General features: G+C 43.2%; 2 protein-coding genes across 5 annotated transcripts; one reads left to right on the forward strand and one right to left on the reverse strand.

Annotated features, from left to right (window-relative positions):
• The first annotated feature begins 53,125 nt into the window (after positions 1-53,125).
• Positions 53,126-424,537, forward strand: ZBTB16 (zinc finger and BTB domain containing 16). 4 transcript variants are annotated; one of them, XM_033917282.1, is made up of 7 exons: positions 53,126-53,239; positions 67,595-68,902; positions 210,283-210,380; positions 278,949-279,035; positions 395,614-395,784; positions 411,770-411,937; positions 414,835-424,537. In XM_033917282.1, the coding sequence occupies exons 2-7, from the start codon at positions 67,662-67,664 to the stop codon at positions 415,062-415,064; spliced, it is 1,995 nt and encodes a 664-aa protein (XP_033773173.1). In that variant the 5' UTR covers positions 53,126-53,239; positions 67,595-67,661; the 3' UTR covers positions 415,065-424,537. The 4 variants fall into 4 exon arrangements, with proteins under 4 accessions (XP_033773173.1, XP_033773172.1, XP_033773174.1 ...); XM_033917281.1 differs by lacking the exon at positions 53,126-53,239 and adding an exon at positions 60,388-60,775; XM_033917283.1 differs by lacking the exon at positions 53,126-53,239 and adding an exon at positions 61,646-61,916 and having other exon boundaries at positions 278,952-279,035.
• Positions 424,538-471,882: 47,345 nt separating this feature from the next.
• On the reverse strand, positions 471,883-500,422 carry LOC117347589 (5-hydroxytryptamine receptor 3A-like). The gene is made up of 9 exons (XM_033918705.1): positions 500,317-500,422; positions 491,406-491,572; positions 487,612-487,656; positions 485,271-485,380; positions 479,745-479,914; positions 476,822-476,961; positions 475,219-475,429; positions 474,809-475,042; positions 471,883-472,181 (listed from the first exon to the last, which is right to left on the reverse strand). Exons 1-9 carry the CDS (start codon positions 500,420-500,422, stop codon positions 471,883-471,885), a joined length of 1,482 nt encoding a protein of 493 aa, XP_033774596.1.
• Positions 500,423-564,096: the final 63,674 nt, after the last annotated feature.

The raw sequence follows: 564,096 nt of genomic DNA on the forward strand, positions 1-564,096 counted from the left end.
CACCCCACTTCCAATACCCCTCTCTCCCACACACCCCTGGAAACACATTTCACCCTTCCAATATCCTTCTCTCCCACACACACTGTGAAAAGGCAACCCTCCCCCCTCCAGTTCATACAGGTCTTTACTCTCTCTCTCACCCACCCCTACTCAGAATAGGCCCTATTGGGCCTACCTAAACTCCCTGGTAGTCTAGTGGGAGCGATAGGGACAAGAAAGAATCTTGCTCACTCCTGCCCCTAGTGGATGGCCCTAGAAAAGGCTACCACAACTTCTAGCAGGAGCCTCGCAGTACTTTGCTCGTCTGCATGATCTGTTCCAGCCTTTACTTTGCTTTCCCCAGTATTTCACTGGCTGTAGTAGAGATTGCAGCTCCTGTCTTTCAACTGTACCATAGAATGGATCATCTGGAAACTAAGGCTCCTTTGACTATGCTATGATAGCAGTTTTAGCACGCGCTTAGCACGCACAGAATTGCCCCGCGCGCTAGATTCTAACACCAGCATTGAGCTGGCGATAGTTGTACCGCGTAGCGCGGTTTTAGCGCACGGTAATTTTCTGCGCCCAGTAAAAACGCTAGCGCAGCTTAGAAAAAGAGGGTGTAAGCCTTGTGCTTCAACCATCTCAACTGTAAATACCATTGAATCTATGAAGTGCTTGCTCAGAAAGTCAGAATTTCCAAAAACATGAAACATTTGAAATTTCAGAACAAAAGGTCTGTCCTTACCCAGGCAAGTAAGTAACATTTTTGTCACTTTTCTACACAATGATAACATTTTGCAGGTAGTTGGCTTGCCTGCCTTTGAAAGGATATGTAGCTCATACGTTTTCTATAACTGGTTGTTGTGTAGTCATTTTAGAAATGTTGTGATGTGATAAGGAGAAGTTGTTGTTCCTGTAGGGAGTAACAGAAGCTGTGATGCTGCAGTAGTTGTTCCAGGAAGAATTGGACTAAGTATATTTCAATCTGAGATTCTCAAGAGGTGAATGAAAGACGTGTCTGTATTTGAGTGTCTGAGAGTGAAGCAGAGGGTATAAATGGAAATTTTATGACAATTCTTTTTCCTAAATGCTTCAAATATTTGTTCAAGTTATGACAAATATTTTTCTCTCTCTACCTCTTTTTTTGCTGAATATTTTCTCCTGTGGCTGCTTTTATGACACTTCTAAATCAGTTTTCTCCCTCCCTATTTGCCCTTCAGAAGCCAGAAAAAATGCAAGTTGAAGTGAGGCTGGGTGTTAATTTTGTATTGTGACCACTAGATGTTGCAATTGCCTCAAGGTAGAGAGACTTTTGAGATTTGGGGTAATGTGTGAAAATTTAGGCACTAGAATATAAATGACAGAATACTGGCATATATGTGCTGATATACAGTGTATGTCAATATGCCAACTATGCCCTTCTCTGTGTAGTGTTGCTGCTTGGCAGTTCTTGGAGCTTGGTATAGTCTCTGATGAAGTGATGCTAGCAGTGCAGATAAGTTTTACTTCTGTGTGCGATCTCACTCAGTGTCTTTTTGCTTCTTGGACTGGAACTATATTATAGCACATTTTTGATAGTTTTTGCTATGCTATACTGTCCTTTTAACACCATTTATTTTAGCAGGGGGATTAGATGGATACTGACAACTGTTTTAAACAGCAGACTGATGATTCAACTTGAAGGCTATTTTAGGGCCTCTTTTATCAAGCCGAATAACATGGGCCAATGCGGTAAATGCACCAAAGCCCATAGGGGTTGAATGGGCTTTAGTGCATTTGTCTCGTGACACTCTCGGGCCTTAGCGAATAACACAGAGACGTTACATTACATGGTCGCTGTCATTTTACCCACACATAAGGTCTCCTGTTTTTAAAAAACATTTCACTCAAAAAAAGAAAGTTAAATTCTAACATTTTGAATTCTTAATATTTGCATGCATGGCCAAGTAATCACTTTTAAACTGAGGAGTTCACTTTTTCATTACAATATTTTCTTCCTCTGGGGAGTATAATTATTTAGGGCTTCTTTTACAAAGCCACGCCAGCGACTGCCACGCAGAAAACACTCCAATGTCCCTGTGGACATCGAAGCGATTACCACAGCAGCAGCCACTAATGCGGCTTTGTAAAAAGGGGGGAGGGTAGATTTGTTCTATCTCTGTGGATTAATTGCATTAGATCATTTTCTGTGTAACTAAAACTGTTACCTTGTAACGAGGCCAACACAACACTTAAACATGGCAAGGGGTGCCAATTTCTTGAGAATGCAAAAAGCATTCACAAGGCATACTACCTGGGTGGCACAGGGCTACTCTCTCCCTTCCCTTCCCCAGCTCCCATGTATCAAACATCACATCAGAAGCTGTACCTTTTATAACAACCTTTTTTAACAGAAGGAAATGTTAACAAACAAACTCTATGGGCTCCTTCTATCAAGCCACGCTAGCGGGGTTGGTGCATGACTTTTAATCATGCGCTAACCCCCACGCTGGCCAAAAAAATACTGCCATATAGCTCGTTAACCCTCCCCTCCCTTTACCAAGGCCACGGTATAGGAAGGGGGGTATATCTTTTGTATTGGTATTATTCCTGATGGTAATGATGGATGGGGGAGGGAATTTTTATCTTTTGTATAGATACTGATTGATTATAAGTGCTTCGTTTATTATCATTATTCGTATATAAATTGTATTGCACTTTTTGTTGGCATTAAAAATTAAATAAAGGTTTAAAAAAAAAGCCGCGGTATCGGCTGCCGCAGGGCAAATGCTCCAAAGATCATTAATTCCCTATGGGCATTGGAGCAGTTATAAAACAGCAGCAGCCGTTACCATAACTTTGTAAAAAGGAGCCTTAAGTCCTATCATTTTGCGGTTCACCATAACCCCTTAAATGATAAATATCACACTTAACTAGGGTTACTAGATTTTTTTTCGGGAAAATCCAGACCCTTGGCCACGCCCCCCAGGACCACCCAGTTCTGCCTCTGTCACACTATCTGTTCTACCCCCGGCCCCACCCCCAGATGGCATCCGCGTATGTGCGGACGTGACGTCACCGGGGATGCCCCTTCCTGACACGATTTTGTCGGGAAGCTTTTCAAAACTCGGACAAAGTGCCGGGTTTTGAAAAGCCGTCCGGACCCCCCGGACATGTCCAGGGAAATCCAGACATCTGGTAATCCTATACTTAAATGGTTCTGGGCCCCTTATAGAAAGCCGTGGCAGCGATTCTCCCAAGGCAAATCCACTGAAGCCCATAGGAACTGAATGGGCTTCGGTGCATTTGCCCATGGGGAACTTACTATTGTGGCTTTGTAAAAGGAGCCCTATGTTTTTGCCACCTCCGTAAACCTGGAAATTCGAGGCCGGAGCTCAGACATGGCCTGGCATTCAATTTCCAGGGATAGCACCAACAGCAGTCAGCAAACCACTGAACATCACCAGCTCAATATTGAGCTCCATGTTGTTGTTTTTCTACTTGACAACAACCTGAGATGGCATGTTATTTTTCGCTGACATTTTCCCATGTTGCTTCAAACAAATGCTCTATTCATAGAAACATAGAAATAGACGGCAGATAAGGGCCACGGCCCATCAAGTCTGCCCATCCCAATGAACTCCTTATCTATCTTTGCGGATAGATCCCACATGTCTATCCCATCTGGCCTTAAAATCTGGCACGCTGCTGGCCTCAATAACCTGAAGTGGAAGACTATTCCAGCGATCAAACACCCTTTCAGTGAAGAAGAACTTCCTAGTGTCACCGTGCAGTTTCCCGCCCTTGATTTTCCACGGATGCCCCCTTGTTGCCGTGGGACCCTTGAAAAAGAAGATATCTTCTTCCACCTTGATGCGGCCCGTGAGATACTTGAATGTCTCGATCATATCTCCCCTCTCTCTATGTTCCTCGAGTGAGTAGAGCTGTAACTTCCCTAACCGCTCCTCGTATGGGAGATCCTTGAGTCCTGAGACCATCCTGGTGGCCATTCTCTGGACTGATTCCAGTCTCAGCACATCCTTGCGGTAATGCGGCCTCCAGAATTGCACACAGTACTCTAGGTTTGGTTTCACCATGGATCTATACAGTGGCATAATGACTTCAGGTTTACGGCTGACGGGCACATAAATCTTGAGACCACTGGAAACACGAGTAAAATAAGGCCAGAAAGGGTTCTGAGTCACCTGACCGGTGTCAAAGTGCAGTTGGCAAATGAAACCGAACAGCAAAAGACCTCAGTGAGCCAGAAGACATGAGGAAAACAGACGCTTAACCATAAAAAGAATATCACCGAAAGTCACCTGTGAATAAAGTATCATCAATCAACGGCATCAGCCATTACGGGGAAACTCAGTACAGAACCTGATAGAGCTGATCTTGGTACCAAGGTCAGCCACACATGCAGCCATATGACAATCCCAAGCCCTTGGTAACAAATGGATTCTGTGATTGTGCTTGTGGAGAAATATTTGGTTTGGTAAAATTTTGCTAAGATCCTCTTCTTATCTTGATTTTAGAAAACTATTGACGACCCAACTGTTTGAAAAATTCTAACTGGTTGTTTCGTTTAATAATTCTGTGCTTCCGTCATGCAATGTATCTTCTTTTAAATTGTATTTTTACTGTATGATTGGCTCTTATTTGTTGTAATTCACTTAGAACCATTCTTTTAAATTGCATTTTTCTTTTAAATCATATTTTCTACTGTAGGACCAATTCTTATTTATTGTATTTTGTTTTGAATTGGTTTTCCTTTTAAAATTATTCTCCACTGTATGACTTGTGTTTATTGTTGTAAACCACCTAGAACCATTTTTTGGTTAGGCGGTATATAAAAATAAAAATTATTATTATTATCTTAGCATGCTAACTACTACCAGAAGACATGAAAAGATTAAATGTACCTGAGGTGAATGTTTTACACATATTTTTCAGCACAAATGGCAGATATGTGTTGGCAGCAAATAGTCCAGTTCCAGCTGTTCCAGATATTCTCTGGGATCAAAATTGTTCTGGTAGATGTCTTTATTAATGAAGCCAGATTCCATTCTGTCTTTCCAAAATATTTTCTTTCACATTGGTGACCCATCTATGCTTGTCTTTATTGTGGAAGACACTGGGATTTGTTTTATTTTTGGAGGGGATTTTTTTTTTTTAAAGTTATAATTGAACTATTATTTGTTCTAAGAAATTTTAGGCTGATGCAAATAATACAATATATTCAGCTGAAATGGCGGAGCTCCCTTCATTTCTTGTTTGCGGAAACAAGGTACTCACAGGCTTGGGTCTGCAGATAACCTTTTACTAGGTAAACTTGTACAGGTTTGCTTGGTGGGAATTCTGATAGCTTGGCTTTCATTTTCCTCCCCCTAACCAGAAGAATTATTGTCCCCAGTTCACAGCAACAGGGTAACACCGTGCATCTGATCTTCTCGGACATTGCAAAACCCCAGATAAAAAAAAACTTGATAAGGACACAAACAGCACTAATAAGAGATATTTCAGTCTCAAGTCACTATTCTTCATGTAATAATAGCAATAACAGTTTATATACTGCAGGGCCGTGAAGTTCTCTGCGGTTTACAATGATTAAAAGATGCTACAGATTGAGTAGAAGTAACAAAGTTAAGAGCTGGTGATAAACAGCTCTAGAGACCAGATATTGTTGGGTCTGGTATATGTTACCATCTCTCTGAGCAATTAATGGTTTGTGTAACTTCTGATATATAGACCTTTGATGTTTACATATGTTTTTATATTTTGATATTTTATTTGAATAAACCTTTTTATTTACCAATGCTTCCTGTTACATCCAGAAATTATTGTTCTATTCTATTTTGTTTTGGAACATGTAGACGAACATGGTTTAATGGGACAGTCAGCATGGGTTCAGCCAAGGGAAGTCTTACCTCGCCAATTTGCTGCTTTTCTTTGAACAGGTCAGTTACCTAAATACTTCAGGAACAGATATTTTTTTAGGTTTTTCCTAAGTTCCCCATAAATAGTAGGCATAAGCAGTTGTTCCAGGTCTTTTCCCCATAATGCTGCTTGATATGCGAGAAGATGATGTTTTTAAATTTATATCCTCTAACCGGTGGGGAAATAAAATTCAAGTGTGAGCTTCTCTTATGTCTGTTGGCTGTGAAAGAGAAAAGGTCTGTTATATATTTTGGGGGTAATCCGAATAGTACCTTAAAGCAAAAACATCCAAACTTGAATCTCACCCGTGCCTCCATTGGCAGCTATGTAGAGGGTGGTTCTATAATGAACATTAGGAAGAATAAACCAAATCATAGTTACTAGATTCTAGGATCCTCCGTAGGGGTCAGCACCCGAGAAAAAGATCTAGATATCAACCTTCCTTCCAATGTGCAATGGCGGCCAAGAAAACAAACAGAATGCTAGGAATCCATTTTCTCTGTCATAGCGCCCACACTGTGGAATGCTCTCCCCACTGATCTTCGTTTAGATAACTCTTTAGATAAATTCAAATCCAAACTTAAAACGTTCCTCTTTAAAGACGCCTTTACCTTGTAAACACTATTTCCTTTGAAATTCAATTATCCTTTACAGAATTCTTTTTTTTTTTTTTAATATTTTTTATTCATTTTCAAGATTACATTAAGTGTTAAAATATATTCAATCACATAAACAATAAATACATCACTTAGAAATAATCATTGACACATCTCACAAATTCTTATCCCCATCCCTATCCCAACCCTCCCTCCCATATATTCCATTATCATATAAAACATGTGATAATAAAATACCCCCCTCCCTGCACCTTAAATTAACAAATGAATTCTTAAGCCAACCAAAACTCTTTTTTTAGAAGCGACCTCCCCAGCCTAATTGTACTTCCATCTCTCATTGCCCTCTTTTATTTTTATGTCGATGTATTTATTACCTTTTCTTTCCCATTCTTTCCTAATGTATCATGTATGTTCATGCGTAAATGTTTCCCCCCCTTTTTTTTTTTAGCTTAGCCAAGTTTTTATTCTTTTTTTTTTTTACTTTTGCTATATATTATTGTAAACCGTTTAGATACCTGTATGATAGACGGTATATCAAAAATAAAGAAAACTTGAAACTTAGAAAAGGGATGGTAAATGAGACCAAAAATAGTATAACGCCTCTGTATCGCTCCATGATGCGACCTCACCTCGAGTATTGTGTTTAATTCTGGTTGCCGCATTTCAAAAAAGTTATAGGGCTCCTTTCACAAAGGTGTATTAGGGCCTTAACGCGCGGAATAGCGGGCGCTAAAATGCCCCGCACACTAGCCGCTACCACCTCCTTTTAGGCGGGCGGTAGTTTTTCAGCTAGCACACGCTATAGTGCGCACTAATCTTGTACGCGCGCTAAAAACGCTAGCGCACCTTCGTAAAAGGAGCCCATAGTGGAATTAGAAAAGGTTCCTAGAAGATTGACCATGATGATAAAAGCGTATGGAACTCCTCTCATATGAGGAAAGACTAAAGAGGTTAGGGCTCTTCAGCTTGGAAAAGAGACAGTTGAGGGGGGAGATATGATTGAAGTCTACGAAATCCTGAGTGGTGTCGAATGGGTACAAATGAATTACATAGAAACATAGAAGATGACGGCAGAAAAGGGCTACAGCCCATCAAGTCTGCCCACTCTGCTTACCCACCCCCTGTCTATGCCCTAATGACCCAATTTCCTTATCTTGACCCTCGTAGGGATCCCACATGGGTATCCCATTTATTCTTAAAGTCTGGCACGCTGTCTGCCTCGATCACCTGCACTGGAAGCTTGTTCCAATGATCAACCACTCTCTCTGTGAAGAAATACTTTCTGGTGTCGCCATGAAATTTTCCACCCCTGAGTTTGAGCGGGTGCCCTCTTGTGGCCGAGGGTCCCTTGAGAAAGAAAATATCATCTTCTACTTCGACACGTCCCGTGAGGTACTTAAATGTTTCGATCATGTCTCCCCTCTCCCTACGTTCCTCGAGAGTGTAGAGCTGCAATTTGTTCAGTCTCTCTTCGTACGAGAGACCCTTGAGCCCCGAGATCATCCAGGTGGCCGTCCGCTGAACCGATTCAATCATCTTTACTGTAATGTGGCCTCCAGAATTGCACACAGTACTCCAGATGAGGTCTCACCATGGCCCTGTACAACGGCATTATGACTTCAGGCTTTCGGCTGACGAAACTTCTATTGATACAACCCAATATCTGCCTTGCCTTAGATGAAGCCTTCTCCACTTGATTGACAGTTTTCATGTCCGCACTGATGATTACTCCTAAATCTCGTTCTGCTGAAGTCCTAGTTAAAGTTTCTCCATCACAATTTACAAAGACTAGGGGGACATTCAAGGAAGTTACAGGGAAATACAGAGAAGGAAGAGAAAGAGCCTGGATGGGAGGGCATTTTATGAGTGGAGAAATTGGGGGTCCCCTCCTTAATTTCTACCCTGGGCCCCAGCATGTCTAACACTGGCACTGAATAAAATACTGCTTAGTGCTGAATTTTTTTTCAGCACCTAAGGGCTCCTTTTACAAAGGTGCATTAGGCCCTTAACGCGCGGAATAGCGCACGCTACATTGCCCCGCACGCTAGCCGCTACCACCTCCTTTTAATCAGGCAGTAATTTTTCAGCTAGCGCGCTAACCCAGTGCGTGCGCTAAAAACGCTAGTGCCCCTTTGTAAAAGGAGCCCTAAATTTCAGTCAAATTTTATTTTGACAAATAAATCTTAACTAAAAACCTTTTACCAGACAGGGGACCCAACACGGTCCGTGTTTCGGACAACCTTCATCAGGGGTCCTAATAGGTACCGTGTTGGGTCCCCTGTCTGGTAAAAGGTTTTTAGTTAAGATTTATTTGTCAAAATAAAATTTGCCTGCACCGTGTACAAGTCTGCAGTTTTGGTTTGTTTTCTCTGGTCTGTTTTTTCACTGCAGACGAAGTTGGACCTTTGGTTCTTTTGTTGTTTTGTTGCTTTGCCCTAAATTTCAGTACCATTTATTGAATTCCTTCCATTGTCTCTACAGTGCCTTTGGGTCTTATAGAATTAGCTAGCAGACTAACCCCGCCACATCCTCCTCCTAGGTCTTTTAAGGACTGAACCAAAAGAAACACAAGTTTTATACAATCTCTGACCATTCTGCCAAGTCAAGGGTTCTCTGATCTCTCAAATGTAACCTTCTGCAATTCAACCGTCTGATGCAAACATTTCATATTATTTCGTCAGACAGGCAGCTGATGAAATGAGCCTGCGAGGTGTAGTCATCGCATGTTCTTATTTTCATAGAAAGTAAAAATTCCTGCCTTTAACCTACTTGGCATAAGATATAGTTCCTCCAGATCTGCTACCAATATTTTATCAGCTTTTATAAATATGTTAAATAACATCAGTCCCAATAAGGCCGATATAAAGAGCAGCTCATTTTCCTAATGTAGTAATGTCCTAAAAAAAAAACAACAAAAAAACAACTTTAAACCTGTAATACAGTAAACACAACAGGAAACAATATAAAGAACACGTTAAAAATATAACATTTAAAAAATGAAATAAAATGGGTAATACAAGTATGTTGCTCCATAAGAAATGTAAAAGCTTACAGCTATAGTGAATTGAGAACAAGGCAAAATGAATCAGTCATCCAGCTCTGAGTCAGCAAAACTGCATTTTGTAGTACTCAATGCAATTTGAAACTTGGGAAAGCTGCAGTGAATGCTTCTTTTTGGAATATTTGACCTTTTAGTCCTCTTATGTTGGAACACCTTTAGATCTTGTCATTCGAGGAATACACAGAGATATAAGCTATCTTTCCCTTCCTTTAAGGGAATTAAATCTGCTGGGAAGCTTAGTCAATCTTTCCTCAAGTTGGTAGAGATCTGACTCTATTAGACTGATAGACCAGCAACAACTATTTCGTATAGCCTGAAAACTTTGCTGTTCTAGCAAAATTTAAACGGCTTAACTACATCATCGACAAAATGATAATACTATAGCTTTTATTTCTCTCATGCTCCTCTTTCTATGTACTCTAGTCTTAATTATATGTGAACCGAGTCAAGCTCTGCTGCGAGATGGCCCGGTATATAAACCGAAGATTAGATTAGAGTGTTCAGTTAAGTCCACCAACAGGAGTTACAATTGACATATGTTCTCAGTTGTTTCAGGGCTGTGTTTTCAGTCCTAAGCTCTGGGTCCTGACTGATTCTGTCTCTGGTTTGAAACCTTGCTGATGGCATTGGCACTGTGAGGTTCATTTTTACAGATGCTATCAGGCGTCCATTCTACTCTGTAAACATTTCTATGTCATAGAAAAGAGAACTTAGATGAGATTTACAGAGCATGTTCTTTCCAAAACCTATTGAATATTTTGAATAAAAGGATTGCGCTTTAGAAGAATTTATTTTTTAAAAATTTTATTAAACTTTCTCATAGAGTATTGTTACAGAGACCAAAATTCTGTTTTAGTCTGGAATACATGGAACAAGGTATCTACCATCACTATTAACCCATCATTACATGAACTACCACTAAGGAGAGAATAGAAAAATAACTACTGAACCTGAATATACACCACTTTCGTAGCCTTCAGGCTTGCAACTGTCTTATATATTGAGGGATAGTAGTTATTTTTCTGTCCCTGGGGGGGCTCACAATTTTTAAAAATGGAGGCGTGGTCTAGTGGTTAAAGCTATAGGCTCAGAGCCTGAGGATGTGGATTCAAGCCCTACACTGATTCTTGTGACTCTAAGCAAGTCACTTAATCCTGCATTGCCCCAGATACGTTAGATAGATTGTGAGCCCACCGGGACAGATAGGGACAAATGCTTGAGTACCTGAATGTAAATCGCTTAGACCAGTGATCCCCAACCCTGTCCTGGAGGGCCACCAGCCAGTCAGGTTTTCAGGATAGCCCTAATGAATATGCATGGGGGCAGATTTGCATGCATGCCACCTCGATTATATGCAAATCTCTCTCATGCATATTCATTAGGGCTATCCCGAAAACCCGACTGGATGGTTTCCAAGTTTATTAAAAATTTGTTGTACCGCCTTATCAAAAATTTCAAGGTGGTTGTACAATAAAATCAAGGGGGAACAAATTATAACAAAGAAAAAACATCATCAATTAAAACAACAAATGAATAAGACCAAAGGACTTACTGAATGAGTGGAAAAGGGAGAAGTATAATATAAAGAAAAGAGAGAAACCCAGGAAAATACAAAAGGGTAGGGTCACACGTAGCAGTTCAACCAAAGTGGGCTGAAATTAAGTTTATAAAATCCGTAATAGGACAGTCAAACTTGGAATGCATCCTTAAAAAGAAATGTTTTAAGGAAGGATTTGGATTTCTCCATAGATGTTGTCTCTCGTAAGAAGTTAGGCATTGACTTCCGAAGGGAGGGAGCAACAACTGAAAAAATGGAATTTCTCCAGGACAAGGTTGGGGACCACTGGCTTAGACAACCTCCACTGATAGGTGGTTTATAAATAACTACTAATAATAATAAAAAATAAAGATAGAAGAGCTACTACTCCAGCCATTAGGCTACTCCTCGGATCTGCATGCTGCTCTGTTAAGAATGTTCTTAGTACCTGAGGCGATATTAGAGCCTGGTATCTCTTCCAGGTTCACATTTGAGGAAGAAGAAGGAGCATAAGAATAGCCATACTGGATCAGACCAATGGTCCATCTAGCCCAGTGGCCAATCCAGGTCACAAGTACCTGGCAAAACTTAAATAATAGCAACATTCCATGCTACTGATCCGAGGGCAAGCAGTGGCTTTTCCCATGTCTGTCTCAATAGCAGACTATGGTATTTTCCTCCAGGAACTTTTCCAAATGTTTTTTAAAACCAGCTACATTAACTGCTGTTACCACATCCTCCAGCAACGCGACATGTTCCAGAGCTTAACTATTCTCCGAGTGAAAATATATTTCCTTCTATTGGTCTTAAAAGTATTTCCCTGTAACTTCATTAACGGAGTGAAAAATCGATTTACTTGCATCCGTTCTGTACCACTCAGGATTTTGTAGACTTCAATCATATCTCCCCTCTGCTGTCTCTTTTCCAAGCTAAAGAGCCCTAACCTCTTTAGTCTTTCTTCATACGAGAGGAGTTCCATCCTCTTTATCATCTTGCATGCTCTTCTTTGAATTTTTCTAATTATGTTGCATCTTTTTTGAGAAACGGTGCCCAGAATTGAATGCAATGCTCAAGTTAGGTTGCACCAAGGAATGATACATATGCATTATAACATTCTTATTTACCATCCCTTTTCTAATAATTCCTAGCATCTTGTTTGCTTTTTTGGCCACCACCACACATTGAGCGGAAGGTTTCAGAATATTGTCTACGACGATATGTAGATCTTTTTCTTTGGTGCTGACCTCTAAGTTGGACCCTAGCATCTGGTAACTATGATTTGGGTTATTCTTCTCAATGTGCATTACTTTGCATTTGTCCACATTAAATTTCATCTGCATTTGAATGCCCACTCTTCCAATTTCCTAAGGTCTGCCTCTGATTTTTCACAGTCTGCATGTGTTTTAACAACTTTGAATAGTTTGGTGTCATCTGCAAATTTAATCACCTCACTCATTGTTCCAATTTCCATAGCATTAATAAATATTTTAAATAACACTAGTCCCAGCACAGATCCCTCCAGCATGCCACTACTCACCGTCCTCCAATGAGAAAAACGGCCATTTAACTCTACCCTCTATCCCTTGGTTCTTTAATTTTTTCAGGAGCCTCTCATGAGGAACTTTTTTGAAAGCTTTCTGAAAATCTACGTCAACTGGATCACCTTTATCCATATGTTTATTCACACCTTCAAAGAAATGCAGCAAATTGGTGAGGTAAGACTTCCCTTGGCTGAACCCATGCTGACTGTCCCATTAAACCATGTTTGTCTACATGTTCCAAAACAAAATAGAATGGAACAATAGTCTCTGGATGTACAGGAAGCATTGGTAAATAAAAAAAGTTTATTCAAATAAAATATAAAAATATAAAAAACTTATGCAAACATCAAAGATCAATATATCAGAAGTTACACAAACCACTAATTGCTCATGGAGATGGTAACATATACCATACTCAACATAGTCTGAGTTTTGGCACCTTTGCCTTCATCAGGGGTCCTTTAAAAGGAAAAATGAATCAAATGAAAAATTGGAAAAAAGTATCATGATATATAAAAAGGTGTGATAATAAAAGGTGCATAAATAATTGATAATATAACCAATAGGCCAAAGTGGAACGATACCAAAGGGTATGTGTACCTTAAACATGCAGGATGTGAAAAAGATGGATGATGACAGTGCCTACATGTTCCGTAATTTTATTTTTTATAATGGTTTTGATTATTTTTCCAGCACTGAAGTCAGGCTCACCAGTCTGTAATTTTCCAGATCACCCTGGAACCCTTTTAAAAAATCGGAGTAACATTAGCCACCCTCTAAGCTTCAGGTACTACAAATGATTTTAGTGATAGGTTACAGATCACCTAAAACGAGGACAGCAACCACTGGAGAACTAATCCTTCCCCTGGACAGCTGCTCAATCAGAGCACTTTTCTGTAACTTGGACATGACAAGTACCAGGTCTAAATACAATGACCACTTTTTTTAGACATGGACATCCCTTCCCCTTCTGCGAGTGGGATTGTCCATATTTTGGCATTCAGAGCTCAACCTTGTACACAAGGACTTATGCTATCTGAAACCTGGTGTAAATTTTGGTGCACAAATTGGGCACGGATCCCTGCTATACTGTAACTTTCTTTCTGACTGTATGGAGCGTAGCTTTGAGATTGCTACAGGCAGGTTTCTGAAGTAGTTTGTAAAGGGATATTTTTCCTGCTGCTAGCGTGCTTTCTGTGATTTTGGCTACTGCCTTGGTCCTTTCCTTTTCAGTTCACCTCAGCACTATAAGCATAAAAGAATCAACCACAACAGCATCATTTTTCAAGTCATTTATCAGCTTGGAAAGGAAAATATTATAGGTCTTGCTATTTTCCCTGTAAATATTGAATGAAATTATGTGGTTGCTCCAATAGTCCCACTTGGCCACATAAAATAAATGGGCAATAGATGGATTGCAGGTGAGACCTTTTCATTGGACTTCTTTCATATCTTTATGATCAATGTTTCAGAACTCTGTCTTTCATTCTGTAATTCTGAAATTCTACTGCCCTCTTGTGGTCATTTACCACACTTAAACAATCACAATTAACAGGGTAAATTATGTATATTACGTACTATTCTGTATATAGCAATAACAATAAACCTCCATAAATATACACAGGTTTAAATCCTAAAACCACATCATCGTGATATTTATTGTTCATTAAATATGTGAAATTTTCTCAATTCACCATTAGTGCAATCACAGGAGATGTGTAACTAATGTACCAGGAACCATCATAGCATAGTGGAAAATCCCAGTATAATTATCAATTGTCCATATTACAACATTAGGGTAAAATATATATATATATATCAGCAAGTTTACTATTTTAAAATGCTGAAAAGGCTGCATGGAAAAGTTAGATGACCTGAATTTTTCGCCAACAACTCGTGGCTCTTGCATCACGACAATGCACCAGCTCACATGGCACTGTCTGTGAGGGAGTTCCAATCCAGTAAACAAATAACTGTATTGGAACCCCCTTCCTACTTATCTGATCTGGCCCCCAATGACTTTTTTCTTTACCCAAAGATAAAGGAAATATTGAAATTAAGACATATTGATGACAATCAGGACGTCAAGTGTAATGCGACAACACCTCTGATGGGCATTCCAGAAAAAGAGTTCCAAAATTGATTTGAAGAGTGGATTAGGCGCTCTATGAGCATTGGGAGCAGCGCGGGCCATTCTGCGCAGCTCACTGCACTATAAACTGCTAGCGCAATTTGATAGAAGAGGCTCTAAGTATCTACCTGGCTTTCATACTAACCCCCTCTTTTGCAAACCGCAAGAGCGGTTTTCAGCGCAGGCCAGCACACTGAATGCTCTGTGCTACTTCCAATATTCAGAGTTCCTATGAGCGCTGAGAGAAATACAGAGCATTCAGTATACTAGCCTGCACTAAAAACCACTATCGCAGTTTTGTAAAAAGGGGGGGGAGTAAGCAACCTGTTCTACAATTAGCCTCTATATGGTTCAAAAATGACATATACACAGATATGAGGGTAAATCAAAAAGTAAAGGCAAAATACATTTAACAGTTTTAATAGAAGTAACAGTGAGCAATTGAACATATCACTTTTCCACGTAGACCCTATTCAAGATGACACATTTATTGTATCATTCAACTAGCTTCTGCATTCCTGGAGGAGAGGCTAGAGAAACTGGGCCTTTTCTCCCTTGAAAAGAGGAGACTGAGAGGGGACATGATCGAAACATTCAAGATATTGAGGGGAATTAACTTAGTAGAGAAAGAGAGATTGTTCACCCAAGGTGGAGAGAACAAGAGGGCACTCTCTAAAGTTAAAAGGAGATAGAAATCTGGAACGCTCTTCCGGAAGCTGTTATAGGGGAAAGCACCCTCCAGGGATTCAAGACAAGGTTAGATAAACTCCTGATGAACCACAACGTACGCAGATAAGGCTAGACTCAATTAGGGCACTGGTCTTTGACCTAAGGGCCGCCGTATGAGCGGACTACTGGGCACGATGGACCACTGGCCTGACCCAGCAGTGGCAAATCTTATGATCTTATGAGTACTGTTTTCTTTACTTCATCTTTGTCTTTTGCTCTCCGGGTCACAGTGATGCACCCATGTCTCGTCGCCGGTGACAGTTCTCTCCAGAATACTCGGATCTTCTTCATACCATCTCAGAAACTGGGGCGCAACCTCCACACACTGTTGCTTGTGCAGATCAGTAAGCTGTTTGGGAACCCAGCGTGTGCAGATTTTCCTGTATCCCAAGTCATCACGCATTATGGCAAATGCAGATCCATAGCTGATATCCAAATTTGCAGCCAATTGAGACTTCATTATCCGTTGGTCTTCTCTAATTAAGGCATCTGCCCTGTCATTTTGTTCATGTGTGTGATGGTGATGGGCGACCAGAACAACCTTCGTTGGTTACACCTGTCTTCCCGCTTTAAACTTTTTTACCAGCTCATAAACCTTTCGTTGATTCATGGTGCTATGTCCATACTGAGTCAATATCCAATAGTGAATTTCCACAGGTTTCACTCCCTCTGCCCAAATAAAGTGCACTATTGCACGTTGTTATTCGATGGTGCAATCTTGAAATGGAGCGCCAATGTTTCTGACTTCGTGGCTGCCACATGACTAAGGCCAAGTGCTGTACTGTGCATGGCCAAGCTATCCAACATGCAATGTACAAGTACATGTGTTGCACTTCGCTAACTCTGTTTCGGTTATCGCATAATTTAATAATTGCCTTTAATTTTTGATTTGCTATTGTAGACAGACAAAGCATGAAAAAGGCCTGTGAAAAATGATAAAAGCACCGTTAAGGTCTCGCAGTCCTCGTAGATGAGGAGCCGGAAATCTGATTTATTTTTGCAGGTAAAGTAACTCAGGATGCAACAATGGCTCTCAGCCACAGTGGGGTCTTTTTCTTCCGGCTCTACAGAGCTTGATTTCAGACCATTCCTTGAGAAACCGTCAGACATAAAAGTAATTAATTTCCACCTGCTATGCACGGTGTGTAATGTTCCTGAAAATGATCTCGTCTATTGTGTTTGATCTGGGTTTTATTCTTCTTTCGATTCCCACTAACTGCTGCTGTTGCACTGTGCTAGTCCTCCTGAAAACCATAAATCCCTCATTTTACATACCCCCAGGTAATACTGTTACCTTAGCTTTGCAAAGAAATATACAGCATTTATTTCCCTGTGTATATAGGGACATAGTGACAGTAAAAAACCCTACCAGGGCAATTCTATAAAATACATGTGAACAATGCCAATTATATATGTATGTCATTAGAATGTCACATAAGAACATAAGAAGTTGCCTCCATTGGGTCAGACCAGAGGTCCATCGCGCCCAGCGGTCTGCTCCCGCGGCGACCCATCAGATCTATGACCTGTGAAGTGGTTCCTGACCATTTCTATAACCTACCTCTACTTCTATCTGTATCCCTCAATCCCCTTATCCTTTAGGAACCTATCCAAACCTTCCTTGAACCCCTGTAATGTGCTCTGGCCTATCACAACCTCTGGAAGCGCGTTCAATGTGTCCACCACCCTCTGGGTAAAAAAGAGCTTCCTGGTACAGCGGCATGATAACCTTCTCTGATCTGTTTGTGATCCCCTTCTTGATCATTCCTAGCATTCTGTTTGCCCTTTTCGCTGCCACAGCACATTGTGCAGATGGCTTCATGGACTTGTCGATCAGAACTCCCAAGTCCCTTTCCTTGGAGGTATCTCCAAGTTCTGCCCCAGACATTGCGCATGAAATTTTTGTTCCCGACATGCATCACTTTGCACTTATCCACGTTGAACCTCATTTGCCATGTCGATGCCCATTTCTCGAGCTTGATTATGGAGAGAGGAAAAGGAGGGGATAAATGGCCAACAGCATTAAAAAAGAAAGAAATGAATGATCAAAAGCATCGTTATACAGGAAACATTTCCAATGCGCCTTTGAATTTCTCTAAGTTGGTTAATTCAGATCTTATGTGTAATGGCAACGAGTTCCAAACTGTGGGAGTGGTCACTGAAAATGATGTTGTGCGGCGAGTAGCAATAATTTTCAGTGAGGTACGGAAAATAAATGTTGATTTTGTTGATCTTAATACTCTGGGTGGATCGTGTGGTATAATCAATTTATCGATAAAAGCCGGTTCATTGGTTTTGTGAGTTTTGAAAACTATCATGGCAAGTTTATATGCTTGCTAATAAGCATCCATTCCCTATAGTCATTTCTAAGACGCTTTCCTTTGCTGAACCCATGGTGGTTGCTCTTCATTCGGCCTCATTCATCCACATGTCCAGAAAATCTGTTCTTGTTTCCACCATTTCGCCCTGCACCAGTTTCTGGCTCGGAGGCTCACTGGTCTTGTACATTTTGGCTTTGTCTTGGCCACCCACCACCCTTCAGGTACAGTGACACATTTTAATGATAGGTTAACTTTTTAATCCGTCCACAGGAAAAAAAATACTTGCATTCTCCTTTTTTTTCCCTTTGGCCAACAACTCTGCGAGACCTTTCTTGCCCTTGAGAGCAGTAATATTACATGGTAACATTTTTATGATGCCAAATGGTCTCTGCTAGACTGGGTGCCATTCTTTAGCTGGGAAACCATATGGCACGCCAAGTAATAAATAACTTATTGTGATAGCTAATGAACCTAATTGCTGGCAAAGACTTTAATACAGAAAAGGCGCTGCTGAGAATTTAGCACTGCATTAAGGATGCAGTAAAGCTAAGCTGACTTTAGAGGCTTAATTTAAGTTCTCTATTGCAAACTCGAGAAAATAATTCCAATCCCTCCTGCTGGAACAGCAACCTGCTGGCAACACTAGTGTGATTATACTGAATTACTGAAATCCTGATCAATTTTACACACATTGTTAACCCTTGCTAAGAAACTTGCAGCTCTTGTACTGGTATGAAACTGCATTTATTACAAATTGCAAATAGGCAGACGCATTCTCGCAGTCATTTCTCCTTTAATAGGCATTTTACTGCCTCGTGTGTGCTAGGAAGACTACACACCCACGCTGGGGGACAAGGTGGCCCAGGCATTTTCTGCCTCTTAAAAGTAGCAGCAGAACGAGGAAAGTGCAGCTTAGCTTAATGTAAAGCTGTACATGTTCAGAATCAGAGGGAGCTTTTGAGCTTTATATGCTTGTAAAGGATCCTTGCTGTGATAAGTCACTTTATAAAAACAAGACTCTCTTTGGAGTTTCCCTCACTACCATCCTCGTCAAAGGGGAGTGACTACTTTTCTCAAGTGGACAGTCTTGGTCGCTCTGAAATGCATTCTGCTCAAATAGTTGGAGGTGGATGCTCCTGATTTTTCCCTGATTACACTTCTAATGTGGGAGAGGAGAGACATTATGGATTTTTCTTCCTTACCTGGGCGATCTTTTCAGGGAATATGGGAGCCCTTTTGGAATACCATAACTTCCCTGGCTTGGAGTTGCTTTTTGGGTGTCAGGTCAAAAGCTCGCTGGGACAAAGGTGCGCGCAGACAATTGAGCGCAGCATGGAGGCGTGCGCCGCAGAAAATTACGGTTTTTAGGGCTCCGATGGGGGGCATGGGGGAACCCCCCACACACACACACTTTACTTAATAGAGATTGCGCCGCATTGTGGGGGCGTTGTGGGGGGGTTTGGGGGGTTGTAACCCCCCCACATTTTACTGAAAACTTCACTTTTTCCCTGTTTTTAGGGAAAAAGTTAAGTTTACAGTAAAATGTGGAGGGTTACAACCCCCCAAACCCCCCACAACGCCGGCGCGATCTCTATTAAGTAAACTGGGGGGGCTCCCCAACAAAACCCCCTGTCAGAGCCCCTAAAAACTGTAATTTTCTTCGGCGTGCGCCTCCGTCTTGCGCTCAGTTGTCGGCGCGCACCTTTGTCTTTCGCGGGGTTGTCTATGAACCGCTTTTTGAACTGTTAGCCCACATTTCTTTGGTTTGAATTGAGTTATTGTGTATAATCTAACTTCATTTTCTCAACTACTGTTACTGGCTTGAAGGAGGACTGGGGGGATTGGGTTTAGTGGGGCTGTCTTATTTATTTATTTATTTTTTTAACTTGAGCTTGTCTGTATCAGGTTGTGATTTCTGTATTTTTCCTGTGCTGAGCTCAATAAAAATTATTTGACAATAAAAACAAGACTCTCAGATTGATTGTGTTGGCTGCACAGTAACTTCCAGGTGACATCTCGGCGCAACATCCTTTCTGTGCTTCATTGTAGGTTGAATAGGGTAGCTGAGATTGTTTTTATGTTGAATCATCTGTCTTTATCGGTACCTCACTTGTCTACCTTGTTTGTTTATGTGGGTTTTATCCTTCTGCTTTAAATTACTTACTGGCAAACTACACCTATCACATCCATACTGGAAGGATGTACAATTAAGACTGGATCAGCATTGTATGTAAATAGATCTCATGCATATTCATTGTGGAAATCCTGAAAACCCAACTGGATTGTGGCCCTCTTTCCCCCACCTCTAGATCTAGTTAATAACCTTCACCTGCCCCTTGTTCCCTTCTTTCCCAATATGAGTGCTAGAAATCGGAAAGGGGTAAAACACGGACATCGTGGATCTAAAACCGCACATCCTTAAAAATCTGAGGTCCGTGTCCTTGTCACTTGTAGTTTCTGTCTCTTACAGACCTCTATGACATTTTAGCTCTGACGGATCCGTCTCAGCATAGGGAGGGAAAAGTATTAGGATCCGTCAGTGCTAACATGTCATAGAGGTCTGTCAGAGCCAGAGACTAAAAGTGGCGTGGACCTCAGATTTTAGGAAACCGGTTTACAGGATTCGTTTTAGAGCCGCTCCAGCACTAGTCTCTGGCTCTGAAAGACCAGAGATTATAAACACAGAAAAGAATTAAAAGGACAGAAGGAAAAGTCCAGCACGCTGGTGGGAAAAACAGAGAATCATGAATGAAAAAACCTAAGACAAAGAAAAGGAGAAAGGGGAACCATAAGAGAGAAGAGAAAAGGTGAGAGAGGTGACAGAAAGAAAGGGTAAGATTCGTATGTGATGAGTTGTTTGTACAATCTGAATCACACAGATGCCAGGTCCAAGATTTATCCTTAACTCTTCCCCCCTGGGACCTCCTGGACTATGCCAGAGCGTTTTGTCTGGAAAGCAAACTGCAGTACGGGAATGTTTAACAGCAGTCTCCCCACGAAGATCACAAGTTACCTCTTAACCCCCGAACTCCAGAGAGGCTAGAAGTCCAGGGCCTCAATTACGGCAAATTCTATGTCGGGCTTAAAGGATATATATACGAATAGACTGACTCCAAATTATAGAGTACTGTCTACAGAGAGTGGTCAAATCATATATACTCCGCTCAGAGATATGAAACTCGAAAAAGGAAGGCTAAAAAGCCACCTTGTGTAGAAAGAGTTCACCTTCCAGTCACTGCGATGTTTATAACAGATCACTCTCTGAGACTAGATGGAAATTTTGTATCTAATAGTCCAATGAATTAATCACAACTGTTTCAATAAGTTTGGCTTTAGAAATTCTTCAATTAGCTTCCAACATACCATAGTGTGCATGGATACATTGTCAAAAAAAGATGCATGTAATAAAGGCACTTAACAGAGGAAGGGCAGGACGGCGACAGAGGAAACAGCTCCGAAGGAGTACAAAGATCGCTAGCACCACGATCTTGTTTGCAGGCTGTTCCTGGAAGGTAAACAGTGCGGGGAGGCCAGGGGGGAAGCCGGACCCCAGTGGGAGGCCAGGGGGAACACTCAGGCCTTCCGGGGGGAGGGGGAGGGAAGGAGGGAGCAGTCCTTTGGGGTGGGACAGGCAGGCAGGCCTTCAAAGAGGGGGGAGACAGGCCTTTAGGGAGGACAGGCAGACCTTCAGGGGTGGGATAGGCCTTCAAGGGGAGGATATGCCTTCAAGGGGGGGAGGCAGGCCTTCAAAGGGGGGGACAGGTCTTCAAGGGGGGGACAGGCCTTTAGGAGGGACAGGCGGGCCTTCAGGGGTGGGATAGGCCTTCAAGGGGGGATAGGCCTTCAAGGGGGGAGGCAGGCCTTCAAGGGGGGGAGGCAAGCTTTCAAAGGGGGGACAGGTCTTTAAGGGGGGGGGACAGGCCATTAGGGGGACAGGCTGGCCTTCAGGGGGGACAGGAAGGCCTTCAGGAGTGGGATTCAGACCTTTAAGGGGGGGGACAAGCCTTCAAGGGGGAAACAGGCCTTCAAGGATGGTGGAACAGGCTTTTAGGGGTGGGTTACAGGCCTTCAGGGGGAACAGACCTTCAAGGGGGGACAGACCTTCAGGGGAGGGGGGCCCTGGTATAGAAATACACGGAGGGAGGGAAGGGGGGGGTTCAAAGAGATGTGCAAATGCCTGACTTTGGGGAGGAAGAAATAGGTCTGAAAATAGAGGAGAGGGAGAGAGATGATGGACAATGGGATTTAGGGAGGGAAGGAACAGAAAGGGAGAGAAGTTGGATGCAAGGGATGGTGTGGAAGGGGGATAGAGATACTGGATAGGAGGGTAGTTGGGAAAAGAAAGGGAGAGATGGTGGATCCTGGAGTGGTGGGGAAGGAGGGAGAGATGCTGGATGAAAGGGTAGTTGAGAAAAGGTGGATCTGTGGAGAGAGATGAAAAAAAGGAAAGATACCAGACTTCCTGGGGAGGGAAGGGAAATGGAAAGGGAGGACAGAGATGGCAGATGGATGGTTAGCATGAAGAAAGAAGGAGACCCTGGCAAGCAAGTTATCAGAAGACAACCAGAGTCTGAGACCAACAAAATTTGAATAATGACAAGACAACAAAAGGTAGAAAAACTAATTATATTTTCTGTTTTGTGATTACAATATGTCAGAGCTTATGTTAGATCATAAATGTGAGCTAGGATTTAACAGAGAGAGGAAAAGTCTTTATTGTTTGTTTATTTTGTTTACACCACAGCACCAGTATGGTTAGGAGAAGCCAAAGGGGGTGAAGAGGCTATAAAATAAACCCACCAGGATGTTTTAAAAAAAAAAAAAAACACCCAATTGGGCAGGAAAATCGAAGCAAATCAAATCGAAAAACCAATTCAATAGGCTGAATCAAATTGAAATTTTTTTTTCCTGAATCGCGCAGCACTACCGTTTGGATCTTCTTATCTTTGCGAACTTGGATTTTCATCTCTGACAGAAATTAAATATAAAAGAAAACAACTGCATATGGTGGATGATGAAATGCGTGTTTGCTCGGTGACTATCGAGCTGCGTTTTGAGTTCACTTGCACTCAAAAACAAGCACATCCATCGCATTGATTAGCAATTCTAGGCTATCTACTTTAGAGGTCCTTTTATTAAGGTACACTAACCGATTTAGAGCACGCTAAAGATTAGCGCGCTCTAAATGCTAAGGCATTCGTTATATCCTATGGACATCTTAGCATTTAGCACGTGCTAAATTGGTTTACACACCTTAATAAAAGGACCCCTGAGTTTCACCATTGTTACAATAACTTTCAATAAATAACTCAAATTTAATTTTTTGTTGGTTTTGCAATTTTATCATTTCAAGTATAATGTGCCATGAAAAACATTTGCTCCGTTTAGTGTGCCAGAGCTAAAAAAAAAAGTTTGAGAGATACTGTCCTATATAGTTTGGCGCACGGTCCACAGGGCCTCTAAAAGAATACCGCACAACTTAGAAGTAACATTAGCAAGGAGTGTGGCCAGTAGTTGCTTGGTAGCCCAATGCCCACCAAAGAAATACTGCACTGTGCATAACAACTGACAAGGGCAGGTGGCACCTTATAGACTCCAGTTTACTGAGGCACGAGCTTTCCAGGACCAGAGTCCACCTCATTAGATGCAGGACACGAGTCCATAGACAGGGAAATGCACTGTGATTCAATGTTGAGCAAAACCACTGTATAAATCTAAATTATTAGCAGCCCGCAGTATTAAAAATTAAAAGAAAATGCAATACAGAGAGGCTAAAGATTATTCCTGTCCTGTTTAAAGAGAGTGTTAATAATGAGATTTAAGACAGTCATAAGACAAAGCCTTGGACACATTGATCAAAGACAGCAGGATGATAGAGGGCCAAAGAGGGAGATTTAATACTGTACATAAATACCTTTTATTATTCATTTGTATGCTTTCTGCTAAAAGGAAACCACTGGAATATTTTATACTGATGCAGATCAAGTGAATAGACCACGAATAAATAAAAAAGAAGATAATTATTTGATGGAGATTTCTTGGGATACGCCACAGCAGGGAACACAGTCTAGAATGCACATTACAGAGACACAGTTATTCAGGCATCAAGCGAGCCCATAAATTGTCACAGGAGAAAATTGGAGGCGAGGGATTGAAGCGATCTGAGCACCAGTCATGTTATTAACATTTGACTACACATTATACCTTGCTTTGCTGCAGCTCCACGTCCTAGAGACATCACAGAGACGCGAGAAGGTGGATGGGACATCATAACTGTTTCTGTAAATTACGGCTCCGGGACGAGAATGAAATGAATCGGTAATTCATCTCCAAGCCAGCCGCAGAGGAGCAGACAGCCTTGTATATTTAAAGCATAGCCTGAACCTGAGCAGTTAGGTTTTCTTTAAGAGAAACGAGGGTCTTGCGTGTCTCTTGGCCCTGGTTGTTTGTAAAATGCAATTTATTTTCAGATAATTCAAGGAGGAAGTGTGGGGATACAGTGAACTGGGCACACAGATTCCCTTTAAAGATGACCATAATGCCAAGATGGAATTGATGCTTTCTTGAGAGAAAGCGTTTATTTAATTACAGTGGGGGGGGGGGGGGAGCTTCAGTTTATACTAACACTTGAAATAAAGGAACACACCTTTTACAAAGACAATTGTAAGATGTGATCTAAGCTCAAGTTGACAGTTCACCAAGGACCTGCCCTGCTCATGAATCCAGCAGGGACTTCACAATCGGTTGGGAATTCTAATATTCAAGGGGTCATGTAAGAAAACAGATAAGACTTTGCTACATAACACCTGATGAAAAGGGCGGAGCTTGATTTAAAAAATGGAATATGCACATGCAAAAAAAAAAAATTCAGTTCATTTTCAATTCATTTACTCCTCCTCCCGCCCAAACTTGTTTTCAGATGTTTTTCAGTACATATTTTTAATAACTTTTTGTTGTGCATGTTAGAATTGTTTCACATACACTAATCATGGGGTATTGTTACCTTACAAATTAATACATGTACAATCTATTTTGCAGGCGATAAAATTTTTAAGGCATCCAAATAAACTGAATGTATCCTAACCAGTGCACATTCCTACTTGAAAACTAGTCACAAATTTCTTAAGCTAGTGCAATAGAAAGATGTCACCTGCATCTTTGGGGGTTAGACCACAGCAGAAGGAAAACCTGCAGGGGACTGCAGGCAGCACTTCAGAATTGCTGCTGTGACCAGCAGTCCCCTGCAACAAAAATGGAAGGTGAAGGTGACATTGGACCAGCACAGATTAAAGGCAGAGGACATGCTGGGCCAGAAAGCCCCCTGGACCAACTTTTTTTAAAAAAAAGTACAATGGGGAAAGGGGCTCAAAGAAGTGCCAGAGAGGGTGGGGAGGGTGAAGAACTTATGGGACCACAAACAGGGCAGGGAGAGATGGTGGTGAATGGTCTGGAGGGAGACAAGAGATATGGGGTGGTGTGGAGGAAAGAGAAAAGAGATACTTGAAGGGAGAGATGTTGGATGTGGGAGTGGTGCAAAGGGAGAGAGAAATATAGGATGGGAGGCTAAGATAGTTGGAAAGAAAAAGGGAGAGATGGTGGACCTAGGGAGGAAGGGAGAGATATGGGATGGGAGGGCAGCTGGGAAGAGAAAGAGAGAGAAATTGGGCCTGCAGATGGAAGGAAGGGAGGGAGGGAGAGAGAAATGTTAGGTCTGGGGTTGGAATGGGGTTCAGCATCAAGGGAGGGAGAGACAGCAGAAAAGAGATAGTTATTGGACCATGGTGAGAGAGGATGAAAGATGGACCCATGGGAGGGCAGGAGGGAAGAGAGGTGGAATAAGAAGATGCTAGGGGATGGAAAGAAAGGGACAGGGAGATATGAGAGGGAGGGGGATTCTGGAAGTGGTGAGACATGTGGAAGAGGTCAAAAGGGGGATGACAAGAAGATGAGTGAAAGAACAGTGAGTACAGTGGTAGAAATGTGGTAATGGGGAGTAGATAGAAAGAAATAGGAGGCTGTGAAAGGAGTGAGATGGGAAATGGGAGAGCTAGGGAATAGGGGAGATGGAAAATTGATAGCTGAAAATTTAAAAAGAAGAGTGAGATAAAGGGCGAGATTTGAGTGAACAGTGGTAGAAAAGATAAAAGGGAGGAAAGCCAAAAGGGAAAAAGCAATATGTTGAAGACAGGCTTAGCGAGGGAATGGAGCAAGAGAGAAGAGGAGAAAAATAGATCAGACACTGGAAAGAGAATTAGTAGAAGATAGACAAAAAGCAGAACAAGAAACTGGGACCAAGATGATGGAAAATATCCAGAGAACAAGGTAGAAAAAAGTGTTTTATTTTGAATTTATTAACTGGAATATGTTAGCCTTGATATATTTGCATTGTATTCAGTAGTGTAGCCACACAGCTGATTTGAGGGGAGGGGCTTGAGCCCAAAATGGGTGGATGGGCACCAAATTTTCTCCCCACCTGAAAGCAAAATATAAATACTTGATCTGGCGGGGAACCCCAAGCCCTGCCAACTGAAGACCTCTTCCTCCAGTCCAGCACCACAGAAATCTCCAAGCTTTGCAGCTAGTGGCAGTATCCTCGAGTTGTCACCGCATGCATGAAAGCCAAACGGGGAGGGAGAAGCAACAGCTCTGAAATACCGCTGCCAGCTACAGAATTTCTTATGTTTCTTATAGCAAACAGGATGTTGGGCATGATAAAGAAGGGAATCACGAGTAGATCGGCGGACATCATAACGCCGCTTTACAAAGCAATGGTCAGACCACACTTGGAATACTGTGTCAACACTGGTCTCCCTACCTAAAGAAGGATATAATCCTGCTGGAGAGGGTGCAAAGGCGAGCCACAAAGCTAGTTAAAGGTATCGAGAATTTGAGCTACAAAGAACGCCTTGGAAAACTGGGATTGTTCACCCTCGAGAAGAGAAGACTGCGAGGGGACATGATAGAGACTTTTAAAATACTAAAAGGATTCGACAAAATAGAGCAAGAAACATTGTTATTCACATTGTCCAATGTGACTCGGACAAGAGGTCATGGACTGAAATTGAGGGGCACCAGGCCCAGGACAAATATTAGGAAATTCTGTTTCACACAACGAGTGGTGGGCGCTTGGAACGCTATCCCGGAGGAGGTCGTGATGGAGACCACCATTCCGGGATTCTAGGGCAAGTTGGATGCACACCTTCTTGCAAATCACATTGGGGGATACGAGTGAACAAGGTTTCTCAGCAGGGAACACCTGGCTTGGCCTCCGCGAGTGCAGGTCACCAGACTGGATGGACCTAGGGTCTGATCCAGTGAAGACATTTCTTATGTTTCTGGTCACTGGACCTAAAGAGGGAGAGGAAGTCATCATCAGTTGGTGAGACTTGGGGATCCCAGCTACAATAAGGCAGATGTTCATTTTGAGGGGGCCTAAGCTCAAAGTGGGAGGCCCAACCCTCTCTCATGGTTTGCCACTGATTATGTTTAGTACAAAATAAAGTACTTGCCAAGTTTAACTTTGGGGGGATTTCCAGTTCAGTTTTCATATTCATATTTTTATTTCCAATTTGTGATCCATTCTTTTGTATTTGGTGAAGGTCTGTCTGTGTTTTGTATGTGAAGAAGTCATTTAAAGTTGTTTTATATGTGGTAGTAATGGAAAATTGAGAGAGGGGCAGGTAGAAGAGGGGCCTTGGCTATATTGCATGACTTTTCTGGTTAGGGTTACCAGATTTTACTTTAGTAAAATCCGGACCCCTAGACCTGCTCCTAGGCCTGCTCCTTTTACGAAGCTGTGGTAGCGGCTTTAATAATAATAATAATAACAGTTTATATGCCGTAGGACCGTGAAGTTCTATGCGATTTACAATGATTATAAGGTATTACAGATCGAGTGGAATAAACAAAGTTCAGAGTTGGTAAATAACAGTTCTAAAGATCATTTGTTGAGGACTAAGATTGTATAGGTCAGTTACCTAAGTACTTCAAGAACAGATGTGTTTTTAGGCGTTTCCTGAATTCCCTATAATGTCCTTTAACGCGTGTGACTTATAATCATGCGCTAACACCCGCACTAGTCAAAAAACTACCACCTGCTCAAGAGGAGGCGTTAGTGGCTAGTGTGGCCAGCAGTTTAGCACACGGTATTATGCGCGATAAACCGCTAACGCGCCTTCGTAAAAGGAGCCCTATGATTGCTCTGGCTAGCCATCATATTGCCAGCAATTGGAAAGATAACTCCAATCTCAATTTTCACGAATGGTGGAATCACTTGTGTATGATTAGGAAATATGAAGAAATGATAGCTTTCAAATTTAATAACATTGTTAATTTCAATCTGAAATGGGTCCCGCTAGATGATTTTTGTAGAAACCTATTATAGTTAAACGAGACTCCTTTGTTTCTGATTAAAGATTCTGCAGCTCATGTTTATTTTTCTTTTATTTTAGGTTTACTTTAGTTTATTAGTATATGTTCTATGTTATGTATAAATTTGTATTGTTATTTGATTTCCTTTATTTTTTATTGATATGTGTAATTTATGTATAAGATGTATTATTTGAAAAAGTTAATAAAAATTATATATACAGTATATAAAAAAAGGAGTTAAAACAAGCTCCGAGCCACATAGGGAGGAGCGAAGACAAATCGGCCGAAGCCTTGGGGCCAAACAGCTAGGGGTAGGGGGGGAGGGGGAGGAGGGCAGGATAGATTAGGGGTGAGCGGAGGGGAGGTCGCCCCTCTCGATCCAGCATCACACGAGGCGGACGCGGCTTCCCTCCCGCCCACCCTCTACTACTGTCGCAGCCAGACTGGAGGTGGAGGGTAAGCACAGCATATGAGGCAACGATATACACATTTACATTGCTTATGAAATGGGGCATGTCACCTTGCTTGGATGGCAGGGAGGCCAGGCCATGATCTTCACCGCAACGGACTGCTGATGAGAGGACACATCTTTGAACGGGATAGGTCCAGCGAGCAGGGGAAGCTGGTACGGCAACCCCACGTTGGGAGAGGATGGAGAGGCATATGCTGTGCACCTGATCATGTGGTGGTTATACTTAATAAGTGTTATACATGGCTGTTGTGATAAGAACATAAGAACTGCCTTCTCCGGATCAGACCTTCGGTCCATCAAGTCCGGCGATCCGCACACGCGGAGGCCCTGCCAGGTGTACACCTGGCGTAATTTATAGTCCACCATATCTTTATATGCCTCTCTTAAGGAGATATGCATCTAGTTTGCTCTTGAAGCCTAGGACGGTCGATTCCGTCATAATCTCCTCTGGGAGGGCATTCCAGGTGTCAACCACTCTCTGAGTGAAGCAGAACTTCCTGACATTAGTCCTGAACCTGTCCCCCCTTAGCTTCAGTACATGTCCTCTAGTCCGTGTCAAATTGGACAATGTAAATAATCTTCTCTGCTCTATTTTGTCGATTCCTTTCAGTATTTTGAAGGTCTCGATCATATCCCCACGCAGTCTCCTTTTCTCAAGGGAGAACAATCCTAGTGTTATAAGTCTATCCTCGTATTCCAGTTTCTCCATACCCTTCACCAGTTTTGTTGCTCGTCTCTGCACCCTCTCCAGCAGTGTAATAGTGCTGTTATGGCTGCAGCCAAATAAAATTCCACACTAGTCGAAAATGCTTGTGTATCGTCTTTGTTTTCAGGACAGATCTTGGGGGGTACAGCAACAAGTGCTGAGTGCACGATTTGTCAATTTATATAGTAGACGAAGCTGAGCGTATCCCTTTTGAACCATATTCAAATCGGTTATAGTATCTGTGGCACAAAAATACTGATACACGGTGATTTTTGCATGCTCAAAGAACCCCTAATTTACTGGAAAATATACACCACTAAAAATCCAGGTATGACCTGGTCAGCACCACTTAGGGCTCCTTTTACGAAGGTGCGCTAGCATTTTTAGCGTACGCACCGGATTAGCCGCACTATAGAGGAGGTGGTAGCAGTTAACGCGTGGGGCATTTTAGCGCACACTATTCCGCGTGTTAAGGCCCCAACGCACCTTCGCCAAAGGGGCCCTTAATGGGTATGCCATCCTACCCAGTTAAGTAGCTCTGCATATGGGGCTCACGATTTATAAACACCTAAGAGTAGCAGCTTTAAATATAATCCTCTGTCCCAGTTCTCAATTAACTGCTATAAAGTGTTCATTACAAACTACAGTGCATCGTGCAATTGTTTTTTTGTGAAAAAAAAGAACTCATTAAGTCTTCCATATAAACAAACCTTAAAAGGTAAACTCCGCAAAACTGAAAGTTTAATGAGTTTTTCTCATGAAGAACTGATTGCACAATGCACTGTATTTTGTAAGGCAGAGGACTATATGTAGGGATTCTGATTTTAGGGCAACATCGGCCCTGCAGCCTATTTTATGGATCAGTCAGTGTAGGCTAACTTGAATGTCCGGTTCATAGTCAAAAGCGCGCGGGGTTTGGGGGGTTGTAACCCCCCTCATTATACTGGAAACTTAACTTTTTCCCTGTTTTTTAGGGAAAAAGTGAAGTTTTCAGTATAATGTGGGGGTTACAACCCCCAAACCCCCCCAACGCCGGCGCGATCTGTATTCAGTAAAGTGGGGGGTTCCCCCCCACATCCCCTCCATCAGAGCCCCTTAAAACACTGTTTTTCTTCGGTGCGGGCTCCCGTCTTGCGCTCAGTTGTCTCGGCGCGCCTTTGTCGGCGCGCGCTTTTGACCTGTCACCGAATGTCCAGTGTTATCAAAAGACTTATATCCAAATCATAGTTCTTCCTGGTACATTAACTTCAGTGATTTCAATAGTCAATACTCAATACGCAGTTTTCAGCAGCGGCTTCACGCCGTCACAAACTGGCAAATTCACCGTTTTAGTGATAGGGAGGAATAGACCTCAGCGGCTACATCTGTACCAGATCAAGTCTGTTATGGTGCAGATTTTGGTGTAGCGAGCCTCCTCATCGGTCACGTTCCTATTTATATTTATTTTAATTTGCTAACTTTTAGTCTTTTCATTTAAATTTTACTCTTATAGCATTAAATATTTATATTCAGTAGATTAGTTTGGCAACTTAGCTTTATCGCATAGCGTAGGGGGTAGGGAACTCCGGTCCTCGAGAGCCGTATTCCAGTCAGGTTTTCAGGATTTCCCCAATGAATATGCATGAGGTCTATGTGCATGCACTGCTTTCAATGCATATTCATTGGGGAAATCCTGAAAACCCGACTGGAAAACGGCTCTCGAGGACCGGAGTTCCCTACCCCTGGCATAGCGGAACGGGGCTTCCAACATGGATCCAGTTTCGCTAGGGCTGAACAAAAAGTAGCAATGGAGACACAGAGGGGCATTTTCAAGCCAGAATAGGGACATTTGAGAAGACACCCATCTCACATGTATTTTTGAACAGGATATATATAGCCTGTTCGAAAATACGTGAGATGGACATCCAATGCACTGAAAATGTCCAGAATGAACATCCATTTCACAAATTGAAGCGTCCAAATTTTCAACAGGGGGAAAAAAGGGACATGGATGTCTGTAAGGCAGCATTCTTAGCAAATTGCCACACAAGACATCCATGCAGAGCAAAGGGGCAACCTAGGGCTCCTTTTACAAAGCCGTGCGGAATAGCGCGCACTACATTGCTATGCGCGTTAGCCGCTACCGCCTCCTTTTGAATAGGCAGTAGTTTTTCGGGTAGCGCACGCTAATCCAGTGCGTGCGTTAAAACCGCTAGCGCACCTTTGTAAAAGGAGCCTCTAGTGTTTATGTAGAGGACTGCAAGCCAAGGGACCCAAGTTCAAATTGCACTTCAATTCTTTTTTTTGACTGTGAACCCTCCAGAAACAGAAAAATACCTACCGTACCTAAACATACGAGAGCCCGAAGGCTACTGGAGTGATGTACATTCAGGTACAGTAGATATTTTTTCTGTTTCCGGAGGGCTCCCAAATTACATCTACTGTACCTGAATGTGCACCACTTCTGAGCCTATGAACCACCCATGACCCGCCCTTGGCTAGACCCCCTTTGGAGTTGCACACGAGAGAAGTTAGGTGCTCAGTTTACAGAATAAGGGTGTAAGCCAGTTTTGCGCGCAACTGCTAATTAGTGCAAGTCAAGGGCAATTATTGATCAGTATCTCCAATTAAGTGACAATTTTACAGCCATTAGCAAATTGTTATATGCGTAAGTAACCTTATTCTAAAGCTGTGCATGAATGTGCGTGCCCAAATTTAGACACCATTTATAGAATTGGGGGGCAGTGGCGTACCAGGCAGGGTGGGAACCCAGAGTGGAGCACCCCCTCCCCTGTGTGCAGACATCAGCTCTGCTGGTCCCCTGCCCCAGAACAGGAAGTTGATGTCAGAGGGCATAGGGCTGGCAGAGCTTATGGCCGCGCTCAGGCGGGCCACAGACCCACGACCACTCCAGCACCCCCGAGCTCCAGATCAGACTGCCCCGCCCTTGGTGCGCCACTGTTTGGGGGGACAGAGCTTAAGAAACCGAAAAATATCAAGGAAACACTTTATAAACAAGAGGCAGCAACATAAAAGGACCAACTGTTCCTACAAATACTGAGGCGACCGTGTACAACGCTACTGTGTGGTTACCACCGGGTGTGCAGAGAGGGTTTGAGTGCACAAGTTAGCTCACATGAAAGATGTGGCTGCATGCTCTATTAAAATGCATGGTACTGAATGTTAATGAGCTCATTCAAATATTCCATGCAAGGCAGACAGTATTCTGTTCAATACTGAGCAACCTGAAGAACAAGAGAATTTTTCTATCAGGTCTAGGGCAGCATAGAAGGTTTAAAGGAGCAATTTCTTGTCGATCTTCCACATTTAACTGCTGGTTTGGTCTTCTTTTACAAGCAGAAGGGAGCTTCTACAAGTTTTAAAGGCAGAATGCACTAGGGGCTTAGCCGGAACTCATTTTGGGAGGCTCAGGGAGGGACGGAGGGGGGGGAATGCATCTCAGTTCTCTCTCTTCCCCCTGCCCCACTGCTGCACCTTTGCTGGCGGGGATGCCCAAGCCCTACTAGCCACAGCAGTTCTCTGCTGGAACCCCTGCCCTTGCTGCATGAGCAGCGAGGAAGTCTGCAGGGTACTCCATTCACCAATGCCAGCATTTCTGCACATGCTCAGTTCACTGCATGGACTGAGCATGCACAGACATGCCACATTGGCAGCTGGAGCACCCTGCGGAGTTCCTGCTGCTCAGACACCATGGCGTGGGCTCAGGCAGTGAATTTCTTTGACTGGTAGGCACAATTATGGAGGAGGCTTGAGCCCAAAGTGGGGAGACCCAGGCCCCTCCTGAGGCTAAGCCCCTGATGTGCGTGTCCAAACACCAAAAAAGATAAAAGCACACATCCACACCTGTTCTTCTGTGCCAAGAAATGAGCCTTGCAAAAATTCCATGTATAAGCAATTTTTGTGAGTCTCAAATCTAGATGCAGAAGAACGAGCACCAATGGGTGCTGACACTTCAGTTTTTGTCCGGGCATGCACACAAGAGCCGCACTTAAAACCTGAGTGCACAGAGTAGCCCAAGAGCCCGCCTCGAAGGGCGAAGGGTAACACAGGGCTGGGAGCCCCTAGGTTGCCCATGAGGCAGGTTAGCAAGGGGGGAAGATTAAGAATAGGAAGTCTTGAGGAATAGAGGGGGCGTGGTTCGCGTTAGGAATTTAGCGTGTGATTGGAGGAAAGGAGCGGGAGAGGCTTTGGAGGAAGTTTTTAAAGCCGGGACCTTGGAGGACTCAGTTTTATCTGGGTCCTCCAGAGAGGCTTTTTTTCCCACCCACCCCCCATTTATTGGTGGCCTTGGTGGCTCGGGTTGGCGGGTCTCCCGAGGTACTGGGTGCTGGGGCTCATCCGGCGATGAGCGGTGGGCCGGCGGGGAGCCGTGCCTGGGGTCTACTGACTCGGTTAATGGGGCATGAGGTCATGCCACCCGTCAGACTCTTGCAGTTTATGGCGGGGTCGGGGGAAATTTATTGATGGTTACACTGGGTAGCTTGGGAGGAGCTTGCAGATTTGTTATATGGAAGTTAATGTTTGAGGATGTTAATTTATGCAAATTATTACCTGTTTTGTTAATAAATTGAGCTGCGGCTATAAACCAAATATGTGTGTGGTCTATTAGTTATTTGGATGGGATACAGGGAGGGATGTTTGGGCGGTAGTAGGGGCTATCCAGATCCCGCTGTTAACATGTGCCAGGCAAGTTCTTCCCCCTATTATCTGCAAGTTTACTGCACATAAATTCTTGTACAGCTTTTTGCTCACAGTAGAAGCTACTCACTCACATGTGCACAGCTCTACTGCAATCCTTGAAACTTACAACCACCGAAACTTACAACCACCGATCGTCCTTAAACAAGTCATGAAATACATGCTACAAAGGACATCAAATGTCTATAAACACAAGGCCTTGACTATGTCCTAGAAAGCAAACATTTTACAAACAGTGCAAGCTGAAAACACCTATTGTTACAATAACAAAAAAAATCTGGACTGAAGGTAGCTGATAGGCTGAGTTTACATTGGCGGGAGAGGGGGGGGGAGCACCTCAGGTTTGCCTTTCTAGGCTGAGTCATTGCAGATAAGTCTCCTTTGTGCTGGGGATTTAGGCTTGGAATGTGGGTAGCTGGGTTGTCACGTTCCTGAGTCACTATACCCAGTGATGCCTTGCAGCGTTTGCAGATTATGCTATCAGCTATTACTGTAATTAGCCTTTGCTGTCTTCACGTTTCCCAAATTAGCATGAGGATGCTATAAATATAACTGCCCCTTCTAAAATTTTATTCCATTTTTTTCTGCTGCATTTATGTGTGTGTGTGTGTGTGTTGGATTTAATTTCCTACAACCTTCAGAAGGGAAATGGTTTCACAGGAAAAACAGGCCTGCAAGCAAAAATGAGTATAGAAAATGCTGTAGGATTTTTAGTCAATTCATAAACTATTTTTATATGCCAGTTTCAATTTGAATTTATTCCTGTTCCATTATATTACTAGCTCATTCAGATCCAGCAAGGGGATCTGGCGCTAGGAGCCTTCATTTGCAGCTACCTGGGGATATTTTATCCTATTTTAAAATCATATCCTCCTATTCCAAATCTACCTCATCTGATCTTTACTGTTATGCAGACTAGAAGAAGGTTTTTATGTTATGTTATGCAAGAGCATCAAGTCATAGGCGTGCCTTTTTGTAGCACATCACTGGCACACGTCATAAGAGGGGAGGGGCATGCAAATCTGAAAATGCAAGATATATGTTTTTTGTTACACTGCTTTGGCAGGACATATGCAATCAGCAGCCCCAGACCAGCTAGTATATGCTTTTAACACACGTGCACGAGATGCACTCTTTACACACTTGTACTGTATATGGTCTCCAATCCCGTAAAAAAATATTTTTATGAATTTCCATATGCAATCAGTGACCCAGACCTGCCAGTGTAAGCTTCTATCACATGTTTCAACACCTGCTGACCTGCTGCTAAATTTGGATCGATGAAGGCCGACGCTTCATTTTGTGCATCATCTGGACATTGATGGGAGAACTCATTTTAACATTAATGAGCTCATTGTAATCCATTTACATACGATTATCGGAGGCTGCGACAAACTACGGAAAAGACCGCGATTAGCCATTTTGGGCGTTGATAGCTAAACTATTTCGATGTGAAACTGGTTAAAACTGATTTAGCATTGATGGTTAAACACATGGTGAGTTTCGAGCATATAGGCCTCAGAGCAAAATAACCTAGTTTGCAGGAATAAACCTGGATCCTTCTGTGTGTCAGTCCACAGCACTGCTACTTATCCATCAGGATGGTGGCCTATCTGATTTTTTTTCCATATATCACTTTGAGGTAAAAGCATGGAAGCTCAGAGCTCAAGGCATCTCACCTTATCTGAGGAAGACCTCAGAAGCTAATATGTTTTTAGATGTTCTGTGATGCAGCCTGTAAACAGCGGTGATGCCTTTCAGAGGGTTTAAAATGTCAATGTGGATTATCTTCAGGTTTTCAAAAACGGAATAGCTTTGAAATTATCTTGGGGGAGGGGTCTCTATCTGTCAATCTACCCTCATTGCAACAGTGAAAGTCACTTATAATGGCAATTTCCTAGCCACTTCCTCTATAACAGGGGTCTCAAAGTCCCTCCTTGAAGGCCGCAATCCAGTCGGGTTTTCAGGATTTCCCCCATGCATATGCATGAGATCTATGTGCATGCACTGCTTTCAATGCATATGCATGGGGGAAATCCTGAAAACCCGACTGGATTGCGGCCCTCAAGGAGATCCCGGCTCTATAACCTTGGCTCTCAATGGCATCTCCCTCCCCCCCAGTTCTCACTATGGATTACAAGGCCTGTTACCTCATTGGTCTTCACTCTCTTACACCTCAGATTTTTCTCATTTTGAAATGTTAAAATTTACATAACATAACAATCGGCTTATATACCGCAGGGCTGTGAAGCTCTATGCGGTTTACAAAAGAAAAAATATACAATTGAATGTAGGAAATTAGTTACTGTACCCAAATATTTGGCAAACAGGTATGTTTTTAAATGCCACCCTAAATTCCAATTAGGTGCTGGAAATCATGATCGATCGGTCTAAATCCTTACCCTATAGAGCAGTGGTTCCCAACCCTGTCCTGGAGGAACACCAGGCCAATTGGGTTTTCAGGCTAGCCCTAATGAATATGCAAGAAGCAAATTTGCATGCCTATCACTTCCATCATATGCAAATCTCTCTCATGCATATTCATTAGGGCTAGCCTGAAAACCCGATTGGCCTGGTGTTCCTCCAGGACAGGGTTGGGAATCACTAGAGTCACCTGGTAAGACAGTAGGTGATGGTGATTTTTTTTTTAAGTTTACAGCCTTTTAGGTAAAGTTTGAGTGCGACCGTTTATTGGTAGCAAGAGAAAAAAGGTCGGTTAAATATTTGGGGTTAAGTCCAAATAGGACCTTGTAACAGAAACAACCAAACTTGAACTTTACCTATGCCCCCAACTGGAAACCAATGTTACTCGCGAAAAAAAGGTGTTATATGGTCATACTTCTTCAGCCCAAACATCAATCTAATCGCGGTGTTTTGGATTATATGTAATCGCTTCACATTTCTCCCTCATCAATAGCTGCACAGCCTGAGCTGTTAGAATCCCACAGAGCCCAGTTCCCTTAGGAGCTTCTCACAGAAAACATTATGGTTTGCAATAGGCCGGATCCTGCAGGGGAAACCTCTTTTTAAAAGCCTAGGAGGCAGAGAATTTTAACACTAAAGGTTAATATGCACAGCAAGCAGTGTATCATTGCCCACCTGTCCGGATGAAAGATTTACAACTTAAACCCAAGGCAGGGGAAGAAATTGTCTCAATTACTTGGAGTAATGACACATGGAGAGACACTTGTATACAGTGGGTATTCAGTGTAAGAAAGGCATCCTAGTTCTATTTAATCTGTGGTTTTCCATTAATAAGTACTATGCCTTAGAATGATTAGAGTAAGGAAATATAGGACATGGATATTTGTTGAGTTCTAGTTGGAATAACACAATTAAGTCGGTTCATTTCCTATTGATCATTGCTCAGATTTTTTTCTCTTCTCTGTGTGTGTGTGTGTGTGTCGGGGGGAAAGATGGGATCCATGTTTTCCTTCTGCTGATGTGGGATTTTACAATCATCAAAAAACAAAACTTAGAATGGTATCTAGCACTGTGACCTTTCATTTGTACCTTTATAAGATTTGTTCCTTCAGATTTTATGTCCTTCTCTCAAATGATCCAGACTGTATTTGGCCAGGGCCACAGACCATGGCTCCCTCTGGAAGCTGGCTCATGTGAAGCTTAAATGTGGTCACTAGGTGTCACTGTTGGCTAAACATGAAATTTGCCACTCTGGATCAAATCAAAGGTACACCAAACCCGGCTTCTTGTCTCTGACAGTGGCAAATCCAGGTCACAAGTATCCCGCAAGATCCAAAGATGAGATCCATTCCTCACTGCTCATAAGCAGCGTCATTTCCCAAATGTGCAGTTTTGTATATTTTAATACTCTGGGGTTGTCTAATTTTACAGTCTGAATTAGTCTAGGTGTTTAACCCTATGGGTTGCACAAATTATATTAAACTATTTGCCTTATTTTCTTTTTGGGAGGAGTGGGGCTTATGACATATTGGGATGGCTTGTTATATTATATTTTGAAAATCACTATCAGTTGTTTGTTATTGTACTGTATATTTAAATTTAATTGTAGTTTTTACTGTTGATTCTACAAACAGCGCCTAATTTAACAGGAAAAACACTCTTAATAGCTTCAATAATTGGAAAAAAAATTTTAACTGGGCAATAGGTGCCTCTCACAAGGCACTTAGGGCTGGATTCTGTATAGGACACCTAGTCTAAGCAGCCGCCTAAGCAGCTTTTGAGAATCGCACAAGGGCATCCTATATAGAATCCCATCTGTCCGCCTAACCATCCCGATTCTTTAACCAGCATCCATGTCACAGGCGTCGGTTAGAGAATCACATTGCCGCTGAGCTTAATGCGGCAAGGGAATCTCCCTGCCATGATCAATTTAGCAGCCGCAGCAGGGAACCTGTCTCCCCCAAAGATGACCAGCAGGAGGGATGCCTACTCCCTCCTACCGGAACTGCAGAAGCCCCCCCCCCCCCCCCGAATGTCCATGGTAGTAATAGTGCCAAATTCCTACTGCTGCCACCACCCCGATACATCCCCCAGCAGGAGGGATGCTCAATCTCTCCTGTCGCCACCCCCAAAAACATCCCCAGCAGGAGAGATGCCCACTCCCTCCTGCTGGAAACCCACCCAGCCCCCAAAGATCACAGGCAGGAGGGATGCCCAGTCCCTCCTGATGGAACCCCCATGAAGACATGCCCCCCGACCCCCCAAAGCCTTCCTGGACCCCACCAGTACCCTATTTTTCATAGGCCAGCTGGAAGGATGCTTATTCTGGCCAGCAGGCCCGCCTCCATAGAATGGCACACCTTCCCCTTCCCTGTGCATTGTGGGATGCAATGGGGAGGGGCCTAAGGCTCTGATTGGCCCAGGTGCCAAAGGCCCCTCTCATAGGTCTCTCTCCCAGTGCATTCTGGGATGCACTGGGAGTGGTCTAAGATTCCAATTGGCCAGATCCCTTGGGCCACTCCCATGGGGCAGCTCGGAAGGGGGGGTGTCGGGTTGGGGGCATGTCTTTAGGGTGGATTCCGGCAGGAGGGACTGGGCATCTCTCCTGCCAGTGATATTCGGGGGGTGGGTGGGTTTCCAGCAGGAGGGACTGCGCATCCCTTCTGCCGGTGATCTTTGGGGGGTGGCATGAGGGAGTGAGCATCCCTCCTGGCAGGGGATGTATTGGGGTAGTGGTGGCAGGAAGAATTTGGCACTCCTTCTGCCGTGGACATTTGTGGGGAGGGGGAGCTTCAGGGGTTCTGGCAGGAGGGAGTGGGCATCCCTCCTATGGTTGACTTTGCAGAGGGATGGGTTCCCTGCTGTGGCTGCTAAACTGATTGCGGCAGGGAGATTCCTTTGCTGTGATCGGCTACGCCGCTGCATTTATTTGAAATGTAGACCAGCATTTTGTTAGCCTACATTTCACATGCTTATCACAGCCCTAGGGAGACAACTAGGGCCTCCTAAGCTCACCTAAGGCCAGTTCCAGGCAAAACCACGCTCACGCCTAGCATTGGGCAAGTTTAAGTAGCCCTACATGCCTCCCTAGGCTTGTGAAAACACCTACAATGTAGGTAAACTGCCTTGGGGCATTTTTAAAAAAACATATGTCCCAATTGGCTTGTTAGACAGCAGTAGGATGCCAACCACCGCCTACAATCAGGAAGCCATATATAGAATTTGCCCCTTAGTGGCATCGAATGCCTAATTTGCCATTTCTAAATGTTATTCTCTAAAAACTTAGGTACCTGAAATGTATGCTTTTAAATCCATGGCCTACATTTCAGGCACCTAAGTTTTTACATACGAGTCGTTAGCCATGATTCTATAAACAGCTGATTTAGGCACCATTTATAGAATCAGCCCGTCTTTCAGAAATGTTGTAAAAAAAAAAAAAAAAAGGAAAGTAGGGATAAAAAGATGCTTCCACTTCAACATAGGGAACATGACTCCTGTTGTTTCTTGCAGAAATGCAGCTCAGACATTGAAGTAAATGCATAAATAAATGTTTAATGATGGTTTGTGGCCTTTTCCTCCAGGAAACTAAACTAAACTAAACTAAACTAAACCTTGGGTTTATATACCGCACCATCTCCACGAATGCGGAGCTCGGCACGGTTTACAGGAAGAAAGATGAGAGAGGAACTACAGTGGAGAGATTAAAGAGTTAGGTGTAAAGGGGGAAGGTGAGAGGCCTAAGAGGGGGGAAGTGTTACAGTTTTGAGAATAGCCAGGTTTTTAGGTGTTTGCGGAAGAGTTGGAGGGAGCTTGAGGTTCGGAGAGGGGAGGTGAGGTTATTCCAGATCTCAGTGATTCTAAAGGAGAGGGATGACCCAAGTTTGCCTACATGGGAAATACCTTTTATGGAAGGGAAGGATAGTTTAAAAATTTGGGAGGATCTGGAGGAAGTAGGGGTTGGGGAGTTCCAGGATAGAGGGATAACGGCAGGAAGGATGCCATGTAGGATCTTGTAGGCCAGACACGCACATTTGAAGTGGATCCTGGGGATTACTGGGAGCCAATGGAGCTTAGACAGGAGTGGTGAGACGTGATCAAATTTGCTTTTCGCGAAAACAAGCTTAGCTGTGGTGTTCTGAATCCGCTGAAGTCTGTGGAGGCTTTTCTTGGTTAGGCTGAGGTAGATAGAATTGCAATAATCCAATCTGGAGAGGATGATGGATTGTACTAGGACTGCGAAGTGTTTTTGGTGAAAATAGGGTCTGACTTTCCTTAGCATGTGAAGGCTGAAGAAGCATTTCTTCACCAGGGATTGGAGATGTTCGTTGAAGGATAGAGAAGAGTCTAAGGTGACACCCAGAACTTTGCTTGAGAACTCGAGCTGTAATGGGGGGCCGGTGGACAATGGGATTTAGGAAGGTAGATGGTCTAATTTTTGGCCGAGCCAAAGGAGTTTTGTTTTGGACTCGTTTAGTTTCATATGCATTGTGAATGCCCAGGATTGGAGGTTCTTTATGCATGAGGATATGTTCGTGGAGAGGTTAGTGAGGTTTGAGTCGGTCTCAAGGAGGACGAGGATGTCATCAGCGTAAGTGTAAAGAGTTTCAAGGGGGGATAGTTGGAGTAGTTTCAGGGAGGACATGTAAATGTTAAAGAGGATTGGGGAGAGGGGTGAGCCTTGTGGGACACCACAAGTCGGGGTCCAGGGGGAGGATGAGGTGCCGCTCATGTTAACCATGTAAGAACGGGAGCGCAAGAATTTGGAGAACCAATCAAGAACTATGGAGCTAATGCCTATCTCGGAGAGTTGGAAAATTAGAATGTCGTGGTGGACAACGTCAAAAGCTGCGGAGAGGTCGAATTGTAGAAGGACAGCAAACTTGTTACGAGAATGCAGTTGCTGAACCTTAGAGATTAGAGGAACACCTCTATACCATTTTGAAACCAAGTTATGTTTACTGCCTTGACCGCATCTTCTGGCTACGAGTCCCACAGCTTAATTCTACGCCGAGTGAAAAAAAAATACTTTCTCCGATTTGTTTTAAATGCACTATCCATTAGCTTCATGGAGCGTCTCCTAGTCCCAGTACTATCGGAAAGAGTAAATGACTATTTCCTATTTATCCCACTCATGATTTTATAGACCTCTATTATATCTTCTCTCAGCTCTCTCTTCTCCAGACTGAAGCATCCAAACCTGTTTAACCTTTCTTCACATTCCGTCACCTTTATCACTTTGGTTGCCAGCTTAACCGTTAAGCAAACTATGCAGCTGCCTAAGGTGGCCGTTTCTCAGGGGTGCAAAGACCAGCTCTGCAGTTCGGCATCAAAGCACAATAGGTCCTGATAACCACACAAATATAAAGATCCATCGGTACATATTTTTACCTATAAGTAAATGGTAAATTTAAAAATTACCCAGCTTTCCTATAAGGGGGATGGGATTTGATATTTATTTTTATGTACTTATTGGGATTTATTAACTGCCTTTTTCATGAAGAGATTCACGCAAAGTGGTTTACAATACATTGAACAGTAGCTTATAGTCTATTCATTTGTATCCCGCTTTGTACAAACGGGTCACAACAAATACATACACAGGAGTAAGAACAACATAAATACACAATAGACTAATCAGAAGTAATAAGAAAACATATAAATGACCAGCGCTCAAGTATGCCACAGAGCACTCAGTTCTCATACTTCATTTTACCAAATAAATACCACTTTAATAATCTCTTTAAATTATTCAGGTTTTCCTGCTGGCGTATATACATCAGAATCTCATTCCATTCTCGAAGGCCTATACAGGAAAACATACTTGCCCTAGACATTTTCAGTCTCAATTGCTTGACCATTGGAATATGTAGGACAGCACGATCCACAGAATGCAACTTTTGAAGCAGAACAGATGACAGAATACTGTCCACTAGACACGTGGAGGGGCATAATCGAAAGGGTCGTCCAAGTCTGTTTACATCCATCTCGCAAGTGTCCAAAGTTAAAAAGAGCCCGACACATTTTCGAAAGATACATCCAACTTTTTTTGACTTTTGAAAATTGTCTAATTATACGTCCTGCCGATCTGATCGTCCAAGCCACTAAATCGTCCATCTTTATACCACATTTCTGTCCAACCTTCCGTCCCAGTCCAAAACGCCTAGAACAAGCACTGTTGGACGTGGGAGGGGTCTGCAAAGTGATGGACTGCACACCCAGACATGCCACCTAAATAGCGGGGTACCTTATAGGGCACTACTGTGAACTTCACAAAAAGGGTGCCATGGCTTCTCCTCACTACAGCTCCCTTATAGGTTACGGTGAGCCTCCCAAACCACCTCTAGAATCCCCTAGACCCACTTATCTACCACCCCAATAGCCCTTACGGCTGCAGGAGCCACTTATATACCAATAAAAAGGGTTTTGGGGGTGTATAGGGTAGTGCACATGTTTCAGTATCAAAGCAGTGATTACAAGGGCTTATGGGCATGGGTCCTCCTCTCTATGGGTCCCTAACCCATCCCCAAGATGACTTAAGCTGCCTCTGGGCTGGACGACTAGGCATTCCTATACCAAGCGGCCAGGTGATGATGGTCTGGAGGCTGAAATTTAAAGTTGTGAATAAAATTTTTATGGGGGGGGGGTTGGTGATCACCGGGGTAGTGTGTTGGGGGTCTGTGTTATGTGTTTTCAGTGCTTATCTGATGAGTTTAGGTGGGTTTTTGTGACTTAGACTATGTTTTACATGGTCTAAGTCACAACATCTAACTCCCGCCCTTGACACACCTCCCAAAATGCCCTGTTTAGCTTTGGACGTTGAGCAGCACTATGAAGGCCTAGGTCGTTTAGAAATACGTCCAAAACCTGGTTTTATTATCGGCGCTTGGACGTTTTCGAGAAATGTTCGTCCAAGTGCCGACTTAGGCCGGTGTTTGGACAATTTTCTCTTTCGATTATGAGCCCCTTAAGCGCTAATCCATGCACACAAAGATAGACCATCAACAAATACTCTTAAGTATTCTCCCTATCTGTCCCAACAAGCTCACAATTTAGCTTTGGTACCTGGGACAATGGATGGTTAAGTGACTTGCTCAGGGTCACAGGGAGCAGGCTGGGATTGAAGTCAGAACCTCAGGGTGCTGAGACAGAGGCTCTAACCACTAGGCCACTTCTTCTCTCCAAACTTGTGTACACAATTTAATTAACATGACAGCGCCAATAATTGTGTGCTAACAATCCATTATTGGTGTTAATTGGCAACAATTTGGATTTACCCATGCATCTATAAAAAATGTGTGTGTGTGTTTTAGTGCGTAATTGAAAAGGGGTGTATGGCCCTGGGAAGGACGAGTGGGTCAGGAACAGTCACTAAAGATGCGCGCAGTATTACAGGATATTGGGGATCTACACCTAACTTACACATGCCAGGATTTCCATCAGGTTTCAGTTGGTGTAAAAATCTTATGCCCAGAGTTCGGCATGGATCAGGGCACTACACGCTGCTCTATAAAAGGGTGCCATCCTGGAGCGCCCTTTATAGAATACCATTTGGCACCAAATTTTGAATGCCATTTACTGAGTCTAGTCCAATATGTACAGTTGCTTCTTGTGTACCTGGAGCAATAAAGGGTTAAGTGGCTTGCCGAAAACCAAGAAGAGCTTCAATGGGAATCAAACCCAGTTCCCCTAGGACAAGCAGGATGATTCAGCCACAAATGGGTGATGTCCCCAACAGCTCCCATTGGACAGATAAGCTCTCCAATAGCTCAGAGAGTTGTTGGTTTTCTTTTCTTTTCTCTGAGCTAGTGGGTTGCTGGGACCCCTCTGGGCATGCCCAAGCAGGTCCCCGACCTTCCCTCCTTCCCCCTTCATCCTCAGACTAGTTTCCACCCGTCTCCAACAGTCGGTTTATCCTCAGCTCTCCATTTACCATCCACTTACCTACAGAAGATGCCAGACTCGTCAAAGAAGTGCCCCTACTGCAAGAAGATGAGTACGCTGGATCCTCACAACCTATGTGTCCGCTGCCTAAGCACGGAACACGAGGACCAGCCCTGTTTGCACAATGCTCGCATATCTCCACGTGCACGCAACCTCAAGAAGAGGGCCTTCAAGGGCTTTTTGAAGAGAAGAGAGGCCCAGGAGACCTCCAACACATGGAGAGCTGGCCCAGAGCACGCACCACAGAGAACCAACATTACAATTTTAAGTGACTGCACTTTCTTTTTCACTCTAGGTAGAAGTACGTGCTGAAGGATCTTTGAGTTTGTGCGGCTATCGGGACCAATTCTGCTTTAACTGCAGATGCTGCCACCCTAGGCTACTACCTGATTTGCTTCACAGTTAAACTGGCCCTGTTCACTAATAACATCTCCAGAGCCCAATGAGAATCTTCAAAAGCCCCACCTCACAGAAGCTTGTCACAAATTAATGGGCAGTGTGTCACTTACTGTGTAAGAGTGCATGTTAAGCACCAACTGAGAGGAATGGAGGATGTGAGCGCAAGCAGTTCTGTCACAGTAAGCCTGAGAACCCTAATGCTCTTATATGATAAGAGGCCCCGGTTCTAGCATGTTTTAATTTGTGAAGCCATCTAGTCATTCAAAATTTATAGGGTATTTTATAACAGATTAAGTGGTGGAACTGTTCAACAACTGAAACAAGGCACAGTAAAGAGATATGAGTTAGTGACCAGTTCAGTAATTTGGAAATACCAAACAAATCAGGTATACAGGTACTGTAACACATGATCATCAGTTTTCTTCTAACAGCAGTTGGCTGGATCATCAATGAAAGTGGGAAGGGAAAGGGGAGAGGATGCTCTTTCTTTTAAGGAGACTAGGACAACGGCAAAGTATGGAAATATAAATTCTTGTCCAATAACGTAAAGCGCTTCCAGTTTTCATTAGAGGGACCTCTGTTATTAGGCAGCTTGTGTTAAATGGCTGTTAAGAATCTGATCCCAAAGTACATTAAATTCAGTGATAATTATAAGAGCGCTTCTCTATAACATTCTCCTTAGATGAAACTCACACTGCTTTACCCCTCAGGGTATCTTTCTACTAATACAATTCCTATCTGTTGTATTATGCAACAGTAAAGGTGCTGTACTGTACAATGCGGAACACGGGGAATCACTGTAATAATACATTGGTGGTCCTGGCTTATGTGCATGACCGAAGAGCGGGACTTGGGTGTGATTGGATGTGAAGATCTTAAGATGGCCAAACAGGTTGAAAAGGTGACAGCGAAAGCTAGAAGGATGCTAGGTTGCATAGGGAGAGGTATGGCCAATGGAGGTATTCATACCTCTGTACAAGACTCTGGTGAGACCTCATTTAGAATATTGTGTACAATTCTGGAGGCCGCACCTTCAAAAAGATATAAAAAGGATAGAGTTAGTCCAGAGGAAGGCTACTAAAATGGTGCATGGTCTTCACCATAAGGCGTATGGGGACAGGCTTAAAGATCTCAACATGTATAGAGGGGAGATATTTAAATTCCTAAGTAATATAAATGTGCATGAGTCGAGTCTCTTTAATTTGAAAGGAAACTCTGCAATGAGAGGGCATAGGATGAAGTTAAGAGGTGATAGGCTCAGGAGTAATCTAAGGAAATACTTTTTTACAGAAAGGGTGGTAGATGCGTGGAACAGTCTCCCGGAAGAGGTAGTGGAGAGTGGAGACAGAGACAGTGTCTGAATTCAAGACGACGTGAGATCTCTTAGAGAGAGGAAGAGATAATGGTTACTGTGGATGGACAGACTGGATGGGCCATTTGGTCTTTATTTGCTGTCATGTTTCTAAGTTTCTATGCTCCAGCACCATAGTGCAGTGTTAAAGCTTGAGACATGGGGCCAGCCCCTCCATTTGCACTTTTAAATTCAAGTTAATTCATTTTCTTTTGTCCAGCAGTTTCTCGTTGCTCACCTGAGTTTCCAGTTCAATTGAAATCTTCCCCAAGCAAGTATGTGGCACTATGAACCTTCATTTGCATCTGCTCAGAAGTTTCAACTCATTACTTCTACTGCTACTACTATTAATTAGTTCTGCCAGACGTACGCAGTGCTGTACAGAGTCACAAAGGAGATTGTAAGCTCACTCGAGCAGGGACTATCTAAATAATCAAGGCAGCCTAACAGGATGCCAGGATAGGGGTTAAACTGCTGGCTAGGAAGGTGAGCAGAGGGGAGTCTAATTCAAGTTCTGCAATGATGGTTTTCTGGCTGAACAGTACCGACCTGGTTCTGTTCAGAACTTTGCATAACCATTCTCAAGTAATGTACAGGGTAGGATGCCCTCCTTGACAGAAAATGTGAAATGCCAACCTTGATTTTCAGGAAAGCCATCTATAGCTGCTTTGGATCTTAAAGCTAAAAAATCCAATTCTGCCTGCCTGAGTAAAGGATGGAGAGTGATTCCCAACCAAAGCAGATCAAACTTTTCTACCTATACGATCTTGTACAGCTCCTCACCCAGAATGATAGTGAACTGTTGAGGAAGACAAAGAAAACTGACTTGAGCATGGCGGATATCCGAAGTGCTGAAGTTTCTACTACTTGCAGTTGGTATAGATTATTCTTAGCCAACTGGATGGACCAATTGATCTTTTTCTGCCGTAATCTATCATGTTACCTAGCCTATGATTTCTGCTGGTAATAAGCACATAAGCACATAAGCCTTGCCTCTGCCGAGTCAGACCATAGGTCCATCATGCCCAGCAGTCCGCTCCCGCGGCGGCCCCCCAGGTCAATGACCTGTAGTGATCTATTACTCAAGAGCATTTTGTCTTGTATAGTAACCCTCTAATTGTACCCTTGGATTCCCTTACCCTTTAGGAACTCGTCCAATCCCTTTTTGAAACCCAAAACCGTACTCTGCTCAACTACCCCTTCTGGAAGCGCATTCCAAGTGTCCACCACCCTCTGGGTGAAGAAGAACTTCCTAGCATTTGTTCTGAACCTATCTCCCTTCAATTTTTTTGTGTATCCTCTAGTTTTTGTTGCCCCCGCCAGTCTGAAGAATCTGTCTCTCTCTACCTTCACTATACCCTTCATGATCTTATAAGTTTCTATCATATCCCCTCTAAGTCTCCGCTTTTCCAGGGAAAAGAGCCCCAGCTTCTCCAGCCTCTCAGCATACGAGAGGTTTTCCATGCCCTTTATCATTTTTGTTGCTCTTCTCTGGACCCTCTCAAGTATCGCCATATCTTTCTTTAGGTACGGCGACCAGTACAGCAGTTAGAGATGAAGGAGGTTCTTAAATCAGATGCACTTTTTCTCCAGTCTGAAGAATGGACTCACCAAGAATCACAAACTAGCCATATCAGAGCCAGTGATGCTTGGGATTAAAGAACTGGAGGCAAGTATGGTTCAAAGAAGCCAAAGCAGTGCTCCTGTCTATCCTTTAAATCTGATCAGACACATCAATCTATCATAACATAAAAACTTATTTCTATACTTCAGTACCATTGAGTTCTATGCAGTTTACATAAGAAAATAAGTAACAATAAGATGAGATGCTTCAGTTACCTAGAAATCTAGCAAACAAAAATGTTTTTAAATGTATCCTAAATTGTTGATATGTACTAGAGGTCGCAATTAAAGAGTTCAAATCCTTATCCCAGGATGCTGCCTGGTAGGACAGAAAACGTTGGTGACATTTTAAAAAATTTGCATCCTTTAACAGATGGGAAAGTGAAAAGAACATCTCAGTGTCTAGAACAGTGGTTCCCAACCCTGTCCTGGAGGACCACCAGGCCAATCGGGTTTTCAGGCTAGCCCTAATGAATATGCATGAGAGAGATTTGCATATAACGGAAGTGACAGGCATGCAAATCTGCTCCATGCATATTCATTAGGGCTAGCCTGAAAACCCGATTAGTCTGGTGGTCCTCCAGGACAGGGTTAGGAACCACTGGTCTAGAACTTTTTAAATTAGCAAATATGAATGAATCCACCAGATAGCTAGGCATGAGACCAGACGATACCTTAAAGCATAAACAACCAAACTTAAACTTCACATGGGCCTCAACCGGCAGCCAATGCAGTTTTGTGCAGAAAAGGAGCGATATGATCGGACTTTTTCAAATTAAAAATCAATCGGTCTGCTGCATTCTGAATAATGCACAGTCTGTAGAGATTTTTGGGAGTACCAGCAAAATGAACAATGTTGCAATATAGTCCAATTGACTCAAGACCAGAGATTCTACCAACAACCTAAATAATAAGAGATCAAAATATGCCAGAGGTTCTCATTCCAGTCCTTGGGACACATCTGGCCAGTCAGGTTTTCAGGATACCCGCAATGAATATGCATAAAATACATTTGAATATACTGTTGACAGTGCATGCAAATTTATCTGTAAATTTTTGATTTGAGAATTATATTTTATACCAATGTCTCGCAAATTTTCCAAAGCTACAGCACACTAAACTGAGGGCTGCGGCTTGAGGGCATCCGGAAATGCGCAGTCTTTGACGCGATTACATTGCATGCATGAAATAATCACATCAATGTTTGCACATGTGCGAAGTCCCTCCAGATGGGGAAGAGAAGAGGCGTGGAAAGGAGGCACCAGCGCCGACTACCTACAGGCAGTCAGCCAGTGCCGGTGCCTTTCCTCCTCCCCGGCATCTCGTGGCATACCCGGAATCTCACCGTGGCATACACTTAGCAATACTCTGTTTTATAAATATATTTTGTAAATATTTTTATTGCAATGTCATTGTCTTAGGAGGAAGGGCTGTGGCTCACTCACTGAGCTGCTGCCTCTGCACCCAGAGGTTATGAGATCAAATTATGGTGCTGCTGCTTGTGACCCTGAGCAAGTCACTTAATCCTCTAGTGCCCAAAGCTTTGAATGTTAGCTTTGAAATGCCAAAGTGACAAAAAGACGGTATAGAAGTCCCCATTCCCTTGTAATTTTTATAGTACCGTATTTCCCCACATATAGGTCGCCCCTCTGCACAGGCCGCCCCCATGTATAGGCCGCAGAAAAGGGCGGCCTATGTTTAAAAATCAGAAGATAAGCCGCTCCATGATATTAGCTGCGGCTTATCTTCCAGTACCTACCCCTGCCTTTTTCAATCCTCCTCCCTACCCTGTACCTTTGTCAGAGCCCCCTTGCTGGACGGTGCGCAGCTCGAGTCTCCAGCGGTGCAGGGCAGGCAGCCACGATCACTTTGGCATCCGGCCTGCCCCCGCACCGCTTGCTTAATGGCTATCAGCTCTCGTGGGACTCGCGAGAACTGACATCAGCCACTCAGCAAGCGGTGCAGGTGCAGGCCGGATGCTGAAGAGATCGCGGCTGCCTGCCCTGCACCGCTGGAGATTCGTGCGCCGTCTGCCTTCCAGCGAGGGGGCTCTGAAAAAGGAATGGGGGAAGAGGGGATGATTTATAATTGCTGCATAGGCCACTCCATTTAACTAGGCCACGCCCCATACATGGGTTTGTAAAACCCATGTATAGGCCACAGCCTAAATATGTGGAAATACAGTAATATCATTGCAATTGCTTTTTTTAACTGTAGTATTGTTAACCGTTTAATACATTTGTCATTGCAGTATGTCAAGGACAATAAATCCAATCTAGTCTTCTGTATATTTATTGTAGGTATCCTGAAAACCTGACTGGCTGGGCAGTGGCGTAGTAATGAGGGAGGGCAGGGGGGCGGGCCGCCCCGGGCACCGTCTTGGTGGGGGCATAGGCACCCGTCCTCCTCTCAACCCCCTTTCCCCCCACTGCCACGCCTGTGCGCCATTTTCCTTCCCCTGTAACGTTCCTGGCAAGAGCAGCTAGCTAGCAGCTAGCTAGCGCTGGCTCTTCCTCTGATGTCACTTCCTGGACCCGTGCCTAGGAAGTGACATCTGAGCAAGAACCGACACCGGCATGACAGCAGCTTGGGGGTTGCTGCTCGCATCAGGAATGCTACAAAGGTACAGAGGAAGTGAAGCGGCACGCACATGGCAGGAGAAGGCATGGAAGGAGCGTATGGAGGTGGGAGTGGGGAGGAGAAGAGGTTGGGGAAGGGGCGCCTCTCACTCTTGCTATGCCACAGTGGCTGGGCGTGTCCTGAAGACTGGGATGAGAACCTCTGGTTTGAACAGCAAGAACCTGACCAAAAAAAAGCCACCAAACAAAAATTCACATACCTAAAAGCAAAACCTGTGGATTACAGTAAATCATTGCAAAATTCATGGTCATGGTTATATGCTTTTACTGGTTTAGGATAAAAATTTGAGGCACAATCTGTGTGTCAGAGCCTGGAAGTTCTGACTGTTGCACAAATGCCCTACTTTTAATTTTGGGAGCAAATATTGATGACCAGCTTTCACTTTTCTTCCTTGGGAGGACCAGCTGTGGAGATCCAATCAAAACAATGATGGTGATTAATCAAACACCTTCTACCCCAAGGAGTTTCATGCAATTACTTGTGCAAGGGCCCATCAAGTATGACAAGACCAAAGTGGTATTTCATTATATTTATACTCCATTTATCAGATAATACACATAATGCAGACAAACACTGACACACATAGACCCATTCTTCTCGCCTCATTCCTAACCCTGGAAATACACCCTTTTTTCTGCTATGCATAGAGAATGCACACATTTGTCAGAGGGAGTAGAAGTACACAGAAGGAGACCAGACATTTCAGAAACGTGCAGGAAATACACTGGTTTCACTTCCTATTTCATTTGCTTCCCAAGAGACCAGAGTAGGTGGTATAATGAAAGTGCTGCCCAAGGAAACACATCAATCCTCGTATGGCCCAAAAGGAAAGTATGTTTCTACGAGCAGAGGTGGTGCGTCAGTGTTGCAGTTTTAGTGGTGATTGAAATCAATATGGATTAGAGCAGTGGTCTCAAACTCAAACGCTTTGCAGGGCCACATTTTGGATTTGTAGGTACTTGGAGGGCCGCAGAAAAAAGTTAATGTCTTATTAAAGAAATGACAACTTCGCATGAGGTAAGTACCTACAAATCCAAAATGTGGATCATCTGAAATTATCAGAAGCAATTAAGAAAATATTTATAAACTATAGTTTATAAATCTTTCCTTAATTGCTTCTGATAATTGCAGTGCAACATGCAAAAAGGGAAAAACTATCAAAGTATCAACTGCAAGAGACAAGATTTTGGACCAACTGTTTTGAGGCCGTCAGTAATCTAAAGAATGATTCTTTATGGGAAAACTTGTGCCTAAAGTGTCCGGTGGTTGCGTCTGGCAGGCGTGTTCTGTAACATTGCCTGCCTCACTACTGTAACCTCACGCAAGCGCTTTCCTGCGTCTGTATGCGATTGTGAGGTGTAGTGGAGAGGACAATCGCGTACAGACGCAGGAAAGTGCTTGCGTGAGGTTACAGCAGTGAGGCGGGCAATGTTACTTGTGCCGGACACTTAAGGCACAAGTTTTCCCATAAAGAATCATTCTTTATAATACAGAGGGCCTTAAAATAGTACCTGGCGGTTTGAGACCACTGGATTAAAGAGTTATAGAGGGAGACAAATTTCACCCATCCCCACTAGAATCTAACCCATACCCATCCATACTTGCTGAGATCCATTCCATTCCCACAATTAATCTTCTCCATCTCTAGTTACGCCAGCAGGAGGCAAGGTTATTTCTCACTCACTTGCAGGCCTCTATTTCCTCACAACTCCAACAGCCTCTTGTGTGTGTGTTTTGGGAGGGAAGGGGGGTTGGAAGGTATTCACTATTCAGAGGAACAGAGTAGCGAGTAAAACATACCACAAAAAGGTGTCACAGAGCTTTGCACTCCTGTGTTCTTGAGAAGTTTTAGTAGTTCCAACAGGAGGTAATACAAACTAATCTCACTCAGCTATAAGCTTCACTGGCACAAGGGATCAGACATAACAGTCCAATGACAGTGTCACACACAGATACTGTGTAGTGAGCTTCTATTTGTAGTAATCAAACCTCAAAAGTCTTGGCTGTTTTCCCTCATCAATTGTGCTAAAAACTTTTCTTTTCAAAGATGCGTATGGTTATTATGAGTAGTAAAAATTGACAATCTTATACACATTTTCGGTTTTTTCTTTTTTAAAAAAACAGCCACCACTTACCCACCTTTTGTTTTTCCCTTTTATGTTTCTTCCTCTCTTCTATCAAAATTGTAACTATTTCCCTATTTAGCCTCACATGTCTTGTATGTTTTACCCTCACATTTTTATGAATTTAGGTTTTTGATTAATTTGTAAAGTATGTTTCTTGTCTATATAACAAATTTGTTTTTATGTCATTGTTAACACTGTACTTGTTTCATTTATTAATACATGTTATTTTTATTGTACATCGCCTAGCAAATTATATAGGCGATTCATCAAGACTTAATAAACTTGAAACTTGAAACTTGAGCAAAAGTTTGAGGGCTGCTTCTCTCTTCCTGGGGCCTGACGATTCAACCAATGAATGTTCCAGCTGCCTCTGATCATTTCAAGCCTCATTCTCATCTCTAATTACCTCAATGCATTCCAAGCCTCATTGTGGTATTGACAGAGATTTTTGACTATGCTGCTGTGGGAATCCCGCAACTTCTTCCATTCCCGGGGCAGAGGGTTACCTACCAAATGGCTCTTCCATTTTTGGATCTCTGCAGTGACTTTTGCCTAGCTGGAACTGAAATTATACTCACAGATAAGTGCTTGGTTCTTTTCTTTTTGGCTGCTTTGAAGTTTTTTTTGGAAGCCTTTTTGAGACTTTTGAGGTAATTTATTGAGCATATACGAGTATTATAAAGTCCAAACAAGTATAATTGTAATCAAGAGAATTTAGTAAACTGTATAGAGTTTTTTGACCAAGAATGTATTGCCTATTGCAGCCTTTGAAGCTGACATAGCAACACCTTGAACTCTAAATCCTGGGAATACTGAGGTCTTTTTCATATTCTCTTTGAGTGGGTGATACAGTTCAGAGTTATTTGAATACTTTTTGGTGTATTGAGACATCCGGGTTTTACTTCCATTGTTTTCAATTGAAGTACAACCCAGATGTCTCAACCCATCCTTCTTTATCTGGAGCCATATGGTAACCCTACAGCAGGCATAGGCGCCAGCTCTGTCAGTGCCCGTGCACTCCCAATATTATGGGGACATTATGTGACCACAGGGCCATGTTTTTTTTGGGGGGGGGCAAACAGGGCAATTGCCCTCAGCCCTGCGTCTTTAGGGGGCCACTTGAAGGCCAGCATGTTTCCCCCTCCTCCTCACCCTGTCCGGAGTCCCCCTGGCCTTCCCAGTCTAACTTTGAAAAGTAAATATGGCCTGCAAGGGATCACGGGTGCTACAGTGATCAGGCCGCCCATGGTCTCCACTGCACTTTTTCTCTGCCGTAATCCCACCCCCTCCTCTGATGTAATGTCCTGTTTCAGTCTGAGACATATCGCAGCAGAGGTAAAGAGCAGTTGAGGCCATGGGCAGCCTGTTAGGATCGCTGCAGCTCCTGCGATCCCTTGCAGGCCATAATTACTTTTCAAAGTTAGATGGGGAAGGCCAGGAGGACACCGCATGAGGGGGTTAATAAGAAACATGCCGGCACACCCTGTACACAGACAGAAGAAGGGGGTTCAAAGGGACTGAAGGTGGATAGAGGAGGAGAAGGGGAAGAAATAATGGGCCGGGAAACAGGACAGGGAGAGAGATGGTGGCAATAGGATGGAAGGAGGGGAAAGAAAGGGAGAGAAGTTGGATCCAAGGGGTGGTGTGGAGGGAGGGGGTATAGAGATGCTGGATAGAATAGTTAAGAAGAGAAAGGGAGAGATAGTGGATTCTGGGGTGGTGGGGAAGGAGGGAGGGAGATGACGAATGAAAGCGTAGCTGAGAAAAGGAGAGATGGTGGATCTGGGAATGGTGGGATCCATTGCTGCAGCCACTCTTTTATTCTTTGGGCCGCAGGCAGCATGAGTAAGGTAAACATGCTGTCTTCCATGGCCTGCAAACTTTTCCTCTGCTACTGCTTCCTGTCCCCACCTAGGCATGAAGCAGTAGCAGAGGGAAAACTTCCGGGCTTCTGAAGATAGCGTGTTTACTTCACTCACGCTGCTAGCAGACTGAAGAGTGCAAGAGTAGCTGCTTTATCGGATCCCTGTGGAGGGGAGGAGCACAGTGGGGTCACTAGGGGATCGCGGAGGTGAGAGGGGGTCATTAGAGGAATGCTGGACTGCCGAGATAGAGAGGAAAAATAAGAAAGAGATGCTAGACCTCTGGGGGAGGGAAAGGAAAGAGAAGGGAAGGACAGGGATACCAGACCATGGTAGGGAGGAGGAGGGAAGGAGAGGAGAGGAGATAGATACCAGACCACAAAAAGGGAGAAAGGGAAGGAGAGAAATGTGAGATAACTGGAGGGAGAGGGAAAGAGATGCCAGACCAGGGAAGGGAAGGAGTGGAGAGAGGTAGGTGAGAGAGGGAAGAGAAGGACAGGGAGGTTTGAGACCATAAAGGGGAAGGAGGGGAGAGAGATGTCAGACTATCAGAGGGAGAGGGAGGAGATGCTGCATAGGGATGGGAAGGGCACAGAGATTCAAGAATGCTGTTTAAGAAAAGTTGGGAAAAGGGAGAAGAGAGGGAGGATATGGTGCATATAGATGGCTAGGAGAGGGGAAGGGCAGAGAGAGGGAGGAGATGGTGCACATGGATAAATGGGAAGTGAAGAGATGGAACAGTAAATAGATTTGAGGAGGAAGCAGAAAAATTGAAGAAAGTTACATAGTAACATAGTAAATGACGGCAGAACATCCAGTCTGCCCAACCATACATGCTCCATAAATTAATTTAATTTAAATGGTTCTTTTTCTGGGCCATAAACCCAGAGCCCTGCCAGTTGAATATTAAAAGTTAATACTTCAAAATAATGCTGAATTCTATAATAAATATTGTGTTAGATCAAGTATAAATATTATCTTGTGAATAAAATATTACCAAAACGTAATGTGTTGCATCATGTTGTCTCTCTTGTACAATGTGGTCAGTATCCACCCAGGTCATAAGCAATACGCAAGGACCATAAATTGAACTGAAGGGAACCTTCATCACACATGTGTGTTCCCACCTCAATGGCAATTTAAGCCGTTATTCAAACTCACTGATCTTTATAATGTATAATCACTAGTTGAAACCAAAAAAGGTCCGATTGCTTATCTGGAACACTGACGTCCGGCGATGAGGTGTGCAGTTCAAGTCAAGTCTTGTCCTGTGCAATTGTGTCTCCCACATGTGCAAAATAATGCTTTTGAAAATCCAAGTTTTGTTTGTGCCTGCTAAAAGTTAATTCAAGTCAAGAATGGATAGATAGTTCTGATTGGTCCTGCAAACTGGACAATGGATTGGATTTGCACTGGAGCAAAGACATTCTACTACTATTTATTATTTCTAAAGCGTTGAAAGGCATACGCAGCACCGTACTTTTTAACATACAATAGACGGTCCCTGCTCAGAAGAGCTTACAATCTAATTTAGACAGGACATTCCGGGGTTGGGGAGATAATGGTAGAGGAAATGATACAGTGGTTATAGATATCTGACATTCTCTCAGTAATGGGGTACTTTGTGAACAATATTCAGGACTAGAGAAATTGATTGAAGTCCCCCCCCACCCCACCCCACCTTTGGTTTTCTGGATTATGCCTATCAGAATGAATAACAAACCTGCATCTACTTTTGCACAATTCAGTTAACAAGAAATGGGGGAGGGCAAGATCAATAGTGAGGGCCGTTTAATACTTGTAGCAAAACAAAGAACAGCAAGAAACTGTCAGGAATTAGGACTGAACTCCAAAGGACACTTGACAAGTTAATGCCTCTGGCTTTATTTTCCAATAAGTGTAAGATGGCACCTGGTTTCCCTTAACCCTGTGCCCCATCCAAATTTAGTTGGCAACTCCTTTCTTCTGCTCCCCCCCCCCTCAATCCACCACAAAAAAGAGAAAGACTGCAAGAAAGCTGCTTTGTAATTTTTAAGCTCCCTCTATGTAAGCTAACCAGAAAGGAAATGTTTCTACTTTTCTTTCAGCCAAAAATTATTGCAGTCCAATTTTTCAAGGCACCAGCATTGGGGAAGGGGTAAAACGCGGACCTCACGGACCTCGTAGATCTAAACCCCGTACGGCCTTAAAAATCTGAGGTCCGTGTCGGTCCGGTGTCCGTGCCGCTTGTAGTTTCTGTCGCTGACAGACCTTGATGAGATTTTAGCGCTGACGGATCCGTCTCAGCATAGGGAGGGGAAAGTGTTAGGATCCGTCAGCGCTAAAATCTCTTCGAGGTCTGTCAGAGCCAGAGACTAGTGCTGGAGTTTGAAGACTTCTTTTCCATAACGCACGTCCAAAACCTATGTCCCCGCTCTTTTGGCTTCTGTTCTGCCGCTCCAGCACTAGTCTCTGGCTCTGACAGACCTCGAAGAGATTTTTAGCGCTGACGGATCCTAACACTTTTCCCTCCCTATGCTGAGACGGATCCGTCAGCGCTAAAATCTCATCAAGGTCTGTCAGCGACAGAAACTACAAGCGGCGCGGACACTGGACCGACACGGACCTCAGATTTTTAAGGCCGTACGGGTTTAGATCCGCGAGGTCCGTGTTTTACCCCTTCCCCCAGCATTGCTCCTAAAATGGGGCACCTGAAGGATAATACACCTTATCACAGGCCAAGCAACATCAGCTACAGGCTGGAGGGCAACCAGCATCATTTTCAAGTTGACAAAACACTGGTTGTTAACTAGTTTCTTGGTGGATTCTCCATAATTTGTCCCAATCTCACCTTTTCTCAGATCTGAATTGTACCAGTTTGCTGATGAATTGGGAGCCAGATTTCTTTTAATGAATCCGGGGCTAGTTTTTGCTTACTACCTATTGTGGAAGATTAAGGAATGAGATTACTTGTGTTTTCCAGCTTGCTTGATCTGGCTCAGCAAAGCTGGGGTCTTCAGAAGTGAAGGATAGTAAGTTACAGAAAGGAGACTGGGTGCCAAGCTCATCCCCTGCCTCTCCTTATACCGAGTACTGTCAGTCCACTTAAGAGTGAGTGTGTGCGAGGGGTTCTAAACTTAGGTATAGCTCTACACTTCTCCCTCCATATTCACAGTTTCAGCAATCGCGGTTTCAATTATTCACGTTTTTTAGCTTTCTGGCTCCTCCTCCCCAATGACGTCAGCCTGCATAGAGAAATCGCTGATTCCAAGAGTTTACAGAGAAAATCGCCGATTCCCAGCACTTTCTTCTTTGTGTTTTGCCTCTCCTTCAGGAACAGGCGAGGTCTCCCACCATGTTATTCGCGGTGTCACCATATTCACAATGGTTTTTTAATAGAAAATAGCGAATAACACATGAAAAAGTTATTCGCGGTTTTTCTGTATTCGCACGTCTGTTATTCCCCTATCACAGCGAATACGGAGGGAAATATGTAGTTAATTAAGAGAAATGCACCAAATCCAACCTATCCTAATTTAAGGGTGTGGCGCAGTGGTTAAAGCTACAGCCTCAGCACCCTGGGGTTGTGGGTTCAAACCCACGCTGCTCCTTGTGACCTTGGGCAAGTCACTTAATCCCCCCATTGCCCCAGGTACATTAAATAGATTGTGAGCCCGCCGGGACAGACAGGGAAAAATGCTTGAGTACCTGAATAAATTCATGTAAACCGTTCTGAACTCCCCTGGGAGAACGGTATAGAAAAATTGAATAAATAAATAAATAAATAAATAAACTTGACAGCTTACCACTTTAATTTTTTTTTTTTTTTATTAAAGTTCACCATAAATTGTATGTACACATGCATACTAAAAAAAAAAAAAGGGCAAATTAGTTGAAAATATATGCAAATTATATTTTTGCAGTTTATTACGTCTATTTGTCTAACACGTTTAAAAGGGGAGTCGGCGTTTGCTAATTGCAGAGATAAATGTTTATTTCTACTTTGTAAATGCAAAAAAGTTCATTTGAATGTGAAAGAGCACTGACAGGCATCGAGTGAGAGAGACAATATGTCAAGTGTCAAAATTGGGAGCTCGAGTTGTTTCCACTGAGCAAACCCAGCAGCAGCTCCTTGAATAACAAATTGGAGGATTAAAAATGTGTATTCGAGCTATTTGCATTTTATGGAACCGCTTATAAAAGCAGAGGCGACTTAATGCCAGGTACAGATATAGGGAGAAAAGAGCTGTAATCAACGATCTAATCTTTACACATCCAGGGGGGGAATAAATATTGATAGTGATATTTGGGTAACTTTATTCTTTATTTGTATTGTATATTAGGATATATTATGATATTATTATATGCAGGAAAATGAAAATATTGAATGATATGTATGTTACCTGTATAGATAATAGTGTAATACGTGGAATATCTTTTGTTCTTTCATTTGTATGACACTGTTTTTGATTAAAAATCAATAAAGAATTAAAAAAAAAACGAAAAAAAAAAAACGACCTAATAAGGATCATAAGATAAAACATTTGACTTTGTGGACACTGGAGCCGAGTTTTAAACATCTGCGAACTAGTCATCTGAATTATGAAAGATCTTTAAAAATTCTTTGATCGATACTGAACGAAACGATTCCAAACGAAACAACTTTTTTTGAAGTGAACGGTAAGAAAGGCAGAAATAAGATTCCCTCTAAGCTCAGCTCCTGCCCCTTTTTTGCAGTGCACGTGAAGAAGTTGGACCGGTCCGATAACATCGTTTTTTCTTTGTGTGTTACCGTAAACCAGGTTAAAAAAAAATTAAAGAAGCCACCAAAGTACAACTTGTGCAAGAACAATTCTTAGACATATTTAACCCCTCGTGACCACGGCATCCAGATACAGAATCTTCCCCGACCAAATCCAAAAGACCTTTCAAGCTGCAAAAGTAGACTAGCTAAGAACGACCTCTACTTTAAATCCTTTTTTTTTCTCCCCAATTTACCCCGGGTGAAATGAACAGAAACTTTTGGAGGACTATAATCTAATACCAACACCTAATAGGAAAAAGAAAATACTAAGTCCGTCCTAACATTATGAAAGTTAAAGAAAAGCCAAAAAAATATTTTGCTCCCCTTAATCTGAAAATTGACCCCAGTTTGCCCCACTTACAAACCCTTCTTTCTTCCTCTATCCACCCTTCGGGGATGGCGCAGCCTCCCTGCAGGTGATGATAACTTTTTTAAACCCGGGATCAGACTAATCTAAATATAACACGGAGATATAATCTAAATATAACACGGAGATAACATCTTTCACTAGTCCAGTAATATGCACCACAGCACACACAGAATCTAGTTGTCTTCTGCTTGATTTTTAGCCCTCAGGGAGTTCAAACTCAGCACCTGCTGCCAGCCAGCCCCCCCCCCCCCCCAAGTAGGAACCAGAGCCGAAGCTGCCCGTCCTAAATGGACCGATCAGACTTGTCCCCAGCGCAGAGATAAGTCACAGTGATGAGGGCGAGCAAACGAGCCTTGGGCTCCCAGCGGGGCTTTTGTCTCTTGTGTTGGCTGTAACGATGTTGCAAGCGCTGCAGCTTTAAGCCCACTTCGCTTCATTGACTCTTCGGGAAGGCTGCCTCTTTTCCTCCATCATTGTTGATGGCAGAGAGGATGGTGGGACCCGAGCGCTGTGCAGCGGCCACTCCTCGCGCGCCGGCTGGCCTCCCCCTCCCCCTCCCCGCGATTCGGACTCGTCTCAAGAGCGCCACTCCCCGCCCCGAATCACGCGCAGAAAGAGTCCGGGCTGCAAAGTTGAAGCAACTTTTTCCTTCCCTCCCCGACCACCTGCTTCCTGACAAAAGTGCAGATTGTTTACAAACCTGCAAACACGAGAGGGGCGCCTATGCCGCCCCCCTCCTCTTTTCACTAGATTTCCAGCAAAGGGTCTCGCGCATCTTCCTGTTAGATCTGGTCGATTGTTGCGAGATCTGATTTTTTTTAATCCTTCCAAGAAGCAGCAACAGAGATCAGGAATCTCCGTGCAAAACCCCAGGAAAAAAAAATAATAATAATTAAACGTCCAAACATCCCGGTCTCCATTAGAGCAGCTTAAAACGCAAGCTTTCACAGTTGCTTCCGATAAGTCGTACTTAGGCGAGAGAAAGGAACAGTCTGGATGAGAATGGGTTTTATATCACCCCGAATGAGAGCACCAGAAGAACGCTTCCCCCTCCGTTGATAGCATTTAAGTACTCCATTTTAGTCATGCATGACTAAGGGGCAGAGAAGCAGTAAAAGGTTTCTGCTTTTGGAGTTTTAGCCCTGAAAAATGAAGCGTCAGGTAACTAAGGGTAAGAGGTACACAACTGGCTTATAGGGATCTATATAGCGCCAGTGCTTTTAAAACAGCAGCATTCGAGGCTCCGGATGGGCAGGGATAATAATTTAGCACATTGCTACCAGGTGTATTTTAAACAGGTTTAGCGAGAAAATATACCTGGGCCACCTGAATGAACAACCTTTACATTTGGATGTAAACCCCCCCCCCCAAAAAAAAAAAAAAAAAAAAAATTTTAACACAAACAGATGAGGGACATAAAAAAATGGGGAGTCCCTTGTAGTTTTGTAACCATTTAGACTGTAGTGTACATACACACATAATTATCAAACACAACGTTAAAATACAAGCTAAATGAGTCCAAATAGCCTTATGCCATAAGGTGCAGTCCGTTTTAAAATCTGGAAAACATTTATGGACCCCCTAGTTCCAATTTCTCCATAAGAAAACCTGAGATATAGTGGAATAAAACTGGAGCTAGTTAAAGCCTATGTTTAGGGCAAACAATGCTCTAATCTTATATAGATGGGGGTAGGGAGCATGCACAGAAACATCCGTGCGTGCTAACACATCGAGCACACAGAAAAAAGACAATCACAGGCTTCAAAACAAATTGTTATATCTTGGAAAACCATGTAAAACATTAAGCGTGAAAGAAAACTAACAAAGCAGCTGCAGAAAATACATCTTTTTTTTTTTTTTTAATGCACAACCCGTTATCTGAAAATAAAGCCGAGATTGCAGTGCTACAAGCAAAGAAGCAGCAGCTAGGTGTCAGGCAAAGATGCATTTGTGTGAGAGAGGGCGGATCCTGGGAGGGAGAAAGAAACGTGCTGCCTGCGATCAGGTTGCGAACGAGCAGAGAGCAGCAGCCACACCCACTCCCGCACAGATCCCAGGGAGCAGCCAGTGGCTCTGCCAGCAGTAAAGATGGCCGCCGCCTTGAAGCAATGCGCGAGGCTCCGCACTGGTGGAGCGGCGTGAGGCAAGGGCGCTGAGTTGACGTCACCGCTCTGTTGATTTGCTAACCTTAAAGCAGAGAGGAGTTAGTGAGAATGGGAGCGGGCACTGTGAACTGGTGTATTATGCTGCTGCTTTAATAACATCAACAGTTATCACGCACAAATTTTAATGGTAACAGTAGAACATCACCGGTGAGTGATCTGTGCATGCTGATTTTTTTTTTTTTTTTACAGTACCCATTTTCATTGAATTGGATCATATAATCTTAACAGTACTTGTCATGTAATAAACTTGGTGTGTTATTTACCGTGGAGATTTATTTTGGGAAGGGAAGGGGGAGAGGGAATAGATATGCGTTAATGTGCTTAGAATTTAAAAACAAAGTGAGAGGGGAAAGGGGAGCACTTGTTTCAGGGTGACTTCTAACAAGAATCAGCAACAGTAAGAAAGGGGGGGAAGCAAACCCTTTAAACGCGAAGCTTGAGCTGTGATGGGGAAAATGAATGTTTAAATGATTACATGGGGGACTGAATTGCTTTTTTTTTTTCCTGGGTGATCGCTGGCTGGAAGATGAGAAAAAGAAGGGAGATTGGGTTTGATCTAAACTGGAGTGAGGCTGGCAGGAGGAAAACGTGCTTTTATTTCTCACATTGCAAGAGGAAGGGATGTCCCTGTGCTTGCCTGTTATTTCTGAGACTAACATTTTCCTAAATTACTGTAGATTCAAGGATGCACCCCCCCCCCCCAGCTTTTTATGTATTTATTATTATTTGGGTACAGCTATCTCTCCGTTTCTACTCTGGCACTTTTCTAGCAGAAACACGCTTAGTTAAGCAGGGTTTGTTTATGGTGGGGGTTGTTGGGGGTTTTTTTTTGTCCCAAATTAAAAGTGCTATTCTGAGCCTGCTGGGTTAATTACAGTTTTGCACCTGATGAATATTTTATGATTTGCAATTCATCTTGCGCTTTCTCCTTAATGGCACTGTGAACGTGCTTGCACCCGAGAAGGGAGAATAATGTTTAAAGCTCCCCGGGGTGGCGAAGCGTTAGCTGGCCAATGTCTCCGCCAGTGGGGGTATGTGCGAGATCAGACTTGGGGCTTTGATGCTGGCATTACGGCCCCTTGTTCTGCAACCTGAGTGCCGCTACGTGCCGGTGAAAGGTGCGCAAAGTAACGTTAGCTTGATTAGCAGGAGAGGAGCGGCCCTAATGAGGGACCTCGAGCCCCGTAATGCACGTTTTGTTTAATCGAGGTGTCCTGCCACTTCGTATGTTGTGTCGGTTTTGTTTAAACCAGGCTGACTTGTTTTCAGGAGTTTGCACTGATGCACGTAGTAATTTGCGCTGGGGCTACCTAAGTTTTTTAATTTTTTTACAAACACGGCTCTCGTTCTCTTATGACACATTTCTGAGGGTTGGGAACTTTGTCTGGGTACTGAGATAGTTCATATGCTGGAGTGTGAGGCTTAGTCTCTTGTGTTCCCCAGGAATTAAACCGTGTGCACCCATCTATATTTTGTGGCTCTTAGACCTTATTTTTGGGAGCGGGACTCGGACTCAGCATTATACTTGCAATACACAACTGATAAAGGACTTTTAATAGTTCACTAATTAACCCTTTAAACTCGTGAAAGCATCTTTGTTCTGCTGAAAGATGGCTTTTCCCTGTTGAAAGGAAAACAGGAATTCACAAGTGAAAAGTGGAGGGGCTGGGTGTTTGAGTGAATCTCTTGAGTTTTCTCTCCCTCCCCCCCCCCACACAATTTTTCCTAAAATATTACCTTTTATGTCTTATCACTAATACTATGATGAAAGTTAAACATGTGTTTAAACAATTCTCCTGTCTTTCTCACCAGCAAGGATGGGGGAGCGGAAGGCTCAGTTAATTTTTAATTATTTTTTTTTCAAAGCCCCCCTCTCTCCCCCCCCTTAAAAAGGCGATCATGCAGAGAGGCTTGTTGTGAAAGCAAAATGATTTGTGGAAATGTGCTGGAACTTAGTAAAAGCCGCTTACCGCTACACTACCCTTCCCTTGTGTTTGTGGTAAAGAGTGAGGAAACATTAAGATCCTAAATAGAGTTGGAGGCCTGTTTTCCTTTGATTATCCAACTTTTAGATTTTAATGAGTCTGTGGAAGAAAAATTAATCTGATAGCTAATTGGAATTAATCTGGTTTATAGGGTAGGAAATTGTCACTGTAAGCAATATAGCCACTTAAAATTCAAACTCAAGCATTTTAGGTCTCTAAGAAATCATTCTTTTAAAGAAAAAAATAGTATGATTCTGTGAGGGGAAGACAAACAAATTTCCTTTGGTGGATAGAACTTAAAGATGAAATTGTTTGCTGCGGACCTGTTGTATGTTCTGCTTTCACCTGCATCTTTTGAAAGCTAAGAAAAGTGTTAAGTTCTTGAATGAGTTCCTCATTCAAGTCGATTCTTCACATCAAAGTAGCATCTGGCTGCTTTGCTGAATTTGGAATCGCTGTCTACACTGGACCCTGTCGAAATTTCTTGGTAAAGTGTAGGCGACCTCAGATTTCCTAGTTTTTGATTCTAGGTTCCTCTTTCCTTCCAGCCTGCCACTGGTGTGTTCTCTGTGCAGTTAGTGTTGCTCTCCGGTATTCAAAAGAGGGGCAATCTGACTTTCTATTAACCTTTCTGTGTGATTTTACATGCTCTGTGTGTCCAAGAGAGCTATGGACAGGTATTTTATTTTTGTAAATGTGATGTGCCAGGTTTGTAATAATTAAATTCCATGGGCCAGGTATGCTGCATCGCTGAATGGTGGGACAGAGAAACTTAGCCATATTTATGTCCTTATATTAAGTACAGGGCTGCCTCCTATGCTAACACAGAAGATGTGGATTGTGGCTTCTAAATTTGTGCTGTGAATGGATGCTGTGGCAGAAAATTGGATGCCAGTTTCACTTGGTTTTAAAAAGTGTATGTGTGTGTGTGTATATGTATATACACACACACACACACACTTTTTAAAACCAAGTGAAACTGGCATCCAATTTTCTGCCACAGCATCCATTCACAGCACAAATTTAGAAGCCACAATCCACATCTTCTGTGTTTTATTTATATATATATATATATATACACACACACACGTCTGCATACAGAATGAAATGTCACAAAAAAATGTTTTTTTTTCTGTCTAGGCAGTTGCCTTGGCTAGCAAAGAGTAACTGCAGTGAAAGCAAAGCAATAGATCATGACAGTCGCACAAACCCAAAGGATCATCCCTATATACTGTAGCCCGCATTTATAAAAATATTTACACATTTTAATCTCATTTTTATGTTTAATTTTTGAGGACTGTAAGGCTAAAGTTTTGCCTAGGACACCCAGTACTCTTGCACTGGCTTTGGTGGCGTGTCAGAGTGCAGTTGCAAATTTTTAGATTTTTCTGAGAAGCTGGTTGTATGTTCTTGGTGATTAATTTAAAAAAAAAAGGTGAGAAGACCTTGTTAGAGGAAAGTGCCCATTTAAAATAACCTCAACTGCCTGGTGATAAATTCACTGTAATAGGAGACTGGTTAGTATCTGCAGTTTGCACTGGATGGAAATACACTGAAAGTTGGCAAGGTTTTGAGACATTTCTGCTGTCCTGACAAGTGTGCTGAAAACGCTGGCTTGATTTTCAGAACTATACTTTTAAAACATTCCCAAATCTTCTCCTCAAAAATGTGCTGCAAAATAGGGTTGACTTTTTTTAATTTTTTTATTTCCATTTTCTTCTGCAGCTTTCTGGGGTGGCTGCAACACCTGAGTTCAGATTTTTGAGGAAGAGAAAGCTTTACCAAAATACTCCCCCCTTTTTATGAAGCCGCGTTAGGATTTTTTTTTTTTTTTAAATCGCTGGCTGTGGCGGTAAAAGCTTCAACGTTTATAAAATTCCTATGAGCATCGGAGCTAATACCACCAAGGCCGGTGATTTAAAAAAAAAAAGTCTAATGCGGCTTTATAAAAGGGGGAGACCTAAATGTTTGGGTTTTTTTTTAAACTTATAAAGAAGAATTTTGATTTTATTTCAAGTTGTTTTGAGAACTGTACAGTACACACTTTTTCTTTCCACACCAGGCACAAATAGACATCACCACCATTACCTGAGAGTGTTCTAACAACCTCTGGTCTGAAATGTGGCTCTCTAGATGTTTGTGCTCCTTTGCTCTGTTGGCTGATAGTTGGTTATATTAGGTAACCATCAACCAGGTTAGATGATGGTTGATATTTGACCCTCTGTAGAAGTCTTTTCTGAGAAGCAGGTTGAAAATGAAAGACTTCCTGCTTAACAGATACAAAGTATTTCCACCAGCATTTCTTGAGATCCATTGCAATGTGGTTGTATGATCATTTTCATAACCCACACACCTTATTTGAGCACCTGAAATGGTGTTTTTAAGTGTGTGTGTGTGCTTAAGGAATGACTGGATCCTTCAGGGTTCATCCTGCCTTCATTTGTGTTTCTCCATGTAATATTTATCAAGTGCACGGTAGATTTTTAAGGGGTAGACTGAAGGGGAATTTGCACAGCTTTTTTCAGTCCTGGAAAAGATTAAAGATCATATGCAAATACTTTACGTGTCTTAAGTTCAGAACAAGTTTTTGGGGTTTTTTTCTTTCAAGCTTGTAGAATCCTTCCTGCTTGCCCTGTGGCGTATTAAAGGGGATGCGGGGGTCCACTCTGGGCGTGAGCCCCCTTTACTTCCCCAGTGCGAGGTTGCTGTCTCTGTCGGCATTGGTGCTCGGACATCACTTCCAGGACCCGCGCCTAGGAAGTGACGTGAAAGGGTGAGCCGCCACCGCCGCCGTGGGCTGCTGCTCATGCCAAGAAGTTAAAAAAGTATGGGGAAATGGAAGGGTGTGTGTGTGCGGCAGGGGGATGGGGTGCCTCCGCCCTGGGCGCCACTCACCTTTACTATGCCACTGTGCTTGCCCATTTTGGAAGCATCCCGGTATTAGCCCTGAGGATGAGGAGGAACTAAAGCTACAGATGTGATGAGAATGACACAGTGACAAATTTTTTCCCTTTTCCCACGGGAACTCATTTTCCTGTCCTATCCCAGTGAGTTCTTTTCCGGTTCCTGCCCCATTCCTGCAAGCTCTGTCCTTATCTGCACAAGCTTCAAACACTTTAAAATCATAAGTAGCAACATTCTAGAGCTCAGATTGTGATGTCATAATACCTCATTCCACTAATGCCTAAGTTCTGTCCTCATCTGTACAAGCGTTAAAACACTTTAAAATCATAAGTGTTCAAGGCTTGTGCGGTAAGGCAGAGCTTATAGGAATGGGGCAGAGAACAGGGACAGCAACAAAATTCATGGGGATGGGGAAATTGAGTTCCTGCGGGGATGGGGAAAAATTTGCCCCGTGTCATTCTCTATGATCTATCAAGTTGGTCCTGGAGTACCCCCTTGCCAGTCAAATTTTCCGGATCATGACTTAGCTTTATTGTAAGCTTCATCTAATGCAAGGCAATCCTTTGTACAGTTCTTTTTAATTAAATAGATATATTCAACCAGAATAGCATGCTGGGAAAATTAAATGCAGCCACTTCTGGGGTTTGCATTCTAAGAGCATTTTTATAGTGCTGTATTTGTGAATTGCATTATAAGGCTTGACTAGTCAAGTGGGACAGTCTATGTACTTATGACTATACAGTCATCTAGATTTTAGCAGATGGATATAAAGCAACTTGCTTGGGGTTGGAGGTGGAACTGGAGCCTACTGTCACAAGTCCCTTTTCTAACTACTTGGCTCCTCTGCGTGATAACCACTGAAAAAGATGTGGCATGTTATCCAGTTCTAAATGGATATGTCTTTGTTTTGTTTTCTTGTCTCTCTCTCCCTCCCAGAAAATCATTCACAGAGCTAGTTCAACACAGAGCAAGGATAGCCTCATGACTGAATCTCAGGAGCACCATGGATATGACTAAAATGGGTGTGATTCAGCTGCAGAATTCAAGCCACCCCACAGGGCTCTTGCACAAAGCCAACCAGATGCGACTGGCAGGGACACTTTGTGATGTTGTTATCATGGTGGACAGTCAGGAGTTTCATGCCCACCGGACAGTTTTGGCTTGCACTAGTAAAATGTTTGAAATACTGTTCCACCGCAGCAGTCAGCATTATACCTTGGACTTTCTTTCACCAAAGACCTTCCAGCAGATTTTGGAGTATGCTTACACTGCCACAATCCAGGCAAAAGCTGAAGACCTGGATGACCTTCTCTATGCAGCAGAAATTTTAGAGATTGAGTATTTGGAAGAGCAGTGCTTGAAGATCTTGGAGACCATTCAGGCCTCTGATGACAACGATGCGGAAGTCAACATGGGTGAAGGTACTGAGGAGGAGGAGGACAGAAAAGCCAGGTACATCAAGAACTTGTTGATCTCGAAACATTCCAGTGAAGAGAGTGGTTGTACTACCATAGCAAGCCAAAATCTGACCGGTTCTCTGGTAGACCAGAGTCCATCAGTTTCTACTTCCCTTGGACTTTCAGCCATGAGCCCCACCAAGACTGCTGTGGACAGCCTGATGACCATCGGGCAATCACTTCTTCAAGGAACTTTGCAGCAAAATGCTACAGACTTGCACTCCACAAGCAGCAGGCATTCAAGCTTTTCTGAGGTGAAAACTGAAGTTATGCAAGTGGACGAGCCCTCCAACCGTGAAAGCCCTACAGCTGAGTCCAGTATTTCCAGTGGTGATAAGCCAGACGACAAAAATAAGGAAGGCCCTGGTACACCTACCCGTAGCAGTGTTATCACAAGTGCCCGTGACCTGCATCACGTTCGGGACGACAGTGCCCAAGATATCGCTCCTGAGGTGGGACAGGGGTTCCCTGTTGGACCTGAGCATTCAGTTTCTCAAACGGACAAGCAGCTGAGCCTCTATTCAGCCTTACCAAATCATAAAACAGACTCCATGATCAGCATGCCCCCCTCCATGGCACCTAGTCTCCACATGCAGCCAGCCCTTGCAGTGTCTATGGACTTCAGTGCATACGGAGGACTGCTGCCCCAGGGCTTTATCCAGAGGGAACTGTTCACTAAATTGGGTGAGCTTGCGGCTGGCATGAAGAGTGAGGGCCGTAGCATCTGTGAGCGTTGCAGTGTTTGTGGGGCAGAGCTTCCTGATGGTGAAGCCGTAGAACAGCACAGGTAAGATTCTGTGTCTGCTGCTTACTTGTAGGGCTCAAGCAGATGTTGAAGAGACGGGGGGACAAGGAATCACGTCGTATTCACAATTAAGGTCTTCATGTGATCTTGTCTCTATAGCCCATCAGTTCTCTTCTGCTTCCAGCTCAAATAGACCAGCCTTTATTAGGCTATGATGTTGAGGCACAACTAACTAAATTTTATGGATGCTATGGCCTCCTCCCAGCCCAGTTCATCCCAGTGTAATCCTTGGCTGGTGGCCACAAATTTGATTCTTCCAGAACCCAGCTAACATAGACCTCAAGCCTGGCCACTAGGTGTTGCTGTGGTGCAAAGGCTAAGACATCCTCGAGACTGTGAATGCTTTTTCTGCATTCACAGTCGGTTAACCTGGCTATCAAACCCAGGCCCATTGTTTGTTGGTACTTAGGATTTGCTATTGAGCCGTATACCGTACTTGTATATTTTAAACAATGTTTTTATAGTACTTGAAGTGAAAAATATGCCTTATATGTTTTCAGTATTCCACATAAGGAATTGTATTCACTACGGGTGAATTTAGCAATGTATAAACAACTGCTCGGTATCTTTTTTCCTACTCCCTACAACTCCGGGAAACAGCCAGGTTGGAGCATCATAGATTATAGCGAGATGCTTTGTAATGTCACTTTGATCCAGATTAACTAAGTCATCACATTTACTCTTGTGCAGTGGCGTAGTAAAAGGGGGGGGGGGGCACCATCATGGTGTGGGGGCCGACACCCTTCCTCCTCTCTATCCCCCGCCTCTTTCCACTCCTCCACCCACCATGCGCATGCCCCACCTTCATTTTCCACGTACCTCTAGTTCACCGCCGTTAGCAATAACTTTAACGTGCTCCTCGCCACCACATCAGCTGCCGCTGTTGTCACTTTCTGTTGCACGGCACCCGGAAGTGACATTGGAAGGAGAGCAGACGCGGTCATGAGGAGCATGTTGTTGCTCGCGCGATGAACAACTAGAGGTACGGGGGGGAAGGGAAGAGTTAGAAGGAGCGGGGGAGGGGGTGGCCCACCGCCCCATGTGCCCCTCACCCCCTCTATGCCACTGCTCTTGTGTATGAAGTACTGTATATACTTGAATATAAACCCGTTCACATATAAAATGAGATAAATATAAACCCTTGAGAAAATTTTAAGTATTCTTCTCCCTTAGTGTTTGCTGTCCCCCTCCCCACTTCCACCCCGCCCCAAACCAGAAGCTCCTGTCAGCCATTTTGCAAAGGTAGCATGGGCAGGAGCACATGGGATCGCTTTACCCTAGCTCACCCTAGAGTTGTATGGTAGGCCTGGGGGAAAGCAGCCTGCTGATTCATCCAGGAGGGGAGGATGGATGAACATGAAGGAGCTTCTGGTTTTGGGGGGATTGTGGACAACAACAGTGGCAGAGGAGGGATAGTTCCCAGAGGGAGGGAGCAGGAGGAATGCTGGATGTCACGGGGGAGGGAGGGTAGGACCAAATAGAAACAGATTCAATTTTTAATGTCTCTCTTTTTTTTTTGCCAAAATAATATCAGTTTATATTTGACTATAGGTATGGTAGTTAGTGAAATTTCTCTGAACGTGGCTGTAGGGAAATTTTTATAAGTGAATGTCTTAAAGAATTCGCAAATTAATGTTCTGTTTTGTCAGTGGCTGTGACTAGCGTGTTTTGGGAGTATACTTTTACAAAGTATGTAAAGCAACATATTAATGTACATGTGTAATGTACATGTATGCTGACCCAGAAATTTGGAAACTGGTGTTTCACAGCAATTACTCTACTGAATACTGAAAGCAATAGGAAGAAGATGAGAAATTCAGAGAAAAACTGGCATTTACCTATTTGGAAATATATATAAGGCTTCTGGGTCAGTGGGCCGCATGCACAAGTCTCTGATTGTGGCTTTGCAAGACCAGGAGACCACGTGCTGGTGCTGCCAACACAACAGAAGTGCATGCAGAAAGGAGGGAGCCAGCAAGAAAAGGTAAATGCGGGAGGTACAAATTTGGGACACGGAACGGAGGGGGACGACGAGGGGCACGATGGAACACAGAAAGGAAGAGGTGGGTTGTGTTTGGACAGGAAGGGAGGAAGAATGGATGCTTTGACACTAGAAGGGAGAGGCAATACCCCGGTTCATAAGTACGAGTTTGACATAAGTCGAGCGTACTTAAACCGGGGACTGCCTGTACTTTGGGCAAGTTTGGGAGAAAGGGCAGGGAAACTACCCTGTTTGCTGACCCCTTAATGTTGACCCTGGTGGTCTTAAGCTTCCACTCTTAACACACTTGTACAGGATTATCTACAGATCCAAAAAACATTAATCACATAAATGTGATATAAAATGTGAAAGGTGCTCAGAACCAGTCTGCTTCCACAGTCATAGTGTGCTGGGAAGGACTAGTCAGGAACATTTAAAATGCAATGATGGTTTCTTTGATTCTCTTACAGCACCAATGCAGGAAGTATGGGTTCTGAACACTTTTATATCACATTTATTTGATCAGTGGTTTTTGGATTTGTAGGTAATCCTGCACATGTGTGTTAAAAGTGATTAGTTTTTTAATGAGATTTATATTTCAATACTCCTTGGCCTTTATTGGCCTTAAGCTTTCACCCATATCTACCCAGGGTTCTCCCTGTCTAACATACAGATGGTTTTGCTTTATTAATCCAGTTTATTATTCCTGAATAAACCTTATTTCCTTCTTTTTTTTTAGTGTTAATTCTAAATGTGTTGATGTTTCTTGCAGCGTCTGTCAAAGGCATAATTTCTTATTTTCAATCTGAAAATAGCCATCACGAGAAAAGGCATCAGACCAATGCCTTTTGCCTCCCAGTAGGATTAAGTTGTCACCTGCTGATGATATCATTGGTTGGCTGGCTGCAGGCAAATGGACCATTATGTCATCAGGTAGGTGACAGCTTGATCCATTAGGACGATGTGAAAACTTAAACTCTTGAGTGAACGTTGCCCCATATTACTTCATTCCAGTCTTTTGAATGCTGGTTTCAAAGTTCACCTGTAATCTGTGATCACCATTGATTGTAGCTTTGAACAAAGTCTTACTCTGCAATTAACAGCAACTTTTTGTAGTTGGGTGTTTTTTTTTTTTTTTTGTATAATACTTATTTCATAAATGGATGTTTGAAATACCCTAGAAACTTAAGTCAGCCTATTTCTTATTAAGTGTATTACACAATGTCAGTACATGTTTACCTTTTTCAAAAATGGTTCAATTTTAGGTGCCTGCCAAAGATTAAACCCTATTATTGAGTGTAGATCAGTCTGTCTGTTTATTTGCTTACAAATGCACAAGCAGATATGAACAGATGCATCTAGAAATTTAATTGTAAAGTGTACCCTTACATTGGGACACCATGGTGTCTTTCCTTTATGGACAAAGAGGCCTCCAGACTACCTCCCCACTTTTCCTAGCTGTGCATATCTTTTTGTGGCAGTCTGACCACATGATTACTTATTCTTGTGCTTGACCCCTTACAGTGCTTCTGGCCTCGTCCGCCCCTGCCTCCTGGACCCATGAGGATCCTGGGGAAGGGCTGGGGCTGACCCTCAGATTAATTGGCTTAAGAGTTGGATTTCAGATTTATATACCCTACATTGAGTGGGGGAGCAGCAGGGTGACCCTTCTAGGCCACTACCTACTAGAGGTACTTTAGGGAGGGGCAGGTCTTGAGAGGGATGCACCATTGTGTCACATTACACACTTTTTGAGCAAAGGAGCATTCTATATTTACTGGGATTTATTTAACCGCAGTTTACAGTACATTGAATAGTAATCGGGTATCTGTCCTGGCAGAACCTTGCTGCACAGAAAGTATTTCAGAGGGTTCGTTGTGCACCAGTGTGGTGTTTTATGGCTATTGACTTCGGATGAGCCTACTTAGCTACATTTGAACAAGTGAGCTTCTGTCCTTTTTTGCAGACTGAAGAAGCCGCTTTGGCTTGTTCAGGTAAGTTAAACTGAGGGCCAGGTAGTTCAAAATATTGTGCAGAGGGAGTCATTAAAATATTTCTTGTTTAATACTGTGGTTTTCTGTTCGTGGAAGTCGCATTTGCCTCTTGGCAAAATTCTAAAGAGCCTGGCCACCCTGAGTAAGTTCACTCTTACTATCAGAAACCAAGCATAGAAACATAGAAATTGATGGCAGAAAAGGGCCATAGCCCATCGAGTCTGCCCATACCAATGACCCACTCCCTGATTCTTACTCCCCTATAGATCCCACATGAATATCCCATTTTCTCTTAAAATCTGACACGCTGTTGGCCTCAATCACCTGCAGGGTCAGGCCTGGCCATTACCTGGATGGGAGACCACCTGGGAATACTAAGTGCTATAGGCTGAGGGGCCCTAAGCTGGGCAGCAGCAACATAGTGGAGCCATACATTGCACAAGAGAAGGCAATGGCAAACCGCTCCTGTACTCTGTCATGAAACATCACAGGGTGGATTCCTCACTGTGCATGTTGCCAGGGGTCGATGGCCAAATCGGTGGCATAATCCATCCAAAATTCTAAAGACACGTACAATAGCTGAATTATTGGCCACTGTTTATATTTATTGAACAGCACAAATTGTAAGAGCTGCGGGGGGACATGGCATGCCAACCAGATTTTCTTTTAACCCACTTTTTCATGCCACTTTGCTGGTATAGCTTACATAAGTTGAACTTGCTAGTAACCTTAGGGGTCCTTTTATTAAGGCTTGCTAACCAATTTAGCGTGTGCTTAAGATTCGTGCGCGCTAAATGCTAAGGCATCCATTATATTCTATGGGCGCCTTAGCATTTAGGGTGCGCTAAATCGGTTAGCGTGTCTTAATAAAAGGACCCCTTAGTTTGATCATTTTATTACTCAAATTTTTAAAAATCAATTCTGACCAGTACTGGTGTGCCACACTTCCACTGACTACCGGCAGATCAAAAAAGGGGTTCATGGTCAGTCGCGCGCGAAACACCAGCGCGCAGACAATTCAGCGCAAGACATCAGCGTGCCGCGGGAAAACTTAGGTTTAAAGAGCTCCGATTCGGGGTGTGAATGGGGAACCCCCCCCCCACTTTACTGCATAGTGTTTGCGCTGCTGTTGGGGGGGGGGTTGGGGGTTGGAACCCTCCATTATAGAGAAAACTGAACTTTTTCTGATTTTGGGGGGGAAGTTCCGTTTTCTCTATAATGTGGGGGGATGCACCCCCCACACACCCCCAATGTCAGTGCGAACAGTATGCAGTAAAGTGTGGGGGGGTTCCCCACTCACACCCCGCTTTGGAGCTCTTTAAAACTAAGTTTCCTGCAGCGCGCTTGTGTCTTGCGCCGAATTGTCAGCGTTCGATTGTCGGCGCGCTGGTCTCTGGTGCGCTATTGTCCCGTCACCAAAAACGGAATGCCTCAAATACGTTGCCACTGAATTAGCAATGTCCCTTCATTCCTTTGAGCATTCAGTAATGGAGTCTCAGTGCTTCATCACAGAGAATAGCTGAATGCTCTGTGATGCCACTTGTGACATTGTTCCAAATTAACCATCTGCTCTTGTGAGGTAGCTCATGAAACTATTCTGAATGTGATTTCGGGGAAAGTTTTAAGAGGTGAGCATCTTAAAGCATTTTCAAAGTAACAGTTGACCTTGTTGGAGGGGGTGGATGATGTACTGTTGGGTGAACTTGCAAGAAATTTATACTAACTGCATGCAGCACTGTACAGCAAAACATGAAAGAGAGAGTCCCTGCTCAAAAGAGCTTACAATCTAGTTAAGACAGACAAACTGGACAAATAGATGCATCTATATACAGGGCTCAGGTGGGGGAATTACAGAGGGAATGATAAGACTGATATGGGTACTTACTAGGTGAGTTGGAGTTTGGAATTGAATACTGCCAGGGACAGAGCTTGATGTACCGAGTTAGGCAGCTTGTTCCAGGCATACTATTACATTACATTACATTAATGACTTCTATTCCGCCTATTCCTTGCAGTTCAAAAGAGCTAAATGGACATTTCCAGTAACGTTACAATTGTTTTTTGGTTATAAAAGAGGTAAGATAGCTGGATAATTTCCAGGAGAACTGCAAATTGTATAGTAAAAATTTCTAGGTAATGTTACAAATAGGTTACAAATAAGATTACATTACATTTTAGGGATCTGTATTCTTGGTTGGTATATTGAGGAGGAAGAGATTACCAAAGTGGAGGCTTTGGGAGGGGAATTTACCAGGGAGGAGAGGGAAGAGGGAGAGGGTTAAGGTATCTGGATACATTTTTTGAATAGCAGGGTTTTGATTTCTTTTCGAAATGTTTTGAGATCTCCCATTGCCGTCAGCAGATTGGAGATGGAGTGGTCAGGTTTCGCTGCTTGAGAAGGAGTCTGAAGTTGGCCATAGAGGAGCAGGGTACAGATAAGAGAGACTTATCCAATGAGTGGAGTACCCGGGGCAGAGTATAGGGAGAGAAGCGAGATACTGAGGAGCTGTGGAGTGAATTCACTTGTAGGTCAGTAAGAGGAGTTTGAATTTTGTATGCGGAAATGGATAGGGAGCCAATGAAGTGACTTGAGGAGAGGGATTGTGTGGGCATAATGACATTGGCGGAACATGAGGCATGCAGCAGAATTCTGAACAGATTGAAGGGGAGCGAGATGGTTTAAGGGAAGGTCAGTGAGAGGCAGGTTGCAATAGTCTACTCTGTGGAACAGGTTAATGCTAGCTACAAAAGAGCTCAGGTTCTAAGCAGCAGATGGCTCTTTCATTTTGGTGTTGACCTCAAATGTTGGTTGACTTTGATAAGGTTCAAAAAGGTGCATAGTGCTACATAGTGTACACTGTCAGAAGACATTAATCTTCAAACTAAAGTTTCTTTTATCTGAGAGGCTAGTTCGGTCCTTCGAGTTCTAGAATCTATAGATGATGCTGAAAAAATTATCACCAAAAAGTATCACTTGAAGCTATTTATGAACAGCGCACATTTAGGTGCTGTTTATAGAATAGTGCTTGGGGCTGAGAATTGCAGCTAAATTTAGGTGAGACCATTTATACCAATGTGATATAAATTCTCACACTTAAATTAGGTGTACACCCCCCCCCATCCCTTATTCTATAACCTCACACGTAAATTGCAATAATTCCCCTGATCTGCCCGACATTCCATGGCCACGTCTGACTTCTAAAAATACACATGTAAATTTTAATTGATTCCAGTTTGCACCCATAATTGCTTAAGATCCCAGTTATCGGCACTAGTTAGCTAATTATTCAATCAAGTTGTGCATGCAGATTGGGAACATGCCCACATTTGCTCACACAGTTTTTAGCACTCTTTATAGAATTAGGCTGCAAATGTCATTGTGCAGCAGACCCTAGATTTATTTACCACCTTTTCGAAGAAATTCACTCAAAGCAGTGTACAGCATAAGTCAAACAAGCAATAGACAATTACAGCAGTAAAAATATTCAAATTACAATCAAAGTATGGTATAATATGCTACATTACAATGTCAACACAATATGTAGGGCTGTTCAGGGTGTTACTCTCTTAACACCAACAAAAGTGGTGGTGTAGGGGGAGGGGGTTGAAACACTTTCAAAATACTATCCCTTCCTCATTTTAGGGTCCCAAAATGCAAGCAATTTCCTGCAATAAACAGCCTTTCTTCCTGCCAAGCTCTGATGCGGGTAGACTACTAGGCCAGGCTGCCCCACTTGACTCCTTCCCAGGCCATCTTCTACCAACTAGGCTGAAAATTAAAGTTCTCTCGTGTGTGCCTCCCCCTGGGAAGTGCAGGGATCGCACCCAGATTCTAAGTAGGAAGTTGCTCTCAGAATGTTCTGGGGCCTGAGGCTCTAGGTGGCAGGCGCTGGTCCCGCCTCACACCTTCCTTCCTTACCGGCAGCTGCTCTTGAGACCTCTATCTATGCCTCACCCCTGGAGGACCCCTACTCCAAGCCTCTCACCAGTTGCAGCAACACACCCCACCCCGGCTGACTGCCGGAAACCCTGTTTTTTAAAGTATTTTGAGTGTGTATAAGTACAACATTTTTTTATGCTGAAGACCACTGGGACATTTTGGAAAATGTCTTAAAAGGCTTGTCTTCAGAAGCTATCTGATAACATAGTAATATCAGAGCTGTTTCTAAATCAAATACCTCTTGGAGTAGAAAAGGGGAAGTGGTAATTTTGGCAGTGAATGTCTCCATATGAAAACTGAGCTCTCTCTCGCACTCTCTCTCTCTCTCCCTGAGGCACCACACGTTATGAATGACTCTTATCTGCTAATGACTTTAATTTATTTATGCAAATTAAAACCAATACTGAATGGATTTTCAGTTTTAGGTTTTGTTAAACTTTTCCATTTAATAGTTTTTGCTTTTGAGCTGCTTGCAGCATCGCAGTACAAACACGACAATTTAGGGATGCCAGCTCTGCCAGGGAGCCAGGCTCTTAGCAAGAAGTGTCATACTGGTGACTCTGTCCAGCTCAACAGAGGGACCTGAGAAGGAAGCTGAATGTCTAGTCCTGCTGTATCTGTTATAAAAAAATGGAGGTGTTTGCTTTGTATTACTATTTAATTTGGCTTTTCAATGTGCTATACATTTTTTTTTTCCTGCTATATAAATCAGTGGAATTACTTCTGTCTTGTCCTTTGACATCTATTTGAATGTGCGTTCCTAGGCTGTCTGGCGCATAACGGTGTCTGAAAATCTCTAGGGAAACTTCAGATTCGGCCCTTGTTTTGATGAGTCCAAATGTCTTTAGTCCCATTAACACAGGGTACAGAATTTAGTGCGTTTCCCTTCTTTTCTTTGGTGCCAACAGCATAGATGTGCCCAGAGCTCTGGCAATTAGGATACGGGGAGGGAAGCAAATAGGGGAATTCTAGCAATATATAGTGAAAGAAAGCAGAATTAGGGATATCGAGAAGCGTGTTATGTGTTTCTTGTGCCTGCTTTGTCCCGTGGATTCGGAGTATTGCCTCCAAAAGCAGGACAAATCAAGATCCCAGGGATTTGTGAGCTGCCAAGAGTCATCGTTTTAGGTGTCCATGGCAGCAGTTTTATGAAACCTTTATGATGTAAAATGTTAAGAACATAAGAAATGCCTGCTCCGGATCAGACCATGGGTCCATCTAGTCCGGCGATCTGCACACCCAGAGGCACCATCATAAGAACATAAGAAATGCCTGCACCGGATCAGACCATGGGTCCATCTAGTCCGGCGATCTGCACACCCAGAGGCACCATCATAAGAACATAAGAAATGCCTGCACCGGATCAGACCATGGGTCCATCTAGTCCGGCGATCTGCACACCCAGAGGCACCATCATAAGAACATAAGAAATGCCTGCACCGGATCAGACCATGGGTCCATCTAGTCCGGCGATCTGCACACCCAGAGGCACCATCATAAGAACATAAGAAATGCCTGCACCGGATCAGACCATGGGTCCATCTAGTCCGGCGATCTGCACATGCAGAGGCCAGCCAGGTCTACCCTGGCGAATACCTTAGTTATTCAATATGTCTTTCAAAAAGATATGTTTTAACACATTAAGCTACTATTTCAACTAACAAAGACCCCCCCCCATCTAATAGTATGCACAAGTAGTTGTGGTGGGGTTAAGATGCTTTAGTACATCACCAAAGCTGATTATTTGCAGAATTTGTAAGGATGGGGTGCTTTTGGTTTCATAGTTAAAAAAAAACAAAAGGCTACTATTCTAAGGTCTAGCCTTTAGCTCAAATACCCTCTTAATGGCAGCTTTCATTGTAACCCACTAATAGAAACCAGCTTTGGCCTGCTGGCTGGACGGTGACAAGTAGCCCTTGTCAGTTGAAGGTAGCTATGTGAGGAAGTTCATATTAGCTTTATGGACTGGAGAGCGAGCCCTGTTCAGGAAATGAATGTTGTGGTCGAGGTCCTCTGACTTGACCCTGATCATGTAACCTTTGAGTCTTGGTGGAGACCTTTGTCAGGGCTCTTGGTATTTGTGCCGTCCTCTGCTTCTTGTCATCGGTAGAGGGCGGAGTATAGTGTAGCCTGTTACAGCCTTGAAATTTGGACTGATTGATTCATTTAGTCAGCGGTGGGATTGCAGTGGCGTTGTGGGGAGCATGGTGGTTAAGAGAGCACGGGCCCAGAGAGTGGAAACGGATATTTAAAGGTGATCATGGTCATGTTAGCACAAGCTGTGACCATACATGTTTTATTATGGGTTCTACCACTTCTTTAGGACTATGGGTAGACTTTAGAGTGGAGAGAGAAGCAAAGGAATTGAAGTTGCACCCTATGACCCTGCACCAATGTTATGGAACGCTACGCCCTCATCTTAGACATAAAAATTCCATATACAAATTTAAAACAAACCTAAAATCCTTTCTATTTAAGGATGCATATCATACATGAAGGAAAAAAGATCATGATAGGCCTTCTTAAAATCTTTCCCGCCTTCCTTTTGTGTCTCTCCTCTATCATCACGTTCTCTTTTTAATATATTGTATTTCCCCCTCTCCTCCCTTCTGTATATTGTTCATAGATTATGTCACTTCCCAGTAATTATCTTTCCATGTATATATTTGATTTTATTGTAAACCGCTCGAGACACTTTTTTTTGACGAGTGGTATGTCAAGAATTAAATAAACTTGATAAACAACAAATTAATGCTGTCTGTTGAATCTTGTAATGCAGATCCACAGACCTGGTTTAAGGGCGCGCAGAGACTCGCACATGAAAACAGAGGAAATTTAGGTGCCAGTGGAATCAAACTTCCTACTTTATTTTGTCTTTATACTGGTTTTCTTTCTTTAATGCGTTGGAGGCACCTATTTTTCCAGTCCTGGAGAAATCTGGATTCTGTACTGGATCTGACTCACATGTTTGATGCTGCTTTGACGAACCATGCGTGGCTCAAATTTGTGCATGACATTTTGAGCGTTGCGTATAAAATTTGGGGACAAATGCCTGCAAAGATATGCAACCCCACCATCTTCGTCAAAGCAGCACACGTCAAACATGCGAGTCAGATCCAGTGTTCAATTTGCACGTGCAATTTAATTGAGTGACGAGGCAATTAGCACTATAAGATGCACACAGTTTTATAGAATGTGAGAGATCTGTGCCTAATTTAGATGTAAGAATTTGCATCGGGTTTCCGTTAGCATAAATCCTCATGCCCAAAATTGGACATGGATCCCGGCACTAAGCATTGTTCTATACATGATACCCAACTCGGAGCACCGTCTTTACTAGTAGTGTCCAGTGCCCATTTTTTTTAGAACATAAGCAATGCCTCCACTGGGTCAGACCTGAGGTCCATCGTGCCCAGTAGTCCACTCACGCGGCGGCCCAACAGGTCCAGGACCTGTGCAGTAATCCTCTTATCTATACCCCTCTATCCCCTTTTCCAGCAGGAAATTGTCCAATCCTTTCTTGAACCCCAGTACCGTACTCTGTCCTATTATGCCCTCTGGAAGCGCATTCCAGGTGTCCACCACTCGCTGGGTAAAGAAAAACTTCCTAGCATTCGTTTTGAATCTGTCCCCTTTCAACTTTTCCGAATGCCCTCTTGTTTTTTTATGTTTTGAAAGTTTGAAGAATTTGTCCCTCTCTACTCTCTCTATGCCCTTCATGACCTTATAGGTTTCTATCATGTCTCCTCTAAGTCTCCGCTTAGGATGGAGTTAGTCCAGAGGGGGCTACTAAAATGGTCAGTGATCTTCATTATAAAGCCTTTGGGGACAGACTTAAATGTCTTTTATACAACAAGCTGTATTCATTTTTTACTATTTTGTATTTCACCGATTGTCCAGATTTTGTGGAAACCGCCTAGAATTCTTTTTATTAAGGCGATATAGAAAAATAAAGTTATGTTATGTTAAAGATCTCAATAGGTATGTGTACTTTTTAGAAGAAAGGCAGGAGAGGGGGGAAATATGATTGAGGCTTACTATGCTTTGTTTGTTTGGGTTTTTTTAAACGTATCTTTATTGAGAATGGCGAATAGCCCAAACAAGCAAATACAGTGTTTTGTCATCTCTGTTGGACAATGTTTGCCATGCTATCTCCTACCATACTATGTCTGAGAGTGTGGCGCAGGGGTTGGCGCTGTGGTTCCCCATTGCCCCAGGTATATTAGATAGACTGTGAGCCCGCCAGGACAGAGAGGGAAAAATGCTTAAGTACCTGATTAAATCCATGTAAACCATTCTGAGCTCCCCTGGGAGAACAGTATAGAAAATTGAATGAATGAATACATTTGAATACCTACATGGCATAAATGAGGAAGCATGGGATTAAGAATAGTAATATCTATGAGGTGAAAATAACCAGGTGGATCGCTGGAATGGTGTTTCAGGGTGAGGATCTGCTAAGTCTAACCCCCTCTTTTATGAAACTGCGATAGCAGTTTCTAGCACAGGGGGCTGCGCCGAATGGCACGCGCTGCTCCCGATGCTCATAGGAACTCAATGAGCGTCAGGAGCAGCGTGGGTCATTCACCACGGCTCCCCGCGCTAGAAACTGCTATCGCAGTTTCGTAAAAGGAGGCCTAAGTATCTTAATAAAAAATTTGGCCCGCGACGTAACCTGGTGTAATACTTCTTAGAAAGGGTAGTAAATGCATGAAATGATCTCCTGGTGGAGGCAGTAGAGACGAAGACTGTATCTGAATTCAAGAAAGCATGGGATAAATAGAGGACCTCTAAAGGAGAGGAAGGGATAGTAGAGATTTAGTAGATGGTATGGAAGGAATGGACAGAAGAGAGAGATCACTGGAGAAGGGCATCATGTTTGGGAAGATCGAAGGAAGAGGGCGACCTGCAATCAGATGGCTGGAAATGTTGAAAACAATCATGGGGATGACGCTGGAGGACCTTTTTGGACTAGCACAAAACCGATTTTTTTTTTTTTTTTTTTTCGATCTACAATTCGTCAAGTGCGATTCTGTATTGGGAGGATGAATTTTAAGAAAATGCTGAAAACACAATTATTTGCTAATGCCTTTCTATGCTAATGCTTATTCCATCTGATTCATTCATTCATAAGGAAATACTTCGATACCCGATCCTCAGAGGGTCAAATTACCCAATAGTTCAAGTGAACAAAGTTCACCGAACCCGATCTTCACAGGATCCAAATGTATCTTTTTTTATCTTTATATATATATATATCCTTTTTTTATCACATTTGTCTTGTCCATAAATTATAAATGTAGAATTTTTACTTAGCTTTTATACTTTTTAAAGGGGAGCGCTTTAAAGGTGGAGGCGCTCCCCTTTAAAAATTATAAAAGCTAAGTAAAAATTCTACATTTATAATTTATGGACAAGACAAATGTGATAAAAAAAAGGATATATATATAAAAAGATACATTTGGATCCTGTGAAGATCGGGTTCGGTGAGCTTTGTTCACTTGAACTATTGGGTAATTTGACCCTCTGAGGATCGGGTATCGAAGTATTTCCTTATGAATGAATTTGGAGATCATCATTAAACTGGAAAATTCCTTTTGACATGATACTATAGATTGATTCCAGTTATTAGTATAGCCATTATATTATTCTTCTATATTCCATCTGATAGCATCCTCTTTAGATTTCACTGACAGTAATGTATGATTTAAAGCCTGTCTGTATTTCTGAATTGACTGAATTAGACTTCTTTTGCATGCAAATGTGAATTGGTTTGGCTATCTACTTTGGAACTGATCATTTGATCTGATGTTGTTTGTTTGGTTGGTTTTTTTATTTGGTGAATTTTGTTTTGACTTGATATACTGATATTTTATTTTGGGGGGGGGGATATTTATGATGTTGTCCAGACATGTCTACGTTATATGTGGAAATCGTAGGGAAACAAGATTTTATGTATGTGATAGGGAAACCGCATAGTATATAAATTTTTAAATAAATAAGCCACTAGGACTCGAACATAAGTCGATGGCACCTAACAACAACGATACTGGATGGGCAGACTGGATAGGCCATCAATTTTTATGTTTCTTTTCTAGTGTTGAGATTCTCAACCCCATCCTTAGGAAACACCAAGCCAGTCTAGTTTTCTTGATATCCAAAATGAACATGGATGAGAGACATTTACATGCAGTCCTTCCCTTGTTTGGAAATTTATTATATATGCCACTGCCTACCAGGCAGGTTTCACAGATACCTCCCCCAATGAATATTCATTGGGGGAGGTATCTGTGAAACCTGCCTGGTAGGTAGTGGCATAGTCAGGGTGAAGGAGGAAGTGATGTCAGAGAGAGCTCCGAAGCCGATGCGGGCAGCAAGTTTGTCGCTGTTTGCGCCGAAGTTAAAAAGGTATGGGGAAGGGGCGCGGGCACGCGGAAATGGGGGAGAGGAGGAGGGGTCCCAGCAGACCGCCCCCTGCAGCCCACCCTTACTACGCCACTGCTGGTAGGGTGTGTCCTTAATTTGTCTTGTCGATATGTCCTTCTAAGTCTTCCTCTTGTTTTTAATATTGTAAAACGCGTGGAATTCATGTTAGGCGTCTCAACAAATTTTAATCACATTTGAAACTTGACCGCTTTCATAACCCTCGCTGTAATATGTCTGACTCTGAACCCATTGGATCTGTAATGAGGAAAGCAAACATTTTGTTTCCCAGTTGCTTAAAGAGATCTTTGTGCCACTCTTCTGTTATCAAGAAGGGTTCTGTGATATACATTGTGCAGATTTGTACGAATGTTGTTTTAAACTGAGAGAAGTATATGCCTTATTTTATTTTAAACTTTTTCAAACTTTATTCTTCCTTCAGACTTCTTAGATACTCCTGCCCTGGAGGTGATGTGTGTCGTGTTTTTTTTGGATTTTTTTAAGCTTGACCTTATGAAATTATTTTTAGACTCCTTGAAAATCCACTTGAAAGGATGCACAAAAAGTCCAGCCAATTGAGATTTTACAGTTAAGCAGGAAGATGGCCTTGATTGCCGCTTCTCCCAGTGGGAAGGGCCTTTGGCACTGGAAGGAGCAGTCCATTAAGTTCATAATTTGATTTTAAATTGTTGGCGGTGGGGGTGGGTAGAAGTAGTCCCCCTGACACTAAATGACAATTTAAAAAATCTACCTCTTAACTAATTAATCCCTTTGGTTGTTTTACAGCTTGTTTTAATTAAAAATTCTACAATGGTGGTTGCATATAACTACTACTGCTTAACATTTTTATAGCGCTGCAGGACATACACAGTACTGTACTTTTAAAGCATTCAAGAGAGAGTCCCTGCTCAGTAGAACTTACAGTCTAATCAAACAGGCAAACAGGATAAGTAGGAGATTATAAGTTATAAGTAGGTATATAAACAAATGAAATGAAATAGGTGCATTTGGGTTCATGCATGTAGATTCAGAGGGTGCTCGAGCACCCCCAATATTGAGCAGACTCCTTCATTGCAGCCAGGGAGGGGTAATTTGGTGCATTTCATAGTATATATCAAACCTGTGTAAATAAAAATAATGATAACCTGAACAAGAAATTAACACGATTTCTACTTCTGAAAAGTTAACTCCTAAGGACTTCATATCTACAGCCCATGAAATCTTGAGTTCTCTTGACTAAAATTGGAAACATAACATCTTTTGCTCTAGTACATGCAACTTGAATAAGGGTGGTTAAGAGACTGCTGTCTTTCTGTTATAGGATCTTTGATAGAAGATGCAGGTTAGATGGAGGGGTGATGGGACAAGAGAGGGTAAAGGGGCTTGGACTTTTATACTGCCTTCTCTGTGTGATTTACACAATCAAAGCAGTTGACATCTTTTTTAGACAGGTACTTATCTTGTATCTAGGGCAATGGAAGTGTTGAGTGACTTGCCCAGAGTCACAACCACTAGGCCACTCCTCCATGAAAGTCCACTTGAAAGGATGCACAAAAAAGTCCAGACAATTGAGTTTTCGACAGTTAAGAAGAGGCAAACTTATCATCCCAAAAACCCAAGTAAATATGATGCCAAATGCCACTGGAAAGGGCAAGCCCAGAAAAAAAAATGCTATGCTCTGGCATAATGAAGGCTCCCAGTCTGATCCTCACGCAGGTCTTCCTTTGCCAAGTTCATGGGGACTACAGGACAACTTCGAAGCAGCATTCATAGTTCCTGAGAGGAAGGGAGTCATGGTGGTTGCTGCTTAAGAGTGAGTGATCGGATTGGGGGGCCTATAGTTTCATATTTCTAGAAATGGCCTTACTGCATGGCCCCTAGCTAAGGCAAGGATCTGAACAGATATGTGTGAGAGTAGAGAAAGGGTATATGAAATAGAGGAAATAATTCTTGGACAGTTATAAATTAAGTCTCATGGCAACAGATACCAGCAGTAGAATGAGCAGAAGAAATTGTCACATTCCCCCTTGTCTGCCCCCCCCCCCAAAAAAAAAAAAAAGAGCAAGGAGTAGATTTATTTTCAGGTTTATTAAACATATAATATGACAGCAGATGAAACCTGCAATGTCCGTTTTTGTCTGTTTCAATATATTTCATTTTACAATGCTGTAGACTCCAGTAGACCTCTGGCCTTCACATTTTCACAGGCAAAATTTTGATTTGTCCATAGTCCTTGACTTCAGGGATTGTCTCCACTTATCTCTCCCAGGAAACAGTTATGCACCAATTGTAGATTTCATCTTTTGAAGTGGAGTGTATCTTGTGTGATCTAGAAGGAATCTAAACTAGTTATAGAATTGGTATTGACCATTCTTCTAACAGACATAGAACATCTTCTGAAGGTACTATCGGTAAACAAAAAACAATTGTTTTGTGGAAACTTTATGTGAAGAAAAGACTGACTGACTGATCAGGGTATCTGACTAAGCAATACAGATGGAGTCTGAATCTTATTTCTTATAGAATATCCTCCCTATGAAACTCCTATGAAATATATTTTAAAATAAAATGCTTTGTCACAGACTGGTTACAGATTCTCATTTTTCACTTTATTTTTAAATTTCAAAATGTATAAATAAACCCAAGAAGCTGCTTTCCAAAATTTCAAGTTAAAACAAATCACTCTTAGTAATTTTAGTATCTTGTGGTTGTGCCTTGACAGCTTTCTAGGAGAGAGAGTTGATATGTGTAATTACTAAATACTTCTCAGTAGTCCCACATAGGGCTTTGCCCCGTGTTGAAATCAGAAGGGGAAAGAAACACGTCTGTTTGGAGTTAATTTCGGTGGCAGGCAGATCATGTTAGCTGGATGTAATTGTTTCCAGATATGGCAGAGGGGTTTGTGTGTTAGGATGAAGGGGCTGGTAAGTGCTTGTTTCCTGTGTGAATTAGCCTTCTCCATTCATTCTAGGTAGTCTCTGGCTTGTGTCATTCTTTCAAGCAGGGTTTATTTCTCTTCTCTCCTGGGCCTACATTGGGCCATTTAAATTCTCCACTGAGCAGTCTGTTCCCAAATTTTCTCACAGTAAGGACCTGCTGGATCCTTTTTTTCTCCTTTTTTTCTAATAAGGACGAGTCAGTCACATTATTTGAACTAAATGTTGTGTAATTTAAATTCTGTAAAAAGTGCTTTTAAAAATCCTAGCAGAAATTACATGTACCGACTGATTCTGTATAGGACACCCGATATCGGCGGTACCCTAAGAAACGGCCACCGATCGTGTGTCAATCGCACATCGGCGTCCTATTCAGAATCATGTCTATACTCCTGGACAGACGCCTTAAATGGAGGCCATCATTTTGCAGGCCTGCATTTATGGCGTCTGTCTCACATCTACAGAGATGCGTACCGACGCTTAAGCCCATCCAAGGCTGCTTCCGGGCGAAACCACGCCCTTGCCCCGCCTTGGGCGTGCTTAAGCGTGGGTACGCGTCTCTGTGGACGTGCTACAGAGGCCTACAAAAAAACGTGCGTTGTGATTAGCTGCCAGATGGCAGTACTGCCACCTGCAATCGGAGTGCACGTTTCACGAATTGGGCTTAAATCTGTTCAGAATATCCTTTAAAGCAGTAGTTCTCAGGATACACCTAGTCAGTCAGGTTCCCAAAATCTGCTGTTCGTGTCCACTCTTAAGACATTTGGCACCCGCAGTATGATTTGCTTCGCGGTTACTGCTCCCCTCAACTGGAACTCCTTGCCCCCTTATATTAGAGAGGAAGTAAGCTTAGACAAATTTAAAGGAGCACTCAAAGGTTTCTTGTGCAGAGATGCCTTTGAACACTGATTCTACATTCTTCTTTCTTAGATTCTTCTTTTTTGTTTTTTGAATTGATAAGGCAGCCAGAACGAGACCCTCTCCCTCCTATTATTCTATCCTTTTTTTTGTATTCTCTTCTTTACTTTATTGTAGCTCACCCCCATCCCTATTGTACCATGTCGGTCGTTTCTTGTCTTTGTCATCATGTAATTTGGTTGACTTGTATTCTCTGATTTTATAACTTTTTGTATAATCGCTTAGTATTACGATAGGCGATATATCAAATTCACATTAAACTTGAATATCACAATGAATATGCATGAGATATGCATGCATTGCCTCCTTGGTATGCAGATTTATCTGTACATATTCATTATGGATATCCTAGAAATCTGACAGTGTGCCCTGAGTACTTGGTTAACAATCACTGCCTTAAATAAAAAGCACAGATTGGTATGTACACTGCTTCAACTGTGTGCAAGATAATCTCTTACATATTCATTAGAGAGATACTGAAAATTGAGCAGATTTAAGTTCTGTTAGTTAATGTTTTACTTGGTTCAGAATGAAGGCATCCTCTTGGGGACAGAGTTGTTCCTCTTCTGCTCCTCTTTATTCAATATCATGCTCTGCATTGATTACAGCATCCCTGACAATTCCCTTCACTACAGACCAGCTGTATCATTCTACTTGCCACTTTTCCAACAAACGAGAGACTCCCACTGAATTGATTTTCAGAAGCCATTTTCAGTGATCTCCTAAGCATGTGGTGTGACTACATTGTTTTTCCTGTAGCTGTACAGGACCGGAGGCAACATGGATTCACTAGAGGTAGGTCTTGTCAGACAAATCTGATCAATTTCTTTGACTGGGTGACCAGAGAATTGGATAGAGGATGTGTGCTAGATGAGGTGTATTTAGATTTTAGCAAAGCCTTTGACAGTGTTCCACACAGACGTCTAATAAATAAACTGAGTGCCCTTGGGATGATTCCCAAAGTGACAGGCTGGGCCAAGAACTGGTTGAGTGGAAGGCGGCAGAGGGTAGTGGCCAATGGAGATCACTCTGAGAAAAGGGATGTTACCAGCGGTGTGCCTCAAGGTTCTGTTCTTGGGCCTGCTCTTTTTAACATTTTTATAAACAATATTGCTGAAGGGTTGTCGGGTAAGATTTGCTTCTTTGCGGATGATACCAAAATCTGCAATAAGGTAGACACGCCGGATGGTGTGAATAACATGAAGAAAGACCTGGCGAAGCTTGAAGAATGGTCTGTAATTTGGCAGCTAAAATTTAATGCTAAGAAATGCAAGGTCATGCATTTGGGCTGCAAAACCCAATGGAATGGTAAAGTTTAGGGGGGTGAAGAAATTATGTGCACAACAAAAGAGCGGGATTTGGGTGTGATTGGATGTGATGATCTTAAGATGGCCAAACAGGTTGAAAAGGTGACTGTAAAAGCTAGAAGGATGCTAAGTTGCATAGGAAGAGGTTTGGCAAGTAGGAAAAAGGAAGTATTGATGCCTCTGTATAAGACTTTGGTGAGACCTCATTTGGAATATTGTGTACAATTCTGGAGGCCACACCTTCAAAAAGATATAAAAAGGATGCAGTCAGTCCAGAGGAAGACTACTAAAATGGTGTGTGGTCTAAATTATAAGGCATATCGGGCCAGACTTAAAGATCTCAATTTGTATACTTTGGAGGAAAGGCGGGAGAGGGGAGATATGATAGAGACGTTTAAATACCTACATGATGTAAATGTGCATGAATCAAGTCTCTTTCATTTGAATGAAAACTGCAATGAGAGGGCATAGGATGAAGTTAAGAGGTGATAGGCTCAGAGTAATCTAAGGAAATACTTTTTTACAGAAAGGGTAGTAGATGCGTGGAACAGTCTCCCAGAAGATGTGGGACAGAGACAGCACCAACTAGGACAGAAGCGACTAGAGATTGCTTCTGCCTGATGACAACTGGACTACCAATGACAATAATGGCAGGCCCTTTGGAAGGGTAGGGACTATTGATTAGGGGGATGCAATCGTTGAACAGGTGGTGTAGGGTCCAGAACTGGCACTACAACCTCTCTAAGCTCCAGTGCAATGCTCTCAACCCAGTAAAATAACCCCAGCTTTTGGCTGGGGTTATTTTTACCATAATTTTCTTCCCATAATGTGATTTATGGTATGTACCCAGTCCACACCACAAATCGCGTTCTGATAATGACTTTATATGCATTTGTATGTTTTGCATCTCATTACTATGTAACCCATGACAAGCTAAATATCGCCATGGTAAGATAAGTCACACTGGGTTAGGGCCATATAAGCAGTATTAAGAGCAAATAATATGGTTGAAATCCCTCCCCCTAAATATTAATAGCACTGCTACTGGGATATGGTTCTGGAGCTGTGGGCCAGTCCAGTCTGACATAAAAACCAACTAGAATGAGTTAATATTAAATAAAATGTAAGGCTGGCTAGCACTTTTTATTTTCTTTAAACAATAAAACAAGCTTTTCTTGATCAAACATAACCCGCAGAGAGTATAGCTCTGCTGGTATATCAACACAGCCCTTTCTACCAGTATTTAAATAGGGAGTTTGGTTGTGTGTCTTTCTCTATTAGTTCCACTGATAACCCTGTGGTTTGTTGAACAATCTAGAAGAGGAGATTACCTGATAAATGACAGTTTCCCCATCATGCAAAGATAACTGCTGAAGGAGGAACAAAAAACCCTTTCTAAGTGTGATTTATGGGGATAAGACACACCTGAGGTGCCACCCAGGTGCTTATAATTGTAAGGACACAGTTGCTCTGGTCTCCCTCCCCCCCAACTTTGCCCCAAGTTGTGCAAGGTCTGACTCTGAACTTCATAAGAGTAATTGTGTTCCTGTTTAACCGCCTATTTGGAACAGCTGCGATAAGCAGGCGGAAAGTAATTTTTCCGCTGCTTGTGGTTGGCCATGAGTTGATGCCTCCATTTGCAAGTGGAAATACGTTAATAGAATGATTTATATTTTTACACAAATTACGTTTCTTTAACCTGGTGTGAAAGAAGAGCATTTTAGGTCACTTCCTCCCTGGCATATGAAGGAGTTCCTTTTCCCCCAGCTGGCTAGTTCTGGGACCTCTCTTCTGCCTACAATTTAAAAAAAACAAAACACTATGCTGCTTGTAAATATCTCTCTCGGTTGGTTTGGTGGGGGGCTACTGAAATACACTTCTTCCTCCATATTCATGGAGGTTAGGGGCAGAGCTGTCCCACTAATATGGAAAAATCGTGAATAACTTTAGGGCCAACTCTGACCCATCCCTGCCTCCCAGACCTGTACTTACTTTATAAAACCTGGTGGTGAAGCGGGGCAGGAGCGATCTTCCTATGCTGCTGCCCCATGCAGAGCCGGGAGCAAAAATGGCTGCCGTGAGCTCCTGCCCCACTTCACTGCTAGACCACCAGTTTTTAAAAAGCGAGTAAGTGGAGAGGTCTGGGAGGTGGGGGTGAGTCACCTAGATGAGAACCGCAAGTTCTGAACCCCTGAATATGGAGGGGGATGTGTGTGTCACTTGGTACTATACTCCTATGTGTATGGTGGCTAATCCCCAGACCAAGCCTGTAGGTTTTTAGATTAAAAGGAAGACTGTTCTGTTGAGATGACTAGTTGTGGTACCTACTAGTGTCCATCTACTGACCTTTTCTCTACTAAACAAAAAGTATGGCGTAGTGATATGTAAGCAGTAGGAGAGTTCAAGTAGAGATTCTATAAAGTACGTGCCAGTTGCAGTGCGCAGATTTGAAAAAGGGAGCATGGCCAGGCACGGATCGTGGGCATTCCTAAAAGTTATGGGGCTCATAATCAAAAGAGAAAAACGTCCAAAAACCAGCCTAAGTCGGCACTTGGATTTTGGACGTATTTCTAGACGACCTAGGCCTTCATAGTGCTGCTGAACGACCAAAGCTAAATGGGGCATTTCGGGAGGCGTGTCGAGAGCGGGAGTTGGGCGGGACGTGGGCCGGCTTAGACTTAGTCATACAGCATATAAAACTGAAAGTTTTACAACAGAGTCTAAACGAAACTTGGATAAAAACCCACCTAAAGTCACCAGATAAGCACTACAAACACATAAAACAGACCCCCACACACTACCCCAGTGATCACCAACCCCCTCCATCCCCATTAAAATTTTAATCATAACTTTAATATTCAGCCTCCAGGCCATCATCACCTGGCCGCCTGGCATAGGAAAGCCTAGTCGTTCAGCCCAGAGGCAGCTTAAGTCATCTTGGGGGTGTGTTAGGGACCCATAGAGAAGAGGACTCATGCCCATAAGCCCCTGTAATCACTGCATTGATTCTTAAACATGTGCACTCCCCTATACACCCCCAAGTCCTTTTTGTACTGGCATATAAGTGGCTCTTGCAGCCATAAGGGCTATTGGGGTGGTAGATAAGTGGGTCTAGGGGATGCTGGTTTGGGGGGCTCACCATGACCTATAAGGGAGCTGTAGGAAGGAGAAGCCATGACACCCTTTTTGTGAAGTTCACAGCAGTGCCCTGTAAGGTACCCCACTATTTAGGTGGCATGTTTGGGTGTGCAGTCCATCATTTTGTAGACCCCTCCCAAGTCCAACAGGGCTTGTTCTAGGTGTTTTGGACTTGGATGGAAAGTTAGACGGAAATGTGGTATAAAGATAGACGATTTAGTGGCTTGGACGATCAGATCGGCAGGACGTATAATTAGACGATTTTTAAAACGGAAAAAAAGTTGGACGTATCTTTCGAAAACTTAAGCTTAAGCTGTTTTTTTACTTTGGACAACTTGCGAGATGGACGTAAATGGACTTAGACGTCCCTTTCGATTATGCCCCTCCACGCGCATTGTTATAGAATACACCTGATCCACATACAACTTAGGTGAAGGCATTTAGGCCTGTTTTTAGCTGACCTAAATGGATGCATCTAAAGGTTATACAATAAAGGTACATGTACCTTGTAGAATCACACTAAGTACCGTTCTAGCTAGCTAGGAATGAAGGATCCTGGTGCCAGAGCCCCAGTAAGAGCTGGTTCTGGTTGAACTAACATCCCAAAAGAGCAGGAATAACATTTTGTTCCTCCCCCCCCCCAACACACACACACAAAAAAGAGAGAAACCTACTTCTTGTTTTGTAAGACGGAAGTTTTGTCGCTTGAGATCTTATTAATGATCGGCGAACAGCTTGGATGGAGGTTAACTGTCACTCAGCCCTGTACGATGTGACGCTGCCATCTCTGTTTCCCTTAGATCTTGCACCGGTGACAAGAGAGCTAAAATTGGGTAGCTGCTGTGGTCGTAGCCAGCTCCGCAAGGCGATGCAGAGAAGAGTTTTGCGTTGGAGAGATAAGCGTGAGGCATTGTGTAATATCGGCTCACTGTCTGTCTGTCTGTCTGTGCCATTGCTTTTTCAGTGCTACCACTTGCAACTGTTAACCTCAAATAGCACAATCAGGCCTTGGGCTGTGTGACTCTCGCAAGAGTTTGAAATGCATTGTTACGGGCTGCCTTTGTTCCACTCTATCTTTTTTTTGTGGTTGGATAAGGAAGCTGCCGAGTATATATATACACAACCCTCATCCACCTCGCCCTCTTTCTAACCCCCCCCCCCACCCACAGAGCTGTTGCCTGAGGATTGAAGACAGAACTGGACCTTGAATTAACCAGGCACTGACGGCTTTCTGACACCACTAAATGCCTTGCTCCTCATAGTGGAAAAAAGCACCGTTACAATTAGCATGTTAGACATATCAACTGCCCTTTTATCTTGGGTCTGTTATTTAGTTTTGGTTGGAGAAGAAACTTTTAAAGCTGTGTATGTATTACCTTTTTCTTACAGTTGCATCTTCTGTTTTTCCACAAGTGCAACCAAGATGATAAAGTGGACGGAACTCCTCTCATAGGAGGAAAGACTAAAGAGGTTAGGGCTCTTCAGCTTGGAAAAGAGACAGCTAAGGGAAGATATGATTAAAGTCTACAAAATCCTGAGTGGTGTAGAACAGGTACAAGTGGATCTATTTTTTTTTTTTTTTTTTCCAAATCCATCAAAAATTACAAAGACTAGAGGACACTCTAAGAAGTTACAAGGAAATACTTTTAAAATCAATAGTAGGAAATATTTTTTCACTCAAGAGACTAGTTTCCAGAGGATGGAGTAAGAGTAGATAGCGTAGCTGGTTTTAAGAAAGGTTTGGATAGGTTCCTGGAGGAAAAGTCCATAGCCTGTTATTGAGACAAACATTAAAGAAGACACTACGTGCCCTGGATCGGTAGCATGGAATCTTGCTACTCCTTGGGTTTTGGCCAGGTATAGGGACCTGGATTGGTCATTTTGAAGACATGCTACTGGGTTAGATGGACCATTGGTCTGACCCAGTAGGGCTATTCTTATATTCTTAACCTTCCTGTCAGCAGTTGGCTTTCTGCATGGGCCCTATCCATATAAGGCATGTCTGTTTATTTTAATAGGGCTAAGGAGCGTCATTACTTGGACCAGTATGATTAGAGAGAACTTTGACAATGTAATTTTATTTTTATTTTGTCTGTGCAAGGAAGTCGCTCCTTTTAACACAACTTATCCAGTTATGCCAGTGAACATTAAAATGATTCGCAGTACCACTCTGGTGGGTTAAACCAGGACAGGCACTTATGCCATGCTCCTTTTTTGTGTCCATCCTGTAAATTTTCATTCAATCTAGCACCCAGTATCACTGGAGGTTAGTAATCTACATGGCCTGTTTAATTCTCGATCGTTCTTTTGTCACTATATAGGAAGGACAGTCAAGAGGGCCTCTCTTTAAATTATGGTTGCTTAGACATCTAAACTACATAGATTCCCTTCAAGACTTTTTTTTTCTTCAGTTCTTTAGTCCATAGTGACTTTGATTGTTGTAATTCAGTATTGCTGGGAAGGAATGTCCTGTATCTGTATTGAAACCAAATGTACAGAAAATATCTACCCAACTAGCGATGGGTTATAGTACTGGTGTCAACCCAGCATGCCTCAGTCAATGGCCACGCGCTGGTTTCCTGTGGAATATTGTTTTGAAATGTTAAAACTGTCTATAAAGAAGGTCCAGCATAATTTTAAAAGTGGTGGCATAGCCAGATGGCAAAGTTTTGGGTTGGCATAATGGGTTTGCTCTGTGTTCCAACATTCCCCCCTCCCCCCCTTTTAACTGGCAGGGATCCCCAAGCACTGCCAACCAAAAACATCTGTAGCCTGCCACACCTCACCTTAGACAACCATGGTAGTCAGTGGCAGTGCTTTCAGCCCTTACACATGAGTTGCGCATGAACAAGAACTGTTTCTGGTGTCTGATGGTGACCTGTGGATGTCTTCAGTTGATGGGGCTTGGGGGATATCCACCAACTACACAAACAATGTGCTGCTGTTGGGTGGACCTGAGCCAAAAGTAGATGAACCCACCTATTGCTACACCTCTGTTGAAAAGCTTTAATAACACGACCATTCCGGGTTGGGTCTTCCGTTCAGTTGAGTCCCAACAGTTTTCTGCTGTGTTGGTGAGGGAGGCTCACCTCTCTTATTCATAATGGTTCCTTACCCATATTGGGAGATAGGTTGTGGAGGTCATTGCCTGTTTAATGACAGAAACAAAATATTTAATGTTCAAGAAAGGTCTAGAAGCTGTTTTGTTCACTTAAGCCTATGAATCTATTGGTTAACTCTGTTTCTCAGTATTTTATGTTAACAATTTAGGGCATCAGAAAAACCTACTCTGACAAAATAACTTAGACACTCGGGAGAGTAGGCTTTGCCTAAGTGAAACAAACCTTTTATCCAAAATGAGCCTCAGAGCTATAGGTACGGCCAGGAACGCCAGAGCCTCTGTGTTCAGCTGTACAGCTGACCTCCTATAATCATCGGCTCCTCTTAAGCCAGCATTTACCCAGGAAAAAACTCCACCCACGGGAGAAAAAAAACCTAAGGTAGAGACAAAATCAAACCAAAAGCTCTAAACTCCCCAGTATCTGAGTGTGGTAATACAAAGAAGACATAAGTTAACTTGTGTATTGTGCAAAACAATTTAGGGCAAACATGCTATTTTTTTAAAATCTATAGTAAATTATATGCCATATCTGTGAAATAATTAATTTATTTTTAAATAATAGTAACACACATAGGGCTCCTTTTACGAAGCCGCGGTAGCGGTTTAACGCGTGCTAAATTGCTGGATGCGCTAGCCGCTACCGCCTCCTCTTGAACAGGCGGTAGTTTTTCAGCTAGCGCGGGGGTAGCGCGTGATTAAAGTCTTCGCGCGCTAAAGCGGCTTCATAAGAGGAGCCCATAGTAATATAGTAAATGACAGCAGATAAAGATCTGAATGGTCTATCCAGTCTTTCCAATAGTTACATGCTTTATAAAATTCATAATTACATTGTCTTGTTTTTTCTTTGTTATTTCTGTCCAGCACTGTCCTCATGTTCCAAATTCCTGGACTTCCCGTCGAAGCCCTCCCCAGCCCATCCTAAACCGACTTGCCATATACGGGGACATAGACTGTGCAAGTCTGCCCAGTACTGGCCTTATACCATTCATTTTCTGATTAGAGATCCTCCGTGTTCATCCTGTGCTTTTTTAAAATTTTGTCACCGTTTTCCTGTTCACCACCTCCTTTGGGAGGGCATTCCAGGCCTCAACCATCCTTTCTGTGAAGAAGAATTTTCTAACGTTACTCCTAAGCCTACCGCCCTTGCAACCTCAATTTATGTCCTCTAGTTTTACCATTTTCCCTTCTCTGGAAAATATAAAGGAATAGAGTAACTGTGTGCAAATAAACTTTTAGATATAGCATAGTCCCCCACAAATTTCCACAAGAAACCTTTTGTAAATTCTTCAAACTTCTGTTTATGGCAAGAAAATTGAACAATATATCCACCTTCTTAAAATGTGCAAAAATCTGACTATGACGGTAAGAGTGAATATAAAGCCGTAAAATACGTAATATATATATGACAGTGTAGGTGACTGGCTTTTAGATGAAAGGTGAGCCTCTGAGGGGCCTTGAATGACTGTGAGGGGCATAATTCAAACTTTAAAACATCCAAAAACCTCCTAAGTCGGCACTTGGATGTCCTAATAGCAGGGACGTCCAAGTGCCGATAATCAAAAACAACTTTCTGGATGTGCAGCACAGCTGCTGTGGGTCCAGAGCTCAAAGGGGCATGTTGGGAAGTGTACTATGGGCGGGAATAGGATGGGCTTACTGGATGTACTGCAGCGATAATCAAAGCTTTCCTAGAGAGAATTTAGACGCTACCATTTTGAGTCAATCAGGGCCTTAGGCCCCTCCCACTGCATCCCAAGATGCATTGGGAGGGGGAAGGCCCATTATTCTCAGCATGTGGCCTTGTAGGCATGAGGGAATGAGCTTCCCTCCTGCCGATTTTACAGCAGAAGGTTCCGGGGTGTCAGATGATGTGGGGGAGAGGGGGTTTCCATGGTGTCAGGTGATGGGGGGAGGGCCAAAAATGGGGGTATGGGGGAGGGGTGTAGTACTCCGCAGCTCAGCTGATCCTGGCAGGGGGAATTCCCATCAGCTGAGCCAGCAGGAATATTTGAAACCGGCTCAGCTGATGGGGATTCCTCTGCCATGATCAGACAAGGTAGTTGAGTACATCTAGAAAACTTGCTTTTGTTCAATTTTCATGGGGATGTATTTATTTTTGTAAATGGCCAAGAAAGATAGATTTCTAAGGACCAAAACTTATACCTAGGTCATTTTAAAAAATAAAAGATGTCTGGCAGCTTTGAAAATGGACATTTTTTCTCCTGGCTTTAGAACACAAGAATAGCCTTACTGGGTCAGACCAGTGGTTCATCTAGCCCAGTATCCTGTCTTCGCAGAGGGCAATCCAAGTCACAAGTCCTTGGCAAAAACCCAAATAGTAACAGCATTCCATGCTACCATCTCATGTCTGTCTCAAAGGCAGACTATGGACTTTTCCTCCAGGAATTTGTCCAAACCTTTTTTAAAACCAGCTATAAAATGTCCAACCTCAGACTTATATGTCCTGTCAAAAATTCCTCTATTTGTTACCTAGGGCCCCATAAACCTAAGGCTAGCCCTTCTTGAACAGGTGATGCTGCTCATTCCTTGGTCTTCTGAGCTGCTCTGCTTGGCTGCACTGAAAGCTGATCTTTCTGACAGCTGTATTATGTACTCTTCTGAGGGTTTCACTTGCTTTATTTTCCCCCCACTGTTATTCTTTCAGCTATTGAGTACAAGGCACTAGGAGGGCCATGTACCTACAATCCCAACAGAGTTTCTTAAGCGAATCTTCAACAGTAATATGCCTGAAGTGAGACGGCTAAAAATCAGGTCTGATCTTTAATAAACCACCCTTCTTATAATGTAAGAGTGGGGTACATCTCCAAATAATCAATAAAAATGCACATTATCATAAAAACATCCGATTCCACACTTACAAAATGATAAAAAAGTTAATAAGTAGAAAAAGGTAATAGTTTAAAGTAAATAGATAAAGACAAGTGAGGAGTGCCCTTGTGGTAGAACTTCTGCCTCTGGACCCAGAGGCTCTGGGATCAAATTCCAGGGCTGCTCCCTGTGACCCTGGGCAAATCTCTTAATCCTCCAGTGCCCCAGGTACAAAATACGTATATGTAAACCGCTTTGAGTGTGCTGTGTAACTACAAAAAAGGCAGTTTACACATCCCAGTCCCCTTGATGGTTTTGAATGTTAGCCTTAAATGCTTAGATGTTGATAATCAAAGCATTTAATCGGAGCGGAGCCTAGCCAAACCACACCGAGTTGACCACTCCCGGATATTCAGTGGCTAGTACTGCAGAATATTCCATCTGATCACCAGTGCACTAACTGGTTTGTGCAGGGGTGGTCTGGGGCAGAGCTGGCATTTAACCAGTTAGTGGCAATATTCAGTTCGCTAACTGGTTAAGTAAGCAGATAACTCGGCCTTTTTCCTGTCCTAACTGGGCAGTGGTCTAAATGTCGGCCAGCGCCCAGTTAACTTCTGGGTAACCACAGACACCCAGATATTCAATGCCAGAAGCCAGATATGGCCCGGCATTGAATATTCGGGTTCATTTCTGCCCATGGCAGTCAGTGGCTTAAAAACCACCGAACATCATCAGCTCAGTATTGACTCTAGCGTTTAGGCCTGTTTTAGAAAGCCTCTTCGTAAAAGACTTGACTTACGGCTGGATGTATTGCTGAAAGTTAAGACATTGCTAGCCTACAAATTAAGGCCCCCTTCTATCAAGCTGCGTAAGCTCCTCTCCTTCCTTCTTGATCTCTCTTTCTCTACCTTACCTTCTATCCTCTCCCCCATCACTGCTTGCATTTTTGATAAAATGTTGTAAATCTGCGTGTCAGCGCGGATCTTAATTAATTGATGTAAACCGCCTAGAACTCGCTGGGTATGGCGGTATACAAGAATAAATTATTATTATTATTATTTATTTTTTTTTATCGCAGACCGCTGTGGTAAAAGCTCTGACGCTTCTAGGAATTCTATGAGCATTGGAGTTTTTACCACAGCGGTCTTCAATAAAAAACCCCCTTCTTATGCGGGTTGATAAAAGGGGACGTTGGTACACTATGCCCTTGTCTTTTGTGGTAAACTGAAGTTATTTTAAATATTAATTTCTATGGGAATGTGGAGATGTTTTTAAATTTGTAACTTTTTTTCATTTTTTTTTTTTTTTCTCTTTGTCTCCCGTTTGTGTTTAACAGAAACCATTTAACTAAGGGGTCCTTTTATCAAGCTGCGCTAGCGGGGTTAGCGCGTCGGACATTTCATCACGCGCTAACCCCGCGGCCGGCTAAAAAACTAATGCCTGCTCAATGCTTGATAAAAGGACCCCTAAATCAGAAAAAAATATTTGTGAAAAGTCTAGGGGCCTGTTTTACAAAGCCGCACTAGCAGCTGCAGCGCGGTAACGGCCCCGAAGCCCATAGAGATTTAAAGAGCTTCGGGGCCGTTGCCGCATGGCAGCCGCTAGCGGGACTATGTAAAACAGGCCCTAGGTTTCTCTTCGCCTCCCCTCCCCCCCCCCCAAATGATAGTGCATTTTTACAAAGATACATAGCGGAAAGAGGAGATGCTTCATGACTTAAAGATTATATGTGGTGGTACAGATGGACAGAGCTCCTGTTGGCCCATTTCCACTTTGGTTCAGATTTGTCTTGAATTGACATGGCTGGCGAGTCACCTTTGATCAAAACTAGCTCAATGTCAAGACCCAGGATAGTGCTTGATTCACTGTATGCCCAGTTCCATTGTGAGTTGGGTTTGAATCCTACTGGAGTGGAGACATAGCCTAATGCAGGGGTGTCAAAGTTCCTCCTCGAGGACCGCAATCCAGTCGGGTTTTCAGGATTTCCCCAATGAATATGCATGAGATCTATTTGCTTGCACTGCTTTCATTGTATGCTAATAGATCTCATGCATATTCATTGGTGTAATCCTGAAAACCCGATTGGATTGCGGCCCTCGAGAAGGGACTTTGACATCCCCGGCCTAATGGTTGGAGCACTGGGGGTGAGAATAGAGTTCAATTCCCACTGCAGCTTCTAGTGATCCTGGACAAGACACTTAACCTTCAGGTACAAGCAGTGGCATAGCGAGGGTGAGAGGTGCCCGAGGTGGTTGCGCCTCTTCCCTACCTTCTTTTCTCCCCCACCTCCACATGCTCCTTCCCCACCCCCCTCCTGCTGTGCATGCACCGCTTCCCTTCCCCCGTACCCCTAACATTCCTGACATGAGCAACCTGTTGTCATGCCAGCATCGGCTCTTCCTCTGATGTCACTGTCTAGGCGCGGGTCCAGGAAGTGATGTTGGAGAAAGAGCCGATGCTGGCGCGACAGCAGGTTGGGGGTTCTTCCTCGCACCAGGAACATTACAGAGGTACGGGGGAAGGGAAGTGGGGCGCATGTGTGGCAGTGGGGGAGGAGGGGCAGAAAATGAGAAGGGGGGCGGAGAGGAAGACCTGCTTGCTCACTAAAATGGCACCCAGAGCAGATCGCCCCCCCCCCCTCCCCTCCTTACTATGCCACTTTTCAGGACAGGGAGATAACTAGTATATCTGAATGTAACAGCTTGAGCTACAAGGAGAACAAACAAACAAAAAATAAGGTGTGAGCTAAATCCAAATGAATAAATTGAATCTTTTCATTCACCCCAGAAATATTTTGCTATGGAATAACATATTTGATGTGGGGGATTGGTCTAGCCTCTGTATTCTGTATGCATTGACCGCGCTCTCCGCAGGCACTCCAAGGGGCAACGCAACACTGACTTTTCCGCAGAACATTAGAGAAACAACCTACATATGTCTAATTACTTTAGAGGGCCATTATAAAAGGTATTTATAGGGCTAAAATGGCCTGACTGAGACTTGTTCCTCCTCCGACGAGGCAAAGAATTCACCTAGGTTCCATAAAGTGTGGGGAGGGAAGAAAGATATTCTGTGTGTTAAATAAGACGAAGGAAACGTTGAACGTGCATGCCATTTTTCAGAGGTAAGTGCATTCCCGTATCCTTGCTTCTGCTGCCACTCGCCCCCTAATTCTGTAATCTTGGTGCCTAAATATAAGTACCATTTCTGCGCTAAGATTATAGAATACTAGCACTTAAGCACGTGATTGTAATATATGTATTCTTGGGGTGAAACATTTATATGGTAACACCCTGCTTTTTTATGGGGTGAGAAATAGAGCTTAGATTTTGGCTCTCTCAACGCCAACTTCGTTTATTCTATACTGGAATCTGGGTGGCAAGATGCCCTTAAAGAATTAGTACTCAGCGGCTTGCATTTTAGCATCCAAATTTGGGCAACTTTTATATGTGGAAACTTTTTGTGCATTCGATTTCAGAGAGAGCAGCAGGGACAGTGTCACTCTTAAAAACCTTCCCTAAAGTACTTTGCATTGAAAGTGCCCCGTGTAGTTTTTTAAAAGATCATTGGATCTTTGAAAAATTGCCCCCATTTTTTATGGATGTAAGCTAACGTCAAGGCTGTGGAATCAGTCGAGGGTTGGAAGCAATTTTTGGTGGTTTCTTGAGTCGGGGGAGGGGGGGAGGTTTGGACTGACTCCGACTCCAGCTTCAAAATAAAAACTTAAAACCTAGTATTGCATATTTTCATTTCACAGCACTTCTTTTTTTTTTATTGTTCAGGTTCTTTGTTCAAATTTCAAATAAATATATTTTGTGGTCTATTAGTCCTAATTTTGGCCCCCTTTTATGAAGCCGCGTTAGGCTTTTTTTTATCGCTGGCCGCGGCCGTATAAGCTTCGACGTTTATAGGAATTCTAAGATCGTCAAAGCTTTTACACTTCTCCCTCTGTATTTGCTGTGAAAGGGGATTAACGGAACCGCAAATACAGAAAAACCGCAAATAACTTTTTTATATGTTATTCGCTGTTTTCTATTAAAAACCATCGTTTAATATAGTGAAACCGCGAATAACATGGTGGGAGACCTGGTCTGTTCCTGAAGGAGAGGCAAAACACGGTGAAGAAAGTGCTGGGAATCAGCGATTTCTCTATGCAAGCTGATGTAATTTGGGGGGAGGAGCCAGCAAGGTAAAAACTGTGAATAATCGAAACCGTGAATGCTGAAACCGCGAATACAGAGGGAGAAGTGTATTTCCAAAGATGCTGCTTCGCGATTAACAGTTACCTACATCGCCTGCTGGTTTGTGCTCTGTTCCATCCACGGCAGTGTCCATTCATCCCCTGATGAAGGCATCTACGGATGCTGAAACTGGGATCCTAGTTGGGACATTCTAGGTATTCCTAGACTTATCCTCCTTTTACACTACGGGTATTGGATCTCTTTATGTGACTTTATATCCAAGGTGGACATTAGAATATAGACCTTGTTCATAGTTTTAAATTATTTTATTATTTGTACACTAAAGTAACTGCTTGGTTGAATATCCAACATCTCATTTGCCTCTTTCTATTGTACTTCTGTGCTATTTCTGTGGCAAAAATCTTCTTACCCCCTCTCGATGGTCGGTGATAAAACATAACATAAGAACATTTTGGTCGCTCTTCTTTGAACCTTTACGAGTGCCGCTATATCTTTTCTGAGGTAAGGAGACCAAAACTGAATGCAATACTCAAGGTGAGGCACAGCATTGAGCGGTACAGAGGCATTATAACATTCTTAGTCTTGTTTACCATCCCTTTTCTAATAATTCCCAGCATCTTGTTTGCTTTCTTGGCCGCTTCCGCACATTGGGCCGAAGGTTTCAGTGTATTGTCCACGATGACACCCAGATTTATTTCTTGAGTGCTGACCCCCCCCCCCCCCAAGGTGAACCCTAGCATCCGGTAACAATGATTTGGATTATTCTTCCCAACGTGCATCACTTTGCATTTGTCCACGTTAAATTTCATCTGCCATGTCGACGCCCAGACTTCCAATTTCCTAAGGTCTTCCTGCAGTTTTTCACAGTCCACCTAATGTGGTTTCTTAAAAAAAAAAAAAAAAAAAAAAAAGGAGGGTATGTGTGTGTGTGTACATAAAAAAAATTAATGTTTCTGTAAGTAATCGAATTTCTCTTAGATTTGCTGTACATAGTAAGAGTCGGTATTGAAATCGGTCTGAGTGGAAGGTTTGGTGTACGTCTCCACATCCCTGATGTACATAATGGTTTGTTGAGTGTAGAGATGAAAATGCTGATTTTTTTAAAAAAAATTTAAATGTGGTTCTCTAGTGCGCACAAACCAGACTTCTTTAGACCTTTCAGAATCTGGGAAACGATGTTGAGAAATAGGGTTTTTTTTGTTAAAGATCAGGTGCTAGTTTAAACTTTTATAGATGGTATTGAAATTTATAAGTTGCTTTCTCATGGCCTGGTTTCATTCTCTTTCTCTCCGATGCCAAGGAATGTGTTTGTGTGTATCGGGAATAGACGTACTGAGGCAGCACATACGTTATTTTGTTCCTGTGTGGTGATCATGGTTTGGAGGGACATGGCACGTCTGTTCAGCCAGTCTTTTCATCTTCTGGTTTCTCATGCCTATATCGGTGTCTGTACCTGAAGTAATTAAAAACACCAAGAGAAATGCCTCTATTCACCTCTATAAAAGATGAATGGATGCTTAGTGGCAGCGGTGTAGCGAGGGTGAAAGGCGCCCGGGGTGGTGGCGCTCCTTCCCCGATCCCCCCCCCTGCCGTGCGCCCCCCCCGCCTTCCCTTATACCTTTAGTTGTTCACTGCCGCGAGCACCAAGAACTTTGATGTGCTCCTCGCGACCCTGTCGGCTCTCCATCTGACATCACTTCCTATGTGCGGCACCTGGAAGTGACGGCGGGAGAGACGACGCGGTCGCGAGGAGCACACTGTTGCTCATGGCAGTGAACAACTGGAGGTACGGGGGCAGGGGGCGCGTGCATGGCGAAGGGAGGAGTGAGAAGAGGCGGGGCGAAGAGGAGGAGGGGTGCTGGTGCCTGGAGCGGAACCCCCCCCCACACACACACACTTTCTATACCACTACTTGGTGGACTCCTTCTTTGGAGCAGGTTCCGAAGACCTGTCTGTGACATCTCAAGCAGCCTGGTGATTTTTAGTTCAGAAGGGAGCCAGCCTCAGTTGAGCAGGTGTGGTCATAGCTGAAACAGCCTTTTACTTAGGACCACAGACAGACTTGATCCTCAAATCAGATCATTGAGTGATAACTGTGTGTGTCTCTCTCCCCCCTCCTCCCCCCAGGGCTGTGTGAATGCCACCTCTGCAGCATCCTAGCCCCAGCTAACCTGGGGAATAGAATCATGGACCCGAAATTGACCCAGATTTTCAGTATGGCAGTGCCCGGCACTATTGCAGAACCATTGTTAGGCCAACTGCCTCCTCTCTTGGGATGAGAGGAATCTATTTCTATATATAAGTTAAACTGGAAATCAGTGACTGCAGAAAGATTGAAGGCCTTCAAAAAACAAACAAATCCCTAAACCATTAGTGTTTCTTTGTCCTTTGTGTGTTTTGTCATTAAAAAAAAATCTAAATTTTATAAAAAGCCTTCTGGCTATCTATGGATAACATGGCACAGCTTCCTGCTTTAAAACCGTTCCTTTTTTTTGTGGTGGTCTGCAGAGTAGAGAGAGGTCATAAAACACAGCCTGTGTTTCACATAGAATTCCTGTTTCTGATGATATTTGCGTAATGGGGAGGTGAACCTGGGAGGGAAGGGATAAACAAACTGAACTTCCTTTGTCTTTCCCATGTGGAAGAATTGAGATGATGCCAGAGTGAGCGTTCTGCTGTCTTGATTCCTGTTGCTCTTGAAATTTTGAGTACGACAAATATTTTGGGCAGTTAGGAAGGTAATTTTTTTTTTTTTTTTGCCTCTTTAAAGTCAAATAGCTTCAGGTGAAAAATTGAAAATGAAGAGGAATAATTTTGCAATCCACCTTTTATATTAGCTTTTTTTTTAATCAAAATTTGAAATTACAATTCACAAGTACCACTTGCTAAAGAAACATGGAAGGAAAAAATACTTTTAAATCCAGCATATTTCCATTAGAAATAATATACTTCTCCTATATTAGACCACTACCAAATGAACAAGGAAAGGAATCGTTAAAAGATAAGGTAATCCAAAATTAGTAATGTCATTAAAGTACGGCTATAACAATTACTAGCAGTAATTTTTATATACCAATACCCTGTAATACCCTCGAACCTTAAGCTGTTTTCTTAAGATCTATGAAGGATTTCAGCTGTTCAGGAACAAAATATATATATTTTAAACCTCCCAAAGATACCAAACGTTTACCAGGATAAAGGAGCCTAAATGTGGCCTCTAAATCCAAGGTCTCTTGTCTATAAGCAGGAAAAGATTTTCGTTGTTCCCGTGTTACTTTTGTAACATCTGGAAAAATCCAGATTTTTTTGACCAAGGAAAAGAGAGATATTAGCTTCTTAATTGTGGTCCTATGAAAACCGCTCTGGTTTGGGAAAGGTGAGTGGTATATCAAATGTTTTAAATAAGCAAAGACATACATAGACCGACCTGGAAAATATGCCTATATCGCACCCGAATACCTTTTCCTGAAATATGAGCCCTACCCCCGAAAATAAGCTCTAGTCGCCGGCAGCAGCAGCGCACCCCTCACAACCCTTCCATCTCTCCCACCCATTCGAACCCTGACCGCGAGACTGAAATACAGTACCTTATAAAAAACCGCATCGTCGGCAGCACAGGCCCATCTCAGCTTTCTCACACCCAGGCATTCCTCTGGGGCCTGTGCTGCCGATGATGCGGTTTATTATAAGGTACTGTATTTCGGTCTCGCAGTAAGGGTTCGGATGGGTGTCAGAGACAAAAGGGTCAGCAGGGAGAGGGGGGGGGTGTTTGCAGCGGTGGGGGGGATTGGAGGGATTAAAAAATGCTCCATGGGGGATGGGAGGAAGGGAGGGATATAAGCTGCAAGGGTTCTGCTGCACAAGGGGAAGGAGAGATATAGGCTGCAAGGGTTCTGCTGCACAGGGGGATGGGAGGGGGAGGGATAGAAAGATACTGCACAAGGGAAGGGAGGGATATAGGCTGCAAGGGCTCTGCTGCACAGTAGGATGGGAGGGAGGGGGAGGGATAGAAATAGTGCACAAGGGGATGGGTGAGAGGGAAGGAAAGATGCTGCACATATGTTAGTGGTAACCCTTCCCCCCCCCCTGCTTCAAGTGTGTGCTTAGTTTTAGTAAAAGGGTCCCTGTGTTGCTTGAAGGCGCATACATGATTTGGAGGGCTTGCTTTGCTGGGCTTCATTCCCTCATTGGATGGAATATGGAATTCCAATAAGTAGCTCTGTTAAATCAGTGATTGAGTTCCTTGTATGAGTGGCAGTGCGTAATGATAGTGAACTATGCAGGAAGTCGGGGAAACCCTCTCCACAACGAGCTGTTGGGTATTACTGCATCAGAGTTTTACTTGTCCAGTTGTGGTTGTTGGGCAGGGGGGAGAGTGAGATGGGCTGGAGGTCTCCAATCTACTGAACCACGATTCTGCTTTTTATTTCACTTGACTCTTACTACAGTTTACAGACAGAATGGCTGGGAGCAGGCAAGCTTGACTCATCACAGGGGTGGCGGCATGGCCTGTTGCACTCAGTGTCACCCTCCTCACTGCAGGCTTGGAGCTGTCCCTTTGAATTTTGTTTTACTTAACAAAGAGGAAAATGTGTGAGAGGAGGATAAGCGAGGGAAACCTTGCTAGAAATACATGGAGATCTTTGTACTAAACTGTGTAAAAGCGCAGAAACCCCCTTCCCAAATTCTATATATAGTGCTCAAAATTGTGTGCACCCCCACATTTTGAATCCGTTTAATTGCTTAATGAGCTAATTAACACAGATAATTGGGTGCTACTTACAGTTATTGCTAAAAATTGGAATTTACCCGCACATCTTTATATTTGCTATTCTATAAAGATGTGTGTGCAAATTGTTCCATGGTTTGATTTTAATGCCTTTATCACAGTGGTCTCAAACTCACGGCCCAGGGGCGACATGTGGCCCGCCAGGCATTATTTTGAGGCCCTCGGTATGTTTATCACAATCACAAAAGTAAAATAAAACAGTTTCTTGATGATATGTTTCTTTAGCCTATAAATTACAATATTATTACGACTTAGCCAAAAGGAAAGATTTATAAACTATAACATAGTAACATAGTAGATGACGGCAGATAAAGACTCGAATGGTCCATCCAGTCTGCCCAACCTGATTCAATTTTAATTTTTTTTTTTTCTTCTTAGCTATTTCTGGGCAAGAATCCAAAGCTTTACCCGGTACTGTGCTTGGGTTCCAACTGCAGAAATCTCTGTTAAGACTTACTCCAGCCCATCTACACCCTTCCAGCCATTGAAGCCCTCCCCTGCCCATCCTCCACCAAACGGCCATACACAGACACAGACCGTGCAAGTCTGCCCAGTAACTGGCCTAGTTCAATATTTAATATTATTTTCTGATTCTAAATCTTCTGTGTTCATCCCACGCTTCTTTGAACTCAGTCACAGTTTTACTCTCCACCACCTCTCTCGGGAGCGCATTCCAGGCATCCACCACCCTCTCCGTATAAAGAGTTTTACCTCATGCAAAACTGTCATTTCTTTAATAAGACATTGAACTATTTTTTTCTGAGGCCCTCCAAGTATCTACAAATCCAAAATGTGGCCCTGCAAAGGGTTTGAGTTTTGAGACCACTGCTTTATCACCAGTGCCTCACTTGGTCCAGCAGGAGGAGAGGCTTGAGAGAGAGGAGGAGATACCAGATTGCAAGTGGTGGTGGGGGAGTGCAAGGAGAGAGATATCAGACTGCAGAAGGTGGTGGGGATGGTGAGATTCCAGTGCAAAGTGGGCTCTGGTTGCCACAGTCCCTTGAGCCAGCCCTGTAAATGCTAGAGGTGTGCATAGGGATGGAAGGATTAAGAAATTTGTTGGTGATAAAAAAAAAACAGTCAATAAAACCACAGAGATAGGAGAAGAGTGTGGCACAGTGGTTAAAGCTACAGCCTCAGCACCCTGAGGTTGTGGGTTCAAACCCACGCTGCTCCTTGTGACCCTGGGCAAGTCACTTAATCCCCCCCCCCCATTGCCCCAGGTGCATTAGATAGATTGTGAGCACACCAGGACAGACAGGGAAAAAAGCTTGAGTTCCTGAATAAGCTCCGGTAGTGGCTGCTGCTGCGATAACAGCTCCAATGCCCGTAGGGATTAAATGGGCGTCGGAGCATTTGCCGCGGCTTTGTAACAGGAGCCCTAAGTGAGAAGTTTGTCAATTAGCTTTCAGAGGTTTGGTACGTACATTGGATAGATTGTGAGCCCGCCGGAACAGACAGGGGAAAATGCTTGAGTACCTGACAAAACTCATGTAAACCGTTCTGAGCTCTCCTGAGAGAACGGTATAGAAAATTGAATGAATCAATAAAATAAATAAATATATGTCCCTGCACTAACAAAACACAAATAAATTAAAAAATAATTGAAAAGAACTGTTATTTTTAGGTTAAATTTTAACACGTTATAGTTTGCATTTTATGTTATGAATTTACAAGGGTCTTTAACCCTTTCAGGACCATAAGGATCGTAGGCCAATTTTTGTGGTTTTGATGACATTTTTATGGTAAAAAGGGCTTGCAGATGCCAAAAAATTGATTTTTTTTTTGTGAAATATCATTATTTTTATTTAAAAAATCACACTTCTGGCTTATGGACAGTGTGGCAAGTGAATCTTCTCGTCAATCTGGCAACGACGCTAATGAATGAATGTCGGAACCAGTTTGTTTACATAAAGGCAGTATCCTATGGAATCCGTACATATCAAATTTAGAACTGTAGACTATCCCAATCAAAATTTATAGGATTTTAAAGTTATGGGACAAATAGGTCCCTTGGTCCTGAAAGGGTTAAATCCAGGTCAGTTATGCAGATGGGAAAGAATTGATGGGGGAAAAACGTAGAAAAGAATTGACTCTGGAGGGGAGGGGATGGGGGGGTCTAGATGATGCATAGCTCTGCTAAATACACTACCAGACCTGTGGGTCCTTGTTTATTTTAAGCTGGACTCACCTAAGGAGAGGGGATTCTGTTTCATTTTGTTTAAGGAGGTGTAAAAATGCATAAAGTTACAGTTAATAAAGTTCTCTGATCTCTTTTTTTTTTTCACCCCTTTCCCCTAATCCTTTTGCATTCATCTGATACATCTCTTTGAGAGATTTATCAAGAGAGGGCTACCCCCCCTCCTATCCAAAGGGTCGGTGATGGTCGGATGTTTTGCTTCAGAGTCTTGGCTCAGTTCCCTGATTCCGTGTCTGGGCACTGGAATGGTTTCTAACTCTAAAGGTCGCAGTTGGGAGTCTCTATTACTGTTAAAGTACCTTCAGCACAATTAAAGCTTGTAATATACAGCTGGTCACGAGCCTTTTAAATAGCGAATAGTGTTTTAACCCTTTCAAGTACTGCATATCTGGAAACAGTTACTTAATTTAGGCAAGAATATCCATTCAATGAAACATTGGATGGATGTGTTCCTAAAATCCTATTTTAAAGGAACTGATACAACCATTAGTCAGCTGAGTTGGTATCAGACCGGGACAAGTGATATTATAGGCAAACTCCAAAATACATAAAGATGTATGAGAACCTCTCTAAAAAATGGAACCTTTGACCATGCAACATTGAGCATAGTTGGGTATCGAAGTGGGCTCTCATTAAGACATGGAGGGGCATAATCAAAAGAAACGTGTTAGTCCGTTTGGCCTAAGTTGCAAGTTGCCCAAAGTCCGACACGGGAAAAGGTCCATTTTCGAAAAATACATCCAGCATATTTTTTTTTCTGAAAATCGTCTAACTGTACGTCCAGCCGTCTGATTGTCCAGACTGCTAAGTCGTCCATCTTTATACCCCATTTTCGACCAAAAAAATCATCCGACTCAAAAATGCCTAGAAAAAGACCTTTTGGGCGTGGAAGGGGCCAGAAAAGTGATGGACTGGACACCAAGACATGGCACCAGAGCAGTGGGGGTACCTTACAGGGCACTGCTGTAAACTTCACAAAAAAGATCCCACATACACATCTCACAACAGCTCCCTTATAAGTCATGGTGAGCCCCCCAAAACACCCCCAGAACCTACTAGACCCACCTATCTACCACCCCAATAGCCCTTATGGCTGCAGGAGCCACTTATATGGCAGTACAAAAGGGTTAGGGGGGTTTGTGGGGTGCACATTTTCCCCCATGAATGCAGTGATTAGAGTGGCTTATGGACCTGGGTCCTCCTCTCTATAGTTCATTATCCCACCCCCCAAGACCACTTAAGCTACCTCTGTGCAGCTCTACTAGGCTTTCCTAAGCCAGGCTGCCAGGTGCTGATGTTCTGGAGGCAGATTTGTAAAGATGTTATTATGATTTTTATGGGGGTGGGGGGAGTTAGTGATCACTGGGGCAGTTTGTGGGGGTCTGTACTTTGTGTCTGCAGTGCTTATCTGGTCACTTTGGATACCTTCTTGTGACTTAGACCTGGTTTTAGATGGCCTAAGTCACAACATCCAGGTTCCGTCTAGGCCAGGTGTGGGCAATCTTTTTGACCCGTGGGCCACAATGGGTTCTTAAATTTGACAGGGGGGCCGGTCAACGGGAAAGCAGTGGGGGGGGAGGTCTAATGCGGCAGGAGGAAACAGCACTCCCACGGCTGCCAGCTGCTGAATCCTCACAAATTTTCTTTTTGCGCATTATGCCTCCCTCCTATATCCTTGGTGCCCCATTGCCTCCTTCATATGTCCTTAGTGCCCCAGTGCCTCCTTCCTATGTCCTTAGTGCCCCAGTGCCTCCTTCCTATGCCCCTGGTGCCTCCTTCCTATGCCCCCAGTGCCTCCTTCCAATGTCCTTAGTGCCCCAGTACCTCCTTCCTATGTCCTTCGTGCCCCTTCCTATGTGCTTAGTGCCCCCAGTGCCTCCTTCCTATGCCCCCAGTGCCTCCTTCTATATCCTTAGTGCCCCACTGCCTCCTTCCTATGTCCTTAGTACCCCACCAAGCTGACCTGCACCAGCTGCATTTAATTACTTCCTGCCATCCTCCGAAGTCACGCTGAAGCCTGCCTGCCCCCAAGCCGAACAGCCACCGATTCCTCCTCCCCCCTTCCGGTCCGGCACCCGCCCGTCTGTCCGTCCGCTCACTCCCCGCCCATCCGTTCGATCACCACCGCCGCTTACCCACTATATTTACTTACAGCCCCGCTGGTGCCGCAATGAAGGGAAGGGCCCACAAGCCTTCTCACGACGTCAATTCTGACGTAGGAGAGAAGGTCCAGACCAGCCAAACTCATACCTTCTCTCCAACGTCAGAATTGATGTTGGGAGAAGGCTGGTGGGTATGCGCCTGGCCCTTCCCTTTGTTGCGGCACCAGCAGGGCTGTAAATAAATATAGCGGACGAGCGGCGGCGGCGAGTGGACAGACGAGCGGCCCGTGTACCGCGCATTTAGAAACCCTGCCTTACACTGCAGACAAGGGCAAGTTACAGCCCCCTCTGATGCCGCGGGCTGGGTCAAAAAGCTAAACGAGCCGGATTTGGCCCACGGGCTGTAGTTTGCCCATGTCTGGTCTAGGCAGTGTTGTTAAACTTTCAATTATACATGCAATATGACTAAGTCTAGGACGGTCCACGTCCCGCCCAAATCCCACCCTCAACACTCCACCTGACACACCCCTTTTAGCTCTGGTCGTTCAGCAGCATTGTGAAGGCCTAGGTCATTTTTAAATACAGTCAAACCTTGGTTTGCAAGTGTTTTGCAAGACGAGCAAAACATTCTCGCAAATCGTGAGTCGCAAACCAAGCGTTGACTTGATTTGCGAGCATCACTGCCCCCCCCCCCGAGAACCAGCATTGCTCCCCCTCCCCCCCCGCTCGTGAACTGGCATCCTCCGTCCGCCCAAACAGAAGCCTTACCCCATCTGGCACCGGCACGCAGCCCACAGGATGTGCCGGTGAACAAAGATCCTTCTTGTTGCCTGGACCTTGAGCATCTGCGCATGCTCAAGGCCTTCTAGTTCTCGCTCTCTCTGAGATTCTCGGAGAGAGTGAGAGTCAGAAGGCCTTGAGCTTGCGCAGATGCTCAAGGCCCAGGCAACAGGAAGGATCTTCGTTCACCGGCACCGGCATGTCCTGGGCTGCGTATCGGTGCCAGATGGGGAAAGGCTTCTGTTTGGGCTGGTGGGGGATGCTGGTTCGTGAGGGGGGGCATTCGTGAGCGGGAGGGGGGAGCGATGCCAGTTCTCGGGGGGGAGGGGGTGTTGGAACAGCGCCGGTGGCCTTGGGGGGGTGGCTGGGAACGAATCAAGCGAGTTTCCCTTGCTTCCTATGGGGAAACTCGCTTTGATATACGAGCAATTTGGTTTACGAGCATGCTTCTGGAACAAATTATGCTCATAAACCAAGGTTCCACTGTATGTCTAAAAACCGGTTTGATTTTCGGCACTTGGACGACTTGTCTTTTAGATCGTCCAAGTGCCAATTTAGGCTGGTTTTTAGATGTTTTTTGTTTTGATTATGAGCCCCATGGTGTTTGACCATTAACGGGCAATTTTGTTAATAACTGGGGCTAACGGTAAACTAACACCTCTTAACAGTAGCCCACATTGATAACTTCCCCTTCCGCATCTTTGCATAAGAATTATAATGATCGGGTGATATTTATGATGTTAATTCTCCTGACAGCTTAGATTTTACAAGATTTTTAGAAAATACTCTGAGCTTATAGCCAAAAGATCTACTTTGTTAATTACATTATTATCCACAGAGAAAAAAAAGAGTTATTATGAAAGCTTACTTTCCGCAAAAATCTGTGTTATTTTATGGGCAGTCAATTTCAATTTTCCCTGATGTGTCCTGGCAGACACAAATTCGATGTAAGGCTTTTCTATTGCTGAGACCTAAAGTCCAGGCAATAGGAGGCACTTTCTTTTTGAAGTTTCCTTCTAAATGCCTGGTCACGTGGGAAAATAATTCCTATGTATTTTTGGAACCAAGTTGGCTAGAATCTTTTCTTTTGAATTAACCTGAGAAAAGAAATCAGTTTAATCTACTCCATAAGGTAAAATGAGATTATGTATATGATTTCCAGCCAAAGTTGTGATTTATTTTCTTTTTGTTTTCTGCTCCTTCCGCTCCCCGTGAAGTGGATTTGATGGGATGATAGAATTATAAAAGATACACACCACATCCACCAGATAAAGCAAATTAGAAATCTTATATTATCACTTCTCTTGTGCTCAGAGATATGCTGGATCGTATTTTGTTTTATGCCATTTGCTTGATTTCTAATATTGTAACGTATTAAGAAAGTTCGATAAATGAATTAAAGAAATTATAATAATGATTACCTAAGTGTTAAGGGAATCTCTTGCAGCCTGCAGAGTGTTCTCAGGGTTACATGAGATCCTGCTCTTTAATGTATCATAGGGCCCAAAAGCTCTCTTAACTACCTATCTCCCCTCCCCCTCCCTCCCCCCCCCCCAAATGGGACCTGCAATAGTATTCTGCACTGGCACTGTATTCCCACTATGATAGATGGGGGTTAGGATCCTGATTTTCCTAGATAAAAGGTCCCAGGAGTCAGTGTACAAACTACTTGTTATTAATTTTAACACCCAAAACCTCAAGATGGGAATTTGCTCTCCATGGGAGAGGAAGGATGCTAGATTTCACCTTGGCTCTTTACAGAGTGTATCTTGCCTGGATCCAACGGGAATGTGGCTATCGGACACCGGAGATCGTATTTTTCTTAAGTTAATTTCTTTCCATCCCTGCCTGAAGTTTAAAACCTGAAACTCCCAGCATGAATGTTTTCCCCCCACCTCCTTCTGCGTGACCCAGATGGGCATAAGTAGCCCGCCGAGGCAATGGGGAGACATCAGTGATCCCTTTGTGAAGAGACGGCTCTGTTACAGTAAAATGGATGCAGAGGTCTCGGGAGGCACAATGGCCAGGTCACGGAGGGCCTCCTTTATTTACAGTGGTGCCTTTCATTGGCCGAGTGAAACAGGAGCCCCGAGAGGCCATATGGAGAGGGCACTGTGTTTGTTCAGTCAGGCCTTCATGGGGCTGGAGAGCACAGCGCACAAAGGTGTTGGGGGGGGGGGTATTACAGTGGACTAAAGGGGCTTATTGTAAATTTCAGTCAAGCTTGACACAGGAAAAGGGGCTTTCTAGCCAGGGGGCCCTGCAAGGTTTTTCTGTTTATTTGGACACCGCTCCCTGCCCCCCCAACCTTCTGTAAAGTATTTTACAGTTCAGAGGTCACTGCCTCTCTACATTTGCTATTAAACACAATAGTATCCCCCCACCCTTTTGGCTTGAAATTTACAAATTTTTTCCTACAGGGCCAGGCTAGTGCTGTGATGGGGTTTATTTGTGTGTTTCTTTAAATTCTGCTGCTTTTTTTTTTCCCCCCTGCCAACCCCTTTTCCTCCTAAAATCATAAAAGAAGCTTTTTTTTTTTTTTTTTGTAGTTTTAGTAGTTTTAATAGCCCAGGTAATACTTAGCAAGTTGCTGAAGTCCTTACTTGTTTAATCCTTGTTGTTTTTTTTAACCTCAGTTAATTTACTGGTTTATTACCGTACTCTGGTACCGCTAAATTTGCTTGGGTGTTTTGATTTATTAATGTCTTTGTTCCACAGTATTTAAACAATCGATTCTGTTTTCAGTGTACTGATAAAGAATTAGGGGCTAGATTCACTAAGCAAACCGATCGGTTTGCGATCCCTTTGCGACCTGATTCACTAACCTCTGTCCTGGTCATCCTCCGATCCGCGCATGCAAATGAGGAGGAACAGCATTCAAATGTAGGCAGACAGCGATTCACAAAAAAAAAACCCTGCAACACCGACTGGGCTGGCCAATCAACAAACAAGCGACAACTGGGGACCACTCGCTCACGCCGTTTCCGACTGCCATCTCCTGCTCTCTGCCATCTCTAGCTCTCTCTGCTCTGACTCTCCTGCTCTCTGCCCTGAGCGCTGCCCTGGCCTTCCCCCGCAGTGCGAGCCCGTGGGTTTAAAGCGGATTAAAATCATGGGCTCACTAAAAAGTTAAAAATAAAGTGTAAAAAAAAAAAAAAAAGACCCCTTACCTCTCCTCCCCCTCCAAAGTACCGTATATTCTCAAATATAAGTCAATCTGAGTATAACATGAGGTACCCTTTAGGTTGACTCGAATATAAGAAGGAGGGGGGGGGGGTTGTTTCAAGTTTCAAGTTTTATTACTTTTGATATACCAACCATCAAGTTAATATCTGGCTGGTTAACAATATGTTTAAAAAAAAGAGAAGTTATACAAAACTAAAAAAAAAAAAGAGGCATTGTGTATCTACATATAACATCACAAGACGAACTAGATAGTGAGGGTAAAAGGAAAAGGGAGGGTAAAGTTACATATTTGAGAAGAAATTGGAGATAGTAGGGTGAGGATAAAACATGATGGAGAGGGGCGCTTTAAAGAAAGCGGTTATTATTAGATTTTTTGTTTTTGTTTTTGTTAATATTCATGTGCCTTGCCAGGACCTGTGCCCTGCCCCCCTCCCTCCTTCCCCTGCCAGGCTCTCCACCCTGTCCCACGCGTATGTTTTTGAATCCCTGGTGATGCAGTGGAGTACCAGGCAGGAGTGAGTTTTCTGCTCTCCTGTCCTGTGCTGAGCCCCTCCCTGAATGACCACCTCAAGTCTAGCATCTCCCTTCTTCTTTGCTTCCCTCTACCTGCAGTTTGGTATCCACAGGATAGGAGGAAGGGAAGATAAAAGAAGAGATGCTGAACTGGGATTTTGAGGACCTTCTATAACCAGTAGGAAAGGGGGAGACTTGTGAAGAGGAGATATTGAGTCACTGGTGGGGAGGGGGAAGGAGAGATACCGGTTTGCAGGCTATAGGGGGAAGTAATACAAAAGTTGACTCAGGGTGCCAGTCCCTTGAGCTGGTCCTGGGTCAAGGATTAGCAGAATACAGAAGTTCTCCTAGGACAAGCAGGATGAATCAGCCACATATGGGTGTTGACCCAACAGCTCCCAATTTGCGGATAAGCTCTCCAATAGCTCAGAGAGATTTTTTTTTTTTTTCTCTGAGCACATGCAGTGCCCGGGCCCCACTGGGCATGCCCGAGCATTACCCATTTCCCCCTGCTTCCCACTAATCCCCAGTCTCTAGTTTCCACCCGTTCCCATCGGTCAGATTTTCTACAGCTCTCCATAACAACTTTTCTACCATCAAGACTTTTTCTACTTACCATCTTGAAGATGCCAGAAACATTAAAGAAATGTCCGGGATGCAAAAAAAGGATGAGTACACTGGATCCTCATGAATTGTGCCCGCCTGTCTCCATGTGCACAAGCTAAGGAAGAGGGCACTGAGAGACTTCATGAAGAGAAGTGAGACCCGAGAAACTTCCTCCAGCAGCCATCCTCATCGGAATGCAGCAGCGGGGGATCCACAAACTACAGCGGTAAGGAGCCTCCAGGATGCCCTGGCTCAGCTAATCCCCCCGCCTGCACTCGGCCCGACAGAGAAATCTCTCCCGGAATCCCTGCATGCTGCCGCGTACAGCCAAGCCCCTACAGGCAGCCAATAGGGGTCTCGCCCTCCAGACCAAGAAATTCTCGGTGTCTCTGAGAATCTCATTAGAATCTTGGAGAGAGCGGGATCCAGAAGGCCTTGAGCATGCGCAGATGCTCAAGGCCCAGCAGAATCAGCGGCAGGCTCTTTGGGCACTGGCACATCCTGTGGGTTGGTGCTGTGTGCTGGTACCCGATTGCAGTAAAGGTTTGGGCGGGCAGGTGGCGATAACGATTCACGGGGGGGGGGGATGCCGGTTCTTGGGGGTGGGGTGGGCGAAGTCGGTTCTCAGGGGTGGGGTGGAAGCGCGCCAGTGGCCATAGGGGGGGTTGTCTTTTTGGGATGTGGGGTGGGGTGGGGTGGAAGCGTGCCAGTGGCCTCGGGGGGGGGGGGAGGTTTCTTTTGGGGATGTGAAACAAATCATGCGAGTTTCCCTTACTTTGTCTGGGGAAACTCCCTTTGATATTTCAGCACTTTGGTTTACGAGCATGCTTCTGGAACGAATTATGCTCGCAAACCAAGGTTCCACTGTGTTTGCTTTTGTGAGAATGTCCACTCTCGGAAGTTTTAAACTGCCGTGGACGGTGAATTTTGTGTGACGTGCTTATTCAGTACTTTGACAGTTCTTCAATTCTGACAACTTGTACCAAGGTACAAACATTTTTAATTTTGTTTTTTTGTGGCTAAAGATAGAAAGCCTTCTGTGCTAGTACTTATTTGTCACTGCGAAATATGGCAGATGCTTGTGTTTATTTTTTAAAATTTTTTTTTAAACTTGGGAATTTAATTACTTTTAGTTTTCAGCCTATTACAATGACCCTTAGGTCACCCCAAATCAAAATATTGCTGCAGTAAAATTGGAATGTGTCTTTGTTCTTTTTAGGCCTTTGTGGGAGTAATTTAGTAACAGGATGTTTAAGTGAGAAGTCCAAAAAGGTGCCTATTTTAAGCCTATGTGCCTCTTTCTAAAATAGGCATCAGGAACTAGAACCAGCCTCAGCAGCACACAGAATTACACCTGTTCTGAAGATGGTGTGAATTTAGTATCAATTCTGTGTGGTTTATAAAATATGTAATGTAAATCTCTTAACTGAGAGCAACTGTTTTTACATGCAGGGGATTCAACTGACCAAAACCTTCCCAACACTTATGTACCATATATACTTGAATATAAACTGACCTGAATATAGACCAAGGTAACCTTTTTCCCCCCAAAAAGGAAGGAAAAAGCTTGCCTCAAATATAAACCGTGTTTGTGTGTGTGCCTCTCCGTCGCTGCTCTGCCAGGCTCTGCATCCAGCTCCCTCACTCATTCTCTCTCCTGCCATGACTGTTTCTGCACCCAGCCTTACTTCTTTCCTGAAAGGTTCTGTACCCTGCCCCCCCTCTCAATGACTTGCAGGCTTCCACTGTGCCTGCCATGAGACCTGGTGGTCCCCCGGAGGCCAGGACAAGAGGGAACCCTCCTGCCTCCTGGCCCAACCGATTCTAAGAATTTTTACCTCCCTCTCACCTCCCCTGCATACCTTTAGTATCCCTGGTGGTCCAGCAGTGAATCACGGCAGGAGCGACCTTCCTTCGCTCCTGCCCACGCAGAGCCATTAGCTGATTGGCTGCCTCAGTAAGGGCCCCTTTTAAAAAGCCACAGTAGCGAATCCCAATGCGGCACAGCCCATAGGTATTGAATAGGCTGAAACATATTTATACGTGAAAATTGCTATTGTGGTTTTGTAAAAGGGGTCCTAAGTTAATTTAAAAAAAAAAAGATGTTTAAAAAAAAAAAAATTTAAATGTTGATGTTGATAAATGATAATGTAGTTAGAAATATTAGACATGCATTAAAAAATTATAAGTACCAGTGATGAGGTGTGGAGTTAACTGAATTTGGGCTCATCTATAATTGGGCCAGCCCCAACTTAACATGGCCGAGGGAGGGCTGGCCGCGTACTGCTTTGGGGCGCCCCTCCCATTATCTCATTCCCTCCCATAATCTCATTCCCTCCCATTATCTCATACCCGACCCGCTGTGTGTCCCCTGGGGAATTCCCGCATGAGGTGTTGCATCTGGCGTACATCGGGACGCCAGGGCAGTCCCCAGGGGGGGAGAATGGGGAGGGGAGTACAGAATTTAAAGGGAGCCTGAGAATCCTTCACCATAGGTTGCGCCTTTGGCATGAGGACCCGAGCTCAGGTTGGCGCTCTCTCTTCCCTCCACCACATGGGTTAGCTTTATGATTTCAGGAGCTCCATTTGAACTTTTCTCTCTCCCCCCCCCCCCCCCCCATCTGCGGCGCATGTGAGTTTAAAGAGCCAGGGTGGCTGGAGAGGTTTGGAGTTAACTCACTAAGGGCCCCTTTTATAAACCTGTGGTAGCAATTCTCCCGCAGCAAATGCACCAAAGCCCATAGGAATTGAATGGGCTTTGGCGCATTTGCTGTGGGGGTATCACTACCACAGCTTTGTAAAAGGACCCCTAAGGGGCCCTTTTACTAAGTGTGCTAAGCCCTAATGCGGGCTTAATGCCTCAAAAAAAGGTTTCCTGCAGGATATGCTTAAAGATCCTGTGGTAACTTCACTGTTGGCATGTGGTAACTACACATAAACTTTTTTTTTTTTTTTTGAGGGAGCAGAGAGTGGGTATAGAAGCGCTGACCAGGTAGCATGTTCACATTACCACACTCTAATGGGTTTACACAGAGGCAGCGAGTACTCCTATGTTAATATTTTCAACAGCACCACTCGCTTCTACTGGAAAAATTCATGCGGGACCTGCAAAAATTGTAAAGAAAAAAGGCCTTTGTGCATAGGAAAGTCCCACATTAGGATGCACAAAGCCCATTTTATACCGCAGTTTATTGAAAGGACCCCTAAACCTTTTGATAGTCTTCCTTACAACAGGAGTTTTTATGTAATATTAGTGTTGAAATGCATAGTTTTGTTTGTTTTTTTGTTGGATTATAAAACGTGTGCACATTACAGTTCCGCCTCTGGAAGCACCTTTGTACGGATTTTGTAAAAGTGTGTGCAATCTGTCCATGCGCTTATGCCCGACACCCACATTTGCTACATAATTGCGTGAAGACGGAGCTTTGAAAAAGTCCTCATAGCCTGGCTGGAACTGTTAACTGAGATCTACAGAAACACTGGCTACGTTCTGTGTTGCTTTGTAAGACGTAAGTAATTTTCTCCTGAGGACCAGCATGTCTTTTTCACACCACTTTATACATACACGATAGAGAATTTGTCCTTATCCTCTGGCCTATCTGAGTGTTCTAAGTGTATTTTTTTTCCTGATAGGCTGGTGTTCCCTCCCCTGGAGGCTGTAATTAGTGTCCTTCACACAGAATTGGCTTGGAATTGGATTTAGACAAGATAAGAAGCAAATTACCAGTATTTATCTTGTAAATTCCAAAAGATATATTCAAGAGGCTGTATGCAAAAGTTTCTCTGCCTTTTTTTTTAGCACTTTCATAACTAGAGGGAAGATTTTCTCTTACATCTGAATGCATTCAGCAAATGAGTTTAATCTTAGTAATGAGTCTCCTTCAGGTAATATGAATTTACTTCTGCTTTGGATTATATGACTGACTTTTTTGTGGCCAGAATCCAATAACTGAGTTTTGCTAGCATAATCCAAAAGTTAGATACTCAATTGTTGACAACAGAAATTTGAAATATGACGATGGGAAGGGTAGTTTAAGATCAGTGTTTCTCAACTCGGTCTTGGAGTAACCCCTTGCCAGTCAAGTTTTCAGGATATCCATAATTAATATCCATAAACTTAGGGGTCCTTTTACTAAGGCGTGCTAGCCGTTTTAGGGCGCACTAAATGCTAACGCATCCATAGAATATAATGTACGCATTAGCGTTTAGTGCGCGCTAAAACGGTTAGTATACCTTAGTAAAAGGACCCCTTAATTTGGATATACTGCCTCCATTATATGCAAATTTCTTTCATGCATATTCATTGTGGATATCCTGAAAACCTGACTGGCAAGGGGGAACTCCAGGACCGAGTTGAAAAACACAGGTTTAGATGGTGAGAACTGGAATCCAGGTTCCAATCAAACCTCAACCATGTGTTACACACAAAATGCCATCATGTATGCAAGATTAAATGCTGTGAAGCTGAGCCAAATGGATTTTCAAGTGTGGTGGAGTGGAAAGTATTTTACAGAGTGGGAAAAGCTAGGGTGGTCCTCCAATGTTAGCCATGGACGAATGTAGACACCAGCCTCTCCCCCCCCCCCCAAGATTCTATATAGGTCACTCAAAAATGGGTGAAAATCTCAGACCCTCATGCAAACTAATTAATGAGTCATTAAAAAATGGTGTTAATTGGCACTCATTTTTATGTGCGGATCTACCCTGTGCCGCACTCTAAAATGGTGTCCCGCAAACTTTCTCAAGCCGCGGCACACTAAATGTAGTTGCCGCGGCTGGAGGCATCCGGAAGTGCGTGGACATTGCCGTGACATTGTCGCGTTGACATCCGCGCACGAGCGAAGGCCCTCCAGAAGGGTTCTGGAGACGCCAGTGGGGGGATGCCAGCAGGGAAGAGGGCCAGAGAGAAGAAGAGGCGCCGGCTGATTGCCTACTCGCCATGAGAGGCACGTCCTGTAGGCAGTCAGTCAGTGCTGGCACCTCTCCTCCTCCCCAGTGTGCTACGGCACACCTGAAATCTCAAGAGGCACACAGAAATCTCAGGAGGCACACAGTTTGCGATACACTGCTCTATAAAATACGCACCTAAAGTTTATCGCATACAACTCAAAAAGGGGGTGTGGCATTGGGAGGAGCTTGGACAGGTGAGGGCCATTCTGGAATTTAGGTGCAATGTTACGGAAGGGGGAAAGGAAATGGGACTTATATACCGCCTTTTTGTGGGTACACATTCAAAGTGGGTTACATACATACAGGTACTTATTTTGTAGCCGGAGTGATAGAGGAGGAAGTGACTTGCCCAGGGTCACAAGGAGCAGTGCTGGGATTTGATCCCATACTCTCGGGTTGCTGGGCCAGGCTACTCCTCAATACGTAGTGTCGCTTATGCATCCAGCTGCCATTACTTGCACTCCAGCATTTGCACCAGGTTTCAGCAGGCATATTCTACGTGCTCATGTGCATAGTTAGGGATGAGGGAGGAAGTGGCCTAGTGGCTAGAGCTGTTGCCTGAGCACCCCGAGGTTGTGAATTTGATTCCAGCATGCTCCTTGTGGCTCTGTTCAAGTCACCTAATCCCTCCATTGACCCTGGTATCGCAGTTGGACTGTGAACCTGCCAGGACAGACAGGGAAAATACTCAAGAGAACCTGATTACTATCCAATGTATTCTAAACCACTTTGGGTGAATCTCTTCGTGAAAAGCCATTAATCCAAATAAAAAAGTAGACTCTGTGTTAACCAGAACTCAAGCAACCAGAACTCTCAAGCAACCAGCAAAAAAAAAAAAAAAATCAAAGAAATGCTGTAATACTTTAAATAAAAATGAAAATAAAATCAATTTCTGGTGGAAATTTAAGTGTAAAGTGCACTCACCTGAGTACGCCCACGCTTTGACTACCATATGTCCAGTAGTTTGTCTGGAACAGTTTATGGTATGGCATAGTATGGGTATAGTATTAAATAGGCCTATTTTTAATAGCAACTCTCAAGCAACCAGAAACTACATTTATCCGGCACCTATCAAACCCCAGGGATGCCGGTTAACTGAGAGTCTACTGTAATAATAATCTGTGCTAACCTAATAATCTCCAAAGGGTGCTCTGTGTAGAGTACTAGTTTACCACAAATCTTTCTAGTGCCTAACTTTGGGTGCCATTTACCCCCCCCCCCACCCCACTTAGTTTCCTAAGTTAGAAGCAAAGGGCACACGTTTGACTTTGGAGTCCCAATTCCTTATCTCTACTGTACTATGAGAGGAAGTGAATTATCATTTCCTCTGTTTGCCTGACATGGGAAGTCTGCATAGGCCAAAAATGGCAAAAAAAAAAAAAAATAATAGAGAGAGAAGCTGTCTGACTGCTGTGGAAATCTTTCCTCTTGTAGGAGGTGAATGTGTTATATGTGACAGAAGAGTTTAATGGAATCAACTAGCAATAACATTTTGCTGAGTAAAGCTCTTCAAGAGACGACGACAGAAATTTTCAGAAGGCAAAACATTACTGAAGTCTGAATTGCGGTATTACCAGGTTCCCCAGTGGGAATTGTAAGTGTCAATTTCCATTAGAAGGAAAAACCCTCCCACAGATGTTGTACTTGTGAGTACGAGCAAAAATATTTAATAAGACTCTAATTCATTTGCATAGCTTCTGTTTGAGTGGAAGGCATTATACAGTACTCCAAAAGAGATCTGATACTTAAGAGAAAGTAGAGGTTAATTTTATAACTAGAAGCACACACTGTGGAGTAGAAATGTGAATAAGTTATAACTGCTTTATAAAGGGAACATATTCACATACTGTATCTGCCTGAATAAAATAATCCCTCAAGAAAATAAGCATGCACTCAAAGATCTTTTCTCAAGCTCATGGTTCTCTGTGTGTCTTTTTTACAGTATATTATTCATATATAAATCCTTATTCTGCTTCCAAGAATGCATTTACTTATTCCAAGTAAAAGTGTGCAGGTAACTTTTTATTTTTTTGTGGGGAGGAGCTATGTTTTGCATGGGCAATTTGAAACACATGTTTCTCTACACTAAATATTATTTTATTGCAGAAGTGGCTTATACAACTACCACTGCTATGCTATTTGGATTATACTCTACTGACTGAAATGGTTTGTATGGAGGTACTTCTCCAGTGATTCAGGGGAGTCAGGAAACTCATGCAGGGGAGAGTGTGGTGCAGTGGTTAAAGATGCAGCCTCTTGGGTTCAAACCCACGCTGCTCCTTGTGACCCTGGGCAGTCACTTAATCCCCCCATTGCCCCAGGTACATTAGATAGATTGTGAGCCTGCTGGGACAGACGGGGGAAACTGCTTGAGTACCTGAATAAATGCATGTAAACCGTACTGAGCTCCTCTGGGAGAACGGTATAGAAAATTGAAAAAAATAAACCTCCTCCAGACCAGAGCCAAATTGATCTTACATTGCTTCTCTTCTGCAACCAGAGAGAGTGGCTCAGGTGCCCAACCCAGCTCAAGGACTTCTCAGAGCTGAAGCAAAGATTTTGCTCCCTATGAACTTTGGACTAGAGAATGACACGGGGACAAATTGGTCCCCATCCCTGCAGGAACTCAGTTTCCCTGTCCCGTCCCTGTGAGTTTTGTTGCTGTCCCTATCCCATTCCTGTAAGAGCTGCTATAATCGCACAAGCCTCAAACACTTATGATTTTAAAGTGTTTGAGGCTTGTGCAGATGAGGACGGAGCTTAGGCATTGGTGGAATGAGGCAGTATGACATCACAATCTTTGCTCTAGAATGTTGCTACTTATGATTTTAAAGTGTTTGAGGCTTGTGCAGATGAGGACGGAGCTTAGGCATTGGTGGAATTAGCATTATGACATCACAATTGGAACTCTAGAATGTTTCTACTTATGATTTTAAAGTGTTTGAGGCTTGTGCAGATGAGGATGGAGCTTAGGCATTGGTGGAATTAGCATTATGACATCACAATTGGAACTCTAGAATGTTTCTACTTATGATTTTAAAGTGTTTGAGGCTTGTGCAGATGAGGATGGAGCTTGCAGGAATGGGGCAGGGACAGGAAAGGAACTTGTGGGAATGGGATGGGAAAATGAGTTCCCGCAGCGACGGGGAAAAATTTGTCCTCGTGTCATTCCCTATTTTGGACCCTTAGGTTTTGAGGGCAGAGGGAAGTTAAGGATGTACAGATATGGAGAGAGAGAGAGAGAGAGCCTCTGCCTCCAACAGTTGCTTCAGTATTTACAGTCCCTCTCTTCTGTGTGGGTCCCGTGCTATCTCTTGGGTTTAATTTTTATAATCGAGCAATTGTTGAGTAATCTGTCCAATTATTCAAAGACCAACACACAACCCTTCTTTCTATTTTTAATTGCCCAGAGGACATATACTATCTGTACAATTATGGACTGGATTAGTTATGGTATTTGAACTAAACTAATACTGGCGCAGTCACTCATTCAGCATCGCCACCTATATAACCCCCCCCCACCCCCGAATATGTACGTTAAGCACCAGAGTTTAAATCAATAGAGTAACAGTGCCTGCTGAAAATCAACATTAATATTCGTCTATAAAATAAAATATAAGCTTATGTTTTTCTAACACAATTGTTTTTTATATTTCAACTTAAGGCTGTATACCATATTTGCTTAATCTAATTTTATTCCTTTCTTATCCCAAATTCTGTTTGACTCAAAGTTCAGTTTACTAAAGTGTGTAAAAGCTTTTAACACACAAATTTGTGCGCACTAACAGCTACCAAACAAGCGTCAACTGTTGCCGCCATGTCAATCCAGTTAGTATAGGTATATTTGTGTGTTCTCTGTGTGATGTGATATACCGCTTATATCCGAAGTGGTTTATATTGAATAGTAATCAGGTACTCTAAGGGCTCCTTTTACTAAGCTGCAAAAGTGTTTTTAGCACACGCAGGATTTTAGCGCGCACTAAACCCGTGCTACATGGCTAGAACTAATGCCAGCTCAATGCTGGCGTTAAGGTCTAGCACGCGGGACAATTCAGCGTGCGCTAAGTGCGCCATCGCAGCTTAGTAAAAGGAGATCTAAGTATTTTCTCTTATCTGTCCTGGTGGGCTTATAATCTAAGTATGATACCTGGGGGTTAAGTGATGTGTTCAGTGTCACAGGGCATGGGTAGGGTTACCAGATGTCTGGGAGAACCCAGACATATCCTGGACTGTCTGGGTCCTGGACGGACTTTCCAAAACCTGGCAGTTTGTCCGGGTTTTGGAAAGCCCTGAGCGCTGGCTGCGTCTAGAGGGCCTTCAATAAGCATGCGTGGATGATGTCAAATGCATCCGCGCATGCTGTAGGCCCTTCAGACACGGCCTGGAGGTAGGGGGAAAAATAAAAGATGAGACTTTTGGGGGGGGGCGGTGCTAGAGGCAGAATGGGGTGGGGACTGGAAGTGGAACAGGGTGGGTTGGAGGCAGAATGGGGTGGGACTGGAGATGGAACAGGGTGGGTTGGAGGCAGAATGGGGTGGGACTGGAGGTGGACAGGGTGGGTTGGAGGCAGAACAAGGCAGAGCTGGGGATGGAACGGGACGGGGCCATGCATACGGGTTTGTCTGTCGTTAAAATATGGTAACCCTAAGCATGGGGATTGAACCCACAACCTCAGGGTGCTGAGGTAGCAGCTTTAACCACTAGGCTTCGTGTTACCATTAGTATGCGATAAATATTACGCACCAACTGTAACTTCTGTTAGCACGAGGCCATTTACTACGTCCTAAACAGCAGGCCTTAATTGCCTCGGTGCTAATTGACAAAAAGTGTGCACATGCTACTGTACTTTTTCATCACATATCGTACTAACATTTGCTGTTAAGGCATGCTAAGTGCCTAAACAGAGCGCTTTAATGAAAGACCCCCTTAGAGTTCGTAGCTGGGATTTGGAGTAGAGGTCTGAACGGGGATCGCGGGAATCCCGCGGGTCCCACAGGGGTCCCGCAGGAATCCCCCCCTAACCCACGGGACCCCCACGGGGACCCTCCTCTGGCCCATGGGACTCCCACAGGTCCCCCCTCTAGCCCACGGGACTCCCACGGGGATGGAAGGCTTTGGAAGCAGGGTTCGTCCATATAATATAATGGACACGTCAGCCTTAGTAAAAGAGGGGATTTATAAGTTAATTACCTGAAAAGAAAACAAAAAAAGGGTTCCACCAAAGAGATTCCACAAGGAAAACAGCAGCGCAAACACAAAAGAAACTGGAATTGATGATCCTGTCAGAAGTAATTGCTGATTTTTATGGGGACGGGCAGGGATGGAGGGAATTCCTGGCGGGGATGGGTGGGGACGGGGAGGATCCTGACGGGGACGGAGAGGATCCTGGCGGGGACGGGTGGGAACGGAGAGGATCCTGATGGGGACGGGTGGGAACGGAGAGGATCCTGGCGGGGACGGGTGGGGATGGAGAGGATCCTGGCGGGGACGGGCAGGGATGGGTGGGATTTCTGTCCCCGTGCAATTTGGAGTGGGATATGTAGGGTTACCAGACGTTCGGCTTTACCCAGACATGTCCTCTTTACAGAGGACTCTCCGGGCGTCCGGAAAACTTTTCAAAACCCGGCAAGCTTGGAGCCGAGTCCGGCGTGCATCTGCACGTGCGCGGATTCGATGTGGTGACATCACATCGCATCTGTGCATGCGCAGATGCACTCCAGCCCCAGGAGATGAGGTTTGCATGGGGCTGGGGTTGGGGTTGGGACGGGCCCGAGGGCAGAACTTGGTGGGGCCAAGTGTCCTCTTTTTTACCAGATGCAAAATCTAATAACCCTAGGGATATGCATATTTTTCTTCTGTTAAATCAGGGGTGGGCAATCTGTGGCCTACCTCTGAATGTTATGGGGGGACCCCAAGACTATGAAAGTATACATGGAAAATGTTGTTAGCTAGAGTTTGGGTGACTTTAAGTACATCTATTTGCAAGTATTTTCAGAGTATCCACTCTGGCAGCTTGTTTCCATCCTATTTGGTTAAATTTTTATCACAGAAGGTCTTTGGAACTCTGTGCACTTCCATTTCCGATTACATGTTGTGGCCTAGTAGGTATAGTACTGACATTCATGCGGCCCTATGTGTATTAAGGTCGCCCTCCACTGTCTTAAACATAATCATTGGTGACTCCTAAAAGGTCTGGCTCGAGGAAACATATGTCTGTGCTTCCCAGGACAGTGTCCTAAAAACTTCAGTCCCTTACTAAACTGGTTCCAATTTCTCATTCTTTCAGGAGCAGCAGACAGGCACACATCCCAGCAAGACTGGGAATGTGCAGCAGTATTGATTAATTGGCAAGGATAGGCCTGTCGCCAGTCTCTGGTGTATTCTAATGATGGGTAATATACGGATGTTATTGCCAGAATATGTCTTGAGACCTCTTAAATTACTAGCAGTGTTCTTTAGAGAATTTAATTGGCAGTTAAAACAGAACAGAGTTAAGAGAGCTTTTCTTCCTTCTGATTTTAATTTAATTCCTGAAAAGATACTCTTAAAGTAAGAGGAGCTTTCAAAATCTTTCTCAGCCATACCAGTCTGAATTTAAACTCAGGGGTGTTGCTGTCCTGATTGTCATCGAAATTGCATCTCCTTCACATGTGCGCCTCATTGTTACATTTGAAGAATGGATATAGCTCAAGCAAATGGAGCATGAACAAAAAAAGCCTAAAATTGTGTCCTCTTTATGTCATCTTGATAGTTCTATTGTGAGGTAATATTTACATTCACGGGGGGGGGGGGCAGTTGGTGTTCCCCCTCCCCATTTTATCCTTTTCTGTTCTGTAAGATTTTGTACAGGCAGTCCCCTGTTTAAGAACACTGGACTTGTGTCGAATTCTTACTTATGAACCAGGGTACTGCCTCTCCCTTCCTGTGCCAATGTGCCCCTTCTTCCTCCCTTCCTGTCCAAACGTGACCCTCTCCTTCATGGTTCCAGTGCACCTCTCGTCGTCTTCCCTCTCTGTTCCGCGTCTCAAATATGTGCCTCCTGCGGATGTTTACCTCCTCTGGCCGGCTCCCTCCTCCTAGCTGCACATCTGTTGACAAAGCCGTGAGCGGCGGCTTCTGCTGCTCTTCGCAAAGCCGCGATCGGTGGCTTGTGCATGCGGCCTGCTGACCCGGAAGCCTTCCCTCTGATGCAGACATCGAAGGGAAGGCTTCTGGGTCAGTGGACCATATGAAGGAGTCGCCGATGACGAGGGGCGCATTGGGACATGGAAAGGAAGAGGAAGGTTGCATTGGGACAGGAAGGGAGGAACTGTGTTGGCATAAGAAAGGAGAAGCAGGGTTGCATTGGGAAACAGAAGGAAGGGAGGAGGCACAAACTTCGGACAAAGGATGGAAGAAAGGGAGGGAGGGAGCATGAACATGAGATACAGAATGGAGGGAGAGAGGGAAGCATGAACTTGGAACATAGGATGGAAGAATGGAGGATATGAGGGAAAGAGATGCTGAGGTGAGGTGGGGAGAATTGTTGGGCATACGTGTCTGAGTGAGAGGGAAAGAGAGATGGTGCATATGGGGAAATGAAGAAAGCAGGTGAATTGTTGGGAATAGGGGAGGGAGAAATAAATATTGGCCTTGGTGGTGAGCGAGGCATAAGGTACAGATGCATGGAGAAGAGAGAGATGAGAGGGAGAAATGTTGGATGTATTGATGGAGAGGGAACAGTGGGACTGATGAAGAACAAAAATAAGTGTAAACCTCCTTTCTTTCTATTTAAAATACATTACTTTGTTTTGATGACTGTTTCTTTAATGTTTAATGTTTTTATAGACTCTACTGTACAGGATCTGAGTTACATACAAATTCAACTTAAGAACGGTTTAAAAAAATGGAACTCGTTCTTAACATGGGGACTGCCTGTATTTAGGTTTTGGGTTTTTTTGTAAACTGTGTGCGTAATATGTTTATTTGTTCAATTATTATCACTCCCTTTTACAAAACTGCGGAAGCGGTTTTTAGCTCAGGCCGGCATGCTGAATGCTCTGCACTGCTCCTGATGCTTATAGGAACTCTATGAGTGTCGGGAGCAGCACAAAGCATTCAGCTTGAAAGCCGGCATTAGAAGCCGCTTTTGCAGTTTTGTAAAAAGGGGTGGGGGGTGGTATTTTTAAACAATGTACACCACTACGATGGTATTTGAATAGTGGTATACCAAGCTTTTCATAAATAACCATACATAACTTTTGCATGTTAAAAAAAACACCACTACCCCAAAATGTGTGTAAATCTTAAGTCACAGCAGAAAGATGAAAGAGGACACCATAATATATGGCTAAGGTGAATTGATATTCCAGCGACTGAATTAAAAATCTGGTTCTAAAGCAGTGATTCTTAACCTTTCTTGAGTCAAGGACACCTTTAAGAATCTGATGAAAGCTATGGACCCCCTTCCCCAGAAATATTCACATAAACACAACTTTGTAGGCAATGAATATAATGTCCTTTATCGAGATTCGATTGTCTAATACATACAGCATATGACATACATAAAGGCCCTCTTTTACCAGGGTGCGCTAATCGCTAACATGTACATGTTAGTCTATGGACACGTTGGCGTTTAGCACACGCTACTTCGATAAATGCACCTTAGAAAAAGAGGGGGAAAGTATCATTAAACTTTAAAGTAAACAATTTAAAAAAACATTCCTTTTTATGCAAAAAAATAATGACCACTCATAATTATGAAATATAATCCTCTTGTGCAAATAAAAACAGATCTACGACTACTGCTTTTTCTACTACCATTACTACATCTCTCGTTATCTGCAAGAAAAATCAACCGTACCGGGTTGTATAGCGAATATATATATATTACTTTTTATTTGACCCTTACGGACCCCCCCTGAAACCCAAATTAAGAACCCCTGCTCTAAAGAGAGGTCTGGCATCTTGCTGTCACACATGCACCATCACTGCTTTTCTCCCTTTAAACACACACATGTTCATTTCACACGTATCTGTGCTGTAGAAGAATAGTGCATCATTCTGTCTTGGTGTATTACTGTGATGCCTCGGCTCGCTCACTACTGAAAAGGCGTGCATATGTAGAGTGAGAAACTGGTGATGTGGGTGAGTGTGAGGCAGGAGGCTGTCGCTCACACCTGTGACACATACATGGACTTACACTTCTCCCTCTGGATTCACGGGGGATAGGGGCAGAGCCGGACGGCGAATGGTGAAATACCGCAAATATCTTCTGGTCCAGCCTCCCTCCTGCCTTCCCCCTGTCATCCCGGCCTTACCTGGTGGCATAGCAGGCTTTCGGGGCAGGAGTGATCTTCCTACGCTCCTGCCCCGTGCAGGTCGCCAATAGGAAATAGCTGCCGTGAGTTCCCGTAGTCTCTCGAGACTACGACGGGAACTCCCCACAGCCATTTCCTATTGGCGATCTACACGGGGCAGGAGCGTAGGAAGATCGCTCCTGCCCTGAAAGCCCGCTAGACCACCAGGTAAGGCCGGGACGCCGGGGGGGAAGGCTAAACTGTGGATTTTTTTTTCTTTTTTCCCCCTCCCCCAAAAATCACGAATATGTGAAATCGCGATTGCCGAAACCGCGAATGGGGAGGGGGGGGGAAGTGTATTTGTTTGCATTGCAGTGGGACAAGCATAGCTCATACTTTCAAAGTCCGTGGGTGATTGTACCACAGAAAAGCGGTGTATCAAATCCATGACATTTTAACTGGTTTATTGCTGCTAGCCACAAGAATGGCGTGCAAGGACATGGGAAAAGGCATACGGTCTGATTTGTCTTTTGATAAGGTGACGGATACGAAGTGGAGAAAACTGGGGTTTTCCTTAACAGTTTGGGCCCACTTCTTTGCGTGCTCATGCTGGGGGAGGGGGGCGGGGTTGGAAAAAAGTTTGAGGATTATGGGGCTAGAAGGGTGAGCTGTGTACACCTCCCTTGTTTCATTTTGCTTTCACTTGGCTTATTGTGTGTTTTGTTTTTGCTGTGTCTGATCCAATTTTGCTGTGGTTTCTACTTCTCGGGAAGACATATATTCATAACGCAATATGGGTGTTGTATAATTAGGTGGGGGTAGTGGGCAGGGTATAGCCCACTTGACTGATGGTGTTATTCCCTTGCATAAAAACAAAAATAAAGTTGCATAGAATATTTAAGATGTCTATATTCTAGTTGCCACCTTTTGCAGTAAATTACATATTAAAAGAGCCTGGTAACCGAGCGCTGGTTGTTGTGTGATAAGGGCTGGGAAATCAATACACTTAGCATGTTGTTTTATGATACCTGCTTCTGGCAGGGTTGAGCAGAGCTCTGTTGGTGGGTGCTTTCCTCAGTCTGCAACCTACAGGCATTTTAAAAGGTTCATTTTTTTTTTAAACTACCCGGCCTCAGACAATAGAAGGAAAAAAATTGTTGTCAAGCTCTGTTGGCATAAGAAGGCATCCCTATACAAGCATGGAGTTTCTTTGAAGATAGACATTAAGGGCTCCTTTTACGAAGCCGCATTGGCAGTTTAACGCGTGTAATAGCGCACGCTAATTTTCCGGCTTGCGCTAGCCACTACCGCCGCCTCTTGAGCAGGCAGTAGTTTTTTGGCTGGCGCGGGGGTTAGCGCATGCGATAAAGCCGCTAATGCGGCTTCGTAAAAAGAGCCCTAAAAGGTGAAAAGAAGTTAACTGAGGTAGATGCACTTGCTCAGCAGAACCACAAAAGGCAGTGCTGGGGGAGGGGTACTTTTTTATAATGGGTTGTGTCAGGTCCAGCCTCAATAGTGTGTAAAGGACTCCATGTACTTTTCTGTGGTTACAATCAAAGCAGTTTACGTATTATATACAGGTACACTTCTCCCTCCGGATTCGCGGGGGATAGGGGCAGAACCGGGCCACGAATGGTGAAATACTGCAAATATCTTCTGGTCCGGCTCTGACCTGCCCCCGCCTCCCTCCTGCCTTCCCCCCGGCATTCCGGCCTTACCTGGTGGTCTAGCGGGCTTTCGGGGCAGAAGCGATCTTCCTACGCTCCTGCCCTGTGCAGATCGCCAATAGGAAATGGCTGCCGTGAGTTCCCGTAGACTCTCGAGACTACGACGGGAACTCCCCACAGCCATTTCCTATTGGCGATCTACACAGGGCAGGAGCGTAGGAAGATCGCTCCTGCCCCGAAAGCCCGCTAGACCACCAGGTAAGGCCGGGATGCCGGGGGGAAGGCTAAACTGTGGGGTTTTTTTTTTCTTTTTTTCCCCCTCCCCCCAAAATCATGAATATGTGAAATCGCGATTGCCGAAACCGCGAATGGGGAGGGGGAAGTGTACTAATCTTGTAACTGGGGCAGTGGAGGATTAAGTAGGGTCACCAGATGTCCGGGAAAACCCAGACATATCCTCTTTATAGCGGACTGTCCGGGCTCTCGCATCTGGAGGGCCTCTGAGCATACGCAGATGATGTCACTACACATCCGCGCATGCTCCAGGCCCTCCAGACGCAGCCGGAGCTCATCCGGAAGAAGAGCGGAGGCTTTGAGAAGCGGGGGCTGGAAGCAGAACTGGGTGGGGGCTGAAGGCGGAATGGGGTGGAGTCATGTGTCTGTGGTTTCCCAGAGAAAAATATGGTAACCCTGGGGTTAAGTGACTTGCTCAGAGTTGCAAGGAACTACAGCGGGAACCAAACCAAGTTCTCCTATGTTCTCAGGCCACTTCACTAGCCACTAGGTTGCTGCTCCTGCCTTTTTCTTAAAGGGTGTAAATCTCTGCATGTAGATAGGTTTCCCAAATTTGGGCACAGATCCCAGATCTGCATGCAAACATATTAGTTAATGAGTTGTTAATAATTGGTATTAAATTGCACTCACAGATCTGCCCTGCGCGCTATTATATAAAATTAAAACCTAAATTGTATAGCATGTAACTCCAAAAGGGGCTTGGGATATGCACATTTTTCATCTCTCAAACCAGGGGTGGGAAACCTGTGGCCCAACACTGAATTTTATGGGGCTCCCAAGACCATGGAAAGTAGACAGAGAAAATGTCATTAACCAGAGTTTTGGTGACTTTAAATACTGTATTTTGCAAATATTTTCAGAGTATCCACTCTAGCAGTTTTGTTTCCATCATATTTAGTTAAACTTTTACTTATTTATCACAGAAGGTCTATGGAGCTTTGTGCACTTCCAGTATCGATATAGGTTAGGCCTGATGTTATAGAATACCATCAATTGTGCACCCAGCTGCCATAAATTGAGTGCCAGCATTTACACCAGGTTTTGGTAGGCATAAATGCTGGTGCCCAGAGTTAGGTGCAAAATCCACACTAAGCTAGTGTTCTACAAAGGGCAAGCATCCTTTTGAGGAATAAGAGCATAAGAATTGCCGCTGCTGGTTCAGACCAGTGGTCCATCGTGCCCAACAGTCTGCTCTCACGGCGGCCCTTAGGTCAAAGACCAGTGCCCTAACTGAGTCCAGCCTTACCTGCGTACGTTCTGGTTCAGCAGGAAGTTGTCTTGACTCCCTGGAGGGTGTTTTCCCCTATATTAGCATTCTAGTTTTCCACCACTCTGGGTGAAGAAGAACTTCCTTACATTTGTAAGGAATCTATCCCCTTTTAACTTTAGAGAGTGCCCTCTCGTTCTCACTACCTTGGAGAGGGTGAACAATCTGTCTTTATCTACCTAGTCTATTCCCTTCATTATTTGAACATTTCGATCATGTCCCCTCTCAGTCTCCTTTTTTCAAGGGAGAAGAGGCCCAGTTTCTCTAATCTCTCACTGTATGACAACTCCTCCAGGCCCCTAACCATTTTAGTCGCTCTTCCGTGGACCCTTTCGAGTAGTACTGTGTTCTTGTATCTTAGCGCAGATCTTCCTGGCGCCATTTATAGAATTCCCCCTATATGCACATATTCCATGGAATTTTATAAAATGTATATTTATATTGAAACTTGCTTCTACTTTGCCCAGTCTGTACCCCCAGAAAGGGCCATGAATAGTTCGTATATAAGCACACACGTGTGTCCTTACTTTTTAAGCACATATGTGGCCACATAATCGTAGAAAAGCCTTTTTGCATGTAAAACAGGGTTGCTTCACAGATTAAAATATATAAAATGACCCCTTGCTTATGACTGCCAGAGATCCCCAAACCCCACTAGCTAAGTAGGTCCCCCTTCAGTCATCAGAATACTCCCCTACAGTTGGTAGTCAATGGTACTGCCCATGGGTTGTTTGCAGCTGAGCAAAGGGAAATGTTTTGGTTGCCACAGGCCTTGGAGATCCTTACCAGCTCAGGATATTTAATTTGAGGTGAAGCAGAGAGTGGGAGTTGAAATACAAATTTTGTACTCGATGACTTTGGGCTCAGGCCCACACAAGATTGCACATCTGACTGTACTGTACCACTGTGGTTCTTTTCAGCTAGAGGTACACTGGGTATTATGAGGTTAGATCCACTAATTATACTCTCTAGATCAGAAAGTTGCAAAACTAGAATCCACAAGATCTAGAGTTCATGCTTCACCTTCCCAAATCTAAACTTAAGATGAATTAGAAATAGGTGCACAACTTTTTTTCCCTGTCGAAGTGGGTTCACAGTATGTTGTACCTGAAACAAATGAGGGGACGTAACTTGCCCAGGGTCACAAGGGGCGTTGTTGCAAGGAGAAGCAGGATTTGAAACACTAAGCTAGTTCCGTGGCAGTTTCATTGGAAATACCTTCGTATTGTGGATGTCAAGATTGAAATACTGGGGAGAAGTCTTGTGAAGTTTCACGGGATTCATGTTGCCTTTGATTGAGGTTTGTGACTCAAATGGGTACGGTGAGATTACCGGAAGACAAAGTGGCTCATATGACTGAGAGGTCAGGAAGTGGTGACGACAGAAAGGTGTTTATCGCCCTTTAGATTTGTTGGTGGTAGCAATAGAGATAATGGGGAGGTCATGGGCCTAGATAACTGATAACATTGATGTATGGCCTGTTAATACAGCAGTGGAAGCCCTAAAGCAGCTTTTCATGCTACTAACGTGTGGAACCAAGAGAGTCTGAGGAAGCAGCCACTAGAAACCTAGAGAATAATAGCAGAGAGAGAGAGAAGAGTATAAGGCCTAGTTTCCTCACATTAAGCCACCGCAGACTTGCTTCATGCGTACGCAGGTATACCTTCACTACTCTTGCACCCCGATGGTGCCAGTTGACCAGTGGTGTAGCCAATTTTGGGTGGGGGCCTGAGCCCAAAGTGGGTGGGCCTCTATTTCCCTCCCTTCTCACTCCCCACCTCCATGCAGAATTAGTTTCTCTTTGAGATCACCAGCAACGATTTCTACACACTGCTGGTGGCTGACCTGGAAGCCTTCCCTCTGACACAAAATACAAATGCTTCAGAGAGAGGGTGTCAAGTCACTGGCAGCGTTTAGGAACTGCTGGTGGTGGCCTGTGGCTGCTGGGTGTGCATGCCAGGCCCACCCCTATGGCTATGCCCCTGTAACTAATGCCCAAGCATAGGACATTGCAGCTGATGTAGCATTTCACTCATCAACACGGAAGCTATGCCAGAGGATATGGTAAGAGCGGTTAATGTAGCTGGTTTAAAAAAAGGTTTGGACAAGTCCATGAAGGAAAAGTCCATAAACTGCTGTTGAGACAGACATGGGAGAAGACACTGCTTGCCCTGGATCGGTGGCATGGAATGCTGCTACTATTTGGGTTTTTGCCAGGTACTTGTGACTTGGATTGGTCTCCATGAAGACAGTTTACTGGGCTAGATGGACCATTGGTCTGAACCAGTAAGGCTATTCTTATGTTCGTATGGGGAATGGGGAGATATGGGGGAAATCCTCTGAAGGCAGCTCAGATTTGGGCACTAAAAATGCAGAGCAGTGAGTGTGAATTCTATAATGGCATCTGAGCACTGAGATTCCATTATAGAATACATTGTAAGTTGGCACACCAACCTTTAGGTGCTAAGGCAGGCATAAATATTGCACTTTAATGTATAACTGCGTGTTGCATTCCTAAGTGTGGGATCCGCCCATGCTTCACTCATGTATACATCTCCCTTGCAGTTGTGTACTACAATGTAGAATACCACTTAGCATCCAACCAACCTGCAGCCCTCCATTGAATTTTATGGGGACCTCGTAGAATTCACACACATAAGTCCTAGTAATCTATAATCTTAGCGTAAAAATGGCACTTACCACATATCATTCAAAGTTAGGCACTATTTATAGAATCATATCTAGTGACGTCTCTAACTTAGGTGCTGGTATATTATGCCAAGGATTTCTTGGCCTAAACTACAGAGCCTAACTCTTTTCATGCCCAAACTCCACCCTTAACTACACCAAGATATAAAAAGGATGGAGTCGGTCCAGAGGAAGACTACTAAAATGGTGTGCGGTCTTCGTAATAAGGCGTATGAGGACAGACTTAAAGATCTCAATCTGTATACTTTGGAGGAAAGGCGGGAGAGGGGAGATATGATAAGTCGTTTAAATACCTGCATAATATAAATGTACATGAGTCGAGTCTCTGACTGAAACAACTCGGATATGTGAAAATCAATAATGTTGAAATATACACTTTCACAAAAACAATATGATGGATGTCACAAAAAAGTGAACAGTGCTGCTACAGTTTCAATAAAGGGAGTTTCAAATGAATGGAGGAAAAAGCCTCAGATTGGAACCCTTCCACCACCACAATGGTGGTCCAAGTGGTTGGGCGAACACCTCACTGGCAAAAAACCTCCAATCGAGTCTCTTTCATTTGAAAGGAAACTCTGCTCCGGAGTTATCTGAGGAAATACTTTTTTACGGAAAGGGTGGTAGATGCATGAAACAGTCTCCCGAAAGACGTGGTGGAAACAGAGACTGTCTGAATTCAAGAGGGCCTGGAATAGGTATGTGGGATCTCTCAGACAGAGAAAGAGATAATGGTTACTGTGGATGGGAAGACTAGATGGGCCTTTTGGCCTTTATCTGCCGTCATGTTTCTAAGGTATCTACCCAAAAAATAATTTTTTAATTGATTTTTAATGGCGCTGTTCGATTGAACAAATTATAAAATTAAAGTTAGGCGCCTAGATTGGCTAAGAATAATATCAACCCAAGTGGTCAAAATATTCAATATAACTCCTTAAATAATAAATCCACTTAATCAAATCAGTGCATATCACTATATAATCTTTTCTTAATTCAGGAAAAGGCCTCAGAAAAGGAGTCTACGCACAGTCTTATCATAGACTAAAATGATCCGCGTAGTTTACATTGCTCCAAGCTCCAGTCATCGGCCACAAAAACCTGGATATTTTATTCAAATTTTTTAATCTTTTTTTTTGTGAATTAATTTTCTATCTCAATTGATTTTTTGTCTCAAATTTTAAGATTCTTTTATATAAAAAAAATATTGTCTTTAATTCATTAAATACTTTCATTATTTCTTCTTAACTCCTTTCCAAAAACCCGTTAGAAATGCACTTCTCCTTTAGTTGAAATGCAGGGATTAATTGCATGACAGGATAAAAAAAAAAAAGCTTTACTAATGTGTTGATTTGTCAGAAGTTAGCGGAGTGCATCTACACAATCTAGTGAAGCATAGGAGGGATGAACTTTAAAACTTCTGGCCTTCAGAACAGGACTGAGAGAGATAAGGCTTGCTTATTTCACACCAGTGTGAGCTCCTGTGTGTGACTGACTGAACTCAATATATTGATTGGCAAACCTAGTGTATTGACTGCACTTGTGAAACAAACTGAGGGGATGTCAACTGACTTCTTGTTGGACGGGTACCTATATTAAAAAAAAAAAAAAAAATGTAAATAAATAGCCTGCTGGCACTTAAAAGACAGAGAATCATTCTTCCCCCCTGCTCCTGCAAAAGTAGTATTTAAAACTGCTGCCCATACTGTGGGTAGAGAAACTAACTTAATGCTTGTTAGTTTTACCTCTATTCCTCCATGTCCGAGAAGACTAACACAGCAGCCGCATGGCTTTACTCTCGATAACACAGCAGCTGCATGGCTTTACTCTCGATGTGCTTCTGCAAAGCCTGGCATCGTTAGAAAAGATGTATTTTAGTTTCTAAACTGCTTCGATGTGCATGTATTCGAGCAGTGGTCTCAAACTCGCGGCCCGGGGGCAACATGCGGCCCACCAGGTACTGTTTTGAGGCCCTCGGTATATTTATCATAATCACAAAAGTAAAATAAAACAGTTTTCTTGATCATATGTCTTTTTAGCTATAAATGACAATATTATCATTAAGACTTAGCCCAAAGGAAAGATTTATAAACTATAAAGAGTTTTACCTCATGCAAAATTGTCATTTCTTTAATAAGACATTAACTATTTTTTTCTGCGGCCCTTCAGGTACCTTCAAATCCAAAATGTGGCCCTGCAAAGGGTTTGAGTTTGAGACCTCTGTGTTAGAGTGGCACCGTAAGTTGTATTAATTATTCAAGTAATTTGATGCTTCCCTTGCTCGGTCTCTTGTAACTGGGCAGTTGTGGGTGAGGGCTGCTAAGTGTCAGAGTAAGGACTCTTTCCAATACCTGTTGAAGGGAGCCTAAGGCTGGGTGAGCAGCAGCACAGGATGTTTTCAGCGCTTATCAGACCATTTAAGGGAGTTGATGAGTGGTAAATGTGACCTTTAACCCCTCTTAAATTCCTTTGTGTTGCAAGAAGATTTCACATCAGAGCTGAAGCATGTGGACAGAGTAACCATGAGGGCATAGGTTGGAAATGCAGTGGATTCTTTGCAAAGTGAGCCTTTAGAAATCCTTAAAATGGGAGGGTCTTAGATAGATAGGTCTGAGGGAGGTCTCGCTTTGCAGATTGTTGTAACTATTACATCGCTGGATATAGTTTGAGCGGAGGAAGAATGCTAGAAAAGAACTAGACCAAGAGAGAGAGTGCTTATTTCACATGTATTTGGCTGCAGCTAGTATCTTGCTAGCTCTATGGTGGGGAGAAATGGGGAGCTGCTATTCTGTTGCCTTCATGTGTGCTGGGAACCACAAGCACATCCTCGCTCCTGTGCTAAATAATGGAAGACAGGAAGGAGAGCCAAAAGGCCACAAATTAGCTTCGAGCTGATGCAGGCAAGAGGGCGAAATGTGCCAGTCATTTTTCTGGCACAATTTGGGCCAAAGAGACGCTGTTTTCTAATCATCTTGTTGCCTTCTGCAGTTGGAAGAGAAAGCCCCCAGAAAGAAACATACATGTGCACCAAGCATTGTGGTGCTTTAATACAGATTTAAAGTCATGTTTTCCACGGGGGCTGTACATAGGGAATAGGGTGCCCAGAATGGAATTCTCACATTTTTTTCCAGTATTTACAGAAGACTCTTGCCCTGAAGTTGTTGGATATATATATATTTTTTTTTTTATTTTTTTATTTTTTTTTTGGGGGGGGGGAGGGAAACTGCGCGAAAACCCTGCTAAGGCATATGCAAGCGTTCATACCTTTCTCCTCAACTTCCATATTCCACAGCATAAATCTTGCCTGCAAATGTATTTTTCTATACTTTGTGCTTTTGTGGGAGGGATGGGGAGGACTTTGCTATCTAGCAACAGCTAAATTCTTTGGGACTACTGTATACCATGTTGTATTTGTGTAGTATCTCTCTTCATGATCCATACACACACCTCTCTAAAATATATGTGATAAAAGTGCTCAGAAAATGGCTACCAAGTAGCTCTTGTGCTAATTTTTCAACAAAATTGTGAAACAGCACCCATTTTCTGTTCTAAGACAAGTCTGCTTTGATATCTTAGTTCCAATGTCTAAGAAGAGAAATTATAATGCACTTACCTGTTTCAATGTTAGATTCTAATCTCTCATTTCTCTTCAAGAGACTTGTGATGGGTCGCAGTATCTTACACCGGTGCTACAAAAATCTTCCAAGTGCTAATATCCACCTTTGTGCCACCACATACCCAACTGGGATCCCGGTTTCACCTTACTCGGCTTCATCAAGAGTAAATTGTCAAGTAAACTTTAATGGCTCACTCGAGGGATTCACTTCCTCCCTCTCTGAGGATGTGCGCTAAGGACTGGGTTGAGAACCACTGATCTAGAATATGGCCAGAGAGGAGAGGTCACTTTGGTCTAGCTGCATTTTCCTCTTCTGTACTAAAAGCAACACACAGTTTAGAACCTTTGCTGGGAGTTGAATATTTTGAGTTGTCTGAAAAGACACCAGATTTTGTGTGGCTAAATTTGTTTGGCCTTAATGTTAAGGTTAGGGAAGATGGAGGAGGGAGTCCTAGAGACTTGAAGTCATTTCTGACTCTGTTCTACTGTATAAGGCAGGGGTTTCAAAGTCCCTCCTTGAGGGCCACATTCCAGTCGGGTTTTCAGGATTTCCCCAATGAATATGCATGAGATCTATGTGCATGCACTGCTTCAATGCATATTCATTGGGGAAATCCTGAAAACCCGACTGGATTGCGGCCCTCAAGGAGGGACTTTGAGATCCCTGGTATATGGAGTTTGAGGTCCTCGTGATCCCACCTAGAGGCAGAGTAGTTTAAATACTCTTAATTCAGTATTCCCATATGGCCACTGCTAGTGGACTTTGTTTTCCAGTCTGTGTGTGGTGGTGTGCTGCCAGGGACCAACAGAAGACCATTTTTAAGCTAGACCGGCAAGGGGGAAATTGAGGGGACAAATGCTGAACCCTGGGTGGGGGGGAGGGGGGAGAGGGAGTGAGCTGTAGATCCATGAGCAGAACTGGAAGGGCCACCGGTGGAAGCTATGGATGAACAGGAAAGAAAGGGATAATGGACCTGGGGAAAGAAGAGAGTAAAGGAAGGGAGAGATGTTGGATCAGGGATTCAGAGGGCGAAAAATTATCAGCCCTTTAGAGAAGGGGTATGGGATCTGATTATACTGTCTTCCTGTGGTTACAATCAAAGTGATTTACATATTATATAGAAGTACTTATTTTGTACTTGGGGCAATGGAGGGTGCAGTGACTAGCCCAGAGTCCCAAGTAGCCGCAGTGGGAAATAAATAAATTATCTTTTAGTTGAGCGAATAATCATGTTTAAAAATTTTATTTGAAAAGAAGCCATAGTTTTAAGTATTTTCTCTTGGGATTGTTGGAAGGAATGGGCTTAGGTTTTTTTTTTGTTTGTTTTTTTGCAATTGTTTATTTATGACAAAAAACATCACAGCAATAGAACTGGAGTACAACTGAATTTCTTCTTTGTCCCTCCATTAAGTCATGAAACCCTTTTGTCACTGAATCTTTACTGAAAAGTTGTCCAAGCTTTTTAAAGAGCTAGAAACAGGAGAGGAGCTGTTCTTTTTTAAGTAGCTCAGCTCTTCCCAGTAAGAATAGGCTTTTGGGGTGTATTTCCTCTCTTGGTCTTACTTCTGGGTCTCTTTCACTTTTATGAGCAGCATTGGCCATCTCTTAACAAAAATCCTTGCTACTGGCTTGTAGATGTGGGTCCCTCCTTAGGGCAACCGGGTCAGATGGATCCAGGTCTGGTAGCTGTTGACATAACCTTTTATTTGCAAGCACCCAGGGAGTTTTCCTTTCTGTGAATTAGTCTAATACAGGGGTAGGCAATTCCGGTCCTCGAGAGCCAGAGCCAGGTCAGGTTTTCAGGATCTCCACAATGAATATGTATGAGATGGATTTGCAATGCACTGCCTCCTTGAGATGCAAATCTATCTCATGCATATTTATTGTGGATATATTGAAAACCTGACCTGGCTCCGGCTCTCGAGGACTGGAATTGCCTACCCCTTGTCTAATAGAAGGTATTGCTTTATTTTCCATTTTAAGTTTTTCTTTATTAACCTTTAAGGTGAACTGACACAATTACCACCCTGCCTTATTCCAGAACCCTGCAATCACGGCCCCTAAATTTGCCTACTAAATGTCTCTGTGGTGTGATGACGGAGGCTCTTGCCTTGCATCCCCAACTAACCTGAGATATGGGAGACCTGAGCCAGGAATCGAACCAGAGGCCTCAGCCTAGTAGTGCACAGAAAGCCTTGTGGTTTTTTTTGTTTTGCGTGCGTCTGTTCTCTAACTTTGTGGTCTCGCAGATTATTTTCGAAGGTGTACGGGTTATGCCCCCAACTATCACCTGAGGATGTGCCGTCCAGCACCATGAAGTTTGCTCCTCTGGAGATGAGTTAACACAGGAGGGTGTGCGGGGGTTTTCGGAACCATAGAAAGGCCGTTTTCCTTCATTTAGCTTTTAATTGCTTTCTTTCGCTTTTTATGCATAAAAGATTGTCCATTTAATTAACTCCAGGCTGCAATTTCAAAACAGAAGGGTTTTACGCACGATAGCGTTTAAAATAAAAGCATTGTGATATTGCATCATTTTTGTGTGTGTATTTGTGTACCGTACTTGGCCGCCTTAGCCTTATTTTAAAAGGAGCAATGTGGTTTGAAATGTGGGCTTCCCTGGGATTTCCCCCCTGCTGTCTGTGGAAAAATGACAGTACCCTTGGTTAGAATGGTCAGTGGTGTAGACAAGTAATTCTTAAAACTGTCCTGGGGGACCACCCAGCCAGTCGGGTTTTCAAGATATCCTTAACGAATATGCATGAGTGAAATTTGCATGCCTGCTACCTACTTTATAGTAAATCTTGCTCATGCATATTCATTAGGGTTTTCTTGAAAACCCGACTGGCTAGGGGTCTCCACAGGACAGGTTTAAGAACTACTGGTTTAGACCACTGGTTGGGGTCTAGAGTTGTATTTAAATTTCACTTCTAGATGCTTCCTATACCTGTCTTACTTTGCGTCAATCCTAGATCTGCATGCAGCATTGGCTGAGTCACGTTATTTCATTGTCTCTCTGGGACTTGCTTATAAACTAGGCATTTGTCTTAATCTAGCTTTCTCACTTAACATATTTATTTTGCCTCCCCAGTTCACTAGAAGATCTGTTTGTCTGAATGCCAAATGTCAGTTTTGGTAAAAGGGGATGGTTCATAATTGTAGTGTTATCTACGGAACTAAGTAAATTTAAGCTATTGGATTAGCCCAGGGGTAGGGAACTCCGGTCCTCGAGAGCCGTATTCCAGTCGGGTTTTCAGGATTTCCCCAATGAATATGCATTGAAAGCAGTGCATGCACATAGATCTCATGCATATTCATTGGGGAAATCCTGAAAACCCTACTGGAATACGGGTTCCAGTCGGAATACGAGTTCCCTACCCCTGGATTAGCCGATCTTGCTGTTGTTTTTGACCACTGTATAACACAGCTTATCTAGGGTTTCATTTATCTCAAAGCTGATTTGGGGGATGAGTGGGGGAGATATAAAGGTGCAAGGCATAAGTAAAACAAAATATACAAATTTTGAGATACATGTAGAACATTGTGTCCTCATTTCTAATGGTTATAATTTCTAATGGCACCAGAATATACAAATTTGGGGATACATGTAGGACATTGTGTCCTCATTTCTAATGGTTATAATTATTGATGGCACCGGAATAACATAACATTGATCCTTCCACTGTAAAGGCTGCTGTTGCTTTAGGTTTCTCATTAACACTCTCCCCTGATCTCATACCAGATTAAACTTTAGGACTTAATGTTGTGTTACTTGAATATGGAAATTGGATATTAATCTTCCTCGGAAAAGCTCATCAAGCTTGCTTAACGCCTGCTCTGGAGTCTAAATTGTCTTAATTTTAGGTATTTGTCATACACCATATTCTCAACTATTTCAGCTCGATTTCCACAGACCTTCGTTCCGACACTTTCATGTGTCATTAAAGCTGCTGGTCCATTGGCTGGCGCATCATGCTGTGTTACAGAAAGGGAGAAGGCTGCGTTACCACCTGATGATGTTTGTTGGCCGTTGGTTGAATGGATTCAGCAAGAGCAGAAGCCAAACCATGCAAGGTGACAACAGGGCTTTTGGTAGCCACAAAAAAGAAAAGCAACATGGGTGCTCTTTGGAGAAACTAAGATGCACTGAAGATCAATAAGTAAGCTATAGGTGACACATTAATTGGACTAACTAAATACTGTGGAGACTCGTATACCCTTTTCTATCAGGTCAAAGCTACAGTATATACTTGGAGAATTTTACATTGACCTGTTGGAGGATACATAGCTCTTGTAACAGGTAACATACAATAGTTACATAGTAAATAATGGCAGATAAATAATAATAATAACAGTTTATATACCGCAGGACCGTGAAGTTCTATGCGGTTTACAATGATTAGAAATGTTACAGATTGAGTGAATAAATAAAGTACAGATTTAGCGACAGGTGGTTCTTGCGCTCGGTTGTTAAGGACTAAGATTGAATAGGTTGGTCTGCCCAACAGTCACACTTAATATTAATTAATGATTTAAGTACTTGTCTGTCTGTGCCGTTTCTAGTTGGTGCATTTAAAAGGTGTCATCTTGGGATAGGGGTGGGGTGGGGTTTGTCTTTGGAACTGGTTGTTGCTTTGCATACTGTATTGTAAAACTTGATGACCTGTTGTGTTGTATTGCTTTGTGCGTTTGTCATCAATAAAAATTGTTGACACATAAAAGGTGTCATCTACAGCAGGGATTCCCAACCCTGTCCTGGAGAACCACCAGCCAGTCAGGTTTTCAGGATAGCCTTAATGAATATGCATGGAGCAGATTTGCATGCCTGTCACCTCCATTATATGCAAATCTCTCTCGTGCTTATTCATTAGGGTTATCCCAAAAACCCGACTGGCTGGTGGGATCCACAACAGTGTTCTTCAACCGCCGGTCCGTGGACTGGTGTCAGTCCACAGACATTTTCTGCCTGTCCACAGGGCCGGCACGTCCATCGGGCAGAAGACAGTGTTCTTCAACCGCTAGGCCACGGTGCAATCAACGCGGCATGTTCGGGCTGGCTCCCTGAGTGCTGAAGTGCACAAAGCTATGGGAAAAGGATCCTACATGTGTCCTGCGCCTGAACCGGAAGTCTTCTCTCTGACGTTGCAACGTCAGAGGGAAGGCTTTCAGATGAGGCGCAGGACGCTTGAGGAGCCGCTGCCCACAGCTTTGTGCAATGCAGCACTCAGGGAGCCAACCTGAAGACTCTGCGTTGATCGCACCGTGGACCGGCCTGAAGATAACACCTGGGGGCAGGCCAGAAGGCAAGGCACAGTATGGAGGGAGAGAGACAACAACGGTAGGGGAAATGCTTTTATTTATTTTTTTTTAGTGATTGATTTGTCTGTTTAGGAAGAAATGCATTTGTTTCTTTTCCTCTGGGGTTGTACTGCTTGCAGAGTCTTGCATCTTAGGGTTTGTTTGTAAATATTAGTACTTTAGTTTTTGGTCCTGCATTTGCATGGGGTTATCTGTTTTCTGGTAGGAATGAATGTTGAAAAGCATACAGTGTGCTTTGTGTATTTTAATTGTTTGGTTAACCATTATGTGTTGTTAATACAATTATATTGTGTGTGTTTATATGAAAAATGAATGGAAAAAATGGTGTTATAATTGGTACTATTATGGGGGCGGGGTCTGGGGCGGATGGATCTTTTCAGATATTTTAAAAATATTTATCTCACACTATCCAACCATTCTAGGTGGGTTACAGTTTGAGCATACATAAACTCATTTAAATAAAAACACATTCCATATAAACATGTACCAGCATAAAATGGACTACAAAGACCAGCAAAAAGACAACATCAATGACATCTTCAACCAGCATATTAACTACACAGCAGTAGCAGTCCTAGCTAGATTAAGAAAGGACTTAGACCAACTGGTATAGTAAGGGTGTGGTGGCGGGGAGGGGGGCAGTCCACCTCATGCACCATCTTGGTGGGGGCGCCGGCACCCCTCCTCCTCTCCACCCCCCGCCTTCATGTCCCTTCACCGTACCTCAAGCTCTTTGCCAGTGCAAGCAGGAACTCCAACCCACTGCTCATGGCGGCTCTCCCTCTGACATCACTTCTGGGTCCTGTGTCTAGGAAGTGATGTCAGAGAGCCAACGCAGGCAGCAACTCCAACCCATTGCTCGTGGCGGCTCTCCCTCTGACATCACTTCTGGGTCCTGTGTCTAGGAAATGATGTCAGAGAGCCAACGCAGGAAGCAAGTTGGTGATGCTACTCGTGCCGGAGAAGTTAGAGGTACAGGGGAAGGGAAGGAGCATGCGTGCACGTGGCAGGGGGGGGAGGAGGATTACGGGGAGTATTGAAGAGGGTGGGGAGGGGCACCACTGCTCCAGGAGCCTCTCACCCTCACTATACTTCTGCTTGGACTCCATAAGGTATCAAAAGCCTCTGCAAAAAAAAAAAAAAAAGACTTCAAACATTTCCTAAACTGAATAACAGAAGTGATTTTGTCTAATCTCAACTAGAAGTGAATGCCATAAAATTGCACCACCTATATAAACAAGTGAAGAACAGTGGGTAGACAGCCTGCCAATTCGAAAAGAAGGGACCTCTAACAGTAATTTATCAGATGATCGTAGCATGTGAAGTACAATAAATCCTTAAACAGGATCCTGAATCAGTAGGTGCTTCACTGTTAAGAGCCTTATGAATTAAAGTAAGTTGAGAGCCAGTGGAGCTCTTTCGACATAGGGAAAATGTGTTCAGTTTGGCAGTCCATGGAGCATGCAAGCTGCAGCATTATGAGCTATTTGGAGGGCCAGGTATAAGATACTGCAGTAATCAAATAAAGGTAGAATAAGGGCCTGAACAACAGGTGTGTCAAATAATCTTTCAATCAAAGTTCTAAAATATCTGCTGAATCGCAGTCTTAATTTGATAGAACAAAAATAATTCAATATCTAGTCAAACTTTGGTGACCAACCAAGAGCAGTCAAAAATTTAGCCAGAAAGTTTTAAGGCTTCATAGCATGGAACTGATGGTCATGCTGTCTGAAAATGTGAAATTATTACTATAATCGCAAGAGTCATAAACATGCATTATGTGTAGGCATTAATAAGACTATGGGGAAGGGTATTAGGTGGTCAAGAATGACAAAGACTAGGGAACACTTGATGAAGTTACAGGGAAATACTTTTAAAACCAATAGGAGGAAATATTTTTTCACTCAGAGAATAGTTAAGCTCTGGGACGTGTTGTCTGAGGTTGTGATAAGAGCGGATAGTTTAGCTGATTTTAAGAATGGTTTGGACAGGTTGCGAAACTGCATAAATGAACCCAAACTGACTTGCAATGCATTCCGAAAAGCAATAAAAACCGCCCTATTCGACAAATTCATTGACTAAAACAGACTACCCTTAAACTAAAACAAACCCCCCGTAAACGCTATTCAATCTCTCAGGAAGCTCCAATTTTTCATGTATTCTTTACCCATGGAACTTAAATTACCGTATTTTCACGCATATAACGCGCGCGTTATACGCATTTCTACCTACCGCGCATACCCCTCGCGCGTTATAAGCGTGAGTGCGGTATACAAAATTTTTTTTACATAGTTCCCACCCCGCCCGACGCCCGATTCACCCCCCCAGCAGGACCGCTCGCACCCCCACCCCGAACGACCGCTCGCACGCGCTCCCACCCGCACCCGCATCCACGATCGGAGCAAGAGGGAGCCCAAGCCCTCTTGCCCGGCCGACTCCCCAACTCCCCGACAATATCGGGCCAGGAGGGAGCCCAAACCCTCCTGGCCACGGCGACCCCCTACCCCCACCCCGCACTACATTACGGGCAGGAGGGATCCCAGGCCCTCCTGCCCTCGACGCAAACCCCCCTCCCTCCAACGACCGCCACCCCCCCCAAGATCCTCCGACCGCCCCCCCAGCCGACCCGCGACCCCCCTGGCCGACCCCCACGACACCCCCACCCCCCTTCCCCATACCTTTGGTAGTTGGCCGGACAGACGGGAGCCAAACCCGCCTGTCCGGCAGGCAGCCAACGACGGAATGAGGCCGGATTGGCCCATCCGTCCCAAAGCTCCGCCTACTGGTGGACCTAAGGCGCATGGGCAAATCAGAATAGGCCCTGGAGCCTTAGGTCCCACCTGGGGGCGCGGCCTGAGGCACATGGGCCCAACCCGACCATGTGCCTCAGGCCGCGCCCCCAGGTGGGACCTAAGGCTCCAGGGCCTATTCTGATTGGCCCACGCGCCTTAGGCCCCACCAGTAGGCGGAGCTTTGGGACGGATGGGCCAATCCAGCCTCATTCCGTCGTTGGCTGCCTGCCGGACAGGCGGGTTTGGCTCCCGTCTGTCCGGCCAACTACCAAAGGTACGGGGAAGGGGGGTGGGGGTGTCGTGGGGGTCGGCCAGGGGGGGTCGCGGGTCGGCTGGGGGGGCGGTCGGAGGTTCTTGGGGGGGGCGGTCGTTGGAGGGAGGGGGGTTTGCGTCGAGGGCAGGAGGGCCTGGGATCCCTCCTGCCCGTAATGTAGTGCGGGGTGGGGGTAGGGGGTCGCCGTGGCCAGGAGGGTTTGGGCTCCCTTCTGGCCCGATATTGTCGGGCAGTGCACGGAAAGTCAGGGCGGATGAACGGAGAGTCGGGACAGCGCACGGAGAGGCGGGGCAGTGCACGGAAAGTCAAGGAGGGTGAACGGAGAGTCGGGACAGCGCACGGAGAGGCGGGGCAGTGCACGGAAAGTCAGGGAGGGTGAACGGATAGTCGGGACAGCACACGGAGAGTCGGGGAGGGCGAAAGGAGAGTCGGGGTGGCCAGAGGAGAGTCGGGGCGGGCGAAAGGACAGTCGGGCTGCATGCGCGGTATACCCGTGAGCGCGGTATACAAAAGTTTTTGTACATAAAATCGTGGTTTCTGCACGCTATACCCGTGTGCGCGTTTTACACGGGTGCGCGTTATCTGCGTGAAAATACGGTAGTATGTAACTTGTCTATGTAACTTTTCTATTTTAGGCTCCTTATCATTTGCTGACTGTCCAGCCTTCTTCCAATGTGAACCGCCTAGAAGTCGCCTGACTATGGTGGTATAGAAAAATAAAGTTATTATTATTATTATTATAGTCTGTTGTTCAGAAAGACACAGGGGAAGCTACTGCTTGCCCTGGATCGGTAGCATGGAATGGTGCTACTCCTTGGGTTTTGGCCAGGTACTAGTGACCTGGATTGGCCACTGTGAGAACGGGCTACTGGGCTTGATGGACCATTGGTCTGACCCAGTAAGGCTATTCTTATGTTCTTATGACTATGGGCAGTGGCATAGTAAGGGGGGGTCGAGGGGGGCAATCTGCCCTGGGTGTCATGTTGGTGGGGGTTCCGGCACACCTCCTCCGCCTCTTCCCACTTCTCCCTTTGCCACGCGTGTGCCCCCTTCCCCCGGAACCTCTAGATGTTCACCAGCGTGAGCAGCAATGTCAACGTGTTCCTCATGACCGCGTCAGCTCTCCCGCTAACGTCACTTCTGGGTGCCGTGCATCGGAAGTGACATCAGAGGGAGTGCCGCTGGGGTTGCGAGGAGCATGTTCAAAGTTGTTACTTGCCGCGGTAAACAACTAGAGGTACGGGAGAAGGGAAGGGGTGCACGCGCGGCAGTGGGGGGATCGTGGAAGGAGCGGGGGAGGGGCATCTCTCACCCTCGCTATGCCACTGCCTATGGACGAGAAGGGAACTCCGAGGTTTGAATTCTTTCCCATTAACTTTGGGTGATTCGAACCTGGTCAAAGCACGTTAATTTTCTCTTTTCTAGTTTATTTCACCGTAATGACAATGCAGCTTTTGAACTCAGAAGATAATTGTGCAGTATGGATGGCCATCTACCTTGGCTGGCTTCATGTTCTGAATGCAGTTACATCCTATTTGAATGAAAACTATCCTGTGAATTCTAATGTCTGATGAAATGAAATGATCTTATCTCTAATGCATTTGGAAACCTGATTGAAGAATGGGGACTCTCAGTCCTCCAAATTCCTCCAGGACGGCTTTGTATATCAGCAAGATGTTCCTTGGAATGGGTTCGCTGGAAGATAATACTGAGGACTCGCCCAAGGCACTGTGTCCAAACTGACTTTCTGATAATTTTTTATTCCTGCCTTGGATGATTCCTGGAATGTATGATGTGAACCTTGATACATCTCATATGGCTCTGTAAATTTTAACATTGTCTGCCTTGGGTATTTGTGGCCTTACAGACTGATCTGGTTACTGCATGTAACAAAGATTTTTTTTTTTTTTTAAATTTTGAAATTTCAAATAATGTTTACAAAGAAACATAACAGGATATGGAAACATAACAAATCATTTTACATAATTATTATCATTTACAAAATCAGAAATTCCATCTAGCCCTCATTTAAAGAAGAGGTGCACTATTTAATAACAGAAATCTATTTCAAAGGAAAATTTAAGGAAGAAAACATCTTCCTTCTATACAAGCATCTTTTTCAAATCAGGCTCCTCAATTTGAAAATAGCTATCTCAGCCAACCAAATATTTAATCCCCCATTATTTTTGATCAAGAAATTGTATCAACTGAGCCGGATCCCAAAAAATATAATCTGTATTTTGAAAAGTCACCAAACAGAACTTCAGAAAAAATGTGGCACCCAGTTCCACAACTCGAGGTTTCAAGGCTAAAAAGCCCTTCCTTCTGAGTTGGGTCGATCTTGCCACATCAGGGAACATCTGAACCTTAGCTCCACAAAATAAAGCATTTTTGTTTTTAAAATAAAGTTTCATCGTAACAAAGATTATGACAGATAAGGACCCATTGGCTCAACTAGGGCTCCTTTTACTAAGCCGCCTTAGGGCTTTAATGCGTGCTAAATTGCCCCGCGCGCTAGTCCTTAACGCCAGCATTGAGCTGGCGTTAGTTCTAGCCGCGTAGCGCGGGTTTAGCACGCGCTAAAATGCTGCATGCGCTAAAAACGCTAACACTGCTTCGTAAAAGGAACCCTAGTTTGCCTGGTTGTTTTTTTGTCTGGCCTTCTCCCATTTAGATTCGATGAGCACTCGAAAAATGTTTTTCAAAAATAGACAAATTGTTTTTGAGTTTTAGGATTCAAATTTTCCCAGATGTATCGTGGGATATACAAAAGTGTAGGGACGCCATTCTGAAACAGGGCGAGATCAGCACACTGATCCATCCCTGAACCATCCCTACACAAAAGCAAAGAGGTCCGTTTTTGCTTTTAAAACATGGAGATACCCAGATTTGGTGGTTCTGTTTTTGTTTTGTTTTTTAAATATCCCTGCATATGTATAGTGAGGTTTCAATCCTTGAAGTATGTTTGCTGTGAACCGTCTCACCTCACAGCTTTTCTGGCGACAAAACGTATAGAAGACGGTAGTAGCAGACGATGAAAGGGCCTAAATGACTACTGGAGCAGATGGGACTCAAGAGTAGACACTGCTGAGCTCAGAGTCCGGCTTTGCCACGGCTGGTTCTCTGTGCAGCATGTTAATCGATCATTCAGAATGTTATGGATAGACTTAAATGTGAACAATATTGATAATTGTCCTTTTGGACACATTAAGAGGCTACTGGACAGGTTTGTCCTCCAGCCACTCAGTGTGTGCATGAATGAGCTCGGAAGTGCTGTGGCTGCAAAGTGATTTCAGCAGAGGTTTGGGGTAACGTTTCAATATATATATATATATTTTTTTAAAGGGCAACTTTTAAAAGAAAATAAAGTTGTTAGCTTCCTTCCCGCCTCCCTTTTCTGGGTTCTGTGATGTCAGTTTTACACACGCTGTGCTTAAATATTAACACCAATTGAGTAAATTGCCTTTTAACTGCTTTTACTTGCTTCCATTAAGACTATAATTTAAAAGATTCAGAATTTGCATGGAACCTGTTGTGAATCTTGCAGAAGCAGTAGAAGAGGTGGATGAGGAGAAGAGAAAAATCATAAATGAACCATGAAAAAACTCTAACAAGGAAAGCAGCAGAACTCTTTCATGGGGGAGGGGGGGAGGCAAGGCAGTGACAGTTTCCTCTGGCTTCTTTTTTTTTTTGCTTTTTGGAAGGTTGGGGAGACTTCTTGCTCAGATGTTAACAGTTTCGAGGGCGATGGCATCTAGGCTTGCCCCATGCTTTGCTACTTACGCAGTTGTCATTCCAGCAATTGTCTTCGACCAGTGACCAGGTCGGTATTTTCTCCAACACTTGGACCTTAAATCCAGCCTCTAGATTAGAGAGTTGCATAGGAACAGAAATCCCACCCATCCCCACCAGTCCCTGCCTGGATCCTCTCCGTCCCCACCCGTCCCCGCCAGGATCCTCTCCGTCCCCACCCGTCCCCGCAAGGAATTATCTCCATCCCCGCCCGTCCCCATAAAAAGCAGCAATTACTTCTGACAGGATCATCAATTCCACAGTTTCTTTTTGGGTTTGCGCTGCTGTTTTCCTTGTGGAATCTCTTTAGTGGAACCCTTTTTTTTTTGTTTTCTATTCAGGTAATTAACTTATAAACCCCCTCTTTTACTAAGGCTGACATGTCCATTATATTATATGGACGAACCCTACTTCCAAAGCCTTCTATCCCCGTGGGAGTCCCGTGAGCCAGAGGGGGGTCCCCGTGGGACCCCCGCGGGTTAGGGAGAGATTCCCGTGGGACCCACGCGGGATTCCCACGATCCCCGTTCCCATGCAGACCTCTACTCTAGATGTCCCTATTGTGCAAACACTTGGGACTCCCTTCTCCCCCACCCCTAGAGATTGTGAGTACTGCCTGGGCAACATCTCAGCTAACACAGGGATTGAAAGACCCGAGCTAGCAATCAACCCAAATCCTTCACCAGTACAACTACCACTACTTATTTCTAAAGCGCTGCTAGACCTAAGCTGCACTGTACATTAAAACATTCAAGAGAGAGTCCCTGCTCAGTAGAGCTTACAATCTAATCAAACAGGCAAACGGGACAAGTAGGGGGTTAGGGACTTTCTCGGGCATGTGTATTTTATAAGTGAGTGGGGGGTAGGAGTTAAAAGCAACCTTGAAAAAGTGGGTTTCTAGTCTGGATTTGGATGCTGCCAGGGACAGAGCTTCATGTACTGACTCAGGCAGTTTGTTCCGGGCTTATGGCGCAACCAGAGAGAAGGAACGTAATCTGGAGTTTATTTATTTATTTTAATTCATTTTCTATCCCTTTGTCCTCAAAGAGCTCAGAACGGGTAACAGGTTAAACTTGCATAGTATACAGTTAACAGGTTACGATTTACACTGGATTTGCCATAATTTCAGTACAAGTTTTTAAGAACATGAGAACATAAGTGTTGCCTCTGCCGGGTCAGACCAGGGGTCCATCGTGCCCAGCAACCCACTCCCGCAGTGGCCCTCCAGGTCCTTGACCTGTAAGTTCCCACCACCTGAATTGTTTATGCCCTAATCCTGAAGTACCCTGTATAGTACCCCTCTATACCCTGTAATCCCTTTCTCCTTCAAGAAGTCATCCAGGCCCTTTTTGAAACCCATTATTGTACTCTGTCCTATCACCTCTCCTGGAAGCGCATTCCAGGTGTCCACCACCCTCTGAGTGAAGAAGTACTTCCTAGCATTCGTCTTGAATCTGTCTCCTAACTAGACACATACTAGGGGTCTAATACTAATATACGTGGAGGGGCATAATCAAAAGTCACCCAAAAGTCTGCAACCTCAAAAGGTCCATTCTTGAAAAGTATGTCCAAAAGATTTCCCCCCCCCCCCCGAAAATCGTCTCTCTGTACATCCAGGCATTTGATCGTCCAGACCGCCAGCATCCAAAAATTTGTCCAAGTCTGAAACCGTCCCGACCAAGACCTTTTGGACGTGGCAGGTGCCAGCATTGTGATGGCAACAGAGCATTGGGGCACAGTTGTGAACTTCACAAAAAGGGTGCCACATAAACATCTCATCAGAACTCCCTTATAGGTTACAGTGAGCCCCCTCCCCCCCAAACCCACTATACCCACCTGTCTACAACCCCAATAGCCCTTATGGCTGCAGGTGGCAAGTAGGTAGTAGAGGAGCAGTGTATGGTGCCACCGTGGAGGCAGCCTAGTAAAACTAAGGGCTCCTTTTACGGAGTGTTTTAGCGCACGCACCGGATTAGCGCACGCTAGCTGAAAATCTACCGCCTGCTCAAAAGGAGGCAGTAGCGGCTAGCGCGCGCTATTCCACGCGTTAAGGCCCTAACACGCCTTCATAAAAGAAGCCCTACGTGGAGTATAATGAAACTGCCTGTCAGCTCTACAAGTTAATTTTCAAAGGGGAAACATCCTGTAGAGTTTACCTTTTGGCATATTTGGGCAGCCAGGGATACGTCTTGCCCATGTACTCTTGGACCTGCTTTGTAGCAGGTGAAAAAATATGTACACTTCCCCCTCCCCATTCGCAGTTTCGGTAATCGCGATTTCACATATTCGCGATTTTTTGGGGAGGGGGAAAAACAAAAACCATCGTTAAATCTCCCCCCCCCCCCCAGCATCCCGGCCTTACCTGGTGGTCTAGCGGACTTTCGGGGCAGGAGCGATCTTCCTACGCTCCTGCCCCGTGCAGATCGCCATTAGGAAATAGCTGTAGGGAGTTCCCTTCGTAGTCTCGAGAGACTACGGGAACTCACAGCAGCCATTTCCTAATGGCGATCTGCACGGGGCAGGAGCGTAGGAAGATCGCTCCTGCCCCGAAAGCCCGCTAGACCACCAGGTAAGGCCGGGAAGGCGGGGGTGGGTCAGAGCCGGATATTTGCGGTGTTCCGCCATTCGCGGTCCGGCTCTGCCCCTATCCCCTGCGAATCCGGAGGGAGAAGTGTATGAAATATCTTTGTGTACTGTGGATGTGCACAGGCAAGAAAAGAAAATCTGATTATTCACAATTTTTTCCTGTGTTGGGAGGTGTGTTCCGTTAGTTATACACATTCATTTAATTGAGAATATTTAGTGTACCCTAAGGGGTACTTTTATAAAGCTGCAGCATAAAATGGGCTTAGTTCATCCTAATGCAGGAATTTCCTGTGCGCTAAGCCCATTTTTATCACAGCTATAAAACAGGACTGTTCTTTTTTTTTTTTTTTGCTGGTCTTCTGCTAATTTTTTTCATCAGCGTGTGGGACTGGCAAAAATATTAATGCAGTAAATACTCCCACATTAACCTTGCATTAGCCAGTTAGTGCACACTAATGTGAACACACTACCTGGTTAGCAATTCCATGCCTATTTCGCACCCATGCCACATCCCCTCCCCCCAAAAATAATTTTTAAAAACATGTATAGCATACGATTAATGTGTGCAACTAGGGAAATTACTGGACACACGGCCCTAGTAAAAAGGCCTCTTAAATACATGCTAACCAATAAATGCATGCATTGAATTTACCTTATTTTAGAAGCTCTAATCAAAATTTACACATGTGGTTTGAGAATAGCAATAAAATGTTGAAATTCCAGTTTTACACAATACATGCATATGACAAAGGGGTGGGGCTTGGGCAAGACCAAGAAATAGAGTACCCTGTTTTCCCGAAAATAAGACCTACCCCAAAATAAGCTCTAGTTAAGATCGACCCCCCAAAGCCACCTCCCCCCCCCCCCCCGAATGTCCCCAATTCCATCCCTGACACTAGTGCTGCCTGATTCACCAAAAAAATCAGACTTGTCGAGTCAGCGACACCCCCCCCACCCCGATGAAACCTGACATAGCTCCGTTCTAAGGCCTCTGAAATCGGCAGCAGCGCTCTGAACGGTCTGCTTCATGGCCTTCCCCATCCGGGCCTTCCCTCTGCTGCATCACTGATGATGTCACCAGTGACGTGGCAGAGGGAAGACCCCGGCGAGGAAGGCCACGAAGCAGCCTGTTCAGAGCGCTGCTGCTGTTTTTGGAGGCCTCGAAGCAGAGGTATGTCAGTCTCATGGTGGGAGGGTCAGTGGGGTTCTGCTGCACAGTGGGATGAGAGGGATAGAAATGCTGTGCAAGGGGATGGGTGAGAGGGGAGGAAAGATGCTCCATATGGGGGGGGGAAGGGTAGAAAGGAAAGAGGAAGAATTGGGATGGAGGAGAGGAACGGAGAGATGATTGTTGTACATGAAAAAAAAAAAAAAACATCCCTGAAAATAAGCCCTAATGCTTTTTTAGACCCAAAATTAATATATGACACTGTCTTATTTTGGGGGAAACAAGGTACATATATTTTTTATTTTGGAGGTGAAATGTAGTCTATGCTCAGTGTGATTGATGTTGATTTACAGTTGGTCCCAGGTATGTACAGGTATTGTAAAAGTGTTCTTTACAGATTTGGGGGACTATATTTTCTCGTCGATACAGTACATTTAGACGATCTGAGTAGACGGGGTTATAGTTCCTTTTTACTGCTGGTTCTTCTAATGTCCTGCAGAAACCAGTTTGAGTCTGCTTAGGTGGAAGGGATTAACTGGCATTTCCTGGGGGGTCATAAGAGTCCAGGCCCCTGGATAAGTTCTGCCTTTGCGGCCTTTGTTAAGCTTTTTTCCCTCTTCCCCAGGTAAAAGTTTAGGGACTGAACTTTGGGTAGACACAGGGTGAGGGTGGAGAAGGGAGGGTGATATTGTGGTATAATGTTTGATGAATTTGAATTGATTAACTTGGACGATTCTTGTTTAGTCTGGTACTATGCTTTGATTGTTGAATTTGTATTATGCGACATGTGCCTGTCATCAGTAAAAAATTATTTGAAACAAAAAAATAGTGTTCTTTACTACTGTACAGGAGGAATTAAGGGAAGTCACTCCCCCACTCCTCACAAAATGATTTTGACTCTGATTAAAGTGGAAGCATATAGACATTTTTGGTTCCATGTGCTGTTCCCTTTAAGCTGAGAGGGTGTCCTCCAACTGCATTGCTTCAATATTGTGTTTTTGGGTTTGTTTGTTTTTTAAACTTTATTTAGTTTTTAATGCCAACAAAAAGTGCAATACAATTTATATACAAACTAGTGTTTAAGCCCGTTAGATTAACGGGTGCTAGATGTCTCCTGCTTTTGAACTTGGGCAGGGGCAGAGGCAGAGCCGGGGCGGGAGGGAGTGACGGTGGGAGAGCAATTTCAAAGCCTCAGCAGCGGCGGCTCCTTGACCAATCCGCGCTTACAACGTCCCCACACTTGCGGTCTGGCTGGCTCCCCCACCAAAGCCCTTCGCAGCGGCAGCCCCTCCCGCATCCGTCCCCACGTCCCAAGCCTCTCCGAAGACCGGCTCCCACGAAAATGGTACCCCTCTGTCCAAAGCCGTGGCAGCAGCCTCCCTCAAGACACATTTCAAATCTGACATATTGTAATCACAAAACAGAAAATAAAATTATTTTTCTTACCTTTTGTTGTCTGGTCATTATTCATATCATGTAGGGGTCCCAGGCTATGGTTGGCTTTTGATAACTCGCTTGCCAGGGCCCCTTCTTTCTTCTTCCCTCCCTCCCTCCATCCCGGCAGCTGAAGACAGGCACCTCCCCCCAGTGGTCTGAGACAGGAGGGAGCAGTTAGGAGAGGGTCTGAGGGCAAAGAGGGGCTCAACAGCGCACAAATACCTTTCCTTCCCTCCCTCCATCAAGTGCAGTGCAGCTCCACCAATGTTAAAAGGAGCCGCGTCGAAATCGGAGGCCTGCCACTGCCGTAGCACATTCCCCTCTGCCTTGGTCCCGCTCCTTCTCTGACATATGGGACCGCGGCAAAGGGAACGTGTTACGGTAGCGGCAGGGCTCCAATTTCAAAGCAGCTCCTTTTAACATAGGCGGAGTTGAACTGAAGGGAAGGAACGGTGGGGCCGGGTGAGGAAGGCCGCCTGCTAGGTAGGGGGACAACAATGGCGCTTATGCTCAAGCCCCCGCCGCAGCTCCTCTCTCGATCCTGGTGCGGTTCGAGAGAGGAGTCGTGGCGGCGGCTTGAACATAAGCGCGATTGTTGTCCCCCTACCTAGCCGCGAGGCTGCGGCGGGGTTTCCATGGCAACCCGATCGCGGATCTCAGTGTAGGGCCGGGTCTGGCGGCGCCGTGTAGGGCGGAGGCGGGACCTCAGCACTGCACCGCCGGGCGGCTCACGCCGCCGGCCCCCAGGAGCTCGAGGCCAGTTGCGGACATGCCTGGCGTGGCATAGTGCAGGAGGAGTGATCGGTGGCGCGAGGTAGAGAGCAGGTGATGACAGTGATTGGTGGCGCAAGGTGGAGAGTAGGTGATGACGTGGGGCCGCGTGGGGCCGTAGAAAGAGCGGGGCATGCTGCAGTCTTGGCGGCCACGGACATACGGATCACGGAAGCACGCCGATAAGACTGCGCATGCGCCGCCTACGGTTTTATTATATAGATAATGATAATCAACGAAGCACTTATAATCAATCGGTATCTATACAAAAGATAAAAATTCCCTCCCCCATCCATCATTACCATCAGGAATAATACCAAAACAAAAGATATACCCCACCCCTCACGCTCCCTCTACCCCCTCCCCCCCTCCACCCCCCCCCCCTGGATGTGTGGATGTAAAACAATGGAAAATAAAGATAAAGATAAAGGACAAGTATGGCAAATCTACAAAAGGCGTCAATGGACCCCAAACTAATTTGAATATCTTATTATGACCCAGCATGTCAGCGTTCATTTTCTCATATTTATAAGTTAAACATAAGTTCACACACCAAAAAGGAAAACTAAGGTGATCCCAATTCTTCCAATTGCGAGTAATCATTTGCATGGCTATCCCGGTCATAATAAGGAAAAGCCGGCATTTATAGCGGTCCATGGGGGGCTTAATATGCAATAACTTTCCGCATATAACTACCTCATACGTCAATGGAATTGATGCCTCCAGTATGGTATTAATCTATCCCCATATTGATTTCCAAAAGTTAAGTATCAAAGGACAATAGAACAGCAGATGATCCAGTATCCCGACATCAAGATTTAGAACTATCTAATTTTTGTAAACAAACAGGGGTCCAGAAACTTCTATGTAACAAAAAAAACCCATGTTTGTCTCATAGATGCTGATGCTGTACATCTCATCCTCCAAGTCCAAATTTGTGGCCATTGAGATGCAGAAATATGCTGCTTTATCTCAATGCTCCAAATATCCCTAAGACTAGTTTTTGGCTTTTAATTCAAGAATTCAGATATTATTGTATACCAACGCCGGTCTGATATCCTTGCAAATCTGTCTGGAAGCACAGAACCTGTATGCTTTAATGATTTTTTTTAAATTTTGCCAATCAGGGAACCCTTTCTGAATGGCTTGTTTCAACAGCAACCACTTACAAATCTGAGACTTTGAAATACCAATAGATTGTTGCAGTCATGAAAAATCAAGCATTTTCCCATTTGATATAACATCTTCTAGTGTATGTATGCTTGCCTGCATCCAATGCTTCCAGGCAATCTTAGACTCGCCAATTTGAATCTTGGAGTTTAACCATAAGGATTGACACATGGATTTCTCTACTGGAATTTCTGTTAAATTGTTAATGAATTTCAAGGTTTTCCAAGTGTCAAATATAATACTATTGTCCTTAACATAACTAGGTAACCTGATACTCAACACATGAGACAGCTGTAATGGGGACATAATTTGCCACTCTAAGTACAGCCAATCAGGAAGATGTTCCATGATCTCAGGAAGGACCCAATACATACCCTGACGCAGTATCTAGGCCTGATGATACCTATAAAAGTTTGGGAAGTTTACCACACCCGCCGTAATTGGTTTTTCTAAAGATACTAAAGCAATTCTAGCAGTTTTACTTAGCCAAACAAATTTAGTAAGAATGCTATTCAACTTCTTGTAAAAAGACCTCTGAAAATAAACTGGCAACATATCCATTTGGTAGCCAACTTTTTTTTTTTTTTTTTTAAATATTTGTGGAAAGGCTTTCAATATTGTTTTCTCCATGAAAAATAAATCCAGCTGGACTGAACGTTTTCATATATCCTTTCCTATCAGCATGTCCCAAATTTCTTTTACCTGTAACTTAAATGCTGTACTTTAATAACTGTTCCAAATTTAAGCTGAGAGCACATAATGTGTTTCTAGAGACCTGAAAGGAAACCAAGAGTACTTTAAGGGCAAGCTTTTAACTGAACGCCAAATCGCATCAATAAAATGTAGCAAGTCTTCCTGAAATTTTTGTTTTTCTCTGCTGTCGTGAAGTGAGAGGAACTGCCCTGAACCACCAGACCACAGCGTTCTTCCAGCAAGCATACAGTCACACTTGTTTTTCTTTCACAAAATTAGTCTAAATAGATTAGATGTTTCCAGCATGATCTTGCTTGAGCCCATGGCTTCCCTGTGCTGCATACTCCTTTTGCGGTTTTGAAAGCAATTCCAAATCAAACACAGTGAACGAGATAGGTCACCCACAGGAGCTGTGCAGATTAAAAGGCTCCTGGTGGTTTTGAAGTTGGATGGGCTGCTCATATACCTTTTTTTTTTTTTTTTTTAAATATGACGTTTTTTTGTGGACTCTCTTCCTGTTCCCTCTCCCCCCCCTTATCCCACCTGACATGGTAATCCAAACTCTAGTTAGACTGCTGTGGGCCTGGTATCTTCTGACTTCACAGAATATGCCATGGAGGTTTCAAATTTCTTATACCACCTAATCAGGCTTCTAGGCGATGTACAATACTAATACACTTCCCCCTCTGTATTCGCGGGGGTTAGGGGCAGAGCCGGCCCACGAATATTGAATATTTGCGAATAACTTTTGGACCGGCTCTGACCTACCCCGCCCCCCTCCTGGCATCCCAGACCTTACTTGGTGATTTAGCGGGCTTTCGGGGCAAGAGCAATCTTCCTATGCTCCTGCCCTGTGCAGATCACTTGTAGCAAATGGCTGCCGTGAGCTCCCGTAGTCTCTCGAGACTACGACGGGAACTCCCTGCAGCCATTTGCTATGGGTGATCTGCACGGGGCAGGAGCGTAGGAAGATCGCTCCTGCCCTGAAAGCCCGCTAGACTACCAGGTAAGGTCTGGGATGCCGGGAGGGAGGCGGGGAGGGTCCGGAATGCAGCTTTATTAAAAAAATAAAAAATCGCGAATAACTGAAACCGCGGATTCGGAGGGCTCAGAATAGAATAGATACAATAAAACCAAATTATAAAATTAACAGAGCTGGACAATACTAGTGAATATTAGTACAACAAATTACTTGACTTACGGACATACATCAGACATAAGGAGATGGACAAGAACTACAATATTTGCAAAGAAAAGAACATAAAAAGGGAAGAACGATAGGGAGGGTAAAAACCAGAAGAGAATTGTTTTGTCCTTAGAAGGGCAGTTATCCAAAAGCATCCTGGAACAAAAATGTTTTTAGATTAGATTTGAATTGATCTAATACAGACATTGCCCGTAGGTGATTAGGCATGGGATTCAAAAAGGTGAGTGCTGTCAGGGCAAAATTGTTAGGTCTCATGGTGTTAATTAGCTTCAGGGATGGTATAGTAAGGACATAGAGCAAAGCGTTTTGGATGGGCTATAAGGAATAAGGAGTCTGTCGATAAATTCAGGCTGGTTGCTTTGATAGATTTTAACGGTAAGAAGTAGGATTTTGTAACTGATTCTCTGTTCTACGGGTGCTCTGAACAGAAGAGGGGAAACATGATCGTATTTTTTTTTTTTTTGCTGCCTCAGCTCCTGATATTAAATATGGCCTGCAGATATGGCCCAGCACTGAATATCCAGGTCTAATTTAGTTGGTGGCAGACAGCGTTTAAAGAAATAATGACTGCCAGCTGAGTACTACCCCTTGTTATCTTTTAGTGACACGTAGCTTTGCTAGAAACTTGCTTTGCTACTTAAACTGAAATTGAGTTTTACTTAGTTGATTCTGGTCTGCTTTGGTCCAAAGATAATCGTTCCACTGTCCCTTCAAAGTATAGAACATAAGAATAGCTTTTCTGGGACAGCCCAATGGTCCATCAAGCCCAGTAGCCCGTTCTCAGGGTGGCCAATCCAAGTCACTAGTACCTGGCCAAAACCCAAGGAGTAGCCCTATTCATGCTACCGATCTAGGGCAAGCAGTGGCTTCCCCCATGTCTTTCTCAATAACAGACTATGGACTTTTCCTCCAGGAACTATCCACTCTCACCACAGCCTCTGGCAACAAGTTCCAGAGCTTAACTCTTCTCTTGAGTGTCCTCCTATTGGTTTTAAAAGTATTTCCCTGTAACTTCATTGAGTGTTCCCCTACTCTTTGTAATTTTTGACGGAGTGAAAAATCGATCCACTTGTTCTACTCCACTCGTTCTACTCCACCCGTTCTACTCCACTCAGGATTTTGTAGGCTTCGATCCTATCTCCCCCTCAGCCGTCTCTTTTCCAAGCTGAAGAGCCCTAACCGTTTTAGTCTTTCCTCATACGAGAGGAGTTCCATCCCCTTTACCATCTTGGCCGCTCTTCTTTGAACCTTTTCTAGCATCACTATGTCTTTCTTGAGATAGGGAGACCAGAATTGAACACAGTAATCCAGATGAGGTGGGCACCATGGAGGTAGTTGCACACACATCTTTTGAAGTACTCTGCAAAACCTTAAATAAATTTTGAAATGTGAGAAGCCACTGCTGAGTAATTTGAAACCTTACAGATAAGGCCACAAATGATATCTACCACACTCTGTACCCCTCCCCCTCCCTTCACCAATGTTTCTGTACAATTGACCCTCCCCCATGGAAAGAATTGCCATACCGGGGCAGACCGAATGTCCATCAAGCCCAGTATTCTGTTTCCAACAGAGGTCATCCAAGGCCCCAAGTACCTAGCTAGATCCCAAGTAGCAAAACAGATTCTATGCTGCTTATCCTAGGAATAAGCAGTGGATTTCCCCTAGCCATCTCAATAATGGCCTATGGACTTCTCTTTTAGGAAATTATCCAAACCTCTTTTTAAACCCCACTAAGCTAACTGATTTCACCACATTCTCTGGATGCTGGATAACTGTTTTCCCAGATGATTGAGAGTGCTGTGTTAGAACACGGATCTCAATCCCCCTCCCCCAAAGCACCAGTTGCGGCAGCGTTCCTGAGCCACAAAGCTCTACTCTCTCCCTCAAGCCCCAAAATAGCAGAAGCAGGTGGCGGTCCTGAGCTGTGAACCCCCTCACTTCCTCTCTCCCTTCCTTACCCAACATGTAGCCGGTCAGCAGGAGGCAGCCTGAAAACAGGCTGCTTGCAGCCAGCGCCGGCAGGCCTTTTCCTTTGATGCGGCTCAGGACGCTGCCATGCTGGTGCTTTGGGTTGGGAGGGAGGTGGGGGGTTGCGGCTCAGGCCTGCCGCTGCTTCTAGTTCTTCGGGGCTTGAGGGAGGGAGGGAGGTTTGCGACTCAGCTGGTGCTTTGGGGGATGCTTTTTTTTTTTCACTGTTGATATTTATTTTTGGCCAGTTGGTTGAGAATGCTGGTTAACCGAATACCGATTAACTGAGATTCTACTCTACTACTGCTTATCATTTCTATAGCATTGCTAGCTCTTTAATAGATTGCCCTAGGCTTCGTACGATGAGTATATAGGATGTGGCAAAGCAAAGTTTAAAAGAAAGTGGACAAGTTTTATAAGCTTTAAACTGAAGGATAAATGTAACCCTCCCAATAAAAATGCACTGCACTTTTTGCATGTCAAATTGGGTAAGTCTTTGGAGCTAAAGCGCCTGGATTTGACACATTTGATATCAAATAGTGACTTGGAAAGGGGCTGCTCTCCAAGGTACATCAGGTCCTATTGCAGCCCACTAAGGCTAAGTGTTATGGGTGGCAATCTACAAGAGGAGAAAAGGCAGAAAATGGATCTTGCTATCCTCCAGTTAATGCTGCTTTTACTGGAGAACAGCTATAAAATGCTATACAGAACAACTCATAAGAACATAAGAATAGCCTTACTGGGTCAGACCAATGGTCCATCAAGCCCAGTAGCCCGTTCTCACGGTGGCCAATCCAGGTCACTAGTACCTGGCCAAAACCCAAGGAGTAGCAACATTCCAGCATCTCAAAGAATAGCAAGATTCCGGAACCCCAATGAGAGCAACATTCCAGAGCTGAGACTGATGTGATAATGCCTCATTCCACAGTGCCTCAGAGCCAACCTCATCAGTGATGTTACAATGGCTTGATTGTCCTATACTTGGCACACATAAGAGCATAAGAACAGCCTTACTGGGTCAGCCTGTTCTCATGGTGGCCAATCCAGGTCACTAGTACCTGGCCAAAACCCAAAGAGTAGCAACATTCCCTGCTACAGATCCAGGGCAAACAGTGGCTTCCCCCATGTCTTCCTCAATAACAGACTATGGACTTTTCCTCCAGGAAATTGTCCAAACCTCTCTTAAAACTCTTTACTTCTTCCAGAACCTAAAGGTGGTATTGGGGTGGAGATGGCCTGTTTAGGTGGGGTTGTGGGTAAAATAGAGTCTTGGGGAATATATGATGGAGCTGCCTAGTTATAAATGCCAGGGGGATGCTTTCTGTATTCAGATTTGCACATTCACCATGATATTAAATGCTGTTTCCATAATGCAACCCTTATCTGGGTATGTTTGTTAGTTACAATATGGTGCCTGCAAAAGGACTGGCTATGACTTATTGGAAATTACAAATTATCTCCACAAGTTTTATAAATAAATAATTAGAAAATATAAAAATATAAATGTAAAGTGCAATGTGTGCTTGTAAAGTGCTTAGTCACCAACCAAAAAGTGCAAAATACCAATAAATGTAAATGCGCTGGTTGTATTGAGGGACCATCATTGCACTAAAATGTCCCTCATTCTGCCTTCCAAATCATTAAATACCATAAATATAGAGCAAAATATATCAAAATTCACTTATCTGAGTATGTGTAAAGTGAAGCGAAGGCAGATCCAGCCCATAACACAGCGCTATAGTTTCTTCATTACAATCTTAAACGCTCGTATTAGACCTCGTGTTCTTATGAAAATAGCCTCCCTTTGACTCGAGTTTCGCAACAGCGTTGTCAGGAAGGGGGCACTCTAAACGGAATAAATAAAAAAGTGTGAAGAAAATATAAAAACATAAACAGTATTTTTAAAATTCTTCCTTTTTGGTTAAAAACACATTAATGTTGGGGGGTGGGAGGGAGTTTTTCTGGAAATTTCACTATATTGTGTTTATATTATATTTATGATATAATTGATTATAATATTTGAAAGAAGGTGGGTGGGACGGGATATAATTTTTATGTTTGTAGAATTATATGAGAATTACAAGTGTTATTGTTGTTACTAATGATATATTCCTGTACGCTTGCTGTAAGTTTTCAAAATGAATAAAGAATTAAAAAAAATAAAATAAAACACATTAATGTAATTAATATTTAAACTTTATTGAACTATAATAACCCTAAAGAGTATCAAATAAATGTAACTACTCAATCGAAACTAAAAAGCTTCTATCGAGTCTTATCAATAAACTTACTAGTACGGCCAGAGGAACTCAGGAAACCTCAAAAAGGAGAAATAAATGCAGAGCAAGAGAACGCCACTGACAACTTCAATTTGTAAGTGCCGAGGATCGAAAAACGTCACTGAATGATGTTGGGCCAATTAAAAACCTAAAAGAACGGGAACTTCTCAACACCCTCCCACTCTCTTTCAAACTGACCTATCACAATTGAAACCATTCTATTTCCTCATTTAAGCCAGCAGGTCTTAATGTCTGCCAGTCATGAATAAACCTGAATTCTTCCATCAAAAGTCTCTGTGAGCTATCGCCCCCTCCAGGCATGTATATTTGTTTTAGAACTGTATATTTAAAGCAGTGGTTCCCAAACCTGTCCTGGGGGACCCCCAGCCAGTCAGGTTTTCAAGATATCCCTAATGAATATGCATGAGAGAGATTTGCATATAATGGAAGTGACAGGTATGCAAATCTCTCTCATGCATATTCATTAGGGATATCTTGAAAACCTGACTGGCTGGGGGGTCCCCCAGGACAGGTTTGGGAACCACTGATTTAAAGTCACTAATAAGATGACCTGCATCAATCCAATGTGCTACAACTGGAGCCTGAAGCTGCTTATTGGATAGGTGTTCCCCTATCCGTATTTTTACCTTTCTTTTGGTATGACCTATGTAAAATTTATTACAAGGACATATTATGCTGTAAATTACTTAAGTCTAATTATTTATTTATAAAACTTGTGGAGATAATTTGTAATTCTCAAAGATTTAACACAAGTAATTTTGTACAATTACTTCTTACACTACCTGATATGACTTATTGGAAACAGATTTCCTGCAATGCAGAGCACGAATGAATGACTATGGGCACTGGTTTCTCATGTGTACAATCTCAGCCTACAAGCATAGCAGAGTTCGCCAAATAATGCAGGTAGTGAGGGTGGGAGGCACCCGGGGCGGTGGCACACCTCCCCCACCCTCGTCTCTGTCCCCCCCCCCGCTTCTTCCCCAATCCCCCCTGCCATACCCACACACCCCTTCCCTTCCCCTGTACTGCTGTGAGCAACAAGAACTTCAATGTGTTCCTCGCTACCCTGTCATCTCTCCCGCTGACGTCGCTTCCTACGTGCGGCACCCGGAAGTGACATCACGGGAGAGATGGCGCGGTCGCGAGGAACACGTTAAAGTTGTTGCTCGCTGTGGTGAACAACTAGAGGCATGGGGGAAGGGAAGGGTTTGCGTACATGGGGAGGAGTGGAAGAGGGAACCGCCCTCCTCTTGGCCCCCCTCTTTGAAGAATGGTATAATGGGAAACCAACACTTTTATAATCAACAGCCTGTTTCGGGGAGGGGGGTTGAAAGGGATTTAAAGAGAAAAGGCTAGGATTTGCTTTGCAATATTTCTGCATGGGGACTTTCAGAATGATATGACTTTGTTGTACTGACAAATGTGTTAAGCTCAAAAAATTTCAAATTAAAATGAAAAAAAGTGGTGGCAATTTTGTTCAGCTTCATTTCAGCTGACAGACGTCCTGTAGGAGGAGCACGCCTTTCTTTTTAGCGCAAGAAAATGATCATACTGGGTGTCATCATCGATGATAAATTTTCTTATCACGAACACATAAGCAATACCGTCAAATTTTGTTTTTATAGACTACGAATGATTCGCTCGAATTCTAAGTTTCTGGAGCCAAAATCGCTAAATACATTAATTCACTCTTTAATTATAGCTAAACTTGATTACTGTAATTCTTTATTAATAAATATCACACAAAAAGAAAGATAATCCAGAATATTGCCGTTAAACTCATTCATAAGGGTAAAAAATATGATCATGTCACTCCTTTTCTGATTAAATCCCACTGGCTCCCAATTAACCACCGTATTACTTTTAAAATTCTACTCTTAGTATTTAAAACTCTTTCTACTAAATGAACTTCAATTTATTAATAAATTTCTTATCCCTTATAGTACATTGTGTTCTCTCCGGTCCTTTAATCAAAAGCTCATAGGAGTCCCCTCTTTGAAAGTTATCGGAACTCGACAACATGATATGTTTTCAGTGATGGCTCCACAACTTTGGAACACTTTGCCTCAGCATGTAAGAGAGAAAAATGACCTTAGTCATTTTAAAAGTAACTTAAAGAGTTTCCTTTTTAAAGATGCTTTTAATCTTTAGATTATGTTCAAATTTTACAGGTTATGGTTCTCCTCTGTACTTTAAAGCATTGAATTGTAGTTCTATCCCTTTTTACCCTGTGTATTGATTAGTCTGTAAGTCTGTTGGTCTAACCCATCATTTTAAATGGTATGTCTAAATATATGTTTATTTTTTTTATTAATGTTGTATCTCGCTTAGTAAATCTAAATAAGCGATTCATCAAATTAAAATAAAATTTGAAACATTGCCCTCTTACTCAAATTACTATAGTGTAGGACATTTTCCTGGGAGATAAAACATGTCCCTAATCTCCCTATAAAATGTGCATGATCATCGTTTTAATAGTGTGGACACTGCTGTGTTTATGTAGGAACTCATATGCTTAGAATATGTTCTACTGGTACCCACTCTCCTGGAGGGACTGCTTTGATATTTATGAAACAGTTTGGATCTAGGTCTAAATATTTGCTTGCTGGTATGATTGCCAGCATGCTTTGTTTGTTGGTTTAAAGCAGTGGTCTCAAACCCGCGGCCCACCAGGTACTATTTTGAGGCCCTCGGTATGTTTATCATCATCACAAAAGTAAAATAAAACAGTTTCTTGATCTTATGTCTCTTTAGCTATAAATTATGATATTATTATTAAGACTTAGCCAAAAGGAAAGATTTATAAACTATAAAGAGTTGTACCTCATGCAAAATTGTCATCCTCTATAATAAAACCCTAAGCGCGCATGCGCACTTAGGAGGCCGTGATCCCTGCCGCCGTGCTGTGTGCTTCCGTGGCCCTGTTCGATTTGCATTGTGTGCGGCGTGCGTTGGCGTGTGGCGCGCGTAGTGGTTTGAGCGGCACCGAGAGCAACGGCAGGAGGGTGTCCTTCGGCCTGAATGAAGCGGACAGGGTGCGGGTGCTGCGAGGCGTCTGTCTGCTACTGCTGCACAGGGAAGTGGAGGGGGAGAGGGAAAGGGGGCTGCTTTGGGGGGAGGGGTGTGCTGGGGGGCAGGCAGCAATCCTGGTTTGCTCGGGGGGGGGGAGACAGAAGGGGGCCACGGAGAGATAGGCAGGCATGGCGCAACAGAGAGAGATAGGCAAGCAGGGGGCCAGGGAGAGAGATAGACAGAAAGAAAGACAGACAGACAGTGGCCAAAGAGAGAGAGAGAAATAAAGACAGACAGACAGAAAGAATGCCAGAGAGACAGGCAGAAAGACAGACAGCGGCCAAAGAGAGAGAGACAAAGAAAAGACAGACAGCGGCCAAGGAGAGAGAGAGACAGAAAGAAAGACAGACAGACAGAAAACGGCAAAGGAGAGAGAGAGAAAGAAAGAAAGGCAGAAAGAAAGCAACCAAGGAGACAGAGAGATAAAGAAAGACAGACACATCTATTCTAGCACCCGTTAATGTAACGGGCTTAAAAACTAGTCTAAAATAATCTAATAATGATTTAAAGAATTTAATTTAAAATGAAACTTAGCTTCAAAACATTATTGCACCAATCCCCTCCGATGCGTTTCAGTCTTTCTCAGGGTCGGGGGGATATTAGATGTGCAAAATATTCAAGCATTTAGCCGAACCTGAGGAAGAATGAAACGCATTGGAGGGGATGGGTGCAATAATGTTTTGAAGCTAAGTTTCACTTTAAATTAAATTCTTTAAATCATTATTAGATTATTTTAGGTGTAAGCCATGTTACTTTAAAAGAAAAAAAAAAGCTATGAAAGATATATAAAAAGTTAAAAATAACACACGCCGATGTAAAAGGGTTCCAGTGAGAAGTGCCATCACACTACATTTATCTAAATGTTTTGGTGTGAGAAGAATGCTATAAAATTCTTATATGAAATAAGGATTTGTTACTAAAGAAGTATCATTCTGTATTTGGTTATTTCTAATGTTGGGACATCTTTTGGCGAGATTTTTTTTTCCCTGCGGGAAGAGATTTTGTTGCCTTGGGCCTAGCTGTAGAAAGTTTGTTAAGCTGTGTAGTGCAGTGGAAGACTTTCAGGGCTGAGGTTTGGCTCTTTTGTGCAGGAGTGTGTTACTTTTCCAGGATAGTATGTGCTGACACGGCACGCTCTTATTTTCTGTCCCTTCCCAAACCTGGACAATGCAAGGTGTCTCTGACTTCTTGGGCCCCTCATGTGTTCCTGCAGCCTTTTCTTAGTTCACTGAAAAGTAGCCGTGCCTTACTAACAAAATCTTTAGCTGAGACTTGACCCAGAACAAACTCTCTATACTGCTGATGCACTACTTAAAATAGGGGCTATGAGGTCATTGGCCTGGGGTTGCTTGGGTGTGTTCATTAGAACACTGTAGCTCAGCTGTGGTAGTTTTGTAATTGGTTTAAACTACCAGTGTATTAATCTCAATTTGTAGGACAGCAACCAAGACATGCTGTGTGTCTTTCAGCAGCCAAGGATAGAATATTGTTTGTTAATTTAATGGTGTTGATTTAGGCAGCATTGTAAGTACAAAAGTATTTCAGTATCTTTCTGAAGCATTCAGATGAAACGGATGAAGGGCGGTTTCGTAGTATTCACAGAGATGTGATCTTCATCATTTCCTGTTGTCCCTTGTGTTCAGTAGATGGGATTGGTGGGAGGGTTAGGGAGATATATTGGAGGGTTAGGGAGATATATGTGGGGGGGGGGGGATTCAGGGCCTGGATGTGAGAAAGAACTTGTTAACCTGAGTGTACATGCTGATTTATTTTTATCTGTTTGAGCTCAATAGTTGACATATTTTCATCCACAGCAGGGTTGTATGTTCACACCTACACACGGCAGGAAAGCTAACCCAGAAAATGTACTCAACTTTGTCTTTTTTTTTTTTTTTCTTTTCTTTCCATTTGCGTAGATCACATCTCCCCAATTCTGACCTAGAGGAATAAAGTTCTGTAGCATATGCTCTAGAATAATGTCTAAATCAGGGAGCCCTCTTCAGGTCAGGTTTTCAGGATTTCCCAAATGAATATGCATGAGATCTATTTGCATACAGTGGAAGCAGTGCATACAAATAGATCTTATGGTAAATTCATTTGGGAAATCCTGAAAACCCGACTGGATTGCTGCCCTCGAGGACCGACATAGGATCCCATCTATGATGTCTTCTGGCACCAATACTGAACATTTCAGATCTAAAATATTTGATTTTTTTTTAAAAAGACTAAAAAGAATAAATAAAAAATCTAAGAATTGTTTATGGCAGTGTTTCTCAACTCGGTCTTGGAGTACCCCCTTGCCAGTCAGGTTTTCAGGATATCCACATTGAATTTACATAAACTTGATTTGCATACACTGCCTCCATTATAAGCAAATGTCTTTCATGCATATTCATTGTGGATATCTTGAAAACCTGACTGGCAAGAGGGTACTCCAGGACCAAGTTGAGATATACTGGTTTATGGCACCTGTCCAGGTTCTACACTCAAACTGCCTTCTAGTCCAGTGCGGAGCAAGTGGAGATCATGCAAAAGAGAGGAACAGGGGGCTGTTTGGCACATAACATATGTTCTCCCTTTTTTTTTGTTCTAATCTGATCTATTTGGTCTGTAGAGAATTTTCCTACAAACTTTCCCGCAAACATTTTGTAGTCATGGCACAGTAAACTCGGGGCTGGGGCTAGAGGTGCATCTGGAAATACACAGACGTCAATGTGATGACATCACGTGCATGTGTGACATCATCACATCAACATCTGTGCCTGCGCGGAGGCCCTCCAGACTGGGCTCTGCGCCTACTATCACTACGCCGGTGAAGGTGCTGAAAGAGAACAGACGCTGGCGAGGAGGAGATGTGACTACAGGACGTGCCGCTCGCTGTGAAAGGCACATCCTGTAAGCAGTCAGCAGCACCTCCACCTCTCCTCTTCGCTGGCTTTTCGTGGCGTGCCCGGAATCTCACCGCAGCACACAGTTTGCGATACACTGCCCTACGTTAAAGATTTTAGGCCTTCAGGTCACATTTATAGCGAGTGAGTTGGAAGCATCTGAACCTGCTTTGATCTTGGACTCTAGTTTCTCTATTAACAGCTCAAAAGAAGAACAGTCATTAATGTAACTACAGTAAAACCTTGGATTGCAAGTAACTTGGTTTGCAAGTGTTTTGCAAGACAAACAAAGCATTTGATTAAATTTTAATTTGATATACAAGCAATGTCTTGCAATACATATACATACAGTATACACACATCACAACTGAACCGATGGGTCTTCTCTCTCTGACACTGCAAGAGTGTAGTGACTGTTCTAAACAAACAAAGTCTTGCGAAACGAGTACATACAGTATACACGTGTCACATTATCACAACTGAGCCGATGGTTCTTCTCTCTCTGATGCTGCAGGAGTGTAGCGACTGTTCTAAATGAGCGGATTTGCAATACAAGTATATTCAGGTAAACTGGGAAAATCTCTTCTCTTCAAAATCACAGGTCTCTGGAACGACCTTACTATCCTGTTGCAGAACCTGGGCTCTCTCCAACTATTCCGCAAGCAAATGAAAACTTGGCTCTTCTCTAACATGTAATTCTATTTTCCCCCTTACTCTTCCATTCTGTATATAAGCTCATGTAAACCTTTTCCTTTCTCTTCTTTATTTTAAGTTCTTGTACACCGTGCCGAGCTCCACTTCCGTGGAGAGGATGCGGTATATAAACTTAAAATTTAATTTAGTATAGTATTTTGTGTTAATTTTTTTTGGGTTGTAGAACGAATCGTTTGAGTTTCCATTATTTCCTATGGGGAAATTCGCTTTGATATACGAGTGCTTTGGATTACAAGCATGCTTCTGGAACGAATTATGCTCGCAAACCAAGGTTTTACTCTATATTCTCCCCCCCCCCTCTCAAATTTGAGCCCTTTCAGGTATAATGAATATTCCCTGCCTTCATACTTGGAAAGCTTAAGTACATAAGTTGTCCTACTGCATCAGTGAGGTAACTAGCGTGTTGCCCTAGGGCTCTTTCAGCATTGCTCTTATCAACATAGCATCATCTATTATAGAGCTTGGTGGCAGCCCAGGGATTGGTTTGTTTGGCCCTTGAGGCCATAAAAGCGTTCTACTACCCTTGTTGGCCAGCTGCCAAAGGATGGGCTCTTGCTGATCAGTTAGGTTAGCTGCGAGAAGCAGAGCGGGGGCAACTGCATGGAAAATGGGGGGGCCCATAGAGGGACATGTTTGCTGGAAAAGGTGTAATAAGAGTAAGAAGGCAGATTCTGGGAAGAGAGAAAAGGAGTTACTGATGGTAAAGGGTGAGAATGGGAAAGGTATAGGGATGGAAGGATGAGATGGAGGAATGGAAGTAGGAAGCAGAGGTGCTGGGAGACAGAAAAGATTAGAAGGATGGGAGAAACGGGATGGAAGGTTAGGTGATAGAGTTGGAAATTAGAAAAACTATGAAGGCAGAAAAAATAAAGCCGATAAAGAAAAACAGAAGAGCTCAAGTGCTTGATATCTGCAGTGTTAGAAGTGAAGAGAGCAAATGACTGTCTTACTATCCCGGCCAAAACATACTTATTTATTAAGACTAGAGTTTCTGTAGTAGTCTTGTGAGACTATTCTGGTTTTAAGAAACTGGAGCAAGACATACTGAGTATTTTGATATTTAGGAACAAATAGATTTAAAGAGCTGCCCCCAAATTCCTATTTTCTTCTGACCCTGCTCCCATCTTTAAATATCTAATGCAGATAACAATAACAAATACCCTTCTGTCAATACTTTTTCATCTTGTTCCAGTTACAGCTAGGCAGCCAGAAAAGTTTTGTTTTGTTTTGTTTCCAGTGACATTGTTTTTTTTCGTTTTTTGATGTTATGTTTCTCATTATATTATTTTTTCAATTTTGTTATTTTGTATTTCAAACTAAAAAAACTTTCTTCTTCTTATATAGCAAGATATGAAGACAAAAATGGTTAATTCACTTATCTTAGCAGTGTTATGTCTCCTTGAATATTACTGTTGACATGATGAAGATTACTGGTGATATTCTTTCCTTAGAAGAAGCCGAATATATGGTTCTGGAGATTCACCTCTGAAGGTCCACAAACTGAGTTGGTATTTAAGTTTTTGTATGCAGGTATATATAAATGGTGCTATATATTTACCTCTGGTGGATTTTTGTTTATACCAGGAGTCTTTGGTTTGTCTAAGAGACATAGGATATGTCATTGACACTTCCCATGTCATTGGAAACAGCTGATCCCTAGTTACAACACCACAAACACTTGGAATTAAGTGACCCAACGGATGATGTAGCAATTAAATTCTATGTTTCAGTTACAGGGCAGGGGAGAAGGATTCTGTTCACACAGCTTGTTGTAGAATACTACTAATTTTTATAGCACTACTAGATCGAAGCAGCATTGTACACATTATATGCAGATGCTTTCTTGGTTTCTAATGGGTTCACAATCTAAGGTGTTTGGGTTTTTTGTACCTAGGGCAATAGTTAAGTGACTTACCCAGAATCTCAGCCCACTACACTAGCCATTAGGCCACTCCTTCAGTATCAAGGACAAAACTTGGTAGATGGTTGATTGGCAGTTGCCAAAGAGGAACTTGCTGTTGCTCACCTAGTTGATAGCCATCAAACTTTGTATGGCTCCAGGCCTCGGTTTGACTTTGTTGTCTTGCCGAGCAATTTGCAGACAGCTCACTTGAGAGAGGCTGGTGTGGTGAGATTGGGTCTAATTGCAGGTGGACGGCTGCATATGTCAGTATGTGCAACTCAGAGCAGCTGACCTGGGAAGCTATCAAGAGGATGTTTAGTGCTAAAATATATTTTTAGAATAATTTAATCTCAACAGAGGAAGTACCTTATCAATTAAAATTTTGTTTTCTTTGGAATTTGGAGCTTGCCTAAGGAGCACTTCTTCCTTCCTTGGTGGACCTCTTCTCCCTCGAGCAGAGGGGACATGATCGAAACATTCAAGGTACCGAAGGGAATAGATTTAGTAGATAAAGACAGGTTGTTCACCCTCTCCAAGGTGGGGAGAATGAGAGGGCACTCTCTAAAATTGAAAGGGGATAGATTCCGTACAAACATAAAGAAGTTCTTCTTCACCCAGAGAGTGGTAGAAAACTGGAATGCTCTTCCGGAGTCTGTCATAGCGGAAAACACTCTCCAGAGATTCAAGAAAAGTTAGACAAGTTCCTGCTGAACAGGAACGTACGCAGTTAGGGCTAGTCTCAGTTAGGGCGCTGGTCTTTGACCAGAGGGCCGCCGCGTGAGCTGACTGCTGGGCACGATGGACCACTGGTCTGACCCAACAGCGGCAATTCTTATGTTCTTATGACCTCTTAATATCTCTGAAGCAAGAAAAATCCTGCAGGGATTTATTTGGAAGGCATCTGGGACTATGGAAAAAAATAATCTTTGAGATCTTTTTCTTTTTGTTGTCCGTCCCTTGTCTTATATCATTTTGGTGCAACTTTTGAGACTCTTGCTTTTGAACCTCATCTTTAGAGTTAGCCTACATTTTAATGACAGATTTAAGTGTGAACCTAAGAGTTTAAAACATTCCGGTGTAGCCACATCCTACTACCCCAGACTGAAGCTTGCACTGAAATTATTCAAGGGTTTGTTCAGCATAGATGCTGCCTTTCTCATCCATCAGAAATAGTCTTCTTGTTAGTGTAGAAGTGCTCTCTTTTGCCCCCTGTCTCTTTGAGCTTTTAAGAGCTATGCAGTAATTCTCATGCCTAGCAGACCTTGTACAATTTAAACTGAGTGTAACTGCACTGTTTCTTCACTGACCTGGTGAAAGGAGCATAGCTTTTGAAATCTGGTCACAGATGTATTGATTTAGTCCAATAAAAAGCTATCGTCTACAACGTGTTGTCTGACCCTGATTTTTCCAGTGCTAACCTTGTCTTTAACCAGAGGGTTTGTGCACAAATAGACATGTTGTATATTGAAAGAGATTCCCGTAAGCAAAGTTGATTCAAAATCACATTTTTATAAAGGAATGATGGGGGCTGGGGGGGGGGGAGGGGAAGCATGGTCATAAAAAGTAGCTCTTGAGGTGGCAGGGGGTGGAGACTATTAACACTTTTAAATGTACAAATTTATGTCTCGAGCTCGTAAAATTCACATGGCAGAATAAGTGTAACAGGTGTGTTCTGCTCCTCTGGGTCCCAAAGATGCAAAGGAGATGAATTTCCCTGTTGCAAGCTGGTTTAGTTATATTTTGGGGGGAATATCGAGCCCCTTGTGTTCTCCAGCACATAACAGTGCAGTTTTAGATAAATTTAGAGGAGACCTATGGGGGGGGGGGGGACGATATTCAGACCGCAGGAGGCAGCTTGCCTAAGTCCCGCAGTTAGTGCTGAGCCCAGATATTCAATGCCGAGCCATTTCCGGCAACTAGCATTTCCTATCCGGTTTCACTTGTGGCCATGGCAACTTAGCCGGTTAAGCCGATATTCAGCACAAACCGGCTAAGGGCTTACTGGTCAAAGATAAGCCTGCTATTTAGGTGACCTATTTTGACCGCAAAATAGCCTGTTAGTATTGAATATTATATGACATAGCCAGTTAGCAGTTAGTAACATAATAGATGATGGCAAATAAAGACCCGAATGGTCCATCCAGTCTGCCCTACCTGATTCAGTCAAAAAATTTTTTTCTTAGCTATTTCTGGGCAAGAATCCAAAACTCTACCCGGTACTGTGCTTGGGTTCCAACTGCCGAAATCTCCATCAAAACCTACTCCAGCCCATCTAAACCCTCCCAGCCATTGAAGCCCAAATGGCCATATACAGACAGACCATGCAAGTCTGCCCAGTACTGGCCTTAGTTCTTCAATATTTACTATTATTCTGATTCTAGATCCTCTGTGTTCATCCCACTCTATTTTGAACTCCGTCACCGTTTTCCTCTCTCAGGAGCGCAATCCAGGCATCCGCCACCCTCTCTGTAAAGTAGAATTTCCTAACATTGTTCTTGAATCTGCCACGCCTCAACCTCAAATTATGTCCTCTGGTTTTACCATTTTCCTTTCTCTGGAAAAGATTTTGTTCTACGTTAATACCCTTCAAGTATTTGAACGTCTGAATCATATCTCCCCTGTTCCTCCTTTCCTCTAGGTACTAAGGTACTAAGTGATAAAATTTAGTGATGATAACAGCCATTACTGGCTGGTTAAATATCCCTGAAATTTTTTTTTGGGGGGTTACTTACTTTTCCAGTAAAATTTTACTCTCACAAGGGGGGGGGGGGGGAAAGAAATGATTATTAGTGAAAAGTGCTGGATTCTTAAGAGTTTTAACTATCAATATTATGTGTTTGGGGAAAATAAACAACGTATAGAAAAGGAGCATCCTCTCCCAGCAGCATTTTCTTCATTTTTGAGTATTTAATCTAAGTTGGCGTCCAGAGTGAAGCATTTCTAGGCTGCCTCGCATTCATCCTCTTTTTCTCCATCTCATTCACTCGTCTTCATACGCGTTTTTAGTAGGTGGCTTTCCATGCGATGACTCTCATTCCCTGACTACCACATTGTAAATAAAATGTGGCATTGCTGTGTGCATCATGCTAAAATACATTAGTAGATGAATAGATTTTCATCTTGCTTTCCCAAGGCTTGGAAAGGTAGGGGGGGAGGGTGTATGAAGCAGCCACGCTTCGCTTAATGATATTGTAGTAAGATAGGGTTTTTTTTTTAACTGCAACAGGGACCTAGGTAGGGCATCTCTGTTGTTGAAGTCTGTCACCAGAAACTTGTTAGGTCTGAGACTTCTCAAAACTTGGTACCTGGGCTAACCCCAAAAACCTGGAGGAATTCCCCAGGAAGCAGTCTCCCACTGCCACATCTGGAGGTATTTTAGCAGCTTCCCTGCAGTCTTACCTCTTATACCCAGAGCCACTGAAAATGGGATTGCAGTTACTGGGCCTCTTCTTCCTTGAAAAGAGGAGACTGAGAGGGGACATGATCGAAACGTTCAAGATACTGAAGGGAATAGACTTAGTAGATAAAAACAGATTGTTCGTCCTCTCCAAGGTAGGAAGAACGAGAGAGCACTCTCTAAAGCTCCCTGTCCCCTCTTATGTTGATCCACCAGAGTGCGGAGCGTCTCCCGGAGCTGCAGTTCCTCCTGCTGCCGGGACTTTTTCTTATATGCTGCTATAGAGATCAATTCCCCCCTTAACACCCCTTTTAAACTTTCCCAGATCGTCATGGGGGAGAACTGATCCACCTTATTAAACTCTAGGAAATCATAAATCCCCGTTTCCAGCTTTTGTACTATTTTCGGATCTCCCAGCAGGGTATCGTTCAATCTCCAATACGTATCTCCCCCCCTAGGTCCTCCCCATTTCAGATCCACCCAGAGCGGGGCATGGTCTGACCATCCAATGGTATCAATCTTGGTATCTATCACTTTACCCCCCCACCCTTTATCCACACATACCATATCAATGCGAGTGTATACCTCATGTACAGGGGAATAGAAAGTGTAGTCCCGACCCATCCAATGTTGAACCCGCCACCCATCCTCCACATTAAGGACTTCCAGAAATCTCTCCAGACATTTTCTATCCTTCTTAAGTCTATCACCCCCCTTGCCCGTGGAATCCCATTCTGGATTAAGAACCAAATTAAAATCCCCCCCCACCACCACCGGCCCCACCTTAACCGACAAGATCTTAGACAGGAGGAGGTCAAAAAAGGGACCCTGTTGAGAGTTAGGTGCATACAAATTAACCAACGTTACCCGAGTCCCATCAACAGTACCAGTCCAGATAAGCCACCTCCCTCCTTCATCCCTCCATTCCCTATCTGGGACCACCCGCAACTTGTGGGAGAACAAAATCCCCACCCCCGCCTTTTTCCGCTCCACCCTATTAGAAGCCCAAACCCTCACGGGATATTCCTGAAACTGTACAAGCTTTTCCCCAGCTTTTACAAAATGAGTTTCTTGAACAAAACAGATATCAAAACGTAGGCGCTTAACTTCTTTCAACAACAGTTGCCGCTTACGTGGCATGTTAAGCCCCTTAACATTCAAACTGCCCAATCTGAGTACATTATCCCCCCCCATCCCCGGCTATCAACATCACTCCCATCACCTCTGCACCTCCCCCCACCTCCTCCCTTCGTAGCCTAGTCCCCCCCCCTCCCCGTCCCTCCCTCCCTCCCTCCTCCCCTCTCCTCCCCATCCCTCCCCACCACCCTCCCCACCTAACCCACACTCCCATTCTCCCCACTCCCTCCAAGACTTCAAGTGACTTCACCACCCCCCCATGTCTCCTTTGTGATACCTCCCGTCCCCACATCCACACCTCATATGCACCATGACCCCCCACCAATCATTCCCCAGACCCTCACCCATACATGCCCAGTCACACTCCCAAAGTCAACACTAGATCAGCATCAAGGTCCAGGACCCAGCAGCGGGTAGTCTCGACCGCCCGCAGCCAGCCACTCAAGTGTCTGGGGCCGCAGCTGCACTCAGCTCGGCTGCCTCTCCGTCCTGTCGAGCGCTCTGCCGTCCTCTCCGTCTCTGGGGCACCGCTTTCCACTGATACCGCTCCAACTTCTGCGCCGTCACTTTGCTCAGAACAGAATCTCCCATTTTCACCAGACCCTCCTTCAGAAGTACCGCCTGCAGCTCCGCCACGGTCGTCACCCGCTTATGTACTCCATTAAAAGTAACCAGTAGACCAAACGGGAACAGCCAGCGATATCTCAAGTTGTTCTGCTTCAACACCTCCAGCAATGGGCGAAACTCCCTCCTCTTCTGCAAAGTGATGCTCGAGAGATCCTGAAATATCTCCACTTTCAAATTCTTCCAATTGATAACGCCCAAGTCTCTAGCCTTCTTCACCAGACGATCCTTATCAGGGAAATGGTGAATGCAAGCAATAATATCTCTCGGGTAATCCCCATTCTTCGGACCCAGGGTTCGGTGCGCTCTGTCCACTCTCAGGCCCCCAGAAGTGTTATCAGGGGCTCCACCATCAGCCAGCAGGAACCGGCTGAGCTCCTGCACCACTGCCACAGCGTCCCCATACTCAGCTGTTTCCGGAACTCCCCGGATCCGAACATTGTTCCGTCGGGACCTATTTTCCAGGTCCTCCACCTGGGCACAGCAGTCCAGAAGATCTTTCTGGACTGCCTTCACCTGAGTTGTGAGTCCCTGAACCGACTCTTCTTGCTCTCCCAAGCGCTTTTCAGTGTCCTCCACTCTGCCCAGCAAGTCTGCAAAGTCCTGCCTTATCTCTTTTACGGCCTCTTTTATTTTGCCTTTCACAGCCGCCACCTCCTCTTTAATTTCCGTAGCCCACAGTTTCAGGTCGGCTTTCGTAACTGCCGCCGCCGACCCTGCTCGCCGTAGCCTCGGGGAAGCACCGCGCTCCGATTCTTCTTCCGACGCGCTGTCTCCCGACTCGCGCGCGGACAAGCCCGAGGTCCCGCGCACGTGGCGGAGGCCTCCCTGCTCACCTCCACGCTCCGACAATCTGCCGGGCTCCACTCGTTTTTTCGATGGCATCCCGCAAGCGCCCCGAGCTTCCCCCACACTCTTCCGACCTCAGGCACTCTGAATTCGGCGTCCCGCAACGGGAAAGTAATGCGCTCTGGAGGGGAGAGTCAGAGCAAAGTCTCTAACCCTCCATCTTGGATCGTGACGTCACCGGAAATCGTTCTCCCACCTTTCCACCAAAGTATACATATTGAAATCTTTAAGTCTGTCCCCATACTCCTTATGATGAAGACCACGGACCATTTTAGTAGCCTTCCTCTGGACCAGCTCCATCCTGTTTATCTTTTTGAAGGAACAGTCTCTAGAATTACACACAATATTCTAAATGAGGACACGGAGTCTTATAGAGGGACATCAATATCTCCTATATCCTACTGCCCATACCTCTCCCTGTGCACACTAGCATCCTTCTCGCTTTTGCTGTTGCCTTTTCAAGTTGTTTGGTTATCTTAAGATCATCACATACTAACTATCGCATTCAAGTTCCTCTCCTCTTTCATGCATAAAAGTTTTTCACCTCCTAAACCGTACCATTCCCTCATGTTTTTGCAGGCTTAATGCAGGACTTTGCATTTCTTAGCATTAAATCTTAGCTGCTAAATGTCAGGCCATTCTTCAAACTTCAAGGGGGTTCTTCCTCATGTTATTGAGACCATCAGGGGTGTCTGCTCTATTGCAGGTGTTGGTATCCTCCGTAAAGAGGCAAATCTTATCTGACAGCCTTTCAGCAATATCACTTACAAAAATGTAAAAAACAAAAACAAACAGCCCCAAGAACCTAACCTTGAGGCACACCACTGGTACCACCCCTTTCCTCAGAGCATTCTCCATTGACCACTACCCTCTGCAGCCTTCCACTCAACCAATTCCTGACCCACTTTTGGGCCCATACCGAGGGCACTCGGTTTATTTATTAGACACCTAAGAACATAAGAAGTTGCCTCCACTGGGTCAGACCGAGGTCCATCTCGCCCAGCGGTCCGCTCCCGCGGCGGCCCATCAGATCTGCGACCTGTGAAGTGGTTTCTGACCACTTTTATAACCTACCTCAAGTTCTATCTGTACCCCTCTATCCCTTTATCCTCCAGGAACCTATCCAAACCCTTCTTGAACCCCTGTACAGAGTTCTGGCCTATCACTTCCTCCGGAAGCGCGTTCCATGTGTCCACCACCCTCTGCGTAAAAAAGAACTTTCTAGCATTTGTTCTAAACCTGTCCCCTTTCAATTTCTCTGAGTGACCCCTAGTGCTTGTGGCTCCCCTCAGTTTGAAGAATCTGTCCTTATTTACTCTCTCTATGCCCTTAAGGATTTTGAAGGTTTCTAGTAAAATAAAAGATCAGGAAGACAGATCTGACATTGAAGCAGTTCTTATGGACTGGAACTGTGTTCTTAGGCTACATCAGTGTCTTGCAAACTTTTCGGCCGGTAGCACACTGAAACTCAGTGCTCTGACTGGAAGGCACCCGTAACTGCACGGGCATCAACGCAATAATGCCACATGCATGTGTGATGTTATCGTGTTGACATCTGCGCATGCATGGAGGCCTATCTGGCCGTGTCCGTAAACCTGTCACTTTGGTGGGTGATCCTGGAGGAGCGAAGGTGAGAGGAGAGGAGGAGATACGCCGGCGAGGGAAGAGAGTCATCGGCGCTGGCTGACTTCGAGGGGCGCGTCCTATAAGCAGTGAGCCGGCGCCTCTCCTCCTTACTGGCATTTTGTCGGGTCACACCTGGAATTTGCTGTGGCACACTAGTGTGCCATACACTGGGCTACGTCAGTAAAATCAATATATTTCTGGGGAAAAAAAGCTGTGGATGTGTGTATTTGTTTTGATTTGGCTTGTGTGTGTTGTGGTGGTGGGTGTCTGAGAATGTGTTTACTGTCCATTCTTTTTTAAAATTCTTAGAAGGTTAAAACCTTTTACACAAGAACACACAGGCTCCTGGCAGTTCTCTTACTGTGCTGTACAGGCTGTGTCCTGGATCGCCCACGAAGATCGTATTTATAGCCCCATATAAATAAATGAGAAGGTTCCTATAAACCTCTGTCATTAGTGATGCAGAAAGTCCGAAATTTCAGAGGTTTCCGCAGCTTGGACTTCTTGCATTCTCCAGTGAAAGGAGATACTTTGAATCTTTTTATAGTGCTGGTAATGTTCCCGTTCTAGGCAGAGAGAGGAAAAAAAAAAAGAATCCAAAGTGCCCACTTTTTTTCCCATTCATAGCGGAAGCAAAGCCCATTAGGTGTTTTTTACCTGAAAAGCCAGCCTCAGTGTTGTCCTGTTTTTGTTGCAAATAATGGAACTCTTGTGGCAATTCTAGCTTTATTGTGATACAGAGCACTGGACAGTCACAGAATAATAGTTATTCATAAAGCATTCTTAAAACCAAAAATTCTTGAACAGATTTGTGTCCTGCAAACCACCTATGGCCAGAGCTGGATTATCTTTTGGTAGGCTGTAAGCGGACATGTTGGGCCTCACAATCATATAAATACATTTATAACCACCCCACTCTCTGTTTCCCACCCCACGCCATCTCTTTTCCTCCTGCCAATATGACTTCTTTTTTTTTTATTTTTTTTTTTAACTTTATCGTGCAAAAAGTGAACAAATGGTATTTAGTTCCATTGAGATAATAAAGGGCTAGCAGATCTGAAGTAACAGAATAGTAAAACAATTCCACTTCTATATAGAAAGTTCTAACACAGATAATATGGAAGAAAACAAACAGCTTAAAGCCTTTCTGGTTGTGCTCTTATATAGCGGGCCAAAATTGGAGCAGCCTTGCTGATATTTTCCATTTTCCTCATTCTTACCCCCACCCTCTCCCACTCCCCAACCAGTCCACCCTCCCTGCCAAAGTAGCAGGCCCAATCTCATAAGAACATAAAAAATGCCATACTGGGATGCACCCATGTTAAGGTGCTGTATGTTTTACAAATAAATATATATATAATAAAATAGACAGCTTGCAAGTCACATTGCATAACACATATTATAAATCCTATTAAAATGCAGGAGTAAATATTCAGCTGGTAGCAGTCGGTGTTTTTTTGGACATAGCTCAGCATTGATTATCCAGGCTGGCCAAATCACTGATATTGAATATCCAGGTTTATGCATCTGGCTATTTGTTATCCAGTTTAAGTGCAATATTCAGCACCTGAGTGAAACCAGATACACTTTTCCCTCTGTATTTGCGGTTTCAATTATTTGCGGTTTTTAGCTTGCTGGCTCCTTCCCCCCAATTACGTCAGCTTGCATAGAGAAATCGCTGATTCCCAGCACTTTCTTCACCATGTTTTGCCTCTCCTTCAGGAACAGGCCAGGTCTCCCACCATGTTATTCGCGGTTTCACCATATTCATGATGGATTTTAATAGAAAACAGCAAATAACTTATGAAAAAGTTATTCGCAGTTTTTCTGTATTTGCGGTTCTGTTAATCCCCTATCACAGCGAATACGGAGGGAGAAGTGTATATGTTTTTATGTGGTCTCATGTGTTCAGTTAACTTAGGCTGACACTGGCCTTTCCCCTTCGCGGCAGCTGGCCTATGAAGCCGCACCTTGCCGGGATAGGACAGCAGCGTCAGAAGAGGGAGGAGGGAAGCCACAGGATAGCTTAACTTACGGGCTGGTGACATCACGGCTCTGGGCGTTTGGTGCCCTTTAGCGTCAGTGCCCTGAGTCAGGGCTTCACCTGGTCCATAGGTTAAGCTGGCCCACCCTAATTTCTCTTGTGCAGCCTTGGGTTTGACGGATTGTTTGGTCTGACTCAGACCGGCATTTCTTATGTTCTTATATGATTTTATTTTATTCTTTGTCATTCCCCGGGATTGAGGGTTCTGCCAAAACACTTGGCGTAGGCCCCAAATCTCCCCAAAACAAAAGGCAGCACAGCCTGCTGGCAGGATGTGGGATCTCATTGACAAATTTTTTTTCCCTGGGCCCCAGCATGTCTAACATTCTTGAGTGGTGGTATCTGTGCTAGCTGTTCCCTTAACATATTGTTTACCAGGTCATGTATCTTCAGATGTCCCCTAAAATTCCTCACAAAGTGTATGCCTGAGTGACTACCAGCTATTCTAAGTGATTATTTTGCATTTCAGTCTTGTCAGTGGAAGAGAGTTTTTCTTAATACTGTGTGGATGTAAAACTTCTTGGTCCCCTTGGCTGTCTGAGCTGGGTGATGGTTGACCATCATGATGGACAGATATTAGATGCTGATGTTGACAAAACCCAAATTGTTATCTCAAAGGCTTAAAGGAACTGAGATTTCCTTACTTCTCACTGTTAAATGAGCGTTGTTTGAAGTGCTTAGTGCTGGGTGAATTCTGGTATGGAGGAATGAGCAGAGGGTTAAGAAACTTGGTAGAAAGCTGTCTTTAAATAATGAGAAGAAAAGAATCATCACCAAGCCTTATTCTGAAATAGGGTTTTTCTGTTCAGGCTGTATTAAAATTTGGGTAGTTAATTAGACTAGTTTTAAAAGACAGGTTCTACCTGGTGCATTGTGAGACTTTCAAACCCTCATAAACGTCCATGTCTGTGTATCACCACAAACTCTGGGTCATCTGCTGCTCCTAATATAACTGACTAGTTGGTAATGTGAGAGACCGGACAGAGACTAGGGGTATGTATGGGGGGAGGGGGAGGGGTTGCTTAATACCCTTTTTTTTGTAGTGTGGTCTGCTTTGGAGTAAGTTTTCAACTCTGAGAATTGAGCTCCTAAATTGGCTTCTCTAAAAATGTACTAGGGCCAAGTTCCTAAATTTATGCTAAAAATTTCACATTTTAGGAGCCTAAAACATAGGTGGCAATGAGTAGATTAGGGTGAGGTGAAAAATTCAGAGCTCTGCATTGATTTTCATCGTTAAGCTTCTAAATTAGGCCCATAAATCTAGGCAAATGAATGGCAGAATTAAATTTAAGTGAAAAACTATATTAGTGTTAAAAAAAAAAATACCAAAGGTGATTATGTGAATATAGAACACTAAAGTGTAGCATACAATGCAGGTAAGAAATGAGTCCTGCTCGCATATGTGATCAGTGGATGACATAAGAAATTAAAGAATAGCCATACTGGGTCAGACCAGTGGTCTGTCTATCCCAAAATCCTATTTCCACAGCGGCCAATCCAGGTCACAAGTACCTGGCAGAAACCAAGAAACAGCAACATTCCATGTGGGAAGTTTTGGAGGCAGGTGGAATTAAGGCTCTTTTTGGACTCTATAATCCTCCATACCAGTGCCCTCTGGGTGAGATTTGTGTGGATTGTTCTAGGCCAGGCTAACACAAAGGATTAAAACTTGCCTAACTGATAGGATAAGGGCGGGGGGGGGGGGGGGGTTGAGTTTCTCTGCCCAGGAGACCTTAAAGGCTAGAGCTCTAATTTTTACACACTTTCTGTGATGTGATAACAAAGAGCCCTTATCTTTGATTTATTCTTTCCTGGCAACCTGTTTTTCTTTCTAAAGCAGGGAAGGAGTAGCCTAATGGTTAGAGCAACAGGCTGCGAACCAGAGAAGCTTGAGTTCAAATCCCGTCGCTGCGCCATTGCCTCGGGTACAAACCTAGGACGCCTTTTACTAAATTATGATACAATTTGTATTTACGGCAGCTTACCTCGGAAATATATGAGCAGTAGCTGCACATTTTATGCAGCAATGAGTGGGGGCGGAAACAGCATTTGCTAATGTTGGTCCCTTGTTAAATTGCCAATTATCTGTGGCTAGGTAACATAGAAACATAGAAAATGACAGCAGAAAAGGGCCACGGCCCATCTAGTCTGCCCACTAATGATCCACCCGCTAACTACCTCCATGAAGAGATCCCACATGCCAATCCCATCTTTTCTTAAAATCTGGCACGCTGTTGGTCTCAATTACCTGTTGTGGAAGATTATTCCAGTGGTCAACCACCCTTTCAGTGAAGAAATATTTTCTGGTGTCGCCATGAAATTTCCCACCCCTGATTTTCAACAGATGCCCTCTTGTTGCCGTGGGTCCTTTAAGGAAAAAGAGATCCTCTTCCACCTCGATACGGCCTGTGACATATTTGAACGTCTCGATCATGTCTCCCCTCTCTCTGCGTTCCTCGAGTGAGTACAGCTGCAACTTACCCAGTCGTTCCTCATACGGGAGATCCTTGAGTCCTGTGACCATCCTGGTGGCCATTTGCTGAACCGACTCAACTCTCCGCACACCTTTTTGATAATGCGGCCTCCAGAATTGTACACAGTATTCCAGATGGGGGTCTCACCATGGATCTGTACAACGGCATTATGACCTCGGGCTTATGGCTGACAAAACTTCTACGGATACAGCCCATGATTTGTCTAGCCCTGGATGAAGCACTTATGGCTTCCTGGATGAAGCACTTATGGCTTCCTGTTTAGGAAGTGCTAAGTGTTCTTGCATTCACCATGCATGAGCAAGTTAGCGCATGGTACGCTTCCACAACCACTCTCCCTCCATGCCACACTCCCTGACAAAATAAACATAGACACATTCAGTAGCCTGCAATCTAATTCATGGAAACAGGCAAACTGCTACAAAACCCCTTAATGCATTCACCCGGTAGCCTGTTTCTGCATGTTAACCATTCATTAAGGGCCTAATTCTTTGAATGGCACCTAAAAAATCAGCGCTGACTAGAATGGCACTTAGCGTAATTCTTTAAGATTTGCATACCTTTTTATAGAATGGCACTAAGGCCCAAATTCTGTAACCAGCGCCTAAAGTTAGGCACCTATTTCGGAGGCGCCCAACTAGTTAGGCGCCTATCTAAATTGACCAACAAGCTCAATTAAGCTTTTTAATCAACACTGATTGAAACATAGGCGTCTATCAAGAAAGTGCAATTCTGTAACAAGGCGCCTCTGAAAATTTAGGCGTCCTTCAAAAAAAAATAGGCGCTATGCATGTTAGGCGTGGGCGTGGCTACATGTTAGGCGCCTTGTAGCAGAATCACTGCTTTTAAGCGTACTTAAGTGCTCAACTAGATGCTTAATTTTCAGTTGTGCCTAGAGCTGGCCTATTTCTTGGGCGCCTCCAAAATAGGTTCCACTCAGCGTGATTCATTAAACAGCACCCAGTTTTACTTGCATCACGCTGAACAGTGCCTAATTAGGCGCCTAACTTTTGGGCGCTTCTTATAGAATTTTTCCCTTCAGTGCCAATGCATCACACAACTTTCAGACGCACTCGTTTAGGCCAGCTATAACCAGGCCTAAACGCCTGCACCTACGTTGTACATGGATTGGGCGTATTCTACAACAACGTGTATAACTTTCAGGAACGCCGATGACCCGCCCCACCCCCTGTTCAAATTCGCACACTGCAACGGCACATGCTTTTTATAGACTTCGCTTTCCAAGTTGTGCAAGTAACTTCTAATTAGTACCAATTAGCCTCAATTATGAGGTGTTAATTGCCGATTAGCAGCATCGATTATGCCAATTAAACAATGGTGCACACAAATCAGCTGTGCATCCTGATTTGCGCATACAACGTATTGGCACCATGCGCAGAATTTTCGGGTGTTGATGCAGTTTAGCAAAAGGGCTCCGTAGATTGTAAGTCCGACAGGAAACATCCTAGTGCACCTGAATGCTCGTATAACTGACTTTGAGCAAGAAGGTGTGAGCTAAATCTTAAAAGCCCCTCTCTTCCCGAAATGTTTTGGTTCAAGTGAACAACATAGTTCCTGACACTATTAGATTCTTTTTGTTGCCAGATAACTTTTTATTTTTTTTTTTGTGCATTTTATTTTTTTCTCATTAGCTCTGTGCCCTACCAGGTCTGAGCACAAGCCTCGAAATGACAAAGCACCCTTTAGTTAATTGCAGAACGGATTGCCTAGAGTTAAAAGTTCTGATTTATTTGAGACTGGCTCTAACTATTCAATAGCACAAGCCTGTAATCTACTTTGATTTCAAACAGAAGTGTGATTTATGGGGCAGCATGCCGCTTTAGTTCAGAAATGAGGTGTTCAACATATGCTCTGTTGACATAAATTTAGAATTTATCACAGTTGTCAAAACTGCCTGTTGGACAAAGGTGCTTATTTAGGGAATAAATGGCTCTGAATAGTTTGCCGTCAAATTTCTTAACCATTGTGTTCAGTCTGTTTGAGGAAAAAATATACTTTAAAAGTAATCAGACGCCCGAGATCCATAAATCAGAGTTTCGAGAAGGGGGGGTGGGAACGGGAACTACTTAGCAAGAAAAAGTTCTGGCGTATGGATGCTACGCCTTTTCCTTTCTGACACCGAGGACCCAGAAGTGTATTCAGTGCAAAATAACATAGGCATGAAAATGATTCTGCTCTGCCCAGAGAACCAGTGAGACACTGCTGGGACCTGGGACCCAGCAGAGGTTTTGCTTTGGAGGAGAGACGGTGTGTAAGTACTCTAGGTGTGTGTGTGTTAATCAGATAGAGCTTCTCAGCATTCCTTTTTGGCCTTGTAGGTTCGTTCTTACCTATCTTTGTTTACAATCTTATATGGCCTTTTTGCCCCCTCTCTCATTCATTCAATGAGGGCCCATTCCTTGATTTTGGGTCTACATCACTCCTTTACTTCCTCTTCCCTCCCCCTTAATTTGGCACCTCTCCCACTTCTCATCTCACAGAGAGTTCCGTTAGGAAGGATTCTCTCTCCTGACCATCCACCCAATTTGATATTGGCTCCTTAATTCGTCCTGTGCCTGTTTTTTGTGTTGTGTGTTTTTTCATTTAACTGTTAACTGTGTGTAGTGCTGTGTACTCCATACTGTGTAACAGCAAAATGCTTTTTGATGTATCCATTTGACTGGTTTATTTTTCCATTGCCAAATGAGAGCAATAAATGCACAAAACTTACAAATGGATTATATAAATGCAACATAATTACTGTAACACACAAAATACCTCATTCTTTCATCATTTTGAATCCCCTATCCCAGAAGATGAGGTTGGGGGGGAGAGTTGTAGAATTATCAATGCCAACTGTCTCAGCATAATACCCATAAAAATATATAATCAGACATACAGTAAAACCTTGGATTGCAAGTAACTTGGTTTGCAAGACAAGCAAAACATTTGATTAAATTTTAACTTGATATACAAGCAATGTCTTGCAATACAAGTACATACAATATACATACATCACAACTGAGCGGATGGTTCTTCTCTCTCGGATGCTGCAGAAGTGTCGTGACTGTTCTAAACGAACAAAGTCTTGCAATACGAGTACATACAATATACCAGTGTTTTTCAACCTTTTTTGGGCAAAGGCACACTTGTTTCATGAAAAAAATCACGAGGCACACCACCATTAGAAAATGTTAAAAAATTTAACTCTGTGCCTATATTGACTATATATAAAGTAATTCTCTTGAATAGGAATCAAATAAACACAAAGAAAGTATTTTATAATTACTTTATTATGAAATATTAAGTAAACAGAATAGTGAAAAATTATAAAATACTTTATTCAGTGCGAAACCTGGGCCTGTTTGGCTGAACACAAAGCTGATATTCTGGCTGGAATCGAAGAAAGACACACACGTAGCTCTTCGTCAACAGCTCTCAAGTCTCTCTCTGTATTTGGTTTTTATAGCAATCATGCTTGAAAAGCTAATCTCACACAGATATGTAGTGGAAAATGGGAGCAATGTCAAAATAGCTTTGTTTGCCAGAAGGGGGAACTCCTTGGCGGTATCCAACCAAAAACTGTCCAAAGGTAGATCAGCAAATCTTAGCTTGAAACCACGATTTTGTCTCAGTTCAGTTTCCTCCTGCTCCTGTAAAGTCATGTCCTTTCCACCAACTGATGCTGAGCTATAAGGGTCTCTAACCCAGTTAAGGCATTCAGTGGAGACTGAAGAGAAATAAAATGACAACTTCTCCTCAAGAGTTTTTAAATGTTTAACTATTATCTCACACAGTGCAGCAGTGTGAACACCTTGCCATTGCTTGGTGAGTGTGAACATTTCAAGATTGCCACTTTCCACGTGTTGATGCCAGAGTTGCACCTTTGAACGGAATCCATTTATTTTATCTGTACTTGTAAGCAGGTTTTCACTTCGGCCTTGCATTCGTGTGTTCAGTTCATTCAGATGATAAAATATATCTGCCAGGTATGCCAGCCTTGCACACCACTCATCACTTGCAAGCTGCTTTGCGTAATCTGACCTCTCATTTGTCAGAAACACTTTAAGTTCCTCCCGCAGCTCATACACACGAACCAAGACCTTGCCACGCAACAACCACTGGACCTCCGTATGAAACAGCAAGGTTTTATGCTTCGCTCCCATCTCCTCACACAAAGCTGCAAATATGCGACTTTTCACTGGTTGTGACTTTACAAAGTTTACCATGCACACAACATCATCCAACACATGAACTAGGACTGCTGGTAAAGTCTTGGCTACGAGGGCCTCGCGGTGTAAAAAACAATGCGTAACAATCACATCTGGATTTCTTTCCTTCACTCTGCTTACAAAGCCTTTGGTGCGCCCGACCATGGCTGCAGCTCCATCGGTGCAGACACTTGTGCAGTTTTCCCACTTAAGTCCTCCTTTTTCAAGGTATTCTGATGTGACCCGAAAAATTTCTTCTCCTGTTGTTTTTTCTGGCAATGCCTTGCAAAAAAAGAAGTTTTCTCTAATTGCATCACCATCAACAAAACACACATTGGCCAAGAGTTGAGCATGTCCACTGATATCAGTAGACTCGTCAAGTTGCAATGCAAATTTCTCACTGATACGGATCTTTTCCAAAACCACACTTTCGATGTCTGCAGACATGTCATTAATACGTCTGGAAATTGTGTTGTCTGAGAGAGGGACTTTGGCTATTTCCTTAGCTGCTTCAGGTCCGAGCATCTCCTCTACAATAGCTTTGCAGGCAGGAAGTATTAATGTCTCTGCCACAGTGTGCGACTTTTTTGACTTGGCTATAAGTTCAGCAACTTGATAGCTAGCTTTAAGAACTGTTTCATTTACCTTTGTGGTTTTTCTCATGAAAGTTGCCTGTTTCTCCGTGTTGTCACGCAGGCGAACAAAATAGTCCGCATTCTTGTTTTGAAGCGAAGGGTGTTTCGTTTGGAGATGGCGTTTAAGTTTGCTTGGGACCATAGCACTGTTAGCTAGCTTTTCACCACACACCACGGACAGTGGAGTTGGTTTGTTTGCATCTCCAGTGAAAGTAAATCCAACTGAAATATAGCTTTCGCTATATTGCCTTGCGCCAGAGAATTTGCTTGCGCTAACCATCTTTGCTTTCTTTTGACCTCCACTCATACTTGGGCTCTCATCTGGCTCCAAATTTTGTTCAGAGTCTAGTTCTTTCCTTTTCAAAAACTTGTCCATCACTGCAGTATCTCACTGTCACTCAGGACTTACTGCGCTTGTCTCCTCCAGATAGCCGCTGTCCGTCACACTCAGCACTCTTCTGATCGATCCCCGATGAGCCGGCGGATGACAGCTCCAGATGACAGCTCTGTAAAACTAAACAAGCCAGACCAGCACAGATCAATCCTACACCGTCAATCCTAACAGAAAACCATGTCTTTCAAACACACAGAACACAGAAAACACCTTCGCCTAGTATGGAATATGTCATCACAAACTAACCCTCACCCTTTTACAAAACTGTAGTGTGGATTTTAGCCACAGTGGTAACAGCCCTGACACTCATAGAATTCTGAGCATCAGAGCTGCTACCACCACGGCTGGCGCTAAAAAACGCTCCACAGTTTTGTAAAAGGGGGGATAAAATAGAAATACACAGTTTCAACGCTGTAGCTCAGAGGTGCCCAAACTTTTTGAGCTTGTGAGCTACTTTAAAATGACCAAGTCAAAATTATCTACCAATAATAAAATTAAAAAACACAAAGCACACTATACGCTGAGAAAATGTTAATTATCATTCCTATTACTGGGTTTTTTTCAAAGAGGTCAAGGCAGATGACTCTATGCATTGTCACCTCAGTAACAACCATACAAAAATAGACAAATATACCCTCCATCCTTTTTATTAAACCACAATAGCAGTTTTTAGCGCAGGGAGCTGCGCTGAATGCCCAGCGCTGCTCTTGACTGCTCATAGGCTCCCTGCGCTAAAAACCACTATTGCGGTTTAGTAAAAGGTGACCATATTGTAAAATATAGACAGCAGATATAAATTCAGAACTGTGCATAGTAAGTGAAGGGAAGTTTTCATCTCTGGGAATTTACCCAGTTAACTATTAAGTTATTTGGGCAAATTCCTTTGAAAACTGTGGTAATACTGCCTCCACTTTGCTAAATTTAAAATAAAATCATTTTTCCTACCTTGTCTGGTGATTTCTGGTTGCACTTTCTTCTTCTGACTGTGCATCCAATCTTTCTTCCCTTCTATCAGCCTGTATGCTTTCTCTCCTCCACACCTCATTCCCTCCCCCAACTTTTTCTTCCTCTCTCCCTGATCTTTCTTTCTTTTTTTCTGTTTCTCTTCTTTCCTTCTGTTTCCCTGCCTGCCCCTCTTTCTTTCTTTCTCCCTGCCGTTCCCCAAGCCACTGCCACTGCCGCTGCCATCGGGGAACAGGACCCACCAATGGATAACAGGCCCCAAAGCCGACGCCGACAGCATGCTCTCCCTGACGTCAGTTCTGCAATCGGAGAGGAAGTTCCGCCCAGGCAGCGATTGGCTGGCCCTGAACTTCCTCTCCGACTGCAGAATTGACGTCGGGGAGAAGAAGACTTATCGGCTCGATAGATTAGATCGCCAAGACAAAGTGAGTCCTGGGTGATCGACTCACTTTGGCCTTGGCTGAGCTACTGGCTGCCCCTGCCTTAGAACACTGCCTAGGACCCTGGGGGAGCCCGGGCCCCCTGTCAGCTCCGGGCCCCTGAATGCAGGACTGGTAGTACTGCCCTGATGGCGGCCCTGCGGCACACCAGACAACATCTTGCGGCACACTAGTGTGCCGCGGAACAGCGGTTGAAAAACACTGCAATATACACACATCACAACTGAGCCGATGGTTCTTCTCTCTCGGACGCTGCAGGAGTATAGTGACTGTTCTAAATGAGCAAGGTCTTGCAATACAAGTACATATTATTTTGTATTAAAGTTTTTGGGTTGTGGAACAAATTGTCTGAGTTTCCATTATTTCCTATGGGGAAATTTGCTTTGATTTACGAGTGCTTTGGATAACAAGCATGCTTCTGAAATGAATTATGCTCGCAAACCAAGGTTTTACTGTATTTAAAATATAAAATTTTGATGTATTCCTAGGCATAAATACCCACACACTATCTGAGATGGGGGAGGAGGGTTGTGGGCAGAGATATTCATGCTGCCCACTAAATGGTTAATTCTTTCCTGTATGTTACATTGAGGTTACTGTTTTTGATATTGAATAGCTTTTACATTTAGGGTGCTGAAAAAAAAGCACTGTTCTGTAAGTCGCACTTGAAATTAGGCAAGGTTTATAGAATAGCACTTACACCCGGGAACCGCGACTAAATCTAGGTGTGGCCACTTGTGTCAAAGAAAACCTGGTACAAATGCCTGCCTCTAAATTTAGGTGTGGATGCCTGTATTTTATAACTATGGGCTCCTTTTGCGAAGGCGCATTAGGGCCTTAACGCGCGGAATAGCGTGCGTGAGCCGCTACCGCCTCCTCTTGAGCAGGCGGTAGTTTTTTGGCTAGCGTGCGCTAATCCGGTGCGCACCTTTGTAAAAGGAGCCCTATGTGTGTAACTGAAAGTAATGCCCCCGATCTCCATGCTCTATTTTTTTTGATTCGTGTGTAAAATTTAGGTGTGTCATTTGTAATTGATTTTAACTAGCACCGATAATTTGCTTATTAAAAAGGTAAATTATTGGCACTTATTATTAGCTGCTTGTTCAATTAAATTGCAGACACAATTTGGGCTTGTGACCAAAATTGAACGCACAAATTGTAGTGCTTTTTTTTTTTACAGAATTTGAGAGTTGAAAACAAACAAGCAAAAAAGCTGGCAATTAAAGACAAATAAATACCCACTCATGAGAGCAATAAAAAAAAATAAATCCCAATAAATACAAATTCCAAAAGGTATTTATCCAGATAAAAAAGCTATTTGAAAATTACACTGATGATTTTTTAAGTTTGTGTGGCTGACAGAACCTGTTTTGTTTTGCCTAGCTGCCCTGTTGCCTCCCTCAAACCCTTACTCCCAAGAAGCTGCTACCCTAGGCAACCATCTAGCCTACCTAATGGAAAAACCAGCCCTAGGTCTGAAAAACATGTTTTACAAAGATGTGGTGAACTTCAGGAAGTCAAGCTCTGTGAGATAGACATCTACTTTTCAGGAGTGGGGGAGGGGGGGGACCCTCAGCCTCACAGTTGTCCAGAAGCTTCCACGGAACCTTTTAAATGTAGGAGGATAGGCCCTTGTACTGCTGCTGTTCAGTGTGTGGGTCAAGGCCTGTTGCTACCACCCCTGTCCTTTTCACATAGGTAGGGTTACCAGATTTTGTTCTTGTAAAATCTGGAACCATAGCCCTGCCCCCAGGCCCACCCAGCCCCAGCTCCACCCCCCTCAACCTGTTCTCGTGCTTGGAGCCGTGTTGGGAAGGCAACCGTGCAGGTGTGATGCGATGACATCACACGCCTGCGTGTGATATCACCGCATTGCAGTCGCGCAGATGGCCTTCCGACGCGGTCCCGAGGTGGAAGCTTTTCAAAACCTAGACAAAGTGCCAGGTTTTGAAATGCCGTCCGGACGTCTGGTAACCCTACTCACAGGGGGGCACCCTGTTGGGAAAACGCATGATATTTACATCTCGTGCACTTGATTAGGCCTTCTAGGAATTGCTGGCCCTTTTTGAAGTCCTGTTTTGTAGAATAGTTTACAAGCCTTTTATAATTGACTTCAGCTTGCTAGAGGCCCTGCTTCAAGTCTTGTTTTATTTGGTCTCTGCCAGTGTGCTTTCTGGAGAGAATCTAACTGGGGGTTTTTTTGGTGGTCCTTTTGAAGTGGGGGGCTGGGGAGAGCAGGAAGGCTTGGGGTAAAGGAGCCTTTGGCCTCATAAGCAATCCATTTACACAGTGCTTGTTTAGGGAGAAGACACTTCTTTCAGTAACTTCCTTTAAAGAAAAAAAAAAAAAAAAATTCTCCTCCTCAAGGTACATTTCCTGGCCGGAGGACTTTTCAAACAAAGACTCCAGGGTCAGGGTTGAATCACAGCTACATGTGACGGCGGTACACGCTTCCACCTATTTGTATCAACTTTCTTACAAGCCAGTGCGTTGGCTGCTTCCACCAAAAAGAGAACAAAACTTTCAGAGAAAGGCAGGTGACTTGCAAGGGAAGTAAACGTGTTCTCATGGTCTCTGCACTGGAAAAGAGCACAAGCAGAGTTGTTTGGTTTATTTTAGGGAATCCTTAATTTGCAAAACCAACCCCTCCTCCCCCCACTACATTAGTCTGTGGTCCAGTTTCACGTTACAACTTCGATTTCCATGGTGGTAGCAGTGGGAAGTTTTCCCTCCATGCCTGCCTGTTTGCTTTCTGTTTTGGTGACACAGTTGCCCAGTTGGCATGAGTGAACCTCCTTTGACAGTGACATACTGGTGTTCTTAGGAAGCAGATGGAGACTGGGATGCAATGGGTGGTGATCTGGGGAGGGCAAAGGCAGCGAGGATTTCTTTCTTTCTTTTTTTTTTTTTGTCTTATTTACTACTGTAATAAATCCTCACGAGTCCTATGGTCTAATTAAAGATGTAATTCAGCATGGCAGAATGAACTGAAAGTTCTGTGAACGGCATCCATGTCAAGTTGTCCCTTGTGGAGTGGGGCGCACGCTCTCAGCACTGATTAATGTGGGGGGCGGGGGCTGTTAGGGGTGATATTGGTCCTGAGCAAACGTAGGGTTTTTCATGGGCACTCGTGCTTGTGAGACTGTATGAGGTCCCTTTAATTTATTTATATACCAAATCATCATTCAAGGAAAGCTCGACTCTGTTTACAATAGTTAAGTTATCGAATAAAAAAACAGAAAAGAATACGACTAAGTTTGGTAAAAGTTAATTTTCAAAGTGTTTAGCAAATAAAGTAGTTTTTAAGGATTTGCGAAAAGGTTGAAGTGAGCTGGAACTCCTTAAAAGAAGTGGAAGGTCATTCCGCAGTTGAGATAGCTTAAAAATCAAAGAGTGACTGAAAAACTTAACTCCCTTAATCCCTTTTTTGGAAGGAAGAGATAATTTGAATTGTTGATCACCTCTTGCAAAAGAAAATCTATAAACATTTCAGGATAGAGGAAGGAGAGGAGTAAAAATACCATGTAAAATTTTAAAACAACACAGGCACACTTAAATTGAACTCTAAAACAAACTTGGAGCCAATGAAGACTCTGAAGCAACGGCGTTTCCCCCAAAATCAATTTCGCAGCAGTATTTTGAATTAATTGCAATCTGTAGAGGCAAGTTTTTGTAACACCAAGGTAAATAACATTGCAGTAGTTGAGCCGAGATAAAATAATTGACTGAACTAAGGTGGAAAAGTGGCAATGATGAAAGAGATATCTAACCTTCCTCAGCATACGTAGATTAAAAAACATTTCTTGACCACAGAGTTTATTTAATAATAATAATAACAGTTTATATACCGCAGTACCGTTAAGTTCTATGCGGTTTACAATAGATTAAGCGAGGTACAAATTGATTGAATTTAAGAGGGGGGAAGAGGAGAGTTAATAGGACCGGAAATGCGTTGTTGAGGAGAAAGAGATTAATAGGACAGAGGAATCACTGTGGAGAAGAAAGAAGATGAGTGGGTCAGTTGTCTAGATACTTTAGGAACAGTTGAGTTTTAGACGTTTTCTGAATTCTTCATAAGTAGTGGGTGAAAGCAGTTGATCTAGGTCTTTATCCCACAATGCTGCTTGATGTGAAAGAAGGTGTTCATGGTGTTTTTTCAGTTATTTGATCTTTAAAAGAGAGAGAAAAATCAAGAAAAACTCCTAATACCTTGGCAGAGAACTCAATCTGTATATATAAAAAGACGAACTGAACAGCGGTTTTGGAAATGGCGAGGAGTCAAACTGACTCTCATTCTCTCAAGAGCATGACGCACGTTCCTGGGCTCTCTGATCAGTGGGTCAATTGCCTGTACTTTCCTTAAGTATAATTTTAGCAAAAGATGGTGAAATACAGATTGATTCTTGCAATTCTCCCACCTCCATCCCAGCTGCCTCATTTTTAAAAGCCTTGGCTATAATACCTTAGGTCTGTAGTGTTTGCTGCAGCTCACTAATCCAGGGAGCACTGCAATTGTATTTGGCTGCCAGGTAGCTGTAGATAAGAGTTCCAAGATCGTGTGCAATATCGCTGTTCTGTTGGAAACAAGCTGTACATTTTAATTATTTCAGAAGTGGACAGGAATGTTCATCCATTACCAGCCGAGATTTCTTCACAACAGGGTACACAGTAAGGGGACAGTTTTTTTTTTTCAGTTGCTCACCTAGAGGCAAAGTCTGTAGGAACTTTTATTTACCCCTCGCTCCAAGTAGATAAATTTCACAGAGGGGAAGATTCTCAAAGCTTTGCAGTAAAAAATGTCGGGCTGCTGTCAAAGCCGTTATTGTAACGATTTTAAAAAGGCGAGTCATTTTCTAAAAACAGCACATCCAAATGAGGTTCGTGGAGCGTAGGCTCACTAAATTTACTTGAGATGACTCGCTGGTGGTAGCGATCAGCACATGTGCAGAATACACCCACATTAAAAAAAAAAATCACCCATATCAAAGATTAGCAGAAGATATGCTCACTCTCTTGCTGCATCACACAACCACCCGACACCCATCCCTGGCAGCGTGAGAGATGCCCCTGACTTTACATCCCCCCCCCCCCCCAACAGCGGAAGAGATGCTCACTCTCTCCCGCTGTCGCCCAACACCTTCAGCAATTCCCCTATGTCTCCGACTCTACACCCACCACACCCCGCAGCGGGAGAGATGTCCACTTTCTTTCATTGTCACTCCCCGCCCCACCTTCCCTCCCTTATTCAGGAAATCTGGCCAGAGGGATGCCTACCTGTTCCGGCTGGCAGGCCCACCTCTTACAAAATGGTGGACCTTTCCGTTGCATCCTGGGATGCACCAGGGAGGGGCCTAAGGCTTTGATTGGCCTAGGTTGCTTAAGGCTCCTCCTATGGGTGGCCAACATGACGCCAATTTTTAAAAAGGGTTCCAGAGGTGATTGGGAAATTATAGACCAGTGAGTCTGATATCGGTGCTGGGCAAAATGACAGAATATTAAGTATGGATTAATGAGAGAAAGCCAACATGGATTTAGTTAAGGGAAATCTACTGCATTTCTTTGAAGGGGTGAATGAACATGTGGATATAGGTGAGTTGGTTGATACTGTGTATATGGATTTCCAAAAGGCATTTGACATAGTACTTCATAAAAGACTTGTGAGGAAATTAGAAAGTCATGGGATAGGAGTTAATGTCCTATTGTAGATTAAGAACTGGAGGAAAGACAGAAAACAGATCAAAGGTTTAAATCAGGGGTGTCCAACCTGCGGCCCGAGGGCCCCATGCAGCCCCATGAATTATTTTGTGCGGCCCCGGTCGAGGGCGATGCAGTGTTTTCCTCTGCTGCCATCTTGCTGGCTCCCTCCTTTGATGTGCTGCAGCATTTGTGCGGCCCCAGAAATATTTTTTTCAGCCAATGGCGGCCCAGGGAATCCAAAAGGTTGGACACCCCTGGTTTAAATGGTCAGTATTCTCTTTGCAAAGCCACGATTCGCGGCTGACATGGCAGCCTGACCCTTTGTGTCTCCCATGGGTGTTTATTTCTTCTGGCTGGCTCTCTCATCTCTGTGGCACTTCTGTTCACGAAGGCTCGTGGCTGACCCGGAAGCCTTCTGAGGGAAAGGTTTCCTCGGGAGGAGACAGACAGCCAGAAGAGGTAAACACCCGTGGAAGGCACAAATTTAGGATGCAGGACAGAGGGAAAGACGACAAGGGGCATGTTGGGACACGGAAGAGAGGAGGAGGGTCGCGTTTGGATAGGAAGGGAGGAAGGAAGAAGGGGTGCATTGGCACAGGAAGGGAGAAGCAGAGTTGCGTTGGGATACAGAAGGGAGCACAAATTTCGGACAAAGGATGGAAGGAAGGATGAAAGGAGGGAAGGAGTATGAACTTGGGAGATAGGATGGAACAATGGAGGGAATGAGGGAAAGAGATGCTGAGGTGGGAGAGGGAATAGAAAGGGAGAATTGTTGGGCATGGGTGTCTGAGTGAGAGGAAAAGAGAGACAGTGCACATGGGGAAATGAAGAAAGAGGTGAATTGTTGGGCATAGGAGAAAGAAAGAAATATTGGACATGGTGGTACAGATGCACGGGGAAGAGAGAGAGATGAGAGGGAGAAACGTTGGATGTGATAGTGGAGAGGGAACAATGGAATGGATGAAAAACAAAAATAAGTGTAAACCTCCTATCTTTTCTTCCTATTTAAACTACAGTACTTTGTTTTGAGGACTGTTTCTTTAATGTTTTTATAGACTGTGTACTGTATAGGATCTGAGTTACATAAAAATTAATCTTAAGAACAGTTTTTAAAAAATGGAACTCATTCTTAACCCAGGGACTGCCTGTACCAGGTTTGATGGGCCTTCGGTCTATCCCAGTATGACAATTCTTATGTTCTTATAAACATACACTTTTGAAGCATGTGCTTTAAGCCTGTATCTAAGGTTACCAGATTTTCCCGAAGGAAAATCCGGACCCATGGCTACGTCCCTAAGCCCGTCCCTAAGTCCGCCTGTGTCACGCCCCGTTCTGCCTCCGAGCCCCACCCCCAGATGCCATGCGTGGACGCAAAACAATGACATCACCGCATTGCGCATGCGCAGATACCCATTCCCGACGCGATTTTGACGGGAAGCTTTTCAAAACCCAGTCCTGGGTTTTGAAAAGCCGTCCAGATCCCCAGACATGACCTCGAAAAGGAGGCCATGTCCGGGGAATTCCGGACATCTGATTGACACTACCGGTATCCAATGACAAAAGTAGTCGGCCTTTTTTCACCTCCCTCTTCTGAAGGCAGATAAAAGTAGATGGTGGTGGAAGTGTTGGTGCACTTGTGCTACGTTCTCGATCTGAACAGACTCCCTGTAACTACCCTTGCAAATGTGAATAAAACCACACCCACTGTGTGGTTTAAGTACTTTTATGTTGTAATTTTCATTCATTGAATTTTGGATCTCTAAAATAGAGGACTTGAGAATGATAGGAATTGTTGTTATTTCTTTGTTTATTTAGGATTCTTTTTTAATTCATACTATTTGTATGTATGTTTTTATTTCTGCCATTCTTTCTGTTCAAGATGTGTATGCTTGGAAATGTAATTGAAAATTAAATAAAGAATTAAATTAAAAAAAAATCACCACACCCACTGTGAACCTGTGCATACGGGTGGTTCTGGATGAAGGCAAATTTAGGCAGACTTATTTACCTGCTACAGCACTACTTTCCTGTGCAAAAGATTTGGAAAATCATCTTCGTTATTTTTTTTAAAGACACAGTAGCTGTGTGTCTTCTGGTATTTGGTGGTTGCTGCTTTGCAGATTACATAATGTACACATTTATTGGATGGGGGAAGGGATGGGGGCGTTCTGACCAGGGAGCAGAGAATTGACAAAGGGCATCATTTTACTTCAACAGGTGTAAAAGGTATACACTTCTTAGCCAATACTCAAAACAAGTGAACCGGCTAGGGACTACCGCCGATAGTGAACTCTCTTGTGTGCAGTTCGTGCTGGTGAAAATGACTGGTTAGCATTGAGGTGGAAGCCAGCTACATCAGGGGCATTCTGGGGCAGAGCTCCCAATATGCAGAGCTAAATGACCATGTTCAGTGCATAAATAGAACAGTTATTTTTGCAGTCCTGTCTTTATACGCTAGCCCATGGGCAATTAAGTCTGACTATTGACTTAACAGGGCATTTGCTAGTCAGCTTAAAAAAAAAAAAGATGCAGAAATTTAATGCTGAAGCCCGCACAGGGCCCAGCAATGAATTTCCAGTTTGTGCCAGCAGCAGACAAAAAAAACCACTGTCCACCACCAGCTGAATTTCAGCCAAATAGGGTTCTTAGAGCAGGGAGGATGCAATTCAGCATAACAAGCCTACGTAAAGGGGGGGGGAGGGGTATTGTTTTGAGGAGAATGTTCTTGTTTTTATTCATTAATAACTTGTTGCTGGGGATGCTTTGAATGCAGGACTTGGCAGAGCTGTGAGTTTGAAAAACCATGTTTCAGTTATGTAATATCCAAATGGCCTCTGTATTTCTCTGGATTATATTAGTTTGTGAAGGAGCTTCTGGAAGATACTGTGTTCTTTCCTTATTTCTCAGAATTGTTGCCTTTTTTAAGTCCTTTTTAGGAAGCTTATCTGAAACCACATCCCTTGGCCCAAGATTAATTTCACAGAGCTACGATGGTTGCTGTATTGAAATGTGCTGAGAAGTGCATGTTTTGTGGTCAAAAGCAATTTCATCTGAATAAGGGACTGGTGCGATCTTGGGCTGTGGCGTGGCGAGGAAGGGAGGTGGCACCCTCCTCCCCGCGCATTCTCCTTCCCCCGTACCTGCCTGGCAAGAGCAGCATCTCTAACTTGCTGCCCGCATGGGCATCGGCCCTTTCTGACCTCACTTCCTAGTTGCGGGACCCGGAAGTGGCGCCAGAGGGGTGGGGAAGCACCCAGACTGGCGTGAAGAGCAGGTTGGAGCTGCTGCTCGTGCTAGAGGTACGGTGGGGGGGTGAATTGAAGGTGCACACGGCGGGGGAGGAGAGGTGCTGGCACCCCCACCAAGACGGTGCCCGGGGCAGTCTGCCTCCCCCCTTACCACACTGTTGGTCTCGGTATAGATCCTCTACGTCGGCGCTTCTCAACCCAGCCTTCAGGGCACACCCAGCCTATCATGTTTTCATGATATCCACAGCGAATGAGAGAGATTTGCAAGCACTGCCTCCTTGTTGTGCAAATTTCTCATGCATTTTTAATAATAATAATAATAATAATAATAATATTAACTTGATGGTTGGTATATCAAAACTAATAAAACTTGAAACTTGAAACCTTATTTATATCCCATCATACCTTTGCAGTTCAAGACGGTATACAATAATAGCAATGTACGGTGGGTACAGATACCGATACAATTACAGGTGTATACTGAGGACAGGTGTTCAGGGAGATTACAACATTGGTTTAGAGTGAGAATATGTAAGAAGTTGAGTAGGCGAGATGCAAAGTTAGTAGTACCTTGTTTCCCCAAAGATAAGACAGTGTATTATATTTATTTGGGGCCCAAAAAAGGCACTAGGTCTTATTTTTGGGTAGGGCTTATTTTTTTTATGTACATGATCATCTCTCCCTTCCTCTCCTTCACCCCAATTATTCCTCTTTCCTTTCTCTCCCCCACATGTGCAACATCTTTCCTCCCCTCTCACCCATCCCCTTGTGCCTTCCCTCTGCAGCATCTTTCTATCCCTCCATCCCCCTCTGCAGCAGAACCTTTGCCCAGCTTCTATCCTTCCATCCTTTCCTCCCTCCCATCCCTCGTGCAGCAGAACCCGTGAGCACCGCCCCTGCCGCTCAGCCGAACCACTGAACCCCCGCTGACCCTCCATCCTTCCCTCCCAACCGAACTCTGCCAACAGTGACCATAAATACCTTCCGGCAGAGCAGCGTCGGGCCAGCAGCACTCTAAACAGGCTGCTTTGCGGCCTTCTCGCTGGGGCCTTCTGTGTCCCAGTAATGTATCTATTTTCAATTGGTTAATTGGCACTGATAATTAAAAGCACCATTAAAAACTGATTAAAAACAATTAAAAATAAAATTTACATTGAGGCGCCTTCCCAAAAAAGTAAGCATGGTTAGGAGTAGAGTTTGGGTGGGGATTGTGAGTCAGGTGGCAGTACTTTAGGCCAAGTAAACCAACATCTAATTTGTAGACCCATCCTGGCGCTACTAAGCATGATTCTACAAATGACGCCTAACTTTGAACGACATGTGGTAGATGCCATTTTTTCCTAGGCGCCTACCAAGTTGGGTGTGGTTACCGTTCTGCCTTCCTAAATCACTGTGAATATTGGTCGTTTAGACCAGGCCTTCTCAACCCAGTTCTTGGGGCACGTCAAGTTCCATCAGAAGGGCCCTGAGGACTGGGTTGAGAAGGCCTCCCTTAGACGTTATTATTTCACTATTTATATACCACTTATAACCTAAGTGGTTTACATTCAGGTACTCAAGCATGTATCCCTATCTATCCTATCTAATGTACCTGGGACAATGGAGAATTCAATGACTTGCCCAGGTAACAAGGAGCAGTGTGGGATTTGAACCCACAACCTCAGGGTGCTGAGGCTTTAGCTCTAACCACTTTAAGCTGTCCAAGGACAAGGAAATACATTCAAGTACAGTAGGTAACTTACCTTGAGCTATAACTGCAGAAAACCTGAGCTAAATCCCAAACCCCCTTCTCTTCCAAGTTTATTCGTTACTTATACTGTCAATGGCGATTGTCTAAGCAGTTTTTACATTCAGGCACTGAAGCATTTTTCCCTTTGTGTCCCAGTGGGTTCGCAATCTATCTAATTTACCTGGGGTAATGGACGGTTAAGTGACTTGCCCAGGGTCACAGGAAGCAGTGCTGGACTTGAACCTGCAACCTCGGGGTGCTGAGGCTGCAGCTGTGACTACTAGGCCACTCCTCCTCCTGCTTAAATGCTTGGAAACTATATAATGAGCTTGCCTGGGGAGCTGAGAAATATAGTTACACAGGTGGACAGAGAATGGTTTCTCCTAAAGTTCCACGATCCTGATCTAAGGTGCATAATGGGAGTTTACCAAAGTATATTTTTGTAATTCCCAATACCAAAGACAACAGTTGTGCAAACATGGGAGACTTTTTCAAGTCTGACTATTAGTTTGAAAGGTACATGTGGAGTGAATATGAAAACTAATAGACATAGCTTAATTTACTATCTCTTCTGAATAAGCTGGTACTTTGCCCTCCATGTTAATACCCGTATGTGCACGGGCTGCTTCTAATCTTGGCACTCCCTTCTTAGACCAGGGTGAAATTGGCTCTTCTGAATGTTTTTCTTGGCCAAGTAACAAATGCAGAAAGTTGTAAAGAGATAAACCAAGGTCAGTGGGTCAAACTCTGCCAACAGTACAGGTGCAACGTAGGCAGAATTTGTTCTGCAAAACACCTCTACAAATTCTTACCACCCCATGCCCTAATGTCCAGTTGAATGTGGAGGCCTTTCTGATTGGGTCCTGTCTGATACTACAAAAATGAAATATCCTGCAGTGTACATTAATGACAATTCTATTGGATCCTTGATTTATTTCCTAGTCCTCTTGAAGGCATAAACCCTGTCCCGCAAACTTGGTAATGAATGAGTGACAGTTCAGGTCCTTTGCCTGGATGCATTAAAACTGGTGTTATCTCGGTATAGTATCGCACCTTTTCAGTGAAACTGGGAAAACTCAGCAAAGGGGAGGGAGTGTGGAGTCAGTACATTTGTACTGTTTATCTGGAAAACACCATGACACAATTTAATTATATATTTCAAATACAATTAGGACTCAGTCGGTGCTCTGCAATTTGAAGGGATGTCTAAGTAAACGATGTTTAATTAAAATATTTTATGTACTGTCTCACTTTTTTTTTTTTTTCCCCCACCACGTTTAGTTTGCAGCGATGGTGACAGCTCATATGCCTGCACTCTTGTTGACATGGCAGAGTGCCCAGGGTGTAGTCCTTCTTGGGGAGACAGGTGTCAGAGGGAGGGCTGGGATGGGAACATACCGTTCCCAATACTGTACTGTAGAATTCAAAAGTGGGCGGGTAGGACATAATGATATTTTCTCTGGATGGTGTGTGTGTTTGTGCAACGGTTCGTTGTGGCCTGGGGCTTCAAGGTAACATACAGTAGAATTTCAAGCCAGAAATGCAGGTAGTTTTTAAATGTTACCACAGTACAAGACATATGCAAGTCAGGATGCAGGAAAGAGTACATTAAGTCTCTCAAATGTTCAGGATGGGGTGAAGGAGAAGCCTAATGATTAGAGCAAGAAGGCCTGGATCTGGAGGGCTCAGGTTCCAATCCCACAGCAGCTCTTTTTGGCCTTTGTCAAGCCACTTAACCCTGCAATGGCTTGGGATTGCTAGGAGTGGCGTTGACAACTTCACCATGCATAGGGTCTGCCATGAAAAAACTGGCAGTCCGCATAATCGACTTGGTGCATGTGCACAGGAGAGAGAGAGAAATATACAGGGTAGGGTCCAGTATACCTTTTGCACTATGAAGCCCTGTCAAGCCCAATTTGGAATCAGGCCTGCCCACCCAACAGGGGAGGACTTCGACTTCACAGGCCGCTGACAGTGGTTTCTACATGTTGCTGGCGGCTGACCCGGAACCCTACCCTCTGATACCTTTGTGTTTTGCGTCAGAGGGAAGGCTTCCAGGTCAACCGCCGGCAGCGTGTAGGAATTGCTGCCGGCGACTTGAAGAGAAACACTGTAAGAAGCGATGCTGCATGGGCTGGGGTTGGTGCGGGAAAGAGAGAGGCTGCTGCACAGGCTGGGTGGGGGTAGGGAGGAAGAGAAAGAGAGAGGCAAGGGTAGAGTGGAGCAGAGAAAACTTTGTGCTTGCCCCACTCAGGCTCACCTAAAATTGACTTGTCTAGCTACTCCACTGCTATGAAGCTCAGCACATTTCCTCACACCACCAGCCATCGAGCACCTTGGAAAAGGAAAACATTGTTATACACAGAGTTTGCTTCGTGGTACTAGTGTCAACTTTGTTTGTAGTGGTTTAGGGGTAGAAAATCACAGAGAAGCAAAAAGCCAATTTACTAAGCATTTTGTCCATTGGTACTGAATGAAGGAAAGGCCTTTGTAACACATGCCTAAGTTTATCAATGATCTGTCAGCAGCTACCAGAGCTGCCTTCAAACTTGGAGAAAGCTGCAGGGAGTGCTCCTCCATTCTAAGGGATTATCCTTTGGCTGAAGGGTTGTAAGTGAGTTAGGCATAAAATATTACTCCTCTCTTTTGTGGAAGTTGCTATGATTGCTGGTAGATTTGAGGTTCTAGGCATTGAATAGAGATGCAGCCTTTAAACTTCTAATACTGCTTGTAAAATAGAGCTGTCACCACTAAATATTTGCCTTAGCTTTAGAGATAGACATATGCTAAGTCTGAATTATGTGTCATGTTGGACCAAAGCATTCATAAGAACTTAAGAATAACCTTACTGGGTCATACCAATGGTCCATCTAGCCCAGTATCTCATCTTCATGGAGGCCAATCCAAGTCACAAGTACCTGGCAAAACCCCAAATATTAGCAGCATTCCATGCCACCGATCCAGGGCAAGCAGTGGCTTCTCCCACGTCTGTCTCAACAGCAGACTATGGACTTTTCCTCCAGGAATTGTCCAAACCTTTTCTAAAATCAGCTACATTAACCACTCTTACCACATCTTTTGGCAACACATTCCAGAGCTTAACTATTCTCTGAGTGGAAAAAAAAAAAATTTCCTCCTATTGGTTTTAAAAGTATTACTCTGTAACTTGATTGAGTGTCCCCTACTCTTTGTAAATCTTGATGCATTAAAAAATCGATCCACTTGTACACCCATTCTACACCACTCAGGATTTTCTAGGTGATCAAATTTGCAGATGACACTAAACTGTTCAAAGTTGTTAAAACTCATGCGGACTGCTTATTTGGAGAGGAGAAATTGTAATTGCTAGAAAGACAGGGTAATATCCTTATCCTACCTTGTATCATATGACTTGAACATTTAGGGGCCCTTTCACTTAAGGGTGTTAAGTCGTGTGGGCCTGAATCTGTATAGTACTGAATCTGTATAGTACCGAATCTGTATAGTACCAAAGTTGCAGACGCAAATCGGTGCGCATTGTCGATTTGCGTGTGCAACTTAATTGTTTAACAAACTAATCAACACCGGTAGTTGGCAATTAACAAGTAATAATTGGCACTAATTAGAAGTTACGCACACAGCATCCTAAGCATATTCTACAAAGTGGTACGCATAAATTCTAGTATGTAGATCTCAAAATGGGACATGGCTGGGGAGGAGCATCGTAGGTGTTCCTAACAGTTAGGCGCACTGTTATAGAATATGCCCAATCTGCATACAACATAGGCACAACCCTTTTTAAAACCCTGCTAAGCTAACTGATTTCACCACATTCTCTGGCAACAAATTCCAGATTTTAATTTTTCTCCAGTTTGTTTTCAATCTACTACTTAATAGCTTCATCGCATGCCCCCTAGTCCTAGTATTTTGGAAAGAGTAAAGAAGTGATTCACATCTACCCTTTCCACTCCACTCAGTATTTTATAGACCTCTATCATAGTACCCCGAGCCGTCTCTTCTCCAAGCTGAAGAGTCCTAGATGCTTTAGCCTCTCCTCATAGGGAAGTCATCCCATCCCATTTGTCATTTTCGTTGCCCTTCTCTGTACCTTTTCTAATTTTAATGGCATTATTTCATGACTTGCAAAATAAAAATGAACTAAAAATGTTAACTGCAAATCAAATGCAGCACTTTTTAATGTACAGGAAAATCCTGTGTTAACCACAAATCTTAACTCATTTTAGTAAAACAGCCCCTTTTAGATTGAACTGCACTGCTTTGGAGGGTGATATTGCATTTTGCCCTGGGCACACTGTCTTGGCTAGACTTGAATAGAGCCATGCTAACTGTTAACTATTTAATATGATCTAATAAGGATTTCATATTCACCCTTCTTCAGAATAGGTTCAAGGCAATTTACAAGTTAAGAAGACCTTGGGCCAGATTCACTAAAAATAGCGATTTAATCACTGTTGGCCGATTCCTGGACAATTTTGAAACAGCGATTGATTCAGAATCTATATTTCTTGCATGCAAATGATTGCAAGGAGGTGCAAATCATTTGCATGGAAACTCCCTGACTCAGTCGCTCAGTGAACGATTGAGTCGGGGCAGTAGTGACAGAGCCAATCAGGGCCTAAGGCCCAGTGTTATTGGGGAGGAGCCGGAGCAGGAGGTGTTTTCAAAAACTTCCTGCTCCCAACGTCAGAGGTATGGGGGCGGGGCAGTGGGAGTGGCCGGGGGGGGCCTTCAGTGGCAGGAGGGAGTGTGCATCCCTCCTGCCTTTTTCTTCGGGGTGGTGGGGGGAGGGCCTTCATGGCAGGAGGGAGTGGACTTCCCTCCTGCCATCTTTATGGGGTTTGGGTGGGTCGCCGCAATTGTCAGAGGAGGGGAGGGGGCGCGTTGTCAGCGGGATGTTGGGGAGGGCTGGCGGTGGGGGATTTTTTTCATGTTTTTTTAATATGAGACAGATATTTTGTATGTGCAATTCACACAAAATATCAGTGCCATTAAAAAAAATGAAAAATAACCCCCGGCAGACCTGTCGGTAACACAGTTACCGACAGGTCTACAGCAGTCGGGTTTTAGGGTTGTAAAACCTGATGCAAAATAGCCAAGCAAAGTAAGTGAATCAATTGCTTGGCTATTTTGCATGGGGGTTTTCCTAATTTGCATGGCCGGATCAGAAAATGGGCGATCGAGGGCCGTTTTGTGAATCGGGTCGGTTAGTGACGATCACTGACTTTAGTGAATCGAGGCCTAAATTATTTGATCTGTGAGTCACCTTCAGCAAAACATTTATTGACTAATTTTCTAGCTATGACTCTAACCATGTCAGATGTGGCATTCCAGTCTGGAGTAGTGATTTTTATTGGAAGAGCCAAATTCATGACCTTCTATCCCCTTCTCTCTGTCTTCCTGGACTCTACATCAGTGAGTCCAAACCTGCTTTGCTAGATCCAGAACTGTGCATGAACCAGGCCATTGCTGTGGTTTCTGATTCTGTGCCCAGTTAGCTCTGGCCTGGGGGCTGAAGCTCTTCTCTCAGGAAAGCACTGTTTGGAATCACAGAAAATGACAATCATTAAGGCTTTTGGTTTTCCAGCTGAGCTTCATTGTCATGTGAAAAGCTTGTGTCTGAGCAGCGTTTTCAAGGTCAGGGTCTGTGAAATTGAAGATTGTTTAGTGTTTTTTAATGGAATTAACACTTTTTTAATGAGGAGTAAGGTGGCACAGTGGTTAAATGTAATGCAAGCTAAAGTAATAACCCCATATAGGTTCCCAGAGGTGTTGGCCTAATGCAAACAAATTTGGCGGCTTTGATTGCCGTGATTTCTCTGGTGGACATTTCGTCTCTCTAACAGACACATTGCACCCTTTGGATCAGTTGGTGGTTTGCAATGACCACGGAGCTGGAGGAGTCACGAGTGCCACGGGTTTGCACCGAGGCGTATTTTCAGCGCTGTGAGTGGAATATCACTATTGGCAGTGACATAGCGAGGGTGAGTGGAGCCCGAGGAGATGGTGCCCCTCGTCTCCCGTCCCCTCGCTCCTTCCCGACAACCCCACCCCGCCACATGTGCGCCACCCTTCACTTCCCCTGTACCTCTTTAATTTTCTAGGCACGAGCAGCATGGCGAACTTGGCTGCCCGCGTCACGTCGGCTCTCCCTATGAGATCACTTCTTAGGCACGGGACCCGGATGTGACATCAGAGAGAGCCGACATCGGCGCGGGCAGCATGTTCATGATGATTCCTCGCCCCAGGAAAATTAAAGAGGTATGGAGGAAAGGGAAGGTGCGAGTGGTGGGGGGGGGGCAGAGAGGAGAATGGGGGCCAGCGCCCCCGCCAAGATGGCACCTGGGGCAGACCACCTACCCCCTCTTACTATGCTACTGACTATTGACGTAGAGTATCACTATATTGAGTGCAAGATGCATGAGATGGGATATTCAGAGAGCCTTCTTGGTACCCTTTTCATTTAATCTGTGTCACCATAGGGGCCAGCTCTGTAGGAGTTTTGCGTGCTTACGCACACTCAGTATTGACCAAACTCCTTGAGTGCATCCAGGGAGATGTAATTTTTATTGGATTTAGCACCCCCTTCCCAAATTATTTTGAAAAGTTGGCGCCTATGTTTGGCACTGCTTGGTGCAATTGGACGTCTTCCTTTCTTGAGTGTCCAAAGACTCGTGCATAATTCAAGTTAATATTGGAAGCTGCTGTTACTTTAGATTCTTTTACTAAATCTACTGTATTTTCAGAATACTCCTATAACTAGAAGGCAAAAGACTACCTCTTTGAGACCGCTTTCAACCCCCAACTCTCCTCCTTGGGTTCTGCATCACCATCCCTCTATGTCATGTGTGTCTGTCCAAGTTAGAGTGTAAGCTCTTCCAAGCAGGGACTGTCTATTTAATACCAACATGTACAGTGCTGCGTACGCCCTTCAGTGCTGTAGAAATGTTAAATAGTAGTAGGACATAGGAGCACAAATTCTGATGCCCTGTAACAATAACTAAGAATCAAACCTAGATTGACCCATACTGCTTATTTCAGCCATGCTGCTAATAATCTGTTGTTTCTTTCTATCTGGCAGGAAACTACACAGTGGTGTGAAGACCTATGGCTGCGAGCTTTGTGGGAAGCGGTTCTTGGACAGTTTACGGCTCAGAATGCACTTGCTGGCACACTCCGGTAGGTTCCCTCAGGATGGTCTTTCAGGCAATGCGCACGGCAATCCTGCATAATTATTGGATTGGCACCTGAAGACCTGATGCTTTAATTGAGGTGGGGGGAGGGAGATCCAAGGTTTTTCAACAATGGGCTACATGATTAGAAATCCAAGTTTGTGTGGGCTACCTTAAATAGTTTTTAAAAGTGGGCTGCACATATGATCTTTGAAAGGAAGGGATAGTAGACAGTATGGCTAGGCAGACTTGATAAGCCATATGGACATTATCGGCCATCATTTTCTATGTTTCTATGTTTCCATCAGAAATCCATATGTATGAAGGCTGAATGATTATTTTAGCTTGTTACAGCATGATTTATATTCGTCAAAATATGTGAATCTCTTCTGAAATGCTACCAAATAGCTCTGCAGTGCTTCCAAATCCTGTCTGTTAGATAATTAGATGGTAAAAAATTTAGCTAAAAATATCAAACGGGTTGCATCCCAGGATCATGGAGGCTGCATATTGCTCACCCCTGGTTTGTTTGTTTTTTTTAATAATTTCTTTATTGAAAATTTTTCAAAACCAACCAATACACACTTATACAGCATAAAACATTTGTAACTTAGTTCTTTGAAACAAGGCAGTCCAGCTCAAGAATACAAAGTACAAGAGTCTCAGCCCCACTCCCCCCTCACACCTGTTTTAAGTGGAGAACAACAGAACTGGACTAGACAGAAGACAAGAAAAGTTGATATCTTTGTATTGGCTGAAGATAAGAGATGGAAGAGGTAATGTTCAAGGACCCTGCTGAATATTCCAGAGATCTTAGACTTGTGGACATGGGTCATAACAGGGCGTTATGATCCATGGAATTATGAAATTCCTGTAGAAGGGGAATTTCATAACATAATGCTTATTTTATAAGGGTTAGTAAAAGAAAATCCTAAAGAGACTTTTAGTGCAATATGTCTACTAGTCCTGAATGCTAGAGTTTTGCATTAGATTTAAATCATTCATCTTTCAACTCCACCTCCTTCCCAGCAGGCTTGCTCTTGCCTCCTCAGTTTTTCTTCTGCAAGCAAATTGCTCAGATGTGTTTCTGATCTGATCTGCAGTTTTATTATTTTGGGATTTTCAACAACTGTTCGTTCAGCCAAAGGTGGATTCACTGGTAGTACAGGTCACCAAGTGGACTTCTCTGCCCAGTGAAGGAGATGTGATGTTAAAGTATAGTCAGGACTGCAAGGTAGATGTGATTCTCAAGAGGCAATCTGAAGCTTTAGCCTTAGGAATTAAAGAAACAGCCGCAGTTTCATTTGTGACACATGCTTGCCACACTGAACTAACTCGAGTTCCGGTCTTGGAGCTAGATGAGGACCCTCAAATTATCCTTTCTGAGGTGAATTATATAGCAGAGCAAGGTGTTGGCCTATTCTGTTTCCCTCCGACAGATGCTTTGAATGAGACAATGGACAGGAGACTCTCTTCTAAGGCCACCCTCAGCAGGCTTCCCTTCAAGGGGCAGATGCTTTTTGGAAAGGGTCTGGATGACCTGATGGCCAGTGTTATGGACCATCACCCTAAGGCACTGCAGGACAGGAGACTCTGGGTGGCTCAGAGCTCGGGGCAAGGCAGTTTTTGAGGCTCTCGAATATTCCGTTCTTATGCAGGAGGCCACGTGATGTAGAGGTCTTTTCAGGGTTTGAGGCAGAGGTTCAGCAGGGGCAGAAGGCAGCAAACCTCTGGCTTTCACCCCTCTCCAGCCTTCAAGAAAGTGCAATAACACCAGGTCAGCAGCCACTCCAACCCCCATATAGGCTGTTGGTTTACTGGACGGTCTGTGTACAGATAGGTGCTAAGGTTGTTCATGAAAGTTACAAGATTGAGTTCTGTGCCCCCCTTCTGATCCAGTGCAATTGCCATATTTGTACCCTCTCCCCCAAATGCTGACCTTCTGTACAGGTCCTGATAAGGGCTCATATATTAGCCATCCTCATTTAGAATATTGGGTACAATTCTGGAGGCCGCACCTTCAAAAAGATATAAAAAGAATGAAGTCGGAACAGAGGAAGGCTACTAAAATGGTGTTTGATCTTCATCATAAGGCATTTGGGGACAGACTTAAAGATCTCAATCTGTATACTTTGGAGGAAAGGTAGGAGAGGGGAGATATGATAGACATGTTTAAATAAAAAAATTCAAACAATGTCACTCACCAGCAGTGGGTTACCACTCTAAGATCTAACATTAAGATCTGTTTGAAGCTGATTTGAGAATCCCTGCAGAAACCAAATGAATTTTGGTGAAACGAATACTTGTTGGAGTCCTTTAGCTCTGCCGTGGATTTCGTGAGCTTACTTACTGTGTGAGGCTAATGAATGCCGCTGAAAAGAAGAAGTTATTCAATACCGGCAGTTGTCTCCCAGTAGCGTTCTCTGGCGCCAGAGCTAAGTGTTTTTTGCTTCTGCTTTTTTCAAGCTTTTTTGAAGTTTTAAGCTTTATAACTTATAAACTATTTATAAAAACAATTAAAAGATATAAAAACGATTTAAAATTTAAAAAAAATTATTACTGTGCACAGCAGTGGTTTTTCCCTCTTTAGATCTCTTAACATTGTTTTACGGGTGTGAGTTTTTTGCCAATGACAATAAGAACACCACCTGAAAATCATCAAAGATTACTACATGATATAAGTTTTTGAGGCTTTTTCTCTACCTGTCTTAGATCTTAATGTTAGATCTTAGAGTGGTAACCCACTACTGGTGAGTGACTTTGTTTAAATATTTTGGTTTAATTGTCACTACGATAGTGTTCTTGTGAGACATGTTTAAATACTTACGTGGCGCAAATGCGCATGAGTCGAGTCTCTTTCATTTGAAAAGAAGCTCTGGAATGAGAGGGCATAGGATGAAGTTAAGAGGTGATAGGCTCAGGAGTAATATAAGGAAATGTTTTTTTACAGGAAGGGTGGTAGATGCGTGGAACAGTCTCCCGGAAGAGGTAGTGGAGGCAGAGACTGTGTCTGATTTCAAGAGGGCCTGGGATAGGCACGTGGGATCTCTTGGAGAGAGGAAGAGATAATGGTTACTGCGGATGGGCAGCTCTATGACCTCACAATGCAGGTGTAAAGAGCCTTAGCCTCTAAGAAGAGGAGATGCAAATGTTAAGAGCCTTAGCCAATAGGGAGAGGGGAGATATGATAAGAGACGTTCAAATACCTACGTAATGTAAATGCGCATGAGTCGAGTCTCTTTCATTTGAAAGGAAGCTCTGGAATGAAAGGACATAGGATGAAGTTAAGAGGTGATAAGGTCCGGAGAAATCTAAGGAAATAGTTTTTTACAGAAAGGGTGGTAGATGCATGGAACAGTCTCCCGGAAGAGGTAGTGGAGGCAGAGACTGTGTCTGAATTCAAGAGTGCGTAGGATCTCTTAGAAAGAGGAAGAGATAATGGTTAATATGGATGGGCAGACTGGATGGGCCATTTGGCCTTTATCTGCCATCATGTTCCTATGTTACTATCCAGAAGAAGCTGAATAGAAGGATAGTCATGGGAGAATAGCTAGGAAGGGGGGATTAGCTCCCTCCCCCCCCCCCCAGGCTAGTCAAACATATTTTCAGTTAGTTCAATAAATAGAAATCACTTTTTATTTATTTTTTTGTTTATTAACCTTCATATATACTTTATTTAAAAGATTTCTATTCTGCTCTATCTACCATTCTAGGTGGATCACAGAAAACATGCATAAAAATCAGTAATGAAACAAGATAACAAACCAATTAAAACCTATCCTTTAAATTATTCCAGTACCATTTGTTCCAATTCAGGCAACATATCAGGCAGTGGCGATACTCTGCCCCAAAAGCTTTTTCAACTGAAAGGCAGGTAGGCATGCACACGTTATTTTTTTTTTTCTAGCTTTTCTTTCTTTCTTTTTTTTAAAATAACTTTTATTAGATATTCAATGCAATGCGGAATAAAATATAGCCAGAAACATTAGCATAAAGGTACAACCATAGTTTAAATAGCAATATTTGATACATAACTTTATAACCCAAACTCCTTATCTTTGCCCCACCCTAACTTTGTTAGTTTTTTCCCTTCACCCTTTTATTAAGATCACTGTTCTTATAAGCAGTTTCCTTCTGTCAGGGGAACTTTCTCATAGAATACATACTATGATATGCGAAAGCACCTAGGCCTTTGGGAGTGTGCATATATATATTTTTCTGTCCTTTTTTTGTATGGCTGAGTGGGTTGTGTTTATGGTAGCCCTGGCTCACGGCCAGCTGTGGCCAGCTGCCAGACTTGTGGGTACAGTATGTACAGTGTACACTGAACTAAGCAGGTTTCTTTTTTTCTTTCTCTCTTCCTGTGTCCTAGTCTGGGAACAGGCCCTGGGGGGAGGAAGGGTGTGCTGGGAAGGTGAATGAGAAAGCATTGCAAACCCTGGAAATGCATCTCTTAGGCTGAGACCTTCCTCTGGCTCTCTTCTCCTCACAATAGGGAGGGTGATTTTATGTATAGGTATCAGACATGCAATCTACTTGTAAAGGTCTTTAATTTGCATAAGTTGAAAAAGGAAACCCGTGAACAGTAAAGTCAGTAGCCAGTGCCTCAGTCCTCTTTAGACCTTTTGGTTTTCCCATAGCATAGTAGCTTACCAGCCATCTCTTGTTTCTACCATTTCTTTCGTGTTATTTTACGAGTTGCTGTTCTTCTCTAATCTAGATATTATGTAAACCACTGTAATTGGACTGTTTTGAAAGCAAATACTAATAAACATAAAACCTAAAATGGCTTAGAATTAAGTCTCTCTCTTTAGTTAAGAATATGCCTTGTAGGAAGAGCATCTCAACAATCCTGCCAGTTTTATTTAACGTATGTACTGTAGTTTACAGCTGTTGCCAATACGTGCATTCTTGCTATTTGCTGGGGTTAGATTCCTAGAAAACCCCATGAATACCAAAAAACACAAATACGGAGCCATTGATCCTGTGGGGAAAAAGGGAGTTGGGTTCCTGTGTGACCCAGTTTAAACTAAATTAAACTAAACTAAATCTTGGGTTTATATACCGCATCATCTCCATAGTGTGGAGCTCGGCACGGTTTACAGGGGTTGGGATAGAACGGAACTCCAATGGAATTATTGAAATAAGTATAAAGAGAGGTTAGGGCTTAGAGTACCAGAGAGGGGGAGAGGTTACATTTTGGAGAAGAGCCAAGTTTTCAGATCCTCGTCGACTTACGACCGCAATTGGTTCCGACTGACAGGTCGCAAGTCGATATGAACGTAAGTCTGCCTATACTAACTACAGTTTTTTTACCCTTCCCCACGTATCTTTTCCCTGGTGGTCCAGCGGTGAGGGGTAAAAAATAGTTAGTATGGGCTGAGATGGGAGAAACGCGTCGTAAAGTCGAACCGTCGTAAGTTGCATAGGTTGTAAGTCGACGAGGACCTGCACACGTTTGCTATCTAACACCATAAAATCATCATTTTGTGTACCCTTCTTGTACAGAGCAGCTTGCCTTATCATATTCAGCATTTTATAAATGCATTTTATGCACTCCTTTTGTTTTTTCTTTTTTGGGGGGGTAAAAAGTATTTTGGGGTAACAATACTTAGACAGCACTATGGATATCTTCTTCCTCTTAGGAACACACTGTGCAAGGCTGTGAATAAGCGAAAATGCCCGTACATCGTGAAAATGGATTACACTTTATTTTGCGTAAATAAGTGAATCCGTGAATATGGAACACGTGGATAACAAGAATGCACTGTAGTTTCATGAAAAGGGATTTTCTCCCTCATTGGACTGTTTTAAGTAGTCATATGTTTTTGAGAATGCACTTGGTGATTTACAATATGAAGAAGTCATCAAAAACAATTTCTTCTGGAACACCTGTCATTTGCAAGGAGGGTATCCATGCCATTAATAAATGAAGAGCAGAAAAAAAAAGTACATTTTGCGTGCATTCTTGCCTCCTGAAATTTAGACCTAATGAACTAAAGCAAAAGAAACAATGCTGCAAAATGACATGGGAAATGGAACAAAAATCTTTGATTTGCCCATCCCTAATGGTCAGGTGGTCTCCTTTTAAGAAGATACTCCTCCCCTCCCCCCCACCCACCTGAGACAAGAGTAGAAGTTAGATAAAAGGAAGGAAAAGTATAGTGGGAATACTTGATGAAATTACAGGGAAATACTTTTAAAACCAATAGGAGGAAATATTTTTTCACTCAGAGAATAGTTAAGCTCTGGAACGCATTGCCAGAGGTTGTTGTAAGAGCGAATAGCGTAGCTGGTTTTAAGAAAGGTTTGGACAAGTTCCTGGAGGAAAAGTCCATAGTTTGTTATTGCGAAAGACACGGGGGAAGCCACTGCTTGCCTTGGATCGGTAGCGTGGAATGTTGCTACTCCTTGGGTTTTGGCCAGGTACTAGTGACCTGGAATGGCCACCATGAGAACGGGCTACTGGGCTTGATGGACCATTGGTCTGACCCAGTATGGCTATTCTTATGTTCTTAAGTGAGCCAAGTATAGGACAATTAAGCCATTGTAATATCACTGATGAGGTTGGCTCTGAGTCACTGTGGAATGAGGCATTATGACATCACAATCTCAGCTCTGGAATGTTGCTCTCATTGGGGTTCCAGAATCTTGCTATTCTTTGAGATGCTGGAATGTTGCTACTCCTTGGGTTTTGGCCAGATACTCTACAGCTCTATGTGGATAACAAATTCTAAGAGACTTAACAAAGAGACCAGGATTATTGTATAATTAATTAGTTTGGCCTAATTCAGCGCTAATTATGTCCTATCAGTGGTATAGCGGGGGGGGGGGCACGGAGGGGAGCCCCAGGTGCCATTTTGGGGGAGGGCATCGACACCTCTACACGTCCACATTCCATGTTTGTGCCCTTCCTCCTCCCCCCTACCTCTTTAAATCTTGACTAGTGCTAGCAACTTCTCCAGCCTGTTGCTCGTGATGGCCTGACTCCCCTCTGAAATCACTTCCTGTTTGTGGAGCCAGGAAGTGATGTCAGGGAAATCCAACGCTAGCACAAGCAGTAGGCTGGAGAAGCTGTTTGCGCTAGCAAAGATTTAAAGAGGTATGGAGGGGGGGAAAGGGAGAGCATCTCCTACTCTTGCTACGCCATTGTGTCCTACCAACAAAATATTCCTCAAACAGAGCCAATTTAATCTAATCTTTCCTAAAAATAAGGTAATTGGAGATCGGCCTCACCTCTAATGGAAGATTATTCCATGCTACAACTGCTTGATATAGGAAAGAAAATCTAAACGTTTTTTTGTATTTCACTCCTTTAAACGATTAATTCCTACAATTACTAATCCTTTAAAAGAAGTGAAACCAAGAGTCTAGGCTTTGAGATTCCATGTCCCCCCTTTAGGGTTTCATGGGTCCAACACTTCTAGAAAATTCATATTAACTTAGGTATTAAGAAATATTGGGCTAGGCTCTTTGAGCCTTTAGTATCAGTGTTGTTGCCTCTTAACTGGGTTACAAGTACATACATGGGCAGGGTTTGTACTAAGATTTGCATACAGGTATTTGGCACTGGCACAAGCCCAGAACCTGCCTGTTTCTCGAGTTTATCTCACTACAGATCTGTGTTGGCTCGTGCTGTCTGAAGCTGTTCTGGGTTGGGTTACTTTGCTAGTTTCGGTAATTCTTGATCCAAACATAATGTCATAATTGTCCTTTCTGAATTCCAGCTTATGTGTTGGGCTGCATTGAGTACATTGTATTCCCTTGTGATGCTTTGCATCTCAGTGTGGGATGATAAGATGAGCTGGCAGCATTTTAATGAGTTTACACTGGAAGGACTTATTCATTAGGGAAGTGTCCATGGATAGCTAGATGGTTTATAGATCACACCTGTTTTGTGAGATTTTTTTTTTTCCTGTCATGGATTGACTGAATGGAGGTGACCCTTCCCTTAACCTCTTCCCTTCCCTCTCCCAACCTCGCTAAAACTCACTACTAGTATCCATGCTTTCTGAAGTTTTATCCATTTGTCCTCTCCCACTCCTTTCGCCCCTTCTCCCTCATCCTCCATTTTTTTTCCTATCCCAACCCCTCCAATGTCTTTGGTACTGGAGGGCAGCTGGGCAGCGGTAACCATGTTAGATGTGGCTAAAATTGTGAGCCCCTCCATGACTTATAATGCAGCTCCATGTCCAAACTTGAGAAAGTTGCGGTAAAGAATTGACAAGAAAGGTCGTTACTGATTTTGTCATTTGTGGCTGAGCTCCTCGGAAGGCTGTGGCATGAGCCGCAGGACTGTGGGTTTCATTGTTGAATTTGTTTGGGCTCTGGTCATTTTTAGCCCATGGGTTTAAAGAGAATACTGAAGGCCCATTTCTGAACTGTCCACTTCTAGTTTCGACCTGTCTTGTCTAGATCATAGTTCTCAAACTCTGCATTCTATTAGCTGGCAAGATCTCTGGAGGTAGGAGCGCTCACAGCCTTTGGACCTCTTTGTAGCCCAAGCACTTGGCATTCAAGCTCTGTCCTTGGCTCATTTGTAGATGCAATATGTTATGTTCTGTGTTCCCTGGCTGAATGTTTACTCTCTCCACCCATGATAAATGCTTATGTACATCTCTACACTTTGTACAAAAATAACGAGGAATCATCTGTGGAGCCGAAATCTAAATGACTTCAGCCACCCTGTGCATGGCTAGCATTCAGGAGCATGCCCCACTTAGAGCTGCTCCCATATCTCTTGAGATGGATTCCCTGCTTGGAGCCGGGGAGGGGGATGCTATGATTTTGCTTGTATTCACTCATTTTGGGTGTTGGTATTGGGAGCAAGTATGAGATCTGTTGTTTGAGACTGTTGACCTCTGATTTAAAAGGGCCCCTGGTTTTGTGAATGTAAAATTTTGCTGATTATCTGCAAGTGAAGATGTCACGGGCCCCTTACTCCTTGTCTTCCCCCCCCCCCCCACACACACACACACACTGATTCAGTTTTCTTTAATTGCAAGCAGAGGTAATAGTAATCATTTCATGCAGTCTGAATGCCAGAGGCTTGCTCCCAGACTCTGACCCTACAGGTAACTGCTGAACACATTGGTGAACATTAAGTTATAAGGCACACTAGGGCCAGACTTGAGATGTTAGAACCCATAAATAGGGCTGGGGAGTAGTGGAGGAGAGGTTGCTCCCACATAGACCATGGATTGAGGTCCTAAAACAAACAAAATCAGGCTACTCTTTAGTCCAGCTATTTGGTGCCTTTGGGAGGCAGTGATGCTTCCAATGCGTGGGTCGGCTCTTGAGACACACATTTTGACTTTTGTTACTTATTTAGATTTTTATTATTATTATTATTGACTGCCTTTTCTTGAAGAGCTTCACCCAAAACGGTTTACAATATATTGAATAGTAATCAGGTACTCAGGCTGACAATTGAACCTTGGTACCTGGGGTAATGGCAGGCAGGCAAAGTGACTTGCCCAGAGTCACCAGGAGCACACTGGGATCAAACTCGCAAGCTCAGGATGCTGAGACAGCAGCTCTAACCACTCCATAGAGGTAGATTAAAGAAAGAGCCCTGAGATGATGCATGTTAAGTGCAAATTCTATCACAGCCGTTCCATGCAGAGCTTCCATTATTGAATACTAGCGTAAGTCTTCAGTATTATACCTGACTTGGGTGGGAGAATTTATACCATATCAAAGGCTAGTGTGAATGCAGACATCTAACTCTTGGGAGTTAAGTACATACAGTCAAATCTCGGTTTGCGAGTGTTTTGTAAGACGAACAACTCCAGTAAATTTTATCTCGCAAAACGAGCGTCGTCTTGATAAATGAGCGCGTATGCGCGCGTGACGTATAAGCACGTAGAACGTCGATCGGTATGAAGGGAAGAGGAAAGGAAAGCTAGGAGAGGGACAGGCGAGAAAATGCAAGTCATCATTTCATGGTGCGCATATTGGAGCCAGTCAGATGGGCTGTAATTTGTTTGCCATTCCCATGATATGGCTTGTAGCCTGTACTAGAGTTTATTTATTTATTTATTCAATTTTCTATACCGTTCTCCCAAGGGAGCTCAGAACGGTTTACATGAATTTGCTCAGGTACTCAAGCATTTTTCCCTATCTGTCCTGGCAGGCTCACAATCTATCTAATGTACTTGGGGCAATGGGGGGATTAAGTGACTTGCCCAGGGTCACAAGGAGCAGCGTGGGTTTGAACCCACAACCTCAGGGTGCTGAGGCTGTATCTGTAACCACTGCGCCACACACTTGTTAGCTTTCTCTGCCCCACTTTACAAAATAAAATCATCTTCCTATTTAGATATTCTCACAGTGTATTAACTACCGTATTTCCCCGAAAATAAGTCCTAGTCGCCAGCAGCAGCGCTCCCCCCCCCCCCCCCCCCCCGCCGACCCATCTCTCCCTCCCATCTGAACCGCGAGACAGAAATAAATGTACCTTATAACAAATTGGCAGCGTCGGCGGCAATCTAGACAGGGTGCTTTGCGTCCTGGGCCGTTCCTCTGCCGCGTTGCTGATGACGTCATCGGTGATGCGGTAGAGGAACGGCCCAGGCCGCAAAGCAGCCTGTCTAGATTGCTGCTGACACTGTCAGTTTGTTGTAAGGTACATTTATTTCTGTCTCGCGGTTCGGGTGGGAGGGAGAGATGGGTTGGCGGAGGGGAGGGGGGTGCGCGGCGGGGGGATAGAAAGATGCTACACGGAGGGGTGGGAGGAAGGGAGGGATAGAAGCTGCAAGAGTTCTGTTGCACAAGGGATGGGAGGGAGGGATAGAAAGATACCGCACAAGGGGATGGGTGAGAGGGGAGGAAGGATGCTACAAAGGTGGGAGAGAGAAAGGGAATAGGAAGACTTGGGGTGGAGGAGGAAAGGGAGAGATGATCATTGTACATGAAAAAAAAATAAGACATCCACGAAAATAAGACACTGTCTAATATTAATTTTGGGCCCAAAAAAGGCGCTAGGTCTTATTTTGGGGGAAACATGGTAGTTGATTCCTGTATGTCAAAAACCAGTTACTGAGCCTAAACTGGAACGATATTGGTCACAACTAAACCCTAACTGGAACTACACCAAACTTTGCAATACAGTAGTTTTACTTCCGGATCAATAGTAATGGATTCCTGGTGTCTGTTTAATGCCAAACTTCCCCTTTGTGTGTTCTGTCGTCATCTCCTGCCTGTGTCATACTGTAAAATAGATTTTAATAGGATCACTTAATCTTTCCTCTGAAACTCAAAAGAGTTTTATATTTCAAAACATTGCCTCCCTGTTAAGTTGGGTTTGTGGTTTTGTTTTTTTTTAATTCCCTTCCCACTTTTAGCCCAGTAATTTGAAGGTCGCATTAATTCAAAGTTAAAGAGTAAAGGGAAACAAATGAAATGAATGCTTTCCCTTCTCGCTGGCTCGCGCTCTCCTCCTCCTCCTCCTCCTGCTGTATTTTTGGCTGGCCTCCCAAACTTTTTCCCGGAGTGATGTCATGAGCTTGCCGGCAGGTCTGGATGTTCTGCCAGCATTCCAGAGCGCTTATGATCATCCGCAGATGTGTCTCCAAGTACACGCTGTACCCAAAGCAGAAATTAATGCAGGCTTGACAGCCATCCAGCCCTTCTACCCAGGAGGAGAGAGAGGCAATGCAAACTATTTTAATGCCATGTATAAATGATACACTGACTAAAAAAATACATTTTTGTTTTCTTGTTTGGGGTTTCCCCCCTTCCTCCCCCCCTCCCCCCATTTTTCTCTTTTCTGCCTCCAGAGCCCGAACTGAGATGGAAAGAACAGAGCTTGATTTTTCAGCTCCTGTTTTGGCAACAGTCCGAGACCTCACTCCAGACTTCCACCTGCCCCCCCCTGCCACACTGTATGCGTGTGCACACAGGCTACCACCACTGCTGGCCACGCTCACAAACAACTCTCCTGTTTACCTGCTAAAACCACCTCATTTGAATTCCTCCTTTGAATGTTATCTGAGACGTTTTGTATGGTGCTGGGGATGTCTTTGAAAGTGCGCTGCCATTACTTTTGAGCCAGGCGCTGTGTGTGGAATAAATCACACGCACATCTGTCTGCATTAATGTTAAGTGTATGTATTCACTGTACTGTAACATGCATCACTCCAGTTTGTCAGCATACATGCCAAATGCTATGTCAAGTGAGTTCATTTAAGGGCGTCTGCTGCCATGTAAATATTAGAAAGTATTGCCGCATCCCCCCCCCCCTTTCCCTTAAAAGTGTGTATGTGTGTATGGGGGGGGGGGAATACACATAGGAATAACAGCGGTCACAATTGCATCTCCAATTACAATGGAACTTCTGTAAGGATTTGGTCTCCCCCTCCTCTTCTCCTGAATTCTTCCCATAATGTATTCTCCATTTACGTGGTGTGTGTGTGTCTGTGTGTTTTTAATACTGCTAATGTTTATCATTTGCCCAACAGGCCTGCCAGACTCTGCTTCCTGTAGAGCAGTGCTGCTTTAAAACCTCTCGTTGCTAAGTACCGGCCTCCCTCCCCTGTACTGTAATGGCTTGATTTGGTATTCAGTTCGGCACTGTATCTTATTTTTGTATGCAAGACAAAGTGTTTTGATGGAGGGCGATTGCAGTAGTGTCTGGAGGCTGTTTGGAGTTTTATGGGCTGTACAGTACACTCTGTGCTCTCTGAACAGAACGCAGGCTGTTGAATTTTGGATTGGATTTGACATTTTTTTCCCCTCCTCTGAGGAGGCTGTCAGAACATTACTTCAAGGGTGGAGAAAAAGAAGTGGAAATTGCATAATTTTTTTCTGGTTTCAGCTGAATTTATTATTATTTTTTTTAATGCCAAAACTGTTTCCCCCCCCCCCCCTTCATCTCTGAGGTTTCTGTCAGGGTGGGAGGAGTGTGAGGGTTTTGGAGCAGCCAAACTGACTAATGGAACAGATGTATGCATTTCATTTTGGTATGCTGTTTACGCCAGTCAGAGACCCATTTTTATTCTTATGGGCTGGGTGTTTTTTTTTGTGTGTGTGGTATTTTTTTCTTGGTTTAAATCTACTTCTACTGTGTTCATTTATAGAAGTGATATCCTATAATTTGTTATTTATTTTATGCATTTCTATACTATGGCAGGCTCACAATCTAACTATGATACCTGGGGAATGGAGGGTTAGGTGACTTGCCAAGGGTCACCAGGAGCAGTGCTGGGATTGAACCTGCAACCTTTGGGTACTGAGGCAGCAGCTTTAACAACTAAGCCACGCCTCCACTTACTTATTGGGCCAGTGAAATCTTGTCTGTTTAGTGAGAATGCCTTACCTATCCATTTAGTCGCATTTAAAGGAAAGCTTTGTGCGGTTCTGGAAGGCTCATGAACTTATATCTAATGCTGGGTGTTTAAGATCTCAGTTCACCTGCCCAATCTGTTCCGTTGGGTGCTTTTCTTTCTACCTTTATGTCTTTCTACGTTTAGGACTGGGTTAAGAACCAGGGAAACAGGATCAGATCTTGCGCTTTGATCTCGGGCAAGTCGCTTGCCCCTCATTCGGTAACTTGGCACCCAGCGTGTCTCGCAACCTTTTTTTAAGCCGCAGCGCATTAAACCCAGGGCCGCGGCTGGAGGGCATCCGGAAATGCGCGGACATGGATGCGACGGGGCCCTGAGCCTGTAGCTACCACACCAGTGAGAGGTACTGGAGGAGGAGAGATGCGGTGAGGCGCTGGCGCCAGCTGACTGCCTACAGGATGTGCCTCTCGCGGCATACCCAGAATCTCGCCGCGACACACAGTTTGCGATATGCTGATATAGAATAATAAAGGCATCAGTAATTGGCAGTTACGTGTATTCAAAGTGCTGTTCTGTAACGCAGGTACCAAAATCACTTACCTCTTACCCCTGAATTCTGTATTATTGGTGTTAACAAGCACTTTGGTAGAACATAGGAGTTACATGTGGCTCTGCCCTATGCTATAACATGCGTTCTAAATATCTTGGCATGCAACTCCAAAGGGGGCAGGGCAACGGGAGAGGCATGAGTGGTGGTCTGAAAATAAGCTCAGTTATAGAATTGCCTGCATTTGCACACTTAATTGCCATGTTGGGTGCGAACATATACGTCAACATTTGGCAGGCGTAACAGCACCCAAAGTTAGACATAAAGGGGGAAATTCTTTATATGGCACCCAAAAAGCATTATAGGAAAAAAAAACCCCGCTTATCTCTCTTCTAAAGTTAGGCGCAGTTTATAGAATAACATTTAACACTGGGATTCACAACTAAAATTAGGCGTTCCCGCTAAGCTGCGCTGGGGTGCGCTCACGCACAAAATATTACCTCGCAGCGCACAAGTTTCTCGTCACAGCGCACACAGTGTAGAGCACAGTTCTTCAACCGCCGGTCCGCAAACAAAATCTTGCCGGTCCGCGAAGGATTCGGTCCCCGCCGCAACGAAAGGCCGGCGTCAGCTGACTTGCAACTTCCTGTTGCAGTCGCTGTGCCGGGACTCCTGCCTTCGCCGGGACTCCTGCCTTCCACCGCGTTTGCCTCCTGCCTTGTCTCCGCACCTCCAGACCAGCAGCGGCAGCTGTGTATGCTTTTAACTTCGGCACAGAGCTGCCCCTAATCAATAGTTTAGCGCGGTTTCATAAGGCAGCCTCGGGGCCTTTGCTAGGCCGGCCCACATCGCATCATCGAAGCGGGCCGGCTATCAAAGGCCCCGAGGCTGCCTCATGAAACCGCGCTAAACTATTGATTAGGGGCAGCTCTGTGCCGAAGTTAAAAGCATACAGAGCTGCCGCTGCTGGTCTGAACTCTTGGGCCGCTGAAGGAGGGCAAAAAGCAGCTGTCCTGGAGGTTTCCCTTCCTCTCGCCTTTACAGGTTCCTTTTTTCCACCTTTTTTTTTTTTCCTTCAAACGGCAACGGGCCCCAGCATCGACATCAATCAAGTAAGTTCCACTGTCAATCAAGCGGTTCTGCTCGGCCAAAGTTTCCCCTGTGACATGAGCCACCCTCAGGGGAAAGAAAGTGACCCACAAAGGTGAGGGGAAGGGGGGCAGATGATGGAAGTTGGGGGGGGGGAGAGAGAGAGAGAGAGAGAGAAGGGGCAGATGATGGAATGGAGGAGATGAGAGAGAGAGAGAAGGGGACAGATGATGGAAGTGAGAAGAAGGGAGAGAGAGCAGAAGGCAGATGGATGTCAGTTGAGAAGGGAGAGCAGATGCTGAATGGAAGTGGGGAAAGAACACATACTGGATGGAAGGAGGAGATAAATAAAGGGGGAAGAAAATAGTAAGATAATGGAGGGGTGAGGGAAAGGGGTGACAAGCTGTGTGTAGACACAGTGAAAAGAGGGAAACGGGACTAAATAGTAAGAAAGAATTTAATTTAGATGGAGGCAGAAAATAGAGAAGGAAAGACCAGAGAAGAAAAGGGAAGAGAGAGCAGAGAATGATCAGATCTGAGTGGAGGAAATGAGAAGAGAGATATGCTAAAAACCACAGGGGGGAGGGAAGGATAGAGATGCCAGACCATGAGGGGAACAGAAGGAAGATGATGGATGCTAGACCAAATTGGGGGGTGGGGGGGGGGCAGGAAGAGAGATGGCAGGGAAAGACAGACAGTGAATGGAAGGGGCAGATGCTGGACTGAAGAGACAGAGAAGGTTATCATGCTGCTGTACCGGGCCATGGTACGCCCTCACCTGGAGTACTGCGTCCAGCACTGGTACTTTAAGAAGGACACGGTACTACTCGAAAGGATCCAGAGAAGAGCAACTAAAATGGTTAAGGGGCTGGAGGAGTTGCCGTACAGCAAAAGATTAGAGAAACTGGGCCTCTTCTCCCTTGAGCAGAGGAGATTGAGAGGGGACATGATAGAAACATTCAAGGTACTGAAGGGAATAGACTTAGTAGCTAAGGCAGGGAGAACGAGAGGGCACTCTCTAAAGTTGAAAGGGGATAGATTCCATACAAACGTAAGGAAGTTCTGTGGTAGAAAGCAACATATTTATTTGGCTCATAACTTGCTGGCGCCCGATATTTTTAGCTCACAGTGAAAAAAGTTTGCTCACAACACCCGCCCGCTTAGAGGGAACACTGGGCGTGACCATTTACACTAACGTGTAAATTCCCATGCCTTACTTAGGTGCAGATTGGGTGTATTCAGTTTATTTATTTAAAAATTTATCACCCGCAGTATCCAAGAATTCTGCACAGGGTATAATAAAAATTAAAGCTTACAGACTCAACAAAATCCTATCAAAAATTCAGAAGCATTAAGAAAACAAAACCCTCTCAAATAACATCGTTTTTACAAATTTCCTAAACTGCAGTGCATTGGGTGCGCTCTTCATCTCAGTGGGTAATGCATTCCATAGTAACGCACCCTGAACTGACATCATAGAATGTGCATGAAAATTTTTGAAACGCCCACAATTCGCCCTTGCCCCTCCGTGGCCATGATCCCTTTTCATTCCACACACTAGAATTTATATGCGTGTGTTTATAAAATATGCTTAAAAAGATGCATGTGTCAATAATTGCTTTGTTAGTGGCCTATAGGTTTGTTACCGTGTATACTCTAATATAAGTTGATCTGAATATAAGTCCAGACCCCCCTTTTCCCCCTAAAAAGGAGGAAAAATGGTTGACTCAAATATAAATCGAGTGGCTTAATAATCAAGTGTCCTGCCTTGCCAGGTTCTGCACTCAGCCCCCCTCCCTGCCAAATTCTGCACCCAGCCTCCTTCCCTCCATGCCCTGTACTCAGTACCATTCCCTACCAGGCTGTGAACCAAGTCCCCCTCCCTGCCAGGCTCTGAACACTGTCCCACCTTCCTTCCCTGTACCCTCTTCCCCCTAAAAAGAGCCAGCCTCATCAGTGATGTCACAATGACTTGATTGTCCTGTACTCCCCTCTGCCCTCTAACTCAGCCAGCAGATTAACCATTCCCCTTAACTTAAACCACCTAGTGGTAGGCCAGGACAGGAGGGATCCCTCCCATTTCCTGCTCCAGCCGACACTAATAATTACCACCCTCCCTCCTTCCCTCCCTCGCATACCTGTTCCCTGGTGGTCCAGCATGTATCCCACGCTGAAATCCTTTAGTTGTAAAGGTAGTAGCCAGCGGCGCACCTGGGCTGGCATGCAGGAGCGAGCTTTTTGTGTTCCCGGCCAGCCCTGCACCGCTCCTTGATAGGCTGCTGAGTGAACTGTGAATCCCACGAGAACTTGTGGCAGCCTATCAAGGAGCGATGCAGGGCTGGCTGGGAGCACGAAAAGCTCGCTCCTGTGTGCCGGCCCGGGTGCACCGCTGGCTACTACCTTTACAAAGGATTTCAGCGTGGGATACATGCTGGATCATCAGGGAACAGGGAGGGAGGGAAGGAGGGAGGGTGATAATTATTAGTGTTGGCCGGGGCAGGAGACGGGAGGGATCCCTCCTATCCCAGCCTTAGGCAGGCCTGCAGGAAGTCTGGGAGGGTTTCGGGTGGTCACTGGGGGATGACCCGAATATAAACCGGGACCCCCATTTTTTGGCCCCAAATTTGTGTGCAGTGCTAAAACGTATTTTGTGAAGGTTGTTCCACATCAGTGCTCGTTACAGAATACTAAGCGCGGATCATCCCAGTACCTACTTTTGTGCACAATCTGTTGAATTCCCTCATTTTGTGTGTAACCATTAGGGGCTGTACACATGGATGGAACATGGGCAGACCATGGATGTGTCACCAAGCAGTGTGCACAAGTTCCAGAATACCACAGGTTTCACATGTTGTCAACTTATGCCAGCCGTTGACCTGTCATGAGTGAACATGCCTAAATTTCAGCACACATGGTTTTGTGCTAGCATTTTCTAACAGCTTTGGCATGCCCTGAGCCATTATAGAATTAGCACTAAGTGTACCCGATTATGACATCTATGTCTTGGTGCCAAGTTGTAGAATTGCCCTCTCTCTCACATTGTTTCAGGCTCTCATATAGATTGTAAGCTTTTTTAGGCATAGACTTCACTGTAACTAAAAAAAAAAAAGTCCAAAAATTACAATTATGATGGTTCCTTGAAGGCCTGCTCCAACCATGTCTTTCTGGCACCTGTGGAAATGTCCAGATTCTACGGTAGGTGTTTGTGTATGGAAAGCAGACAGAGCATGTCACAGCTATAACAGCCAAAGGATAATCCATTAGAGGTGGGCCATTATTTCAAACACCTGGTGGATCTGAATCAGCGTTCTTAATTCTCATTTCACAGTTTATTTATTGCATTGTTTATAGGTGACAGAATTAGGGAGATCACTTATTCTCAGAAGTTGACCATAAAATGTCATATAGGCCTTTGTTTCAGTGGGACAAGGTTGGTGCAAAGCAGTGTTCCCACCAAATAGCTTCAGAAGGCTGGCTGACCCGGAGAAATCTGTCAGCAATAAAAGCCTGCTATCCTTTTACATGGCTTGAGAGGTCACAGTGGAAAATGCATCTTACAAATCTAGTCTTAATAAAGATTCTCTCGCATTCAGCTTGTGCATTAAGATGCATTGTTCTGGAGCTCAAAGGTCAATTCTTTTTTGTTATGACTAACAACTACACTGGAACATGTCATTCATGTCCTTTTTAAAGACCTTTTCTGTAGATCGTTTTGCACAAGCCAATAACTCATTTTCCCCTTACATATTCCTATCTTTGTTCCTAGGCATGCCTTGAGATGCTGGAGCCAAGTTCTTAGGAATTTTTCCGCAACTGTCTTTTAGGTGAAGTGATGCATCTTGGAGAGTCTAGGGACCAATGAAATTGGGACATTTCCTCTGTTACATAACATAACTTTATTCTTCTATACCGCCATAACTGACTGATTTCTAGGCGGTTTACACCAAAGAAGACTGGACAATCAGTAAAATACAAGATGAAAGGAAGATACAAAATATTTCTTATAGGTACAAATATTCTTTAAAAAATAATGTATAAGCTTTTAGTTAGAATAAAAGTTCTTAATAACGCAATTGCTTCAAATGGGAAAGAAAATGCTTAGAAAATTCTAGGAAATCCATCAGAAAGGTTGTGTTGCATCATTTTGTGACTTGCGCAATCCAAATTAGTAGCTTTGATGCTGGTTTTAGGTAGAGGCCTTATCTTCCAGCAATTTATCTATTGGCAGTAGTAATTTCTTTTAAATCAAAGAAAGGGAATCTCCTTCCTAAAGAGGAAGCTCTACCAGTTCTACTTAAGTCTGGCTCACTGTGGTCACAATTGTATACCTCTAAAGCCACAGTCCCTTTAATCTAATCTAATTCAGTAGTTCTATTTCTAATTAGATTCAAAGCTACATTATAGCAGTTCGAAGAGAACCGAGTTATGAATGGTGTAATGGGGAAGAGAGGATTGAGGTTCTGTGACTGTACTAATATAACACTTAAGTTTGGTATTTAGTGATACTAAGTATGCCGTATTTAGTAGTCTATAGTGTGTATGATCTCAAAGAAGAGAGTTTTTAATTTTTTTTCAGAATCGGTTGTAGAATGTTTCCATCCTAATGTTAGACGGGAGGTTATTCCAAATCTTGATGCCAAGATAAGTGAAAAGCAAGTCGAATAGACATTTGTATTTAACTCCTTTGGGAATTGGGATGAGTAGTTGAAGCGATTTCAGTTTTCTGGTTGACATTGGCCAGGAATTGATGAATAAGTTTATGAGCAGCTCTGCTGTTTTTGCATATAGAATTTGAAACATTATACAGGATAGTTTTGATGGGTAGCCAGTGTAAGTTCTTGTAGTAAGGTGAGACGGAGAAGAGATTTTATTGAAGTCTACAAAATCCTGAGTGGAGTAGAACGGGTACAAGTGAATCGATTTTTCACTCTGTCAAAAATTACAAAGAGTAGGGGACACTCGAAGTTACAGGGAAATACTTTTAAAACTAATAGGAGGAAATATTTTTTCACTCAGAGAATAGTTAAGCTCTGGAACACGTTGCCAGAGGATGTGGTAAGAGCGGATAGTGTAGCTGATTTTAAGAAAAGTTTGGACAAGTTCCTGGAGGAAAAGTCCATAGTCTGCTATTGAGAAAGACGCGGGGGAAGCCACTGCTTGCCCTGGATCGGTAGCATGGAATGTTGCTACTCTTTGGGTTTTGGCCAGGTACTAGGGACCTGGATTGGCCACTGTGAGAATGGGCTAATGGGCTTTATGGCCCATTGGTCTGACCCAGGAAGGCTATTTTTATGTTCTTATGGAATCAGATTTATTGAGTTTGAATGTTAGTCTGATAATTGTGTTTTGTATCATCTATAGTTTGTTTAGGAGTGTGGAGTTTAGACCCACAAAGTGGGAGTTGCAGTAATCCAGCTGTGTCAGTATAAGCATTTGTGTTAGTATAGCAAAGTGGCGCCCTAGACAAAAGGGATGGATTAGTCTTCTCAAATTGTAGGTTTCTTCCTTAAGTTGGATACTGTAATTCATATGATAGCTGGAGTCGAGTATAATTCCAAGGACCTTAGAGACACTGTAGATTGAAATTGAGCTCTGTTTTGATATTCATTATTCCTTACTTTATATTCGTGGAGACACTAACCCCCTCTTCTACGAAACTGCGCTAGCTGTTTCTAGTGCAGAGAGCCGCGCTGAATGATCCGGGCTGCTCCCGACGCGCGGGCCATTCAGCGCAGCTCTCTGTGCTAGAAACTGCTAGTGCAGTTTCATAGAAGAGGGGGTAAGAGAGAATCTTTGAGGGTCCCAGTCTCGGGAGATATTCATGTTTCACAACCAAGCCTGTATCAAATTTTCTGTTTGCTTTACCTCTGTATGTCTTGCCTTTTTGTAGGGACTTGGATGAGTTGGCAGTGGTGTGAAACTAGATGTCTGTAAAACCACATCAAATGATGGCATGAGTGCAATAAAAATAATTCTTAAATATTTGTGAATATGTTGAAAGAGCTGGGTGTAATTAGACAAGAAAAGATGGAAATGTCGCTTATTATTTTGTTCACTTAAATTTAGCTTGTGCCTTTTCATTGGTCGCTCAAGGTGAGCTAAATTCAGGTATGATGGGATTTCCCTAACTGTTCCAGGGGTGCACAGGCCAGTTGGGTTTTCACACTATTCCTATTGAATATGCATGAGAGAGATTTGCTTCTATAGTGCCAACAGCAGATGAATTCATAGACTTGTGGGTTGAGTCCATATACCAGCAGGTGGAGATAGAGAATACTGACTTGCATTCTATCCTATTGGATGGTAATTCTCGTGGCAAATCACTACTACTACTACTACTGATAATAATAATCATCATCATAATTTCTATAGTGCTACTGGACATACGCAGAGCTGTGCATCAAAACACAGAAGAGACAGTCCCTGCTCAAAAGAGCTTAAATCTAGTTAAGACAGACAAACTGGACAAAAAGGTGCATCAATACACAGTGTTCAGGTGGGGGAATTACAGAAGGAATGATAATGCAGATATTGGCCTTTGAGCTCCTGTACTAGTCGGCTAGTTCAGTAGAGTGTTGGGGTGTACTGGCTGAATGGTCATCCCAGGTCCATTTTCCACCCAATCTCCCCTGTCTCTGTGCTATTCCTCTCCCTCTCCATACAGTTAAAAAAAAAAAAGAAAAGAGAAACAGAGAGGCTCGGTTGGTTGCACCCGATAAGAGGTCTATTCAGGTTGCTGACAGGGGAAAACTTCTTGTGAAGGTCTTTGCCAACTTCACTGCAGGCGGTGAGTGAACCCTTCAAATTTTCTTCATGGGTAAGATGATTTTACTTTACTGGCGGTTAATGGCGGCTGAGTCTGTGAAACACTTCTCGCGCTGTGGGAAACCGTGAGCAGCACTGGGACAGTGCTTAGGGGAGAGGTAGAGTTTTTGACCTCTTTGGTTGCAGAGGACTCTTCTTCGTTGGAAGCTCTGGGGGTTTCCGCATAGGGAAAGACTGGTCGCGTTCTCCTTGTTCCTCTGTGACCATTTTGAATCAGCTGCTTCCAAGGCAGTTTCGACGGCTCCAGACAGCTCTGGGAGGATTGGGGTGGGGGGCTCTGGACTGTCACAAATCAATGTGCAGGCAGTGGTAGTCACCACATCTCCTTCCTCCAGTGGCCTTGCTGAGCTATTTTCCCTTGAGTTCGTTTTGTTCCTCCACAAGGCTTTCCTATTAAAGGGGGCTAGGGTCACTGAAGATAGGCTGTAGCTGCTTTAGGGAGACCTGCAACTTTTTCTGGCCCTCTGAATCTCTCCTCTTCCTGTTTGGTGGACGCAGAGGCAAAATGCAGGTGGTTATCCCCATTTTGGAGACCGTGAGCAGCACTGGGACAGTGCTTAGGGGAGAGGTAGAGTTTTTGACCTCTTTGGTTGCAGAGGACTCTTCTTCGTTGGAAGCTCTGGGGGTTTCCGCATAGGGAAAGACTGGTCGCGTTCTCCTTGTTCCTCTGTGACCATTTTGAATCAGCTGCTTCCAAGGCAGTTTCGACGGCTCCAGACAGCTCTGGGAGGATTGGGGTGGGGGGCTCTGGACTGTCACAAATCAATGTGCAGGCAGTGGTAGTCACCACATCTCCTTCCTCCAGTGGCCTTGCTGAGCTATTTTCCCTTGAGTTCGTTTTGTTCCTCCACAAGGCTTTCCTATTAAAGGGGGCTAGGGTCACTGAAGATAGGCTGTAGCTGCTTTAGGGAGACCTGCAACTTTTTCTGGCCCTCTGAATCTCTCCTCTTCCTGTTTGGTGGACGCAGAGGCAAAATGCAGGTGGTTATCCCCATTTTGGAGATTAGTTCTTTATCCCCTCAATCTCACCCCCTGCTCCAAGCAGCTTCGGCTGAGGAGGCTTTTCCAGATGACCCGGAAGGTCTGGAGGAGGATGTCAGGGGTTCTGAGGTGGATGATCCTATGGCAGTGCAGATTTTTCACAAGGAGGAGTTGTCCTCTTTCATTACTAAAGCATTGTTGTAACTGAATCTTTCTTATCCGGAGTCTCAGAACCCATCATCCACGAATCCCAAGATGATGAGTACCAAAAAGCCTCAGGCATTTCCATTCCATGAGGCTATTCAAGAGCTAATTGCTACTCAATGGGCCTTCCTGGATGCTGGTCTGAGGGTGGCAAAAACAACGTCATACTTTTACCCGATAGCTCAGAAAGAGCAGGCGAAATGGAAACTCCCTGGAGTAGATTCATTGGTGGAAGCAGTGACTAGGAAGACTACTCTGCCTTTGGAAGGCAGAGTGGTATCGAGGGATGTTCAAGATAGGAAGCTGGAGGCTGCTTTGAAAATGTCCTTTGAAGTGTCTACCCTTTCCTTGTAAGCTACGGTGCAAACTTGCCTTTTCTGGGTGCAGCATGTGGCAGATAATATGGTGGACTCGTGCTGGCAACTGGTATCAGACATGGAGTCCGACCTAGCATACACATTGTACAATCTTGTTAGGGTATCAGTGAAACGAATGTCCTTAGCGATGACAGCTCAGTGTTTTCTGTGGCTTTGCCTCAAAACACTTCTGATGCTGCCTCAAAACAACACTTGATAGGGTTAAGCTTCCCTTTAAGGGTAAACTCCTGTTTGGAGAGAGCCTGGACAAATTGGTCAAGGAGTTTGGGATATCAAATCCCAGCGTTTGCTGGATGACAAGCCTAAAGCGCCTCTTAAGTCTTCACCAGCAGAGGCATTTCTTTTAATCACTCAGAAGTGTGTGGCGCAGTGGTTGTCAGCAGAGGCATTTCTTTTGGTCACTCAGAAGGAATGTGTGACGCAGTGGTTGGAGCTACAGCCTCAGCACCCTGGGGTTGTGGGCTCAAACCCCACGCTGCTCCTTGTGACCCTGGGCAAGTCACTCAGTCCTCCATAGCCTCAGGTACATTAGATAGATTGTGAGCTCACCGGGACAGATAGGGAAAATACTTGAGTACCTGATTGTAAAACCACTTAGAAAAGCTTGATAGGCAGTATATAAAAACCTAATAATAAACATAATGCCAGTCATGGATCTCATGGCCATAAAGAGCAATTCCAAGGCCAACTGTCCTTACAGTTTCTGTTTGTGTCTTTGAGGTGGCCCGGTGTATTTGGAGTGTGGAGAGGGAGAGTTGTGTTTGGGGAGTCTATTCCCTTATGCTTTGGTTAAGAGACATACTAGTTTGCCAGAAGTACCATCCAATAGGAAAGAGTGCAAGTCAGTTCTCTCTATCTCCACCTGCTGGTAGATGGACACAACCCACTAGTCTCTGGATTCATCTAAAGGCACCTAAAGAAAGATAATTATTGGGTAAGACATAATTTTTCCATATAATGAAGATGACCATGCAAATCTTTCTCATTCATATTCATTAGGGTTATCCTAAAAACTCAACTGGCCTGTAGACCCCCTTTGAAGTACCCCTGCTCTAGACGGCTTACAACCTAAATGTATACCAGAAATGATAGAGAGTAATGTAGCTTGGCAAATGTTACAAGGAACATCATTTGGAGAAGGAGTTTTGAACCCTTGGTTTCCTGATTTGCAGCCTGCTGCTGTAACCCGTCCATTGCCAGGAGAATTAAATATTTAAATGGAAAAGAAAGATGCATAATTCTGTCTCTGCTTGGGACAGACCAAGAAGCAGTAGGCTTAAACTGCAGTATGGGAGAATGAGGTTTGACATTAGGAAGGCCATTTTAATTTCAAGAGTAATCCAACACTAGAATGACTTGGGAAACAGTAGAATCTCATTCACTGAAGGTATTTTAAGAGATGCTAAGCCAATAGCCACCTGCAATGGTGGAATACATTAGATGCTGCTTGAATGTTGGGTGAAAGGAAACCTGGACAGCCCCTTTGGGTCTCTTCCAAGCTTACTGTTCTGTGATTCTGTGACATGGTCACTAGCAGAGACGCAGTGGTTATAAGAGTTTGGTAAATGGACAAGTAGCAAGGTTGAAGTTGTGCTGTGATATTATCTTTCTGGAACATCAAGCCTTTGCCAAGTCTTCCTCTCTTCTAATATCTGTTTGGTATATTTTGGGGGAGTTTTGCTTTTTCATTTGAAGAACAGATGATTGTGGCTGGAGGGTTGCTCTCATTTTAGCAAGAAAACTGTGGTTTATGTGCTGTGACAATTCTAATCTGAGAGCGAGCTCTAGGGATCTGGGCATGCTGAGATATTTAAAAGTTTCAATGAAAATGCGAAAGTATCTGTTCTGAATTTACTCAAGCTTATTTCTTAGGAACCAGGAAATGAAATACCAGTTTTGAAAATCTTGACTTGTAAATTTGGGCAAGTGGTTTTGCATTGGGCTTAAGAGCAAATCAACCAGTTTGAATACTTCAGTTGAGCTGCCGAGAGCAGTATTTTTTAAGCCGTTCCTGAGTTCCCTCCTAACATATCTGGTTTATAGAATAACCACAGGGAGTATGCAGAGGAAGGGATTTACATGCACTGGCTTCATTGCGTGCAAATCTCTCTCGTTCATATTCATTATGGATATCTTGCAGGTATTCAGGAATGGGACGAGGAAAAACTGGCCTAAAACACAAGCTAGATCTGGCCGTAGGTTCTAGCCGGTGTTTGGTAATTGTGGGGTCCTTTTACTAAGGCACGCTAATTGATTTAGCGCTTGCTAACAATTAGCACCCATTAAATGCTAAGGCGCCCGTTATATTCTATGGGCACCTCAGTAAAAGGACCCCTGTAGGAGCAACTCTGACCAGTCCTTGGTCTTCCACATCCCACCATTACATGGGTTTCATGTGTTGGTGTCAAACGTTTTAAGTAAAACAGCATTGTTTTCCTTTTGTTCTCCCTCCCATACAGGTGGGAATGAATTTCTTGTGAAAAACCTACAGATGCTGTATGCAAACAGAACGAATGTATTGAAGTGGGGGTATATTTTCTGGGAAACTGAAGCTCTATGGCAGGCTTGCTTACATGTCCTTTGTACATACAATAAGATTGATTGTGATTACAAAAGGAATTTTGAATAGTTTACTAGATCATTGAAATTCAAGCGGCAGTCAAACTCAGACAGCCATGGAGATAAGCACTAATGCCAGTAAGTGTAAGTAGGGTGACATGCTGCATTTTCCTTCCAAGCGCTAGAGTATCATTGGGAGGGGGGACGGGAAGCTGTAGGGGAGGAATAAAACTATTCTTCCCTTCTTACCATGGATGGAGGGTTGGGGGGGAAGGTGGGAATAGTAGAAGAGGGGGGGGGGGTGAGTCTGTCTGCTTTCCTACTGTATGTCTTGCGGGCTACTGGCCAAGGCATGAAAGTAGTCAAGGGGGGGGGAGAAACCCTGGAAAATTATTCTTTTGTTTTTTCATTAACACATTCAATTACCCCTTCGATGTGAATGAAAAGATTGTGATGGGTGTCCCCTTTTGAAAGGACACTAACATTTTCTCTTCTGAAGTCTTTTATCTTTTGAAAAATGAAAATAACTATTTTTCCTTATTCATTTACTCTTTCCATTTGCAAATGTTTCTATTTGGTTTGTCTTCTGTCTCCTGTTTATTTTTTTCCCCTCCCCCCGCCATTTCATGGTCCCCTGATGTTCAAGTTGGGTTTCTGTTGTGAATGACTAAGCGTTATGTTAAATGCTTAGATAATATACTTTATATATATATATATATATATATATAATATAAGTTGTGTTTCCACTTTGGACGAAATAAGAAAGATAATTTTTTTTAAAAAGACACACACAACCCCAAAATAATCCACTACCTTAGAAGTCAGGGAAGGGTAGAAAAGAAGAGAATGGGGGTAGAGAACAGCCTGAATTTGAATTTCTAATTGGACAACTTCCATAAGCTTGCGGGTGTTTTAATGAGTCATAATAACTTCATTTAAAACCAGCTGAGCAGAAAATAGATTGGAGAGGAGCCTTGGGCCATTATGGATTTTTTTTTTTTTGCCTTTTTTTCCTGACAAGCTCTGCTTTCAGCAGCCAGGAAGGCACTCAAAGAGAGTGCGCCTTGTTTTTTCACCCAGGGTTTGGTGCTTTGCCTGAGAGAGATTATACAGAATCTAGGTATTGGGGCTTCTTTTTTTCTTTTCTTTTTTCCTTCTCAATTAAAAATAGGTGCCTTGAGGTACCACTTCAGCATCAGCTTGTTTTGCACTTTTGATGTGGTAAATGGAACATAAATAAAAATGTTTTTGAAATTGCTGAATTAATTAGGTAGAGAAGTAGTTGTGCATACATTACTTTGCCAGGCATTTATTTTATTTCAAATCCATATTTGGAGAATTTCCATGTTCACGGACCCTGTTATCAGTGGGAATATTGTAATAGCTCAGTTGAAGGTTCAGGGTTCCCCCCCCTCCTCCTTTTTACAACTTGGTTTTTTATGCCATCACAATATTTATTAAGTGCTAGAGAGGTGTTTTTTTTCTGTTCAGAATAATGCAGGGATGTATAATTCTGTTTTTGCAATGTAAATGCTGCAATTATGTTGGCTTTTACTTTTCTGGTTAGTGCATCAGGTTAGGGACCAAAGTGTGTTTTGACTTCAATTGCATTTAAGTTTGAGCCATTCCAGTTCTTGCTATGATCTAATCAGTCATACCTGAATAGGTAGGAAGCCTTCAGCTATATATTTTACAAGTAAGACAAACAAAAAAAACCCTTACAAAACAAAGCAAGGTTTAAATTGCTATATAATTGAGTTATTAAAATAAAGGGGCATAATAAAATAAAACGTCTAAGTCCCCTTTTGGCCTAAGGCACTAAACGCTGAAAGTATCAGCAAGGAAAATGTCCACTCTCAAAAAAAACATCCAAAATGAGGGGTTTTTTTTTGGGAATGGCCTAACTCTACGTTCAGCAGTTTAAATGCCCAGACCACCACTTCGTCTAAACTTACAACACATTATCAACCAAACGCCCAAAACAAGACCTTTTAGGCGAAGGAGGGGCCAGTCCTTCGCCTAAAAGCTGGATTCTGTAACTGGCGTCTGTCAAAAACAAAACCGGTTATAGGATCCACCCCCCCCCCAACAATGATCGCGGCAGGAGAGATGGCTCATCTCCCCTATCGCGATCGCCCCCTCACCCCGAACTGCTGTGACCTGCGGCAGGAGAGATGCCCAATCTCCCCTGCCGTGATCGGGATCCACCCCACACCCCCAAACCAATACCGGCAGGAGGGAGCCAACCCCACCCACCCCCTTAAAATACGGGCCATTCGGAGGATGGCTGGCCTGCCAGGATGGCTTGTGACCTGTCTGGCCAACTAATGTAAATGATTTGAGGGTGGGGGGGTCAGGGGGTTCAGGGGGCCGATCGGGGGTTCGAGGAGCGGTTGTGGGCAGGAGGTGCGTCGTGGGCAGAAGGTCCTGGGATCCCTCCTGCCCGTATTTTAAGGGGGGTGGAGGGTCGCCATGGGCAGGAGGGGCTGGGATCCCTCCTGCCCGTATTTTAAGAGGGTGGAGGGGTCACGGGGCTGTGCCTCAGCAGGAGGGGTTGGGCTCCATCCTGCCGATATTGATTTGGGGGTGGGGGGTGGATCGCGGCACGAGAGATTGGGCATATTTCCTTCCGTGATTGCGATCACCCCTCCCCCTGAACTGCCACAAACTGCAGCAGGAGAGATTTGGGCATCTCTCCTGCCGCGGGTCGCGGCAGTTCAGTGGTGGGGCGATCGCGGCAGGGAAGATGAGTCATCTCTCCTGCTGAGATCGTTGCGATGGGGTTGGACAGGTTGCCAGTGCCACTGAGCTGATCGCTGCAGCCGCGATCAGCTCAGCGGCCCCTTTTCAGAACTTATACCTGTTTTGACTTGGTTTAAGTCAAAACATATAAGTTCCGACTAGGCAACTTGCTCAAGTTTTTGCTTATACTTGCTGTACGACTAAGTCTAGGTCAGCCCACCTCCCGCCCACCTCCTGCCCTTTCCCCTCCTCTAAAAACACCTCTTTTTGCTCTAGGCGTTTAGAGGCAGGGGTAAGGCCTAAGCTGGTTTTAGATACGTCTCATTCCTCAGTACTCCTCTCGAACTCTTAGATCTACAAATCAAAATTTCCTACTAATTCCTTCTATAAAAGAATTTTACTACACACGAAAAATAAATTTTGCGGTATCTGCCCCGACACTGTGGAACTCTCTCCCACAACCACTTCGAGAAGAACAAAATCTCGATAAATTCAAGAAAAGCTTAAAAACATTCCTATTTCATGACGCATTTTCTTCAGTCTAAACTTCTCTTTAATTTCATACTTCATATACTATTCTACATCACATTCATTTTTCCCCACCCTATATGTTATAACCCCAACCCCTCTATCTCCTTTTTCTCTCTACAATGTAACTTTACCCACCCTTTCCCCTTTTGCCCCCACTATCTAGTCTGTTATGTTAAAGTCTTGAATGTTCACTACACACTCTAATTTATTTAATATTTTATATTACTTGTACCTCTTTAAATTTCTTTTTTTTTTTTCTCTCTTTTTTAAAATTTTATGTAAACCGGCTAGATATTAGCTTGATAGTCGGTATATTAAAACTCCAATAAACTTGAAACTTAAACTTGAAACTTGATTATCGGTACTTGGATGATCTGACTTTTTGATCGTCCAAGTACCGATTTAGGCCACTTTTTGGATGTTTGGGTTTTTTTTTATTATTATGAGCCCCATTTTGATTTTAATTTGAACCCACTTCAGAGTATAAAGGGTTTTAATTTAGTTAGACTTGATGGATTCTGACCCAGTGCTATTGCTATTGATTTAGAATCTTAAAGGCCCAGTTTGACAAAATGAAACTCTTGCTCCATATTCCCATGTCTGTCACAGTTTATTTTGGTGTACATAGTTGGCTGGTTTGGATATGTACTTTTCTCTAAAAACCATGCAAAAAAGATTTTTTTTCCAGCAGATTTGCACAGCAAAATGATCTAGGATATGAAAGATCACCTCATATTCCCCTATCCTCTCCTAATTTTCAAACTTGAAACGTGCTCATTCCGAGGAAGTGTTTGATGGTATTTTAGTAGGTAGTGGAAGAATTTTGATGTTTATTTGTATTATTGACATCTATGACAGTAAATACCGTGAGAAGGTATGGAGGGTGTTGCACCTTAGACAGAGAGGTGAGTTGACAAGCTTACCTCTGCTTACTTTGAGCACAGTTTCTTATGAGATGCTAGGTCTCTACTTTGGAGGGTTGTCTTTAAAATTGCTGTTTAAAAACTTTGGGGTTTAGTTGGTAGACTGGAAAAGTGGAGCAGAGACCATTTCTCTCTTGTTGATCTCCCAGCCAAATGAAGGTTCATCACAGTTGGTGCTATCCATTGTGTAAACAAGACAATGTTTTGCTCAAGACTCTCTTCTCATGCTCTTCAAATGCAACTTCTCCCACTAAGTGCAGTGTAAAGTTGCAGTACTTGGTTTGCTTGCTTTGGTAGACTTTTGCCATTGCATTCTAATAGAAATATGAGATCTGTTCAAAAAGTTCCAGGACAGTTTGAATTGCAGACCAATGGGAAGTTCTTTTGAGACGCGCTAAGTGGCATTGAGTAGCTTGAAACCTCACGAGTAACCTCCTTTTTTCCATTTGTCGATATCTGTTTTCATCTCCAAGCTACAACAGTTTTTGTGAAAGTGTGTTTTCGTGATAGGCTATTTTTCATCATATGCGACCTCAATGAGCAACGCTACAGCGTGAAGTTCTGTTTTAAATTGCGTAAGACCACTACAGGAACTTATTAAATGTTGAAAGTGGCTTATGGGGAACATGTCATGAGTCATGGCAAGTGTTTTAAATGCATCAAAATTCATAAATTTTGCACAAAAAAACACAATGACAGTTCTTCCTCAGCCACTTTACTCTCCTGACTTGGCCCCTGCTGACTTATTCTTGTTTCCTAAACTTAAATCCATGCTGAAAGGAAAGCGATTCGACACCATTGAAGACATAAAGCAAAATTTGATGCAGCAACTTTTAGCGATTGCTGAAGTGGAAACGACGTTGGGAAAAGTGTATATGTAGGGAAGGGGAGTACTTTGAAGGGGACCCAATGAAATGTTGTAAGATTGTTTAATAAATTTTTATAAAATCAGTCCTGGAACTTTTTTGAGCAGACCTCATAAGCTGACAGCTGAAATGATCTCCTTTCCTGGATGCATGAGAACCGGGAAAATATTCTAGAAGCAGAAAGTTCTCGATAATACCTTCCACAGAAAAGATGCTACAGAGGCTTTGAAGCAATGTTTTTGCAACTGGAGTGCCCTGACAGGAATCACTTCCATAGGAAAAAGCTCTATGGAACTTTGAAATGACATTTTGATGGTTGAGTTTTGGCGCTCACTCTAATAGCAGTATTGTGGAAGCCAGAATCCTGTTGTGCATGTGCTGCAGCTGCCTGATTGATGGAGCCTGAGATGGACAAGGCTTGGAATAGCTTTGCCATTATGAATCACTGAAGCCACATTTACAGATAAATAACCGTCTGCATTGTGATATTATGCTGTACAGTAATTGATAATCAGGAGAGCAAGAGGTTATTTTTAGCTGATAATAGCAAATGCACTAAGAACTAATTCAGGACAAACTGCTTAAGAAATAAGAACATAAGAATTGCCATACTGGGACAGACCAAAGATCCATCAAACCTAGTATCCTGTTTCCAACAGTGGCCAACCCAGGTCCCAAGTACCAGGCAGAAACCCAAGGAGTAGCAACCTTCCAGAGCTGAGATTGTGATGTCATAATGCCTCATTCCACCAATGCCTAAGAGCCAAATTCATCAGTGATGTCACAATGTCTTGATTGTCCTATACTTGGTTCACATAAGAACATAAAGAGGTGCCATACTGGGACAGACCAAAAGTCCAGGAAGCCTGGTATCCTGTTTCCAACAGTGGCCAACCCAGGTCCCAAGTACCAGGCAGAAACCCAAGGAGTAGCAACATTCCAGAACTGAGATTGTGATGTCATAATGCCTCATTCCACCAATGCCTAAGAGCCAAACTCATCAGTGATGTCACAATGGCTTAATTGTCCTATACTTGGCTCCTGTAAGAACATAAGAGGTGCCATACTGGGACAGACCGAAGGTCCATCAAGTCCAGTATCCTGTTTCCAACAGTTGCCAACCCAGGTCCCAAGTACCCAGCCAGATCCCAAGTAGTAAAACGGATTTTATGCTGCTTATCCTAGGAATAAGCAGTGGATTTCCCTTTCACAAGAGGAGCTAATCTGAGTCTTGGGAGGATAACAACTTTAGGTCCTCTTCCCATTGTAGAACATTTTCCCTGGAGTGTTGAATTGACCTTGGGGGTAAAGGGGCAGTGTAATCTCAGCTAAGGAATGACCTCTGAATTCTACCAACTTGGGCGTTTTATCATCCAGTTTTTATTCTTCCTTCCAAAGTGAAATGTACACAACATTTCTGATATTAACATGGATGTTCTATCTATTTCCACCAATATCTCATGTACAATAACCTAAAACCTTGTTTGAGAATTTTTCTGAATTTAAGTGAAGGCCTGGGGGCATTTTGCTTTTCCTGACCACCAAAATATTTGTTTTGTTTCTGTAAATTTTGTTTGGGGCAATCCTCACTTGGCTCCATTGAGCAATTCTTCAATGGAAATCAAGCACAAAAGTTAACATCCATAGAAGTGAGCCTTGATGATGTGCGCAGACAGATAGAAAAACTAAAAACTGACAAATCCCCGGGTCCGGATGGAATCCATCCAAGGGTGCTGAAGGAACTAAAGGAGGAAATAGCGGAACTACTACAGCAAATTTGCAACCTATCTCTGAAAACAGGTGTGATTCCGGAGGATTGGAAGATAGCCAACGTTACGCCCGTCTTTAAAAAGGGATCAAGAGGAGACCCGGGAAACTACAGACCGGTGAGTCTGACCTCTGTTCCGGGGAAAATGGCGGAAGCACTAATAAAAGAAAAAATTGATGAACATTTTGAAAAACACGAACTTCTGATAACCAGCCAACATGGTTTCTGCAGGGGGAGATCGTGTCTGACCAACTTATTGCACTTCTTCGAGGGAATCAACAAACAGATGGACAAAGGAGACCCCATAGACATCATATACCTAGATTTCCAGAAAGCCTTTGACAAGGTGCCTCATGAACGTCTACTCCGGAAACTGAAGAACCATGGGGTGGACGGAGACGTGCATAGATGGATCAGAAACTGGTTAGCGGGTAGGAAACAGAGGGTAGGGGTGAAGGGACACTACTCAGACTGGAGGAAGGTCACGAGTGGTGTTCCGCAGGGCTCAGTGCTCGGGCCGCTGCTATTTAATATATTCATAAATGATCTAGAAACAGGAACAAAGAGTGAGATAATAAAATTTGCGGACGACACCAAACTATTTAGTGGAGGTCGGACAAAGGAGGACTGTGAAAAATTGCAAAGGGACTTGAACAAATTGGGAGAATGGGCAGAGAGATGGCAGATGAAGTTCAATGTTGAGAAATGTAAAGTACTGCATGTGGGAATCAGAAACCCGAGGCACGGCTATACGATGGGAGGGATGTTATTGAATGAGAGTACCCAAGAAAGGGACTTGGGGGTAATGGTGGACATGACAATGAAGCCGACGGCACAGTGCGCAGTGGCCGCCAAGAGAGCGAATAAAATGCTGGGGATAATCAAGAAGGGTATTACAACAAGAATGAAAGAAGTTATCCTGCCGCTGTACCGGGCAATGGTGCGTCCGCATCTTGAGTACTGCGTCCAGTATTGGTCACCATACCTTAAGAAGGATATGGTGTTACTCGAGAGAGTTCAGAGGAGAGCGACACGACTAATAAAGGGGATGGAAAGCCTTTCATACGCTGAGAGATTGGAGAAACTGGGTCTCTTTTCCCTGGAGAAGAGAAGACTTAGAGGGGATATGATAGAGACTTACAAGATCATGAAGGGCATAGAGAGAGTAGAGAGGGACAGATTCTTCAAACTTTCAGAACATAAAAAAAAAAACAAGAGGGCATTCGGAAAAGTTGAAAGGGGACAGATTCAAAACGAATGCTAGGAAGTAGAGAATGACACGGTGAAAAAATTGATCCCCGTCACCGCCCCGTCCCCGTCTCACCATCCCCGTCACCGCCCCGTCCCCGTCTCACCATCCCCGTCACCGCCCCGTCCCCGTCTCACCATCCTCTTCACCGCCCCGTCACCGCCACTGCCACCCCATTCACCGCCCCGTCACCGCCACTGCAATCCCATTCACTTTTCTTTATTTACGTATAAAGGAAACATTCTTTAAAACTTTAAAACTTTAAAACTTAGTTAAATATTAGTTAATAACTATACAAAAACAAAACACGCAGAGAAAAAATTAATTAATATAAATTCTCAAAACTGACACATTTTGATCACTAAATTTAAAATAGTTATTTTTCATACAGTTTTTCAATCACTAATCTTCCACCACCCCTGGGGCTAGCAATGCAAAAACAAACACGACATGTACTTTAAATGCTGCCGTGATTAGCATAGTGACCGCGGCTACGGCTGCAAGTCTCCCCTCCCCCCAGCGATCACGGCAGGAGGGCACCCAACCCCTCCTGTAGACCCCCCCAACGGCCCTCCCGACAATCGCAGCAGAAGGGTACCCAACCCCTCCTGCCGGTCCTCCCAATGGCCTCCCCTAAGATCGCCGGCAGGAGGGTACCCAACCCCTCCTGCTGGACCCCCCCCCAACGAACCCTCCCACCCCGGAACCCCCTTAGTCTTACTTTTCAAGTTGGACCGGACAGCTCCTCGCTCGTCTGGCCAGCAGGCCTGCCTCCGTCCAAATGAGGCGGGCCCGCCCCTCCCCTCCCCTCCCCTAAGATCGCCGGCAGGAGGGTACCCAACCCCTCCTGCTGGACCCCCCCCCCAACGAACCCTCCCACCCCGGAACCCCCTTAGTCTTACTTTCCAAGTTGGACTGGACGGCTCCTCACACGTATGGCCAGCAGGCTTGCCTCCGTCCAAATGAGGCGGGCCCGCCCCTACCCTGCCCAACCCACAGGATCCTAAGGCCTGATTGGTCTAGGCACCTAAAGCCACTCCCGCTATAGGAGGGGCCTTAGGTGCTTGGGCCAATCAGGCCCTAGGATCCTGTGGGTTAGGCAGGGGAGGGGAGGGGCGGGCCCGCCTCATTTGGACGGAGGCTGGCCAGACGAGCGAGGAGCTGTCCGGTCCAACTTGGAAAGTAAGACTAAGGGGGTTCCGGGGTGGGAGGGTTCGTTGGGGGGGGGGTCCAGCAGGAGGGGTTGGGTACCCTCCTGCCGGCGATCTTAGGGGAGGCCATTGGGAGGCAGGGGAGGGGAGGGGCGGGCCCGCCTCATTTGGACGGAGGCAGGCCTACTGGCCAGACGAGCGAGGAGCTGTCCGGTCCAACTTGGAAAGTAAGACTAAGGGGGTTCCGGGGTGGGAGGGTTCGTTGGGGGGGGGGTCCAGCAGGAGGGGTTGGGTACCCTCCTGCCGGCGATCTTAGGGGAGGCCATTGGGAGGACCGGCAGGAGGGGTTGGGTACCCTTCTGCTGCGATTGGCAGGAAGGGTTGATCTGACAAATGAGGAGCACGGTGAAACACAGGTAAATAGCGGTTCCTAGAAGGGGGTACATTGGCCCGCGGGGACAAACCTGTTCACCGTTTCCGCGGTCGGTGAATGGCCTTGTCCCCGTCACCGCAGCGACTGCTAGTTTTCTTCCCCGTTTTCGGCGGTGACCCGCGGCTTAAATGCGGTGGCCGCGGGTAAACCGTCACCGTGTCATTCTCTACTAGGAAGTTCTTCTTTACCCAACGTGTGGTGGACACCTGGAATGCGCTTCCAGAGGACGTTATAGGGCAGCGAACAGTACTGGGGTTTAAGAAAGGATTGGACAATTTCCTGCTGGAAAAGGGGATAGAGGGGTATAGATAAAAGATTACTGCACAGGTCCTGGACCTGATGGGCCGCCGCGTGAGCGGACTGCTGGGCGCGATGGACCTCAGGTCTGACCCAGCGGAGGCATTTCTTATGTTCTTATGTTCTTATGGCTGTAGATGAGCCATTATTTGGTATTTTAAGCCACTGGTTGGTTTTTGTGTGCTGTTAAACAGCTGGTGGTATAATCTTCCATAGAGAAAACAAATTTCAACCTACCTATAACATACTACTACTATGACACAATTTAAGCATACTTGGGACAAATATGGAGGACAGTAATAAAAACAATATAAGAGTTGGATAAAAGGCATAAGAGAGGCTGGATATTAGATTAAGTTGGGGAACATGCATGCTCATCTACCCAGAATGATAGAGGAACAAAGAGGCAGGATGGCAAAATTAACTTGGTTAAGGGGTGATGATCCTACATGCAATCAGACTTTAGCTTGAGCAATATAGAGAGGCATAACTGGGCAAACTGGATGAGTAAATTGATCTTTTTCTGCCAACACGTTGTAAGATACTATAGCCCAAATTTTGTATAAGCGTCACAAGTTGCGAGTGCAAATTGGTGCACACACCTGATATGCACATACAGCATATTTGTTTAACAAGACCAATTGGCGCTGATAATTAACATCTCATACTGTAATTGACGCTGATTGGCACTAATTAGAAATTACATGCACAACTTGGTAGGCACATTCTATAATGTGCACGTCAGTTCTAATGCATGAATCTCAAAAGGGGGTGTGACTAGGGGGAGGAGCATTGGTGGATTGTGGGCATTCCTAAAAGTTACATGCACACCCGTTCCACGCACAGCTTAGGTGCAGGTATTTAGGTCTGCTGTATACAGCTGCTAAGCATGGTTCTTTATATGGTGTATATCTTTTATACAATCGTGCTAAGCCCTGAAGGCCTGATTCTGTAAAAAGCACCTAACTGTGCCTAACTTATAGGCATCGATCCACGGGGTTTTCAATCAACATCTAGGCATCCTTTCTAGAATCATGCCTAGTGGTGCCTAGGCGGACTTAGGTGTCCTAGAGCAGTGGTTCCCAACTGTGTCCTGGAGGACCACCAGGCCAATCGGGTTTTCAGGCTAGCCCTAATGAATATGCATGAGAGAGATTTGCATATAATGGACATGACAGGCATGCAAATCTGCTTCATGCATATTCATTAGGGCTAGCCTGAAAACCCGATTGGCCTGGTGGTCCTCCAGAACAGGGTTGGGAGCCACTTGCCTAGAGGTAGGCGCTGGTAGATTGCCTAATTCACGTCTAAGTTTACCATGTCTATTTCTCCCAAGTATCTAGCTAGATCCCAAATAGTAAAACAGATTTTATGCTGCTTATCCTAGGAATAAGCAATGGATTTCCCCAAGCCATCTCAATAATGGCCTATGGACTTCTCTTTTAGGATGTTTTATTATTTAAAAAAATTAAACAGAATTAATGAATTAAAATCCCTGATGCAAATTCAAGAATATGGGTTCCACGATTTTGAACCAGCTGTAGAAAAAAAGTCGTACACAACTTTTACAGGCATCCGTATCATCAACTTCTGATTGCTTGGTCTGAGTGGACACCCAGGCATATGAGAAAACAGTGGCAATGTCGTATTATTTCCACATTCTGTAAATTAAGATACATAAGCACTGAAACGGAAGTCTTAATAGTACTGTACTATAATCTAGTGGAGTATTTTAAGCCACTTTTTAATCATGTTTTCTGTCCCTCTTTTGCTGTCTTTCTCCTCCAATGAAAATTTATCACAGTTAAGGAAGGTGAATGAAGGTATGGGAGAACCCCACTGTGTTTTAGTAAGAAAATGAGTTCTAGGAATTAATGAGCCATTGCTTGCTTCCACAGACTCAGTTTACAGAGGCATTTTTGCTCTAGCGTCTGAGCTCAGAAAGAAGGGAAACACTTAGACTAGAAGGATTTGCAAAACAGACTCTAACCAGAGACTTATGAACCCATTGATAAGATTTATGACTGTGAATGAATAGAAGATGAAGGTGTGGTGATCACTTCCAGAAAAAGCCTGATTCCTTCTGTGAAATCAAGAGACCCACAGACAAACAGTATAGGCAATCTCTTGGGCCCTTTTAGCATCTGTATTTTAGGATTTGTACCTATAGATTGTACAGTACTTATATGGCTTATTAAGGGTTGCTTTTACTATACTAACAGAATTAGCGCATGCTAAATGCTAAGAAGCTCTTAGGTATCAAATGGACTTCTTGGCATTTAGCATGTGCTAATTCCGTTAATGTGTGCTAAGCTTTAGTAAAAAGGCCTCCAAGGAACAAATGTGGCAGAAATATTTAATTCCAAGTGTAATTAATTTAACCAGCTGTTTAATGCTTTTGTGAATATGTACTAAAGTTTTAATTATTTGGTAATAAAGGAAAGAATTATGGTTGTAAATGTTCACTTTTGACATGGGTTTTTACAGACTTGATACCTTCCTGGTTATTTATTTATTTCTGTCATGATATACTGCCTTTCATAGCAACATCAAAGCAGTTTACAATATACATGGTCGAGTCACATTATTATGACCACAGCCGATGAGCGAATGCACATGTTGCACACAGACTTCATGGGTATAAAAGTGGGATGTCAGCAAGTTGCCAATATAGCAACCATAGCAGTCATGGGGAAAAAGTGTGATTTATCAGGCGTTGAAAAAGGCATGATCATCAGCTACTGGGCCAAGGGTGGCAGCATTTCGAAAATGGAGTTTGTGAACTGTTCACGAGTTGCTGTGGTTAAAGTCTACCATGAGTGGATGAAAGGAACCTTTTTGATGACCCGATGTGATAACTGTGAGGCTGCACAAACCATCAATTCGAGAGGTGAACATCAGCTGCACAGGTCGCTGCGGGCTGATCAGCATGCTACTGTGGAGCAACTCACCATACAAACGAACCAGGGTGCTTATGGATGTGCATCCAAAATGACTGTGCAGTGAACCCTGTTGTGAATGGGGCTCTGGAGCAGATGGTTAGTTACTGCATCCATGCTCTCGAGGGTTCATCGCAAAAAGCGGCCGCAATTTGATCAAGAATACTGACATTGCACTTGTACCAACTGGCAGGCGGTTACCTTCTCTGATGAACCATGTTTTGAGCTCTGTTAAATGGATGGATGGTGAATCTAGTGTGAAACCACTGAGAACAAACACCCATCAACCATTGTTGGATATACACATGCTGGTGACAGCAGTGTTATGGTCTGGAGAATGTTTTCTTGATATGGTCTGGGTCCCTTGATATTTCTGAAAGGCACTCTCAACTGATAAGGGAATCTCTCCATCCTTGCTGATCAAGTAAACCCGTACTTGTTGATGGTCTTCCCTATGGCCGATGAGATCTTTCAACAGGACAATGTGACATATCATATCACCAGAATTGTTCACGAGTAGTTCACAGAGCACAACCAAGACTTCTAGCTACTTCCCTGGCCTCCAAATTTCCCAGACCTTAACCCAATCGAGCACATTTGGGACCAGCTCGATTGATATGTTTGACGACTGGATCCACCACCATTCACCCATCCGCAACTGTTGGATGCATCTCTCCAGATATCTCTAGCAACCACCCAGCATCTTACTGCGTCATTCCCATGGCATTTAGCTGACGTCTGTGTTGCCAGAGGCAGTTATTCTGGATAATAGCAGGTGGTCATCATAATGTATTATAGCTGTACATCAAACAGAGTGAAAACACAAGAAAACAATTATTTAAATAAAATAGACTAAACAGTCACAAAAGGTAGGGACTAAAGTAGCACAACAGTAATCTACCCTAAACTATAACTGAGACTTAAGAGGAAAGGTATTCAAAAGTAACCCAACATTCTGTTCTAAGACTGAAAGGCCAAGTTTTAATTCCTGTCTTAAAATTCTTATAAGAAGATTCCTTTTGAAGTAGGAGCAATACCGCTAAAAGCAGACTGTTGTGATAAATCTAACCAAAGCTTACTATGATGGAGAACTGTGAATAAATTCTTCTGAGATGATCTTTTTTGTAGAAGGTTGGTAAGGTATAATAAGAGCATGAAGGTAGACAAAAGGGGTAGAGGAATAGCCTAGAGATTAGTCAGCCCAGCCTGAGAACTAGGGGAACTGGGCTTTATTCCAAGCAAGTCACTTAACTCTTCATTGCCCCAGGTACAATATAAGTACCTGTATATAATATGTAAAACATTTTGATTGCAAGCACAGAAAGGCGGTATATCAAATCCTTTCCCCTAAACCCTGTATAAAAAGCACGAGATAACATAAAATTTTAAGTGAAAAGGAATAGTCAACCAATGATGTTCCTTTAAAAGTGATGTGACATGATCATAGGTGTTTGCTTCTGGAAGAAGATGCTATGTCTTTAGGGTCAGTTACCTGGTTAAAAATCCTTATGTACACCTTAGGTTATTGTCGGTAAGTAAATGAGAAACTGCTTCGTCAAAGACATCATCCAGTATCTCAGTATCTATATGTGGAGAGTACCCATAGACGTTGAAGGATGTTTTTGATATGATGTCTAAATCTGAGTTTAGACATTTTGTGGAACATGCACAAAAATCCAGTACCAAGCATGACCATTTTCAAAACAAGAAAACATCCATTTTTGTTTTGAAAATGACCATTTCTCAGGTGTGTTTTGTCCTCAGTGCGTCTATCTTTTTGAAACATTTATGCAAAAAAGAACACGTCCAAAAGAAAGGTGCACAAAATTAGCCATTGGGATGTAGGAGGGGCCATCATTTTTAGTAAACTGACCACATACATCCCGAAGCTACTTTCAATACCGAGAGAGCACGGGCAGGAGCGAGCGAGAATCGCTCCTGCCCCAACATCCCGCTAGACCACCATAGAAGTACAGTAGGACTGGGAGTCCTGATGCTAGGTCAAGGAGGGGGGTGGGTCGTCACTCTTCAAGGTGGGGAGAAGAGGGAGAGAGTGAAGGAGTATATATACAGTACAGGTACGTGATCCATTCTGAAAACTGAAAAGCTCTAAAAAATGAAATATGCCTGGTCCCAAGGATTTTGGATAAAGGATCTTGTACCTGTAGTGGGGTATAAGTCTGAGTCCCCATAGTTTATTACTCCAGAAATCTGCTTGCTGCTCTAATAGGACTGACCATAACATCTGAAAATTTCATAGAGGCAGGTATGTACTGTTTCATTCACATATTTGGGGGGTTGGATGGGGTAATTGATCACTGAGGGCATAAAGTGAGGTCATGCGTTCATCCCTCCAGGGGGTCATTTGGTCAGTCTGGATACCTTTTTGGTACTTTTCATTATGAAAATAGGTCTAGCTTCAAATGTCCAAATTGTTTCTTGGACATACTCTACAATATTCCATTATTGCAAAAAAAAAAAAAAAAAAAAAGGCCAAATCATAAGCTCAGCCTAGTCCCACCCAAAATATACCTCCAACACGCCCCCTTTAGATTTAGATGCACTGCAGACAAACAGCATAGAAATACGTCTACAAAATGGGTTTAGAAAATAGTGATTTGGAGAGAAAAACGTCCATCTGCCCCTTCATGCCATTTCTTGGGGTGTTTTTCTGTTTTGAAAATGAGCCTTGTAGTTAGTGACTGGGTGGGCCAATGGCCTAAATGCATGAAAGTGCTGTTCATCCCATTTCACTTAATGTGCAGTCTCTCTATCCAAAGCACTATAGAAAGAGAAGCATTTTCCAGCCAGTGAGTGAAACGATGGCAAGATAAAAATGGTATGTTTTATTGAACTGATAATACCTCTCTCTATGAGGACATAACAGTGGTTTTATATCATTAAAACAAATTAATGTTGGACTCACATAGAACTCTATAGTCGCCAATTAGATGAGTCAAAAACTGAACCAGGAGTGAATCGTATACAGTACCATGACCCCTGAAAAGAGAATGAGCTCCATACCAAGAGCTGTACAAGCAGTTTACTTCTACAAGGTATAAATATATATAGAGGGGGACAAAAATTGCTCTTAGCATAATGTCTCCTCTTATTGACAGTGGGGTGAGGAAGGGACACCAGTAGACGAGTCACACAGTGGGGGCATAGCTAGTCCTTTGTTTTTAAGGGAACCCAGGGATGAACTGATGGGCAACACTTTTCCATCTCATTGGTACATTAAAAATATTACCTTTGCTGTTGGATATACCAAAGCCCCACCGGCCAAAGAAATTAGCTGTTCGAGTCATTCGCTTTCTCTTTGTACTGCTGCAGTAAAGAGAAAGTTGGTGGCTGGAGGCATGCCACTGACTTTTCTCTTTACCGCAGCACAAGGAAGAGGGGAACATTCTCTTATCATATCTAAGCTCAACTACTGCAACTCATTATACAAAGGTATATGCCCAAAAGACATCCAACATCTTCAACTAATCCAAAACACTGCTATAAAAATGATCACAAACATGAAGAAATTTGACCATGTTACTCCTCTACTAAAAAATGCTCACTGGCTGCCAATGCCGCACAGAATCAGTTATAAAATCGCCATTCTCTCCTTCAAAGCCCTAAATACTAAAGAACCTGCTTTTATCCATAAGCATCTCATCCCACTGACCCGCTTAGAACACTAAGATCCACCACCCAATGTCTTCTTCATGTGCCCTCCTTAAAGATCATCAGTACTCATCGGGCCATGTCATTCGCTGTTACTGCTTCCACAACCTGGAACTCCTTACCAACCCATATAAGAGCAGAAAACAATGTAGATAAATTCAAAGGAAGTTTAAAATGCTTCCTCTTCAAAGATGCTTACGAAAGCTGATCCCGTCCTCTGATCGCCCTGACCTATTTGAACTCTGATTTCTCTCCTTCCCCCTTCTGTTTTTACCTTTATTGTTTTCTTTTAAATATTGTAGTTCTCTCCACTTTCCTCCTGTTTTATTGTACGTTATGTCTGTATTGTTTTAATTAGGCTCTTGATTATTTCCCCCCATTTTTTTTTCTTTTTTTACTGTAAAATGCTTAGAATTTATGATTGGTGTTTTATCAAAATTTTAATAAACTTGGAAACAGCTCAGGCAGCTAATTTCTTTGGCCGGTGGGGCTTTGGCATCTCCATCAGCTATTCAATAGGAGGGGGCTAGAGACCAAAGTAGGCCCCAACTACCTCCTCTTCCCATGACGAAGCCACCGCACACAGTGAATGCTACTCTTTAACAATGAAAAGCTGTTTGCTCTGTAGTTCTGTGCTTGAAACATGCCTGGAGAAACATTTGTTCCACCAATATTCTCACGAGGTCTTGGAGATCAATATTCTTTGGTTGCAGTACTCACAACAGGTTTGGTGCTAGGGGAAGAATTAGAGGCAAGAACCAGAAACCTGGAAGGCAACCCTGAAAGTGGAGAATAAGCGCGGGTAGTCATTGAAACCACAAGGACATTTTTTATGTTTCATTACCTCTAAGCTCAAATGATGAGGTGAAAAACATTTCGCTCAATTAGTGCATGCTATTGATTTTATTCGTCAAAATTATAAACAAACAAAATCACCAAACCCATAGAAACAAACATATATAATGGCCTTTTCACTAAAGAGCACTGAAATCTGAACTTAATGCATACTAATGTGAAACATTGGTGTGCTGTGAGTTCAGACTTTGTGGTATATTTGGCCAATTTTCTTTTTAAAAATTTTTTGGTCACACACTTGTGTATTACGGGGGAAAATGAATACGGAAGCGCTTGTTGCCACCTATTCAGAAGATGGCAAGGACTTGGGTTGCCAGATTTCTTCTACAAAAAAAGAGGACACCTGGTCCTGGTTCTGCCCCCCCAGCCCCGCCCTCCCTTAACCTCCTTGAACTCAGGTTTGCGTCTGCGTGGACGTCGATGCAATGATGTCACGTACATGCACGCATGCGTTTACGTACGCACATGCACACATTCCCTGAGGTCGGAGACTTCCAAAACCCGGACAAACTGCTGGGTTTTGGAAAACCCTCCTGGCATCCGGACAGTGCTCTAAAAAGAGGACATAATCGAGTTTCTCCGGATGTCTGGTAACCCTACAAGGACTCCTGAACTCCGCGTTAACCAGTACATGCTATTGTGAATATGCTAGCTGGTTAATGCTTCCACACCCATTCTCCAACCAGACTCCCTCAAAAAAATATATGTAAAAAAAAGTACGCAGTATAGGAGTTATCACACACTAACAGGCCAAATGGCATGGGAAACTAAACAGTATGAAACTACTTGGCATGACTTTACTAAAAGTGGTTTCCTGTGAGCATCTATAATGGGTTCATAGACAACGGCGCGAAAGACAAAAGCGCGCGCCGACAATTGAGCGCAGCGTGCGCCGCCACACCGCTCTAAATTACAGTTTTTAGGGGCTCCGACGGGGGGTTTTGTTGGGGAACCCCCCCAGTTTACTTAATAGACATCGCGCCGGCGTTATGGGGGGTTTGGGGGGTTGTAACCCTCCACATTTTACTGTAAACTGAACTTTTTCCCTAAAAACAGGGAAAAAGTGAAGTTTTCAGTAAAATGTGGGGGGTTACAACCCCCCACAACTCCTCCACAACGCGGCGCGATGTCTATTAAGTAAAGTGGGGGGTTCCCCCCCACACCCCCCGTCGGAGCCCTAAAAACAGTAATTTAGAGTGGCGCGGCGGTGCGCGCTGCGCTCAATTATCTGGGCGCGCCTTTGTCCCGGCGCGCTTTTGACCCGACACCTCTATAATGCTGTACAGAGTGGCTTGGGGTAGAAAGAGAACAAAGTCTAGTCAGCTGAAGCCTCTCTGGATTTCTCCCTCCGTATTCGTGGGGGATGCGGGCAGAACATAGCCGTGAATACCGAAAAACCACGAATAACCTTTTGCATGTTATTCGTGGTTTTTCAGTAAAATAGACCTGAAAAAGATAATAAACCGTGAATAACCCGACCTGCTATTTGCTCTGTACAACGCCGGGAGCAGCGATTTACTTCAGGAACCACCGGGAGCAGCGATTTCCAATGTGAAACTCCGGGTTCAGTGACAAAAATTAGGGGGCGGAGTCAGCAGCTGAAAAATCGCAAATCCGCAGATACGGAGGGAGAAATGTATCGTGGGTGGTTTGCAAAGCCATTTACATTGGTCATAAACTATTGTGAGCCTTCAGGACAGATAGGGAAGTTCTAAGTACCTAATTTTACTTTATTGTAAACCGCTTAGATCTGTAAGATGCATCAGCGGGATATCAGATGTTAATAAAACATAAACTTATCAATTTGAAAATGCCCCTCACAACTCACAGGCTTATAGATGTATAAGGATGAGACGCTCCCAAGAGGGCACGTCTAGACTGGTGGAGCAAAATAACGGGATGGCATTTAACAATCTTTGCTGTTTTCTATGAAGAAAGGTACGAGTGGCATGGATACTTTGTACCCACAGCAAGTTTGAGAGGGAAAAGACTTGAAGTGGCCACAAAAATGGTTTGGGACACAAGACGTATGAGAAGAGATTTGATGACCAGAGGAAAGGAGAAACAGGTGATATGATACAGACATTCTAATATTTGAGAGGTGTTAATATACAGTCAAACCTTTTCAGAGGAGGGAAGGTGGTAGAACTAGAGGACATGAATTTAAGGACTCCTTTTACTAAGGTGCACTAGTGTTTTTAGCACACGCTGAAGATTACCGCGCGCAAAACTGCGCAATAGACGAAAATACTAACGCAAACTCTATGGAGGCGTTAGCGTCTAGTGCACGCTACTCCGCACGTTAATGCCTTAACGCGCCTTAGTAAAAGGAGCCCTAAATTGCAGGGGGGAGGGGAGCTGACTGAGGAATCGCTATTTATGCTTGGAGATAGAAACATGATGGCAGATAAAGGCCAAATGGCCCATCTAGTCTGCCCATCCACAGTAACCATTATCTCTTTCTCTCTCCGAGAGATCCCATGTGCCTATCCCATAGAAACATGATGGCAGATAAAGGCCAAATGGCCCATCTAGTCTGCCCATCTGCAGTAACCATTATCTCCTCCTCTCCCTATTGGCTAAGGCTCTTAACATTTGCATCTCCTCTTCCAATAGGCTAAGGCTCTGTGCACTTGCATTGTGAGGCATTATCTCCTCCTCTCCCTATTGGCTAAGGCTCTTAACATTTGCATCTCCTCTTCCTATAGGCTAAGGCTCTGTGCACCTGCATTGTGAGGTCATAGAGCTGCCCATCCGCAGTAACCATTATCTCTTTCTCTCTCCAAGAGATCCCACATGCCTATCCCAGGCCCTTTTGAATTCAGACACAGTCTCTGTCTCTACCACCTCTTCTGGGAGACTTCCATGCTTCTAGAATAACCCCCAGAATGTGGGTTTGTTAGTATTTTAGTGGTATATATTTATATACAGATGCTTGTTTGTCTCTGTCTTAAATACACACATGCACTCTGTCTCTCGCTCACTCACACACCCATTTCATCCAGCGTTCTCTGATTATACCAAACAAGCCTTTCAGAATTTAAGCTGCTATTTGAATGTCAGTTTAAGTGCCTTGTCTGCATTAGTAAAACTAGCGGCAGGATAGAGGACTGCTGTTTAAAAATAAAATGCACCAAGACCTGTAGTGATTCCATCACTACCCAAAAACTGTATATCTAGAGCTTGAAACACATTGCAAGAGGCCAGCTTAGTTGAGGTATTGCGCACTACCATATGGGAGATTTAGGCTTGATTTCCCAACCCAGTTCTATTCCTCGGACCTACCAGAGCTGAGGAAGCTACAGGATGCCGTGGCTATGAGCCTCTGGGAAGGAAGTTGCAATTATCACACAACCCTCAAATTCACACATACCAAAACTATAGTCCGTGACCTCATCCCCCACAGTGACAATGACTGGGCTAGTTTCCTAGTTTCCCAGCCAATCGGATTCCTTTTATAACCTTCAATAGAGAAACTTCTTATGGCGCAACCAATTTGGATGGGAAATTTGGGGGAGGAGGAGATGAAGATAATAAACCTTCATTGAGTTTTCTTTTTTTTCTTCTCTCTCTTAAGTCCTTATTTGTGGTTCAAAGGAGAGAAACTCTCTCTTGTAGGACCACAGCTAGTATTCATTCTGGCTGCTACTTTATTTTGAAAGCTTTGTTACTATCAGTTTGAAGGTGAAGTGCTTCTAGCTCATCTTGTTCCTGACAAATTAATTAATTTGGACAGTGATAGTTTAAAAATAAAAAGCTATATTTAATTTATTTTTTTTTTAAAGTACGTCTGTTCCTAATTTTAGCTACACTCAAGACTACCGGTACTACTAATCGTGTTCTGAGATGCTCTGAGGCCCTGAAGGCAAGGTGCCATCACTGGAGCACGACTTGGCAGAGCTGTTGAGCATATTTTTACCTTTTGTCTTGTGTAAAATAGCTGTCAGTGGTAATGCCAGGACTCCGCTGATTACTGCAAACTTGCAGCTGAACCAGGTGATTGCCAAATGATCAATTTTCTCAGCCTGAGCATGCAGGGTATGAGAAACCTGTGTTTACTTTCTATTGCCTGTTGTTTTGCTGTTAGGCCTAAGCAGAACTGGGCCAGGGCTAATTTTTGATCTTTGCTGCTTGGTTTTAGATCAGGGAACACTGAAAGATAACAACTTGGTGCCTTTTGGGTTCAGAGCAGGCACTTGAACTGAACTCTGTCCTCTTCACCCACCTGCATCATTTGCTTCTCCTCACTGATTCACCTTCTCTTACGTTCTGCTGTGCAACTGATGTAGCCCACACTCGCTCGCAGCAGAACTGCCGAGGGATCCCAATTTTTGAAAGGAAGATTTTTAAGAGGTGCCCCCAGTCCTGCCTCTGCCACACCCACTCTACCTCCTGGCTCCACCCCTTGGCACACCTCAACTCGATGACACCAACAAGCCACCAACCCTCAAGCAGAAGGAGATGCCTTAATAAAATGCTTTGGGACCAGTCATGTGATAAAAAGATGTGAGGTTTTGCAGTTCTTATAATGAGACTATTCTTGCGTCTCCTGCTGCCAATGGCATGAAGGAGATGACAGACAAAAGTAGAAGTCTTTCATTGAATGGAGGAGACTTGGCAATCTGTCACACAGTACTGTTTACAGGGGACGTAAAACTGAGTGACTAGGTCTCTACCTGCTCGTCTTGCTGGACAAGAATGCAGGTAACTGGCATAAGCCACAAGTCTGCCACTTCCTAACATGGTTTTTTCTAGAATTTTCCCCATTGCTCTGTGCAAACCAAGAACTGGGCTATATTCCAGATTACCCAGTTCTAGGAAGGAGAATTTTGGTACATTGCTGAGTTGATGTACCAAGAAGCCTCCCTTCTGTACATGGGAAATTTGGCAGCTCCATCTGAGGAATAAAGCTTGATTCAGCATGGTGAAAATTGTATCCCCCCCCCAAAAAAAAGCTGCTTATCTAACCACCTATGTTCACTAATGAGGTAAAAACGAGCCATTCTGGAAACAGAGGGCACGAGGGCGAGAAAATATGCCCTCAAATAAGATTTCTAAATCTGTGTGCATATTTTAAAATGAGAAGCTAACCTGCAAAAATAGAGGATGAACCCACAAACCTTGCCATCTGTGTGGACCTCTCGAATATTGAACCCCCAAAGTAGTGACCCAAAACTACTTTTACCAAGTCTATGCAGGAAACGTCTGAATTCACAAGGCGTTCTGTTCTGCCAGAGGAAGTTGTGCTAGGGTTTTGCAATGTTTACTATTTGACCTTGTGCAATACGGCAGTAAATGACTCCCCATTTGCTCTGTAAATGACTGGAGGCCTCTCCCTCGTGGGGTGTTAGCCCGGCTGAAGCTGAATGAGGCTTATGTCCTTGGTTAATTATTAGCTGTCGTTTGATGCTCACACACAGAGGTGTCTTCTATACTAAATACCGTGGATTGTACTTCAGACCAGCATGCTTATCAGAAATTATTATTTTTAGGGGGGGGGGAGGGAGGGAATGTGAATTCATCAGTGCACATCCGGTTTGTAAGTCTGCCCTAAAAAAATGCATGTTAACCTGCAATTAAATCATGGTGTTTACTATGCAAAATGAAGCAAAAAAATAAATAAATCTGAAAATAAGGAAAAATGGCCAAATGAACACTTCATATCCCTAATTTTTTTTCCACTACTTTCAAATACAGGTGTGCCTTTTTATTGTCCCGATAATTAAACACATTTATGTGCATCAATGTGAGGAATAGGCACTACCCACACTCCCAAAGACGGGAGGTATGAATGGAGAAAAGTTGCCCGTGTCCTTGTTTTGATCTTATCTAGTGAAGGGGCAGGTCCACAGGGGCAAAATGATTGAGGGGTGCTAAATCCAATGGAAATTATCCCTCCCTGGACACAGATCAATTAATTCGCTCAACATTGGAGGTGCTCAAGCACCCAGAGAGCTGGCTCCTATAGACAGGGCCAATGCTTTTAGATCTAGAATATAAAAGTGATAGAAGGTGTTGAAGTTGGAAAAAATTGTCAGCCGAGCAAATATTTCCATGGTGGTAGTCTGCACACAGCGTTTATCGTATGGTTTGTATAGTTTATAAATGTGCCAGTGTGTTCTGAGCTTTAATCCCAGGTGAACAGGAACAGTCAGAAAAACTGCTTGTAGCCATTATCTTTTTAATTATTCTAATTGAAAATAAAATCGATGTCAGAAGTTTGGGTTACAAGGGATACCTTACTTTAATCAGTTCTATGGGACATTTGAGAATCATTGTTTGCTCTTTCAACAAGAAAGATGAGCGGTCACTCCATGAAGATGCATAGTAATACTTCTAAAACAAATAGGAGAAATATTTTTTTACTCTCCGAATAATTAAGCTCTGGGACTTGTTGCCCAAGGATGTGGTAACAGCATATCTGGGTTTTAAAAAAGGTTTGGACAAGTTCTAGAGGAAAAGTCCATAATCTGCTGTTAAAATAGACATGGGGAAAGCTACTACTTAATCCCTGAGGTCAGAGGCATGGAATCACTAATCTTTGGGATTCTGCCAGGTACTTGTAGAAACATGATGGCAGATAAAGGCCAAATGGCCCATCCAGTCTGCCCATCCGCAGTAACCATTATCTCTTCCTCTCTCTAAGAGATCCCTCGTGCCTATCACAGGCTTTCTTGAAATCAGACACAGTCTCTGTCTCTACCACCTCTTACCGGAAGACTGTTCCACGCATCTACCACCCTTTCTTTAAAAAAGGTATTTCCTTATATTACTCCTGAGCCTATCACCTCTTAACTTCATCCTATGCCCTCTCATTCCAGAGCTTCCTTTCAAATGAAAGAGATTCGACTCATGCGCATTTATGCCACATAGGCATTAATAAACATCTCTATCATGTCTCCCCTCTCCTGCCTTTCCTCTAAAGTATACATATTGAGATATTTAAGTCTGTCCTCATTCACCTTATGACAAAGACCACGCACCATTTTAGTAGCCTTCCTCTGGACCGACTCCATTCTTTTTATATCTTTTTGAAGGTGTGGCCTCCAGAATTGTACACAATATTCTAAATGAGGTCTCACCAAAGTCTTATACAGGGGCATCAATACTTCCTTTTTCCTACTGGTCATACCTCTCCCTATGCACCCTAGCATCCTTCTAGTTTTCGCCGTCACCTTTTCAACCTGTTTGGCCACTGTAAGATCATCACATAGTTTGGCCTGTCTGTTTGACTCAGTTTGGTTTGTTCTAATGTTGTTATGTCCATATCTGTTTGCTGCTCCACTTGTGTCCTCTTCCTGCACTGGTCTAATATGTCCCTTCACAAACTTTTGAAAGCAAGTCTAGCCTGCCAAATAGACTTGGTCCCATCTGTTTTGAAGAAAGAGTGACTTCGTTCCTGAGGCTGAGAGGAGGCAGAAAAGTCAACCCGCTGTCCAAAGAAAGGGAGTCCTTTTATGCCTAAGAGGAGGAAACATGGTGCTGTGGTCAACATGGTGTAGACTTCAAATGATCAAGGGATGCTGATATACTTTTAGCAGACGAATGGAGATGTGGCTGCGCCAGCCCTAAAAATGAAGGGCAATGCCATTGAAATCTATGAACCTAAATTATGTCAGGATGCAGGCATGGAGTATTGGAGTTTCATTCTCAGAGAGAGCAAGGTCTGGAAATGTTCTGAAGTCTAGTCATGTGGCCTTGTGGAAAATCCTCTCCTGAAAAGCCTCTTAGATGAGATCTGTAACACTAGATTCATCTGAAAGATGACGATGCACTATGAGTCACAAGACATTATATAATCTGGTGGAAATTTGGCAGTACACCATGTCTCCACTTCTCTACCCCCCTCCTTCCCCCCCCCCCACACACACACTACATCACTGTAGAAACCTGTATAGAATGATATGCAAAAAATACTCACACAGATGCACCCCCCAAATTTCTATTTACATTTTAGTGGTATATCTTAATAGACAGCTTGGTTTTCTCTCTAAATGCCAGGCAGTGCTTGCCATGATGGTGGTTTTTAGCTTTCACTTAACATGTCTCTAATAATCTTTTCATTAACACACATCCTTGATGGTGATTTTTTTTTTCTTTTTTTAATGTTTCTTCCCTGAAGTCCACTTTAATGAGCTCAGATGTTGGATGACATTTTCCTAGTTGAGTCACACAGTAAAATTAACCTTGAACTATTTACATATTCAATCACTGTGTTTGACTTCTTTTTTTTTTATTTTTTTTAATTGTGAATGGTTGGGTTTTGTGTTGTGTTGGTTTTGTGTGTTTTTTTTGGTTTTTTTTACCCCAAGTCTCTGAGCATACGTACATTACTGGAATTTTGGCCTCTGATCAGAATTTTGTTTTGTTGATTTAAAAAAAAAATGTAATAAAAAATATTTCCTGCTTGGAGTACACATATAGTTGAGCAAAGGAACACATCGTCCTGGCCTTTGAAACAGGCAGGCTGTGTACTGTTCCAGGACTGATAAGTACAGTAAATAAAGCCACAGCTCGAGCTGCTAGAAGAATGTGTCGTGTCTGCACTCATTGTTCTGACGGCCTGGGCTTTTTCTGGCAAGGCTGTTTTGGTACACTCTGTACTTCCTTATATAACCAAACATGCATATCTCCTCCAAACACTCAAGATGTTTATTTTAAAATCTCAAGGAATTTTTATAACCAGCCATTAGATGCTCACAATGTGGTCCCCTCCCCCCTTCTTCTCTGTTGTTTGTTTGTAGCTATAATTGTACAGATGGCTTTGAGTGATTCTACATTAATAGCACAGGTCTTAGGGGGTGCAGGGTGGGAATAAGACCCTCTCTCTCTCCTCCTCCTGCCTTCAGGACCAGTTGTGGGGGGTGGGGGAGAGTTGCCCAAGGGTGCTGTGTTGCAGCCCCTCCCCCCCCCAATCTATTCCAGAATAAGGGAGATAGTTTGCTGCTGGGCTTTGAGATCCCCTCCTACCAATTTCTACTCCGGGCCCCTAGCATGTTTAACACTGGCCCCGACTGCCTTCAAGGACAATAGATTATAATACTGGTTCTGGCTCTTCATACACTGTAGTGAAGCTGTTGCTTTTATTTCAGGGAGGGTCAGCCTGCCCCCCCCCCAACTCATCCTTTACCTGCCCCTCCCCCTAAAAATTCAGACGCCATCACCCAACCTCATAGGCTCGGCAGGACTTTGCATCTGAAGTGGCTGCATGTGTGTGTGTGTGTTTGCTTTTTTTTTTCTCTCTTTTTTAAGGGCTGGATTGTGATGAGACGAGCGCATTAGGTGCCTTTGTGGATGAAAAATGCCATATAAATGCAAATAGTAATTATTTCATGCATCTTTGCTTTCCATCTGTAATTGATGAGTTGATTGGGCAGGGCTCTTTAGGCCATGTCAGATGATAGTGACAGATACACTGAGCTCCATAAACTGCCTGCTCCTGTTTGTGAATTTTGTTTCTCCTAGTAGACACAAGCCTGTGTGGAACAGCAGCGTGTAGCCCCTGCATAGTCGACCTAGAGGTGGCACCGTAGCATTTGAAGACGGTCCCTTTGAACGGGCACTTGTGATAATTTAAATGAATACCATACTTGTGCAACTGTTGGGGGTGATGGCAGAGGTGTTGCCTTTTTCGGCCCCATGTGAGTTCCATGAATGGACTTGAATAAAATATCTCCATGTTTTTCATAGTTTTCTATAGCTTTTTTTGCTGAATGCACTTGTGAAATGTTTAAGAACCTCTGCTTCAGTAGGGCATAAAAAGGAGCTTCATTACAGTTGTGGTGTGTACAAAACGAACCCTTTTGGAGATATTGCCACTGAGAGGAGCAACAGGTACTGAAATCAGCTTTCAGGATATAGGGTAGAGGGGGAAAAGTGGGATTGCTTTGCTGGGGGAAGCATAGCAAAGAGAAAATGGGAAGAAGTGACTGACCAACTGGGTCAGTAGCGGCCTGGAAATTCCTTCAACTGCCACATTCATTGTTGGCTTGTCAATGAGTAGAGGTGCACTTGAAGCAGTGGTATAGTCCTAGGGTGGCCTAGGCCCTCTAATTTGTTTTCAGGACCCCCCAAATTGTAGCACTGTCTGCTGCTATAGCTGGTGGAGGTCTCAAGCCTCGCCACTGGAACAGATCCTCCAGCAGTGGCCTGGCACTGGGCTGCCGCTGCACCAACCCCTATTCATATTCAGTCTTTCTACATTGTCGCTGGAGGAAGCGTGGTGTGATGGCAGCCTTTAGAGTGTTGCCAACTGTCAGGTTGCCACTGGAGCAACTCTTCTGCTGTAGGGGAATTGGGGATCCCTGCCAAGTCAGGTATTTAGGGGGCATGGAGAGCAGGGTGGGGTGGAGTTGAATTTTGGGCTTCCCCACTTTGGGCTCAGACTCCCTAATTGATGGACTGGACATGCGACTGATTTGAAGATTGTTATCCCATCTGCACTCCAGCGTGCTTAAATAGGCACTAGATAGGTCTGGGAAGAGCTCCTGCATGCCTTCCGTTGCTGTAGCTGGTAGTGCTTTTCTCTAACAATTGACTTCTTTCCTCCTTGGACCTGGGGATTGGGTGAAGGGGGAAGACCCTTTTCACTGTGACTGGAGTTTTGTTCACTGTAAGAGGATTTTTTTTTTTTTCTTCCCCTTTGTGGTGCATTGAAACAGCTGCAAGTCCTTCGGAACGTGACCCTTTGTACTTTTTTTTTTTTTTTTTTTAGCTCCTTAAAATTCCCAAGCCTCCATTGTGTTTTGCTGAGAGCTTGAGACCATGTTCTTCAATCAGATGTTCTCTGTTGCAAGGGGTTTGTCGTATTTTTGCTGTGCTCTCCCCTTTTCCCCCCTCTGAATGTTAGGCTTTCACCTTACAGCTCAGGTTAAATGGACATCTCGTTCCTTATCCTTAAAAGGCCAAGAAATTGATAGTTATTCCTGCTATGATTTTTTGGGAAAAAAATGTAGCATGAGACTCCTGATTTAAGCTGCAGTCATGCATGCCGTGCCTGGGATGGGAAGATGGGCTATGTATTTTGTGTGTGGGGTGGGGGGAGCAAGAGTTTCACCATGCTTGTCTCGCCTATCACTTTTTCCCTCACTCATCTCGCCTTGGAAAGGAACAGCTCTGCTTGGCCCCGTTTCATGTGTTCAATGCTAACATTTGACAATGGGAACGCATGAACCTTGTATAAATAAAAGATTTCCATTATGCATGGCTGAGAGCGGCAAGGCCCTCTGCCCGGCCTGTCCCTGTCTACATTAGTGGCCCAGTGATGTCACCTTAATGCACTTTGGGGAGGGACCATGTGTGGTTTATGCACACTTGAATTGTTTTGAATGGAAACTTGACATCGCACTGAGGGCAGTCACAAACGGCATATGCACAGTAAACAGGCAGGCCTGTCCTATTGATTAACAGATGAGACCTCTATTATCGATCAAAGCTTGGGGAGAAAATTTATCACTTTTTAATTTCAGTGCTGACAAATATTTCTGCCTCTGCCAGCAGGGACTGAGACATTTTAAAGGCATGGGAGCCCGTCTGCACTTGGCTACGTGCCAAGGTCTCTTCTCTGCCACAGATGACATGCTGCCCCACTTTGTCCTGTGAATAGTTTTTCAGCAGCACTTGTGAATTTGTTTAGTCTGCATTTATTAGCCACAGACTGTATTATGAGTTTCTTTTTTTTTTTTTTTTTTCAGGTTTTGGTGAAAGAAAATTCATTTTCGGTTAGTAGTTCTTGCGGGCTAGATCTTTTTCTTTTTGGGGCCCAAGTGAATGTTGAACTTTGAGTGTTTAGGAGATTAGAGGTGCACTGTAATGGGTAGATACATATTTGGATTCCATCTTCAGCAGTCAATAGGTGACTTGGTGAGTCTCGAAACCTTGTTTTACATTTTTTTGCTGCTTCCTGTTTCTGTTAGTTTGCTGCCTGGGGGTGCTTTCCAAATTTGTAAACCTCACAGCACAGAATGTGGGGGAGGGTTGTAATGTGATGCATATTGTAACTTTTTAAGTTAATTTTATTTATTCGCTGCCCTATACAGCCTTGGAGGGGCATTTTCCAAAACATACCTCCAAGTCCGATTTGGACCTATGGCGCTAGACGTCCAAAGTCAGCAGTAAGAAAATGCCTATTTTCGAAAGGCAAACCACGATTCGTCTATAATTTTTTTTTTTTGTGGGGGGGGGGGGGGGAATCTTCTATCTGGATGTCCAGGCCATTGGGATGCCCAGACCATAAAGACATCTATCTTTATACCACATTTTTGACCAAATTTTGCCCAAGACCGAAACGCCCAGAACAAGACCATTTGGACGTGGGAGGGGCCAGTTCTGTAGTGGACTGGTGGCCACCCAGGTATGGCTACAGAGCAGTGGGGCACCTTAGAGGGCACTGCGGTGAACTTCACAAAAAGGGTGCCAGATAAATATCTCACCAGAACTCCATTATAGGTTATGGTGAGCCTCCCAAAACCCACTATACCCTCCTGTCTACATCCCCAAAAGCCCTTATGGATGCAGGTGGCACCTATATGGCAGTAGAGCAGGGTTTAAAGGGCTAACATTTTCCACCATAAATGTAGTGGTTAGAGTGGCTTATGGGCCTGGGTTATCCTCTCTATGGTTCATTAGTCCACCCACCAGGCTACTTAAGTCACATCTGTGCAGCTCTACTAGGCTTTCCCATACCAGATGTGTGGTGGAAGAGGGTCAATGAGCACTGAGGGAGTGTGAAGGTGTCTTACCTTGAAGTGTGTAGTGGTCATCTGGTCAGTTTGGGCACCTTTGTGGCACTTAGACCCTTCTAAAACAGGTCTAGTTCCAAACGTATAAGTTCCATCCAGGATATCTTGCAAAACATTTGATTATCTTCAAGATGTCCAAGTGTAACCCACCCTTGAGACTGCCCAAAGTCTGCCTCCACCACGCCCATCTCGTGCTCTGAACATACAGAAGCTAGAGCACCTTGCTAGACGTACAGAAAATGATTTTGATTATCGGCACTTGGACGTCCTGGTGATTAGGACAGTCAAGTGCTGATTTAGGATGCTTTTTGGACATCTAAGTTTTTTTTTTTTTTTATTATGGGCCCCTTTATGTCTGACAGTGCGGGTTATAAAAATATAAATTAAATTCTGGTGCTATGTGTCTAATGGTCCTGAACACTAGAGTTTTGCATCTGAACCCACAAGTTGCTTGCAGAATGCTGTCAATCATCTTTTGAACTCTGCCTCCTTCCCATGGAGCTGCTCCTGCCCCCTCATTTTTTTTCTGCAAGTAAGTTGCTCCATAGTGTTTCTGCTCTGCAGTTTTATTATTTTTTTCTAAGTGTTCGGTTGGAGGTTTGGTGCCCAGAGGTTCCCACTTGTTGGGACCTCTGCCTGGGAGAAGATACAGTTTTGCGCTGTGGAAGTCTGCTGCTAGCAGGATCAGCCATTGGGGACATATAGCTAGCCAGCCTGCTTTCATATTTTTTTTTAGCTCAGAGGCCATCCCCTTTAGCTGCTCGCATCCCTGATTTATCAGGAGCTTGGGCGCAGGCTGTTTGGCTCTTTCCAAGCTTACCCAGGCTGACTGCATGGTCTTCACCCTTTCGTAGCATGAGGTTTTCTGGGAGTTGAGGCTCAGTCCAACCTCAGTCCAACTGGCAGCTTGAAGACCAAGTTCGTCCAGCGAACCTGTGAGGCAGAGTTCTTCTCCATTTATCCCTCCTTGCCTAGTGAAGGAGGTGTGATGTTAAAGGATACTTAGGACTGAAAAGTGGACTTGGTTTTCAAGCGGCAATTTGAAGCTTTGGGTTTAAGGTAGCAGCTGTAGCTTCCTTTGTTGCACATGCTTGCAATACCTGTTTGTCTCGAGTCCTGGCATCAGAGGACAATGAATATTCCCAAATGTTCCTGTCTGGGGTGGATTATATAGTGGATGCTCTGTATGATATCATCAGAATTATAAGCAAGGTGTCAGCCTGTACTACGAGGTATCTCTGCCCAGCGGATGCTCTGGATTAGACATTGGACAGGAGATTCAACCTCTAAAGCCACTCTGAGCAGGCTTCCTCTTCAAGGGCAGAATACTATTTGGCAAGGGTCTGGATGACCTGTTGGCCAGCATTACTGACCATTGCCCTAAGGCCTTGCCAGACATCAGACTTGGGGTATGGGACATGGGAATTTTTGGGGCTCTCAAAGATTCCGTCTTTATTCAGAAAGCCAAGCCAACACAGAAGTTCTTTCAGGGGTCATGGCAGAGATTCAGCGGGGGTAAGAGACAGCAAGCCTCTGGCTCTCATCCCTCCCCAACCTCCAAGAAAGCACAATGATGCCAGGACAGGGCCAAGCCTCCCCCCTCCCCACCCCTCTCGATAGAAGGCCGCTCTTCAGCCTTTTGGTCAGTTTGGGCTTAGATAGACACAGACTGATGGGTCCTAGAAGCTGTTCAAGAAAGTTACAAAATCAAAGGTGCACCCATATTTGGATGATTGGCTAATCAGAGCCTCGTCCAAGGAGGGATGCGAACTGACAGTTTCAAGAGTGGTACAATTCCTCCAGGACTTGGGATGGATCAACTTCAAGAAAAGCCGGCTGGAGCCAACTGAGCACCTGGAGTACCTGGGAATTTTGTTTGATAGGTCAGGTCTTTCTTCCAGAACCATGCAGATTGAAGCTCTAGAAGCAGATTTTGGACTTCTATTTATTTATTTAATTAGTTTTTTTAATCCCATTTTCCCTCAATGAACTCAGAACGGGTTACAAGTTAACATACATAATATATAGTTAACAGGTTGCAATTTGTACAGTTATATACAAGTTTGTACAATACATGTTATTAGTGTAGCTCGACTCATACTGAGAATCTAGTACCTGTATACATTTCTTTGTAATCCACCGGCCATAGGCAGGGGAGTTAGGTGAAAAGTCCAACTCCCATGGAGTGGCGTTATTTGCAGGTCCTGGGGGGTCAATGGCGGTAGCCATAGAAGTGATCTCTTGGGCAAGAGCATACATGAGGCATCTCCAAGACTCTCTTCTCTCTCCCACTGTTGGGGGTGTTGAGGGGGAATGATTAATGGCAGCGACGGGAGGGGGTGGGCACCCCTCCTGCTGCTGGGGGGAGGGGAGGGGGGTTTGCTTGACGGCAGAAACATTTTCTGGCAGGTTTGAGCTGTCAAGCCTTACTTTCCGGTCAAGACCTGAGCCAATCAACGCTCAGGCGTTGACCAGGAAGTCAAGCTAGGACAGCTCAGACCTGCCGGAAAATTTTGTTCGCGAATGTAGGCCAGTGAGGTTAGGTAATCACTTGATGATAATAGAGAATCGCCTGGCGTGCTTGTTTACATATTAATGACCTTGTTGTAATACATTTGCAAGGCAGAGTCAGTGACTGCTAAGAAGCTCGGAAAAGACCACGGTAAGCTGTTTTGATAATTTCTGCTGCTAAAATACATGAATATTAAACCAGCTGAAACCATGTTAAAGCTTTAAGAATCTTCCCCTCCATTCCCTCACTAGTACCTGAGCGATTTGCATAATATTGACCTGTGCTTTTTTTTTTTTTTTTTTAATTTGCTGCTTTTCATGCAACTCAACAGGCTCAACATAGGAGTACAGCTTAAATTCCAACAGCATATCAATCCCAATAAAAAAAAAAAAACCCATGCACTTTATTACTTCCCCTTAGCCTTCCTCCCCTTCCCCCCCCCCCCCACCCCTTTAATTCCTCAGTCCTGCTAGGTCTCTAGGTTTCATTGACTCAACAGGAACCTCCTCTAATCAAATGCCATCCTTCCCTCTAGTTCCCACCACACCCCTTCCTCCCCCTCGACCCTTTTTAATAATTCAGTATCAAACTACATGCACAGTAGGGCATATTCCGAAAAGGTTCCCAAGTTTTCTCAAAGTTCTTCAACCCAAATAGGTTCTTAACGCCCTGCTGAGCATGGATGTGTTCCATTAGTAGCAGATGATGCATCACATTCCTTCATTGTGTCAAGTTCAGAGGATCATTGCTCCTGACCTGTGCTTAATATTACACTATTAACTCTCGGGAGTGAGAACCTTGTAAGGAGGCAACTCACTTTGCTCAAGCAGCACTCAACTGCTCCATCCAGATGTGAGTGAGGCATGTATGCATGTATCTATATATTTTTTTTTTAATTTTAGAATATGAAAAAAGCTTTGCTGTGACAAGCACTTGATTTAAAATCTCCATGAAAAGTTTGCATCATCGTCACTTGCAAGTGTTATATGTTACAGGTTTTCGTTATTTCATATTCCACTATCTTACAATACAGTAAATAAAAGAGGTTTACAATAATAATAAACACTGGAAAAAAAAAAGTATTTAAAAGGCCTCCATAAAATCAGATAGAAGTCCCACCAAAAATCACCAATAAGAAAAAAAAATTAAAACTGTCACACAATTCATCCACACCCCTTACAAGATAATCCACTATAATAAAACCCTTAGCGCACAGTGCGGCCGTGATCCTTGATCCGTGACTCCGTGTCGCCGCATGCGCAGTAGGAGCCTTCGGCGGTATGTGACGCGTGTGGCCGTTTCCCCAGCAACGTTTCTTCCCCGATCTCCGACGCCGGCTGACTTCTGACGACGTCTCTCCTTCTCATCCCTGGACCAGTAGCGGCAGCAGCCGCGGGACATTTGCTAGGCCGGCCCACTTCAATAATGCGAAGCGGGCCGGCCTAGTAAAAGCCCCGCGGCTGCCCAGCCTAGCGGATGCTGGATAGTGTGCAGGTAAGGGAGAAGGGGTACTACTGAACAGGGGGGAGATAAAAGGAATGAAGAAGGGCTACTGCTGGATAGGGGGAGCAGGGAAGGGGTAAAAGGAACAGAGAAGGGCTACTACTGGACAGGGGGAGCAGGGAAGGGGGTCAAAGGAACGGGGAAGGACTACTGCTGGACAGGGGGAGCAGGGAAGGGGTCAAAGGAACGGAGAAGGGCTACTGCTGGACAGGGGGAGCAGGAAAGGGGTGCTGCTGGACATGAGGGAGGTAAAAGTAAGGGAGAAGGGAAGACAGACAGGGGACAGAGAGAAAGAAAGAAAAAAAGACAGACAGACAGGAGGCAGAGTTAAAGAAAGAAATGCCTAAGTCTAGCACCCATTAATGTAACGGGCTAAAAAACTAGTGATAAAATAAAATTCCATTAATCTAGTAAAACACTGCCATAAATTTCATAAAATAAATGGGCTTTTAAAAGGATTTTTTTTTTTACATCGTAATAACAATTTCTTTCCTTTGATCCTCGGTGGAAGAGAATTCCATAAAACTGGACCTCAAAATCTTTTCTTATTTTTAATCTCACCATTGCAGTTTTGACCTTATCTGGAGCTGTTTTGCTAAGAAGGACATGGAAGTATGCTTACTACTTTCAACTCATTCAGGTGCATTGACCTTTGCTTATGCCAAACATGGTCAAATATTACCCTCCCAATACCTACCCTCCTCTGGTCATTATTAGGTTTTTGCCACAACACTACAGGCTGTTTTGAGATGCAGCAGCCAAAATTGCAGAGTATTCGAGATGAGGCTGTGCCGTGGAGCAATACAAGGGCATTATTGTTTATTGAAAGCTTCTATATACCGCTACTAACAACTGGGAAGTCAATTCAAAAAGGTTTACATGTAATGTAATGTAATGTAATGTAATTTATTTCTTATATACCGCTACATCCGTTAGGTTCTAAGCGGTTTACAGAAAATATACATTAAGATTAGAAATAAGAAAGGTACTTGAAAAATTCCCTTACTGTCCCGAAGGCTCACAATCTAACTAAAGTACATGAGCTTCTGTAATGATGTTACAATACATGAGCTCTTCCAGAGGATGTTATAGGGGAGAGCACCCTTCAGGGATTCAAGAAAAGGTTGGACAAGTTCCTGCTGGAACAGAACATACATAGGTAAGGCAAGACTCAAATAGGGCACTGGTCTTTGACCTAAGGGCCACCGCGTGAACGGACTGCTGGGCACGATGGACCACTGGTCTGACCCAGCAGTGGCAAATCTTATGTTCTTATGTACAAAACTGAGTTTGAGTGTTTCTGTGATGGTTTTCCATAAAGAACATCTGTAGTGATGTTACAGTACAGATTTAGAATGTTTCTGTGATGGCATTCAATACTGCTCCAGAAGGGATTTGTCGGTGGTTTTGGAGCATTTAGACATCTTTGTTTTCCATTCCTTTCCTGATAATTCCTAGCATTCTATTTGCTTCCTTAGCCGCTGCTGCACACTGAGCTGAGAGTTTCAATATATTCTCAAAGATGACAGCTAGATCCTTTTCCTGGGCAGTGACTCCTAACGTGGAACCCTGCATAGGGCTCCAGAAAAAAGGAGGATGGATTGAGACATCCAGGTTTAACTTCCATTGAAAGCAATGCCTCAATCTGTCCTCCTTTATCTGGACTAAATAACCAACCCCCAGTGGTACTTAGCAGAAACTTATACTCATGTATCCAATAATAACCACTTAATACTAATATACTTTGTATCACACTGAGGCCTCAGATTCGGAGCATACGCGAAGTCCTATCACGGACTAGACGATCAGCGTATTCCAGGCTCCACACTCCAGTCATAGGCCTCTTAGCTGCACTAATCTAACAACTTCTATTTTATCAAAAAAATCTTTGTTTGAGTAAACTGACAGGTCTAAAAGCACGCTATGCCTTAATGCCTGTGGCTAGTGGCCCTGACGCAGTGGAGTGTAATTGATTTCCACGAAACGCTGGCCGCGTCGGCTTAGATAAATGAAGGCTAAGGCTTTAACATTCAAGTCTCCATTTAAGATAAGTGATCTGTCTGCCTGCTAAAAATTAGGATGCTTTGCATTGCACTTGAAGATACACCGAGTATGAATATTTTAGGATGTACCTAGAGGAAAATTTTTTTAATTAGAAAAATAGTGCTGTTTTGAAAATAAGTAAAGAAAAAAAGATAAAAAGTATTAAAGATTTTTTTGATAAAATAGAAGTTGTTAGACTAGTGCAGCTAAGAGGCCTATGACTGGAGTGTGGAGCCTGGAATACGCTGATCGTCTAGTCCGTGATAGGACTTCGCGTATGCTCCGAATCTGAGGCCTCAGTGTGATACAAAGTATATTAGTATTAAGTGGTTATTATTGGATACATGAGTATAAGTTTCTCCTTTATCTGGAGCCATATGGTAACCCTAAGCTGGGTTCCACGTTAGGAGTCACAGCCCAGGAAAAGGATCTAGGTGTCATCTCTGAGGATACATTGAAAACCTTAGCTTAGTGTTCATCACACAGCTGTAGTTAGGGGGTTCCTCTTTCTCACAAGCATCACTTTGCACTTGCTCACATTAACCCTTTCAGGACCAAGGGACATATTTGTCCCATAACTTTAAAATCCTATAAATTTTGATTGGGATAGTCTACAGTTCTAAATTTGATATGTACGGATTCCATATGATACTGCCTTTATGTAAACAAACTGGTTCCAACATTCATTCATTAGCGTCGTTGCCAGATTGACGAGAAGATTCACTTGCCACACTGTCCATAAGCCAGAAGTGTGATTTTTTTTAAAAAAAATAATGATATTTCACACAAAAAATCAATTTTTTGGCATCTGCAAGCCCTTTTTACCATAAAAATGTCGTCAAAACCACAAAAATTGGCCTACGATCCTTATGGTCCTGAAAGGGTTAAACATCATCTGCCATTTTGATGCCTAGTCACTCTGGCCTCCCCCTTTTCCTACTCAAACATCTTATCCCTTGTTCCCCAAACCACGCACTGCATTCTTGCCAGAAGCATCTCCTAGTAGTGGCTACCTACCTTCAAATATACTCACCCTCAGCCAGAACATTCATCCTTTTCAGTTGTTTCCCCTAACCTCTGGAACAACACTCCACTCCATCTGTGCACAGAACTTTCATTTTTAAAGTTTAAGACAATCCTTTAAAAACTACTTCTTCTCTAAAGCATTTCTACTTGAACCTAAGTAATGACAACTGCCTGTTTGCCTTTGCGTTTCCCCATTGCAGCACATTTTACCCCTCGCTGTTTTTTCTCTTATCTTCCCACTACCCATGCTGCCTACTGTATTCTTTCCCTCTTTGGTAAGCTTTGTTTCATCTCTCACTTGATAATTAGAAATTATGCCCATTTTTGATTCTCCCCCTCCCTTTTTTCTATTTCAAATGTATTTTGGTTTGTAAGCCACTTAGATAATTATTTATTTGAGATATATTAAATAAAACTGAACTGTGAACTGACAAGCTTCAGTAGCTCTGTGATGGTAAAAAGGGGCATGATGGAGATTAGGGGCTGGGATCTTGAAGGCTCATCTACACAGCAGTAAGATTGTGAGTAAAGCATAATCTGACTTGGAGTAGGAGCAATTGTCCTTGAGGAAGTCAAGCTTCTATGCCTGGCAGCTGGGATTAAATCCTTAGCTGTGTGAATAGGAACAACCAGGCAAACTGTGTGTGGTTTGTCTTTCTTTCATCATCTGCTCTTATACCACATTAGTATCACTGTCGGTCCCAAAGAAATTTATGGATTTGCAAATGTCCTCCATCTCTTTTTGATGGAATTGGTGTCCCTTGTACTTTACAACTCTTTGATGGCCCCCTTGTCTGTCCTCGATTTATATGTGGACTGTGTGACTCCTGATGCAGATATTTCCACACTAAAACACGGTTTCATATCAAGTTGTACAGCTCTTTTTACAGTTGGTACCTCTGTAAGTATTATAACGACCTGTGCAAGTCACAGCTTGGACTGTATTGAAATGCTCATATCCTTGCATGGGTTGTTTTTTTTCTGTTTTTACCCTTGTCTGTCTGTCCATGCCCCTACATTGATAGCATGAAAATATAAGAAGCCTGAAATCACACAAGATCTGTTGTCTTCAACCCTAGAAATACACAGAGGGGAGAGAGTGTTGGAGCAGGGACTTCCAGTGAATGACCCAAACAAGTCAGTGGGAAGCAGAGATAGAATATAAGTTGGACTCGCCTTTCAAGCCTTGGTTTCTTTGATGCCAGTTCTTCAAGGCCAGTTCAAGGTGTTTTGTGTGGTGACGGTCAAAAAAGCAAACAGAAATTATGAGAATAAAACGGAGAATATATTAATGCTTTGCACGTCCAGAGGCATCGTAAAAAGGGGTGGGCATTCTGCCCTGGTTGCCATCTTGGTAGGGGCGCCAGCTCCTGTCCTCTTCTCTGCCCCCCTGCTCCTTCCCGACTGCCCCCCGGTGTGAGAAGTATCATGAACTTGCTGCCCGCATTTGTGTCGGCTGTCTCTGAGGTCACTTCTGGGTCCCTCACCCTGGACGTCAAAGGGAGAGTCGATACGACACGGACAGCAAGTTCGTAATGCTGCTCGCGCTGGGAAAATTAAAGAGGCAGGTGCGCACGCAGCAGGGAGGGGGGTGCATAGAAGTGGGTGAGGAGGGGTGCAACAGCCCTGGTTGTCCCTCACCCTCTCTACACCACTGTGTACGTCCATGGTGAGATCGCACTTTGCATATGGTGTGCAATTCTGGCTGCTTCATCTCAATAAGGTACAAAGCAGGGTAACCAAAATGACTAAGGGGATTAAATGACTCCTATGAGGAAAGGCTAAGCTTTAGAGGAAATAGATAATGGTCTATAAAATTCTGAATGAAGTGGTACTCCCAAGAGTGCTTATTTTACTCAGCGTATAGTTAAACCCTGGAACTCTTTGCCAGAGTAAGTGGTGAAGCAGCTAATGTAACTGTGTTTAAAGAAAAAGGTTTGGACAATTGCTGGAGGGAAAGCCCCAAAACCTGGGGAAAGACGTTTCTTATTCCTGGGCTTAAGTAGTCTGGGTTCTTGCCACTTTTGGGGATCCTGCCAGGTGCTTGGTAATGTGGACCGACTCACTGTTGGAAACAGGATACTAGATTAGATGGACCCCCTGGTCTTACACAGTACGGGAACGCCTAGGTTATTGTACCTCTCTCCCCCCACTTCCATATTGTGGTGCTAATCTTGTATATGACCTGTGCAAATACCGTGTTTCACCAAAAATAAGACACTGTTTTGTATTAATTTGGGGCCCAAAAAAGGCACTAGGTCTTATTTTCGGGGATGTCTTATTTTTTTTCATGTACAATGATCATCTCTCCCTACCTCTCCTCTACCCCAATTCTTCCAATTTTCTTTCTCTCCCCCACATGTGCAGCATTTTTCCTCCCCTCTCTCCCATCCCTTGTACAGCAGAACCCTTGCAGCTTCTATCCCTCTATTCCTCCCATCCCCCCGTGTAGCATCTTTCTATCCCTCCCCGCCGCCACGGCGCACCCACCTCCCCCTCCCCCCAACCCATCTTTCCCTCCCATCCGAACCGCAAGACCGAAATAAATACCTTATAACAAATCGACAGCTTCAGCAGCAATCTAGACAGGCTGCTTCGTGGCCTGGGCCGCTCTTCTGCTGCGTTGCTGATGACATCATCAGTGATGCGGCAGAGGAACGGCTGGGTGATAGAAGACCGCAAAGCAGCCTGTCTAGATTGCTGCTGATGCTGCTGGTTTGTTATAAGGTATTTATTTCAGTCTCATGGTTCGGATGGGAGAGAGAAGATGGGTCATGGGAGGGGGGGGGGGGGGAGAGTGCTGCTGCTGTTACCGGTGACTAGGGCTTATTTTCGGGGTAGGTCTTATTTTCAGGGAAACACGGTAGGAGTACATTTTCTGCTGGTGCAGTCACTGGCTTAAGTTTAGTGCTGGCACCACCTTTTTATCTTAATCTGTTTATTTTGCGTACCCTGCATTTAAATAATAGTGCTAACAGAGTGGAGGAGTGGCCTAGTGGTTAGAGCTGCTGCCTCAGCACCCTGAGGTTGTAAGTTGGATCCCAGCCTGCTTTCTATGACTTTGGGCAAGTCACATAACCCTCCATTGCCCCAGGTGCCACTGTTAGATTGTGAGTCTGCCAGGACAGGGAAAATTAATTAAGAGCACCTAATTACTTTTCATTTGGGGTAAATCACTTAATGAAAAGGTGGTTAATAAATTCCAAATAAATAAAATAATACATGGCTAGTGTGATGACTGCACAGTGCCATCTGTTTAATTTAACACTGCTATTCAGTGGCCCTAAACTCCATATCTGGATAATGGCTGAATATTGCTGCTATCCGGATGATAATTTTCTGGATTGCCCTCACTCCTAACATATCTCACAAATGTATGAATAATATCTGCTCATTTAGCAAAGCCAGTGACCAATTATTAGCCATATATTTTGTAAATACATAGATAAGTTAATTATGCATTCACCTGCAACTGTGTAATTGCCTTTGAGTATTGGTCCGATAAAGTATAATTAGCCTGTGAATGTGCCATATGAATGAATAACTCGTAAGCTTTTTCAAAGAGGCGAAGTAGAATGTTTCTCTTTACAGTTCAAGCTAAAAAAAAATAAAACCCCAATAATGATTCTCTATTAAAATCCTGGAGTTATTTCAGAAACAGCCACACAGACCCCCCCTTGCACTGATAAACACCCTGTGAATTAACGCCAAACCCGGGAAGTTCACATTTAGAAACCTGTTGCATTATACCTGCACCGAGTCCAAGAACTAAAATTGAAAAGCGAACACTTGCAAGCATTCTAGACCTGGGATGTCTAACTTCGGCCCTCACTCGGTCAGGTTTTCAGGATTTCTACAATGAATATGCGTGAGATCTATTTTCGTATAATGGAGGCAGTTCATGCAAATTAATCTCATGAAGAAATCCTGAAAACCCGACTGGATTGTGGCTCTCGAGGACTGAGGTTAGACACCCCTGTTCTAGAACATCGGTATACCTTCAATTGTGAAGAAAATGAGCCAGACTGCTACAGATTCCTACTGAGCTCTGTGGCTGGATTGAATGCTGAGTATCCCCAGGACTAGCCATAAGCAGGGGTGACAGGGGCAGCCACGTGCTTAACTGAGTCAGCTTTACAACTGTCGTCTGATCAAAAGTTAGCTTCTTTTCCCTTTCCATCAACATCTCCTCCTCTCTCCCTTGATAATCATGTTCCGTAGTAATGGCGCTGTATATACCTCCCATTGCACTGCAGGCCAGCCCTAACATCTCTAACTTTGTAAAGTATAAGTCTGCTTCTTATACTTTAGGGCCCTGATATTCAGCACTATTAAGCATCTGGGAATGGCTCCTCAGAGGCTAAACAGCACATAGTTGGCTGTGGTTGTGGGTTCAAATCCCACACTGCTTCTTGTGACCCTGGGCAAGTCATTTAATCCCCCCATTGCCCCAGGTACATTAGATAGAGTATGAGCCCACCAGAACAGACAGGGGAAAATGCTTGAGTACCTGAATGTAAACCACTTAGGTTATAAGTGGTATATAATATAAACACAATAAATAAATACATTTTTCTAGTTTGGTTGGCTCTGGATCTCTTTACGCTTCCTCTTGGTGTTCTCCTAAATCCTTTTCCATTTTCTTTTTCTTCGCTCTCCTGGCTTCCCTTCCTCCCCATTCATCATATCTCTGTGTGGCATGGATCCTTCTGTTTATTTTTTTTCTTCATTTCTCACATCTGCCTTTTTTACCTAACTATAATTAGATTTAATTCCTCCTGCCTCTTTTTACCTTTCCATTTCCTACTTTATTTCCTTAGTCTTCCCATTCCCCCAGCTAGATCTCATTTCTTCCTCAGCCTCCTATTTCCCTTTCTTTCATCCACTTTCTAGTCCCCCCCCTTTCCTCCTTCTGTATCTATCTCTTGCTCAATCTCATCTACTTCCCTCTACCTCCCCAGCCTTACCAGCTCCTTCCCTATCACTCTTCTCCTCACTAAATCCAGTTCTACCCTCCCTAACCCCCTTCAAAAAACCCATCCCCTTCTTTTGTCTCTCACCTACCCCATAGCTCTGTGCTTTTCAACTGCTTCTTATCTTCTTCCCAAATCTGTCAGATTCTTCAAATTATGTCCCCTCATATTTCTGTACTAAGTGTTCACAGCCTCATTCATAGCCCTCACCCAGTCAGCTAGTCTCCATTGTCATCCTAATCCCCAGAAGGAACAACACAATATGCCCTCGTCACTGTGAAAGAGTGAGCTCCGAGTCCGAGTCAGGTTTTCTACACTCGTTAAGATTTTTTGCCCTTCGTCCACGCCTCACTGGTTTGCCCCTTAAGCTGGTTTTGTTGTTCTTGCCTCTGGAGCAGCTTTATACCCTTTTGAGTAGGGTGATTTTCTAGGTGGTAGGTTTAGTGCCTAGATAATGACTGTACCCTCTTTCCTTTTTCCCCAGCAGGTGCGAAACCGTTCGTCTGCGAGCAGTGTGGCTCACAGTTCTCCAAGGAGGACGCCTTGGATGCCCACAGGCAGACCCATTCTGGTATGTTGGTTTCTTCCACAGTGAGACTTTTTAACACTGGCGCAAACAAATAGTGGAAGGTTGGAACACTATGAGATTCGGACACTGGCAGAGCTGTGACAGTGGTAGGGATTTTGTTTCACCACTCGTTGAACAGGGAGGCTTGCCAAATCCTGTCTAAAACTTTTACCTAGCATGTCGTCAGCCAGAGTATGATAATATGGGAATCAAGAAGATAATTTCAGTACTTCCCTAGCTCCCTCCCCCAACAACTTGTGTTTACTGAGCTGGGAATGCCACTTAAGTCTATAGGTAGCTGGCAATATTCAGTACAAGGCTGTCCTAAATTTATATGGGTAGCAGCTTAATGTTCCTGGCTACCTGCAAAATGGTGGCACTCACTGCTATATATGTAAATTGTGAACTACTATTTCCATAAATAGCAGCGCTGAATATAAATTTAAACACTGCGTTTGGCATTTACAAAAACCTGCTGATTGTGGTTTTGAATACTGACTTGAATTTTCTCTTGAATCTGGGAGAGATGGTAGGCAAAAAAGTTTCTGAGAGATACAGTCTTGCCTCCCAAAGATCACTAGGAAGGATTAAGGGTTTTAGGACACTTTCTGTTCTTTGTAACGGAGAAGTTAAAATTCTGCATATTTTAAATATCTTAAAATAACACAATATAAATCACTATTAAGCTATAAGTCATTTAAAATCCTATACAGAGAATAACTACTATTCAGATGTACACAAAAATATATAAAATCTTACAATTCTCCGACCGCTCTGTGAGAGTAGGTCTTCCTTGTGCTCACCTCCCCTGATCCCCCTTCACTTTCTCCCACTTTTCTTTCATCAAGACCCCCCTGCACTCCCTCTTCCCTTATAACAAGGCACTTCCAGCACCTGTGAGCCACAATTCAATGTATATTTTTCTTTTTTTAATTTATTTACTTTTGGAAGGATGTACTGCCCCTTTAAGAGCTGGCCAAAACAGTGACAGACAGCTGAACCGTGAGCTGTGTTGTTGCAGTAGTTATGCTGTCATTTGTGCAGTGGTGAGCATGAACCATAAGAACATAAGAAATGCCTCCGCTGGGTCAGACCTGAGGTCCATCGCGCCCAGCAGTCCGCTCACGCGGCGGCCCACCAGGTCCAGGACCTGTGCAGTAATCCTTTATCTATACCCCTCTATCCCCTTTTCCAGCAGGAAATTGTCCAATCCTTTCTTAAACCCTAGTACCGTTCACTGCCCTATAACGTCCTCTGGAAGCGCATTCCAGGTGTCCACCACACGTTGGGTAAAGAAGAACTTCCTAGCATTCGTTTGGCCCCCACTCACCATGCTTTGGCTCAGGGACAGAGACATTCAGCTGCCTTGAAGCCAGACCATAATGCAACCATTTCTGCCACATCAAATCTTAGGGTGGAGTGTTGACTTGATTGACAGGACCACTATGCAGTTGCTGAAATACCAAGATTACAGGGCCCCAGTGTCCTGTAACACTGCAAATTGTGGTGATAATAGTGGCATAGTCCAATTTCAGTTGGGCCTGAACCCAAGATGACTGGCCCAAAATTCTCTCCACTTGCTTTTCCCTGCCCCTGCTTCTGCTTCCACTCTCTATTAAAATATAAATACCTGAGTTGGTGGGAATCCCCAAATCCTGCCATCTGAAGACCTCCACCCCCTTAGGCAGCCAGAGCTGTTCCAAGTAGTAGTCCATGGCAATATCCCTGAGCCACTGTTGCTGTCAGCGGGTCACATATGTTTCAAGCATGAGTTTGTGTGCGTGGGGAGGGGGGGGAGCTTGGAAGAGTTCTGGCTGCCAAAGGAGAAGGAGGTCTTTAGCTGTTGTGCTTAGGGATCCCTGCCAGCAACAGAAAGTATGCCAAAGGAGTGGGAGGTGAGCATCTGCTGAAAGCAGCAGTTAAGATAACATGGACCCTTAACTGAGGTATCCTGTTGGGTAAAGCAATCAGATGGCTGGACATGTTGAAAACAACCATGGGGATGACACTGGAGGAGTTTACCTGACTAGCAAAAAAAAAAATGTATCTCTTTGTAGATCTGTAATTCATCAAGTTGCTAGGACTCTAGCATGAGTCAATGGTACCTAACTAAAACCTAACTTTGGGCAATACCATAATATCTACTCTTCTTCCTACCAAATAGCCAGATACTGATCCTATTTCATTCCTGCCTGGGCAGATGCAAGAATGGTCCAGCTTTGTAGTTGACACTGCCTCCCTTCTGCTGGAAGTGCTGCAGAGCCAAATTCTGTGCAAATTGTGGAATTGTGCAGAATTAAGAACATAAGAACAGCCTTACTGGGTCAGACCAATTGATCATCAAGCCCAGTAGCCCATTCTCACGGTGGCCAAAACCCAAGGAGTAGCAATATTCCATACTACCAGTCCAGGGCAAGCAGTGGCTTCCCCCTATCTTTCTCAATAACAGATAATAGACTATGGACTTTTCCTCCAGGAACTTGTCCAAACCTTTCTTAAAACCAGCTACGCTATCCGCTCTTACCACAACCTATGGCGATGCGTTCCAGAGCTTGACTCTCTGAGTGAAAAAATATTTCCTCCTATTGGTTTTAAAAGTATTTCCCTGTAACTTCATCGAGTGTCCCCTAGACATAGTTGCTGTCATTTGTGTAGTCAAAGCTAGCAAGAAATGCAGGTGGGAACTTCCAGAAAAGTGTGTGGGTGCGCGCGCGCGCATGAAAGAGAGATGAGCTGAGTAATAACAATGCATTAAGCCACACACAATTCTGTGATAAATCTTGTAAAATTAAGTTAAAAGAGAGTCATTGTTACAGTTACCAGATTTGTCTGTCTGATTGTATTAAGACATGTTGTACCTCATTGGCAGTGTCATACAATATTGCTGTAAATTCTCATCTTGTGTTGCTCTGGTAGGGAGGGGAGGGTGAGAGCACATTTCCCTGCTTCTGTACCGAATGATGTCCTATCCTGATTTAATTAGCCCTGCTGTTCCCTCTTTTTCCTTTTGGGCTTATAGATGAATCTGAACCCGTGTTGGGGCTACAATGCCATAAGCCTTACTCTACAATTTATAATTTCTCTTCTGTGCAACCCAAGTTGACTAGGAGTGACAACCTATTCTACAGGTGCACACCGAGTCCAGCTGCTGAGGGATGTTGTGCAAAACCTGCTTACTTAAGGAGGTTGGGGGGGGATCCCACAGTTGGTCTCAAGAATAAAATTGTTATAGTTTGTGTGGCAATACTTGCTTTTCTCTTGTCTTGACTATAAACTCCAGGGTGCGATGACTTATCTCACTTGCATGTATCGGTGATGCTGGTGCTAGAGATGGGTGTCTTTCACCCCTGTTCTCATTGACCATTTGCTCTGTTCAGGAGGCTTTTGCTGCTCAACTGATTGTGTGGTTGAATGCTGTGTGTGTTGGTTCATAGTCATTTGCGCGCGGTCAGGTGCGCGCAAGTCTTTATAGCGCAAAGCAATAGCATGCAAGACAATAGTTTGCAGGACTTTAGAGCGTAAGACAATAGCGCGCAAGTCATTCACGTGACTCATATTCTCAGCGCAAAGAGGCTAGGGAACCATAGTGATAAAAATGCACTTGCGCGTGATTGTGTTAAAATTTCCTGCGCTTGCGCGCATGTGTTGTAGTTCGCAGCGTGCAATTGTCCTGAGCTAAGTTGTCTTGCGCTTAAGTGTCATTTCGCGCAATTGTCTTACGCTCAGTTGTCTTCGCGCAGTTGTCCGCGCGCTTTTGTCTTGCGCGCATTTGACTTGCCACCGTGTTAGAGAGAGGGCTGCTTGGAAAGAACAGATGCTCATCATTTGAAGCAGAGACCAAGTGAGCCTGTGTTTTCTCCACCCCCCATAGAAGGTGCCTCTTGGCCTCGGGCAGTTTTTTGTGTCTGCAGAATGCTTCGTAGTAGCACTGTGGAAAAGGGTTGTGTGACACTCTTGAATAATGTCGTTGTTCAAATTGTCAAAAGGCCGGTCCAAAAGGTTGAGCGTTGAATTAAGTTTCTTAATATTTTTCTTCCAGCTTGAGAAGATTTGCTTGAAACTTGCTGCATAGGGCATCTCAGGTGATTCTCTTTTAATAGGAGAGCAACGCAGTGATGTCTCTCAGAAATCTAGTATGCACGGCTCTGAATCTGGTCGGTGAGTGTCACCGTTGGAGGAGTGACCTGGTAGTTACTGCTGCTCAGTGGCGTAGTGAGGGTGAGAGGCGCCTCCTCCCCCACCTCCAAACACTCCTTCCCTGCCCCCTCCTGCAGGGTACCGCTTCCCTTCCTGTACCCTTGTAACATTCCTGGTGTGAGCAGCAAGCCCCAAGCTGCTGTTACACCAGCATAGGCTCTTCCTCTGATGTCACTTCCTAGATGTGGATCCAGGAAGTGATGTCAGAGGAAGAGCCGATGCCGGCAGGACAGCAGATTGGGGGTTGCTCGCACCAGGAATGTTACAGAGGTATGGGGGAAGGGAAGTAGTACACACGCACGGCAGGGGGGGGAGGAATGGGGGCAGAGAGGAGGATGGGGTGCCTGCACTCAGGATGGACTAAACCCCACCCTCGCTCTCCCTTTACTACGCCACTGCTGCTGCTGCTGCCTCAGCACCCTGAGGTTGTGAATTCAATCCCAGTACTACACCTTGTGACCCTGGACAAGTCACTCCATTGGCCCAGGTAACATAGTTAGATTGTGAGCCTACAGGAACTGATAGGAAAATATTTAGAGTACCTGATTGCTTTTCAAGGTAAACAGATACAAATCACCTTCACCATTGTATACCTGGGAAACCTATGCTCCCAACTCTGCCTCTCAGGGATTGCGATTCACAGCTTGTGAACATTACCTCTGTAGCATCCTGGGGAGCAGACGCTGCTCCCAGGAAAGGATAACACGAGGATGTGCATTCATTTGAAACTATTTGGGAAATGGTACATAAGAACATAAGAATTGCCGCTGCTGGGTCAGACCAGTGGTCCATCGTGCCCAGTAGTCCATTCACGCGGCGGCCCTTAGGTCGAAGACCAGTGCCCTAACTGAGACTAGCCTTACCTTTGTACGTTCTGGTCAGCAGGAACTTGCCTAACTTTGTCTTGAATCCCTGGAGGGTGTTTTCCCCTATAACAGCCTCCGGAAGAGCGTTCCAGTTCTCTACCACTCTGTGGGTGAAGAAGAACTTCCTTACGTTTGTACGGAATCTATCCCCTTTTAACTTTAGAGAGTGCCCTCTCGTTCTCTCTACCTTGGAGAGGGTGAACGACTTGTCTTTATCTACTAAATCTATTCCCTTTATTATCTTAAATGTTTCGATCATGTCCCCTCTCAGTTTCCTCTTTTCAAGGGATAAGAGGCCCAGTTTCTCTGCTCACTGTATGGCAACTCCTCCAGCCTCTTAACCATTTTAGTCGCTCGTCTCTGGCGACTTTATTTCATATCATTGGCAAATGAAAATGAGCAGAATAAAATGCAAAGATTTGGGGGGGGGAGAGTGGGGGGTTTCATTTACCACAATGAAACAGGAGAATACTACCTTCCCAAAAACAGAACGACAAGAAAAACAGCAAAGGTCGGCCACTCTGGCCTGCCTCAGGAGACCGACTCTTGAAATTATGAAAGAAATAAATGCCATATTAATCCAGAAGTGAAAATGAAAATAAAAAATGGAGGATGGTGAAGCATGTTTTCTTTAAACAGTGTGTCAGCCGTTAATGTCACTAGGCACTGTTTTCTTACTCTTTGTGACTGTACAGCGCTGCATGCGTTTGGTAGCGCTATAGAAATAATTAATAGTACAGTGGTGCCTCGCATAACGGATGCCTCGCACAGCGAACGCTGCGCACAACGAACTTCAGGTCTTGCTTCCCACAACGAACTTCGTTTCACACAATGAAGTCGCCCGAGCTGCATCCTTCCGCGCCTCTGACCGGCCTTTATCGCTGAAACAAGCACTGGCGCTACAGCCGACACCCCGCCGAGAAGAGAAAGTGATGTCGGCAGGGAAAGAAGCACGGTATCAAGCAGCTGTGGGTCCTGCACCGCCGATGCGGCTGCATCCACTGAGAGAGCCAGCGAAACTGAATGCACATCATTCGGGCGGGAAAATGCCAACTCAACCGGCGCCATTACTACATCTTCCCCCGAAGCGTCCACATACCCTGCAGCGCATAACCCCGATGGTGTTTGCCGCTTCCCACACCGGAAACAACTTTTAACCACCTCTGCTGCCATGTTACTGCACCGAAAAAGAGAAAAAACTAACACCACAGAACATGAAAACCACCGGGCCAACCAAAAATAAGCCAAGAAAAAAAAAATGAACAGTTAAGTCCCAGTTTTTGCCGCTGAGACTCTGCCCTCTCTCACTGTAAAATTAGACTCTACTTAGTCTGTCTTTAAATTTAAAAAATGTGTGTTGTTTTAAAAAACAATTATGTTTTTAGATGTATCTAAATAAAAATAATAACAAAAAATTTATCTTTTTTTATGTCATCTTAGCATATTTTATGCTACAGAACGAATTATTTTTTTTAACATGTATTGTTATGGGAAAACGCGTTTCACATAACGAACTTTTCGCATAACAAACTTGCTCCTGGAACCGATTAAGTTCGTTGTGTGAGGCACCACTGTAGTAGTAAAACAAAGGTTTTGTTTTTCATTTACCATTAATTGTGTGCACTATTCACACTTTCCATATAATTAATGTGTGCGTGGGCATTCTGCAAAGATTGCTTGCACTCTTAACAATATTGCTTCCTTGATGACATAATTTAAATTACTGCATAAAATAAATATTAATTTTTTTCCCTTTTGTTCATGTATGTCCAGGGTGGGGGAGGGGGGAATATTTCATGATTTCTTTTGCTTATGACTAATTGTTGGGTATAAGGGAGGGGGAATATTTGATGAGAGTTCGAATGTTAAAGTATAAAATGATTGTATTTTATGTTACATTTATTGTGAGTTTTAAAAATGAATAAAGATTTATAAAAAAAAAAAAAAAAAAGAACCCCCCCCCCCAAATAAAATGACCATTCCCAGAAATGATATGAAATCCAAAATTTTCAGGCTTAATACCCCTAGAAATTTTATTTTCTCAAGCTTGATTGATCTCCTGCATACTAGGGGTTTGGCTATAAGGGTTTTCAACCTTCTTTGTTTCATTTAAAGTTTTTTTTTATGATAGTCACTTTCCACTTTTAGATTTAGGGTGTGATGGAGCCCTTTAACCAAAGTGTGTTAAGCATTAAACTATGGTTAACACCCAGAAACAGGCTACTATATGACCATATTAAAGGTTTTGCAATATGTTACCATACATTAAATCACGTGTTATGTTTTCTGAATTTATCTGTCAGGTGTTTGTTTATTTGTTTATAGACCTCTTATAGCCTAAATGTTTTACATTCAGGCACTCAAGTATTTCTCCCTATCTGTCCTGGTGGGCTCACAATCTGACTTATGTACCTGGGGCAATGGAAGTTACTTTCCAGGGTCACAAGGAGCAATGCTGGGTTTGAACCTGCAACCTCACGGTGCTGAGGCTGCAGCCCTAACCACTAGGCCACTCCTCCATGCGGCATGACTGCATGGCATGGGTGAAGAATGAGCATGGAAGCATTAACTATTACATTACACCTACCATGTGGTAGCTGCCTAAAATTGCAGAGTTAACATGGGAGCACTTAGCACTTCATAAATAAGGAGGAGGTTAAGCACTTCCGTGTTAACCTGGAGCAGGTACATATGCATTAATTGGAATATTATCAAAAAAACCTTGCAATTAAAAAAATATATGGACAATACCCTTTCTTGATACAGTATGAAGTTTTGGGCTTAGTGAAAAGGCTCCAATATTTGCAAATACCCATGGTAAGAATGAAAGAAAATTAACATACAATTTATTTTTTTGGTTCACTGTGAAATGATATAATTCTGTTTAGTTGCATTTTTTTTCATTTTATCTCTAAACAAAAGGATGCCCCCCCCCCCCCCTCTTCATTGCTATTAGCTGTTGGGAATGCTAAAAGATGAGTTGTGTGTTGTAAATTGAAGGAGGCTAGTTTGTTGTGCCAGGTAGAAGTGACCTCCAAGCTGAATTGGTCTGTGGTGTCACTTTTAGTCATGTCCATTTCTGTATGTCCATCTGTTTTGAAGCCGCAGCAGAACTCGCAAGAATTCTCCAGCACAGCTCTGAAGGCCATTGGATGGTATGAGGTCATTTGTTCCAAGTAAAGGTGACCTTTAACCTACAAGGCTAAGCTTGCTGCTATTGTCCTGTGAAGCCTCAGTCTAAGGCTATTTAATTAAACACCCTAGGTGGTAAGTCCTTGGAAACGAGAAGAAATAAAAAACCCGCCGAAATACTGAAATCTCATAATTTAAAGATGTTGATTAAAATTGCACCTGCTTCTAGAAGGGTAAAACCATGCTTAGTCTATATAGACTAAGCATGATTTTACCCTTCTAGAAGCAGGTGCAATTTTAATCAACATCTTTAAATTATGAGATTTCAGTATTTCGGCGGGTTTTTTATTGTACTTGTATTGCAAGACATTGCTTGTTTATCAAGTTAAAATTTAATAAAATGTTTTGATTGTCTTGCAAAACCCTTGCATACCAAGTTACTTGCAATCCAAGGTTTTACTGTACTATCCCTTTCTATATATATATATACTGAAATCTCATAATTTAAAGATGTTGATAATTTAAAGATGATATATATATAGAAAGGGATAGTACAGTAAAACCTTGGATTGCAAGTAACTTGGTATGCAAGGGTTTTGCAAGACAATCAAAACATTTTATTAAATTTTAACTTGATAAACAAGCAATGTCTTGCAATACAAGTACATGTAGTATACACACATCACATCATCATAACTGAGCCGATGGTTCCTCTCTCTCTGACGCTGCGGGAGTGTAGTGACTGTTCTAAATGAGCAAGGTCTTGCAATACAAGTATATATATATATACAGTATTTTGTATTAAAGGGTCTGGGTTGTAGAACGAATCGTCTGAGTGCCTCTTTTGGATTACATGGGTTTCGGAACGAATTATGCTCGCAAACTAAGGTTTTGCTGTACTTGGGAACAGAGGGGGGTGCTCCTGCTGCTCTGTTCAGTGCCTCATATCAGCAGGGCCACAGATGAATGTAATGGCCACACCTGAGAAATGTGCCCTCCAACTTAGACCAGGAGTGGCTCAAACTGAGGAATGAAATGCTTGCCCCCCCCCCCCCCCAACCAAGACACCCAAAATGAAGCGACCTTTCAAAGCACTGTCAGGGAGCAAAATAGAGAGGCCCCCCTCACATAAACACCAGTCAGGCAGTTGCCCCAAGGGAGGGGTGAGGGGGAAGCTCAGTTTATATGCCTAGGCTAAATACTAGAAAAAGTGAAAATTATGTAGACGTTGGTTAGACCTAACATAAATTGTTGCAGTTAATGTAACCTGGAACTTTAGTATAAGCATTTATTGACAATTGATCCTGATCACGGTACCGTTAGGGTGCTGCAAACGTATACTGCCCCATTTTAGAAAGGTTGTAAAAGTAGGACTTGAGACGAGCAAGTTAGTGCAGCTCAAGTTTCGTCAAGATTTTAGAACAGAATCTGCCAACACAGAGCATGTTCTAAAATGCAAGAGAAATGGATATTAATGCACCAGGTACACTATTTTAGGAAAATAAACATGTATAATATTGATGGGCTCAAAGGCAGCACGTAAATGGTTGTATTGTACAGTGGCAACATAACCTGCTCTGGGACCTTTGTAACCTTAGAAACGTAATTTGGTATTATACCAACGCTATCAGAATGACTAGTTTCCCTTGCCAATTTGGCATGGGGAGGGGAGGACAAAAACGGCAGGGGGATTAAGGGGGCCACCCCTCTAATCCCTCCATAGAAAACATAGAAACATGATGGCAGATAAAGGCCAAATGGCTTGTCCAGTCTTCCCCTCCACAGCATCCACTATTTCCTCCTCTCCCTTAGAGATCCCATGTGGCTGTCCCACACTTTCTTGAATTCAGACACCGTCTTTGTCTCTACCACCTCTACCGGGAGAATATTCCATCCATCTACGGGAAGGGGTAAAACGTGGACCTCGCGGATCTAAACCCGCACATCCTTAAAAATCTGAGGTCTGTGTCGGTCCGTGTCCCTGCCGCTAAAAATCTGAGGTCCGTGTCGGTCCGTGTCCCTGCCGTTGTAGTTTCTGTCGCTGACAGACCTTGTTGAGATTTGAGCGCTGACGGATCCGTCTCAGCATAGGGAGGGAAAAGTGTTAGGATCCGTCAGCGCTCAAATCTCAATCAAGGTCTGTCAGCAACAGAAACTACAGCGGCAGGGACACGGACCGACACAGACCTCAGCTTTTTAGCTTTCTAAAGAAAGGACAGATGTGTCCATTGTTTGTCCATTAACAACATTAAGCCAATCCACCCAAACTGGGGCTTCTCTTTCCTCAACCCAAACTGCGGGAGGATCTGAAGTCTGCCTTCGCTTTCCCTGCAGCTCAGCTCAGGCCCCCGACTCCCTCGCGGACCTCACGGATTTGAACTGCACGTCACATCCTTAAAAATCCGAGGTCCGCGCACTTTTAGTCTGGCTCTGACCGAGCTCTATGACAATTTAACTCTGACGGATCCTAAAAGTGGCACGGACCTCGGATTTTTAAGGACGTGCGGGTTTAGATCCGCCAGGTCCGTCAGGTCCGTGAGGTCCGCGTTTTACCCCTTCCCTCCATCTACCACCATTACTTTTTTTTTTTTTTACAGAATTTCTTTAGATTACTCCTGAGCCTAACATCTCTTAACTTCATCCTATACCCTCTCATTCCAGAGCTCGAAAGAGATTTGCCTCGTGCGCATTTATGCCGCGTAGGTATTTAAACGTCTTTATCGTATCTCCCCTCTCCTGCCTTTCCTCCAAAGTATACATATTGAGATCTTTAAGTCTCTCCACATACGCTTTATGACGATGACCACTGACCATCTTAGTAGCTCTCCTCTGGACCGACTACATCCTTTTTATATATTTTTGAAGGTGCGTCCTCCAGAATTGTACACAATATTCTTTTTTTTTTTTTTTCTACTAATAACAGGTCTCAGGAGCCCATTTGCAGAAGGGGCATACCTCCCTTTGATAGGGTAAATGTACCACATCTGTTGGACAGGTGCTTAGTAAATGGCGTCACAAACTGAAAAGAATCTGGTTACTCAGACAAGAAAGTCTCAGAGTAAATGCAGTAATACAATTCAATCTATAAAATAAATGATTTCACCAAGAAAGATGAAGACACATAAGAACTGCCGCTGCTGGATCAGACCAGTGGTCCATTGTGCCCAGCAGTCCGCTCACGCTGCAGCCCTTAGGTCAAAATCCAGTGCCCTATTTGAGTCTAGCCCTACCTGCGTACGTTCTGGTTCAGCAGGAACTTGTCTAACCTTGTCTTGAATCGCTGGAGGGCGTTTTTCCCTATAACAGCCTCTGGAAGAGCGTTCCAGACTTATACCACTCTCAGGGTGAAGAAGAACTTCCTTACGTTTGCACGGAATCTATCCCCTTTTAACTTTAGAGAGTGCTCTCTCGTTCTCTCCACCTGGGAGAAGGGTGAACAATCTCTACTAAGTCTATTCCCTTCATTATCTTGAATGTTTCCATCATATCCCCTATCAGTCTCCTCTTTTCAAGGGAGAAGAGGCCCAGTTTCTCTAACCTCTCACTGTACGGCAAGTCCTCCAGTCCTTTAAGTTTCAAGTTTCAAGTTTATTAGGATTTGATATACCGCTTATCAAGGTTATCTAAGTGGTTTTTACAATCAGGTACTCAAACATTTTCCCTATCTCTCCCGGTGGGCTCACAATCTATCTAACGTACCTGGGGCTACGGAGGATTGAGTGACTTGCCCAGAGTCACAAGGAGCAGCGCGGGGTTTGAACCCACAACCCCAGGGTACTGAGGCTGTAGATCCAACCACTGCGCCACACACTCCTAACCATTTTTGTCGCTCATCTCTGGACCCTTTCAAGTAGTACGATGTCCTTTTTCATGTACGGCGACCAGTGTTGGATGCAGTATTTCAGGTGAGGGCCCACCATGGCCCGGTACAACAGCATGATAACCTTCTCCGATCTGTTTGCGATCCCCTTCTTAATCATTCCTAGCATTCTCTTTGCCACCGCTGCGCCAGACAGCTTCATTGACTTGTCTACCAGTACTCCCAAGTCTCTTTCCTGGGGGGGTCTCTCCGAGTACTGCACTGGACATCCTGTATTTATGTATAAGATTTTTGTTACCTTGCACTTATCCACGTTGAACCTCATTTGCCACTGAATTGATTGTTGCAAAGTGATTTAAAAAAAAAAAAAAAGATTTTATTGATATTATAAGATAAACTAACAAATTAATTGTGCAAATCATGGTAATATATACATATAATTATGTAATAACATATATTAAGTAGTACATAGTAGAGACAGTATACACATTATCAGCAGGAGAAATACATGTGAACATATACAATATTACACAATATGTACACAATACAGTGGTACCTCGGTTTACGAGCGCACTGGTTTGCGAGTGTTTTGCAAGATGAGCAAAATACTCAGCAAACTTTTGTCTCGTAAACTGAGCACTGCCCCGATAAACGAGCATTCAGCAATGGTGGCCCAGGGGTGGCCATCCTCAACCTATCTCAATTTTAGAAAATTGATAAAAACGAGTTTGTTCAAGCGATTTGTAAACTAAGAATTCCATAGCACTGCAAATTCAACCATTAACCTTAAGAACTTTATAGCTTTCTACTTCTTCCATTATATAAGATTGTATAGATCTCTTTGAATTGTTGACCACCGCTGATTGTCCAGCGCTTCTTGTTGTAAACTGCCTCGAACTTTTCATGGCTTTGGCGGTATATAAAACTAAAATTATTATTATTATTATTATTACTACCTGCCTGCGGGTGCTGCAGCGATTCCAAAGTGGTGTCTTCCTTCCCTCGGGGTCCCCGTGCGGCTGCCCTCCCGCTTCGGCCGATGCCTCTGCCGTCGGTCAGCGCCTCCCAGCTCCCATCTAAGCCTGCCGCCATCCTGAATGAGCATGCGCGCGGCTTCACCTCTCCTCTCCTAAGTCAGCTGCTGCCCCGACAACACGCTCACATACTATCACACCCAAGTCCTGCTCCTTGATCGTGCACAAAAGTTCTTCACACCCTAAACTGTACCATTCCCTCAGGTTTTTGGAGCCCAAATGTATGACCTTGGATTTCTTAGCGTTAAATCTTAGCTGCCAAATTTCAGACCATTCGTCAAGCTTCACTAGGTCCTTCCTCATGTTATTCATACCATCAAGGGTGTCTACTCTATTTCAGATTTTGGTATCATCTGCAAAGATGTAAATCAACTGCAAAGATGTTAAAAAAAAGAACAGACCCAAGAACCAAACCTTGAAGCACACCACTGATAACATCCCTTTTCTCAGAGTGATCTCCATTGACCACTACCCTCTGTCGCCTTCCACTCAACCAGTTCCTGACCCAGTCCATTACTTTGGGACCCATCCCGAGGGCGCTCAGTTTGTTTATTAGATACCTGTGTGAAACATTGTCAAAGGCTTTTCTAAAGTCTAAATGCACCACATCTAGCACACTCCCTCTATCTAATTCTCTGGTCACCCAGTCAAAGAAATTGATCAGATTTGTCTAACAAGACCTGCCTCTGTTGACTACATGTTGCCTCAGGTCCTGTAATCCACCAGATTCCAGAACTATCACTATTCTCTGTTTTAAAAGCATTTTCGTTAATTTACTTACAACAGAAGTGAGACTTACTATCCTGTAGTTCCCTACTTCCCTTCTTCAGTGGAGCTTAGTAGCGGCTGTTTCCCAAATTCTAAACTTACTTGGTAGCAGGGTAACTCCTCCTGATGGCAGTCTCTTAGACATAGATGTCCCCTTCTGAACTGGGGAATAAATGTCTATGAGCTGTCCATGTCCTTGGCCCACCTAAAACACACCTGGATCATGTCCCCTTGCCATTTGCACATACTTGGGTTTGATACATGCTTTGTAAAATAGGGACTTAGACCTTTATGCAAGATAAATGTTTAAATGCCAGTTTGTATGTATCAAATGCAAATAAGGCTTGTAAAATGAGGGCCATATTCTGTATCGATGGAAGCCTGCTTCATGCAACAGTGGGTGCAGAGCAGAACTAGGTCATCTCCCCCATAGAACTCACAAAAAGACTGATTCGGATTTCATTCGGTAAAGAGCAGCATGAATCCTCTCCATTGCAAGGCATATTGTGAAGTAATATAAAACCCTACAAAATACACTAGGAGGGCTGTAGAGCAAATGTGCCATTCCACAGCAACATCAAGGATCTATCTAGGAAAGGGCAGCACCTTAATTATTGCAGTAAGCCCTAGACCAGTGGTCTTCAATTCAAGGCCCATGAGCCAGTCTAAACCAATTTAGCGACAATCGTTAGACGATCACCGACTTTAGTGCATCTGGGTCCCAGTTCATGAGTCCTCGTGCTCTGCCCTGATCATGTGGTAAGAGCGGATAGCGTAGCTGGTTTTAAGAAAGGTTTGGACAAGTTCTTGGAGGAAAAGTCCATAGTCTGTTATTGACAAGGACATGGGGGAAGCCACTGCTTGCCCTGTATCGGTAGCATGGAATATTGCTACTCCTTGGGCTTTGGCCAGGTACTAGTGACCTGGATTGGCCACCGTGAGAATAGGCTACTGGGCTTGATGGACCATTGGTCTGACCCAGTAAGGCTATTCTTATGTTCTACTCTTCTCCAGACCAAAATCAGGACCTCCTGTTGTTTTCCTCTCATCCCTGTCCTCGGAGATTCCATCATCTGTTGCCCCCATCTAAACCAATCCCTGAATCTTAATTGCCCCCTCAGTACTTAAGTCCCCAGTGACACTATTTCTCCACCTAGTTCCATAGCCGGTCTTTCTGCAATACTTGTGGTTCTCTACCTGCATTTTCCTCTGCTGCTAGGATAGTGGGTCAGCTATTTGTCACATATCTCTTCTCTCCTTTCCTTGTACTTCAGAATAGATATTTAACCACAGGAAATAGAAAAGCACGGGGAGGCAGTGGCAGCCGCTGCAACAGTAGAGGATCAGAAGCGCTGAACCTGTTGCTGTGATGGGCCATTGGTGGATGGAGAGGCAGAGGCCTACAGTTATTTAAATTTTGCTTTTCCTTCTCTTCAGAGTTGATTTATGGGAAGGGGAAACGGAAGATAACTCCTGCCTCCCCTCAGAAGTGAGTCTTCTGCACCCCTCCAAGCATCTAGTTTGGGTGCCCAGTTGTACTTGACAACACAGTATGAAAGTAAACAGGCGTTGAAGCAGCCTCCTTTATATCTTATGTTTGCATTATATCTTTAGCTCTATCTATAGCCGTATAGGTAGATGAAATGTATGCTGAAACCTCAATTGGCAGGGTTTCTTCTTTATGCTAGGGAGGGCTTAATTTAACACCCAGATCTTTCCGTACAGATAAAATGATAAATACCAATAGAGGCTTAATTTATAGCCTGAGCTGGAAATGTGACACCTGGACAGTCTCTTGGCTTGAACGAGACAACTACTCTGTGCTGGGGGTTGTAATGAGCAGTGTATAATATAAATTGCTGTGTCACTGAGCAGAAATAGGCTGTGTGTGTCATTTGATCCAGAAACTTCCCTGGCAAGCCAGCAGTTAATAAATATTGCCCTAATTGCCTCCTTGTTCAGACCAGTTAGGAAGTGGGATTTGACAGGTCAAACAGTTTAATGGGATGTATGTGTATGGAGGTGGGGGGGACCATTGAGGACACCCCATTTTGAAGTGTTTTAAAATGCAGAATATCCATGCAAGGTTTACTAGTTATGTGCCTTAACCTTACAGTATGAATTACACTGATGTTTCTAAACCTCTCGGTGCTGGGGAAAAACTGAATTCCTTTGCTTTGGGATATTGGCCTTTCTGGCTTTGATTTGCAGCATCCATCTGCTTGGCCTGCAGCAGGGGTAGGCAAGGCTAAAAACAGGTCTGAACAATCAGAAAATGTAAATTCTCTGGTCCTTGGACCATATGCATGCACGTAATAGCTGGTTCATAGAGGATTATCAAACACTTGGAAGTATTTCCAGCTCTTGAATTCTGGTGTCACCTGGCTCTGACCACTGGTGGTTACTCTTCAGAAGGCTGAAAGCCTCTAGATTTGCTTGGTGGTGGGACTACAGAGACTCAATTTAGAGCAGCAGTCTCAAACTTGCGGCCCCCCAGGTCCTATTTTGTGGCCCGCGGTTTGTACGCAATCTCGCATACTGGGCAGGAAGAGAGGCTCTGGTGCTGGCGTCAACTGACTTGAAACTTCCTGCTGCCGTCGTGTATGCCTTTGCATATCTGCCAGGACTCATTACCTCCTTGCTCTAGCCTGCAGCTGCTGGTCTGGGGGTGGGGAGACAAAACGAAGGCAGGAGTCCCAGCAGATATGTGAAGGCAGGATCCCGGCATACACGATGGCAGCAGGAAGTTTCAAGTTAGCTGACGCCAGCGCGGGAACCTCTCTTCCTGCTCAGTGTGCAAGTTTGTGTACAGACTGCGGGCCACAAAATAGAGGTATTGCTGGGGAGGGGAGCAGAGAAGGAAGATTGGACAAGGGGAACAGGGAATGGAAAAAGGGTACTGCTGGACAGGGGGAAGGTAAAAGGAAGGGAGAAGAGGTGCTGCTGGACTTGGCAGGAAGGGAGGGAAGAGGAGTGTGTGGCGCAGTGGTTGGAGCTACAGCCTCAGCACCCTGGGGTTGTGGGTTCAAACCCCGCGCTGCTCCTTGTGACCCTGGGCAAGTCAGTCAGTCCTCCATAGCCCCAGGTACGTTAGCTAGATTGTGAGCCCACCGGGACAGAGAGGGAAAATGCTTGAGTACCTGATTGTAAAACCGCTTAGATAACCTTGATAAGCGGTATATCAAATCCTAATAAACTTGAAACTTGAAGAAAGGAAAGGTGCTACACACTGGAGGGGAGATGGTGCATAGGGAGAGAGCATGTTGGGTTGGGGGGTGGGAAGGAGGGATGCCACTGAGAGAAGAGGCAAGGACAGAGAGAAAAAGCATTCAGGAGGCAGAAAGTGTTGGACTCATGGAGAGGGCAAAAAGGAGGGAAGGAGAAATGTTACACTGGGGAAGGGGGGAGGGCAGAGAACGAAAAGTTGGACTCATAGAGGGGGGAGAGAGAGAGAGAGATGCTGTTTGGTTGAGAGAAGGAGGACCAGAGGAGAAGCTTGCAGGAGGAAGAGAGAAAAAGATGTTGGACTGGTGGAAAGGAGGGAGAAATGTTGGACTGGGAGGGGGGCTAGAAAGGAGGAAGGGAAGGGAAATGGACTGCAGGGGGCAGAAAGGAGGAAAGGAAAGAGAAATGTTATACTGGGGGGAAGGAGAGAGAGATAGGAAGGGAAAATTTGATTTTGACAAGAAAGCAGAAAAATGGAAAAATTGAATGTTAAGTTAATGCCAAAGATGGATGCAAGGCAGAAAGTGAAGACAGAGAGAAAAACAGTCAATGGACAAGAAAGCCTTGGAAACATAGTTAAAAGCACAGAAAAATAAAGTCACCAGACAACAAAGGTAGGGAAAATTATTTTATTTTCATTATAGTGATTGAAATGTGTCAGTTCTGAGAAAGGAAAGATGTTAAACTTTAACTCCAAGTACTTACAAAGCCAAAATGTGGCCCTGCAAAGGGTATGAGTTTGAGACCACTGATATAGAGTCTTGTGTCTGGGTGATTGAGGACTTTGCACTTTTAAATGGTACAACATATGGACTTGCATTTTGAAAGTGCCTGAGAAGGAGCTTTGGGTAGAAGAGGGGGAAACGTTTCAAGTTCTTTCCTGGCAACATTAAAGGGCAGAAAAATAGCAAGATGAGGGAAGTGGTATTTTTATTTACTGAAAATAAGCAGTGAAAAGAGAGAATTGACCTCTGGGTACAGAGCAGAGAACATTGTAGGGATATTCCTTAATAAATAAAGCTTCAGGTTTGGGGTTTTAACTGATATATTCTGATAATCTCCCCCCCCCCCCTCCAGTGCGCAAAAGAAAACCAAAATGTGTGTGTTAAACACTGGGAAACCTCTATTTCCCTAAGTGCCCTCTCACCCCTATCTTTGCTTCAGGCTTGGCATTAGGAGGGTGCGAACAGAGCCATTGCCCCAAACCTATCTGAATAAAATGAAGTCTGCCACCCAGATTTCTGGGTGAACACTTCTGAAAACTATCTGCAACAAATAATGGGTATAAAGGTTAGGTAGGTCCTTTTTCTTGGCATAATTTTTGGTGTGAGAGAAAGTATGTTCACACTTTTACTTTGAAGGTCAGGCAAGTTTGCAGAGTGAAAAATAGGCCCAAATTGTTTCACTGCAACAGCTGGTAACTTTGTGCCAATTTGGAGATGTCTTAATTTTAAAAAGCACTAGTGAAAAAGTGTTACAATTTCATGTGGTAACAAAAAAGAGAGGGAAACAAAGCACAAACCACAGAAGAGAAGAAAAAAGCACAAAGGGCCTTCAAATCCATGCAACCAAGCTTCATTTATTGAACCCAACACAGGCCGTGTTTCAGCAAAACTGCCTGCATCAGGGGTCTACATGAAAACAAGTGTACATATAAAATGACAGGAAACAAATAACATTAGAAACAAATGGGTGGATTTATTATACGATAAGTCAAACACATATGTATATAAAGGACACATACAAGGTGAAATTGTACACAACTTATCATGCAATCCATCTTATATGAGTTCATTACATGAAAATTTAAAACATATGTGTAAAAAAGACAACATGCAAGGTGACATTTTATGCAGTCTATCAAATAGGACATACAGTAGAATGAGAGTGACCCCCCTTTTTTATTTCTCAATAATATAAAGTGAACTGATGTACAGTTAAATCAAGGTGCACGGTTTATAATTGTGCTAAATTAAATATGCTATACTGAAGAAATTCAACTCATCAATCCCAATGGCAAAACAAATACAGTGGTACCTCGGTTTACGAGTGCACCGGTTTGCGAGTGTTTTGCAAAACGAACAAAACATTCGCAAAATTGGCGCCTCGGAAACCGAGCGCCCCCCCGTAAACCGGCACCCTCCCCCTGCCACCATCGGGCACCCCCCCCCGCAGCGATCTGAGGTCCCCTAACCCACCCGAACCCTCTTCTTACTTTAGTGTAGCCTCCGCACTGGCACCGGCACCAGCATGTCCTGTGTGTTGGTGCTGGGCCTTGAGCATGCGCACATGCTCAAGGCCCAGCACAGAAGGCAGATCTTTGGGCACCGGCACCAACGCACAGGACATGCTGGTGCCGGTGCCATTGCGGAGGCTACACTAAAGTAAGAAGAGGGTTTGGGTGGGTTAGGGGACCTCAGGTCGCGGCGGGGGGGGTGCCGGATCACAGGGGGAAGGGTGCCGGTTCGCGGGGGGGGGGCCTTCGGGGGGAGCAATGCCGGTTCTCGTGGGGGGGAGCAGCGCTGCTGACCTCGGGGGGGGGAGGGGGGAGAACCTATCAAAGCAAGTTTCCATTATTTCCTATGGGGAAACTCGCATTGATAAACGAGCATTTTGGATTACGAGCATGCTCCTGGAACGGATTATGCTCGTAATCCAAGGTACCACTGTACCTGAAAAATGGTGTAACAATGTATACAAAAAAAGATTATTTGTAATGAAATGTTAAACTTTATGCTTATATGAGAGTTAATCAAGTGTGTATCATTAAGTTCATATGAGTTTAATTGTTACACTTGTAACATAAAAAAATGAATAAAGAATTAAAAAAAAAAAAAAGATTATCCAGAAAAACTGAACTTTCTAGGAATTACCAATTGCCACTCATTGAACTAAATAAAAGGGCAAATGCATATAACAGACAAACTGATACATCATTTAAAATTCTGTAACCGCCAACCATTGTTTAAACTTGCAAATCAAAACTATAACAAACTTTTGGCTGGCTGATGCCACAAGTACAGTATTTTGATTTCGAACATGCAATGATTAAAACTTTATACTAAAAAAACAGCATTAAAATGAACCGCAATACTGCATTACATCATGGGTCCTTTTACTAAGGCCTGCCAGCCGATTTAGCGCCCGCTAAATGCTAACGCGTCCATTCTATTCTATGGACGTGTTAGCATTAAGCGTATGCTAAATTAGCTAGCATGCCTTAGTAAAAAAGGGGGTTAATGATTAAACGACAATAATGTTGTTCATAAAATAATCTAATAAGAGGAAGCTGTTAGTTCTTTTAAACCAGGGGTGCCCAACGCGTCGATCGCGATCGACCGGTAGCTCAGGAAGGCAACGTGAGTCGATCGCAGAGCCCATCCCAGGCTCTGTGATAGGCTCGTGTTGCCGTCCCGATCTACCGGGCCTATCAGCCTTCCTCTCCCCGGTATCTTTGCCGACGCCGGGCATTAGACTGTTTTTGTCATTTCGGGGGGGGGGGGGGGCGTGGTGGCGTGGCGGCGGCGGCAGCAGCAACAGCCTGAAAAAGAAATCATCCTGGCCCGGGTCGGTGTCATACTCCGGAACTTCTACCTCTTCCAGCAGCCCTCTCCCTTCTACCTGCTTCCGGCCACACCCCCTGCTCCGCGGCTCTCTTCGGCAACTCAGTAGCAGCGATCGACACAAGCTTCTGACGTCGGGGCCTACCCTCTGCGAGTCCCGCTTGTTTCAACTTCCTTTTTCCACAAAGGCGGGACTCGTAGAGGGAAGGCCTAGATGTCGGCAGCTTGTCTTGATCACCGCTGCTGACGAGTTGCTTAAGAGAGCCGCGGAGCAGGTTGAAGGGAGAGGGCCAGATGCAGGACTCGTGGGTGAGGGAGCAGAAGAGAGAGAGAAAGAGAGAGGGGAAGGAAACAAAAGGAAATATTTCATACTAGGCTGGGCCGGAGTGGAGGGAGGGTGGAAAGATTCTGGCTACAGGGTGCATTAACAAAGGAAAAGGGGGGAAAGCTGAAAATGGAGATAGTGACACAAAGAAGAGAAAGAGTAAGCAGGACCTACTGAATAAGGATAGAGATACAGAGGGGACATGAAGAGGAGGTGAAATAGAGACATAGAAGTAATGCTGAAAAAGTGTGTGGGGGGGAGATAAATACATTGAAAGGGCAAATGGTGAACATGGGGTAAAGACAAGGACAGAGACAAATGAAGATTCTGAAAAAGTGGTGAGATAGGGATATAGGTGAGATGGACACAAAGAAGGGTGATGCTGGAAAATAGGTGGAATGGTAATTCTGACAGACATAGAAGGGAAATGCTGGATCAAGGAGAGATGGGGCTCAGGCTGGATGGAATGAGGAGAAATGCCTTGTTGGCCCGGAACTTCCTCTCCTATGTCAGAATTGACGTCAAGGAGTGGAATGCTGGTCAGCGCAACGCTTCTGCAGGGAAAGCTTGGGACGGCGGTGGTAGAGAATGACACGGTGGCGGTTTACCCGCGGCCACCGCATTTTAGCCGCGGGTCACCCGCCGAAAACGGGGAAGAAAACTAGCAGTCGCTGCGGCGACGGGGACAAGGCCATTCACCACCCGCGGGGCGGTGAATGGTCTTGTCCCCGCAGTGAGGCATGAAGTATCGCGCGGTCCCCGCAGCTCACACCCGCCTGCCCAATCGATTCTAGTGTTTAGCCAGCTCTCTCCCTTCTCCTCACCTTAGTTTGTAGATTTTCTTTTTCGGCGACCCGCACGCTATCAGAGAGCCGCGCACGCACGGCTGCTCAGTGTTCAATCTTCTGCTCTGACGCAACCGGAAACAGGAAGTTGCAGCAGAGCAGAAGATTGAACACTGAGAAGCCGCGTGTGCGGGTCGCCGAAAAAGAAAATCTACAAACTAAGGTGAGGAGAAGGGAGAGAGCTGGCTAAACACTAGAATCGATTGGGCAGGCGGGTGTGAGCTGCGGGGCCGTGCGATCGCTAGTGTTCCCGGCTCAAATTGGAAGGAGGGAGTGAAAGGGAAAAGGATTCTGGGCCAAGGGGATGAAGTCAGAAAGAAAAACCCACAGCAGGAAAGAAAGGGAAGGACTGGCAGGTGAGCCAGATGCTAGAAGCAGGGGGGGGGAAAGAAAGAGGGAAAAAGGCTAGATGGGGTTGAAAAGAAGAGACACACTGGTATGGAAGAGGAAGATAGGGGAAATCTGGACACAGGAAGGTAACAGAAAGAGGGGAAATTATGTGCATGGGGCATAGGGACAGAGACATAAAGGGGACATGCCCTGGGGATGGTATATGGACACAGGGGGGGCAATGACAGATACATAGGGGAGATATTAGAAATGGAGAAAATAGGAGCATAGAAGCGAGATGGTTTGTGGGGATGGGACAGGGACCGAGCTCGCAGGCTCCAGTGGCTTGCACAAATTACATTGTAACGTGCCATGAAAATAAGAGGGAGGAAGGTAGATAGATAGGCCACGCGAGAGGAGCTGAAGGGTGGTAAAAAGGAACAGATGGTAAAGGAGGGAGGGAAGGGTGGTGGTGGAAAGGAATAGGATAGACATTGAAGGAGGGTGGAGAGGAACAGACCCTGAAGGGAAATGTGGAAGACAGAGTGGGAAGAAGACAGATGCCAGACTATGCGGGAGCGGAGGGAAGAAGATGGGTGCTAGACCAATTGGGGGGGGGGGGGGTTAAGGGAGAGGCACAGTAACAGCAAATGGAAGACGCAGAGAGAAGACACACAGTGGATGGAAGGAATTCAATGAGAAGATGTGGAAAGCAGAAACCAGACAACAAAGGTAGAAAAAAAAATTATATTTATTTATTTATTTTTTGCTTTAGGATAAAATAGTATATTAGTTGTGTTGATAAAAATTTATAAACAAAGCCCTGCCAGCTGAACATCTCTTTCTCTAGTTCAGCAGCAGGAACTTTGATTTATAAGAAAGGAATAAGCTAAATATTACAGTACTAAGGCTTATATGGATGCAGCGGGGACGGTGACGGGGCGGTGAATGGGATGGCAGTGGCGGTGACGGGGCGGTGAAAAGGATGGCGGTGACGGTGACGGGGCGGTGAAGGGAACGGCGGTGACGGGGCGGTGCAGAGGATGGTGGGGCGGTGACGGGGACAGATTTTTTCCCCGTGTCATTCTCTAGGCGGTGGCTTGGGGGCTGTTCCCCGAATGCGGTGGCAGCAAACCAAGTGGCTTGGGGGAGGGCACGGAGAAAGAAAGAAAGGGGGCAGACAGGGAGACAGAAAGAAGGGGGAAGAGGGAGACAGAAAGAAAAATTTGGGGGAGAGAATGAGGTCTGGAGGAGAGGAAACATACAGGAGGCTGAAAGAAAGGAAGAAAGATTGGATGCACAGTCAGAAGAAGAAAGTGCAACCAGAGACTCATGAAATCACCAAACAGCAAAGGTAGGAAAAATTATTTTATTTTCAATTTAGTGATCAAAATGTGTCGGTTTTGAGAATTTATATCTGCTGTCTATATTTTGCACTATGGCTCCCTTTTACTAAACCGCAATAGTGTTTTTTAGCGCAGGGAGCCTATGAGCATTGAGAGCAGCACGAGGCATTCAGCGTAACTCCATGTGCTAAAACCTACTATTGTGGTTTAGTAAAAAGGGAGGGGGTGTATTTGCCTATTTTTGTATTTTGTTACTGAGGTGACATTGCATAGAGTCATCTGCCGTGACCTCTTTGAAAAACCCGGAATATGAATAATTAACATTTTCTCTGCCTTTCAGTGTGCTTTGTGTTTTTTTTTAAATTTTATTGTTGGTAGATCATTTTGACTTAGTCATTATAAAAGTAGCTCGCAAGCCCATAAAGTGTGGGCACCCCTGTTTTAAACTGTCAAAAACTCACTGGAAAATCAGCAATTAGCTTTACACAAAATTTAATATGTTATTTACCTACCTGGATACAAAAATATACAAATAACTGAAATATGTTTAAGTGCTCTGATAATATTTATTAATGCCTAACGTGGCCTCATAAAAGGAGACCTATGTTAAGTCAAAGAAGGGACGTCGGAGGTTGCAGCTACTCCAGAACAGAGTGGCTAGACTGATTTTCCATAAGGCCCTATTTGAGAGGGCCAGTCCGCTGCTGATAGAACTATACTGGCTGCCAGTCAAATATAGAATTCAATTTAAAATTCTATGTATGGTTCACAGGACCATATATGGAGAAAACTCCACTGGGCTAACTTCAGCCATCCAAGTTTCATACTCTTATAACTCAAGAATGATACAACGCTATAAATTACCTCTTTGCGTTAAGTTTGGAGGAAATCACTCTTAATCCACCTTCACGTTTCAAGACCCCAAAATTTGGAACTGCCTCCCAACCTCCTTATGTCAGACCTCCTATCTTCAATTTAATAAGGTGCTAAAAACGCATCTGTTTTCATTATAGTCTTGCTATGATTCATAATGTCTATTTTGCTAACCTTAATAATAATAATTTATTCTTGTATACCGCCAAAGCCATAATAGTTCAAGGCAGTTTACAATGAGAAGTACTGGACAGTCGGTGAAAAAAATGCAATACAAATAATCACAAATACATACAAGATAAAAGGATAAAAGATTAAAAACAGTGAATCAGGTTACAAATTGATCAAACAACTGTGTTTTTACTAATTTTCTAAAAGTAGAATAAGATGGAGCACGCATAATAATATTACCCAACCAGTCATTCGGTTTGCCTGCCCGAAATGCAAGAGTTCTATCCAGAAATCTTTTAAAGCGACAAGCATTTACTGTTGGGTAAGCAAACATATGGATTCTGCGTGTAGGCCTGTTAAAACGGTCTAGAAAAAAAATGAGAGACCAGGTACTCAGGAGCCATTCTAAATATTGATTTAAAACAGATACAGGGAAATTTAAACAAAACTCTTGCCTCCATCAGTAACCAATGTAGTTTTTGATAATAGGGAGTAATATGTTCCCATTTTTTCAAACCAAAAATCAGCCGAACTGCTAAATTTTGAATAACTCGAAGCCTTTTCAGTGTTTTCTTATATGTACCCAAATAAATAATATTGCAATAGTTGAACATACTTAAGAAGGAAGACTGAACCAGCAGACAAAATATTTTTTAAAGGTTCGGAGTTTCCATAAGACCGAGACTAGCAAATCCGTATGTTCTTCTTATGTAAGCCGCAATGATTCCCAGTTGACATTTGCGGGGTATAAGAAACAATATGGTATGATATGGTTCCTTGCATTGAAGAAAGAAAGCATATTTGAAGCAAGTTACGGGTCTGATTCAGAGTCGGCGCTTGAAGTGCATTTACATTGCTGTCATCAGCTTCTTCTGCGCTAAGGGCTCCTTTTACAAAGGTGCGCTAGCGTTTTTAGCGCACGCACCGGTTTAGTGCTCAAGAGGAGGCGGTAGCGGCTAGCGTGTGCTATTCCGCGTGTTAAGGCCCTAACGCGCCTTCGTAAAAGGAGCCCTAAGTGTCACTTATTGGAGCTTTTTTTTAAAAAAAAAATTTGTATTCGATTGCTGGTGTAAGAATTGTTTTTGGGACTTTGGGGTTAATGACTGAAAATGCAGGAAGTTATAATGAACGTTATGTCTGATATGACGTCCAGTCAGTACAAAAAACCCTTCTGAAGAACACTGTGAAAATCCTGAACAAATATGCAGTTCTTTTCAACAAAAACAAAGTGGGTTGTGAAAAAGCACACACTCCCCTCTAAACAGTTTTAAAACTTACATCAATAAATATTTCAATTATTTTAATAATTTTAATATTTTTGAAACAGGACGTCCTCGGTGTGATAGATATGAAGAAGCCCAACGCAAACAATTGTATAAGCATTTACATATATGAGTGAACAATTAAATTTTGTTTAAAACATGATTAAATTTATTAAATTAAATTGAAGACTTTCCTATTTGCTAAACACTTTGGAAACTAACCATTCCTTTATTATGTATTATGGTTTTTTTTCCCATCATTGTTAACCGAGTCGAGCTCCTTTTGGTTGATGACCCGGTTTATAAAATTAAGGTTTAGTTTAGTTAGTTCTTGGAAAGTTTTTTTTTTGTTTTTTTTTAAATCTTTATTCCTTTTTATTTCTTTCAACAAGTGTACAGTATTATTACAATTAATTTACATAACACACTTGGCATTTTTAAACAATATTATTATACATGTTTTTATTTCCCCCCCCACCTCCCACCCTTTTCCATATCAATAAAATATTCCTTCCAAATTTATATATAATTATACATCCCTTTTTGATAATACAATTAATCTGACATGAAATCTGTCCCTCCCCCCATCCTTCTTCCTCAAACACTTTAAACATTTTATTATACCCAGTAATGCATAACAATAAATATTCCATCCTATTACATATATCTCCTTATTTTTCATAACAACATCTTTCCAATATTTTTCCCTCCCTATCCCTCCCAGTTCTTGGAAAGTTTTTATAAAATAGGTATCTTCTTACATGCATCGAATTCACATAAGCATCGTACTTTAAAATTCTCCCCTTTCCATGTGCACATTAGAAATACCTAAAACCAAAAGTGTCCTTCAACTCATCTGATAAATTCAAATGCCTTTATTCATCAGATGAGTTGAAGGACACTTTTGTTTGGTGCGCACCATTCTGATTGGGACAATTCCACTTTGGTTTTGGACTTTTGTGCTTGTGGTTTTGTTTCCCCTGTTCTATTTTGTGCATTAGACTACTACATTCATTCATTTTTCTATACCGTTCTCCCAAGGGAGCTCACAACGGTTTACACTTCTCCCTCCATATTCACTGTGATTGGGGATTAACAGAACCGCAAATACTGAAAAACCACAAATAACTTTTTCATATGTTATTTGCTGTTTTCTATTAAAAACCATCATGAATATGGTGAAACCGCAAATAACATGGTGGGAGAACTGGCCTGTTTCTGAAGAAGAGACAAAACACGGTGAAGAAAGTGCTGGGAATCAGTGATTTTCTCTGTAAACACTTGGAATCAGCGATTTCTCTGCAAGCTGATGTAATTTGGGGGAGGAGCCAGCAAGCTAAAAACCATGTATAATCGAAACCACAAATGCTGTAACCGCGAATACAGAAAGGGAAGTGTACATTAATTTATGCAGGTACTCAAGCATTTTTCCCTGTCTATCCCGGTGGGCTCACAATCTATCTAATGTACCTGGGGCAATTGGGGGCTGGGATTAAGTGACTTCCCCAGGGTCACAAGGAGCAGTGTGGGTAAATAGCCTGGTATGCTTTCTATATCCTCTCCTCTCTGGAAGCTTGATAAAGTTCAAAAATATACCACCTGCCTCGGTCTAGGTGTTCAAAATTTACTAAGTTCATCCTCTGTACATGCATATCACTTTCAGACAGCTAACAAGGGTGTATATGTCCTCACCCCTCAACTTTCCAGCACAAAATGCCTGACTCCATCCTGTTGCAGATACCAACTCTCTAACCCCTGGTCAAAGTCCTTAGCCCCTTCTGGAGCAGTTCTATTCCTCTCTATTCTTAGAATAAGGTGCTCCTTGTCCAGGGCCAATAATCAGTGTGACACAAAGATTTCACAAATTCTCTCCCTGTGGCACAAATATTTTCATTTGAATAGAAATTCTAAGAACTTTTAATTTTATTTTAAATGGTTAAAACTTTATAGGATAGGGTTTGTTTGTTTTTTAAGAAAGTATCCTGAGTTGCAGTAGAGGTTGCTTTCATGGCCTGGCGTGCTAAATGCTCTGACACTCATAGAATTCCTATGAGTGTCAGAGCAATTAGCGCTCCAGGCTGCAGTAGAAACCTCTATCATGGCTTAGTAAAAGGAAGGGGTTTGGGGTTTTTTTTTTAGTTATTTGGATCCTTTTACTTAAACAAGTATAAAATCAGGTGGTCAAGATGGTGGCAGGTTGACGGTGGTGTTTGTGAGGCTCGTCTGTTATCTTTGTTTTCAATTCTTTATTTTTCTATACAAGACACCGCATAATAAACAGAAAAGGTCGGTCAAGACTTGTGATCCAACAACAGACAATTCTGAAATATACCGCCGCCGTGAAATCCTTCTCAGAGTCAAGTGAGGACCTGGCAATCTCTCAGGGTGGAAGAAAACCCAAAGACTCCAACCCTCTACTGCAACATTGCTAGGTTCCCTGAGCGACATTGTAGTTGACCCGATGACCCCAAATTGAAGAGCCAGGGGAGGCAGCAGCGGCTTCTGTGGAAGGAGAGAGAACACAAGGAGTTCCAGCCAAGCGAATTCCCCAGCTTGTGAAACCCATGGTGGTAACTCTGGAGAGCATATGGAAGCTCTCCAGAAGCTGGACTCTTCAATTGCAAATTCTTCGGATGAGTTATCTACGTTAGTGAGTACTGTTGAAAATTTAAGCATAAAAGTAGAAAGCTCTAAGCAAGATCTCGCCTCTGAAATATCACCAATTAAGCAAGATATTAAGAAATTATAAGACTTAACAATTAATATTGTGAAGGATAAAATCTCATTAAATAGAAGGGTGGAACAGAGAAAATTACAATTGAAGTCTGAACTTGCGTTTTTTTGAATTTTCCTAAAAATATGGCCATATTTCCCATTGAAGCATTTAAGCATTACTTAATTGAAGTCTTAAAAATTTCCTCTGCTCATATTCCACCAATTAATTATGCTTATTATATTCCTTTGAAGCCTTTGGGAGAAACTGATGAATTAAATGATATTAGACGAGAAACTCTTGATGTTTCTGATATACTTGAGACTTCTTTTTCTGAATTGTCTGAAAGAGCTACATTACTAATCTCTTTGGTTTTTCTACAAGATGTGAATTCAATTATGAGATTATATTTTCAGAACTCTCAAGTTTTATTTTATGGAAAGAAGATATGGTTTATTTCTAGCTGTTACCCAACAGACTCAGGAGCGACGCAAACTTTTCATAATGATGAGATTGGAAACCTTAGCACTTGGTGCTTCTTTTTTCTTGCATACCCTTGTAAACCCTTGTAAATGTATAGTTAAGTTTTTTTTTGTTGGGGGGGGGGGATGCAGTATGTGTTCTTTATGCCTGAGCAATTGAGAGCTTTTGGGGATTTGAAGAAGTTGTTAACTGAAGCCAGCTAATTTTTGTTGGAATATTGTAATAGGGAAGGAGTTCCTGCTAAGCCTTTTCTTTTTTGTAGTTTTCCTTTTTCTTATAGCTCTCTTCACTAATTTGTACCATCTTCTCCAATATAGTGGTCTAAGGAAGGTATAATTTAAAGTTTCTTGTAAAGATTTCTTTTGAAATTTCAATCTGTATTTCCAAAGCAAGAGTTATCTTATGTATTTTGCAAAATTATGAAAATAAAATATTTTTTTTAAAAAAACAACAAGCATAAAATGAAGACCAAAAAGGCAGATAAAACTGGAAGAGCCATTTTGTTGGCATGATTGTCCAAGGGTGACATAGTTCCCAAGGAGGATCAGCAGCAGGAGGCCCTCTAAAATACTGTAGAAGGGTGGGAAAAGATTCCTATCCATATTATCTACTGCTTTAACTCCTAGTCAGTCTGCACACCTGGCCTGCTTAGCAGAAGTGTTGATGTAAGGCAGGGGCGTCCAACCTGTGGCCCGAGGGCCATATGCGGCCCTGTGAAATATTTTGTGCAGCCCCGGTCGAGGGCGATGCAGTGTTTTTCCTCTGCTGCTCCCAGGTGTTTACTGTCTTGCCGGCTCCCTTCTCTGTCTTGCTGCAGGGTTTGCGCGTTTCTGCAGCCCCAGAAACATTTTTTTCGGCCAATGCGGCCCAGGGAAGCTAAAAGGTTGGACACCCCTGATGTAAGGTGTCTGCCTGCACTGACAGGACATTTTATAGAAATGAGTGAGTGTTTCATGCAGTGACATAAGATCTGAAACATTTACTCTCGTTCAGCTCCTTTTCTCCCCAGTATAACCCTATTTATTTATTTATCTATCTAAGCATTTATATACCACTTATAGTCTAAGGGCTCCTTTTATCAAGCCACGCTAGCGGTTTTACACGCACGTTAAACCACCGGCCGCGCTAGCCGCTACCGCCTCCTCTTGAGCAGGCGGTAGTTTTTGGCCTGCGCAGGGGCTTAGCGCGTGATGAAACGTCACTTGCGTTAACCCCCGCTAGCGCGGCTTGATAAAAGGAGCCCTAAGGGCTCCTTTTACTAAGGTGCGCTAGTGGTTTTAGCGCGTGCCACAATGTCTCACGCACTAGACGCTAACGCCTCCATAGGGCTTGCGTTAGTATTTTTCATTTTGTGCACGCTAAAAACGCTAGCACACCTTAGTAAAAAGAGTCCTAAGTGGTTTACATTCAGGTACTCCAGCATTTTTCCCTATCTGTCCCGGCAGGCTCACACTCTATCTAATGTACCTGGGCAATGTCTATCCATTTCCCTTTCTACAGTTTACTTCACAGACTCAAATTTGATTTTTTCCATTTTAACTTTACAATTCCCTGCCCCTCCCCCGCCCCAATTTAAGGCTCCTTTGTACAGCCTTTCTTAGACCTTTTTTGGATTATGCCATTGTTTCTGCCTATTGTACTTCCACTGAGAGGAAAGATTTTCATGCAATTACCACCCTTTCTGTGAAGAACTATTTTGTTAAGCCTAAGAGGGGCATAATCAAAAGAAACGTCCCCTTTTGGCCTATGTCCCTAGACACAAAAAGCAGGCTGCAGGGAAATGTCCATTCTCAAAAAAAAAAACGTACAAAATGAGTTTGTTTTTTTTTTTTTAGAAAGACCTACTTCTACGTTTACCAGTTTAAACGCCCACTACGTATATCCTTAAGACACATTCCCAACCGCAAAACCGCCCATGTCCCAAATGCCCAAAACTAGACTTTTTAGGCAAAGGAGAGGCCAGTTCTTTGCCTAAAAGCAGGATTCTGTAACCAGCGTCTGTCAAAAACAACGCCGGTTACAGAATCCTGGAACCGTCGCCCCCTCCCCCGCCCGCTCACAACGATCGTGGCAGGAGAGATGCCTAATCTCTCCTGCCAAATAACACCCCCTACCGCAACGATCGCAGATGGAGAGATGCTCAATCTATCCTGCCAGCACCCCCCCCCCCCCCCGAACTGATGCGATCACTTATCTGTTTAAAAGTTGTCAGCTAGGGACTATCCAACATGTTTCACCAATCTGGCTATATCAAGGCTGTCCCCTGCAACAAAAAAAAATCTATTATGTCATTACACACCAAAGAAACCCCCACTTATATATTAAAAGTGCTGCCAAAGTATAAGTTCTAATATTCTGGAAGGTTTTAAAAGTGGCATGAAAGGATTCAAGATGGCGTCAAGGACGGATGCCTGAATGGGAGGCAGCGAGTCACTCAGTTTTTTTCTTCACTTACCGCAGTGTAACTCTGACCCAAAATGGGAAAGAGAAAGGGGACTGTTCGCTCCAACCCTCCAGTGTCCGGTACCCCGCAGCATACAACTTAGCTGATAATTTTGGCTGCTTTTGCCTGCTCAGCCATGGAGACCCACTCTGCTTCAGAGGTGAGCCCGGAGTTCTTGGGAGACCTCTGGAGCTTCCTGGACGATTCTGAGCCTGGAGCAGAGGTCAATTCCTCCTCAACCCGGAAGTCTGGTAGTGCAGGGAGCAACAGGAGCTCAGCAGCCCAACGAGGAAAATCTTGGCTCCAGCAGAGGAGGGACACCAACACTGGAAACCCAGCAGGAAGGTGTTGGAGCAGTAGTTCAACTAACCCCCACTACCAGTGAAGCAGAGGTGAGAGGAGCTTCTGGAGGGAACAACATTAGCTTTGGGGAGTTGAAAAGACCGGGAAAAATTGATATGGAAGCGCTATGGCAGGCCATATCTGTAAACCTTAAATTGAGTCTTTCAACTATTAAAACTGATTATGGAACTATCTATTCCAAGGTGGAACAGCAAGGAGTGTAACTAGCTAAATTAAGTGAGAAATTGGAGAAACAAGAAGAAAGTTTGAAGGAAGTAAAGACTGTCCAATCGAAAATGGTTAAGGAAAGATCATTTATTTCCCGCAAGTTGGAGAACTTTGAAAACTCACTCAGGAAAAATAACAAGATTTTTGAACTTTCCTAAATGCTCCGTCATCTCTCCAGTGGAGATAGCGAGAAAATACTTCCGAGAAGTCCTAGCCATTCCACTGGAAAACTTACCTCCAATTGTTAGGTCTTATTACCTGGATATTAGGAGACCTCAAGGGGAGTCGACTCCTAAGGAAAAATCTAAAGACAATGTTGATTTGTCTTTATTTTTAGAAAGTTCTCTTGAGGTGGTTACAGATAAGAACCACTCTTTTATTGACTCTAGCCTTGGAAAGTGATAGGGAATATGTTTTACGTCTATATTTCCGTCATATAAATGCCACATTTTTGGGCTCAAATATTAGAATTTTTCCAGACTTAGCTGAGAAAACTCAGAGTCGTAGAAAGGAGTTCTACTAAAATTTCCAGCAAAATGTTTTATTTTTTATCAAAATAAAAATGTTCTTTTCTTTGAGCCTAAACAATTATTAGATTTTTTAGGACCAAAAGAAGGTTTGGATTCTTAGTCCATTGATGAATGACCTGTCCATCGGCTTTAGGGTGGATAACCATTGCTGTTATTCTATTTTTGAATATTTTGTTCAGTTTATTGAGATTTATTTCCTTTCTTGATTCCAAATTTTGTGGACTAAATAGCTGATTGTATTTCCAATATACACTTTGGTAAATTTATATGTTAACTTTTTCTTTTTTGTATATTCTGATCTTTTTTCAAGATTGTAATGCTTGATAAATGTAAAAGGATATAATAAAATAATAAAAGTGGTCATGAAAATTCTGTTGAGCATAAATAGTATTTCTGGAATAGCATGGTCTACATTAAAATAGTCCAACCAAACCTGCCTGTGTAGTAATCAGGCACATCTCAGTTACCATCCTCAGAAAACCATACCAGCAGAGAAATTGATAGCTTCTTTCTGTCCAGGTAAATCTCACAGTGCTATCATAACTAGGGTTGTTTAGGCAAAAATTTTTACTTGCTTGTCATTTGCAGACCTTTTTTGTTCTTTTGTTTCATTTGGTTTTTATAAATATTTTTAGGGTACAACGGGACAAGAACAATACTGAAGCAAAAGGAAACAAGCCCAGAGGTAGGGAAGAAAGTTTCACGCCTTCTCTGGAGTGGTTTCTGTTGGAAAAATCAAGAAGGAACTAGGATTACCCAAAATAGAAGACACTGCTATAGTAGACTCTCAAGAGACAGAAGGTCACAAGTGGCTGACAATTATCATTAGGGAAAAAAAGTGCTGAAATTTATCAATTCCGGTTAAGAAACGGGTCATTTTGAGTTTTTTTCCTGGCCTTTAAGGATAGACTCAAATTTAACTGAGTTCTTTCCATCAGCTTTTTAATTTAGGTGACTGAATTCATTCTGTCAGAGTCCATAGAAGACACTCCTGAGGCATGAATATTAGACTAGAACAGTGGTCTCAAACTCAAACCCTTTGCAGGGCCACATTTTGGATTTGTAGTTACTTGGAGTGCTGCAGAAAAAATAGTTAATGTTTCATTAAGAAATGACAATTTTGCATAAAGTAAAACTCTTTATAGTTTATAAATCTCGCCCCCCCCCCCCCACGAAGGCCTGCATGTTCCCCCCTTCTTTGCAGTATCCTCCAGCTTCCCCCCTGGCCTCCCTGTCTTACTTTCAGCTAATTACCGCAGCCTGTAAAGAGTAGCGTTCCTTGTAGGCTATTGGCCTCCACAGCATGTTCCCTCTGCCGCGGTCCCGCCCTCTCTTCTGACGTCAGGGGCAGGATCGCGGCAGAGGAAACGTGCTGCTGAGGATGACAGCAGCCTGCAAGGATCACTACAGCACTGGCAATCCTCTCTGCAGGCTGCAGTAATTATCTGAAGATAAGAACAGGAGGCCAGGGGGGAAGCTGGAAGACGCTGCAAAGAACGGACAGCACTAGTACAAGCCACGGGCCACACAGTAGTACCTGGCGAGCCACATGTGGCCCCCGGCCGTGAGTTTGAGACCACTGGACTAGAATGAAATGAGAACAAGGTTTGTTTAAATTATCCAGGCTCTTGTCTTTTTCTAGTCTAGTATTTAAGCCTCATGAGAACACTGAAGCTACAGGAAACAAGTCCATGGGTGGAACAGAAATGTTTTAACCTATCCTGAGCTGGATTCTTATGGGCCAGTCAGGACAGAGGAACTAAGATGATCAGAAATACAAGAGACAGCTAAGCACGGACTGGATATAGCAGACTCTCAAGAGTCAAAATACTTGTAGCTCCTGGAAGGCAACTGTCTTCCATTATGAAGGTAACAGGCTCAACCTGGCTGGTACCTAATAGCTATCAATACTGGGTTAAAATGATGACATTTAAGATAGGTTTCCTTCAAATCATTTTGGGATTTAGTCTAGTTGTTTCCGGTTAACAAAATGAAACAAGAGAAAGCATTTCTCATCTTGTTTCAGACAAATGCATTACTCTGTCGGTAACATAAAAACTTAGTTACAGGCACAGAACAGAAGTCAGTTAATTTTTTCAGTGAAGCTTCTTAAATTCTTCTGATCTAATTTCTCCTTTTGAGAAAATATCGAGATTCTCTCTTCCTCTGTTTTTTTGTTTTCTGAAGGTGCATCTCTCCACAAGCTGAGTTGCTGAGTGAGAAGTTTCTAACACATGAGACCTGGATTGAGTTCTGAGATAAGAAACTGCCACTAGGGAGTAGTATAGAGGCAAATGAATTTACTTAGAAAAGCACTTCATCCATGAGGGTGAAGTATGGTGTATTAGTCTGTCTGTCTCTCTTTCTCTCATCTTTCCTTGACCTGTTTTGTCTTTTAAACAAAAATGCAGATTTTTTTTTGGAGGGGTGGCGGGCGAGGACACCTGGAACTCAGCAAAGGAATGTTCGTATATTTAAAATAAACTTTTTGTGGCAACTCCAGTCACGGTGGGTGGACTAGTTGGCCCCATGCCATTCTGTGATTGATGCGTGCAGTGCGCTCCCGAGGGAGGTGGTGGAGAAGAAAACTGTGACAGAGTTCAAACAAGCACGGGATGAACACAGAGGATCTCTAATCAGAAAATAATGGGTGTATATTGAAGGAACTAAGGCCAGTAGTGGGCAGGCTTGCATAGTGTCAACATTCAGTTGAGGATGGGCTGGGGAAGGCTTCGATGGCTGTGATGGTTAAGATGGGCTGGATTGAAGTTTAACGGAGACTCCAATAGATGGAACCTAAGCACACCACTGGGCAGGGCTCTGGGTTTATAGCCCAGAAATATCTAAGAAAAAGGGCCATTTAAACTAAATAATTAATTTATGGAGCATGTATGGTTTGGCAGACTGGATGGACCACTCGGGTCTTTATCTGCCGTCATTTACTATGTTTTTTCCTCCATAGGCTGTACTTCCACTTCAGGTTGAACAGAAGTCATTGTACATTCCTTATTGCTCTTGAATGAGGATTCTCCTCCCCTGTGTATGCAGAGTTTTAAAAGATGGTAGTGTTCAGCCAGTGCCTACATTTGCTTTATAATTGGGGTGATGATATAGCTCCATGTCCATGAGGGTAAGCTGAGCCAGGACTGGTTACATGGAGTCCTGATTTTTCTATTTTAGTTCTACTTTTCTTAGACAACTGATCTCCCTGCGCCAGGAATAAAGCCATGAGTGGCTCAGCTTATACCCAAGGACACACCATGATATGAACATCTAAAGTTCTGTCAAAATAACAGAAATATTGGGTGTTGTGGAGTCTAGAACAACATCGTGTTTTCAAGTTCTTTACAGATTCTTGTGAAAGTCGTTCATTTTTAAGGATGATTGAAACTAGCATAGACCTTGAAAGTTTAATGGATATTTTATTTCTTTAGAATCCAGCGTTTTATATATATATATATATATATATATTTGGGGGGAAGGGCAGAGAGAATAGAGGAAAGCAGGGAAATGGCTTGAACATACCGGATAGAGCTTTGGATTCTTGCCCAGAAATCGCTAAGAAGAAAAAAAAATTAAAATTGAATCAGGTTGGGCAAACTGGATGGACCATTCGGGTCTTTATCTGCCGTCATCTACTATGTTAAAGCTGAGTAATGCCATTAAGATGGAGCTTCCAGGTGCCTGGCACCAGCAGAGCCCAGTTCTGAATGTCTGCCCTGGGCCCAGTGTGTCTAACAACCCTGAGAGAGAGAGGGTAACATCCACAACCAAATTTATTTACTCCTTAACGGTGGTGCCCTGCTGCATGATACAAATATACCTTTTCAAATTGAGAAGAAATCAATATGAAATGAATGTAATATCATTCCTGTTCTGTAACTTGCTTCCCTCTGCCCCCTATGTATAAAGTTATCTGTATTCTGCTTCCTGCTAATTTAAAATAAAATAGATGTTGACTAGCTTGACTTTTAGAAATATCAGAGGTGATTTGTATAGAGTTTCCATTAATGTGCCAAAGTCTTTAACATGAGAAAGCTGGAGCTGTAGAAATACTGGGTAACGTCATTCACACCTGGGAGACGGTGTCATGTGTTTGTACAGTCAATACACTAACATAGATTTACTCTTGACCTAATTTCATGCTGTTACTAGAAAGGCATGTTTGATGCCTAATATAGACCTTTTTATCTCCTCCTCCAAGTACACACTGTGTACTTCATTACTTTGACTTTTTTTGTGTGATTTACAAATTTGCTCCTGTTAGCTGCTGAGAATTCAAGCTGCTTGTGATATTTCTTTCATTCAAATATCTAGGGTAGCTTTGCTTTGTTTTCTATTTTGTTTGGTATTCTTTTCTTTTCTTTTTTACTTGGAGTAATTATCTCCCCCTAAAAGTCCAACAAGGATCTCCATGAAAGGAGTAGGGCTGGACAATGGGCTTCACCAAGAGCCGGAAAACCACCAGACAAAAGACTTTATTGCATAAATAAACAAATATTTGTCAAGAACCCAACACGGCACCCGTGTTTCAGCGAAACACCCACCTGCCTCAGGGGTCAATACATTTCTTAGTAACATAACATAATAGATGACGGCAGATAAAGACCCGAATGGTCCATCCAGTCTACCCAACCTGATTCAATTTAATTTTTTTAAATTTTTTCTTCTTAGCTATTTCTGAGCAAGAATCCAAAGCTCTACCCGGTACTGTGATTGTGTTCCTACTGCCGAAACCTCCGTTAAAACCTACTCCAGCCCATCTACACCCTCCCAGCCCTCCCCAGCCCATCCTCCACCAAATGGCCATATACAGACACAGACCGTGCAAGTCTGCCCAGTACTGGCCTTAGTTCAATTTTTAATATTATTTTCTGATTCTAGATCCTCTGTGTTCATCCCATGCTTCTTTGAACTCAGTCACAGTTTTACTCTCCACCACCTCTCTCGGGAGCGCATTCCAGGTATCCACCACCCTCTTCGTAAAGTAGAATTTCCTAACATTGCCTTTGAATCTACCACCCCTCAACCTCAAATTATGTCCTCTGGTTTTACCATTTTCCTTTCTCTGGAAAAGATTATGTTCTACGTTAATACCCTTCAAGTATTTGAATGTCTGAATCATATCTCCCCTGTCTCTCCTTTCCTCTAGGGTATACATATTCAGGGCTTCCAGTCTTTCCTCATACGTCTTCTGGCGCAAGCCTACTATCATTTTCGTCGCCCTCCTCTGGACCGCTTCAAGTCTTCTTACGTCCTTCGCCAGATACGGTCTCCAAAACTGAACACAATACTCCAAGTGGGGCCTTACCAATGACCTGTATAGGGGCATCAACACCTTCTTCCTTCTACTGGCTACGCCTTTCTTTATACAGCCCAGCATCCTTCTGGCAGCAGCCACTGCCTTGTCACACTGTTTTTTCGCCTTTAGATCTTCGGACACTATCACCCCAAGGTCCCTCTCCCCGTCCGTGCATATCAGCTTCTCTCCTCCCAGCATATACGGTTCCTTCCGATTATTAATCCCTAAATGCATTACTCTGCATTTCTTTGCATTGAATTTTAGTTGCCAGGCATTAGACCATTCCTCTAACTTTTGCAGATCCTTTTTCATATTTTCCACTCCCTCTTTGTCTAGAACACAAAAAACATGCATACAGAATTTGGTAGCCAGATTCATAAATGATGTTACATGCACTCCAGAGTCTGCATCAAAAAGAATGCTGTGTGATAAACTTTTCCCGATAGCGATTTTTTCTTACAGTGTTCCTTTATATCGAAACTCCAGAGTGCATGTAACATCTTATACTATAAAGCAAGCAATACATAATTGTATGTATGTAAGTAAATTTTATCTTCGAAAAGGCCCTAAGGATTTTCATGAAATGGGGTGAATCTAAGGTTTTCGTGTGCGAGAAAGTTATTTAGCTAGGTCTGGAGTTTGTCATAATTAATTTTGGGGATTTTTCTAATGTTCCTGCCTTCCCCTGCAGTCCTTTGGTCAAGAGACATTCCTAACAAAACTTAGAAGCCTATTCAGCCAGAAACTTTGCCAGCCAATAAGCTGCAGTGAAAAGGAGGACTGAAGGTTGCCAAGACAGTGTCTCTGCAGCTACTGTTCACACCTCCCATTGCAGTCTATTGGTCAGACATTGCTAAAGAAGCTTCAAGGCAGTATCTCTATAGCTACTGCTCCCGCCTCCATTGCTAAAGAAGTTTATCCAGCCAATATGCTACAGGTAAAACCAGGACTTAAAGTTGATGTCTCCTCTGCAGCTTATTGTCTGGCTATGGAAGAAGAGCGGCAGTGTAGGTAAAGGCTTGCAGTCTGAATTGCCGAAACTTGAGTTGGGCATTGAGGAGCATGAAGAGTTGAAAGATTTCGGACCTGATTCTTAAAATGTGCATCCCGATTGAAGGTGGTGGTAGGCGTCCTACCGCCGTCTGGCAGCCAATCGGGATGCATGCTTTTTTAAAAAGGGTCTGAGGGGGGATACCTGCATTGTAGGCCTCTGTAGTGCATCCACAGAGACGCTTACCCACACTTAAGCAAGCCCAAGGTGAGGCGCGGGTGTGGTTTCGCCTGGAAATGGCCTTGGGCGGGCTGAAACGTCGGTATGCATTTCCGTAGATGCAAGACAGATGCCTTAAATGTAGGCTTGCAAAATGTGTGATTGACGTGTGATCGCAGCCGTCGATATCGGCATCCTATACAGAGTCAGGCCCTTATTGTATACATTTTTAAGAGCAAGCAAAAAAAAAAACCCCAAAAACAAAATAGAGCTGGATGAAATTGGACATGATTGAATAAGAGGGTTTCATGTTATACTGCAATTGACTCCATATTTTGTGGTCCAGTTTCAAACTAGTCCTTGCTCTGGTGATTTATCATTGTGAAAATTAATGTGTGAGAAGAGCACATTTGTTCAATCTTTATAAAATGGCACATGTTTTGAAACTTTTTATGGACTTTCCAGTTATGGAATTAGCCCCTTAGTAAAACAGTTTTCTTGTATGTTGCTTTCTTTGAGTAAGAAAAACAAAGAAGCACTGGGCAGAGATCTGTGAGCCAAGCTGAACCCTGGGATAAAAAAAGTGGATTCTTTGTTGGGGGTGATGCTTTATCCAGAGGTGATATAGTACATGAGTTTCTAAACTGCGTAGCCTAAAGACAAGAGCTCTGTAGACTCAAAAGTCCATTTACAACTTAGATATATTTTTGTCTAATAAGACGTTGGAGCCTGCATGCATGGGAATCGTTGGTGCTGGAATAATGGAACAAATAAAAATAAAAAAAAAGTAAATAAAATTATGAGTGAAACTTGCAGAAGCCATAAATTGTTCCAGCTTTTCCCCTTTAGATGTTGGTAGCAGTTTGATTTAATATTTGGGCAAACACAAGGGTCTCTTTTATACTAGAGTTTACAGGCCTCAGGGCTGTTATTCCTCCAAATATAATAGCACTGAAACTGCAAGGTTTGTGATAATTTGCCTATCGTTTTCTGAGCTAGCATTGATGTTTATTGTCAGCGGGATGGAATCTCAATCAGGCTCACTTAGATAACATGTCTGTTAAACATTTAGATAATTGCATGATCGTTAACTTGTCACATTATTTTAAAGATTCAAAACAGTAGTGTGTTAAGTGGTGGCAAATGCGCTAAAAAAAAAAACAAAACCACTGAAAAATCCAGGAAGGGAGACCATCAACAGGTAAGCAAAATCATTCTTGACGGGTTATTTTTCCCCGAATGGTGAAATCTGACTACAAATGTTGGTGTTTGCATTGGGGAGAGAGAAAGCCAGTGTTTATTCTGTATAACATGCTATATTTGCTCATGCTTAGCATCAAGTCAAATTTGTTTGGTGTAGCTTGGCTGTGATACCAATTGGTTCATTTTATTTATTTATTTAGTTGGTTGGTTTTATATCCTGTTCGCCCCAAAGAGCTCAGATCGGGTTACAGTTTTTCTTGTGGTGGAGGCAGCATTCTGTGCTTGGAACGAGCTGCCCGAATCCCAACGGCGGGCTCCGTCTCTGGCAGCGTTCAAGGCCCATTTAAAAGCCCACCTCTTTGAGAGTGATTTTGACTCCTAACTCCTCTCATCTCGGGTTCTGCATCCCCTACCCGCTTATGTCATGTTGTCTGTCGAAGTTAGATTGTAAGCTCTTCTGAGCACGGACCGTCTATAAATGTCAAAATGTACAGCGCTGCGTATGCCTTTCTGTGCTATATAAGTGATGAGTAGTACTAGTATCCACAGAAGATGTGGTGACCATCATTGAACGCATAATTCAGGGTGAGGTCGTACCATGGAGTTATTCAGAAGTACTGTAGTACTCTTTGCCTTATTTTCTGTTAAAGAGACCTGGGGGTGATGGTAGACACAACATTGAAACCTTCGGCGCAGTGTGCGACAGCCTCAAAGAAAGCAAACAGAATGCTGGGCATCATCAAAAAGGGTATCACAACCAGGACGAAGGAAGTCATCATGCCGCTGTATCGCGCAATGGTGCGCCCGCACCTGGAGTACTGTGTCCAGTACTGGTCGCCGTACCTCAAGAAGGACATGGCGGTACTCGAGGGGGTCCAGAGAAGAGCGACTAAACTGATAAGGGGTATGGAAAATTTTGCATACGCTGACAGGTTAAAAATGCTGGGGCTGTTCTCCCTGGAGAAGAGGAGACTTAGAGGGGACATGATAGAAACCTTCAAAATCCTAAAGGGCATTGAGAAGGTGAATAAGGACAGATTCTTCAAACTGTGGGGGCCCACAACCACTAGGGGTCATTCGGAGAAATTAAAAGGGGACAGGTTTAGAACAAATGCCAGGAAGTTCTTTTTTACCCAGAAGATGGTGGACATATGGAACGCGCTTCTGGAAGATGTGATAGGCCAGAGCACTTTACAGGGGTTCAAGGAAGGTTTGGATAGGTTCCTGGAGGATAAGGGGATTGAGGGGTACCGATAGAACTAGAGGTAGGTCATAGAAGGGGTCAGAAACCACTTCACAGGTCATGGACCTGATGGGCCGCCGCGGGAGCAGACCGCTGGGCGAGATGGACCTCTGGTCTGACCCAGTGGAGGCAACTTCTTATGTTCTTATGTTCTTTTGTGGCCAGCACTGCACACTGAGCAGCTGATCTCGGCATATTTCGCACGTTGACGTGTAGATCATTTTCTTGGATAGTGAATTTGGGTAATTTTTCATGGTGTTCATCACATCACACTTGCCAACATTACATTTTATCTGCCATTTGGATGCTGCTCAGTCTTCCAGTTTGCATAGGTCCTCCTGCAATTTCTCAGTCTGTAAGCAATTTAACAATTTTGAATAGGTTTGTGTCATCTGTAAATTTGATCCTCACTTGTCATTCCCATTTCCAGATAATTGATAAATGTTAAAAAGCACAGGTCCCAATGTCTGTGGCATTCCAGTCTTCACCTTCCTCCATGGAGAGAATTTGTCAATTAACTCCACGGTCTCTTTTCAGGGCACAAAGCACAGTAGTTAAGGCCTTGTGGGTTGCTGTTGGCCGATATTTTGGATGATTCTGGAACAGCGATCAATATTTCAAGAGGTTTGCATGCAAATTATTTGCACAGACTAACACGTGCGCCAAACCGGTTTGGGGAAACCCTAACAATTGAGTGGCTGGGGAAGTCCCAAAACAGCCTCCTGCCTCTCAGCTGTTGGGGGCTTTTTTTTTTTTTTTTTTTCATGGCACAGATGTGTGTTACACACACACAATATCTGCCCCCATTTTAAAAAATGCTGTGCTGCCCACCCTCTCCCATGGCCAATAATGGCCCTTCCTGACAGACCTCCCCTCTCCCCCCAATGAAGGCAGGAGGGATGTCCACTCCCTCCTGCCACTGTGAAATCTCCACCCTGCGCCAGTGAAAATCTGAAGGAGGGATGCCTACTCCTTCCTGCTACCAGATACCCCCACCAGTGCCAGGACTCCCCCCCCCCAAAAAAAAAAATCCACTCCCCTTCCTAAAAAAAAAAAATAAAATTGGCAGGAGGGATGCCCACTCCCTCCTGCCACCGGATGCTTCCTTGTCCCCTCCCACACAACCCAGACTTACCCCGTACCTATCTCAGAAGTTGACAGCAGGAGGGATGCCCAGTCTTTCCTGCTTCGAGACCCACCACTCCAAAATGACAGGCCTTTCCCTTCCCTGTGCATCATGTGATGCACGGTTAGGAGCCTAAGGCCCTGATTGGCTCAGACGCCTAAGACTCAGACAAGCCAATTAGAGCCTTAGGTCCCTTCCCTGTGCATCACATGATACACCAGGAAGGGGAAAGCCCACCATTTTGGAGTGGCAGGTCTCGGAGCAAGAGGGATCAGGCATCCCTCCTGCTGTCAACTTCTGAGACAGGTGCAGGTAAAGTTCATGGGTGGGGGATGGGGGAACATCCGGTGGCAGGAGGGATGCCTCCTCTGCATCATCACTCTTAAATACCATTTCTGGCACAGGTAGCTCCCTCATATTCTCCTCAGTAAAGACCAACCAAAGAATTAATTTAGAGGGAAGTTACGTGGGTAACTGTTAGCCTTGGTTATTAGTAATTAAGTCTCATTTTATGCTAAAATATCATATATTAATAGTATTCCCACATTGATAATCCTCTCTCCTCCCCCCCCCCCACCCCCCAAGCACACACTTTGTCTGCTATGGCCTTGTTATTTCCTCTCATATGAGGAAAGACTAAAAAGGTTAGGGCTCTTCAGCTTGGAAAAGAGACGGCTGAGGGAAGATAGGATTGAAGTCTATAAAATTCTTAGTGGAGTAGAATAGGTATAAGTGGATCGATTTTTCACTCCATCAAAAATTACAAAGACTAGGGGACACTCGATGAAGTTAAAGGGAAATGCTTTTGAAACCAATAGAAGGAAATACTTTTTCACTCAGAGAATAGTTAAGCTCTAGAATGTGTTGCCAGAGGATGTGGTAAGAGCAGATAGCGCAGCTGGTTTAAGGAAAGGTTTGGACAAGTTTCTGGAGGAAAAGTCCATAGTCTGTTATTGAGAAAGACAGGGGGGAAGCCACTGCTTGCCCTGGATTGGTAGCATGGAATGTTGCTACTCCTTGGGTTTTGGCCAGGTACTAGTGACCTTGCTTGGCCACTATGAGAACAGGCTACTGGCCTTGATGTAATAATAATAATAATAACTTTATTCTTCTATACCGCCACAATTTTGCGACTTCTAGGCGGTTTACAATCAAGAGAGCTGGACATTCAGCGAATTACAGTACCATTTTTCTGACCCAGTAAGGCTATTCTTATGTTCTTATGTTATGTTTGTTGATGATGATCTTAGGGTCCTATTAATTCCTTACAGGCTTCTGCTTATAATTACCTGAAAGTTATTTTTTTTCTATGACACTTGGCTTTTGTAACATTTCTTTTGGGTTTGTTGTATCTCTTCTTTTTTTTTTCTTTATTAAGTTTTAACATAATTTTACAAGATTACACTTGTTTAAGGCAAAACAGATAGTAAATTAAAATATAAAGCATAAACACTTACCCCCTATTCTACAAAGCCGCGCTAGCGACTGCTGCGCGGCAACAGCCCTTTAAATCTCTATGGGCTTCGGGGCCGTTACCGCGCGGCTTTGTAGAAGAGGGGGTTAGTCAATGAGGCATACCTAACTTAATCTTTCTTAGACCACAATAGAGAGGGAAAGTAAAGAGCAACTTACAAAAGGAAAAAAAAAGAGAAAAATACTCTATACATAAAGAATAAGCTTAGTGGTCAAGGGTCCATTATCTTTTACTTAAGACTGTTAAAGATCTTATTAAACTTTCCCGGTTGCCAGCTTCCTCATATCCAGGAAGGCTCGAAGTTGTTCCAGCATAAAGAAAATGTATTTCACTCCCTGACTTTTAATCAAACATTTACATCAGGGATCTCAAAGTCCCTCCTTGAGGGCCGCAATCCAGTCGGGTTTTCCAGTTTTCCCCAGTTTAATTGTTTTACTTTGATTTTACCTTTGTTTCAGTCTGTCATCTGACCTTTGCCGCCGCATAGCGGCGGCACGCTATGGACTCCGCCCCATTCTTAACCCGTCTGTCATCTGATCAAGTTCTACTTTGGTTCCAGTCTTATTTCAATCACCGCACTTCGATCGTCTCTTTTGACGATGCCATTTCAAATAGTTTTTCTCTTCCTTATGGAATCCCACAAGGTTCAATACTTTCGCCTATTTTATTTAATATCTTCTTAGCCCCTCTGTTGACACTGTGCCAATCCATTGGATTTACAGTATATGCGTATGCAGACGATATCCAATTAATACATCCAATTAACACCAAAAATTCACAAGAAATAGTAACAATAAATGAGAAACTGTATCAAATTTATTATTGGCTTGAAACCAATAAACTCGCTTTAAATATTCAGAAATCAAATCTTATGTTTTTTCCCTGGAAAGATTGTGAAATACTTTCTTCGCCTATATCTATTAAAGGCATATCTTTAAAGATGACTAATAATATCAAGATTCTAGGAGTAACCTTCGACAATAAATTGTCTTTCCATGATCACATTAGCCAAGTGGTAAGATCTACTTTTTATAGACTTCGCCAGATTCGATCGGTATCAAAATTTTTATGTGCAAAATCATTGAATATCTTAATTCATTCCCTTGTAGTCTCTAAAATTGATTACTGTAATGCATTATTTATAGGTTTGCCACAGAAAGAGCTTAAGCGATTACAAATAATTCAGAACGCCGCTATTAAAATAATTTATAAAGCCAAAAAATTCAATCATGTTTCACCCCTACTTAAGAAAGCACACTGGCTTCCAGTAGTACATCGAATATTATTTAAACAATGTTTACTCATCTTTAAAGCTTTAGAACATAAAACTCCAGCCTTTATATTTAGACTTTTGATACCTTATACTACATCTAGATCTCTTAGATCTCAAGACCAACACCTATTAGTAATTCCTTCACTAAAAGTTATTAACACAAGGCGTAACACAATCTTTTCTATAACAGCCCCTCAATCTTGGAACAACCTTCCACTGTACCTAAGACAAGAAAAAAACCTGGCAAAATTTAAGTCTGAACTTAAAAGTTTTCTATTTATAGATGCCTTTAATGATTAAATTCTTCGCATTCTTAATTTAATTACTAGGTCAATTGTCTTCGTCTCCCTCCCTAATGTTTTTCCCTTGAATTAATGATTTTAATACTGAATGTAACCATTAAATAATTTTCCTTTTGTTTCATTATAGTTTGTTGAAATACCCTCTAAATGTACTGTAATTTGTATATATAAGATTATCATTTTTTAATTTAATAATTGTAAGTATGTTTCCAAAAATTTTATTTACTTGTACATCGCCTTGAATTTTGAATAGGCGATAAATCAAAATACTTAATAAACTTGATAAACAATGAATATGCATTAAAAGCATTGCATGCACATAGATCTCATGCATATTCATTGGGGAAATCCTGAAAACCCAACTGGATTGCGGCTCTCAATGAGGGGACTTTGAGACCCCTGATTTACATTGATATGCCAGTAAAAATGTTGCACCCAAAGATAATGTCTCGGGTCTCATTGCCAGGAATCATTTTCTCCTCTCTTGTGTACTCCTAGTTACATCGGGGAAAATCCAAACTTTTTTCCCATAAAACAATGACTGGGAGCTGTGTAAATATAATTTAAGTATAGCATTAAGTTCTTGCTCCAACACAAGAGAGATTAGTAACGTAGCTCTTTCAGTATTTGATGACAACGTAGATTCCAGCAAAACATTGACATTTAGAGGCTCCGCCATGTTTAATACTTCTTCTTCTGAAGTGGCGCCTGGTTGCTTCTTGGTTGGCAAGTAGTATATACGATTTAAAGGGGGAATAGTTTCAGGTGAAAATTTCAACCAAATATTTTTTGAGCATATTCAATGGCGTCACTCCAAGAGATTTAGGAAAATTCGATAAATGTAGGTTAAACCTACATTATAATTTTCTAATTGTTCAATTTTTCTATGAAGGAAACATTTGTCTTTTAACATCTTATTAGTTAGTTGTTTAAATCTTGAACTTTGTTGTTAACTTTTTTAATTTCCAAAGTAAAATCTTCTTTAGTCTTAGCCAATGATTTCCCCATATTATCAACAGTACTTACAAGATTAGCCAGTTCCTGAGAAGATCCAGCAACCGTTAGGTTCAATCTCTCGAGAGCATCCCATATGCTTTCGAGAGTCACCACTGCAGGTCTTTCACGTCCTGAGCCGGCTGTCCTGCCAGATCCCAGAGCTCCCTGCTCAATTTGAGTTCTCACGGTCACTGCTCCTTCAAACGGAGTCTCCCGACTGTGCCGCTAGCAGAGCAGGGTGTAGTGGTGGAACAGTCTCTGGAGGGGAGAGAAACCTCCATCCCGATATAGCCAGCTCCTCCTCTCGCCGAAGATAGCTTAGGCACTCCAGCAGCTCGGGACCCATTGGCGGCAGAAAGGAACTCCCGAATCGAACGCTGATTCGGGGTGGACGTCTTCTTCGCCATGGAAGGGTCAGGGTGAATAACACCCTTCCTTTTGTTATGTGGCATTAGGTATCTTTCTCAGGAAATACAATACGGCAGGTCCAGATGAAAACGCTGCCGCCTAAACCACCGCCATCTTAACTCCAATCTCCTCATCGATGGATTTTGGGTTTGTTGTATCTCAAGGGGGGGTGGGGCAGTTCCTGCAAATTAATTACTTTGCTTAAAAGCATCTGTCTTCATTGTCCTAGGGTCACCCTACAAGTGCAGAGTTCTGGCAGTGGTAGTGGTACTGTAAAAGAAAACACAATTAAAACCTTTGTAGATGTCTTATTAAACCATCCAAAAATGAGTGTTGAAGCATGTGAGCTTTTGAGATTACATAGATCCTTAGAAATGTACTCTTCTCACCTGTGCCAGATTGAACTCTAAAGAAGCAGTATCTGAATGCAAGTCACCTTGAGCATAAGAGTACTTACAAGTATTGTTCAGACACCTAAATTATTTTTAATTTTTTTTTATATTGTAACATTTTATTGAAGAAATCCAATAAATATACAATAATATAATACAATAAAATAATCATTACATAATAAATTTACCATATTGACATTTTATCACATATCATTAATTTCTTCAAAATAAATTTTTTGAAATAACCTATTACAACTATCAATACATTCCCCTTTTTACCTTCCACCCTTCCCTTTCCCCCACTTCCCTCTCCATTATTTTATTATTTATTATTCTATTATTCTTAGGTTCATTATGGAATTGTCAATTGGTGGAATCGCCAAAGGGGGTACTATTTGGTAAAGCTGCAGCTTGTGGGGTTTTTGGACAGGAAAAAAGTGTTCTATTTCAAAAGGCATGTATGATTGGTCAAAAATGTATATTGCAATATTGGTTACAAAAAGATTCTCTTAGTTATTGACATTGGAGGAACCAATTTCATCATTTAATTTTATTTGAGGTTTGGGAGGTTCGTAAATTTCCTAGAAGAACTCGTGAATTTTTGAAAATTTTGAACCCTTATATACAAAAATTATCCTCAAAAGCAAGAAATATGATTCTTAATATTTTACATTGAAGCTATGTAAATGTTCTGTACATTTTTTATACTTGATATTTGGTGTCACCTTTCATTCTAGGGTAGGGGGAATAGGAGGAATATTATTATAAGTGTGAAATTAATTGAACTGTATTTTTGTTTAATTCATTTGTTATAATGTTATAATAAAATTAAAACAATGGGGGGAAATAAGGGGGAAGAGGGTAAGGGGGGTTGGAACTAAGGGAATATATTGAGAGATGTAATAGATAATTTGAAAAATGTATTTTGAAAGAATGATAGACATATGTTGGAAGTTGATATGGTAAATTTAAATGTAATGACTATTTTATTTTATTATATTATTATATATTTATTGCATTTCTTCAATAAAAAGTTATATATAAAATTATTTTTAATTTAAGGTTCAAAGCTAACACTTTTTCATCCATAGTGCAGGAAAAGAAACAGTTTTTGGACTAGAGGACTTTTGACATGAGCCAGACAGTGGCCTAGTGAGGGGTAGGAAGCGCCTGGGGAGGTGGCACCCTCCCCCCACCTCCTTTCTTCATGCCCTACCTCCCATCTACCTCTTTAAATCTGCGCCAGCGCAAGCAGCTTCTTCGGCTTGCTACTCGCGCTGGCGTTGACTTTCCCTCTGATGTCACTTCCTGACCCCATGACCTGGAAGTGAGTTCAGAGGGGAGCCAAAGCCAGTGTGAGCAGCAGGCTGGAAAATTTGCTTGGCGCTGGTGAAGATTTAAAGAGGTTCGGGGAAGGGAAAAGTGCAAGCATGGTGTGCGGTGGGGGGAGGGGCAGAGAGGTGCTGGTGCCCCCACCAAAATGGCACCCGGGATAGTCTGCCCTTCTACCTCCTTTTCTACACCACTGAATGCAGAGCATGAGGGGGGTCACAAAGTTTGCTAAAAATATATAGAAAAGCTGGAGCCAAAGTGAACTTGGCTTTCATAATCTGTATTGAGGATATCAAATCTTTTGAAATCGTTAGCTTATAATAGGGTTATCAAGATCTCCTCTTGGCTTTTCAGGACAGCTATTTCAGTCTTGGTTTTGCACCATACAATGTGTAGACTTATCCTTGTACTTCTCTTGGAGAAATCAGAACCATATGTCTATGCATGCAGTGAGGTGAAACCAGAACTGGACTACACCTGTTCAAAATAAATAAATAAATAAAATAATGGAGCTGCAAGATAGAAACCCTACTTTGTATTGTAGTTCAAGTGGGCTCAGGTCATGAAGAAGAAACACAAAAAGAAACAAGAATCCATAGATCTATGAGACAAAAACACACAAATGGAAATGGTCAAAGAATATGTGGTCACAGTAAATATCTTTATTAAGCAATTTTGCCAAAACACAGCCATGGCAAGTCATTTGCTTAATGAAGATACTGGTTGTGACTGCATCTCCTTTGTCCATCTCGGTTCATGTATGTTTACTCATGTTGTGATTCGGTTCTGATTTTACCCTATTTTGTAGAGCTCTATAATTCTGTTTTCTGGAGGAAAAGCAGACTCTCCAAAGCCCATTGATACACTGGATACAATGCTCATCCTCTCCCTGCAGAATCCCAAAACAAGCTGCTCTGCCTCTGCTTCAAATGGAGTGTTTCTCTTATATCTTCACAAATGCTGAAGTTGCTCAGTGGGATAAATATGGGGAAGATGCTATTTTCATTCTCACCTTGAAAGGACCTCATAGAGTGGTGCTTCTCAGTCCTTCCCTGGAGGCACACCTAGCCAGTTAGGTTTTCGGGGTTACCATGATGGATATGCAGAAGAGAGAGTTCCATGTAATGGATCTCCAATATGAGCAGATCTAATCTCATCGGTATTTATTGTGGTAATCCTTGACAATACAACTGGCCAGGGACTGAGCAACATTGTCATAGAGGGTCTATCCCTTCATTAATAGATAATTTTAACATAGCCATTGATTTATGGACTCTTGATGCCACATGTGACCGAAATACCACTCTCACTGTAATGATGGTTTTGCTATGGTCCATCATATCATCAGTTCCTAAGTAGGGCTTGGTAACACAACAAACTTAGGTTTGAAACTGGCTTTAAAACAGTGCTATTTAGATAGCAACTCCAGTAAGTGGGAAATAAGGCCAGAGCTAGGCTGGCTGATTATCGGGAGACAAATCTGGATGGGCTGAGGTAGGGCTTAGAGTCCAGGGGTGGGAAACTCCGGTCCTCGAGGGCCGGAATCCAGTCAGGTTTTCAGGATTTCCCCAATGAATATGCATGAGATCTATTTGCATGCACTGCTTTCAATGCATATTCATTGGGGAAATCCTGAAAACCCGACTGGATTCCAGCCCTCGAGGACTGGAGTTGCCCACCCCTTGCTTAGACAGTAACTCCAGTTCTTGAAGAATAAGACCAGTGCTGGGCACACTTCTATGGCCTGTGCTCCAGCGGCGTAGTGAGGCCTCCGCCGCCCTTGTCACCATACCCCCGCTGCTTCCCCAATCCCCCTGCCATGCATGCGCCCCCCTCCCCCGTATCTCTAGTTGTTCACCGCCACAAGTAACGAGAACTTCAACGTGCTCATCGCAACTCTGTCAGCCCTCCCTCTGATGTCACATCCTGTGTGCAGCACCAGGAAGTGACGTCAGTGGGAGAGACGACATGGTCGTGAGGAGCAAGTTGAAGTTGTTTCTCACAGCTGTGAACAACGAGGTGTGGGGGAAGGGGAGGAGTGGGAAGAGGCAGTTTTTATACAGAGGCTATTTGATCATAAACAGTCCAGATAGGGTTACCATATGTCATCTTTTTAAGGACTGTCTGGGTGTCCGGATGGTTTTTTTTTTTTCAAATGGGGAGTCTGTCCAGGTTTAGCCAGCTCTCCTGACTCCCCGCCTACCTCCTCTCCAGACAATGTAATTTTGAATCTACGGGCAATCTTGTATGTCCAAACATTTAAACCTATTGTACATCTTATTTGTCTAATTACTTCCATTGTGTATGTTTACTTGTAGACCGTTCTGAGCTACTGGGAGGACGGAATATAAATCTAAATAAATAAATAAACAAGAGGTTGCCATCAGCCTGCCCCAGAAGCCACCTCTCTGCAGGTCCTGCCTACACTGGAACAGGAAGTAGCTGCAGAAAGAGGCAGCTTCTGGGGCAGGCCTGCGGCAGCAGGCTCCCCTCATTACCCAAAGAGTCAAAATTGCAATGGCCGGGGAGGAGGTAGATGGGGGAATCAGGAGTTGGAGAGAGAAGTTATGAGGGAAGCAGCATCTGAGGTTGGAGGAGGGAGGGCTGAAGAATCAGCATAGGGAGGGGAGGAGGCTGGAGAAACAGCATTGGAGGGAGGGTGAGAGGACTGGAGAAGCATTATGGAAAGGAGAGAGTGCGGGAGAAAAGAGCATGGAGTAGGGTAATGCTGGATGGGAGGGAAGAGACAGAACAGCAGGAGAGGAGTTTGCAAGGAAAGAGAGAGAGGGAAGGAAGAAAGAAGCATCCACAGGAGAGGGGGATTGGAAGGAGAGAGAGGGAGAAGCACTGAAAGGGTACAGAGGATGGGAAGGGGGACCAAGGAAATGAGTGAAAGGTGGGGGACTGTAGGTGGAGTGTAGGCGGGGCTGTGGGTAGAGTATGGGCAGGGTCATATCTTCTCTTTTTTTTTTGTCTTCACAAATATGGTAACCCTAAGTCCAGATAACCTGTGGATTGTATCTGTTTTTGTGAAATATCCTACGGTTCACAAGAGCCTATCTTTTTAATTTTACTGTGCAAACATCATTCCCCTCCATAGGAAGAAAGCCTTTCTTGCTAAGATACAAAAAATGCTTTCTTGTGCTTCCAGTTCTGAAAGGAGGGGATTAGAGGCAACATATTTAACCTCTGACCCAAAGAGACAAAAGCGTTATCAAACCAAAGTGCCTAGTGACTCTGTATTGATTCTCGGTTTAGTATTATCTTTAAAAATCTTTTATTTTCCTTTCATTGGTAAAGCCAGTCTTTAAAAGTTCATTGTTTTAGTAACATTCTGAGATTGCCAAGAATCTCGTGTTTGAGTCCACAGCTAGGATGATTTTGCATTCAAAGAAGAGTTTAACATACATTGAAGTTGACAGGGTAGCTTTAAGTTTATAGTTGATAAAATATTCTCAAAGTGATAATCTCTATACCCCCCACTCACCCAGAACTTTATTTTTTCCTTCTAAGAAGAGACTATGGGAGTCAATATTCAAACGCATTTATCTGGTTAAAGGGGGATGGGACTTCATATTCCACTTTTTTCTGTGTGGTTCACACAGTCAAAGCAGTTTACATGGGGCAATGAAGGGTCAAGCGACTTGCCCAGAGTCGCAAGAAGCTGCAGCAGGAATTGAACTCGCAACCTCAGGATGCTGAGGCAGCTGCTCTAATCACTAGGCCATATTGTATATATTAGTGTTCTTCAACCACCGGTCCATGGACCAGTGCCGGTCCACAGAAATTTCTTGCCGGTCCACAGGGCCAGCACGTGCATCAGGACCAAAACAGTGTTCTTCAACCGCCAGTCCACGGTGCGATCGATGCGGCGTTAATCTTCGAGCCAGCTTCCTCTTCCTAACTAATTCAGTGCACAAAGTGGCATTCAGTGGCTCCTACGGGAATCAGAGCCGATTCTGTGATTCAGTGGCTCCTACAGGCATCCTGCGCCTGAACCGGAAGCCTTCTCTCTGACGTTGCAACGTCAGAGGGAAGGCTTCCAGATGAGGCACGGGACGTGCAAGGTGCAATTAGTACTATTATGGGGGCAGGGTCTGGGGTGGAGATAGGGTAGAGATGGGCGGGGTCTGGCCCATGACTTAGCCCAGTGTTCTTCAACCGCCAATCCACAGACCAATGCCGATCCACAGAATAATTATTTTATTTCTGCCGGTCCATAGGTGTAAAAAGGTTGAAAACCACTGGTATATATGTATCACCTGCAGTCCTACTGACTGGGATATTCAGAGGCACTATCTGGGGCAAAGAAGGGGCAGAGCTAGGGCAGTCCCGAGACTTATCTGGACAGTGGCATCCAGATAACTTACAACAGCTAGTTTGGGATCTGGAGCCCTGCGCCTTCATTCACAGTGACCTGGGGAGGGCGGTCGGCCCCAGGTTCCCGGCACCCCTCCTCCTCTCTGCCCCCCTTCCCCTGCCACGCGCGCGCCCCCCCCCCTTCCCCAGTACCTTTTTAATTTCAGTGCAAGCAGCCACCAACTTGCCCATCTGACGTCACTTCCGGGACCCGCGCCTAGGTATGGGGAAGGGGCACGCGCGGCAGGGGGTTAGAGGAGAGGACGGGGAGGGGCGCCACTGCTTGGGGATTTCTCTTATTTTAATAAACCCTCCATTTATTTGTTCTTGGTTTGTTCATTGCAGCAGTGGGCCTGAATCCAAGAATTATGCCCCAGAACTCTTTCTTGAACCCTGTATCAAGAGTTCTAAATCTGGCCACTAGGTATCATCCTTATTAATGACTCCTCCTCCCCCCCCCCCCCCCCCCCTTTTGTGGTTTTGAATACTGATTCTACAGCTGGCCTTTGGTGCAAACTATTCTGGGGATCAAAACAGAGATCCTTAGCATGGCAGTGCACAGCACTGCTAATGGGCCAGGTCCTTTAAACTTAATATTTTTTTTACGAGTACATTTTTAAGTAAATCATATTTAAGGTAATTTATTTTTAAACTAAACATTCTGGTATGGTAGCTCATTTGTTGCAATAATTTCCATTCCTCATGCCTAGACTTTTGATATCTAAAACTAGGGTTGCCAGATGTCTGGGAAAACTCGAATGGAATTTCCAAAATCTGGCAGTTTGTCTGGGTTTCGGAAAGCCCCAAGCTCTGGCCACATCTGGAGGGCCTTAAGCATGCATGTGCGGATGACGTCGCATGCATCTGCGCGTGCTGGAGGCCCTCCTGAGGAGGCCTGGAGGTTGGGGGAAAAAAAGGACAAGGATTTGGGGGGGCAGTGCTAGAGGCAGAACCGGGCGGGGCTGGAGGCAGAATGGGATGGATTGGAGACAGAACAAGGCGGGGCTGTGGGCAGAACAAAGCGTCATTAAATATGGTAACCTTATCTAAAACCAGTGATCTTTGCTATTTTTCAAGAGGAGGCCATTTTTTTTTGGGGGGTGGGGTGGGGTAAGACCTTTAGTTGAGAGCTAGGACAATCCATGGAACAGACTAGCTAGGCCTCAGGAAAAGGAGGCTTCCTCACCACTATATCTGGTTTAGTGAGAGCCACTGTCTGAGATAGCCGGCTTGGTTGCTTGAGTTCACTGAGCAAAACTCATGTAAGTAAAATAGGCTGCTTTTCTATGCTGCCCCCCCCCCCCCCAATCACTCACTCACACACTCTCTCTCTTCTGCAGTCTCTTTCTACACAGTCTTCCCCCCCAACACGCACTCTCCTCCATATATGTGCCAGGCAATCTTAATCACCCCTCATTTCTCCAACCACCATCCTATGTCTCACGCCTTCCTCTTCTACCTGGCATGTCTCCCAGTTGTTAACTTCACTCACCCTCTCTTGCTGTTGGTTTCACCTCCAGAGCATCTTTCACCTCCAGGCTTGCTGTTGGTTTCACCTCCAGAGCATCTTTGTTTTCAGTGGCATAGTACAGTACCCAGTCTGACATGAAAAGTGTAGGCTTAGAGTACCATAAGGGTCAAACTTGCTGAGTGCCATTCAATGAAACTAGAACAGCACTAATTGCAAGATCCAAAGAGAAGATAAATAAAAGTATATTTATATGATAGAGAAGAGATAAAGCCATACCTAGGGTCACTAGGCATCACCACTGGTCCCCACGCCTTTTACTGAACAACACTGATTTAGACCACTAGCATAAACAATTAACTGAGTTAATGAGCTGCCTGAATCTGCGTACTCTTAGGCCTAGATTCTCAAAAAAATGTGTTAAAAAGCGACGGGCTGCTATCGCAGCTGTTCTGGTAGCGAATTAAAAAAAGTAAGTCATTCTCCAAAAAACGCTCATGTAAATGAAGTTTGCAGAGAGTAGTGAAGACTTGCTAAATTTGCATGTGGCCTAAGGGATCTGACAAATTGGAATCTTAGGCCACTCCCACTGCATCCCAGAATGCAATGTGAGAGAGGCCTAATATTGCGGTTGGCCCAGGCATCTAAGGCCCCTCCTATGGGAGGGGTCTTAGGCGTCTGGGCGAATCAGGGTCTTAGGCCCCTCCCTGGTGCATCCCACGATGCACTGGGAAGGGGAAGGCCCACCATTGTGTGAAGGTGGGCCTGCCAGCCAGAGGGAGGAAGCATCTCTCTGGCTGGCCAACTAATAAAGATATTGGTGGGATCCGTGTGGCCTTGGGGGGAGCATGCCATTTGGGGGGATCCTGGCAGGAGGGAGTGGCCAACTAATAAAGGTATTGGTAGGATTCTTGTGGCCTTGGGGGGACATGCCATTTGAGGGGATCCTGGCAGGAGGGAGTGGGCATATCTCCTGCTGATGATTTTTGTGGGAGGTAGAGTTCGGGCAGGAGGGAGTGGGCATCCCTCCTGCCGAATGGATGTCTGGGTGATGTGGTGGCAGGAGAAATTCATAACTCCTCCTACTGCAGACATTCGGGAAGGGGGGGGCGCTTCAGGAGTTGCAGCAGGAGGGACTGGGCATCCCTCCTGCTGGTAGTCTATGCGGGGGGGAGAGAGGGGGAGGATGGGTTTGCCTGCCGTGGCCGCTATACTGATCGTGGCAGGGAGATTCCCTTGCCACAGTCAGTTCAGTGGCAACCCAACCTATATAGAATCTGGCCCTTAGACCTGGCTTTACATTGTCTAAGTCACAACGTATAAGTTCCTCGTAAAACTTTTGATTATCCCTGCAATCCGACTAAATCTAGGTCAGCCCAAATCCCTCCCTCACCACTCCTTCAAAAACACCTCTTTCAGCTCTGGGCGCACAGTGTAATTCAGAGGCCTAAAATGTCTCTGGATACGTCTAAAAACTCATTTTGATTATCGGCACTTGGACGACCTTCGTCTAAGTGCCGACTTGGGTGGGTTTTACTATGTACAGTGACACTTGGTGATTGAACCATGTAGTTTTGTACTGGTTGCTTGCCCAGTGTACCACTTCCTAGTTGGAGAAGCAGGAAAATATCTCTTGCTTTGGTTCAGCTGTAAAATCCATCCTTTGATATCTGACAGTAAGAACTAATGGTCAGATATAATATCATACTTGACAACATGCAATTGTCTTTTTCAAATAAAAGGAATGTTTGGGTATTGCTCCATTTTAAGCACCTCTACTTCCAAGTCAGAGATTACTGGTACTACTAATCATTTCTATAGCGCTACTAAACATATGCAGCACTGTACATCAAAACATAGAAGAGAAAGTCCCTGCTCAAAAGAGCTTACAATTTCTAACTGGACAAAAAGATGCATCAATGCACTGTGCATTCCAGAGGGAATGATAAGACAAATATTGGTGCTTAGAAGGTGGGTTGGAGTTTGGAATTGAAAGCATCTTCAAAGAAGTGGGCTTTGGGTCTGGATTTGAATACTGCCACAGACGGAGTCTGACGTATCGAGTCAGGCAGTTTGTTCCAGGCATACGGTACAGCAAGGTAGAAGGGAAGGAGTCTGAAGTTGGCTGTAGCGGAGAAGAGTACATTTAAGAGAGACTTATCTGATGAGTGGTGGGGAGGTGGGGAGTGTGGGGAGAGAGGAGTGATACTGAGGCGCTGCAGAGCGAATACACTTGTAGGTCAGTAAGAAAAGTTTGAACTGTATTTGGAAACACGGAGCCAATGAAGTGACTTGAGAGGGTAATGTGGGCATAGTGGCATTGATGGAATATGAGGCGTGCAGCAGAGTTCTGAACAGATTGAAAGGGAGAGAGATGGTTTAGCAGAAGGCCAATGAGAAGCAGGTTGCAGTAGTCTAAGCGAGATGTGATGAGTGTATGGATAAAACTACATGCATGTGTCCACCCACGCAAGAGGTTGGAAAGAATTCCATGAACCGTGTTCCGTCTGCTTTTCTCACTTATATGTGTCCAATGTGTGCACATATTCTGGTGGATTTTAGAGAGAGCGCCTTGCACCCATGATCAGTTCAGCAGAGATGGAACTAAGCTGTGCCTTCGTCTGATGAGCATATTTCTTGAAAGCGAGTCATAAACGTGCAAATACAATGGTGACATCTTATCTACAGTTTAATTCTATGTATCTATACAAGCATACTGTTTAAAATCAAAGTCAGTTTTCAAAACTGTTAAAGAGATGTAGACAAAAATAAATTTTGAGGGTGTATCTAGGCGTCTTCATTTCAGCTGCGACAGTGCCTGGCTGGAATTCCTTCAAGTTTAATAAAAATATTTGTACACCGCCTATAAGAACATAAGAACATAAGAAGTTGCCTCCACTGGGTCAGACCAGAGGTCCATCTCGCCCAGCGGTCCGCACCCACGGCGGCCCATCAGGTCCACGACCTGTGAAGTGGTTTCTGAACACCTCTACAACCTACCTCAAGTTCTATCTGTACCCCTCTATCCCCTTGTCCTCCAGGAACCTATCCAAACCTTTCTTGAACCCCTGTACAGAGTTCTGGCTTATCACCTCCTCCGGAAGCTTGTTCCATGTGTCCACCACCCTCTGGGTAAAAAAGAACTTCCTAGCATTTGTTCTAAACCTGTCCCCTTTCAATTTCTTCGAGTGACCCCTAGTGTTTGTGGGCCCCCACAGTTTGAAGAATCTGTCCTTATTTACTCTCTCTATGCCCTTAAGGATTTTGAAGGTTTCTATCATGTCCCCTCTAAGTCTCCTCTTCTCCAGGGAGAACAGACCCAGCATTTTTAACCTGTCAGCGTATGAAAAATTTTCCATACCTTTTATCAGTTTAGTCGCCCTCCTCTGCACTCCCTCGAGTACTGCCATGTCCTTCTTGTGGTACGGCGCCCAGTACTGCACACAGTACTCCAGGTGCGGGCGCACCATTGCGCGATATAGCGGCATGATGACTTCTTTCGTCCTGGTTGTGATACCCTTTTTGATGATGCCCAGCATTCTGTTTGCTTTCTTTGAGGCTGTCGCACACTGCGCCGATGGTTTCAGTGATGTGTCTACCATCACCCCCAGGTCCCTTTCAAGGTTACTCACCCCTAGTAGTGTTCCCCCCATTTTGTAGCTGAACATCGGGTTCTTTTTCCCTACATGCATGACCTTGCATTTCTGTACGTTAAAACTCATTTGCCACTTATTTGCCCAGTCTTCCAGTCTCGTTAGGTCCCTTTGCAGGTCTTCACAGTCTTCCGTGTTTCTAACCCTGCTGCAGAGTTTGGTGTCATCAGCAAATTTTATAACCTCACATTTTGTTCCCGTCTCCAGATCGTTTATAAATATATTGAACAGTAGAGGTCCCAGCACCGACCCCTGCGGAACTCCGCTCGTGACCCATTGCCAGTCTGAGTATTGGCCTTTTATTCCAACCCTCTGTTTCCTGCCTGCCAACCAGCCTGCCTATCAGTCTTCTAAGCGGTTTGTACATAATAAAAATAGTAAAATAAGGTAACATACATTAAAGCATACAGGACCTACTGGAACGATAGGATTAAGTTAAAGAATTACATTATAAAATAGGAAAGAGAGTCATATAGGGGAAATACAAAAGGAAGGGAGATCCCATCTGATATAGCCTGTTTGCAGATACGAAAGTAGCACCCTGACACTGGACCAACTAATCTGTCCTGCGATACCTATTGTTATATATGCAGGACTCAACTTACCATTTTTATATAGTGATGGTGAAAACTGGAAGGCTTGGATGGTCAAAAGGTCTCTTCTCTAGGCCATAGAAATGGAGAGACCAAAAAGAAAAAAAAATAAATAAAAGGCAAAGCCATCTCTGGCCTGGTCTTGGAATGCTGAAGGGGGCCTCTTTTTCTCTTTAAGATTCCGGTGTCTGGTTACAGTGTTTCGCTCCTAAAGTCAGCTACAGGGGCAGGGGCAGAGAGGGACCGAGCCCTCCTGGTATGCGATTGATTATATGGCATTTGTGCCATTGAGAGCTTGTCAGTAGCTTGGGGTCAGAGGGTCATCTCATGTGACTTAGTGCAAATCCACTTCCTTTTGTACAGTGCGAGCTGGGTGTGCAGAAACACAAAATAGCTTTATTTTCCTTGGTGGGAGGGGGAAGAGTGGAGGAGGGGGGAGATAAAGAGTGAAAGATGGTGTGGTGGGGGTGGGTGGGAGGAGAGACAGGCTGGTGTTAAAGAGAAAAAGAAAAATAATTCCTTCCTGAATGGTTTTCTTTAATTCTGAAGGGCCTTTTTTTTTATTTTTTATTAAAATGTTCAGGGAAGGGTCCCTCTGGAAAGTTTAGCTTATACCTACTTTCCTATCTAGCAAATGGTGAAAATCTTTCAAAAAGTATTTTTTTTTCCCCTTCCCCCAGTTAATTGAAAATCATGCTTCAGTTTTTACAATGAGATCCTATCTTTATATAAATACAATAGAGAAATGTGTTTTCTACAAGGACATGGTAAGAAGTGTAATTTCTGTAATCTGTATTCCTTAACCTTTTTTGTTAGTTAATTTTATTTTTTATTTGTTTTGTGAACGATAGTGCTATAAGTATGGGGAGAGGGCCATCAGAAAGAAGCAAAAAAGACCATTTAAACTGCATACCCATAGCTAGTTGAAGTCCAGCATTATCTCTACAGAGGTTCCTGGTGTGAAACTTAGGGGAAATTTGAGGAAATGTTTCTTTACTGAGAGAGACTGTCTTCTTTGTGACTCTGTACAGCACTGTGTACGTCTAATAGCAATATAGAAATAATTAATAGTAGTAGTAGAGAATGACACAGAGACAAATTTTCCCCCATCCCCGGAAGAACTCATTTTCTCTTCCGGCGATTTCTTTTCCTCTCCCTGCCCAGTTCCAGCAAGCTCTGTCCTCATCTGCACAAGCCTCAAAACACTTTAAAATCATGAGTGTCCGAGGCTTGTGCGATTAAGGCAGAGCTTACAGGAATGGGACAGCGACAAATTTGCTGGGACAGGACAGAGAAATTGTGTTCCTGCAGGGATGGGGGAAAATTTGTCCCCGTGTCATTCTCTATGTCAGGGGTGTCAAAGTTGGTCCTCAAGGGCTGCAATCCAGTCAGGTTTTCAGGATTTCCCCAATGAATATGCATGAGATCTATTTGCATGCACTGCTTTCATTGTATGCTAATAGATCTCATGCATATTCATTGGGGAAATCCTGAAAACCCGACTGAATTGCGGCCCTCGAGGACCGACTTTGACACCCCTGCTCTAAGTAGTAATAAATTGGTGGGTGCTTGGAATAGTGCAGGGGTAGGCAATTCCAATCCTCGAGAGCCGAAGCCAGGTCAGGTTTTCAGGATATCCACAATAAATATGCATGAGATAGATTTGCATCTCAAGGAGGCAGTGCATGCAAATCCTTCTCATACATATTCATTGTGGATATCCTGAAAACCTGACCTGGCTCCAGCTCTCGAGGACCAGAATTGCCTACCCCTTGAATAGTAGAATAACCAGCAGAGACAGTGGAAGGCTGAAGGCCAGTGCTGTGCTAGAATGTAAGCCTGCTTGGAACAGGTAAGAATAGGAATGAGATGTGCTTGGATAATAGAAACGGGTAGCCTTGATAGGATAGCAAAAGAGGGTCACAAAGAGGAAATGAGAAAGCACAGAGTAACAGTCATGCTCCCAGAACTACATGAGGCAAACTTGTTCAACATGTAATGGTTGTAAAGTTGGTTGAGAACTGCATTCTCAGCTATAATCGGGAAGATGGCAAGTTTCTTTGTGTGGCTAAGCACTAATGAGGAGAAGGAATGGTTTCCTGCATTTGTCAAGCTAACAACTGGAGAGATCTCTGTAGATCAGAGGTTCATGATGAAGGTAAGGAAGAGAGGTGGCCAGAGCTAGAGAACTCTATGATGCCAAACTTGTGTGGTTGACAGTTGGGAGACATCTGTAGTTTAAAAAATGTGGAAAGGGAGCAATTAAGCAGACTGGTGGGACAAATGATTTTTACTTGTCATAACTACTCTATTAACATGGCAGAAAGTAGGAACTGATGTCACTTCACCAATGGTGACTTATCCTGGTAGGGAGAACAAGAGGGCACTCTCTAAAGTTGAAAGGAGATAGATTCCGTACAAACGTAAGGAAGTTCTTCTTCACCCAGAGAGTGGTAGAGAGCTGGAACGCTCTTCCAGAGGCTGTTATAGGGGAAAACCCCTCCAAGGATTCAAGACAAAGTTAGACAAGTTTCTGCTGAACAAGAACGTGCGCTGGTAGGGCTAGTCTCAGTTAGGGTGCTGATCTTAGACCAGAGGGCCGCCGCGTGAGCGGACTGCTGGGCATGATGGACCACTGGTCTGACCCAGCAGTGGCAGTTCTTATGTTCTTCTCACAGTCATCCAACAGTGTTGACTATAATTGGGTATAATGGTGAGAAGCCATTAAAGAAAGCTAGGAAGACTATAGTTAAAAAGTTTTAATCTAAGAACACATGGTAAATGGGAGGTCTCGGTGATTCAGTGGTAGTGTTGTGCCCTTTATGTGGAGGGACCTAGATTTGATTCTGACCTCTTGTCTTCAGCTTGTCTTCAGCTTTCAGTAGTTGGCCAGAGGGTTACAGTCAAATCGTCCTTCAATGGTGACATCTAGTGGTCAGAAATAGAGAATGACACAGGGACAAATTTTTCCCCGTCCCCACGGGAACTCATTTTCCCATCCCGGCGAGTTCTTTTCCTGGTCCTGCCCCATTCCTGCAAGCTCTGTCCTCACCTGCACAAGCCTCAAACACTTTAAAATCATAAGTGTTTGAAGCCTATGTGGTTAAGGCTGAATGGGACAGGGACAGCGACAAAACTCACTGGGATGGGATGGGGAAATTGAGTTCTTGTAGGGATGGGGAAAAATTTGTCCCCGTATCATTCTCTAATCAGAAGTGCTAGGATTGGAATATACTAGATCAAGGGTAGGCAATTCCGGTCTTCGAGAGCCAGAGCCAGGTCAGGTTTTCAGGATATCCACAATGAATATGTATGAGATGGATTTGCATGCACTGCCTCCTTGAGATGCAAATCTATCTCATGCATATTTATGGTGGATATCCTGAAAACCTGACCTGGCTCTGGCTCTTGAGGACCGAAATTGCCTACCCCTGTACTAGATGATTTTTTTAAAAAACCCAGAATGGTTGACCAATCCAGTGTGTCTGGTTAGTCTCAGTCTGTCTGCCACTTTTGATACTGTTCATCATTGCCTACTCCTTCATACGCTGTCCTTGTTGGGATTCCAGGGTTCTGCCCCCCTGGATTTTTTCCTATCTCTCCCATCGCACCTTCACAGCCTCCCTGCTATCAATTGGTGGTTTTGCTGGTTCTCAGCCCATTACTCTAACCTTGAGGCCACCCCTTCTCCTAAATCAGTGTTCTTCAACCTTTTTACACCCGTGGACCGGCAAACTACTAAGACCGTAATAAAAAAACACATTTCCGCCCCGTCTCCGCAAGCTAGGTCCCCACAAGCCATCTGATCCATAAGAACATAAGCATCGCCTCTGCCGAGTCAGACCATAGGTCCATCGTGCCCAGCAGTCCGCACCCGCGGCGGCCCCCCAGGTCCATGACCTGTAGTGTTCTTTCACTTAAGACATTTTATCCTTTATAGTACCCCTCTAGCTATACCCCTCAATCCCCTTTTCCTTTAGGAACATGTCCAACCCCTTTTTGAAACCCAAAATCGTACTCTGCTCTACCACCTCCCCCGGAAGCGCATTCCAGGTATCCACCATCCGCTGGCTGAAGAAGAACTTCCTAGCATTTGTTCTGAATCTGTCTCCCTTCAGTTTTCATGAGTGCCCTCTTGTTTTTGTTTCCCCCGCCAGTCTGAAGAATCTGCCCCTCTCCACCTTCTCTATACCCTTCATGATCTTGTAAGTTTCTATCATGTCCCCTCTAAGTCTCCGTTTTTCCAGAGAAAAGAGCCCCAGTTTCTCCAGCCTCTCAGCATATGAGAGGCCTTCCATGCCCCTTATCATTTTTGTTGCTCTTTTCTGGACCCTCTCGAGTGTCGCTATATCCTTCTTAAGGTACGGCGACCAGTATTGAACGCAGTATTCCAGATGCGGGCGTACCATCGCCCGATAAAGCGGCAGGATAACTTCTTTGGTTCTGGTAGTGATTTCTTTTTTAATAATTCCCATCTGCACAAGCCTCAGTTATGATTTTATATTGAACGTATTTTATTAAAGTATAAAAAGAAACAATATTCTGTACAACTGTCATTTTATAAACATAAATATTCAGAGCAAGGACCAGCAAAACCCCTGTCTCCCCTCCCCTTCACATATATCCCCTCTACTATCAAGAAAACTGAACAAGCCAAATTATTACAGAATGCTACACAGAAATATCATGCTAACAGAATACTGCAGTCACACATGATAGGAATAGTGTTAGGCTTTGCAGTCCTCAGTTATGTCTCTAGCAGGATATATATTTCAAATCTGATATATTGTAATGACAAAATAGAAATTAAAATGATTTTTTTCTACCTTTTGTGGTCTCTGCTTTCATCTTCTTTCCACTCTTTTCCTTCCAGCGTCTGCCCGTTCCATCCACTGTCTGGCCTCTCCCCCTTCCATATGTATCTGACTTCTTTCTATGCCCCTCTCCCCTTTCCATCGAGCCTGTGCCTCCTCTCTCCTTTTTACATCATTCATTCCAGCTTCACTGCTTTCTTCATTTTTATCTCTCCTACACCAGATCTAGCATCTTTATCCCTCTCTCATTTCTCTGCTGACCCCTTTTCCAGCATCAATCTCTCTCTACTTTCTGATTCCTGTCTCTCCCCTTTCCCTCCTCTAATCTCCCTGCCAGCTGTTTCCTTCCTTTTTTCTTCTCCCTTCCCTCCTCCCCCCTATTCAACAGTAGCTCTCTTCCCATCCCTTTCCCTCTTCCCCTCCCAGCAGCAACTCTCTTTCTACCTCCCTCCAGGTGCAGTAGCAGCTCTCCCTTTATCCAGCAGCTTCCCAGCCTCCAACAGTGGCTTCCTCTCCTTCCAGCAGCTCTCAGTACTTGCCTGCAGCAGTGATTTCCTTAGGCAGCCTTGGGTCCGTTGCCGCCTCTGAGGAAAGGGGAAGTTGCCAAAGTGAATCACTGCCCTGGTAAGTACAGAGCTGCTAGGAAAGGAGACAGCCACTGTTGAAGGCTCCCTATGATCTTACTCGTGCTGTGCCCTGCACATTCGCGACCCCCCCAAAGCCGGCAAAAACAGCTTTTCACCGCAGGCCCTGCCGCCCAAGACGAGCCGGAGGCCCCTACCCGCCGCATCCTGCATGTGGGCAGACTCTCAGCACAGACGCTGCTGATGGCCCCAATCCACACGCTGACCCCCCCCACACACACACACACAGAGGGAATGCCCGACGTCAGCAGCCTGTCTTGATCGCCCGAGGCTGGGAGGAACAGAAGATTTCCGCGAACACCACCGGGACAGGAAATTTAACGGCGTCCATCTCGCCGGCCCTGCGCAGACCGGCAGGAATTTTCTGTGGACCGGTGGTTGAAGAATTGTGTCCTAAATGAACCAAGCAGTAGTGACCTCCTTATTAACATGCCCTGAAGGCTCTTGAGTTTGCCCTGGGACCATCTGCCATTGTGATTGACATAAAGCCAATCTATAAATAAAGTATTTTTTTTCTCCTATAAAGACTTTTGCAGGCCAGCTTGGCTTCAAGGTCAAGATAAGTCCTTTCTAAATAAACACATATCAAAGGATCCATCACACAGCACCAATGTTAAATTGAGATATTAGCTTCCATCAGTGACTTGTGTCTTATTCCTATTTTTTTTTTCTCCTCTTCTCCTTCATTCCTTTGACTCCCAACTGCAGTGGGTTTTTATTACTTCTGCCCCGGGCAGTAGCATCTGGCTTTTGTAGAGACTGTAAAAATTAGAAAGGGACAGCAAATCAGGGCAGGGGGAATAGCAATAAATTCAATAAAAATAATCTGAAATTAAAAGGTTCAGCTCTCTTTAATGTTCTGTTAAAAAAATAAAAATGAGTCATTTCAGTGCTGTTGTAATAAATCCATTTGGTTGTAATTGTTATGATCCTCATTTCCATTGTGTCTTGGGTTTCTCCTGGAAAAAAAAAACATTTTTCTAGAACACATTTTTAAAGAGAAATGAATGGCTGTTTAATTAGCTTCTGTTTGTAATCCTTTTATTTAATATATGTAGTACTCCCTCTTTACAATGAGCCAGGAACCAACAGATGTATTATAAAGAGAGCTCATTACAACAGATTGTAGCTGGAGGGTCGACTTTTGGCATTTGTTGTATAGCCTAGGTTTGTTATAATGGGATTTGCTATAGAGGGAGAACCCCCACCCTTCGATATATGCCATTGAGTGCACTCACAGCTAATGTTGCTTGGTTGTAGAAGTTGTTTGCCATCCCAGATGGGACACAATGGCCACCATGAAAGTACTGTATATACTCGAATATAAATTGATCTGAATATAAGTCGAGACCCCCATTCCCCCCCCCCAAAAAAAAGGAGGAAAAATGGTTGACTCGAATATAAATTGAGATTAGAAACTCGGGTGATCCTGAGGAGCCAGTCTACAAAGATTGGACATCCTTGCCATGCCCATTACTAATAATAGAATACCGTAATACAGGATCTGATCTGATTGATTCCTGCTTCAGCTGTCTGAAATGCTCCTTGGATGTGCCCAGGCTTTACAGAAGAACCAATAAAACTTCTGAATGAGTACAAGAATGACCCCCCCCCCCCCCACCACACACACACATTGCCCTGAAATACATTACATTACATTACTGACTTCTATTCCGCCTGTATCTTACAGTTCTAAGCGGATTACATCAAAAAGATAACTGGACATTTCCTGGAAGATTACAATTAAAGGTGCTGATGTCTAATTCAATTTTGAGGAGAGGTTACAAAGTGGGAAAATGGGGGATCGTCAGAAGGAGCTGGAAGTATACGAGAAGGTTGCAGAGTGGATGCTGGTTACATTATTGAGTGGTAGTGGAATATTACAGGTAGGGAGAGGGAGACCCCCCCACACACACACCCCACACACACACACACACACACATTGCCCTGAAATACAAGAATGACCCACACACACACACACATATTGTCCTGAAATACAAGAATGACACCCCCCCACACACACATACACACATTGCCCTGAAATACAAGAATGACCCCCCCCACACACACACACACACACATTGCCCTGAAATACAAGAATGACCCCCCCACACACACACACACACATTGCCCTGAAATACAAGAAAGACACCCCACCCATTGCTCTGAAGCCCTTACCGGTACATCAACTTCAGAGTACAAGAATGAACCCCCCCCCCCCCCCATAGTTAGCAGGTTCAGTGTGACCACAAAGGGAAAATAATTTATCTGCAATAAACCTCTTAGACATTAAATCACCTAATAAACAACAGCTTTATGTTTTAATGCTGAAGACATCTATGAGGACAACTTCTTATGCTGATCGTGTGCGGGGCCCTGAGCAATGCCCAAGGCATGGTGGCTCCCACTTTCTCCGAGAACAGCTGCTCCCCCACCAGAGTCACTGACCTCCATGCACAGAGCCACTGATAACTGTGCTCGCCCCCCTCGGAGCTATTGACATCCATACATCATTGGCGATCCGCTCTATGCTGAGCTATTGTGGGGCCTTGAGCGTCTCTGCATGTTCAGAGTCTACCAGCAGACCTTGAACATGCGCAGATTATCAAAGCCCCACACTGGCTCAACGGAGTGGATCGCCAACGGTCTTGGTATGGATGTAAGCGGCTCTGGAGGGGGGGTGAGTACAGTGGTCAGTGGCTCCATGCATGGATGTTAGTGACTGCGGTGGGTGGGGTGGAGTGGGGGAGCAGCTGGGGGGAGGGACAAGCATGGAGGTCAGTGGTTCGAGGGGGCGTTTTGAGACAGCGGCTCTGTACCGTATGTGTTAGCGGCTCTGGGAGTGATTAAGGTCAGCGATCATATCTGCGGTGGCATTAGGAGGTCATTTGTTCTTGAGGGTGGCCTTGAGGGTGTTCTTGAGGGTGGGCCTGTGCACTGGGGGGGGGGGAATTCCCTGCTGTAGTCGCTCAGCTCATCATGGCAATGAGATTTCAAGCATAGCGGCCACATCTATTTGAAATGTAGACCAACTTTTTGTTGACCTACATTTCAGGCACCTATTGCATCCCTAGGGAGCTTGCCCTAGGCTATTTCCGGGTGAAACCACATCCAGCTTTGTGTGAGCTTAACCATCCCTAAGTGCCTCCCTCAACCTTTAGGCTGATATGCACGAATGAGGAGAGGGACCTTGGTGTGATAGTATCCGAAGATCTAAAGGTAAAAAAACAGTGCGACAAGGCGGTGGCTGCTGCCAGAAGGATGATTGGCTGTATAAAGAGAGGTGTAAACAGTAGAAGAACGAAGGTCATTGGTGAGGCCCTACTTAGAGTATTGTGTTCAATTTTGGAGACCGTATCTGGCGAAGGACACAAAAAGGCTTGAAGCGGTCCAGAGGAGGGCAACAAAAATGATAGGAGGTTTGTGACAAAAGACGTATAAGGAGAGACTGGAAGCCCTGAATATGTATACCTTAGAGGAAAGGAGGGGCAGGGGAGATATGATTCAGACGTTCAAATACTTGAAAGGTATTAACGTAGAACAAAATCTTTTCCAGAGGGCATAATTTGAGGCTGAGAGGTGGGAGACTCAAGAGCAATATAAGGAAATTCTTCTTTACGGAGAAGGTGGTGGATGCCTGGAATGCGCTCCCGAGAGAGGTGGTGGAGAGAAAAGCGGTGACGGAGTTCAAAAAAGTGTGGGATTAACACAGAGGATCTAGAATCAGAAAATAATAGGCCAGTACTGGGCAGACTTGCACGGTCTGTGTCTGTATATGGCTGTTTGGGGGAGGATGAGTTGGGGACTTTTACAAACCTCTTTAGAAACCATAGAGTATGACGGCAGAAAATGGCCATCGGCCCAACAAGTCTGCCCACTCGAAGAACCCTCCCTCAACAAGAACCCTCCCTCTAAGAATTTCCCGGAGCGAACCCACTCCAAGAACCCTTCCTCAACAAGAACCCTCTTTTTAAGCATTTCCCCGGAATGAACCTACATGTTTATCCCATCGTCCCTTGAAGTCGAGTACGTTACTGGCCTCAACTACCTGACGTGGAAGACCATTCCACCGATCAACCACTCTTTCAGAGAAGAAGATTTCCTGATGTCACCATGAAATTTCCCACCCTTGTTTGAGCAGATGCCCTCTGGTTGCCGTGGGCCCTGTAAGGAAGAAAATATCTTCCTCCACCTCAATACGGCCCGTAAGATATTTGAATGTCTCTATCATGTCACCCCTTTCTCTGAGCTCTTCGAGAGATTATAACTGCAGCCTGCTTAGACGGTCTTCATATGAGAGATCCTTAAGTCCTGAGACCATCTTGGTGGCTATACGCTGAACCGACTCCATTCTCTTCACATCCTTTTGATAATATGGCCTCCAAAACTGAACACAGTACTCCAGATGAGGTCTCACCATCGACCTGTACAACGGCATTATGACTTCAGGCTTACGGCTGATAAAACTTCTCCGGATGCAACCTAGCATTTGTCTAGCCTTGGCTGAAGCTTTCTCCACCTGATTGGCAGTTTTCATATTTTCACTAATGATTACACCCAGGACTCGTTTTGCGATGTTTCTTGTTAAGTTTTCACCATTCAGGGTGTATGTTCTGCAGGGGTTATTGCTACCAAGGTGCATCACCTTACACTTTTTGTCATTAAAACTCAGTTGCCAAGTATTAGACCATTGTTCCAGTAAAAGTAGGTCCTGCCTCATAGTGTCTGGCTCGGTTGCGCTGCCCACAATGTTGCATAGTTTAGCGTCATCCGCAAATAATGCAATTTTACCTCGAAGTCCCTGAGGTAGATCCCTTACAAAGATATTAAATAGTATCGGACCTAAAACCGAGCCCTTAGTTGCCTTGGTCACATCCTCTGGCAACAGATTTCACAACTTAATAAGGTGCCACATCAGTTAAAACACTACAAATAACCATTTTTTTGTACAATTTTGTTATCAATCTGCTGGTCATTGGTTTCATGGAGTGTCCTCTTGTTTTGTGTTCTGTGGAGGATTAAACAGTTATTTCCTATTTATCTGTTCAAACCCACTCATTTTATAAATTACTGTCACATCCCTTCTGTTTTTCTCCAGGCTGAAATGCCCCAACCCATTTAGCCTTTCTTCATAGGGGAGGTTTTATATCCTCTTTTTATCAATATGTGTTTAAATATATTTATTCATTTATTTCCCTTATAGCTTGCTTATTAACTAAGTGGGTACCAATAAAACAGATATAAATAAAATTGACACATAATAAAAAGCATGATGTATTTATTCAATTTTCTATACCGTTCTCCCAATGGAGCTCAGAATGGTTTATATGAAATTATTCAGGTATTCAAGCATTTTTTTCCTTGTTTGTCCCAGTGGGCTCACAATCTATCTAATGTATCTGGGGTAATTGGGGGATTAAGTGACTTACCCATGGTCACAAGGAGCAGCGTGGGTGAATTCTTACCCTTCTCATCCACAGTATGCTAGCAAGTGATACTGATCCAGGTGCTAGCTGGCCACACCTCTCCCCTCACCCCTGTTTCCCCCCCCCCCCCCCAGTTTCATGTTAAGAGGCTAAATGGGGATTTTCCTTAGCAACAGCAGCTAAGATGAATCCAGAGACTAGTGGTATATCGCACATCTACCAACAGGTGGAGATAGAGAACTGAATTGCAGGTGCTCCTCTTGGATGGAACCCCTTCTTGCCATTTGCTATCGCTCCTTGCCCAAGCATCAGGAATCACACAACTGCATGTATATAAAAAAAATGTCTTTCCCAGAACAAAGTCCAACCATGGACCAACAACAAGCAACCACAACAACACTGCAAAAAAACGTGAAAAAAACCCTCAGTGGGAAGCAGCCGCAGAAAAATCCTGAATAGGTGGGACTCTAGATTCATCTGCTGTGTCTAAAGGAAAGAAAATTAACATGTAAGGCATAATTTTTCCTTTTTACTCAAAGGCTTGGTTTTTAATACAGTAGACAGTAGCGCATGGGCTCCTTAACTCAGCTTAATAGAAGGGCCCCTAAGAAACTAAAGAGCAACAAAATCACCAGGACCAGAGTCCTGAAAAAGCTCAAACAAGACATTGTCAACATGTCACAGATTACTAATATCGAATGATTTTAAATGGCCACTATACATTTGCCACCAGATTTTAAAAAGGGCTCTAGGGTGATCTGGGAAACTATAGTCTGATGACATGCCAGACAAAATGGTTGAAGCTATACAAAACAAAAGCAAAATTACTGACCCTGACGTATACAATTTATTAGGAATGAACTAGCATGAGCACGGCAAAAACAAACTTTGCCTTACCAGTAAATCAATTTTCTTTCAAAGGTATAAACAAGTAAATAATATTGAACCAGTCGCTATATTTATTCATATTATCAGAAGGCATTTGTCAAAGACCTTAAGATATTAACAATAGGAGGCCATACCCTTTTATTGGCTGCAAACTGGCTACAAGACAGGAAACAGAACATAGGATTAAATAGCCAATTATTCACATGGAAAAGGGTCAGTAGCAGAGTGTCCCAAGGGTCTGTACTGGGACCTGTGCTGTTTATGATATTCATAAATGATTTGGAGATAGGAGTTATGAGTGAGGTGATCAAATCTGCAACTCGCACAAAATTATTCAATGTCATTACAATGGCAGAGGATTGTGAGGATTTGCAGAAGGATCTTGTGTGATGATGAGGCTGAGCATCTAAACAGTAGATGAATTTTTCATGATTTAAGTACTAGACCAGCATTTTCATGTTTCGTGGAAAAGCGACGACTTAGAGGAGACATGATAGAAACCTTCAAGATCATGAAGGGCATAGAAAAAGTGGACAGGGACAGATTTTTCAAACTATGGGGGGAACCTCAGGTACAAGAGGGCACTCAGTGAAATTGAGAGGGGAAAGGTTTAGAACAAATGCCAGGAAGTTCTTTTTCACCCAGAGGGTGGTGGATACATGGAACGCGCTACCGGAGGATGTGATAAGCAGAAGCACGCTACAGGGCTTCAAAGAAGGTCTGGACAGGTACCTGGAGGACAAAGGGATTGAGGGGTACAGATAAGAGTAGAGGTAAGGTTATAGGGATAGGATTAGAGGTAAATGGTAAAATTAGTCAGAGACAATTTTTCAGGCAGTGGGCCTGATGGGCCGCCGCTAGAGCGGACTGCTGGGCGAGATGGACCTCTGGTCTGCCTCAGCGGAGGCAACTTCTTATGTTCTTAAATGCTAGTATTCAAAACTTTTTTTTTTTTGGCCTCCACACAAGCTGCTTTTTAAAGTGTATATAAGTATGTGGTAAGTAAAAGTTCAAAAATGATTTGAAAACTTTTCTACATAAACTTAATATTGTGTCACCTAACCCCAAATTCAGCAAATCCTACAAATTCTACAGACAGGGAAAAAATGCTTGAAAACCTGAATAAAGTCATGTGAACTGTTCTGAGCTTCCCTGGGAGAATGGTATGGACAATTTGAATAAATAAAAACTCCACATGCAATTTTGGTCACATAGCCAAATTGTGTATGTAAGTTAATTGCATAACAAGCTAATTAGCACCAATAATGGGCTTTTTAACGATCAATTATTGGTGCTAACTAAAATCAAATTTAGGCACGAGTCAAAAAAGAGGGCAGGGGCATTACCGTTAGGTATGTTTTCTTTGGTGCAAATTGCCATTCCTAAATTTAGTTGTGATTCCTGGGCTGAAGCGCTATTCTATAAACCACACTTAACTTTAAGCACGGCTTTTTTGGCACTGACCTTTTGGACGCCATATATAGAATTTAGCCTCTAATGTGCACAGCATATTTTGTGATGTTTCCCCTTTGTTTCAAACAAGTTCCATTGATTTCTCCTGACCATGAAGGCTGCTGGGGCACCAGTTCTCTTGATTTGAATTTATAACATGCTATGGAAAGAAATCGAAGGGTCTGAGGCCGAAATCAGTTACAGTCTAGGGGAGAGTATTTATCCAGAAACCAAACTTGCACACTGATGCATTTAAAAAGTGTTTAAAGACTCTTCTCCTGGGTTTGTCTGATGAAAGCTTGGGTGAGTTGTTGTAGGAGAACCATGAAATTGTAGCTTGTCCTGTTCTCCACCTCTACCTGAAAATTCTGCTAATCATAGGAGCCAACTTTTCAAAATTATTGGAGGTGCTAAAATCAATAGAAACTCTCTCTCCCTGGACAAATATTGGGTGTGCTCAAGCACTCATAGAGCTGGCTCCTATGCTTATAATGGTTGATTGGTTACCCTGTCATATAGCCTTTTTTTAAACCACCTCTGGGTTTTGGTTGATTTTTCTTTGCTCCCTGCAGTATGAGAATTCCAGAAGGGATTTTTTTTTTTTTTTTTTGTTCTGTACTTTGTTTTATGTTCATTGTATAGCGGACGGGACACCTCCTGGGATTTTTCAGACACTGGGGTCACTGCGTATTTCAGTTTTATGTGGTCTGCCAGCACCCAGGCTAGGCTCCTTTTGTGTGGCATGCACTTCACCCACGCCATGGAGAGGTGAGAGCTGGGATCAGAAGGGGTCATGATGGACTGAAAGGAAAGAAGGGGAGAGTGTGAAGATTGGGGATGGATAGGTCAAGTTAAGAGAGAGAGAGGGAGGGGAGGGGTGACTAATGTGACTGGGCATTCTGATATGGCGCGGCATTGTTCCTCGATGGCCAGATGGTCCTTTCACTAAATCAGCTTTGGCAGTAACAGATTTTCCAGTATGAGGACTGCTGGTTTGGCTATTTCCTTCTCATATCACAGTAATACCAGCATCTGTAACCAAGATTCTTGATTAACAGCAGGGCAAGGAAAAGGAATCAAAAGTAAACGTTTAACAAGAGGCTGATGAAACATCTTTCATCTGCTCAGACTATAGAAAAGAGAAGTTAAGTGTGGATATGATAACGTTGTATAAGTATTTGACAGTATTTAATTTTTCATTTTTTATAGCCCGTCCTCCCCAGGAGCCTAGAATGGGTTACAATAGTAATAGTCATTAGATGCTTAAAACTTCCCTGTCTGTCCAAAAGGCTCACAATCTAAGTATAGCACCATATTAAACATACAACATATTAACATAACAAAATTAATTAATAGTATCAGTCCAGTAACGAACAAAATAACAAAAATAAACCAAAGAAGTCAAAATAACTAACATAAAATAAAACAAAGTCCAATTAAAAAAACAACAACATAGTAGCAGTCCAAAACGGTCCGTGTCAGTTCATAGCAGGCCGTTGAGACTTGAATCATAGAAACATAGAACCATGATGGCAGATAAAGGCCAAATGGCCCATCTAGTCTGCCCATCTGCAGTAACCATTATCTCCTCCTCTCCCTATTGGCTAAGACTCTCTTAACATTTGCATCGCCTCTTCCTATAAGCTAAGGCTCTGTGCACCTGCATTGTGAGGTCATATAGCTGCCCATCCACAGTAACCATTATCTCTTTCTCTCTCCGAGAGATCCCACGTGCCTATCCCAGGCTCTTTTGAATTCAGACACAGTCTCTGCCTCCACCTCCTCTTCCGGGAGACTGTTCCACCTTTTCTGCACAAAGTATTTCCTTGGATTACTCCAGAGCCTATCACCTCTTAACTTTATCCTATGCCCTCTCATTGCAGAGTTTCCTTTCAAATGAAAGAGACTCAACTCATGCACATTTACATTAATAATAAGCAAGCCTATCACCCAGGCAGCCAGTAACTGCACCCACCCACACACAGATCCCTCTGATTGTCGCAGGGCCCTCCAGACAAGTTGTAGATGAACCTGAGGCTGACTGGTATATTTGGAAAAAATTAATTACTTTAAAATCAAGAGAGATCTTTGTAAGGCTCTGGATGAAGGGCGACAAGATATGATGGCTATTTCACCTGTAATGATTTTTAAGAATAACCTGACCATAGCCTAAGTGGTTATACACAGATGTGTATTTTGTATTTCCAGTTTTAATTCAAGGATATTATAAAAAAAAGAAAATGGGTGTCAGGAAATGGGTGTCTTGGACACTTGGGGGTAGATTCAATAAATGGTGTCCAAATCTGGGTGCAGAAAAAAACGGCACGGAGCACTGTTTTATAAAGGGTGCATTCTCTTTTTAGAGTAGCGCTTTAAGTGTGGATCTCTCCCCTAATTTTGGGTGCCGGAGTTGTGCATGCTGAAACCTGGTGTAAATGCCAGTATCCAAGTTGGGCACATATCTCAAGAAATCTGTAATACTGCATGCATCTTTAGGGAATGCCCTAACCCACCCATGTCTGCCCTAATACCATATCCGCTTTTGAGTTATGTGCCATAAGATTTGCACGTGGATCTTTATAGAATAACACTTAGCAAGATGGGCTGGCAAATCTAAAATGTTGCCAATTAATGCCAGTAATTCTTAGCACTCAATTATTGGCCCTAATTGGCTTGTTAGCCAATTTAGTTGTGAGTGCGACTCAGGATTACATGCAGCTTATTTGGGCATGCTTTATAGAATCTCACTCTTAATGCTGTAGCATGGTTTATTCTAAAGATTGCTCTCCCAAATCATGTTCTAAATATGGTTAACCAAAATCGTGCTATGCCTTTGCTGCCCATTCATTCTGGGCATTATGACCATGCCTAAGAAATTAATGTGTTAACATGGTGCCCACACTCGTACTTGCATTACCCTGTTACAAGGTGGTATGCAAATGAAAGAATCTTCTTTTCCAATGAGGGAATGGGGGGAGGGATGTAAGAGGCCTATGGCTTCTTATCCTCCTATTCAGAAGCTATGGTGTTGAAGGTCTAATGAGCTAATAGAGAATGAACTCTTCACTGTCTATTGTGCAGCAGAGTCCCGAGCCCGAGACTGATTTTCAGGTCACAGATTTGCTCCCCTGCCATCATCTTACACCTTAACCACAGAGATCAGAGGTGCTCAGACACTGTCCCATTACTATCACCTAAGTTGGGGTTTTTTTTCTGCAATCTCTAGCATTATCATTGCCTTTCATTTTGCCCAAGTCTCCATTTCTAAGCACCTAACGAGCACTATTCGTTCTAATATCTTCCCCTGGCAAAAATCTTGGAACCGTCTTCTTTAAACAATTTGATCCATTCTCTTATAATCTCAAAAATAGACTATTGCAATTCCCTATATAAGGGAATCTGTCAGAAAGACATTAGGCGTCTTCAGTTAATACAAAATACAGCTAGTAAAGTCTTACTAACACAAAGAAATACAATGACGTTACTCCCCTTTTAAAGAAAGCCCATTGGCTACCTATTCAACAAAGAATAACCTACAAGATCGCCATGCTAATATTTAAAACCCTTAAAACTAAGAAACCAGCCTTTATAGATAAATTGCTCATCCTGTACGATTCTAACAGATCTTTAAGATCTTCCAATCAACATTTGCTCTGGGTTAAAGATTATAAACACTCGCCAGACAACAATGTTCTCAATAACTGCACCTACAATTTGGAATGCCTTGCCAACTCATCTTCGAGTAGAGCAAAATCTAGACAAATTTAAAGAAGCCTTAAAATGTTTTTTATTGAAAGATGCATTTGAATATTAAATTTCCCCTCTCTATTTTCAAAGGCTCCAGCGAAAATTTTTCCCTTTTAGCCCTACTGTTTTTCCCATGTACATTCTCTTTCCTATAACTTATTGTAGTGCTTTTGTTTAATGTATGTGTTATTTGTTTTTATGATGTATTTTGAATGTATTTTTTTGTTTTTAAATTTATCCTTCCCCTTATTCTTATTTTTTTTGTAAAATGCCTAGTATTTGGATAGGCGTTTAATCAAATTTTAAATAAACTTGGAAACTTAAAAATAAAGCCATCCTAGCATAGCTCTGAAAATCACTGGATAGCATAATGCTTTCTATTCTTAGGCTAGTAAGACAAGATGTATGGGAGGGCTAGGCAGTTAGATTTAAGTGTTGAAATTTGTATGCTCATCTACCCAAAACAGCAGAGAAACTAAGAGGAAGACAGCAAAAACTGACTTGCATAAGGAATGATAGTCTCCATACAGGCATGTATTACTGTAGCTTGGTGTGTAGAGAGCCAGGAACATTCACTCTCAACACTCAAAGCCTAGGCCAGCAGCTTAAATGTATCCTGGCTTTCACTGGCAACCAGTGCATGATCTTCAACAAAGGGGAAAATGGCCTCCACTTTGGATATTTCATTAGCAACCACCATGTTGCTGCATTTTGAGTCACTTCAAGGAATCTCAATAGTCTACCTGCCAATGCCACATACAGGCCATTACAGTGGTCTAGATGGGTAGTTCACCGGTGCTTCAACCAAAATATGAAATGTGTTATACTCTAAGAATGAATACAAACTCCTCACATTTCTAAACTTGTACCAGGCTGCTCTCGCCATCCTAAGAACTTACAACTCCCCCATTGGCTCCTGACCAAATAAAATGCCTTTTATGGAGGACATGAATCTAAAAATCTGTTTATCTGTATGAGCTTGAGCTGTGTTTTTGAACCCTACCAGCAAAATCTCCAGTGTTATTTTAAGCTCACCAGCCAGCAGCCACTCAGAGATGAAGCCCAAACCTTAATTAATCCACCCTGTTCTTTCCAAGAAAATAAGCAACTGAACATTACATAAACATATTTATTAAAAAAAAAAATCTCAACTGCTTTATCAGTCTTCCCAGGACATGAAGAAAACAATAGAAAGGAAAGACAAGAACTCTGGAGAACATCATAATAGAAGTGTAACCTGGTGAGAGGAACAGCCTTAACCTCTTCCTTAACCTTGGTGTCTGGTCCTTCAGAAATAACTGAAGCCTTTACTAACTATCCCTAAATCCCTACATCTTGTTTAAGGCAATTCTGGGTCTACTAAACAGAGGACAGATCTAACCAAAGCAGAATGGCCTACTCCTCCTATCGTATAACTAGCACTGTTTTAGTAGTGTCCAGAACAAAACCCTGATTGTATCGTTGCTAGCAACTTCCAGTTTCTTCCACATGGACATTCAGCTGCATCATAGCCACGCACTCAATCACCTTTGCTAAAAAAGATAAGGTTGACATCGGTCTGTAATTAACACAATCCCTAGGATCTGACTCAGGCTTCTGAAGCAGAGGGTTAATTATAGTCTGGTGCGGTTTTGCCTGGAAATATTTCCTTTTGTAAGGTTTTTCCAGATAAGCTCTTAAGCAGACCTGAAGCATGGATCTGGTAAGCAGAACTTAGGTTTTACTTCAGCCAGAGTATTCTCTAATTGGGATCCCAGAGAGAAGGATATTGTTCCATTTACCAACTGCCCACTCTGTCATGCTTCACTTTAACTGGATCCTACCCCTCCCCTCTGAACTGACAACATCTTCCTGTAACTTCTACAGTCTTCTCAAAAAACTGCACCAACCCCGTACCCTTCAGAGGACAGGATTTCCTAACCTATCTTTATTTATTTATTTTAAAAAAATTAAGTATTCTAATCCAAACATCTTGCCATAAAGCATCATCTATTGACACATTTAATTCAGGCTGCCACGCATTCATCAAGTTGTTCAAACAATTTACTTCTTTTTTCATCGAACCCACTGGACCCCGAAGAAACTTGCCAAATTTTCCCATGATGTAACCAATCTATGTTGGTTCTGTGGGAAATCTGAAGGATCGCTCCCTCACATGATATTTCACTGTATGCATCTTACGGTATACTGGGATAAAGTCTGGAACACCATCTCCTCCATATTAGATATACAAGACCCTTTACATATTAGGATACTCATTCTTGGTCACCATGGTTTTATGCTTCCCTTACCTGAACCCAAAGCTCGTTCACTTAATGTCTTATTGTTTTTGGCTATTAAAAATATTTTACACTGTTGGAAAGATCTATCCAAGGTAGAATTCATTGTGTAGTGGAACACAGTCTGCACAACTGTCAAATTTGAAAGTGTCATAGCTGAGAAACCTAATTCTACTAATACATTTCTTAAAGTATGGAGTCCTGTTCAATCTTATTGTGTTTTAGACCACTGACATGTAAAACTCTTTGTTAAGGTATTTGATACACACTGATATATCTCTCTGGATTAGATATATCTACTCTGTGATGCTCATTGGGTTATCTTCTCTTCCATGTTTCGCATGCATATCTACAGCTAAGAATTTTTGTACTGGTTTTGTCACAAATGTTTGACATTGAAAGGTCGGCTGTGCTGTTACTGGATTATTTGTGTATTATTGATGATTAGTATAGTTGGACTGTACCATGTCTTAGTTACCATTTGTATATTTTTCTGTTTGCTTTTTCTTTAAAATCAATAAAACATTTGAACTGAAAAAAAATTATAACCCACACATCCAACAATTCTATGCAGATAACAACATAACACACATAATAAAACTACAACCAAAAAACACAAACGGTATGTAACAAAACTACAAAACAATTCACATGCACAATCATATACAATAACCTAAATAACAAACAGCAACATTCACTTTTGCAATTGTACAAAATAATAAAAAAAACCACAAAAAAATAAAAGCAAAAACTTAGCATCACTAAAACCTCATTATAGAACCCTAATCATATCAGTCCTCTCAGCAATTAACAAACAAACAAAATGTCTAACACTCTGGCTCATTTAGCAAAAGTACGTTCCGACAATACAGTTTTTAACATCTTCCTAAACTGTAAAATACTTGAAGCTTGCCTTATCTCCAGTGGCAGCGCATTTCAATAAATCGGCCCCTGCGCTGTTAACCCCCCAATAACCTCACCACACTCAAGGGTGGCACATCCAAACAAATCCTATCCATGGACCGTAAAGCATGTATTGGCTGATGACCATGCAATAACGAACGCAATGCCATCGGGCAATCATCCTTCAACAGCCTGAAGATTACACAGAGGACCTTAAATTCAATGCGCGCACTAATAGGTAACCGATGTAAATCCCTCAAAATTGGGGTAATATTCTTAAATTTCAAAGCCCGCACAATAATAAGTGCAGCGGCATTCTGAGTGAGTTGTAAAGCCTGAACCACATACAAAGCTCAAATACTTTTAAAACCAATAGGAGGAATTTTTTTTTTTTTTTCCACTCAGAGGATAGTTAAGCTCTGGAACACATTGCCAGAGGTTGTGGTAAGAGCGGATAGCGTAGCTGGTTTTAAGAAAGGTTTGGACAATTTCCTGGAGGAAAAGTCCATAGTCTGTTGACTCCTCCAAGATTACCTTAAAGTCTCTGGTGAAAGGGGTAGCCAGGATGGCGTGAACCCCAATTGCTCCTACCCTTGCTTATTCCAGGTGTAAAATGGCATCCATGACCTCTAGAAGTAGTCTTGTACTAACACTAGAAACCTGAGCCTGCCCTACATGTGGGTGGGTGAGAGGTGGTCCTTTCAGGAGGAAGGCTGAGCTCTTATGGAAGTAGACATTAGGAAGGGAGAGGAATAAGCTAATCAGGCTGCCACCTGGAAGTTATTCAGCGCCAGTGTTTGGAGAGCTAACCAGGCAAAGATATGATTTCTGTCTTTTTATGTGATCTGCCCAGCTATCTATCGGGTCACTGGCACGGAATATCACCAGTGCCTGTATATGAGTAAGTGTCAGCTCCACTGAAATGCCACCCATGGATTGACCCAGCACTACCCAGATAGTACAGAGATGATCAGCACTGAAATGGCACAGCTCAGTTAAGTGCCACTCAGTAGTTGATAGCCTGGTTAAATCACTTTGTATATCGACACTTATACTTTTTAGTGTATTTAATAGTAATTATGAATGTTTATCTGTATAATACTTTGACTCTATTGTTCTTTGATATTGGTAGAATATAAAAGTTTTAATAAAAATAAAAGAATACAAGCATGATCAAATCAGGGAACCTTTATAATCTACATACTTTCAGCAAATCTTCTTTTATCAAAAGCATGGACCCAAACATCAAGTCAAGTGTGTGGACAGCTTCTACATTAAATCATGGTCTAAAGTTTAGGTTCTAAATCAGGGGTGCCCAATAGGTCAATCGCGATCGACCGGTAGATCGCCAAGGCAAAGTGAGTCGATCGCGGAGCCCATCCCAGGCTCTGTGATAGACTCGCGTTGCCTTCACAATCTACCGGGCCGGTCAGCCTTCCTTTCCCCAACGTCAATTCTGCCGTCAGAGAGGAAGTTCCGGGCCAGTCAATTGCTGCCTGGCTGGCCCAGAACTTCCTCTCCAACGGCAGAATTAACGTCGGGGAGAGGAATGCTGGTCGGCCCGATGGCAGGGAAGCAGTAAGAGCTTGGGGCGGTGGTGGCTTTGGGGCCTGTTCCCCGATGGTGGCGGCAATGGCTTGTGGGAGGGCAGGGAGAAAGGGGGCATGCAGGGAAACAGAAAAAAAGAAAGGGGGCATGAAGAGAGAAAAAAAAGAAAAGGCAGGGAGAGAGGAAGAAAAAGTTTGGAGAGGGAATGAGATCTGGAGGAGAAGAAGCATACAGGCTGAAAGAAGGGAAGAAAGATTGGATGCACAGTCAGAAGAAGAAAGTGCAACCAGAGATTCATGAAATCACCAGACAATAAAGGTAGGAAAAATGATTTTATTTTCAATTTAGTGATCAAAATGTGTCCGTTTTGAGAATTTATATCTGCTGTCTATATTTTGCACTATGGCCCCCTTTTACTAAACCGCAATAGTGGTTTTTAGTGCAGGGAGCCTATGAGCATCGAGAGCAGTGCTGGGCATTCAGCGCAGCTCCCTGCGCTAAAAACTGCTGTCATGGTTCAGTAAAAAGGAGGGGGGTATATTTGTCTATTTTCTCATGGTTATTACTGAGGTGACAGTGCAGAGTCATCTGCCTTGACCTCTTTGAAAAAACCCCGGAATATAAATGATAATTAACATTTTCTCTGCATACAGTGTGCTTTGTATTTTTTAAAATTTTATTGTTGGTAGATCATTTTGACTTGGCCATTTTAAAAGTAGCTCGCAAGCCCAAAAAGTTATTTAGAGCACCCCTGCTCTAAATAATTAGAATATAGATTAACATTGCCCCCTACCACTAATACAGTGAACTGCATCATCAGTTCAGTAATATCATCCAGTAAGTCATCGAGTTCCCTTTTGACCAACTCTGGTACGACGTAAAACAACTTTATATTCATAAGCAAATTACTGTTAGTTTGAAATACCATTCCCATCTATTCCATTAAGATATATAAGAGAGTTGTTTCCAGCCTAACTGAATCTTTGCAAATAGTGTCAGCCGGCTACCTTTCTTATCTGATCAAGACAACCTAGACAGAACTTGTCCCTGAAGGCAAAAAAAAAAAAAAAATGATGCCCCCTCTGTGAAGGTAGCTAGGCTTCTGTTATCAAAATGTCTAAACAGTGATCCACAGTCAGATCCTGATATCTTGTTCTTAGTGGAACAGACAAGTATTACTAGTCCTTTCTAAACAAGTTCTATTACTTTTTTGTATTTCTGCTTCCATTGAGGCTGATCTCAAATTATTTACCCATACTCTCCCCTCTCCTTTCCACCCTTAAAAACAGACTCTGGCTCCCCTGCCCCATAAAGAAAGGATAACATACTTCCCTGGGATGATGACCATGGAAGAGAAATCTCTCTCTTTCACTAGTCATCTCTAAACCAAGAAGTATAACCCTCAGGAGGGTCCTTCGTAAAAACTCAAGTTACTTAAGAACATAAGAATAGCCTTACTGGGTCAGATCAATGGTCCATCTAGCCCAGTATCCCGTCTTCATGGTGCCCACTCCAGATTACAAGAACCTGGCAAAATCCCAAATAGTAGCAACATTACATGTTACCGATCCAGGTCAAGCTGTGGCTTCCCCCATGTCTGTCGCAATAGCAGACTATGAACTCCAGGAACTTGTCCAAACCTTTTTTTAAGGCCAGCTACATTAACCGCTCAACGTATCAGCTTAACTATTCTCTGAGTGAAAAAATATTTCCTCCTCTTGGTTTTAAAAGTATTTTCCTGTCACTTTGCGTGTCCCTTAGTCTTTGTAATTTTTGATGGAGTAAAAAAATAGATTTTGTAGGTTTCAATCATATCTCCCCTCAGCTGTGTATTTTCTGAGCTGAAGAGCCCTAATCTCTTTAGTCTTTCCTCATGTAAGAGGTGTTCCATACCCTTTATCATCTTGGCTGCTCTTCTTTGAACCTTTTCTAGTTCCACTATAACTTTTTAAGAACACAATACACAAGGTGAGGTTACACCATGGAGCGATATAGATGCATTATAACATTCATAGTCTTGTTTACCATCCTTTTTCTAATAATTCTTAGCATCTTCTCTTGACTCTTTCTCCATGATGAATAAAGTCTGCCTACTCTAATCAGATGGCCCTTTCTCTTAATGCAACACTCGACTAGTCCTGCTTACAGCCAACCATCACCTGTGTCAGCCTACCAATGTGTCAGGACCTTCCAGTTCTCTCTCATCTTGCTCATTTCCCCCACGACTGCCCTCAGAATAGCTGTTTTTCCTGCATCATGTAGCTTTCAGTGAAGTTGAGCCATATGTTGCCCAATCTAGTGTTCTCTATCATCTGTGTAAAAGTGTTTATTGCCTGTGCTGTCTACCATTCTAGGCAGGAACTGCAGAAGGACTTTGCCAAACTAGAGAGATGAGTATCAAAATGGCAGCTTAGATTTATTGGGCAAGTGAAAATTAATTCATGCAGCAAAAAAGATAATACTAAATTCTGTATTAGTAGTTACCACCTAGGAAAAGGATCAAGGAGTCATTATAAAGAGTATGCTGCAGTCCTCGGTCAAGTATGTGACTTCATCCAGAAGAGCAAGCAGAATGTTAGGAATAATCTGAAAGTGAACAAAGAATAAAATTGGAACCATTATAATGCCTTTATCAATCTATGGGGTGACTGCACCTTGAGCATTGGGTGCAGTTCTGGCCACTCATATCAAAAAGGATGTAGAATCTAATTTAATTTGAAATCTATATCCTACACATTACCAACTATAGACTGCATGACAGTGCTAGAAGGAAATACTTTTTAAAACATAAAACCCCCCGACATTCAAAGGAATCCTATGAGCATTGGAGCTGTTACCGCTATAGCCAGCGTTAAAAACTGTTCTACAGTTTTGTAAAGGGGGGGGAGTTAAAAACCACAAATTTTCATTTTAAATTCCTAATATGGAATATAGGTACTTCAAAATATCTGAATACATTAACACTCAACTATTCTTTATTTATAAACAAGATATTTCAGATCCTTTACTCCATATTTTCATTAAATTCTAGCAATAAGATTATTTACTCTTGCCGGCAGAATGGGGCGGGCCACTGTGACGATGGCCTGCCTGACCAATGTTTTGTCCCATATGTCATTGGTTATTAGGGATGCAGTAGGGAAACCCAAACCATGGAGAACAGCAGCAAAATGATTTGTTTGGCCCATCCAACCAAAAAGGTGTTCTGCTTCTCGTGGATTAAACAACAAGGGGCTCATAATCGAAAGAGAAAAACGTCCAAAAGTCGGCACTTGGACGAACATTTCTCAAAAACGTCCAAGGGTCGATAATAAAAACGGGTTTTGGCCGTATTTCTAAACGACCTAGGCCTTCATAGTGCCGCTGAACGACCAAAGCTAAACGGGGCGTTTTGGGAGGCATGTTAAGGGCGGGAGTTGGGCGGGACATGGGCGGACTTAGACTTAGTCGTACAGCATGTATAACCGAAAGTTTTACAACAGAGCCTAAACGGAACTTGGACGTTGTGACTTAGACCATGTAAAACATGGTTTAAGTCACAAAAACCCACCTAAAGTCAGCAGATAAGCACTGCAAACACATAAAACAGACCCCCACACACTACCCCAGTGATCACCAACCCCCCCACCCCCATAAAAATTTTAATCATTACTTTAAAATTCAGCCTCCAGACCATCATCACCTGGCTGCCTGACATAGGAAAGCCTAGTCATCCAGCCCAGAGGCAGCTTAAGTCATCTTGGGGGTGGGTTAGGGACTCATGGCGAGAAGGACCCATGCCCATAAGCCCCTGTAATCACTGCATTGACACTTAAACATGTGCACTCCCCTATACACCCCCAAAACCCTTTTGTACTGGCATATAAGTGGCTCCTGCAGCCATAAGGGCTATTGGGGTGGTAGATAAGTGGCTCTAGGGGATTCTGGAGGTGGTTTGGGGGGCTCATCATGACCTATAAGGGAGCTGTAGGGAAGAGAAGACATGGCACCCTTTTTGTGAAGTTCACAGCAGTGCCATGTAAGGTACCCCACTATTTAGGTGGCATGTCTGGGTGTGCAGTCCATCACTTTGCAGCCCCCTCCCATGTCCAACAGGGCTTGTTCTAGGCGTTTTGGACTTGGACAGAAAGTTGGACGGAAATGTGGTATAAAGATAGACGATTTAGTGACTTGGACGATCAGATCGGCAGAACGTATAATTAGACGATTTTCGAAACGAAAAAAAAGTTGGACGTATCTTTCGAAAATGTGTCTTAAGCTGTTTTTTTTACTTTGGACGACTTGCGAGATGGACGTAAACGGACTTAGACGTCCCTTTCGATTATGCCCCTCCAAGTTTTTAAATATTTTCCATTTTAAATCTTCTGGAAGACTATTTCGGAATTGTGATGCTTTTTCTGAAACTATATGCTAATAGGACAAGGGAACTCTAATATCTCTGGATAAAGAAATTGTGAAATGCAAATCCTGCTGGAATTATAGTTCCAGAGATGGGACGTAACTGTCTGCAGGTATTTTGAACCAGTGTCCTTGAGTATTTTCAGTGCAAAAGTGAGAGGCTTAAGCCAAATTATCAAGTCCACCCAAAGCCAAATTAAAGTGGCTTCCAAGTACAAGAAGAACTTGAAAATGCACAAAGAAGGATGACAAAATATAAAGGGAATTAAGAAGCTCGCTCACAAAGAGAGGCAAATTAGGGCTTTTCAGCTTGAGGAAGAGATGAGATTTGATAGTTTATTAATTTTGAGAGGAATAAAACAGGCAGATGAAATTTAATGTGGACAAATGTAAAGTGATGCACATTGGGAAGAATAACCTGAATCACAGTTACTGGATGCTAGGGTCCACCTTGGGGATTAGCTCCCAAGAAAAGGATCTGGTATCATTGCAGACAATATGATGAAACCTTCCACCCAATGTGCAGCGACGGCCAAAAATGCAAACAGGATGCTGGGAATTATTAAAAAAGGGATGGTTAACAAGACTCAGAATGTTATAATACCCTTCTATCGCTTCGTGGTGCAACCTCATCTGGAGTATTGCGTTCAATTCTGGTCTCCTTATCTCTAGAAATATATAGTGGCGCTAGAGAAGGTTCAAAGAAGAACGACCAAGATGGTAAAGGGGATGGAACTCCTCAAGTATGAGTTAAGACTGAAACGGTTGGGGCTCTTCAGCTTGGAAAAGAGACGGCGGAGGGGAGATATAATTGAAGTCTACAAAATCCTGAGTGGAGTAGAACAGGTACAAGTGGATCAATTTTTCACTTTGTCAAAAATTACAAAGACTAGGGGACACTCAATGAAGTTACAGAGAAATACTTTTAAAACTAATAGGAGGAAATTTTTTTTCACTCATAGAGAATAGTTAAGCTCTGGAATGCTTTGCCAGAGGATGTGGTAAGAGCGGATAGCATAGCTGGTTTTACTAAAGGTTTGGACAATTCCTGGAGGAAAAATCCATAGTCTGTTATTGAGAAAGACACGAGGGAAGCCACTGCTTGCCCTGGATTGGTAGTATAGAATATTGCTACTCCTTGGGTTTTGGCCAGGTACTAGTGACCTGGATTGGCCACCGTGAGAACAGGCTACTGGGCTTGATGGACCATTGGTCTGACCCAGTAAGGCTATTCTTATGTTCTAAAGAGGGAATGGTTATTTGCACCTTTAAGTTGTACTAACATTAGGGAGCACTCTGTGAATTTAATAGATAAAAATAAATGGGAGAATTATTTCACTTCACGAAAAATCAAGCTATACTGTGTTGCCAGAGGATGTCGTCGAGGCATTTAATATTACTGGGTTTAAAAGGGAGTTGGACAAATTAATTAGAGGAAAAAAGCTCATAGACAATTATTAGGCAAGCAGGCCTTAAAAGGCTGCTACTCATCTTTCGGAAGAAGCTACAAGGAATGGATGCATTTGGGATCTGCTAGGCACTTCTAGGGATGAGATTCTCCAGTGTAGGAGATGGGATGCTCAACTTCATGGATATTAGATGTGAACTACCCATGGTATATCTTCTGTTCATATGTAAGTCAACTTAAATTTTTGCATAAGTCCCGCTATGCAGTTTTATTGGCAATATGCAACCAACTTGCCATAAATATGAGACTAGCAATTGAAGATGTAAAATAATCTCCTTGAACCAGTGTAATGTTTTGTGATTTCTATTATGGTAACAGATGTAAGAGAAGTCCTAATAATCAGTTTCTGCCTGGCGATTGTACAGACCCGATAAGCTATTTGTATCATAATCCCAAATTTTCTTTTTTGGGAGCCACATCCTGTGAAAAGCTGTTGTCATATAGTTGCTCTGAAGAGCACTATAAATATCTTTCTGAATGCCAAAGATGCCGCAGCATTCATAGAAAACAGCAATCATCTTTAAATAGGGTCATTGTTTCTCAGATAAGTGGTCCAGAGCAGCAGCACGAGGGAGAGGAAGTTGTGAATAGGACTGTGCTTTCAGCGAGTGCTGGGATGACATCCTCCATTGCACCCATGGAAAACCACAATTAGGTTCCATTCACATGTCCGCGCCAGCTTGATGCTTTTAAAATGCGTATTTTTGGCTCACAGGGTAAGGGAGGGGGATGTATTGTGTCTTTACTTTTTTTTTTTTAATAGATATTTTGCCAAGGGATTGAGAAGCAAGGAAAGGTGATAGTTACTCTTCACATTGTCATCATATGGTGACAATGTGTCCTGCCCGGCACTGTGGCACAGTAAAAGAATAGTATCAATTCAAACGCAGGTCTTCATTAACTACCCCTGGGGCCCTGGACAAACTTTTCTGGATGTTGCCCTCTTGGTCCAGCAACACCACAGCTTCCTGGGGATAAAAAAAAGCAGCATAAAGGTAGAGCTGCTGTCAGCCACACCACTGTTGGCTCTTCTGGTTCTACCCATCAGAAACAGGAAACATCAGAAGGGATGGGACCAGCAGAGCCATCAATGGCACAAGCTGTTGGCAGCTCTTTGCCTTTTTTGCTCATTCCCATGGTAATCCATGGGAAACCATCCCCATGTCATTCTTTAAGGAGAGAAAAATCAAATTATGAATGGGCACAACCCTTAAGCCTTGCATTGAAGAATGCTGGTGTAGAAGGACTGAGATTGAGATAGACACTAGAGAATAGAAATAGATGGCAGATAAGGGCCACGGCCCACCAAGTCTGCCCACCCCAATAACCCTCCCCTACCTTTCTCTGTGACGAGATCCCACGTGGCGATCCCATTTTGACTTAAAATCAGGCACGCTCCTGGCCTCGACCACCTGCAGTAGAAGATTATTCCAGTGATCAACCACCCTCTCGGTGAAGAAGTATTTCCTGATGTCACCGTGTAGTTTCCCACCCCTGATTTTCCACGGATGCCCTCTTGTTGCCGTGGAGCCTTTGAAAAAGAAGATATCCTCCTCCACCTCTATACGGCCCGTGAGATATTTGAACGTCTCGATCATGTCCCCCCTCTCTCTGCGTTCCTCGAGTGAGTATAGCTGCAATTATTTCAGCCTTTCCTCATACGGGAGATCCTTGAGCCCCGAGACCATCCGGGTGGCCATACGCTGGACCGACTCAAGTCTCAGCACATCTTTGCGGTAATGCGGCCTCCAAAATTGTACACAGTACTCCAGATGGGGTCTCACCATGGATCTGTACAATGGCATAATGACTTCGGGCTTCCGGCTGACGAAATCCCTACGTATACAACCTATGATTTGTCTAGCCTTAGATGAAGCTTTCTCCACTTGCTTGGCAGTCTTCATGTCCTCACTGATGATCACCCCTAAGTCACGTTCTGCTGCAGTCCTTTGTAGGATTTTACCATTAAAGATGTACGTCTTGCATGGATTTTGGCTGCCCAGGTGCATGACTTTACATTTTCCGGTATTGAAACTGAGTTGCCAGGTCCTGGACCAGTGCTCCAGTAGGAGTAGGTCGTGCACCATACTGTCAGGCATTGAGTTTCCGTCTGGCCCTGTGCTTTGGTCTGACGTGTTCCTGCCTACTACATTGCATAGTTTGGCGTCATCGGCGAATAGTGCTATTTTACCTTGAAGTCTCTCAGCCAAGTCCCTTATGAAGATGTTGAATAGGATCAGGCCCAAGACCGAGCCCTGCGGCACTCCACTGATCACCTCCGTCTTTTCGGAGAGGGTGCCGTTCACCATCACCCTTTGAAGCCTACCTCCAAGCCAGTCCCTAACCCATGCTGTCAATGTGTCTCCTAATCCTATAGAGCTCATCTTGTTCAACAACCTGCGGTGTGGCACGCTATCGAATGCTTTGCTGAAATCCAAGTATATGATGTCTAGGGACTCCCCAACATCCAGCTTCCCTGTCACCCAATCAAAGAAGCTGATTAGGTTAGATTGGCAGGACCTCCCCTTAGTAAATCCATGTTGACGCGTATCTCGTAGATTCTCCTCGTCTAAGATCGTATCCAATTGGCGTTTGATTAGAGTTTCCATTAGCTTGCTCACTATTGACGTGAGACTCACTGGTCTGTAGTTAGCAGCCTCCGTCCTGCATCCTTTTTTGTGGAGTGGAATGACGTTAGCTGCTTTCCAGTCCAATGGGACTTTACCTGTACTAAGGGAGAGATTGAAGAGCGCGGATAGCGATTCCGCCAAGACGTCACTTAATTCCCTGAGTACCCTGGGGTGTAGGTTGTCTGGCCCCATTGCTTTGTTAACCTTGAGATTAGATAGTTCAAAGTGGACAGTGCTGGGTGTAAACTCGAAATTTCGAAATGGGTCTGCAGAGCTATCCCTTGTCTGCAGCTGAGGGCCGGATCCCGGCGCCTTACGGGTGAAGACTGAGCAGAAGTATTCATTTAATAGTTCAGCCTTTTCAGAGTCCGATTCTACATAGTTCCCGTCTGGTTACTTAAGGCGTACTATCCCGCCTGTGTTTCTGTTTCTGTCACTAATATACCTGAAGAGGGGTTTATTGCCCTTCTTGATGTTTTTCGCTAGATTCTCCTCCATTCTAAATTTGGCCTCTTTGACCTTTGTTTTGACTGCTCTTGACTTGGCCAGATAGTCTTCCCTAGAGTCCTGCTTCCCTGATTGTTTATAAGATATGAACGCTCTTTTCTTTTCTTTTATGAGGTCTGAGATCTCTGCAGAGAACCACTGTGGCTTATTGTTTCTTCGCCGTTTACTTACCAATTTAATAAAGCGGTTGGTTGCTTCTTGTATGGTAGCTTTTAGGGTTGACCACAATACTTCTACATTATCTGTTTCTGCTCGGTTATGCAGCGCCTGATAGATGAAATCCCCCATGCCCTCGTAGTTGGCGTCCTTGAAGCTGAGGACCTTGGTTAATGTGTTAGATTTTGTGAAACCTTTCCTGAGATTGAACCATACCATGTTGTGGTCACTGGAGGCCAACCTGTCGCCCACCGAGACCTCTGTGACACTTTCTCCATTGGTAAGTATCAGGTCCAGTATTGCCCGATCCCTTGTTGGCTCCAATACCAGTTGCCTGAGTCGTGCTCCCTGAATAGAGTTTAATAGTCTTCTGCTGCTGTTGGACGCAGAGGAAAGTGTGGTCCAGTCCACATCAGGCATATTGAAGTCACCTAACAATACAGTGTCCCCACGCAAGGTGATATTCTCTATATCCTCGATTAATTCCATATCCAGGTCATCCTGCTGTCTTGGGTGTCTGTATACTACACCAAGATACAGGCATTTGTCCTTCCCCCTAGCCAGAATGACTTGGGATGGTTTCCTGAAGTTATCCGCAGGGATGGGGACAAATTCTGTCCCTGTATCATTCGGCACTAGGGAGGGAAAAGGAACTTACTGGCCTTGGGCAGCTGCCCCGTTTGTCCAGTGGCATAATAAGAGGGGTGCAAGGGGGGGGTGGCCGTCCCAGGCACAGTCTTCCTCAGGACATTGGCACCCCTCCTGCTCTCCGCCCCCTTTCCACTCCTCCTCCGCTGCATGCACGCCCCTTCCCCGTACCTTTTGGCGCAAGTAGCCACGAACCTTCTGCTCGCGTTGACGTCGGCGCTCTCTCCGACATCACTTCTGGGACCCGTGCCTAGGAAGTGACATCAGAGTGCCGAAGCTGATGCAAGCAGCAAGTTCGTGGCTGCTGGTGCCAAAGATAAAAAGGTAAGGGAAAACGGGCGTGCGGGGAAGAGGGCGGGAGAGGGGCACCGCTCACCCCCGCTACGCCATTGCCTTTGCCCATTGGTAATAGTGGCCCTGTGCAAACGTGTCCCTTGGAGTAGACTGTGGTCATTGTTACCTCCTAGTCACCCATCTTCCTCTGTAGTTTTGAACTTTATGAGTAAAAAATTACAAACCTGGTTCCCTGATTTCCTGCATCTTTTATCTACAGTTCAAATATTCAGATTATACATATGTGCAGAATTTTTGAAATGTTGTCTCCTCTATTATGACTGCCTGTTACTGGTGTCCTGTTTTTTGTTCAGTGGAATAGTACTGGGGTCCTCCATCATAGAGTGCCATTATCTAGGGTGGGTGAAAGGGGCAGACACAGGAGACAAACCCCTTGATAGGGTTACCAGGCATCCAGGAAAACCCAAACATGTCCTCTTTTTAGAGGGTTGTCCAGGTGTCAAGGCAGACTTTCCAAACCCGGCAATTTGTTTGGGGTTTTGGAAAGCCCCGACGAGCTCCGGCCGCGTCTTGAGGGCCTCTGAACACAAGCGGATGATGTCACACACATTCACGCGTGCTCCAGGCCCTTCAGACGCGGCTGGAGCTCGGGGAAGAAGAGAGGAGGCTCTGGGAGCAGGACTGGAGGCAGAACGGGGCAGGCCATGTGTCTGGGGTTTTGTAGCACAAAATATGGTAACCCTACCCTTTGAGGATAGAAAAATGTCTGTAATGCAAGTGTGAGCTAGCAGTTTATGAAATACTGGGAAGAGTACAGCTCTCCTCCTAGTTTCTAGGTTAGAGAGAAAAGATAGTAAACCCAAAAAAGACCTAGGGATTAGAATGAAAGGAGAAAGGAGACGGGGCTAGAAGGGGAGCCAGGCTATTGTGTGCCCTTGGCATATCTTCAAACTCATGTTCCCCCATTAAAGTTTTTTAGTCTTCTTGACCCCTCCCCCACCTCAAAACAATCACAGCTCCATTCCTTCCAGAATAATCTTAGTAAGTGGTAAATTTGAAAACCGCCCACTCTCCCTGCAGGTAGCAGTACCACCTGCTGTTTCTTTGAGTATATGGCTAATGGGATCTAGTCTCCCTCACCCCCAACTCCTTGCCTCGGACACTGCATACCTAGTTGACGACCTAGTCTTGCCTAAAGGTTGGCCCAGCCCTGCTTGCCTGCCCCAGGTCCTGAAAGGACTGGTTACAGCTGGGTTATCATAGAACAACCTACAACTTGCTGGATCAAGGGTATACTTTCTAAACCAATTATTCCTCTTAAATCTTTTGGGCTTAATATCACGGGCTGTTTCATCGTTCTGGTGTCTTGGTGTGCATACTTTATTCTATGCTCTCCTTTTATGAACAGATGGCTCAAGTTGTAAGGAAGAGTTTCTGTTGGTTGCATCGGATTTGTTCTCTTTGCTCACTTCTGGATTTCTCTTCACGTTACACCTTTATTCATGCTTTCGTAATCTCTCGGATTGACTGTTGTAGTACTGTTTCTTGTAGAATCTCTGGTTATTTACTTCAACAAACTTTAACATAACATAACTTTATTTTTCTATACCGCCTTAATCAAAAGAATTCTAGGCGGTTTCCACAAAATAGTAAAAAATGAATACAACCTAGTTTCCATTGTAGAGCAAAGTCCTGGGATCATATTATTCCTCTTATGAGTCACTGTCACTTCAAAGTCCTTTGCCTTACTTTTAGGACTTTATATCAAAGTGTTCCTTCATGTCTCTCTCCTGTCACTATTTATTATTATTTATTCAGTTTTCTATACCGATCTCTCAGGGGAGCTCAGAATTGTTTACATGAATTTATTCAGGTACTCAAGCATTTTTCCCTGTCTGTCCTGGTGGGCTCACAATGTATTTAATGTACCTGGGGCAATCGGGGGGGATTAAGTGACTTGCCCAGGGTCACAAAGAGCAACATGGGTTTGAACCCACAACCTCAGGGTGCTGCGGCTATAGCTTTAACCATTGCGCCACACTCTCCCCTACTTCTCTACTCCTCCCTTATACACCATCATGATCATTTCATTCACTGGATGTCCATAGATTAGTTCTCTCATCTCCCAAGCAAGCCCATTATGAGTCTACCCACAATACCGCTTACCTTTTCTTATCCCCTTTTCTGTGGAATGACCTACTACTCTCTCTGCGAGTGGAATTGTCCTTTCCCAAGTTTAAGGCTTTGCTAAAACAACATTTTTTTCTCACTAGCATTTAGCACTTCCCCTAGTCAAATGTAGCTGCTTCTTGTTGGGTTGTCAATGGCTTCTAGCTTTTGGATAGGTAATTTCTTGTGTGATTGCTTTCTTTATCCTATAATTATTATGGTGTTATGTTCCAATTAATTTTATTTTTAATTATTAGCTACTATGATCTGGTTTTGCATTTAGGATATCAAGATTTTAATAAACATAATGGCGCTGGTTCATGTCCTTTTGGCACGCACTCGCTCCAAGAGACGCCAACATGTTTTTGGTCATCGACTGACAGCTACTGCACCCAAACCTTTGTAAAGCCAGTATTTGTTTACTGAAGAAGGCATTCCAGACAGCCGAAACTGGGATCCCAGTCAGAACCTTAGCTTTGTTGTCCAGCCAAGTAAACATACTGGGACTTTTGATATGCTAATAAATGTTCTGATTGGTTGTTTTATGACATTTCACTTGCCTTTTCTGATTTTGTGAAATTTGCTGAGGCAAGTTTTCTTCCCTTCTGTTTGCTGGTTTTTTGTGTCCTGTCCTTTTAGCCCGTGGATGTAATTTCTGTCCTGCGAATAGTTTTTCTTTATTTAGATTTTTGTAGTTGAAATACTTAGCTGTAGTTGTATTTTTATTTTTTGTTAACCGCTTAAATACATTATGATAAGTGGTATATAAAGTAATTAATCCATTCCTTTTCTCAGCCTCTACTTCTCCCTACCAGAAGCATTCTAACCTAGATCCAAAGGGGTTTTGAGACACGTGATGCCTGCAGTTGGAGCATCCAAGCCCAACAGACTCTTTCCAGGAGCGTTTTTCCTAAGTATACCAAGATGCCCCCTCTGAGAAATTCTCTATTGTTGTAGGCCTGCATATCTCATGGTGAAGGTAGGAGTGTGTGGGAAATAAGAAATAAAGAGAGATGGATGGGTGATCAAAGGGTAACAAAGCAGTATAATTTTACAGTTTAAAATGTGATGTTTCCCATCACATTATAAACGTAGAAAATTGTACTGCTTTGTCAACCTTTGATCACCGATCCATCTCTCTCTGTTTCTTATCCCCCCACCTCCACTCTCCTACTTCACCCATGAAATATGCAGGCCTACAACAACAAATTCCTCAGAGGGGACATCTTGGTATACCTAGGAAAAACTGTCTCCTGGGAAGTGTCTCTAGGGCCTGGGTGCGGTGCTCCAACTGAGGGCAGCAGGAAATAACATTCTCCTCCTGGAAGGAAAGCCTGCTGATATGGGTGGGGCTGAGCAGGTTTGTGGATGGAACGGGGAAGAGTTGTGGGCGGGGTTATGGGTGGGACTGGGTTGAGTTATGGGCTTCATTGTGGGGCCGGCCCTAAAACTTCTGCTTAAGATGTAGGCTGGGAAGAGTTGTGGGCAGGACTGGGTTTAGTTATGGGCTTCAGTTGTGGGGCAGGCTGGAGGCGGGCCCTAAAACTTCCGCCTAGTATGTAGGCCCCTTTTGCAGTGGGAATTGAACCAGGTTTCGTTGGTTCTCAAGTTATCTGCATTAACTATTAGGCTACTTCTCCAGTCCTCCCTACTGTAGCAGTGGCATGTCATAATCTATGCTGATGCAAATCTCAGCCAGATCTGTCGTTTATTTGAAGTTGGGAATGCAGACAATCATGTACTTTGCGAATGCAGCTACAATTGGTGGACATTAAACAAAGGAAAGAAGTGTGGGGAGCATAAATTTATTAATGACAAAAGTATTGCAAATTTATAAAAGAAATATGACATGCAAGGGGCCAGGCAGGAGGCGTGTGTTGGTAGCATGTATGTGCACATAGATAACAGGCACACATGTGTACACGCACATACACACACACACACGCACACACAAACTGTTGAAGTCAAATGTCTGAAAGTCAGATCCTTTTTAGTATGAATTTGCTGTATCTCATTCTGAGCACTAATTCCAATTTAATTGCAAGTGGCCTGAAGCCTCTTCAATAGGAGTAACAAATGGTTTGATTTTGTAGACTTCATCAGACTGCATTTTAAATGCGACACACTAGCCCAGCTCGAATGCCAATGAAGCAGTGAAGTAGCTCTCTGTTTACTAATTATCCGCTTTTACTTCAAGCCACGCTGGCTGGCTTGTCTGATTAAATCGGATTTGTGGGAACGGGAGCAGCCAGCAGAGTTTTCTCTGTAGTAAACGAGATTGAAGCTATGGGCCGCCTGGCTGCACATTGTAAATTATATTTCCTCTTAAAGGGGGACAGTCGCGTGTTCTTTTCTGTCTTTGGGAGCGATCCTGAGCATATTAAACCTTCACAATACAGAAACACTTGCCTCCTTGAAACCCCCAACGCCCCTTCCCCCCTCCCCCCCAAAAAAAGGCAAAATAACATATTGGCTTACAAGACGTCCCTGGGATCACTGCTATTGAGATTATTTATAAAGTGCCTTTGTGATGCACAGCTCTGTATGTATTTAGGAAGCAAGTGCGAAATAGGGAGGGAAAAGGTAAGCAAATCTGCTGAAATTACAAACTAGGAAAATGTAACCAAACAGGGAAATGAAATTGGTGAGAGGGGTGGGGTGGGGGTGGGGGGGTCTTGTACTCAGTTTCCATTGGCAGTAGGATTCATCTTGAGGCTGGAGCATTAGAGAAGGAGTGAAAAGGATGGATTAAGGCCTGGCAGCAGCATTTAGGTTGGGCAGATTTCTATACAGGTAAAAGGTGGCAAGGGAGAAAGTGTTGAAAGAGGGCTATTACCACACAGTCATCAGGGTTAGGGTTAGCAGATTTTGTCCTAAAAAAAAAAAAAAGAGGATGTGTGGCTCCGCCCATAGCCCCGCCCTGTTCCACCCTTCAACCCTGGCCCTCCTCCCCCACAAACCCCGTTTCTTCGGGGGCCACATCTGGAGGGCATTTGTGCATGCATGCGATGTCATTGTGTTGCAGTCGCACATGTGCAGAGACCCTCCAGACGTGGCCCCGGACAATGCGCCAGGTTTTGAAAACTTGACCGGATGCCTGGACAGTCTGTAACCGTAATCGGGGCACACCTAGTCCCATTGGGTTTTCAGGATATCCGGATGAATATGTATGAGTTAGATTTGCATGAATTGCCTCAGTTGCATGCAGATCTATCTCATGCGTATTCCAGGTGGATATCCTGAAAACCCGATGGGACTAGGCTATGCCCCCCGAGAACTGGGTTAGGAGTGGCTGCCAAAGTAAGGAGGAGGAAGCCTGCGTGATACAGGAGAAACTTTTTTTTTTTTTTTTTAATATATATAATATTTCTTTATTGAGCAAACCAGTACACACATAACATAACAGAGTAAAGGGACATCCATCAATCCAGAAAAAAAAAAACGCCCTTTTTCCTCCCCATTTTGTCTATTTTTTGTCTATTTTGTGTATTTCGTATATATATTTCACAGGTCGGGAGTAAGAGTGGGTGGGGGGGTTGGGGGGTGGTTTGGATCTGGTTTTCTACGGTGTATTCTAATGTATGTTATAGTGTTGGGGTGCTACGATATGTCCTGGGGGGGTTTTCCGAGGGTTTTACAAGGAGAAACATTTTAACAAAGACTGGCCAAGAAAGTAGCAGCTTCCCTCCTGAAGAAGGGAAGATGGAAATCACTGCGTCCTTTAGCCAGGATCAATGCAGTTATAAACAGCAGTGAAAGGCGCGGTTCATAGACAAAACTGCCGAAGACAAAGGCACGCGCCGACAACTGAGCGCAGGACGGAAGTGCGCGCTGAAGAAAAAGAGTGTTTTTAGGGGCTCCGACGGGGGTTTTTGTTGGGGAACCCCCCACTTTACTTAATACAGATCGCGGCGGCATTGGGGGGGTTCTAACTCCCCTTATTATACTGGAAACTTAACTGTTTCCCTGTTTTTTAGGGAAAAAGTGAACTTTTCAGTAAAATGTGGGGGGTTACAACCCCCCAAACCCCCCACAATGCCCCCACAACGCGGCGCGATCTGTATAAAGTAAAGTGGGGGGTTCCCTCCCCCACACCCCCCGTCGGTGCCCTTTAAAACAGTCATTTTCTTCGGCGCGCACCTCCACATTGCGCTCAGTTGTCTGCGTGCGCCTTTGTCCCGGCGCGCTTTTGACCTGACACCAAAGGCGCTGTACATGTTATGGATACTACTCTCTTCAGGATGCAAGTACGAAGTGTTTCCAGGAGAGGAGAAATTCTTGTGGAAAAGACAAGGTGGGGTCTATGCTGAGAACACTGCATATGAAGGTCTTATGACCTTTACATTTCTTTTTAGGGCAGTAGAAGAATAAAGCTGCTTTGGATTTCCAGGATTAAAAAAAGCCACATTCTTCATTTTAATATTGGGAGAGTCTCCTGACCGGATAGAGGGATTGGCACAGAGAAGCCTCCTGAGTTTGGGAATGTGACGGTTCCTAAGTCTTGCAGAACTAAAATCCATGTCTCTGTTTCTCTCCCAGCTAAAGTAAGCTTGTGTGCTGCTGGGTGGCAGCCCCTTTCTTCCCCACCCCACACTTCATTGTTTACTTCTGGGTTTTAAAAGAGAGAGAGAGAGAAGAGAGGTGGGGAGGCAGGTCCAGCCATTGAGCCTTGTGTAATAGGCTCTTTGGCTTAAATCTTCTACTGTTGCTAAGTTCTTAATTCCACAAGCTTGACCTATCCTGCCCTCTGTCTTGGTCTCTATCTTTGTTCAGAGTCCTTTTTATATTTTAATTTGCTTTTGCATGTCTTACAAAATTAATGGTACACTTTTTTGAGCTTTGTTTGTGGTACAGTACCGGAGAGGCCCCATGGTGAGTAGTGATAGCGCGGTTACCGTGGAAATGAATGGTCACTGGGCCTCAGCTTCCATATTTTCCCCTTTAATTGTTGACAGTAAAAAGCGCTTAAATGCTTGTTAATTTGTAATCATCGCCAAAAGAAAAGGGAGAAAAAACATTAAAATGTCAGTTAAATAAATAAAACCTGTTTTTTCTCTTTGTAATTTATCTTAGAGTAATTTTTCTTTTTCTTTATTTTCTTCCCCTCCAACATGGATCATGTTGCTTGTTATTTAATTTCTGCTAATTTGTTGTGGGGTTTTGTTTTGTTTTTTTCATTTGTTTAAAATGTTTTATGAAAAAAAACCCATTCAGCCTAAAAAAATGTTTGGGGAAAAGGGTTTGTTTTCAGCAAGAGCTAAGTAAAATTCATTAATGGGTATTCATTCCCTTCAAAATGATTTCTGTTTTAACCAGACCATCCTGCATAGTTTTACAACTGTGGCCTAGAAGTCTTTTGATTCTCTACCCCCCCCCCCCCCCCACCCTTAAATGTATTGATTACTATGGCATATACATTTTTTTTTTTTGTTTTGGGGGTTTGTTTGTTTGTTTTTTACTATTTTATGCATTTCACAAAACTGGTGAAATATATATTTAAAAAAAAGCAAAATAAAATGTTCTGAAGCATTGGTTCCCAAGCCTCTCTTGGGGCTTCTTGAGGCAATTCTATTCACAATAAATATTCATGAGAGAAATTTGTATGCAGTGAAAGCAACGCAGGCAAATCTATTTCATGAATATTTATGGAGGACATCCTGAAAATTTGACGACTGGTATCCCAGGGCATGTTTGGGAAAACCATTGCTCTAGAAATATTTGGATTCCCTTGAATGGTCTGTGTGTACGGCTGTCTCTAGGAGTGCAAGCCCCCCCTCCCTAATGAAATCAAAGAACAGGCAGCTGCCCATACTGTCTGCTGCTGAAATTTCTGCCCTAATCCAATTGCCGAGTCCTTACTCCTCCTTCATTCTCTTTTTGACTTCCATCTCAGTAAAAAAAAATCTTCCCTATTGAAGCTGAGGCACTCACAAGCCTTAAGTTAAGGGTGGGGTTTCTGGTTTTTTACTACTTCCACATGCACCTTAACTAACGCATTGATTAACTTTTTGGATGAGACTCTCTGGAACTTCCTGTACCTGTTCTGTAGTAAAATGACTTGAGACTCCCTCATGTATCTCCCCACTCCCTCCCTACCCACTTAACCATGCTGCTCGTCTTCCTCCCTCCAGTTCAGTGATCACTTCTTTGAATTCCTTCCATCTCTACTCCCTCTTGTTTTATGCAGCATCTATCAAGTTTCAAGTTTATTTGGACTTGATAGACCACTTTTAAGATGCAAAGCGGTTTACAGTTATACAGAGAATTAAAAAATACTTTTAAAAAATATTTAAAAAGTGGGAAATAGATTTACTTAAACAGTATGGACTTAACATGTTACATAAGAGTAAATAGGAAGGATACATTGCATGAAACTAATAGAAAGGGGAAGGAAAGAACAGAAGGGAGTCTTTAATGCTGAGCCAAAACGTAGCCTCCCATACAAAGGTACTGTACATAGCTTTTGTCACTGGGTCATCAGCCAGGCCTTCCTTTTAATGGAACCTCCTCTCCTAACCATGGGCCACTAAGAAACATCTGCCTTCAGATGAAGTAGAGAGTGTAGTTTCACTGGTAGCACCAAATTTCTGTACTCTAGTCCACACAATTTAACATTATCGCATAGAAGCCAACTTTTCAAAATTGGTGGGGTGTTAAACCCAATGGAAATGACTTCTCCTTGGACACAGTCAAGGAGTTTGTTCAATACTGAGCACCAACAGAGCTGGCTCCTGATATTAGTGGCAAATGGAAACATTCTGAACTCGCCAGTCTTCTCTCTCTCTCTCTCGTTAGTCATCTTTCCTAGTGGTTAGGGTAGCTGCCTCAGCACCCTGAGGTTCTGAGTTTGATTCCCACTGCAGCTCCTTGTGACTCTGGGCAAGTCACTTAACATTTCTTTGTCCCATGTAAATTGTTTTGATTGTGAAAACCGCATAGAAAAGAATGCAGTATATCAAGTCCCATCCCCTTTACCCTCTCATTGCAGACCAAGCACATGCTTAGGGCCTAAATATTTAGGAGCAAGTATTCACAGAAATGCTATTTCAGTGGCTCCTAAGAGCTCAGTCAACTGGCAGGAAGAATAGTGGAGATCAAAGCCACCACTAACCCAGGGGGTCTTTATTTTCTCAATCAGTAGGAGGAGTTGGCTGGTGGCACTTCTTATCTGCTGCTTCTTCCTTTGGTGGTTTTCCCTGTGCAGTCAGAATCATACTGGGCCCCATTTTGTTGATTTTTTTTTTAATGAATTTGTATTATGATGAGGGGCACAACATACTTTTTATATAGGGCCTGCAAAAAGTTTAGTCCTGCCCTACCTCCCGTGTTGCAGCTACATGCAGAAAACCTCTTCTCAGCAACTCAAGCCTTACCTAGAAAAGCTTTCCCTTTGTGTTAAGGGGGAAAAAAAACTTTCAAATTGCCAACGACAATTGTGGACCAGCAACAGCAAAAGCTCCTGATGAAATCTCCCATTACTAAATAATTTCTTGATGTTTGTGCTCCGCGCCTTAAATTGATTTTTGCTAGGTTTACAGACACGATCTCCTGCCAATTAGAAGCAGTTTTCAGCAATGGCTTATTGATGGTATATCATCTTCTGCCAGTTATTCCATTCTAGAAAACCACTTGTCATTTTAATAGTCTTTCTTCATACTGCTTTACAAAGTGGTCTCAATAAGATGCTGAATGGACCCAAACCATAATGCTGGAATATTCAGATGGGGGACCTTGTTGATGGTACCTTTCCTAAGCAGCAATGATTTATATGAATAATCTTGGCCATTGAAAGAAACCATTAAGTGTACCTAAACTGACATAAATTTGGCATTTTAAAAAGTCCTTTTGTATGTGTGTATTTGCTAGGAATTTTATGCCTGTTTCCTAATTAGGTATACTTTTATAAAGGAGGGAAGAGTTAGAGAGGATGGTTGTATCCTTTTGGTAGGTCCTCAATGTGTTTTAATCGCAGAAAGATAATTTGCACCTTAAAATCTCTGCTGAATTTAGTCCAGATTTTTAAATCTGGCCCAATTACTTTCACAAATGAGGTTCCCTGCATAGCCAGTGAGATTTGTTCCGGACTTATGCACAGGCCTCAGTGTGCATTGTCTTCTTTTTCAGCCCTGCTAGAAGTCATTGTTCTCTTTCCCTCTCCCTCCACCACCCCTTCCCCAGCGGGTGTTACTTCTTCCAGATTTATACAGACAGATCCTCTTGAGGAGAATCTCAAATCCACAGCTGGCTGAGGTGGTTGAGGCCTCCGGCCTGCCGACCTCTGACCCCACTCCTGCTGTTGAGCTGTAAGGTAGAGAGCAGAGGGGCTGTGCATACCTCTCAGGATTTGCTTCCAGCCCACCCATTTATATCTCGTTTTTTAATTTTTTTTTTTTACAGCAGAGGTGCACAAGCACTGGTCTTCAAAGACTTTAAATCAATGTGATTTTCTGAGTAACTAAACTGTACAAATTTAACCTGGTTCTTAGACCAAATACAAGGGTGAATCCAAAAGTAAAGGCAAAATACATTGAACGGCTTTAATAGAAGTAACTGTGAGCAATTGACCATATCACTTTTCCAAATAATCCCCATGCAAGATGACATATTTTTTGTATCGTTCAACTAGCTTCTGCATTCCTGCAGAGAAGTTTTTGGGGCTGCTTCCGAAGCCAGGTGAGCACCACTTCCTTTACTTCATCATGCTTTGTCTTTTGCTCTCTGGGTTGCAGTGATGCACCCATGTCTTGTTGCCGGGGACAGTTCTCTCCAGAATACTCAGATCTTCTTCATACCATCTCAGGAACTGGGTCACAATCTCCACATGCTGTTGCTTGTGCAGACAAATAAGCTGTTTGGGAACCCATTGTGTGCAGACTTTCCTGTATCCCAAGTCATCATACATTATGGCAAATGCAGATCCATACTGATATCCAAATTTGCAGCCAATTGAGACAATGTTATCCATTGTCTTTTCTAATCAAGGCATCCGTCCTATCAATGTGCTCTTGTGTGCATGATGTTGATGGGCGACCAGAATGACCTTCATCGTTTACACCTGTTCTTTCTGCTTTAAACCTTTTTACCCACTCGGAAACCTTTTTGTTGATTCATGGTGTTATGTCCATACTGAGTCAACATCCAATGGTGAATTTCCACAGGTTTCACTCCCTCTGCCCAAAGAAAGTGCACTACTGCACGTTGTTTTTCGATGGTGCAATCTTGCAGTGGAGCGTCTATTTCTGACCTTGTGGCTGCCACACGATTAAAGGCCAAGCACAGCACTGTGCCTGGACAAACTATCCAAGTATTCAGTTTATCACAAACTATCAAGCAGGCCATGTACGTGTACATATGTTGCATTTCGCTAGCTGTGTTCTGATTATCATGTAATTTAACGATTGCCTTTAACTTTTGATTTGCCCTCGTATGTGCAGATATACTCAATGAATATCTATACTCTGAAAAATCAGGCCTACGGAGCTTTGAAGCAGCCCAGGTCCAAGAGAAGACCTGCAACACTGCTTTCAGTTGGTAGAATCAGGGACTACAAATATCATACTGTTTTTGGGATGTAATTTCAAAACCAGGACTAGACAAGAAGCCTCCCTTCTGAAACTGGATAGCCTGTCAACTCTAGTTCTGTTGACTGGTGCTGAAAGACCAAGTTTTGTACAACTTTGGGTTAGGGAACAGCTTGTAGTTTGTGTTGATACTCCAGCAGAGCAATTTTTTTGTTGTGCAGGCAGTCCCCGGGTTAAGAACAAATTAGTTTTTAAAGCTGCTCTTAAGTCGGATTTGTACGTAACTCAGAACTTGTAGATTTTAAGATTCTTGCTGCATACCTCTACTCCCAACTGACAAAAGGGCCAACTGTCCCTACCAGTGTTCGCTCTAAGATTCAGCATGCACACCCACACACTGTTCTTAATTTGACCATGCATCATTCCTGAATCTACTGCAGGAGAAATGTAGGAGTCTACGCCACTGGAAATACTGCTCAGTGAAATCGAATGAAGCTGCAACTGCGTTCTTAAGTACGAGTCGTACTTAAGGCAGACGTCAGTAACTCGGGGACTGCCTGTATTAGCACTTTTCTTAACTCTTTGCTTAATCAGTATGTGTGTGGGAAGCTTTTTTTTTTAAAACAGAATTAAGAAAGCCCTCTGCCAAACACTGTACTTGAAGCTCTTGTGGGCCCACCTTGTCATATTAGCTCTTTCCTAGCCCTGTCCAATGAAATAAGTTCCTGATCACCAGGGACCGCCAGCATGTGCTAGAAATTCTTTAAAAATTGACCCAGAAATTTTTCATTTATGTTAAGGAGCTGGCAGATTTTGTCCTGTTTCTCTTGATTTCCAGCCCTTATCAGGGATATATACCATGTACTTCTTCCATTTTCACCCCTCTGCCTCCCATTTTTCATCTTATTTGGTCTCCTATATATATACATTCAAATGCAGTGATTTCTCCCTGCAACCAAATGGCTCACCTCAATGCTATAAACAACCTGCACTTTGATGGACCACTAGGTGTCATCATAGATATAACTGCCTGCCGTCTTCCTCCCCCATGAGCACATCAGAGCCAATGCTCCCTCTAAGGATTCTCTCATGTGAACTACAAGTTATAAAAACCCAAAATATTTTCTAGATTTGCAAGTATTTTTGTGAGCAGCCATCTGTGAGCAACACTCCTGGGATATATGAGTGACTGCTCATATGCTTAGTTTAGAGGGAACATAGATCATTGGAGGAGGGGAATAATTTTCAAATGGTCGCATCTAACCATGTTAATCCATCTATTGCTCCTTCCTTCTGTTAACTCAGTAGGATCTATGGCTGGGATCTTGGCCAAAGAATCTTCATTCACAGGTACCTAGGGATTTTTCTTGGGTTTTAGTGGAAACCCTTCCACTTTCCTAGTCTAGTCATTAAGCAGGTGTCCCGAGACAGGGGACTGTGTACCAGGGAACCTTCTAGAACCCTATATATCTTGGGCTTAAATCGAGCCACTAGACATCATAGTGAATAACAATCATGCTCCCCCCAGCTGTAAATGCTGCCTTCCCAGTATCCCTAGTCCTGACTGGCTTGGGGCATTGTAGTACAGTCAAATATCTTCAAGAACTGGTGTAGAAACAGACTTATTGGAAGACTCAACACTAAGCATAACCCGCTAATTCAGGAGCGCTCACTGTTTCCTAGTTAGGAAATGCTAATTGATCCCACCTTAACTTCCTGCAGGTACCATGTGCTGATGATTACACAAATGCATGGCCTGCAAAAAAAAAAAAAAAAAAAGTAGAGGGCATACCTCAAAGATGCTGGGTTAAATCTGGGCTTAGCACATTGTAAAATCCTGCATTACAACACGCTAAGCCAAAACAAAGAAAAATCCAACAGATCTAGTGAAAGGCGAACACCAAAAACAAAGAAAAGTCCTGAAGAGTAGAACGTACAAGGTGCAGGAATCTTTATTAAAAGTCTATATGAAATTATAATCCATAAAAAAATGGCTCTCTTTTACATGGAGTTTCAAGTTTATTTAAAATATTTGATTTGATCGTAAAACCCAAATCCAATGCGATTTACATTTAGTTAAAAATTAGGTTAAAATAAAAAAACAAGACAATTAATACTAATTTTAATAAAATAATACGTTTGAAAAAGGGAGGAGAAATACTGTGTGTTAGCCCAGAAGGAGAAGTTCCTACCTCGATTCACAAATTTTGATTTATTTTATCTCTATACATGATACATCGGATACCCCAGACCCCTGAGGAAGGAGGGTTTCTCCGAAACACGGACCGTGTTGGGTCCACACTCCATGTATAAGAGAGCCGTTTTTTATGGATTATAATTTTATATAGACTTTTAATAAAGATTCCTGCACCTTGTACGTTCTACTTTGCAGTCTTTTCTTTGTGTTTACAACACGCTAAGCTCCTTGTGAATATCTCTATAGGTGTGTATATGAAATCTGAGCAGTGGCTGCCTTGACTATACCGTTCCTTGTTCAGATGCTATGTGATTACATAGCCAGAACACATGGGATTGAGTTTACTTTGATTGTCTGGCGTATACATAATCGGCCCAAACAGAATCAGAGACATCAGTGAAACATAGTTCATGATATGCATCTCCCTGTGATCAATGCCATTACATTGTGAGGAGTGTGTGGCGCAGTGGTTGGATCTACAGCCTCAGCACCCTGGGGTTGTGGGTTCAAACCCCGCGCTGCTCCTTGTGACCCTGGGCAAGTCACTTAATCCTCCATAGCCCCAGGTACGTTAGATAGATTGTGGGCCCACCGGGACAGAGAGGGAAAAATGCTTGAGTACCTGATTGTAAAAACCGCTTAGATAACCTTGATAGGCGGTATATAAAATCCTAATAAACTTGAAACATAGTAACATAGTAGATGACGGCAGATAAAGACCCGAATGGTCCATCCAGTCTGCCCAATCTGATTCAATTTAAATTTAAAAAAAAATTTTTTTTTTCTTTTTAGCTATTTCTGGGCAAGAATCCAAAGCTTTACCCGGTACTGTGCTTGGGTTCCAACTGCCGAAATCTCTGTTAAGACTTACTCCAGCCCATCTACACCCTCCCCAGCCATTGAATCCCTCCCCTGCCCAACCTCCACCAAACGGCCATACACAGACACAGACCGTGTAAGTCTGCCCAGTAACTGGCCTTAGTTCAATATTTAATATTATTTTCTGATTCTAAATCTTCTGTGTTCATCCCACGCTTCTTTGAACTCAGTCACAGTTTTACTCTCCAACACCTCTCTCGGGAGCGCATTCCAGGCATCCACTACCCTCTCCGTAAAGTAGAATTTCCTAACATTGCCCCTGAATCTACCACCCCTAATGGTAGCATTGGCCAAGGCCTTGGCTGTGTTGCACCTCCTGAAGTGGCAGTGCTACAGGTTGCTGTATTTGTAAATACTGCCAAAAGGATAACCAGTCATTACAGGCACTGCGTAACTCCATGCATACTGTTAATTAGATCTAAAATTCATGAAGTCGCTAGAGTGGAAGAAGATACCTTGATTTGGCTCTTACAGGAACCAGGTCTGCCTGCTCTAAAATCTGCAATTATATTGTTTTCATGAACTCACTTTAAAGTCGAAGATTTAAATGTATGCTTCCAGCAAGTATTGAAGTAATTACTGTACAAATGATAGTTCCTGAGATTCTTACGAGTCATTCGCAAGAAAACACACACATACCGCCCATCTTGTACCACCCCAGATGATTCGTCATTTGCAAAATTATCTTACTACCTGGGTTTTTCTGTTTTATTCATGTATCTTTTCTTGATATTTTAATAGGATTGGATTTAAGAGGTCCTAGAGAGAGCTATTCAGCTTGAGTGCTCACTAGCAATTCAAGGGCAATTGAGTTTCGAGTTGCCTTCTATGATCTGTGTGATCTTAGAAGATAGCACATGGCAAATGGCTGTCAGCTTTTAAATTTAAACGAGCATCTTGCAATCCCTCCTCCCTTGCCCTTGTATCTGCCCCCCAAAAGGTGCATAATAGCTAGACAATCACAAACTACCTTTTACTTTCCTCTGGATTTTTTTTTTCCTTACCTTTTCATTAGTTTTCCCATGAAATTCTGCGGTGCAACAAATTTCCAGTTGTAAATATTTCCTGCAGAGAAGAGCAGATATTCACAATTCTGCTTATGTATTTAGTTAACTTGATACAGTGCCCTTCTGATAAATAACCAATAACCAACCAGCATGATGGAAGAAAAGTTCAAGGAAACCCCATAGCCTGTTGTTCCTCCCTTCCTCTAGTGGAATGGTTCCCAAATGTGAGCCTGGAAGTCTACAAACCCATCTGATCTTCAGGATTTCCAAAATGATTATGCATGAGAGAGATTTATATTTGGTGGAGGTACTGTATGCAAATGAGAGACCCTACTCTAATGCACTTCGTGAACAATGACCTTCAAAAAGTTGAGGAGAAAGGGAAACAGGGGAGGAGTTGGTGAGTGTGGTATTTGAACTCAAACTTTTGACTTAACTCTGGAACACGTTGCGAGAGGATGTGGTAAGAGCAGTTAACATAGTTGGTTTTAAAAAAACGTTTGGACAAGTTACTGGAGGAAAAGTTCATAGTCTGTTATTGAGACAGACATGGGGGAAGCCACTGCTTGCCTTGGAGTGCTAGCATGGAATGATGCTACTATTTGGGTTTTCGTCAGGCACTTGTGACCTGGATTGGCCACTGTGAAGACTGTGACGACGAGATACTGGGCTAGATGGACCATTGGTCTGGCCTAGTAAGGCTATTTTTATGTTCTAACTATTGAAATGGGCTTTGGTGCCAGGACCATATATGACTAACTTTTTTAGTCTAGGTTGAAAGCTCAATTCGCATCACATTTTGACATCTCTCTTTAACTACTGAACCTGCTAATTTCAGAGTTATTTTCTCTTCCTTTTTATCGATATTATTTTTATTCCCATAGTCTCACAGATTCTTAATGTGTTACAATCCCCACCCCCACCTTCAATATTATTTTGCTTAATTGCTCAACGTAACCATTTGCACTGACTCATTCTCTGTGAAGCTGTGCAGGGAACCAAAATAAGTTGTTTTTAAGTACACAAAATCTGTCTCTTTTTATTTAGTTTTCACAGATGGTATAAATATCTGTTAGTATTTTTGTTGCCTTTGTGTTAATGGATTCGTTTTCTCACTGCAATGTAACTACGCACATGTCCTTGTATGTGTGTGAAAGATGAAAGTTCCTGTCTATGGATTTCTTTTTGCCTTCCTGTTGACCCAGCTGGGGATTTAGGGTACCAGAATCCTGCAGTGATTTTTGGAAGTCTTTGATGTGCTACAGAACCCAAACCATTAAGTTTCTCACCATGTGATGTAGACAGGATGTCACAATTGCTTGTGTCATGCAAAGCCTCCTCTGTTATGTCAGGGCATTTTGAAATGCAGTGGTGCTGCAAGGTTGTGGGATATAGAACCTGCATTAAAAACCAAAGAGGTTCTTGGGATAGTGTTCCTTACAGTTTGTTTAGTTTATTGGAGAACTTAATATACCACCTTTTGACCTTGAAAAAGGGCACAGCAAAGTGGTTTACAACAATTTAAAGATTAAAAAAGGGGAGGGGGAAATGCCTTTGGATAGTACCCCAGGACCAGAAGACGGAATTCACTGTCTGATTTTGCTAGGCTCATGTTGGATATTGGTGTTCCATCACATTTGATTAATTTCAACATTTATGTTTTTGGACACTATTTGGTTTCCAATCACCTCATTCAATGGTACGTTTTTTGCCATTTTAAATGGCATTTGTTAATTAATTTAGGTGCCGTTTCTAGAATTCCTCCTCCCCCCCACCCCATGCCAATACCTTCACACTATACACAATTCTAGTTTTAGGAAAAGGCAGTTCCAACAGAGTGTTCCAGAGCTTGAGACATTTGGGTAAAATACAGGTCTAGATTTTGGTGCCAGCGGAGAGAGCGAGACCAGAAGGCTTTGAGCATGCGCAAATGCTCAAAGCCCAGTCCAGCCAGGCACAGGGAAGAGGGAGGATCTCCCTCGCACCGCCCAGCCCATCCCAGCCCAGCCCAGCCCAACGAGGGAGGATCTTCGGGCATTGGCACTGGCACGTCCTGTGCATTGGTGCTGGTGCCGGGGCCCAATCGGGTAAGCGACCGATGTCTTTGTGGTGCTGGGGGGGATGTAGGATCGCGGGGGAGGGGGGGTGACGCGAGCAGGGGGGAGGATGCCGGTTCGCAGGCCGGAAGAGGGAGTAAGCTTGAGTGGTGGGAGGAGGTTATAGCAGCATGCGCGGTATACGCGTGTGCGTGCTATATAAAAAAATTTTTTTGCACAAATGGTTTGGACCCACGCGCTATACGCATATGTGTGTTATATACGTATGCGCGTTATATGCGTGAAAATACGGTAATTGTCTTGTATGAATGATATTAGGAACGTATTTTATTTTTTATGGAGTTCCTTTTCTCCATATAATTTTACGATGGTAAACTGCTTACAATTGTCGGAAGCCGTAGCACGAGAGCAAATTTAATAAACAAACATATTCATATTTGATTTTATTTGGCCTCGAAGAGTGCCCCAAATATATTATTCGTATGCAGCCGAATAGTGATTTAAATTTGAATACGAATAATTCAGGGCTGTTCTGTGCTATATCCTACCGAAATAAACACTTCATATCTGATTTCATGTTGTTTCTTTTAAGAACATAAGAATTGCCGCTGCTGGGCCAGACCAGTGGTCCATCGTGCCCAGCAGTCCGCTCAAGCGGCGGCCCTTAGGTCAAAGACCAGCACCCTAACTGAGACTAGCCCTACCTGCGTACGTTCTGGTTCAGCAGGAACTTGTCTAGCTTTGTCTTGAATCCCTGGAGGGTGTTTCCCCTATAACAGCCTCTGGAAGAGTGTTCCAGATTTCTACCACTCTGGGTGAAGAAGAACTTCCTTATGTTTGTACGGAATCTATTCCCTTTTAACCTTAGAGAGGGTGAACAATCTCTTTTTCTCTACTAAGTTTATTCCCTTCAATATCTTGAATGTTTCGATTATGTCCCCTCTCAGTCCCTCTTTTCAAGAGAGAAGAGGCCCAGTTTCTCTAGCCTCACATAGGCCCAGATTCACTAACCTGCCCGATCGGGCCCGATCCGGGCAGGTCCGATGAATTAAGGAAAGGAAAATATGCAGATGGGGCAGGGCGATCGGAGGAACGCCTCATTTGCATGCCCGGATCACTGATGTGCAAAACCCGCGCAGGCGCAGACCATCTGCTTTCCCTGCAGATGGTCTGCGCATGCGTTTTGTATTTATTTATTTTTTACTGGTTTTTGGGCCCGACTCTCCTGCTCCGATCTCCAGCCAAGGTGGTCTGATTAAGCCGGGAGCGGCAAGCAGAGACTACGGGGATGGGGACGGCGAGCCGGAGGCTCCCGGACTGAGAGGCTCTACCTGCCCCACACACCTGGGCCGTAGCCTGCAGCTCTTTTGTAAAATGTGCCGGACAGTGCGTGGCCGGGGGCATAAGGGTTTATTCCATAGTGGGGCGCCTGGTAATTGAGATTCTTCCCTCTTCCTTCCTTCCCTGCAGTGCAAGACAGTGGGTTTAAAGCGGGACTGCACTGTGGCATGCAGCCTTGCTTTAAACCCACTGGCTCGCACTGCAGGGAAGGCAGCAAAGATTAGTCTGCTCTCCCCCCCCCCCTGCTCCAGGGCTTCTGCAGCCCCTGAAACAGGCAGCGAGATCAGGGCAGCAGAGAGCAGGGGCAGAGGCTGCAATGGAGCAGGAGAATCGGTACAGAGGTGTGCAACTGGTCCCCAGCAGTCGCTATAAGAGTTGATCGTCCAGCCCCGTCGGATTGAAAATTTTGTGTTGTGAATCACTGCCTTCCCTACTTTTGAATGTCCCTCCCCTCATTTGGTTGCGCGGATCAGAGGACGGTCGGCAGAGAGGTAAGTCTGATAAAAGGTATGGAAAACCTTTCATACGCTGAGAGATTGGAGAAACTGGGGCTCTTTTCCCTGGAGAAGAGGAGACTTAGAGGGGATATGATAGAGACTTACAAGATCATGAAGGGCATAGAGAGAGTGGAGAGGGACAGATTCTTCAAACTTTTGAAAAATAAAAGAACAAGAGGGCATTCAGAAAAGTTGAAAGGGGACAGATTCAAAACGAATGCTAGGAAGTTCTTCTTTACCCAACGTGTGGTGGACACCTGGAATGCGCTTCCAGAGGGCGTAGTAGGGCAGAGTACGGTACTGGAGTTCAAGAAAGGATTGGACAATTTCCTGCTGGAAAAGGGGATAGAGGGGAATAGATAGAGGATTACTGCACAAGTCCTGGGCCTGTTGGGCCACCGCGTGAGCGGACTGCTGGGCACGATGGACCTCAGGTCTGACCCAGTGGAGGCATTGCTTATGTTGATTAAGTGAATTGGGCTAGAGGGGAATTTGGTCACTAAGGGGTCGCAAACTGATCAGTACACGATTGGTTTGCTTTGTGAATCTAGCCCGTTGTACGGCAACTCCTCTAGTCCCTTAACCATTTTTTGTTGCTCTTCTCTGGATCCTTTCAAGTAGTACTATGTCCTTTTTCATGTATTGGCTATGTTAAGGCTCAGTACCCCTTACTCATATTAAGTACGGTACTCGTATTCAGCCAAATATTCATGGTGATCAATGCTATTTATAAATGCCAGCTGGTGAAAAAATTCAGGGCCAGGTCATACCCAGATACTAGTGAACAATATCCAGCATTTGTGTTAAAACAAAAGGTGGTCTATAATTCCCAAATAAACATAAACATGTGCAGGTACTGATAATATTCAGAACAGTTCCCAGATATTTATCTATTGGGGTTTATTAACCACCATTTCATGAAGAGATTCACCCAAAGTGGTTTACAGGACATTGAACAGTAATCGGGTACTCTTAAGTATTTTCCCTATCTGTCCTGGCAGACTCACAATCTGACTGTGGTGCCTGGAGGGCAATGGAGGGTTAGGTGACTTGCCCAGGGTCACAGGGAGCAGTCTGGGATTGAACTCACAACCTCAGGGTGCTGAGGCAGCAGCTCTAACCACTAGGCCCCTCCTCTATTCCCCTTTAGGATGGCCTCTGCTGCCCTAACATTACTTAGAGAGTCATCCAGTTAATGGACTGAATATTGCCACTAACTAGGTAAAAGCTAGAAAAAGTCTTAAAACCTTTAACTAATTTAGATTAACTTTACAGTCTAATATGATTTTACAGTCTAATATGAAACTAAACCCTTGGCTAGCCCAAATGGTCCTCAAGGCCTACAACTACCTCGACTTTAGAAAACTACTCAAAACTCACCTATTTTGAGACCAAGACCCTTAACGCCCTTTCCTATCCTCCTCCTCCCCCTCTACTGACCTACTCCCCTCCCCCGTCTCCCTCCCTCCCCACTTCTTCCCTCCTTGCTGTTCGCAACACCACGATCAATTTGATATGTAACCACTTGTAACTACTATCTCCCTGTTGTTTGCAACTCTATGATCAATTTGATATGTAACCACTTGTAATCTCTGTCTAACTAATGTGAACCGCCTAGAACTCTTCGGGGTATGGTGGTATACAAAAATAAAGTTATTATTATTATTATTATTATATTGTCATTTTTCTGATGTGAATGTTTGTAAACTGCTGCAAATTCACTGTGAAAGTACATGAGGTATAAAACATAACTAGAATAGAAATACCGGCATCGTAAAGTGCCTCCGTAGACATGATCCACGACAAATGTAGGTCTTGAAAACCCTCTCCTACATGTCCAGCGCCTACCTTTCCTGGAGCCACAATTCTATAAATGATGCTGTCACGTGATTGACACGCGATCGGCGACAATTTTTCAGGCAGCCGCCGACAACTGTGCCATTTATAGAATTCAGGCCTAAGTGCTTGAAAGGCAGTTAGTGAGGGTGGGGTAAGGCCAGTACTGGGCAGACTTGCACGGTCTGTGTCTGTATATGGCCACTTGGTGGAGGATGGGCTGGGGAGGGCTTCAATGGCTGGGAGGGTGTAGATGGGCTGGGGCGAGCTTTGACGGAGATTTCAGTAGTTGGAACCTAAGCACAGTACCGGGCAGAGCTTTGGATCCTTGCCCAGAAATAGCTAAGAAGAAGAAGAAAAAAATTCAATTGAATTAAGTTGGGCAGCCTGGATGGACCATTTGGGTCTGTATCTGCCGTCATCTACTATGTTACTGTGTTGAGGGAAGGGATTAAATGGAGAGACTCTTTAGAATTAGTTATAGTGCTGGATAATTGTATAGTCTTAGTAGAAACATAGAAACATGACGGCAGAAAAGGGCCACAGCCCACCAAGCTGCCCACTCTACTGACCCACCCCATCGCGTCTGAGTGCCTTACTAGGCCTCTGTAGGGATCCCACTAGAAGTCCCATTTATTCTTAAAGTCAAGCACGCTGGTGGCCTTGGTCACCTGCTCCGGAAGCTTGTTCCAGCGACCCACCACTCTTTCCGTGAAGAAATACTTCCTGGTGTCACCCTTAAATTTCCCTCCTCTGAGTTTGAGCGGATGCCCTCTTGTGGCCGAGGGTCCCCTGAGTAGGAAGATGTCATCTTCCACCTCGACACGACCTGTGATGTACTTAAACGTCTCTATCATTTCCCCTCTCTCCCTGCGTTCCTCCAGAGTGTAGAGCTGTAATTTGTTCAGTCTCTCTTCGTACGAGAGACCCTTTCAAAAAGCAGCATAAAGGGGCAGATGGGCGTTTTTCTAGTCAAACCTTTCCGATTTGCTATTTATGAAATGTATTTTGTGGAAGGATTTACTACTGCTTCTATACTACTTATCGGTTCATAGATAGTAACGCGGAAGACAAAGGTGCGCGCCGACAACTGAGCGCAAGACGGAGGTGCGTGCCGAAGAAAAAGACTGTTTTTAGGGGCTGCGACGGAGGGTTTTGTTGGGGAGCCCCCCCCCCACTTTACTTAATACAGATCACGGCGGCATTGTGGAGGGTTTGGGGGTTGTAACCCCCCACATTTTAGTGAAAACGTAACTTTTTCCCTAAAAACAGGGAAAAAGTGAAGTTTTCAGTAAAATGTGGGGGGTTACAACCCCCCAAACCCCCTACAACGCGGCACGATCTGTATAAAGTAAAGTGGGGGGGTTCCCCCCCACACCCCCTGTCGTAGCCCCTAAAAACAGTCTTTTTCTTCGGCGCGCGCCTCCGTGCTGCGCTCAGTTGTCTGCTCGCGCCTATGTCCCGGCGCGCTTTTCACCTGACATCCTACTTATCATTTCTTTAGTGCTGCAAGACGTGCGCAGCGCTGAACATTAGAGCATCCAAGACATGGTTCCTGCTCAGAAGAGCTTACAATCTAATGCTTTTTATGGTAGTTGTCTGCAGTGCCTCTAAATCTGAAGGGGGTGTGTTGGTTTGGGTGAGACTAGGGTAGGCTTATGATTTGGATGTCTTTTTGCAATAAATGAACATTTTAGAAAACATCCAGGGCACACTTTGGACATTTGAGGCTAGACCTGTTTTAACAGTGAATAAGTGCCAACAAGATGCCCAAACTGACCAGATGACCACTGGAGCGATGAACGCATGACTCCTCGCACACTCTCCCAGTGGTCACTAACCTCCTCCCATCACCCCAAAGATGTGAATGAAACAGTACACACCTTCCTAAATGACAACTTCAGATGTTGTTTATTGAGAGCTTCTATATGGCTACTAATGACTGGGGAGTCGATTCAGAGCTTCTGTAATGGTGTTACAATACATGAGTTAGCGTTTTCTGAGATGGTTTTCAATACAGACACATTTATACCATAGTCAATCATCCTACGTAATTACAGTACATGTTTAATACTAGTATCATGTATTATGTTTAGACTAAATCCTACTTATTTGCACACATAATACCTGTATCTTGTTTTGTGTTGTGTTCCTAATGGGGACTAGCCAGCTATCTCCTCTATGTTGCTTTATTAGTTATGGGCAGACCTATTAGAGCATCAAGCAGCTTCTGGAGTAGCCTAGTGAATGCTTTAGAGAACTGTAAAGATGGGGACACAGGCCTGTATCCCAACTACTACACATGGTAGAATATGTGAGACTTCTGAATCCCACTGTACCTACATATAGGTGACAGCTGCAGGCATAGGGGCTATTGGCATAGTGTACACAGTGGGATAGTAAGGGAGGGCAGTCCGCCCTGGATGCCATGTTGGTGAGGGCGCAGACACCCGTCCTCCTCTTCGCCCCCCTGCTCCCCTACTACCGCGTGTACACGCCACTTCCCTTCCCCCGTACCTCTATCACGTTCCTGGCGTAAGCAGCAACAACCTAGCTGCTGTGGCGCCAGCATCGGCTCATCCTCCGACATGACTTCCTGGGCCCGTGCCTAGGAAGTGATGTCGGAGGAAGAGCTGACGCTGGTGTGACAGCAGCTTGGGGGCTGCTGCTCGCTCCAGGAACGTTACAGAGGTGCGGGGGAAGGGAAGCGGTGAGCGTATGGCATGAGGGGACAGGGAAGGAGTGTGTGGAGGTGGGTGGGGAAGAGGGTGGGGAAGGGGCACCTTTGCTCCAGGCACTTCTCACCCTCACCACAGTTCATAGTCAGTCTCGCACGAGACACCAGCGCGCCGACAATCGAGCGCTGACAATTCAGCGTAAGACACCAGTGCGCCGCAGGAAAACATTTTTAAAGAGCTCCGAAGCAGGGTGTGAGTGGGGAAAACCCCCCACACACACACACTTTACTGCATAGTGTTTGCGCTGCTGTGGGAGGGGGGTTGGGGGATTGGAACCCTCCATTATAGAGAAAACTGAACCTTTTCAGATTTTTTTCTGGAAAAGTTCAGTTTTCTCTATAATGTGGGGGGTTGCACCCCCCCCAACGGCAGCGCGAACAGTATGCAGTAAAGCCACACACCCCGTCAGAGCTCTTTAAAACTAAGTTTTCCTGCGGCGCGCTTGTGTCTCGCGCCGAATTGTCAGCGCTCGATTGTTGGCGCGCTGGTGTCTGGCGCGCGATTGTCCCGTCACCCTCACCACTCCGCTGAGTGTACTGTTGGGTCAAGTAGGCTTTGAGTGGGGTTTGGAGGGCTTCCCTTACATTATAAGGGGGTTATGGTGAGAGGTGTACCTGGGCATTTTTATGTGTTCACTGAAGTTCCCCTTAAGGATCCCCACTGCTCTGCTGGATTGTCTGCGTGGCCAGTGTTTTAGAAATGCTGGCTCTCCTAAATCCCAATGGCTTCTTTTGTGCATTTTTCTTTCTGAGGTGGGTTTGTTTGTTTGTTTTTTAATGGTTCAAAAAGATGGATGCATTGACGACAAGCACGTCTGAGAAATGACCATTTTTGAAATGAAAAGATAAGACGTTATTCTGTTTTGAAAATGGTCATGTTCACTACTGGATTTTTGTGTATGTTCAACAAAATGTCTATACAGTGGTACCTCGGTTTACGAGAGCACCGGTTTGCGAGTGTTTTGCAAGACGAGCAAAACATTCGCAAATTTGGTGCCTTGTGAACCGAGCTTGCCTCGCTGTACGAGCGCCCCCCCCTGCGAACCGGCACCATCCCCCCGCGATCCGGCACCCCCCGCCGCCACCTGAGATCCCCCAACCCACCCGAACCCTCTTCTTACTTCCAGTGTAGCCTCCGCATCGGCACCAGCATGTTCTGTGCCTGAAAATCTGCTTCCTGTGCTGGGCCTTGAGCATGCGCGCATGCTCAAGGCCCGGTACAGGAAGCAGATTTTCGGGCACAGGACATGCTGATGCCGGTGATGCCGATGCGGAGGCTACACTGGAAGTAAGAAGAGGGGTCGGGTGGGTTGGGGGATCTCACGTGGCGGCGGGGAGGGGTGCCGGTGGCGGCAGGGGGTGCCCGATGGCGGCGGGAGGGTGCCCGTTCGCGGGGGGGGGGGCCTTCGGGGGGAGCAATGCCGGTTCTCGTGGGGGGGGAGCAGCGCTATTGGCCTCGGGGGGGGGGGGTTTGGGGTGGGAACATATCAAAGCAAGTTTCCCTTACTTCCTATGGGGAAACTTGCTTTGATATACGAGCATTTTGGATTACGAGCATGCTCCTGGAACGGATTATGCTCGTAATCCAAGGTACCACTGTACTCAGATTTGAACGTTTTATTAAAAATGCTCCTCCACATGTGCTTTTAGTAGAATCCATGTAGGGTATACATCTTAATTCTTTCTCTCTTTTTGTTTTTCTGGGCAGGTACGGACATGGCCGTCTTCTGTCTTCTGTGTGGGAAGCGCTTCCAAACGCAGATAGCCCTGCAGCAGCATATGGAGGTGCATGCAGGAGTCCGCAGCTACATCTGCAGTGAATGCAACCGCACGTTCCCTAGCCATACTGCCCTGAAGCGTCACCTCCGCTCGCATACAGGTAAGGTCTACCTGTCTAGCTGGAAAAACTGATACCAGCCATCAAAGACCTAGTTTGTCACCAGCCACCAGAGACACTATGTGTTTCAACTTGTGCTAGTGAGAAATAGGTAATGAAGCTTCCACTGCTCTACCATGTTTTAGTTTCGGGTTTTATTAAAACTTTCTAGCCCGCTCAACAGTACATAGAGTCTGGGCAGCTTAAAGTCTAAAAATAGAAAGACATAAGCTTGACACTAAACTTGAGTTAATACTAGACCATACACAATAGGGAATGAGGAAGAACTACAATTGTTGATAGGACAGTGGAGATGAAAGTACATAAGGTAAATGTTCATGTGTCCCATAGTTCTCACTAATGCATCCCATCTGACAGTCCCAGAGATTGAGTCTGGTTTTTTTTTCTGATGGTGGTAGTTTTTCTGTCCCCTTAAAGGTTGGTGATAACACTGTCAATCCTCCCATCCTGTGGCAGCCAGGCTGGTCTTAGCAAGCGACTTGCTGTCATGAGGGTTCTGCAGGTGTTATGTACTTTCCTTCTCACTGCCTATCAATAATTGTAGTTTCTCCCCCATTCCCTGTCGTGTATGGTTTGGAGCGCTTGACTTAATGCCATCTGGTCCTGGTGATTTGTTACTCTTCAGTATTTCAGCAAGTTCTGAAGCCTCTGCTGTCACCTTAGTCTGAGCTGCAGGTTATGCTTTATCTCCTGAATTTCCCCACACCCCAGAGCATATAAAAAGCAAATGTACAAATCTCCAGAGCCTGCCTCTGATGGCCTGAAACAAGTCACTGGTAGTACCGCAAGATTATTGCTATGGAGATTTGGGTGCCATTTTGAATACTAAAGCCATCGGGTCAAGAACATCCAGGGAGTGTTTCTGCCACCCATTTACAATCAGAAGTGCCCTGGATGTAGCAGAAAGGATATGGATTTGGCGATTCATATACAAAGGGAATCAGAGGTGCAGGAGATGTTGGAGTGAACTTTTCTGCAGCTGCCTTTTAAAAAAAAACAACAACTTTAGGGCCTACAATGTTAGCATTTCTGCTGCCAGGAATTTTCCAGCCTGAAGCAACATAAATTTCAATTTACCACACAAATCACATGCGCAATTTTGCAGATCAGTTAAGTAAAATTAAGAACATGCTTATTTTTAATCTAAAGTCTGAAGAGCTGCATGCTCAAATGTCCAAAATCTCCTGCTTAGGCACACCCACTGGTATGAAGTTAAGTAGATTTCTGTGTTGCTGCTCATCAGTGTCAGCCAATTGAGGAGAACCCAAAATTTCCGCAGTAAGACAACGCTCCGGATATTTGTCTTTAAAGTGGCTGGTTAGGGTTTTATCCCAGCTGCATATCTCTATACGCTCCTATGCGTATCTAAACATCTACCTTGATAGGTTTAGATGTACACACGTTGTTTTTATTTTTTATTATATATCCATTAGTTATTTTTTTTTAATAAAAATTATTTATATACATTTTTAAATATCTCTTTTAGGGCTTTTACTTCAACTTCCACATATTTTGTGATATAATCATATCCAAAGGATATGTACCATTCTCTCTTCACCATAAAGACACATTTTTACATCCATTCTCATTTCTAAGACTCTGCTATTATTTGTTCTGGATCACCTTCTTCCAATCTGATAGTGCATCACTTTGGTTTAGTACCTTCACACATCACCCTAGCACTAGTCGGTGGTGCCCCCTCTCCCGCGCGCGCCCCCTTCCCTTTCCCCGTACCTTTTTAACTTCTCCGGTGTGAGCAACATGCCCACATTGGTGTCGGCTCGCTCTATGACATCACTTCCTAGGTGTGGGTCCCGGAAGTGATTTTCAGTGAACTGGTTGACGAAGACCAGGAGTTGACAAATAAGTTTGAGTGGTTCAGCAGTTTTATAAGATTTGGAACATTATGCGTGATAACATTTTTGGACATTGAGATACATTCATTGTTAAGTGATTATGATATAAAATGTTTGACTTGTCAGCACCATGTTGTGCTTGATATTTCACAATTGTATGAGCACAGTTTTTGTGTTAGAAAAAATTTTTCACTTGATAAGTGGAGGTTTTTTTCTTTATTAATTCTGATGTCTGTCCATCAAGGGAGCTGTCCACAGCACAGTGCTGAATAGCATATAAATGTGGTTTAATAAACCCCCCTTGGTTCAATGGATATTTAAATCAAGTGATCTAACTTTTTATAAAATGAAAAAGGTGGTCTAACACTTTTTCATGTGTTTCACATCATATGATGATTTTATTTATTTGGACACATTTACGATTGGAGAGGAGTCATCATCCAGGAATTAGTGAGACAATGAGTATAACAACAGTTTCTTCATAAACCAAGGGCTTCACCTGTGTCTTGTTTTCCTTTTCTCACACAGATACACGCACACACACTGTAGTGCATGTAGATACTGAGGCATAATTGTGCTCTCGGCTAGAGCACGTGTGGCTGCCACCTACTGGATGAGGCCAACACCATGTATTAGGCTGAATGCATAAAAAAGAAGCCTAAGTTAAGACTCCCCTTGTCTCCAACTCTCTGTATGGCTCTAGAGTCTAGAATAATCACTCAGACAGTGGTTTACTAATCTCTTTTCCTCCAAATGTAGAATAGGAAAAAAAGGTTTAATAAACAAAGATTTTAATCTCTGCAGATCTTTGAGACCCAGCAAGAAACACAAGGCATTTGTAATAGTCTGATTTTCTTTGTTACCAGTTATAAAAAGAAAAAAAAAGTCTGCTACACTTTTTGATTTTCCATCACCCAAAGGCTGCCGCTGTAAAGGATATCACAACCGATTACTGTCCTTTCAAGCAGCTATTTGGGATGCGGACTTTCATCCGTTATTTTTTATATCTACATCGTATCAAAACTTTAGGAAATTGTTAAAGACTTATTTATTTTAGGAAATTTTTGAAAGACTGAATTTGTATTTCATTCTGTAGTTGTAGCAGTTTTCCATTTTGTTAAACCGCATAGAACTGAAGGGTAATACGGTATACAAATTCCTGTGTTGCATAAATAACTGGGCATCTAGATATTTTTAACTCCTGGTGGTTCTCAGGGAGCAGAAGAGAGATTGGGGCCGAATTGGGGTACATTCAGTTCTTTCCTTTGCAGGCTTATTCCAGTATCTAACTTTGTCCTCTCTTGAATTACACGCAGCAGTGTCTGCGGTGTGTGCCATGAGATAACAACACTTTTGTTTCAGCTTAGGCCATGAGTTCACTTTTAAAGTTTATCTTTATGCCCGATGACACTCAGTTTCTCAGCAGCAGACGTTACCAAGGAGAGAAAGCCCTGGATATCACCTTAATTGAAGCTTATTACATGTGCCATAAAATAAGTTGGCATCCATGCATAAAACAAGAAATACTTTGTACTCCTCCTGCCAGAACCTTTTTGGGGATTGGCTCATATGGAATCACCTCAGTAGAAGGAGCACATAGGGCCTTCAAAAAGAGAATATTTTAATGAGAATGTTCTAGAACAGATGATGCGTCCCTTCTCAGTGAAATAAAGGACGGAGAAAAGCTGTTCTTGTTTCTGGTGTGAGGCTCTCTTAGTAATTGTCTTTTTTTTTTAACATTGTATACAATATATATGTAAAATTGTAGCTCCTAAGTGGATTTCCATGTCCTCTGTTTTACAAGTTGAAGTGGTGCAAATTCTTCCATAACCCACCAGTCTCCTTCTCAGCAGGACATCACCCAGTGTTCTGTAACTCTTCGCCTGTTCCCCGCCAATCCACCCGCTTCTCTGACAATATAAGAAACGGGAAAGAAATGAGCATTTGTGCCCTCAGAATGCAAAGAGCTGCTGCTCTCAGTTTTTTGTTTTTTTTTTTTGTTTTGTTTTCCATGTTCTCCCAGACAATGGATCAAGCCATTAATATTCAGTAGCTGTTCTCAGCCCGTTTGCCGCCTGTGCTGTGAGTTGAGCGCCAGCAGCTGTGTTGGGTAGTGGAGGCCAGCCGAGCCTGTGGCATTGATAGATCCCTGATTTACACGCCTCGTCATGTAATAAACTCTCAGCTGCTCGTGGGGTGGAGGGGGGGGAGTGCAGAGACTGGCTGGTTTTATGACTGAGACAATTGGTAACCAGACAGATGCTACCAGGTACCATTGGAGGGTTCGGATGAGAAGCGGGGCATGGTTGGTGGGGGAGGGGTGAAGGGGCAATGGATGTCACAGGTGCAGACTGGCAGCCAGAGGTGGGGGACTGTAATTAGTCCCGTTTGTCCTGCACTTAATGTCAAGCTCATTAAGAAGCCTTCTAACTTAATCAACATGCCACATATTGGATTTTTGTGTGTGTATATGCTATTATGAACGACAGTGACTGCCTGTCTCTGTAAAAATGTCAGATCTGATGGCTTTCGTGTGGTTTTTTTTCTTTTTTATGGTGGGGGTTAATGAGTGGGAAGGGGGTGGTTTTGTTATTTTGTAATACTCTTGAGATTCCTTATTTAAACTTCATTTAACCTGTGATTGGATTTGATAATTAAATTCAACCAAATTCTGTCGCACAAGCCTTTCAGACTTAACACTCCATTTTAAAATAGCCTTATGTCCTAAAGAGTGGCAGGAAGGAAGGGAAGAGGAAAGAGACGGTACTTAGTCTAGTGCTGGAAGAGTGGGTAAAGGCTCTGCTTGCAGGCCTCACCTGCCATTAGTTCTCAAGTCATGGGAGCAAGATGAATATATACTTTTTTGTAATTCTTCATTAATAGACAATCATGTATCATAATTCAACCTAATGCCTGGGACTGCACTGGTAGGACAGCACAGGGACCCTGCTGACTCAAACCCTTTGGTATATCTGGGAGCCAGGGGGAGGGGAGGGAAGCTTCCCCAAGGAGGAAAGGTTGGCCATCACTGGTTGAGCTGTTGCCTCTGCACCCAGAGGTTGTGAGATCAAATCCTGGTGCTGCTCCTTGTGACCCTGGGCAAGTCACTTAATCCCACCGCTTTGAATGTCAGCTTTGAAATGCCAAAGCCACAAGAAAGCAATATATAAGTCCCCATTCCTTTTCCCTCAATGTGATGCACCACATGGGTTTTGTGATCTGAATTGGAACTCGGAAGTCTTTAGAAGGTAAGGAATATGTGATGAAAGATGTTGAACTGGCATTTCTGGCTTACATTTTTGTGTCCAGTTCCTCACGGACAGTAAGGTGGCACTAGCTTATCACGTGTTGTAATAATATGTAAAGTTTCTTTCCCTGCTTGGCTGCAGCCTTGGTGGCGTCATCCTAGCTCATCCGTACTCTTCTGTTGCTAATTATTGAAGGGTTTGGGATTATAGAAGGGAGACTTGTTGGCAAAGTGTGCTCCCTTCTTGGGCACCAGTATCCTGCTTCTGTGCTAGCACTGTCCCATAGTTTTAACAGGTGCCCATGGCTGCAGGGAGTGTTCATGCCAGGTAACAATCAGAATTGTTAGGAGTTGCTCTTCTGTTTCTCTCTTCATTACATACTAGCTCCAAGCCTTCAAGAATATGTTAATCTGGTCCTGGTTTTTTGCTCCTCTGCGTTGGTGGACTTGTAGTTCTAAATTATCTCGGGGTAAAGAGGATAAAGGATAATGGTTTTAATATACAGACTTTCTGTAATATAGTATAATCTCATTATAACAGACTTCAAGGGACCTGGAAAAACAGTCTGTTATATCCAGAGTCCGCTATATCCAGAGTTGCAATTTTTTAAAAACTTTATTTAGGTCAACTCGAAATAACGTACAATCAGTGAACAACAGTCACTGCACTACCATATCAGCAACATCAAGGACAAAACTCAGCAAAACCACTAAAAGATGTTCTAAAGCATTATGTTGTACTCTACTGGAAAGGAAAATATTTTCTTCTGGGCTGCATTTTGATACTAAATCACCGGCACGCCACGCACCTTGTAGGCGGAGCCTGCATGTCCATTATAGCCGAACAAAACTACAGCTAAAAGCGGCTCTGGGGACCAAATTGGTTGTCCATTATATGCAAGTCCTCTATATGCAATGATTTTCTGTATGTTTATAAAGGCGCACGGCCGGGACCAGCAGACCTCGTCCACTATAGGCGAGGTTCTGTTATAAGCGAGTCTGTTATAATGAGATTATACTTTACAGCCAAAAACAGTTTACACATATTGTATGCAGGTAATTTCTGCTCCTAGTGGGCTCAGGGACATTTCCAGTACTCTACCATGCAACATAGCTGCTGGCATTCAGCTTGCCGCACAGGGGGCAAACAGGCTGATCAACTCTGAGATGAGCCTGGTATTGGAGGAGGAGTCTGACAGGCAGGGTTCAAATCCTTCCATTGATTCTTTATGTGACCATGGGCAAGCCAATATCACCCTTTATTGTCTCTAGTACAACTTAAATTGGAAGTCTACTGGGACAAGGGGAAAACTTATGTTCTTCTATTTAATGTACCTTGAACTCATACTTACAAAAGTCAAGTAATTAAGTCTGAAATCCAATTTGTTCTATTCAATTTCCTCTTCCCAGTTCTCAGGACACTCCCAGTCCATCAGATTTTCAGGATATGCATGAGATAGATTTGCATATGATGGAGGCAGCGCATGCACATTTTTGTGCATATTCATTGTGAATATCCTGCAAACTAGACTGGGTTAATGTGTTAATCCAGTTCTTAAGAGAGGTCCTGTTCTAGCATGATGCATATGCCCAGGGCTGGTTTGAGGGAAGAATGAAGCCACAACTGGTAGCCCCAAATGTGCACAAGCCTGGAGTAGCACAGAGCCCCTGCTGACCCAGCCCGTACTGTCTGGGAAGTGCCATGGTCAGATGGGGGTGTACAACCCCAAAACTGTATGTCTCTGTTCCATGAAAAAAATAGGAAAACAATCACACCCAACAGCTAACTTCTCAGGTCTTTCTGACCTGTAATTCTCAGGTGGTGTTCAGTATATTTTTGATATAGCTTTTAATCCTTAACCCTACTCCTCTGCCCTCCAACCCAGCCCGCTGATTAACTGTTCCCCTTAATTGTATCCATGACATCCTGTTTGTCTGTCTTGCCTGTTTAGATTGTAAGCTCTTTCGAGCAGGGACTGTTTTCTTACTCTTTGTGACTCTTTGCAGTGCTGCGTGCATCTGGTAGCGCTATAGGAATAGTAGTAGTAGTAATAATAATATTGGGGTAGGACTGGAGAAGTAGCCTAATGGTTAGTGCAGTGGCCTGATAATCTGGAGAACTGGGTTTGATTACTACTGCAGCTCCTTGTAATTCTAGGCAAGTCACTTAACCCTTTCAGGACCATAAGGATTGTAGGCCAATTTTTGTGGTTTTGACGACATTTTTATGGTAAAAAGGGCTTGCAGATGCCAAAAAATTAATTTTTTTTGTGAAATATCTTTTTTTTTTTTTTTTTTTAAATCACACTTCTGGCTTATGGACAGTGTGGCAAGTGAATCTTCTCGTCAATCTGGCAACGACGCTAATGAATGAATGTCGGAACCAGTTTGTTTACATAAAGGCAGTATCATATGGAATCCGTACATATCAAATTTAGAACTGTAGACTATCCCAATCAAAATTTATAGGATTTTAAAGTTATGGGACAAATATGTCCCTTGGTCCTGAAAGGGTTAAACCTCCATTGCCCCAGGTGCAAAAAAAAAGTACCCTGTATATAACACGTAACCATAGAAAGGCAGCACATGAATTCTCATCCCCTTTCCCTAATATTGCTGGGTATGGATTTTTTTCAGAACATTCCCAAAAGACGTCAAAGCCCAGAGATTTGTAGGAAGAGTATCTTTGGATTTTAGGGGTGGGGAATTGTTCTTGATCTGAAGAAGCAAAGAGAAAGAGCAAGCGACAAATACTGTATTAATGAGGAAGTGAAAAGCCCAGGGAGGAGAGTCTGTAACTAGAAGAACAATTTATGCTTAGGCACGAGTGCAGTTTGACATCGGGATAATGAAAAAACGTAGGTCATTGTGGATGACTTAAGCCTTCAGCAGCTGAAGAAAATGTATGAAACGTGGCACGCATTACACGCTTGGGCTGCTCTGCACATCTGCAGTAGGACAAGTGAAATACAGTTGGCCAGTTCTTTACCATAAACTGTGGTTGTAGGATAGGCAGCGCTGAGAAATTGTAATTACAGTGACAAGACAAATCAGGAATATTTAAATATTCATGAACAAGTCTGGGGTGATCCATCCGTCTTTATCGTGCTTGCCTCCGCGTGTGCAATAAATGATCAGTGCAGGACCTCACCTTCCATTCCTAGAATTTGGAGCCTTGTGCTTGAAGGTTCATTTATTACTTATCAACGGTGGGGTGGAAATATTGAGTCTGGAAATCTTTCATTACTGAGAAAATGCTTTCCTGAAGATTTAAGACAAAAAGGAGCTTTCTGCCCACCTGAATTTTCAGTGCAATTCTTCCTCCCTTCTCTCCCTCCTGCTTGCACAGACTTGAAATTTAAATGCATGGAGGCAGATTTTAGATAGAACATGGAGATAAAAATTCACACATCCAAGTCAGTGTATAGGGAATTCCCATACTGTTTTATAAGAGCCTTTGCCAAATGAAGAGCCTTTTGTAAAATAGTTGGAAGACTTTATTTACAGTATTACTTATTGGGATTTATTAACCACCTTTCCTGGAAGAGATTCACCCAAAGCTGCTTACAATAAATACATTGAACATGCCGAAGAGTACCTGTCTGTCTGGGCAGGCTCACAATCTAACCATGGTAACTGGGGCAACGGAGTGTTAAGTAACCTGCCCATAGTCACAAGTAGCAGGCTGGGATCAAACTCATATCCTCAGGGTGCTGAGGCAGCAGTTCTAACCACTAGGCCACTCCTCCAGCAAAGTCCTTCCACTGTTTTGGTGGAGATGAGAACGGTGATAGAATTCAAAAAGGATCTCTAATTAGAAAAGAACGGTATAAAAAAACGCAGAACTTAAATGGTTGCATGTGTGTTTGATGTATCAAGTGATACTTAGATGGCAACTCCAGCTGTGAAGAACTAAGACTGGTACTGGGCAGACATGCACAGTCTGTGTCCTGTATTTAGCGATTTGTTTTAGGATGGGCTGGAGAGGGCTTTGACAGAAACTCCAGTAATTTGGAACCTAAGGACAGTACCAGGTGGACTTATATGGTCTATGTCCCAGAAATGTCAAGAACATAAGAAGTTGCCTCCGCTGAGGCAGACCAGAGGTCCATCTTGCCCAGCGGTCCGCTCCCGCGGCGGCCCATCAGACCTATTGCCTGAACAGTGGTCTCTGACTAATTTTGTTACTGCCTCTAATTCTCTAATCCTATCCCTAAAACCTTACCTCTACTCCTATCTGTACCCCTCAATCCCTTTGTCTTCCAGGTACCTATCCAAACCTTCTTTGAACCCCTGTAGCGTGCTCCTGCTTATCACATCCTCCGGTAGCGCGTTCCATGTATCTACCACCCTCTGGGTGAAAAAGAACTTCCTGGCGTTTGTTCTAAACCTTCCCCCTTTCAATTTCTCCGAGTGCCCCCTTGTACTTGTGGTTCCCCATAATTTGAAAAATCTGTCCCTGTCTACTTTTTCTACGCCCTTCATGATCTTGAAGGTTTCTATCATGTCTCCTCTAAGTCTCCGCTTTTCCAGGGAGAAAAGCCCCAGCTTTTCCAGTCTGTCAGTTTATGAGAGGTCCTCCATTCCCTTTATTAGCAATTTAATCATGAACTGATAATGAGTGTGACTATTGGACGGACTGGATGAACCATTCAGGTCTTTATCTACCATCATTTACTATGTTACTATATACAATAGGAGCAATGATTTAAAAAGCTGCACGTGGGGAAAACACTATACAGCCCCTTAACCCATAGACATAGTAACAGCTTTCTAAAAGTTTTGCTCCCTTTGTAAATGACTCGATCCCAGCCTTGGCGACACCAAACCTCCTGTAATGCCTGCTTTCCTACCCTTTAGAGCCCCATGGGACATCACCACAGAGCAACACTCGCCCTGCAGAAGGAATATCCATATTTAGAAGGATGACCCTCCTCCCCCCCCCTGGTGGTTGTACTGTGAGATTACCACTAGGGATGATTGGTACCATTTTGGATTCTGGTTTCAATCTAGGCACCAGCAAAAAAAAGGTCTGTGGGGGGGGAAAGGGATTGCTGCCTCCAAGGGCTCACTGCACCTCTGATAACTGACACCTGGGTAGTTCGGGAGGTGGGGATGGAGCTTATGTGGCAGCAGATGGGTTTTGGAGTCAGGGTGAAGTTCTTGAGTTGGGGAGGGGTAATGTCTTAGGGTTTTGACATTAGAAGGATGGTATCAGGAGGGACTGCTGATAAGGGATGCTTTGGGATGGAGGGGTGGAACCAGGATCGGGTAGCATCACTGCTGGAAGCAGTACTTAGAGGGGTAATGCTTTGCTCCTGTAGTACATGCCTGAGCTGATAGTGTGGGCCGTCTACACTATCAACCCAAACATAACATAGAGGCTGTGACCTTGTACACTGCTCAGACAATTTTTTTTTAAGCAGTATATCAAATTTTAAATAAAACTTGGAAACTTGCAAGAACCGTGTGCCCAGTGAGCTAACTGCAGGGCAGAGTCAGGGCATATCCCTGTGTTTACCATGTAGGCTTTGAACTGACTGCACAGGTTAAATGTGTGATGAGCACAAGCCTCACTGTATTTATGTAAAAAGGGCCTCAAAATTTCACTAAATGCCTAAATTTGGGAGCAGATGTAGGGCAGGTGATAAAAGGTTCAGAGCTTCACACTGATTTTGAGCACTAGGGCTCGTAAATCTAGGAGAATGACTGACATATATTTAAGTTCCTAAATTTAAGAGGAATTGTCAACTGAAAACTTAGGCTCCTAAATTAGACTAATAAAATGACCCAAATTTAGGAGCCTAACTTAGGGGACACATTTTGGGAGTCAGGTTTTTGGAGTATTGGGCTCTATGTGCATAGTAAAACAGGAATTAACACATTTTCTTGGACTCTTCAATCCATGCCCAAGAAATATCCCTTTAAATCTGTATGCCCTGTGTCTTCTACATGTGTAAATAGCAGCACTGCAAACTCAACGCTTGCACATGTGAAACCATTGGGGGGGGGGGGTTTCCAATTATTTTTATTTTAAACATTATGTGATGAACAGTTTTACAAGTTAGGTACAGTATTCACTTTTTAACAGGATGTGATAAGAGCGGATAGCGTAGCTGGTTTTAAGAAATGTTTGGACAAGTTCCTGGAGGAAAAGACCATAGTCTGTTATTGAGAAAGACATGGGGGAAGCCACTGCTTGCCCTTTATTGGTGACATAGAATATGGCTATTCTTGGGTTTTGGCCAGATACTAGTGACCTGGATTGGCCACCCTGAGAATGGGCTACTGAGCTTGGTCTGACCCAGTATGGCTGTTCTTATGAATAATAATAATAATAATCGGTTTATATACTGCCAGGCCGTAAAGTTCTATGCGGTTTATGCTCTTGTGCCAAGTATAGGGCAATCAAGCCATTGTAACATCACTGATGAGGTTGGCTGTGAGGCACTATGGAAAGAGGCATTATGACATCACAATCTCAGCTCTGATATGTTGCTCTCATTGGGGTTCCGGAATCTTGCTATTCTTTGAGATGCTGGAATGTTGCTACTCCTTGGGGTTTTAGCCAGGTACTAGTGACCTGGATTGGCCACCGTGGGAACGGGCTACTGGCTTGATGGACCATTGGTCTGACCCAGTAAGGCTATTCATATGTTCTTAACCACATCGCAACAGTCATCAGCATGGTTTACCTTTCATTTTTTATTTTCACCTCCCCACTAAAGCCACACAAGTTCTCTAAAATTACCTCTGTAATTTTAATCAAGATAAGCTATCCATGAAAATTATATGTGCATTTTTCAGTGATACTACTTGGGTGGACGGAATCACTGAAAATCTGCATCAAGTTAGACAAGTTATCCACGTTGCCACGCTGCTGCAAACTAACATGCAGGAAGTTTTTGGGGTTTGTTTGTTTTTGTCGCACGAGGGCTCTTTTGCCAAACTGCATTAAGCACTTGAATGATGACGGCTAGCACACAACCACAGCAAAGGGTTTTGAGGTGGTTTACCAGTTATTGCACAGAATTCCACGGGTTAAGTGCTTCTCATGTTGGCGGGGGACGACGACAAGTGTTAGATAGCAAACTGCACGTACCGTACCATTTACTGCCTACCTTATAGTTAATATGGGACCCCTTACAGTCTCCTAAATGGATGCTAAGTGCTTCTGGCCACAGTTAATTGGCACTATAACATGGGACATGCATATGAAAATGCCGGTTTCAGCCCCCACTGATTGCTGCATAAAATTTGCAGCCGCTGTGCAGTACAGTCTTCTGTTATGTCATGGTATCTGCAAATTTTACCACACTGTATTAAAAGGGCCAATGATTTTATTCTGGCCAACAGTGCTAAGGATCTATTCCAGCCATCAGCCGTGGAAGCTTGATTGTCATTGTAGTAAGACTCTCTGGTTCGCTACCATTCTGAGTATATGAGCATATGTTTCTGTATTTATTTACACCTCATTCCCCAATCAGGGCTTTCCTTTCAGCTTTATAATAATCTAAATAGCTGCTAGAACTAATGAGATTATTGCATGAGCATTCCTTTTTCAGAATAGCACTTAGCACTGAATTTGGGGGGGGGGGTTGGCACCGTTTATAGAATACTCCCCAAATGGCGGAATAGAAATCTCTAACGTAATGTAATGTAATATGGATAATCAATCAGTTCATCTGACCTTTTCAATAACTACATATAGGTTTGAAGCTCTATACGCACACACACTTGTACATAACCATGGACTATACAGTACTGTATATCTATATTACACTTGGGGACAAAGTGTGGTGTCTGTCAGAAACAAGGAGAGAGCCTATCTGTGTGCTGCTATGCTTACATATCCTGCTGTCAAACTCCAGCAGACATGAGACTTTAGGATTCACAATGGATACTGGGGACCTGAAACGAGGATGCACAGGATCACATATCAGAATAAATGGAGATGTGCCGGGCAAAGCAGAAGGGAGAGATTTTTATTATTTCTAGAAGCTTATATACAGGCATCATCATCAAAAGAGGTTTAGAGCAATAAATTAAATATTATCTTTAATCAGTTACACATACAAATGCCCAATCTAGTCATAGAAAATATGCATTAAAAAAGTCCTAAGCTTAGCTTAGAAGGCTGTTGGTGGCTGACCAAAAGATAAGAGTGCTGGGACTGGTTGGAGTAGGGGGTCAGAAAACAATTGCATGTCTGGGACATGGGTAGAGGGGTTGATTTGGGTGGAGCCATTTAGGGGAAAGGAAAGTCTTCTGAAACTTCTAGTGCAGGGGTGTCAAAGTTCCTCCTTGAGGGCCACCATCCAGTCGGGTTTTCAGGATTTCCCCAATGAATATGCATGAGATCTATTAGCATACAATGAAAGCAGTGCATGCAAATAGATCTCATGCATGCATAGTCATGGGGAAATCCTGAAAAGCCGACTGGATTGCGGCCCTCGAGGAGGAACTTTGACACCCCTGTTCTAGTGTATTTGACCAGCTGCAAACTAGCACATTATGCAATAAGGCTCTTTTATTTATTTATTTAAAAATGTATAATCCGCATATCCTGCAATTCTAGGCGGGTAACAATAAAACATACATACATAAAATAACACATGATTACATAACAATAAAAGTTATACAAGCAGTTGACATTAAAAACTACTGTAATCAAAATTAACCACAGTCAGAAAGTGTATCAAACATAAAATTAAAATCAGATTTTAGGAAAGGAACACTTGCTCAAAAAGCCTAATTTCCTAAACTGCAGAATCCCCGACAGACTTCTCATCTCCATGGGCAACTCATTCCAATACAGAGTCTCAGCACACTCAAAGATGGCACATCCAGACCCAGCTTGTCCATAGATCATAACACTCAACGGCTGATAATACATTAACAAAGATCAATGGCCCATCATCCTTCAAAAGACCTTAAATTTAATACGTGCATTAATGGACAGCCAGTGCAAATCGTCTAAAACGGATGTAACATGATCAAACCTCGTGGCTCGCGTGATTGTACGTTTTAGCAGCAATTTGTAGGGCCTGAATAACATATTTTGGCAGCCCGCGGTACAAAGCGTTACAGTAGTCAAATTCTGGGGTCAGTATTGCACTAATGGTAGTTTTAAAATTAGCCTCAAGCCACAGTTTGAAGAAAACCCGCGACATCACCGACGTCACATGGGGCTTGAACGTATGAAGTCCACAATGACTCCTAAATATCTGCATTGCTACAGAACAGGAAACACCACATCATCCAATACAATCTCAGATGGAAACCTCATCAACTGCTTTTCACGTCCCAGGGACAAAACCTCGGTCTTTGGTGCATTTAACTTCACCTGATTCCGATGCATCCAGTCCTTGACAACCTGGAAGCAGTGAGTAAAGGTCTTCAACGCATTCGCAAAGGAATTGGTCACAGATATCAAAAAAACAGAAGTCATCAGTGTAAAGACGAAAACTGATCCCAAGTCTACACAGCTCCTTGCAAAGAGGTAACAAATAGATGTTAAATAAAACAGCAGACAGCACTGAACCTTGCGGAATGCCACAGCCCAACGTTGCCCAATTAGACTTCTGCTGTCCAACTTCCACACAAAACTCTCTATTATCCAGAAACGTTTGGAACCAGTCCAAAACTTTCCCTCCTATACCCAGAGATTGAAGTCTGGTTAACAAAATTTGATGATTAATAGTGTCCTCTGTGGTATAATGCTGTGTTATAAGCTGGGAGGAGACACCTCTCTCAGTAACTGGTAGCAGAAGGGTCTGTCTTGTGCCAGTATTCTTATAAGGAACAGGATAGAATGGATCACAGTAAAATGAGTGTCTTAAAAAAATATTTCCTAAATTCTGATCCGACATTTTATGGTCTACGCTACAGTGGACTGTTTTTGGTTTTCATTTGCAGGGCCTATTTTCATTAGTATTGCATGTTTCAATGTGTCCTATAGACTGAGATATCAAGGCAACTGAACCATGCATGTCATGAAAAATTTTCTGTAAACACCTGTCCCATGTGCTCCCTTACCCCAAGACACATCTTAACTTTTATGTTCATGGCATTTTCTCAGCAAAGACTTTGCCCCATGACATTAAATGGAATAGGATCTCAGTATTTTAGGAGGCCACCTAGCTTTCTGGTTGACCTCCCAGAGATCCCACCATTAAGCCATTTTCTCTAAGTCAGAAATTGAGCATGGTTCTCAGTCTCTGCCAGCTGAATGCTAAATGTTGCATATAGGGATTCAAGTATGTACAATTTCTGAATTGTATATGTTTTTATTTTGGAGGGTGTGTAGATAGGGTTACCAGATGTCCAGGAAATCCTAGGCATGTCTTCTTTCCAGAGGACTGTCTGGGTGCCCAAACAGATTTCCAAAACCTGGCAGTTTGTCCAAGTTTTGAAAGACCCTGAGCTCAAGGTTGTGTCTGGAGTCTGGAGAATGTGATTCAGTGACACCAAACGCATTTGTGTGATGTCATAACGTCACAGCTGCACATGTTCAGAGGCCCTCCAGACGTGGCCTGGACTTGGGGAAGAAGACATGAGGTTTGTGTGGGAACAGAATGGGGCAGAGCTGGACATGGGATGGGGCGATGTGTCCTCTTTTTGCATGAACAAATCTGGTAACTTTATATGTACAGGGAGGGGGAGGCAGAACCTTTTTAATCCTGAAGGACAAGTTTGAAAGAGAGAAAATTATCTAGGCTTGTGGTGGTGGGTCTTATAGACTGGAAAGGGGGCATTTCTAGGGCAGCCTTGCCATACACTCTTCTCCATGAAGTGCTTTGGAGACCAGCATAGAGGAAATACTCCCTGCTACTAAACCGTGGCCATCTCTGTCTTCCTGCAGGTGATCACCCATATGAATGCGAGTTCTGTGGGAGCTGCTTCCGAGATGAAAGTACGCTGAAGGGTCATAAGCGAATCCACACCGGTGAGAAGCCCTATGAGTGCAATGGCTGCGGCAAGAAGTTCAGCCTTAAGCACCAGCTGGAGACCCACTACCGGGTTCATACAGGTACCAGTTATTACACTGAGGTCTCAATTTGCCTGCTCAGGGGCCAATGTACTAACGTGTTCTAGACTTTGTGCATAGCTTATGGTGCACAATTTTGTGTGCAGTCGTGACTGCTCTATGTTAAAAGCTGTGTGGAAAGATCCACTTAAGATCAGTACATGAGTCATTTAAATCCCTTAATACTAAAAGTGTAAGCTCTTAAAGATAGGTGCAGAGACACATGCAGAAAACCAGAAGGCTGAGTGCAGTCCCCCTCATTCTGTAAACACGTGTGCTCAATGTTAACGCTAAGTGCACAAAGTTGTGCGTAAAAGTTACAGAATAGTGTCAATAAAACATGTAACTTTAAGTGCCTGGAAGACTGAGTTTTGCTTGGGAAAGTGGGCTGTGTGATTATGAAGGGGTTGTTTTTTGGGATATGAGACATCAACCTTTCGTCCCAGTTTTCCCCAGTGGCCTATTGGCTGACTAGACTTCCTTAGGAATGTCTAACCAGGGGAGGGGGAGGAGGGAGCAGTAGCTACATAGACAGTGCCTTAGAAACTTTGAGTCTTTGTTTTTTGCCCTAGAGCCTATTGGCTGGCTAAGCTTCCTTAGAAATGTCTAACCAATGTACTGCAGTTATATTTGTATCAGCTTCCATGCATCCCCCAGCTTGCACTAACTTCAGCTGTGTTCTCCTTTTTACATTCCATATGTCTTCTCTCAGCCTCTCTTTCCCTCACAACCCCTTAGCTACACTGCAGGTTTTCTTTCTTAGCCAGACAATATTCTCAGGGTGTACCAGGCTGCTTCCTAGGGATCCATTACCGGTCTCTCAGTCGGTTGCCACTGTCCCAGCTGATCCCTCTGCTGGTCAACTGTCAGTCCTTCTCCCTCAGCCTTGGACTCTTCCAGCTTCTCAATCGCTCAGTCGGCTCCAGGCTCTACTAGGCCCTCCAGCTACTCTTCTAGCACTTTCCTGCCGGTGTATAGGTCTCCACTGACCCTCCCACCACCAGGCTTCACTACAGGACTTTCCGCTGCTGCATTGGTCTCCCCTGCCAGGACTTGTCAGCCTGGCCACTAGCCAGTGAATAGATCCCTCCCGGACCCTCCCACCACCATCTTCTGATCTCAGTTGCACCAGTCCCCCCTGTCAGGACTGGTCAGCCTGGCCACTCTACTCTGCTGCACTAGGCCCCCTGTCAGCACAGGTCAGCCGTGGCCTTCAGGGCTGTCCAGGAGTTAGGCCAGAGGCCAGCATTCCTCCTCCCAAGGGTTGCCCAGCTCCCGAAGGAGCTCCTTGTCTTCTAAGGATCCAGGTAGTGGGGATCCAAGAGGCCATTGAATGAGGGCCTGGTGGTAGCCCCACAAGGAGAGTCCTCAGTGCATGCATCTGCAGTAAGATGACTGAGGGGCTGGTAGAGCCCTCAGTGCCACTGAAAATTAGTGGTTAGCCCCAAACAGACGATTTTAACAGGCCAGGAGCCATTTATAGCCAGTTAAATCAGTTTGAATATCAACCCCAATGATGTCCCATGATCAGAGGCACTGATAATTGGAATTTATATGCATAAGTGTTCTATAACATATGTGCCAAAGTCAATTAGCATGTGGCTGCAAGACAGCTGGCACATGGGAGCAGTATGAGTAAGCTATGGCACATGGGTGTATCACCAAGCAATGCCTATAACTTATAGCAGGGCTACTGAATTCTGGTCATCAAGGTCCACAGGCAGGTCAGGTTTTCAGGATATCCACAAGGAGCCACAAGCACTAGGGGTCACTCGGAGAAATTGAAAGGGGACAGGTTTAGAACAAATGCTAGGAAGTTCTTTTTTACCCAGAGGGTGGTGGACACATAGAACAAGCTTCCGGAGGAGGTGATAAGCCAGAACTCTGTACAGGGGTTCAAGGAAGGTTTGGATAGGTTCCTGGAGGATAAGGGGATAGAGGGGTACAGATAGAACTTGAGGTAGGTTATAGAAGTGGTCAGAAACCACTTCACAGGTCGCGGACCTGATGGGCCGCCGCGGGAGCGGACCGCTGGGCAGGATGGACCTCTGGTCTGACCCAGTGGAGGCAACTTCTTATGTTCTTATGTTCTTAATATAAATGAGAGAGATTTGCTTGAATGGCTTCCTTAGTATGCAAATCTCTCTCATGCATATTCATTGTGGATGTCTGGAAAACTTGACCTGCCTGTGGACCGTAGTCCTGCCTTATAGAAAACTATCAATCCCACATGTAGCACAGCACATTTTAAGCGTGCCAACTAAAGCAAGTATTGGCCAAGTGGACACACCTAAATTTTGGCACTCCAGGCAGTTTTGTGCTAGTATTCTATAATGGCTTAAGCACACCCTAAGGCTAAATGCATCCATTTGGCACCTACATCTTGGTGCCAAATTAAACAATTGCCCCTTTAGTTTTTTTTCTGCAGCCTTTGGTTTGTGAGTGTGGCTGAGCTCAACGTTGCCTCTAAGCCAGGGATCTCAAAGTCCCTCCTCGAGGGCCGCAATCCAGTCGGGTTTTCAGGATTTCCTCCAATGAATATGCATTGAAAGCAGTGCATGCACATAGATCTCATGCATATTCATTGGGGAAATCCTGAAAACCCGACTGGATTGCGGCCCTCAAGGAGGGACTTTGAGACCCCTGCTCTAAGCCGTACGGGAATCCTCCGCCTATATTTCTGCCTCTGGGGTTGCTGTTTCAATATCGCATTTTTAATAGAGAAGGACAGGCAAGTTCTTTAGGACTCCAGAGGACCTGCCTGTTGCTAGCAATTGAAAACATAATATTGAAGCACCAACACTCCCTGTCAGCAATGCAGCTGGAGGACTCTCATACAGCTTAGTGGGAACATTGGCTGAGGCAGCTCTTATCTAACATACTTGGGTTATTGTTCACAGGTGAGAAGCCCTTTGAGTGCAAACTGTGCCATCAACGATCCCGCGATTACTCCGCAATGATCAAACACCTCAGGACCCACAATGGCGCCTCTCCATATCAGTGCACCATCTGCCTGGAGTACTGCCCCAGCCTGTCTGCCATGCAGAAGCACATGAAGGCACATAAGCCTGAAGACATACCGCCCGACTGGAGGATAGAAAAGACATATCTCTATCTGTGCTATGTGTAAAAGGGACACAGGCAAAAAAAGTCCTGAATGACAAGGCAAAAATATTGAAATGAAGGGAAAGGCCAGCCTCTTCGTATTCTGCCGCACCTCATGTATAAATCGCCTCTCCCCCACCTTTTTTTTTTTTAATTTTGTTGTTGGTGATACTTGTGCTGAGAAGAAGGCAAAGAAAAAAGCCAAACCTGTTGTATGTTTGCCGTTTCCTTGGAAAAAGTTTATGTGCTTTACTCAAGTGCTTTAGTATATTGGAAAAACAAAGATGAAAGTTGTTTTATTTTCCTTAACTTTTGATTTTAATAGGATCTTTTTTTTTTTTTTAATTGTACCTAACTTGGAGAGGGCCGAAGCTTCCAATGTCTGCAGCCCACCATTGGTGGGATTGCCAGACTGCCTTGAAATTGATGGGCTCTGCAGGCTGTAAAGGGTTAATACTTGGCAGCCTCTAAGTGATGGGTAGTGAAGCTGGCAGTAGATGAACTGATGGGATATTGTAGCTGTGGTGTCAAGTCGCCAAGAACTGACTTATTTCATTACTATGTGGGACATCCCCCCCCAAAAAAAAAAAAAAAATAATAATAATATGGACAGCTTAGAGTCATTGTGCTAACCACTACCCTTCCCCTCCCTCTGCCCCAACTACATTTAGTTGTTGTGAGAGTTCCTATTATATCTTATGGATGCTCTCTGGACTCCTGTGCTGGTCAAAACAATCTCATTGATATCTTTTGATGCAAGCGTCCAGGGAGAAAGGACAGCACTTGGCTTTATGCTCTCACGCTATGAGAGTGCCACTTACTTCTCAACAGGCTGGGCTGTGTATGGAGGATGAGGGGTGTCAAAGCCCCTCCTCGAGGGTCACAATCCAGTCGGGTTTTCAGGATTTCCCCCATGAATATGCTTGAGATCTATTAGCATACAATGAAAGCAGTACATGCAACTAGATCTCATGCATATTCATTGGAAGAAATCCTGAAAACACGACTGGATTGCGGCCCTCGAGAAGGGATTTTGACACCCCTGCTCTAGCAGCTAGATGTCACCCACTAGAGTGTAGTATGGAACTCTTAAGGAAATGAGAGGACTTTTTTAAGTTCAGTGATAGATGGCATCTGATCAGGAGATAATGCTGTCATATAAGCACTAGAACCCAACCCTTGTCTATTTTGAGCATTGTCTTTTTCTTAATGTAGGCTGCAGTCCCTTTTGGAAGAGAGGGAACAGTTCTGGGAGGATGGCTGAGTTTCAGAGCCACCAACCAACTTTCGAATTAATTAAAAAAAATAAATATTATATATAGTCAAAGTACTTACTAGGGGAATATTCCATTGATGGATATATAGCACTTAAAGGGTTAAATTAAACATAAACCTTGTTGCATAAGAGAGTTGAACTTAAAGTTAACACCCTCCAAAGGAGCAAGGCAATAACGGCAAAAATCAGCTTATTGAAGCCTCCTTCTGGGGTGTATAGTGCTACTATATAGTGCTCCATGCCTTTGGAAGGAGAAGGTTTCACTAGTTATTTTCTTCTAATTCTGGTGGGGGAGGAAAGGTGAAGAGTATCAGCCTTGACCAGTCCTGTAATCTGGCAAGATCTGAAGCTAACTAAAGCTTTTCACCCCCTTTCTCACCTTGGATTCCTTTCTGTCTCCCTCCACTCCCCCACCCCAACACCCTGTCATCTTAATGTAATTAAAATAGCACATTTAGGACCCCATTTACAAAGCTGCGGTAGCGATTCTCCCACAGCAAATGCACCAAAGTCCACAGGAATTGAATGGGCTTTTTTACAATGAACAAAATCATAAATACACCCTATTTGGTCTGACTTCCATCTTCAAGCCTTAGAAGTTATTAACTTGCTGCCCTATTCCCATGATATCATGTATAGTCTGTTGTCTATTTAAATTAGATGGGAAGTTGCTGTGCTGTTTGCCATCAGAGCTTAAACAGACACTTCACAAAAGGACTAATGAGTGGGATTTATTTATTTTTTTTAAAGCATGTCCATAATATAAACTATACCTTTGGCCCAGTATTCAGAACTATTTATTCAGGTTTCTGGTACTGCTACCTGAGTAAGAAGCATTGACTGGGCTTTCCGAATAATACTGCTGAAAATCTGGGCATAGTGCTTGTTATCTGGATACTGGCACTGAGCCATTACCTTAATCCAGGTAACTTGCAGCACTGCCTGTTTATACCCAGACCAACAAACATCCAGCTATAACTGAACTCTGATAACCAGTGTTGCTGAATAGTGGATATTGTGGAGGGGGGGAGATAAAGGCTAAATGTTTCTGTAAAGACAAGAAAAGGAACTGAGGAATAAGCCCAAAGTGGAGCCAAGAAACAAGAAGGCTCCATCTAGTGCATCACTTTTCATTATAATAGGATAAAGCAGGGGTGTCTTGTGTTTCCCTCTGTGCAATCTTTTTAAAAGCTGTCACCAGAGAGGAAGGCTGGAGGGCAGCTTTCCCCTTTAATGCCTGGAATCCATGGGACTTTCAGACTTCTGGATCTGCATATCCTGTAAGACTTACAAATTATTTTGTGCATTTAAGAAAAGGGAGTAAAACACAGAATAGGTATTAATTTTCCGCTGGAACGTAAGGGTAAGGAGGCACTCCCACTGATTTGTTCTTACTCAAAATGAGGCAGTGTCCCCTTGCCATGACAGCACTGGATCCACAAAGCAGACACAAAAATTTCTAGGAGCAGAAGACGGAGCATTATAAAATGCAAATTAGTTTTAAAAGTATATCCAAACAAAACCTTTGCACCGATGGTGGTGGTGGTGGTGGTGGTGGGGAGGGGGGTCTTGAATGGAATCTCCCCATCTCTTCACAGCTTGCCCCTGTCTGTCCTGGAGAATATCTCCCAGGGCCATGAGAATTTCAGCTCAACCTTTAATATTTGCAGGGAATTAAGGACACAAAAAAGCTTTTTTTTTTTTGTTTTTTTTTTGTTTTTATGTTTTTAAAAATGTAGTTGTTGAGAGGGAAGGAGCTGATTTATATTTATTTTTAATTTTTCCTCCCATTTCCTATGGTTCCATGTTTCGCACATTATACTTGAATTACCTCGGATGTTCTCATTATTATTTTCTGTTCTTTATTTTAGGTTAAGAGACCTCACAACATGTGCATTTAATTTATGGCTAAGGGCTCTTTTACTAAAGTGCTTTAAGCAGTTAACGTGCAAATGAGTATGCAGTGTTACAGCATGGTGGTATGACAGCGCATGCTAATTGCATGCTGTGTTAAGGAATGAGTTATGGGTATGGACTTCACACTGCAGTTAGCACATGGTACTTACCATGCATTCACTTCTGCAGTTAATGCCCTCAATAAGAGGTGTTAAGAGTGTCCAGGTTAATTGCAAACAGTCTTAATGCATATTAAAGAACATTTCAGTGCACTAATTACAGAGAAGATGCTGGGCAATATTTGTTGCACGACGCTTGCACTCACTGTATGTTAAAAGTGCGGTAAGTGCAAAAACACATAATACACTTTTAGTAAAGGAGTCCCTAAGTAATTAGTTTGAAGGTTGTCCCACATGTTGCAGAACGCCAGGTTATTTGTATTAGTATGTGTGTATTTGTGTTTATGTATATATGTATAGCGATGTGTATGCAAAAAAAAAAAAATTATATATATATATATGTAATATGCATGTGTATAGAAGAATGACGCTAAAGCTTATGTCATTTTTCTGTGCACACTGTGTCTACCAAACCTGGTATCTTTTTGGCCTTTTTGCCTGTAGGGGCAGAAAAACAAAAGGGGTCATTAATATCAATGTTGTTTTTGGTTTTTTTGTTTTTTCTCAAAGCTACCTCCTTTAAGTTTGTATTTTTTTGAATTAATATTGCATTACATGTGGACACTTTGCAGTATTTGTTTCTTTTTTGCTACGTGAGGTCATCTCCATGTCATCTCACTGCTTTATTTACATTTGTACATGGTGAGAGAACATTTTTTTAAAAGGTTTTTTTTTAATCTTGTAATTTAGTTGATAAAGGTTAATGAGAAAAAGTTAGTAGGTAGGATTCCAGGGAACAAGAGACGTAATGGAGATGTTCCCTTCTCTGCTGCTTAGTTCAACAATATAAGAAGACATCCTAAAAACCTTGAGGGTGGGGGTGGGGGGAGAAAAATAAATCCCTTTGGTAATATTGGGTAAGGTGTTTGTAACCTTAGTGGCTTAGTTGAATTTTTTGGAAACATAGTAAAAGAAAAATAAGTTAATACAAGTTGAATATGTGATTAGAACAGAAAGGGTTTCTTTTCTTTTCTTTTTTTTTTTTTCATTTTACTAGATTATTATTTGCCTTTTGTTGATTAATGTGAATGACATACACTGACAGGTGAGTGTATGAAAATCTTAGAGCAGGCTTCAGTATAGGATACCCACACGCAGGTGGGATTTGTGTTTAGCTGTTGTCTTAATGCCATGCAAATAATTTGCTGCTCCACCCCAAACTCCCACCAAACCTTTTTTTTTGTTGTTGTGTTTGGTGACAAGAAATTGAATCAAAAGATGTGATTTAAAAAAAAAATGTTAAAAAGAAAAAAAAAAATAAGAAAATTCCCTCTTTCTCTCTAAAAATAAAGTGTTACACTACAATTCAGTTTCCCTCGCTGCTGGAAATGAATAGTAAAAAAAGAAAAAAAAATGAGGGTTAGACTGAAATTTACAAGTTGTAATATTTTTGTAATACTTGTTAGTCCCTTTTAGTTCCCTGCTGGGCTCTTCCCTTTTGTAATGTGAACACTGACTGGTGTATGTGCGTGTCTGCGTGAGTGTATGCATGTGTGTATGTGTGAGTAGGGGGGAGCACAAATACATAAACTAATTCTACAGTATTGTTATCTGATGTTCCAGTGGTGGGATGCATTAAATCAGAGGGACACCTTGTCTGTTTGCGAATATTTTAGCCTGGCCTGCACCCTCCATCAAATAAAACTGGGAGCTGTTGGTTTAGCTTGTGCAATTAGATGTTTGGGGCCTTAAACTTTGAGTTGGGTTGAGTGAGTCCAATGTCACCTTATACCAGAATTTTTTTTTTCCTCCTGCACCTTTGGGCCTTTGACTCTATCAGATCCAAGGCTGAGTTCTAATACCATAAGCCTTTATTTATAACTATGCAGGAATTCCGCCCTCTTTCACACACAACCCCGTTCCACACACCATAAATGCATTGAGGCTGGTCATTGAAGGGTAATCCTTCAGGCTAAACTAAACTAAACCTTGGGTTAGGCTGGCGCCCATAAACCAGAGCTCATTCAGATCCACATACTAGGTCTACCACAAAATAATGACCATGATGCTGTCCACTTTGAGAATATAAATGCTGCCTCCATGGCATCTCCAGTCAACCTAGAGAGCAGAACACTCAACCTGGGCATCGGACAAAGGACCTTTGGTATGAAAGTTCTTGGAACAATTTTTAAGCTCTACTGGAAAACATGCTAAATACCTCCCTATCTTCTCCAGACAAACACATTAGTACTAATATCCAACTGCATTGTCTTTTACTGATAGTGTAGCTCAGTTTTCCCTCGAGCACTACAAATTATACATCCTTCTTATTTTCCATATGTTGAATAAAAAGTAAAAAAAATCTATAGAAATTATATCCAAATAAAGATTGTAAACTGTTGCCAAAAGTGGGCAAGTTTTGAATGCGATGAAAGACATTTGCCTCTGAGCTATGCAGTATCTTATAGACTTGCAAGCCTTAATATTAAAAAGAAAAAACAGGTTTGCACACAGTAGGCAGAAGGCTAAGGATACAGTGAAGATTAAGGATCACTGTACAGGTGCTGGGATTTACCTGTACACAAGTTGAAAAGATATAAGCAGGGAGTATGCAGAAGAAGACAATCGGCTCACGCCCACTTCCCAATCCTCGCAGTCCGTCTCCCCCATATAATGTTTCAGTGCATATGAGCTGTAGAGGGCAGATTGGCTTGCATGGCTATTAGGTGACTTATATATTTATTTACTTAGTAACTCGTACTTAATACACCGCAATTCCTTAGTTCAAAGCAGTTTAAATGCTAAAATCGGATAAACAGAAAACTCCATTTGTTAGAAAAGACAGAAAACAAATAGCACACATACATTTGGAAGGAAAAGAGAGTAGTGTGCTTGCCCTGCAGAACCTGGCTAGTCATCAATTTTTTAAAGCCACTTTGAAACTGGGAAAAACTGGTAGACCTCTGATAGATTGGGGTAAGGCATTCCAAAGCCTTGGCGCGATAAAAAAAAGAAAGCAGAGTGCCTGGCAGCCTCATATTAGGACTTGGAAGGGGAGGAGGGTGCAAAACTAATATTTTAGCATCTAAAGAATGTAAGGTTCTTGCAGGAGTATTGCAATCATGTGACTAGGCCGAGCTATAACACCCGCTACATGTCCACCCTTAAGCACCTCTGTAAAACACAACAGGGTTACACACATATTTCTTAAAACATGTGACCAGGTCTTCCTGATCTCCTGGTTGTCCTGAGGTCCTCCCTGGACTCATTGTTCTCCCGGGTCCTCTCTGGACTCCGTCCCTCCAGGTCTCTCCTGAGTCCTTCCTTTGACTCTGTATTGGCCCTCCAGGTCTTCGGCAGCTTCCGATGCCATTCACTTGTCACTCCACCGGTTGCCATCATCCCAGTCAGTCTCTCCTCTGGATGCTCCTTAGAACTTGGCCAATGCTCCCAAGGTCTTTCAGGCTGCTTCACCTGGGGTCCTCTCTGATGGCTTTCGGTGCCATCACCAGTCTCTCCACCTGTCACCACTGGCCCTGCCAGTCCCAATGCTGATCATCCAACTAACCCCTTCAACTTTGGACATTGCCAGCGCTTCCAGTTGCTTCTTGTGGAGCTACCACCAGTCCCTGGTCTCTTGGGTCCTCATCACCTGGATCCTTCTTCACTGGTCCCTCTGTCGGTCATCAAGCCTGAATCCCTTCATCAATTCCAGGCTCTACCAGACCCTCCAGCTATTTTTAACTCTTTTCTGCCAGTGTATAGGTCCCTGCAGATCCACCACCTGACTTCACTCCAGGGCCACCCTCCCATCCTACTTCTGTATCAGTCCCCCCTGTCAGGACTGGTCAGCCTAGCCACTCTACTTCGCTGCACTTGACCCCCTGTCAGCATTGGCCAACAGTAGCCTTCAAGAGTTAGGCCAACATTTCTCCTCCCAAGGGTTGCTCAGATTCTGAAGGAGCTCCTTGCTTTCTGAGCACTTTGTGCAGGGAACTGTTCTTTTCAGCACCACAATCCACTCAGGGTGAGTAGACAGCTTTCAGCAGCATTTGCAGCTCGTATGCAAATAGGTTCTCCTCTCAGGCTCAATGAGCTCTACTGCTCAGGCTCCTTCTTCTGGCCAGTGACCGGTACTCCACCCTCTCACAGGTATAAGGAAGAATCATTAGAGAGCTAAAGAGGGATACCTTGATGTAGCTCCTTATGAGCCAGGCATAGAATTTTAAATTGACTATCCCTTTCCCACCATTTCCAATGTGGAGACTTAAAAAAAAAAAAAGGGTGCAATGATTGTAAGGTTTTGCATTGCAGAGGAACCCTTGCACGCATAGGGTGTCCTGCCCCAGGCCTCATGGAATATAGACTAACCTTGTTCTTAGCAATATATGAAGCAATATATGAATAGCTAATGTATCATTGGAATTTGCCTAGATAAAGTACATTTTAATGGCTAGAAGACACATACATCCTTTTTGCGCAGACTTTTTTTTTTTTTTTTTTAAGATGATAGCTGCCCTGCATGAGAAGGAAAGGCCACAGTCAAACTGGAGCTCTGATTTAGTCCAATCTGCCATGTAACATTGGGAAAATGCTTCTGTAATCTTTGTGCTGGGACAGTGTTTTCACATTTAAAAGAATAAAAATGACATTGCTGCATTTTCTCATCAATTGTGATGGTGCACTTTTTGGTATAAATTGGTTCAGCTTGCTAGGGATGCCATGGTGAGAGAATCCTGATGGTGCTGATGAATTTGCTCACCGTGCTAGTACACAAGTTCCCTTTACTTGGCTTGGAGGAAACTCCTGGAAGCGCCCTTCCATGTTTTTAGTTTGTTGGCATCTGGAGATTTTCACAAACACCTGTCAGTGGGGGTTTTGTTAGCGTCTGGTCCACCTACCTTTAATCCGTTTTCCTCATCATTTGCTTCCGAAGCATTTTGGGGTTTGTGGTCCTGTGTCACTAGGGATGAGGAGGGGGAATTGCAGGATCCTCTGTGAATTCAAAAGGAAAACCAATGCCTAAGGAAGAAAACTAGCTTGTGAAGCTTTTTCTGTCCATCTCAAATGCCTTCTGATTTGAAGCAGATGGATAGGCATTAAAATAAAGGATTAGACTGAGACTGGAACTAGTCTGGCAACACTGAGCACCAGTCAGAATCAATGTTTGGGAGGGAAAATTGAGAAGGGTGTACTTTGCTAACCCCAATCTGGTTATGCCTGTTGGCTTTCTAAGTCAGTAGCATCTGAGGGCAGGGTGAGTCCCATGGCATCCTTACAAGGTTGAGTACCAGCCTCTTGGTGTAACGCAGTATTTTTCACTTAGTGTTATGCATGTTCTCGTTAATGGCTAAAGAAATGGTCATGGTGAATGCACCAAACTGTCCTGTCCATATATAAATATATGTATATTATAGCACTGAGGACCAATTGCCCTGCTGGACCAAGCAAAATACAGCTTTTTTTGTGTTATGATTATTAAACTGCTTGTTTGACCGCACAAGTGCCAGTTATGATTGCCCTTTATAATAAGAAAGTGTTTTAATTGCTGTTATTGTTATGTCTACCTCAGCACCTCCTGTCAGTATAATTTGAGGTGGTGCCCAATTTATTTTTTTTTTAATTTGCTTAACTCTTTTGTACAAATCTTATTCTTGTTTTTTCTTTTTCTCTTCCCATCTCCCTCTCTTCCACTTTTCTCCCCATCAGTTTGGTTCCTCTCTTGTTTTGTTTTAGTATTTTCCCCCCTTTTAATATTTTTAAATTTTGTCTTTGTTTGCAGAAGTGCTTGTGTGTGTCCTGTCCGTTTATGGTACAGATACAGTTTGCTCAAAGTTTTGTGACGTGTCCTGCTGCAACTCCCTGGCATCTTCCTTTTGTTCTGTGTAGGTGCCCTGGCGACATTTCTTTGTGACTTCAGTGTTTCTAATGGAGAAAAAAAAAGATATTTTATGCTGCAGGTTTTCTTTCTTTCTCTAAATCTCTCTCTCTCTCTCTCTCTCTCCATGTTGTCACTAAGTGAAGTTTGTGCCTTCTATAGCAAAGAGATATTTTTTACATCTTACTAACGGTAGATTTTTTTGTAGTGAGCATTTTTTTGTATTTTTATTTATAAGTCTCATAAGGAAAAAAAAATAGCAAACGTTCAGTTGTATACCTTGAATCTGCAGTTTAGAAAGTTAATAAAGTTAATTCAGTTGTCTCTGATCAGTGTTGCCTCTGTCATCTTTGTCTGAAATTTATTCATCTGTAAGGGGGCAATTGATAATATATTATTGCTCACTGGGTTCCCTTAGAATGCAGAGGTGCCTCGATGGTAATTCTCTGCCATTCTCAGTGTGGTTGACATAATTCAAACCAAAACTAACCCCCTGTTCTACAAAGCTGCGCTAGCGGCTGCAACGCAAGAACAGCCCCGAAGCCCTTTAAATCTCTATGAGCTCCGGGGCCGTTACAGCGCAGCTTTGTAGAAGAGGGGGGTAAGTTTTCAAAATCAAAATGAAAATTAGATGCATTGCATAATACTTCGCAGAGTAAGAAGAGCAGTGTAAAACAAAATTCAAATGGTCTCTTAATACCTGCTCCAAAGAGCTTGTAATCTAAATTTGAGTTATGGGGAGCCAAGTGTTTCTGTACTGGTCAAGAAAGAACATCATATGGTCATTATATAGGGTTTCATTGGATGCAGAATGAATAAATGTACATGAGAGATATGTATGCACTGCCTCCATTGCATGTAGATTAGAGATTGACATAGGGACAAATTTTTCCCCGTCCCCGCAGGAACTCATTTTCCAGTGCTGGCAAATTCTTATCCTATCCCTGCCCTATTCCTGAAAGCTTTGTCCTCATCTGCACAAGCCTCAAGCACTTTAAAATCATAAGTTGCAACATTCTAGAGCTCCGATTGTGATGTCATAATGGCTCATTCAACCAGTGCCTAAGCTCCGTCCTCATCGGCACAAGCCTCAAGCACTTTAAAATCATAAGTGTTCGAGGCATGTGCAGGTAAGGCAGAGCTTACGGGACAGGGACAGCGACAAAACTCACGGAGATGGGGAAATTGAGTTCCTGCGGGAATGGGATAAATTTGTCCCCGTGTCATTCTCTAATGCAGATGTCTCACAAGCATATCCTGAAAATTATACTGATTAACCAGCTTGGTAAATGCTGTTTTGGAGCATATGCATATCAAAGCAGGATCCCATTTCTTTGTTACACTTCTACACAGTTTGGCGAGGGGTACCTTTGCCATATCAGGGGGTGGGGGTGGGGGAGAGGAGGCATACTTTTGTTGATCTTTAATGTGTAGTTCTTAAGGTGCAATAAAGGCAGGGCTTTTATCATTGCATCTTAAATATCCCAGGTTAATGACTCGTAGCCCCATCTTAAAGAAGGGGAGCACCAATGACAAACTTCCCTTCCCCCTCCCCACCCAAACCCCTCTCAGCAGACTTATCCCTCCCCCCTTTGAAGCTCCCCTGATCAAAGTCTCCCCGCAGTGCCCAGACTGTAAGTCAGACAGTGAAGTGATAACGTTGGACGCTGGTTATCACGCTGCCTTCAGCTGCAGAAAAGATGTTCATCGTGTGTAGATGGAACCTAAGCACACTACCGGGCAGAGCTCTGGGTTTCTGGCCCAGAAATACCTAAGCAATAAGGACCATATTAAATTAAATGATTAATTTATAGAGCATGTACGTTTGGGCAGATGGACCATTCGGGTCTTTATGTGCCATCATTTACTATGCTACTATATGTGGTATTCTGTCCTTTGTATATAGTAATAGGACACAGAAGAAAAAAAAGACGGGGTGGTATACGTGGAGAGGTATATCATGATTATTTGTCCCCATGTTTCTGGATTCTTTAATGTAACTCCTCTGCTCCTACTCCTCAAGCCACGCCATTGGGCTCCGCGTCCATATACGGTTCAAACTCCTCTTACTGACTTAAAAGTGTATGTATTCTGTAGTGGCTCGATATCCTTCCTCTCTCATCTCTCCCAACACTCCTTTCCAGGAACGCCATTCTTCAGGTGAGTCACTCTTAGATGTGCCCCTCTCCTTCACCAACTCCCGACTCTGTTACCTCCATCTTGCTGCACCATGTGCCTGGAATAGGCTTCCTGAGTCGATACATCACATCACAACTTTATTCTTCCATACCGCCATAACCAAACGATTTCTAGGCGGTTTACACAGAAGAGGGCTGGACAATCAATGGTTAAAAATACAAGTTTCTTAAATATACATAGAGTAAAATTTAAAATTTTGTTAACAATAGTACCCACATTTAGGAAATAAATTTGTCAAACATGCTCCATCTCTGTCCCTATTTCAATCCAAGCTAAAAGTCCACTCTATCAAGGCTGCTTTTAACTCTAAACCCATTATTTATCTGTTCAATACTCAGATTGTTTTAATCATTTCCATAATAACGGAAATCTCTAATTTATTTTATTATTAACGCTCTCCCGGAAGAGGTTGTGGAGGAAACCACCATTCCAGGATTTAAGGGCAAGTTGGATGCATATCTTCTTGAAAGACACATTGAATAACTAAGGTATTCGCCAGGGTAGACCTGGCTGGGCCTCTGCGTGTGTGGATTGCCGGACTAGATGGACCCATGGTCTGATCCGGTGCAGGCATTTCTTATGTTCTTATTTATCAACCTCCCTAATCCTTTATGTCTCCTATTTTTCTTTTGAATAGATTGTAAGCTCTGTCAGGTAGAGAATACCTCTTATGTCTTTGTTGTACGGTGCTGGGTAACACTAGTAGCACAATAAAAGTTAGTAGTAGAATTGGAGAATTGGTACTCTACAGCATATGGCTCCCTCTTGAGAAAATTTAATGGCCTTCCTTAAGAACATATCAATGAAAACATGTGCATGCATTTTAGGCACCGGTGCTCACGAGGCTCCAAAAAAGGGGTGTGGGCATTGGGGGGCCATGGGTGGATCGGGGGCATTCCTGCAATTTATGCACATTGTTATAGGGGGGATCCGCACCTAATTTAGACGCAAGGAATTACACCAGGATTTAGTTGGGTGTAAATCCTCATGCCTAAAGCTAGACACAGATCCTGGTGCTAAACGCTCTTCTATAAACAATGCCTAACTCTGAGTGGCATTTATACAGTAGCGCTTGGCACAGTTTTTTTTTTTTTCGATGCTGATTTTTCAGCGTCATTTATAGAATTTGGTCTTAAATGAAAAATTTCAGAATTCAGTCTTGGTTCTTGACCAGCATCCTTGCAATATGCTCCATGAGAGATAGACCTTGCTCTTGCCACAGCTGCATCTGGACAGAGGGGGGGGGGGGGGGGGGCAATAGAATCGGCAGCTTTTAAACATTTAACAGCAATTTTCAGCTAAATGACATGAAAGGTACTGGGTGTGGGTCACATGACCTCTGGCTACGGGTGAGGGGAAGTGACTGAATAGTGTTTGTGCTGAGCGGGCTTTGTGTGACAATAAGAAGGGGCGCTGAGTCCTCTTGTGCTCTTTGACCCAGATACGATCTAACAGACAAAGGGGGCAGTAGAATGAATAAGGAAGAAAAAGTTTTCAGCCTTGTATTAAATGCCTGTAGACCCTCTTCACTGACCATCAAGAGCCTGTGAAGTACGATGGGGATCCTTTTCATGTGTCTTGTCTTTCAGGGACTTCACAGATTATCACAGTACTAACCTCTCTTTATATTTTCCTCTCTGGTGTGGCAGCTAACATACATTTTCAGATATTTAGCCTGCAAGGGAGCCAAACCGCAGAGTGTTAAGCTTTCTCCCCTGGTATTGGTGACCTCCAGATGCCCTTGGAACCTTAAAGAAAGTCCATTACAGAGTTCTAGAGGGCTGGGCCTGCAGCATTCCTGAAAAATATTCCACAACCAAACTAAGAATCCCAGTGCTCATATATCCTGCACTTTCATAAAATAAATCTGTTATGTTAACTTTGAAATCATTATCATTTTGGTTACCCTTCTACCCCCCACCCACCCCAGTATCATTATCTGTTACTGGGGGGGGGGTAGAAGGGAGATTAGGGGCTTGAAAGTTAATTGGGAAGGGGGAGGGTGACGGCTGAAGGTGCATCTGAGGTATCTTATACACTTGTACAGTCCTGATTATTGTATTTACCTATTGAAAGACAAAAGCTATGCAACTTTCAAAATATATAGTCCAGCCTGCAGACTTCCCTGACTACAGAGAATATTAAGGAGCAGCAGAAGACTTCCAATTTTGGTAGAAAAATGTCAGCGCAATGCTTTCTAAAAGGGTGCCGTAGAGGAGCTGATTCCTTATTTGAGTGTTTTCTTCCTTGAGTATCTGAGAGATTAGAAGAGATGGAACCCAGGTGACTTGGTTGATGATGATATTCAACCTGAAAAGGACTGTACTTTGATCCTTTGTGTGTGTATTTTTAATTTACTGCCAAGTTTATTTTTAATAAACATAAAGGTAAACATATATTAAGGTTTTAATTCTATGCCATACTAGCATTTATGCAAGGATATTAGTTGGTTTTTTTAAAAATTCTTTATTAATTTTAAAAACAAACACAAAGTGCAATAGAATATATAAACAATTGGTACAATAAACAGCACTTATATCTAACAAATAATAATATAAATGCATATCAACCCCCCTCACACCCTCCTGGATGTGTGTGAAACTCATTCAGAAATCAAAGGCTTATACTAATGATCAGTTTTTACAAAATTCACTAATGGACCCCAAGTTTCTTTAAATTTTTTATAGTGTCCCAATTGTTCCGAGTTCATTCACTCGTATTTATAAAATTGGCACAGGGTTTCTCACGGAATTAGTTGTCATAATTTGCAAATATGCAAGTACTAAACACTATTTTGAAAACTTGGCACAAATGAATCATAGCATGCAATTGCAAGCAGGCCATACCTGTGGAAGGAGCCCGGGTGTGTCATGGGTGTTCCGCCTAGTGATGTGCACAACTTATAGAATACGATGACTTGTGCATACTGCATGGTGCATACACATGGCAACTTACGTCTGCTGTTGACATGGCAAAGTTGTGCCTAGATATCGATGTACTAAGGCCACTTTGCGCTAGTATTTTATAATGGGATAGGCGTACATTAATGCCACTAAAGAATTGGCACTAAAGAGTGCCACCTACGTTTTGGCGTGACTGTATAGAATTGTCTAAATAAACAAATATAAATCACAGTTCAATTAACATATATAATTAATTTAAGCAGTGCTCAGATCCACAACCTATTTGTTTATGTTCAAGTGAAGTGAACCTAACAAAGGTTGCCATCAGACCACCATAGGACTTCGATGTCTTACCGCCACAATCACAATGTTGTATAAATAAAGCAGAAAAACGAAGTAACTTATCTGCTTGTTGCGGCTGGATTAATGCTGGTCTCCAAAAAGGCAACCTTGTGTGCACAAGTGCAAAAATACCAGTGCAGATGTTTATAAACTCCCGAAGCCACAAAACGCTAGTCTTTCCCCCCGACTTGAGTTTCGCAACTGAATGCTTCCTCAGGAGGGGAAACTCTGACATAAAAATAACTCAATCAGCTGTGATTTATATTCGTTTATTTATACAAGTGATGATCACAGATAAATATACAGTTACCCAGAGGGTGGTGGATACATGGAATGCGCTTCCGGAGGCTGTGGTAGGCAGGAGCACGTTACAGGGCTTCAAAGAAGGTTTGGATAGGTTCCTAGAGGACAAAGGGATTGAGGGGTACAGATAGGAGTAGAGGTAGGTTATAGAAATAGTCAGGGACCACTGTTCAGGCAATAGGCCTGATGGGCCACCGCGGGAGCGGACCGCTGGGCGAGATGGACCTCTGGTCTGCCTCAGCGGAGGCAACTTCTTATGTTCTTATTATATATGTATTCAATTGTCACCATAGAGTGCTGACAATATACTGTATAGAAGCTTTGCCAGTCATTGGTCAAAAAACCTCCACTTTAAAGTATATCACTCTATTGCAGTCTTCAAAAAAATTGCAAAAATGTATCTTTAAGCACAGTTTTCATAGATAAAATCCCCATATCATTCACAACTCACAGCCACAACACTTGAAAACAAATGGAAAAAAAAAAAAAAGCAAAGGTCTTCTGTATTCTTTTCTCTTGCATTCTCAAAAAAGCTCAACAGTGGTCCTGTTTTGCCTCCAGCTTTATCAAGGGCTGCAACATGGATTCTTCATCAGCAACCTTCGCCAAACACAAATTTCTTCACCCTCACTAAGGGATTGCACCAAAAGGCTCAAAACACATCTTGCAATTGTGACATCAGCCTTTTACTTTTCTCTGTACACTCATAGCACTCCAGGGAAGGCGACAGAGAGTAGGAGAGTCGGACGGGTTAAAGCCTAGCATGTTCTGGCTAATTCCCCCCCCCCACCCGCCTGCTTCCCTCCTTGCCTGCAAGTGTCTTCCTTACGCGGAGAGAGCATACCCCGACCATCTACAGGGAAAGCAGATGGTCTGCGCATGCATCAGGATCGCACACTAGCGATCCATGTGGTCGGAGGGGGGGTGTTCCTCCGATCGCCCTCATTTTAATTTTTTGGTTTGGTGAATTGGTCGGGCTTGCACGTATTGGGCACGGAGCGTCAAGTAAGAATCTAGCCCCATGTGCAGACAAGTCTGTTGGAGAGGGAACACGAAAGAGGTATCATGACTGACTTTCAGCTTCTGTAGATGCAGTTTGTTAATGAGGGGCTTATTAGGGTAGCCACCATGGGCAGAAGGGCACAAGTGTGCTAGCCAGGGCTTCTACATCAGGCCCATTTGAGAGTCTTTCCTCCTTCTCCTCAGGGGGGAGCCTGACAAGTTTGTTTCAGTGCCAGTGAGCATGTTCATTTAAACCTGACTATAGACTATTCTGCGCCCCTGCTGTGTTAATTATTCTGTAGTTCTAAGCTGATTGCTGTACGCTAAGCCTATGTCCTCCTTTATTTATTTACTGACTACATTAACAGTGGAGTCGCTAGTCCTTGTATCTAACTAGAAACGTATGCACCACTGCATTCATGCTCTCAGTTAGAATTTCAAGGAAGGCCCATAACAGCACTGAGGAGGAAATTACATTAACATATTCTTTCTTTACTTTGCTCCTTCTTGCACCTCTACCCTCACCCTGAAACTCTACAGCCCAGGAGGTAGAAGAGCCAGAAAGGGAAGCCTCCTTGACATGAGGAAAGTCCTCTCTTCTCACCCTGCCCCATTCCCACACATCTATAGTTCAGGGTGTGAAAGCAGGTGCTCTTGACCTATATTTATTGGGATAACCCTCACCTTTTCTGCTTCTTCCTTCTGTTTATGGGATGAAAGTACAGTAGTTGGTGTAGAAGAAACATCCAAGGTAAGTCAAAGTAAGGCTTCAAAGGGAGTGTGCTGGATGATTTGCCCTTTTTCATTTTCTTGCATTTGTTTGCCTTCTTCCCACCATCTGTGGTTAAGGGAGGAGTAACCAACAGGGAGAAAAAGGGGAATGTTTGCAGGAGCAGCTAGGTTAGCCAAGAAGCTCAGGCCTAGACATAGGCCTCTGCCTAGAATGCCACCAAACACCATGACTAAACAGAAGCTTGATTCAGCTTTAGATCCATGCTCTATGGATGTCGACGAGAGATTTCTCCTCCCCTTCATCATCTTAAATCTGGTCCCCCCCCCTGAGTAAGTTACTGGGTGAGGAGAATTATACAGAGACATTAAGTAGGAATGGAGGAGATGCACAAAAAAAAGAAATCAAATTCCAATCTGTGGTAGAAAATATTTTAAATTAGATACCTAAATCTTAGTATAATCCAAAAAGTGGAGAGAAAAAAAAAGTCCTCCGTGAAAGACATCATAACTTTGGGTCTAAACAACAAACCCAGAAAAAATCACTACCACTGGTAAAAAAACAAACAAGCTCCAAACTCCACTGTACATACAGTTTTGAACAAGCTAAACTGTCTCAAGACAGCAATCGGCTTCATCAGGGGAATTGCACTATGAAAAAATAACAACAACAAAAAAAAAAAGCACAATTTACTTGGAAGCCTGGAAACACGATGGAGGGGTACGGATTAGCTTGGATTACAACCACTACCATCGGGCTAGGCTGGCAGTAGGACAAGCTGGAAGTAGCAGAAGAGGATTGTACAGGAAATCCTGTCTAAATCTGTGAATAGAGCAGGTAATACATTTTTAAACAAAGGGTCCTTTTATTAAGGCACGCTAAATGCTAAGGCATCCATTATATTCTATGAGCGCCTGAGCATTTAGCATGGGACAATCTTTAGTGCGTGCTAAATTGGTTAGCACACTTTAATAAAAGGCGCCCTAAATGAACAAACAAACGTAAGCATTTCAAGTTTCAAGTTCAAGTTTATTTGTTCTTAATGAATTGCCTATTTTAAATTACTAGGCGATGTACAATACCACAAAAAAATACAAATAAAACACTGGTGTCAACATATAAACTAACTTTTGTTATGCGATAATAATTATCATACAAAAATACATACATATAAAAAAAAATATTAGTTATGGGTGAAAACATACAAGAGTGGTGAGGACAAGTAGGGGGGAAATTACAATGTTTAGACAGGAAAGAGAGAGAAACATAGAAGGGAAGAACACATAGGAGGGAAACCTAAGTTAATCAGTTAAAAAATAATTATTAAAATATTAAGAATCGTAAGCATCTTTAAAAAAAAAATGTTTTTAGTGTTTTTTAAATACGGCTAAATCTTTTAACTCTCTAATATATTGAGGTAAGAGATTCCATGACTGAGGGGCCATAATCAAAAACATTGCTCCACAAGAAGGTGCCACTAGCTACTGGATGAAGGTTTCTTATACTTGTTCAAACAAAAGATTTTGCCCCCCCCACCCTATAATTTAAATTTTAAGTCACCATCCTAAGCTGATATTTAATGTTTAAAAAAAAAATCAGTGTTTTATACCTTTGGTTTCTTTTCTCCTCAAGCTGCTTCCCTCTTCCCTTTGTTTTGCCCTTGTCTGCCTCCTGAATCCTTGCCTGTTCCTTCTTTCCTTCTGTGTCTCTTACTACTTCCATCTGTTTCTCTTCCACATTGCCTCTTTGTCTTTCTCCCTCCTCCATCACCACCTGTTCACTTGTTTTCTTCCTCACCGTCTCTCACAACATCTTGAAACCTGAAGGCCTGGAGTCCAACCTGGAGTGGTGACAATCCTAGCTGATGCCCTTGCATCCCTAGCTTCCGATTCCACTTTCAATCAGCAATAGGGGGAGGGTGGGGGGGAGTTTGGTGTTTAAAAATCATGTTGTTTTTTTAGACTGTGTAAATAACTACCTTCTGTGTCGTATTTGTGCATAAATCAAGAGACAAAGTGCTTCACCAAGGCCAGGTTAAATCACGTTAACTTTCTTGCTTAAGTTCTGTGTGTGATTCTTTTTCAGTAAATTATTCAGGTCACATGAGGAAGGTGACTAGTGATGCTTTCCCGGGTACTGGAGATTCCCGGTCTTCTCAAATCGTGCACTCAGCACTGTCGCTCTTACCCCTCATGGACTAACATAGAACAATGATGACACTCAGGCATTTATCGACTCATGTGGAATTTATTTGGCCGCAGCCATAACAGCACAATTACATCCAACTGTTATCAACTGAACATAATAATCAAGCATGAACGGTGATGCCCTGTACACTGTAACCGCACTTCTGACAATGGCATAACACACAAGGTACATCACCAGGCAACCTATAACCAACCGATGATCAGGCGCACAGCATATGCCTCCTTATCCCCGCACAATGTGGGGTGCCGTACAAGCAACCCCGGCTCACCGGACCCTTCCCGTTCAAGGAGGTGTCCCCTCGTCAGCGGTACGTAGGTGTGAAGATCATGGCCTGGCCTCCCTGCCGTCCAAGCAAGGCGACGTGCCCCATGTCTTAACCACAGTAAAGATGTATGCCTTCTATCCATATGCTGTGCTTACCTGCCAGCCTGGCTGCGACAGTAGTGAAGGGTGGGCGGGAGGGAAGCCGCCTCTCTCTTTGGGATCGCCGTAACGAAAGGGCGACCTCCCTTCCGCTCACCCCTATCCCCTAACCCACCCCCCCCTGCTTCCTGTTGCTTGGCCCCTCCCTTCCCCCTCCCCCCTCCTATCCTATCGCTCTGGCTTCGGCCGATTTGGCCTCGCTCCTCCCTATAAGGGATCGGAGCTTGTTCTCAAATCGTGCACTCAGCACTGTCGCTCTTACCCCTCATGGACTAACATAGAACAATGATGACACTCAGGCATTTATCGACTCATGTGGAATTTATTTGGCCGCAGCCATAACAGCACAATTACATCCAACTGTTATCAACTGAACATAATAATCAAGCATGAACGGTGATGCCCTGTACACTGTAACCGCACTTCTGACAATGGCATAACACACAAGGTACATCACCAGGCAACCTATAACCAACCGATGATCAGGCGCACAGCATATGCCTCCTTATCCCCGCACAATGTGGGGTGCCGTACAAGCAACCCCGGCTCACCGGACCCTTCCCGTTCAAGGAGGTGTCCCCTCGTCAGCGGTACGTAGGTGTGAAGATCATGGCCTGGCCTCCCTGCCGTCCAAGCAAGGCGACGTGCCCCATGTCTTAACCACAGTAAAGATGTATGCCTTCTATCCATATGCTGTGCTTACCTGCCACTACCCGTGATAGCGAAACCTCGCTAATCGCGGGTTCCCCCCAAGTGTCATGGCTGCGGCCCCGCAGGTTCAAAAATTGAACTGGTGAATAGGCGGTACCGACACCGACAGCTGTCCTATTGCAGGCGGCCATAAATTTTGTCCAATACGTATAGCATTTCTTGAGAGTTATCTCCACGGCTGTGTGAGATCAAAGCAGGGTAAACAATCGGTCTATTGCGAGTTATCTCCACGGCTGTGTGAGAGCTCGGAGCTTTGCCTACTAACTGGGTATAAATTGTATAAGATGTGACTAAGTAAGGTAGCGTGGAGAAGCCTGCTGGCTGAGGATAAAGAATCGGATCAGATAAGGTAGTGTGGGAACCTGATGGCTGAGGATAAGGTAGTGTAGGAACCTGCTGGCTGAGTAAAACCAACGGACCAGATAAGGTAGTGTCATCCGTATAAGGTAGTGTTGGGAAGCCATCCGTATAAGGTAGTGTTGGGAAGACATCTATAAGGTAGTGTTGGGAAGCCATCCGTATAAGGTAGTGTTGGGAAGACATCTATAAGGTAGTGTTGGGAAGCCATCCGTATAAGGTAGTGTTGGGAAGCCATCCGTATAAGGTAGTGTTGGGAAGCCATCCGTATAAGGTAGTGTTGGGAAGCCGTCCGTATAAGGTAGTGTTGGGAAGCCGTCCGTATAAGGTAGTGTTGGGAAGCGTGGGGAAGCCTGCTGGCTGAGGATAAAACAGCAAGGTAGCGTGGGGAAGCCAGCAGGCTGAGGATACAACAATGAGGTAGCGTTTTAATCATATATACCGCCATACCCAGTGAATTCTAGGCGGTTTACATCAATTAGATTAGGATCTGCAGGCCAGCATCAAAGTTACAGCTTTAATCGGACTAGCCGGAGGATGTGTAAGGTAGCCTTGGGAAGCCTGGATAAACCCTCTTAAGGTAGTGTGGGGAAGCCTGCTAGCTGAGTATAAAGAATAAGGTCGAGTGGGGAAGCCTAGGGTAGCGTGGGGAAGCCTATAGGCTGACCATCTGGCTGCCTTTTCTTGCCTAACTGTACACTGGACGTTGGGGTGGAAGGATGAGCATATTCCAAGTACTGATGAGCATATCCTGATGAAAACATTAGGAGGAAACATAAGGAACTTCCCCAAGTAGCGTAAGCAGTAGCCTAATATTGATGAATATAACCAACATACTATAACCCTAATGTCGCTAGTCATCAGGGACTTAAAGTAATGTAAACCCTAAATGTGAAAGTCATTCAGCATCCCGCTGTAGCTCTAGCTAGTCGTCTGGCGAAAACTCTGCCCTAGTAAGCCCAACCGTTATTGGAATTTGCGTAATATTATTTTATTTTATTTATTTAATTATTTAATTTTTTTTTTTTTTTTTGATGTCCTGCATGGTCATATCTCAATACCTAGGAATGTGAGGACGCTCGCCCGGCCTAATGTTTTCTCCTGGGCTAATGGAATGCCAGTCCTGCAGACTTATCTACATAGACTCTCTTCCGTATTTTTTCTTTTATTGCTCTAGGGACACCTGAAGCTAGCGTGGTTACACCGCAGGTGATGTCTTCGCCTCTTCTGCTCACCATTGGGTCAGTGTGCAATAGGGGCGCTGTGTTATTAGCGTGAGAAGAAGGTAGAGCCCTAGACTGTTCAAAGATCAACAGTGCCTCCCGTATACTTTGTGCTAGTGTAAACTGGTCCTCCCACCGCCCCCTAGCCGAGGGCATGAGAGGCGAGGGCGTAATATGTGAAGGGAGAGCGCCCAGTGGTGTAGTGTAGTTGGCTCACCTGGAACTAAAATTGACTGTGCTGGTAAGATCGCCTGTGCTGGCGGTGGATATGGTTGTGGTGGCTCCTCGCGGTTGTTGTTGTGGCGCGTGTTGTCCTCGTCTTACGTTGACTGGTAGCCGCGGGCTTCTTTTGCTCTGCTGGATTTGAGCGTGGCTTACGTTGAGCCAGCATGGCTATATTAAATACTAAAAGAATAAAGGCAGTCAGTAACGGCAGACGAGGGTAGGAACCCGGAACTGGCCCTAGTATAAATAAGGCTTACATTCAGGATCAATCGTAGGAAGCAATATAGGACTATGGCTATAAGAAACTCCATCTGGAGAACAGCGCATTGCAGCACAGTAATAGTAATAACGTATGGTGGCATCAAAGAGCCTCTAATGACTTCCAAATCGCGTATAATGGCATGTAATAGGAAATAATAGCCGTACCAAGCATAATAGTAGTGAAGCATATAATCGCCGTAATAATTCAAGATCGCCCTGATAAAAAACTCCTGCTGGAGAGATCGCTGAGATGCAAAGTTTAAAGGTATAGCATATAAAGCATAAAACTCCTGCTGGAGAGATCGCTGTGATGCAAAGTTAAAGGTATAGCATATAACGCATAAGACTCCTGCTGGAGAGATCGCTGTGATGCAAAGTTAACGGTATGGCATATAAAGCTTAAGACTCCTGCCGGAGAGATCGCTGTGATGCAAAGTTAAAGATATAGCATATAACGTATAAAACATATAACGTATAAAACATATAACGTATAAAACTCCTGCTGGAGAGATAGCTGTGATGCAAAGTTAAAGATATAGCATATAAAGTATAAAACTCCTGCTGGAGAGATCGCTGTGATGCAAAGTTAAAGGTATGGCATATAACGCATAAAACTCCTGCTGGAGAGATCGCTGTGTTGCAAAGTTAAAGGTATGGCATATAACGCATAATACTCCTGCTGGAGAGATCGCTGTGTTGCAAAGTTAAAGGTATGGCATATAACGCATAATACTCCTGCTGGAGAGATCGCTGTGATGCAAAGTTAAAGGTATGGCATATAACGCATAATACTCCTGCTGGAGAGATCGCTGTGATGCAAAGTTAAAGGTATGGCATATAACGCATAAAACTCCTGCTGGAGAGATCGCTGTGTTGCAAAGTTAAAGGTATGGCATATAACGCATAATACTCCTGCTGGAGAGATCGCTGTGGTGCAAAGTTAAAGGTATGGCGTATAACGCATAAGACTCCTGCTGGAGAGATCGCTGTGATGCAAAGTTAACGGTATGGCATATAACGCATAAGACTCCTGCTGGAGAGGTCGCTGTGATGCAACGTTAAAGGTATGGCATATGACGCATAAGACTCCTGCTGGAGAGATCGCTGTGATGCAAAGTTAAAGGTATGGCATATCACGCATAAGACTCCTGCTGGAGATCGCTGTGATGCAAAGTTAAAGGTATGGCATATAACGCATAAGACTCCTGCTGGAGCATATAAAGCATCTCCATAGCATTCCATAGCATATAATATGAAATAGCATCGCATATAGCAGCCTTAATAGCCTAGCATAGAAAGCGTGTAATGGCAAGATATTGTAAAGACACCGCTGATGTTGTAGCGTATGTGGTCCTCTTTTTTCTTTGACTCCTAGCCATGGGCTTTGCAGCACAGCTGTTTTTGATCTTGGCTTACGTTGAGCAGGCATGGCTATAATAAGTACTAAAAGAATAAATACTGTCAGTAACGTCCTACGTGTATTGTAACCCGAGACAGGCCCTAGTATTAGTAAGGCAATCCTTCTGGGATCATGAATAAAATGAAACTCCAGCTGGAGAAAGAGCGCAGTGCAGCTAAGTTGTAGGTATCGCATATGATGGGATCTAATAAGCATATAATGGCAGCCAATAGCCTTAAATAGCATATAAGATCCTTTAAATCGCATATAATAGCCTTAACTAGCATATAATAACCATAAATAGCATATAAGAGCCTTTAAATAGCATATAAGAGCCTTTAAATAGCATATAAGAGCCTTTAAATAGCCTATGAGTGTTTTAATAGCAAATAATAGCCTAGATAGCATAGCCTTTAAATAGCAGATAATAGCCTTATTAGCAGGGCCTTAAAACGCATATAATAGCCTGAAATAGCATAAATAGCCTGACCTAGGATATAATATAATTGCCTAAGAGCATTGCCTAAGAGTATCTAATAGCATTTAATGAAATAGCATATAATAGCCGTAGAGAGCATATAAATGCCTAATAGTATAGCATTTAATCTAATAGCATATAATAGCCGTAGATAGTATCTAATTGCGTAATAGCATAGCATTTAATAGCATATAATGGTATAGCATTTAATCAAAAGGCATGTCGTGGATAGCATATAATTGCGTAATGGCATAGCATGTAATTAAATAGAATATAATAACCGTGGATAGCATATAATTGCGTAATAGTATAGCATGTAATAAAATAGCATATAATAGCCGTGGATAGTATATAATTGCGTAATAGCATATAATAGTATAGCATTTAATCAAAAGGCATATAGCCGTGGATAGCATATAATTGCGTAATAGCGTAGCATGTAATTAAATAGAATATAATAACCATGGATAGCCTATAATTGCGTAATAGTATAGCAGTTAATCAAATAGCATATAATAGCATATAATAGTATAGCATTTAATCAAAGCATATAATAGCCGTGGATAGCCTATAATTGCGTAATCGCATAGAATTTAAAAGCATATAATAAAATAGCATATAATTGGCAAATAGCATGTAATGTTATCTAAATTAAGGAAATTTATTTATTTATTTATTTTTATTTTATTTATTTATTTATTTATTTTTTATTTTTTTTATTTTTTTATTTTTTTTAATACCCATTGGGAACACCCCAGGCAGGCTCAAGCAGAGAGGGGCCACGTGGGTGGTCAACTCTCACTCTGTCGGGCCTCTGCAGAGCCGCAGAAGCTCCATGCTGGATCCATAGGGAGGACAAGGGCCTACTCACAGCCCCCACAGCCATGTCGGGCCATGTGGGGGAGGGGCGTCAACCTCTCCGAGAGGGCAGCGGCCCCCCCCCCCAACAGGACTGGCAACCTCCCCCCAGCGGCCGCGCGGAACACGAGGGCATAGGTCCTGTTCGAGTTTCAAACATTATTACCAAAGTGGACAGCGAGAAAGAAGAAAAAAAATTTTTGGAAGGCGAGACTCGAGCACGGCGCACGCGGCCCGGCACAGAACCTATCCAAGTGGCCGAGTGCAGTGTGGCTCAAACCCGGCCACCCACCTCCCGCGCTAGGAGTCGACCGGCGTCCCGTGCCCGGACTCTCTGGCCGCTCGGGGAGTGGGAGGCCGACGCGCCGACGACAGCCACGCAGGTGGAAGTGACCAGATACGGGACGTGCACTCGGGTCAGCGGCGGCATCGGGAAGGCACAGACAGCAACGCATGGCGATCCGGGCCGGCGACTCCTCCCTGTCCGCGTGTGCAGCGGCCGAACCCACTCTCGACGCGGACACACCCAATGCCGGCATCCCGCGGGCGGCGGTCCCACACGCCGGCGGGCAGCCGTCGGAGAGGACGCAGGGGCGCCGCTGCTGAGGCCGCGACCCGCTCACCGCGGGCGCCGGAGGCGCCTAAGGTGAGGGAAAAAAAAGTGTAGTCGAGGGTGAGAGGAAGGGAAGCCGCCTCTCTCTTTGGGATCGCCGTAACGAAAGGGCGACCTCCCTTCCGCTCACCCCTATCCCCTAACCCACCCCCCCCTGCTTCCTGTTGCTTGGCCCCTCCCTTCCCCCTCCCCCCTCCTATCCTATCGCTCTGGCTTCGGCCGATTTGGCCTCGCTCCTCCCTATAAGGGATCGGAGCTTGTTCTGAAGTCTAGGGGAGAGGGGACCATTTGAATTAAAAATTTAAAGGGCTTGTAAAGCTTGGGTAGAGACCCTACAAGATGTAATTGGGAAAAATCCTATAGGTGTTTATATCTTGTAAATTTTAAGTGCTTATTTTCCAGCTAATTTGGGGGGCTTTGAGGGTACAAATCAATATTTATTGATGATTTCATACCATAGATGTTATGCTGGGTACTTTTTCCAGGGCAATCAAATACCGCATTCTCTCTAATAATCACCCACCTCCTGCTTCAAGAACCTCAAAACACCATAACATTTGGTTTTAAAACCAAACCAAAATTTCACCAATAATTGTCCACCCCTCTCCTTGCCATTTCTCTCCTCCATTCTCCATCTCCCCCTGAGATGATCAGAGCTGTCTTCTTACCTAATCTTAAGTTTATGTACTGGGCCGGTGCAGGGTCTTGAGGATCTGTGCATGCTCGCACTACCTCAGCACCATATCCTCAATATGAGGTAAGAAGAGAGATCCGGTAGTTGGTTGGGGGGGGATGGCAGTGAAGGGTGGAGTGCAAGGCCAATTACTGCAGGAAGCAGCATTGAAGACAGAATTACAGGGAACAGGGGAGAGAAGAGGAACAGTCATCACGGGTTGGAGAGTTGGAGGAAAGAAATAACTCCATTAATCACCTGCCCTGAAGACCTGATGTTTCTAATAATCATAATTATTAGAGAGAATACGGTATTTGTGATTTTGGGTAAGGCACTTAATCCTCCATTGCTTCAGGTACAAACTCATTGTGAGCCCTCAAGAGACAGAAAACTACCCACTGTACTTGAATGTAAACCGTCTGGATAACAAATATGCATTTGTATAATTTGGGAGTTATCAGTGTAGAACAGATACAAAATCTGAGTGGAGTATGCAAGACAAGCCAAGAGAAGGGTGTGAAAGTATCAGAGTGTTTTAGGCCTGATCTTACTATCAGAAGCTAGGTAGGATTGGACCTGTCTGGTACCTGGATGGGAGACCACCTGGAAATACAAGGTGCTGTAGGCTGAGGGGCCCTATGTTGAGCAACAAAGACATTGTGGAGCCATACATTGCACAAGAGAAGGCAATGGCAAACCACTCCTGTACTCTGCTGTGAAACCTCACAGGGTGGATTCCTCACTGTGCGTGTTGTCATGAGTCGGTGGCATAATCCATCCATCACTGCATAAACATCTACTGTATTTAAGAGAACCTTTTACTAAGATGCATTAGGCATTAACACTTGTCTAATGGAGCAAAAATGGTCTGATGCATTAGTTTTGCCGTCTGCATGTGCTGTCTAGGTGGTGGTTATTTTTTAATGAAGGAGCGGAGAATGGGCATCCATGCACTATTCAGCTAGTGCAATGACATTGGCTCTATGGCTTGACTACCCAAAAGCCTTTGCACTATAGAGAGAACTTTTTTCACTTTTTCCGGCCTGCTCGCTGGGGAGTTTATAAACAAGTCTGGTAAAGGGTAGGCAAATTCGAATTTGTAGCCCTCTTGAATATCTAACACCCATCTGTCCGTAGTTATTTGCTCCTAGGCCTCCACATGGTCTGACAGCCATCCCCCTATCTGCGGGTGGGATACTGCGGCTCTGGCGTCATTGTGCCTTTTTAGTGGTTGTCGCTGGGCAAGAACAGAGGACTGGGGCTTCTTGTCCCCTGCGAATCTCTGCTGGGAACAGGATCTCTGGATCAAGGCTCCTCCTGAATACTGATGAAAATATTGTGAGCCTCGAAAATTAGATTGTCTAGCCTCTCTAGAGGGTCTCGGTCTACTGTCTGGTAAATATCTTGGGCGATGACCTGCCTCACTAGCCATAAGGTCATTCAGCCTTTTTCAAAATAACATTTGTCCTTTAAAGAGTTTACTGAGTCTCCCACCCCACTGCCTGATCCAGAGCATTATATGGGCTGAGACAGAATAAGCAGAGACTATACTCATAACTCTGATGATATCATATAGTGCATCAGCTATATAATCCACCCCTGCTACTATAAGTAAGGGGAAAGGGTTGGCATCTACTGAGGGAGTCCGATGGAAATCGGAATGGCAGGCATGCGCCATAAATGAGACCACTGCTGCTGCTTTAATTCCCAAGGCTAAGGCCTTGAAATGTCTCTTAAGAATCACATCTATTTTGTGATCCTGTGCATCTTTCAGAACTACGCCTCCTTCACTCAAGCAGGGAGGTGCATTTAGTCACTTGGGACACCAGGGAGTCCACTTTGGGCTATGCAAAGAACTGCTGACATTCCTGAGCCATGGCATATAACCTGGATATGATCTTAGCTACCTTTAAGAGACCTTCAGGGGTACACCGACGAAAGCGCGCAGGACACTGGTATGCCGACAATTGCACACCATCTGCGTGTTGGACGAGTGCATATTACCGGTTCCAACACTTTCACGCCTTACCATTAGCATTCTGAGGGGGGTAGGGAAACCCCCCAGTACATTTAGAACTGGTTGGTGCTCCCGTTCTCTTGGTGTTTGGGAGTTTTCAGTGTAGTGTGTGTGTGTGGGGGGGGGGCTCCCCCCACATCCTCAGAACACTTAACGGTAAGGTGTAAAAGCGGCAGAACTGGTGGCGCACATTCAACCTGCACGCAGATGTCGGTGTGCCAATGTCCAACGTGCTTTTGACGTGCCACCCCTTCAGGAGCATCCCAATGGTCTGTGGCTAGGACATTAATGCCAGGATGCCAGAGAAAGACTGTAGGCTGAGACGTCACACCACTCAGACTGAAACACTGTGCAGTGGTGAAAGGGGACACTAGATTTAGTTCAAGGATTCTGTAATAATCTCCAGTGACACTGTGGACTTGAACAGGCAGTGCACAGACAGGACCTCTCCATGATCAAGTGCTACCAGTGCCTCCTGACTACCACTCCAAAGCTGGGACCCCAAGTCTCCTAAGAGTAAAGCATAACTCTGTGTCAGTAAATGCATAGACCTAGATTCTTCATATTCCAAGTCTCTTTCAGGCTGATCCTCTGTGTATTGAACAGTACCCGGTTCCAGGAGGAGTTCGTTCAGTGAAGGAAACCTCCTTGTGTGGCCCCTGGGGAGTCTCCACGTAGTACAGGAGAATCGTAGCAGCTGAGATAAGCTTTCCACATGAGACTCACAAAGTCGGGAGTGAAAGCCTGACAAGTCAGGCCTCAGACCACTTTGGGGGACTCTACCCTTCTCTTCTTGGGTTCTGAACCATTGATGCTTCTGCGTTTTGCAAATCTGTAGACTTGGGGCTCTGAGAGAGATTTTCTCCATGTAGTCATGACCACTGGCAGCTGTCTGGTCCTAGAAAACTGGAGGGGGCTAAGCCCGAGGCTGCAACCCCTCCCTCACGTGTTCCGTGATATGTAACTTACGGCTGTTCCTCCACCTGTCTTCTGTGCAAAATTGGCATGAAATGAGGGTAATAAGGTCTGAGGGGTTCATTACCATGAATTTTGAAGCAAATGGAGAACTTTAAAGTAAAATTGGGAAATCTAAGTTGGCTGCCATGGCAGTGTTTTAGGGCCAAAAAATGTCTTAAAACAGTCAAACTAAAACTCCCCCAAAAATAGGATTTTGGAGGAGGAGGACCCTCTAGGCAACCTTAGAAACTGCCAAAATCTCCCCCCCCCCTCTCCCGATTTTCCTCTAGACCAGTGTATCACAAACTGTGTGCCATGAGACGCTAGGGAGCATGAGAGGCGCTGGTTGACTGCCTACAGGATGTGCCTCTCCAAAATTTGAAGAAAAAAAAAAAACCAACAGAAAATAGAAAAAGTTTTAAACGGAGCCGATCAGACACACGCCTGAATGCAAGCATGCACAAGGAAAAACTGAAGGGGGGCACTGAAGAAGGAGGAGGAATTGAAAACTGTGATTGATACCTTCTGTAAAGCATGTGGGTTTGGATTCACTACCCCCTTGTCCAGAATGACACACCTATTGTATTGCACTAGACTAGACTGTGGGCCTGTGGCAGAAGGCCCCATGTCCCTGGTGCTGTGGGGGTGGCAGTTCCAGGAGGGGGTGAAGTTGGCAGCAGCAGCATACCTGGAGGGAGGGAAGGATAAAAAATGGTAGCAGTGGGAGGCCTGGGGAGGGGGCACTGACCTCCATTGAACTTACAATATAAAAAACTGGAATCTTTTCCCTCTGCTCAGCACAGCATAGCATCTTCCTATCCAGAAGCACTTGAAGGTTATTCCAAATCAAACTGCAAGTTTCCTCAAGACCAGAGCGCTCCTGAACAAACTAAACTAAGCTAAAACTTAACTTTATATACCGGGTCTTCAACCAGAGGAAGCTCAACACGGTTAACAATAAGTTAAAAAATAAGCTAAAATTCAAGAGGATTAATTTTCTAAATGTTTAGCAAATAGAAAAGTTTTTAAAGATTTACAGAAAGATTGGAAAGAGCTGGGACACCTCAAAATTAAAGTAAGTTCATTCCATAATTGGGGAAATTTAAAAGCCAGAGGAAGGCTAAAATTCTTGACTCCTTGAATTCCTTTCCTAGAAGGGAGGGAAAGTTTAAATCGTTGAGTGCCTCTCGCATTTGAAAATCTATAAGTGTTCCATAGAAGAGGAACAAGAGGAATAAAAATACCATATAAAAATTTAAAAATAATACATAAACATTTAAACTGGATTCTGAGATAAACCGGGAGCCAATGGAGACTCAAAAGCAAAGGAGTCACGTGGTCGAATTTGCTTTTTCCATAAATCAACTTCGCAGGGGTATTCTGAATCAATTGTAGTCTTTGGAGGAAGATCTTTGTGATGCCGAGATAAATGGCATTACAATAATCTAACTGAGATAGTATAATTGATTGGACCAAGACAGAAAAATGACGTTGATGGAAAAGAGATCTAACCTTCCTCAGCATTCGTAAACTAAAAAACATTTCTTAACCAGAGAGTTTATTTGATCCTTAAAGGTAAGGAAAGAAAATCTTGGAGGAGAACAAGACCCTGAAGCACCAAATGTGAATGGTTGAGAAAGTTCAAATACCAAAATAAAGAGTTTAGCATCACCAAGCCAGTTTTGATTGTAGAATTAGATAAGGTATTTGAGCAGCTTAGCTTTGGCACTCCCACAGATAATGCTAAACCAACAAGCCCTTCCAAATACCATAAAACCTTGGATTGCAAGTGTTTTGTAAAACAAGCAAGACATTTTATTAAATTTTAACTTGATATACAAGCAATGTCTTGCGATACAAGTACATACAGTATACACACATCAAAACTGAGCTGATGGTTCTTCTCTCTGACACTGCAAGAGTGTGGTGACTGTTCTAAACAAGCGAGGTCTTGCAATATAAGTACATACAGTATACACGCGTCACATTATCACAACTGAGCCGATGGCTCTTCTCTCTCTGACGCTGCGGGAGTGTAGTGACTGTTCTAAACAGCAAAGTCTTGCAGTACGAGTACAAGAAGTATACACGTGTCACATCATCACAACTGAGTCGATGGTTCTTCTCTCTCTGACGCTGTGGGAGTGTAGTGACTGTTCTAAATACGTATAGTATTTTGTATTAAAATTTTTGGGTTGTAGAACGAATTGTCTGAGTTTCCATTATTTCCTTTGGGGAAATTTGCTTTCATATACGAGTGCTTTGGATTACAAGCATGCTCACAAACCAAGGTTTGACTGTATTTGGCTGCAGTTGAAAGTCATGGCACTGCTAAAATTGAGGAAGTGTGCTGTTATACAGTAGTATCCAGGTACTGGTCAATATCTCTCCTCAGGGTATGCCTCAGGCACTGGCTGGCCTTAACAACATTTATCAAAGATGGATTCCAGAATCTCGAAACTGGCACACTGATTTTCAGCCTTACAACAACCTGAGACACTGTGGGGCATACTGGCCTACTGTTGGAGCAGGCTGGAATTCTCCCCATTTGGGTTGTCAAAGAAGTGGAACTTCTAATTATTATCATATGCAATCAGAATCAGTGGTTGCTAACATGAATGCCTAGAAATGCTGGGATGGATTGCCTTAAAAATTAGTTCCCTCCCCAAAGAACCCCAGTTGTCTGTAGGGCTCTTGGGCCTACCTGAAAGAATAGGGCAGGCAGCAGTGATTTCCAGGATGTTTATAGGTAGCTGGGCCATTTTTTAGTAGGATGTTTCTTGGCAGTGGGGTGCTTAGGGAAATGATGGTCAAGCAGGGGAGATAATAGATGGGACTCAATTTTGGCACCCCCCTCCCTTATGGCCTGTGAGGCTGTATCTGCCTCTGCTGTGAAAACCAAAAAAACTCTGTGAAGTGACGATGTTCCTAAATGGACTTTATTTGAAAGTGTCAAAGTTCCAAAGGTGCACTGAAATCATCCACATAAAGGACCTAGTCCGCTAGGGATACAGGACCCAACACGGTTCGCGTTTCGACAAAAAGTCTTCTTCAGGGGTCCCTGGGGGGTCCTATAAAGGTGAATACATGGGAAACAATTGTCGAAACGCAGACCGTGTTGGGTCCTGTATCCCTAGCGGACTAGGTCCTTTAAGGCTTTTATGTGGATGATTTTAGTGTACCTTTGGAACTTTGACAACCTTGCAATATTGACCGTGTTGGGTCCTGTATCCCTAGCGGACTAGGTCCTTTAAGGCTTTTATGTGGATGATTTTAGTGTACCTTTGGAACTTTGACAACCTTGCAATATTCCTAAGTCTTGCACTGGAAAGATGACCTTGGCCATATTCATTCCTAAAGGCATTTAATAAATCTTAATAAATAAATAGTGAAACATGCCAGCCCTCAGCCCTGAAGCTCTGTACCGAGCAGTAGGTGAACAGGGAAACCACAAGTTTCCCCTGGAAGCAGTCTTGCGATTGCTCAGATGCTTTGGAAATGATAGCTATCAAGTTCACGTCTAGTGTAAGTACACATATGCTAGTCGCAAATTATTATCCACATGAACCAAAATCCCTCCTGCTGCGACGTTATTATATTAAAAAAAAAAAAAAACCCAACATAATTTCACAGTCCATATTAAGTGGCACTAATTAACGAAGCTGCGAGAACTGCAACGCGCTCTCCGTGCAGGTAGGCTGCGGCGCGAGACAGGCGGCCGTCACCCGCTTCTGCAGAGCTCCCACGTGTCTCGCGCGCTCGCTAATTGCACTGTGTCCTTCGCATCTCCTCGTGAAGAGGCAAAAGGCGAGGGCTGAAGGCGGCAAGTTGCACAGGGACTAACAGCTTCGTCAGGGAGCCCGCGCCGCTACATAAAAATTAAAACGCAGTTAAATGTTAATTACACAGAAGCTACGGTGTAATTAGTGTCACTTAATGTAAAGTGTTATTTATATTTTAAATTATTGACGGAATACATAGTCATTATCATCCGCGAGGCGCGTTTTTTTTTTTTTTTAAATATCCCCAGCTAGGAAAAGCTTTCCTAGCACCCCCCCCCCCCCCCGAGTCGTGTAAACACTGCTAACATGGCACGCGCACCCTTGGAAAGCATCAACAGCCCCTTCTCCCGTTTGACATATATTTTTTTTTTATTTAGCTATTTTTATATAGGCTATAAACAGCACCAGGGGCCTGATGCTGTGTGCCTCTTCTGCTTCCCCGGGCTTCTTTCTGTACCGAGAAAGATCGTGTGGAAAGCAAAGAGGCCCGAGTGAAACTTCTATCAACTGACAAGCCACCAGTGAAACTGAAAAGAAAGAGAATAATGTAGACCTATAGACAGATAGATCTATATCAGTGGTCTATTTGGAGGCCCTCAGTATGTTTATTATAATCACAAAAGTAAAATAAAACCGTTTCTTGATCATTTGTCTCTTTAGCTATAAATTATAATATTATTATTAAGACTTAGCTAAAAGGAAAGATTTATAAACTATAAAGAGTTTTACCTCATGCAAAATTGTCATTTCTTTAATAAAGTATTAACTATTTTTTTCTGAGGCCCTCCAAGTACCTACAAATCCAAAATGTGGCCCTGCAAAGGGTTTGAGTTTGAGACTAGAGAATGACACGGTGACAAAATTCATCACCGTTCCTGTCCCCGCGGATAACCACGGGAAACCATCTTCATGTCATTCTTTAAGGAGAGAGGGAAGAATCAGAGTATGAATGGCCACAACCACTGACCCGCAAGCTTTGCTTTGGAGAATGCTGGTGTAGAAGGACTGAGGTTGAAACAGACACTACAGAATGACAGTCTCTGGTATCCAGAGCAGATATTGTGATGTCATAATGCCTCATTCCACCAGTGCCTAAGAGCCAATCACATCAGTGATGTCACAATGGCTTCATTATCCTTGGCTCACATAAGAATCATAAGAACATAACATAAGAATATAAGCAATGCCTCCACTGGGTCAGACCCGAGGTCCATCGTGCCCAGCAGTCCGCTCACGCGGCGGCCCAACAGGTCCAGGACCTGTGCAGTAGCCCTCTATCTATACCCCTCTATCCCTTTTTACAGTAGGAAATTGTCCAATCCTTTCTTGAACTCCAGTACCGTACTCTGTCCTATGAATGGCCACAACCACTGACCCGCAAGGTTTGCTTTGAAGAATGCTGGTGTAGAAGGACCGAGGTTGAAATAGACACTAGAAAATGATATGGGATTATTTCCCGCGGTTATCCGCGGGGACAGGAACGGTGATGAATTTTGTCACCGTGTCAATCTCTATTTGAGACCACTGATCTATATCTATCTATAAAACTCTAAGGCCAGTGTAGATAGACTCACAGTTGAGCCATGTGTAGATGGTGGAGCATGCCTCGTCTATCATGATCTTAATTCCACATCATGCAAGAAGTTGCCAGATACTTTTCTAAAATCCCGCCCATTTACTTTGAAAAAAGTAGCCCCAAAACAGCCCAACATATTTCTTCATATTCCCCAGAGTACATAAGTATACAATGATTGACTGTAGGTAGGTTCCTACAATCATTTTAGGGCCCTAAAAGTAGGGTTACCAGATGCCGGATTTCCACGACCATGGGCTAGATTCACTAAGCCCACCGATCAAGTCCCGACCACTTAGCAACCCCTTTGCGACCTGATTTTCCTTCCGACCCGATTCACCAACCTCTGTCCCGATCATCCTCCAATCTGCGCATGCAAATGAGGGGGAATGGCATTCAACTGTAGGCAGGCAGTGATTCACTAAACAAATCTGGAACAACAACTAGGCTATCCGATCAACAAAAGAAGCCGATCACTGCTTTCCGACTGCATCTTCTGCTCTCTGCCTGGATTCTCCTACTCTCCTGCCCCAACTCTCCTCTCGCCACCCTGCTCTCTGCCCCGACTCACCGCCATGCTCTCGCCCCGAATCTCTCCTGCCTGCCGCCCTGACTTGCCACCCTACTCTTGCTCCGAATCTCTCCTGCCGCCCCAACTCTCCTGCCCTTCCCCGCACTGCGAGCCCATGGTTTTAACCCGCAGGTTAAAACCACGAGCTCGCGAAGAAAAAGAGAAGCAAAGAAAGTAAAAAAAGGTTGCTGCTCTGTATGCATGCGCAGACCATTTACAGATGGTCTACGCATGCATCGGGATCACTATTCAGCGATCCCTGCAGTCAGTTCAGGGCGTGACTCTGAGCATCCTCATTTGCAAGAGAACGCATCATGAATCAGCCCCCCAGACCCAGATCGGTAGGTCCATGTAGTGAATCCCCCCACCCCCCTATGTCCTCTTTTTGAGGATTCTGTCAGAAGTTCGGGCAAATTTCCAATGTAACTACTTTTGTTCTGGGAAACTGGACATCTAGTAGCCCTACAGCAGCTCAATTTATCCGGAGTCCTCCTCCCTCCCCATGTCACCTATCTGGAGTCCTGTTGCCTCTCCAGCCACCCCCCTCTGCACACCTATCCAGAGTCCAGCTCTTATGTAACTCTTCGGCCATCGTTAGCGTCAGTGAACTAAACATGCTGCCTTTGACAACCCAGAAGCTTTCTCTGCAGAGAAAAAGCTTTCAGGTTGCCAATGGCAGCATGTTTAGTTGACTGACATTGATGACAGCCGAAGGGTTACAGCAGCACTGGGTGAGCAAGAACAGGATTGGGGGGGGGGTATGAAAGATGCTAGACTGTGGGGATGGGGAGGAAAGGGAAGGAAAGATGGCCTAGACTTCCAGGGGAAGAAAGGAAAGGGACAGATAGAGATAACAGACCACGGGAGGAGGGGAAGGGAAGGAGAAGGGGAGAGCGAGGGAGGAAGGAGATGGTGCATAGGGATGGGAGGAGTGGGAAAGGGGAAAAATGGAAGAAATGCTGTGTATAGACAGATGGGAATAGGGGACAAGAAAGAGGGAGAAGATGGTACACATGGATAGATGGGAAGGGGAGACATGGAAAAGTAGATAGATTTGAGGAGGAAGCAGCCAAATGGAAGAAAGTTGAATGTTAAACGTTAATGCCAAAGATGGATATAGGGCAGAAAATGAAGGAGAGAAAAATAGCAATTGGATAAAAGGCCATGGAAACACAGTTAAGAACAGAGACAGAAGGAAATGCAACCAGAGATTTGGAAAAAATGAGTAGTAAAATAAAATTACCAGACAACAAAGGTAGGAAAAGTGATTTTATTTTCAATGTAGTGATTGAAATGTGTCAGTTTTCAGAATTTACATCTGTTGTCTATATTTTGCACTGTTCAGGAAGAAATCTACAGGGTGGGCCATGGAAAAGTAGCCCACCTCTAATACCGGTGCCAGAAAGCTGATGTTCTCCTTGGAACAGTGAATAGTGATTGTGGAAGGCTATGTGCGAAGCGGATAGATTAAGGAAACACAAGATTAAGGAAACACAACACTTTGCCAACAAGTGCCCAGGAACAAAACCACCAGCTAAACATTGTATTCAGAGTCTGGTTCTGGGTCCCGCACCTAGGAAGTGACGTCAGAGAGAGAGAGCCGACACGGGCAGCAAGTTGGTGTAGCAATGGGGGCGGGAAAGGAGCGGGACTGGAGAAAAGGGTGGGGAAGGGGTGCCACTGCATCTGCTTCTACCCTGCAGGTTCTGGCGAGTAAAGGACCCCTTGTAAAATAGCTGTTTCCTCCTTACAGACGACTTACTGACACTGTAGACGTAAAATCAGAAACCAGCCCAAAAAATGGTAACCCACAACTGCTCAAAATTTCCCGCAACCAATTTTCGAAAGCAGCTCAACTGGGTGAGAAAACTGCTGACCTGGCAAGTTTCCAAGTTTATTTAAAATTTGATTTACTGCTTAAAATAATTGTCTAAGCGGTGCACAATGAGAAATATATAAAATCTAAAATTTCTGGGGTAACATAACTTAAGACTTAAACAAAGCCAAATTTATGAACACATGAGGGTGGGTGGGGGTGGGAGGTGGGAGGTGAAATATAATCTTTGATGGGATAGAAGGAGAATACAAGGTAAGTACAATAGGAGGGATGTGCTCTTCCTTTAATTATATTCCTTTAATGATCACAGGGTTATAGATCTTAGGCATATTTAAATAAAAATATTTTAAAATTTGATTTAAATTTATCAATGGAAGTTTCTTTCCACAAGTTCAGTGGTAGTGAGTTCCAAAGTGTTGGGGCTGCCACTGAAAAGATCTTTTTACCTGTGCTGTCATAGAAAAGGTGGCAGGGGAGAGGAGGGGATATTTAGTAGATTTTGGTTGCTAATCTAAGTATTCTTGGTGAGCAATAAGGAATGATCAGCCTGTCCATGAATCCCGGAATTGTAAGATTTTTGTTTTGAATGTAAGAAGTAAGATTTTATAAGTGATTCTATGGGTGATTGGTAGCCAGTGCGATTTTATCAGAATGAGTGTTTCATGATCAAATTCTTTTGCTTTGTGTACTAGTGTGATAGCTGTATTTTGAATAATTTGTAGTCTTCTTCTTCATTCTTTCTTGTTTACTCCTTGATACGATGAATTACAGTAATCAAGTTGGGATATTAGCAAGGAGTGTAGTAGGATGACTGTAGTAGAAGACTGGAAATTGATCTGATCATTCTTAATCTATAAAAGCATTTATTTTATTTTAATTTTTTTTACCAAGGAACTAATCTGTTGATGAAACATTAGCTTGTCATCAAGTATGATGCCAAGAATTTTAATTGAGTTGCAAAGTTGAATCGGTATAGATTTAAGGCAGATTGGACAAACCGGATATTCATTATTGTTCCATGAAAAAATCATCCCCTTCGATTTGGAAATATTTAAGAATAACATGTTATCAGTTAGTCATTGGCTAACTTTCCTCACAAAATGGTTTGTCACCCTTAACAATAGCGCCTTTCAGTTTTTCTAGAGAATGACAGGATGACTATTCCCGCGGCCAGCCATGGGTAACCTGCAGGAATGGGGGGAAGAAATCGACTGGTTGCTGCCCCGTAGAGCGTTGAATGGCCTTGTCCCCACAGTAAACGATCTGCCGCGAGTTGCCTCCCTTCCCACTCCTCCCAGTCAGCGATCATGGGCACAGCAGCAGCCCCCCTCGCAAGTCCAGCAGCCCCCCTCCCTCCTCACGGTTCCAGCAGCCCTCGCACCTTCCTTCTCTCCAATCGTCGACGGCAACAAAAAGGAAAAAAATACACAAACCTGTGACTCTCCTGGGTCAGCCCCTTCTTGCCTCACGGGGTGGGCCTACAAGTCAGTTGGAAGCTTCCTGCACTGCTCCAGGAACCTTCTTGCTGCTGAGTTCCTCCTTCCGATGTAATATTTGGTTTCGCTGATGGGGACGGAGACACATTTTTTTCCCTGCGCCATTCTCTAAGTTTTGCCCACTGCTTTCCTACTTCTTCCAGATGTCCCATCCAGACAACAATTCCTTGACGTAATCCCCCATCTGAACAAAGTTAGTTTTGTTAAAGTCTAGGACCTTTACTTTTGAATGAGCCCTCTCTACACCTGTCGCCACCACCATCTTTTGGTGTAAATGAGTGAAGCCTGCTGTTCTAAACCCTGCTGCTGCTCTAATATGACTAAACCCTGATGCAGCGGGTGATAAATAATTATCCGTGAAACACTGGCCGCGTTGGTAATCTATGAAGTGGCTTATGCTGTAAAAAGTGTTGACTACATATGATGTGATAGTGATCTACTTCCCAAGTACCGTTGCTTTTGCTGGTTTCTTCTCATCTGTAAAAGCGCCATATACCCAAGAGTGTATGCTTGAAGAATACCATAAGATAAAAAGCACTGCTAAACGGGACTTTGAAAGGACTGCGGGACTTCGAGGGGAGGTCAGGGATTCTAGCAGGAGGGAGTGGGCATCCCTCCTGACGATTTCAGGAGGTCCTCTGCTGGAGCCACTCAGCTGATCGCGGCAGGGGTATTTTCCCCCCGATCAACTGAGCTGGCAGGACTCTCCGAAGCCGTGGATTTGGGGAACCCTGCAGGCTCTGCTGATCAGGGATAACTTCTCCTGCCACGATCAGCATATGGCTGCCGTGGGCTGACTTTAGGATCCCACGGCAGCATAGATAGGTGGCTGAAATGTATGCCTGGGTTTTCCGGGCCTACATTTCAGCCACCTATTGTGCTGTGAATCACGGCTAGGTAGCCCCCTTTAGCCCACCTAACCCCACTTCCAGTGTTGGCCAAAAGTGGCTACCTAGCTGCAATTCCAGCCACCTTTTATTCAGGCATCAGTAGGTGCTTTAACACTGCCATTTTAATGCCATTTGTGATAGTGTTTTTCAATTAACTTAGGCATTGGCAGGGTGCTTACCGATGCCTAAGTTTAGGTGCTGGTTAAAAAATTTCCTTGTCAGTGCCTGACAGTATGTGGCAAGTTATAGAATGAGGGGGTTCGTGTTAAAATAAATGAATTGTAGCTACCTATAAAGAGAACAATTTTTGGTGTCAGGTCAAAAGCGCGCCGGGACAAAGGCGCGCCCAGACAATTGAGTGCAGCGCGTGCTGCTGCGCCGCTCTAAATTACTGTTTTTAGTGCTCCGACGGGGGGCATGGGGGGGAACCCCCCCACTTTACTTAATAGACATCGCGCCGCGTTGTGGGGGGTTGTAACCCCCCACATTTTACTGAAAACTTCACTTTTTCCCTGTTTTTAGGGAAAAAGTTCAGTTTACAGTAAAATGTGGAGGGTTACAACCCCCTAAACCCCCCATAATGCCGGCGCGATGTCTATTAAGTAAACTGGGGGGGTTCCCCAACAAAACCCCCCGTCGGAGCACCTAAAAACAGTAATTTACAGCGGCGCGGCAGCGCGTGCTGCGCTCAATTGTCAGCGTGCGCTTTTGTCTTTCGTGCCGTTGTCTATGAACCCAATTTTTGGTCAGTCCATCTTGCCCAGGTACAATTTCTTAAAATTTACCCTCTGTATGTGCTTGGAACAAAATCCTGTATGTAAACTTGCAACCTGATTACTGTATCCTGTGCAGCTCTATTTTAAGTAAACTTACAGCATTCAGTGAACAGCTGTATTTCTGTAAATGCCTGATCTGCATCTTTGTGCAAAGGTGCGTCTACTGATACTGCCCCAATGAGGAAACCTGAGGGGATTCAATGTTTTTACAGGTATCTTTCTAGAAGACTGCAATGTTGCGGCCTGGGTAGAAATGTGTAAAGCTGAATCAATGTTATCTATTCCATTCACATTAAATAACAGAGTACTGAACTATGAGAACTCTTACACAAGTAAATTAATAGGTGGAAGAATATGAAATTGTGTGATTAGATTGAAATGCTAACATTCCTGCCTTTGTTCAGGTGTTGCTTTATTAATCATAGCTAGCCTAATTGAATAGTTCTATGAAATCACCTTCCCCTTCCCATCTTGCCCTCACTTCCTATTTAAAGATGACCAGTTAAAGAAAGAGCTCCTGTGTTCAGTGATGGCTGTGACATCCTGGTTTTGAGTCCAGCCTAAAGCACTTGTAAGTGTATGCAAAATACTGGGCTTTACTGCCACCTTCTGTCAATCTGAAGAAACTACTCAATAAGCTCGGTTACAAAAATGAGATTACTGTATGTCTTTATGTTTTCTTTCACATTTCTAGGGTTACATCCTTGTTGAGCTCTGTCTGTTAGGTTGCACACTGGATCAGGTGACTGCTGATGCCATGGATTGTAAAGTGTGTTTGTTAAAGAATCCAACATGTTTCCATTCTGTAAATTATTGTATAAACATCTCATCCAGTTAGTTTTGACTTGAGTGAAAATTGTTCAATTGTTAATAGATGTGTCTCATCAAAAAACAAACAAACCAAAAAGCCACCATCAGACCTGCTATCCATATAACTGCAGCGTTCGACCAGTCTCTTGTGAATCATGTGTTTTTGTCCGATTCAGAAGAGAAAAAGAGAAGAACAAAACATTTCACAGTCAGTAGTATGTGCATATATAATAATAATAGCTTTATTTATATCCCGTCATACCTATTCAGTTCAAGACAGTATATAGTAAAGTAGAAATGCAGTATGGATACCGCAGGTATCGTGGCAAATGAAGATTACAGCATTGGTTTAGAGGGGGGAGGGAGAAATGAGGGAGGGGGTGTATGTTGGAAATGTAGGTGGGATGGATGGGTTTCGAAGGATCAGATAAACTTGTTGAATAAGTGGGATTTCAGAGATTTTCTGAAGGATTGGTATGATGGAGAATTCATGAGGAAACGAGCAACAAAAAGATCCACCAAAGAGATTCCATAGATGAGCAGGAAAACCACTTCTTACTTTAACAGTGGAGAGAAATTAACAGCATAGGTAAAATTCCCTGTATAAGGGAAAGACAGCATTGTTTCATGGTGGGGGCATGCCAGGGGGCACTGTGAGCTGTAACAAAAAGAATAAAACCTAAAGCAATATATACAGTCATAGGAAAAAATAGGACACCCCATGAAACTTTCAGTTCTTTCTTAAGAAATGTTCACATATCGATGTCAAATCTTTTTTTTTTTAATTTATCTCTGGAAAAGAAAGTGATGTATTTGCAGTTAAACCACAAAACTTTTTTCCTTGATTTACTCATGAAACAAAATATATCCATTAGGAGGTGTTAATTGCCAATCATCGGCACTGATTAGGCTTATTAAACAATTAAAGTGTATATGCAGATCAGCTGTGCCCACCAATTTGCATGCAGAATGTAAGGCACTATATACAAAGTTTAGGGGTTAATGTATTTATTTTATGCAGGTTATTTTTATGTTAGGACCCCTGATGTAAATACTTTTCAAAACACCTCCATATTGGGTCATCAATAAATTATTAACCTGAGTGTGACTCCCGTGGCATCCTTATCCCCGTGGCTGTTTCTGCTTTTTCTTCTCTTTTGTCCAACTCGCCCATATTAATATACAAGGGCATATAATGGCATAAATCACACAACAGGAGTAACAATTGGTTTATTATTTCAAAGCATACTGCATGCCAGTGCCTGGATGGTGAATCACAGCATAAAATCATTGCATGAATGCATATATCACATCTATCCCAACTTTCACACTACATATGTCCAAACTGCACTTTTTCTAGCAGGTTTGTGGATATAGTGATAAAGATGACCTTACAATTAATTAAATTGCATTCTTATCTGTTAAAAATAGAAGGTCCAATTTGAAACATTTCATGTATCCTTAGTATAAGTCCAGTGTGTTTCTTAATGAATGACCCTATCTCTGTGGATAAGTCTGAGAAATTAAAAAATATCACTCACTTGCTGATTCATTTTCTGAAATTGAATGGGGAGATTGCATTAGGATTTAACATATTTCTTCAAAGATAAATGTTACAAGTTCAACAGGATGCTTAAATTAGTATTATATTTTTGAACAGAGGGTGATAAACAATAGGTTAAATATTTAAATAAATATATATGTACAGTATATAAAAATATGAACATTTTAGTTTTTGATTGGTCGAGAAGTGCCCATATGCTGCTGGGTTTGGTTGTACATAGGAATATTGATTTCAATAAAATCTCATCCTCCAGGAAAATGACACCTACCGCATGTTATTCAGAGATAGGCGCTTTTGATAGCATCACGCCTAGCAACACCTAAATTAGACCTCTGATGCAGTATGCAAGTTTCCAAGTTTATTTATAATTTGATATACCGACCATCAACATGTATGTGGTCAGTTTACAATGTTATTTAAGTAGTAAAATGTAAAATTAAGAAATTAAAATGGTGGGAATGAAAGCATGACTATGGCAGAGACATCTTTTTATCCTATGGCATTAATCTTATATGGTATTCAAGAAAGAGGTAATAATTTATCAAGCACTTTGTGGACGCTGACATATAAACCACATATAACACCTCATTCACCTATATTTCATAAACAACCTTCACCTCGATCCTCAGCGAGGCCACCTTCCCACTCAGTGTTCACTCGTAGTGGGCGGCTTTATGCCTCAAATCGTCACTGGATCGATCAATCAATTTTTTTTGTTTTTATGTAATTTTAAGTTTTTCTTTTTCTTTTTATAAATCACTTATTTCTTTATATTTATACTCTATAACATTTAGATTTCATTGTACTTAGCTTATGGTCGTAATTCAAAATGGGGGGGTTTATCTGTAGCCATAAGTGCTATTGGGTGATAGGTGGGTATAGTAGGCTTTGGGGGAGTTTTGGAGGGCTCGCCATACATTATAAGGGGATTATGGTGAGATGTACTTCTGGCACCCTTTATGTGCTCCACTGCTCTTTTGGTATGTCTGTGTGCACAGTCATTACGAGGCTGGTTCCTCCAACGTCCAAATGGTTTGGCTTAGAACGTTTTAAACTTGGATGATTTTGTGATTGAAAATAGCGAACAAAATTGGAAGTTCTAAGGTTGGACATCCTGGCAGCCAAGATGTCTAAGTAGGTGATTTAAATTATTTTTAAAAATTGGACATCTTGCGGTGTTGCTGGTTTCAAAAATAGCCATTTCTCTGCCTCTGACTTTGGATATCATGTGGAAAATGTCCAAAGATGGATTTAGACATCTTATTGAAAATGTCTTTCACTGTCGCTCACAAAAATACTTGCAAATTTGGTTTTTAGAACTAGTTGCTCACATGAAAAAAAACCCATTTAGAACTTGTCACTCAAATTTAAAAAAAAAAAAAAAATTGCACAACCCCAACTAATCCTTAGAGAGAGTATTTGTACTGACCTATGTATTTTTGGGAGTAGCAGTTAGTGGATCTAGGGCTCAGTGTTTGGTGTTTGTTTTCCAGTATGATTACTGGATGGGTCCAGGACATCAAGGACAGACTGAAAAAGTATTGCTTTTGTATTTGTGATTTCCCGTTTGAGTTTCTGAGAAAATCAAAACTGTATATCTGTACATGCAATGAAGAAATGCCAGGACTGGCATAATGTGTTCCTGAAGACCTGCACACACAAGGGAACACATACAGTGAGAAGATGGTGTCAACAATAAGAACTCAGAGGTATAACTTCACAGACGGCTGTTCTACTACAGGGCTGTCAGGTAGAAAGGCTCCTCAAACAGTGCACACGGAAGTGCAGTGTATGACAAATAGAGAATAATTTTTATATCCTAAACAGCATTACAGAGTATTGACAGGTGAAATAAATGTTTACACTGTGGTGAAGAATCCTACATAGAACTACAGAGTGTTGACAGGTGAAAGAAATGTTTACACTGTGGTGAAGAATCCTATACAGCACTGCAGTGTTGACAGATATAAATGTTTACACTGTATGATGAGTCTTACCAGCACTGCAGTGTGACAAGAAGAGCAGAATCTTTACACAATGGGATGAGTCCTCAATGGGATGAGTCCTCAGCACTGCAGAGTAAACCAGGTAAAAAGGAATATTTACACAACATAGTGAGTTTTATATAGTGCTGCAGAAAGAGGAATCTTTATACTCTGTAATGTCTTAGAATGGTAGAGTGTTCTTTAGTCACTGTATTGGCTCCCCATTCACTTCTCTATACAGTTCGTGTGTCTCTAAGTATCCTTTACTCTGCAGTCCTCAAGGTGTCTCTCTTTTTATTCTACTTATATATCATCTTTTGGTCTCTTTTCAGGATTATTATGTTCTTATCTGGACCCTTCTTTTGCATTGCTACATATCCTATGTTCCCTCTAAGCTGAGCACATGAGCAATCACCCATATATTCTAGTAGCATTGCTCACAGATTTTACATGGTCACTCACAAAAATACTTGCAAATCTGGAAAAATGTTGTTTTTTTTAAGAACTTGTTGCTCATGCAAAAACATTTTTATAGAACTTATCTCTCACATGAGAAAAAATTTGCATGCACCCGGCCAGTCTGTAGATATGTGAGTTCTAAAATGAAAATGTTTTGTATCGCTGGTGTACATTTGTGGAACGATCTGCCTGGACAATTGAGACTGTGCAAGGAGTATGTTAACTTTAAGAAATTACTTAAGGCACAATTATTTGTCAATGCCTATAAGTAAGATGAAGGAATGATCTTAATATGGTCTTGGGCATGTTGCCACCACATATATTCAGATTGTGAATGCTATCAATGTCTATAATGAAAATTGTCTCTTTTTGTGGATTTAATGGAATTTTATGAATGTTTTATATCAGTGGTTCCCAACCCTGTCCTGGAGGACCAACAGGCCATTTGGGTTTTCAGGCTAGCCCTAATGAATATATATGAGAGAGATTTGCATATAATGGAAGTGACAGGCATGCAAATCTGCTCCATGCATATTCATTAGGGCTAGCCTGAAAACCCGATTGGCCTGGTGGTCCTCCAGGACAGGGTTGGGAACCACTGTTTTATATTGAAAACCACCTAGATATTGTGACAGGGACCCTGCCATCCCTGAGCCTGAACCTCAGGAATATGAGCCTTGTCCTACCAGCTGCTTGGAAAGGGAAGGTTTAGAACCCCTGAGAGTAAGACAGAACCTATTTAGAAGTCCCAGTTGTAAAACTGCCACTTTAAAGGCTGCAAAAGCTGAGTCCCAGTTTAAGTGTGCAGGTCCCTTTAAATCTTCTCCTGTCCCAGCCAGAAGGAGGGGGTGGGGCCCTGGAGCACAGAACTTTAGGAAGCAGCCCTGCTTGCTAGAGAGGGAAGCAGCACCTGGCCAAAGAGGAAGGAACTAGAGAGCTGCACGGGAACGGGGATGACGGGAATCCCGCGGGTTCCCCCTTTGGGTCACGGGGATCCCGTGGGGACGCCCCCTAGGGTCGCGGGGATCCCATGGGGACGCCCCCTAGGGTCGCGGGGATCCCGTGGGGACGCCTCCGAGGGTCGCGGGGTTCCTGCGGGGTTGGATCGCAGTACACTGCATTTGAGCCGCGAGGGTAGTCTCCTCCTCCTTACCTGCACTGTCGCAGCACACAGCCGAAAGGAAGTCTTCCCGATGTCAGCGCTGACGTCGGAGGGAGGGCTTAAGCAAAGCCCTCCCTTCCTCCGACGTCAGCGCTGACATCAGGAAGACTTCCGGTCGGCTGTGAGCGGCAGGGCAGGTAGGAAGAAGGCAATGGCGAACGAAAGAGGGGGGAGGGGGCGGTCCGCCCCGAAGAATGTGCACAGCCGGTCAGGTCCCCCGATCGACCGACAACAGGCCCGGCCGACAAACCTCCCTGCCCTGTAGCCGCGAATCTAAATTACCTCTTACAGCAGCTTCAATACTCCAGCTGCTGTAAGAAGGTAATTTAGATTCGCGGCTACAAGACAGGGAGATTTGTCCGACCGGGCCTGTTCTGTTGTCGGTCGGGTGCGGAAACGCCACAAAGGTAAGGGGAAGGGAGGGAGGAAAGGTGGAGTGGAGAAGAAAAGACGCTTAAGGGGGGAGAAGGCCGCTGAAAGCACTGGGGAAGACAAAGGGGTGGAGAAGGACGCTGAAAGGACATGGGGAAAACAGGGGTGGAGAAGGCCACTGAAAGGAAATGGGGAAAACAGGGGGGGAGAAGGCCGATGAAAGGATATGGGGAAGACAGAGGGGGGAGAAGGCCGCTGAAAGGACATGGGGAAGACAGAGGGGGGAGAAGGACGCTGAAAGGACATGGGGAAGGCAGAGGGGGGAGAAGGATGCTGCCTGACAGGACATGGGGAAGATGGTGGGGGAGAAGGACACTGGAAGGAAATGGGGAAGAGGGAATGGGGAGAAGACCCTGGCAGGGAAGAAGACAGAGGTGCCAGACTATGGGGGGAGTGGAAGGAAAAAGATGGGTGCCAGACCAATTTGGGAGGGGGGGAGAAAGGGAGAGGCACAGTAACAGAGCAAATGGAAGACACAGAGAGAAGAGAGGCAGTGGATGGAAGGAATTGAATGAGAATATGAAGAAAGCAGAAACCAGGCAACAAAGGTAGGAAAAAAATTCTTTTTTTTTTTTTTGCTTAAGGATAAAGTAGTATATTAGTTGTGTTGATAAAAATTTATAAACATTAGAGGCTCTGGTAGAAACCCGTTTACAAAGTATGTATTCTTCCCAATTAATATTTCCAAATTAATAAAGTCTTTTTGCTTATTTTTAAATGGGTTTCTACCAGAGCCTTTAATTCAGTAGCATAATTAAATGAAATAACTATTTCTGTAGTTTATAGGGACGGGCGGGGACGTAGGGGATTCCTCACGGGGACGTAGGGGATTCCTCGCGGGGACGGGCGGGGATGGAGGGATTCCTCGCGGGGACGGGTGGGGACGGGCGGGGATGGAGGGATTCCTCGCGGGGACGGGTGGGGACGGGTGGGACTTTGGCGGGGACGGGTGGGATTTCTGTCCCCGCGCAACTCTCTAGAAGGAACCAGCCCAGGAAGCCAAATGTGGAATTGCTAAGAAAAAGAATTTCTGGAGAGAAAGCAGGAGCAGGTAGAAGTTTCTGATATTGAAATGCAGGACTTGGATTCAGAGAAGGCTGTCTGTGACCCACAAGGGGAAGGTCTGGACTGGCAGCCTGCTTTTGAAATGCCAGATAATGCTGAGGAAAGCATGGACTTTTGAACAGTGTCACAAGATGGAGGAACTGTGAGTAACATTTTTTTTTGTGTGAAAGGACTGAAGCTGATATGATTTTTCCTTGTTGCTTTACTGTGTGAAAGGATTTTTTTTAAAGCTAATTAATTGATAAGGATAAAGTCCAGGGAAGGAACATTTGTGCTCCCTGTGAACTTTTTGCTAAACGTTTATTTTTTTTTTTCTCTGAAGAAAACTTTGCTCTGTTTAAAAACTATCAGTAAGGACTTTGTAGGGCTGGAACCTGACATAGCAAAAAGCCTGCCTTGCTAAGATCAGAGCTGGGAAAGACAGAGAAGCATTTTTTTGTGAAATGTTTTTTTTTCTTTTGTCTAAACCTGTCTGCCAATTGAACTGAGAAGTGTGAGCTCTGCTCAGGTGGCTGAGAACTGTAGTTTTGCTGAAGCAGAGTGGGATTCTGTGAATTTCTTTTGCAAAGTGTTTTGCTGGACTTTGTTTTCCTGTTGGCTTATATGTGTGAAAATCCTGAAAACCTGATATCCTGACAAAGAGAAATTGTTAGTGGTTTTTTTTGTTTTTTTGAATGCTAATAAACCAGTCTTGTTTTCCTTCCCAAGTGTCCTGGTATGCCTGGGGAGATACCGGGGGAAGGGAAATTGGGAATAAGACAACATAGGCATCCTGACTTTTGTGATTGTGGGACCGAGCACGGGTCTCCGCTCAGCCAGCTGCAGGTCCCTGTCACAATATAGGCAGTATAAAAATATGTTAAATAAAATAAATAAGTATATATAAATATACACACAGGTGATCTCAAACCTTAGGTAAGTTATGCATCTTGAAAACAGATGTGATTCTTGAGGACAACAGTTTCCTTATCACTGACCTGGGCCACAGAAACCAAGGGCTCCTTTTACTAAGGTGCACTAGCGTTTTTAGTGTGTTCTAAAGATTAGCGCGTGCTAATCCTGTGCTACACAAAAAATACTAACGCAAGCTCTATGAAGGCATTAGCGTGTAGCTCGGGGGGGCAATGCAGCGCGCACTAAGCGCACGCTAAAACCGCTAGCGCACCTTAGTAAAAGGAGCTTCAAGTCTGTGAATACCAATTCTGGTGATTTCAGTGTCACTATCTGTAGCACACTGTGACTGTACCATCTCCATATCTAAGCCTAAAACCAGCTTTTAGGATGTGTCTAAACCCCATTAAAGAAATAAAGCTTCTTTTGTTTTATTATGTCATAAAGTAACCAACAAGAAGGAAATTCATTTTCCTGATCCTTTCAATTCAAGATCAGGCCTGGTTCTCAAAGACGTTAGCAGACAAAGAAAAACATATATTTTTTTAAAAATAGCTTACAGTGAGCAATTTATTGCTACTTCCATGATTCCTTCCCTCCATCCCCATACTCTCTACACCCTCCCTAGGACATTAAAAAGAAAGTGCTCCAGTATTCTCCCTAACGCAGGCCCTCATGTATGGAGAATGGTGTTGGGCATCTGGCATTCAGAAGCAATGTGGGCCAGAACTGGAGGGCTGTGAACCATCCCAGTTCAGACAGGGAGGCTTTTGAATGGACTTTTCCTCGTTCCTTAAAATGATATTGTCTGGGAAACTGAGTAGGATAAATACCTTAGTAATCTCTGTCTCTGAAGGAAAAGCGACATTTGTTTCTCTTAAGTGAAGCGAGTAATTTGATGGGCGATACCTGGGGATGCTGGGATGAAAAGAGGCACACTTTTCCCTTTGTATGAAAAGGTGAACATACAGATCTGGAAACCATCAAATGTGTAATCCTGTGCTGGGAATTTTTATTGTTGCAAGGCTAATGAGATAGAGGGGGACAAATTGCCCTTTCCTTGAGGGTCAGGCAATATGGCACCCCATGTGGGACCAGGGCTGTGCTGGAGAATACAAACAAATACTGAATGCATGCGATATGTGGTCTCCTACATTCCTATATGGGGATGATGAAAAACCTATTAAGGAATATATTTTATTTATTACATTTACAATCTGCTTATCATCACCTTATAACTTTCTTATTTCTTTATTCAAATATTATATGTATGTTGAATGTATATTGAAATTTAATATATAAATAATTGAAAATAAAACCAATTCAACTGGGCAGGATAGGTTGCTGCCTAGGTCAATCCTAGCTAACCCAAGAGCATATAGTCAGCCACTGAACACCCGCTCTGACCATTGCGGCAGTATCTGCTGCAAGTTATCTGGATACTACAGATATTCAGTGTTAGAACCCGGATAGTTTAATTGGCAGGTTAGACCACGCATCCTGCTGTCTTAACTATGGCCCATTAGATATCTGGGTACAGCAATAAATAGTCGCCATATCCAAATAAATTCAGGTGCCTGCAAACATCTGGATATTCGGGCTCTGATTCTATAAAAAAGCACCTACTATTAGGTGCCTAGATTGATGTGCCTAGCCTAGCCAGGTAGTGCGAGCTAAATGCTGAGCCACCCATAGGAATAGAACGGGTGGCTCGGCACTTAGCTTGCGCTGCTCAGCAGCATAGCTTGATAAAAAAAGTGAATGGCTTGTTAACTAATTAATTTACACACACATCTGCCCTGAGCACCCAAATTTGGGCACCTTATGTAGAATTTAAAAAAAAAAAAAACAACAACATGTAATTTTTCAGTAGGCGCCTACTGAAAAGTAAGCGTGGTTAGGGGCAAAGTTTGGGGGTAGATTGAGTTAGGTACCAGTATGTTAGGCCAAGAAAACCCTGGCCCAATATATCAGCACCTCAGTTGTAGACACCTACTGGTGTCTAATTTGATTGAATGCAAACAAATACTGAATACATGCAATATGCGGTCTCCTACATTCCTATATGGGGATGATGAAAAATATGTGCATTCTCTCATGCACTTGTTGAATATGCATAATAACAAACACTAATAATCCCTGATGTTTTATATACTTCCTATAGGTTAATGCTCTTTACACCTGCATTGTGATGTCATAGAACTTTATGGTTAAAGAAACATAGGGGGACATAATCGAAAGGAACGTCTAAGTCCGTTTTCATCCAAATCGCAAGTCGTCCAAAGTGGGCGCCTGGAATTCTCTACCAGAGGATGTTGTGGCGGAGACAACTCTTCGGGGTTTCAAGCACAAGTTGGATATACACCTTCTTGCAAATCATATTGAGGGATATGGTAATTTCAGGTTTTCATAATAGAGAACCTAAATGGGCCGCCGCATAAGCGGAGCGCCGGACTTGATGGACCTCGGTCTGATCCGGTGAAGGCATTTCTTATGTTCTTATGTAATACATTGTATCAAGTTCAATAGTGATCAGAGCAAGGTTTTGAGAGACCAGACTTAGAGTAAAGCCCCAGCAGCAGTACATCTCTCCTTCAATCGCAGCACTTTCAAACAAATTTCTCATTGAATAGACTTTGCTAAATCAAAAAAACATCAGAAAAACTTATCTGTGCTGGAGCAGGGCAAGGCTTAACGGGTTTTGACGCAATTCGCATCCAGCTTCTTCAGAAAATCCGACAATAACTTTTGTTAGTGCTGGTTTCATTGTGTAGGGTTTCTTAATAAGAACATAAGCAGTGCCTCTGCTGGGTCAGACCAGGGATCCATCCTGCCCAGCAGTCCGCTCATGCGGTGGCCCATCAGGTCCAGGACCTGTATAGTGATCTCTCTCTATACCCTCATATCCCTTTTTTCTTCAGGAATTCATCCAATTCCTTCTTGAACCCTGATACCATACCCTGTCCTATCACACCCTCTGGAAGCACATTCCAGGCATCCTCCACCCTTTGGGTGAAGAACTTCCTAGCATTGGTTCTGAATCTGTCCCCTCTTAATTTTTCCATATGCCCTCTCGTTCTTGTAGTTTCTGAAAGTTTGAAGAATCTGTCCCTCTCCACTTTCTCTGTGCCCTTCATGATCTTGTAAGTCTCTATCATGTCCCCTCTAAGTCTCCGCTTTTCCAGGGAAAAGAGCCCCAATTTCTCTAATCTTTCAGCATATGAAAGGTTTTCCATACCTCTTATCAGTCGTGTCGCTCTTGTAAAAAAATACTGGCAATTCTTTTTCATTCTCTAGTTACACTGCGATTTGTAAAATAAAGAGCACTGAACATTATTTCAGCATTATTTATTAATTGCCTAAGAGTGAGCTATAATTGGGGAGGGGTATCACATTTTCCTTGGTGATACATTCTATTACTTAGTATCCCCGATTGCACTGAATATGTATAATATGCAGATCTCCTTCATTCCTACATGCAAATACTGATTACACATGATATTTGGATATCCTTCATTCTCAAAAGAAAATACTCAATACATATGATATACCGGTCATATTTATTTCTGAATGCAGATGCTGATTATATATGACATGCACAAATCTACAAAAAGGTGGTATATAAGTCCCCCCCAAAAGGTCCCAATCTGTTTGGGCTTATTAGCATTTAGCATACGTTAATTTCCTTAATGCATGTTGAGGCCCTAACGCCCATACAAAGGCCCAAATATTGCTTGATAAATTCACCCTTAAATAACATGAATTAATTTGTAGGGTAATGCACACTACATCTTTCAGGAGCACGAGCAAGCCAGATGTGTGCTAATGAAACCATGTCCCTATTACAAAGTACCTGTGCAAATGCAACTTCCATGAGGAATCTGATTATTGGTCTCGCCATGTACCTGTTGGGCAATTCTCTTTCATTCTCTAGTTACACTGTGATTTGTAAAATAAAGAGCATTCAACATTATTTCAACGTTATTTGTTAATTGCTTAACGGTGAGATAGAATGGGAGGAGTGGTATAAATGAATGAACATAAGAACTGCCATCTCCGGATTAGACCTTTGGTGCATCAAGTCCGGCGATCCACACATGCGGAGGCCCAGCCAAGTGTGCACCTGGCATAATTTTAGTCACCCATATCCCTCTCGTAAGGAAATGTTCATCTAGTTTGCTTTTAAATCCTAGAACGGTGGATTCCGCAATAACCTCCTCTGGGAGAGCATTCCAGGTGTCCACCACTCGCTGCGTGAAGCAGAACTTCCTGATATTTGTCCTGGGCTTGTCCCCCCTTAGCTTCAGTCCATGTCCTCTTGTCCGTGTCACATTGGACATTATAAATAATTTTTTTTCCTGCTCTATTTTGTCGATTCCTTTCAGTATTTTGAAAGTCTCGATCATATCCCCTTGCAGTCTCCTCTTCTCAAGGGAGATTGATGTTAGTCAGTTGGGAGGGGGAAGACATTCGTAGGGTTTGAAAGCAAAAGTATCATGGTATTGTGTTCCAAGACTGCTTCATATAACTGTCCATAAGAGGCTGGCAACACAAATGGCCAACTGCTCTGTTTATGGTGTCGGCTTTTAATCATGAAGACCTGCAACCTGCATAGAATGCCAGATGCACTCTGGACTTCTTCTTGGGGTGACTGAGTGGAACGTGTGGGGTTTTATCTGCCAACATTTACTATGTTGCTACATTAACCCAGGGCAGCCACTGCTGACTGCTGTATTATAGATGACAATGGTTACGGTGAACAAATTAGCAGTATGACTTATACCTGATGCAGGATGATTATTCCAATGTGTCATGCCGGCCTCTGATATGCTATGTGTGGTTCATGGACACCCTAGCTACAGTACAGTAAGGAAGGTCTTCATCTGAACCTATAGGGAGTGCCTTCTTCTAAGTGGAAGCTGGAACGCCTCATGTGGTCTCCATATGAAGCTGGACCACATCCCCTGAGTTGCTGCTACCATGCACAAACACTGCATCTTTAGGAGAGGGAGGCACTGTCTGGATCAATCAGCCCATTGGATTTGTCTAGTGAAGCATTTGATGTTACATGAAGGGATCTCATTCCGAGGGTTCTTAATTGCCCATTGCAGTGATCAGGACTGCAACTCAATTGATTTAACTAGGATCAATGGACTGATTAGTGTCTTACCAGCTCTTTAACTGAATGTCTCATCAATAGGCAGGTACTTAAAGACTATCAGCACGGAAACTACAGTTCATACTGCTAATGATGCCCTCACCACCCTGTTGCTTATCTGTGTGTCTGTCTTCCCAAATGCCAGGAGAGATTTTCTCCAGGTGATAGATATCAGTAGGCACTCCTGCAGCTATATGATAGAAGGAACTGCTTTATGGTATTTGGATCATTGAGAAATAGGCAACATTCCCAGCTTTGCTACTGGTGTGTGTGTGAGAGAGAGAGACTTTTAAATCCCTGTTCTGCCAATGACTCTGTGTAATACTGGACAGGTCACTTTACCTGCCTGTGCCTCGGGTCTAATCTGAACTCTGCCATTGATTATTGGCTGGGCAGGTACTTCAGTGTAAAGCTGAAATTGTGGTTCTCATAAGGCCTAGAGGTAAAAGCATGTATTTTTCTCAAGTCCTAACTTGTAAAATTGGCTAATGAAGGCATATAGAATTAAAGCAATCTGCTCATTTATACAAGGATCATGGTAGAGGTGAAATTAGAATCTTATCCTTGAAGGTCTTTATCCTAATGCTACTGACCCATACTTAGCCCATGCTACAAGTAATATATGTATCAGCTGAGCTGTTATACAGGGAGAAATCTAATAAATAAGCTTTATACTTCTAGCCAGGTTGAGTATTTTGCCTCTGATATACTGCCCAGAAGGTCTTTTTTTGTAGTACGGGACTGCTTCCAGCTCCTTCCTCCAATGTGCAGGAAAACTGTTACCTGGCATCATAGGAAACGTTTTAGCCAAAATCTCTCTAGCTATTGTGCAGAGCATGCCACTTTATGAGGAAAGGAGGGCACAGGAAACTTGAGATAACAAAGGGGTATTACATGTATTAGTTAGACCTGTGCCAGTGCCTAAGCCAAAGTTCTTCAATGCAGGGCCTGGGAGCCATGGTGGCCTCGAAGATCTCTGAGGAGGCCCCCATTGTCTTTGTGTGTTTTTTTTCTGCTACTCTGTCTCCCTACCCAGGTTCAGGACAGAAAGGGGAAAGTGGATGGGGAAAGCGGATGGGGAAGAGCTGCATGCTTGAAAGACATCTCTTTAACCTGGGGGGAAAGCTTTTCTGATAGGCCAATCAATATCAAACTCCAGTGCCAGTCATAATTATGCTTCTATATATCTCATACCATATATTTTAAGCATTCTGGCTGTTCATTTCAAACATTAATTTTAACCTGCTGGCATATATATAGCTCTCAAAAATCACACAAAAAATGAGCGACTAACTGGGATGATGTGCAACTGGGAAATCGGTTACATAAAGAGTGGAGAAAAAAGACTCAGATATAACGGCATCCTCCCATTACCAAAATAATATAAAGGTAGGGGCAAAAAATACCATCATGCGTCAGAAAAAAAAACTCCACACACTGAAAAACCAGTAGTAGATCAAACCCCGCTCTCAGGCAGGAATTAATAAGGCAAGGGGAGCAAAAAAACATAGCAAAACTTATCTTGACTCAGACGCTCTTCGTAAACAATTCAAACGTCCGTTGCTTGTTACAAATACCCTTTAAGGTATAAGGGTATTTGTGACAAGCAGCAGACGTTTGATCTGTTTCCGGTTTTTCGGAGTGTGTGGAGTTTTTTTGTTGGTTTTTTTTTTTCTGACGCAAGATGGTATTTTTGGGTTCTACCCTTATATTACTTAGGTAATGGGAGGGTGCCGTTATAAACTGAGTCTTCTTTCTCCTCTCTTTATGTAACCGATTTCCTAGTTAGTCGCTCATTTTTTTTTGTGTGGCTTTTGTGAATTTAACTCTTCTTTTTTGGAGTTTTTCGGGGATGTATATAACTCTCTCACTTGCAGCTTTCTCATGAGAAATAATTCACTTGATAAGAGTTTTGGGCCACAAGCTTCCTCATCGACTTCTATTTTAGCATGCCATATTTAATTCTTATTTTGCTGTACTATGTAATGTAATTTAAATATGCACTTATCGTTGGCTGATAAAGGGGGGGGGGGCTTTATTTTTAATGTTTTGTAGACTCGTGAGTCCAGCACAGTAGTAGTAGGAGGTCTGTAGAGTTGCACATCAGGTGCATTCTGCTCCTCTGTTGTCCTAGGCTCAACTGTTCCCTTTGAGCCACATGGGCCTCCATACAGTCGTGCGGCTTAAAGGAATCGCTGGGGACCAAGGTGGCAGAGGAGGAAGCAGCTTGACCTATGGCTGTGCTGTTCCTCCTCCCACTGCTCTGGACCCCTACACACTTCCCTGCTACCCACCCAGCCAGTGAGGCACCCTGAGCTGGTTTGAGTCAGCCACTCCTCCCCTCACTTTGCTGGCCCTGATACTCCTTTCCTCCAATGTTGACACTGCAATTTTTCTGCGAGGCAGTTGCTACCCATTACCTATTTTCCCTCTTGCACTCATTTGACTCAAATTTGAGCTGTACAGTGCTTGAAATCCTGCAATGGGCTTGCAACACTGGCATAAGAATTTTGCCACCATATGGCTCAAGCTCAACTGAGAGCCACATAGCCACAGGAACAGCTCTTTGGTCTGGTAAAATCCCAGGCACCATGGCAAAATTTCTAGGCACCATGACAACCTGACACCTGGAAATTATTGAGCTCTGGTTAAAATCTTTTTAAATAGGTTCAGTAAAACTGAATGACAAAGCTCAGGTTCTGCATTCCTTTTGATGGTCTTCCATAGCAACATAATTGCTTATCAGCTACATACAGTATATCTGCTTCCTAGTTAAGACATCTTTTTTTTTTTTTTACTTCGATGTATTTATTGTTTTCCAGCCCCCTTTCCTCTCTAGTATTCCTCTCTGTCATTGCATACCCCCCTTTTCATTTTTTTTTCTTTTCTCTTTTTAATTGAGTTTATATATATATATATATATATATATTTTTTTTTTTTAAAGTATATTTTGTTATTGTAAACCGTTTAGGTATTTCTTATTAAACTGTATATCAAATGATGAATAAACTTGGAAACTTAAGAATGAAAATGCTTTCTCTTCATTTACAATGCTCCCCTCCCCTACTGTAGGGAGAGTGTGGTGCAGTGTTTAAAGCTACAGCCTCAGCACCCTGAGGTTGTGGGTTCAAACCCACGCTGCTCCTTGTGACCCTGGGCAAGTCACTTAATCCCTCCATTGCCCCAGGTACATTAGATAGATTGTGAGCCCGCTGGGACAGATGGGGAAAAATGCAAGAGTACCTGAATAAATTCATGTAAACCGTTCTGAGTTCCCTTGGGAGAACGGTATAGAAAATTGAATGAATAAATAAATAAAATGTATGCCTGGAGATAACACATTAGCTTTCCATTTGGCATTTAGGAGCAGCCAGCTCTTTCTGCCACAGGGTCCACAGCAGGCTTAGACTAATGCCACTGGCTAGCAAAGCCACCAGGTATATCCAGAAGAAGAGCACATCCAACACATATCCCACCTCCAGCCACTTCTTGCCAGTGTCGGGGTTCTCCTGCCGCTTCAGCTGCTGGCGGATGGCTGTGATCTCCTGAAGGATATTGTCTACCACATGAGCACCCTCTTGTTGAGGCAGGGTCTTCTCATAGTCCTTGCTGTCCTCACGACTATAGTGGCTAAATTTGGCTGCAAGATGAGGAAAAAAAAATAAAATCTCTTCCATAACTCTGCCTAATGATAATTCAGTTAGCGGTTGAGCCAAGCAAATTTGTATTCAATTTATATTTCATTTCAGGGGAAAAATAAGTCTCTTAAATGGTTTAAATGTTTTTATGAACTATTATGAATCTGCCAAGCTGATCTTCATCAGACTATGTTCCAGGTATCACATGATACATGCAAAGCATAAATTCAGCACAAATGGCTGAACATTTTTGTGTAGATATCACATTGATACATGTAAAAATGTAAGGTATGAGAACAACACAGACAGCTGGGGCCTGATTCTATAAAGAGTGCCCAAGTTAAGCACCAATAGGTGTCCTAATCACAGATGTTCTACTAAGAGTATGGTGTTAGTGGTTAGAGCTACAGCCTCATCACCCTGAGGTTGTGGGTTCAAACCCTGTGACCCTGGGTAAGTCACTTAATCCTCCGCAGCCCCAGGTACATTAGATAGACTGCGCCCACTGGGACAGATAAGGAAAATGCCTGAAATACCTGTATGTAAACCACAAAAAGGCAGTGTTCAAGTCGCAATCCTTTTCCCTGATGTCATAATGCCTCATTCTACCAATAAGAGCCAACCTCATCAGTGATGTCACAATGGCTTCATTGTTCTAAACTTGGCTCACTTCTGAAATTGTATTGGAGGAGAATGGGGCACAGTGAGTAGAGCTACATGCTACTCCCTGTGACCATGGGCAACTCATTTAATCCTCCACTGCTCCAGGTACATTAGATTGTGAGCCCACCAGGACAGATAGGGAAAATGCTTGAAGTACCTGTATGTAAACCGCTTTGAGTGTGGTTGTACAACTACAGAAAGGCAGTATACAAGTCCCAATCCCTTTCCCTGATGTCATAATGCCTCATTCCACCAATGCTTAAGAACCAACCTCATCAGTGATGTCACAATGGCTTCATTGTTCTATTCTTGGCTCACTTCTGAAATTGTATTGGAGGAGAGTGTGGCACAGTGGTTAGAGCTACTTGTGACCCTGGGCAAGTCACTTAATCCTCCACTGCCGCAGGTACATTAGATAGATTGAGCCCACTGGGACAGATAGGGAAAATGCTTGAAGTACCTGTATATAAACCACTTTTGAGTGTGGTTGTAAAACTGCAAAAAGGCAGGATATAAATCCCTTTCCCTTAAAAAATGATTTAAAAAAACATTATTTTAGTGATCAGTTTAGGTTTCGCATGGAATACCCTGTGACACCTACCTAAAAAGTAGGTGGTGTTAGAGGTGGAGAATAGACGTGGTTGTCTTAGGCCTAATAGAGCAGCACCTAACACAGGGATGCCTAGAGATGCCTAAGCACTGCTAAATGTGATTCTGTAAGCAACACCTAGCGGTTGATTTGACAACTGCGCCAACCATGCCAACCGTGCCTAGATGTTAAGCATTGTTTATTGAACCAGGCCCCTGTGCAGGCATTACATATAGAGTCTGGATGCAGTGCAGAAAGCTGAGGAGTAGATTTTTCATCACAACTCTTTTCAAATTTACGCCGAGTTTTACTAAACCATGGTAGAGCTTCTTACCGCTGGCTGGCGAGGCAATTCTTCAACACTCATAGGAACTGAATGAGCGTCAGAGCATTTACTTCGCCGGCCTGTGGTAAGAATCTTTTCCATGGTTTAGTAAAAGAAGCCCTTTATAAATACAGCACAGACAGCTGAAGGGAACTCAGGAAAGGAGATTTTTTAATCATTTTATAAATGATTAAATCCTGATAGCTGATTTCAGAAAACATCTTAAAAAATGTTTTCAATAGGGATTCTCTACCATTTGAAGGCTATAGAGTCAGAGGTTGATAGATATCTTCTGATTTTGGACTGAATGATAGCTGCATTTTTATACTTTATGATAGGTTACAGAGTTGAAGACTGAAGAACATTTTCTAATTTATGAATGGCTCATAAGCAAACATTTGTGTGTCCTCATTGTTTTTTAGAGTAGAGTTTGTTAGAGTTTTATGTTGATTATGCTAACATATCAAGATTAAAATGAGATACGTTTGTTATTTTGATTGTGTATGATTCGTTATAAGCAGTTTTGAACCTCAGAAATAGATTATGTGCTTTTAAAATAAATAATTTAAGCAATAAAACAGAACAAAAAGGAAGGTGAGATAAAATAAACCCACCAAATAGACTAACCCCCCTCTTCTACGAAACTGCACTAGCAGTTTCTAGTGTGGGGAGCCACGCTGAATGGCCCGCGCTGCTCCCAACGCTCATAGAGTTCCTTTGAGCAGCGGGGGCCATTCAGCGTGGCTCCTCGCGCTAGAAACTGCTAGCGCAGTTTCGTAGAAGAGGGGGATAAATGTAGCCAGAGAAGAAGCATGTCTTTTGGTCTTATTACCAGCTCCCCTTAACTCTAGATATGTTTTTAAACTATTCTATGATTTGAATCTATCATTTGCCATATGTTTATGTGACTGTTTTAGTTTATTTGCATATATAATTTATTTACTATTAATAAAGAGGGGTTTGAAGACCAGGCACGCTCTGCTTTTTTTGTTTGGATTTTAAAACTAGCCCTGACACATTCCAGCTGTACACTTTGCCCCATTCTTCCGAACCTGTGCTGGCGCTGTTTTCCTTTTGCAGGGAAATCTCAGAGCTTTGTGTCTGAGCCATTTGGAATCTTCTCTTATCCTGGATGCAGAGTATGACTGCAATTTTCTCCAGCACTAGGTAATTCATCCAGTGAGGGACTTGTGACTTCAAGTGTTGGTTATGTACCAGCCGAACCACTAGAATAGTCTCAGTCAGGCTTATCACCAGCAGTGCCATGCATACTGCAAAATATACCCCTACAAAGACAAAAAGAGTTTTCAGTTGAAATGTCCTAGTTGCATATAATCATTTGCGTTATGACCTTTCAGCTTCCAGTGTCTACCATGGATGCATGTGATTCCTTTCGCTTCACCACTTTTGACTGAAAGCCAAAAAGTACATAACTAGCAGATGCAGGATCATATGTTCATACCTATCAGAGGAGTCTGAGTAGCAGTAGCAGGGAGAGTATCAGACACAATAATCAGGAAGACTGAATAGCCCAGTAGGAGGGTGATTTTAAAGGAAACTCGTTCCCCACAGTTAGGTGGGAGATAAAAACCAACTATATCCATCATCATTAGGAACATGCTGGGGAGGAGTAGATTCACTACATAGAATAGGGGTCTTCTCCGTATCAGGATCTGCCAGAAGAAAAAGAGAAGAAGCAGGAGGTGAGAGTGTAGACCAATGACATTTTATTTGTTTATATATTAAATTTATAGGTCACCTTATCATCACATGCTCAAGACAGACTAAAAACAATAAAACATATATAAACAAATACAATTGTAAAAAAGAAACATTCAAAAAGAACAGTCTGCTATCTGGGAAATAATTCCCCAGTGGATTATCTGCTGCAGGATGCTGTGAGAGTAAGTGAAGCGCTAATAATAATAACTTTATTTTTCTATACTGCCATAGTCAGATGACTTCTAGGTGGTTCACATCGAAAGAAGGCTGGACATTCAGCGAATTACAATGCATGAGGGGAATGTTACAGAAGAAAAGGGTTGTAGGGGAGGGAATGTAAGAAAGGTTGAAAGGGGGAGGGAAAGTGAGAGGGGCAGGAATTGCCTGAAGATTGCTTCGGTTCATACACTCTGCCTACAATATTGAAAAGTCTTCATGAGCAGCAAGGGGGCGTGGTCTGGGTTCGTTTTAGGTGGGACTAGGGAGGGGCCAAAATAGGGACATCCAGCTGTCATCTCAGCAGGAGAAGGGATGTCCCATGTCTAAAAAAATGGGCGTTATTATTTAGACGGGTACATTGCATGTCCAGGTTACAGAAAGGTGCTCTGATTGACCAGCTGTCTACTGGCGGGTTTAAGGCACAACTCCTTAATCCCCCCAGTGGTTGTTGTTCTCCTTTCTCTCCCCTGAATGTGAAAATGGCAAGGGATACCAGGTTCTCTGACATTCTTAACAGAGCAGTATGCAGGTCTGAAGAGTAGACTAATGATTAGTGTAGTGCAGTGTTAGGCAATTCTGGTCCTCGAGAGCCGGATCCAGGTCAGGTTTTCAGGATCTCCACCATGGATATGCATGCGATGGATTTGCATGCACTGCCTCCTTGAGATGCAAATCTATCTCATGCATATTTATTGTGGATATCCTGAAAACCTGACCTGGCTCTGGCTCTCGAGGATCGGAATTGCCTACCCCTGGTGTAGTGGGGGATCCAGTTTCAAATCTTATTTCAGCCTTTTTTTTTCTAATTGTGAGCCCTCCGGGGACAGAAAAATATCTATTGTACCTGAACATATAAGCCTGAAAGTTATTTAACTGGTGTACATTCAGGTATAATAGGGATTTTTCTAATCCTGGAGGGCAGATATCCTACAAAACCAACTGACTGTTCCTGAAGGCTGGAGTGAAAACTCACTGGTTTAATAACTTCTTAGTGTTACCATATCTAAAGGGAGGCCTAGATTCTTAATAAACTGGATCTACGGTTCACTGTGGAATGGAGGCAAAACAGGACTGTCTGAACCTGTGTGTTTGGAGCTGCACATTATGCTCCCACCTCCACTTACCATGAATCTCATCTCTGCAAAAGTGTCGTTGCTCTCTTTGTACTCGCAGCGCTGATGCGTTACATTGCACACTTCCCACTCCCCTTTGTCATCTCTGTCATAAAGAGACTCATTCCACAGTTTGAGGTCGATGTCTTCTTCTGAGGTGCAAAAGAAGGAGAAGTAATCAGTTGGGGAATAGGGAGGTGGAGAACAGGCTTAAAGATCTAATCCTTGCATGGTATCCATCATCTATACCAAATATTCTCACCAAGAAGAGTGCATCTGAGCAATGTGGGGAGCACAGGAAAAATAGGACCATTTACCAGCCCCATAGATAAAAGTTGTGTCCACCATAAGCCTTTGCATCAGTTAGATGCTAGTGGTAATGATAGTTAACTAGCCTTGGGTGAAGATAAAGTCCTCTTACTTGCAGTATGAAACTCATTATTGTAAATTCTTTGAGGTAAAAATTAAGCTTGGATATAGTCATTATGGACAGGCAGCCAGAACATTTTGGATTGCTCTTTGAATCTTTTCTAATTCCAATATATCTTTTTTTGAGATAGTTATCATTGTAGACACTATGTTGAAATCTTCTGCCCTTTGTGTGGGGGTAACAAAAAAAGCAAACAGGATGCTAGCAATTATTAGGAAAGGGATGATAAATAAGACCAAGAATATCATAATGCCTCTGTTTCACTCCATGGTGTGACCTCACCTTGAGTACTGCATTCAATTCTGGTTGTCGTATCTCAAAAAAGATGTGGAGGGTCATTTTTGATAGAACATCTAAGTCCATGTTTCACGTAAGAAGGCCAAAGTTGGAGGCGGACAAATGGCCATTTCAAAACTGGCAATACCACAAATGTCCAGATTTTTTTTTTAACTACCAGGATATTGAACCCTTAGGACATCCAACTTAATTCGCCATTTTTTAACACAAAACTGTGGGAGGGTCCAGCATTGTAATGAACTGGCCACATAGACATAACAATAGAGCAATGGGGCACCTTAGAGGGTACTGCTCTGAACTTCACATAAAGGGAGCCAGATGTACATTTTAATTTATACCTTTCTAATTTATGCTGAGTCCTCCCAAACTCTCCCAAAACCTACTATACTCACTTGTCTCCCACCTCAATAGCTTTTATGGCTTCAGGTGGCATCTATATGGCAGTATAGTAGGATTTTGGTGAGTTTTGGTTTGCTTACACTTTCCACCATAAATGTAATAATTAAAGTTGCTTATGAGCCTGGTCTTCCTCTTTATGGTTCACTAGCCCACTCACCAGGCTACTTAAGACACATGTGTTATGCTCTACTAGGCTTTCCCATACCAAGTGTTGTTCTAGAGATGGGTATATACTATTTGATTCAGATTTTTGGGGGTGGGGGTTATAACTTAATCCCTGGTCAGTTTTGGTGCTCTTTTGGCTCTTTGAAGCTTGTAAAACAGGTCTAGCTCAGAACATCTAAGTTCCATCCAGGACATCTTGGGAAAGGTTTGATTAGTACAGCAAGATGTCCATGTCTAAGCCTGCCCAAAAGATGTCCAGAACACACTTCCAACATGCCCCCTTTTGTTTTGGATGCACAGTGGCTGGGACACCTTGCACGATGTCCAGAATGATGGTTTTGAAAATTGGCACTTGGACATTTTGGTGAGAAAAACGTCCAAGTGCTAATTTATGCCATTTTTTGACATCTTAAGAGGTTTGAAAATGCCCCTAATAGCAAAATTAAAAAAAGTTCAAAGAAGAGTGACCAGGATGATAAAGGGGATGGAACTCCTCTCATGTGAGGAAAGGCTAAAGAGGTTGGGGCTCTTTATCTTGGAGAAGAGTTGGCTGAGAGAGGATATAGTTCAGATATACAAAATCCTGAGTGGTGTAGAATGGGTAAAAATGAATCGATTATTTACTTTTTCAAAAATTGCGAAGACTAGGTGACACTCATTGAAGTTACACAGAAGTACCTTTAAAACAAATAGTCAGTGTATCTGGGTTTTAAAAAAAAGTTTGGATAAGTTCCTGGAGGAAAAGTCCATAGTCTGCTATTGAGACAGACATGGGTGAAGCCACTGTTTGCTCTGGGATTAGTACTGTGGAATGTTGCTAGTATTTGAGTTTCTGCGAGGTACTTGTGACCTGGATTAGCTACTTTTGCAAACAAGATACTGGGCTACATGGACCATTGGTTTGACCCAGTATGACTATGCTTATGTTTAGAATTGAATGCAATGCTCAAAGTGAGGTCGTACCATGGAGTGATAGAGTCAGTATAATATTCTTGGTCTTATTTACCATCCCTTTCCTAATAATTTCTACCATCCTGTTTGCTTTTTTTTTTTTTTGCTGCAGCTGGGCAGAAGATTTCAGCGTGGCGTCTACAGTAACATCCAGATTTTTTTCCTTGGGTGCTGACTCTTAAGTTTGACCCTAGCATCTGGTAATTATGATCTGGAACATTCTTCCAAATGTGCATCACTTTGTATTTATCCACATTAAATTTCATGTGCCTTTGGGCTGCCCAGTCTTCCAATTTCCTAAAGTCTTTCTGCATTTTTCACAGTCCGCATGTGTTTTAACCACTTTGAAAAAGTTTTGGGTCATCTGCAAATTTAATTACCTCACGTGACATTCCAATTTCCTGATCATTTATAAATATGTTACATAGCACTGGTTAGATCAGTGGTTCCCAACCCTGTCCTGGAGGAACACCAGGTCAATTGGGTTTTCAGGCTAGCCCTAATGAATATGCATGAAGCAAATTTGCATGCCTATCACTTCCATCATATGCAAATCTCTCTCATGCATATTCATTAGGGCTAGCCTGAAAACCCGATTGGCCTGGTGTTCCTCCAGGACAGGGTTGGGAATCACTGGGTTAGATGATAATGAATCACAAAGCCTGATTTTATTTTCCTCTAATGATAACTTACTGACATGCAGCCAACTGACAAAGGTGAGGCTGCAGATCTGCAGATCAAACGGGAAGTTATAGATGTTAAGGCTGCAGGACGTCACGGCTTGGATGGGTTTGTAGTTCCTCACCTTTCCATCAGAGGTGACATACACGTATGGAATGCTTGGAGACATTTTAGAATCCACACTACAAAGGTGAGCAGATGATTTAATGAAATGATATTTCATAGCGCTATGAATTCCTAGTAGTAATAACTCTGGCTTGAGTGGAAGAGTTCTGCATTCAGGATCAGTTCTTTTCTGGGAAATTTTACCATATTTATTTATTGGGGATTTAATCACCTTTTCGTGAAGATATGAAAATGGTGTGGGCAATATGGAAAGTGATTAATCAGACAAGGGAGGCTCTTGTCTGTTTAAATCTCACTGGCCAGCCCACATACTAATTATTAGCATTTAGCTGGACTGTTGCTGAATATTAACTCTGATAAATGAGGCAGGTTGGTCTATACTGTCGACATTCTGTGCCAGTGCCAGTGCCAGATAACTAGTTAATGTAGGACAGCAAAAAGTCTGTACTAATTTAACCAGGTAACTATCCAAGTAGGTAGTGCTGTTGAATATTGGTGATACCCAAGTATTTTCTGTCAGCCGTCTTGTGCATGGATATTCAGTGCCAGTTCCTGAATAGGGTCCAGTACTGAATATTCGGACACAATTCCTGATGGCAGTTGGAATTTCAAAAATGCTGACTACAGTCAGCTGAATTTCAGATGCATATATTTCTTTAATTGTCCAAAGAATGTATACTCACCATATGGTTTGTTGTTGCTTTGAATAAAGTTGTTTGACTGCTGGGTGTGTCCACTACAATACGTTGAAATAGAGGTCAAGAAGCAGTTTGTATCAGATCTTTTTAAAAGACTAACATAACATGTCATGACCAGCTTTTGGGAATTTATAGTATATTTGTGGTTCAGTTTCAAGAGATACTGAGGCCTAAATTCTGTAACCAGCACCTGTTAGGCAACTATTTTGGAGGTGCCCAACTAGATAGGCACCTATCTAAATAGAACAAGCTCAATTAAGCTTTTTAATCAGCCTTAATTGAAACGTAGGCGCCTATCAAGAAAGAGTGATTCTGTAGCAAGGCGCCTCTAAAAATCTAGGCGGCCTTCAAAAAAATAGGCGCTATGCATGTTAGGTGTGGGCGTGGCTTCGTGTTAGGTGCCATGTTACAGAATCCCTGCTCTCAAGCATGCTTAAGCGCTCACATGGGCGCCTAACTTTTAGTTGTGCCTAGAGCCGGCCTATTTATTGGGCGCCTCCAAAATAGGTGCCGCTCAGCGTGATTCACTAAACAGCACCCAATTTTACTTGAATCGCGCTGAATGGTGCTTAATTCCGACGCCTAACTTTTGAGCGCTTATTATAGAATTTGCCCTTGAGTTAGACCATTAAAAAATATTTCATCTGCATCTTGTTAATTGATATTATTTTTTTAGAACGACTAGCTTTGAAAATGGATAAATACACTGGGTGGCCTGTCTCACCTCCAGCTCAACAAGAGGAGGCCTGTGGCCTTGGCCTGTCCCACCAGCAGCTGAAAGAGGGGATAGGCTGAGAACTATTGCAGATAGGGAGCAGAGAGAGGAGAATGGATTGGTAGGATTAGGGCGGTTCATGAGCTGAGAGGAATGGATAAAAAAGATACAAGGAAAAAATAGTGTTATGGTGGTGAGAGATTCCACTGTGTATTCTGTTTCTGTTACAGGTAATGGGTTCCTTTATCCTCTGTGTGCAGATTGTAATTAGTATATCAGTGCGATGACAAATGAGACTAAATGGTAAAGAAAATTACAGAAACAAAAGAAGTGGAAAATGATACAAAACAATGAAGCACTTTTTTTTTTTTTTTTGTCACGGGTAATCCCTAAATAAGGATGGAAGACACCAGAATTCCCAAAGTTGTGTTCTATTGCCAAATAAAAAGTGGACTAAGGTCACACTTCAAGTGTACCCTAAAACACAGCAGCTGGGAGGACAGGATTAGAGGGAAGTTGCCATCCAGAGTTTAAAAACCAATAGAAAACAAGTATAAAGAGGAGAAAAGTCAGTTCTGCAATTTCATCAATCACAGGGGGCCCTTTTACTAAGCTGTGCTATGACTAGCATGTGGGTTTCCCATGCAACTTGTAGTGCTGCTCTAATATGGCCACATTTTATCTTTTATTTTTTTGCAATAATGGCCATGTACTCATTTTCACATAAACACATGGCCATTAATGTGTGAGCTCATATCTACACCTATTTTCTTGCCATTAAAGGGCAAACTCTATAAGACGCGCCCAAAAGTTAGGCGCCGATATAGGCACTGTCCTGCAGCGATTCAAGTAAAATTGGGCGCTTTTTAGTGAATCATGCTGAGTGGTGCCTATTGTGGAGGCGCCCATTAAATAGGCCAGCTCTAGGCACAACTAAAAGTTAGGCACTCATGCAAGCGCTTAAGTACGCTTAAGAGCAGTGATTCTGTAAGAAGGCGCTTAACGCACAGCCACGCCCACACGTAACATACATAGCGCCTATTTTTTTGAAGGCCGCCTAAATTTGTAGAGGCGCCTTGTTACAGACTCATGCTTTCTTGATAGGCGCCTATGTTTCAATCGGTGCTGATAAAAAAAGCTTAATTGAGCTTGTTATTCAATTTAGATAGGTGCCTATCTAGTTGGGCGCCTCTGAAATAGGTGCTTAACTTTAGGCTTTGGTTACAGAATTTGGGCCTAAGGGCCAGATTCTACAAATGATGCCACACTGGTGCCATTTATAGAATCGCAGCTTTGTGAAAAGTAGGTGCCGGAAACGGAGGGCAGGGTTTGTGAGGCCTAAATTTCTAGTGCCCACCTTTCATGTGAATCGTGGCTCTGGAGGCACTTTATGACGCTAAATACCTCTTCTGGCGTTAGCTTCACCTACAGTGGTGTTAGGTGTTGCAAAGTGCCTCTGTAGCTGCGAAGCAGGTGCCTTTTTTTTTTTTTTTTTTTTAAGGCTCTTAATGCTTTTATTATTTTTTTTAAAGCCTTTGTTTTATTTGGGCTGTATGTTATAAATTAGAGTTGAAGATTTATAGAGCTCAATTTAAGGAAGTAAAACGTTTTTGCAGCAGAAAAGATGGTAGGAGGAAGTTATTCTGGCCTATAAATGAGATTAAATAACTTAGCAACCTGTTAGTCCTCATAATTAAGGGGACACAAAGGGTGCTATCCTGTTTCCAACAGTGGCCAACCCAAGTCCCAAGTGCCTAGCTAGATCCCAAATAGTAAAACAGATTTTATGCTGCTTGAGTATCTCTGAGGCTGTTTCCTCCCCTAACTTAAAATGAGTAAAATTTGTTTGAGTGAACAAAATATTGCCTACTGACAGGTTTGAATAGTTGCATTATTTGATTTCAACTGGCTCTTTTCCTTGTTATAGAGACATGCTCATTAATCTGTATCTATCTAAAATAAAGGTCATGTTGTATTGTTTCTTATAGTATTTTAGCTCGTTACTTTAACGGGTGCTAGAATATATGTCTGTGTGTCTTTATTTCTGTCTCTCTCTCCCTCCCGCTGTCTGTCTCTCTCCCTGGCCCCCTTTGTCTGTCTGTCTTTCTGTGTCTCTCCCTGCCCCTGTGTCTTTCTTCTTTTCTTTCTATCTATCTGTCTCTCTCCCTGCCTCCTATGCAGCAGCATTTCTCTCCCACCACTTCCTTGTGCAGCAGCCACAGCAGCATTCCCTCCCCTTCCATTTTCCTCCCCCCACACCACTTCCCTGTGCAGCAGCAGCGTTTCCCCTACCCCCCTTTCCCTTCCCGCGGTCTGGCCAGCTCCCTTAGTCCCTTACGGCCCCCCCTTCCCTTCCCGTGGTCCCACAAACCTTCCGATTCCAGCAGCGTCTGCAGCACTCTACACACGCTGCTTCGGGGCCTTCTACTGCCCTGATTTGCTGGGCAGTAGAAGGCCCCGAAGCAGCGTGTGTAGAGTGCTGCAGACACTGCTGGAATCGGAAGGTTTCAGGACCTGCAGCCCTTGCTGGACCCGAAGCGAGCTCTGGGGGTTTTGGGGTTTTTTACGCGGGCCCAGCCGGAGCAGGAGGAGAAGCCTGGGAGCCAGGAATTAAAATCCGTTGGGGGAGGGGAGGAGGGAGGAGAGCAGCTCCTCTCCCTTCCAGCTCCGGTCCGGCCCCCGCTTACATCACCCTGGCCAGTTCACACTCCGAAGCGTGCTTCTTGGCTTGATCCTTCAGACGGCAAGAGTCGCCGCAGCCAACAGGCTCCGCGCCGCCATGTGTATGCGCACTCCTACCTGCGGGTCCCTACAGCGCACGGAAAACAGGAGCACGCAGGTGGGAGTGCGCATGCGCGCTTAGGGCTTTATTATATTAGATGCTTTTGCTTTCAGTACAGCAAAAAAACACAAACAAACCCCAAACCCCCTGAAAAACCCCAAAACATAAAACAACAAAAACAAGCTTCCAAGCACTAGACAATAACTCTTTTCCTAAGGAGTACTAGCATCTTTTTATTTTGGTATATTCTGAAGACATTGAATAAGAGGCACTATGGTGATATTTGTGCAGACAGATTTATCACTGTGAACCTACAGATTAGTGAGAATGAATCATGTTAATCAGAAAATTATGACTCTTGCTATTTAAGATCTTTCTTTCCAAAACATGAGTGTTATGCTAATATGAGAAAACCTTGTGAAAATATTGTTATATAATTGCATTGTTTAGGGCCTGTTTTACATAGGCCTTTCTTTTGAGCAGGGACGGTCTCTTCTGTGTTTTCATGTACAGCACTGCGTATGTCTAGCAGTGCTATAGAAATTAGTAGCAGTAGTCAGTGCCTTTGGGGAAAATTTTGGGATAAATCTGGCCCATAAGATCCCTATATGGACAAGAATATTTTCTGAACAATACATTTGATCCTCAATGAAAAGATTTCAATAAAGCTTTTGGGTTCAGTAACAGGAATGATGAAGGCTAGACCATGAAAGGGATGGGGTAAATTGGACTAGTACTAGTGCCTTGTGGAACTTGAAGAAGCCCTGCAATACTGTGATATTCCTGCTCCCCCCTCCGAAAAAAAAAAATAAATCTTAACATCAAACTGTAGCTACTAAAGGCAAGAACAGGTTCCTTTTTGAGAACAGAGCCTAATGGGTCTGTACCTTGTATTTAGAGAGATTTACAGATCCATATATGTGGATAGGTAGTGCAATGGGCTGCAAACCCAGGGAACTGGGTTTAATTCACACTGCAGCTACTTTTGGCCTTGAACAAGTCATGTCTATAGCCTCAGACTTAGATTGGTGAACTCACTAGGAACAAAGGAAGTATTTGCACATCATGTATATAAACTGCTTTGGTTTACATATGATATGTAATTACCCTTATCCTGTTCCATAGATCAGTTCTGCTATACTGTGCTTGCCAAAGAGCATAGAACTGCCCAAGTCGGAATAATATGAAATCATCAATATACTCAGCATTCCACTTACAACTCATTGATGAGTATATCCGGCACCCAGATCCTTTCAATGGGGATTGATATGTTCTCAATACAATCAAATTTTTCTGGGTCCCAAGTAAGAAATTCATCCTTCCAAAACTGCAAGGAAAGAGAGAAAGTGATGCCTTTGTATGGAGGCATGATTTGCATGGAAATCCTTTAAAACCTCACCCACTCACACTTAGGGGGTCTTTTACTAAGGTGCGCTAGCCAATTTTTAAATTTATTATTTATTTATTTATTACTAAGTTCATTCTCCTTTTTGTGCTTTGTTATTCCACCTCATCTGCCCCCATAATTAGATTGTAAACTCTATTGAGCAGGGACCATCTCATGCATGTCTAATGTACAGTGCTGCATGTGCCTGATAGCGCTATAGAAATAATAAATTGTTGTTGTTTGAACTTTTGATTTTGCAAAGAAATGCAGGGCTACAATTCCCACTGATGCAATGGGAAAAGACTGAGCAGATCTTCCATGGAAAAAAAAAATTAGGTGGCTGCTATTCAAAGTGTTTTAACTGGCTGCTGACTATTTAAATTGCTTGGTCGGAACTAGTCATTAATTTTCAGTTGCACTTAACCAGCTAAGTGCCACTGAAATTTGCAATTAGTGCCTAACTCAAAGTGAGCTATGTTGGGTGGGGGGCATACTGGGGGTGGAGTCAACACTTGGCTGTTTAAGGGCACATAATTAGCCCTTAAGCTACCAGGTTTAGTGCATAAATGGGACAGCATAAAAGTCTGTCTTATTTCTATGCACTAGCCCATGGCCAATTAAGTGCTGAATATTGACTTAGTAACATAGTAAATGACAGCAGATAAAGACCCAAGTGATCCATCCAGTCTGCCCAACCATACATGGTCCATAAATTAATTTAGTTTAAATGGTCCTTTTTCTTAGATATTTCTGGGCCAGAAACCTAGAGCCCTACCCAGTAGTTTGCTTAAGTTCTATCTACTAGAGTCTCCATCAAAGCTCACTCCAGTCCATCTTGACTATGCCAGCCATCAAAACCCTCCCCAGCCTGTCCTCAACTGAATGTCCATATACAGGACACAGGCAGTGCAAACCTGCCCAGTACTGGCCTAATTCCTTCAATGTATACTCATTATTTGCTGATTAGAGATCCTCTGTGTTCATCCCACGCTTGTTTGAATTCTGTCACCGTTTTCTTCTCCACCACCTCCCTCAGAAGCGTATTCCATGCATCAACCATCCTCTCCGTAAAGAAGAATTTCCTAACATTACTCTTGAATCTACCACCCCTCAACCTCATACCACCCTTCAACTTAAGTGGCTATAAGCTAGCTGGCTTAAAATAACTAGATATTTAAAGCCAAAGCCTGCACAGATCCCAGCTTTGAATATCTGGGAATAACTCTGTCGGCAGTGAGCAAAACACTCATTGCTGACAGCTGAATTTTGGACCCTACAAGTTCAGAGAAAAAAGAGGAAGAGAGCAAGCAAGTCTTATGCTCTCTTAGCTGATTAAGTGAAAGTTTTCTTCCAAAAGTCACAAGGCCAGATGGCTTCTTCCATTTTAGAAACATAAAAAGAGAGAAAAATGAAGGCAGATAAAGACCATATGGCTTACCTAGTCTGCCTATTCATGCCATCTACTATCCCTTCTTCTCCCTCAGAGATCCAGTGTATTTATCCCAAGCTTTCCTGAATTCAGATACACTTTTTGTCTCCTCCACCTCCACCAGGAGGCCATCCCAGGCATTCACCACTCTTTGCATGAAAAAGTATTTTCCGAGGTTACTTCTTAGTCAATCCCCTTAGTCTATGCCCCTTCATTCCTGAGTTTCCTTTCAAATGAAAAAGACTTGCCTAGTACATTTATGATTTGTAGGTATTTAAACTTCTCTATCATATCTCCCCTCTCCCTCTTTTCCTCCAAAGTATAATATTGAGATCTTTAAGTCTATCCCATACACTTTATGACGAAGACCGATGACCATTTTAGTAGCCTTCCTCTGGACCAACTCCATTCTCTTTATAACTTTTAAGATTCAGTCCCCATAAATGTATACAATATTCTAAATGAGGTCTCACCAGAGTCTTATACAGGGGCATTATTACCTCTTTTTTTCTACTGGTCATTTCTCTCCTTATGCACCCATGAGAGTATTATTTTTCTTGTGTGATCCTCAGTGGCCTTCAAAGACAAATTCTTATCATGGGGTTGTATATTGTCATAATGGTATAAGCCCGAGACAGAATTGTGTTAATTTTCTGTGAACGACTTTCCACAAACACAGGACAGACTCTTGCAAAAGCACTCTTTGCATTTGCAAACTGCCTTTTAAATTGTACTTGCTTACCTGTCTGTACCAGATGTAAGATCTCAAGATCTCATTTTTCTCATCCTGCAAACACAGAAACAGAGAAAGGAAAGGTATTCATTTTACAGAATGGGATGACAATGAATAAGGGATTTCTTATCACTCAGTAGCTGTCACATGTGGGAGTCTCGCTTCACCAGTTGCCAGGGTCAGACACTGAATTTTAGAAGTGGTGTAGTGGTTAGAGCTACAGCCTCAACACCCTGAGGTTGTGGGTTCAAATCCCGCACTACTTCTTGTGACCCTGGGCAAGTCACTCAATCCTCCATTGCCCCAGGTATGCGAGCCCACCGGGACAGATAGAGAAAAATGTTTGAGTACCTGATTGTAAACTGCTTAGATAACTTTGATAGGCAGCATATAAATACCTAAAATAAAAATAAATAAAACCTGTTTCTCGCAGATCTAGGCATTAATCAGTAGCTCACGTTGCCAGCATGGGTAGGAAAGTCTGGTCATATACTAAATGCAGTAGAATATAACAGGGTTGGTTTTGATTCTGAGTCTGATAATATGAGTTTTTAGGAGTTTATAAAAGATCCTTTAGTAAATTATCCTGGATATGAGAGTGCAGTAAAGTGAAGGTTCTGATCCATACTTGTAGCACAATTTTGTGTAGGGTTGTACTCCTTTGTATCTATGGGTTAAATTTTGCTGCTGGTTCCATGTCCATGGCATTACAATAGACCAGGGACATGGCCTAGAACCAATGTGGAAATTGTCTTTCCCAACAGTCTTTATAGGCTGCGATACCCCTTTCAGGATCAATAAAATGGATTTTATAGTCTACATCAGTGATTCCCAACCCTGTCCTGGAGGAACACCAGGCCAATCGGGTTTTCAGGCTAGCCCTAATGAATATGCATGAGAGAGATTTGCATATGATGGAAGTGATAGGCATGCAAATTTGCTTCATGCATATTCATTAGGGCTAGCCTGAAAACCCAATTGGCCTGGTGTTCCTCCAGGACAGGGTTGGGAACCACTGGTCTACTGGTCATACTCCTCTTCAGACATCAGCAGTGAGGGCTTGAAAGTTCATGAACAACAATTTCTCTTTATGTTGCTTTTGTAATAGGTATCTTATCCTATCAGTTATCTTAAGGACAAACTAGAACTCTTCCCCAATAAGAGGTACAGAAATATTAAATCATATCCACTTAAGTTGCAATATTTAGCAGGCACTTAACTGGGCAGTGCTGCTGAATATGGAAAAAGGAGCCAGAAAGTAGGAAAAAGAGAGACAGATAGAAAGTGAAGAGGTAGAGAGAGCAAGTTAGTTTAGGATCTACCTAACAAGATGAAGAATGCTCAGAAATAGCACTGGACCCATGAAGTCTCATACATTATTCACAGAATTTGAAAAGATGACTCTAGATTAAAATATTCTCCATGCATAGTAATTTCATATGGAGGAATTAATATTGAAGAACAGTCATACCGTATCATTCTGGTTTTTGATATATTTAACTTTAATTGTACTGCATTTACCCACTCTTCCACTAATGAATAACAATCCTATATCAAGGACATCTTAGACTGAAGAGAGGAATTAAAAAGGTTCAATAAAGTGATATCATCAACATTGCTTACCAATGAATGACCAAAAGTTGCCATAACTAAATTGAAAATTATCGGTGAGGGTGGGGGATCCCTGTGTGACGCCATATTTCATCTGATATAGTATTTGACCATTTTACAGAATAAGATCTATCTGAGAGAAAACCCTTAAGCCAGACCTGGAGTTTAATAGATGGAGCAGTAAGTCATTTGATCAAATTGTAACAAGAGCAGTTGATAGCCATGTATCTGTGAATGTATCTCTGATAGCAAGGCACATAACAGAGTTTCAAAACTAAAGCCCTTTCGAAGAGCAAACTGAGTGGAAGAGAGAATATTCTGGTTTGCCAAGTAAGGTGAAGTAATATGAGCAAAACTAGGAATCTATTTTTCCATAGTTACATCCCAACTTTAAAAGTCTTCCCTGAAGGTTTGGATTTAATCATTAAGTGTGTGTGTGTGATGAGGGAAGATATTGAGGAAAATTTGTGGTCAATACATTGAGTGATATTTAGTGCAATTTGTGGAATAAGAACAATGAATTTGCCCTTAGTATTCAGAAGTCACCAATAGCAAGGTGTGGCCTTAAAAAAAGATGTTTGATGCACAGTGACTAGGATTCCCTTTATCCAGGGAGTAGAAGAGTTCTTTCAGACTACTCTCCCTCCATTTCTTAGCATTCTTATATCCTGTGCTTCCTGTTTGAGTGTTGTCTCCTATTTTTTCATTTTTACATGACATGAAACTATAGGAGCAGAGCTGCAAGCCAGCTTCACCTATTTCTTCAACAGCATAAGCAACAGGGGGTATAAATAGAAAGAAGTAGGAATGAACAAAGGACAGAGCTTACCACATCAAGGAGAGCATGCACTATGAGTAGGGAGCACTCTATCAACTGATGGCTAGTGTGAGCCAGATTCCAGGATATTGTTATCTTACCAGTAAATTTTAAATTAAAAGTACTCCTCTTGATACTAAATTAATCCAATTTCTGTTGGTATTTTGTTTTACACATTTTGAACCTGATTCTATACATGGCACCTAACATGTAGGTGCCCAGGAGTGTGAGTGTCAGTCACAAGATAGGCACCATTTTTAGAAATGTGCCTAGTGGTGCCTTTAGGTGTTGAAACCTTAGGTGCACTCTATTTATGCCAGAGTTTTCTTGGCCTAAATTAATGCACCTAAGTTAGGTGCCTACTGGCGCCTAAATCAAAACACACCAAATATCTGCCCACAATCTGCCCCTAACCATACCTACTTTCTGTTGGCGCCTTGGAGTAGATGCCTACCTTGAAGTGATAGGTGCCTATTGAGTTAGGCGCCTACCATCTAATTAATTGTGATTTGGTTTTTAATTGTAATTCCCAATTAACAGCGCCAATTAAAGCTTATTGAATAATTAAATTAGCCACCTAGAATGGCTAAGTGCGTTGATCTAGGCGCCTAACTTTAAGTGTCTTGTATAGAATCAGGGCCTTTGTGTTCAAAGAATGGAATTGATGGGGGATATTTATTGAATTTAGCTTCATGTGCTTATGCAAACTCTGTCTTACATGCTCTCTCTCTCTTTCTCTCTCTCATTTACTAGCTCTTAAACCTATTGACTCTAGGCATTCTGAAAATGGAGGAATGAATAGAATATAGCATACTTAGGCATACATGTGTTCTGTATACAGTATAGTTAAGGGACCATGACAACTTGAAATCTCTTGAGTTAACTGCAGGGTAGAACACCTCCAGTTTTAATTTGATTCCTTTGGTCTTCCAGCTCAATTAGAGTTTGTCTTTACTAGGCTATAGGGAAATGAGTCTTCATGCACAATTAAATGGGTTCCTGCCCCTCCTTTTTATTATTATATCTTCTTCCCAAATTTGGTCAGCCATTGTAGGAACAATTCTCAGCTGGGTCCCACGAACTGCAACTCCCTCTGGATCCCAGGTAACAAGGACTCTATGTTCAGCCACCAAGTGTCACCGCTGCCCAATGACTAGGATTCCCTTTACCCAGTGAATAGAAGAGTCCTTTTAGACTATCCTCCCTCTATTTGTTAGTACTCTTATATCCTATGTTCTTCTATTTTTCATTTTGACATGAAATGAAACTACAGGAGTAGAATTGCAGGCCAGCTTCACCTATTTCTTCAACACCATATGCAAGGGGGGGGGGGATAAACAGAAAGAAGTAGGAATGAACAAAGGGCAAAGCTTACCACATCAAGGATGGCACGCACTATGATACCAATTTCCACTATTGTGGTATTCCTCCAGTTACGTACAGGACGTACATCTTTCTTATAGCCAGTCATTAAGTGATTAAACAGCTGAATGTAGGTGGACTCATTGGTGTTGGCAGGATCACAAATTTCTTCACCAGTGGCTGAAAAGAATTAAGCATTAACATGTGCAGGTATTACACAACCTTACCTCCTTTCTAAGCTAATTTCCTGTTGTTTCACACTTGGTGACTTTCCTGCTGACTGTCTACTCAAATCTGCTTGGAAATGCTTCTATGCTTTTGAGAGAGACCTCATATTCATCTGTAGTGTGACCAAACTGCAGAGGAAGCCTGAGTACTTAGGGACTGTAAGAAGGTGCAGGAGGCCATTTCTGCTAGAATAGATGATCTGATGCGAACTTTGGTGTCTAAATATTGCAATCCTCCAAGGTCATGTCTAGGCACCAGTTGTTTATTTTATTTCTATACCATTCTCCCAGGGGAGCTCAAAACGGTTTTCATGAATTTATTCAGGTACTCTAGCATTTTTCCCTGTCTGTCCTGGTGGGCTCACAATCTATCTAATGTACCTGGGGCAATGGGGGGATTAAGTGACTTGCCCAGGGTCACAAGGAGCAGCGTGGGTTTGAACCCATAACCTCAGGGTGCTGAGGCTGTAGCTTTAACCACTGTGCCACACTCTCCCCTGTTCCATTCAGCTATCCTCAAAGCAGGGTTTGTGATTTTCAGACTGTGGTCTCTGATACATGAATCATTTCCATGAGAGGGAGAGTAGGGAGAGAGATCTGTGATTCATTTAGGGGACGAGTCTTATTTAAAGAATATGTGTGCAAACATAAGGATCAAAGTAGCTCAGTCAAACTCTGGGGTAAAGACCTAAAAGCCAGTGATATAAGTTCTATTCAAACAGCCTCTGTGATGTGAGGGGTAGAGAGGGAGAAGGGCAGGAATTAAGAGAAGGAAGAAGTCCGCTTATAACAATGCCCATATCTTCAGAGTTTGATGCCCCTACTCTAGGGGCCCTCTCTGATATTTTGTTTGGGAGCTCTTAATTTAAACTTCTGCTATGCTAATAGGGACAAATTCTATAAGAGGCTCCTAAAGATAGGTATCTAAATAGGCACCTGAAGTTAGGGGGTCTTTTACTAAGGCACACTAGCTGATTTAGCACATGCTAAATATAATGGATGCCTTAGTAAAAGACCCCCTCCCCCAATTAGTAAATTGGTTTCAATTATGAACTTCAGCAAGCCAATTCAACAAGCTAATCAATTGCTAAATACCTTTCTATTAAATGGTTGGAAAAGTGCTTAGATGAAAGTTTCAGACTTGGCCATTCAATATACTATCATGCTAAATATTTATCATATTCTCATTATCATAATGTTAGCACTTGGTCCTTTGACACATTGTACAGGATTTGAATTGCCATTACCAGCACAGTTTTTCATCTCCCAAAGCAGTGCTTCCTTTTTTCACACTAGTGTGCAGTAGACAGAAATACATTCAAGACTCAACTACGCTGTGTTAAATTACTTTTATATTTTGGTTTACACCCCTGTGGCATCTTTAAAAGTAGGCTTTGTATGATATCTTTTGGGAAATATCTAAAACCAGCTGACCTAATAGAAAGCTGGAAAGTAACTTATTGTGGACATACAAGGTTAGAATCGCTCAGTTTTCTCTCTGTCTTTTATTTCCTTGGTTTTTTTTTTTTTTTTTTTTTTTAACATAAAAAAGCAGCAACAACATTAGAAAAATAGTCAGTCCATGGGTTTATGACTTGAAAAATACCTGAAGGTATTAATAATGTCCCTTTTTAGCACTGTTCAAAAATTTGAAAGTGCTAGCAATTTCAGCGTGGCTACTTGTTACAGGAGCTGTCCACTCCATGGTGCTGAAAATCGATGACACAAACCACATTCTTAGGTGTTTATTTAAAATGTTAGAACAGGTGGTTTAGGTATGAAAAAAATTCAGTTGTTTTCTGGGTACCTTTCCCAGTTGAATCACATAGGGATTTAATGGGCATCAGCTACTGTGGCTTTGTAAAAGGGGTGGAGAATTCTGTGTAGTTGGGAAGTAGCAAAAACAAGGTGGAGAATATGGCAAACAAGGGAAATGGGGACAAAGAACTTATAGAAGTGAGAGATTTTCTGTGATTGCTTATCTAGTATTTATTTATTGATATTTATATTCCACTTATAATCCTAGGCGAGTCACACATTCAACATTCATAATAAAATAAACTTAACTCCCATACATAAAATACAGCTTGACTTCATTACATAAAATGTCATGAGCAACAAAGAGTAAAAATTTCTTGTTAGTCAATCTCAAAATATTGTACAAAAATATATCCCTTTCAACTTCCTTCAAAAGTCACATAATTCCTCTCTAAACTAAACTAAACTAAACTAAATCTTAAGTTTATATACCGCATCCTCTCCACGGAAGTGGAGCTCGGCACGGTTTACAAGAACTTAAAATATAAGAAGAGAAAGGAAAAGGTTTACATGAGCTTATATATAGAATGGAAGAATAAGGGGGAAAATAGAATTACATGTTAGAGAACAGCCAAGTTTTCAGTTGCTTGCGGAATAGTTGGAGAGAGCCCAGGTTCCACAACGGGATAGTAAGGTCGTTCCAGAAACCTGTGATTTTGAAGAGAAGAGATTTTCCCAGTTTACCTGCATAGAGAATACCGCGTAGAGAGGGGAAGGATAGTTTATATCTTTGGGCGGGTATCTAAAATAAAAAGAAAGAGAATTCTATAATGTCCATTCAGGGATAGAAAAGACATGGGCACCAGTTGAAATTTTATGAACAGTTGCAAATGTGGAATAACTAACAACTCTTTCTGACTTGACTACAAACAGTGACTAGAATTTTAAGATCTTATCTTCAACTCCAGTCTGTGATAGATGCCATGTGAAGCAGTTTATAGATCAAACATAGATTGGATAGCGTAGCTGGTTTTAAGAAAGGTTTGGACAATTTCCTGGAGGAAAAGTCCATAGTCAAGACATGGGGGAAGCCACTACTTGCCCTGGATCGGTAGCATGGAATATTGCTACTCCTTGGGTTTTGGCCAGGTACTAGTGACCTTGATTAGCCACTGTGAAAACAGGCTACTGAGCTTGATGGACCATTGGTCTGACCCAGTAAGGCACTTCTTAGGTTCAAAACACCATCACAGACAGCCAGTTAAGATCATCCTTCAGATATACAGTTACATATTCAGTCCTGATCACTGTAAAGCTAATGCCCCCAGCTGTGCTGGGGCCAGTTGTAAGGACTGAACTACCACATCAGGTAAGCCCATATATGCTATATTAGAGTAATCAAATTAAGGTTTAATATGAGCCTGGACAACTAATTTAAAATCAGAAGCTTATAAATACACACACAATAGAGCTCTTTAAAAAGAAGCACTAAAAAGTGGCTTTAGCATACCTGCACACTAACGGCCTCTTTTACAAAACCGCGCTAATGGCCCCAAAGCCCATAGAGATTTAAAGGGCTTTGGGGCGGTTGCTGCATGGCTTTGCAAAAGAGGCCGTAAGACCATTTTTAGTGCAGCAGTAAAATGGTCAATTTTTAAATTTTGTATTATGGCCATGTGGTAATGCTGAGCTCTTACCGCCATCTATTGTGTAGGTACTAAAGGCTTGCATGCTAATCGTGTGCTAATCAATTAGGTTGTGGCAATGTAGCTGCACTATGAGTATGAAAAGAGACTGGAAGACCTAAATACGTACTCTGGAGGAGGGGAGGGACAGGGGAGTTATGATACAGACGTTTAAGTACTTGAAAGGCATTAATATAGAACCAAATCTTTTCCAGAGAAGAAAAAAATGGTAAAACTAGAGGGCATAATTTGAGGTTACAGGGAGGAAAGACGTAGGAGCAATGTTAGGGAATTCTTCTTCATGGAGAGGGTGGTAGATGCCTGGAATGCCCTCCCGAGGGAAGTGGTGGAGAGGAAAGCGGTGATAGAATTCAAAAAAACATGTGGGATAGAAATAGAGGATATCTAATTAGAAAATGAAGGATGTAAATTAAAGAACTAAGGCCGGTACTGGACAGACCTGCATGGTCTGTGTCCCATATATGGTGATTCGGTGTTGGATGGGCTGGAGTGGACGTCAATGGGAACTCCACCTACTTGGAACATGAGGATGTTACTGGACAGACTTTACGGTAGATACCCTGCAAACAATATGCTTGGATAGGCTGGAGTGAGCTTGGACGGCACCTTCATCATTTGGAACCTAGAACAATACTAGGCTTTACAGAAATATCAAAGAAGAGACAAGTTAATTCAATCATGTATTTTTTAATGGGTATAATTTATGGGCAGACTGGATGGACCGTTCAGGTCTTTATCTGCCATCATTTACTATGTTACTATGTAATTATTACAGACATGCTCATTCTCTGCCCCCAGACATACCCCTCCACAATAAAACTAAAAATGTATTAATTTTTTTTACTGTATGGTATGTGTGCACTAATCCAGAATGTACGGCAGGATGCCTGAGCACACCCCAAAATAAGCCCTTTTAAGCTACGGTAAACATGTGCTAGTGCTTGACACAGTTTGATAAAAGGACCCCAAAGCTTAAAGAATAACATTTAATCTCTTTTCTAATGAGGGGATGAAAAGACAAATTAGAATCTAGCTGTAAGCACAAATACGAAACCGTAGATTTCAAAGACACTAACCCCTCTCTTTTACAAAAGGTACGCTATGCTTTTTAGCGCATGCTAACCACACGTTAAATGCTAATGTGTGCATGTTAGTCTATGGACGCATTAGCGGTTAGCACAAGTGTTGATTTAGCACGCGCTAAAACGCTTAGCGCACCTTTGTAAAAGAGGGCTTAAGGCCCAGATTCTATAAATGACTCCTAAAGATAAGTGCCTAGCCAATAAAGGTGCCTAACTTATCCACCCCCTTTTACAAAACCACGCTAGTGGTTGCCGCTATGGTAACTGCCCCAAAGCCCATAGAGATTTATAGGGCTGTGGGGCTTTTGCCTCACAGCAGCTACTAGCACGGTTTTGTAAAAGGGGAGTTACTCCCCTCCCTTTTATAAAACCATGGCATGTCCTTTAGCACCTGCTGCAGAGGTAACGGTTCCGATGGGTTCCAGAGGGTTCAATATTTTAAAATCTTAATCAATGCTAATAATTGGCAATTAACAACTGGTAATTGAGCTTAATTGCACTTAACTGGATGGTAAACACCTAACTTGGTAGGTGCCTACCACTTTGAGGTAGGTGCCTAGTCCAAGGTGCCTACCAGAAAGGTTAGGGGGCAGATTGCGAGTATGTTTTTTTTTTTTAAAGGCACCTGTTTTGGACTTAGGAACATGTCTACAACACACCTCTTCCTCTGCCTGCAGCCACGGTAAGCCTTAGTAAAAAGGCCCCTACCCCCCTCTTTTACAAAGGTACGCTAAGCTGTTTATCGCACGCTAAATATTGTTGCGTGCTAAACGCTAACGCGTGCATGTTATCCTATGGACATGTTAGAGATTAGCACACACGTTGATTCAGCACGCGCTAAATTCACGCTAAAATGCTTTGTAAAAGAGGGGGTAAGTTTACTCGGCTTGGAATCAATCTGGAATGTTCTGCAAAAAAAGGAATTGTCAAAAAATCAATGTCCTGGCCACAAAAGCAAAGTTTGAGGTGAATGATAGCAGTTTTTTGTACTTTAGTGGCAATTAAGAAAAAACACGTATTATCCAGGAATACATTTTTTTTTTTTTTTTTTTTTTGCATAGTGCAATCTTTCCTAATTAGCTGGCACTGGGCTGATGCCACCTTTGTTTGGGGACATAAATTTTCCTTCAGAATTTGGGCTCTTTAACTTTACTGAAGTGCTTATTGTTTTTTTTTAAACTTGCATTAATTTCTTAAGGAAAGATAATGTTAAGAAGGACAAAAAAAAGAAGATATTTTGCATCAAATGCAGAAAAGCTACGGGAGGTTGGCTGCTATTATTGTGCATTCTTGCAACAAGTTTTGAAACCAAAAGTACTTGGGTACAGGTTGTTTTTGAAAATCAATAAGCATAAAGCTGAATCTGCCTGCAATCTGAGGACAGGGGCTTTAAATAACACATGTGATATTTTTGGAAAATCCTTTGAACTAACCCTCCCTCCAAGAAATGTTTCTTTTTTTAACTTGGCTAAGCTTATATGTGCTGTGGAAGCCTGTGGCCCTTTTCTCCAGGCAGACCAGCACAGTTTTCAGATAGCCCAATTTACCTTAATTTTAGCTTTAAATCTGATTTCAAAATGGGTTAAGCAATTTAGATGATGACTGTACCATATCAACTTGACAGCCTTACAGACATCTTGGGAAAGAATCCTACATATCTCTGCAAAAGCAAATCACAGATAATACTGGTACTTTTAGTGTTTCTACCTGGAGCACATTAGTGACTGCTTTGAGCAAACAATGTTGTTTTAGTAGCTCTAAATTGAAGTTACATGGGAAGGACAGTTTTCAAGAGTTACTTGTGTAACTTAAGGAGTTAAGCAGATGGATCTGGCTATTTGAAACATTACTGCTAATTCATGGGTGAAAAAAAAGTAGGCACACATTTCATAGCATATCTACCTTTGCCTACTTAAAAAAGAAACATTTGCATGGCATGCTTAGATTGATGGATCAACCTTAAGGGCCTGTTTATCAAAGTGCATTAAGCAGCTAAAAGGCAATTCTATAACGGCACACCTATATTCAGGCACCAAGTGGGGTCAAGTTTATTAAAAAAAATTTATACCGCTCAATCAGACTTCTGAGCGGTGTACAATAAAATAGACTTACAATGGTAAAACAATGTTAGAGATTGACAATAAATCGACAAGGGATGTTAGAAAAAATGGCAGCATGTAGCTTTAACTTGTTTATTGTTGCTCAATTTTGGATTCTTTTGATATTGATTAAGATTTTATTGGCAATGTCTACTTGGTTGTTGGCTGTAGGAATAAGAAGAAGAATGTCGTCATCTTTAAATTTGATGTTTCCAAGGGAGTTCGTGAAGAGGTTAAAAAGAATGGCGGATGGTGTCAGGTCAAAAGCGCGCCGGGACAAAGGTGCGCCCAGACAATTGAGCGCAGTGTGGAGGCGCGCGCCGCTCAAAATGACTGTTTTTAGGTCTCCGACGGAGGGGCGTGGGGGGGATCCCCCCCACTTTACTTAATAGACATCGCGCCGCGTTGTGGGGGGTGTGGGGGGTTGTAACCCCCCATATTTTACTGAAAACTTCACTTTTTCCCTGTTTTTAGGGAAAAAGTTAAGTTTACAGTAAAATGTGGAGGGTTACAACCCCCCAAAACCCCCATAATGCCGGCGCGATGTCTATTAAGTAAAGTGGGGGGGGGGTTCCCCAACAAAACCCCCCATCAGAGCCCCTAAAAACAGTAATTTTGAGTGGCGCACGCCTCCACGCTGCGCTCAATTGTCTGGGCGCGCCTTTGTCTTTCGCGCCGTTGTCTATGAACCTTGTGGGACTCCACTGAATGCCCCCGGGGGTTGGAGAACTCCCCCATCGATATGGTAGACCAACTGGATATGAAGAGAGGCTTGAAGCTTTGAATTAATATATACCTGCATGTTTTATTACTTTATAGGGTGATTCCTTGATACAGCCAATGGCGAAACATAGTTCTATGTCAGAAGTTTAAACCCCTAAGCCGCATTTTTTTGCACCTAAGATGAGTACTTAAACTTTATAAAATAAGATTATTTATAACAATAAGATTGCACTGTTGAGCACTTTAAAATATAAATAAGACCAATGACGAATTTGGGGTTTATAGTCTGCGTGTGTTGAAACTGAAATTTCACGCAGCAACACCGCTGAGATCTGAAAATGAATGAAAACTGGCTATTCAAGTTACTGCTGAATGGGAAGTAGTTAGAAATAAACATTTGCACCAACTTATGCTAGCATTCTATAATGGTTTCTGTGTCTGACTTTGCTGTTCTAATAATAATAATAACAACTTTATTCTTCTATACCGCCATAATCAGATGACTTCTAGGCGGGTCACACCGAAGAGAGCTGGACAATCAGTGAATTACAATATGCAAATTATTAAAATACAACATTTTACACAAGAGTGGACATAATAGCAGTATTAGATTTAGTGAAACTTCTGTTTAGGAGATAAAATCTATTAAACAATGCAGTTTTTATTTCTTTCCTAAAGGCGCTGTAGGTCAGTCTAGCTCAGTGGTCTCAAACTCGCCGCCCGGGGGCCACATGCGGCCCGCCAGGTAGTATTTTGAGGCCCTCGGTATGTTTATCATAAATCCCAAAAGTAAAATAAAACAGTTTCTTGATCATATGTCTCTTTAGCTATAAATGACAATATTATTATTAAGACTTAGCCAATAGGAAAGATTTATAAACTATAAAGAGTTTTACCTCATGCAAAATTGTCATTTCTTTAATAAGACATTAGCTATTTTTTCTGAGGCCCTCCAAGTACCTGCAAATCCAAAATGTGGCCCTGCAAAGCGTTTGCGTTTGAGACCACTGGTCTAGCTCTATTAATGTAGTTGCCTAACCAGAATTGCTATTTACTTGCTTGGTACATAAGAGTCCTATCCAAAAAGGATTTGTATTTACAGCCAGTAATGCTTGGGTATGCAAATGGATTACAGTTTCTGGTTTTCCTTGTAGGACTACAGAATATGTGCTTTATGCTCAATTCTTTCGTGTCTAACATTTGTCGCCCTTTCCTGAATCTATCCCCTATTTTGCAAATTACTGTATGTATTTAGAACACACTGCTTCCTGTCATGTTTTGTATATAATCTTCATTTCATTGCACCCCATTATTTGACAACTACTGTACCTCCTTGTGCTTCATGCAGTGTGCCACAGGTTATATGTTGCACACTCCTATTTTCTACACGGTGCATCCCTTCATATCTCAGTGTAATTATTATGAACATCCTCATGCTCCCTCTGCAGTTTGAACTTGCTCTCCATTTACTTTAAGTCTACTGCCCTTCAAGAAACCATTTCTGAACAACTTTCTTACCTTCAGTTTGAAAAACCAGAGTGACAAAGAGAGAGAGGACTGAAGTCCATAGACTCCAGGACTTCATTCTTTCCCCAGGATTCTGTGCCAAAGATATAAAATCCTCAGTCTTCCTTGATGGCTCCAGGCAGACTGACTTGCTCCGATACGTTTTTTTCTGTTGCTTGGCCCTCTTGCTGCTTCTTTCCCCTCTTCCATGCACTTTCTCTGCTCCTGAGTTAAAGTGAGCTTTCAGAGGAAGAGGCTTCAGTTTTCTGATTGCTTACCAGCTAATAATTCTTCAAAGATTAATTAAACTTGCAATCAAAGCATTGCTGCTGTATCAAGTTACTGACTGCAGGAGTGAGCTGATGTCATAGGCTGTGATCCTGCATTCATTCTATTCTTCAGAGCCACCCTCCCCCCATCTCAGGATTATCATCGTCAGTGTTCCATCTAAGGTGCTCAAGGGACCACCATGTCTGCATGATATCTCAGTGATGCTAACAAGACATATCTTCAGCTTATCAGCAAGCAATTTGTTACCCGAGATCTTGTTAAAAGCCATTTCTGATATAATTTCAATTAAGACTTTTTCCTCTGTGTTTTGGCTGTGCCATTTTTTGTTTCTGTGATGGAAAGATTGCAATTAAATAGAGTAAAAGGGTACTGACTATGCCAGCATCCTCTGGTCTTACTATTACCTTTTATCTGTGTTTGCTATTATTAATCTGTCTTCCTGTGTGGCACATCATAGCCAATGTTGACTGGTTTTAACACCATTAATTCAGTTTCTACCCAAAGACCTGATAATCACAGAGGTACTGGCATAAAGAGGGTAATTCTATAAAGAGACATTATGGTGCTCATTTTCAAAAGAGAAAAAAGTCATAAAGCGGCAGAAGAACATTTCTCTTGCCAAAACATCTAAGTTGCAATTTTTGAAACTCTGATTTCAGATGTTTTTCTCCGCAGTGCATCCAAATTTCAAGGGGGTGTGTTGGGGCATGTTTTGGATGGGACTTGGGTGTTCCCAAAAGTTAGATACTTTACTGCCATAATGGAACAGAACCAACATTCCTGGGGCAAAAATTGAGATGCTTTTGTCTAGACCTATTTCAAGCACAACTAAGGGCTCCTTTTACTTGTACTCCACTCTGGATTTTGTAGACATCAATCATATCTCCCCTCAGCCACCTTTTTTCCAAGCCGAAGAGCACAACCTTTTTAGTCTTTCCTCATACGAGATGAATTCCACCCCCTTTATCATCTTGGTCGCTCTTCTTTGTACCTTTTTAGTGTCGCTAAATCTTCCTTGAGCTAAGGAGATCAGATTTGAACGCAATATTCCAGGTGAGGTCGCACCATGGAGCAATACAGAAGTATTATTAAAAGAAATTGTACCACTAGGCGGCCACCAGGACCGGAGCCTAAGTCCATGGCACCTAACAGTGCCCAGTAATGCCAAAGTCTTATGAAATTTTAGAGTATGGTCAGAGATTTAAAATAAAAAATCTGTGATTTCTGTGTTGTTAGGCTAAGCGCCGGACTACAGTGCCACTAGGTGTCACTGTCTGCAATTATGCAATGGCTCTAGGTGCTGGAAATGTAGGCCTGCAAAACCCTGGCCTACATTTCTGGTGCCTAGGGTCAGTGGTGTAGTAAGGAGGGTGTGGGGGGGAGGGTGGCGGTCCTTTCTGAACATAGTCTTCCTAAGGGCGCAGCACCTCTTCTCCTCTCTGCATCCCCCCTTCTCTCCTTGCCCCGTGCCCCTTGCCTTCCCCCATAACTTTTTTTACTTCCCCAGCATGAGGTTGCTGCCCACATTGGCACTGGCGCTCTCTCTGACGTCACTTCCGGGACCCTGCGCCTAGGAAGTGACGTGAAAGGACGAGCTGACACCGACGTGAGCTGCTCGTGCCAGACAAGTTAAAAAGGTACAGGGAAAGGGGTCACACGCCTGGCATGGGGGGCAGGGGAGGGGTGCCACCGCCTTGGGCGTCGCTCATCCTTACTACGCCACTGCCTAGGGTCCTTGATAGCAGCAATTCTGCAAGGACCCTAGACTCTGGAAATGGAGGCCTGCAAAACCCTGGTGCCTAGGTTCCTTGGTAGCTGTGATTCTGTAAGCAACTCCTGTCTGTGATTGAGATGCACTCTTTAGTGCAGGGGGTAGGGAACTCCGGTCCTTGAGAGCTGTATTCCAGTCGGGTTTGCAGGATTTCCCCAATGAATATGCATTGAAAGCAGTGCATGCAAATAGATCTCATTCATTGGGGAAATCCTGAAAACCCAACTAGAATACGGCTCTCGAGGACCGGAGTTCCCTACCCCTGCTTTAGTGCATAAATATTAGCTCTTTAAGGGGTCCTTTTACAAAAGCCATGGCAAGAGGCCTTGGTGTGCCACTTACATGTCTTTCCTAGGAACTCAGGCCACTAGTGCCATCTGCAGAAAACGGCACATTTTCCCAATTAAAAATCAATGGCCACACACTAGTTTCAAGTTTCAAGTTTATTATATTATTTGATTAAACGCTTTTCAGGATACAAAGCGTTTTACAAAGAAATAAAATTGGATTTCTTAAATCACAAATACATCGTAAATAAAAATAATTACTTTAAAATTAAAAAAACGAACTGGGGTAACAAACACATGAAACAGTAGGAAAGGAAGGAAAAAGAAAAAATACAATAATAAAAAAAAAAAATGTGTTAATCAGATTAGGTTAGAACATAGGGATGGTGTGAGGAAAAGAATTTGAAAACAGGAAAATCTAAAGAGAGGGGGTAGATAATCTGAATTTAATACAAGACGATGAAATTAGGAATCAACCGGAAAATAAACTTTTAGTTTCACTGTTGGCACCACAGTCCCTACCAACATCTATTTTGTAGGCGTTAAGGACCCATGTGCTAACCCTGTGTTAGAGAATGACACAGGGACAAATTTGTCCCCTTCCCCGCAGGAACTCAATTTCTACGTCCCGTCCCCGTGGGTTTTGTCGCTGTCCATGTTCCATTCCTGTAAGCTCTGCCTTGAACACTTATAATTTTAAAGTATTTGAGGCTTGTGCAGATGAGGATGGAGCTTGCAGGAATGGGGAAGGGACAGGAAAAGAACTCTCTGGGACGGGACAGGAAAATGAGTTCCCGCAGGGGTCAGGGAAAAAATCTGTCCTCGTGTCATTCTCTACCTTGTGTTAATCAATTAGTGAGTGGTCATGTGTCATATGCTAACTAATTACTGCTATCACACTACCCTCCATCCCTAAACATGTCCCCTTCAAGATGCCCCCTTCAAAAAAAAAAAAAAAAAATAGGAAATATATTTTTAGTGTGCAGTGTACATGCACAAAAAGGCAATTTTACTGCAAAATGCCAGTGCAGTCCCATGATGCACGACCTACTCCTACTGGAGCGATGGTCTAGGACATGGAAACTCAACTTCAATGCCAAAAAATGCAAAGTTATGCACCTGGGCAGCCAGAATCCATGCAAGTCTTATACCCTTAATGGCGAGATCCTAGCAAAAACGGTAGCAGAACGAGACTTGGGGGTAATCGTCAGTGAGGACATGAAGTCTGCCAATCAAGTGGAGCAGGCTTCGTCCAAGGCAAGACAAATCATGGGCTGCATACGAAGGGGTTTCGTCAGTCGTAAGGCGGAAGTCATTATGCCATTGTATAGATCCATGGTGAGGCCCCACCTGGAATACTGTGTGCAATTCTGGAGGCCGCATTATCGCAAGGATGTGCTGAGACTGGAGTCGGTGCAAAGAATGGCCACCCGGATGGTCTCGGGACTCAAGGATCTACCATACGAAAAACGGCTTGACAAATTACAGCTATGCTCGCTCGAGGAGCGCAGAGAGAGGGGGGACATGATCGAGACGTTCAAGTATCTTACGGGCCGCATCGAGGCGGAGGAAGATATCTTCTTTTTCAAGGGTTCCACGACAACAAGAGGGCATCCGTGGAAAATCAGGGGCGGGAAACTACGAGGTGACACCAGGAAATTCTTTTTCACTGAAAGAGTGGTTGATCGCTGGAATAGTCTTCCACTACAGGTGATTGAGGCCAGCAGCGTGCCTGATTTTAAGGCCAAATGGGATCGGCACATGGGATCTATTCACAGGGCAAAGGTAGGGGAGGGACATTAAGGTGGGCAGACTAGATGGGCCGTGGGCCCTTATCTGCTGTCTATTTCTATGTTTCTATGTTTCTATAAGCCTTTTTAACATGCAGTAAGGGCATGCTAGCGCTTACTGCAGTGTAGTAAAAGGACCCTCTTAATGAATTACCCCCATATTGGGAGAAAAGATTTTGAAAAAGATCTTGCCACATCCATGCCTCTTTCCCATAAGAAAAGAACATGATAAACATTTTTTTCCTTCCATCCACAGAAATCACAGATTTAAAAAAAAAATAAAAATAAAAATCTCTGACCATATTCTAAAATTTCAGAAGATTTCTCAATCAAATTATAGGACTATTAGTGGAAAAGTTATTTGAAAGTTCTTGCATTAGAAAATTAGCTTCATTCCAATAATACAATTAAACAGAGCAGTTTGAGGCTGCGGTTACCCTCACCTAGACAAATATTTCCCTCACTGTTCACTTTCAGGCTGCACAGTAATCAAATTGTCCCTGAAGAAATTTGCTATTAATGGAACGGGTGGAAGAACAGATAGCTAATGCAATTGCAGCCCTTGGCCACTGTAGGGTGCAAATTACATCAGATGTAACCATAGAGTCACTTTGGCCTCTTTTAAACCAGATAGGAATTAGTGAGGGAACTGATGAACTGCCCCTTCCCTGCCTAGCATTCTTGTCAGCAAAAGATGAACTGCAAATTGCTGTCTAATATGATCTATCAGCTTTGTTAGGCCAGGCGAAGGCTCTCTTTTAGTTGCTGAGACATTCCGTTGTGAAGCTGTTCAGATCTTATTGGATAATAAAAAGCATCACTGATACTTGAATGCTCCTGCTGACAAAAAAAACAAGAATTGAATGTGTTCTCTATCCGCTTTGCCATCTTTCAGGCTTTTGTTGCTGAATATCCCAATGGGGCTATAGAGACTTTAGGCAAAACATTCTCTGCCTAATTTTATAACCTTATCCCCAAATTTTAATCTAATCTAATCTGCGATTTCTGAGTCACTCTATGTCTAGTGAGGTTCAAGGTGACTTACAATTCAAGAGAAGAGCAGAGTTGTTAGGGGTACATAGAAGTTATGAAGCAAATAACATATAATGTGATCTGATGTATATAGCAATTATAAGACAAGCAGCGTAATGGCAGAGATCATACAGTATTAGGCCTTAGTTGGGTGTTGGGGAATGTCAGGTGAGCGTCCGGGGTATTGGAGAATGTCGGGTGGGTGTTGGGGAGTGTCGGGTAGGTGTTGGGGAATGTTGGGGGTTTGGGGGATCAATGGGGCCTGCGGCAGGAGGGAGTGGGCATCCATCCTGCCAGGGGACTTCGATGGGGGGGGATGGGGGAGGGATTGGGCATCCCTCCTGCCATGGACAGTGTTGGGTGGGGGTTTGGGGGCAGTGGTGGAAGGAAGTGGCATCTCTTCTGCCGGCCAAGTTTGCAGGGGGTTCAGGGGTTCCCTGCTGCAACCGCTCAGCTGATCGCAGAAAGGGATCGTGGCAGGGGGATTCCCTTGCTGCAATTAGCTGATGGGAAGGGATCAGGTGCGATTCTCTAACCAGCATCTGTGAGAATCGGGCTGGTTAGGTGGGGTTGGGCATCTGTCCCTTAGGTCAGAAATGATTCTATATATGACGCTGGTGTGCATTTCTCAGCCCCTTCTTAAGCAGTTGCAGAAACAGGTGTCCTATACAGAATTTGCCTAACTTTAGCCATCATTTACAGAATTAGGGCCTCAGTGTGCATTTTTTTTCAGCTAACAAATTTGGGTGCCATTTACTAAATCTACATGAAAAAATTTATAATCTGTAGAGAAATGAAAACAAATTAAAATAAAAATGCAATTGTAAACCGTTTTGAATGAATATTCAGGAACATGGTATGTAAATGTTTTATAAATAAGAGACCAAAACAATTGGCTCTGGTTCGTTTTATTCAGAGCTGCCAAGTACCTGGATTTCTATTGATTTATGACAGCCCTTTCTGCTGCATTTTAGTGCGTATAGCACTGATTTCAAGCAGAAGAAGGAGGACTTCTCAATGGCCAGAAATCTCCCGCCACAGCCAGGTCACTTGTCTGCTCAGGGTCATTAAGCTATTGCTGTTCAAACTAATCGGTAGTGATTCTGGCAACCTGAGAGTCAGCACAGATTTGTACGGTGAAATGTTATGTGAAGTCTCTCTGCTCTGAGAAGCATTCAGATGCCAAAGTCTTATGGGACAATTTGGAACATCAGAGGGGAGGAACAGCTTTATTACTCTTCAGCCTCTCTACATCTGCGGCTCCCTCTAGTTCCCACTGACAGCCCTGATTATTGAAATGTCTCTTTTTGTGTGATAGTACTAGATCTATCCTGTCTTCTCTCCCTTGTCCACTAATAGCATCAAAGTGCAAGAACTAGTGCTTCAAGCTTCGTTAAGGATGGGCCACTAGCAGGAGGCAGGGTGCCTGTGTTGAAAATCTGTGCTTAGAAAGTGCAAAGCAAAGTAGGCTAACACAGAGGTGGAGATATTTTACTAGTCTGGAGCACCATTAGATGTTTGGAGCTTGAGCTGTTTTAAAACGAATAAGGATCATAAAGGTACCCAAACTGACCAGATGACCACTGGAGGGATTAAGACATGACCCCCCCCCTTACTCCCCCAGTGGTCACCGACTCTCTCCCACCACCCAAATATGTGAAAAAAACAGTACTTTCCAGCCTGTCTTATAGATTCACATTAGAGAATGACACGGTGACAAAATTCATCACCGTTCCTGTCCCCGCAGATAACCACGGGAAACCATCTTCATGTCATTCTTTAAGGAGAGAGGGAAGAATCAGAGTATGAATGGCCACAACCACCGACCCGCAAGCTTTGCTTTGAAGAATGCTGGTGTAGAAGGACTGAGGTTGAAATAGACACTACAGAATGACAGTCTCTGGTATCCAGAGCAGATATTGTGATGTCATAATACCTCATTCCACCAGTGCCTAAGAACCAATCGCATCAGTGATGTCACAATGGCTTGGCTCACATAAGAATCAGAGTATGAATGGCCACAACCACTGACTCACAAGCTTTGATTTGAAGAATGCTGGTGTAGAAGGACCGAGGTTGAAATAGACACTACAGAATGACAGTCTCTGGTATCCAGAGCAGATATTGTGATGTCATAATGCCTCATTCCACCAGTGCCTAAGAGCCAATCACAGCAGTGATATCACAATGGCTTCATTATCCTTGACTCACATAAGAATCAGAGTATGAATGGCCACAACCACTGACCCGCAAGCTTTGCTTTGAAGAATGCTGATGTAGAAGGACTGAGGTTGAAATAGACACTAGAAAATGACATGGGATTATTTCCCACGGTTATCCGCGGGGACGGGAACGGTGATGAATTTTGTCACCGTGTCATTCTCTAATTCACATGGCTCATATATATCTCCACAGCAGAGCAGAAGGGCACTCTAAGGGTTACTGCAGTGAATGTCCCATTAAAAGTCCCAGGTCAAATGTCACTATAACTTGCTTATACTGTATGGTGGGCCCTCCAAAACCTATTGTACCTACTTACAGATGACACCTGCAGGCATAAGGGCTATTGCAGTAGTGTATAGGTGGGTACAGTAAGTTTTGGGTGGGTTTTGGAGGGGCTTACTATACAATATATGCAGGCTATAGTGACATGTATACCTTGGACTTTTTATGTGACATTCACTACAGTACTTCTTAGAGTGCCCTTCTGCTGTGCTCAGCTGTCTGTGAACAGTTTGCTAAGAAACTGGCTGCTTGAACATCCAAAAAGCTTGTTTTTCATGTGGACGTCTTTATATTTGAGAATGGTCAAAAAAGATAGATGTACTAAGGGACAAAACATCTACATAAGTCATTTAAAAAAAGATAGATGACTTGTGGTTTTGATAATGAACATTTTCGCAATCAATTGGCAAAATTGCACAACCTTTTTCCTTACTATTGACTGCACTATGGAATGACTTCACCATTCAGATACGATCGTGTATTTCTTTTTAGGTTTTCTGTAAAATTTTAACAACTACGATGTTTCAATATTTTTTAGAATGTCATTCCTAATTATCTATCTTAAAATCAACACATCTTTGAAAACATATTTTTTATTGCAAACCAAGTTGAGCCCTACATCTTTAGGGATGATCCAGTATATAAATCTAAGATTTCGATTAGTTTAGATTAGTTCATTGGAGAAAGACATCATACTTGGGAAGATCGAAGGAGCCAGGTGAAGAGGGTGATCTGTGACCAGATGGCTGGACACGTTGAAAACAACCATGGGGATCATGCTGGAGGACCTTACTGGACTAGCACAAAACCAATTTCTTTTCAGATCCGTAATTCATCAAGTTGTGAGGATTCGAGCACATGATGATGGCGCCTAAATAATTGTCTATTGTTTATATTTGACTTACTCTTGCTTTACACCACTTTGAGTAAATTCCTTTAAAAAGGCAGTACATACCGTATTTTATGCTCCATAAGATGCACTTTTCCCCCCAAAAAAGTGGGTGGAAATATAGGTGCGTCTTATGGAGTGGATATACCCCCTCCCGGTACCTTTTTTAAAATCTGTCGGTCCAGCGCTAAAAGCTCCTGCCCCTCCCTCGCCGGATTAGCCAAGGCACGGACTACATACGGTAATATGTAAAACATATACAGAACTTGGCTGGAGCTGTCACACACAAAATTAGCTTCACACCACCATCTTGGAACTGAAGGCTGCTTTAGTTGCTCTAGAATAAGCTAAGAATACAACGTGCTTATAGGACCCACTTGAGCTCCACGAGGCGACATCCAGCCTTTTTCGGACACAAGGGGCGCTCTCTACCAGCCATTTTCCCACTGTTCGAACTTCCCAACCACAACAAGAGCCCATGCTGAAAAGAAACCAGGACAGAACCTTACATCGAATAGTATGAAATCCGCACCGTGGCTCTTTCTTGAAACTCTCTCCCAGTTTCAAAGCTCGCTGCTTGGAACATAAGAACATAAGAAGTGCCTCTGCTGGGTCAGACCAGAGATCCATCGTGCCCAGCAATCTGCTCGTGCGGCAGCCCAACAGGTCCAGGACCTGAGTAGCAGTCCTCTATCTATATTCTTCTATCCCCTTTTCCTTCAGAAAATTGTCCAATCCCTTCTTGAACCCTAATACTGTACTCCGTCCTATCACGCCCTCTGGAAGCGCATTCCAGATGTCCACCACCCATTGGGTGAAGAAAAACTTCCTAGCATTGGTTTTGAATCAGTCCCCTTTCAACTTTTCCGAATGCCCTCTAGTTCTTGTAGTTTGAGAGTTTGAAGAATCTGTCCCTCTCCACTTTCTCTATGCCCTTCATGATCTTATAGGTCTCAATCATGTCCCCTCTAAGTCTTCTCTTCTCCAGGGAAAAGAGCCCCAATTTTTCCAGTCTCTCAGTGTATGAAAGGTTTTCCATACCCTTTATCAAATGTGTCGCTCTCCTCTGAACCCTCTAGAGTATCATCATATCCTTCTTAAGGTATGGCGACCAATATTGGACGCAGTACTCCAGATGCGGACGCACCATCGCCTGATACAACGGCAGGATAACTTCTTTTGTTCTGGTTGTAATATCCTTCTTGATTATACCTAGCATTCTATTCGCTCTCTTGGCAGCCGCTGTGCACTGTGCTGATGGCTTCATTGTCTTGTCCACTATTACCCCCAAGTCCCTTTCTTGGGTACTGTCACTCAATAGTATCCCTCCCATCGTATAGCTGTACCTTGGGTTTTTGCTTCCTACATGCAAAATTTTACATTTCTCTACATTGAACTTCATCTGCCATCTCATCGCCCACTCCCATAGCTTGTTCAAATCCCTTTGTAATTCTTCGCAGTCCTCTTTAGTCCGACCGCCACTAAATAGTTTGGTGTCGTCTGCAAATTTTATTATTTAGCACTTCGTCCCTGTTTCTATATCATTTATAAATATATTGAATAGCAGCGGTCCGAGCACCGACCCTTGCGGAACACCATTCGTGACCCTCCTCTAGTCCGAGTAGTGGCCCTTCACTCCTCCCCTCTGCTTCCTACCCGCCAATCAATTTCTGATCCATCTGTGTACGTCTCCTTCCACCCCATGGTTCTTCAGTTTCCGAAGCAGGCGTTCATGGGGTACCTTGTCAAAGGCTTTTTGGAAATCTAAATATACGATGTCTATGGAGTCCCCTTTGTCCATCCGTTTGTTAATTCCTTCGAAGAAGTGCAGTAAGTTCGTTAGGCACGATCTCTCCTTGTAGAAGCCATGTGGGCTTGTGATTAGAAGTTTATTTCTTTCAAAATGCTCATCGATGCTGTCTTTTATCAGCGCTTCCGCCATTTTCCCCGGAACTGAGGTCAGACTCACCGGTCTGTAGTTCCCCAGGTTACCTCTTGATCCCTTTTTAAAGATGGGCGTAACATTGGCTATCTTCCAATCCTCTGGGATCACTCTTGTTTTCAGGGATAGATTGCAAACTTGCTGTAGTAGTTCCGCTATTTCCTCCTTAAGTTCTTTCAGAACCCTTGGGTGGATTCTGTCCGGGCCCGGGGATTTGTCAGTTTTTAATTTTTCTAACTGCCTGAGTATGTCTTCAAGGCTTATTTCCATGGATGTTAGTTTATCTGTTTGGTCTCCTTTGAAGATTTGCTCAGGTTTTGGTATGTTGGATGTTTCCTCTTTTGTAAATACAGACGAAAAAAAACATGTTTAGTCTTTCTGTCACTTCTTTCTCCTCCTTCACCAGTCCCTTCCTGTCTTCATCATCCAGTGGTCCCACCTCCTCCCCAGCCGGCTGCTTCCCTTTAACATATCTGAAGAACGGTTTGAAATTTCATGCTTCCTTGGCTAGCCTTTCTTCATATTCTCTTTTTGCTTTTCTAATCACTTGGTAACATTTTTTTTGATACTTCATGTGCTCTTGCCAATTCTCCTCAGTTTTGTCCTTTTTCCATTTCCTGAATGAATTCTTCTTATCCCCTATCGTTTTCTTCACTTCTTTGGTTATCCACGCCGGGTCTTTTGTTCGATTCTTTTTGCACCCTTTTCTGAATCTTGGAATATGCAGATTTTGTGCCTCGATCATCGTGTCCTTGAATAAAGACCAGGCTTGCTCTACAGTCTGCCATTTCTTTGAGGTGTTCCTAAGTTTCTTCCTTACCATTACTCTCATCGCTTTGTAGTTTCCTTTCTTGAAGTTAAAAGTTGTCGCTATGGTTCTTTTTCCCTTCGGTATTCCTACTTCAATTTTGAACTTGATCATATTGTGATTGCTGTTTCGCAACTGTCCCATTACTTCCACTTCCTTCGCAGGCCCTCTCAGCCCATTTAGGATTAGGTCCAGAGTAGCATTCCCTCTCGTCGGTTCTCTAACAAGTTGATCCATGAAGCAATCCTGTATAGCCTCCACGAATCCGGTCTCTTTGGCGCATTTGGAGATTCCAAGACTCCAATCTATCCTGGGGTAGTTGAAGTCTCCCATAATAATCGTGTTACCGCTTTTGCATTCTCGCTTCATCTCGGCTTCCATTTCCTCATCAAAGTTAGGAAAAGCTATTCCATTCATTCTACTTTACCACCCGGCTCCATCAGACAGTTACCATCTGTTGGTGGAATAAAACTTTTTGCAGAAACCCCTCGCTCCACACCAACTAAGAAACAACCTTTGCGACTGGTGTATTAGCTTCTGGATGACAGAATTCCAAAAGAGTCTGATTGGGGGAAGAGCGAGGCTTCTGGCAACTTGCCAGCAGTTTGTTGCGCAAAGTCATTCCAGTATGCAAATAAGCTTCCTGCTGTCTTTTCATCACGCTGGGCACGCTGAAGCTGAACTGTGAGTAGCCATTGTGATGTTTAGTATTGGGGGTTGGTGACATCATGCCTGGTTCACTGCATGTCGAGTTTGGTGTTTCACTTCATTTTCATCCCAGGCTTCTTTTATAAAACCTGTTATTTGTGAAATCTTTAGTTTTTGGTCTTTGCCACAGTAAATCATGCCAGCAAGGGAGGGGCAGGAGCTTTCAGTGTTGGATCGACAGATTTTTAAAAAGGTACCAGGGGATGGGCCTTCCCTGCTGCTTGCCAACCACTAGACATGCCTACCATTAGATGTGCCCACCACTAGACATGCCCTGTACCCTGTCCTGGCCTACCACTAGTCCACCAGAGGGGGGACAGGGTGTAGGGCACACCATTTGGTTCTGAATTTTTTTTCTTGGTTTTTCCTCCTCTACAGGTGGGTGCGTCTTATGGTCAGGTGCATCTTATAGAGTGAAAAATATGGTAAATCCTAATAAATAAATAAATAAATAATGCAATCTTTGATGGAATGTCTCAGGAAGGGGCTAGTTATATGCTCAGATCTGTCAACCTGCATTCATTAGGTTTTCATCTTTGGTTTGAAAACCCTGGGATTGCAGTTATATTGACCCCTTATACAAAGAGCTGAGGTATAAAGGAGAAGCCCTTTATCTCAGCACAAGGCTAAGGAGTTCAGCTCACACTTGACCTACAAGGATGGCAGGAGAGGTGTCTTCCCTCATTCTTAAAAGCAAGAGGATGGCTGGTATAAAGAATGTTTGGAATACAGGCCTCAAAGCAATTTGGTAGACACAGGATATTGTCTCTGGGATAGATGCTTAAAGAGAGCATTTTCCTCTTGGGGGTGGGGAAGCAATCCTCTCTAAACTCTCTATTTACTTATTAGAAATGTACTTGCTCTTTATGGCATTTAAGCTTGAGTAAAGAAACAGACTTTAGTCTGCTGGTGCTGTTGAAAACTCCACAAACTGGCTGTTTCCGAGGTGCTATGATGTCTGTTTCCAGACAAATAAGCTGAAAACACTTGGGCCTCGTAAAACCTGAAACTGCAGTAATTACAGGAGTGAAGAGCGTTTCCTATTAGAAGAAAGCAGCTCCATAGAGTTCACACTAGGTATTTATCTATTGTAATGTGATGCACAACAGGTGGAGAGGAAGGTGCCAGGAACACAGCCTGTTCCTCATTCTTGCAGATCTGTTCAGGACGATACATCGACAAATCCGCGCAGAACAATGTCGCTCCGACAAATGCGCCCCGACAATTACATGGACGGACAAGTGCGCACACGAGAATTGCGGCCCGTTGGATTTGTCAGTGTACCATCTGGAAGGCCCTGATTCGCTCAGACTCCTCAGGCCCCGTCTCATGGGAAGGGCTAAAGGAGTCTGAGCAAATCAGGCCTTCCAGATATCCAGTAAAAGGGTTTCCGTAATCATTATTAAAACCTAACCCTATAGGAAGTGAATGTTTTTGAGTGCAGTGTGTGTGTGGGTCCCACCTCAAAACCATGCATGCAAATGTCGGGGCGCAATTGTCAGCATGAAATTGTCCTATGCACATTTGACAGGTCACCGTTCAGGACTGCACAAGTGACTGTACTTATACTCCTTTTATTTTGTGACTAAATAGGGTTGCCAGATTTTCCAATCCTGAGTTTTCACGTTTTTCTCTATACAAAACACACAATATCCTTGCAGTGAAAGTTTTTTTATGCCCATGATGTATGGTTGGTAGAGTGGTTTTTTTTTCCCTCATCCATTGTAACTGAGGGTTTTTCTTCTGCTTGTGAGCTGTGATTGTGCTCAAGTGTTCGTTGGATTATTAATGGAGTTAGTAAGTCTGTGGATAGAGAGAACTATAAACTACATGCATTACTTGATGCACCTAGGCATGCCAACTTATACCTCCCATTGACATGGCATAAGAGGGTGCACCTATACTTGGACGTACCAATGCCAACCTTATGCCAGTATTTTATAATGGAATATTGGCATCAAGACACCATTCTAGAATTGCACAGCATCGGGGCGCCTTGACTGAGACACCAATTTTATTGAATTGCCCTTACAGCCTTTGAAATCAGTGTTGCAGCTCACTGCTGTGCAGACTATATTTCTGGGAAGAGCAACAACTTGGTTTCTGGGAGCTAAGGTTGAAATGCCACATCTGAAAGGCTGCCTGTATTAGTGGCTCTCTCTCTAGGACCCAGCGGCACAGTTTTTTTTGTGTTAGAAGATGCCTTTAAAGCTTACAACCACTTGGGATGGATCTCAAACTTTGGTAGTGTTTCTGGGGTAGAAGACCAGAACCCAGCTGGGATTTTCTGGGGATTTTGAGGTGCAATGGGCATTATTCTTTCTGCCTTTTATCCAAGCTTAAAGTGGAGGTGGTTTTCGAAAGATTTAAAGAATGAGAGAAGTCCCACTGTATAATATTTTTTAAAAAAGCTGAACTTGTAAATGTGTGCTCTATTTTCAGTGAAACTTAGGACCAATGTTTATAGCTGAAAATTCATCTTAATTTAGGAGTATAAAAGTTATGCTTATAAATTTAGGTCTTGTAGATTTAACACTCTGGGATTTTATGAATTCTAGGCTGGGATCCACTGGCTCCAACCATTCATCTCCCCAATAAATAAGTCCAGGTCAGTTTCTGAATCAAGGATTTACTGAGTCTCAAGGAGTTGTTGACAAAAAAAAATCAACACAAATAATGGTAGAGTAGGACATTAACCATACAGTCGCTTGGAGGCGGGGAGATTCTTTATATATTGCCTAAAGTTAAGTGCTCAAGTTTGTGGGCAGATTGACGATCTGAACACAAAGTAATTGGCTAAATTAATGATGACAATAATTGGCTTTAACAAACACTGAATTGACCATCATTAAGACTTACACACAGATCTGCCCTATGCCGTACTCTATAACATACAAACTGTGTACATGTGCTCAATGCTCAATGTGTAATTATGAACAGTACAGCTACACCTTTACAAACTGCACAGCTACAGTCTTTATGCAGGATATAATCTTCAGAAGCCTCAGTGGTGACTAGTTTCACACATGCATCTCTGCCCTCAGGACCTCTTTATGCTCCATTTATTTCTTGTGTCTTTTTTTAATTTCTTTCTTTTTAAACTTCTCACAGCTAACCAGCTGTCTCAAGAGAGCAGACCCCACAAGGCACTCTAAACTGTAGTCTGTGCTGGACAGGTGGCCAGGCGTATAGCTGAGGTTCCTCTAAACACAGAAAACCTGGGGAGGTGGGAGAAATGGGGGGAGGGACTTGACCCTTTCGAGTGTGATACCCCTGAGGTCGGTAAAACCCTTAAGAGGGTCCCTCAAGCTCTATCTGGACAGCAAAAGGGACCAGAAAAATTATCTAACCAGATCCAACAAGCCCAAACAAACCTCAGCACAATCTTACCACTCCACCTGCTACCGCTACTGACGTCATGCCAATCAATAGGCTTTACATCTTACACCTACGCTGACAACATTCAACTCATTCATCCAATTGACCCTTCAAATAAGAATGAAATCCATGCCATCAACTTAAAATTAACTAGTATTAGAAACTGGCTTAAAGATAATATGTTTTCCTTAAGCACCTCTAAAACAAATTGCCTTCTCTTCCCATGGAAAGAGGGCATTCAACTATCTTCCCCAATCTGTATAGATAACTTCTTGATTAATGAGGTCTCATCTATAAAAATTTTGGGTGTAATCATTGATAGCAAGTTAAACTTCCACCAGTAAATTGGGGCAGTGGTCAGAAACTGCTTCCATAAACTCCAAATGATCAGGTCCCTAGCTGGCTTTTTTGAACCTTCATCCCTAAACAATTTCAAAAATTGATTATTGCAGAGCTCTTTACAAAGGGATACCACAAAAAGAAATCAGATGCTTTCAATTAATAAAGGCTGTGGCACCCTTTATGGCATAGATATCTCTAACAGAGACAACTTTATGCAAAGCTAAGTATTAGCTATATTAAACACAATTAAAATATTAAGATGGTAAAAATATTTAAGCTCTTGATAAGAGATAAAAATAATTAAACAGACCCAGTGACGATTTGCCACGTAAAGCTCAGAACAGTGAGAAGTTTGAGTTCTGAGTGGTGACGCTAAGGGCCTGAGAAGATTTTTCATAGAGGCTGCTTTTTAAAGCAGGAGAATAGTTCCTGACTTTGTGAAAACTAGTTTGTATGAGTTAGCTGCCTGAAAATATTTTCATGCTAATTATATTTGATTCAATTAATTCAAAACACTTCCATTAAAATCATCACTAACTCTAAGAAATATGATCATGTTACCCCCCTGCTTAAAAATACCCATTGGCTTCCCATCGCTCATAGAATCACTTATAAAATTGCATTAATCACTTTTAAAACACATAACACTAGAGAACTGGCCTTCATCGATAAATTACTCATCCATCACTCTCCATCTAGATCTTCCTCCCATAATGTATTTTTGTCCCCTTGCTCAAGATTATCCGCACTCGCCGTACAACATCTTTTGCAGTTACTGCCCCCTTTACCTGGAACTCTTTGCCCCCCTATCTCAGGGAGGAAACAAACTTGGATAAATTTAAAGGTGCTTTGAAATTTTTCCTATATAAAGACGGAAAGCACAAAAAAAAAAGGTCCACCAAGATAGTTCCACAAAAACAAACGGCAAAGCAAAAAGGGAAAAGGACAGTGGAACTGGTATCTTGTTTATGTGATTTATTAAAAAAAATGGTGCAGAGATAACACAAACAAATATACAATGACACGAGTTACACAGTATGATTGTGACCTAGACCCGACATGGGCTGTGTTTCAGTCGTGACAACGACCTTCTTTTGGGGTCCTAAAATGAAAATTATATATAATGAGAGGATAATAATAATGATAATAATAAGGAGAAGAAAAAGTCTATTCTGAGAGAAAGAAGATACAGATCTTCATGACCCTTGAGAGAGATATGGATATAATAAAATATCCTTTTATTATATCCATCTCTCTCTCAAGGGACATGAGGATGTGTATCTTCTTTTTCTCAGAATAGACTTGACTTGAAAAGGCTGAAGGCTCCTTTTACTAAGGTACGCTAGTGTTTTTAGCGCATGCTAAAGATTAGTGCTAACCCCGCTCAACACAAAAAATACTAACGCAAGCTCTATGGAGGTGTTAGCGTGTAGCGCGCACGGCAATGTAGTACGCACTAAAACCGCTAGCGCACCTTAGTAAAAGGAGCCCCGAGTGCAAGAGGGACTGCACAGCCCACTTGTACTGTAACCAAAAGTTAGGGCTCCTTTTACTAAGGTGCCCTAGTGTTTTTAGCGCACACACAAGATTAGCGCGCTATAGCGCGTGCTAGCCGAAAAATTACCACCTGCTTAAAAGGAGGTTGTAGCGGCTTATGCGCGCAGCAATTTAGCGCATGCTATTCCGCGCGTTAAGGCCCTAATGCACCTTTGTAAAAGGAGCCCTTAGTGTCTCAGTCGCCACCTGCTGGCAGAGAAGCGTAAGCCCATCCGTTTCTGTGCCGATCTGGAGGGACACTAAAGACGCAGTGGCTTCGTCAACATTTATCTCAATAGCAGACCATGGACTTTTCCTCCAATCAAACACATCCACATTTGTTTCAGCATTTAGCCCCAACTCATTGCCATCGATCTGTTGTTTCACACTGTTATTACCTCCATTAGCAGTTTCAGTTATTATTTATTTAAAACTGAGTTCCATTGTTCTACGTAAAAATACCCCTCATTTAGGGCTCCTTTTATCAAGCCGCACTAGCGGGGTTAACACGCGTGACGTTTCATCACGCATTAACCCCCGCGCTGGCCTAAAAACTACCGCCTGCTCAAGGGAGACGTTAGTGGTTAGTGTGGCTGGCGGTATAACACGCGCTATTACGCGCGTTAAACCACTAGCATGGCTTGATAAAAGGATACCTTAGTTTTGTTTTTTTTAATTTATCAAACGTAAGGTGTAGATGTACTAAAGGGCATTACTGTGTTTGCCTACACTAATACCATTAATGTGCACCATTAGGAAAGAAGACCAATTTATATAATGAGCCAAGCAGTAAATGTGCCTTAATATGTGATCATGAAGAAGCATCTCTGAGTAAATCTAACCCTAAAATGCCTCACGTCCCAATATTGCATCAGTGCCGCTTACAAGCAATATTGTACACAGAAACATATCGTGCGATAAATATTCAGCTTGTCGTGGCCAGTGGTTTTAAAGCCTCCGACAGCTGCAAAGTTCTCAGCCCAACCAAGAAGAGAATGACATGGATATGGTTCAATCAATGATCTGAACCAATGTCCAAACATAGAATTTCATTTCTGCAAATTGACACTTAATGGAATAAGATAGCACTCTTTTCAGCTACAGTGGCAAAATAACGCTCAGAATTTAGGAAGTTGGTTGGTTGGGCTGAGAACTTTTCAGCACCCCCTTGTATAAAATTCCATGCAGTTGTGGTCAATCTTACTTTGGTGAAACTGGATGTACCTTATAGGAAAAGTTAAAATAGCACAAGAGGCACCACAAGCTATGCAACACAGAAAAATCAGCTGTAGCCCTTCATGCCATGAAAACTGGTCATACAATTAGATTTGAGAACACAAAAGTTCTGGAGAAAGAAGACCGCTGGTGGCCGAGAAGACTCAAAGAGGCAATAAAGATAGCAAGACACCCAATAATTTCAATAGAGATAAAGGGCTCTCCATAAACAAAGCATAGCAACTGCTTATCCAAAAGAAATTTTGGGTCTGAGGACAAACACCTTCTCCCTCCATCTCAAAGTTTCTAGCCTCTGTTCTGACAATTTAAAAATGTGACCAATAGTCTTTTCTGTCAGAATTTAACATTGTGTCCAACGGACTTTTCCTCCAGTATTCAAATTTGTGATCAACAAACTTTCCTGCCAAAATTCAAATTCATGATCAACGGACTTTCCTGCCTCAATCACCTCAAACCCCAGCCAATCAGGCAAAAGGACCCACTATATATAAAGACAAACTGCAGACCTCAGCCTACCCTGAAGAAAGCCAATGCATGATGGCTGAAATGTCGGTTCTACCTACCCAGATGCGATGAGACCTGGACAAGTGCAACAATAAAAAAAAAACCATAAGTTGGGTCATTGTGTCAGCAGGTAATGCCATCTGTAGCCAATTAACGAAGATTAATAGATATGATCATTTAGGGGGATTTCTCTCCATATGCTAATTGAAAAAAAAAGAGTTTTTAGTAATGTTTTAAAAGAAATTGATTCTAAAGAGAAGAGTACACAGTGCTCATTTTTATCAGCCCCCAAATCTGGGTGCCATTTACTGAATCTAGTCCTATATGTATTGGACCTATTGAAGAAACATAGCTCTTCGAAGCAACTTAGGCTTTCTCTACAAGGTTTCCTAGAAATACCAAGCAAGGTTAGATTACAGACTACATGAAATACAAGGGCCTACATTGTGAAATGAGTTGCCCTTAGAGTTCCATCAAATGTATTGTTATGAAAAATTGAAGAAATATTTTGTTAGAAAATGTTTTATGGTGAAAGGCTAAGTGGATTTAAATTGGTTTGATCAATTAAGGAGATGAGTTTAGTGGGTTTTCTTTTTTTTCTTCTCTGCATTGTTTATGATTTTTATTGTAAATCGCTTCTAGCTTTGGGTGAGATGAAACATTAAGGCCCAGATTCTATAAATGGCACCGTCAGAGGTGAAAAGCAACAAAAAAAGGAAGGAGGGGTCCAACCTTATCTGCAGAAAAAACACCAAACGGAAACAAGCAAAGCAAACTGCAGATGTGTACAAGATGCAGGCAAAATTTATTGTGACAAATATATATATATACAAACCTTTTTACCAAACACGGGACCCAACACGGTCCGTGTTTCAGACAAACCTTCGTCAGGGGTCCATGGTAAAAAAAGGTTTGAGAAATATGCCACAAAAAAATGTAGAATAAACTATCATAAACCAAAATGTCCAATGCGCCGAGAATCGCCAACTGCTGTAAAGCGTCTCAAAAGTAAAAAAAGTAAAAAAAAGGGGTGGCCACCTTAAAAACAGCTTGAATTGTGCCATCGGGAAAGGTAGGCACCAGAAACGTAGGCCAGGGTTTTCAAGGCCTACATTTCTGGCACCTACGTTTCACATGAATCACGCCTATGGAAGTGCTTTATGATGCCTTACTCTACTTCCGGTGTTAACCACTCCTACGGTGACATAAGGTGTTATAATGCATCTCTATAGGCGCGATACAGGCACAGTTTTTTTTAGGTGCCTTGAAATTTTTTTAAAACCCTTTTTAAACAGCATTTTGCATTTGCACCTACTAGCGCCTGAGTTAAAACACCGTTTATAGAATATGGGCCTAAATAATATAAAGTAAGAAACTGGTCTTAGAGTCAGCTGTCTTGTAATATAAAATTGTACGGGTTAATACAGCTGCAGTTCTTTTTCCTTTTACTGAGAAAAAAGGGTGGAAATAATGTGATCCTCTTCCAAGGTCGAGAAAGTTTACCTGTCAGAGTGAGTCTGACCAATCAAAATCAATTTTAGAAAAAAGTCAGAACATGGCAGCTTCTATGTCCTTCTGCTCCAGTATATTGTGCTGTTAAGGTCACACATTAAGCGGCTTTGCATTTTTCAGAATTGCATGTCTTTTATGATTTAACACTAGCAGCATGATATGTATCTGGTGGTCTGTGGAGAAAACCTGCTAATTCCGTCAAAAAGAGAAATCAACCACTGTCCCAGAATAATGCCACAGCTGGAACTGGGTGGATTTGCTTATTGCTAGGAAGGAAAGTTGTTCACTGAGATCAGAGGTTTCAGCTTATTCCTTGGGACACACCCAGCCGGGTTTTGAAAAGCAACCCTCAAAATCGCCGTCGGGCAGGAGGGCAATGCGACGACATTACATGCACGCACGTACGCGTGATGTCACCGCGTCGCATGCGCAGATGCCCTCCTGCCTGACCAGAGCAGACAGCAGGGGTGGGGCTAAGGTGGGGATGGGTGGAACTGGACGGGCCTGGGGGCAGGTCTAAAGGGTCCGGATTTTCTGAATGGAAAATCTGGTAACCCCCAGACATAGACTACGCAGGATTGCCCAGGGCCAGTCATAGTTTGTTCCATAACTTTCATTTTCTAATTAGAGATCCTCTGTGTTCATCCCACACTTTTTTGAATTCCGTCAACGTTTTCATCCCCACAACCTCCCACAAACCTGCTCCAAGCATATTCATTAGGGCTATCCTGAAAACCCGATTGGCCTGGTGGTATTCCAGGACAGGGTTGGGAGCCACTGATCTAGACCAGTGTTTTTCAACCTTTTTATACCTATGGACCGGCAGAAATAAAATAATTATTCTGTGGACCAGCATCGGTCCGTGGACCGGCGGTTGAAGAACACTGGGCTAAGTCGTGGGCCAGACCCCGCCCATCTCTACCCAATCTCCACCCCCAAACCATGCCCCCATAATAGTACTAATTGCACCTTGCACGTTCCGTGCCTCATCTGGAAGCCTTCCCTCTGAAGTTGCAACGTCAGAGAGATGGCTTCTGGTTCAGGCGCAGGTTGCCCGTAGGAGCCATTGCCCATGGCTTTATGCACTGAATCAGTGAGGAAGAGGGAGCTGGCTTGAAGATAACGCCGCATCCATCGCACCGTGGACCGGCGGTTGAAGAGCACTGTTTTGGGCCTGATGCACGTGCTGGCCCTGTGGACCGGCAGGAAATTTCTGTGGACCGGCACTGGTCCATGGACCGGTGGTTGAAGGACACTGATCTAGACCATTTCAAGTCTTTTTATATCCTTAGCCAGATACATCCTCCAAAACTGAACACAGTACTCCAGGTGGGGCCTCACCAACAACCTGTACAAGTGCATCAACACCATGACAAACCAGCTCTTTTTTGAACAAGAAAGCTCAGGGGTTATTCACTAAAGCCTATTTAAAAACTGACCACCCTCCCCGCTGATAAAACGGTACTAATGGTTGAGTTTGTGTGGCCATCAGGAACTTATGATTCTTTTTTGGAATCACACTGAAAAGAGCAGAAATTTCATAAAGGATTCAGAGTTTAGATATTATTACTCACTTTTCCAAATGATATGGGGGATAGTGCTCACTAGAAGTATGGTTCTGAAAATGCAAAAAAGTTCAGGGTGATTCTCTGGCCAGACATGCCCACTTTATTGGCACAGGGAAAGGTCTTTGGCATCTGCTGGAAGGCTCCACTGTGCTGATGAACGAAGTGGCCCAATTATGTACATGGTCTCCCAGATAAGATCCGTGCATGGCTCCTGTTGATTGCTAGAACTGCTGGACATTAACTGCCACTTACATGTTTCATTGATCTAATCATTCACACAAGTATTGCGGGTGCTTGCCCTTGGCTGAATGTGATGAGTCATTCGGCAAGGCATTGCTTTACAAATTATTAGGCCATGACTGAATGTCCACTTAGTGAAATGACAGTGTATAAGCAGAACTGGTTTGTGAGATGAAAGATGTAAGGGGATGGTAATACATGCTAGTAAGAGCCTATAGGGAGTGATGACTGAGAGCTGAGAAAATTTCTGCCCTCCACACAGGATCTTCAGTGTATCACAGTTTTCACCCACACTTTCCCCTCCTACTGATACCTCTGAGTAGAACTTGTCAATGCTTCGCAATCCTAGCCTGCAGCATCCATTGGTATTCCAGTACTTACCCCATAATACTGCTCTGCCAGTGCACCTGTGTCATCATCTACAATATCCTTCTATACTGCAGCACTAAAAACCCCTCCTCCTCTACCATTGGATCCCACTGCGGCTCTGCATCACACCCTGTCATTCCTGTACTGAGATTCTGCACTGTGTGCAATTCTGGTCGCCACATCTCAAAAAAAAAGATTTTGTGGAATTAGAAAAGGTACAGAGAAGGGCAACAAAAATGATAAAATGGATGGGATGGCTTCTCTTCGAGGAAAGGCTAAAATGGCTAGGACTCTTCAGTTTGGAGAAGAGACGGCTCAGGGGAGATATGATAGAGGTCTATAAAATACTGAGTGGTGTGGAAATGGTCGATATGAATTGCTAGTTTAATCTTTCCAAAAATGCTAAGACTAGGGGGGTATATGATGAAGTTATTAAGTAGTAGATTTAAAACAAACCAGAGAAAATATTTCTTCACTCAATGTATAATTAAACTCTGGAATTTGTTGCCGATTAATGTGGTGAAATCAGTTGGTGTAGCAGGGTTTAAAAAAGGTTTGGATAATTTCCTAAAAGAGAAGTCCATAGGCCATTATTGAGATGGACTTGGGGAAATCCACTGCTTATTCCTGGGATAAGCAGCATAAAATCTGTTTTACCACTTGGGATCAACTAGGTACTTGGGAACTGGGTTGGCCACTGTTGGCAACAGGATACTGGGTTTCATGGACCTTTAAGAACATAAGAACATAAGAAAAGCCTTCACCGGATCAGACCGAGGTCCATCCAGTCCGGTGATCTGCACACGCGGCGGCCCCTTTAGGTTTCGCCGAATGGAGACCCAGATATACTGTAGCCCTCAATATGATTTGCATGAAGGTGTGCATCCAACCTGTGCTTGAATCCCAGAACAGTAATCTCTGTCACAACATCCTCCGGGAGAGCATTCCAAATTCCCAGCACTCGCTGTGTGAAAAAGAACTTCCTGACATTCGTCCTGAACCTGCTGCCACTCAGTTTCAGTCTGTGACCTCTTGTCCATGTCACCTCCGTCTCAGTAGGGCACTTCTTATGTATTTACCACTGTACCTGAAGCACCTCTCTATTCAGACACTGGCACACAGATCTTCCAATACACCTCAGTTTTGAACTTCAGTCCCCTTCCATTTGCTGGTAACAAGCCTTTCGCTGGTGCATACCTAAATACTGCCTCCTGATACCCTACAGATTTCTGCACTTACAAAAGCACTTTGATCTCTGAAGAAATTAAGACTCCCACTGGGCAATTGCCCATAAAGTCATAAAAGTCAATTCAAGTCTGGGAGGGGGAGCATATCTGTGCATTTTAACTAAAGGTCTCAAGCAGTGCAAGTACTTTGAGTTGGGAAGGCAGTGCAGCCAGGTGCTCTGACTGACTCCGGCTTTGCTCAGAGATTAGAAGGTAGAGATATTATATCAGGAACATAAAAAAAAAAGTAAGATATGTTGTTAAACATGCAAATTCATGGGGGGGGGGAAGGAAGGTCAGCAGGTAGTTAAAAAAAAACAAATCTTATGCGGGTTCTACTAATATTATTAATTATTTCTGAAGCGCTACTAGATGTACTGGTTCTGGCCAATATTCAACTGGGGCCCACAACTGGTTTGCAACTCTATGATCAATTTGATATGTAACCACTTGTAATTTCTGTCTAACTAATGTGAACCGCCTAGAACTCTTCGGGGTATGGCGGTATACAAAAATAAAGTTATTATTATTATTACTATTAATTATTTCTGAAGCGCTACTAGATGTACTGGTTCTGGCCAATATTCAACTGGGGCCCACATAAAACAGTTATGCAGGCCCCAGCTGAATTTTGGTGAAGGTCCAGTGACCATCCCCACATAAATTAGCCCCTAATATTCAGTGCGTGTTCCCAGACATGGCCCGGCACTGAATATCAGAGCCTTAATCTATCTAGCAAGAGAAATCTATGCTTTAATAATGCTCATTATGATAATAAACAGGTTCAAAACTGAGAAAACACAAGAACAGCGATACTGGGTCAGACTAATGGTCCATCTAGCCAAGTCTCCAGTTTCCAAAAGTGGCCAATCCAGGTCACAGTACCTGGCAGAAACCCAAATACTGAACAAACAAAATTCCATGCTGCTGATCTAGGGCAAGCAGTGGCTTCCTCCATATCTGTCTCAATAACTGTGGACTTTTCCTTCAAAAACTTGTCCAAACTTTTCTTAAACCTAGCTACTCTAACTGCTGTAACCACCTCCTATGGCAATGAGTTCCAGAGCTTAACTATTCTTTGAGTAAAAATATATTTCCTCCTATTTGTTTTAACAGTATTCTCATGTAATTTCAGCGTGACCCTTCAAATACACGCAGGACAATGGCGTGCCGTCAATTGCGCCCCGTCAAATGTGCATACTGACAAGTACGCACGGGACAATGGCATACCGTCAATTGAGCTCCATTGGAGTGGATACTATTTTGTCTTTTTGAGGGGGTGGGTGGGCACCTTTTAGGGTTCCCATAATCCTCATCTAAACCTTACCTTAAAACTAGCGCAATTGACGGCGCGCCATTGCTCTACACCAATTTCATTGCATATCCCCTTGTTTTTGTACTTTTGGAAAGGGTGAAAAATCGATTCACCCATTCTCAGGATTTTGTAGCGCTCAATCATATTCCCCTTTAACTATCTCTTTTCCAAGCTCTTTAGTCTTTCCTCATATGAGAGGCGTTCCACCCCCTTTATCATTTTGGTCGCTCTTCTTTGAACCTTTTCTAACAGTGGAGTGGAGGAGTACTCTTATGATTATACACTTCTCCCTCCGTATTTGCTGTGATAGGGGATTAACAGCCCCGCAAACACAGAAAAACCGCAAATAACTTTTTCATATGTTATTCGCTGTTTTCTATTAAAAACCATCGTGAATATGGTGAAACCGCAAATGAAATTTTGGGAATCCTGGCCTGTTCCCGAAGGAGATGCAAAACATGGTGAAGAAAGTGCCGGGAATCAGCAATTTTCTCTGTAAACGCTTGGAATCAGCTAGTTTTCTATGCAAGCTGATGTAATTTGGGAGGAGGAGCCAGCAAGCTAAAAACCGTGAATAATCCAAACTGCAATTGCTGAAACTGCGAATACGGAGGGAGAAGTGTAGTACCAGGCTGACAACCAGCAAAACCCGTTTCATATCCCACCGCTGCCCCTCGCAATCTAGGGCAAGACACTTAACCTTCCATTGCCTCGGGCACAAACTTTGAATGATTACTAAACTAAGAAAACATAGATGGCAATGACGTGTTTTATCTACATAGCATATACCTTAATTGATATGTGAACAGTGAGAGGATTAGGCAGCTACTCAAGACAGGAGGGTGTGGGAGAAGGAGCCAAATCGCAGCGGAGAAAGAAAAAAAACAAAACAAGGAAAGACCATCAGGGGTAGCTTAAGCATATAATAGCAAGAGATCTATCTATTGAAAAGAAAATGGGAGCCACAGCTTACCAGGGATAGTAAGAGGAGAATGCAGGGGATGGGGGAGGCTGGGATGGTGGAGGACTGTAGAGACAAGACAAGAAAAAACCCATCAGATTTCATCCACAGGAGAGGCAGAATCGGCCTGTGACAGGAATGAATTCACAAAAAGAAGAGCGTTAATATACCAAGCAATGCACCATCAGGAATGGCTGAAGGAGTGCCGAGATGAACATGTGGACAGTGCCGACAGGTGATTACTGTTGCATAGTAACTAACCTCCTCCTTTCCTTTCCAGCCAGCGTTTTCAGCGCTGGCTGCCGCAGGAACAGCTCCGATGCTCATAGAATTCCTATGAGCGTCCAAGCTGTTACCACCGCGGCTGGCGCTAAAAATGCTAGCGCGGCTTTGTAAAGGAGGGGAGGAGGGTAAGTAAATGTAACTAGTTAGTGTACTTAAGTAGAAGTTTAATCATTTTTACTTGTAAAGAAGTACAGATTTTTTTTACTTTTACTAAAGAAATTATTTCACAATTTTTATACAACTTTTATTCAGTAACATTTGATGCTTGCAGTTAAAATTGTGGTTTTGTAAAATTTAATAAAACATTTCTGAACTTAAAAAAAAGCATTTATTTATTTTAAAAATTTATATACCGTTTTTAAATTTAAAATTCTGGCCCATTAAGGAGTTCCATGACTTAACTCCTGCGTAATAAAAAGTCATTTTACCTGTCTCAACTAGTCTTGGATTCATGGACGTCTTCAGTAAAACTAAACTCTCAGAACGTAGAGATCTTTTTGGTGTATAGCCAAGTATATTACTTTTAAGTAATTCTAGGATGTTTCCATACAAAAATTGATGGCACATCATCACTGCTTTATATTGGACTCTGAAGGCAACCGGAAGCCAATGAAGTTTTTTAAAGATATGGTGCAATATGATCATATTTAGACACATCTTCACCAATACAATGCATTCAGGAAAACACAACCCATAAGAAGAAATACCAAGCAGTTAGTCTGAAAATTTAAAGCGTTTAGCTCAAGCTGAAGCTTATTCCCCTGACGAAGCTTAATATAGCGAAACAGGGGCCCTATTAGGAGTTTGCTGAAGGGGGTCCGTTGAAGAGTACCATATGAACTTGGATACACTCGGACCTTTTGTTAACCTTTTATCTGCACCCGTCTTACACACCCTGTAGAAGAAATTCCTGCTGCAGATAAGTTTTTGTTTTTCTTTGCTTTGAGCTTTATTAAGAAGATGGCCTGTAGCTATTATGTAATGAATATCTTTTGAAAGTTGAATGCTACTTATCAGAACAATATTTTTGCTCAAGTAAAGAATTAATATAGAACGTTGAGATTGTCTAGACCAAGGATGTGTCTGCATCTTCAAATTTTTATTTGAAGTTGTCTTGTCCGGAGGATTGAGGTTTTCCTACTAAATCCAACGTGACACTGAGGTCTTTTCCCCACTTTTCAGACTAACTATTTGGTATTTCCACTTCTTCCATTCTGTAAGCTTGTATTTGATGACTTTGTATTGTGACCACTTCACTGTTTGTCTAGCACCTTTCATTGTAAACTGCCTCGAAACATCATGGCTTATATTCGATAACTCTATATTGTAACCACTTCGCTGATTGTCCAGTACATCTTGTTGTAAACCGCCTCAAACTATCATGGCTTTTGTGGTATATAAGAATAAAATTGATCGCTTTTTTCAATTTTTGTCATATTTAGACACACCCATTATCAGTACATGCGGAAGATGTAAATGATGATTCCTCAGTAAACCAAATGAAACAGCAAAATCTGGAACAGGATTTTGCTATTGCAAACTTGGTCATGCAATGGATCATCTCAAATGTTGCTGTTTAGTGAACATAGCCTAAAAGAGCAGTGGTGTGGCATGTGGGGGATTAACTGGTTATGGGTCTCTCTAATGAAACAGAACAGTGATGAGTTGGGTCACTTTAAAGTGGAGATGAAAGTGAAGCTGGTTGCAATTCATGAGGAACAGACTTATACCGCCTATTGGAAAGCAAAACAAGCAGGACTTTTCCAGATCTCTACTTAGCAAATACCACTAGCAGAATATCACACCTCAGTCACACAGGAAAATGCAGACCACATACTGAACAAGGGACAACAAATTAGAAATAGAAATATGTAGACAATAGTTTAACTGAATCCCTTAAGTTGTCAGACTCATGCATTGTGTCATTGTAGAAAACAGAAACAGAGATGTACATTTCCCAAAGCTGACATATTCTATCTAGGTAATAAATTAAAAATAAAATACTTTTTCTAATGTTATTGTCAGGGAATTTCATTTTTTCCAGCAGCATTGATCCCATTCTGCCATTTTGTTTTCCTGTGACTGTTTTCTCCTAATTCTATCCAATTGCCATTTCTCCTGCTGTCTTTTGTCCATTCTTGAACATGTAAACAGCAAGAGATCAATTGAAAGGAAAATGGGATCTTTGGCATTGATATTATCTGTTTGTATGCTTTTATAAATAGAACCACATAATTGACTATACATTAGCCAGCTCTGCAAACCTGGAAATTCAATGCCAGTGTCTGGACATGGCCCGGCATTGAATTTCCAGGCTTAATGCTGGTGGAGGTCAGCAAAATGTCTGATTGGGCGCCGGTGGCAGTAAAAATGCTAATTGCCGCTGGCTGAATATTAGGCCCTATGTTATAAAAAGTTCATTAGGGATTCCAGCTGAGGGTTATCTACATTAGAATTCTGAGTTAACACACAAGGAATGAAAGCCTATCAATGGCTCTTTCTAGTACCTGATAACAAGTTTGAATAGAGAGGATCTTGAGATGGAAGGTGCCCAGAGATTCAGGGTAGTTCTATTGACATTTGATCCAACTGTATATACAATGGAAATTCAAAACTGAGGATGATATGCAATTGTTATGCTCTTGGTACAGAGGCATGATTCTTCCAACCAGAAGCTCTTGGGGTCAGATATATTTAAAGGATGGAGGGACCTAGTCCTATATTATTTGAAGAGTTAATAGCGTGGAGGGGCATAATCAAAAGGGACGTCTAAGTCCGTTTACGTCCATCTTGTAAGTCGTCCAAAGTAAAAAAGCAGCTTAAGACACATTTTCGAAAGATACATCCACCTTTTTTTTGGTTTTGAAAATCGTCTAATTATATGTCCTGCCGATCTGATCGTCCAAGCCACCAAATCGTCTATCTTTATACCACATTTCCGTCCAACTTTCCGTCCAAGTCCAAAACGCCTAGAACAAGCTCTGTTGGACGTGGGAGGAGTCTGCAAAGTGATGGACTGCACACCCAGACATGCCACCTAAATAGTGGGGTACCTTACAGGGCACTGCTGTGAACTTCACGAAAAGGGTGCCATGTCTTCTCCTCCCTACAGCTCCCTTATAGGTCATGGTGAGCCCCCCAAACCACCTTCAAAATCCCCTAGACCCACTTATCTACCACCCCAATAGCCCTTATGGCTGCAGGAGCCACTTATATGCCAGTACAAAAGGGTTTTGGGGGTGTATAGGGGAGTGCACATGTTTAAGTGTCAATGCAGTGATTACAGGGGCTTATGGACATGGGTCTTCCTCTCCATGAGTCCCTAACCCACCCCCAAGATGACTTAAGCTGCCTCTGGGCTGGACGACTAGGCTTTCTTATGTCATAAGAATAGGCGGCCAGGTGATGATGGTCTGGAGGCTGAATTTTAAAGTTATGAATAAAATTTTTATGGGGGTGGGGGGGTTGGTGATCACTGGGGTAGTGTGTGGGGGTCTGTTTTATGTGTTTGCAGTGCTTATCTGGTGACTTTAGGTGGGTTTTTGTGACTTAGACCATGTTTTACATAGTCTAAGTCACAACGTCCAAGTTCCGTCTAGGCTCTGTTGTAAAACTTTCGGTTATACATGCTGTACGACTAAGTCTAAGCCGGCCCATGTCCCGCCCAACTCCTGCCCTTGACACGCCTCCTGAAATGCCCTCTTTAGCTTTGGTCATTCAGCGGCACTATGAAGGCCTAGATCATTTAAAAATACGTCCAAAACCCGTTTTTATTATCAGCACTTGGACGTTTTTGAGACATGTTCGTCCAAGTGCCGACTTAGGCCGGTTTTTGGATGTTTTTCTCTTTCGATTATGAGCCCCACACTCTATATGGGAGGGAAAGTTTTTTCCTTATATAAAATGTAGGGACAATTTTTTTGTTTATGAAGTAAACATTATGGAGATAGGTTGGGAGTGATAGGAATGAGATTTAAGGAGGGAGGTAGAGTGTGGGACAAAACTGGGAGGATGGAATTACCCAACTAGGCATTGATATATATAAGTATATTGGCATAATTTTGGGACACACTGGTCTGTATACATGTTTTATTGGAATTCTTATGTCTTTGTGTATTTACTGGCACTCAATATATTGTTGCACTTCCTTATTTAAAATTTCAGATGACAAAAACAAGCTTTCTGTGGTATGGCACTAGCCTTATATTTAGTTGGTGGCTGCCAAATTTCACAGTATACAGATATTTGCACTGCCAAATCTATTGATGCCAGGCCAAATGGAGTTGTGCCATGGTTAAACTGGCAACTTCAGAAGAGAGACCCAAGCTAGATACTGTAAATTCAATTGCTAAAGAAGCCCCCAGAGAGCATAGCTGGAATTCACTGTTGATTCCAGGCAGAGTCAGTTTAACCACCAGGTGTCAAGATGTCCTTTTCTGGCCACAACAATGACTTTTGTGGCAGGGGAAAGGGACCTTGGAGTTTTGAAGGGATGGCATCCCTGAAACTTCAACACTCTGCCCAACAATATACTGTAAAGTTTCACAATTCAAAAGTCATGCCTGGTGGCAGGTAAGCAGACTTTATACTACTACTGCCTGTATAGTGAAGAGCTTCCTCAATAGTCACTGAGAGTCAATGGGGGACACTTCCAAGATTATCAGTAGGATGTCTGGCAGAATCAAACAAAACATATCCATGGTGTTATCATGCATTGACATGCTTTCCAAAACTTGATTTTATTCCACATGAATGCCATGAGACTTTCATTATAAATCCTTCAAGTATGAAGAAATCCTTTATCTATTAAAGCCTAGACACATTAAGTATGCAAAGGTATTTGAAACCTAGTGATAGAACTGAAAGAGATTAATCTAATGCAGAATTTATACACCAAGAAGCTGGAGATGGAACACTATCCTAGGGTTATAATTTAATTGGCTTGTTGATCACATACCCTAGAAGTGCTTAATTTTGCACTGCTTTCTAAATGACATGGTGTGAATTTGGGGGACATGAGTTCATACTACATTAAGTTACATTTCTTAACTGCATCCCAGCCTCCTCCCATTTATGTGGTTCTCTGTAGAAACATACACGCAATTTTTCTGCAATGTTTTTCTGACCTTCTCAGCCATGAATCTTCTGAACATATTTTTCCATATACAAATTATATTTCATTCACCATTATCATTGTCTGCCCATCCAGTCTTCCCATTTATTCTTGCTTAAAAGCTTGACATTCTGTTTCCAAGTCAGATTTTGTTTGCTGTCTCATTGGCTTTGTCTCTTTCTGGATAGATGACCACACAAGATTGCATGTTGAATTCAATACCCAAATGCCCTCATATCTTACCACCAAGATTTATTTAATACCATGTACAGCTACAAAAACTAGCTACGCTGTCGCCTAAATGTTCTTTCTTCTAGTTCCCCATGACCCTATTGGACAGTGCCTAGTCATCATCAGCTCGTGGCATTGACTGGTCAGATTGATGGGACCCGCAGTCTGTTGGCCCTAACTTGGAAATCCCAGGCATCAGCACTAGAAGGTCATGTCAACTTTATTTACCTTGTTTTGTTCTTACCATTACTTTACCCCTTGCCTCTCTTCTCAGGGAAATAAAGGGAAGGTTGTCTGTTTTAATACTGTCATAGAATATTATACCAGATAAGGACCTTTTGGTTCAATTATGTAGTCTGCCCAACCGTACTTCTGATATAATACCACATATCTCAGGAAATCTCTGACTCTCCTCTCACTTCTTTGGGCCTAATCCTCAAAAGATTTATGCTCCTAACTTTGAAAGTTATGCTCAAAAATTGGCTACTTTGAAAATTTACTAGGGCTGGGTGCATACATTTTTATTCAAAATTTTACTAAGGGATTGATATTCAAAGCAATTTAAAAGGCCAGGAGAGGCTCTTGGCTGCTTAAATCACTTGTGTGGGGCTATCTACTGATATTCAGTGGCACTTAACCAGTTAGCGGTCCTGAATATCAGCACTGACCATTACAATGAAAAATAGCTATTTTGTTAGAGGTCCGGGGGCAGAGTCGCCACTTATGTGGTTAAGTGCTGATATGCAATGCTTAGGGAGGATTCATCAAAGGGCAATATGTTCATTAGTGCACACTATCATGCTAGCACGTGCAACTGTGATAGCATGTGCTAACTACTAAAGACGCCCATAGAATATAATGGACACTATCGCAGTTGAACGTGATAGCGTGCACTAATAAGCTTATTGCCCTTCGATGAATCCCCCCCATAACCACCTAAGTGGCCAAATTGTACTGCATAAAACACAGCCCTATCTTCATGTAGTATCTCTTAGGTTTTTAAATGCTGAATATCACACTTAACTGCCTAAGAGAGATTTTGCTACATGTATACAGATATTCAATGCCAGTGCCTGGACATGGTCCAGCATTAAATATCTGGGAATAATAGTGCTGGTAGCTTTTTTAAAAAAGACACTGCTGGCTGAATATCTACCCCCAAACTTTTAAATTTAGGAGCATAAAAAGTGGATGGTAACAGGGGCGGATTTAAGGCAAGGAATAAATGTTAGAAGCTTAGCACTAATTTTCTGTACTGGGCTTAAAAATTAGCCAAATAAATCTAGACCAGGGGGGTCTCTTTTCCAAGCTGAAGGGCCCTAACCATTTTAGTCTTTCCTCATATGAGAGGAGCTCCATCCCCTTTATCATCTTGGTCGCTCTCCTGTGAACCTTTTCTAGCGCCACTATATCTTTCTTGAGATAAGGAGACCAGAACTGAACGCAATACTCCAGGTGAGGTCGCACCATGGAGCGGTGCAGGGGCATTATAACATTCTTAGTCATGTTAACCATCCCTTTTTTTAATAATTCCTAGCATCCTTTTTGCTTTTTTGGCTGCCGCCACTCATTAGGAAGAAGGTTTCATCATATTGTCCAGATCCTTTTCATGGGCGCTAACTCCCAAGGTAGACCCTAGCATCTGGTAACTGTGATTCAGGTTATTATTATTATTATTTTATTTCTTATATACCGCTATACCGTGAGGTTCAAAGCGGTTTACAATGAAGATAGATTAAAAATACATTAAAATAAAATAAATAAAAATGATACTTTGGATTTCCCTAGCTGTCCCGAAGGCTCACAATCTAGCTAATCTTCCCAATGTGCATCAGAATAGTATACAGTTCTACTGCTTGAATGGATTTGAATGTATTCTAAGCATGAATGTTTAGAATAGGCCTTTTATTTGTGGAATCCCTTTTCTTTTTTTACCTGTAATTTTTATGTAAACCATGTAGAACTATTGCTAGCTTTAGCGGAATATCAAATTTTAATAAACATAAACATTAGCATTTACTGCCTGATATTTATGGCCATTTAGCTGGCCAAGAATGGCTCCTAGCTGGCTAAATAGCACATAGCCACCTAAGTGCTAATATTCAGCGTGAGATGGCCGCTGAATATTAGTAGTTAGCGACTAATGAATAGCTATGTCATGCGATATAGCCGGCTATCGGCACAATGCAGATCGTGGGCCAACTAAGTCAAGCAGCCAAATCGGGCTACTTAAATAGCTGGTCTACCTTTGGTTGCTACAAACTTAGCTGGCCAGCACTGAATATCACCATGGCCAGACACATTTTTAGGGGCCAAAAATAGACTGGATATTTGATGCCAGTCACCGGAAATGACCTGGTATTGAATAGCCAGGCTCAACGTCAACTGCATGAATCAGCCTGGCTAACTCCCGCAGACTGAATATCTGGTCCATAGTGCTGATTTTTTTTCGGTGCCCAATTTTTGTGTGCTGTTTATAGAATTCCCCCCTATATACATAATGGAGCAATGTCCCAAAGCCATTTACTCAGATAAATGCGATGTTTGAAAATTGCTCTCCTTCCCTGCATATAAAAGTATTTGCTGATCGTTCCTTGAATATGTATGGCTGTCATGGCCTATTGTTTTATTTTCACTGCAGCTGCTTTTTGCTGCCCACTCTCCCTTAGAAATTGCCTCCCTAGTGTCTACCTAGTCTGCCTAATGGTTATGCTAGCCCTACTAATGACCTGGCATCTGCATCTGCTTAGAGATGGCAGCATTCAGGGGGTCGGCAGCAAGCCAGAAAAGCATCTTTTCATCTCCCTTTCACTACGTCAGTCTTATAGCCAGTACCCTCCTTATGTTCCCCCTGTCATCACTGTTATTCTACCTTTTTCCAAGTCACTCTATAGGTATTCAGGGCTGGTGTGAGGATTTTTAATATAGCATCTGAGCTCAAACATTGCTACTACTCTCCCTCCTGCCCCCAACAAGAAATTAATCAAGGGGAGGACAGAACCCAGCAGCAATTGAGCACCAGTCACAACTGGAAAGCCCTGTGCCACTTTGTAGTGACCTGGGAAGAAGTATGGTGATAACAGTGGTAGCAGGGGGAAGAGAAGAGAGGGGAGATGCTGGACACAGGACTGGGGGACAAAGGAGAGATGAGATACTGGATCTTAGGGGTATAGGAAACAGAAAACGAAGGGAGAGGAGGGGAGATGCTAGACCGTGGGGGGGGGGGGAATGTGCTAAATAAGGGAAAAGAGAGACCAGGCCACCTAAGGAGATTAGGAAGGGCTAGAGAACAATGACCATCTGGGAGTAGAGGGGAAAGGAGGTTGTTCATCACATAGATGGGCTGGAATGGGAAAGAGGATAATAAAAACCAACATGGTGGGGGGAAGGGAGGATGCTGGCTGTAGGGGAGGGGTAGGAAGAGGAAGGAGAAATGCTGGACTATAAGAGGGAGAACAATATGGTGTACAGCCATTCCTGGAGTGGAAAGGGAGATATTGTTTACCTGGGTGGGTAGGAAGGAGAAGGGGGATGCTAGCTATCTGGTAAGTAAGAAGAAGAAGAAGAGGATTTTCTAGATTATGGAGGGGGGATAAGGTAACCTTGATCTACTCATAGGGGTGGGGTGTACATAGCTGAAGGTTTACATAGAGCATCAGATATACTTTTTTATTTTGATTTCTATCCCGTTCTCCCGGTAACTCAGAACGGGTTACAATTGACATTCACAATACAATTACAGGACAATAAAATTCAGGCATTCATGGAAGAGTCAGGTGAGAAGACGTAGAGAGAGAAGGGGATGGGGAGCAAGGGGGGCAAGGGAGGGGAGGAGGGTAGAGAAGGGAGAGCAAGGAGTTGAGGAAGGGGAGCAAGAAAGAGGCTGTCCGTTGGCATTGTTGGCCCTAACGTCTCGGCATGCCCGCTCTCTCCACTTCTGGTCTTTGGACACCACTTTATCACACTGTTTTGCTATCTTTGAGCTTGTCAGGTACCATCAGCCAGAGGTCTCTCTCTCCTGGATGTTGTATATCAACCTCTTCACCTTCCCTCCCCCATCCTATTTCCCTCCCTTGGATTTCTGCATGATTATGCACATTTTCTGAAGTAGTGACAGAGCCCTCAGAATTGATATCTAGTGTAAACTTCCACGCTTCATGGATATGGACAAAGTGTACCTGTCCAGTTTATTTAGTGATTGCCTTTTAGAAACTACAGTTCTCCAACCATGCCTGATTAATTCATACACATCTTTAATGCTTCCAGTCTAACCACATCATCATAAGATTTCACTTCAGTCCTAGATGTTCAACCACTGCTCTAATGCATTTTTATGTTGCATTAATAAAAACATTAAGCAGTCAGAGAATTGAACACATTAGAAGGATGACTTTCAAAGACATTTTCATGAGTACAGCAGAGTTTTATAAGCAGAACTGGTCTATATAAAATAGTCACACAAACAAAAAGAAAGAACCATGCTAGATGTCGACATCTATCAGCCTACGCATAGATTGTCCTTTGGCGTTGGTCTTCACACAGGTTTTAGTTTGTTTTGTGATTTTATTTGATCCCTTTTCAACCTGGGACCCCTGATGAAGGCGTGTGCCGAAACACAGACCGTGTTGGGTCCGGTGGTTTAGTTTTAAGGTATTGTTTTTTAACCGCAATCAATTTAATAAACTTTGCTTGTATCCTTGTACGTGTGACTGCAGTTTTCCTTGTTTTGTTTTGCTATATAAAATAGTCTACTGGATATGTGAACAAATATGTACTATACTGTATGTATAGGCTGTATACTGTTTGAGGAAACATTCGCAGGAGTGAGATTGAGGAGAAATTTGTACTTCTGATCTCACTTTTCAATTTTCAAAAATATGCACATAGTTTAACCCAGAAAAGATGTGTGCTCCAAAGAACATACAATGAGTATAGATCATGGACTTGATATACCGGTACTGCCTTTTGGTGCTATAACCAAAGCAGTTTACATATATTATATGCTGGTACTTTCTTTGTCTCCAGTGGGCTCATAATATAAGTTTTGGTACCTGGGGCAAGTGACTTGCCCAGACTCAGAATGAGTGGTAGTGAGAATGAAACCTGGCTCTCTGTTCACTGAAATATCCTGATATATGTTAATCTCCAACATTAAGATTGGTGTGACTATGTTATCTGCAGGGGGTGTAAAGCTGTGGAATACCCTGCCAGGAATTTTGCGTTTGTGTGCTGCTAGAATGAATTTTAACAAAATGTTAAAAACTCAACTGTTTGTGAAGGGTTTTTTTTAGTTGAAATTTTATATTCAAACTGGATTTGAAGATTTCTGATGTTTATCGACCATTTTTATTGGTGAATTGTAAGTGCTGATTCTGATTATTAATGTATGTATAATTTTATGCACTTTGTATTAGCCTTGAAAATTTAATAAAGATAAAAAAATAGAGTGTTATTTTTTAACAATTGAACTACACTTCTTCCTCCGTATTCGCGGTTTCAGCATTCGTAGCTTTGATTATTCACGGTTTTTTAGCTTGCTGGCTCCTCCCCCCAAATTACATCAGCTTGCATAGAGAAATCGCTGATTCCAAGCGTTTACAGAGAAAATGGCTGATTCCCAGCACTTTCTTCACCGTGTTTTGCCTCTCCTTCAGGAACAGACCAGGCCTCCCACCATGTTATTTTCAGTTTCACCATATTCACGATGGTTTTTAATAGAAAACAGCAAATAACATATGAAAAAGTTATTCGCAGTTTTTCTGTATTTGCGGCTCTGTTAATCCCCTATCACAGCGAATACAGAGGGAGAAGTGTATATATGTTTGTTTAACATTTTATGCTTGTTACTATGGAAACCATATAGGTAATATACAGTATATAAATTTTTAAATAAATAAATAATTACACATATAATCATATATTTAATAGAATGGTAAACACCTAACTTTATATGGATAAGTTATTCATATAAATTTATATGTATATTCAGTAACCTTAAATCAGTGGTTTGCGGACAGGACCTTCAGGGATTTCACCCCACTCCTAAAGGCCCTAAGGGCACTGCTCTGAATTTTATTGGTTGAGCAGTACTGTCAGGACCAGCTCAAGAGCCCTGCTTTTTTAATTTACTTTTTATTTAATGCAGTTTGACTAGTTGAGCAGGCTAGCTACTCAACAAATCAAACCGCATCAAGCAAAAAGTGAACAAAAAAATAAAAAAGCAGGAATGTAGAGCTGCGGATTCACTGAATCCCCTGAAAGCCCTCACTGTATGCCACTGCCTTGTGTATATATATAAATGGAACTGCTTAATATACATATTTAAAGTCCCATTTTGCATAGGAAGTTGAGGTTAGCACAATGGGCTGAAAACCAAGGAAGCCAGGGTTCAAATCCTGCTTTTCCTTATGACTTTGAGCAAGCCACTTTATCTCTCATGTGCCCATTCAGATTATAATCTCTTGGGGCAGGGATGTATTGTATTATTCATTCTACCATGTTATGTACATCCAGTATTTATCAGAAAATGATAAGTATTATTATTATTATTATTGGATAAGAATTGGAATCTTAAAGTCAGGACATTCACAATTCCCTCAGGACTTTACAAAAGGCACTGCAGAATGCAGAGCTTTTTATGAAATACATAGGAGAACACTGGCAAAATGCCCAGAAAAAGAATACCTTCATTAGGCAAGTTTTACCTGCAAAAGTCAATGCACATGCTTATAGATGCCCATTTTTAGCACTTAGACTTGAAATTGCTGGCATATTACAAGAAAACATCTGATCACAAGTCAAAGCAATACAGGCAGACAGAAGATGGTCCTGTCCGCTTAAATCACACCCAGTGGGCTGGCTGCCAATATTCAGTGGCATTTAACCAGGCAGTGCTGCTGAATATCGGCTTTGTTGGTCGTTTGAACAGTGAGCGGGGCGTTCTAGAGGCAAAGTTGGTGCAGAGCCAGGAGCCATGCAGGTGCTGGCAGTATTCAGTGCCAGAACCCACATAGCTAAGGGCGATATTCTATAAACAGTGTCAAAACCTAGGCCCCGGTAAGCACCCTACTTGCCCCTAAGTTAATCGAGAAATGACATTTAAAATGGCACAATTAAAGTGCCTACCGGCACCTAAATAAAAGGCACCAGAATCACACCTACGTAGAAACATAGAAACATAGAAACATAGAAAGATGACGGCAGAAAAGGGCCACAGCCCATCAAGTCTGCCCACTCTATTGACCCACCCCATTGAGTGCTAGTGACCCTGTTCCTTAACTTGGCCCTTGTAGGGATCCCACGTGTATGTCCCATTTATTCTTAAAATCAAGCACGCTGGTGGCCTTGATCACCTGCACCGGAAGTTTGTTCCAGTGATCTACCACCCTTTCCGTGAAGAAATACTTCCTTGTGTCACCACTAAATTTCCCCCCTCTGAGTTTGAGGGGGTGCCCCCTTGTGACCGAGGGTCCCTTGGGAAAGAATATATCGTTTTCCATCTCGACGCGACCAGTGACGTACTTAAATGTCTCAATCATGTCGCCCCGTTCTCTGCGCTCCTCCAGGGTATAGAGCTGCAGTTTGCCCAGTCTTTCTTCGTATGAGAGACCCTTGAGTCCGGCGACCATCCTGGTGGCCATCCGCTGGACCGATTCAGCTCGAAGCACGTCTTTCCGGTAATGTGGCCTCCAGAATTGCACACAGTATTCCAGATGAGGTCTCACCATGGTTCTGTAGAGTGGCATTATGACTTCAGGTTTGCGGCTGACAAAGCTTCGATTGATACATCCAATCATTTGCCTTGCCTTAGATGAGGCCTTCTCTACTTGTTTAGCAGCTTTCATGTCTGCACTGATGATTACCCCCAAGTCCCGTTCCTCTGACGTTCTAGCTAGCGTTTCTCCATTCAAGGAGTATGTTCTACATGGATTTCCGCTGCCGAGATGCATGACCTTACATTTATTAGCGTTGAAGCCCAGCTGCCATGTCGAGGACCAGTTTTCCAGCGTGATCAGATCCTGCGTCATACTGTCCTTGAGGTTGCTTTCACTTACTATGTTACACAGTTTGGCATCATCGGCAAACAGTGATACTTTACCCTGAAGCCCCCGGGTTAGGTCTCTTATGAATATGTTAAAAAGGGATGGTCCCAGGACTGAGCCCTGCGGCACTCCGCTAGTCACCTCCGAAGTCTCAGAGAGGGTGCCGTTGACCACCACCCTCTGAAGTCTTCCACTCAGCCAATCATTGACCCATGCAGTTAGTTTCTCACCCAACCCCATTGATTTCATCTTGTTTAATAGTCTACGGTGTGGGACACTGTCGAAAGCTTTACTGAAATCCAAGTATACTATGTCCAGAGCCTCTCCTGAGTCTAGTTTTCCTGTCACCCAATCAAAGAAGCTTATAAGATTAGATTGGCATGACCTGCCTCTTGTGAATCCATGTTGACAGGGATCCCTTAGATTCCCTTCATCCAATATCGAGTCTAATTTACCTTTGAGTAGAGTTTCCATGAGTTTACACACTATTGATGTGAGACTCACAGGTCTGTAGTTCGCTGCCTCTGCTCTGCAACCCTTTTTGTGCAGAGGAACGACGTTTGCTGTTTTCCAGTCCAGGGGTACTCTCCCTGTACTTAGGGAGAGATTGAAGAGCATGGCTAACGGTTTTGCCAGAACATCGCCTAGTTCCCTGAGCACTCTTGGATGCAACTCGTCCGGTCCCATGGCTTTGTTCACCTTGAGTCCTGACAGTTCTCTGTAAACATCAGCTGGTGTGAACTCAAAATTCTGAAATGGGTCTTCCTTGTTTTGCATTGCTTCCAGCTGTGGCCCGTGTCCTGGTGCCTCGCAGGTAAAGACCGAGCAGAAGTAATCATTCAGTAGTTTGGCTTTTTCAGAATCTGTTTCCACATAATTCCCGTCTGACGTTCTAAGGCGTACTATCCCGTTTGCGTTCTTTTTCCTGTCACTAATGTACCTGAAGAATGATTTGTCCCCTTTCTTGATGTTCTTCGCTAGAGTTTCTTCCCTTCGAAGTTTGGCCTCCCTAACTGCCGTTTTGACTGCTGCAGACTTTGTCCTGTATTCAATGTTTGCTTCTTTTTCCCCGGTGCGTTTGTATGAGAGAAATGCTCTTTTCTTCTCCTTGACGAGGCGCGAGACCCTATCAGTGAACCATTGGGGTTTCTTTCTTCTTTGTTGTTTAGTTACTGATTTTATGTAGCGGATAGTTGCCTCCTGAAGGGTCGATTTCAAGGTTGACCACATAACCTCCACATTATCCGTTCTTTCTTGAACCTGAAGCGTCTGATGGACGAAGTCTGCCATTTGTGCGAAGTCAGCACCCCGGAAGTTGAGTACCCTTGTTTTTGTTTGTGATCTAGGAAAGCCTTTCCTAAGGTTAATCCAAACCATGTTATGGTCACTGGTGGCTAGCGGTTCTCCCACCGAGATCTCTGAGACACTTTCCCCGTTCGTAAGTACCAGGTCCAGGATGGCCTGGGCTCTAGTGGGCTCTAGTACCAATTGTTTGAGCCGTACTCCCCTTATGGACGTCAATATCCTCCTGCTATCACAAGTTGTCGCTGAGAGTGTGTTCCAGTCTACATCAGGCATGTTGAAGTCCCCCAATAGAACAACGTCCCCCCGTAAGGTGATATTTTCAATGTCATCAATTAAATCAGCGTCCTTGAGCTCCGATTGTCTTGGAGGTCTGTACACTACACCAAGGTACAGGCATTTTTCTCCGCCTCTGGCCAGGTTTACCCAGATGGATTCCCCAGTATACTTGACATCCGTGATCCTGGTTGTTTTGATATTTTCTTTGAGGTAAAGTGCTACCCCTCCTCCTAACTTACCCTCTCTGTCTTGCCGAATCAGGTTGTATCCTGGTATAGTTATATCCCACCCGTGAGAGTCTGTGAACCATGTTTCGGAAATCGCTACTATGTCTAGGTCTGCATTAACTATTTCTGTTTCCAGTTCTAGAAATTTGTTCCCCAGGCTGCGTGCATTAACATACATAGCTCTCCACTCTTTTTGTTTATTTAGCTCGTGTAGAGAGCAACCCATTTGAGTTAAAGTGTCCCCTAGCGATTCTTTTGCAGTAAGGGTACTTACCTTATACTTTGAATTGAAGTTTTGGTTTGCCACATCAGGATTGTTACTTACTGCTCCGGTGTAAAAGTGGGTACCCACCCCCGACTTACCTAGTTTAAAGCCCTTCGAAGTAGGTGGGCTAGTCGGTGTCCAAAGACGTTCTTGCCTCTGTTGGTCAGGTGGAGTCCGTCTGGTCCTTGTAGTCCCTGTAGTGCCTCTCCGTGATTCAGGAATCCGAAGTTCATTTCCCGGCACCATCGCTGTAGCCACTCATTCGTCTTCAGGATACGTTCTTCCCTGTCCCTTCCTCTGCCCCTAACAGGAAGAATTGAAGAGAATACTACCTGTGCTCCTGTCTGCTTCAGCCTCTTTCCCAGAGCTCTGAAGTCACTGGTTATGTCCTCCAGGGTGTTCTTTGCAGTGTCATTCGTTCCAATGTGGATGAGCAGCATGGGGAAATGGTCCTGGGGCCTGAGAAGTCTATCAAGACAGGTGGTCACATCTCGTATTCTGGCTCCAGGAAGACAGCAGACCTCCCTCGACTGCATATCCGGTCTGCATATTGGTCCCTCGGTGCCCCTCAACATGGAGTCCCCAATGGCTATGACTCTACGCTTCTTTTGGGTGTGTCGATCCATTGTTCCCAGGGATGGAGATATGTGTTGGACCTGGTCTTGCTCCTCGTCGGTAGTCTCCTCCTGCAAGACTTGGAATCTGTTCTTCAGGTTCAGATGTGGAGTCGATGTGGAGCTGCCCTGGTGAGAGAAAGAGTAAGAAGGTGAAGAGATTGTAAATGGGGGGGGTGGTCTCCTACGCTTACCTGTGGAGGAGGTCACTTTATGGCACTTAACGCCACTATGGGCATGGCTAATACTGGAAATGGCGTTAGGTTCTGTAAAGCACCTAGGTAGGTATGATTTACAACAATGATAGGCGCCGGAATTGTAGGCCTGGAAAACCCCTGGCCTACATTTCTGGTGCCTATCTTTCGTGAAGGCACGATTCTCTATAGGGTGCTGTCGCGTGATTGACATGTGATCGGCGGCTGCTTTTTAGGGTGGCCGCTGAAATTGGCGCCCTATATAGAATCCGAGCCTAAGTGACCAAATAGGACCACATATAAAACAGTCCTAACTTTGGTTGCTTAGCTATGTGGCCCAGCATTGAATACTGGCTGGCATACATATAGTTGTCAGTGGTGTCCTACCTCTCATACACATGCTCCCCTCCCTCCAGAGCTCCTCCACACCACATGACTGGACCCTCACCCAAATGCTGCCATCATTACAAATTCCTCCCCACCCGAACAGGGCCTTCGGTGGTGGGAGAATAGAGGAACTGTGGTGGGGTGGGGGTTGGCAGCAGTTGGTCCATGAGATGGTCGGGTGGCCCAATAGCAGCAGAGAGTTATGGAGGGGATGGGAGATAAGTTTTGTACTGGCATTTTTGGCTGAAACCAGCCATAGGAGGGGCCTTAGGCCCTCCCTGGTGCATCTCACAATGCACCAGGAAGGGGCAGACCCCCTCATTTTGACGGATGTGGGCCTTCTGACCAGATGGTAGGAAGACCCAACCGTCTGGCCAACATTTAAGGTTAGTGGGGGGATGGTCCGGGGAGGTGAGGTAGGGGGGTTTCATTGGGGGGTCTGAGGAAGATGGGGGGGTCTGAGGAAGATGCTGGCGATCTTCGGGGGGTGGAGTTCCAGGCAGGAGGGATTGGGCATCCCTCCTGCTGCATTCGTTTGGGGGGTTGGGGAAACTGGCAGCTGCAGCCGCGGCTGCTATACTTATCGCGGCAGGGAGATCCCTTGCCACGATAAGTGTAGCGGCTGCATCTACAATAACCTGATTGTCTAACCCCCATCTTTAACATGGACTTCGGTTACAGAATCGGGTTTATTTTAGGCGGCCTTAGGCCCGATTCTATATAGGACGCCCGTTGGCTTTTGAGACCGGGCGTCCTATACAGAATCTGGGCCTAAGTGTATAGCCCTTGATGGAGACTGCCCCAACTTTGTTGGTTGGATTGAGAACTTTTCAGCGGCCCCTCATACTGAATCCAGCCCTGTGTAGGCTATATTAGGATCTTGTTTAATGTTAAATTTCCCAGCCCTGATCGCCACACACAACTCTATACTTATTCTTTAAAGGAATGAACAGTGAAAAGACAGACTATTTCTCCCGTGTCTGCAGGTTGTCAGGACTCATTTCACAATCAGCCTTGAGCATCTTTAAAAATAAATATTAAGCATGTGTTTTTGGATTGATGATTTTGATACAGAAATATGACATGCTTTTACTATTAAACTGAGCTGCCACATACTAGCTGCAGCTCACCAGAATCCGGCGAATGCATATATGAATTATATTCTTTTCTGAAATAAAAGATGACTCTGTGGCATTTTGCCTGGCATAAACTCTCCCACCTGCTGTCTTGAATAACTCACAGTGCAGGTAATGGTGTGTGTACTGTACATGGTTGGCGACTGCATTCCTGCATGTGCTGTCATGTATTCACTTTAATGTTGCCCATTATTCCAGCTGACGTTGATAATGTTCTCTGGCTGATATGTGTAAAATTAATGAGCTGTTTACTCTCAGCCTTGAAGCTGGCTCAGCCACAACACTTTTTGCTACTAGCAAGTGGCATGGACAAAAAAAAAAAAGTTTATATGATATTTTTTCATATGCTTGTCTGGGAGGTAAATTAAACTCTTAGCAGAAGTTAAGGGGTAGTTTTATAACGGGGTGCCTAAAAATGTGAAAAAGAGTGATGCATTTGGGGTGCATAAATCCAAAGAAGATGTACGAGATAGGAGGTGTGAGATTCATAAGCACAGCTCAGGAGAGGGGCCTTGAGGATCTCAAGATGGCAAAACAATGGAGTCTTTCTATTAAGGTGCGCTAACTGATTTAGCGCATGCTGAAGATTAGCCCATAGAATATAATGGATGCCTTGGCATTTAGCACACGCTAATCTTTAGCGTGAGCTAAATTTGTTAGCGCGTCTTAATAAAAGGATCCCAATGTGACATGTTGGTAGCCATAGCCAGAAGGATGCTTGGCTGCATAGAGAGGGGTATAACTAGCAGAAGAAAGGAAGTGTTCATGCCCTGTACAACTCATTAGTGAGGCCCCACTTGGAGTATTGCATTCAGTTTTGGAGGCCTTATCCGCTAAGGATATAAAGACTTGAAGCAGTTCAGAGAAAAGTGACAAAAATGTTAGTAATCATTTACTATCTGATACTTGCTGTCCGATATTCAGTGCTACTTAACTAGCCAAGAATGGCTCTTGGCCAGTTAAATACACTTAGACAGCTAAGCGTGAATATTCAGTGCAAAATGGCAGCTGAATATTAGTTCTTAGCGGCTAGCTTGGTCACAATACATAGCTAGATGGTGCCAATATTCATTGGCTGAACAGCTAAGTTGAATGACTAGATAGACCTGCTATTTATGCACCAATGGCTTAATGGCTATGTTTTTAGCAGTCCCCCCAAAACCCTGGAAATTCAGTGCCGGTGGCTGGATATGGACCAGCATTGAATTTCCAGTTTCACTGCTGACTGTGGAAAATAGTCTCCTGCCAGGGGATGTCTTGGGGGGAGTGGCAGCAGGAGGAATTGTGCACTCCTGCTGTAAATATTTGGGGGTAGGGGGTGGCTTCGGGGGTTACGGCAGGAGGGACTGGGCATCCCTCCTGCTGGTTGTTTTTGTGGGGGGGAGGGGTTGCTAAGCTGATTGCGGCAGGGAGATTCCCTTGCAGTGATCAGCTCAGCGGACACATCTATTTGAAATGTAGCCTACATTTTAGGCGCCTATTGTGGCCCTAGAGAGACACCTAGGGCCGCCTAAGCTCGCCTAAGGCCATTTTGGGGCGAAGCTATGCCCATGCCTAGCCTTGGGTGCGCTTAGGCCGATCTACATGCCTCCTTAGACTCATGAAAATGCCAATAATGTAGGTTGCCTGCCTCGGGGTGGCTGCCTTGGGGTTGCTGGTTAGACAGCAGTAGGATGCTTACAGCTGCCTACAATTGGGATGCTGTTTGTAGAATTTGCCCCATTGCGCAGAACTAAAAGTTTATCTATGGCACTGTTTCTCAACTCAGTCCTGGAGTACCCTCTTGCCAGTCAGGTTTTCAAGATATCCACAATGAATATGCATGAAAGACTTTTGCATTTCAGGGAGGCAGTTTATGCAAATAAAGTTTATGCATATTCATTGTGGATATCCTGAAAATCTGACTGGCAAGGGGGTACTCCAGGACCGAGTTGAGAAACACTGATCCATGGCACCTAATATCCTCCTACTGGCCTTGGTCACTTGTGCCAAAAAAAGTACCTGATATAGTTCCAATGAAATATTTCCAGTCCTCTCAAATCTAATGCGTACATCTTGCCAACATCATTTAATAAGCACACATTTCTACCACAGATGCCAGGAAATTCCCTCTTTATTATATCTGAAACAACAACGCGATGGAGTTTTATTACTGAGAGGAAAACGGTGACAGAGTTCAAAAAAGCACTGGATAAAGACGTGTAGGATCTCTAATCAGAAAATAATGGGCATGTATTGAAGAACCAGTACTGGGCAGACTCCAGTAGGAGGATATTAGGTGCCATGGATCAGTGTTTCTCAACTCGGTCCTGGAGTACCCCCTTGCCAGTCAGATTTTCAGGATATCCACAATGAATATGCATAAACTTGATTTGCATAAACTGCCTCCCTGATATGCAAATGTCTTTCATGCATATTCATGTATGCGTCTCATATATGGCCATTCAGTTGAGGAAGGGCTGGCGAGGACTTTGATGGCTGGGATGGTTTAGATGGGCTGGAGTGAGCTTTGACAGAGGCTCCAGTAGATGGAACCTATCTATGTACTAGGCAGAGCTCTGGGTTCCTGGCCCAGAAATATCTAAGAAAAAGGACAATTTAAATTAAATCATTAAATTTATAGCGCATGTACGGTTGGGCAGACTGAATGGACCATTTGGGTCTTTATCTGCCGTCATTTACTATGTTACTATGACTTAACTGCTAAAGTATGTTGAAAAAAACCAGTGTTTCATTGAAAAGAGGGGACATGATCGAAACATTCAAGATATTGAAGGGAATTGACTTAGTAGAGAAAGAGAGATTGTTCACCCTCTCCAAGGTGAAGAGAACGAGAGGGCACTCGCTAAAGTTAAAAGGGAATAGATTCCGTATAAACATAAGGAAGTTCTTCACCCAGAGAGTGGTAGAAATCTGGAACGCTCTTCCAGAGGCTGTTATAGGGGAAAGCACCCCTCAGGGATTCAAGAAAAGGTTGGATAAGTTCCTGCTGGACCAGAACATACGCAGGTAAGGCTAGACTCAAATAAGGCACTGGTCTTTGACCTAAGGGCCGCCGCGTGAGCGGACTGCTGGGATGGACCACTGGTCTGACTCAGCAGCTGCAAATCTTATGTTCTTATTTATTTTTGCATCTCTGTTTTCTTTAACAATCCATACTGTAAAACCTTCAATAGCCTACCACTATGGCATTGGCAGCCGCTCTTCAAACTTCATTCACTATTTGTGTCTCTCCAAAACTGTTACTATTTTATCTTTGATTGAACGGCACCCCAGCTGCACTTGACACATCGCATGAAGAATCATTCATTTTTTTTTTTTATCCTAATTAGTCACTCTGCTATTAATCAAGAGATACCATGACTAGCTTATTTTTAGCAACCCACCATCTGAGAATATGGAGTCGATCTCATGACAATATTTGCAATCAAGGTGCTCATAGCACTAAAGCAGATGATGTCCATGCAGCTAGAGGCAGCTATTCTCATCAGCTGATCTGAGCTTGAATGAGAAGAAATCCAGAAAACAAAAAATGTGAACTGGTGCTGGCATTGCACTGTGCATGGAAAGGGGACTTCTAAACATTGTGCAAACATAGCAACACAGTGTGTTTAAATCTTAGTCAATTTCACCTATAATTGCCCTAAATATGATTCAGGAAGCCAGTTTATTCCTCTATCATGTTTTATATCAGTGGTATGTATTTATTCAGCTCAGCAGTGGCCTGTGGCCTATAGGCTCTATTTGATACTACTTCCAAACAGCAAATTACAAGTCATTATGTTTTGCATGAACGGTTTATGAGACAAATGTCTTCTGCTATCTTCATATCTCACAAAATAATATCATTTTGAAGAATTAATAATAAGCATGGTGCTCTTCAAACAAAAATCTCCACCCCAGTTATGCTCATGTGAGTTAAGCAAAGCTGAAATAAATGGCTGTCAAAAGTCACATTCTAATTCGATATAGGTATAGTATATTCTATACAACCAACGAAAGAGTTATTCATCTCTGGGCAACGTCAGTGAAGACCTTTAAATATTTGGGAGTTGTGGTTGATTTTCAACTGAGCTTCGAAAGCCAAGTCTCAGCCATAGTAAAAGCTACTTTTTATTCTTTAAGAATATTAAGAGCAGTCAGTGGGTTTTTTTTTCAAGAGAGCAATTTACATACCTTGATACATGCCTTGGTAATCTCCAAATTGGATTACTGTAATATAGTTTATTCAGGTCCTTCAAAGATTAATCTGAAAAGATTGCAAATGGTCCAAAATATAGCCATCAAAGTATTGGGTTATAAAAAGAAATTTGATAGAGCTACTCCTTTATTCTTGCAATATCATTGGCTGCCAGTTTCTTACAGGATTCAATTTAAGATCATGACTCTTACACAAAAGGCCTTCTTTTCTCATCAACCTAATTATTTGCATAATTTGACAATTTCATATACACCTGCAAGAACTTTGAGATCAATACAGGACAATAAATTAGTTCTCTCTTTATCAAATAGAGCTAAATGGGAATCAACTAGAACTAAAGCCTTTTATTTTATAGCCCCTCAACTGTGGAAACATCTTCCGTGCGAATTGAGACTGGAGGCGAATGTTAAAGCACTTAAAATAATGTTGAAAACCTTTTATTTCCGTGAAGCTTTTGGAGAATTGTCAACATATTCAGATTTAGTGCACATATATTTGTTAAACGAGTTTTGCTAACTGGATCTCAGTGAGATACAGAATTGATACAAGGATCTTATTGATTAAGTGTAGTAAGTTATAGGTTTGAATGAGGAAGTATATGTTGTTCTTTCCTTTTAGAGCTGTCCTGTTATATATTACATTACATTACATTACAGATTTCTATTCCGCCATTACCTTTCGGTTCAAAGTGGATTACAAAAAGAGTTATGGAAGAAGGGTTACAACGTTAGATCAGAGAAGATTTCCAAGAGAGGGAAAAGTAGGATCTGGGGTTAGGGAGGGGATGGTAAGAGGGGGGTTAAGCTTTATCATGGTATTAAGCTTTATTAAGGGATTTCTTGAAGAGTATAGTTTTTATTTCCTTTCTGAACATCTTGTAGTCTGGGGTTGTTGTCAATAGGTTGGAGACTTGGTTGTCTATCTTCGCTGCCTGAGTGGCCAGTAGTCCGTTGTATAGTTTTTTCCGTTTTACTTCTTTGATTGGGGGGTAAGTGAATGGGGTGTGTGTTTTTCTATGCCTGGTAGAGGTGATTTGGATGAGGCGGTCATTTAGGTAGGTTGGGCTGTCTCCATTTATAGTTTTAAATAGTATACAGTAGAATTTAAATTGTATTCTTTCCTGGATTGGAAGCCAATGAGAATTGATGAATGCCTCAGTAACGTGATCATGTTTTTTCAATGAATAGACGAGTCTCAGAGCTGTATTCTGAATATGGAGTTCCTTTCTTTTATGGTATTTATATTGAAAACCGCTTGGACCTGTCGTACAAACAGACGGTATAACAAGTTTTAATAAAACATAATATGTGGGCTTTTTGGTGTGCACCAGACATATGGCATATGGAGGAAGCCTTTTGATTACTGTTAACTCTTTCATATTCCTTCATTATACACTGTGGTATACATAGAAGTGATAGCAGAAGTTCCTATATTACAGTATTTTGGGGCTATGATTCTATTGATTCGTTAAAAGAAACCTAAATGATGCCAGCCTGTTCAAACCTTCAGAGTGCTTACTGCTTAGGGATAATCTAAAATAAGACTTCTCTCCAGCCCTCTGGTCTGGTTGAGCAATCCTGTGTGCAGGTTTGGGCCTGTCATTAGGCAGATGAGATGTCTGCCTAGGGTGCCAACATTTTGGGCAGCAGCACTGTGGCAGGAGAGCAGCACCTCATCTCTCATTCTTTCCTTTCCCTTGTTGCAGACACAGAGTGGTGGCTTGAAGCTCAGGCCCATGCTCATATAGTGTTGCATCTGCTCCCTCCAAAGACAAGATGTGTTAGAGACATAGGAGGACTCAGCAATATTTTAGTGAGGACCTGTGGCTTAAAGGCTCCATGTTGCTTGCTGCTTCAGCCCTGGCAGTGGCAGTGATGCAGACCTGGCAGGGGAAAGGGAAGAGAGGTGAGATTCTGCACATGGGGAGAGGGGAATGGAAGAAAAGGAAATGCTCAGCAGGAGGGGAAGGGGGAAGATGACCATCTCCAGGGCAGAGAATGGAAAAGGAGATGCTGACCAACTGGTATGGGGTAGAAAGGAGAATGGGGGATGCTGACCATTGGAGGGTTAGGGAGGGAATGCTGAGCATCTGAGGAGGTAGAAAGGGAAAGAGTGGATGCAGAACAATAAGTGAGATTAGGGATTGCATCCAGTCCAGACATGGTCTACAGGCCCTGGATATTTAAGAAACTCACCCTACAGCAGCTCTTCCTGTAGAGTCTGCCTAAATTTTCTATAAGAACTTAAGAGTTGTCATACTGGGCAGACCAAAGGTCCATCAAGCCCAGTATCCTGTTTCCAGCAGTGGTCAACCTAGGTCACAAGTACCTGGCAAGGTCCCAAGGAGTAAAAGAGATTTTATACTGCTTATTTTAAGAATAAGCACTGGATTTCCCCAAGTCCATCTTAATATTGGCTTGTGGACTTTTGTTATAGAAAAAAAAAAAAATCAAATCTTTTTAAAACCCTGCTATGCTAACTGCTTTCACCACATTCTCTGACAATTAATTCCAGAGTTTAATTACACATTGAGTGAAGAAATATTTTCTCTGGTTTGTTTTAAATTTACTACCTAGTAGCTTCATTGTATGCCCCCTAATCTTTAGATTTTTGGTAAGATTAAAGCAGTGATTTACATCTACCCAAACCTGGTATAAACTAGAGATCTTAGTTTGTGTACATAGAAACCATTTCTGTTGATGCCAAGCACCCCCAATATACAGCAAGCTCTTCATTTTGTCCAGAGAGGAGTAATTTCTATTGAGTTTGGTACCCCAATCATTTGGAAATTTGATGCCATTCTTTTAGGGTCAGGAGTTGTGGAATCCTACAGCCTGACAGGTCTCGCTCTCTTCGTGCAGTTCAACATAAGTTGTGTAGTCATGTGAAGCAAAGTGCAATTCCTGTTTTTAATGGATGCCTTTGGCTGGGCTTCCTAAAGAAGGAGGAAGCAAACAATAATCTAGGTACAATCTAAATGTCTCAGTGTGAAAGGATTAATTGGTTTTTACATTGTTGGTTCCATGCTAGCTCCTCATGGGATCTCTGTTACCATGCTCTGTGAGTTTCATTCAGAAACTGATAAGAGACCAAACATCCATGCTGCTTACAGGTGTATGCCTGCCACAACACTGCACTTCAAACACTCCTGATCTGACAGCTTTAAAGTTTGCCTAAGGATGCAACAGCCATTAATGGACAGGGAACTTGTAGGTGGTTACTGCTGTCCCTAGAGGAACTGAGGACCTAAGCAAAAGCCAAAGAAACTAGACAGAGCAAATGAGGGGTAATTATCATTCTCAATATTCAAGGTGATTTATTGTGCAGCCAGGAGAAAGTGGCTGCCAGGCAGTCTAGTAAATGAAAGGAATTCCCATCACATTCTGTTTTCACTGCAGAGTAGCTGAGCAACTCAAAAAAAGGGATTTTAACCAGTAAATGAAGCAAATAGTTGGATGTTCTGGAGCAGCCACAGGTAGATAACACAAATATTTCATTTTCTTTGCTGTAACTTATTAGCAGAGTGATTGCAGGGCTCAAAAAGGACACACAGGAATCAATGAGAATGGAAGTGAAATGTGTATTTCTACACCAGACTGTCATCCTCATCCCTTTGCATAAGAAACAGACAGAAGAGATAAAGAGACAGACAGTTTCCTCCAAGGCCAAAATTAGGTTGTTATTATGATTGATGAAAGCTTACTGCATCACAGTAAATGAGAAAAGAAGACACAACCAGGAGATAGAAATTAAGTGGCCACTTACGCCCATATGATTGGTGCAGAGGTGGGCTATAAACCTTTGTCTGTCCATTTCATATCACTACACCAGTGGTTCTCAATCCAAAATTTGGGACACATTTCCAAGATGCCCACCAATGTATGCAAATCTATTGCATACGTATACATTTCAGATGTTAAAAGTAGACGTGGCTGGCTGAGCTGATCGCGGCAAGGGAATCCCTGATCAGTGGAACTGGCAGGACTCCCCAAAGCCGTGGCTTCAGAGAGTCCTGTCAGCTCCTCTGATCAGGGAAAATACCCCTACCACAATCAACTGAGCCGGCTGCGGCAGAGGACCCCCCACACCCACCATCGAATAGGCAGGAGGGATGCCCACTCCTTCCTGCCTAATACCACCCAACACCCCCCATCATGAATTGGCAGAAGGGATGCCCACTCTCTACTGCCACCGGCCCCCTTAATACCTCAACATACCACATCATGGATTCGCAGGAGAGATGTCAACTCGCTCCTGCCACCAGCTCCCCCCCCCGCCCCAAACCTCCAATACTCCACAAATGCCAACACCCCCTGATGCACCGGGAAGGGGAAGGCCCGACATTTTGAAGAGGCAGGCCGGTTGACCAGAGGGAGTATGCATCCCTCTGACCGGCCTTTCTTCAAAAGGGTACAGGCTTAGGGGTACTGGGTGGGGTCTTGAGGTTTGGGGAGTTGTTGGCGTTGAGGGGGGGGTTGGGGTATTGAAGGGGCTGGCAGCAGGAAGGAGTGGGCATGGGGTGTTGGGGTTTCAGGGGGTCAATTGTAGGAAGGAGTGGGCATCTCTCCTGCCACTCTTCATTTGGGGGGGTGTTGGGGGTCAGGAGATCAGCAGCAGGAGGGAGTGGGCATCCTTCCTGCTACTCTTTAATTGGGGAAGGTGTCGGCACTTTGGGGGTGTTGGTGGCAGGAGGAATGGGCATCCATCCTGCCAGTTTTGGAGGTACATGTCAGGGGGGGGCCTCTACTACAGCCAGCTCAGCTGATCATGGCAAGGGTATTTTCCCCCTGATCAGCTCAGCCAGCAGAACTCTCCAAAGCACGGCTTTGCCACAATCTGCTCAGATGGCCACATCTACTTTTAACTTTTGAAATGTAGGCCAGCATTTTGCAGGCCTATCTTTCAGGCATCTGTTGAGGCTCTAGGGAGATGCTTAGGGCCGTTTAAATCACCCAAGACCACTTCCAGGCTAAGTCACGCACACATCCAGCCTTGGGCGAGCTTAGGTGTTCCCCTAGACCAGTGGTCTCAAACTCAAACCCTTTGCAGGGCCACATTTTGGGTTTGTAAGTACTTGGAGGGCCTCATAAAAAATAGTTAATGTCTTATTAAAGAAATGACAATTTTGCATGAGGTAAAAACTCTTTATAGTTTATAAATCTTTCCTTTTGACTGTCTTAATAATAATATTGTAATTTATAGCTAAAGAAACATATGATCAAGAAACTGTTTTATTTTACTTTTGTGATTAAGATAAACATACCGAGGGCCTCAAAATAGTACCTGGCGGGCTGCATGTGGTCCCCGGGCCGCGAGTTTGAGACCACTGCCCTAGACTCACGACAAATACGTGCAGTGTAGGCGTCCTGCCTTGGGGAGCTTTTTTCTAAAAATGTGCATCCTGATTGGCTGCCAGACGGTGGTAGGATGCATGCTGCCACCTACAATCAGGATGCCCGTTTATAGAATCAGCCCCTAGGTGCCCAAATCCCATAATGTGCAATCCAAAAGTGGATATGGCTATGGGAGGAGCATAGGTGTATCAGAGGCATTCTAAAAATTTGGGCACAGTGTTACAGAATACTAGGGATGTGCACCCAACTTACATGCCAGGATTTATACCTAGTTTCAGCAGGCATAAGTCCTCGTGGCCACAGATGGATGTGAGAATTGACATTACACGCTGTTCTTTAAAGGGCGTGGCCTATATAGAATGGCACCGAGCGTTGACTTTTTCTGGCGTTATTGAGTGCCATTTATTGAATCTGGCCCTTTGGGGGGGGGGGGGGTGCATACTTTCAGAAAGGTTTCTCATTTTCCAAACCCAGCAGTGGATTTACACCTGTGATTGTCCCTCTGCCTTGGAAAACCCAGCAGCAAAGCTCAGGTAGTGAACCCCAAAATTGCATGTTACAGAGATCCTTGGGATCCCTTCTTCCTTGCTGCACCAACCAGCTGTCACAAAATAACAAAGCTGTGCACGAACACCACTTCTTTTGAGGAAGCAAATATCAAGTGTTGCTCCTAGGCAGTACTCTGCCAATTAGGAAGTCCACCTCTTGCCAAAATAAAGATTCCACATAAAGAACATAAGAATTGTCGCTGCTGGGTCAGATCAGTGGCCCATCGTGCCCAGCGATCCGCTCACGCGGCAGCCCCTAGATCAAAGACCACAATGTATTTATCAGAAATTTTGCTTGGCCTTCGGAGGTGCTGCTGGTTTAAGCAGGTGACATTACACCAATTGCTTCGAGTGTGTGAGGGACAGAAATGCAACATCCCTGTTTCTGCTGGGTATTGCAGCTCTTCTGCAATCTATTTTGATGGAGTGCCAGGGGTGCAGTATGGCACTGTTTAAGAGATTTCCCATCCCATGGGCATTTTACAGATGCTAACGAAGAGGGGATGACTTTTCTACATCTGGAAAAGAATAGCCAATTTACTGTTGTGGACAGCATGGTTGTGATCAAATCAGGAAGCTGTGAAAAAAATGTTCTCTTGAGGGACCAGTGTTGAAAATACAATGGTGATACTGGATTAATTAAACTAAAGTTATGTCTACTTGGAGTAATGTTAAATGTATCCTAGTTACAGTGCCTGTCTGAGAATTATTGGACTCAGAAGGGTCACCATTTGCATTTTCCAAGGAGTTCTTGCACTCGCCCAGTTCTGTTTGTGAGTCATTTCTCCCATAATGCACCTGCTGTAATCTCCTTCACTTCTGTCCCAGGTAATCTGCAGTAGAAGGGAGTTCAGAGTTTGTGTGTCTGGTCTTGTAAGTGGCTGTGATGTTAATTGCTCTTAAACCAGATAATAGCCTCAAGTTGCAAAGCATAAGTTCTTCAAACATCTGCTACTTTAAATTGCATATTTTGTTTTGAAAAGATTGTTTTACCCTGTTCTCTCTCATTACTGGCCAGTCTTGATCTCTTTTTGAGAAAAAAAACATGGGATATGCACAAGCGTCTAGGTTCAAGCTTCACCTGGTAGAAATGAGAAGGGAGTTGAAAACTTGTTACAGGTATGGGGGAAGGGAAGGGGGCGAGTGCGTAGAGGGGATGAATGGGAATAGGCAGGAGGCAGAGAGGAGGAGGGGAGCCTGTGCCCCCACCAACATGGTGCCCAGGGTGGACCCCCCAATACTACGTCACTGTATACAACATGGGAAGAGGTGAGGAACAAGTTAACATCGTCCTGTTTTATGACAACTGCTGTAACAAGATGATTTACATTTCTTGGTAATAAAAATGGCAGTCAGTTGAAGTTAGTCACATGGAATGCCCTTTGCCCAAATTCATTCCTCTGTTAACCACAGTATATTGCTCTTCAGTTTGAACAAGCAATATTTTTTGTTTTGGAACTAGATTTTATTACTCAGAATACTTCCACTTCTATCAGAGCTCCACCAACACTTTCCAGTGGCTGAAGTTTGTAATCTGGGATGTTTCTGTTTGTACAAACCGTACCAATGAGATTCAGCAGGTTTCAGTGCTGACTCTGTTGACATTTTCAGAAGCCAACAAAAAGAGATTTGTTGTGATTAATAAAAATTGTGGAATCTGGTTTTAGAACACCTTAGGAGGTGGTGAGTGCCAGCAAGAGTTGGCAGTTGCTCCTGTCTCTTTCCGTCTGCTCATTTCTACTTTCACTTTTGGCCTTTCAGTTCCTTCTTGTCTTGTCTTCGATGATCTCCTGATCTCTTCTGTCCATCCTTTCCTAAAACATTTTTGGTGTTCATTTCCTCAGTTATAGCTTGCAAATTGCTTGCTGTGTATGACAAGAAAGGCAATATAGAAAATAAATCTAATAAATATATATAAAGACATGCATACATTTCACATATAAAATATTTCCACTGCACTATCATTATAGCTATGAAAAACCTTTTTTTTCAAGAAAAATTAATTGAAAAACATTTTGTGTACTATCAGTAAATGCAATAAACTTGTAGAAATTAGTTCATGATGCACTATTCTAAAATAATTTAGTTGGTCTCAAGAACCCCCTCGAGATATGAATGGCTTCTAACACCATAGGGCTTCTCAGCTGGTTTAAGGAGTCTGATATAGGAGTCTCAAACCCATCAGTAAAACTACTGTACATACATTTTCTTGTTGCTTAACTGCTCACTGATTTGAATTTCTCTCTCTTTTTTATTTTTCTTTCTTTCAGGGTTCTAAGCATTGTTCCCTCTAAGCTAAGTGGCAGTCCTCCAGCTGCATTGCTGACAGTGAGGGTTGGTGCTTCAAAACTATGTTTTCAATCACAAGACAGGTTCCCTGTACCAGTCCCTCACTATTAAAAATGTGATAGTGAAACAGCACCCCCCACTGGCAGGACTGTAGGCAGAGAGTTCCTACTCAGCTTACAGGGAACAGTGGTTTTAGGGTGAGATGTTTGTTCATGAAGTGGTGGGTATAGTAGGTTTTGGGGGGCTCACCTTAAGGGAGTTGTGGTGAGGTGTTTATGTGGCACCCTTTTTGTGAAGTTCACAGCAGTACTCTGTAAGGTGCCCCACTACTCTGTTGCCATGTCTGGATGGCCAGTCCATCACTTTGCTGACTCCTCACACGTCCAAAAGGTCTTGTTCTAGGCATTTTTGACTTGGACAAATTTTTGTGCGAGAATGGGGTATAAAGATAAATGACTTGACGGTTTGGACGATCAAACAGATGGACGTAAAAGTAGATGATTATCAGGAAAAAAAAATATTTTGGATGTATTTTTTGAGAACGGACTTTGCGCTTTTCCAACTTTGGACGACTAGCGCTCTAGGCCCAAAAAGGACTTAGACCTTTTATTTTTTTTTTTATTATGCCGTTCCACGTATTTGCAAGGGAGCGTACACAGGGATGGAGCATGGGCAGTACATACTGTAGGTGGAGCTCCTATTTATTCATGTAACATGCAGAGAAAACTGTATTAAATATGGCTGCCTGCTCCGAGATGGTAGCAAAAGCTCCTTGTACTGAACGTTGGTATCAAATTCAACACATTAAAATGATCAGCAGCTTATGAATACCTGAAAATTTACACATTAAGGTTTTACTACCATTTTCTTTACTCTGACACCTGATTTTTCTCTCATGTACTGCTGCTAAGTGAGTAATAGCACACAAGGAGAGTCCCATAGGATTGGAAGTACAATGTTAATATGATTTGCTTTAGTGCTTTTACCGAAGGCTATGAAATTAATTTAGATAATGTTAATTCCAGTAATAATTGATGCCTAAATAGGTATTGTAAATCAGGTTTTTTTTTTTTTTAAACTAAGATTTCTAGAAGCTGACAGTATCCACTGCCCACTTAAATTACCCAGGCTAATGGAAACTTGCTACTCTTTAATGAAGAATGATTACTGACACAGGGTGGAAAGCACAAAATTGCTTCTTTCTTTCTTTCCTGGATCCACTAATTAAAAGATGGAATAAACTTTAAAGAGCCAAGGTACTTTCTACGGTTTCCATTGGGCCTTTTCAGAATATGTGGATGTCAATAAAGTCAGTATGCACTGGCTTTCATTCATGGATTTTAAGGGAATTTATTTTAAAGCTGATTTTCTTCAGGTTGGTTTTTTTTTCCATCCATAGATATGTATTTTTTTTCAAAAGTCAAATGGTAACCTAGTGATAATGGAGGAGACCCTACATTCAGCTCCTCCATCTGACACTCATTATGACTTTGGACAAGCCATTTTAGAAGCACTTCTATAAGTGACAGTCTCCATTTAGGTAGGAAAGAATTATATAACAGAAACTAGGGACTTGATATTATTCATACTACTAATGACTGGGTGGGTCAATTCAGAGCGGTTTACATGAGCTTCTTCAAAGGTGTATGAGCTTCAGTCATTGGCCCCTAGGTCTTGCATTGAAGAACCCTGCTCTAGGATATACATATTCAGATATTTGAGCCTCTTCTCATACATCTCTCAGCACAATAAGTTAGCCTGAGGCAGCAGCATGCGTATATAGGAATAATTGTATAACAATGGGCTTTTTATTTAGGTGCTGCAGGGTTCCTATTCCAAAAAGGAATGAAGATACCTAGGCTCAGATTCTGAAAGTGGCACTATAATCTGCAGGTGTCTGAAAAAATAACGCTGGTTGCGTGTCGCTTTGATTACAGGGCCATGCTCAAAATGACGGTCTGCATTGAAGACAGGTGCTGGACATGTAGGCCAGGGATTTACAAGTCTACCCTTCCAATGCCTGCCTTCAACATGGAATCATGCATAGAGGCGCCAAATGTCAACTCTGCCCATAAGCGTGCCATCTTTTGATGTTCTCTAGTATTAGGCTTAAACAATGAATTCTAATAGAAGGTCTCAACCACAATCTATATTTTGGGGTGAAGTGTCCTTAGCCACCCCTAATATACTTTCTATTTGCTGATTCTTCAGACCCTCTGAAATGCCACCAAATGTTCAATTAAATTTTCATAACACTTGGCTTTATGCATCCGAATCTTCATCGGATCACTTTATGGGAACTTATATCAACTCCTATATAAATTAGGTTAAACTTTCAACTGTTTTTCAAAACTATTTTTCAACTTTTCTTTATTAAAAAGATATGTTGTACTTATCTTAGGTGATGAACAACAAGGGATAAGTTTGCCAACATGTTTCACCCTTGGGGGGTTTCCTCAGGGCTCCATTCCCTAAAACATAAAACCAACCTCAGTAAATGTTGGACCTCTCTCCTATACAAGCTTAACCGAAACTATTTATTGATATATAGGTGAAATGTTTACCTTGGTATCACTTGGACTTCATGACATGACCACCCAGTATTTTTGACAAGATGGCTGCGGCGTGCTACTGCTTTCATTAAATACTCACCGGCCCGGCTGTGGATGACATTACTGGGCGGGGCTAACGCCAACGAACGCAACGTGAAGATGAAACGTCACTCTCTCAGCACTGACAGCCAGCCGGGAGTGTAAACCATATTTCAAGCACCCCATAAATTTAGTAAGGAAGAAAGAGAAGGAGAAGGAAAAACCCCTATATATCAGTAAATAGTTTTGGTTAAGTTTGTATAGGAGAGAGGTCCAACATTTACTGAGGTTGGTTTTCTGTTTTAGGGAATGGAGCCCTGAGGAAACCCCCCCAAGGGTGAAACATGTTGGCAAACTTATCCCTTGTTCACCACCTAAGATAAGTACAACATATCTTTTTAATAAAGAAAAGTTGATAGAAAAGAAAAAAAGTTGAAAAATAGTTTTGAAAAACAGTTGAAAGTTTAACCTAATTTATATAGGAGTTGATATAAGTTCCTATAAAATGACCCGATGAAGATTCGGATGCATAAAGCCAAGTGTTATGAAAATTTAATTGAACATTTGGTGGCATTTCAAAGGGTCTAAAGAATCAGCAAATAGAAGGTATATTAGGGGTGGCTAAGGACACTTCACCCCAAAATATAGATCTTTTGATGTTTGGCACCACTAAGAGTCTGTATAGATGTGATTCCAGCACTGTTTTCTGTAGGTGCTTCGTGGCGCCTTTTTTTAAATTTAAATTTGTTTTTAATTGTTTATTTAATGGTGCGGTTAATTACCACACCGTTAACAGCCAATTAAAACACTTAGGTGTCTTCCTATGGGCACCGCTTTCAGTATCTGGGCATTACTGTCTTTTATTGACTACGGGTGTAATAGGTAAGATATGCACCTATAATTTAGGCCCACACACTTACGCTAGCCAAAAGAGTTGGTGTAAGTGCTTATATCTGAATACCAGTATCTGAATTGCCATAATTAGTATTCTATAAGTCACATGTAGGTGGATCCTGCCTAGACACTGCCAATATGTAAGTCCATCTGTAAAACACGTGCTTTGTAAGATATACAGTACACGTGTTTTTACAGAATACCTGTAGCATTTAAGCAGCTTCTTGGCAATTATGAGCTTATGTGCATACAAATGCACTTCTCATATATACCAATATTTTAATAATTGGCACACAAGCACTGGCACCTTCTTTATACAATTATCTTGATAACAATGTAACTATTTTATTTTATGCATCCACCAGAGCCTGTTTTCATTACTGGTGTACTACAGGGAAAGCCTGGGAAAAGCAAGGATAAAACCAAAAGGCAAAAAGAACATCAGCTACAACTACTCAATGCTTACTAGAGGAAGCTCTAAATTGGAGCCTGGTCATATCTGCTGGTTTCACAATTATTTACTGTGTTTTTCACTGGTAGCTATAGTAACCACAGCACCACATCTCAAGCAAACAAGTTGTAAATACTTTTTTTTTTTTTTTTTTTAGCAAAAACCTTAACAGATCTTTTCTAGGTAAGGCTTAAGAACAGCTTCACTTGCTCTGTGCACTGCTCAATGCATGCACCCAGGTCCCTTCCAGATCTTGGGTTTCTGAATTCCATTAAAGGTGTAACCTGTCTCTGCCTAAACTTTTATCAGTGGATTGCAGCCAGCAGCAACTAGGGATTAAAAGCATCCATGGCGAGACCCTATTAAATTAGAAGAAATTAGTCATCTGGATATTAATTTTGCCCTAGAAGCCTAAACTTTATATGAACCTATATTCACTCCTACAGGAGCACAAAAGCAGATATCTATGGCAATGTTTCTGAAATTTGGTGAGCCTAATTTTATAAAAGATACTAAAAACTGAACGTGCAAATTTGAGCATGCACCCAAATTGCACATGAAATTTAATTGAATGATCCAAATAGTACCAACAATTGGGATCTAAACAACAATTATTGACGCTTATTGGAATTAATGAAAATGTACACATTTTTCTGTTTAGCAATCTTGTTGCAGCCCCATGTGTTCTGTTTTCCCACTAGGTGGTGTAATAGTGTTTTAGGGCCCAGTGTAATATTTACAATGCATCTTTTCATATATAAGATTGTTGCTTTATGAGTTCTGGGAGTTTTTACACAAGCTTGTACATTGTGTTTTAAAGTGGAGGGATTATATATTGTCCTTATTCAGGTGATATTAAAATGTTAATATAGTTTTAGCTCGTTATAACATCATCAAGGCTTTAAACATTTTGTAGTAACTGATATATGTTGAGGTTTAAAAAGATCCTTTTTGATCTTGCAACTTGTCTCAATCTCATGATACAGCAAAATCAACAAGCTCTCTCTCTTGAGGTGTGTATGTGTGTGAGAGAGAAAGAGGCAGACAGGCCATGGGGAGGTGGGTGGGTGAGAGAGAGCTGACTGGCTGAGGGTAGGTGAGATGTGTGAGAAAGGTACCTATTTATTGGGACCTATTTATAAAAAGATAAAACAAAAGTGGAGAACTTGCCCATGGTGCCCAAAGATTTCTTTTGTGGGCATCTTTCTCCTATTTTTATAAATAGGCCCTAAAGGCCTCTTTTACGAAGCTATTTATTGTGGGCCGCTGCTTTAACTGCCCCAAAATCCACAGGGCTTTAAAGGGCATTGGTTCATTGCCGTCAGGGTAGGATTAATTCGTCGAGGGCCCCTAGGCACACAAGTAAACTGGGCACCCTGCCCCGCCCAACCGCACCATGCACCCAGGCGGAAACAGAAAGCTGCGTCAGAGGGAAGCTTTGGGCAAGCAGCACCGCTTGCATAATTACAGTTCCCGTTGCCTTTCTTAACCCGCGTTGCTTGCTTGTCTTACTTTCCGTCGATGGGGGGACCGCGTTGCCGATCGGGGTGGAGCCTGCGTTGCCAATTGATGCTGGAGGGGCCCATTGCCGTTTGGAAAAAACAAAGTTGATGCCCTCCTTCATCGGGCCCCCATGACTATTTTGGGCCCTAGGCACGTGCCTACTTAGCCTTTTGGTTAATCCTGCCCTGATTGCCGTGCGGCTTTGTAAAAGAGGGGATAAGTCTCATTTTTACTCAGTTTGTAAAAATAAGCACACCACCAGTCAAGAGTAGGGTTACCAGATTTTGGCCCCGATTCACTAAAGTCAGTGATCGTTGCTAAACTTGTTTTTACAGGTTTAGCGACAATCGCTACTAATCAACCCGATTCACAAAATGGTCCACTGTGTGTTTCCCCCCAATCGCCCATTTTCCAATCCGGTTATGCAAATTTGTAAAACCCCATGCATAATGGCCAAGCGATTGATTCACTAACATTTGCTTGGCTATTTTGCATCGGGTTTTACGATCATAAAATCTGACTGTTTTAGACCTGTTGGTAACTGCGTTACCGACAGGTCAGCCTGGGTTTTTTTTTTCATTTTTTAAAAATGGGGGGGGGGGGGAGTTACTTTTCATTTGATGCAATTTGACTGGTCGAGCAGGCTGCCTACTCAACAAATCAAACTGTATCAAGCAAAATGTAAACATAAAAAAATAAAAAGCAGGGCTGTAGAGCTGGGGATTCACTGAATCCCATGAAAACCTTTAGTGCAATGTTAAGATTACAGGTTTAAGGAATTTAACTGACTGGAGTCCTCAGGGAGATAGCCAGTTTTCACAAGAACTGAGCCAAATTGACAAGTTAAAGAGTGATAAATCACCTGGACCGAATGGTATACATCCCAGGATACTGAAAGAGCTCAAACATGGAATTGCTGATCTGCTGTTAGTAACCTGTAACCAATTGCTAAAATAGTTTAGTTTGCGAAGAAGGCATCAGAGGAAAGGCTTCAAAGTCAGCGGTCGGCAGTATCTAGGAACCTCTGCCCACAGCATCTAGGTACCACTTCCCTCAGCCTTTCAGGAAATTACTGTAGGAGGCAGTGGCACCATCCACCTTCCTCTCTGCCCCCCCTCCCACTACTTATGCGATCCACACGCCACTCGCACCCTCCCTTTCTACTTCCGCACCTCTTTAAATCTTCACCAGCGTGAGCAGCTTCTCTAGCCTACTGCTTGCGCTGGTGTTGGCTTTCCCTCTGATGTCACTTCCTGGCCCCTGCAATCTGGAAGTGATTTCAGAGGGAGCCAGACCAGAGTAGTTGCTCAAGCTGGCAAAGATTTAAAGAGGTACAGGGAGGGCGTGAACATGATATGTGGGGAGGGAGGTGCCAGTGGCCACACCAAGACAGCACCTAGGGCAGGCTGCCTCTCCCCTTTACTATGCTACTGGTAGGGAGGAAGCAGTACTTGGAGGTCTTAAGAGGCCCCAGGGTGGATAGGAGG

This window comes from Geotrypetes seraphini, chromosome 13 (assembly GCF_902459505.1).
Source record: "Geotrypetes seraphini chromosome 13, aGeoSer1.1, whole genome shotgun sequence".
Classification (NCBI taxonomy): domain Eukaryota; kingdom Metazoa; phylum Chordata; class Amphibia; order Gymnophiona; family Dermophiidae; genus Geotrypetes; species Geotrypetes seraphini.

Coding starts and splice junctions, on each gene's coding strand:
- LOC117347589 (XM_033918705.1), bottom strand. CDS start 500,422: ATGAGGATGTTCATAATAATTACACTGAGATATGAAGGGATGCACCGT. Junction 487,657..491,405: donor TGCGTGCCATCCTTGATGTG/GTAAGCTTTGCC, acceptor CTGTGTTTGCAG/GATGAGAAAAATGAGATCTT. Junction 475,043..475,218: donor TACTCAGACTCCTCTGATAG/GTATGAACATAT, acceptor TTGTCTTTGTAG/GGGTATATTTTGCAGTATGC.
- ZBTB16 (XM_033917282.1), top strand. CDS start 67,662: ATGGATATGACTAAAATGGGTGTGATTCAGCTGCAGAATTCAAGCCAC. Junction 210,381..278,948: donor GCACTTGCTGGCACACTCCG/GTAGGTTCCCTC, acceptor CTTTTTCCCCAG/CAGGTGCGAAACCGTTCGTC. Junction 411,938..414,834: donor CCACTACCGGGTTCATACAG/GTACCAGTTATT, acceptor TATTGTTCACAG/GTGAGAAGCCCTTTGAGTGC.